Genomic DNA, 448,863 nt, shown 5'->3' with positions numbered 1-448,863 from the left:
GAGAAACCATCTCTCCAAACGTGCCCTCTGCTCTCGCCCAGGGACAGCACTGCAAGGAGAGCTCCCCTCGGGGCACGGACACCGCCTCGCTCCCCCAAATACGCAGCTCCCCTGCCACAGCCCACAGGATGCCAGCTCGCAATCCCCCTGAAACCCGCAGGAGCCGAAGCCAGGTTTAAGGGGGTTTGGCTTGGGTGGGTACCCGCGGCCGGAGCCAGAAGCCCCTGTGCTCCCCGGGCTGCCCTTACACCCATGCGCGGCCCCGCGGGAGAGCGCAGGGGGCTTGAGGCAGAGCGCGGACGGTGAGCCGAGGGGAGAAAAAAAACAAAAAGGAACGGCAAGAGCAATCACACCCACTTTAAAATACACTTGCTTCAATTTTTCAAGTTTTCTGGCAAGCACAACTACCTGAACCGAGAGGAATGGGAACTGAAGGTATATCCTTAAGAAGTTCAACCCGAACACCCAGATTTAACACTAAAGCTGTTTCTGAATCGTTGTACGTATGCCATTAAAACAAAATCAAAACTTTCAGAGTGCAGAGTAGAAAGCATGTTTAAAAGAAAACAAAGATGACAAGAAGCACGAATGAGAGCTTGTCATTTAATTATGTACAAGACTTAATACTTTAATGTGATATTTACACACTCCAGTTTCCTTCCAATTCTGTAACTTAGAAAAACAGGGATGGAAAAGGTCACACTCTCCTAAGCATGCAGCTGCTGCCGTCTAAACTGGCTCTGTAAAGAGGCAAACGTGCTCCTCTATGGACTTACAGATTGCGCTACAATTTGATCAGCTGTTACTCTTTGCAAACTTTGCTTTTTTTTTTTTTTTTTTTTTTATTTCACTGCTTCTCGCTACACCCCACTGTGTTTTCATAAGGAATTTCTCTTTGCCTTGGCAATTCTCCCTCGCAGACTGTGGATAGCTAAGAAGTGCCCTCTTACCCTGTCACCGCACCGGGCTCCTTTGTGTCTCAGACCTCCCTCGGATCCTTCCCGATTCTGCTTTATTAATGACAAAACCAGTAAGAAACACGGGGCAGGCAGGACTCCAGGAAACTGTCCGCACTTTATCATGTCCTCAGACAATGCGTAGAGGCAGGGCTAAACCCGCGCTGCACCAGGACAGTAGCGCCGAGCCCTTCGGCATCCTGCCACCTAGTGGAGCCGCACCCGGGGCGCCAGCCCGCACCCAGCAGCCCGCACCCAGCAGCCCGCACCCGGGGCGCCAGCCCGCACCCAGCAGCCAGCACCGCAGCCGTAGGAAGGACGAGGGACCGGCCTCTCAGGACTTCTGGTGCCGGGCGCCACGCAAGCACCTCCCGCCGCTCCCTGGCGCGGCGGTAACAGCCGGTCACCCTTGCAGCCCCCCTGAGGTCAGGGATGAGGATGTTCAAGTAAGAACTAAGCTCAGGGTTCAGATTGCTCCTCTGCCGGGCTTGGGGCATGGCTTTGATCGCACACGCTCCACCCACCACTGAAGGAAGTCCTCTGGGTAGGCCCTGGCATGCAGATCACTTAAGTCTCCAAAACTCTTTTACTTCATTAGAAAATAGTGAGATACTAATTTAAAGACAGACTGGAAACTGAGTCTTCTGAGCAATATACACCACCCTGCTACAGGTTCTTTCCCTTTCTAGCATGTAGATCTCTGCTGCAGGTGAATGAGGCAGAAACTGAGCACATGATTGGATTAGATTTTTTTTTTTTCAATTTACATTAGAAAGTGAGGTATGTTAGTCATTTAAAACCTCTCATGGATCGGGTCCAAACTGCTTAAAATGTCAATGGCTAATGGAGTATTTTTCATAACAGTTATCTCCCTCTTGCTCCCTCTGAGTATTTGTAGCAAATTTGGGACTAACAAAGGCATCCTATCAATCATTGCTGATTATGTATTTTTTTACATGAAAAATTACACCATCCTGTATTTGTCAAGCTCTCTAGATGCCTAATTCTCTAAACTTGGAATATTTTATCACCTCTCTCCTTAAGTACCAGCTTTGGCTACATTCAGCGCCACCAGAACCCACAAAGTGATTACTTCCCTGCTCTGTGATCCCATAGTTTCGCAAATAACTCAGCTACTTTCACACACACACACCACAGTCACAAAATCTTAATTATTTGCATTTTGCATTTTTAGTACTATTTCTTGATATTTTTCTCTTCAATATTTCCACAAAGTTTCCACTGATATATTTCTTAGCTTTTTTTTTTTTTTTTTCCCCACTGAACACTTTGTAATTTCAAAGCAACTGTTATTCCTAATCTTCTCAGGGATCTTCAACATACTCAGCTGACTTGTCATTAGCATTGCTGTGAGTAGGAATAAACCAAAATATTTATATTCTTTAAAGGACTGAAACACCTCCAATTTTAGTATCATCTATGAATTTCATTTACACGATCTTCTCTTACTTCTTCAGATAAACAACCTGAGATGACAACAGCTGATTTATCCTTAAATCACAGCCACCATCTATCTGACTTTATTCTTTACCTCTGATGAAAACGCAGTGAGGCTGAGTTACAGAGCCAGGCAGCAGGTGAACAGGAGGAGAAGGAAAGCCTGGTCTCCCATGCCATCACTGCACGAACTCTGGCTACTGCACTTGTGCAGTGGTACCTCAACCAGGCGAGAACCCACATGCCAGTGAAGACCAGCTGGTTAGATACTTCCATGTTCACAGCAACTTAAAGTGATTTATACCTTGGGGGCAGTAACCCTGGCCTCTTTCCCACCCTTGGGTACATGTTCCCACCAGACTGTGTGTAAAGCTGTTGAGGCTTCTGGTCTAGCTGAAAACTCCACCAGAGCGGTGCATTTTCAGCAGAATCTGAACTTAGGAGGAAGAAAACGCCATGCTGGTGCCAGTGTTAAGCAACGGTACAAACCCTATGGAAAGGGGCAAGGCAGGAGAAAGGCAGTGCAGGGTGAAGATTGCTTTAGCTGCCACAGAGGCACCAACAGAGTTTTGCATGCCGTTCCTCAGGTACAGCAATCCATTAGAGGTCTAAAGCTTTTTTGTTTTTTATCTAGCTGCTGATTTTCAAGAAGGGGAGAAGAAACTAATTATATTTGAATCTTTGATTAGCTAATGTCAATGGACAAAGGGGTAGAAATTTAGTAGAAAGCATGATCATATTAAATACCACCTCCTCAGAAAACAAAGCTAAGGAGCTGCCAAAAGTAACACTTTAAATCGCTGATATTTTATTGTTGCTAAAAATGAAAGAGTGTTTTGTTCAGTCTCGTCATTCCAGTCTTCAGAAAACTTGATTCTTTAACACAGCCCTGACAAAAATGGTCCTTTGCTGCAGGGAGAGGGAGAGAGAGAGAAAACAGGTATCAAGGTGAAGTTTTTTTTCTTTGTTCAGTGGTTGAAGAAAAAACAAACAAACAAACAAACAAACTCACCCAAAATAAACTCTAACTCTCAAATTTTTCCAAATTGTTTAATTAACTGGAAACTATTTTGGTCACAATGTTTCATTCAACCCAAAAATAGTCTGGTCTGTTCTGCAGATTTTTTTTTTTTTCTTTTTTAAATAAAAGCAGAGAACTTGATCCACAAATGTGACAATGGTCTTTCCCTCAAGTTCCCCTGTGCCCAGCTGGACTCTGGTACACACTTCCTCATTCCAAGTAATTTAAAGAATAGTGGGAGGCCTTGCCTCACATCCTCTTAGATGAATGCCCTTAAGCTATGAGATGGCTTAACTTCATCTATCTTCCAACTGTTCTTGGGAGCAGGGAAAGCAGCCTGGCCACCTTTCCATAGGGTGGGGCTTTACCTTTTTCATTTACCGAAAAAAAATTATTACTGTCTCAGAGCTGCTCACACACCAAGATACAGACAACCTTAAAAAAGGTTTCAAAAGGGTAAAGCAGTAACAATGAAAGAACTTTGTCAAGTAGAATTATATGTATAATTTAATACTGAACAAAAGCATTCTACCTGATGGCTTACAAATATCTGGTTTTAGTTGTTGAAGTCTCCACAGTACTCTCTAGTTGTGGATAAATTAGTAACGTCTTGCTTTTCATATTGCTTGCCAGTTTTGGCTTATACTACAATGAATTCCAAAGAGCTTCTCTGTTCCCAGGAAACATAATGAAAATGGAATAATAACCAAGATAAAAGCTACAGCAGCATTTGTTTTAAAAGGGTAAACTACTCACAAGTATTTACCAGGCAAATACATTTTGAGTTTGCATTTGTAATACTTTTAGAATACAGACAGACAGAATATTTTATTTTTACATGCAGAAGATGCCAGCCTGACAGTTGCTGAATTCATTTACATGAGCAAAAACTGCATCCCCATGTATTGTCTTACTATTGCTAAAATTGCTTCAATCAATGCTTCCAGTATTTGCAGATTAACATTCTTAATCTGTGTGCACCAGATACTTTTGGCAAGTAGTCGTATATGCTTTCTCACACTGCATCATAAGTATCTGACTGTGTCAGTTCAATGCATGGTCTCAATAAATCCTGGAAACAGCTTAATATTCCAAGGAAACTAAGCAGATATTCTACCAGGCCTGTATTTCTGTGATACAAGGTATGGAGCTGGGAAGTAAAGTACTGTGAAAGCACCAGACCCTTCATTCTAGACAGACAAAATGGGCAAAAGACCACATTTTAATAAGCTCTTACATGGAAATCATGAAAGAGAAAACAGTGATGAATATATCACAGGCCTGATGTAAGAACAGAAGAATAGCTGTGTGTTGGCATTTAGTGCAATTCATGCTGAATTTGCAGACACTCCAGATCAACTTCTTCAAAGCACTTCAAATTGCATATAATTTTCAACAAAAACTATCACATCACTCTAGTAGGAACTATCAGACTAAAGTCAGATGTGTGTATGCTGTCATTTGGTCTATGAAATTAATAACTGCAAGGATACCTTTTTAAATTGGAAGGTATTTTTAAGCCTTCTGAAATTGTTCATATACATTAAGGGAATTGAATATGTATTATTTCATTCAGAAGCACAGGATTCTGTAACAACCCCTTCCTATGTGTACTGATAGATGTACCCCCATGCATCAAAAGAAGTAAAACCTTTTAGATCTGATGAAGTGTCATCTTGATCTGCCTTGCTACATGACCTATCAAAGTTCTCACTGAGGTCTTGCTGACTAAGCTTATGTCAAATAAAGTTCTAAAGAAACTGGAATCTGAGAAGTTTAGACTGTGGCCTTGATTATGTGAGAAAGTCATGCTTAAAAATTAGTAGTATGAATTCTAAAAGTTTTGTTAAAATTGTGAAAGTCCTGGTGGTAGTAACACTCAATACCAAGATTTGTGGTGGATTTAATCAGTTTGGACCCAGCTTAATCAGAAATGAGAACTGCCATGGTAGATTGGGCACCAGCATAGGGGCACACTCTTGCACTTTACAGTTGGTAAAACATATTTGGTTCTTTGGAAGCTGCAGCAGAAAATGAGCTGAAGAAGGTTTTCTGAAGACTTCAGGGTTTGTTTGCTTTCAGTCTAGAATAAACGTGAGAGGAGTTAAGAACCTGAGAATCCAAGGCTGACAAGTTTGCAAGGTTTATGTTTCCAAAGATAGCTTTAGCTTCCTCTTCATGCTGTCATGTAATAATCATAGAACAACGATATTATTGAGGTTGAAAGGGCAAAAATCCAAGGCTTATACCTTCTATGACTCAATAAAAGCAGACGCTGGAAACCTTAAACAGTTCAGCAACAAAGATTACTGAACCACCTATAGCATAAGAAAAAGTGTGTAATTATTTACAGCTGTTTAAAAGAGAAAGAGCTTGAGCTCCTGACAGAGCATTGAGACTGGCATCTTTACTGGAATCTCACTGCAAAGATCATGGAGTATAAATTGTGCCATGTAAATCCACGCAGTCTCATGAATCCTTAACCCACTGCTTTTTGAAAGTGTGCTTAGTTTGGTGTATGCTATTCTTGCCTAAAATAATTCCATATGAGTCCAAATATTTTTCTGATCTTAATGGAATAAGTCTAAAGTGAACACCACAGTTACTTAAGTTAAAAAAAACTGTAAGACTTGGGATTTTTTCTAGTCTTGAAACAGCCTAAATCTTCCTCTGCAATCAATTGCCTCTTCAGGAAGGAAGTTGCCTCCATCTTCAGATCTTTTTTTTTTTTTTTTCTTAAAAGAAGGGATAACCACTCCTCCTAAAGATACCCAAAGACTTCAAGCTCACTGTAAGGGTAAATGGGGCAGACAGTGCCCCACATGAAGATAAAGGGCCAGATGGCATACTATCCCCCATTCTACATGCAGTTTTCTCAGCATTTGCAGCCCATGTCCATCCCATTTCCAGAGGACATGCTGAGATTCAGGTTAGTAGGTTAAAGGCATATGTTTCGTCAGGCTTCAGAAAATCTATAATGTTTTCAAGTACGCAAGAAAAAGGATTGGGCTCGCTGACTGACATTTTCACAAAGGATTTTCTCCCAGCCAAAAGGAGAAGTTATGTTTGTTTTTTTGGTTTTGTTTTGTTTTGTTTTTACAATGGCAGCTAACAGCAGAATATTATGAGTTACTGAGTTTAATTAAAAACCTTCCACAGTGGACACAAAGGAAAATTTATATGAGGTGAAAAGTGCTTCTCATCATGGGATCTTGCAGCTACTTGTGCTAAGCCAATCAGCTGCAGCTGTATGTTAAATAGTTAAGACTTTCCAGGACAAAAGCAAGACTTTGCAATTTGTCTAAACTTATGTAAAGCTGTGATTTACATAAGTGACAGTAAAAGAAACCCACCATTACATAGCTATGGAAGATAACTGCCATTTTTTTTTTTTGTTTATAAAATACTTTGTGACTTTTCTGCAAGAAGAAAAGCTTACATTACAGGAAGATAAGAATCATGTTAGACAATCACAGCACAGTGATATCAGTGACAAAGCAGATATTGGCCTTCAGGAAGTTGTCTACAGAACTGGTGGGAAAAAAGCACTCTTCCACTTAAGGAATCCTTGAGATTTAAAAATTCCAGTGACACCTTTTAATAAAAACTGCTATACCACCAGAACATAAAATTTGATCATCAATCCCAGCCTGCCACTGTTGCAAGTAAACCTGCAGAGCAATTCAATACTGCACACCTCCAGATGCTGCAGGCCAAAAAAATATTTCCCAGTGTTCTAGGAAAATTAAGGTTTATTGTAAAATACTGGCTACCACGGCTGACACTGCAAAAATGAGGGAGCAAGGGACATTAGGGCATATAAGGCAACTCAGGCCTCTGACTTTTCACTTAATTATTTACTAAAGAAACAGTCTTGACATACTGAGGATATAATGGCTGATATGTAAAGGAATAAAAAGCTGGTCAACCAAAGATTGGGAGCTTTGCGCAGACTTACAAAACTGGTGATGAAATTCATACTCCACTAAGTTCTGACCATGAACTTGAATCGAGACCTCCCACACTGTAAGAGACCTACCTGGGTGATCATTCTGAGATGAGTCTTCTGAGTTTCCTCTGTTTCACCTGAAGACAGCCGAGCACTCACAGACATGAGCTGCTTAGTGGAACCCAAGTTCCAACTCTTTATTTGAACTCTGTTTTTCAAATGAGGAATGGTGGATTATTTTTTTTTTTCTGAAAGGAAAGGTACTCTGTGATAAAAGTGGAAGGGAAAAACACTTCAAAACCTAAACTTGTCAGGTGTTTCAGTTTCTTCCCACAGTAGGAGAATGGATAATCTCTTCGTTTTCTTTAGTATGAGACTGCAGAGAGCTGGTAACAACGTGTTTTGATAGAAAATTTTTAAAAAGATAAATTTAACAGCATTGAGCATTGAAATGACATATTCAAACAGTTCTAAAGAGTTTATGTGAGAAAGCATTTTCAGACTAGATTCTAGACTCTACAAAGGCTCTTTTAAAAGTTCATTTTTATTTCCTACTCAGGGATTTCTACAATTATCTGGTTGCAATAAGGACTATTACATTGCTTAGCGTCAGACTTAAGTGGACAAATATTACCTAAATATGCTCATAATTGCCTCACAAAACAGCCAATCTTCATGATAATTTTAGAGTTTGAAAAAGCCAGGTATACATGAAAATAATTATAATTCACACATTGGTTTTATTACTTAAGAAATTAAAGGTATTTGTAGATATAACAGTTTTATTTCTAACTGCATTTATTGCAAAAACTAAATATAGGAATTTAATACTGTACCCTTGAATCGACTTCTCCCTTGCTGGCATACAAAAAAACTTAAATTACACTTCTCTGTGCCAGTATGAAAGGAACAATATGACCTATTCATGCATTCTAATGGTTTATAAATTAGTATAACCATTGAGGGAAAGAACCAGCTGTGTGTTTAATTGTAGACAGCACAATGAAACAGGGGTGGACAACACAAGGTGTAACTCTAAGTTATGAGATAGAAACCAATAATAAAAATCTTTAATTATATTATAGAGAAATGTAACAATTTCTCATCAAATACTTCTTTCAGTCTCATTCACCTTTTCTCAGAAACAATGCAATAGAGTAGCATTTAGAGAATAACTTAAAAATTATATATTCAGAATACTATATGGGAAAACCAAAGAATATCAAGCACTTCTCTTTACACTTTTGCATAATATGTATGTAAGAGAAAATGCTTTTGTTATTCAACACATAATTAAGCTTTGAAAGTCAACGGCCCACAGCTTTGTAAAGCTTATGAGGACTCAGGGCACAAACAGATATTTACATAGGAAGGGAAATATTTCATGCATTTACAGTGGCTATTTATCAAAATCTGAAATGGCTTTATCTTAAGATAATCTCTATCCAAATTAATTTAGAAGGCAACATGGTATATGCAGTCTGTCACAAAATATTCTCTTACAGTAGTGTTATTCTTTTCACTAGGGCATCCTGTATGGGATCCTGGCTGGGGCTGGCAATCACATTAGATAGGTTTGTCATATGCATTTGGCTACAGGAAACTGAAGACATATTTAATTACAAAAATTAGGACAATCTTATACTGACAGAAATACAGTACTGCTTTAGACTCTCCTTTTAGAGCTAGAAAATAAGGAACAACTGAGTACTAGAAGAAAGCTAAAGAATAGGAACACTTATGCATCCATTGGCTGCACAATAATTCCATTTTTGAAATCAGAAATAAGAGAGATTTTCAGTTTATTTACTCTATTACCTTGTAAGTTTTTTCCCCTATCATTGTGGTACTATCTATAGTCAGCTAACTCAGGATTCTACTACACACAAACAGAAAATCATATTGTCTTTCCTCAAGCTACTTCCAGTTTGAAGGTAAGATACAACAAATGAATGAGAGAAGCTTTCAGATTGTGAGAAAACCTGTAGGCGAGAAGAGGCAGCAGCATGCATATTGGAGGTCTCTCCTTCAGCTCACCCTTTTCCAAGCTCAGCCAGCTTCCTGCTTCTCTGAGTAAAGCAGATCAAACATGCTTTTGAAGGAGCAGGCCCACGCACTTAGGGCACACCTGGGATGGTAGAAGGATGCCTGGGATGCATAAAAAGACAGAAGTTAGAAAGAGAAGCAGACATTTGTGACTTTTCAAATGTAGTTAAAATGGAGGTGTGGTGTGATTTCTTACATCCTTACGGGATAAGATAATTAAGAACACAGTAAAAAAAAAAAAAAAAAAAAAAAAAAGCTAGAAAAAACAGCTGAAGGTTATGTTCCCTGAATTCCACATAGATGCTGAAGGGAGAGTAGAAACACTGAAGAAAGGGAGTACCAGAAATAATTAATTTTTATTCTTCAAAGATTAAGCCAGGAAAGGAAATGAAAAGATAATTTTTAAATTGATACCATGCTGAAAGATAGAGCTAAAACTCTACTAGTATAGCAAACACACTTCATGTATGTATTGAGGGAAAATAATACTACAAAAAAAAGTAAAAACAGGAACAACCACCAAAAAAAACCCACCACACATAGAAGCCAATACTGAAGCAAATATATCTGTCTCGAGAAATGTCATAGGAATTCTGAATATTGAGCATATGAAGAGGAGGCTTTCCTAAGTCATGGGACACTTCTTTACCATTCAAGCACCTTCTTGTCTAACTACAAATGTCTGCATTCTACTACAAATGCCTAGGAGAAAACTCACTCTCTTGTTAATGCCAGAACAAAAAAAATCATCTAAAAACATGGAAGAAGGAATATTCTCCACATAACAGAGCTCATGAGAAGGCAATGATGAAGCTTTCTCTGTAGGTATGTCAGTTGTAAATGCATAGAGACCAACTGACTCCCACTTACAATATCTCCCAGGAATATATCCATGAGAAATTAAATTAAAACAGGTGTTGATCAGTGCTGCCCCAAGAGATGAGCAACTATTAAGTGAGCTTTCCCTACCTGATCCATGATTTTCAGGCAGTGAGTTTCTATTTAAAAAAAAAAAGAAAATCCTTTTTGTTCTTGTAGGAGATAGACACTTTTTCTGAATCCTTCAGCCTAACTGGAGCCAGTATCCACACCCATTAGAGGCTTGCAAAACCCAGAAGGCTTCAGATATCATTAATCTAAAAAAGGACCATTAGATCCTACTTCCTGCAATCTTATACATATTTTTTAGTACTGAAAGAATGAAGGCATAGAAAGGTAAACAATAGCCTATGTAACCAAATCAAAGGGGATATTTCTTAAGTTTCCACTGCAACTCAGTAACAGATAAAGGACATGATGCAAACCCCATCCTAATAAATAGAAAATATCTTCTTTTTTTTCCCTTTAATAATCTCTGGATCACTTAAATCTATTACTCCCACATACCATGCCTTTGATTAAATTCATTTTCAAACAGCAGTTTCAATGCTGTTAACGGAACACTATGTTAACAAATGGAAAACACTTTCTTTATAGTTAATCCACTGTTCTCATTATACTTTTGTCATTGCTGTTTTGATCGTTAACTGTATCACTAGAAGTGGCTTAATAATTACTCATTGCTTCTAGAAGCCTTAGTATGAAATTTTTCCTTATTTCTCAGGTTTTCTGGAAAAAAAAAGTATTGATATTTTTTATACCATCACCTGTTGAAAACTTTTAACACTATTTCAACAGATAGTTGCAGTTTTAATAGTGTGTCCCAGAAGTATTGCAACAAGTACAGCAGTGAGATTAACAATTCACCAGAGCACTCAGAAGTTTAGGTAGCTTGATCACAGCATGAGAACCCATCTGTAATGAAAAGTAGTCTCTTCCCAGACATCCTCTCCAATTACAGTGCAACAAGACATACACTATTCTTTTGCAGAAAAAAAAACTCTCCAAACCAATATCTGTATTTATCAACTCATGCTCAAGTTTAACATAGTTCCCCACTGCAGCTGCTGGTAATTTATTAGACATGAAATACTTCAGGTGATTAACATTATGCATTCATCTGAAAATATTCATTCTGTCCCTCTATAAAAAGTTTAAAAATGCCAGTCAGACATTTTGAAGCTTTTTATACTTATAGGAAGTCAGGTATTTCAAAGTCTGGTTTAGTGTTGTAGTCAAAACAGGTTTTTTGCATTTCTACAGTTATATTTTGTAAAATAATTGTAATAAATTGAAAAGCTGCATCTTTTATTAAAGAACAAATTAAGGTGTAATTGATGGTTGTGAGCTACATGCTTCCTTCACTTTTACAAAACAATCATCACTGTAGCAAACTTTGAATGTGTAACAGTTACCTATCACTTGAGCAGCCTCTATATTGTGTATATGTGCTGCATGCAGCCACAGGCATCTTGTGGACATAGAACCATAGAACAGTTTGGGTTGGAAGGGACCTTCAAATGTCACCTAGTCCAACTCCCCTGCCATGAGCAGGGACATCATCACCCAGATCTGGTTGCTCAGAGCCTTGTTCAGCCTCCAGGGATGGGGCATCTACCATCTCTCTGGGCAACCTGGGCCAGAGTCTCACCACTGTCAGAGTGGGAAAAAAAAAAAAAAAAGTCTTTCTCATGCCTAGCCTGAGTCTCCCCTCCTTTAGTTTAAAATCAATACCTCTTGTCCTATATACCAGAGTCAGCTGCTTTGTTCAGGTAGACTTGGTTCTACATGGTCATAGTTCAAGAAGTCTCTCTTCATTCCCTGGCCTAGCTTCAGAAGGTAAAAAGAAAAATTGGTAGATGCATAACTACTCATCTCCTCAGAAATTCTTCAGTTTCTCTACGTTCCCAAGTTGTGAACATTTTCCTCAATAGCTCTAAGTTTCAGAGACTTCTAGACAAAAATAATTTGTACAGGAATTTAAACTAGGTGCCTCTGTGTAAAACAAGTCCGCTCACACTTGAGCAAGACAAGGCAGAAGATTCATTATACTTTCCATTGACAGCATTTAAATAAACTAAACTATGTTAGCAAAAACAACAAACAATAAAATTTTCCTTCATACAGCAGGATTGTTTATTGCTTTTTCTCAAATAAAAATTAAGAGCCTGAGAGTAGACAGTATGGTTACTAGAAACAGACACTCCCACTAAAAACCATCCAGGAACAATGATTTCACAGGGATGCTGCCCTTCAAGCACACCTTGCACTCTCAACAGGAAATTCTCTGTTCTTATCCTAACACTGTATTCACTACGCCACCTTTTGTCTCACAGACTTGGAGAACAGTTAGAAGCAAAATGGCTTAGTACCAATTCAGTAAAGATGAAAGTGACCCTAAGAGGTCTAAACAAGCATGCAAAGAGTGGAATTGTAATGGCATATTCTGTATACATATACATACAAAATAACTACTCTCATGCATTATGCTCCCTGTGTTATTTGGTGTTCTGTCATTCTAAAATTGTCAGTTCATAGCCAGGACATGAAATGCCTCTTTGCTATTGACTGTGATACACTCTTTTCCACACAGTTACTTGCAGCTTTGTAACCTCAAAGCTACAACATCAGCAAGTGTTACAAAATATTCAGCAGATGTAAAGGGCAAGTAAAACAAAAATATATTTTGTTAATGCATACAAATAAAAAGGCCTGAATAACAAGGAGATGTTGAACAGAAATTATATTTACATACCAAAATAAGAAACAATGCAAGCAAGAAAAAATATAAATTAATTCTAAATTATTTGAAAGCACAAACATCTTTAACACTGATTCCAGATTTAACAGAGAAATCTAATTTCTTTTTATTATGCTTAAAAGGTCATGTTAATTCCTTAAAAAATTAGTTTATTTCAGCAAACACTGCTGTCTGCTCATTTATTTGTAAATACTCAGGCTATGCTGTTTAGGTAATGTAGATAAGGCTTAGGCAAGGTTTGAATGTCATATTTTTAACTTTTTAGAAAATGTGTTTTTTCCAGCATGTATTCTTGGTATGGGACATCAAACACATACAGAAAAAAACAAACCCTAACTTAAACCGATGAGGATCAAAAAGAATTTGAGTATATTTAGTAGTCCTGAATGGAGTGAGGCTTATAGAAGAATAAAACTTTACTGTATTCGCCACCTAAACCTACACAGCATGTAATTTCAAGAGTCTGTTTTAGCACTAGCCAATTTTCCTACAAAGAAACTACTAGGCTGAAAACATATGAAGTCCAATGATGTATTTTATTTTCTGCTATATCTTCCCCTGTCTCAGAAAAAGTAAAGTGATTGGTTTAGATCATTGTACAAAAGAACACAGGTTTAGGAACACGTAACAGACTACCATCCTCCACTGCTTTTTTTCAAACAAACATCTGGCAGAGCAAACAAAAGCAGCAGAAACTTCATGAGCTGCTCTAGATGAATGAATGTGATATATTATAGTGTCACCTTGTGACTGAAGATGAGAAAATGGCACAATCATATTAGAAGTACAGAAATAAAATTTTGTTATCTCTTGGAATTTGAGTTCTTACTACAACTGTGCCAACTACTGCTGTCTCCATGGCTGACAACCAAATTTCTACTGAATTCAGACAGTGGCATTTTTTGTTCTAGGGGCTAAAGAAATAGTGTATTTCTTTAGACTGTTGTACTACAACACAAAGCTACATCACACAACTTACATGCTTCATGCACCAAGACTAATAATAATGATTTTCCTGCCAGCAGGCCTAGGACCAAATTATCGTATTAAGAAGTAAGCAACAAAATTTCAAATTAGATACCCTTTATCAAAGCTAGTTTGTAAAGCAGTACAGGTGAGTTTTACTATAACAGGAAGGGGTCCAGTATGAACGAGATCCATTAAATATCACTGCATTGGTGAATGTTACAGAAAATAAAAAAAATTACTAAGGGATTTTTAAAAAATGTTACCAGAAGAGAATGTGTCAACATTTCTTAGCCTGGTACGATATGCTTCAGGAGAAATCTATGTGACTTACTAAGAGATTCTTACCTACTACTTGTTAACAAAACTCAGTGCGTTTAATTTAGCATCTCAGAATTATATAATAGTTTTAATTTGAAGATCTCAAGATGTTTCCCAAAAGTTAACAGATGAGGTAAAGTACACACAAGTAGTATGCTGCACATCACTAAAAAAAAAAGTAATCACTTGAACATATAGTATTAAATGCTCTTTCTGATGTGCAAGCATCCACTACTCCTGTGGAAATCAACAGAAACCTAAATATCACCACACTTCAAACTCAAGACTAAATATTTCTAGGTGGGTACAGAAATCCTAATGTAAAAGATCAGTAGCCACTCATCAGTGTTTACATACAGCATAGTAACCACCTTAGGCAGCAATAACTGACACTCAATGTTTTTGAGTCATTCCAGACTAGAATGCTGATGTTTCTGGCATTCAGCACAAACTGGGTAGCCTGCAAGCACTACCGAGGAGGTATAGGCTAGGCCCAAATTTGGTACTTAAAAGGAGCCTATAAGGAAGATGGGGCCAGACCTTTTAGAAGGGTGTGTTATGGTAGGACAAGGGGTAATGGTTTTAAACTAGAAGAGAGGAGATTCAGGTTAGACACGAGGAAAAAACTTTTTACAATGAGGATGGTAAAATACCAGAACAGGTTGCCCAGAGAAGTGGTAGATGCCCCATCCCTGGAGACATTCAAGGCCAGGCTGGATGGGGCTCTGAGCAACCTGATGTAGTTGAAGACATCTCTGCTCATTGCAGGAGGGTTGGACTAAATGACCTTTCAAGGTCCCTTCCAACCCAAACTATTCTGTGATTCTATGAATACCATTCACAAAATTTTGGACAACAGTGGATTACAAGGGTAGAAAAAAGACTACTATAGAGTGCTACTCCAGCTGAGCAGTAGATTGAAAAACTATGACTGTGAAGTTATCACAGTTATCCCACTGACAGGACCAAATGGTACACAGCAACAACATCAGAGAAATAGGTCCCCATCACAGAAAATCACCATACCCCTCTCTCCCACAAGTTATGACACATCACTTGTACACTGGTGATGTATGCCTCCATATTGTAGTCTCACAATCCTCACACTCTTCCCATGACATTAATCAGTACATCTCAATGTCTCTTTTGATATAATGCCAAGTGGTAACCAAAATAAGGCTACTTAACATACACTTTTAAGTAGAGATACTAGCAAATGATGAAACAGCTCAGTGGGGAGACACTGGTCTTGACTACTAGACTATCTACCTGAAAGTGGCTCAACTCACCAAGGGACATATGCCTATTATAAAAACCTGTCTACCTGAAATGACCACTCTGAGCTCACTGCCAAAAGGGACTGTGGAGATTTTGCAGAAAGTGAGCCAAGGGGTTAATCAGAAGTTTGTTATGATTGGCTGATGTGGCCAAGGAAATCTGTGATCACAGATCCTTAATGCAAGCCACATAGCCCTATTATGCCCCCATATACATCTGGATTTCAGATTAATTTGATGATAGTTCAGATGATCTGGTAAAATGAACAAATATTTCAAGGAAGAACACAGGAAAGAACTATACAGCAGATCTGTTTATTTCAGAACCTTACAGTCAGACAATTGGGATTCCATAAGTTTAGTGCAAGATATGTTTCAGAGGAAAGCACTGTGAAAAAGGAATCTAGAGCAAACAGCTCATTTGGAAGTTTATACATCTGCATTAACAGATAAGAAACCATACGTTTGATAACTTGAATAGTTCCAGTATACAGGATAATTAAGATTCAGGGCATTTTTACAGCATCAAAGCAGATAGGAACTGCTGAGGATTTTGCTGTACAAATTAGACAGGAGGTACGGTTTTTAATACACTAGTGCCTGTTCATAATTTTGAGATTCCACACACTGAAACTAATGGGACTAATAAAAGGTTTTTATAACAAGAGAACCATTATATCTATGGCAACAGCAACCTGAATGAAGAATTTGTATCAGTGGTTAGAGACTTGGAGAGAAAAAGAAGCAGATACACATACAGGATCTTATGCAACAATGTGATTCAACATGAGCACATAGAAGGCTGGACTATGGTCATTTAAATATTAGGGACTTACTCGGGAAGGAACCTTCTTCTTCAATCTCAGTAGTCATTGCTTTAGACAGAAAAACAGTCAGGGCAATCCCGGTGCGTAACTGCTCCCACCTGGCCAATAGGAAGCCTCATGGATTCCTGCTATTGGGCCAGCTAGGATGGACTACTCAGAAATGATCATAAAGTCTCTTCCACAAGTAGACACTTCTGGACAAAAGTTTGGAGAGTAGCATAAGAATGAAAGTGTAAGATAGCTGGAAGACAATGCAACATCTTTGGACAGTTTTCCCACAGAGCACATTCTTATGTTCCAAATGCTGGCATTTTGTAATAATTTTAGTTCACACCACTGAGAAAGTGAATTGCACCACAATTACCCTCAAAGAGAAGCACTTAAAGCAGATGTAAAGGAGATGCTGACTTCCATGGCAGAGGTGAATGAGAGAAAAAGAATTGGTAGCGAAGTCCAGTTAGCACATCCTAGAAATTCAGTGAGGGGCTGAGCAGTTTCTCTAAGAAGAGAAGCTGGGAAGTTTTAGGAGCTCTGAATTCATAGTATCACTTTGGAGAGCCAGCATCACAGACTATAATGTAAAACACCATCCTGACTTAATAAACTCAAGAAAAACAAGTCCAAGAAGACAGTGTATGTGTAGGAGCTGTCACAACACCCAGAGAGTACCAATAAGCAGCCCTAGCAGCCACAAGGATAAGATAATGATAATCAGAGATCTAATATGTTGTGGTAAACCTGTGACAGCAAGGTGGTTCAGTATGCAAAAATGAAAAGCAGATTGCACATTTTGCTAACAAGAAAAAAAACCTGGATGAAACATGATAAAACAAAAAGAGTGTTTGATTCAGTCCCTTTTCCAAGAACCCATATTACTTTTGAATTGGTCAGAGCAAAATAAGAATGCGGCAACTAACAAGACTATTATATATGTGAATATACTAAAATATCTGGATAACCAATCTTGATAAAAGTGATAAAGTGATTTATCGGAATAAAAGGTAAACAGGTTAGAAAATTCCTAGCATCACTTAATCATATAAATTCATATAAACAGAGTTTCTAAGAGACGGGTGAGTGAACAGGCTGAAACAGGAAAGTACTCAGCATTCAGCAACATGATAACGAAGTGGGAGTACTGAGAGAGTCAAGATTACTGGGACAAAATAGTGTAGAACCAAGTAGAGATAGTGGAGGAATTTTTAAGAGAGAGGATGCATCTAGTAATAGCAGGAATCATTCTGACATGGACTTGCTACACAGACCAAAGATTCTAGATTATATAGAAAGAAGCTAAAACGTGCTTGACACTAAAAAAAAAAAAGAAATTATCCTTAACATCCTAATTCCTGTTCTAGGCTTCTTATACATTACTATGACAATAAGATATTTTCATGACACTGGCACATAGGAGGTCCTGAAAAGGCTTCAGTTTTACACCACGCCCATGAATTCCCCACTGATTAGTTTATGTGGTCTCATTTTGACAGTGATTTAAGGCTTCTACTAGAAAATGAGTTTTATGACAGGGAAAACAGTTGGTATGCAACTTATATTCAAGCTTTTGGCAGCAGGTTGAAAGTTTTACATCAGGTACTATCCAGAGAGATTTGGCAAAGTGGACAGGATGAACACAGCTGCAAAAATGAATTACAAGAAGCAAAACAGCTGAAATTAAATGCTTTTCATTTATTGTAGAGTCCATTAGAACAATGACTGAAACAACCATGAATAACTCAATTTGCTGTAGTGCAGCAGTTTATAACAAAATTTCAGGATGACAAAACTAAAACTGGTTTAATGCAAAGGGTCATATCACAGACAGGACACAGATCACTTCAGTGCTTTTTATGGAAAAGCAGTTTGTAATATTAGCCCTTCTTTAGACTTGAGATACCTTAAAAATAAGTGATAATACAGGTATATACAAGCCAGCTGAAAATTTATCCAGGACAATCCAAAATGCTATTAAATACTCTGTTTCCCATTTATTTCACAAATGTGACTTGTGAAATTGCAATCACCTGTGTTACTTTATGGAACTTTTTGCAAATTATGCAAATTCCTGCACAGTGCCCTGCCCTTAACCATGGAACTGGCACAGCTGGTATTTCTGCTGAAAATGTACTGGTAATTTGTCAATTCAGAAAACCCAGAGCTACTAAACCTCTCAGGGAATGAGAATCTCTTACAACTACTAAGTCATTTCTTTCTGGAGTGCCTATTGCTTACACAAGGACTTCTTTCCTCCTCTGCATTAATAAATTAGAAGAACATTAAATAAATGGGTTCAAGACCTTTTAACAGTTGTCCCACAGTTCAGTTGTTTTGTCAAAGTAATATCTAGCTAATATTGAGATAAAAAAAAATAATCACTGACTTTATACCCTAAGTAATATTATCACAGATGAAAATTACGTAAGAAAGGGTGTAGACTGTTATTCAGACTAATAGCTGTGATAGAGAACTATGTAGAATTCCACTAAAATGCTAGTGCAGTTAAATTCCTACAGTATTAGCTGCTGTATTGTGGGTAGAATGTCATTGCAATAGTTAAGGTTTTACAGAGTCATTCTCTTTTAACATTTACCAATTCCGATTCTTTTCCCAAGAACCTTACTTTACCACCATCAAAACCCTTAAATAATTTCTGATTCAGTATTTTGGTGTGAAACAGAGAAAACTGAAACAGTTAAAATATTCTGAAATATTCTGGCAACCATGTTTGAATAAAAATTTTTAGCTATACGTACATCCATCGCACACAAGACAAAACATGAGGTTTAGATAAAAACACAGAAGAAATCCAGACAACTAACGAAATCTATTGAATACCAGGAATGAGAGAAGATTAAAAGTCAGCTGAAGAATAAAGCCAGCTGAAGCTTAAATGCAACTATGGCCAGCAAGAAGGGTGGCTGAAGAGAGATGAAGTATATTAAGGAAGCTTTATTATTCAAAGCAAAAATAGGTTCCTACAAGAATATTGTTATTTACTGCATCCAGCAACTGCTATCCTCACTGCACTTTTTAACAGGTATGTTTAGTATAGCCTGACATTCAAGTACATGGAGCTAGGCTACACACAGATAGAGCATTTATTTTAGAGTTCACTTTTAGTGCTTATTCTGATACCCCTTGTGATAAAGGAAATTATTCTGAGATGTTTTCCCAGCTTGAGCCATTCCATAATTGCCTCCTGCATGTAAAATGATTACTGCATAGCAATGAGGAAAAGATGTTGGGAACTGCTCTACCACAGTAAGTAAAAACATACTCATATTTGGCAAATATGGATAACAGACAGGAGTTACCATACTGTCAACTGAAATGAAGAGTCTGCTTAGCTGAAAAATCAAGACAGACTTCAAGGTCACCAAGGAACGGCAACAAGAATACAAAAAATATGTGGGAAAGTCCACATCAACAATAACATCTGACTTACAGTTTCAAGCTAACACACGAGGAGAGATCATCTGCTATCAACTTTTGCATAATTAGCATGTTCACGTTTGAAGCAGCTATCAGGTACAATTACTGCAAGGCTCTTCTGCAGTGTGAGCTTTTGAAAAGGTTTTTTGTAGTATTAGGGAGTATCAGGCCTGCCACTGAAGGTGACGTATGTAAAGAGAGGTGGCCTTTGAGCAAAGCAGCAGCATCCAGGTTGTATTTGAAGTGTCTGTTGTGACATTTTAAATTGTATATGAGATAGTTCAGAAAAAACAAAACAAAATAAAAAACACCACAATTCAAACTTTGAAACCTGAAACACGGCAAATAAATCATAATTGTCAAAAACTAAATAAATTGTAGTGTATTAAAAGTAAGGAATCTATAGATAGTACCATCACTAGTTAGAAACAACTCTCTTGCACTGCATCAGGTCAATTGTAAAAAGTCACACTTAGTTGTCTTTAGAGTTCAGCAGCTGGGCATATAAATTCTACTAGCAAACTCATGTTCTCTAACACAGTTGAGCCAAACCAAAAATATTATGGAAGCTTTGTCCTGGATATGATGCTGAGGTCTGGTAGACTTACATAACTACAAAGAAGCTAGAATGACAATGCCAGAAATTCTGCTTTTGCTCTGCAGGCAGAAAGTGGCACAACAAACCTTCAGGCCAGTGATCAGAAAACTGAAAACTCTGAGAATATAAGTTACAATCTTATACAAACTGACATGGCTACAAAAATATTTAATTACTACATCCAGTAAATGCTATATCTTCATTACCAAAGTAATTCAAACAGACGTTTAGTTTATGTAGGTAAATCCAAAATAATCTCATAAAGATAAGCCTTTATATAGAGGTATGTATTACAGTTTATTCAATTTTAGCATCTTTTGTTCTAAGGAGGCTGTGTGAAAGGTTTTTGCATTGCTATGAAGTTTCCAGAACTGGAAGTTTCTTTCATAGGAGTTCATTTAGCTCTATATGAGACTGCCTCATTGTTAACAACCTGACTTTCATAGTAGTTTTAGGCAAACAGGTTGTCATATTTTACAGACAAGCAACTGAAACCCAGATAAAGCAGCTGTTAAAAATGTCAGGAGTGCACAACTGAAACAAACTTTTTTCTGTTTTAATAAGTGCAATTTTTATAGCACTTAGTATGTTCTAAGCACAGCTCTAGCTAACCTGCAAATTCACAATTTGGTTAAAGTTGCCTCACACATTCAAAAAAAAAAAAGGGGGGGGGGAACTAAAAACAAAAAATAAAAAAGAAATAAATGCTTTACAGTCACCTTTCTGATTGAGCGAAATTCTTGTTAAAATGAACTTCCCAAAAATTACACTTTTAGATTGCCATGGCTGCCAGGACCACACTTATCATTCCGCAGTAGCACCTGCCTCTTTTCCAAGATCAGACTTTCACCCTTCTCTTCTCTTTTGTTCAGTAGAAAATCCAATTCATTTCAGACTGGGACAAGGTCTGTGCTGAGCTCAAAGAGCAGTTTTTTTTCCTGTGGATGAAATACAAGTTGTTCCTCATCTGTTCTTCAAAGAGTTTCATGTGAACCTCCTGACAGATAAGAGGTCATCATCTGTCATTACAAATATAACCACAATTCTGAAATTGGAAGTGATGCCTCATATCCCCAGATGGGAGGGAGCAGGGTGAAAGTTTAGCTCATTATGCATGGCTGCTGTTCAACTTTCCCCACATTAACTGTCACCACCACAGGCTTTGGTTACATAACAGTGCGTGCAAACACACATAAGTAACTGACTGCTCTCAGTTTAGGTGTATTAACGACAACAGAAATTAGAGATAAAACCTTACTTTTTTCCTTGCACTTAAACACATTTCCCAGTCATGGATCTGCAGAGATAACTCCACACATAGCCCGGCTGTGCTACCTAACACCCCTACAAAATAGCTGAGCCACTAATAAGGCACGTTACACTCCCACATACTTCATACCCAAAGCCTCATCTGCTCCTTTTACCTGACACTGTAACATCACCACCAGCGCAGATCCTGCTGCCCCCTTCACAGAATCACAGAATGTAAGGAATTGGAAGGGATCTCGAAAGATCATCTAGTCTAATCCCCCTGCCGGAGCAGGAACACCTAGATGAGGTTACACAGGAACGTGTCCAAGTGGGTTTGAATGTCTCCAGAGAAGCAGATTCCACAACCCCCCTGGGCAGCCTGTTCCAGGGTTCTGTTAACCTCACTGAGAAGTTTCCTCTCATATTTAAGTGGAACCTCCCATGTTCCAGTTTGTATCCATTTCCCCTTGTCCTACCATTGGTTGTCACCGAGAAGAGCCTGGCTCCATCCTCCTGACACTCACCCTTTACATAAACATGAATGAGGTCACCCCTCAGTTCCCTTCAAGCTAAAGAGACCCAGCTCCCTCAGCCTTTCCTCATAAGGGAGATGCTCCACTCCCTTAATCATCCTTGTTGCCCTGTGCTGGACTCTCTCCAGCAGTTCCCTGTCCTCCTTGAACTGAGGGGCCCAGAACTTGACACAATACTCCAGGTGTGGTCTCACCAGAGTAGAGGGGAAGGAGAACCTCTCTTGACCTACTAACCACTCCCCTTCTAATACACTCCCGGATGCCGTTGGCATCACCTCACAAACTGCAGCTGCCTGGCCCGGGAGCGGAGGGACGGACACACCACCCCAACCGCCACCGCCCGCGGAGCCCAACGCACCCGGCGCGCGATCGCCCGTTACAGCCGCGCGCGCAGCACCGCCCCCACCGCCTCGTGCGCGGGAAAGCGGCTCGGGCCACGTGACCGGGAGCGTGGGCGCGGGGCGCCATGGCGGCCGGGACGTGGGCGGGTCGCGTCGTGGCGGGGGGCGACGAGGACGACGACAGCGAGGAGGACGGCTGGGATATCGGCGTCGTGCCGCATGAGCCGCAGGTGGGGCCGTCTCTCGGCGCCCTCGAGCTGGGGCCTGGGAGCGGGCGGTGTCGGAGGTGATGCGGGCCTGAGCCCGCGGTGAGGGGCGCGGGGCTCCCTGGGGCTCAGTGAGAAGCGGCCTCGGGAGGGGCTGCGGCTGACACCTCTCTGACATTATGGCCTAGCAGTGTAATGGTGGTGTGCCCTCAATCCAGATTAAGTAAAGCCTAAGTTTAGGGGGTTGTTTTCTTACATAAAAATTTAATGTTTATTTAAAACACTTATCCTCCTTAGTTACAGACCCTATTCCAATATGAGAAAAAAAATTGAAAGTGACTGGAGGCCTATAAAACTGTTTTATATCTCAAATCTCTGAGGCTGTTTCTAGCTAACATGAAGTTTTAAGTTATTTTATTGTGTCTAATAGGTGTGGGGCATCTGACTGTGGAATAAAGATTCTGCAAGGCTTTTTAGCTATTGTTTTGTCTCATGGCTGGAACTAGAAAATGGAAGTAACTGAATACTTGCAATACTCTTGCTAAAGGTTATAGTCAGATTTTCAGGGACCTCAATCTTTAAATTGAGGTTCCTATACAAAGATATCCATTATTTGGAAATTGTTGGCTGAGTAGAATGAAAATAGGGCTAGAATATTATGTTGGCTGTTTCTCACTTTTGGTTTTCTGGACACTAAGCACTTATTAAAATCTTTATGGAAGTCCTTGGAAAGAGAGGCTACAATGTGCTGGGGAAAATTGTATAATTCTACTTTTTCATGTTATGACTTCAAAACTCATCATGAAATGTGACTTGCCTTTCCATACCCGCTGTCTGTAAGGAAACTAGTGAATAGTCCTCATCAGTGTATGTGTTTTGTGTAATCAGGATAATGCCAGCAGCGATCTTCAGCTGCATCTGCAGCTTTAATAGGGAACAAATCTGTAATGCTTTTGAATCAGGCAACTCAGTCTGATGCATAAACTTTTTTTTGGTCAGGGCATTTTTCAGCCAAATCAAGTATGATGCAGCAGCACAAATACCTCTGCTACCACAGGATTAGGAGGACAGAGGAACAGTTACCCTTTGCAGGAGCAGATTCATAGTTTATTGAACCAGACAGCTAGTCATTAAGCTATGTTGCCCCAAGCTCTGGCTACTGTGTCTGATAGATAATTTTTTTTATTGCTGTACTTTGCAACATGTGAAATGTACAAAAAAAAAGGTACAGAAACATGTTGAAATGTTTTTCCAGAGTCAAAAGATGAAAAAGAATCTTAATTGAAATCAGATGCCATTAAAAAAAAAACTGAAAACAGTGTAGGAGGATTACAGGTCTGTTGAAAAAGAAGATATTTACATTTCAAATAACTGAACCTTTTTGAGAAGATAACTTTGAATCTTATGTTTTACAGTAGACTTTAAGCAGGTGTGTAGGTAGAAGAAGATAAGTCTTACCTTGCCCCTTCTCTTTGCCCTTACAGAGATCATTAGTGCTTTTATACTGAAATCAGGCTGTAGTTTTACCTTGAAACAGTTATTAGGTTTTGACTTAACTTCTCTTTGCTTATATAGCAGTTAGATCAAATGTTGCAGGCAGACAAGAAGGAAGTATTAAAGAAGGCTCTGTTTCGTGGTGATGTGTCATTAATTGAAGAACTCTTAAATTCTGGTGAGTAACTCAGTTATAAAGTTGAATATTTTCAATAGAATTTGGCAAGAATGCTGTAATCTTTGAAGTCTGTCATTTCATAGTAATGTGTCAAGTAGGAATATATAAATGTTTCCAATACAGGATATAAACTTCTATTTTAAAGATGAAATTACTTTTTCAGTGACTCAGCATGCAGTATTGCAACAAAACCCTTCTAATTTATATTGGTTTTGTCAGTCTCAAGAACCCTAAAAATTGAGAAATCTGTAACGTGTCAACTGTGAAATAAGGTGTTTCTTTGTTTTCAAATGCATCTTTAACCTGCAAATATCAGTTACAAACACTGAAGTTGAGGTGGTTTAAATTGAGAATGAGAATTCAGTGGGTGATCTTACTTTGGTGTTGAAGGTTGCTGCAGAGGTCAGGCAGGAGAGGCTGGCAGTTTGGAAATCCCTTTTGGTTTTTTTTTTCCTCCCACTCACAGCACTGTTAAGTTTCTGGTATGTGCCCTGTGTGATACTGCTGTCCTGGCAACATCAGCTGGACAAAGTTTGTGTGATTCTGAAAGGCGTAATAAGGTTTGTATGGCATTTGTCACTAAAAAGTAGTTCGTTTTAACACTAAAAGCCTTTCTTCCTGTTCTCTTACTCAGTATTTGTCTGTAATGCGTTTCTGTTATTCAGTGTTGGGAGGATTGGATCACTTATTGAAGCATCCAGGGCAATCAAGAAACTGCATAGCTGAGTTGACCTGCCTAGTGATAATTGTCAAGAAGTTCTGCTTCAGCAAGCAAGCAGAATATAGTAGTCGAGAGTTTGTTTTCTGAGGAAAATGTCTTATGAGTTTCCTAGTTAGCAATGTGTTTTTCTGGATTTTAAAACAATGACAATATTTACCCCTTTTGAAGGCAACTGTTTCTCACCACGGTGAGTGAATGGTTTGCTTTTTAAATTTAGTAAAAATTATTGCACAGGCTGAAACACAGAAGCGTAATTATGAGTGAAATACATCTGCTGTCTTGCTTTGACAAAATATGTTCTTATAGGCAGTGTTTTTAGTGATGTCTGTGCATCATATTGCTGAATTGTCTTGTTACAGCCATCGATTTTTAATGGCTTGTATTTCAGTCGAACAGCAATAGTTCACTTTTCGTGCTGATGCCTGCTGCATACTGGGCAGTTCTCTGCTGTTGTGAGATGACAATAAGTATCTGTAAGAGAGTAAGGTCAGGCTGAAGATTCCTGCAGTCCACTGTCGTGTCCACTGAGATGCACAAGGCAGTATCACAAGAGGATCTACCATTTCCTGGAAGTATGATTAACAGTATATTTTGACCCCTCTGTTCTGCAGAGCGGTGGAAAACAATGCCTCTCTAACAGGAAGGTGTTTCTGAAGAAAGGTTACATTGTCCTTCAGAGGTTTGGTGCTTAGTCAGATTAAATCTTGGCCTCCAAAGTTGCTTTTAGTATATGTTCAGTAGAGCCTGTAGGAGACTCACTACCAGCATTCTACCAAACTCAGGGTTTGTGTTGGAAGTGGATTTCTTAGCAACAGTTGGTTGGGGCCATTCTTTCAGGCAGAGCAAGAACATATTGTCTTCTGGCTTGCTTAGCCGTTGCTTTAGGAATCTTTGGTGCTGAGGCAGTTTTACAGAGCTCCTTTAGGAGGTGGATGAGAACAATGTCTTCTCGTACCCATCCTATAAAATGGCAGCATACTGAGAACAAGTTTCTGAAGTATGTGTTACAAAAAGTAATGCAAGTACAGGCTGATAAAAGATGTAGCTGCAATCAAATCCTCTTTCCTGTTCTCATTCAGCAGTCTGTTCACTGCTATCTCTTTATGAGTACTGGAGCTCATCTGATCTTTTGTGAGCCACTTCAGGGAATTAAAGCAGTAGTAAACTGGAGGGGAATGTGTGAATAATGTTTTGGCCAGTTTGGGACCTCGAACCCTGAGTCACATGAGAACCTTAGCTGACCCAGCAGTGGTAGACATCAGCAGCTCTGATTTAACTAAGCTTTAAGATATTGTGGAACCACAGGACTAAGTGCTGACAGACTTAAAAGAAATCAATGCTTCTGTTAGAAAGAAATCTTCTAGAATCAAGCATTTTAGAACTTTTTCCTCAGATAAATTCAATCTGAATGTAAATGTATTCTAGTACTAAGCTGTTCTAAAACTAAAGCCTTTTAAGACCTCAGGTATTTTTATGTGTCACAAAAAGGAATTATTTAGCATTAAAAGCTGTATGTAGAAGTTGATCATAGTTCTTCAGGCATTACATTTTTTAATTTGAGGTTATATTTTTTTATTTAAAACCAGCCTTTTTACTGTAGCTGGTAGCCACAGTCAACAAAATACCTGAAAGAGGTACCAGAGAAACTTCAGTAAACCCAAAAAGAACATATTTCTTCTTTTGCTGTTGTTTTGCTTTACCATTATTCACACGCTTCATATAGTTTCTTCTGTAGAGCACATCTGGGGCCAGAATATATTTCTCCCCATTTCTGGTTAACCAGGACCATAGTTGTATGTAACCTGGATTGTAAGAATGTTTTGTGTGTTTTGACTCCTAGACATAATTCATGAGGTTATGTAACTGAAAAGTTTCTCTGCTTATGCCCGTGAAAGAACACAGAGAGGCAATGACAGGTGGGGGAGCCTGTCGTGAAAGCCATCAGCACATCACAGGCCCATTTCTACAAGCTGAGGGGAGCAGAGGGGCCCAAGGCTGAGCAGGAACCCAAATTATGAACTTAGAGGAAGGTACTCCCAGGGCTGTCATAGGGCCCTTGTACCTGGGTAGCAGCAACTGTAGAGGCAGGAGTGAGTGAAAAGATGTGCCAGGCACAGGAGCGGGACCAGAGGGCAGAGACTGATGTGTCCATGATGCCAGCAGCTGGAGGGGATACATCTGTCCCAGAGGGGAGCAGGATGAGACCCTTCATGCTGTCTGTGTTCACATGAGCGCTCCATCTGTGTTGACTGGTGTGGCTGGTGCTATGTGTGTGTGCCTTCTGGGAATACACGCTCAGCATCAATCATCAATGCTGGGTGGACCTGAGAGTGTGGAGCTGCAGCAGCCGTGCCGCTCTCTGGCTGTTGAATCTGGCCTGATTTTTCACTGTGGGGTGTTTATTTTTTTTTTTTTTTCTGGGCTTCACCAGTGCATTCTTAAGGGCCATTTAAAATGCTAGACTAACCTGCTTACTTCAAGAACAGCTCATGTAATGAGAGAGACTGAGTAGTAACCAAAGGGAGACACTTCGAGTTCAGTCAACAACTCCTATAACCATGCAGCCAAGAAGCAGTATTACAGTTTCAATTCTCTTTTCTCTGTCTTCTTCTGAGACTCTAGCTGGTTTGCATTGTGACTTTCACACTGTGTGGTGTTTCAAGGCAGCCACTACAAAGATGGTAAGAGACCGTGCAGGGCAAACAAGCTGTAACACAGCTTTGACATCCCCTTGCCAAAAAGACATTTCTACTTCTAGAACTTAGAAAAAGCACCAGCATGGTGGCACATGCTGTTTGCTATATGTGTAAAGAAAGCAGTGAGGAAAACACCTTCTGAAGAGTTTTAGGAAGTCACAGAATCACAGAATGTTAGGGATTGGAAGGGACCTCGAAAGATCATCTAGTCCAATCCCCCTGCTGGAGCAGGAGCACCTAGATGAGGTTACACAGGAAGGCATCCAGGCAGTTTTTTAATGTCTCCAGAGGAGGAGACTCCACAACCCCCCTGGGCAACCTGTTCCAGTGTTCTTTTACCCTCACTGAGAAGAAGTTCCTTCTCAAATTTAAGTGGAACCTCCTGTGTTCCAGTTTGAACCCATTACCCCTTGTCCTATCATTGGTTGTCACCGAGAAGAGCCTGGCTCCATCCTCATGGCACTCACCCATTATATATTTGTAAACACAAGTGAGGTCACCCCTCAGTCTCCTCTCCTCCAAGCTAAAGAGACCCAGGTCCCTCAGCCTTTCCTCATAAGGGAGATGCTCCACTTCCTTAATCATGTTTGTTGCCCTCAGTCTCTGTATGCCTGCCAAGTAGATCTTTTGTAACTGTTGTTCATATATGTGTTAAAGTAAAAAACTCTAGATGGGAGCTCTGGTTATGTGAACTGCTTTTCTTCTTAAGAGAAAAAGGAACTTCTTAAGGCTGACAGAGTGCCAGCTTTCTGGTATTCCTTTCCTACTCCTGTTACTTCAGTGGGCTGTTGAATATCAGACTTTCTAAATTCTTGAAGTGACTTGTCTACAAGGAAGTTCAGATATGTCTTTGAAGGGACACTTGTGGGCTCACTTTGTAGAACCTGGCCATGGGTTTCAATGAAATCTTTTGTGTACTGCAAGCAGACTGGTGTGCTGTGACATTAAGGACTGAAGATAGTGTGTATGCATCACTAAAAAGATCTGATCACAAATTCTGTGGCTTGCAGGTATTAGAGTACTTCAACACCTGACTTGCATTGAATCTTACTTCTTTACTAATCACTTCTGCAACTCCAGTCATCTTTGCCAGTTGAAGAATCAATCCAAGAGCAGTGAACTGTTACTGCCCCAGCTTTAATAACTTTATGTGGCTACACTGAGCACATCTTTGACAAACTACCAAGGCAGGGAAGATAAATACACATATTTGCATGAAAAGGAATGCATGTAGCTCGACTGTCAAAGATTTCTTAGGACAGTTTTGTCTTTTTTTCAGAGGTGTCTCCTGTAAAGAAGTATTTTTGATTATCTGTAATCACTGTTGGACTAATATGCAGCCAGCTGATGGAAACTTTTATAGAAGAAGTAATATTGAAGGAAGGATGATTCCTCTTGTTGCAAAAACATATAGAGATTTTTATTTGAAAGTTGTTAGATGAGTATCTCAGTCTGATGCTTGGTTCTTGGTGAATTTGGAAGGACTGTCTGGCAAGCTTACTTCTAACCACAAAGGAAGATGTGGCTATTGTAAAGAGTAACAAACAGATCTGGTGATTGTGACTGAATCTTGCGAAGTCTTCCTTCTATTGAGATAATATTTTGTACGGAATGCAAAACTTACAGCTGCTAGTTAATTGCCTTCCAAGATGTAGAATAAAAGGAGCTGTGAAGCAGGAAAACCCTAGTTAATATGATCTAAAAGCCTTGTCAGCAAGTAGCTTCTACAGCAGTCCACTTGACTTGGCAAGTATAAAAATTTTTCATTCTGATTGAGGAAAGGTACTGCACATAAGCGGAGAAAACAGAGATTCTGTGCACTTCTCTGAAATTATTTGTTTTAGCTAAATGTATTACTTTTTTCTAAAATGTAGTCTTTCTGTGGTATTGGATTGAGTACTGAGCTTCTTTAGTGTCCGTTCTAAAAGCTGTTTTCTGGTATTCTAGATAAAGGTGTATTAAAAAAATGAAAATGGTTCAAGAGACTTCTCTCCCTAGGACTAAATGCAAACAGTGTGTAACCTTTGTAAGATAGATATTCAGAATAATGTTTATAAAATGCGTGTTTGTTGTGGTTCAGTTTTATGATTTTAGTATCTTAAATTTTGACAGGTATAAGCATAGAGTCTAGCTTTCAGTTTGGATGGACTCCACTGATGTGTGCTGCCAGTGTGGCTGATTTTGCAGTAGTGCGTCTTCTTCTGGACAGAGGTGCTAATGCATGTTTTGAAATAGGTAAGATGTGAATGAAACATACTGGCTAGTAACACTCAGTACCAGACATTGTCCTATACTTATTCTGTTTTTACGTACATAGGGAAAAAAATCAAAGTTCAAAGTACATCTGGGGCCTATGCTACATTTCACAGTTTTGAAATCAACGTGGTAGCTTTAAAGTAAAAAACGTGTTCTTGGAACTGATCTGCATTCAGTTGATCGGTTTTCTTATGTTTTTTTTCACTCTCACTCCATCTTTCCCAATCCCACATCCCAATCCCCAAGTACTTTTTTAAAAAGGGTGTTTGGAAATACTTGGTCAAGAATTCTGGGATAAAGTTGTAGAGTTAAAACTTACTTTGTTTGATCCTGTTAAAAAGTATTTACATGCAGAAACCAGCTAGAATACCAAACAACAGGAACAGCTTTCCAGTTCATTGAAATTAATGTGGATATCTCTAAAATTATAATTTTTTTTTTAATAAGTGAAAACTGTTCTCTAGTATGTTGGTAGATCACCTTCTGCAAGATTTTAGTGGAGCTTCTAAGTAATGTCAGTTCCTCCATCAATTTTTATGGCTTAATAATAACTTTTTCCCACTTAAGCTGTGGTTATTCTTCTCTTTCATTGTGTTGGAAGATTTATCCAAGTTCAAGAAAACTGATGCAACACACAATACCACTAAATACATGAAAGCATTGATCCTATTTTCCAGTAACTTGCCAATATTTGTAATAGTAGTAGGCTGAAATGCAGGTGGTACAAATCGGGCTCTGGATATTTTCTTGAACTTCTTAGCATCTGATCAGAGTATGAGATTAGAGTTCACTGCCTGCACCAAAAGCAATCATGTTTTCCAATTATTGTCCTTGTAGCCAACTTTAGAGAATTTCCATGTGGCTGCCTACAAGTATGGCTGCATACAGCTCATGCCTTTTCCTTGTTTGTGGCTGTAGAGAGCTATAAATGGGGCGAAAACTGCTATGGGCAGCAGTTTTGGCTGACTGGTTAACCAAACGTGTGGTGTTTTTTCAGTGTGTGACCAGCTGTGCTTGCCTGACTTGTTTCTGTGTTTGTGTGGGAGACAGTAGCCAGGGCATTTGCACAGCAGAGCACTGGCCAGCCAGGAACAGGCTTGCAGGTGATTGATTCAGGTCAGGCCACATGTGCTCAGGAAAGCTATTCCATGCTAAAGTGGTACTAAATGTCAGCAGTCCTGCTGTGTTTTTTACATCAGCAGGCAATCACATAAGTGATCCTATGCTAATTGTCCTCTAATGCTTATAATCCTAACAACAGCTATGCTGTTAATCACCTTTTGTCACGTTTCAGTCATTCTTTTTAAGTAGTTAGTTAATTTCACCCTTTTTGGTAATTGTGAAGAACAAGGAATTAATGTAGCCATTCATTATGGGATGGGATCAGAATGGAGCATCTTTGAGGGGTAAATTCACTGATTCTTCTGGGTTTTTCAGCTAGACCAAAGATAAACTAATTTTCTTTGTGATCTCTAACATTTTTTTCTTGAATTCTAAGGTGTTTCCTCCCCTTCTTTTCTTGCTCACGTGTATGAGCTATAGGTAGACCAACAGAATTTCCCCACTCTTTTATCACTACCTGAAAGACTGAATACAAATACAACCGCAGGTTCCTCCTAAATATTTTTCCCAGCTTAACAGTGCTTATCACTGCCTTTTTTCGAAGTCTTACCATCTTTCTCTTCATGTTGTTATTGATAGCCAGGTTAAACATTTTGACTGACAATCTGTCAGTGCACCAAGTATATTAATGAAGTGTTAATTGCCTATTTTTCAGAAGTTTGAGTGACTCTCTGAAACTAAATTTTTAATTTAACACACTGATTTATGTGCATTAAAACTTCTACATGAGGTGGTTGAAAATTAAAAGAAGGGATATAACAAAAACATTAATTTTAATGCAAAACTAAGATCTTTGGAGTGGTGGGGACAAGAAGTGATGAGAAACAAAGTAAGTAGAACAGATGGGGCTAAAGTGCGTAACAAATTTCTCATGTTTAAATACAGTAAATTCTGACCTCAGTTGAAGAATAAAGGTGTTCATATGTACACAGTCTTAAATTTCTACAAGAAAGTTAGAAAATATTCTGTAACACTTCATGGTATGGACTCAAGTAGGTACGGCTAAAATTATACTTGTTAAAACAAATTGTTAAAGGCATGTTTGAACCTGAGAACAAGTTTGTGCAATAAGCAAAATGGGCAGTTACTCAAATGGCTGTCTTGTAGTTGACTCTAGGGCCAATTAACTCACTGAAGTCCTTGAAGCATGATGCTTCCCACATCTCTGTAGAACTTTGGGGAGGGAGATCTCCCCTGTTCTGTGGGCAAACAGCAGTGGTGTACAATTCTGATTTGTGAGCAAAGGTGGCATGTGACACCCAGCTGGCTTCAGAGCTGGAGCAAATACGCTGGTTCCTCCTGATGAATCTTTATGGACTGTATAGATGTTCTTTAAATCCACATCTGAAAACACTTTTAATCCTCATCCTCTCACTACTGTGCTGTAGTAGTCTAGTTCAGTAACTTCCTTCTCCTTAAGCCCTATAATAGAGCCTTGTTACTTCAACTGTCTGTTGTATGGGCCTCTATTCTCCCTAAAATTGATGTTGCTATGTGTTTGTAATACATTTCATGCATTTTTTTTTTATCCATTGCAGTTAAATTTCTGTAAGCTGTTTCTTCCCTTGACTGTATTTTTGAGAGAGGTGAGGAGGAATGGGGAGTGAATCTACTGATGTGGAGCAAGATTTGAGAAACAAGCATCTATAGTTAAGCTCCTACTGTTTTTTCAGGGTACCTAAAAAGTATCCTGAACTTTGGTAGGAATAGATGCTTCACTGCTGCCATTCACTCTCATGTTTCTGAGTATCTTCTCAGATGCCTTTATCTTACCTGATAATTCTAGTGACTTTCACTGGAAGGAAAACAAGTTTCTTGCCCTTTTCTAAATATCTTAAGAGTATCAAACCCAGTTAATAACTCTAGCAACAGTAAAGGCTTTTAAAGGAACTTCTGGATTAATATGGTATTTACCTTTACATATGTAATTCTCTAACTGTAAGTTTCAAAACAGATAAGTACACTGTGCTGATGGCAGCATGTACTGCGCAAGCTTCAGAGGAGGTCATCTTGAAGACTGTAGAACTACTTCTATCAAGGAATGCTGACCCTAACATTACTTGCAGGTATCAAAAAAAACATATCTGTGAAAACATTGTAAAATTCAATATTAATATACAGAGACATCTTCGTAGACATTGCTGTTGTTGGTTAAGATGACATGTACTTCATTAGCTTTCTGCAACTTCTCTACTGTCTATGTAAGGAAAGATTAGTGTCCATATATTTATTTCTCCTAGTACAGTCATTCATCTGAGTAAATAAAACTATGATCAGTTTTATCAAATTCAAGTATGTTCCTCAGCTGAACAAGATATAAATTTAAGGCAAAAACTAATCTTAATACTTAACTAGACTGCAGTATAAGGACAAGAAATACATCCTCTGCCTTTTGCAGATTGTTTTGTCTCTTCTGTATAAGGATGCAAGTTAAGTCACTTAATTCATTATGTAATTTTGTGTCTTCCTTTTGAACTTTTTGTGGGTATCCAACTATTTTCCTTTCACAGACAGCCTCCTATGGAAAAAGAAAACTCTGTAAAGAAAATACACTTATTCCAGTGCAATCTGGAATAATCTATATTAGAAGGAGATTTAATCTTTCAAGAAGCAAGATGGTACTTGTTTTTAAATTACCACTTTAAATCTCAACAGTCTTCAGCAGTGCATTGTGGGATATCTGATTGCATAGTCTGATGCAATGTTTCATTTTGTATCAAAAAGAAGGAAATTCTGGGCTGGATAAATTGTCCTCCCTCTGCTGGGAAAAAAGGTATTGATTGAGTCATATTGAAACTGCTTGGTTTTCAACTAACTCAAATTCTTTTTTTTTTATGCTGCAACTGTTTCACCACATGACCTGAGATGCATAGCATGGACTGTAGCCCTCTAAAAAGAACAGAATTAGAGGCCTGTTGGTTCACATTGGTAGAATTGAGTTACTCTGGACCCTGAACCTCACTGTGAGCGTAGTACTGATAGACAAGGAGGAAACATAGTTGTGCTGAAGTGCCACTAATGTTTGGTGCCAAATCTGAATGCCATTCATTTATTCTTCTCAGAGAGGCTAAATATTATTCATGAAAGAAGAGAAAGCTACAGATTCTGAAATAATTACATATTGTTACCATCAAGTAGCTGGTTGTTAGGTTAAACATCCTGCTTTTAAAAATGGAGGAAGTCTCTGCATTATTAAACTTTGTCCTGGGTGTTTGAAAATGTAAGTAAGCCAGAGTGCAAAGCTATAGATTTATGTTTAGAAAGGTCTTTGGCTAAATTTTGGGGAGAAAAAATACACACACATATAGTGTCCAGCTGTGGGGTGTTTTTCACTTTTGCAATAGTAATCTTTCTCAAAAGATAAATGAGAATCAGAAATGTCATATTTGTTGCACACAAAAGTAGAAGTTAGATGACAAGGTCTGAATTTTTCAAAAATCTTCATGCTGCCTTTTTTGCTTTCCAGTATTTGACATCACTGCATGCCACTCTATCACTAGAACTGCTCGGGCAGCAGCTGCTACTTCTTGTGGGCTTCTTCCACTGTGTTCTGAAACAGGGCTGAAGCACATCAATCCAGGTTCTGTGGATATAAGGGATCAAAACAGACCCTCTGTGTGGCACAGCAGTCCCACTTCACCAGTTTCATTAGAGCAAGCAGGATGTTTTGTGAGGGGGCATCAGAGCTGTCAGTGAGTTGAGATTATTGTGAGAGTACTTCCTGTGTGTTCAGTTTACCACAGGTGTTAAGAAGTAAGCTTCACATTATTGGGCTGTCTCAACACTTCCCTTTTGTCTGTCAACAATTGGCATGTGTGTGAATGCAAAGTAGAATTCTTAACTTTGATATAAGGTCAAGTTTGGTATTTACCTTTCTCTATTGGGCTGTCAGAACAGCCAGTGGGCTTTTTTATTTCTTGTCATCTGTAGGTGATACACAGAAACTTGCAAATTACTTATTTATTTATTTGTTTTAGTTGAAGTTTTAGTTTATTTATTTAGTATGAAGTGTGCATGGAGCAAGGAAGGACTAAGGAAAAACAAACTGATTTTTGAAATGCAGTCTAAGAAAGAAGATGGGTTTAGGAGTCTGTAGGTTGATTTCTTTGCAATAGGATAGAGTACTGAGGATAGAGTATTCAGTAGAGTAACTTCTGATACTTTTGCTAAAACAAAATTGGGAACTGAATACTGATGGCTGTAAAAACAGTTTTGTTAACGCAAATGTAGTATGTCAAAGCTAACTGAAGAGTTTTGAAAGATGAACAAGAAGTAAGGCAATGGCTGGGTGAAACAAGAAGGCATTTTAAGACCTGCTCTGGATAGTCTTTGTAGAGCTACTATAGCCTGAGTGTTTCATTTAAGTGAATGCTACCTTGAGAAAATTTGTTCTGCTTATCTTGCATCGTTCGCTTCTCTTTTGCTTGAAAATGTACATTACATACTTTATCCTTTTATAAGGCCTGGAAATACTTAAGCAGTCTTTTTTTAAAAACCTCTTTTAACTTGCAGTGCTTTCTTAAAGGTTTTATTAATGTTAAGCTGTGATTTCATTACAGACAGAAAGAAAAGGCATAATGAACTGAAAACTATCACTGCTAGGATTACATGTCTCATAGGTTGTTTAGTAAATATGGATTTTAGTGATGACAACCTGCAAGTTCTTGTTTAGGCAGAGTCAAAGAAATGTAATGGCTTTGCCAGCAAGGAGAATGTATTTAGTTGCTGTTTCATGCCAATATTTGTTAGAAGGTGGTACAGGCAGGTGAATAACTGAAACCTCCTTTATTTTAACATAAGCTCTTTGTCTCTTGTTCTATATAAAATATGTGCAGGTTTGATTTTGTTTCTGTGGCTTTTTTTACCTCTTAAAATTTCTAGCACAATTTAGACCTGGTCAATGACTGAGCCTTCAGTGTTTCTGCTCTAAAATGGTTATGAATATTGTGTATGTTTAAAAAAAAGTCTTTAGAAAGTCTTCAGTATTTTTTTCTTAGGATGAGTATTACAAGAACTAGACCTTTGTCTGTCTTTTGTCATACAGATTAAAAGTTGAGAATGAAGCACACTGTCATCTACATGAATGCAGATGCAAGAAAATAAAATCACTGCTCAGGTCTGGTATTAAGTTGCCTATGTACCTTAACTTAGGATGACATTTGGAGAGTATCAAAATTTTGAAGAGTATCAAAAATGTTTTCAACATGAAAGTTTAGTCTATTTTGCCCTCTTGAGAAGATGATAATGGAGGGGGAAAATTTTATCACAGTATTGCCCAATTCATGAGGTAGCTCTATCTTCAGGTTACGTAGTCAAAATAAATCAATTGTATAATGCGTCAATTTTAGCAAGATATGCATTGCCACTGATAAGACAGTAAGTCAGCATTGCCACATAATAATTTCAAAGACCTTGACATTATCATTGTATGATAGTTAACCATGCCAAATGACAAATAGTACCTATCAGGTAAACAGGTAAAAAGGCAGATAGCCCACAGAAAGTGAATGCATTACAATGCATTTTATGGCTGGGGCAAGAAAATCAATGAATTTAATACTGATTGAGTCAAGATTTTTGATCCACTTCAGAGCAAAAAATACCTAGTGATGTTACGCCATATTAAACTTCAGGCTTTTCAGAGAGATTTTTATTCTAGCACTGTGAACTCAGGACAGAAAGACTTATGTTGAAAAACATCAGGACAGCAGGACTAGGTGTATAAAATCAGATGTGAAATTACATTTACCAAAGTACTGTTTTCATCTGGGATATATCCATATATCTCTTGTCTCCTCTTATCCAAGTTAGGGAGAAGTCAGAAGCATGGTAAATGTGTGAGTTTGGAAGAGTGGCTTTTAAATGTGTTGAGGCTCATTCATTTGATCTTTTGATAGGGGGAAGGAGTTTAGACACTGAAATAGATGATTGTACTTTTTCACAGCTAGTATTGACTGTACAGTGGTACCAACAGGCTTTCAGCTGTTGACCACTGTTTCAAGGCACAAGTAAGAAATACTCACGGGCAGCAGCAACATCAGGTGCTATTTTTAACGCAGGGATTCTGACTATATACAGTAGTGTCTTGGAATGTCACCTGAGCAGCCTTTGTGTAAAACAGAAACAAAACCTGCACTGAAATCCATTAGCATTATATTGGCAACTTTGCATCATATATTAAACTTCCTGTCATTGCCACTAGCTTACTCTGATCATGGGTTATTTGCATAGAATTGGATTGATTTTTTTACATGACAGAGAATTGCTATTTCATTAGAAAGATGGAGTATGTGCTGAATTTCTTGACTGGAGACTTCACCCTCACTTTGAAAGTAAAGTTGAAAAAGGTCTGAGAAGTTTCTGATTCTGTGGATAACTCATTTCTTTTTCTACTTTATGTCAGAGTGTCCATGTCTCCAGCTGAACCAGCTTGCCTGTAAAAATTTGATGGAGTGAGGACGTGGGAAGACAGGGCAGGATAATTGGGAATGTCATAGCATAGAGTGCTGCCATCCCTGTTGGTAATTTTTACGCTAATTCCTTTTATAATCACATCCTTTGCATTTTTCCAGTTGTGTAAAGATAACTTTGTAGCTGTCTACCTTCCCACCTCTGTGTGCTGTAGAACTTACACAGATGCCTTTTTTAATTTTAAAACAAATACATATACAATGAGTGCAGAAGCAGAAAGGTACAAGAACTGGCAATCTAAAATGAAGCTTAAAACTAGGGCACCTGAAACTAAGCAGTCACCTTTTCCAGCCCAGCCTTCTTACTAGAGTTGTATGTTCCATTCTCCTAACATGTTCTGCTTCAGTAATGTAGAGGACTGTACTACCTTGCTCAAGCAGACAATGCCTGGAAAAAGAATCTTGCAGCTCACAGTGCTCTAAAGTATGTTCTTCCAATACTATTTGTTGTATAGGATTTCCCACCTCATAGCTTAAAGCTTCGATAAACCAGAAAACAGGCAAGTAGCTTTCCTTCTGTTGCTGTGGACACACTGTTAACTGTGTCATTTTTCAGTTCCAAGCTTAATATACAGCACTGGTGTGGTGAAACTGGCTCCAAAAGCTTCTGAAGATGCCTCCTGGTTATCTGAAGCTGTGTTCAGTCTGCGGATCGATAGACTAAAATATTAGTGTCTTATAGCATCATTCCCTTTGGGATCTCAATAAGAAAAGATTGTGACTAAACTCATACGGTTAAATTGTTTTCTACCTGCTGTATTTTTTTCTAATGTTAGTGATACACTGGTCTAGTTAATAAACATATATCCAGTTATGAGACTTTACGTACACCTTATACTTCTCCAAATCACCAGCCTGAAATGCTGAATTATATATATATGTATGTATATGTGTGTGTGTATATATATATATATATATGTATATATATATATATAATCTCTCGATGGCAGGAAACCTGTGTTTAGATGGGAGTCATCTTCTCTTCCTCTTCTCCCCTTCTGAAATTTCCCAGGAAGATGAACTTTGTTTTGCTTGAGAGTGTGCTCCCAAACATAAGAACGTGTGTGTGTTAGTTGTGGTGAGTTCTGCACCACAGCCTCAGGTGAGTAGTAACAGACAGTACTCAGGACACTGTTCAGTGAGATAGGCAGCTACCACCACATCACCTGGTTTTGTCACGGCACAGGGTTACCCAGGCTAGGAGGCTCCAAGTGGTAGCTTTTAGGGCTGTTCTGTTCAGCTTGCTCTTGTGATTATGTTTTGCCCCATTTTTTTTGACAGAATGAAGGTGAAGTGAGCCTGTAAGAACCTCTGGTTGTGTCTTTGTGTAGGTGTCTCGAAATTTTGGATGGCCCTGAAAACTGAAAGACCTTTCAGTTTTGTCTTTTTCTCCAACTTTAACATAAAAGCAGAGAGACCTAAAAATAAAAACAAAAAAACCCCTTCCATTTGCATTAAACCAGGGAAGAATTCCTTGCTTTTTATTTAGGTGCTGCATAGCTGGAAGCAAACATAGTTGGAACAGACATCATGCTTAATCAATAAATTGCTTATATGCCTTTTAAGATTTTTGTTTATTTATTATCACTGGAAGTATTGTGTTCATTATAGGCACAGGTCATGTCGCAAGTTGTGCTGTACAAAAGGACTTTGCAGGTGTTTGGACAGGAAGGTCACCTGCAAGCCAGATTGCTGAAGTGCAAATGTCTTCAAAGTTCCTCGATGTCGAAACAATTCTTCAGATCTTTTAGCTGGATGGTTATCGCTGTGCCTTCTATGTACATTTTTAGATCCCAGTGAGATGTACCAATACATTTAATTTCTTTCCAACTTTAGTAAGAAACCGTGGAATTGGCACATTATAGCTTCTTGTTGTATTTATGGGGGTTCTTTGCAGGGTTAGAAAAATCAGATTTGTTTTCCTTAATGCTCTGACCTCCCTCTTGTGGACATACATGTAAATGGACCTTGCATTCTGAGGTGGTGCCTGTGCAGCTTGTGTCCAAGACATTAAACAGTATCTCCTCATATATAGTGGTGCGTAAACACGATTTCAAATTTATGCAGCACTATATATGTTTCTATCCTGAAACAGCTGGTAGCCTTTGAAATTGAACTCGAACATTAAAATTGAATACTTGAAGTACTAATTGCATATTCATGTTAGTGGACCTTCTTAATTTTAATGTCATGTTTATTGGGCTTTACTTAAAAATGGAGAAACTTTTTCAGGGACTTTAATGCCAGTGAGTTATTGCCCCGATTTCATATGCGTTGTCTGCAGTACTGTGCAGCTGCAATAACTACCTGATGTTCTTTACAGACAAGACTGTTCTGTAGCCTCTGGACTTTTGTTCAGTATTTTTCCTTTGAAAAAGGAGAAGATAATTTTGAGTAGCAGTGTGAAAGTTCAAAAACAAACAAAAAAGTTGAGAGCAGAAGAAATTAAAATGAATACAGGCATGAATGGATAGTCAGATGTAAATACTTCAAAGATGATAGCATGGGAAGTCTGTCAAAGGCTGCCTCCTACTGAATAGAAATTAGGGTGGGAGGGAGTGTCTGCATTGGGCAAGCAAGTTTGATTTCTGTTGCTATAAATTATTAGGTTGTAATCAACTTCTGTTCATTCTTTAAAATATAGATCTTTATCTGTATATGTCTAGATATCTGTATTTTGCCATCTCATCATTTGTTAAGTTACAGGGGCAGATTGTAGAGGCTTTTTTCTCTATTTTTATAGTAATCTTCGTAGGATCACAGGGTAATTCAGGTCAGAAGGGACCTCAGGAGGTCTGTAGTCCAACTTCTTTCTTAAAGCCACCTCCACTGACATTGGACCTGATTGCCATCTGGTCTTGAAACCCGCCAAGACTACAAAACTTCTCTGAGCAACCAGTTCCACTGATTGACTGTGTCCCATGGTAAAAATGTCTCCTTATCTTCAGTCAAAACTTCTGCTTTTGCAGTGTTGATGGACTAAATTAAATTATAAACTGATGCAAGTCTTTTCATTTCATTAACAAGTTCCTTTCTCTTATTGACTATGTCTTGAAGGCCTGCTTACTTTTTATTTTGCTTATCTCCAAGTAATTGATTCCCCACCTCCCCCAAGACTCTTTCAAATTTGTAACATGGCTGGATTTTTTTCAGTGCACTTTTATCTGTGTTTGCATAAGACAAAGTATTATCCCTTTGTTAGTGAGCAATAACAAGGAAAGATGAGCAAAGCCCTACTTCTCTGAGTACTCTGGAAAGAAGCAGAAAGTCTTTGTTTTAAGACAACTGCTTTGGTTTCCATATGCTTTTCGAGGTCCCTCTAGTGGCCGGTAGTGAACTTACTAAGAAACACGATAATGCAAAGAGTGATCCTCCCCTCACATCCTGAGGAGATAAAATAATCTTTTGACAGCAGATTTTTGACACAGAGCTGTACGTAAAAAGCAATACATGATAGTTTTTCAGGAAAAAATATTTCATTTTAAGATAGAATAAATTATAATTTAACATCCCTAGTAAAATATTTTAGCTTTAGTCTGATTTCTTCATAGCAATCAGAAACTCCACATCTTTGTCTTCCAGTACTGCATTTTTTTGAATTCTGCAATCTTATTTCACTGAAGAATAAGTGTTGGCATCTGGAAACATACTTTTCTGACAGAAGCTTTTGAGCAGTGTTTTTTTATTCTTTCAAAGCGTTCAGAGCAATTCACAATGGCTTCATCTTATAAGCATCTTAATAGAAGCATAATATCAATAGATTGTTGTCATTGTGGTTTTGGCATATTAAAATAAAGGAAACATAATGGGAAAGGTGGTGTCTGTAAGTGTTTGTTTCTTCAGCAACTGTAAGAAATAGTTATACACAGGAGAGAAAGCATCAACACATACGCTTCTAGGAACAGAAAACAATAATGGGATAAAGAACAAAATATTTTGATATGTATTTAGTTTTAGTATTTTAAAAGTTGAGATTTTAAGTATGGTACTTGTATATAATTCTCTGAAGATTGCTCTCAGGCATACTGGGGGGGAGATTGGATGTTGTAAATCTGTGTGCACCCTGTGCTGTTGCATTGCACCTCTGCATCCAGCAAGGGTTGTGTGACCTGTCATTCTTTTACTTACATTGTTTTTACCAGAGAGGGTTTTGCAAGCATGTACATAGTTGTTGTTCTTAACATTAACCCTCTTAAATACTTGATTGTGATTTACAACTTGCCTGCCAAAAAACTGCATATTTCTTTTCATAACTTGGGATTAAAATTAAACTGCGTATAGAATATGTCACTTAAGCTGTGTCTTTTAAAAATAGTTTTTGAAATAAAAAATGCAAGTCCCTGCCAATTTTTTTTCCTGGGGGGAAAAATGGGTGATATGCTGGTATTCTCTGCTTTTAGTAGGACAGAAGCTACAATCTGCAGTTATGTCTATTCCCTTCTCATTAAGCTGGTCCATGTGCTAAATGAGAGGCTTACTGCTGGGCCTGTAGTAGCAGCAGGAGGGATGGCCTTTAAAAGAAATGGTTTTGTATAGTTCAGAACCAAGACAGAAATGGTTTATTCACCAAGCTACCATGTTTGATAGCTGGGACATGTTAAGGTTATTTTTTTAATGGTCTACTTGAATTTGGAAGTGACAAAGGATTGTGGGCTTATTTGTTTGTTGTTGCTATTGTTTGGGTTTTCTCTGAAGTATTATCAGCCTATATTCTAAAATCCTGGAAGAGACTGTTTTAGTTTCCTCTAAGTTTCTTTCTTGTGAAGGACAGCAATTGACTTCTTGACTTCATTTAAATCAGGGAATGAATGCCAGCTCTTAAAATATTTAAAAATTGCTAACTGGATGTAAATGAGTTGCTGAATCTGTATGTTCTGTTACGTTGACCTTGTGCTGAAGTGTGAATATGGTGTCTTGAGGTTTCATCCTCTGCTTAGTTCTTCTATAGAACAGAGAATCTTTACAGAATTGAGTTGCTCTACTTGATAATGCCATTGGATTTTGATATCTTGAAATATTTTTTTTTCACTCATCCACTTTTCTTTCAGGAAGCAAATGACTCCACTGATGTATGCAGCTAGGAAAGGATACCCTCAGGTCGTTGCACTTCTTGTTGCTCATGGATCACACATAAATGCCCAAGATGAAAATGGGTATTCAGTAAGTTATTTACTTCTGTGTGTTGTAATTAGTGATACAAACTTTCAAAAGCAAGAACGCACAAACTTGTTTTGAAGTAGAGCTTCCTCAGAAACACTCATTGGTATATTCTGCTTTAACACCGCTTTGCGATTATTATGCCTTACATGTCTTTGTCTCCAGATTCTGACATATAAGAACTTGTGAGTATTGCATTATTGATTGAACCTCTGTTCTTTTTTGCTCCATATCTGGACTTGGTAAAATGAAGTTGTTCTTTGCAGGCATTAATATGGGCAGCACAATGTGGACATAAAAGTGTCATTTTTAAATTGCTCGAGCTGGGAGCTGACAAAAATCTGCAGACTAAGGATGAGAAAACAGCAGCAGAGCTAGCAAAAATCAATAAACATTCAGAGGTATTTCTTTTCTCTTTGAAATGTAAATTCTGTGGTTTTTCTCAAAAATCTGTGCACTAATTGTATAACTTTCTGTAGAAATGTTGCTTTAATAACTAAATTATAGCAGCTAGTTGAATACTTGTGCTATTACATCTATATAGACTATTTTCTGTTACATCCCAACTTTCCACAGGGCTCTAAGTACTATAAAGTTTTTGAGAATGTTGATTTTTTTTCTAAAGAATCCTTGAGTTCAGACTTAGAATACAGAACAAGGGATAGTTTATGTTAATAATGTTGATATGAGAAGCAGAAAAATGATGTGTTGGTTTTTACCTGTCTGACAAAGTGTGTGAGAGAATGTGGATATCAAACTAATTTGCAGTGTATAGTTTCTGACTGAATTTGGAAGTGAAAGACTAAAGCTAAAATGAGGGGGAAGTTGGTACCAACCATCTTGAAAATCCATTTGTGGGAGGGAAGAAGGTGTAAAATAATGCGAATTGGACATCAGATCGTTGGAAGAGCAGCCACTAATTATCAATGTAAGGAGAACACTGCTGAAGTCAACATATATACCCCTAAATCTGTTTACCACTGGTTACCACATGATGCATGCTAGATCAGTCAGACCAGATTTCTGTGTATTTTGCTTTCAGTTGCTCCTATCGATGATGTGGCTTTTTGCAGCGGCTCTTCAAAAATGTATGTGAATTGTAGTTCACTTTAGAGCTTCTTTTTCTTTCTGTTTTTTTTTTTTTCCTGCCAGACTCCAGGGCTAGGCAGGAGCAAAAATGATAACTATGCACAAAGCTGTCAGTGTGGGCTGGCAAGATCAGTGTCTGAGGCTCAGTGATCTGTTAGCTCAGGTTACTGAAAGGAGCTACAAATGCTTTTTGCCTTTGATAAATGACTTGTTCAACCATATAATCTTATAACACAACTTTGTCTGACATGGAGGGAATACAGGTTCCCCACACTTGAGAGGGTAGGTCTTGCCTCTTGACCTGTGAAGCGGTAACTTTCATACAGCTATTTCAGAGTCTTGCAGATGATATTGAGATATTTAATGGTCATGAGCTTTCTCCTGCTTGGGGGTCTGCCCTTCAGGCTGTTGACAGTCTTGGGGGTCTGCTCTTCAGTCTGTATGACAGATTGTCATATAGACTACGACTGCAGAAACTGTATCTGGAAAGGGAGATATTTTTCTTACGTGTTGTACTGGGTTTGGCTGGGATGAGGTTATTTTTGTTCCAAACAGCCCTTATGGTGCTGTGTTTCAGATTTGGGACCAAAACAGTGCTGACAACACAGCAGTACTTTAGCTGTTGCTGAGCAGTGCTTGTGCAGTGGCAAGGCCTTCTCTGTTTTCCCACTCTGCCCCTCACCTCTGGCAAGTGGGCTGGGGGTGAGCAAAGGGCTGGGAGGGGGCACAGGCAGGACAGCTGACCCCAGCTGACCCAAGGGATATTCCATACTGTAAAACATCATGCTCAGCAATGAAATCATCGAGGGAGTTTTTCCAAAGTAGCTGTTGCTTAGAGACTGGCTGGGCATTGGTCTGCTGGTGGGAGGCAGTGAGCGATTGCCTTTTTTGCATCACTTAAGGTTTTGGGTTTTTTTTCCCCTTCATTTATTGAACTGTATGTATCTCAGTTCATGATTTTTTAAATTTTTTTATTTTTTCCTCACTTTTACCCTTCTGATTCTCACCCAACTTGCTGGGCTAGAATGAATGAGTAACTCGGTAGGGGCTTATTTGCCAGCCAGGACCAACTCACCACACATACCTGTATGTGTATGTGTATATAAAACCAGCTAGTCACTTCAATTTCAGGCAAGTGGTTTCACCATTCCTTTAGGTTTACTGAGGTTCTACTTGTTTTGCTGGATTTTCTAGTAGCTATCTCAAAACTCAGGGGCAATTCAGTTTCTGGAATCCATCACTGATGCATAGTGATGTCTGGCAGAAAGCTTACTTCTTTAATCAGTTGGAAGAATCCCTGTCTGACTTGATATAGTTAGATTGTCAGTTGTAAATTGCTAAATGTTGGATCCATATATGCAGTGGAAATGGAGATATTAAAATAGTCATACACCCTGTGCTCTTTAGACAACTTACTCCCTTGTGTACGTAGAACTGTTGTCTACAAACCACAAAATTGAGTATGTTGGTGTATTCCTGCCTCTGTAATGACAGATGCTAACTTTTTTAGACTACATGATACGTACTCTTTTGCTCTGCATCAGTTCATTGTTGCGCTGGAATTCAATTAATTCAGAAATACTCGTGATAAACTCTGTGGGCTTAGTCTTAACTCCCCATCACAGTTGCATGCTTTAGAGAAGAAGTGACAGATGTTTCGTGTTCCCTGTAAGTAGTCATTTATGGTAGAACTCTTTGTAGTCTTACTCCTGTGTCTTTCTTTATGCATTTTGATTTTGAACAATAATGAATTCATTTTGGCTCTTCCAGATTTATAGTTTACTCTCTTTGGCTGCAAATCACTTGCAAGGGGGATGCCATGAAACGATTAAGCAAGAGGCTATCTACAAATTTCTGACAGCTGCCTCTGACCACGGAGTTGGGTAAATGCAGTCATACTGTAATTTTAGCTTATAAACATTCCTAAGAGATTGTATTTATTAATATCAATGATTAAGTTGCACTGATAGATATTGTGTATTGTTTGGAGCGCTGCCAAGAGTCCATAGTAAGTGTATTAATGAACTATTAATTTCTCAAGATTTCCAAGTTCCTTTGCATTATAAACAAAGAGCATGCCCTAGATCTTTCCTTCCTATAACTTGGTGTAAAGTATAGTAGAGCCAGCATACAGTGTCAGTTCATTTCAGCTCTGTTAGATTTGTATGCTCCCTTCTTGGATATTCCTTGTTGTGTGGTTGTCTTCATTTGATGTTAAATTTTTTATGTTTTCAGTGAATGCCTGTTTTCAGCTTCACGACACCAAGAAGGGCTATGCAACTTTCTTTTCTTCTGCATATCTGAGAGTCAACATTAAGTATGAACACTAGTTAGGCTGTAGAAGCTTTTGCATAGTGTGCCCCTGACTCTGAATCTTCCAGGTGTCCTATGACTGAAATCAGCCCCTGCTTCAGCAACTTCAAAGATCTCTGATATGGCTTTGTCCCAGAAGGACAAATCTGGGACAAATCCCTCAAGGATTTTTATGTTAACAATAGCTAGTTCTGATGTTCCTTAACTTTGAGCATCTATGGTAATTAGTAGAACCCTTTGTTTCAGGAAACAGTCCCCTGGAGCGTATCAGATGTCTGGCTGTTAAATGCCTGCTCTTGCAAATATGTCTTATCTGTTTCCACATACACACATACCCACCCACCCCCTAGTGAGTTGTGGGTTTTTTTCCAGTTAGTGGTAGTTGAGATGTACAGTGATACCTGTGTTTACTCCATCACAGTTCCTTGAGGTGGATGTCTCCTTCCCACCGTTTGCCTGCACAATTTTCATCACAGGCATTGCCAGTTGTCCTCTCAAGTCTCTGTTCTCTCATTTGCTCCTAATGAATCATCAATTGTGGACATCAGTTGTGCCCCACCATGCAGTGTCCGTCAGTATAACTTGGCATCCTTGCTGTTGTCATCTTTTGTCATCCTTAGGTAGTGGGTGTAGCTTCAGTCCTTCCTGTCTGCCATCCTAATTAGAGAGTTGTCCTGGCTCCAGAGCCCTGGGCTAGAGAAGGAGATGCACACACCTGTCAGGAATTTGCTTTCTTCAGATCCTGGATTAGGTTCTCCTCTGGTTCAGGAGCTTTCAAGTTATTGTCTAGATCAGGGGTGTCAAACTCACTTTCACCAGGGGCCGCATCAGCCTTGCAGTTGCCTTCAAAAGGCCAAACGTAATTTTAAGCCTGTATAAATGTAACTGCTCCTACATTTAGGAGTTTGACATCCCTGGTCTAGATGCCAAATAGCCCTTTCTTTGATCTGGGAAAATAAGTCCTTTCCTTGCACTTCTAGCAGAACCAAGAGTCATGAGTTACCCAAGGGCTCCTAAAACCTTTGCAAACTAGTCAGTTTGAATGCCAGTTGAAGGGCATTGGCTGTACATTCAGAAATGCTGGAATGCAAGATTCTCAGGGTGCAAACTGGAAGTATTTTCTTATGTATTCAGAATAATTCTCAGAGAGTTTTCTTTGGGGTTTTGTTTTGTTTGCGGGAGGGGGGAGTGCTTGCTGCTTTTTCTCCTTTTTTTTTTCCCTCCTCCTTTTTTCCTCCTCCTCCCCCCCCTTTTTTCCTCCTCCTCCCCCCCCTTTTTTCCTCCTCCTCCCCCCCTTTTTTCCTCCTCCTCCCCCCCTTTTTTCCTCCTCCTCCCCCCCTTTTTTCCTCCTCCTCCCCCCCTTTTTTCCTCCTCCTCCCCCCCTTTTTTCCTCCTCCTCCCCCCCTTTTTTCCTCCTCCTCCCCCCCTTTTTTCCTCCTCCTCCCCCCCTTTTTTCCTCCTCCTCCCCCCCTTTTTTCCTCCTCCTCCCCCCCTTTTTTCCTCCTCCTCCCCCCCTTTTTTCCTCCTCCTCCCCCCCTTTTTTCCTCCTCCTCCCCCCCCTTTTTTCCTCCTCCTCCCCCCCCTTTTTTCCTCCTCCTCCCCCCCCTTTTTTCCTCCTCCTCCCCCCCCTTTTTTCCTCCTCCTCCCCCCCCTTTTTTCCTCCTCCTCCCCCCCCTTTTTTCCTCCTCCTCCCCCCCCTTTTTTCCTCCTCCTCCCCCCCCTTTTTTCCTCCTCCTCCCCCCTCCTTTTTTCCTCCTCCTCCCCCCTCCTTTTTTCCTCCTCCTCCCCCCTCCTTTTTTCCTCCTCCTCCCCCCTCCTTTTTTCCTCCTCCTCCCCCCTCCTTTTTTCCTCCTCCTCCCCCCTCCTTTTTTCCTCCTCCTCCCCCCTCCTCTTTTCCTCCTCCTCCCCCCTCCTCTTTTCCTCCTCCTCCCCCCTCCTTTTTTCTCCCCCTTTCCCCCCCCCGCCACCTCTTTTTTTTTTCCCTAGTTTTAATAGGAGCTCTTTAAGTCTTCCATGTGAAAAGGGGGCAAAGCTTCATTTCAGGGCCTAAAATAAGACAGAGCAAACTATCTCAACTCAGGGCTTTGGCAAAGTATTCACTGTAGCAGTTGCAGTAGTCCTTTCTGCATTTCATATGATTTGCTTTTTGGTTTGATTCTGTTAATTGCAGTTGGGTTATACTACTTCTTCAGTCTACCTTCTGAACAGAAGTCTTCTGACAACAAAGTTCTTCCCAGGCTAATTTCCACCATCTTTAATTATAGACATTCCTGTTTTCTTGATAACCTTTTTTGGTTTAAACGGAACTGGAAGATGAACAGTTGTGGGCTGAATGCAGTTTAAATGAATGTTATTTGATAAGAATAAATAGTTGTCTTCCTTAACCCTACTTCCAAATTTTTCAGACTTTTGTGACTCAACTTTAAGGTTCAGTTGGAACATTTTACTACTTACAACAGCATTTATTTATGAAAATAATTCCCTTTAGGCTCAATTCAACTCATTAAACTGAAAAGCCATTTATAAAATTTTGATAGGTTAAATCGTACCCCATGATGCTTGATGCTCATGAGATACTACTGTCATCAGTAGGTGTGTACAACTTTAGGTGGCTCCCCAGTGGTTTATCTGGAGAGCTTTTTCTATAGTATTTTTTTCCTGGATATCTCTTTTAAATTTCCACTGTATTAATCTCAAATCTCATTAATTGTATTTACAGTTCCTATTCAACTTTAGATGACATAGAAGTGTTTTTACATGGTCTTGGCCTAGAACACATAATAGGGTTATTGAAGGTAAGTTTGTGATGTATCTGCTATCTGTAAAGTAATTTATGAAATCAAAATGCACCTACAGCATAATAAAAGTTCTATGTCTATTAGTATTTTAATTCACATAAATGTTTTAAATTAAGTCAAATAAATTTATCAAACAGAAGTTTATATAAAAAGTGTTATGTTAAACTGCAGTGGACTGGATTGGATTACTTAATTTTGATTATGTGCATTAGTTACAACATAGAATGTTTCTAAACTGGAGAAATCTTTCATTGCTTCGATAATGGTGGCATTCAGTGGATTTTGTTTCTGAAAACTGAAGTAAAACATAAGTGAAAAAAAATCAGTGAAAAGTGTCTTCTGGAGTTCTTCTTGATGGCAGAATCCCCTTTGTTTTATACAGGAAAGAGCTATAACCTTAAGACAACTTCTGAACATGCAAAAAGATGAGTTAACAGAGGTCAGTTTACTACTTTACAACTTAATTTAGTTTTCTTGTCTTTCTTAAATGTTTTTAATGTCTTTAAATGCCTAACCTTATAGGAACTTCTTTCTAAGATCTGTTTTCAGAATCTTCTGCAACTTCTTGAACTTTAATGTGAATATAGACAGACCTTTTCTAAAGTACGTAATCCCACAGATCAGCCTTGAATTCTTACATCTTCTCTGCCTAAATCTGACTGTGAAGTGGAAGTCCCCAGTCTTTCTTTGCTGCAATGATGTGGGAGTTGGGGTGATCAGGAAATAGTTCTATTTAAAATTTTAGTTGTTACCATTTTTAGTATTTAAGTATGTTTTTCCTGAAGGAAAATCAGTGCTAGGATTAGCAGTAGATAATCCTAAACAACTACTTTAAATGTGGTCCTCCCTTGTGAGGCTGTAATTTCTGTGGGGAAAAACAAGAACTCTCTTGCATTGTGGAATCTCATATCCCACACAGGTTTGTAGAACCGTACCAAAAAAAAAAAAAAATATATATATATATATTTGGTTTCTTACAGTTTACTGCAGCTGCAAAGGTTGATATTTTGCTGTTATCTAGAACTAAGTGATGCATTATTAAAAGATTTTCATTTCCAGTGAGATAGGGTGGTTGCTTTGTCTTCGCTGGAATAATTCCCGTGGGAAAGGAAAGACTTGCTGTGCTTACAGAAGGGTGTCATAATAAAATCCAGTCATAGGAGTCTCCTTGGAACAAAGTGAGTACTTCAGGCCACAGGATTCTTCCTAGCGCTCTGTACCTGGTCTGGGATACCAAAGATGCCTCATTAAAATAGCTGCTTCAAGGCTGCTCCCTGCTTTTGATGCTGACCATGTCCTCAGTGTCAGCTTTTGTCCTGCTGTTTTGGTACCAAGGAGGCACGTGTTCAACAGCTGGAACTAATGTTTGCATACAGATGTTAATATTCCTTCAGAGTTGTGGTCACCAGGATGTTTCATATGAAGTTTTGTCTTGTAACTGAGTAGACTTTCAGTGTTTGGGCAGAGCTCAGAAGTAATTCTGTATTCTCAGAGGGTGCGTATATAGGGAGTTGCTTTGATGAAGGGATCTTTAAGAGTTCACTCAGACCTAACTATTACAAGGCGTGTCAGCATGTTCTGATGTTACTGCTTTTCTGAAACCCCAGGATCATGCCCATTGGTCAGCATCCCATTGTGGGCTTCATATGAATCCTAAAGCCCCCATTGACAGGAATTTTGCTCTTTAAAGGAGATTTCTGTGGCTTTCTTCTCATAGCTCTGTGAGCTGCTGTCTTGGTTGTGATTGCATTAAACTGCGAATCTGACTGAGTATGTGTTCATACTGATCACCTGGTTTGTTGTAATAGCTATTTGATTTTGTCGTGAGAAGAGGAGAGAATTGTGGACTTTAGAGAATGGCTAAGCCTTACAGTTCCTTCACCAAAGAGACATAACTTCACACAAACTGGAAACTTCTCAGTGTTCTAACATGTTTGAGGCTCCCTGTTACAAAGAAGGCTTCTTTGGACAAGCTGAAATAAATACCTGGATCAGCTGCTCTTGCACAGGAAGATAATATCTATAGGAACAAAGTTGTTTTGCCTCTTGTCTCTGCAACAGCAGGAAACAGTTCCTGGAAAATAAGTTGTGCATGGACATAAATTAATTAGTCTTCAACTGAGAATTTAAAAAATTATATAACACTCCTGGTTTATTTGCATTTCATAAATTATCCCAAATTCTTGATGAAGTCTAGTTTTAGAGCTCTGCTAACAGTTTCTCCCCACACTACTGGTAGAACAAATCTAATCAGTTTTCTAGTAATTCCAGAGTTGAATGTTTTTAGTGTGATGGCAGATCTTCAGCTAACAGCCAGCTATTTTAAAGAGCCTGGATCTTATTACTACGAAGATTAATGATGACCTCTGATGGATGCCTCTGAACCAAGCTGCTTTGTATCCAGAGAACTGGGGAGAAATCCTGTCACTAACATGATACACTTTCTTCCATCAAACAATATCAAAAAGATATTTTCTCTGTAAATATCTTTATCTGTATTCTACAACAGAGCCTAAACAATGACTCTTTCAAGCTGAAATCTCCACATTCCTCAAGCTTATAAACTGTTCCATACTGAGACAAGTCTGTTCAATATACTGGGACAAGTCTATTCAACATTTGGAGGTTTATTTCTGATTCTGTGCTACTTACAACTCTCTAATCTTTTTTATTGGTTTTATTTGAGCATTTGTCTCACAAGTTAGCAACAGAAGTAACTTTACTTCTCAATGCTTTTAGGACTAAGAAGGTTTGTTTCTCACATGGTGATTAGTTTAGAATAAGAGAAAATGGCATTGTGTTCTGGATTTGAAAATGCATAATGAAAATTTGACACATCAAAATTGAAAATGTAACCCAGAAGTTTAACTTCATCATTAGAGAATTATTTGGTCTGTGTTCTTCCATATCACAGTTCCAGGGCTCTCCTTCCTCTGCTCCCCCAGCCCTCAAAAAAAGCATTTAATATTTGGCATAAGATTGTCAGGTTATTAAAAATAGAGGCTACTTGGGCAAGATGGCAAGGATGTAAGAGTTCACGCGTAACTTCACTGGTTTTACCTGAGAATTGTGTCATTTTTTATATGTTGAGGCAGTCTGTTATTTGCCACTTCTTTCATTGCCATTTAAAGGATGACAGAAAAGTTGTGTTGATGCTGGATCATGAGTTTGGGGCATGGATTTTCAGGAGCCTGATGTGGTGGTGCTCATTCAGTGATCCATTTGCAGAAGGATGAAAGTACATTTTATTTATAAGGAAGGGATGTACAACATCTTCCTGGTACACTGATCAGAAAACTGTATTCCGATTTGCTTGTTTCAGGAATGAGAAGGAGTCAAAAGCAAACCAGTTTTCACAATAGTTCTTCCCTTAAGCAAGATAGTTTTAATATTCAATGATAACTGCCATTGTGTCCTTGGAAGAGTTCATTTATTTTGTTAATTATAATTAAATTTGCTGCTCTTATCAGCTTACTTCTGCATCATGAAACAACTGCCTGGCATTCTGATCTGATGTGTGTTGTCAGCTGTTCATTCAAAATTTTTCCTGCAATAATTACAGAAATCTGGGAGACTGCAAACACGAACATCTTACAGAGTTCTGAGGCTGCAGGAGGGAACTTTTGGTCCTCAGAACGTCAGAGCCCCGCATGTTGTAGCTCTGAAGACTGTGGGATCCTTACAGCCTCCAGTTCCAGAGTGGTCCACTCCTGCTGAGTCCAGGTGCTCAGCTGGAGAGTTAGGAACATAGTCAGACTTGGAGCTGGCATTACAAGTTTTTCCCTTTGTGTGGAGAAGCATCCTCTTAGGGCTGCTAACAGCAGAAGTCCAGTGTTGCACCACAACCTGTCAGATGAGCAAGAAAAAGTAGTGAATGTGCCACAGAAGTACTTCCCTTTTAACAAAGTGATTTTTTTTTTCTTCGTTTAAGTGTTCTGCAAGAAAACTCTCAGTCTAAGATTTAAATGCAAGTCACATTTTAATCTGAGATATTTGATGAGTAACACAGCTGACGTTTTCTGTCCCAGGCATCACTTGGAGAATCTCAGTTACATAGTGTTTATCTGCTGAAGAAAATCATGCTTTTCTTCGGCTAAAAATGACAAAAAAGCCTTGAACACCTCAGAACTTTTCTGTTGTTGTTTGCAGCATTAGCCAAGTGTGTAGAAGATGAATGGATCTGAGCTTAGGGACTCTATAAGCTGATGTTAAGTAGTATTTAGGCTTGATCTTAATTTGAGGTGAAAAATCTATTCTAAGTTTGTAAGTATGCTGTCCTTCAGATATATAAAAAGGTTGCTTTTACGGCCTATTTAATGGTAGAAACATCTGGTTGAATGTCCTTTTAACAGATGATATTCTCTCTCTCTACTGGTTTCTGATCATTTGAATTTTTGGAGATAGTGTGAACCAACTAGATTTCTTTGTAGACATAACTTACTTTTTAAATTAGATTCTATTAAAATAAGATTTTAAAAAGAAGTATTGTGTCTTACGAGACCAGTTTCTCTAACTGTAAAAAAAATACACACCCAAAAGCTTGTAAAAGCACTTCTTAAAACCTGACCTCTTTCTGTAAAATTCTCTGTTTGATGCTGATTTGACAGTTTCCGTTCTTTCTGAGTTAATGCTGTGTCACCATCATGATGATTGGTTCTTTTCCAATAAGAGATTACTGAGATGACTCTGAAACAGATGAGGATAACATCCTAACAACGCAGGGGTACTTATAAAAACTGTTGGGTTTTTTTTTAATAAACCTTAAGCAGATTTTCTGAGTATCCTGTGCAATTTCATTTTGGTTCTTCCTCAGCTCTTTTTAATTTTGTTTTGCATTATTGAATAATTTTTGTGGTTTGATTTTTTCCATTTGCAGTTACACAGATTGTAGTTGGTTGCAGTAACTTAAAAGCAACTTACTTTGACTTTTAATAGTTAGAAACTCACACAATAAATGGTACTATACTGTTATATCTAATAAGCATTAAAAGTAAATCAAATTTGGGATAACTCTTTCAATTTAGATCGGCATTACAAATCCTCGAGATCAACAGACACTCCTAGACGCTATTAAAGAACTACAAGTGGAAGAAATAAGAATTGAAGACCTCCCTGAAGTGGTAAAGGTGGAATTGAGGTATTAAGTGTGTATCTAAGGAAATGGTAATGAAATATAGACAATTTATGGTGACTGCGTTGTTTTCTATAGTTCTCTTACACCTTATCCCATGCATAACATTAATGAGAGTACATCAGTTAGTGGATTATGAGGGCTGGTTTAGGTGTGTTTTGTACAAAGGAAGTTGGAAGCATAGATTTCTGTTGTAGGAATCTGTTTATGGGTTATATTGCCATTATATGCCATTGCTTTGGCTGTCTTTTTGAGTGGTGGATTCTTTCTTTGTACCTCAACAGGGTTTCATGACCTTGCTTTGCAGGATTTTTACTATTATACCTTGAGTTCATATCATAAACTCTGAAACTGGCTTCTTGTGCTCCACTATTAACTTGTTCTTTCATTTCTCTGATAGGCTTCAGTGAGCAGATTTTGTTATTTCTCTGTGGTCTTGCCGTTCTTGCTTCTCTGTGCTTCAAGAACGTCATTTACTCTTGCAAACCCCATGTGGTGTGATCTCTGTAATTCTCTGTTTTGTCTGTAGACAAGACAGGCCCTAACAGTCTTGCAATCAAAGTTGTCTGATTGTAAGATGCAATAAAACGTGCGTGGGAGGGAGATGTGTGTTTGACTTAAATCATAAATGTGACTTTTGAATAGGTTCAGGATTTTTTCTCGTTTTTCTCTTCCACTGGAAGCAGTTTTAACTGGCTTCTAAAATACCTCATTTTTTTATATTACAAATTGAGAACTTCATAAGATGTTTTCCTTATCACAGATTATATGCATTGGTAGAAACAGGTTTATAAGGAAACTGGTTTGTAAGAAAGTGTTACTTCTTTCATCTTCCATTCCAACTTGGTATTTTTTCCATTATTGATTCATTCTTATAGCTTTAAGCGTCAATTCTGCAATACCCCTTACACTTGTCGTATAGTCCTGTGCAATTGCATGAAAGCCAGGCTGGAGCTGAGAGGAACATCCCTCAGAAACCTTTTTAAACTTCATTGGTTCCGTAAGCACTGCTAGAGCACTTCCCACAGGTAGCACAAAAAGGAGGAGGAAGGCTGTAGCAAGTGCAAAGGTGTCTAAAGACTTCTTCAACCTCTACCCTCTATTTTGTTGTGTAAATATCACTTTTTCCAGAAGAGGAACCTAGACTTGAGTTTAGATTCTGTATTCATAACTTTCCACTTTTTACTTCCCAGACCTACAGTGGAATTGCTCCTGAAAATGGGATTTGTTTGATATTTTAATTTGCAAAAGTTTTAGAATTGACTCAGGCAGAAAAGTGTGGCTTGCCTTTCAGAGGCTTTAGTAATTTGGACTGCGTTTGTTTAACTTGGAAATGCTTCTCCTTCCTCACTCTGTAGCTGCATCACTAGTAAGTTAGATTCTCTGTGCTTCTTTCTTTCTTCTCAGTCCTACCACCATTTGCATAGCATTGTGTTACCTTACCAGCCTGGCTGGAAAAAACTCCTCTTTGCATCCAGTCTACTTATTAAATAACTTTCTACTGTCTAGAAAAGTAAGAGTTCAGCTCCTCTTTAAAGTGCATGTCTCCTTCTTGAGAGGGAGCTTAGCAGCCTGCTTCAGGTATGTTTTTGCAGCGTGGTGCCGAGTTTGAGCTGTGGGATGTGGAAGAGCTGGGTGATGGTCTTGACTCTTGACTAGTGACCTGACAGCTGTGCTGCTCCTTGGTTAGGTATTTCTTCCCTCTCCAAAAAACTGGGGAGAGCTGTCTGTGTTATTTGGATACTATAAGGCTAGACTCTTTGTTAGTCCTAGTGTTCATTGGACCAAAGAATGTGCTTGGGTTCAAGTTCATTCCATACATGTCAGCATCCTTTGCAGGCAGCTGAATCACACAGACGCTGTGCGTTAGCAGTCATGTCATGATGTGGTCCTGCCAGAGCATTGTCTTTTGTGCCTTGGTTACATGAGTCTGCCCAGCAAGTACTGCACTCCCGTGGAGTCATCCTTATACGTACCGATTGCTCTTGATGCTGGCGTGGTGCCCGTAGCTGTTTCCATTACTGTGTTTACACAAAAGAGGCTTTGCAGCCTGCTTCAGGTGCCTTTTTGCAGCATGGTGCCAAGTTTGAGCCATGGGATGTGGGAGAGCACGCAAGGCACGTGGGAAGCTCTTGAAAGACTGAGGTGGGCTGGGAGAACAGGGTGTTCATGTCCTGATACAGGACCTTGACAGTGCTTCTAGTCTGTGAGAAGATTTCTCCATCAAAACAAGTACCTTTGTACTTCCAGAAGAGAATCCAGGTACAAACTAGTATGCTGAAGAACTGAAGTTTCACCACGCAAGAGGGTACAAACCTGTATGATACGGATACACCATAAATACTCTGACAGCACCTGAGCTTTGCTGAGCTGAGATAGTGGGCCAGCCATAAGGGGGACTGGCTGTCCAAGTTAGGCACCTTTAGAAAAGGATGTCAACTCTTCAGCAAGGGATAATTAGCTGCAGTTTAAGAGGACTTTGCCCAGTTTAAGCTTCATGCATTTTTGTGCTAGAAATATATGGTTTTTTTCAGATTGGTCTTTGGTCGTGTTTAGTGTACACATTCAAGCAGAAAGCTTACAAAGGTGAACAGAGGGAGTAAGTGGAGAAACACAGAAAGTTGACAGTTCACTGCATGTATGGCCAAATACGATAAAAAACCCACATGATGTCCTGTAGAGCCTCACACAGCAGTGACGTATGGAATTCCTAGTGCAGTATGGTTTTATATCATATGTAGTTCTTAAAACCAGAAAATGATTGATTGGTTAAAGATTGAAGTACACAAAATATGACAGCATTTCAGTTTTAGCAAGCACTGCATAGTTTTCTAGAAAATGGCTTGACATGTATTCTTGGAATCTGACCTTGAGACTGAAATCATAGACTATGTTTACATGCTATTATATAAAGATTTTACTTCCCACTTTTTCAAAGTCATCCTGTGAGAAGGAAAATCAGTCATTAAGTCATAGAAAAACTAACATAGTAGAAAATGTTGAACTGATTGATTATAGACTCACAGTGTCTAGCACTGTTTAGCCACTGGTGTTTTGACAGCCATTAATTCTTTTAAAAAGTGATTATTTTTTTGAAAGCACTATTTCAAGTTGCAAATATAAGAACATGTTACTGCAACAGATACAAAATTATAGGAAAATATCTTCAAGAACTATTATTGCTATAATAAAGAAGTATGAGAAGTAGAAATGTTTGGGGTTTTTTCTCCCAATTTCATGCCCATGACATACATTATTTTTGCTGAGAATCCTTTCAGAATTCCTAAAAATAATTTCCTTTGTGACAAAACACAGAAGGTGCCATAACTGACCATAGCCAACTGAAGAGTTATCCTTCTAAGTATAAGGAAATTTTCATGAGCGTGGCTTGACTGTAGTAACATGGGAGAAACTGTCAGCCTATCTCCAGCTGTGATTATTTTGTTTACCATTCCGGTTTTTTTTACCCTAAATATTCAGTTCAGTTATATTGTTCTAAAATAATTCATTATTTTATTAAACAAGCTGATAAGCTTTCTTACTTCCCTGTCTTCATAAAAACCATGAACAGACTTGTTTTTTAACCTCTGGTATCCCTTCTGATGCTTCTGTGTATTTCTGGTGTAAGTGTTTAAGTTGTAACAATTCAGCACAGTTGCAAATCACAGGTGTCCTGAGCAGTGGTGGAAACTTTGCTCCTTAGTGATCTTCTGCCAGAGGTAAAGGAAAGCACTCTATGGGCTAAGTTCAGTCTCTGTTTAGGTATTTGCACCACACTGGCATGTAGCTTAGTTTAGCTGTTTGGCAAATTTCATGTGTACCTTTTTGCCATCAGAAGCAGCAGCCAGGAAGGTGCTGTGAGGATGTTGCATTGAAGTTTAGTAGCAGATTGCCCTTGGAAAAGAGGAGCATTGGGGTCTGAATAAACTTATTTAGATCCTTCTGTAAATATAATGCGAAGTCCTGCGATAGGAACTTAAAATTGTCTCTTGTTTTACCTCTGCTGAGGTAAAACATTCAGTGGAGTGGCTTATAACTAGTGGAAAATTTTCTACTGAAGATACAGGCACTTCTCAGGAGTTTTGGCTTTTGAGAGTTCGTTCTTTAAGAACAAATGGATGATCTTCTTCCTCACCCCCTGCCTTTCCTCTGCCAGGTCAGTGGTGACAACTTTGTAACCAGCACCCGGACTTGTAAATAACACTCTCTGAGGCTTGTAAATTGACTGGGTGTCATGTCGAAGCTCTAGAAAGTTAACGAAGTTGTCTGTTAAATCATTCTATCCTTTTCTCTACTCTTTCGCAATATTGATCAAACTAATTTTCAGAGCTGTCTTCCTGCTTCAATTTGACCACTAAGTATATATTTTCTTCAAAGTAGATAACATTGGGTATTTTAGGCTTTGAGGAATGTACTTCCAAATCCAGGGCTCAAGTCAGTATTATTGGATTCTTCTTTCTCTCACTATGCTGAAGACCAAGTGACTCTAACCTAGTCATTTTAGTTCTAGCTACAAAGTACAAACCAGACTTTTTTTTTTTCCCCCACTTCCTCAGAAATGTAAGCTGCAGGTCAGGAATATTGATATGTCAGCATAAAATTGTCTATAAATTCAGTTTCTCATGTTGCAAGATTGATCTGTACACACATATGCACAGGAAAACAGTGCTGCGGTTATTATGCATTTATAAATGTGGTATAGAATTACTCATGCATCAGGTAATGAAATGTCTTCATTGATACTACAGGATTCACGAGAGTTAGAAACAGAAGTGGAGGTTAATAGAATGTTCCAAAAAGCTTTTGGGTGACACTTCTTCAGCTTTTGGTGTGTCTAACCAGCTGAATGTTCTGGATAACTTAACGATTTGTTGTCCTTCCAAAAGGGCTGGTGGTGCAGAACTTGCTAAGTTGTTAAATGTAGTGTTTAACTACCCTATGTTAAAATAACACTGGATTTTCTTTTTTCTAAGCCAATGAAACTGCATGTCTGATTTGTTCACTAGCCAATGTTGGAAATGCATAGATCGTATTTAGCTTGCAAAAAGTTACGGCCTTTGACAAATAACGGAATATCATTCTATTTTTGTAGTGGAGATGAATTCCTCAAGTTTCTTCAGAAGTTGAATAAAGAGTGTAGTAAGCTGATCATTCCTGTGCAGACTGTGAATAAACATTTGCGTGAAAATTCTCACAAGGTACTCAAGCAAAAAAAGAAATATAGGTTCAGAGTATATTATTCTACTCTAGAATATTGTTCTAACTTGTAAAATGAAAAATACAAATACTCATCGACCATCTTGATTATTGTATAGTTCTAGAGCGCTATGCAATGTTCTTTCTCAAAAGGACACTTTTTTTTTAATAATGTATTGCAAATATGTAGGCCACCCAATTAAAGGAGCAGAGGGATTGGACTAGATGATCTTTCGAGGTCCCTTCCAATCCCTAACATTCTGTGATTCTGTGATAAATATTTTTTCTTCATGTTTCTGCTGATAGGGGAGTTAAGGTGACAAAAGAGTAGTAGAGAGTAGCAGATCTCGTGTGTATATCATACAATGAAAACATGGAATATATGCAGTTATAAACTTTTTCTGACACTCTTTTATGATACATTTAACTAAAATAATATGAAAACACAATGTACAGTAATGCTGGTAAATAACTGTAACTGTTAATAGATAGTGCTGCAGTGGGCACCGACTGAAAATTTTATTGAAGTCTGCGAAGACTTGCTTTGCAGCGTTGAAAAGCTGGGAGAAGAAGTTACCAAACTGAAGGACCTGGTGGAGAAGGTGAGAATATGAGTGAGGCTGTTAAAGACTGTGTACCAGTTTCAAATGTGATATCCATCAATGAAACCTTGGTCTGGCACAGGCTCTTGAGCTGTGGCTTGGACATTGCATTTACCACTCCCCCTTCACCCTTTCCATGGACAGAATGAGCAATAATCTAGAATATTCCACAGCTGCATTAGACAGTCTTTCTACCCCAGGAAAGAATTAAGTGGAATGTATCTCTATGCTTTCAGACAACCACTGTGGCATAAACACCACTCTGAATAGTTACACTCTTACTTCTTAGTTAAGGAATCTTTTGTTTGGAATTATTGCGTCACAAGGAAGATACTAAAGTTTTATGGATTGAATGGGAGGCATCCCAGATAACTCTGGAGAGTGACAAAAGAAGAGGGTGGGAGAGGTCAAGGCTAGATGTTAGCACCACATCAGTCATTCTCAAACCAACACAATGACACCTTCTTGTCAGATGGGGTCATTTTAAGTAATAAGCTAGTAAAAGGAATGGCGCTGGGATAGAGTAAATGGAGCATCAGTGTCAGAAAGGAATCTGTTGCTGAATGAAGCCATGTGGAACTCAGACCTTGAGTATAATGCTACTAATGCGATTTCCTGTAGTTTAAGTAAATTTAATGTAATATAACGGCTTTCTCCAATAAATCACTTGACACCAAATATGTTTAAGAGATAGATGGAGTTTGTGGCAAAGAACTTTTTAGCTACTTATGTTCCTTTATTTGCATATGCAGAAATCAATTGTATGTATATATTTGCCTCCTGGATGTGTAGGTGAGTTACAAGGGCTGGGCAAGATCTGAGTTGGGTGCCACTTGACTTTGCTCTTGTCTGTACTTAAGGTTTTATAGCTGTCAAGATGAAGCACAGTGGCCTTTGTACCCAGAGTTAAACATGAGCCTTCTAATTACTTCAGAAATGTGATTCCTGTTCTGTTAAAATACTGGAATGTTTTATGACTTTCACTGATAAAACTTTTTTGTGCTACTTAACTTATGGTGGAACACTTTTGCATGAATATACCACTGAAATATTTATTATGAAACGTGTCAATTTAAGTGAAACAGTTAAATGTCATAGAGAAGTTTGTATGAATTCCCTTCAGTACTGTTTGTTAAGCTTAGTCACTAAAAGACTTTGCCAGCAGTACATACTATGTCTGTAGCATATAATTTTTGAAAGCACGGTAGATGAGATGGCCTTTCAAGCATTATAAACTAAGGTGGGGAATTGGAACCTAAACCTGTTGCACTTCATGACAAGGCTTCACTCAGCTTCAGCCCGTGTCTAATCTGTTACATATTTAACTGCCTGTTTTAACAAACAGGTTTTTTAGTAATTAAATGGCAAAAGTTCTGGTTAAAATATTGGATGATTGGCATTTAAATGCTTTGTTATTAGATTTTTGTGGCACCTATTAGCAGTGTGGTTTACTCCTGAGGAATTAAGTTTGTAAACAAACTGTTTTTCTAATATATATTACAAAATAATTGAGTATCAGATAAGATAAAGGTTTGCACGCATTTATTTCAATAGAAGTAGAGCAGAGGCAGACAAGGGGAAAAATATAATATCAATCCTAGATGCATGCAGATTCTTAGGACTGGGTACGTCATCACATACTTAAGAAGCTTTCACACTAACTTTTTTTCTTTGCTGCATTTCTTTTGTGAACTTAACATCTGCCTCAGCATGAACAGATGAATGACCCCAGCCGAGTGAAGCTTCCAGAAAAAGCGCCCACCTTGGAAAAAAGATTAGTAAAAATGGGAGCAGTAACGTTGTTTGGATTTGGTTTTTTCTTAGTTATAACTAAGTTAGTGGTAAAGAAAAACCTGACTTTAAGTTTAGTGCTATGAATACTGTTGGAAAACTTAGTCACATTATGCTTCTTCTTAGTATATGCAGTTGAGCTGACCTCATGTGAAAACTTGTGTAGTTTCTCATCATATCTGTATTATTTGCATCCAGTAAGTACTTTAATGTAGAAATAAAGTTATTAAAAATGAAAACTGCTACTGAAATATATCTTAGGGTTTTATTCTCAAAATGATTTTTGGTATAGATTGTAGGTCTAAAGTCTTGTCAAAGCTGCTTCTCTTTTTTTACATGAAGTTGTAATTATTGCTTCATAATTACTTGTTTAATTTTTACTTTTAACTGTTGTTCAGAGGTGAACATAAGCAAATAATTCTGATTATATCACATGTTTGTATTTAAAATTGTGATGCAGGTGTCTTTTGGGGTTGGGAGGGTTTAAAATATTTGAATTATCTCATGCAGTTTTATGTTGATAAGGATCTTTTCTCTTGCAGTTTTTCATATGAATCTATCACGTGAAAAACTTCTCAGTGAAAAGTACTTTTTTTCCTTTGTCACGATCACAAGGCTGTGGAGATCTTGTTATACCTTGCCTGAAAAGCCATTTCTCACTGAGCTGTTATATTCAAATTATGCCTGAAATCTGTTTCCTTTGGGATATTTGCTTCTATTAAGAGTTTCATCACATCTATTAAAAGGGTTGTAGCAGTCCTTTGCTATAAGAATGCAAGCAACTTAGAAGGCGTGTTTTGTCTTGGTCTGGTCTTTCACTGTAACAGCTTCATGCTTAGAGTAATTTTTTCTTAATATTTTCTCCACTTAAAAAGGTGTTTGTAATTCTGCAGTGAAACATTAATATCTGTTTTTCATCTGGTTACCAGAGCAGCGTTGTTGGAAAATGGAGAATTGGTATAAGTTAATTCAAATCAGTTATGTTTTTGCAGACTTCAATAAACATCTGTAAAAATGCTGAATATTTCTGAAGGGACATTCATTTCGAAATAAAGCAGAAGGAGTCTAGAAAAATGAACACACTCAATGGGTGTGTTGTGCTGTAGCTCTCTGTTTCTAGAGATGTTGTCTGGACTCTTCATCTTAGATGTTTCCTCCAGAGACTGGTAACGAGAAGATAAAAACCTGAGTAGTACTCCAGTTGTGGTCACACTTGTTCTCTGCTTTTTGTTTCAGAAAACAAGGTTCGGTGTTAGTCTATTTCCTTGTCACTGCAGTTGTTTTACCTCCTTTCTTCCCGGGTTTCTCCTTCAATGCAAGGAACTTCCTACAGAGTGATGAGGCCAGAGGCAAATACAACCTAAGTTTTTGTTTGTTGTTTTTTTCTTGGTTTCTTGGGGTTTTTTTTCCTATTCTGCACGCAGCTTTGGATCAGAGGGGATAAACTGTGTTCTCCACCACCACCATCTACCCACACACCTGAAGAAAAGCACATGCTATCAGCCTACTGACTTGAACCAGCAAAGTATGTTGAAAAGCTCTCTCTTTCTTGATATTACCTTTTAATGAATCCTGAACTAACGAGACACTTATCACAAAAGGAAGAACCCATGGAAATGGCAAAATCTGTGGAAATACAAAAATCTGTGAAGTGCAGTTTTAATTGCTTGTCATACACATGGAACCTTATATATACAGAGCCCTCCGTCTCTAGTTCAAAATACAATTCAAATGCAGTTGGCCAGTGATGAGATGGCTCACAAGTATTACTAGAACTTTGACATGTAAAATCTTCTGCGTTTTTCTGTTGGGTGAGGCAAGGGGAGATTTCCTTTTTTGTTTTTGTTGGTTGTTTTTTTCTCTTTTTTTTCTTTTTTTTCCTTTTTTTTTGGGAGGGGAGTGGGAAGGTGGGCAGGCATTTTGTTCATACTGTGTTCCCAACAGGTACTTTAAGTGGAATTATTTCAACTATTAGTAAGATTTCTGTGATACTGTCCTGGAGAAGATTCTGATACTTAGCCTCGCTATTCCTTACTTCTCCACTTCTGTGAGAATTTGCATTAAAAAAGCTACTTCAAAGGACACTGAAAGAAGCTTCCATTTCAAGAGATGCATTTTCTGTCACTAGCAGATCTTTTCATTTGGAACGGTAACTAAAAATGTAAGTTATCTTTTTCCACTAATTTGAAGATCCACTTGTCTGGAGGCCTTTTAAGCAAACTTTGGAGGTCTAGCAGTTGAATAGGGTATCTGCTCCAGAAAATACTTTTATCAGTATTTAACTAAATTATAGATATAATGATGAGAATGATGCCATCAGTGTAAAATTACCTATGAGGAAAAAAATAATGCATGATACTTGCTGATAAACATTTTCTAGTTTTGAGAGTTACAATAAAATATTCTTTGTAGACAGGAGTCAAAAATCTGAACACTTGGAGCTGGCCTCCAAAACACATTTGGGAGACGCTGGTCCTGTTAGGTTTATCTTATTTATACACACTACGTTGTGTGAGTAGGATACGTTAAGAGCCAAATAAAGATTATTTTTACCATAAAAAAATACTATTGTTTTCTTCAGATTCCAGACTCTGGCTTAAACGATTAATTTCAAGGTCCTTTATTCACTTCCATGTTGTTCCAGTACCTCTTTCAAATTCTCTGTTTGAGAAGGTATCACAGTATGGTGGTGATAGGGCAAGAGCCAAAGAGATTCCTTCAACATCTGTCCCCTGAGCTACACTGTCAAAGTTCTCACCCCCAGCAGCACCCGGTGAGGGAGCCTTCAGATGATAATGTCCCTGCTGAGAGGCCTCCTTCTGCAAGTCATCAAATTAAAACCATTATCCCCCAACAGTAAAAAGACAATGATTTGCACATCTTTGAGGGGATTGGAGGAGAATGCTGAAGGGCTTTGCATGCATTAAGCAGGTAAAGCGGGGCAGCCCTGTGCGGTATTGTCCTGCTTTCCCAGTAGTGCAAATGGAGATGCTGGAGGATTGAGTGGATTGGACCTGGGGCCACATCCTGCAGATACATAATTGCTTAAAGGTGCAGCGAGGTTCCTACTTGCAATACCATTGCATACCTAACTTCTCTTGATACAGGTGAATATTCATGCAATGGCCTTTTCTGAATCTTTAGACTGTTATGTAAAATTAGGGCCTTGAGTGATCCTGTGGAGATCTGAGAGAACCTGAAGATTTTTCTTTATTTCTAATTTGTCCTGCCCAAGATCAGCTGCAGGTTGTGTGTCTTGTGTCTCTTTCTGTGCTTTGGGATTTGCCTTGCTTTTAAAATTTGGTTTGTGGAGTACCAATTGCAAACAGTAGACAGTAATTTTAGGTACGTGCATTCTTAAACTGGGAAAGAGTTGAGCTTTTTTTATTATGTTCTCCATTGACTTAGAGAAGTTCTGTGTTTGCTTTTTGTTCTTCATCCAACTGCCTTGTTGGGGACAAGACTTAAGCTTGAGCTGTGCAGTTTATTCTTTTTCCTCTTGCCATCTTTTAACCCTTTCAGGTGTTCCCCAAAGCTGTAACTTGCTCGTATGTATAAGCAGGTGTTTGCCTGCATTTGCTTTCTCTGGTACAGCAGTTCTGCAAAAGTTACAGGTCATCTCTCCCAAATAGAGCTTCTGTGTTACTAGTGAAGTACTACAGATGTTGCTTTGGGCCTTGCGTGGTGGAAGATACTGAGTCTTCAGCCTTGCTGAACATGTCTCTTTCAGAATAAATTGAATAAATCCTTCTTACTCTGTGTCATGAAAGGGTGGCTTAAGTGATCCATTGCTTGTTTGTGTTAGCTGTCTGCTTCTTGCAGACTGTTTCAGTATTCATACGGGAAGAAATCTTTCTGCACAGATAAAAAGCCTTGAAGGTCCAGCATGTACCATAACTGCAGGTTTCTGCTTTTAAAGACTTTTACTGTCATTTATTTGTTCTGGAGGCATGGGGGGAAATGTATATTTGGAATTTTTATTTCACTATTCTAGAAACAGGAACTTCCAGGTAAGGGGTCTCTGTATTTTACAGACGAAAAATGATAAGTGGTGAGGTATGAAGTGGGGTATTACTGGCATTAAATGAATAATGTGAGGTGTATCATTAACAGCTTTAATAACTGTTAAGTTACTTTTAGTTTTTATTCTGATTTAAAAGGTGTGGTTTCATGTAATATAGAGCCATAGTCTCTTTAAGCAGGACTTAGAGGGAACCCTCTGGGAAGGATTTTCAGTTCTTTCAAGCTGTGCTGCTGACTGATACATATGGGAAGATGCCTTCTACTTCAGGGTTGGGGGGGTGTCTTACTAATTATTCTTCTCAGGTGAGCCTTCAGTGCCTTCAGCTTTTCTGAAAACAGTCTTTTTTTAATGTAGAAATGCAGGTTTAACTACATTATTTCACTATTGTGTTGAAAAACCTCAGCTCCATATCATAAGGTAGATTACATATTCAAAGAATTGGGTTTACAGTGTTCCTGGCTACTCCGCTGTCATCTCTCTTGCACGTGGCACGAGTTCTTGACTGGATGAGAAACTGTGTGCACAATACTGGTTGAAGGCACATCAGTCTGCTCTGGCAGCATGGGAGACCACCAGCCTTTCAGGGCTGCATTGGGTTGAGGGTGAGATCCTTCCCTCCTCAGTGCTGAGGAGACCACAGCTGGAGTGCCAGGTCTTGTCATGGGCTCCCCAGTATGAGAGGGACATTGACATACTGGAGTGAGTCCAAAGAAGAGCCGTGAAGATGCTGAAGAGCTTGGAGCATGTGAGCTACATGGAAGAGCTGAGAGCTGGGATTGTTCAGCTTGGAGAAGGCTCCAGAGCATCTTCTTCATTTGTATGAATACCTGGGCGGGGAGTTGAAGATGGAGCCAGGCTCTTCTTGGCGGTGCTCAGAGATGGGCCAAGAGGTGATGTGCCCAAACTGAAATGCAGGAAATTCCATTTAAACCTAAGGGGGGGGAAAAAAACCATCCCAGGTCAGACACTGGAGCAGGTTTCCCAGAGAGGCTGTGGTGTCTCTGTCCTTGGAGGTACTCAGATGTGGACACATCTCTGAGCAACCTGCTGGCTGACCCTGCTCTGAGCAGGGTGCTGAACTGGAGGAGGTCCCCCAGGATGCCTTCCAACCTCGTCTGTTCTGTCATTCTGTACAACGAGACGGGTTAATAGAAATAATTTGTCTGAGGTGAATGCATGTGAGGCCAGCACAGAGTGCTCAGAGAAGGAATCTGGACAGCAATAAAACCAGATTGCAGGTGTGGTCAGTGATTCTTCTGGAGAGGAAGGAGACTATGTTCATGAGCTGCTGGTGTGGTTGGCAGAGGTAAAGGAGCTCCTGTTCATCCAGGAGAATATCCCAGAATGACCAAACAGGTCAACTTTTTACTGCAGGCCTGAGGAGGCTGGTAGCGAGGGGGTCTGAGGCCTCTGCTCAGAGTGGTCTAAAAGATTGATGGAATTTGCTGTCCCCTCTGCGGCGTTTTTTTTCCCTCCCTTGTCAGTTGATCCAAGATGTGACTCTTACACTTCAGGAACTGAAGTTGACCACTAGCTGAAAAATGGAGTAAGTTTTTTTTTCACACCTGAATGCTGATCTATTGCTTTTAAGACCTACTGGAGTTAGTAACTGGAACTGCGTGTACTCCAAGCTTCAATAGCCCTTAACCCAAAGCCTCTGCTGCCAAAAGCTTTTCCGATGTGGGGTGGGCTTGTTTTTTGTAGGGGTATTTGGTTTCTTGGATTTTTTTTAAGGTTAAATCAAGAAGTGGATGAGTGTTAGCACCTCAAAAGTTGATAGGACTCTACATTTTTAATTTTGTTTCTGAAATGCTGCGTGCTTACATCTGTTCTATGTCTGTGATCTCAAGAAGTCAGTCTGAGTGACAGCCTGGAAGACTGATGTCTTCTCTGTGTGCAGTCATGGCTGTTATGTGTTGTCTGAAGAACAGATCTGAAGAGTGCTTCCCAGCTTGCTTTTCCGTGATTTTTACCTGGGATTGACAAGTGAAAGCATCTTTTAGGAACAAGAACTGTGCGATCCCTAAGTTACTTGGAAACCTTCAGAGTTTGTAACAGCTGAGGGCTGACTTTGAACTGTGGCTTGTCCATCTTGTTAATGATGGTTCATCATTGAGAATATGTTATCGTGTATTTGCCCTATATAGATGATGCGAAGTAAAAAAGAAGTTGCTAAATTCTTTGTTGTTGAGTTTGTTTATTTGGCGACTGTCAGCCGCGGGGAAGCGAGGTCGGACCACTTCACCTGGAAGCTCTGATTTATGCTCAAGCAGCACAAATGCCTCTGTGCACTCAGTGTGGGGGCTGATGCTGGAACAGTGCTGCTGTGAAAGGACAAGACAACTTTTGGAGTTCAAGGACAGCTGCTCTCTTCTGTGGCACTAGCCTGGCTGATAAAACTGACTGACTGGAGATGTTCTGCTGGTGCGCTCCCGTTGTGCCTTGTGATGGTTAGAGAAGCTGTCATTAGCAGCAGCGGGAAGGGCGAATGGGAATTGAAGAGCGGAAAGGTTCTTTAGTGGGTTCTCAAAGTGGAGACGTTCTCATTGCAGGGAGAGAGGAGACCTGTGCCGGGAAGAGCTGGTTTAACGTAGGGGTGAGATGAGGGGAGCAAGTGCTGCGCAGGTGAAGGAGAAAGAATGGATTAAGAACACGAAAGAAGGAGTGGAGGGGCATGAGGGTCGACGGTGTGAGGCCTGACCCGCTGCTGCCGGATAGGCAGCCCAGAGCTTCACCCGTGCTTCTAGCAGCGAGAGGGCGTGTTTTCCCCACGCGTGGGTACAAGGGCAGGGCATCGGGGCTGGGCGGGGGTCGGGGCCGAGGCTTGGCCCGCAAGCCGCGGGCACGGCAGCTGCCGCGGCTTCTGCCAGTGTCGATCGGGGCGCGCTCGGTCCCGGGAAGAAGCCGCTCCCTCGGGCGGGGGTGGCGGGACGGACGCCACAGCCGCCGTCGGCAGTATCCGCAGCCCCGGAGACATCTCCCTGCTCCCCGGCCCGGCCTGCCGCTCCCGGCCGCCTCCCCCGCTGCCCCGGGCAGGGACCACCGCTCGACACGGGGAGGCGGTGCGGCGGCAGCAGATCCCCCCGCCCCGGGCTTTGAGCTCCGCGATGGGGCGCGTAGCCTGACCCCCGCCCCGGAGCCCGTCGGCCGGGAGTCCTGGCGGTGCCCGCGGGGGCTGGGGGCAGAGCCGACCCGGCGCTGGTGCCCGCGGAGCCGCCGCATGTGTGCGTGTATGTGGTGTCCGGGGGCGCGGGGAGGCGGCCGGGCGGTGTCGCACCCCTGCACCGGGGCTGGTCTCGTTTTCTGCTGCTTCTCTCAGCACGAAGTCGCGGTTTCGTTCTGTGCTGTTTGTGGGTGCGCGTAAGGAGTGATAAAGCGACGTCGTGTCAAACCCTGAGAGGTGCCAAGTGCTGCTGGTCTTTAATAGTCCGGGTGGTCGCGGCTGGAGGCCCCGCAGCAGGTCGTGTAGCATCTGCTGGCGTGTTTGAACTAACTCTCTGCTTGTAGGGTTATTGGAAAGCGACTGGCTCCTCGGGATTCCTTGCCTAATCAGAGGTGTTACCTCCTCCTCTTCCCCCAGTGTCTCTTGACATCATTTCATCCATCAGAGTTTCAGAGGAAAGAAAAAACAACCCAAAGCAGAACCCACCCAGTCTGTGAGCAGCCCACACTAGCCCCTCAGTTTTGCTGTGACTGCAGGGAAGAGCTGGATCAGGGCGAAGATGAAGGATGGGATCGGGGCTGAGCTCCTTGTCCTGAAGGATTTGGTGCGGGGTGAATCGAGAGGAATGCGGAGCGACGCACCGATCGGCATCCCCTGTACCCCGGTAGGGGATCAATAAACCCTGCAGGCGTGCGTGGGGATGCGGGGGCGCTTGACCCACGGAAAAAAGAAACCTCAAGGTGCGTTTGCTCCTGCCGGTCATTTTTATTCCATGGGATTTCTTCTGTCCCCCGCGACTGACCTGATGTGGACCAAAACGTTTCTAACATGAACTTTCTCTCTGGGATCTGGTGGTCTCTTCCCCTGGTCTTGGTTTGGGCGACCCCACCAGTCACCTCCTCATGGTGGTAAGTTGTGCAATTCCAGGAATTTTTATTTGCTCTTGGGGAAGGTGGGGTCGGATTAATTGTAAATTAGGGGGGGAGGAAGCCTCTCCCTAGCAGGCTCGCACAAGCGGAGCTCTCTGCTGCCAGCTGCTCCGGGCCAGAAAGCCCGGCCTTAAAAGCAAGCGGGATTAGACACTCTCGGCACCTCCTTCCACACCCCGTCCCTGCTCCCCGGCCTCCTCCTTCGCACAAGCACAGAGCAGCTGCCAAGGCTGCGCGAGGCTTCCGGCAGGGCCGGGGGCAGCGGGGGGACCCTCTCCAGCCCGGCCCGGGGGGCAGCGGGCACCTCCCGGCCCCGGGGCCCGCGGAGGCAGCGGGAGGAGGGCGGACCCACGGAACACGCCCGGGGTGCGCGGGTGAAGCGTTGGGGCTGGCAGCCAGCCCTCCGCGCCCCGCCGGCTCTGCGAACTGGCTACAACAGGGATTTTTTAATTATTATTCTTTCCCCCCCGCCCCCAGCCCTTCCTCGTCCTCCCTGTCCCCTCCCTCTTTCAAAGTTTCTCCTCGCTGAATTGCGGACTGCAAGTGCAAAGGGTCGAAAGCCCTGGGGGCAGCGCAGTACCCTACTTCGAATGGTGTTTGAGCTCTTTGCGGCACGTCCAAGCGAGCTGCAAAACAAGGGTCCGTGTAACAGGTTAGAATGGAAACAGAAACCTGCCCCTCAAACTCTGGACGCCAACCAAGCCCAGGCTGAACAGTCTTGGCGTAGAAGAGGAGTTAAACCGTTTCCTATAAACCTGGGGAACACATTTAACCTCGACACGGGCTGACGCGGCATCAAAGCCTGATTTATCAGACTGAGCATATTTCAATAAAATTACTATCTGTGTCCATGCCCCTATAAAAGTTATAGAAGTTATTTATTGAAATGGCTTTTTGTCATGGTCTCTTTTAACTGCACCTTTTTTTTTTTTTTTTGGAACTCACGGCTTTAGTGATTTTATGGTCGTATAAAGTAATGAAAATACAAAAAAAGGACATTTTCTTCTGTTTGATCCCCTCAGAAGACACCTATAGTAGTTTGGGTTTTATAAAAGGTACCTTTCGAAACATTTCAGGACTAATAGAGACCATCTGGATACAGATGATGATGTAATTTAATTTTTGTCAAGGTTTTTATTTGTTTTTTTTTTAAGCACGGGGCTGTAATAGTGGGATGTAGGGTTCTCCTAAATGCTTCACGTTATTAAAAAGCAGAGCATCGGCTACTAATTTTAAAAGATGTCCACCAAAGGGCAGAGGCAGCTGCAGCTCTGGATCCGCCAGAGGAAGGTTCCCGCCCGCAGACGAGGGGCCGAGGATCCCCCCCTTCCCCTGGGGCCGGTGCCCGGGGACTTCCGCGGGCCCCCGGCGCTGCGCTGCCCCTTTTCTCCCGCAGGTACATGGGGGCCGTGGGCTCGTCGCGGGTGATGTGCGACAACGTGCCGGGCCTGGTGAGCCGACAGCGGCAGCTGTGCCGCCGGCACCCCGAAGCCATGCTCTCCATCGGCCGCGGCGTGGCCGCCTGGACGGCCGAGTGCCAGCACCAGTTCCGCCGGCACCGCTGGGACTGCAACGCCCTGGAACGCGGGCAGCGCCTGCTCGGCCGCGTCCTGCTGCGCAGTGAGTCCCGCGGGGCGGGGCGGGGCGGGGCGGGGCGGGGCGGGGCGGGGCGGGGCGGGGCGGGGCGGGGCGGGGCGGGGCAGGTGCCTTCCCGCGGGCTCGGGTGGGACACGCAGCTCTGGCTGCTGCGCCGCTTCCCCGGCGCCTCCGAGCTGAAAGTAACGGGGTTTTTAAAGGGTCAGTGTGAGGGTAAAAGGGGATCATCAGCCCTGAGGTGCCGTCGGTAATACCGGGAGAGCAACGGCAAGTGACGGCTCTTCTGTTACCTTTGGTCCTAAGAGCAGTGAAGCTTCCTTTTGCGTTTCAGGAGGAAAGAAAGAGGAAATGCGAAATTATCACTTATCCAGTATAAGTTGGGGAACGACCTATTAGAGAGTAGTGTAGGGGAAAGAGACCTGGAGGTCCTGGTGGACAGCAGGATGACCATGAGCCAGCACTGTGCCCTTGTGGCCAGGAAGGCCAATGGCATCCTGGGGTGTATTAGAAGGGGGGTGGTTAGTAGGTCCAGAGAGGTTCTCCTCCCCCTCTACTGTGAGACCGCACCTGGAATATTGTGTCCAGTTCTGGGCCCCTCAGTTCAAGAAGGACAGAGAACTGCTGGAGAGAGTCCAGCACAGGGCAACAAAGATGATTAAGGGAGTGGAGCATCTCCCTTATGAGGAAAGGCTGAGGGAGCTGGGTCTCTTTAGCTTGGAGGAGACTGAGGGGTGACCTTATTAGTGTTTACATATATGTAAAGGGTGAGTGTCAGGAGGATGGAACCAGGCTCTTCTTGGTGACAACCAATGGTAGGACAAGGGGTAATGAGTTCAAACTGGAATACAAGAGGTTCCACTTAAATTTGAGAAGAAACTTCTCAGTGAGGGTAGCAGAACACTGGAACAGGCTGCCCAGGAGGGTTGTGGAGTCTCCTACTCCGTAGACATTCAAACCCCGCCTGGACACATTCCTGTGTAACCTCATCTAGGTGTTTTTTCTCCGGCAGGGGGATTGGACTAGATGATCTTTTGAGGTCCCTTCCAATCCCTGACATTCTGTGATTCTGTGATCACAGAGTCTCACAGTCGGCAGAACAGCATATACAATAATGAGAACTGTTGCTTTGCTTCAAAACCTGTATCAGAGCAGAAAGACACGGGCAAAGTGCAGAAAGGGGGATTTGGCGTGTTAAGGATTGGCCCTGCAGTTCTCAATTTCTCAATTTTTCATTATGTAATGGAACCCCAAATTAAGGGCTACAAAGAAATTGAGGAGGCAGGATGCAGCAGTTGGGCAGAGGGCTTCCAGCACAGCCCATCCTGCCCAGGGAGACCAGTGCTCTGGGGGTGCTGAAAGGGGCAGCCTGTGACCAAACTGCCCATTGGGATGGCAGATGAGAACCTCTTCCACAGGCCGGTTCCCACTGGGAGTTTTTCCCAGGGGAAGCACAGCAGCAGGGCGCAGTCTCACCAGGGCTGTGCTGCCATGAGGTGTGGGGTGAGATGTGGGCGCTGTGCCCTTCAGGCCCTCAGCCCTCTGCAGGGGTGTGGCAGCTGGTCACTCAGGTCAGGCTCCAGGGGAGACATAAGCGGGAAAACGTCTGATAGTGGTGAACCAGGCTTGTGCAGACCCTGAGAAGCCGAGGACTACAATGTGCTTTTCACCCTGCGTAGAGGATGGTTAGACTGGGTGGTGTTGTCATCTAAACGTTGAGCTAAGGCATCTAATGAGTCTTCACACAGCTTATATGGTCCTTTTGGCTCAAAGAGAGGGCTGAGATCTGCTCATGTGCCAGGATGTCCCTATCCAAGTGATAAATGTGCTGAGGTTCTTCTAAACTGCAGCTCTTTTCACCAAATGCTGCACCTGTGCACATGGCTGGTGGGGCTGGCCCTGCCCTGGCACTTGTGTCCCCGGGATGTCCCCGGCACCGTTCGAGACAGCCTCTCCAGGCTGTGAGCAGCGTGGCACTGCAGGGAGAGGAGGAGGAGGGCAGTACTCTGGGGCCATCATTCCACTGGTGGGGATGGGGAGGAGGATGTGAGATACTGGGCACGCTGACCCGAGCAGTGGGGTTTCATCTGTGGAGCATCATTTGGTGCCAGGCTTCACCACTGCTAAGTGGTTGATTCCCACAACTGGTTTCATGTTGCTTGAGCAATTATTTGTGAGTAATTGGTAACATCACCCACCAGCTGAAGTTTTCAGTGAGGTTTGTCTGACATTCAGGAAAACACATCTGGCAGAACATGGCCTAATTCTGAGGACACTATTTCATAGAAAACTTTTTTTAAAATTGCAGTTGTTCCAAAAGTGAAGTTTTCACTGTTTGCTCATGAGAGAGAATTAAGGCGTCAGTCTTCTGAGCCTGACAGTGATTATGATGGGAAACGTAGCTTGATATTGCTCCACTTTGAAATGAAACATTTTTTATTAATTTAGTAAACTAAAATGAAACATCTCTCTTCCAACAACATCAAGTGTTTCTTTTTGATTTGTTAAATTTAAATAATAAGTTATATGGTGTAATGCTGCCCCTGCAATAAAATCACAGATAACATTCCCTCTTTGGGGTCCTACTTTACTGTGTCAACATTACTTAGGGTTTACAAGCACTCCTAACAGGGGTCTCGCACTGCTAGTGGCCTGAGGTACTGCACAAAATTCTACTTCTCACTCTTTACATGCTAAAAATATTTTAAAACATTAAAATATCCCATTACCGCAAATAGATTGTTCCAACATAAGGTAGCTCTGTGTTGTAAAATACATCTTAAAATAAACTTAAGCAATTATTACATTGAAGTAGGTAGCTGATAGCCTAAGAGTAGGCATAGCCTAGAAATGCAGATAGAATTGCTATAATGAAGTACCTTCATTAAGAGAAGGGAAAAGTGCCTGCACAGCTGGCATATGGAAGTCACAGCTGCCAGGCCAAACCCTGCCTCAAGCATGACACAAACCGTGCCATTGATTTAATGGAACTTGTTTGTGTGAATTACAGTTACCGGGCTTGGTTCTAGGCAGAAAACTGCAATTTAACTTATTTTTCGGAAAATAACACCCAAGATTTCTCCCTCCCGCCTTTAAGCAGGGAAGTTTATTCTCGGTACTGCAGAAGAGGAGAAGCTCATTTCTAGAGCTATTTGCAGTATTTTGCAATGTGCATGTTGTTCCAGTGTCCCTATGTAATAATTTCTTAAACCTGTCTCTGAGATAGCACTTCATATATTTTCCTAAATCGATGAAACACGATAGAAATACCAGCTGTCCTATTTGCGTATCTGTACAAAACAACTGATCCATGAAAGTATATTAATCAATATCAGAAGCACACATTTAATGTTTTCCAACTCTAACACTATATTGATGAGCTTTTACCAGGGAGGGGTCCAAGTTTAAGCCATGACTAATTCTGGCTCCAGGGAATGTGTGATTTCAGCCCAGTTTTATCTTTTGCTCAGCAAAAAAGTCCAGGCTAGATGGCTGGAGTTAGGATAACCACTCAAACTAACTACCCCAATGATTTTTAAAGTGACTTTTTTGTTTGTTTCAGGTAGTCGAGAATCTGCCTTTGTACATGCCATCTCCTCCGCTGGGGTTGTTTTCGCCATCACCAGGGCATGTAGCCAAGGGGAGCTGAAATCCTGCTCCTGTGATCCCAAGAAAAAAGGCTCTGCCAGGGACAGCAAGGGCCACTTCGACTGGGGTGGCTGCAGCGATAACATCGACTACGGCATTAAATTTGCCAGAGCCTTTGTGGATGCCAAAGAACGGAAAGGAAAAGATGCAAGAGCGTTGATGAACCTTCACAACAACAGAGCTGGAAGGAAGGTGGGTGTCCCTCCAACAGCTGCCTGAGTGAGCCCTCCTGGGTCTAGGACAGGGAACCGTCGGCTCTCGCTGGCCCATCTCAGCAGTTAGGAAGAAGCACGGGATGAGCGGGAGCCTGAGATGCTTTTTCTGTCTCCCTTGGAGGTTCAGTGTGGCAGAGATCTCCAAAGAGACCAAGTGCAGCTGCTGAGCAGCGCTCACATCTGAGCCAGTTCTGTCGTTGCTTGTAGGGGAAGTTAAGAACAAGCCCAAGTCATTGCAGGATCAGTTTGAATGGAGATTTTATTTTGAGCCTAATCCTTATATATGGAGGAGTTTTACTTCCAGTTAATAAAGAGTAGAAATTCCTAAGGGAGGCCGAAGACTACACTGAAGAACAGGCTTGACTATTAAAGAGCAACTTCAAAATAGCATTGGAGAAAAAAAGCATATTGTCCATTATTCAAAATGTATTCAAAATTCAGTGCATCCATGACATCTGAAACAATACAGAAAAATATTTTATACTGCTAGACCAAGTGCTTCTAAAATGAACCTTAGAGACTTGTTTCTTGTCTTTGGTTTCCCTTAATATATATTCAGTAGGAAGGAAATTTTTCATGTTCTGATCTTTTTGTGTTAAAAAGTTTCCTTTAGAAATTGTAAAATTGTTCTATATTAACTAGCCTTTATTAGAAGAAAAGATCCAATCGTAATTAATTGTACTGCAAGGAAATTATGTTTTCTGAAAAATATTTCTGCTTCAATGTCTTACCTCCACCTGTTTATTACTAGCCGGTGTAATTAATATGTAATATAGACAGATGAGGCTATGGCTGTATTTATATTACCGACCAAAAGAGACTGCAGCCTACAACATCAGTAAAGACTTCATGGGGGAGAATTAGCTCCATGCTGGGAACTACTTCCTGAAATAGCCGAGTATCTTAGTAGATCTAAATATATATATATATATATATATGCCAAATAATAAAACAGTATTACTAAGCAGGTAGTCTGTTTGTTTGTTTGTTTTTAGAAAAAAGATAAACAGACTTTGATAAATGTATTAGACTAAAAATAATCAACACATTCTCATATGCTTTATGACCTGCAATAGTGTAGGGTTTGTTTTGCAGGGATCCTACAAGCCTGGCATTTGAATCTGGGTAAGACGAGCTGTGCCCTTGGCTTTTTCTCATCCCCAAAAGAGGAGGCCTCTGTTGATAGGTTTCCTTTAAAACTAGACTGTTAAGATTTTACTAATTCATAAGTACATTGAATACATATTTGTAATAATCCCATATGAATCATACAAAATAATATGCTGTGTATCAATATAGGAACATCACTGACCAAAAAAAAGAAAGTCCCACATCCCTGTGTGCTGCTTCTGCTATTCCACACCTCAGTCCAGCAAGTAGTTGAAGTTATTTCTACTCAGATAAGTAAATCTCTTTCTGAGCAGAAATCCCAGTTTTGTGATGGTACCATTGGCAATGAAGTGGGGCTGTGGGAACGTCAGTGACTCCTTGGAGGTAGTCGAATCATTTACAAGCTGGAAAGAAGGAAAACTAGAAGTACTTTGGTTTTATAACACATTCTCACTTTATTACTAAGTGCTTGACTGAGAAATGCCTCCCCACTCTACATCAGTCTCACTCCTAATCACGGAGCTTTCCTCTCTCTGACTTTCCTCCCATGATGCTGTTCCTCTTGTACAAACTCTGAAATGTTCATATTTAATGAACCCTTAAGGCATAATATTTATAGATCAAATATCCATATCTTCAGAATTAGGAATGAATTATTTATTGTACAAGAACCTATCTATTGTTCTCCATCATCATACTGATAACTTAAATGTCTGAGATGAAGCTGAAATGGCTTTAATGTGATCCAGACATTAAATTAATAATGAAGGTGACCTCTCCAGTGGAAGCTAATGAAGGGCTTGTTCTAAAATATTTGTTAAAAGGTTCATGAGCATTTTAAAAATGCCATATTTTAAATTTTGCATAGAGCAGATACCTAGCCCAGGTACGATGCTTTGCACAGTCTCTGCAAAAGCATTTAAATGTGAAATGTCTGTATGTTTCTAGGCAATATTTGAAACACTATGCAGGGCACAGGGCAGCTGATGAAGGTGAACTAGAGGGGGTCAGCATAGCAATGCTCTACCTGGAATGATGGGGAAAGATGGTACCTTCGCCTGCCAAGGGCTGAGTGACCCTGTCCCTTCCCCAGATCGTTTCCTCCTGTCCAGTCTGTGTGCTGGCATTAAGGACCATCTCCATCCTTGGATGACTGGCAGGAGCAGGGGAGGTGAGCCAGCCGAAAGACTGCATATGGGGTTGAGTCAAGCAACCAGACCAGACCAACCACGTAGGGATGACTTGATGCTACCAGCGGGTGTCACTACAGACCGTGATTTGGAGACCCATTGCATGCCTGGCATTGAACGATAAATGGAAAAGGGCTGAGAAGCGCAAATTACAGTTTGTTTTATTTGTGTATATTTTGCTGCATTTCTAAACAGGCCGTGAAGCGGTTTTTGAAACAGGAGTGCAAATGTCATGGTGTGAGTGGATCATGCACTCTAAGGACCTGTTGGCTGGCCATGGCAGACTTTAGGAAAACAGGAGATTATCTGTGGAAGAAATACAATGGAGCGATTCAGGTGGTCATGAATCAAGATGGCACGGGTTTCACTGTGGCTAATAAGAGATTTAAGAAGCCAACTAAGAATGACCTGGTGTACTTTGAAAGCTCTCCAGACTACTGTATCAGGGACAGGGATGTAGGTAAGCCTCTATCATTACATGTGAATGGTTTTATTTCAGACATTTGTACTTTGAAGGTCAAAAATTATCGTTGTGTGTGTGTATCTGTCTATCTATCTATCTATCTATCATCTATTGATCTATCTATCTAAATCCATGCATGCAACCAGCAGGAAACAGGCAGAAAGATGTCTTGGAAAGACAGCTCTGTACAAGAACGTCCCTAGGTGTGTGTCCCTCTTTGATCTCCCTAGGTGTGTGACAGCCAGTTGTTCTAATACAATTCAGCAGTTTCTTCCAGATGATACAGAGTGCTGGATATGCTGCAAGGCAAAAGCTGCCTTTAGGACGAGTTTGAGCTATGCTCTGGAGGCAGGTCCATACCATACACAGCTACATACATGTTTGTGTCACACAGTTCACTCCAGGGCTGCCAGATGTAACTACAGCAGTCCCAAGTCCCATGATGTCCCTAAGACACAACCTCCAGTTGCATTGCTTCTCTTCCATGCTGTTATGCTACTGCTGCAGGCTCCCAAGAGACTGGTGTCTTCCTTTATCCGCATGTTCCCTGCAGCTCACTGTGGACTGTGGACCCCCTAGTTGTAGACACACCTCTCCCTGTCAGCAAGATAGGAGGTATGATAGCTCGGTGCAAAGCACAGTTGCACCAGTCGATGCAGCTGTTGGGAACATGGTGCAAGGCAGCTGGAGAATGTGCAGGTGGATGGAAGAAGATAGGTCAGTGTGGCACAGCACACTGTGTCAAGTGACACTGCTATTTACTCCTCTTTATGAAACAGTGTTGGCTCTGTCTTTGATAACCATGATGTTTTATGAAGAGTTGTGCCAGCGCCAGTGGGAAGAGGTAAAGTTTCAGGGCTGCTATTAACACTGATTTTTTTTCTGCTTTCAGAGATTTCAGTAGAGACACACTTAACCATGTTATAGGATTCAAGGCATTGCCAAGCACCAGGAATTCTGTTAACGGCCCTTGACCTGTGTATAGTATTTCCTGATGTGGCAATTAAAAACTAGCAACTAGAAAACCAGAAATTGGGAAAAGAGAGCCAGACTGAGTAATGTACGAAAGATGTTGTGGAACTAATTAATAGGTTGTATAACATACCAGATCACAGCCGGTATGACATATCTGTGAGTATCTGGATGGAAATGCAGCTCAACTCTTTTTGGCACCACTGCATATTTACAATCCAAGTTTATGTGGAATAAGCATTGCAAAACAACTGTACTTAAATAAGAACAATATGTGAAGTCCTGGTCATGTACTATTGACTTCAGTGAACCCAGAATTTCATCCAGTATGCTTATATTGTGTAGTGTTTCTGGCTAGTTGAGTAGTCATGGTCATTTTATTTATGGCTCTTGCAGGTGATACTTATGACCTGCACAAGCACATGTTGTTCCTTGAATACTGAATGGCCCCGTAAAGTGTAATATTTTAATCCAAGTGAATAAATGGAGGTATTGTGGCATTGTGCAGAGACTGATTTGCAGATTAGGATTTATTCAAAACTTTATTTCTTGAAGTTGCCTCCTTCATTGTAAAACCCGTGATTTCCTTCCCCTCGAAAAGAGGGTCCGTACACTACCCACTTCTGTGTCAGAAAGCCATTTAATAATCTCTTTCTACTAAGCCTAATCTCATCTGTCAGCCTTGTTATCATGGAGGAGGGTGGGCATTTTTCACCAGTGTATTGCGCTCGCTTGTCTGATGCTGTTGAGCCTGCCCAGAGATGACAGAGTCTAACATGCGCTTTGGCTCAGCTCAAGATAAGGCTGCAGATGAGGTGGTGTTTCTTTACTGCCCAGAATTCAGAGAATGTGGCTGTTTGGAAGAGCACATTTTTGGCAAGCTGCAGGAAACCTTTAACGGGATGCAGGATGCCCGGCTGCTCGTGTGGAGCGAAGAAAGAATCAGACGAACAAAAACCGATCTGGCTTTGAGAGTGGTAATTTCAGCAACTGAGCAGCATTTTTTCTCTATTACCTTTGGTTTGCCCTGTTGAGCACTCCAGAGTGTCAGCCCTGTTAAATGACTGGAAATGAAATGAGATTATGGAAGTCTGAGTTTGGAAATAGGTGGGAAGCATCTTGGTGTCAGCTAAACATGATATTAATACCACAGCTCTTTAGTATGTCCTTGAATACAGTTCTGCCTTTCATTCTCAGGGGAATTCAAGCAATTTAGTTCTTCAGGGGGAAAAAAAAAAAAGAAAATGCATATCTGGAGGTTTGTTAGTATTGGAACTGAACAAAGGATTCCCAGGGCAAATCTTATGAAGTGTCATGATTAGACCAGAGACAGTTTCACAAGCTGTAAAATGACCAAGTCAGTGTATTCTGTGGCTTGGGTGTGCTTACACATACGAACGAGTAAAGTAAAGGTGCTCAGGGGCTGCATCAGCAGCCTATCCAAAAACCACATAACTCATCTTCTGCAATCAGAGCGTCTAGCACTGGCTCTTCTCTCTGGTGGTGGGCAGCCACCGCAGGGTGCTGGGGCTGAATACACCCCACTGGGCCTGGTGGTCTGTCTGGGAGAGGCAGCTGGACATCCATGGATCACCCATACAACATTAAAAATGTGGTATCTTCTTTTTTTTTACCTAGAAGGAAAAGATGAGTAATTGCTTTCAGGAGAGATATAAAATGTGGAAACCACTAATAGCAACTCAATAGCAAGAGAATGTAATAACCCAACCACCTCTTGTCTAGCATTAAGATTTCATGACTTTTAGAAAAGGACCAAAAGAAAATTTTTCGGAAGTGTTCAGAATTCACTTAACTCTGTTCACATGGATGCAGAAATAATTTTCACTCACAACTTTGCACTCACAATTTGATAGAAACAGAGGTAGGATCCCAGAGGGCTTTTGAAAATCTTGTCATGAAATTACAAATTTTGCCACCCATCGCAAGGTCTTCCCTTTTATTATTAGAAATTTCCAGTGCCCCAAACCAATACAAGCATATGAAGACTGTACAGGGAGAGACCTGTTAGGAATGAAGTTCTGAAGGGAACTAAAGTGATGGCTATAAAGTGACAGTCCTGCTGTCACTATGATATCTTACCCTGAGCGTGTAACTTCACCTCTGAAATGCTCTAAAAAAACCCTCCTGCTTGTCTGCTTATAAGCTTCTGTTAGAAGCATTATAAGTTTTAGAAGATTGCTGTTTGACCATCCATGCAGGATAGGTTGACTGAAAGCTGCTACATGTTGGGCATGTTTTGAATGTACCAGTGGACAAGCAGTGACTCTTTTAGGAACAAACCCGGGAGCAGCCATAGCGTGGACATCACCAGTCACTGGCCCACCCTTCCTTACAGGCTGTTGTTCATAGAGACTATTAAAGCAGTGAAATGGCTTCCTGGAAAATAAAATGTTTTAGAACAGGTTTATTAAAAAATTAATTTGTACAGAGTAAGCAAAAAACTTAGGCAGTGCTTGAGTGAAGCCTCTTCCTGCAAGGACATACCCACCAAAGCGTGCAGAGCAAGCTGAGCTCAGCTGTGCAAGTTGAGGTTGTGCATATGGAGCAGAGGAGTTATGTCCCCAGGTGTAGACACCAAAATGGAGGTGGTGTATGAGCATCAGGTTGATGTTGGTGAGCACGTGTTGCCTGTTTGCAAGTGTTCTGGTAGCACTGAGGCTTCAGCTGCATGAAGGTGGTGGTGGAGCAAAGGGGCAGGTTGTGCCTATGTGCAGATGGTCTCAGGCTGCTTCAGCAGTCCCTCAGGACCTGCCGCAACCCCCTGGGTCTCGTGCTTCAAGTCATCCATAGGTTTCTTCTGACACTCACATGGTCTTGGTTTGGGTGCTGTCAAAGCCAGCATGCACTGCCTCTGCCTGTGTGTAGGGTGTGGGTTGCACACCTGGATTGCGGTGGCCATCTCCTGTGTCCCCAACAGGCAGACAGGGTGCTGCAGGTGTGTCTGAGGACTCTCCACACCTGGTGTCCTGGTGGAAAGCACTGCAGAAATGCATGTGCTACGGGCAGCCCCATAGAGCTGTGCATTGGGTAACAAACCACATACTCAGGGCAACCTGCTTTGGGTCCTTCAAAGGATTATTTTTGTGTCAATTAATTTCCCTTGCTGCCCCATACAAGCCATTTGTTGCATTTTTGAGATGACTGAGGTCAAGTCCAGAGTGAAAGAAAAATGTGAAACTGACGTATAATCTGCAAAGTGTTGATGTTGGGCAAGATGTGTTAGTGCTTGGGGTAGGTAACCCATGGAGGGAAAGCAATCCTGATCTGTGTCAAAAATTTCTCACTGAGGTTAGCTGCATACAGGCAGTCCCTGTGCAACTTCTTGGCCCGTATTTCCCAATTTACGTGTTGCAGACATGCTGGGTGCAGTTCCAGCCCCGTTCGAGCTGATGGTGGAGCCTGCGGTGACCTCCCTTGGGGCAGCTCTCCTCCGAGCACCAGCTGGCAGGGGAGCAGTGCAATCAACCCCAGGGCCTTGGAGAGCTGGGAGGTTATGACAACTGTCAGTGGGCATGGAAATTAGAGCGAGACACATATTTGCTTCGAATGGAATCTGAATAAGCTGTTTTTATCAGCATGTTGCCATCTCTTCGTTGCTGGCCTGGAGAATCCCAGCCCCTCCAGACCAGGCTGCCCCAGCGTGCACTGCCTGTCCTCTGCAGCCCTGCTGTGCTGATGTGTTGTTTGTAGGTTCCATGTGAATCTTTCTTGATTTAAAAAGTAGCTTCAGATCTACTTTTCTGTGAATATTTCCTCCCTCCACCCCCAACAGCTTGTGTGGAAACTAGTTTCTTGGTTTTCTTGTTGTTAGGGATTTAATGGATTTTTACTTATTTTTTTTTTAAGGTTAAAGTAAAATAATGAAGGTTAAAGTCAAATAGAAGGGGAATTCTCACATTATAAATGAATAAATTCGTTTTAGTGCTTTTGGAATAGGAAAAAATATTTTTCAACTTACCGTATGGTTGCTTAAGAAAACAACCGTGCAAACCAAGAAGAAATAGTTTGATGTACAGGCCATAAAGTTGGCAGTATTAAAAGCTGTGGACGTTTTGACAGGTATGATGTTGTATGTCAGCACAATAATTCTGAAACTTGAAGTGAAAACAAAGAGGTTGCATGAAAACTTTTTACAAGTTACAACATACTCCCTGCCTCTTAAGTGCTGAGGAGGTGCCTTACAGGTAGCAGGCAAAGATCAGAAAACTCTGACCTATTTTGCTTAGTGTCTTCTGCTGTCTTCATTGCCCAGGTTTGTGAGTGCCCCCAAGGAGCGCAGTAACTTGCCTGGCTGCTCTCTGTCACCCATTGCTCATTTTCTTTCTCATGAGAGAAGCCCCAGAGATGCTGAAGATGCTGTTTGAACTTTTCAAAAATGTTGGTTTTGCTCAGAACTAAGCCTTTATATGAACCTGTTTTCTCTTACATCACATTCTGTGAATAATTTATTCTCCTTTCCTAGTGGCACAGTAAATGTTGATGTTGTATTGTGGGCAGTGTCAGGAGACGCTGACTTTTAACTGTCTCTTAGGGGCTGAACTAATTTTGGTTTTAAAGGCAGTGACAAAGCTCCCATTGAAACCACCAGACATACTCCACTCAGGCTTTCCTCCGCTGCTGTGCGGTTTCCCGAAACATCTGGAAGCAAGAGCTTTGGAGTTGGAAACTAATCTGTGCTTCAGCTGAGGGATGTGGTCAGACCTTCCCAGGGCAGCTCCTGCACCTCATCACAGCCTGGTGTGATGCTCCATGCCTGGCTGCACGCAGCGGGGGACGTGGGGTCTTCCTTCCACCCCAGCAGCTGGGCGGCATGGCCCCGCTCTGCTCCAGGTCACAGGTTTGCGAGGTGGAGAGCAGCTTTGCTTTGCCTCAGCTGGACGGGTGACTCCTGGTTGGCCAACATGTGGCGGTGGCACAGCGAAGGCCATTGAGTGTTCAGCTCATTTCACACGAACCACACACAGAGAGCAAAGCACCAAGTGGCTTGAAATCTACCCCAGACCATGGCTGTTAGAGATATTGTCCCAAGTGTGCTGCCTTATGCAGCCCAGGCACTCCAAGACTTCGGGATTGGACCCTATCAGTGGGGTTAAGCCCATAGAGCAAGAGAGGTTGGGGGAGCCCAGGCGGGGAGGTAAGCAGGAGTTCACACCAAATTCTTGATGCAGAGCATTAATCATACAAGTTGCAAGCTTGGCCTTTGTACCTTTTTTTGTTGTCTGAGCAGAGAGATCAGGACAAGTGCCTACAAAAGTAGTTATTCAATTGTATTTTGCACACTCTGGGATGTGATAGATATTGCTGTGGGCTGACACAAGCACCAACACTTAGGTTCAGATGTCCCAGCTGTTTGCACAGTGTAATGGATGCAGGAGAACATGGTGGCCTGGAAGCAGGGTTTGGTTTGTTTTCTGCCACGGGCTTCTTATGGGACCACAGGTGAACCATATATCTCTGCGTTCTGCCTCTTTGGCTCTGCCTAGATCAGGGGCAGCAGGAGCCACTGGAAGTCTCTCTCCCCCACTGCCGGGCGTTTCCTGAAAAAAGGACCTGGGAAAAGCTTTTTCCCATCACTGCTTTGCACATTGTCCAGGGCCTTGCAGGGAGAGCTGCATGGCAGAGGGTTTGCTAGGGGTGGTGTGTGCCTATGGAGGTCATTGCTGGTGCTACCTCTCCTCCTCCTGCCCTTGACCATCTGCTTGGGATTCAAGTGACATCACTGGCTGCGAGTGCAGGAGCCCATCTCTGGCTCCATTCAGTGTGTCTTCTCCTCCTTCTGCCTCTTCCCTCTTGGGTGGCTCATCAGGTCTGTGCTTGGCTGTCATATCAGCACCTTTGTGGCCCAGGATCCCTGAACCACGGCCAGAGAGCAGCTCCCGGGGTGACTGTAGGCACCCCCTGAGCCGGGGAGCAGGTGGCCACACAATGCCCTTCTTCTGCTCTGCCTGCAGCAGACGTGGAGCTGCGATTTGATATTGAAGGAATAGAGTTGTTCATGCTTGGTGTACACCTGTGAATACAGTTTGCAAAAAGTTTCTAGTTATTTTAGTGATGGCAGTCAATATTCCAGGAATCCCATTCTGGACAAGAACAGAAGAATGGAGCTATAATCTCGTTTAGGGAAAATGTCAGAACAATGTTTAATCTCCTGGATATACCTGAAATTGATTTATAATAGCAATACATAAGAAAATAAGTGAAGCAATGAGTATTCATGAAGTTTTTTGGATGGGTAGTAATAATCTGTCAAAAGCTGTGGTATAGGTCCAGATCTGAACCCTAACATAAGTTTGTATTAGGTAAGCAGCAGTTCCTATGTGGTCCGGTAGCTGTTTGGGCTAAGACATGCCTGAAAGAGCCACTTTGTGGCATGAGGAGATGGGCAGAGGTGTTTCAGCCATTCCAGGGAGGCTGTAAAAGCATGAAGAAGTGGGATATGTTCCACTACCCCTGCTTCTGTCCACAGCAGACTGTCATTTAGTTTCTCCTAATCTCTGTCAAGACAGAGAAGAATCCTTGGTGCTTACCCCACAGAGATGAGAGGTGCACCTGAACTGGAGGACACAAAGGCTTTGGTTGGACGCAGCAGTGATGCCAGGTGGCTGGGGAGCTTCTGCAAAGGCTTTAACCACTGGTAGCACAGTTACTCTGCCCATCGTGTCCCTTGCAGCCACCAAAATTAGCAGGCTCCTCTTTCTAGCCCTTCCCTGACCACCCAGAGCAACCTGCAGGCCCATGAGCTCTCGAGCACCAGGATTTGCTCCTCCTGGGTACCTCCTTTCACAGAGTTCTGGGGGCAGGTGGGGCTGCATGGCTGCCTCGGGGAGGGAGTCTGCTTGCTGGAAAGAGATGCTATGGGAAGGTGAAACAAAGCACAATGGTACTAAAAGGATCAGGCAGAGCCTTTTAAGTATTTGGTCCATTTTACTCCTCATCTCCAAAGCTGATTTCCATGATAAATTTGAGAATTTGAGTGCAATTTTACCTTATTATAAGCATTCCTCTGGCTTGATATTGAATCCCAGGTGATATTGAAGAATCTAATCTATTGCAAATGATGTCTCCTGCACCTATTTTCTTGTTCTTTCTGTCCTTAAAATCCACCTCCTGACCTTTGCTGTGTTTCCTTCATAGGGTCCCTCGGGACAGCGGGTCGGGTTTGCAACCAAACCTCCCGCGGCATGGACAGCTGTGAGGTGATGTGCTGCGGGAGAGGCTACGACACCTCCCGTGTCAGCAGAATGACCAAATGCGAGTGCAAATTCCACTGGTGTTGTGCTGTGCGCTGCCAGGACTGCCTGGAAGTGGTAGATATTCACACCTGCAAAGCACCAAAGAGCGCTGGCTGGATCTCCCGGACATGAGGCACCAGGCTACCGATGCTTGAGGACCGCAGCCTTCCCCCTGCCTGGGCCACGCAGGGAATGAGTCCAAGGTCTTCTCTACTTTTACGTCAGTTTTGCCTTTGTCTTTCATGGCACAGAAGCTGCTGAATAATTAATACAAACTCTGAAGCATTTAATTCCCATTTCTGCATGACGGTGTTGCTGCAGTTGTCTGTGCATAAACTGATGCAGTTCTGGAAGGACATACTTCTGCCCGGGCTCTTCCAAACACCCACAGTTCTCCTCCAGACTCCTTGAAGCAAGTCATTCCTGCCACCAAGAACACAGCAAGACACAGAGGTGAGGCATTTCTTACAAGACCACCACCAACTGTATGGGCTGAGCCTACTCAAGCATATTCCAAAGAATCTTGTGCTGGTCACAGTCACGCCCTGGATACTGAAGTGCTCAGGAGTGTGAGCACTGGTTGGTGATTCCTCCATGACAGAACAAATAGGGGCCAGGCTGAGTGGAACTCATTACAGGAAAGGTGTGTGTCCATCCCTGGTGAACCGGAGCTGGCAGTGGGGCAGCCCAGCTGCCATCCTGTGGGTCATTTGGGGCCGTCCCAGCTGCCGTGAGCATCTTGTGGCTTCCCAGAGGGCAGAAATGGGCCCGTGGCAAAAGGCAAAGGAAACTGCAGGAAATATATTCAGCCACAAGTTTTTCGTAAACTATTAAAGAGTTGAAGCAAACGTCTTAGTTTTATATTTGTGAAAACTTGCCTTAAAAGCTTTTGAAAGGTCATTGATACTAACTGCTGACTTTTTTGTGGTCTGAAGGATCGAAGAGAAGGGATTTGTTTCTCAGCCTGGTGAGAGCTGGGTATAGGACACTCGGCTACCTGAGGATAAGGTTTCCTATTTTTCACTTACTGAATAAACAGAAAAATATTTGCAGAAAGCTGATGGAGAAGGAAATTCCTTGTCTCAGTAATTATTTGGTTTCTGAAGAATCTATCAACTTCTGTGTGCTTTTAAATTTAATAAATCTATGAAATGTATTTATAATGATACTTTCTGTTCAGATAGGGACTTCTGAATGAGATTTTTCACTGAATACTTTCTGCAAAAACTTATGCCTGTGATTAAGGGTGCATTGGCCTTTGATGGAGGCAGTTACAGGTTGTGCCAGGTCCATAAGCTGGGTTAGGATCACGAGGCCCAGAAATCGCAGCCTCATGGGAGAAGAGCTGGGTCAGAGAGGGACTGGCCCTCTCTCCTTGGAGCAGACACCACCAAATGAGCCAAGGCGAAGATGGGGCCTGTGTCAATAATTTTAATAAGGCTCTGGAAAAGCACCCATCAAGTGTAGAGATGGGCAAGGTAATGAAAAAATAATGTAGGAAAAGGAGGTTGAACAGGTGATAGAACACATTGTAGATGCAGGTAAAATTTCCATATGAAAATAAAAAAGACTGGAGGAACCTCAGCAGGTACAAACGGTGCATGAAGAAGTACTGTACAAGTAGGATTAATTTTTTTTTGTTGCATTCAATGGTCTTAAGAGAGCAGTAATTTACATCTCAAAGGCTTTGGAAAAAGTTTGCATCGTTAAAATGAGCAAGTCATCTCCAGAAGGCACAGCTGGCATTAAAAGATTAGGAGGATCCAGAAATGTATTTATTTGGACAATAAGATAATGTTTCAGTTACTGTTCATGGCATTAATGTAATGATCATGGCTGTGAGTAAGAATAATCATGCTTCTGGGTATAAACCAACTGCTGGTGGGAATAACCCTGTTAGTGTACAGTGTGTGCTTTACACACACACACACACACACACACACAGTGCCTATATGTGTATATACACTCTGTTCAGTGGTCAGTCTGTTCAGTCGTATTGTTGGCCTCATTACTGCTGGCAATTCTGGCTCTGGGCTGGATAAGGAAAATTTCACACCTAATTGTATTTAAAGGTGAGCACCAAGGAGAATTTTTGTTGTAAAATAATATCTGTATGTAGTCCACAGCCTGAGCACTGGCACTTTTTAAGTCTTAAAGAACTCAAAAGCAGTCTAACCCTTTTTTTTTTTTTAATTTTGCCAGGTGTTTTGAAAGGTTCAGGGACCCTTTGAGTAGTCTACAAATTCACCATGTAATAATGGTAATAATGCAGAAAATATTTCAATGTTCTGGAAAAAAAGGAAGCCTCCTTCTTACAAGGGAACTTGTTCTAGAAAGTTGAATGAAAGGAAATGAAATCAGGTTGCTTCTTAATCCCGTCATTTGGTTAATACACCAGAAAGTAAACTGACCTGAATTCTGCAGTCCCAGGTGAAGTGGTTTGGGGTTATTGTATTAAAGGTGGAACTTTTATTGCCCAACCTGGTCCTCTTCCTCCTTCACTAAGGTTACGTCTTCTTGCTCCAGGCTTTCCCCTGGTCTCATGGGCCTGTGGTTCTTGAAGGCTGGTCTTAACAGCACAATGGTGGCATGGAGGACCTTGGCCTTTCCAGTGTCCTTTGTCACCAGATCCCCTGCCCCATTCAGCCACGGGCCCACCAACTATGCACAGTGGGCTGAACTTTACACTCTGTACAAATGCCATGTTAACAAGCTTGCAATGCAATCCCTGCACCAAACCTGCTTCACCAGAGGAAAAACAGAGGTTTTTGCAACACAACAAACTTGTAACCACTGAGCTGGCCAATTATTTGATTACATATTTTTCTATATTTATGATTTTTTTATTATATTTTTTTAAAGAGCTCAAGGTAGGCTTATTACAGCTGTAAGCATTTCTGCTGCCTCTTCCATGAAGAAAACACTCCCAGGAGCTTTTGCTGTTTCTTAGTGGGAAAAGACATTCAGAGACATAAATATTGCTAGGAAAGACACCTCCTTCAGCTAATCAAATAAAGAAAAAAAGGGAGGGGAAAAAAAAGAAGGAACAGAAATCAGGCAAGGAAAATTAAATAATCCTATACTTTCTTCTGCGGAATAAATTTATGAGTGTATTTAGTCATGAAGAGGAAACAGCTGTCCCTTGGTAGACACTCTAGTGTCAGAACAATGTTAGATGAGGTAAAAGGTTGTAGGAATTTTTTTTAACTATGCAGTCCAATTTTCTTGAGGGAGTTCCCTTTAATTTGCTGCATGAAATCAGAATCTAGCAGCACTCTGAAACGCTGTTAGCCTGCCAAGCTTTCTGGGAAGGCTCCCTCCCCACTACTTTATTTTTTAATGAACTTTACCCTAAAAAGTGTGTTGAGCTGTTTTAGGGGAAGTCTCATGAAAAAAAGTGTACTTTTCTTTTACCAAATGGAAGATGGGGAATGACTTTTAGGAATGATGGCATATGTTAAGGCATTGCAGCTTGAGATATTGTTGTATTGCTTTTTTTTCCCTGCAAAAATACCTAAACCAAATTTGTGCATCTCACCCTCACTTCCCACTCTTGTGTAACCTTCTTCACGGATGTGAATTGGAAATAAAAAGCCTTGTATCTGGTGCTGTGCTGCACACCTGCTGCATGGCATCCAGCCTGGGTGCCCAAATCACACCTGGATGCCCGACTCACACCTGCACTGGGCCAGCAGCTGGCGGTCCCTGCCCACAGGCTTCGTGCCCAGCCTCTCGTGGGACTTGGCATATGGTGGCAAAGGGGAAATTAATGTTTTACTGTGGGTTAGTGAAGATCTGGGACTGCGGAAGGTGCTTTTGATAGGAAAAAATTGCTCTTAATCCGGCGTGGCAGCAATAACCACACCAATGCTTGACTGTCTCCATGGGTTTTGCCCTGCACTTTTAGGAAGGGCTTCAGCCTTCATGTGAATGTGATCATAGATGATTTTGGTTGGAAGAGACCCTCAAGATCATCGAGTCCAAGCATAACCTAACTCCAGCACTAAACCATGTCCCTAAGAACCTCGTCTAAACGCCTTTAAAACTCCTCCAGGGCTGGTGACTCCACCACTTCCCTGCGCAGCCTGTTCCAACACCTGACAACCCTTTCCGTGAAGAATTTTTTCCTAATATCCAATCTAAACCTCCCCTTGCACAACTTGAGGCCATTTCCTCTTTCACTTGCTATCTGGGAGAAGAGATCAACCCTCTCCATGCTACAACCTCCTTTCAGGTAGTTGTAGACAGTGATAAGGTCTCCCCTCAGCCTACATTTCTCCAGGCTAAACAGACCCAGATCCCTCAGCCACTCCTCATCAGACTTGTGCTCCAGACCCCTCATCAGCTTTGTTGCCCTTCTCTGAACTCTCTCCAGCAACTCAGTGTCCTTCTTATCAGTGAGGGGCCGAAAACTGAACACAGGATTCAAGGTGGGGCCTCACCAGTGCTGAGTACAGGGGGACGATCACTGCCCTAGTCCTGCCGGCCACACTATTCCTGACACAAGCCAGCATGCTGTTGGCCTTCTTGGACACCTGGGCACACTGCTGGCTCATGTTCAGCTGGCTGTTGACCAACACCCTCAGGTCCTTTTCCACCAGACAGCTTTCCAGCCACTCTGCCCTGAGCCTGTAGCGCTGCCTGGGGTTGTTGTGACCCAAGTGCAGGACCCAGCACTTGGCCTTGTTGAACCTCATACAATTGGCCTCAGCCCAACGATCCAGTCTGTCGAGATCCCTCTGCACGGCCTTCCTACCCTCCAGCAGATGGCCATCTGTGAGGGCAGAAGTGCTTTTGTGGTCACATATAGGAGCCTGCAGGTTTCTCCTGCCACTTCAAATGATGCAAATGAACTTATTATCTGAAAGCCAGCAGCAGTTCATGGGTTGTAGTTGCAAATATGGTCATTTTTTATTTTGAATAGCAGTTCATTTAGCTGATTAGATGGATGTGACTTCATAAAGTAAGATCTTCTCTTGTGTGAAGGAAGCAAACATATGTGTATCAATACATTGACTGCTCCTCTGCTGTTCCAGGGGTGTCTCTCTCTGCTCCCGCAGTGGTGGGAGCCAGGCAAGAGCCCCACAGGACACTGGGCAGCACAGGGCCAGGGGTCACCTTGCACCCTCTGCCTTACATAGAGCCACTGAGGGTTTCCAGCCTTCCTGCGGTGACAGCCATGGTGGTGACAGCCACCGCAGGCTTGAGGGGCGCCATGTGTGCAAGGGGTGCAGCTGCCTTCGGATGTTTTCCTTCTGCAGGCGTCTGCCACACAGGAAACATCCTGGTACTTTTCCTCCTTTCTACTGGGGTTAGGACTATGCTAGCCCCCTGAAAAATCAACCGCTGTTTATTTGCTGTTCACAGCAAACAATTAACAACCAGAGTCAAGAGCCGCCTGCCCGAGGTGCAGCACTCACCTCTCTGAGCAGGGCCCTCACCTTGGAGTGGCTGCAAATCTGCCCAGAGGGAAGGTCGGGGGTGGCAGCTTGACTGACCTGACACACCTGAGGTCTCTCCTTTTTTGTTCCCAGAGGCTTACAGTGTAAAGAGAGAGCGTGCAGCCAAATTGTACTAAATTGGCTTTAAATTAAAAAAATGGAACTGTGAATATTTCAAGTTTAAAAATGCTCCCATCCATAAATCTGCAAACTGAGGATTTGGATGAGTTATTACCTGAACCAAATTTCCAGAAGGCTCGTCTCCGTGCTAAGCCAGAACCTTTCCATCATAATCAGGGGCTGTGTTCACCCTTTGATCTAAGCCATGCTGAACTTCACAGGAGACACATCAGAGGCAGAAAAGCCGAAGGCAACAAACTCTGCCCAATGAAAAAGAAAATCCTTTTGTCTGACTGGCCTAGTCTCCCAGATACCTAGAATTATAATTAAAGCTAAAGAGATAATTTCTAGATAAAATCCAAGGCTCATTACTGCTTATAAGGGAGATGGATACTAGAAATAGTAGAGAGAGAATTGTATAAAGATATTTTTGAGTTCCTAAAAGTTCTCCGTAGTTCAAGAGAAGGATCTGATTCTTCCAGGAATAAAGCATTCCTTTTTATCAGATTATTACAGGTAACAATTCCCATACAGACCGTAATTCACATTATGTCTTATTCTAATAGAAGATACACAGATACACAAATACATTTACATATTAGGACTGTTAATCACAGCACTTTGCTCTTTTGAGCTGTAGGGTACACATAAGTGAGCTTTGAAAGGTTTTTGAGGTGGCTGGGAGTGACACAAAACCACACAGGACAGCAAGAGCTGACTATGCCTGAGCCTTCTGATTTTCACCAGCCCTAAATAATTCTGGCAGTGCCGTTGTGAGGCAAACAAATATAATTATCCCCAGTTTTACACTTACAGATATACAGGAGCACCTGCTGTAAAGGTATTCTCTGTGGCTGTTCTTGCAATTCAGATAAAAAGCCAAGAACACAAATATTGGCCCATTTCACACTTCCACATGCTATCCACTGGCAATCTGCTACCTCTGATCTCATGCCACTTCCCACATGAAATGTAAGCCATACTAATGTCAACATTACAGTGAATGATTTTGCAGGAATGATGGCCAGAGGTAAAAAACCTGCACGGGAATCCCCAGCAGCAACACCCCTCACCAGTTTTAACATTTGGCCCTGGGACTCTCTGATCTTCTGTGTCCTCCCTCAGGTTTCCTTCTTACAATTGATTTTTCCTGGTGCGGGGCTGCCACTTTTCTCAGAGCTCAGCAGTGTTTGCTTTAAAGCAGCACTGTTGCTTCTTTGACAAAAATCTTTCTTCTAGATAGACCTGCATATCTGTGATCAAGGAGGCAAAAAAGAATGTAATGCACCTCCTGCTAAGAAGTACTCCCTTTTTGTACCAGCTCCAATAATGACAGTTTTGTCTTTGCTCACTCATTTCCTCACTGATAAACAAACTTATCTGCTGCTGCTCATAGTCCCTCAGGATGCTCAGCATTTTTAGAAGAATTGCAAAGTTGAACTGGCAACGTGGCATTTTTGATCTGCTGCATTGGGTTTATGCTTCCTTGTTTGTGAGAGGAGTTAAAAAATTAGCCTTAAGGCGTCTGTAAGGATGCACTTTCAATTCTTGTCAGTCAGAACTATTTGCTTCAACTTTCAGACCAAATTCTTGATCTTAGGGCAGTTTTCGTGCATTAGCAGAGGTGTCTGCAGGAAGTTATAAATGAAAACTTTGCTGAAACCTTTCACGGCCCAAGGATAAGGTTTCCTGAGGTAAGCACTAATGACAAAACACCAACCTTTCTATTAATTGTGCGTGAACTAACACCAATTTTGCTAATGAGCTTCTGGTCTCAAGCAAGGGTTTATAGTGCTGATGTTTAATCTGTGCAGGAGAAAGTTCCTGCTTTTTCATGCCTGAAAAGTACTAGTAATGCAATAAAAGCTCAGCAAGAAATCCATAAGGACATGAATGCAATGATCACTCGGTACAGCTAAATTTGTCTTCAGTTCTCTGCCATGACTTATGTTTTGTTCTGCAGAGAACAAAGCACGGAGCTTTTGGAGGTACTTGAAATAACAGCAGTGTGAAGAAAATCTGTGAAGTACACGGACTTTTTAAAAATTCAAATGAGGATAAAACTCACCTCTGTGCAGGGATGAAAATCAGAAGCCTGATGTGCCATTCAAACTGCCTGGAGAGCCTAAAGCTGCTTTAAGGAAGCGCTTTAACTGCCCAGAAGCCTTGTCTAGGCTGTCTCCAGTGGTAAGAGCTTCCCCCTAATTGAACTCTGTAAGAAACAGCAGCAATACTACTGCTTAATTGTAAAGTGATTAGAGTTTTTTCAATAATTGAATGGAAAGCTAAGCCTTAGCTGTGGTGAAGCAGACACACCACACATGTTTGAGAACACAAAGTTCAATCTGAGCTTTGAAGAAGAAGCCAAAAGACAGCAATGCTGCAATACACAAAAGTTTATTTTTAAGTTTTTCTTTTCTGAAGGCAAAATATAATAGAACCTAACATCAATGTATTTTGTACAACAAAACAGTTTTTATATGAGAACAGACAATCCATGAAGAGTTTTTAAGTCTTAGAACTGCTTCCCTTTTTTATCATGCTTTCTTGTGGTCAACAAAAAGTTGGCACAGAAGATGTCACGGCAGTCAGTCAGCAGGCGTGCTCCCTCAGATCCTCGTCAGCTGGTGCCACAGACTGGAGGGCAGGATACTTTCTACTTTTTCCATCACAAAATTTAAAGGGGCAAAGAGGGTGCTGAGAAACTGCAAAAGAATCAGATAGATACACATTCAGATCAAAATCCAAATCAACACACCTCAGGAGGAAGCTGTCCAATAGGACAAGAAAGTCTTGCTGCACTTCTCCGTAAAATCCTCCAGCGTGATAAAAATTACATAATTCACATATAAAGATTTTCTGCCAAATTCTGAGCTCTGAATATACACAGATTGCTGGACTTTGCAAGCAAGAGCCCCATTTTTATGAAGATCAAAGTGACGAACTAAAAAAGTCTTCACATGTCTCACATCCTTGATTCAGGTTCATACTGAAGCCACTAAAAGCTCACACCAAAACCTACTGAAGGGCAAGAGTTTGTTTCCTAGGGGCAGCATCTGTCCAACCACCTCCCAGAGACAGAAAGCGTGTCTTCAGATTCACGTTTACAATGGTTCTGGGTTAGCTATAGATCTGCTGTACACACTGAGGCATCAATAACTGGAATTTATCTTAACCTCCTCCCTCTATTACAGAACATATTTGGCAATGTTGAAAGAAGTTTCAATATATTAGTGTTAGGACAGGCATATGTGACGAAAATCAAGCAAATAGAGACCATTTTATCACAGGAAAAAAACACTGCCAGCTACACATCTCAGAACTCAGGCACTCAAAGCACTCCCAAAATTTTGGGAAATATATATTATATTAGCTGTGCTTTACATTACTTGCAACGCAACTGCACACATTACATACGGCTATGTTGGGGCCCTATCCGTGTATGAGAGAGTACAGTAATATGCAGAGTCAGCCACCTCAGGACCGTGAACCCTGTGGCTTCTAACCATTTAGGTTGATGTGACTTTGCTAAAAATAAACAGCTCTGGAACCGATCAGCAAAGAGCTGTGAGAGGTTCGTGTTTCAGTTACTGCTCTGCAGTCAGCACAAAACACATAAACTCCACTTACTGCACTGATGTGTATATTAAGTCTGCTTGGTAGGTCAGTATTAAAGCAAATCTAGTGCTGGATGTGTTCTTTTTTTTGGTCCAAAAGACCTTTCTCCTGACAAAAGAGAGCATCAGACTTTATATATAAGCCCACCTACATCCCTTTTCATATTCTGGATTTGTCCCACTTAAAGGATGCAGACATGGGGGTCTGTTCCCCCTGTAGTCACTGGAGAGAACTGGGCACTTCCAGAGAGAAATTCTACCCATCCCAGGACCAGAACTGCTCTTTGGAAACAGCTCTTCTCCCTCTGCCCCCAGCTGCACAGGCAGACGGGTGGTTGGGCTCTGTCTTCTCCCGTAAAGCGCAGTGCAGGGTGCCGACCTAACTTAGCCAAACTCCAGAGCTGCCTGCACAGCTCCTGGCATAGTTCTGGCTGCTTGTCCTCACCAAAGCCCAGGCAGAGTCTGGGGACAGCACAGGGCAGGGGCAGTTCCCAGCAGCCAGCGAGGAACAGGAACATCCCACCTTTGATGGGAGGAGAGGCTGGAGGTACAGATGTGAACTGTGATGTGGCACCCGCCTTTGGAGCCACAGAACAAATTTTACTACTTAATACAGACGTGCCCTTGGTCTCTAACTTGGGCTCTTAAGGACCTTAAAGGACCTAAAGTTAAGTTAAAAAAAAAAATCTTAAAAATTGCCACAGGTCTGTGTGCTGCTGAAATGCAGCTATATGCAGTAAATGTATTTAAAATGCTTCAAAACTTCAATATCCAACAGCCAGAGATTATAACCATTTCATGGTATCAAGCAAGAAAATAGTTTCACTGTTTACCAGAATGGGCTCTGTGAAGAGTTTAACTGTAAAAATGTATGATGTTAGTCATATTTGTGCTTTTTAAAGGCAATTTTAAGAATTCCAATTATTTTCTTCCTCTTGGACATGTTTGCACACAATATAGACACTCCATCACAGACAAGTTGTGCATCATGGGAAAACAAGGTAACATCAGCACTGGTAATGAGATTTTGTCATAAGCACAGGTTGAGGAAAAAAACAGCTTCTAACTGAAGCTGAACCGAATATCTCCGTTCTAGTGCTGAAGGCCAAGCTGCCTAACGTCAATTGCAGCTGAATTCATCCAACACTGACTTACCTAACCTTAGAGTTTGCTATTGCTATTTCAAGCAGCTTAGCCCAAGTGGACACATTCCCTCTGGTTAAGTTGAGAACTATTTAGATAAAAACATCCTTCTAATTTTGCCAAATGCAAAAGGCTCACTAGAGGATATTTGCTGCTCTTTGAGTAGCACTTGATGTATGTGCTAAGCTTGCACCATCACATTTACTTGAATAAAACTCAGCTTTGTAATCAGTGCAAATTACTTGTTAAATTAATGAAACAAGAATAATCTGCCTGACAGTAAGTTTTATTGCAATTCACAGGAATTTCGTTGCTGAAGTAGTTGATTGTATCCTATAACAAACTCAGTGAAGTATCTATAGCTTAAAACAAGTTTTTTAACACCTGGAAAACTAGTTCACTTACAAAATACATTTAAATTCCTGGTTTCACTGAAGTCTAAGCAAAACCTCTGCTGAGATCAAAGGTTCCAGATGCCACCTCCTCTCTTGTACAAGCCCATGCAAACAGCATCTGTGCTGGGGTTCTCTGGCCCTTGGTAAGCTCCTGGTGCTCCTGGCCTCAGACAGCACTGCCAGATGCCTGCCTGGCTTGTTTGCTCCATGGTAGCACCCGGGAGGGCGCAGTTTGCATCACACATTGTGTGTCTGGTTTAGGGTTCTTTTTCAATTTTGCCTTTCCTTTTGACACTGATTGTTTTGTTCCACACAACAGAAAAAACAGCATCAACAGTAGAGTAAAAATTCAGGGTGACAGAACTGGTGGTGGGAGACCTGTAAAAAAATTTGCTATTATTATTTTGTATTTTAAAAGAAAAATTATTTTGTATTTTAAAAGAAAGAATTATTTTGTATCTTACAAGAACCCAGCTATTTCAAAGCTGGCAGAAGCAGCTTTCTAAGAGCACCTTCTGAATAGCACCACTTGTTTGCATGGAGGAACTGACTATTGATTGCTCACTCCCTGTGATCTCATCTACATGTTCCCTACCTCAGCATCCGCAGAGGTCCAAGCAGACTCTGCTTGCTGAACCGAGGTCTCATCCAACATAAGGGAAATACTGAAAGAGACCATGTTAGTGATCTCAGGCAAACACAGAAATCAAATCAGGGAAAAATTAGTCCTTCCGAAGTTTCACTAATTTTAAAAATTTACCTAGGCACTACACACTAAAACACAACTGTAGATTCTAATTATATAGTGACTCCCTTGTTCATACAACTCTCAGTTTTACTTAAGATACATTGATTTTCCAGGTATAGTTATATTTCTGCATGACAATGAAAGAAATTTAATAATACCTACACTGTGTTACAGTATTATCCAAGCCATGCAGTCAGAAATTTATTCTGCTTGTATTCATAACTCAAGTGACCTCCAGAAATCTTGTCAGAGAGCCTAGCAAAAATTAAAACCACAAGCTATGAGCACGTTTGCCCCTAACTGAGTGAAAATGCTAAGATATTCAGCTATTTTAAAGTTACTTATAGTCAGACTGACAAAACAATCCAAGAAGAGCTGGATTCTTCCAGTTTCATTGTGGGAAGAGCCAAGCTTACTTCCAGGTACAACATTACAGAATTGGCTGGATGCAGTTGGGAATATCTAAACTTGCTACTGCCCTAAGGATCTGTCCCAGTGGCACAGGCCACCTTTGGCAGTCTCACACGTGGAAGAGGTTCTCAGCACTCAAGGGCTTTTCCTGCCTTGAAGAACCCAGCGTCTGGGTCAATGGGCTGTGGAAAAGGCGCAAGAAGATGCTACCTGGAGAACAGGTCAAAGCCAGTTCCCAATACCCAGTCATGCCAACCCACTCAGTTTTTTGCAAAATACGGTAAATATCAACTTGCAGTAACAAAAACCTGGGCCATGATGGTGATATTACATCTGTGTGATGCTTCTGAGATTGGCAGGCATAAAAGAGAAGGAATACATTTTGACCTATTAAAATGAAAGCCTATGTTCACAGTTTCACAATGTAATATACCACATCACAATGTGCACCCACCATACAGGAACAGGTAATTCAGGGCACGTAACCACAGCAACAGTCAGCACATTCATCTTTTTAGCTGTTTATGAAATTAGTTTTTTATGAAACCATCTTCCCTCAAACTGAAAGGGAGAAGCCAGGGCTGGCCAACCTCTTCTATTCTGTTCTGATACAGCTACATTTCAAAGAGACATCTGCCATGATTTTCTTCAGTTTCATACACCTGGGCTACTTTTCCCAAAGACAACAAAATGAGGCTTCTGAATCAAAGCCTTTCTACGAGTTACTAAATGAACATCACAGGCTTAAATTCTGCCCTTCCCATGCACAACAAAAACTTAGCTGCTGCATGTGGTGGTTTATGAATATCAGGATAAAGCTAAAAGAAATCACAACACACATTCACTGACATACTAACTGCATCTATACAGGCTCAGAGATCTTGAGTAATCTTCCCAACTTTATGCACGTAATGCAGCCCACATTTCAGTTCTGTTTGTCTGTGCTTATTTTACTAACTTTGGGCTTTACCTGCTCCGATGTGCAGAACTTAATAACCACATAAAGAGCCTTGCGGTGCCTATTCTGTTAACACCAATGGCAGCTGCACTTACACAACAGCAAAATAGATCCCTCTGATCTGATTCTACTCCCCAAATGGCTTTGGAACCCGCAAGCTCCAAACCATGGAGAAACAATTACTAAAACACCACCAGTCTGATATTTCCATTTGATTGCACTCCACAACCAAAGCCAGCTGAGTTAAGCCCACGCAAACATGCTACTACCAATTTTGTCCAATTCCAGCAGCTCACCACCTGTAGCAGGAGCATTAAGTACAACACCCCATCGTGCTGCCAGCTTGAGATACATTATTTGGTCAGGATACAAGGCTGACAAGCAGAGGAACAAGGCTAACAGGGACAGATTCTGGGTCATTAACTGTGAAGGTATCAGAAAACTACGGATTGTATTGAAACAACCCCTGAAGATGGGTTATCCATTTGAATGACTTAAGGAAAAAAACCACAAAAAAGTTTTATAAAGAAGTTTAAGATCATATGCCCAAGTTAAACACTTATTGTCCACCAAATGCCTACATATATGCTTGAGAAACAAGATAATTATATTTCAGGTACATTTTGGCACTTTTTGCTGATAGAAGTGGTATCTTTTTCTACAGCTAATCTTATTTTCTGCCTTCTAGAGCTAATGAAAGAAAATTCTTGATGCAAGAACTGCTGAGGTACCAGACCTCTGTCACTCAAGCCCGTGTGGTAGAAGACCTGGTTCACCTACAAAGGGGGTCTCTCACCATTTGGAAAGGAGTTTGAGAAAGTGCTCACAATCTGGAATCTGCCAAAGCCTTTCAGCTTTGCCTCCTCCACCCCACCCCTATTCCTCCCAGATCAAAAGCACCAAAGACACTAAATACAGGGCCAGGAGGCTGTTTTGGAAACACAAGACCTGAAAGTGATACAAATATATTTGTGAAAATATATTACAACAGAGGATATTCAGTATTTCTTGGAGAAGGAGGCAGTTTGTTGTTTTTTTTTTTTTTACTACCCTAGAACTTTTCTGCAAGTTTATTTTTCATATCCTAGCACACTGAAACAGTGATGCTCCTGGTTTTTAAAAGAAAAAAGTGTGTTTTAGCATCATCCATGGCCTTACCCCCTCATTCTCCAACATTTAGTAATGTTTGGTGGATTAAAAAGCAGAATTAGCAGAGACTTCCCTGGAAATAGTTAAGAAAAGTTATGAGGGAAATGCTGACACTACTTCCTTCAGGGCAGTTTGGGAAAAGCACACAGAAATTTGCCCTGGCTCATCATACACCCATTTCTGCTCATTAGTATGAGCTTCTATTGCACTGGAAAGCATGGCACAGCCATTGTGGCTCTGCACAAAATAAAGGGTTCTGCAAACCAGTATTAGTTTATTTTATTGGATTATATATGAAAACACAGAATACTCTCTTCTCCTTTTTTGGCAAGATCACAAGAGATCTAGGCTTACAAAAGAGTCATATAAACCAGAGAAGACAGAGAGTAGTGTGTTTTACTGATTAGCACCCTCAACAGTTGTTCAAACATCCCCCTGCTCACACATCTCTTGATGTTTTATTTATACTACTGAGTATGCAGATATTTAATACCCAGCAATGTTTAGCTCAGCTCTTCGTGCATCTGTGTCGTTATTTGCCAGAGAGAGCAGCAGCAGAGAATACTCACAGCTTTTGCAAAGACTCCCATGAGCTCTGGGAACTGATGTGTCAGGAGCGCCAGCATGGCTGTGAAAGAACATAGTCCAGCAGTGAAGAGGATAAAGAAGGGAAGCTCTTTCTTGGGGTAAACTGAAACTTCATGAAATGCTGTAGAAAGGAAGACAAGAAGGGGAATGCATTATGCATAAAAACCTAACCCAACAAAACAACCAAAACCATACCAACATTATGTGGTTTAAACACCCAGAGACACCCAAAAATGCTTTTGAAGGAAGAAACACACGGAAGGTCTGAAACATCTAAGGCCAACATTGTAGCTGTTGGTTATCTCACTGCCAAATAATTCTCATCTAAAGGTCACATTTCTAGCTTACTCTGGTCCTATGTACAGGTTACTTTCGCCTTCCTTCTTTCAGCACTAACTATAATGCAGGTGTGTAACAACTAACCCCAGAAAACTAACCTACAAAGAAAACACCAGTTTTTTTTGGACTTCCCACACAGCTGCATGTTTGCTAATGCTGATACACAGAGAGTACAGAAACAAGCACCCAGGAGCAACAGTGAGGCCAGCCCTGCAGAACTGTGGTGCTGGACTGGTCTAAGCAGGCTGTGTAACTACAGCCTTTGTAACAGTAAATTCTGATGGTTTAATCTGCAGAACCAATAAAAGTTATCCTAAAAGTAGGACACATAAACACGTACTTTAAATTCAGATTTGCAGAATTCTGTGAATATCTACCACAATACAAGAACTTTTTAAAGTGTTGAAACCTGAAATTTAAATTAATAGTGGATTTTCAAGGTGTTCTTTAGCATATACTAAAAGGAATACAGAAACTTCCTTGACTCTGCTATGAAAAATCACTCACTGGGCCCTGGGAAAAGCAGCACTGAGAAAGCTAAAAGTGTCAGAGGAGGATAATGAGTGTTTTACAGGAAGAACATATCCCTTAAATTTTGACGGTGGCTCAGATTCAAGGTAAAAATCTGGGTGGGTTGGCAAAAGGTCTGGTGAACTCTCATCTGTCTGCTTCGCTTATTCAGCCCAGTGACAATAAATGCAAACTTCGAAATATTTTTTTCTCATTAAGGACCAACCTCAAGGCTTTCTGCATATTTCAAATCGTATGACTATTTATATACACCACCCACTACTGTTCCATTTTGCCTGCTTTATTTGCTTCAGCGACCAGCTCTCATCTCATCATACTTGCAGACAACATAAGCACAGGGTAATCAAGGAACATGACAGGACAACAACCCTGAATGCATTCATCCAGAGTCGAGTGGTTTCCAAAACCAACAGCAGGAACTAATAAGAGTTTAAATTAAAATATTATAAACTAAAAAGATGTGTGATTTTCAGGTCTGCTAATTCATTCAATTTAAAAAGAAAAACACAGATAATTTGCAACTTCTCTTTGATTTAAATTAAATTTAGAGATTAGGAAATACCAGACCATGGACTTTGTAAGTCTAAGATTTCTTGTGTTCAGTTTTTTGCACTTGCTTTTGACACAGGCTCCAACTTGTTGTTCCAGTCTGTTATCCAGTCATGGCAAAAGTTCTGTGATTGATATTTTTAATTCAGATAGCCTGTCAGATCTTAGTGTTCTGATATAATTCCAGCTGACTCTCCTTTAAAACACACACAATTAAAGGGTGTGGACAGGTATGCAAAACCCCTTTAACCGACCTGTGTCTGTCACGGTATGTTCAACCCTTCCCTACTCAAACCCAAGAGATTTTGCAGTGAAAGGCATTTCCCAGAACTGCCAAAGCAGAACACGACTGTCTGCATATGCTGTTAAAGAGTCCCTGGCTTCTAACATTTTACAAGAATGATTAGTTTTACCTCTAAAAAGAGATCACTGAGCTATTCCGCATGACTGTCATTTCTAAATCTCCTGACGCTACACCCTCCCCAGCTCAGCATCCCTCTGAGTACAGCAAGCAGAGTGCTCTAAGAGGTGTTGTTGTAATTAGGGTGATTATAATGGGGTGGGGAGATATTGTCAGTTGCCAAGGATTTCTGTGGAATATCAGCGAGAATGTATTCTGAAGGAGAGACTCACTAGTGGATTTTTGCTATGTTATTCTCACCTAATGTTTACTCACATAGGCTTATAGAAAGTGGCAATTCATTTTTCAGCCCAAAGCAGAGAGGTTCTGAATGAAAAACTATAAAGAGTGCAAATGCCCTCAAAATCAGCATTCACAGCAGAAGCAGGCTATGTTGTACTTTTTCCAGAACAGAATTCTTGTTATTTCTTCTTCAGGATAGAGAAGGTGAGAGAAGAATCTTCTTCCTTGGATCAGTTTACCTCCTTTGTCCTGACCCTGCAAATCCCTCCATACTTGTGTGTGTTCCACTTGTGCTCAAACAAACTCCCACTGACTTCAGTGGGAAAACACATGGGAATGAAGTGTAACTGTTTGCAATATCAGCTGCTTCGGCTCTTCCTCTGCATTCTTGTGCTTCTCTGCGTGCACCGTAAGTCCCATCAGCTTGGCCTGTACTGCTGCCCAAGGGCCGGATCTGCCTTTATATCTGTATCTTGCAGAGCACCGGGAACACTCTTGGCACTTTACTAGTACACACCATAAACATATATAATAAATGACTGAGGTAATTTCGCATCAATCTCTTCATAACAGCACATGCACCATTACACAAAGAAAACCCTTTCTTGCTATTTAAGAATGCTTTTCAGAAAACGTCAGCATCACCTGTCAGAATAACAGCTGCATTAATGATCCAGATGTCCTCAAACAGGTTTGATCTTGCCTTGGTATTTAAGTAGCTACTGTGTCTACAAAAGATTAACAAGGCTGCACCACTAAGCTTTTGGTTTGATGGGATGTTACCCTAGATGGAAGATCAGACATATTTTCTAGTGACTTGGCAAGAGAGAATAGCAAAATCTAATTGATTTATATTTCTTCAGTAATCTCTCTCCCTGTCCCTACACTGTCAACAACAACAAAGACAGCTAAACATCATGAACTTCGGCCAGGAGCTGCCTTTTAAACCATCAAGGGAGCTTCAGAGACTCACTGTCAACCCAATTATTCTAATCAAGTGTATTCAATTTAAAAGGCACCAGTGGAGATCAGCGCAGCAAGACTCGGGTAAATAGTTCTTTGCTGTCACCATTAAGAAGAGAAAAGTTGAACGTACATGGTAGTAGTTCTCTATCTGCAGTTTCTGTACAAATAGGGTAAGGGTAGAAAAGATGTCCTTTTTCCAGTGGATAAGGGATCATTCTGAAAGCTGAAAAGAAAATGACACCATGTACAAATTACTGTGAATGTGGCAGTCAGTGGACATACTTAACTATCTTTACAATTTTGCAAAACAAACATAGATAAACATAACATTTATATTTGGTTGCAAACAGCATATAAATTGCTTAACGAAATGTCAAAATACAAATCTACACTTAGCTTTTAATCCTGTAAACCTGCATGTTTATTTTTATTCTTGGGAGCTTCATGAGCATCAAGTGAGACCACACTGCAAGTAAACGTTTGTGTGATCAGAGCTCATTTGACTTACAATTCCACAGACAAATGTACACATTTTGTCTTAGGTTTTTAGGCTGCAGAGTTTTAAAATTTCGAGGGAATTAAGTGTATCTAGCTGATATAACAGGCATAGGCTACAAAAATGACCAGAGAAGCTTGTGAATTCAGGTCAATACTTACAATCTCTGTGCATCAAGCATAATGGAAGTTTGTGGGTTTTTTCCCATCACACTCCAGCAAACCAGGTAACACTGATGACTCAAGCCCAGAGAAGCAGTTTTCCAACACAGTCATGTTTTCATTTTATACTTGGCAATGAAAGATTAATACTGAATTATTAAAACCAGGTTCCTCACATGCATTCTTTTTAAATGTAGCAGATCAAGCCGGGTTTCCAATATAAATCTTCAGGTCATGGATTAAGTAATGCTTAATCTTATGCATTTCTCAAATTGAAAATAATAACAGAGAGGGAGGGAAATGGATTACTAAATCTGGATGGTGATGATGTCATAGGCCATCTGAATACGGTTTATGGAAACATCAGAATATTTGACTGAATTATAGCTTTGCAATCAAGGCATCCTTTTCCATTATCCTATATATTATTCTCACAGTTAAAATGTCATCGGCGTGTTATTCTCACTACCCCTATGAACATCAGTCACTGAAGCAATATTTTCCTTAACAGCTGTCCTAGAAGCACTGTATATTTTAGATGTTAGGTACAGCTCACTGCCATACCATAACACTCTACTATCTCATCCTCACAAGGCAACAGAGAAATTGATTTAAAATACACTATACCCAAACATTTTCAGTTGCGCACACTGCATCTGAAATAATGTTAGCTGTATTTTTTGTGTAATCATATGAGTGTTTTTGTTCTTGATTACCATGTTAAAGCCATAGTAAAGAAGGCAGAAATGCTCAAACATTGTAAACCAACCAGGGCTGTGAGGCTCTTCCAAAATTAAACTCCCCCTCTTCATAGCACCCCAAAAAGACAAGTACAAGTACAATAATCCGAGCCTTGTATGATCTTCACATGCAACAAACCTGAGCATCTGTACTGAAATACATGTGGTGGAATGTTCGATGGTCATTACTTCAGAAATACTAACACAAGTATTTCCTTCCAATTTGGCTTAGTGTTTAAACAGATAATCAAGCCTCTTCTCTTTTACTCTAAATCACAGTAGTATTAAGAGTGTAATACAAATAAAAAGGGATGGTGAAGATGTTGCTTTTACAAAGCAAGTGACAAACATCTGAATAGACATCTTTGACATGAGACCAAATATGGAATATTTTCAGCAAACCAGTTTATTCAGCAATGCCATCAGCCATGGAAGAAAGTGCTCTGGTTCGTCTGGATCATTTTATGTTTATGTAGGTACTACTCTGCCTTAACTCTCACAATATTATCTGATCCTGTTTTACACCAAACAATTCAGGTAGCACAGAGGCAGCTCGCCATTCAGCCGTGTGCTCGCTGTAAAAGCTACCATAGCATTTGAGAACCCCTTGGGTTTTCTTCTTCATGTAAACAGGACACAAGTTTTGACAGTGATGAACAAACACTTCAGAGTCTCTTGAAATTTGGTTACACTTGAAACCACAGACCTTCTGTACAGAGCACCTGGACCAAACCCAGAGTGACGTTTCACATGGTGTGACTTGGGCTTTTTAAGTTTTACTATGAATAAAACTGTACTTTGACTGAATGAAGACAGAACAGGAAACAACCAACATTCCAGTTCGATGATGATCTTTATTTTTATAACCTCAGTTTTCTCAGTTGTTGAATACAATTTGGGAAAAACACTTTGTGGGCATTTTGGAGTTTAAAATATCACAAAGATATTTCTGCATAAATTTTGTTAGAGTCTGTCTTAGTTAGGAGTGACCTTATTCTCCTCAGAAGTATTCAAAATGTACCCCCAAATGACTGACTCAATGTACTTAATGCTGCCCAATTTCCACAAGGTCAGAACAGAAGAGTGTATGTATGTGGGCATTAAATTCCTATGTACAAGCTACCAAAGTGAGACTTGTGGTTATTTAAGCACCCTGACAGAATAGTACACTTCAAAGACATGACAAGTACCTAAATATCCATAAAGAAAGTGAGAGCAACTGACCATATACTGCATGGAGACTGTTGGTTAGAACTAGTATTTAATTAAATTTAATTTCTCTGTCACGTTTCCACTGTTTTTAACTTACAATTGCGTAGAGATGCCAAGAAAACCTTTTGCAAGTGAGAGGCATAGGAGTGACACCAAGAGCTCACTACACCTCTAAAGAATATTATGCAGACTAACATATGGACCCAAGTTATGATTATTGGACTAGATACTGGTAGAACCATTAAAACACATGGGAGTCTTTATGTCTGAGCAAAATATGAACAAAATTATTGAGGATTGATGCACTGTTCATCTCTGAAATCATTGCATAGAATGAATTATGGATTTTTATTTAGAGGTTATGAAATAATAATTACGTTTCAGATCTTTACAAGCTACTACAAAAATATTAGCTAATAAAGTACATATTCAGATTGCGGTGGAGGTAATAAGGAAAGCAATCAGTTAATGGAGTTGTGTGGGAAGGCCGTGCGCTGCTTTCAGGCACAGGTGCTCCAATTCCTCCATGGCAGGAGGGCTGCAGGGCATCCAGCCTCCTGTGCCAAGAGCTGCTTCTTGTAAACAGCCCTTCAGGGACTTCCCAGCCTGACAAAGCAAAAAACTATCTATTCAGGATTCCCTGCAAAATACTGCTTCACAATGATGAGGCAACGAGGCCTTGGGCTAAAGGACTTCCTCAAGCAGCTGGAAGAGAAGAAACACTATGTAAAAGCAAACCAGTGAAAAGAAGCCACTGGGAAGGAAGCTATGACAGAGAAAATAACAGACTGGGAGAAATGACAGGAAAAGAGCAAGCAGGTAAGATGGACAACAGTGCAGCAGAGCAAACCCCAGGCAGCAATGGTATGGATTACTGAGCAAGGTGTTCTATACACCTAGAAATAAAGCCATTACTTCCTCAGGGATCCTACATTGCAAATAAAGCAAATTCAGACCATTTAATACAGTGACCGAGACATTAAGTCACTTTTACAGTGGAAGTATTAAGTAAATTTCTGTAGGTATTATCATGCTGACTAGCTGTATCTTTTGAAACAAAACTAAACGAGAACAGAAAATGGAGAAAGGAAAAAAAGAGTTGGTATTTTAACATATGGAGAGGTTAAACAGAACAAAAGAAAGCAGAGCAGAATATGGGAAGCAGGTTACAGAGAGAAAATTATGCATTAAAAAAGCCCAGAGATGCTGGTTCTAAATAGCACTTGCTAGTTTTCTGGAACCTAAAAAGAGCACAACTCAAGGATGGGGTAAGTTAGTTCAGTCAAAAGGTTAGTATGTGACTCCAACCTCCTACTCAAATCAGGATCATTTTCAAAGTTAGGTCTGATTGCTCAGGGCCACGTCCAGTTGCTCTTTGAGTATCTCTGTGGATGGAGATCCCACAGCCTACCAGCAACCTATTCCAATGCATCACCACTCTCATTCTGAAAATGTCTTCCTTCCAAGTAAACTAAATTTCTCTTGCCGCAGCTTGTGTCTATTGCCTCTTGTTTTTCTGCTGCGACCTTCTGAGAAGACTTTGGCTGTCTTCCATATGATCTCTCCATTGGATGGCAGAAGATAGCAACTGGATGCATCCTTCACCTACCAGAGGTTTTTTTCAAGCTGAATAAGACCAGCTGGATCAGTGCCTTTTCCTGCTTCACATGTTCCAGCTCCCTATACATCCACTAGACTCACTCCAGTTTGTCAAATAAATATTAATGAATAATATAAAACAAAACAGTATTTTATGTTGTTGGTGGTGGTGAGCTTTTTTCCGGCTTACAAGGCACTTTCATAATTTCCCAATATCAAAGCATTCAAATAATGACTAACAAATCTCTACAACTCTGGAATGAGGAAGGTAGATTATTATCACCTTATCCATGAGTAAGAAAATATGTCTTACAGAAGACAGGAAAGTTTTTTCAATATTACACAGAGAACACAATCCAAGACTTCAGAATCCTTTTTCTCATTAAATGAAGTTTGTACTTTCAGTTTGAATTTCAAATATTTCAATGCTAGTGAGAATATAACTGACCTCCAAAATTCCCACATACTGTACTTCACAAAAAGCTATTATTTTCTCAAGACATTCAATACAAGTATTTGATTAACTCCTCTGTAAGAAAGAGAATTACTTACTGCCTTCCCATGTACAGTGTAAGAGATTCAATGCCCCCTCTACTCTTTTCCAGTGTTGAAGATGAAAGAAAGCATATGCTATTGCTTCACTGTCCCCTCTCTTCAGAATATGTTCAGGGGGCAGAATTAAGCTTTTCATTTCTAGTAGATACTGCAATAAAAAAGCAGAACACAATTATTGCAGAGGTAACAAAAAAAAGCAAAAAGCTGCCTGCGATTATACACTGCACACTGAAAGCTCTATTTCCCTGAAGTACTTTCCCTCATAAGTATTTCATCAAATGTGCAACATTACCAACTGCACTTGAAGATAATTATTGAATTACTCCCAAAGATTAAGATATGCTGACAGATGTTTAATGTTCTGCTCTTCAGCTGTAGTAAGTGGACTATAAAGAATTTCAAAAGGGGATCTTTCTCTTATCAAAGGGGATGGAAAAAAGGGCTTAAAGTAGAAAAGAGAATATAATTAGAAGAGTGTTTTAATTAAAACTGTTTATAATGAAATGAAGAACACATTAAGCAGTTTGATGCACATACTCTCCCTATAAGGAAACATGCAATACTCCTAGTTGCACACAGGTTGCTTTACCGCATTGCCATCAACTGGTTGTCAGGTCTATGAACATGCAAGACTGGCAGGTAGCTACCAACAAGTTACAAAGTAAAAAAAGTTCCAAAATGTAGCAAATACCTGATTCCGCGGTGTGTGTGAGGAAATATGGGATATTTCAGCTTGCTACTTTAAGTAGTTATTGAAAATGGTATGAAAATGAAAAGCATGACTGACTAAACCCACAAGCAATTCTCCCCATTACTGGATCCCCCATAACAGAGGTGGATAAAACACAGAGAGGATTCACTCCCCAGGTGAAGACAAAGCTCCTGAGCATTATTTAAGCAGGTGATCATTCCTCCTTCCCAGCCCATGAAATAGGTGACTATCAGTTCAGAAGATGTTATCTCATCACTGGTGTTACTACATTCCAGTTAGTGGATGGGAAAGATACAGCAGAGGGGAAAGATACACCCCTTGTTGGCATGCTTTACAGGGAGAGGACAGACAGAAATAACAGGCTGCCAAATTAGCTCCTGTTTGTCAGTTCTCCTCTGAGAAGTATGGCATTCCTCAGCTGGGCACTGACTGCTCTTTGGTAGCTTAAGGAAACTCTTGCTCTCTTCCAGGATGCCCAAGAGCAAATGTTTCACCTCACCAGACTTTTTAAGTTAACAGCAGAGGCAGCAGGTGAGTCAGGCAGCAAGCAGACTGACAGGCCCTAACACAAGGTTTGGGAAAGAAAATTATGGATAATCATTGGCAAAAAAGAGAATGAGTGTGCAGGCCCTCCACTCCTCACTGGTCTCTGCTTTGGTCTGGAAGAAGGAGGCCTGCAGGACCCAGGACTGACAACAACCCAGTGCACATACCCAAGAGAGGGCAATGTGACACCAGAGGTGAAAGAGGCATGGGTGGTGTTAACCCTCCACCACTCCTGCTAAACACTGATTTTGTGAACAGGTGACTGCAGGGCATGCTTGAGCACCTGCCTTGTCAACAAGCTGGTGCAGGAAAGAGGAGAAAAAAGGGCAAAAGAAATAAATGAGAACTGGAAATCAGCCTTGGGGAAAGGAAGAGCAAAGGCCAGAGGGAAATGAGCACCAAGAGCATGATGTCCCAGAGGTATCCCAGAGCTTGCCACCCCTTTGCCTGAAGAGCCTGGAAGGAGACAGCCAACAGGGAATGGATTTGGAGAGACCATGATCAAAGTAGAGAACTGTCAACCCTGGGAAATAGATAAATACTTCAAAGAGGAAAGAGAAATCACGCATTTCTGATGCAGGTATCTGTTAAAGGAGGAGAAACTGAATTAGCTGTGGGAGTAATCACTGTGATACTTGGATTTTCTCTAAAGCCTTTCAGAAAAAAATGAGAGAGCTGCAGAGCAGGTGGATTAATGGAGGAGGCTGCAATTTAGTAGGCAAGACAGCGGATTAGGAGTTATGGAGAGAACAGAATAAAGACCTGACAAGAGGGAGGGAGCTGCCAGGCTTACAGAAATACAGCAAATGTTTTTATTCACTGCTCTAATGAATGTGCCACCCTTTTAAAAACACACATTATACATGTTGACGAGAATGGAACACAGCTGCAAGAGCTGCAGGTTTCTGTTTTACTAATTTATAAGAGAATTCTTATTTCTGCATTTTTTTCAAAAGTCAACAAGAAAGTAAGTTCTCAGTACTTAAATATTTAAATCAAAGAAACACACAAACAAACAAACAACCCCAAGGCCATATCAGTATTTGTAGGAAAAGAAAAACCAGGAAGGAATGTCCTATTTCTAGGAGCACTGAGATGAAGACATTATTTTGATTCTTATGTATCACTTCTTACCAGGGATTAAAAACAAATCAAGAGGAAACACCAGATGGAAGGATATATCTTGACACTTGCAAATAATTCTTAGTCCTCACTCAGTTGTGTTCACTTTTTCAGTCTGCGTTTTTCTCAGTTTCAGAAAGAAAAAAATATTTTTTAAAGTTCCTCAGATCAAAAATGTGAAGCACTCCTCCCTCATTACTCTATCACAGCTACTTTCTCAAACAAAAAGTCCATAATCTGGATTGGCGATATTCAGGAAGACCCACACATAGAGTTGATGGATGTCTCAAGTCTCATTTGGGCCTCATAATACTTTCTGTTTTACGCACAAAGGTCAGCCACACCTTTGGGCATACAAGCTGTCAATGAATTTATTCTGGAGGCATTTCCAGCAAGAATGCTATTTGTACACAGCCCCAGAGAGACCGTGTCTGGAACACTCTGTACGGTTCTCATCAGGCTCTTTCAGAAATGTAAAGATCAAATTCCCCAAGCACACAATAGAGCTAATCAAAGAAATGGCAAGTCTGCTTTGCAAGAGAGCACTTGAAAGCCTCCATCTGTTTAACTTTTCTAAACAGGAATAATGGGTACCAAAAAGGTACCTAGCTGCAGGTAGAGCTTGATTATTATGGAAGGAGAGACACGACTGTTCATGAAAAGAAGGGTGGTCTCGATGATGTCCTAGAATATCATATCCATTCGTGCATTGTTGTATTTTCAAGGAAAGTTCAAGAGCCCAGAGGGCATTCAAGGTTCCTGGAGGTTTGGCCAACAGGGCTCAGGGTCTACTAGGAGATGGCATAGCCCAGGGTGACTGCAGGTTACTGGCACCCAGCGTCCTGGTTTTGTTAAAAACAAGACCAGCTCTCTTTTAGTGATTTTTCCTTCAGCTAAGTTCTTTTAGGTGGCTGTACTTTTCTGAGTTTTTGCCTGCATATTTTTCCTCAGATGCTGTACTCGGTGCTGATAAGAAGACCAACGGAATGCTGAAGAAGCTCATGCTTAGATTTATTACTATGGTAGCCAAGAAAGACTGATAAGTTTTCCTATGTTCCATCGTGAGAGGTGCGTGTTTGAGGAGGGGTGGATGGAACAGGTGACTTAAATTGGCCAATTAAGTATTTCATCCCATAACCGTCATACCCCCTATATAAGAGGGTGATCACGAGGGTCACTCTCTCTTCGATCATGGCCGGCATCTGGAGAGGACCCTGTCTGTCTGCCTGTGATCCACAGGCCTCAGGCCCTGCATCCCTGCAACCAGGTTCCGGTTTGCTGTGAAGTCCCACCCATGACTTCTGGGGGCCTGAGCTGCAGCTGCTGGAGCCGCCAGCTCCGCACACCCAGCTCTGCTGCTGGAGTGACGCCAACTCCACATCCAGAACTCAAGACTAGTTTTGCATATTTTGTGTATATTCTTTCTTTATTAGTAGCATTAGTAACTCTTTAAAACCTTCCAACTTGAAGTCTAAGTCTCTCTTCTTTTCCCCTTATCTTTCTTACCATCTTTCCGATCTAAAGGAAAGGGGGTGGCAGAAAGTGAGGGGGTAACAGAGAGTGTCTGCCATGGTTTATTGCTGCCTTGCCTTAAACCTTGACATCCAGGTACTTGACAGGCAGGACCGAGTCCCAGCAATCTGCTGAGTTTCTAGCAGACTGTCCATGAAATCAGCACAGTCCCCCTGAAACATTTTGGATGGGACAAGCAGACAAATTCCAGTGAAATGAAATTCAGTGAAAAAAATCTTTCTTAAAAAACTATCCAATAAGCTGCAGTCTTCATGCTGCCCATATAATGTGTGAATCACAGTCCTGATGGACTTCTGTGTGCGACAACGACCTCCAGCTCTTGGAAAAAGTCAGGCAAAGATACCTGATTATAGTTTCCAAGGGGCTCCTATTGCACTTAATCAAAGATACTACACTAGACAGGTACAGTCTTCTCTTCAGCCACCAAAGACTTCAGGGTGGGAACCTGACTATTTATATCTCAACATTTCCAAAGGCCTCTGTCCAGAGCACAGCCCTTGTTGCTACAGGACTAACACAGACACAATCCGATCATACCACTAAAATTTGTATCTGTATGAACTCCATCTGGCTTTACTAGAAAACAACCTACACCTCTTGACAGACTCCCTATTAACTGTAATAATTTCAGCCAGAACAACCTAGTCTTAGTCAAGTTATGACTGAATACTAAAGTTGCACAATGGTGTCTGTCATCAACAGATGGTTCAATCAGCCCTTCTCCACTGCACTGTCTGGGCTTGGATTTTTTTGGTTGTCTTTTTTTGGTTTTCTGGTCTCTCTCTTCTCTCACTGCAAACTTTTCCTGTCAAAAACTTATCTTTTAGGAGATACAACAAGGGTAAGAGTATTTTTCATGTGCTTGCACAGAGGGCTTCCGGGCCACTTACACAAAATTGTAATAAATATTGCTTACCTGTAGCTTTTCTGTACGTATATGGGAATATGCCTTTTAATGAGCATTTTGAGGATGACAACGGACCTTGTACAAATGAAGTGCAACATGGTGGAGTTTATATTTCTTTTACGTGAATTGAATGAATATACATTATTTATTTCATAATACTGGCAGCACTCTGGCTACTAATTCTCCTCTGCTGGGAGTGCTTTTAACATTCCACATTAATGAGCTACTTCAGTGCCCTTTTATAAAATAAATCAACCCGTCTCACGCAAGTTTCCTTATTTTCCTCAATTGTGCAATTTGCCTCTGAAATAACAGCTCAGGCTGCAAATAGGCAATAGTCATTCCTGCACCTGTGACAGCATCCCTCCAGGCCAGAATATGAGAATTTGACATTGTTTGAACAGGAACTCTCCTCCTCCCAGTGGGATGAACAGCACAAGCTTAAAATACTTCCCAAATACTGGTTTCTGCATGCCCAGAGAAGCCATTTTTCGGTCACCTTACAAGTTCTCATTGGATTGATGGTAATTAAGAAGTTTGGCCTTTTTGCTGAGATACAAAAACAAATCACTGTCTCAGTGAACAGTTAAAAACCTTCTTAAACACGTCTGGAATAGTTTTTCTGTAATATCATGGGGCGTGCAGAACATATTCATTTCCCATCTGGTACATGAATATGTTTGCATTATTTGTTTCTGTTAGCAACTACAACTTACTAGAAACCACTCAAGCATATAGACACAAAACAAAAACCAAACAAAAAACATAAGAAAGAAATCACAGAATCACAGAATGTTAGGGAGTGGAACTGACCTCAAAAGATCATCCAGTCCAATCCCCCTGCCGAAGCAGGAACACCTAGATGAGGTTACACAGGAATGTGTCCAGGCGGGTTTTGAATGTCTCCAGAGGAGGAGACTCCACAACCACCCTGGGTGGCCTGTTCCAGTGCTCTGTTACCCTCGCTGAGAAGAAGTTTCTTCTCATATTTAAGTGGAACCTCCTGTGTTCCAGTTTGCACCCACTGCCCCTTGTCTTATCAATTGTTGTCACCAAGAAGAGCCTGGCTCCATCCTCGTGACACTCACCCTTTACGTATTCATAAACATGAATGAGGTCATCCCTCAGTCTCCTCCTCTTCAAGCTAAAGAGACCCAGCTCGCTCAGCCTTTCCTCATACGGGAGATGCTCCACTCCCTTAATCATCTTTGTTGCCCTGCGCTGGACTCTCTCCAGTTCCTTCTGGAACTGAGGGGCCCAGAACTGGACACAATACTCCAGGTGTGGTCTCACCAGGGCAGAGTAGAGGGGAAGGAGAACCTCTCTCGACCTACTAACCAACCCCCTTCTAATACACCCCAGGATGCCATTGGCCTTCCTGGCCACAAGGGCACAGTGCTGGCTCATGGTCATCCTGCTGTCCACCAGGACCCCAAGGTCCCTTTCCCATACTCTGCTAACAGGTCATTCCCCAACTTATACTGGAACCTGGGGTTGTTCCTACCCAGATGCAAGACTCCACACTTGCTCCTGTTATATTTAATTAAATTTTTTCCCACCCAACTCTCCAGTCTGTTAAATGGGAAAAGATGAAACAGAGAACAGGTAAACCTTTCCAAGTGTTTAAGTCAATGTTTTGTTACATGCTTTAAGAAATTTTACACACAAAGCTGGCACTTTTTAAAGTAATATCAATAGTTAAGTTGTCTGATTCAAAGGCAGCCAACTTCAGCAGGTACCCTCTTTAAATCAGCTCAGCCCCTGGCTTACATAGCAAACCCCTGCACCTGTGTGCAGAACATACTTTTGAGAATTACATGTTTGGACCATCACCTGTTTTTTCCCCACTTTGACTTTACTGAATTGCTCATGTCTCATAAATGACAGAAAAGGGGGCCGGTGCTTTTCAGGAGGAGTCTGAGTGCAAGGAGGGAGCCTTTCAGATCAGTTCAGAAAGGGTGTTCTACAGTTAAAGAATGTCCCAGAAACAGCTGTGGTACTTTATCAGCATTAGCTTGGGATACTTGCATTACATATAAGTGGGGAAGCTCCAAACACAACATATAAATAATACTGATGAAGCTGTGTGTGTGTGTGTACATATACTTTTTTTCCACACACTCCACAAATTATGTACTCTCCATGACAAAGGATGTACTGCTCTCTTTACCATAAAAAACCCTCTGGAATTATAGTGATAACCCAACTGGTTCAGTGGCAATAAACCCTGTTTTGTTTAACCCTTAAATTTTTGAGGAGCACATTGTCAGACAGTGTTGGCACATTTCCTTGAGACTAAAACTCCATAGTACATGGTATGACACTGAACCAAAAGGATACTAGTCCATAGAATCTCATTTAAGACAGAGATGGTTGAAAAAAAATTTCAGACGAGTCTTCACAAGCAAGTGATACAATTTGTTGTGATTCTTCTCATATTGGAATCCACAGCTCTCTGCTTTGTTCTCTTTCCTGCTGCACTGCTGTCTTCAATATGCCACTGGTTATGTTTTTCTTCTACTAAAGAGAACCCTGAAAACATTCTGCTTGGCAAAGTGTTTTCTTTTTACACAGGCAATCTTTGCCAAAGTATAAAGCTGCTATTTGCTGTAGCTGAGTTGATTCAGTAACATAAACAAGACAAACTGTAGATAGAGGTAATAGGTTTTATCAGTTATTTTTTCAGTACAGTTTAAAAAATTAAGCCACTTTCAAGCACAGAAACCTTTTCACAGGTAAGCTGTCTTCAGAATGAGAAGCCTTGATCAGTTTGACAGTGGCTCCATTTTCACTGCAGTCAAGGAGGAGATGCCAGTTGACGCACCTGAGCTGGCCTTTGCTTGCCCAGCTCAGCTTCCAGACCCAGCACAGCCAGGTCAGCTGCCCAGCTTGCTGGGGAGATCTGGCAGGCTCTGCACTGAGCTCTCTATTGCCTTCGTTCACTTAAACCAAGTTCTGGTAACTCCATGTGTCACATCTTGACTCCAGTGTGTTCCAAAATCAAGGAGAATTTATCACCTGTGGCTGAGACTTAATGAACTGAGCCCTGGGAATTAAATTTTCACTGAAATGTACTCAAAAATGGAAGAAGAGACCTGTGTCAAAAGGAGGCTATTTGCTGGAAGGGTAGCTGCCTGAAGAAAGACTGTCAGCAGTGTTAGATCTCTGTAAAAGTCACTTTTGTGCAGACTGAAAATAAAAACCAAGGTGATGCATAGTCATCTAGAATCAATGAAAGTGGGTGGCAACATCTTCAGGACATCCATACTGAGAAGACTCCCAGAACAATGATACGCACTGGTTTCTATGTGGAAGGTAGCTGGTTTTGAAGGGTTTCTCACCTCTATGTAAAGATGGAAATCTCGGACTTTTAAAGTGCTGCTTCTTATGGGGTTCCTACATTTTTAGATTACATTCAAAAGAAAGCCTAAGAAGCATATCTGGTCTCTGTAGCATCACTACGGAACACTGGACTGCAATCTGGCCATAATCTCCTATGGAAAAAGCAGCAGCAGCCCACGGTTGTTTCACACAAACCTGCAATACGTCACAACGGGAGACTTAGTCTCCCTTTCTTGCTAAATCCAGCTGAGCAGCATCTCTCAACTTGTTCACAGTGTGTTCCTTGCATTCCTTTTGTCTCAGAATCTCCTTAGCAAAAATCTGCTATTTCCAGTTAAATATCTTGAAAATTCATGTCCAGTAATAATTTTTTAATGTAATAATTCTGAATTCTAATGAGTTGCACCAAAAATGGTAAAATTTCCTTTTGAGGCAAACCACAAATATATTGAATCATTTTTTTTCTCTTTAATAGTGCAGTTCCCTGCTTTCAAGGCTTCTGCTGGGAACTTTGCAAATGCTTTAAATAATTTATAACCTTTGTAATTTATTTCTTTCTCACTCTGAACAAGAGACTCATTAGTGTTTAAATCCTAAAGAAGCTTTGAAGACATATTAGTTTTGGGGCACTGCTAGATTTCTTGTGATGTTGCACGCTAAAAATTATCTCCATTTCATTAAGAACAAACTGGATACGACTTCAGTCACAACTGTGTGCAAATTGAGGTGTAATAACCACACTGTGCATAAAATTATAGCCATAAAAAATATTTTTGCCACCTAAATATCCTTTAGCTAATAGCAGAAAGAATGACTATGAAATCAGGAGTGCTGCACATTAATCTGTACTAGGCTACACTGTTTTAATGTTAAAATAAGAACTAAAAAAGCCCTAGAGTCTCCTTCTGTTACTACCTTGTTATCCTGAAAATTTGCATGTTTCATAAAGGTTTTCCATTTCAAAATGACATACTTTGAAAAACTGAGAGAATCAATTAACAATGTGGACTGAAAAGCTCAGGAATTTAAATGAGCAAGAGGACTGGAATTCAGATCAAAAGTATCGAAAATAAAACACAATCTGCATTTCACACATGGGGATACTTGTCAGAAAGGGAATTCAGCCTTGTACTGAACAGCCAACTAAACAGAAGCTGGCTAATGCGAAGGAGGTCACAAACAATGAATGAAAGCACTTATCTACAAGAATATCAGGATCTTGGAGATCTGGAAGTCCAGAGGTTAAGGAGCAAATGCCACAACTTACGGTAAGGTAGATTTTGCAAAGGAAGTCAAACCAAAGAAGAGCAAGCTCTTAAGTATAAACAGAAAAGAAACAATTGAAAAGATAGTAAATGAAGACTTAGCCTCAGTTTCATGGCAGTGCAGAGCATGGAGACAACAGCAGGATGGACATTAGGAAGATGGACAGAAGGGGAAGCCACTGCATCCCATGATCTCTGTCCTTGAACACTGAAGGAAGCGGTCACAGCTATGGCCAGACCACCATAACTGACTTAAAACAAAAAGGTTCCCACTCAGAATCAAGTGATCCAGTGGTAAGAGAAGTAAATGCAATGCCATTCAGGTAAAGAGGAGGGAAACAATGTGTTGCTATGGAATCAGTAGCATGCAAACTGTTAAAAAATATTTTAATGGAAAGAATTACTGAAAGCATGGAGGTGAGTGAGGAAAATGGAACAGGGTCCCAAGGGTTGCTCATGACAGGCTAAACTGCTAGCTTTGCTTGGCAAGATATCTAATTTTGTAGACAGCAAGGACGGAATTCTCTAACCAGGCTTCAGCAAAACAGTAAAACATTCAGAAAGTTTCGTCGAGAACACGACCGGAATACAGAGTTAAACAGACAACTGGGTAGAAGAGAAATATCAATGGTTGTATTCGTGCAAGAACCATTGGGACGGAAGAAAGTAAACAGAGTTCCACAGAAGCCGTCCTGGAACCAAACTTCATTTAACGTTTTCACTTTATAGCTTGGCACAAAAATAGAAGATCAGCTAATAACACAAAAGGACTCATCTCACCTAAATCTTCTTGTCTAAAAATCAGGCTTTTACTGGAAAATAGTTGCTCCTTTCATAGTCAATGCAGAAACAGGTACCTCAGAGGGAAAGTCTGTCTAGAGATGTCTAAGATAGTTCCTTCTTTCCACTGTCTATAGAGGAAGTCTAGATGATTTTATTAAACAAACAGCCTAACTTTCAGATAGCCAAACCATGCTATTTAATGCTTGGCATAACAGATCGAGATCACAGACAAAATATTTAATTTCTGCAGTGCATGGGAATGATCTTTCTGCAATCCAGGTGCACGTATGTGAGAGGGTTTGGTTTTATCTTGACTTGGTCTTCAGCTGTACATCATGAATAGGCTCCCTACATAGACAGACATCAGCCTTCTGATCTCCAGTGGAAGATGCTCACTTTCAAAGAGAAATACTGGTCCAAAGGTTTGGGGGTGAGGTTCAGAGGCAGATCTCCAAGGGTCAAAAAGCATCTGCCTCTAGTTTCCTTTACAATGAACTTATAGACTACAATACTGAGTATCAGGTGATGAAATAATAAAATACATTAGCCTTTAGTAGCCCCTGGGCAAGATTCTTACTGCTGAGATACACATCTAGAGAGAGGATTAGGGAATTAGAACATAAATCCCTTTTCTTGCTTTGTAGTTTTCAGCAATTCTTCATCTCTGAGCTTTGCATTCTCAGAACTTAATGACAGGGTGCTGCATGAAGAATTACTAATGCGACTAATATGAAGTACACCATGAACTCCAAACATAGGCTCCTTTGTATAGCATGCCAGAAACATATTCTTACATGTAATCATCAGAACAAATAAACCATGTTATTTTGAACTAGAAGATGTTTAATGGGTATTTTGTAAATAATAATCTGTCTTTAAGTATGGTTCTGTCTTGCAGCATAGCATTTGGTAGTGTTTACTACCGTGATCCACCATGTAGGTGTTGCTGTCACAGAGGACTCACTTCAGCTAAAATTTCAAGTTGCATGGTCCAGAGTAGAGACACTGAATGTGAAATACCAAACAAAAAAACTGCGCATACTATCAGCTTCTTTCCCTTCCCATTGTTTGCTCCCCTTTCCACTCACTAACCTGACACAGGAATCAGGGGTTATGTCCTCAGCAGTGTTAAAGTTACAACAACACTTTCTCCATACTCACTTTTGGCACATGTGGATTAAATTCTACTGCTCTGTGAATAGCTTCTACTGCATTCATCTCTGCAGTACTCAGCCCTCGCCTTGAGGCAGCCTCTGGAGAAAATCTACAAAAGCAAACAAGCAAACACATTAGGTCAGAAGCGCTGGTAAGAAAAAGCCAGAAAAGCAATCTAGAACATGGGCCCACATAACCAAACTGAGTCAACTTCCTATGCTCTCCAAATTCCCACAGCAAGTGTGTGATCTATTACATCAAGGCCAATGAAAATCCCAGCAGAAGTGGAAAGCATGTTTGCACGTAATCGTGGCAGAAAGTCAGTTCATACAGCCCTTTCTTTGTCACTAATCTAAATTTGCTCTAGGTACCTTGCTAAACGGCATATTCAAGGCTGAAGTTGTAGAAAAAAGAAAAGAAAGAAAAAAAAAAAAAACAATGCCAAATTATTGTTGGAGGGTTTCTATTAAAAACAGGTTTGGGGAGGTTTTAGGGAGGTTCCCAACCCAATGCCCCTGGGTCAGGTTGGGATGGAAGCACGATGCAGCAGCAGTAGCAGGTGGTCTACTGGCCGCAGCACCATTGAGGGTAGCATGCCCAAACTGTGGGCATATCATCTGCCCAGTGAATGAAAAACCAGACCATGCAATCTCTTTCTCACCTCACACCCCACGGCTAACTCCAGAGCTGTACTTGGCAGGCAGACACCACAGGGAAAGCTGTGACAACCTTAGCCCTGCCCTCCCAAGCTGGAGTCGCTGTGTAGGGAGGAAAGATGTTGCAGTAGGTACTGGCGATCTACAGGATAAAAAGAATGAAAGAAAATTACTTAGATCTTGATGTGTACATACACTTTAAAAGCAAAAACTGTCAGGACGTCAAGAAAATGGCTTTCCACTCTACTTGCTTTCCAACTTTAGGGAGGCATTCGACCCTCAGATGCACAAACACAACTCTGCCTGGGATTTGTGTGAAGGCATCTGTGAGCAGAATTGGGATTTTTGGGCTTCATCTCACAAGGAGCTGAGCACCCCTCCAGAGCAGGTCAGTGCTCTCAGGTCCGCAGGCATCAAGTAGATGTGCCCAGCACCTTGGAAGGTTCAGACCCAAGAGAAAATTGTAACAGGAATGAGCAGATATTTGTGTCTCTAAAAATATGAACATCATCTACCTCTCAGAATCCCTGACATAGTAGTGCTAAACCCACCTGCCACTATTTAAGTAGATGAGCAGTCTTCTGAGAGCACATGTAAAATGAGATTGCTACCAGTACATCCACATTTATTTATTACCTTTTTTGTGGTCAGGTTTAAAAACGTTGAAGAGGTTCAGCCACACAACACCTTTTAGTTGCATCTTCATTATACTATCTAGGAGGCCAAAGCTCACCCAGACAGTATACATAAAACCGAAACAAGAATTTAATTTATGCTATTTCTCTTTTCTTCTTCTGTAATATTTGAAGTACAATGTTTGATCACTGCAGATTTTTCTTTATACACAAAGACATTTTATGAATGTATGCAGGACTGAATTCTCCTGCTAACCCAGCAGATTGTTAGGGTGTGGGCTCAGCTAAGAGAAATCTCGAGTTAAATCAGGAATTTTGCTGGACAGTGGTTGTTATGCACTTACTTGTCAGATACAGCTCTGGCTTTGAGCAATGCAGCTGTGTAACATATTGTTGCTGATTTTGGTAAGCTTATATCTGTTGAAAAGAAAGAAAAAAGTAAACATCTGAAAATTTAAAAGTCTGCAGAAGGAAAAGGGTTTGATTGATACTTCAGAATATACATCACATCCACAAAGTTATTAAGTGAATTCAGAATACTTTCTGATCTTGGGACTTATACTCCCATGTCACATGGATTTTTAAATTTCCACCTAATATACAGGCTTTAAAACCCATGTTAATGACTACTGGAATTGCTATTAAAGCAGCAACTTGGTTCATTAGAGAAGTAATTCAAAGAGTGACGTGACAGAGCCATCATGAAGGACTTCATTACTTCATACATAAATGTATAGGTAATCTGGAATACATAAAGTTTGCCACAGTTCACAGAACACTTAAGTAATATCTGAGGGCTATCTTATTCACCCCTCTTGTTCTCACTCAGCAGTAGTTGTCTAATATGAATATGTGGCAGTTATACAAGTTAAGACAGCTACTTATGTAAGAATGGATTTGACTTGCAAGCAAATAACCATTAGATTTACTGCAGTTAAAGATCGACACTAATATAAGGTGTTCTGCCTCTTGAGGAAATCTTGGACCAAAACATTCACCAAACAGTCTTTGGCCATTTTATGCTGTTCCAGAGACACACAGCAGCCATAAACTTGACTTACCCATTAGTTCAACTTAATTTATACCTGTTCTCTACCAGCAGATTGGCATGAAGCATCCAAAAGGTAGAGAGAAATGCTGCTTAACAGACTTTGTCCCCACTGTTACAGAGAAGAATTGACTTCCACACTAGTAGTCTACCCAGCAGACACACATTATGTAGTCACTGAAATATTTCAGTGTTAAAAAGCTAAATACATCAGCTAAATGAATCAAAAAGGTAAAGAAGAAAATGAAAGGGGAAGGGAAATGAAAGGGGAAAGGAAAGGGGAAAGGAAAAGGGAAATGAAAAGGGATAAGGAAAAGGGGAAAGGAAATGAAAGAAGAGAGAGAAGAGAAGAGAAGAGAGAGAAGAGAAGAGAAGAGAAGAGAAGAGAAGAGAAGAGAAGAGAAGAGAAGAGAAGAGAAGAGAAGAGAAGAGAAAGAGAAGAGAAGAGAAGAGAAGAGAAGAGAAGAGAAGAGAAGAGAAGAGAAGAGAAGAGAAGAGAAGAGAAGAGAAGAGAAGAGAAGAGAAGAGAAGAGAAGACGAAAAAAGGAAAGGGAAAGGGAAAGGGAAAGGGAAAGGGAAAGGGAAAGGGAAAGAAAAAGGGAAAGGGAAGGAAAAAGGGAAGGGAAAACGGAAGGGGGAGGGGAAGGGAAGGGAAGGGAAGGGAAGGGAAGGGAAGGGAAGGGAAGGGAAGGGAAGGGAAGGGAAGGGAAGGGAAGGGAAGGGAAGAGAAGAGAAGAGAAGAGAAGAGAAGAGAAGAGAAGAGAAGAGAAGAGAAGAGAAGAGAAGAGAAGAGAAGAGAAGAGAAGAGAAGAGAAGAGAAGGAAAAGAGAAGGAAAAGAGAAGGAAAAGAGAAGGAAAAGAGAAGGAAAAGAGAAGGAAAAGGAAAAGGAAAAGGAAAAGGAAAGGAAAGGAAAGGAAAGGAAAGGAAAGGAAAGGAAAGGAAAGGAAAGGAAAGGAAAGGAAAGAGAAAAGAAAAGAAAAGAAAAGAAAAGAAAAGAAAAGAAAAGAAAAGAAAAGAAAAGAAAAGAAAAGAAAAGAAAAGAAAAGAAAAGAAAAGAAAAGAAAAGAAAAGAAAAGAAAAGAAAAGAGAAAAGAGAAAAGAAAAGAAAAAAGAAAAGAAGAGTCTCCACTAAAGTCTGGATTTTGCAAACTGCCTGCCCACTACTATAAATAAATCCCAATGAAACACTAAGTGACAGGAAGCATTAGGCCTGAAGATAATCTTATAGCTTCCGATATTAAACTGCAAATACACCGTGTAGTAAACACAAGGCACTGAAGTAGGCCCACTGTTAAAGTGAAGAGCAGCTAATCTGACTATCGTTCTAAGAAACTATCTACCCCTCGAGTTTACATTAAAGTCGATTAGAAAGACAAAATTATCATAGAGCTTAGTAATTTTAGGGTTAAGATAAACTTGTGATTTACTGAACCCCAGTGCCTTGCAACACAAGGCTCCAGAAAGCAGTTAAAGAGGTGAAGCAAGTCACAATTCAGCAGTCACCATCCTTCTCTTACTAATAACCAAGCAAACAAGCAGAAAGTTGTTCTGTTACACAGAAAATTTCCAGAATCACTGAGGCACTTTTAAAATGGCACCTGTTAAATCCCCTCTATTGTGATTTTATGAACTTGCACTGCAAGTATGAGATGTAAAGATCTCATTGGAGGCTCCCCTATAATACATTCCAACTATAATTTCACTGGAGTATGTAATAGTAGCGACTAAAGTAATTAAAATCAACAGCATGCAAAGTAGGCTGGGTGACAGATTTGTTAATTACTACACTAATAGAAGCTAGCTACAGACACAGATGCGAGCACATCTTCATTGACAGGAGAAGAAAACATTTGTAAGCATCTTCAATAACCCTGCTTAAACCAGTTTTTCCTTAAGATTAGGAGTTAAAAGTTATTTCCAGTAAACAGAAATTACCTTTTTCAGAACACACTAGTCTCTGTATTTCAGCATGAACCTTATTGATCACATCATAACCACAGTGAAAAGTAGAGGAATGGAAAAAACCCGATCAACGAACCAATCAACAAATAACCCCACAACAAACAAAGAGAATGTTCAGTGGAAGTCGCATGGCCCAAGTTGTGAGGAATATTACAATTCTTGTCTAAGAGATTAAGATGTCGTAGAACTTCAGGTAAGCCTCAGGAACATCACCTGAGTCATTCCTGCAGAAGAAATGGGATTTCTCAAGGAATGTTGTGTTCAAATCTGGTTGCCCGTGGTCAAGAACAACAAAAACAAGCAGAAAGACTGGATTGTTTTTGTAGCAATCCAAAAGAAATAAAGTCTTAGAGAAGATACAGCGGTTCCCTACGCATATTCACAAGGAATGCCAGGAAAGGAGAAGGGCTGCTTAGGTAAAATATAATATTGGCACAAGAACAAACAGTTCAGAATTAAATTTAGGCTGGAGATTAAAAGAAAGTTTCTGAGAAGTGAATTTTGAGGCAGATTTCCAGGTAGAACAGTGGGGCAAACAAAGTAGCTACTGCTAGGATGAAGCATGCTCAGCTCATGGAAGGGGTAATATCATGTAGTGAATGCAACAGTGGGGGACTTGACTCACCCAGGAGGCCTCTTCCGGTACTGTGCTCCTCATGTGAACCAGCACTCATGTGAGGATAATACCTACAGTCCCTTGGCAATGGAAACATGCTAATGTTCATGTTTATGTGCTATGGAGACAGCCCTCAGTAGGCCTATGCCTGCTTCCCTCCAAAAGCGTTTTGCTTTTTCTTTGCGCCATGTTAGACTGTAAGTATTTGGTTCTGCTATACTCCAGTCTGTTCACTAGAATACTTTAAAATCATCATATAGTTTAGGCTTCATTTCCAAAACTGGACCCTCCTATTTTAGAGAAAAGCATTAAACAATTATGTCTGGTTACAACTTGAATTTATCAAGGGAATTAGGTCTAAACTAGCCCTAGGAGATACGTCCTCTGTCAGGAACTGAAGTTTTTCTTAAATGACTGTGTCCAGCTCTGTGAGCCATCTGGCAAAGTATCTTCACATATACGGTTTCCCACCCTCCTGTGACTACTTGTGGAGCTCCCACAATGTGCTGAAAGATGTGACTGCTATTGTGTTGTCAAAACCATCATGACATTTTTGCCTAATAAGACATTTTGCCTAATTTGTCAATCTAAAAAAAGGCTCTCCTTCTTCCTTATTGCTTGTATGATTAAACAGAACACAAAATAGTCTAGATTTAATTTATGAGCATTTTCTTTCAATTAGCCCCAGTCAGGTATGGGGAAGGTTGGGAAACTGAATTCTTACTGGTCATTTGCTTCATAACTGGTTGCTTGTGAGAGTGAACTAATGGAAGGACAGTATGGGTAGAGACTTGCAACCATAATATCACTACTTCCCCGATTCAAGATATCCAGAATATGCCATAGATCATCTAAATAGGACATGAGATCTCTTGTTCTTATAGAATAGGAACTAAACCAAGAAGTTAAGGATCTAGATATGGACTGGTGAAACATCCTCTACCCAAGTCATCAAAAGGACCTAAATGTGAAGAGACAAGAATGTTACAATTGCTTTAGTCATTAATAAATGCAAAATCTAAAGTCACTGATCAGAAATTATTCCCTATTTCTAAACCCAAAATTTACGTTATTCCCAAGTCAACAATACAGATTTCTATTGACATAACTTCAGATAGGTGAACAGTCTCATCATCATTAACAGGACTTAAATATTCGCTGAAATAAGATGTAGATATAGGGCCATAATTTGTACAGTAAGATCCTTCTAGCCAAACTGTTAGTTCTTCTTCATATAGCACTGGAGAGAGACTACATTTAGCTGCTGGAATCATTGACATATTTCCAAATATGTAACTGAAAGCATATCAACAAACTGAAGAAGTTATGCAAAGAGGTAAAACAAAAAATGTTGGCATACAGGACATATATTGTGCTACGGCTTGGGGTGAACCCCAGCTCTGATTTTCTCTCCCTCAGTCTGCCTGTAGACTCCAGTGATTAAACGATAGGCCAACACTTGCCCTGTCAGCACAGAACTCCCTCAGTTCTCCGCGTCTGCAGGCAAGATTGTCAGCTCTTGCACAGGTGGTAGGAAAAATTGATTATGGGAAAGACTGAAAGTGCTCTAGCAAATAAATACGTGCAGGCTGGATCAGTGATGACAGAAGAGAGATGTAGTCATCTATAAAGATGCAAACATTAAGAAAGTAAGCTGATATAAATGCTTAAAAGCAAGGGTAATGGGATGTAATTCAATAAAGGAAGGTATGAAGTAAACATTAGGGGAAGAACACTTTGTCTAAAATATCTAATATCCTGTAGTATTCTCTCCCATGGGAATAGTCATTGCATTTTTCCACAAAATGTGGTGGAAAACATGCTGGTGGGAGAAAAACTCTGAATACACATGATCTAATGCTTACTTTGTGCTTGCGAAATTAAGCAGTTCCCATTCTCTGTACTTCGACGTTCTTCCTCAGTGGCGGGAAACACCCCAACCAAACACAGAGCCACTGTGTATGTTAAAGCCTGGATGTTGGTCCACTGCTAGGATAGGACAAACATTTCAGCACAAACAAAAAGTGTTTATTTTGCCATGACCACAACTAAAACTTAAATTGTTCAGCTATGGAAAGATTTTGAGGGTCACTGCTGGCTGTAAACACTTAATATGCAACTCTTGCTGTGATTAATATCGCAGTGACCAGGCAGATTTCAGTCCCTTTGCTTTGTCCAAGTTCAATCCTAAATGCACATAGAGTAGAAGGAATAATTTCTCCTATAGGAGATTAGAAAGAGCAAGATTGGTATAATTAGTTTAGACTTTTTGTGCTTTTGCACAAGCAGGAGAAACAAGAAACCCCACAGAATCATATGGCAAAAAAAGAGACCAGACACAGAACTGATACACAGACCAAGCTGATTCAATGAGTGATTTTGACATGGAGGAAAGAAACTAGCTCTTAGAAGCAGAAGCTGAAAAAAATGTAATGGGAAAAAACACAAACTAATTATCTTGATACTGCTGTTATACAAACTGGAGGTCTTACCTGATTTGCATCTCTCAGAGAAGGTAGACTAGGCTTTGGTGTGACCTTAACTAAAAGACACTTTCTCTAAAGATCTCTTTTTTAAAGAAATAAACAGATTATAAAATAGTGTGCATGAGGTAATGGTTGCTTCCATACTGCCACTTGCTATCTCTCTAACTCAGAAGAAAACGCCTTCTTGCACTTAGAACATCTAGTCAGTTAGCTCCACTGGTAGAACACCTTCTCAAAAATACCAAAAGTAATCATGGCAAGTACTGAAACTGATGGAGTGGAATTGTGACCACAAATACACAAATATACACAAAAATGCAGAAGACTATCTGAAGACTTCGTGCAATTGATTCATCAGTCTGCAACTCTCCACAAAAGGAACACCTTCAAGTTTAATGCAAGTAGAATTTACCCATTTCATAAGTCTGTAAGGAAAAGAAGAAATTAGACAGAGCAGGGTTGAAGAAAGGAGAGTAGCCCTGAATAGGCTACATTTTAGAGAGTTAACTGCTCTACTTTACCTGTTTGGATTTCACTAAATCAAAAGTATTTCAAGACAAAGAAGACTCTGTTTCTAAAGTGTTTCTTCAAAGGTGTGTATTCTGATTTGACAGCAATTTAAAGTAAGATTCTTTGAAGTAAGCTGTTACCAAATAGAAAAGTGCCATAGCCTAGAGCAGAATGAGACCTTCTGTATTTAAAAAGCCACTTTCTTTCTATGTATCCTTTGATCTAAATGATCTTTGCAAGTGAACCTTGAATTTGGGACTCCTTCTTTGCAAAGGGGTAAGTGAAAGGGGAATCTGTATAAGATATTCCTCCTACAAACCAGAAGGCTTATAGTCTCACTGGAAAACGCTGTCATTTAAAAAAAGGAAAGCAAGGACAGGTTTAGGGAGGAACCACTGCATGACTATGACTAAATACACAGACATCCATTCTTTTTAGATCTGAATTTCAATTGCCAGAAAGGTCAGAGTTTTCACACAGTGCCCAAGTTACCAGATAACAACAATCAAAGCAACTGGCTGCCCAGGGAAGTTAATAAATCATTTGTTCTATGCAGCACTACAAGCACACCTACTCCACTGGAAAACAATCCGTTTAAAAAGCAAGGAAAGAGGAGCAGAGAAACTTTACCTACTATGAATACCAGAAGCTTATTCCATCAAGAACAGCTTTTTTAGCAGCCGTAACTATTTCCGCTGTAAATAACATGGATATGTGTTAAATCAGAGCCAAAAATCCTTTCAGAATTCAGCCATATTTAGGTCATTTGCACTCTATTGACAGGCAGTGAACTCTGAAACCATAACGATGTAGCTCAGCAACAGTGCATGCCTTCCCACTAATGAGGCCCTTTTTCCATGAATAATGAATATGGACATCAGCTCTGTTGCCAGGTACATAATGTAAACACAATTTAACACACGGTTTTTGGTAAAGCAGTGTGTTTGCTTGCAGAGGCTGAGGTTTCGCATAATGTGATCCAACTTTTTAGCCCAGGGTGGGGGCAGGCTGCTCAAGGAAATAATTTGTTCATATGTTATCAAAATACAATAAATCAGGTTTGTCCTCAGTCAAAAAAAGGCAGTGGAGTGGGACCAACAGAAACTGGAGATAGGAAAGCATAAATGAGTTCATTGTTTTATATTCCAATAAATTTTACAACACGTGAAGCTGATGAGTTCTAAAATGAGCTGAGACTCCCTGAGATGGGCCTTCTGAGACTCAGGAACTGTGAGGGTTATACTGGTTAAGCCTGTGTTTGCCAAGTCCTTGTGCATACCTAGTGTATATGCACACCTTTGTTTATATATGGCAAAGTGTGAGTTCAAACTGCATGGGTTCGAAGTTAGAAGAATTTTATTTTGAAAAGCCTCATTTGTTACATTTACAACCTCAGTTCTGACTCTAGGAGATCCTTTTGAGAAAACAAAACACACTTTCAAGTTTTATCAACTTCCACAGCACAAACTGACACCATAACGCTGTTTAAAACTAGGGGTGAGTGCTTCAGTAGGCAAAAGTAGACCTGGCGCGGGAGTTCAGCCTGAGATTTGGTACAGCGTGGCTTAATTCTCTGTTCTGTCACAGTTCTGCTGTCTCCCGGAGCTATTATCTCATAACTACATTAAAGACTAGAAGGTACCATCATCCAGTGGTGTCTGGGACATAAAAATGTGCATTCCTATTTACCTGCTTCTTAATGTGCCAAAATAAAGTCCATGGTGATCTACACCTAAGTTACAAAGATGTTAAAAAAAAAAAGCAGCATATATTCAGTGGAAGCTTCTGCATTTTTTTCAGTTACAACCTCGAAAGATTCTTTGCTTACCAAGAACACACGTCTCAGTACTCCAATAAACTTATGCATCACCCTCTTGCAGCTGTTTCATGTGATGATATGGGGCCAAGTATTGGGGCTGACAGTGAGCCTCTGTTTGTGTGGGCTCTTACTGTTCTACTTTTTGGCATCCAGGCAATGCAGCAGCCAATGTCAAACAAAGACGACACAAAAGCCACAGAGAAAAGGGTAGGTGGAAAAGATGTCTGGTAAGACCGGAGCTGAAAAGTGGGTGAGGTGATATATCACGATCACCATTGCCCTGAAGAGAAAATTGGGATGGGTAGTTCGGAGAGGCAGAAGAATGGAATTGGGAATGAGTGGTAGTGGCTGAACAAGGAGTCTCTGGTATGAACTGGGAGTGACAGCGGAACCTAACCATGCAAAAGAGAAGACAATTCAGTAGACAAATGGGACAGAAGGTCAAGTAAGGACAGGCTGGAAGGAATGCTACGTCCTTCAAAGAACAAAGAGAAAGAGTGGCCCAAGTACTGTGGATACAGGCTCCAGAGCCCATAGTGGTAGCCATTTAAACAGCAGTACTTGTAATGATCTCTATCTACCTTTAAAAAAACTTTCGAAGTTTAAAATCTCCATTCAAAGAACACCAGAAAGGCTGGAAGAGCTAGTAATTAAGAACATTTTAAAGGCTACAAGATAAACCTAGAGAAAGAGTAAAGAAACATCAAAATTAAGGCTACCTGTTTCACTTAATTCAGCTATTTGATTCATGTGTGTTATGATCTCATTTTCAGTTATATGATTACATAACAGTCCTTTCATAAACTCCCCTGCCATACTGCAGTGCACAGAATGAGACTTTTCTGAGGATGAATGCAGACTCTGTAGTACAATAACACGGTAGGAAACTGACCGCTGTAGGATTCCTGATTCACTTGTTGCAGAACTTGGAATATGGACAGTGAGGGAGCCAGGGACTGCAGGAAGAGGATGACAAGTGGCACTGTGCAAGTTGGTGGATGCTGCTCAAGAGAACTGGATTGTATTCCTGTTTCTGTCACAAAGTTTCTACACAATACAAGGAAAACCCATTTAACCTAACATGAATTAAAGTTCAAAGGGCTGGAGCTGAAGTCAGCGGGAGCTGCGATTTGAACATTAGAAGTGATGTAATGCTGCATAAACCAATGCTCACTGAAAAATACTGAAAATTAATGCAAAAAGTTTACCTAGTCTTCTGAAACTTTCCAAGTTTTCCCCATAAGACATGAAGTCTGCTTACTCACTAGGCTGCTGTGAAGTTAAATCAATTAATGTTTGTAAAGCCCTTGTATGTTATTAAGTCAGCATTCATAGAAAAGTCCACAAGGGAACTGATAATCCTTTCTTCAGACAAGGTCTGCACAGCATGCAATAAAAAAGTCTGCAGAACCTAAATGGATGTTCTTTAAACATCAACAGAAAGCAAAGAAAGCACTGAAAAGCTGCTAGTGAGTTCCACTAGCCTGTACAATGAATTAAGCATGGGTTGGCAAAAAAAATGCACAATGTTTAATCTTTTGATTAAGGTCGGTGTAACTGGATCTATGAAACTCATGCCAATCACCTTAATTACAGTATTTCCTAAACTCTAAGAGTTTGTCCTAGACACATTGCTCCTGTGTGTACGAGATACAGAAAATAGAAATATATTCAAACTTACCATCATACTTTGCTAAGACTGCCTGGACATCTGCATAGGCTTGCAGTTCCAACAAAGCCTCTAGCAGGTTTTCATGGATGTTGAACATGCTGAGCAGAGGAAACTCCTTCATCAGCTAAAATCAATAACATACGAAAGGGTTAGATCATTAACACAGAAAAGGTTTTCATGTTCAAAATGCACTGAAATGACCAACACCAAGTGAAAACCCCTCAGTTCTCCTTGTTCTTGGCTCTTTCCCAGAGTTCACTATTATTTCAGAAATTTCTGAGCTCTTAATAGACACTGGGTCAGGTTTCTTGACAAGACATGCTTTGCATAGGATGTAATTAGTCAAATCCAAGAACATAGCTGCCTGAGTACAAAACTCTCCTTCAACTAACAGGCTTCTTCAAAGTGAAGAAGAGTTATCTTATTGTACTGGAAAAGAATAATGAAAAATGCAGCTCCTGTATTTCAGCCGTAAGTAAGTAATCCAGTACCTCTCTGGTATATTAGGGGAAAAATACAGAAAATACATTGAAAAAAATCAGAAAAGATCAAATGAGAGGAGCTTACATATATGCAACTATACTATGAAGTGTGTGATATTAGGATTCGTAATTGTGGAAACTTTAGAACACAACTACAATTGTGGTTAATTAAAAAAAAAAAAAGAAAATGCAGCAACAATGGGAAAGGTAAAGTTTATACAAATCTAACACTATAACTAAAGAATCTATCTTGTATGACAAACTGAATGAAATGTATAGTTAAAATAATCTAGTCGGTGCCGTGCTCCATTCGAAAACAGTAAGCTGGACTTGAAAACTCCGTCACTTAATAAACCCGCCTTTGAAGATACGGAGACCTTGATGAGAACCAGCAAATCTTTTAATCTCACAAACAGGTAACAAACAAAAATAAGAAAGTATTGGAGCAAGAGGTGTGGAGATTCACCAAGAACTTCAGAAAATGAGAAACAGGTAATTCACAAGAGTTTCACCCTGTTAAGGAAGAGACCTTAACGGGTAAACAGAGATGCAAAGTGAGGAGAATCTCTTCCTTGTGTTCATGGTCTGGCATAAGCTGATGTAAGAACTGTTCTGACCTTAAAGGGTAAGCCTGTCTAAATTTGGCTGTCTGGATAGTACTGACTTTGCTGCAGTTTGAGGATTATTAGAATATCAAAGGCGAGGACAGCAGTGTTCTGTTTAACTGATTATATAGATTTCTGGGGAGGATCACGATCACTAAGACGGCAGCTGAAAGAGCTCACTGAATTTTTGATGCTAGTGGCATGGTGATTGCCATAAAGCTCCTAGTTTCAATGGCAGAGGCTGAAGCTGTGAAAAGGAACACAAAACTGCACAGTTTGCAGGCTTTTCTTCTTCGGTTTTCCAAAAAATGGACCATAGGCCTTCCTGCTCACCTAGGTAAGTGGACGGATTTGACAGTAAAATAAAAAGCTGAAGTAATCGTTCAAGAAGAAAAATAACTGCAGGTGGAAACACACATCATTGGATTAATCAGTTAAGGATCCAGCATAGAGCCTACCTAGCTTTATTCTTTTTCTTACTTACTATTGCATTTTTAACAGAGCAAGCTACTATTTGGCAGGAAAAAGCATGACAGAATCTGGCTCTACATAAACAGAGATTTAAAGTTCAGAATGAACATATTGCAAAGAAACCCCTCCAAGGGATTAAGAAAGATTATCCCAGCTCATTGAGAATGAATAATGGCTGGCAGAATAACATTCTCTCCATCAGTGAAGAAAAGGGAAGAGTTGCAGCTAGTTATAGATGTACCATGGTCAGTAAGAGCTCATATTCTGTTTCTCCATTTGTCACTGACATCACTCACTGGTTATTTTTTATTTTAATTAGGTTCTGTCAGAGTGATAAACCCTGCCTAAGACAGCAGCAGAATAAAGGTCACTGTCTGGACTGCCAGGCCTCCAAACTGACAAGTGTTAATTAAGGTTTCATCTGGGAAAGGTCGAATGTTAAGAAGTGCAAGCCTGTTATAATGAACTCAGTTGATATTGTAACTACAAAAATAAAACACCTCTAAGGAGACACTCAGCTACTCAAACATTGAACAAACCACAGCATGTTTGCTATTAAAAAAAGAAAACAAAGAGAGGGCATGAACTGATTTTTCTGTCATCTCAGGATGTAGTTTATACAGTTTTCGCTGCAAATAATTTTCAGGAACAGCAAAAACTCATTTTTTGGAAAATTTTGCAGAAAGTAAAGCCACTTAGATGGAAAACTATTATGACAGGGTAACTTTTAGGCCTCAGAGAGAAAGCAAATACTGGGCAAGAAAAAAATGCCACAAAGGTTGCAACATCGGCCTGCGGAATGGTCAGGGCAGGCCAAATACTGCGTCATGCTGAGGAGCCACGGGAGCAGCGCGTGGGGCCGCTCCCCTCCCTCCCTCCCTGCCGCGCAGATGGAGAGGGAGGTGGCTCACGCTCCCAACAGGGATGTAAAGATGGGCACATTATCCCCAAACACAAGAAGAAAGCACCCTCGAGTTCCCCAGACCCCTACAGCATCAAGTCCTGATCTGGACTCTAAGAGGCGTAGTCTTCCCTACGCACCCACAGATGTATTTTCTGCGAAGTTACAGACTAACTTTTGCCACATTGTTTGTCTTATCAATTTTAATTCTCTGTATGCCTTCACTGTAACCTGACAAATGCTTTCACTTCAGTGACAAGCACTGCACTTAAAGAAAAGACAAAGGTTCTGTTATCATCTTTCTCCACACCTCAAGATCTCAAGGGACAGCCACCAAATTCAGCACTCAATATTTCTCACCAAAGCCATTAGAGCTTTTTACCTAAACACTAGTTAGGACTGAAAGTGTCATTGTAAAATTCCAGTTAGTTGTTGTCTCAGCTGGTGTGAAAGAGCCGTGCTCCACTAAGCCAATCTTATTTTCATACCATATGAAAAAGACACCTCACAGCTATGAATGCATTCCCTCACAATATAAGGGTGTTCAAACAGCTACTGAACATATCATACCAAATCTATGTTCACAAGGATGTTACTTCGAACTTGTATTGGTCAAAATACTTTCCAGTGATGAAATTCAGACCTGAGGCTGGGTTAGCCCATATTCCCTTCTAACTGCTCTGCACATTTAGGAGGAAATAGATAGATGGGCAGAAAGTGAAATTGCTTTTCATTGACAGATTCATTAGGTATACTGCAGATACAGAGAAATGGTAGATAATAATTTTTAATTTTTTAGATAAATAATATTTTGGAAGTATAAGTTTGCTGAAAAATTCTGGAAATAAGTCTGACACAACCGGATATCTTATCACTATTCCTGGGAGGGCCATATTTCCAGACTCACCCCGATTCATATTGCAGGGTGTAGATTCAATGATTTTGTGATGGATATGAAAACGTGACGATCACAAAAAATGGTAAAAGGAAATCCACATCTGATTTGCTGGATGAGGAACAAGTTTTATTTCCCAAAGAACAGTTTAATGAAGATGACTCCCTTCCCTGAGAATATTTCAGTCATCGGCATTTTCTCATTTAGATCTAATTTTTGAAACATTTTCAAGCAATGTAGCTTTAACTGTTGCATCCGTTACTCTCCCTGTGATGATATTACCATCATGTATCAATTAGTAATGATGGATTATTTGTGTAGAAAACAGCTTTAAGCTACAGTTTATGCCTACGACTAGACCATGAGACTCAAGGGAATACAAAGGTGGATAAATGAATGATCTTATATATAACCTGGTGTTGACACATTTATTCTCCATTTGTGTTATGGTTGTATGCATGGTCACGTATTTTATGGGCAGAGCATGCAACCATTCATTGCTACTTTTACTTTCACAACAAACTAAAACATTTTTAGATCAATATATTCAGCTGAATGCATTCATAAATATGAAAACTGTATTCAGCTTAAAATGAAGAAACAGTAACAACAAGCAAATGAGAAATCCAATGCAAACAGTGAAACTGTTACAACCTTAATTCCTAGTTTATCTATTCCCATGGTGGCTATCTGAAATGGTAAAAATCTGTCTCCTAAAAGAGGAATGACTGAGGATGGCACCTTCCAGGTGCAACTCGCCATCACCATTGCAGAATCAAGCACACAGTCTGGATAGCACTGTTATTTTCACAAGCACTTTGCAAAAGCTGTTTACTCACGTATGACTCGCAAAGTGTAAAAACTGTGAACTGAACAAGGTAGAAAAAGCAAAACTCCAAGCCATTTCTGAGTAGAAAAACATAAACTTCCATTTCTGTGGGCTTCATTGTCTACAGTTGAGCTTTCAGATGCCTAAGTTCTGACTGAACCTTGCCCTGGGCTTGAGGCATTTGCAACCCTCTGATGTCTAATGATATACACTAATGCTTAAGTGTTTGTCCTGGCCAGCTCACCTGGCAAGGGCAGAAGGGAAGAAACACTGTCAGCAGACTAAGGCCAGCACACAAAAAGGCTCTGTTAACAATGCCAAATGCTTAAAAATTAGGCTAAATCCTGCTCCTAAAAGTGGAACTCATTCCAGTGCGGTCTCATTGTGAGTGGGATTCATGTGATGTAAATGGACATTCTCATCGCTCTCAAGAGTTGGAAAGCAACCTGGAATACAGTGAACCTACCTGAATTAGTTCTGTTTAATTACAGCAAAAGTAGGATTCTGTCATTTAATGCATTTCTCTAAGTGTTACGTTCCTTTTGGCAAATAATCACTGTTTTGTTTGGAAGCAGCTCTGCAGTTACTTTTTCACAGCTCTGAGAGGACAGAAGCTAAGAAGCCAAATTTGGCAGATCCTGTTCTTTTGAAGCTTGGAAATGATTAGCATTAGGATCCACATACTTTCATCCATATGTGGAATTCAGGGAATTTGACATGACATCTAATGGTCGAACTTCAGAGTGTCAGAAAAGAGACCCAGATCCAGTTTACACTGACTGTGGAATGGCACAGGTATAAAATTTGCTGACATTCCATTTTTAATCTGGTAAATATGAGTTTAGTCCTAGTGCTTCATAATATTCACAGAAAATATGACTTCTCTTCCATGTAGGATTGAGTCAATAAAGTGAAAAATATCTTACTGAATATGCAAGCTCTAAGGAAATATGCTAGAACATGCAGCCTTTATGTTCTCTCTTAATTGAAGGATTAAATCCTTCAGAGTATGACTTAAGTTCTTTGAGGAAAATAATTATGAAAATGCTGTTATTTGTACTGTGTTGTAAAAATGCACGTATTTCAGGAATGAAGAGAATGTGGCACAAAACTAGAAGAGCACAAGTTGTTCCAGATGTATTTCACTACTAAAGAATTATCACATAAAAGTAGTAACAGTGATAAATTATAATATATATATACATCAAAGATTAGTAACTTTATAAAGCATGAAAATAAAGTCATTACTCATAACCCTCTTCAAAAACATTATTTTACTTGCATCATCCCAAAGTACGGATTGCATAAACTTCGTCATGGTTTTACAAGTAGATTTTTAAATGAAATTAAAGTGAGGAAATTATCAATTAGCTCAGAAATTGGCGAGGACATTTCAGAGAGATGAAAGAGCGTGATTAAAGGACAATGCAAAGCCCCTGGACATGGAGTGATGTGTACGGGCAGACAAAAAGGAGTCCAAGTTACCAGGGCTCATACCAAGACTATGTGACTATTTTATCTTAACAGAATCATGGTGCTGGAAGCCCATAAGAGAAACATTATTATTTGGTTTAGGTAGTAGTCACCAAATTTCTAGTTGTTGAGGGTTTTGCACAGGATCACAGCCATGATAAAAGGTGGGGGGTCTGAGTCATGTGCAGGAAAAGGGATAAATCCAATCAGGGGAATCACACGAGCCTCTGCTTTATTTAAGAGCCCATTCAAATGGGGGATGGTCTGACCTGCCCCTCCCACTTACCAATAACATGTGAATCTGTGACAAAACAAACCAGACTTGAATGCACAGACACATGGAAATGTTAACATCAGCATATATCACTTGCTGTTATTGCAGTGCTTGTGTGTCAGAACAAGAATTAACTGAAGACACTGCTCTGTGGTGGAGATCGGCAAAAGTCACCGTTCACAAATGTAGGACTCTTCTAAAATTTATGAGATTACTCTTGGTCTCATTTAACTAAGAAATGCTTTTTCTTCATATTTTAATAAATGGTACTTTAAGTAACTGCTGCAGACGTTAATAAAGCTAGAATTCCACTCAAGGCAGAGCAGCCTGCTTAACCTGACCTGTGTAACACAAGCCAAAGAATCTGACTCGCTCCTTGCCTCGAGCACAGAAATATTTGGGAGAGACAGTAGTTGTCAGTGCAAGTAGCTGCTGTTGTTCAATTACTAAGGATAACATAACACCTTTATTTGCAATTAGTACTCTCTTTGACATGGTTTGATAATTGAAGGTGCAGAACACTGCCCTGTCTAAGTACTTCCATTACCAGAGAGCAAAATCAGCAAGGCATACAAGAATACAGCGTTTAAGAGAATATCGAACAGAAAACCTAATTCAAAGCCCAGCAAAAGAGGTTGCCAAGAAAGTATGTAGATCTGCAGAACTATCACATCAGCAAAAATCACTAATACCGCTGGTCATAAAAAGACAAACCCCCAACCTATCCATATCACTAAAATTGTTTTAGTATGGTTTAGTACCCTTTGGAAGCCTTCGGGTGATGTAACCTCTTAAACCATTTTAAATGCTCAGGGTAGCCTGACTGTTTAAACAACTCATTGTGCAGCCCATTGATAAATGTGCAGAACTCTAACAATACAAGCTGCTTAGGTACTGATCATTCCTCAGTGTCTCCTGTAGCATAAAATATGCATTTAGAGACTGCAGGTGGGCACTGAGAAGAACACATAAACGCATCCAACTGAAATACTGAGAGCTAGGTACATAGAAGTAGACTTCTAGGTCCTTTACTGTGGTAGTAAGAGTAATTTCTCAGCAGTTATGACTGATCCCAGAAATAAAATGTACTTTTCTGACCCTTAAAAAGTGTTTTGGTTTCTATCCTTCTCCAGAGCTAAGGAAAGACCTGGAGAGTCTCTTCTCTCCCTCAGCTTCACTTATTTCTAAACAAACCTGCAAAGCATGGGGCAAGTTGCCGTTCCACTGTGTCTCAGAGACATATACTTGGTTCAGACTACAAAGCAGCCTTCAGGAGGCGCAGGGCCACGGGGTAGGAGATAAAAGCACTCTAGAACGAGTTTCTTTCATCTTCTCTCTGAAAGAAGAAGCAATTAAGGGCTCCTGTTCACTTTGTCCAGTAGCACGCCTTCTGCCTGCCACCCTTAGAATAGAAGCATACAGCAGTTTGTTTGAAAGGGACTTCTACAGGTCATTTAGTCCAACCCCCCTGCAATGAGCAGGGACATCTTCAACTAGATCAGGTTGCTCAGAGCCCCATTCAGCCTGGCCTGGAATGTCTCCAGGGATGGGGCATCTACCACCTCCCTGGGCAACCTGGGCCAGTGTTTCACCACCCTGGACAGGAGACTGAAGAGTTTTACCGTCCTAGACAGGATGCTGTAGATTCCCCACAGTCACCCTTAGGGCCTTTCACCTCTGCACATGCCAAGTTTTCCAACATTATTTAGAACACACTAGTTTAGGTCCTCCTAACATAATCAGCACAACAAATAAAACAACCAGTACTGTAGACTTTCTCCTCAGGGACAGTAAGAGATCTAGTTCCCTCACAGACCATATCATGCTGTGTATAATGGAATAACTCGGCTGACTAGACTGGAATTATTCCAACTATACACTAATCAAAATGAGATCATAAGCTAACTCAATATATACAAACAGTGACAGCTGCTGGTTTCTATAGCAAAATATAGTAAATAATCATCATCAGAAACACAAGCAAAACCAACACCTATGTATGATTCAATTACAAGCTTCCATGAAAATTACATGTTTGCAATTCTCATTAATTCAACTCAGCTAAATGAATGACATCCAAGCAACAAAAAGAGTAACAAAATGGTATCTGAAAATCACAGAAGCAACAGAAATTCCTATATTTTTTTTTAATTTAACCCCCCCTGTTTTTAAGAAGTTTCAAAAATGGTTTAAAAAAATTGTTTTAAATATCTTAAATATAATATCAAAGAATATGATTTCCCTATCAGCAGTGTATATAACCATAAAAAAAAAAAAACTTATTTATGTCACCACCAACTCATTTTCTTTCCATTGAGGTGTTCTAAGCAGGATCTCACTCTTTTCTTACAAAAAATTCAAGTAAAACAATCTAATCCATCAGTAATGTCCTCAAGATGGCCTCATACATGCAATGAATTAAACACTCTCAAATATTTTATTTTTTCAAAGTGGCAAAGACTCACTGCATCCCAATCATATTTCCCAGATGGTGTCATGAACCTCTTAACACCTCATTTCCATCATGTTCCATGTCTTGAGAAATCTGTTTTCAATCTTTCAAACACAAACAGGGCCTCCACCCTCTGTCCCTTGATGCTAGATTCAGCAGTCCCCAGCCAACAAATCCTTCATATTCTTTTTAGGGCAAATAAATTAATCTCCTCCCTCATCAATCATATAGAAACCTTCAATGAGACATTAATGTTCTTCAGACTTCTTCGTAAGTATATTATTTATGTCTTCCATGAAGAAAGGGAGGATATGCATTCATCAGAAATAAGTAGCTTCAAGTCAGTCTAAGCAAAGCATCTGCAAAGTTGACTTGACCCTGCTCTTGGCTCCCAGTGTACTGGAGCTGTGACCTACAGATGCTGCTGCTTTTACATTTCATCTATGGACCAGCTAATTCTTGGCTCTGCTTGCTCACAAGGAAGAGCTCTAGAGGCACCTACATTCAGTTCTGAGGATTTGGCTCAGTTTCTATCTTTACACCTCCTTTGTCTTGCATCCAGTCCTTTCATTTCAGTGTTTTAACATTCCGACTGAGGTGAGTGGTTTCCATCCTTCAAGTGTCTAACAAATGATGACTTTGGGTCTCCCTGTCATCGTTGCTTTGCGAGATTCACATTGTACTTAACTTGAACAACACACAATTTTCTCTCTGGTGACAGAATACACCATTTATTATAGGCAAAACATTCTGGCTCTCACTTTGCATAAGGAATCTAGGGCTAGATGGACCACCCAAGTCCCTGTGCTCTCCAAACACAGTTAACCATACATACTGACATCAGCAGAACGTGGCTTCACAGAGTATCTGTTCCACACAGCCCTATCTACAAATCACAAAACACATTCAGCAGCCCATGGTAAGCTCCAGAAGTTTCCATAATTATGATGTGCGACATTTGAACATGAAATTCAAAATTCTATCTTTCTTGTATACTAATGCCAGAACTTAAAACTTCAATGTTTGTCCCCAAACATGTCAGTATTTGTCCCAGAGTGCCTATGTAACAAAATTCATGAAGAATCAGTGGAGTTGACGAGATTGAAGACAATGTTTTTTAAATCAACATTCTCCCAGCTGACCACAGGATTGCAAAAGTAGGTCCTTCTTCCCCATACCTCTTTCTCTCACTCTTAGCTGTACAACAGCTGAGTTTTTGAAAAGTTCAACACCTCTGTTTGGGAGCCTGGTGTTTCTGGAGAGTGAGAGTTGCACACCTGAAAAACCCCAGTTACAGACAGGAAACAAAAGTTACTCAGCTCTTGCCATCTGGTAGACTATTTAGGACAAAGTCCTGCATTATGACTATGAACTCTGCTCCCTGGTTTCAAAAAGTATTCATGGGTGCCCCAGTTCCAGGAAAAGATGCTGGGTGCTGGATTCCAAACTCACAGACATTCTTGCCCTATTGCCATTGATGCAAGTGCCTAAGCTCCAGAAAAAGAATTTGCCTTTTTACATTAAAATTCCCACTGATTTGCGGCAAGAATTTCTCTTTTCACTAGGCAGGTTTCAGGACCATTCATCTGAGCTGTCTATAGCACACTTTACAGGTGCTTCATGCTGGTCCAGGATTCCATTTTGTGCATTTAAAATTTAGGTCCTTCAGCTTAAATTGCAGAACTCTAAATCTTGCCGGATTCATCTCTACCTCATTTTTGTGGGAGCTGGAAAATGAAGTGTAAGAAAGGAGAACACAGGAAACTGGTACACAGTTTTACCATCAGCTGCACAGAGCTGTAGGGCTACATTCCTCCTGTCATGGACTTGCAAGTTACCTCCTCAGTTACCTCCTTAGAATTGTGTTCTAATCTGCATCCAGGGAATCTCACTTGAAGAAATGGTGGGCATTCGCAGCTATCTCTAAACTTGAGTGTTTTACATACTTGAAACATACACAGTGCCTTATGTGGACACCTGCCCCCCCTGCCATCCCCAAAATAGCTACTGTCTGGTGTTTCAAATGTGTAGCTTTGTCGCTTACTGACTTATGACTACCATTGGTAGTTTTCCTGCCTACAAAACAGGGATACAATCATTCCCCATCTCAGAGGGAAATCAGTCCATTATAGATTAACTACTTGGTTTTGACGGCTCAGTAATAGGTTTTGCATTAATAAATAAATAACACCATCCTCGGGTCTGAATAGCATGACGTAAGCAATGCACAGAGCCAAACTGCAACTTTATAAGGAGGAAACAGAACACTTACAACCTGCTTGTTAAGTTAGCAACATTCATTACATGCTTCAGAAAAAATGCTATGTAATTTCATTATCAAATCATTGCAGACTGCACTCCACTGCACATGTACCAGGATGGGAAATTCAGCCTGTACAGGCAACTGTTCATCTGGTATTTTATGGCTTCATGGTGTTGCTTTCACAGCCTTGTAAATGAACTCTCAACTTAACCTTTACGTACATTACACAAACAAAATGACTATCAGCAATGCTGCATGCAGCAAGAATGGATGCTAACTTGTAAGCAAATGTGCGTCATTTCTGTGCTACTATTATCTAAGTATCACATGCGAAACAAATCCAAACTCACATCTCTCATCATTTTCACTGCTTCCCTGGTCCTTCCCAGCTTTCTTGCACACATTGCCAGCCTCCTCTTAATATAAACTAACACATTGGTGTCCCTTCCTGTATAAGAGGAAAAAGAAACAGCATTAAGATAAAAAAGATAAAACAAAGGTTCATTTAATATTCCAACACAAAAGGAAACATAGTTTTCTTGGATTTTTTTTTAATTGACTATCAATGCTTGCACAATAATTTTAATAAAAGATTACCAAATTCTGATGATATAGATGTGGCACAATATCACTGAAATCAGTAAAACTACTCCTGATATACAGTGGTATAAATACAGACCTACAGATTGGCCTTGCACCTATGAAATACAAGCAGATCTGAAGGTACAGGGAACGCTATAAGGTATAGACCATCACGTAATCAAGTGAGGCAAGGAGAACCCCTATGAAGTCAGCAATGGCGCAAAACTCTGTGGTCACACACACAGCATTATATTATTTACCAATTCACATACACGGTTAAGACAAGAGCATCCATGAAAATGCACATTATATACTGCCTTTTTTGTAAGTTATGATGTACATGCTTGCTAATAGGAGATGTAGCAAAACAAATCCTCATCCTCTAACAGTCTTTTTCCTTAATGATTAGAAGAAAAGAAGTATACCCTGAACTTTCAGTTTACAGAGAGCCTTTGTTTGTTACCCAGTTATCATCTTCGAATTCCTCACACCGTTAATTGCAGATGGCAAGTTAGCATGTTTCAGATATGACAGTCCTAGGTGCTGGAAGATGCCCTAACAGCAAAGATGACAGAAAGTAAACAGCTGTAATAATTACCCTCTTGGAGAATTCTTACTTGTTTGTTTCTCATTCTCTTCCCTATAATTCCAATGCAAACTCTTAATATGCTTTCGGACCAACAGGAAATGAGCAGACAGTTAATCATCTATAAAATTACCATATCATGAAAATATAAGACACCTGCTACAAACTATCATAGTGTATAGTATGCAGTCTGTAAAGATTTTAGTCTGTTCCTAACATTTTCAAGTCTCTCATAACAAGAAAAAGATGTGTACTGAAAACATTCCAGGTACCTACAAACGGTTTTAAAGCTGTGATTACAGTTTTCAGATAGATTATGAGCCAGGTTGAAAGGTGTGACTTTAGACGAAAAAATAAGTAAAGGAGGGGAAGAATTGCTTTGGTTGTATTTTATATTATGTAATTCCTTATCTCTGTATTGATTCCTATATATTTAATAAACAATTTATTAGTTACATCTGTTTCAACATGCTTAGGTAGTCTAAGAGGTATACATTTCAGGTCAAGCTTCTTTTTGGAAGGAATGGTCAAAAGGCATTTCTTACCATGAAATCAAGATAACTTTCCAGGTCAAAATTCTTTGAAGTGACTAATGATTTGGGGTGACTAACATGAGCCACCTTAAAAAGAAGACTGCATTTTCTATAAACTAGTACCTTCTGACAGAGGTTAAGTTGGGTACTCAAAGTAATGATTTACTCTTAAACTTCAGGGTCTAGCATAAAATAATGTACGAAGGAGGTGGAACACATGGATAAACAGAAATATAGAACAATATGCTGCTGTTCAAGAAATCACATAGTGTTTTCACCTGTAAAAGATGAAATGCCCATTTTTTCATCCCGAAGTCAAATTCAAGGACCAGAAATGGAATGACAAACATTTCATAACCACGCAGTAACTGCAACGCATCTGTCCACGGTCCTTCCCCTCTAAAGAGACCTGAACTTTCCACCTCTGTAAACCATGCAGAAGTCCAGCATATAAGCAAGGGAATCCTACTTGAGGCCTCTGTGTCTGAGGCACCATCTGAGGCTGCAACTCCCCTAACTCCTGTGGGTGCACACTGACATTAGCGAGGGGAGGCTGGGTGGTATACTGGACGATCTGCGCCTCCTGAAGCCACAGTCAGAGCTGGCACTCACTTTTCAGCCCCTCCTGCTCTGTGGCAACGCGCTTCATTTTGCAATTCAACTGGTTGCTTCCTCTGCTGTAATACTGAAGGTTCAGGGTGTCAAATCTGATGATGACAGTAGTCATCCAGACACACAGGTTACAAAAATACCATACTTACACTTGCCTGCACAAACTTAACCAGGTTATCTTGGACGTAAGCATCATGACGGGGTTTAATTACTTTTATTGTGTATTTTTCATACAATTGCTTTCATTTTCTGTGCTCGGGATGGAATGAGTGCACACATTAAGGTTTTGCTGACAACTATAAGCCTGCTAGAGCCTGAAAATTGCTTCCAGGGCTTAGCTGCTCCATTTTTTATTTTCTCTAAAAATAAGCAAATCATCCTAAATATAATTTTATAACCAACAAATGCCTGAAATACTACCCTCAAGCTTTATAGAACCTCAGATTTTCAGGTATCGACTTGTGTACACTTTTGAAACCAGAGATCACAGACAATTTCACTACGTACGATTATTATCAGCAATCTTCAAATTATGTGAGATAGCCAGAGGCTGTGCATTTGGGTCCTGAGAAACCCAAAGATGCCCAAAGTATGTTAGTGCTTGTACTTTCATAATTAATTGGTATTATTTTTGCCTGAGGTATCCATCATAGACTAGAAATAACCTAGACTGTTTTTAAAATCCTTCTGTTCGTTTACTGGAAGCGAGCTCTCATGTATTTTCTAAGGTTTAAGGAGCATCTAATAAATACCAGCACAGTAGCTAAACCTGCTTATTTAAAATAATAAAAAAAAAATCTAGACTTTCAATTAGAGCACTGCATTATTCCAGTTGTTATTTTTTATGTTTCTGTGACCTTTCTTGATGTATGCAACTAATTTTTCAAATGTCACACTGGTTAATCGATCTCATTAACTTCTACATAGAACAATGCACATTTTTACCCTCACAACTGATGGAAAAAAGCTGGCAGAGCATCACTTCACTCCTGCTTCCATCATTCTTTACTGCTTTTTCACAACATGAGCCCACGTTTTCAAAATGGCTAAAGGCACTTCAGTTCAACTTCCTAAAACAGTGTTTTCTGACTATCAGATCTCTTTTGGTTCTGCTACCTTTTCTTTTCTGCTAAGTACATGCTACAATATTTTCTGCCATGACACAAAAAAGGTGTATTTGTAATGTGAGCATTACTAGCTCAGCAACAGAATCAAGCAAAAACACTGCAACAGAATAGTCTGGCTCTAGGGTCATATTCTAAATAAATGTTAAACACTGAGTACACGGTTCTGAGAGGAAAACACTAAACCAATTCAAAACAACAAAAAGAAGAACTCTCCAGAACTTATCTCTCTATAAAAATGGCTATTCCCTCCAAAGAAACTTACTGTGCTGGGCTTCATACTGAGCACCATGGTGCTGTAACTGCTGACTACGCCTGTAACAGCCCTCTCCAGCTTTCAGAGCTTGTTTGAACAGCTTCTCTGCTTCTACAATTGTTGTTGCTTCCTCTTCAGCCAAGAGAATATAGGCAGTAGCACACCTGCAAAAATATCAGAGGAAAAACCATGAGAGAGTTGCATGAAATAAAAGCTGTACAAAGACATGCAGACTGGCAAGGATGTTCCAAATACAGAGGCAATGGAGTTTTGTCTGCATAGCTTTCTGATGAACTGTTCTGATGAACAAAAATATTCAGGCAACCAGATCATGACTCTCATTTGTAGGTACTGTATCACTCAGCCAGTCACCTGAGTAAACTTACTGACAACTGCGCCAGAAAGTAAAGCACTGTCTCAACAAGCAGTCCTGGCCTGTCTCACTAAAACTCCTTCTGGAAACCAAGACTGGTTTTACGCACTATTGTTTTAACACAAATGTCTCCATTACTGTGATGGTACGAAATGAACATATAACACTTGTTATATGCAAAGAATAGATTACAAATGTGATTGTAGAGATTAATAACATAACAAACAAACAGGAAAGCAGCTTTAGGAGTACAGAAAAAGGTAAAACACATGGTGAGAGTCACCTCATTCAGCTTTTAGCTGTCTAATTTAGATCTCTTAACTATCTGTGCCATTCCACCTCCATCAAGGAGCATCTTCACAATGCCATTCATTTCACATGTTTAAACATCTGTCCAGGAATAAAGTGAACTGCTGAATGGAGGTGCCTCTCTCATTGCCTACAGAAGGAGCTCAGGCAACTACTTGAAACTTGACGGCCACATTTTTAGCAGCTGAAGTTAGTTGGAATATAGCCTGTTAACTTCTTTCCAATACAAAGCACACTTGATAAGATTGTTCTTTATACAGGAATAGAATGAGGCTGCAGCTGTCTCTAGCTGCATTTCACAAGAGTCATCCACCAGCTGAGGAATGGGTAACAGCAGGCCCAGGTGAAAACAAGATTCTGGGCACTGGTCCTTGCTGTGGGCCATGCAGCTGGAAAGCAGCTTGGCAGAAAAGGACTTGGGGGTCCTGGTGGACATCAAGTTCAACACGAGTCAACAATGTGCCCTTGCAGCAAAGGTGGTGAATGGTATCCTGAGCTGCATTAGGAGTGCTGCCAGCAGGCTGAGAGAGATCAGGCCATAACTGGAGTGCTGTGTCTAGTTCTGGGCTTCCCAGTACAAGAGGGACATGGACATACTGGAGAGAGTCCAATGAAGGGCCACGAAGATGGTTAGGGGACAGGACAATCTCACATATGAGCAAAGGCTGAGAGAGCTAGGAAAGTTCAGGTTTGAGAAGAGAAGGCTCAGGGGGAATCTCATAAATATATGATAATACCTGAAGTGAGGGTGCAAAGAGCATGGAACCAGGCTCTTTTTATTGGTGCCTAGTGACAGAACCAGAGGCAATGGGCACAAGCTAAAACACAGGCAGTTCTGTCTGAACATCAGGGAACAGTCTTTTACTGTGAGAATGACTATGCACTTGCAGAGGTTGTCCATGGAGTTTGTGGAGTCTGCCTCCTTGGTGATATTCGGAAGCCATCTGGACATGGTGTAGGTGACCCTGCGTGAGCAAGGGAGTTGAACCAGGTGACCTCCTGAGGTCCCTGCCAACCTCATCCATTCTGTGATACGTGGGTGGAACAGGACAGGCTTATAGCTCACTTCCGCAAAAGCCTTTATGCTACATGCTCTCTCAGTTAAACTGCTGCCCAGGAACAAAAAATTCTTTTTCTCCTTCTGATGAAACATGTGAAGGACAATCCATAAGGCACCAGTTCATGGAATTCTAGAATTCTCTGACAGCAACTTAAGGGGCAATATTTAGACAGTTTGCCATGCCAGTAAAGCATCACAGCACTGAGTTTATTGTGGGATCTCAAAATACTGCACCTCACCTTGAGAAAATAAATAATGGACTCAAAGGCTGTAAGTCCCAGAAGACTGGAACAAGCTGCCCAGGGAAGTGATGGAGTCACCATCCCTGGAAGTGTTTAAAAGGTGTTCAGATGAGGTTCTTAGGGACATGGTTTAGTGCCAGATTCAGGTTATGGTTGGACTTGATGATCCTGAGGGTCTCTTCCAACTGAAATGATTCTATGATTGTCTTCTCTTACCCTAGGAAATGAGTATTTCAGAAGGTGTTTATGAGTCCCTTCTTTCTCGCCTTTGTTCAGGATGACTGAGAAATCCAGAAGGGAACTCTTCATCCCATAAATGCATATTTCATATGCTCATCAGGAGGGAACTTAATTAACACTTTGCTATGCTGATCCAAAGCCCTCTGACATCAATGGAAAGACTCTCATTGTAATCACTGCCCTAAGGATCTTCTGAGTGGCTAGCACAACATGCAGCTGTGCTTTTTTCCTCTCATTGTAGGCCTTCCTGTGACAGGCCTGTAATCATGGTTAAAAATTACTGTAGCAAACCCCTTGCCTCAAGCTATCATCAAACAGACTTTTAAATGACAGGAAATAAATGTTAATGTTGTTGTCACTCACTCATTCAATTCCAAAGCTTCATGTGCTGCAGAAATTCGGGCTTGAGGGTTTCTCTCTCTCCAGGCTTTTTGCATTACTATTCAATAAACAAAGCAAAACAGGGGCATATCAGTCATTACAGTGCTAACAAGGAGAATCTACTGTATTATAACAGAATTTACTGCTCTCAGCCCAACTCCACTGCATTTCAAAGAGCTCAGTGACCACTCAAAAGAAACACAATCAACATGAGCTTTTGTCCCCAAAACTCACTTTATTCTTTCATTTAATTAAACTTTTTTTCCATGGGAAAATCTGGCTGAGAGATCATGCCATCTGCACTGTCACACACAGAGGTGACAAACAGCTTTTTCCTCTTGGGGAAGTATAATAGATTCCATAGGGCACAAAAGAATACAAGGATAGTTGGGATTCTTATTCTAGTTCTTAGTGTGCTGTTACTTTAGGTGAATGTTAAATGGAAACAACATCCCAGATAATCAGACAACCTCATAATTATCCCACTGAGTTCAGAAAATAGGTTTCATGTTTACCATCTGTCAAAAAAGCAGAGTATGTTCTCCTTTGTAATTAAGCCCTCAGAATGGAGTGCCCAACTGTCAGTATGTCTCCTTTCCTAAGAGACTGTCTATTCAGAAACAAATTCTGACGACAGAAATCATTGTCGTACATTTTTAGCAGAATCAAAGTCTGAACGTGGACTCAACAGTAAAGGTTTAATACAGCTTAAGCTACTTATATCAAATTCTGTTGTACATGTGTTCCCATTTTTTCAAAAAGCTGCTAACTCCATTAGGGAATGAAACACAGGACTCAACTTTTACATAAGATCGCTTTCTTCTGTCAGCGTAGACTAAGTGGAACCTGGATAATGTAAGTCAACATACTACGCTGTAGGTGGAGGCAAATTAATCAACAATACATGTTTAAAGCCACTGCAAGAAACAGGAGAAAAAACCAAGTCTTTACACTTGCAAATGGTACCCTGAATGCCTTCAACAAGAAAGTAGAACAAAACAGTGACACAAATAGTTTGTGCTTATATAGATACTTGTTCAAATCTAGAATACTACAAACCCAACAGTAACAGCTTTCCAGGCATGACTGAACTTTTGCCTTTCCTTATCTGCGCAGGAGAACTGAAGTCTGACTGCATTTTTCTTGCATAAATTTAACACAATCATTAACCTATTAACAGAAACAGTTGTTCACAAGGTCTCTTACTAGCATCTGCAGGTCGTAAATGATCTGTGTCACATGTAAAGAATGTCTGATGGTCCTGTGCTGAAAGATTCATATCGTAGTAAGTCAAAGGTTCTCTCCCTGTTACCCATGTATACCTGCAAAAATACCAACAAAGAGGAATTTTGGTTAATGAAGTCACATTCAGCAAAATTAATCTAGAAAAGCGTCCTAGACATTAGAGATGGGCATAGCCTACCAAGGTCACCCAGTCAATCTCGTAACCAACACACATTGCATTGCACTGTACTGGGATGGAGTGACAGTAGTTGAACCTAAGCTAATGAGGATATTGGGAAGTGCACACTGGAAATCGGTAACACATATTCAAACATTAAGACTACATGAAACCTAGATAAAATTCATCAGGTTGTTTGCTATAAGTGATTTGGAGGGAATTACACTGCACTTAGGTATTCTTTTATAAGATCACAAAAACCTGCAGAAATATCAAGTTCATGAGCACGGTTTTAAATTCCTTTTCATTCAGAAACATATTACAAATGACAGAAAAACCTGGCACGTGTTCACAGCTGGTTTTGTTTTTCCATCTCTGAGTCAGGTTAATGCAAAAGTACAGCTGACGTCCTTAACTCAGTACGATGCCTGAAACCGTATCATAGCACTTACCGATTATATTCAGCTCCTCTGAACAGATTTAATGGATTTCTCCAGACTTTGCATTCTGTCATAAATAGAAACACACAATAATGAATCTCTCCCAAATTACAATGGTACTTGAGGTTTATCAGAAACATCAGTTACCTTCTAAAGACCCTTATCAAATAACTTTCAGTTTTTATAGGTGCAAATGGAAAAAAAAGGTCAAGTGCATAGAGATGCAGGTAACCAGACTGTTCTTCCCTTTTAAAATAATAATTTCATTATAAATTAGTGTCAACAAATGTTATTATTCCAGACTAATAACCACTGACAAAGCTCCAAATGCCAGATGAAAAGCTAATACTGGTTAGTGCCAGGACTCACATTTACCATAATGCAGAATTGAAAAGGGATCACAGTGAGCTATTGCACTGAAAAACAGTAATTAACTCAGTCCCTATGGACTTGCTATTTGTATAGAAAAACTTCCCTGTCCAGTTAATTCTGCAAATCACAGAATTTCAGCTACAGTTGCCAAATTTAATTCCTCCTTAGCTTGTGAAGTAAAAAATCCATGGCAACATGTGCTGATCTTACTTAAGTTATAAGCATCCCAGAGCTGACAAAGGATGTAGAGAAAAGTTCATTGCATTGCAAAGCATTTCACATATTTCTCTTTGGGGAAAAAAAAAAAATCCTGCAAATTATTCCTGAATATTATTCCTGCTACAGGTAGGAATAGATAAGACAATTTGCAACAAAGCAATTTAGAAGAGAATTCAAAAAATCACAAAAATCAATTTCTATTGTTTTTGAAAAGGTGAGGTCTTGATTCTGGCTTTTCTTACTTTAACACCAGATTTATTCTCTTAATTTTAACAAAGACAATTCACTCCAGTGAAGGTAAGACCAGAATCAAACCCGGTATTTACACAAAGACTCACTGAGAGGCAGCACGTCATTCCACCACAGATCTGCTACTGACTGACCCCTCATGTGGTGCTCCGCAAAAACTCAACAGCAGCACTGGCCCCACAGCATTTCACCAGCGGCTTTCCACCACCAGAAGTCAACCAGCACATTTTTCTCTATGAAATTCTGTGACATTGTTTCTTAAGAGATCACAGCAACAGTCTTCTGCTGGGATACTGAATCAGCAGGGTAGCTACCCTACTTTGCACAACATTGGTAAGTATGTGCTTGTTCTCTTTACGCCTGTTCCATCAAAGAAAGAGAAATACAAAGCGACAAGTCAAGCCCTACTCTTTTCTGATGGGCCTAACTCCCACTTCTGAGGCTAAAGTGGCACAAAAAGCATTTTACATAAATTATTTGCAAGAATATAATGACACCTGCAGCTACACAAAAACTAGTCAAATGGCATAGGAGATGGTCCTCAGCTTGGTGCCTCCATCACCTTGCATGTGTGTGAAACTGAGAGATGGGAAGGGGAAGATGTTTGGGAAGACAGCAGTGATTTCACATCTGCATCCTGCAACTAACCACTTCAGCAGACAGATAATATTAGAAAGCTCCACTGGTTTACTCAGCAGAAGTGCTTGATTGACATTCGGCCATTCTGTTGGACAGCCAGAGGGTACGGCTGTCTGACATGCTTCAATCTGACAGTTTTTACACAATATTAAATAAACATCAGCCTTCTCAGTTCCAGAGCTAAAATTCAATGGCTCGGCCTACTCTATTTGCAACCAACAAGATTAGACAACAACTATTTGATCATGGTGACACCACTCTTTTTGCTCATATTATTTATATTTAAGTCGTTATACTTTATCTGAGGTATGCTGTCCTTCAGTGCTGTTGCAGGGAAAGGGAGAACTGTGGAACAAAATGGGGACGTGAAGAAGGGGTTTTATACCACCGCCTGTCCTGGGGGTAGTTTGACATCTGTCTGACAAGTTAAACATGATGCACTCTTTGTTGTTTTTATCGTGGTATCTGCTGATACCGTGGCCTCAGTAAAACACCTATTCTTCTGACCTTTCTGAGGATGAAGATACCTAATGCAATATTCTACCGCAGTCAAACATCTTCATAGGAAAACACAGTGAGCCATGTGAAAAAGTAATTTTCGTATTGTTGGATAGTGAAAAAAAATCCAAGTATTGATGTATGGTAAACTGAAAAGGTTGCCTTTTCTGTTACATACTAATAATATAAAAATGTCCTTATTTTATATAAGCAATTAGGATTTACTGAAGATTAATCTTTTGCCTCCTTGTTCAGTGATCAAGTTTTGAACACTGATATCTTTCTGAAGGCAGGAATAACCGGCTATCCATACAGACACACTAACCAGAAACAGTGACAGTCCCAGCTCATAGACTCGAGTGCCAGTGCACTGAAAGTAAGCATGCTCCTGGACTATTTATTTATATCAGAAAAGTCAAGATGCTTGAGTGAACCTCATTAGTCAAAATACTGTGCCTTCTGCTTTAAAATGGCTGGAGTTATTTCAGAGGTGCTGAAGTGCGACTGAGTGCACTGATGAGTGCACACAGGTGTTTCCAAGCCACCTCATGCTTCCTGCCAGGTCACCCAAATCTAATATCCTGCACCATGCAATGCTGCTATTCACGGATGGGAATGACAACAGCTGAATCTGCTGTGCTATATGGAGGTTTCCCTAAGTAGAAGTACCCAGTAGGCAGCAAGGCGTTTTGAGGCCACCTGTTTTATTTAACTTCTGAGTTCAAAAATAATTTTTGTTTGCTTGTTTTCACAACACTGAAGAATAAAAGTAAAATTTGCCAGGTATGGACATAGGCACCTTAGCTGCTAAGTAATAATATTTTGTCCATAACCAAATCTGGTTTTTTCATTCACTTTTCCTCACTTGTTAATTCTGATATATTTTTAAAGCCTGCAGAGGAAATAAAATTTCATGAAAACATATTTGATTCTAGGGGGCATATCCCTAATGAAAGCTGAATTAATTTCCAAGATTAAGATTATGGCCTGTATGCCAAACCAGGGTTGAAACAGGTAAGATTCATTTTACAGATGAGGAACACAAGCCAAGATGCTCCTGCCCTGGCTTTCTTTAACGGTGAGTATCTTCAACTCAAGTCAGATGCAATAGTATTTCAGCATCTTCACTCATAGGCTAACTCTTCAGTTCATCTGCCCCCAGGTAGCTGAGTCACCCAAGCAGGGAGACAAGTTCCCCTGGTACTCCTCTTCAGCCTGCAAAGATCAGTGCTTGGGGAACTCTTCATTTTAGGCAGGCTGGCCTGTCTCTCAGAGCAACCATTCCCAGGCAAGCAGGTACCTGACTCGAAGTGCCTCAAGAGAATCCCAAAGCCTGTGATGTGAACAAGGCGACCTGCAGGGACAGTCCTGCTACAGCTGAGCTGCCACAAGACTCAAGCTGTCTCCATTCAGAACTGACAGCCTCCCTTCCATCACGTAAGAGCTGATTTCTTCCAGTTTAGCATTGTCTTTTTCACCAGAGCAAGTCAATTGGTATTCATTATATTAATATACAAACACATAACAAAAATTACAACTCATACATTTATATCACTTACATAAGGCTCTCAAAATCATATATTCATCTAGAATAATAACATGCAGTAGAAAAAAAGCCCCAGAGTGTCAAGGTCAACTTCAAAGGCTTGAATGGCTTGGAGTCAGAACCCTTCAGCCTGATTTGCAGTATCTGCTCCTCGCACTGAAACACAGAGGGGCTGTGAATGCCTGGAAGCTCACAAAAATGAGCCTCAAATGCTTGAAGTCAGGCGCCCTAAATTGGAGTCCTTTTAAAAAACCTGTGTTATGACTTGCTCAAAGTCAAAATCAGATGGGTTGCAGAGTCAGGAACTGAACAAACCCTCAAGCTGTTAAAAGCTACTGTGCTTCCACCTACTAGAGTTAAATCCAAACATTGTTTCCATACTACTTACGTTACCTACAAAATAAAGTGATGCAAAAGCAGATGGGTATTCTTAAGACATTTTTCTGATTTTTTTTTTCAATGTTGGTTTATTCCAAAGAATTTAAGTAAAAATATTGCTGTGATATTGGAGAAAAAAGCACAGCCTCTACCCAGCAGCTTCAACCTGCACCCAGTTCCATAGCTCCACCCACATGCAAAGTAGCATTTTCCCCACTAAGTATATGCACATACTTTTAAACTAACAAGGTTTAAAACTTCATTAGCTATATGGTTTTTGTGCCTTCTTAAAGAGTTCTGGAAGATTAGGTCACCAGCCTAGTGGACATATAAAATTATGGTATGGCAATACATAAACTTTTTAGATTGTATGTATGTTGTACGTATGTGTTATAAAAGAGCTCAGAATAAAAACTACAAAGAACATTTTATAGATTATCAAAACAATATATACAGTGTGTGAACAAGCTAAGTGGAAAAGTGCGTACAGTGGACAACCTCCTGCTTTCATTGTATATGCACAACATTCTCTTAATAAAAGTTTAATGAGAAACAGAGCCAGTGGTGGTGCTCTAGATTTAGTCACCCTGGTGGAAACGCTGCCGTGCACAGATGTGCGGTAGCAGGGAGTGGCATCTGGCCAATATATCACCACGTAACGGGCCATTTCCCCCGCGCTGGGCGACCCAGGGCACGGGAACCTCCAGCAGCGATGTTTCAGCGTTACACCGTCACACATGTTCGGGTCCCGCCGGCGGAGGGCCGCGGGCCGCCCCTCACCTGAGACACTTTGGCGGCTGGAGTCCGCGTCCCCGTTGGCGGCGCTGGCGGCGCTGGGCGCGCTGTTGTCCATCCCGCCCAGCAGGGGGCGCAGGTGGCTCACCGAGACCTGCTCGATGAAGGACGTCCCGTACTTGCGGAAGTACCACCACTCGAAGATCTGCAACACACGGGAGAGCGTCAGTGCCGGCCCGGCCCCGCCCCGCCCCGGCAGTTAACGGCTGCCCCGGCTCTTCAGCCCGCTCCTCCGTCCCTCCGCATTGCGCCGCAGCTGCGGGAGGGACGGGACGGGACTCGAACCCATGGACCCGCGCCTCCCTCCCCTCGCACCTGCCAGCGGCTCCCCCGCCCGCCGAGCACCCAGGCCCGCTGACCGCAGCGGCCGCCTCCCGGTGGCGTACCGAGAGTTTAAATTCCACCCAAGTTCGTACCGAATCCGGCAAATTGCTTTAAAAACCTGGTTTACAGGAGGTGAAAAATCTCCAGCTTGTCAGCAAAACCCCCTTTTTTCCTTTTTTTTTTTTTTTTTAAACCCAAAGAACCTTACATCAAAAAATCTGTTTTAAAGACACTTGTAAGGAGCGTTCGTTTAAAGTGACTTTGGCAAACAACAGGAGCCCAGGTCGGTGCTGTGTGGCACAGGCCAGGGGATGCTGCAGTCGGGAGGATCCTCCAGCTGCCTCTGCAGCCCAGGCACCGTGAGGAAAAGCAGGTTTGTTTGCTTTTCCACTAATGCTTCCAAAGGAATTTACTAAGTTTAACTTGAAAAATGTTTAAAATACCAAACAAACTCAATGAAGCTAAATCCCGTTCGTTTTACCATTTTTTTCCTTCCCCTGACTGAACTGTGGTTTTGTTTTGTTTGGCTGACTTGGGCTGATTCCAAATGAATTTTATTTTCGGGCTTTTGGTTCAGCTAGCAAATCAGAAAAAATAGTTATTTAAAGAGCTCTGCGTGGAAAATCATTCCACAGCCTAAACGAAGCCCTTACCATTGAAATTATGTGCATATGTATTTGTGGTGTTTTTACCAAGAAATGGTATTACTGGGGAAAAATACACATATTCCAGGAAACCACATAAACCTGGAAATGCATACTATTTCAGAAAAATAGGGAAAAGGTTTTGACTATAAAAATTGTAAAGGCAAACACACTTAGAATGAGTATGTAAAATGAGTGCATTTTGCAGGTGTACCTGAACCATCACCCAAACATCTATAAACTGAAACAAAGGCAAATCAACAGGATTTTGAAAAATTTGGCAGTACTTTGTAATATTGTTTACATTAGAAAATTGTGAATGAATGATCTTCACCCTTTCTCTGTTACTCAGTGTCTCCACGTTTTATGCCAGTGCTGAAAGCTTTTACAAAATCTCTACCCCCCCCCCCCAAAAAAAAAAAAAGGTTATTTATTAATTCTTACTACCACTAGGCACAATCAGCAGGTTCCAGTGGGCCAGCCAGGAGCCAACCAGCTCTCTTAGGAGTCTGCCTGCTGCAGAGATATTCAGGCTGGGCTCCACACTCTGCCTCTCATAGTGTGTCCCACAGTTTTTTTTTTTTCATTTTTAAGTTCTCTTGAGCTCTTTATATAATTGAACGGACTTCTGACTCCATGGGATTGTCTGTAGACAAGATGTACTTTCTTTTTTGTCCTCCCTTTAAACCATTCCATAAGGGAAAACCAGAAGATAACCCCTCTCGCACAGTAAGAATATGTTCCTTTCCAAAGGACACTCAAATCCATTCTGCACTGGGGCTTCCCCTAAATTCAGCTGTGTTGTTAAAGCATCTGGAGCATCCAGATGGAGGAGGTTGACCCTGGCTGCACTGGGAAGGAGTGGGAATGTAGCTCGTAGCCCCTTGAGACAAGTTCACACAGGAGTACATGGCAGCCCTGGAGATAGCTTGGTCCCCAAAACAATCTAACAGCTCATCTAAGAGACATCAACAAGGAAGAATGGAGCAGTCTGATGAGGAGAAGGCAAAAGGACTGTGTGAACACATAAAGGTCATGGGCACTTGAGAAGATAAAAGATGGCCACAGAGAAACCAGAACATGAACATAAACACACCCAGATCTTTGTGAACTACATCCCAGGCAAGTCACTGAAAACCCACATAGCCTGGATAGTTCCTCCTTGCATAGACTGCACAGTGCATTTGTCACTGTAGTTGTTCCATCGGCACGTGCTTGCAGCAGTGCCCAGGTGGGAATTACAGGAGCCAGAGATGAGGGAAGTATCACTGAACACTCGCTCTGTGCTGATACACTTTCCATGGCATGCACCAAAGCCTCCAAATGTTGGAGATGGTGGACAGGGAGCTGGCACAGTGGAGCCAACCTCGGCTTTAGCTGTTCTCATGCTCTTAGGCACACACCACTTTGTAAAGAGCTTAGAATTTAAATGTTGGGCGGGGAAAAATTTAATGAAATATAACAAGAGCAAGTGCAGAGTGTTGCATCAGGGCAGGAACAACCCCAGGTTCCAGTATAAGTTGGGGAATGACCTATTAGAGAGCAGTGTAGGGGAAAAGGACCTGGGGGTCCTGGTGGACAGCAGGATGACCATGAGCCAGCACTGCACCCTTGTGGCCAGGAAGGCCAATGGCATCCTGGGGTGTATTAGAAGAGGGGTGGTTAGTAGGTCCAGAAGAGGTTCTCCTTCCCCTCTACTCTGCCCTGGTGAGACCACACCTGGAGTATTGTGTCCAGTTCTGGGCCCCTCAGTTCAAGAAGGACACGGAACTGCTGGAGAGAGTCCAGCACAGGGCAACAAAGATGATCAAGGGAGTGGAGAATCTCCCTTATGAGGAAAGGCTGAGGGAGCTGGGTCTATTTAGCTTGGAGAAGAGGAGACTGAGGGGTGACCTCATTTGTGTTTATAAATATGTAAACAGTGAGTGTCATGAGGATGGAGCCAGGCTCTTCTCAGTGACAACAAATGGTAAGACAAGGGGTAATGGGTACAAACTGGAACACAGGAGGTTCCACTTACATATGAGAAGAAACTTCTCGGTGAGGGTAACAGAGCACTGGAACAGGCTGCCCAGGGGGGTTGTGGAGTCTCCTCCTCTGGAGACATTCAAAACCCGCCTGAACACGTTCCTGTGTAACCTCATCTAGGTGTTCCTGCTCCGGCAGGGGGATTGGACTACATGATCTTTTGAGGTCCCTTCCAATCCCTAACATTCTGTGATTCTGTGCTCTAAGAGAGTATCATAACCTAAGCAGGCAGTGTGTGGCTGACAAGGAGAGAATGGCTGTGCCATAAGATACAGTCACAGATCTGCTGTGAGCATCTGTTCCTGTTCTATCTTCGGAAACTTTGAAGCTTGATCAAGGCACAGAAGCCACAGTTCTACCTGTCCAAGGCCTCAGAGGGAGGTGTTGTTAGGAATCACAGATTACAGACTCACGCTGAGACAAGGGACACTCGGTAAGACTATCCCTGTGATGTAAGTCATGGACTGAAGTACAGCTGCCAGACTGGCTGCTCAAAACTCTTGGCAGTTACAGACCATATCTTACAAGCTATGTACTTTCTTTAAAGAAGACACAAAACAGATTTTTCAAAATGTGCTACTAAATTCCTGCTCATTATTTCAGTCATAATCAGCTTTTAGATACAGAGTCAGTAAAACCCAGAGAGGGAGAGTGAGCGGCACAAGAGCATGCTTGAGCCCACTTGACCTGCACAAATGTATACCAGCTGGAAAACTGTCACACTGAATTTCAGTGAAACTGAGGGTGCAAGCAGAAAGAATGGATATATATGTGGTCACTACTACAGTTCAGCAGAGTGACAGGAACTTGCCCCTGTAGACTTACAAATACATTTATTACTTTTTAAAACGGCATTAAAGCTTGTAAATTGTTTAAGGCAGCTTTGAAAAATATTTGCAATAGTGAGTGAATCCAGTGCCAGGAAACATCAGCCAGGTCTCAGTGCATACGGTCTCTTGGAAATTAAAGCCACAAATCATCATCATAATAAGCCTTTGGTTGAAGTGATTTGTTCAGGGTGTATGAGAAGGTAATCTGTAATCTGGTACTGAAGTCAAAACAATAAATGACCTTCACAGAATTTTTGCACCTTTCTCAGATAGCGTCAGCTGTTTTGAAACCTGATTTCTATAAATCAAATTTGATTTCTAACTGTACCAGCCAGTTTGAAAGCAAAGTCAACAAGCTTTTGACAGTTCAGCAGATGACAGATCATCTGGCGGAATAACAGCTGACTGTAAGGATTAATTCCCCATTGAAAGAGATCTGGATCAGGGAGAAAATTAATCCAAAAGATCATTTCTGCACCACTTCTGAAAGAAAAGGCTACTTCATTTCTGTCATATACATACAGTGGGAGGGGAGCTCATCTTCAAAGACCTTGTTCCCTTCACAGCAGTGACAAACTTCTCTGGTTCTTTCTAGTTGGTGCCAGTGCTTTCAAATAGGAACAGGGTCAAACATCTCCAAACCCTCAAGGGATCTTTTAAACCATTATGTTCACAAAGGCCAAGTTAAATCCCTGTTCTGAACATTTTCAGCTTTGCATGTTTAGAAATCCAAATCTGCATTATTTTTTTAAAATCTGGTATGGGTAATGCTTTATGTAAGAATATTTGATTTTGGAAAACCTTTGTTGATGATTTCCAGAAATGCATGGCTATGAAAAGAAAACCTTGTACGTGACAAATATATTTCGGTTAAGTAGGAGCTGGTTAATCACTCATAAGTCTTCTTTTTAATATTTCATTTCAAGCATTTCAGATACTTGGTGTGCATTTTTTTTCCTTTCGCTTCTCTGTGCAGGTACTTCTCTTCCCCTGTGCAACGAAAATATTACAGTCATCCTCTTTCTATCTCTGTGCTCACACGCAGACAATCCCGGATCATTTTATTTCTCTGTGAGGCAACACATCTTTTCTGCATCACTTGAATATCTGATCTTCCTGCCTGGTTTTTCTGAACAGATATTCCATCATGAATGCATCAGTTCACAAGGGATGGTTTTGATGGTAGTTCTCACTGGACCAAGCAGCGATGTCTATCAGCAATTTGAATTACGCTTTCCTGTTTATCATATCTGAGACAGGCATCCTCTCTTACAGTGACCACTCTGTAGTCCTCTCCTAGTGTATGTGTATTGAGTCTTCAAGAGAAGAACTGACAGATTTTGTTTGCCGGCAACTTCCACAGCTCAGAGTTCTCGCTCAGCCTCATAATGAGGCTTCTGGGTCTCAGAGAAGCAAGATTTGGAGTACTCTTCTAACAGGAGGAGTGATAACAACCAGTCTAATGGATTTAAATGAAACTTACTCTCCTGAAGAACAGGGTAACGATAGCAGATCTTGATTCCATGGTTAAGCCCATTTGATAACTAAAATGGGACTGCAGCACAGGTTTGGCTGCCTTGGTTATCCCTGCTGTTTGTTGCTAACACACTGTGCCAACTCGGCCAGGCAATGACTGGACATGTTCTAGGGATATCATAGCCCAGGGGCTCTTTCCAGTAGACAGTATGAAAAAGATCATCCTGCTTTGGGAAGCAAGAGTGTTTATCCATATGCATATAACTATACGATGCCATTTGCTTTCAGACACTGGTCTGTTTTATTTAGCTGTTAGGGGCAGCTGGTGACTCAGACCCTCCCATCCTGCCCAGCTTGGTTCTAAGAAAGAGTGTGCCTTGGACCATGCTCTCAGTGTATCAGTCTTGAAGGCTATGCAGTCCCTGGATTATATACAGCCATTTACCATCCTCTTAGGCTTCGCTCCTGGTTTCAAAATTCCCATTTGTCTTATCTCAAGGAGTCAGCATGAGAAGATAAATGCAGAGCTAGCTAGCAGCTTATTCAATATAAACAGCTATTTACTTTTACTTCATCTATACCTCTGGAGATACAGAAATAGCAAAGAAAATAATATATTGCCTGGATTAAGTATAGTACTTGTCTCAACAGTGGGCAGACCCCAGCTACCTGTGATACCTTTCTCCTGCCTGTGGACTGGGTCATAGCCTGCCTTCCTACAGACCCTTCCTCTCTCATCTGCTCTTTGGCAAGTGTTTCCAGTGTCTTAGGTACTCCCTACACGGATTCTGACCTCCCTGACCTGTCAGCCTCCCCTGAGCAGAGTAGAAACTTTGAACAATCACAATGATGTATTGCTTTGCAACTGCCAAAGATCATCCCTGCACAATTGTCAGACTTCTCTGGGCGCTGTGGGAACACCCAGAACTCAGTCACCCTTCTGCCCCCCCTGCAGCAGACTACACAAAGGTAATAAAACAAGCAGAAGAGGAATTAATATCTACAGAAAATAAGACAGGTCTTTCTGTTATTCAGGTCCTCTCTCAGACTTCCTGTACTAGCATCATTGGCTACAAAAGGCTGGAACTACATATACATATATATATATATATATATATGCACACACACTGTATACATACATATATATATATACATACTACACACATACTCAGGTCATAGCAGACAGCCCAGATGCTCAACACTAGCCAGCGAGTAGACTCAGCACTAATGCTCTATCTCCATAGACTGGCTTTGTAATTCTTATCTCTGAAAGACCTGGTATTTGTTCATTGCAGAAAGTTTCTCATAGTGTAGCAGAAAACCCTTATTATTGTTTCAAATTCTGAAGTAGAATAACGAGGCATTCTTGGTGGAGATTCAAGGCTGGGGTTCACTTCTGCCTGTGCTTTGTTAGAACTAAGACTACATCAGTTTGCAGTGCAAATGCCACCCACATTTGCTAACCAGCTTTCACTCTGGTGATAACTGTATGTTAAATACGTGGCCTTATTTAGAAATATCAGTGGCATTTACATAGTTCCAGTTCACAGCATTTACTGGATGTCAGTTGTGTTTCATGACAGTTTTATTACCCTACCTGCGGTAAACCTTATCCTCTCAGACAGCGAATACAACACAGCTCATTGTATTCTGTGAGACAATACCCTGTTTTTTACTGGATTAAAAGTAACTGTAACCAAGTTTCCAATACAAGACTTCTCATGCAGCTTGGGACTTAATTTGATTCCTATTCTTGATGTCTAAAATAGTGCACAGACGAATTAAATATATGCTAAATTGTTAATTTTAAACTGTGTGCTGTAGTTAAGTAATTATTAAGGAGAATGCCTGAGATAGAAAAGTCTTTTCTGTGCAGTTCTGAGCTATCCAGAAAAGAAAAAATGTCTGAAATCCTTGCTTCATTTAAGTCACATTACCTACAGCAAAGCCAGAATTTTACCTAAAGAATGAAAACAAAGTAAGAAACAAAATAAGATGGGAGAGTAGTGTTTTGCAAAGGAGTCACGTAGTGTGCAAATGCCCACAGCTGAACTCTGCAGAATCGTTTCATGACCCAAACATGAAATGGGAAAAGCATTCACTTTCCAATTTGTTACCGCACTTCTGAAATGATGGAATTTTCCATCATTTCATAACCTGCAGTACTGTGATTCCTCCTTCTGATTACGAATTGCAGCCAACTGATAATGGAAAGAAATCTGCTAGACCATATGGTGGAAAATTCCAAAGAATATTAGTACATCTAGTCTGAAAAATACTCCAGTGATGTAGATTTGACAAGAGAGCATTTATTTTAGAAAAGAGTTTCACTTTATACCATTAGCAGGACTAAGAATCCTTTAGAAGTGAAGATGCTTTATAGTGTGACAGATAAGTGGGTGGTAATGTACGCAATTCAGCACTTTACAGGGCCATTGGTAAACAGCAAGATTATTAACAAATAATTAATCTGAAGCACAACTGGGCTAGTGACTGGCTAGCACTACCTCACTAGATCTTACTCAGCTGTATTTCCTGACACATGGCCTGTTCAACTTGCAGCTTCTTCTTTCCATGACCATGTCTACTGAGTTCCTTTTCCATCATCCCATGTACAGACCACATGTTCCTCTCAGCACAGACACTGGTCCCTACAGTCTGGGGCTCCTAGCTGTTACCCGCCTGCCTTCTGCACAGTTAGGACAGTGCATATGAACAGCAGACAACAACTGATGGCAGTGGTGAAGGTCCACAAAAAAGGCTTTCAATCTTCTTCCAGTCTGTGCATACACTTCCACCACCTCACTGTTTCTTCAACTTGTTCATAACAGACTTGGTCATACAGCATTCAGTGAATTTCTTTGATTAAGGCTCATGCAGTCTAATCTCTTCTTGGAAGGCTTCTATGGGTGCCCTTTTCCCCCTTCTTCATATCACAGTCTTGAATACTCCTTGCTGCTCCCTTCTTGCATTTTCCATCAAAGTGCAGCACTTACAAATTTCTTGCTTACAAGTCTCCTACTGAGCTCATTTCTCAGAAATTGCCTTCATGACCACAGTACAAAATGAACCCACATTTGCAATCCTACTATACACAATTTAGTTATACATAATTTAGCCTTTCTTTCAGGGTTTTGTTCCTGTTTGTATTTCCATAGAGCACAAACTGTCTTTTTTCTTGCAACCTCCTCCCCATCTTCACTCTTCAACAACAAATATGGAATTGTGCCTGTGGAACCCATGTTATTTCTCTCATTCCTTCTCATATTGGTGGTGGGGCCTGGCCCTTTTGAATGTTTCTTCTTTCTGAGTGAGAGTACCAAATCTAACATTTAGTATTTTCCTCCCATGCATTTGAGTGAGTTTTGCTGAACTGAATCCAAGTCTGGCTCCTGTACATACTCTGAAAGATCTGCTGATGTCTCTGCAGCTCTGTCCTGTGCTTTGGGGCTCACTCCATACAGAGATGATGAATACTCTAGGTGCAGACATTAAGTAATCACCTTCTGCTACAAGGAAACCTCACAGCGAGGCGCAGCAGCAGTGCACCTGATGCTTTATACTTGAAATTATCTAAGTGACGAGAGTCTCACAGGCATTCAGGCATCAAGGACGCCATTTCTTTGTCTAGATAAGCTACAGGCAAAGTGGAAGTGACAGATGCAGGTTTCCCACACCTAACTGATACAGTTAACATTCAGATCCTCATTCAGGTTTCTTTGAGGTCAGCAGATCTGAGATGATGTGAATCAACCCCATGCAATGTCTGTCTTTTTCCACTTACCACTATGGTAACTACGCTCCTAAAACTGGTCTCATTGGTTTCCAATTACACACCTAGTTTGGTATGGTGAGGGAGGGTCTGCAGCTTGTATCCAGAAGATTTTAAAAGTCTACAACTTGTTTTTAGACATAGGACCTAAGACTGATTGAATAGACAAGACTAAAAGAAAGACAAGCTTCCCCTGAGCAGGGAAAGTGGAAAGAGAGGTGCTGATCTCTTCTCCCAGGTATTCTGTGGCAGGGTGTGTGAGAATGGCTAAAAGCTGTGCTAGGGGAGGTTTAGAGTGGATGCTAGGAAGCTTTTTTTTAGCAAGAGGATGATCAAACACTGGAACAGGCTTCCTAGGGAGGTGGTCAATGTCCCAAACCTGTCAGTGTTTAAAAGGCGTTTGGATAACGTCCTTAATAACATGCTTTACTTGGTCAGGCAGTTGGACTAAATGATCGCTGTAGGCCCCTTCCAAATGAAATTGTTCTGTTCTGTTCTGTTCTATTCTATTCTATTCTATTCTATTCTATTCTATTCTATTCTATTCTATTCTATTCTATTCTATTCTATTCTATTCATTTGTGTAAGTAGAAAGCCAGCTCTCAGCAGTGAGGAAACAACAGCCCAGTATAAGCATAATACCATAAGTACACCATGCAGATTGTCAGATTTTTTACCTCCATTTTTTTCTATGAAGAGATTGACTAAAATCCAGAGCAAATGCTCTGCTTTGGATTCCTGCACTGTGACAGTACTATGATTCACTCCACTGCATCGATTTGCACAATGAAGGCCTCGGGGATTATATATGGGAGGAGGGGTTTTTAAGTGGTTTAAAAATACTCTTCAGACCTTCCAGTGAATAGGTAGATACGTATAGAGAAAGATTTTTAAAGCGAAGATCTGAAATAATTATCCCTTAGAATCTTGGCACCAGAACTGGGTTCATTGCTAATACTCTGCTTCACTGCTTCTCTAAGTCCTGCCATAACTTTGTAAAAGGACCATGCTAAGCTGAAATAGTTGGTACCTCTCCTCCTCTTCTTTTTACTGGCCTTTTTATTCTCTAGTACTTGTCAATGGAAATAATTAACCTGCAAGCACTTGTTATAAATTACTATAGGGCTGTCAGTGGGGCACATTGTCCTTCCAGACTTTTTTATTCAAAGACACATAGCACTGTTTTGTTCTCACATAAAAAGAAGTACAAATGAAGAAATACAAATTTTACATACTGCAGAAATGTAAGTTTAAGTTAAAAAAAAAAAAAAAAAAAACACAACCAAAAACCAACCAAACACCTATTAATTTGGATGAAGCCTGAAATCCCATTCTGGATAACAAAATCAATTTGTAAAGTGATATTAATATATCTAGTACTTACCAAAATAAGTCCCGAGATTAATGAGGAAGTGCCTGTCAGGGCAACGTAGAACTTGGGGGTTAATGTGTTCAAAAACATACTCACTGAAAAAGAAAAGAGAAAACCATAAGTACAAGCACAGGACATGTTGTCCACATGTGTTCCCTCCTCCTCCCAACCACTTTCCAACTTCAGATAAATTATTACCTTAATTCTGATAAAAAAGGCAGTTTAAAGAACATCCTGTTCCATCTGTCTAACATGTGATAAAGCAGAGCATTAGACTGCCACATGTAGAATTTTGTTTTTACAACCAGAATTTTGTTTTCACAACAGGGTCAATCACAAGGCATTGGAAAACTGTTGCACAAATGTTTGGGTCTCTCCTACTCCAGTCAATGCTCCACTGACACCAAGTTCAGGACTCCCTATGATATATGGAAGACATTTTATTTCTTCCTTTGCTACTCCATTGCAGCTGGAAATTCTAAGGGTTGATTTCAATGTCCTACATTCAACAGTGTCTCAATGTCCTGTATGATCTTGGTGAAACTATCTGAATAAATTTATAAAAGTCTTCTACTTCACATTACCTTGGTTCCTTACAAAGTAGGAGATAATAGCATTTCCCTAACTCTTTTCACTGTGTTAAAGTTGGTGAACCACTGTGACAACAGTGAATAAATGCATAAAACAGATTAGGAAAATATTTAACTGGCTTTCTGGTAATTAGGGGTGAAAATCATGATAGCTGCCCAAATCATCTGGAATCTGGGACAGAAGCAAAAGCCAGACAAGCTGCAAGGAATGGCAATTCCATCTGTACGGGCTTCTGGAAATTCAAAGGGCTTTTCTAGTCAACTCATATTTTGGAAGCTGCTGAGAGGATCACCAGGTAGTCATGCTCAGGTCCCCATAGAAAATCCCTATGCCCCGAAGAGAATAAAATAATCTTTTAATAGGCTTCGGATTACTCTACAGAAGCTACTAGAGAGAAGTGGAGCTCTTCCAGTGAATTCTAGACACTTAGAGAAAACTACATGGACAGTCTAGGGTATCTTCTGTATAAAAATCTACTGGTCTTATCCTTAACCAGTGCCAAAGTATTTCTCATGCATATATCTATTTTTATATACACACATGTATATATTTGTACACATACGTACATCCATGATCGAAGAGGGAAATGAAAAGAATTAGCAGGTACATTTAAAAGGCTCATAGCAGACTACCAGTCATTTAAAAATGCGGCTAAAAGACGTGGATACATAGGTGGGAGGCCCTCAGTTCATTCTGTTCCCTTTCAAATTGACACTTACTGAAATAAAATAAACTGGGACAAAAAAATGAAGAGAAAACAATGACAGCAGGATACAAATCATCAAACATTTGATTAATTTTCGATAACCAGTAAAACAGAAAATGGTTTTCCAGAAATGCATCACTAAGAGAGATTAAAACCCTGTCATTCAGCTGCTTTGTCTGGGTTTTGGCTGCATATTTTCTGTTATTTTTTTCTTGAAAAAGCCATAAAACTGTTAAAAGGGAAGTGTCATTTTCTGCTCCAGTGGAGTGGCATGAAGCATCAAGATGATATAATAAATAACTAGTTTGCTGGTTTTAAATTCCATCATACATTTTCTTTCACAAATGAGTTGAATGTCAGATTCTCAGCTAGCATAAATCAGTATAACATTCCCAATTTTACTGTGTGTAACACAGTAAAGCTGATTTATGCTGGCTCTGGCTCAATAGCTGGGGTTTCCCCATATATTATTTCTTTTTTTCCTGTTCCCATTCTTTTTTTTTTGGTTTGTCGTTTTTTGGTTGGTTGGTTGGGTGTTTGGTGTGGGTTTTGGTGGTTTTTTTGTTTGTTTGTTTTTTTGTTTGTTTGTTTGTTTTGTTTGTTTGTTTGGTTGGTTGGTTTTTTTTGTGGTGTTTTGTGTGTGGGCCTGCAGGGTTTTTTGGATTTTTTTTTTTTTTTAAGAATGTCTAACACCAGCTGACTTTGGAATAGTAGTCCCTGTTTTCTCCAGCCCCAGTACCAGCTAAGAAGGAAGAGGAATGGAGAGACTGAAATAGCTTTGGCTTCTACAAACCACCCATGAGTCCTTTAGAAAAAACATTCCTCATTCTGGAATGCAAACGTAAGCTAGAGACATAATCAGACTGTGTCCCTAGGGAAATTTCAGACTGCCAGTGAAATGACTTCCTCTGCTTCGGTCAGGATACTCCTCAGAGAGAATACGCTATGATGGGATATAGATGTTCACATCCCCTATGGAGCACAGTGCTGCTGCAGTGCCAACAATAACATGAGAAGCCAAGCAGCAGGAGATTTTACAGAGGTGCTTTCTGTTCTGTCCCTCCGGCATCGCTTCACAGTTCATGGAATGCTGGAATTTTTCTATTAAACTGGAAAATTTTCCCACTACTGTGGAGGAAATTTGATTTTCAAAGTTGTGAAGCCACCTAAGGCTTTTGTGTTTTAGAAGATTCCATGTGAGGATATCGACTGAATAAGGATATAGTCTACTTGCTTTAAATACCTGCTGCCTGTTTCACTAAGAAATGCTGCGAAGAGAACAGTTTCTTACGCGGTGATGAGGTACTCGCTTATAGTTACTGACTGCCATCACTATCACTCACTTTGGGAAATGCATCCCCATTTGGAAGAGCCCTCTCAACAAATTAGCTCCACAGAGCTCATCGATGGAGTAGAATGAATGAGGCTCTTAAGAAATGCTGTTAGCTCTTCTCTGTCACCACTCTTTTACAGGCAATGTATACTGATTTACAGACAAACCCTCAGATCTGAGTGGAGATAGGCTTTTATGTATCTGTCATTTTCATCAGTGTTACTGCTTTCTTCTTTGCTTGCATATACAAGGGTGCTCCTTCATGCCCTTTACTATAGGCTGCTACAATTCTTCACTTTTATAGTTCGATCATGGGAACTGGCAAGGTGAACAGGTACAACACTGGATGCCTTTAGACTATATGGGTCAGAATCACAGATAAACTGGAATAGCTCAGTAGATTTGCTACAGCTGTCCTCAACTACCAGAGATGCTTATCTGGACTGTTATCTCCCTAATCCTTTTGCCTTCTTCTTCCCACTCATTAAATATAAGAATCTTCTGTTCCATGATGAAAACTATCAACTTCTGCCAGATATTAACTGCCTTCCCAGTCCCTTTGTCTCCATAAATATTATTAACAAAAGCAAACATTTTCTAATAAGAAACATATCTCTAAAAGCGTAAAATAAGCATTGGGGGATCTGCATTCAGGTTATTTCTATTCTGAAGTCAACTGAGAATTCAGTCATTGTTTCAGTGGAAACTACATCAAGGCCTAGTTCTCATAATATTAACCCCCAAGTAAAAATCAGCCCACTTTGGGGTTATCTGATATGTATTATTATTATCCAGAAAGGAGTATTTATTTACAGTCAGCATTCTGCCACTGGAGAAATCATTGTCATAGCCAATGTCTACATCCTGGAGCGTATGCAGGCTTCCTTCATGGCGTTGCAGTAAACTAGAGCCATTAGATAATGCTAAATGGCCATCTGCCTACATTTGGATGGCAGTATTTTTCTTCTCTGTTTCAATTTGATGAAATAGCAGGATTGAGGAGCAGAGAGATTTCTGAGAAATAAGAGTTGAAGATACCAGCAGAATATGACTGCAGAATATAAGAAGCCAAGTAGAATCACCAGAGAAAGGTGGTATTGTTTGTTCGTTCTTCTGAATTCACAGCGTGCCAGTGTCTGCCTAATTATTTCTGTCCACAAAGGGAAGATGGTTCAGTTTTTCAACATGGACTGTCATCTCTTGTCTATAACTTGGTAAGACACTGAAAGGGCATATAATGAGTATCTAGAGAAATAAACTTGCCTAATCTTCCTACAGTGCCTACTCATTTGAATTACTGTTAAATCCCAATTATTTCCACAGGCTTTTGATGAGAAATTATTTATTTCAGATGTGTTAATAGAGACAATAGAATACAGTACAGCCTGGGTTTTTTTGAAGAAAACCAGCATGACCCATAAATGCTGTCTAAACAAGCCAAGCATGTCTGCTTGTGAGAGGCTCCAGCCTTACAAATACCCACCCTCATCTTTCTTCCCTTCTCTTTATTGCTTTCATTTTAATCATGCTCGAGTCATCCAGAATAAGCTACTATTTATGTCTCCGAAGGTGCCTCCGTTATGTTGGTAAATCATTCCATCCTATTGTATAATATCTCGGGAAGGACTTGTATTTCATTGTTAAGCGTGCAGGCTCACAGAGATGAATTTACATCCAATTCAATCCATGGTAGACAAGCTAAAAAGGCACAGAAGTCATATCTAATATTCCCTGTTGAGGCTGTTCAAAAGATGTGATTGAAATGCTCTTGAAAGCTGATGCCTTTTCATTCCTGCTATGTATGTTATTCACTGCCAATACTTGTGATTCATTCTGAACATGGCAATAAACAAGAGAGGAAAATCCAGATATTTTTCAAGTGACAAAATCCTCAAATCATGTAAAATGTGTCACTCAAGGTGATAAAGCACTATGTTGCTTTAGAGATTTCTCCAAGGCCTAGAGGTATTTAGATTTCAAGCATGTGAGGAACCACAGTAGGATGGAAATACTGGGGTTAAACTGCTCAAAGTATCATTGTGCTGCTATATTAGTTAATTACATTAGAAGATCACTAGGGGAGGGAGCATTGCAAACTACTATTCCCACGTGTCGATCTACTAAAATTACAGCCTCATTACCTAATTCTGAATGTGAGGCTCTGTACCTTGCACAGTAAGGTGCAAATAGCAATATTACATAAATCATATACACAAACAGATTAAGCAAAGGCAGGACTGCATCATTTATGGCACCTCTAAAAGGGAAAATAATTCCCGCAACATAATGCTATCTTAAAATACAGATAAACTTAAATATATGCCAATTACTTAGTATAAATAAAAAGATGCATTACAGACCCAGAATTAAAGATCAGACATAAATAATCCAAATATATTGCAATACACGTGAAGGCATAGTTCTTTTTGTGCCAGTATGTCTATGCTCCTAAGTGAGACCAGGTTTCTGGGTACAGTATTAACTTTTATGAGAATTAATAGCCACAAAACACCGAAAAGCTTATACTCACAGAGCCCTTCTTGTGCATTACTGGTTCTTAAGTCATCATGGCTATAATATCTGTGTCACTAAGAATTTTCACTGCACTTTCTGTCTCCACCCTCCATAATATTTGCTTGGTATGCAGGCCAATGTGAGTTCTTATACCACCAGTGCCAAGAGCCTAAATCCTCAGGCAACAAGCTAAGAAACCTATTGTTGAGGACCTTTGACCCAGCAATTCAGCTTCTTTTCACTGCAACCATCCATTCAAGCTGGTGTTCAAACACAGTACAGAGGATGGAGCAGTGACTGGCTGATTTCACAAGGGCCTCAGCATGGATTAATGCAGCCCCCCTGATTCAAAGCTGCTGTAGCAGTGAAGAACTCTTCTACAAAACTGTCAGTAAAGAGGGCAAAATAAAACTCAATAAACTTCTTTTAAGAAGTGTGTAACATTTCCCTCTCTGAGTACGAAGCGCTGCATACACTTGACTTCAATTGAACTACTTATACATGACCTTTTCAAACCCTCATAACATTCGTTGTAAGAATGTTAACAATACTTTTTTGGGAAACAGGCTGAATTGTACATTATATACTATGATGGCCTCCAGCTCAATATAAATACAAGCCCCATCAGATTTAAAGTCAGCATGGGGTATTGTCTCAGAAAAAACATATTTTTTACCATTTATCAGGTTTTTCCCTGGGAAGCTACCAAGATTTTTTTTCACTACTTGAGATTTCTTGAAGAAATTACCAAAGGAGAAGTAAGCATTCAAAAGTTTAAGAATGCCACAGACTGAGTTTCATTTTTACTTGTTGCAAATGCTATGGAACTTCCTTCTATAAGGCCTTTGTGTAGCTCGGTTTTCAACACTTGAAAAAAATTGTCACCCAGAAGCAAACACGTGGCCATCCCAGGCAGAAACAGCCGGTGTCTCTGTGCCGTGCACAAGGAAATCCAGATGCCCACTCACTTTGTTCAACCACCTACGCTTATCCTAAAGGCATGAGGCTGAATGACAGTCACATTCAGATGTCTGGAGCCTGAGCTAATGGACAGTGAAATTGTCTCTTGTGCTCAGCGAATGCTGGATCAGAGGCCAGGTGACAGAAAATGGTGATGTGCCAAAAGCTACCCGTTATTTCAGATAAACAATGAACTCTGATTAACTACATAGTTGCGCATACAAAATTCTGCCCTTACAGGTATTTCTAATTAGTTAAATAAAACTTTTTGGACTGAAGACCACCACACTTTCCCTTCCATGCTTCCACATCTTAAATTTAGGTTTTCCCTTTCAACAGAATACTTTTACCACAATAAAAAGGGAGAGTGAGTAAGGATGGTCAATTCTGGAGAACCTGGGTATCACAGGAGACGCTTTCAGACACAAAGCACAGCCCAAAGAGAAGAGTGGAAGGCAATAATACAGTAGCAGTTCCAGGTCAAAAACATTCATGTTCATTTACTTATAGGTGAAAAATAAATAATTTTGAAGAGTCACCCAGTGGCCTACTGAGAAAATTATGTCCCGCATAGAAAACTGAATCAAATCTCAGCAAATTCAGTCCATCTTTTCCCAAATAACCCTGCTTGAGGATTGCTAACATATTCAATTTAATAATTCTCCTCAATATTTTAACACATTAAATACCTGAAAATCAAAGTGACACAATTATCAGTGTTGGCCTGCTTTTCAACACCAGGTCTATATTCATGTTACAATGTCCAAAAGTTATGAGATTGGTCAAAATTCTGGTTCAGTCCTAGCAGGAATTAGTCTGTGCTGGTTCTGGAGCTTTTGGGACTTAATATATATATATATATATAAAATTAATATACCATGTCCTTCGGAGTGCATTAACCATTCAGCCTGTTAGAGATCAAGATTGCCCATCCCTACTGACAATAAAATACAGAGAAACATAAATGCTAAGAGACAAGAGCCATCACAGAACTGAGGGCAGAAGGACGCACAGGTGAATCAAGGAAAACCAGATCTGGAAGACAAAAAGCTACTTAGACACTACTGTGACTTGGAGAAGGGAAAAGAAAAAAAAAAAAAACAGAGAGAGAAAAGTATAATACAGAGATGAGTTAAAAGGAAATTTTAAAATGCAATTACAACAAAAAATAACATACATAGAAAGAAGAATATAGACACAGAACAGCAAAAGCAAAAAAAGACACACAAGAAATGGCACACACAACATTAATGTAAATAAAGGCTATTTTTACTTTAGCAATGATGGTTTGCAATTAAGAAGTATCTTTTCACTGGGAGAAATCTGACTGGCGACACTAACAGCTTTGGTCACTTAGGAAAAGATACTGTCAACAAGTTATTCCCTGGTATCAAATACACCCCAAAGACTTGTCTCACAAACTAAGGCACTTACCTAACATAAGATGCTACTAAAGATTCCCATTCCCAACTATATTTTCCCAGAGTGTCCTGCTCAGGTCAGCTGCTACACCTTCCCCCAGTTGGATGTACTGGCAAGGATGCACTATACCCACTCCAAGAGAAACATTCTCTTTTATGAATTTAAATACTAAAACCAACTTAGGATAGCTAGGCTCAAGCACAACATTGTTGCTATTCCATTTGTCTGGGATCATGAACTCCCTACCTTGTGGATTTGGGGAGAATAAAAGTGTGGGGGAAAAATCAAAACCAGCAACTATCATTATGCAAATTTGCTGCCATATAGTTGCCCCTGCCAAGGTATAGAGACATTTGCTCTTGGTTTCACAATGCAGTGGTGACATGAGTTAATTATACAGCTCCTCTTAATTGCAGAACATGCTGCATGAACACCAATATTTGCTAATACATTGGCAGCAAAAACCCTGTTAAAAAAACTGAAGACTAAACAAACAACAACAACAAAACTCCACAGCTTTTCCATTTAAAGAAGAAGAAAACAAGGGAGAAACAATTTCCAACGACCTCACAGCCCTTAGCTGTCATGGACTGAACTGTGCATTTCTTTATGATCATCACAGTGTCTTAATGCTAAAAGCAGAGTCCTGCTATTAGTAATGTACAGGTGGAAGGGAGGAACTGGGCCAAATAAGAATGAGGCACGAAGGACGAGCAATGACGTATTGAGTAGAGACATTAATATTTGGATTTTTACAAATGTCAATGTGTAAAATTGGGTTGTTGCCTGGATCTTAGTCAAATTCTCTTGCAACACTTTCAACTTAAATTCCTCTAAAATCAGGTTGCTTGCAAATTGATTTGAAACACCGTCATTATACATGTTTTTCCTGCAGGTTTTAAAGCTTCAAGAAACCTGTGAGTCCTTGTGCTAATTTTAATTTCAGTGTTGCACTGCATGAGGAAGCACTCTCTCAGATTTGCAATGGGGGATTTCCTTCACTGTGCAATGCTACAAGGTGTCTTTGTAGCCAGAACTAGTCCAGACATTGGAAGAGGCACCTTCACAGTTAACATGTGGCTTCCTTCTCTAATCACATGTACATCAGCATGTGTGCGTATCAGCAATTTCCCCAACACCAAAGCAGGGGAAATCCTGATGTGATGCTACAGTCAAATGAGGCTGCATTCCCTGACGGTCTCTCATGTGACTGCACAGCATCACCATGTATAGACATTGTCTACCTTCTTCTAGATGCATACTTGTAAAAGAAAGCAGGATTATACTGAGCTCTTCAGAGTATAGCTGCTGCACAGTTTATCAGGTAGATGATTTTAAGACCTTTATGTCTTCCATTTAAAGCACACAGTAATTTGGCTCTATTGAACATCAATAGTAAAGTATTTCACTGCAAAAATGTACCTAAGCACTGAAACAAAATGACCTTCTTTTTTCCACTCTCCACATCAAAGTGTTCAAACAAATCCATATTCTAAAATTACTTTTAACATCAACTAACCACTCACGTAACTGAACTGGTACGGCTTTATCCAGTTTGGACAGGCACTGTTTGTGAAGTCAAACCTACCTGTTACCTTAACTGCCATTTATTCTGAGGCATTACACAGATTTATGTGGTTTAGCCTTTCAAAGCTGTATTAGAACAAAAGCCAATTACTGAACCTCATTATCTGCAGTCATTTAAGACAATTAATGGCTTGTGTTCCAAGTGCCAGACCAGCACAGTTCTCTCAATAGAACAGGGTAAGTTTTGTGCTCTTCTTTCATGCAACACTCAGGGAGGTAACAGCTCCATTGAATCTTTTTTTATTTTGGTTCATTAGCTGTCTAAAGAATACTCAAAACTAAAAGTTTGCCACAGTGATTAATTCCAGTGCCAGAGATAACAAAGGCTAATCTACTCTAGAGAGACAAATCATGCAAAGAGTTTTCACCACCACAAAAGTAGTGGTTCCACAAAAGAGAAAATATCCCATTGGTTCCCATTATCCGGGAACCTCTCTCAGAGGAGCTATTCCCATGCCAGGACAAAAAAAGGCACATGGACAAAGCACGCTCGGCTGCCCTGCCCTGTTCTTTTGTGCCTCCTTTTGTGCCAGGCAGGATTTGATATAAGCAATAAATCTACAGATATAAGCGGTGCTACATCTTCCATCCTTCCTCATGTGTGGCATTCATAGGCATACAAAGATGTGAATCAACATCTATTATGCATCCAAAAAATTGTTTCAGCAATGAAAAAAATTAGAAAATACGGCTAAAATGTACATCTTGACTAAAATTTTGACGTTTTCAGATACTTTTTTTTTTAAGTCTGGAGAAATATTTTATTTGAGATACTTCTGTTCTAATCTTGATAGCCTCACTCTGTATCGCACAACTATTTTGAGAGTCTCTAAGGTGCTGATCTCTTCACACACAAAAAAATGCAAGGTGCTTCGTGGAATAGAGGTGACTGGAAAATATTTTCATAATTAGCGCCAGCAACCTCTTGAAAACTCCCTGGAGATCTACAATAGCTAATATCATTATCCTGTCATTGAAAGCTCATCTATCCTTCCTACTTGCAAAATCAATAGGGTGTTGATGCCATTTCTCTCCTACGAGAAATTTCTACCTATGATAAATTTCTGTAAGTGGCAGAGATTTTTTTTTTTCAGTAATTGATGATCTGGGTAATGTGGCACAAAAAGAAGGGAAAAACAAATTTTCCATCGAGTGTGATTCATTATTCTTATGTATCTAATAATTAACTTTCCCCTTCAGTATTCTTAAAACTGAGTGACTCACACAGTAATTGTACCAAATGGAAAAGAAGTTCATCAGAAAACGTACATCTTTGCCTCCATTTTTGGGTATTTCAAAGAAAGCACAGCAGCAGGTTTGACAAGCACTGTATAATTTCCATTGTCTACCAGTCTCTTGGGACACCCAAAACTTATTAAAATGGAAAAGGTTCTGCAGTAACGTCATAGACAGAACTGCAATCTGCAGTCAGCACCTGACTGATGAGGAGACAAACTCTGGGGGAGAATTTTGAATAAGGAAGATTTTCAATAGAGTGAGCTCCAGAGAAAGAATTTCCAACCAAATGCATGGCAAATGGCACAGCGGAGGCTGAGGGAGCACCCCTTTCACACGGCCTTATGGAAGTATAGCATGAAGTTACAGACTTTCAAAACACGACCATTTTGTGGCCAGGGTGGTCCTCCCATCTCTGCAGGCAGGGAGTCTCCCTCCAGTGCCATTTCCTCCAAAGGTCTTGTGTGTCCCCTAGACAAAACTGGACTGTCCACAGTTTTAAAGCTTGTTTTGTTTAATAAGAAGACAAATAAAATGCCACTAACTCTCCTGTTACCATGAACAATAATGATGCTGTTTGATTTAACCTTTGATGAAATCCTGGGTGAAAAGGCAGCACAAGTCACTCACTATTTTTCTTCCTGAGTATTTGATGGTTTTCATTTCAAACATGAGCCATGGCTGACCTGTCTGAAAGCAACTATGAAACAGCATTCTGTCCAATAGTGCCTTCTTTAATTTTCCTTTCTTCTGTTTAAAATTACTGAATCTTTCCAGAGGCAGGTCTCCTCATGAAGGTAGAAGGGAGCACAGAAGAGCTGGGGCAGGCCTTGCAGGCCGAACTGCCTTAGCCCCATGCAGAACGGTTACTCGACCTGCTGCAGCCATCAGGCTGCTCAGAAATATCACAAAAATACACTAACCCCACCACTCTGTGCTACCCACCAGCTGCTGTCAGATCTCTTTTCCTCTAAAGCCAAACTGCATAGAGAGAGAAGTGAAAAATGCAGGATTAAATTAGCCCAATGTGGCATGCCTGATAGACAAGAAGCTTGCAGGAGAAATAACACCAGTGCAGGACTTACTGTTACCTCTGTTGTCACCCCTGTTGTTGACCCAGTCAGATATTGTGTGGGCTACATCTTCAAAATTCAAAGTCTAGGTAAAACATTCAGCTGTATTTGGAACCCCCACATTTAGGTCCATCCTGGACCCTGTGAAAGTAAATGCCTGTCTGGATTCTCTAGGTGGACATCAAGCAGCTGAAGAGTGCACCGCCACATTTTAGTAAATAACTCTAGGGACATATTCTGCATGTGATGACATTAAACTATAGCTGGGTTGCAGATACCATGAAGCAACTTTAAAAAAAAAGAAAAAAAGTCTTTCTCTTTGTGATTAGCAGGCTATGTCTTTGGTTTTGCACTGTTTTTTGTGCACTGGCCTGTGAGAAAGATGCTGAGCTAAAGGGAGGGCATGCTAGAAGCATGGCTGGTTAGCAACACTGCTCTTCCCTTCCACTGCATCATGCACACTGGATCTCTAAACAGACAGGTAATGGTTGAAGATCCTCTTTGCAGGTTCCCCCTTTGACCTGAGCTATGGGAACTCCAAGTTCCTCAAGAATCAGGCCAAGATGCCTCAAATCAAATGTCTGCAAGTAGAAACTGGTTTTGAAAGTCTGGTCAGGCAGGCATTGAGTCACCAAGGTGAGACGAACCCCAGGAGCTCGGCTTTCCATTCTCCACTGGTGGGTAAGACATGAGCACCAAGCAAACCCGGTGACCGTTGCCTGTTCTCATTTCTGAACACAACTGAACGGTACTTCGCCATTGCACTAAGGGACTAGAGAAGGCCTCGCTGCAAAAACAGCCCATCAAAGTGCTGTGGTTTTCCTGCATCTGCTTGTTCCTCTTCTGTTCACATTACTGTATCTAGGACTAGTAACCATGGCTATGCTAATTCTCAGATACTGGTGGTTAATTATGATAACCACTGCACTGGGATTTTTTTCTGCCATCCTTTAAGTTGACCTACTCAGACCACCCTGCAAAAACTGTCTTTTAAGCTAAAACTTTCCATGTTTTCTCTTAATGCAGTTGCAGAAGTTTCTGGACTTTTTGGGGGAGGGGAACATCAGCAGAATGATTCAACAACCAGAGGACCTCACATCCACTCCCAGGTTTCCCTACACATGTGGTTAAGTACTAGCTTCCTCTCTGGCCCTTGAAAAAGAGCAATAGGAAAGTGATCTCCAAGTGTGCAGCACATGGAGATGATTTGCTTCTGAACACATGCATCTCAATGAACAACTGCTTCAGCAGAAAGAAACAGAAGAAAACTTTGAGAATGGCAGAATACCAAAATCAATACAGCCATACATTCAAAGTGCACTCTGGTACAGAAATCTCAAAGAGAGAAAGCAAAATTATTGTGGTTGACTACTTAACTTAAAGTTTTTCAAAATGCCACTTGGCTCAGAAACAGAGAGATTCGGAACCTGCTAAGTGTGTTTAAGTGCTTGGAATTGTGGCATTTAAATGACCAACAAAACCCTTATTGCTCATTATTCAAAGCACGAAATACCACTGAGCGAAGGGGAGCTGACTTTCTGGCTAGAAGTGCCCATTAGAGAGATGCACTTAGGGATATATAATACTGCAGCAACATGGAATTTGCAATACACTTTGGCTTCTGCTCCCAGCTTCACGGCTGGTTTGTCTGCGAGTCTTTCAATGCAGTGTTTTGGGGCCTGGGCTCCCTGCCTGTGGTTTGGGAAGAGACCTAAGTAACATTTTGTGTGCAGGAGCAGCAGAGATCTTTGCACTTATTTATCGCCCCGCTGTTGGTTTCTTCACTTACATGTAGCACTGTCTGAAGACACCAGCAAGCTGAATTGTTCTGGCCTTCTCCAAGGGCTGTTTCTGATACTATCATCCTCCCGACCAAAAAGGCATTACAGAAAATAGCTGATTCTTCCCAAAGAAAGGTATTTCATTCAGTGCTTTCCAGTAGACCTCATCTTGGTCCGGCCTGTACCAGGACAGCACGGTAGCCTAAGCTATGGTGGCCCACGAAGCAGACTTGCCTGCTCACATTACATAAAGGCTTTGTAAGAGGAAGGAGAGCATGAGAAGGTATGTAAGGCTAATTAGAACAAAAAACTAACACAGCTTTGCAGCCTTAAAAACTCCCTACAACAGAAAAAGTGAAGACTACACCTAACCCACTGTGCTGGGCTTGGCTCTCCCTGATTTGACTACCATCTCGCTATTATCTTCGTTACTTTTTAAAAATAATAATAGCTCCCCAAAGGAGGTTCTTCAAAGCTTCAGCAATATTAGCACTACTAAGGAATGGGTCCCTTGAAGAGCTATTTTTCATATTATGCAACTAGTATTTCACATGGTGAAGAGCTGCCACTGAGCAGAAAGGTCCCAAATTCCGAAAATAGTCACAGGATTCAAGGAAAACCATCCGGGCTTGTTAAGGCATTGCTGCCTGAAGGAAACTGCGTGATGCCCGAATACACGCTACAGCTCGCCAGCAGAGCCAAGCCCAGAGCTGATACTGGCAGCAGAAGTCAAAGGCAGGAGATGCCAACAGGTCGGCAAGCTTGAAATGGTATCAAGAGATGTTACCATTCCATAGCCGTATCGAAAAATGTATTTGGCTGACATGCAGTGGGGCAAGATTTATTTATTCTTGCATGAATGCATCAATAAAGGAATCTTGCATTAAGCCTTTCCCAAAAGCATTTGCAATTTTCTCAGTGAAGCATAACACTAAAAAAAATTGAACTGTTTTTCAAAACCCAGATTTTTTTTTCCCCATTAATAAATCCTTTGTCTTGAAGACATTTAATTTTCAGATTAAGTAAATAAATCCAGTCTTCTTTAGCCTGGGAGTTATGAACATGGCCTTGTGGAAAAAATGCACTTCTTGAATTTGAAATGTTATAATAGGTTTTTAGACTTCTCCAAAGTGGTGGTTTCCTTTTGTTGAGGAGTAAAACTCCTGAGGAAACTACTCCAGGTTCGTTGCTCATGAAGTACACTCGTAATTTGGGTGATTAACTAAATGCCACAGACACATTATCTTTTCCCTAAAGCTGCCTTTTTTTTTTCCATGGGATTTTTCCCAAATTAATTTAATATTGTCAGTTTTCCCAAGTTAATTTAATACTGCCAAATAGGTAAATCCTTCAGAGATTAGTTAGTCTCAAACCAGAGCTAGAAACCCGCAAGGCTGATGACTTGTAGTGGTTTTTGCTGCAATTTTAAATATGTTGTTCTTCTTGGTTTTCAAAAACAAGGAAACATTTTTAATCCTATGCTTGATTGCTCCTATGAGGCAAAGCAAAAAAGGAAGGCAAGAGGACATTGTTTAGAAAAACAAAGCTCTTTTTGCCCCATCTGCCAGTCCCACTGCTGTCAATGCTGAGAGAAAATGCCGACTGCATTGATACACGTCAAGAGAACTGAAGTGTCACAAAATGCTGCAGACGTTTTTCCCATATTCAGGTTTTGGGAAATGCAGGCAAATACTGCAGAGGCAGCAATGTCGGATAAGCATCACTGAGGCAAAATTACAATAAACATGTCGCACAGAAATTCAAATGAATAATTAAAGCCCAGGCAGAGTTCCAGCGTGCTGCCTGGGTGTTTGAAAACAGCCCCCAAGGAGTGGTTAAGGAGAGGCCTCTTCACTGAAGTGGCCCAGGACATTCTCAGGGGCTGGAAAGCCTCCCTGACATCCCGAGCCAAGCTTGCAATCAGCTGGGCTGCAAAGGGGAAAAAGAATTGTTATCCTGCAGTTTCACACTTATTTCATATAGAACCAAGCAATTTCTGCCAAATCCTGACCGGTAAGATTGAAAAAGCAGAAAAAAACAAAGCAAAATCAAAATAGAAAATGAAACAAGCCTGGGATTCTTTGTTGACAGGCATTAACAGTGTCATTTTCTTTCAGTGCAGACTGCTGTTTCTTTCTCTGGTTTGCTCTGTGCAGATGGAATTCTTTTCACCACGGTTATACTCCCTTTTTTTTTGAAATGTTTATCACCAGGAGCACTCCACAGAGCTGACAGGGAAAGCACAGAGGCTCTGCTGGCAGATGGGCTCATTAAGATTTTCTGCTCAAGGCCAGCATCAGTGGAAGCCTAAGTGCTCTCCATACACCAGATTAGCTGAGGTGGTCACGTGGCTTTGAAGAGCTGAATTATTTGTGCCTCCATCTCTCCAGGGCAAACCTGCAGTTTCTAAGTTCATTTCCCAAACACACCAGCTTCCAGCTCACATGGCCATTTTTTTACTTTCCTGCTGCAGTAGTTTTTTTAAAGACTCTTCTTGCCTTCATTTCTGTGATGTGCATCCCCTTGCTTGCCTCCACTGCAGCTCCTTCTGCTTTGACTTGTAAATTATTCATTCTGGCTGTCATCTAGCTCAATTTAGTTTCAACTTGTAATGTCATTTGAAAAAAGCAGAGCAGATGTATCCTCCTATCCTATCCCATCTGCATGCACTGGCAATGGCCTCAGAAGGGATAAGGAACCAGAATGCAAAATGTCTGTTTACGCCTTTTCTGTCAGGAATAGATAACACCACCCATTTCTGAAGAATTCAGCAGAATTTGCCATTTCTCCTTATAGAATCTAATTCTATGGTGAACAACAGTGGGCCAACTGCATGATGAATGATGATGGGTAAAACTCTGGTCAAAGTCCCCATTGACACAGAACAACTTATTTTTTTTTCTCAGTAAATAATTTTGCAAAGCTTTCCCTAAAATCAGATTTCTCTGTAGTTCAGCTGAAAAGCCAGGGAAGAAATTCCAAAATAAAGTGATTGATGAACAAACAGATTTGAAGGAGAAGGCACAATGATCAGGAAATATAGCCACTTATTTTGTTTAAAGGAAGAATTAAGAGTTCTCTCGACCTTGAAGGAAAAGAACCCTGTTAAAGAAAAGGAAATTGTGTCACTGCCACGGCTCTATGGCAATAATGAAGTCCGCAATAGATTTCTGTACTGCCTGGTGGGGTGAAGGTACAGGGGCTCGTGGAGACTGCCCGTCCATGAGGATAACCCGAGGAGGTCGCAGCAGCTGCCCCTTTCACTTTGGGGCGGCATTGCCTCTGTATGACCAAACCCTGCTTTGAAAGGGAGCCCCAAGAAGCTGAAATCAGTAACTGAGAAAGGTGCCCAGTGCTGTATGCCAAGCCCAGGCGAGGGACAATGCAGGCTGTCCCCGCACAAAGTCATCTAATGGAAGCGATGTTGCCCAGGTGGCACAGCCAGCAAGAGGAGCAGTGTGGGGGGACCTTCCCTCGTAGCAATGGGCTACGGTGCCATGACCCCCAAGCCCCACAGATGCAGAAATACACATTTACCTTCTGTGTACCTTTGCATGTCTCCACATGCTTTAAAACGCATGTGCCTTATTTTTGCCTACTCTTAGATTTTCCAAATGTGTGTTAAATTCCTACAGGTACTGCCACTTCCTATCCCATCCTGACAGACTCAGCTCCTCCCATGCACTACCAGGGAGCTGGAGAGCCACAGTGCTCCTTCTTCCATAAAAAAGAACTAAGAGGTTAAAACCAACTCAGTGCTAAAGGGCTCAAGATCTAACTCTGCTTCCTTATCATAGGCTTTGCAGTATCTTGCCCCGGGCACAGTGCCGTTCATTGGGGGGGATGCTGGGGACAGAGGTGCTCTGTGCCAGAGCTGCAGGTATCAGCATTCACTGCTCTGAGCAAACACAATGGCACAGCAAGAGTTCATGTCATCAATCACACATACTGCACCTTATGTAACTTCATTTCTGACTCATGATTCAAAGAGTAAAACAGTAGAATTTATTATAATCCACCTTCTGATGTCAGAAAAGAGTACGTGCTAGAATATATATTAGAAAAAGCAAAATTCACTTATTGCATTTTTTTTTCTTCTTCTACCAGCTTTTCTTCCCCCATTTCTCACTTTTATGTGATGCTGAGCCACAGACTCTCTGGGCAGTTTCCCAGCTAACTTATGCTTAAAATGGACTCCAAGGAGTGGATTTCCAGTCGGCAGATTTAGCTTTCCAACTCCAGTGAGCAGCTCAGCAGCTAAGCCTTTGTGCGTAGCACCAAGCATTTACCCATACTATTACTTAAGATGAGGGGTTTCATTAGATTTTGGTTGTTTGATTCAGCTCAAGAACTGCTCCAAAGGTGTTTGCTCCCGTAGTGAAACCTTCAGGACAACTCTGCACCCAGTGCTACGTGCAGGTTACCAGCTGCAGTTGCTCAATGATTTTTAGGCTCATGACCCCGGGCAGCATTTTCCCCCTCTTTTTCTGACCCACAAAAAATGGGATAATTTACTGGCTTGTTTCAAGGTCAAGGTACATTGTTAATCTGAAATAAGTTCTGGACAGGCTTTTTTTTTTTTCTCCCCCAACTAGAAAAAGATTGTGTTTAGAACTCCTGACATTAAATGAAGAAGATAACCTATCTTACTGAGGCTAATTCTTTTCCCAATCTGTTTGTCTGTAACCTCTTCTGGACGAAATTTTCCACCAAGATACTTCCTCTATTTTGGCCTTTCATACAACAATAAATGAAAAAATCCTCTAACAAACTAGACTCCTATTAGACATTTTGACATAGATATTGTTTTTAATTTATAAGTTGCAACATTGTGAAAGCCTGTAACAAATAAGGATAGTAACAATTTTGATTAGGATTTTATAAAATGTTAATAAACATCATCTTTTACACTTGTATCTCTTATCTCAATGCTCAAAGCACCTAGCAAATAGAAATTAAGACTCTTCCTCATCTTGCAAAAGTAAAAAGGGCAAATCCAGGAACAATCTAAACAGATCTCAGTACCTGACTGGACTTAATGACATTTGGTAAAGAATTAGCGATGTGATTGTAATCTCTTCCAAACGGCTTTTTCCAATTAAGTTCAGGTCTCTTACTTTATTTTCCACCATCCTTACATGAGATTACTAATTCTTCCAGACTCCAACCTCATTTCTGTCTTCAGGCCATCACAACATGGAAGATACCAAAACTGGGTGTCCAAAAGAAAGCCTCCACAACTCAAGGAAAAAGGAGCACAAATAAGCGACATGTCTTCTGCTTCAGGAAAGTTTTCATGCCTGGAATCTCATTTTATTTTCCAGCTGTGATAACTCATATGAGGAGATTATGCCTTCTAATAAATTTATTAAGTACTTCACTGTCCTTTCCATCATAGACCTCAAACTGCATTGCTAAAGAGATTGTGCAGCAAATTCACATTTCAAAAGGGGAAACTTAGATACAGAGAAGCACTTGTAAACACTGAGGCAGTGGTTGATCTCAGAAGGGAATCACAAGGGAAATTCATCTACCTACTTTGAAGCCAGAGAAGGTTTTGCTGCTGAAGTTAGCAGGACAAGGATTTCACTCGAGCCATCTGATGCCTTTGCCATTTCCCTGGTAGGATTAACAACTCCATAAAAATCTCATCCAGGTAAAACCAGTTTGCTGATTTTTGTCTCCAGATGGCTGTCATCATTATAGCAGCAAGCTATGCAGGGGGATAATTCAGTGGTTGTGGCTGAGCACACAGTTATTGGGTGACACCTTTTCCTTTGCACATTGGTTATGATTAACAGTCATATACATACAACAGAAGGAAGCATCATCTGGGCCCTATTTCCTGGCAATAACGATCTCAGAGCACCCAGGAAGATAAACCTGATAGTTAAAACCATCTGTTTCTGAGCTGATTTCATTATTTTGTACATCTGCCACATTTATTTCATTTGGTGTTAATACACTCTGTTTCACAAGAATCTTTTACTCATGAAATAGTTGTTAAAGAATAATAATTTGTTTGATTGACTACTGTTCTCTGTACTGCTGCCTTTTCTGGATATCTTTCTTGTTGCAGATACTGGGACTTTTCCAAAGAACCTTACTGAGCTATGAGAGCTCCTTGTTTAAAGAAAGTCTCCTCACGCCACCACAGGAAGACCATTCTTCTGCTCCCTTTTGGGTACCCTTTTTTTCTACACAATTATTATGCAATTTTAATATAGATTTTTACTATACCACTGATGTGTGAATGTAAACGTGTGTATGCCTCAGTGGTGGAAATGACAGAGACAAAATGGGATAGGGGCAAGTTCCTTCTTGGTCTGTTTGGGTGTGTTTTGCGGTTGGTTTGGCTTTTTGTTTACAGCTTTGACGGTCATTTTCACTCTGCCTTCCATTTCCATCATCTACCTCCTTGACATTGTCCAACCTAGTGAGGACAAGGTTCTCTTGATATTGAATGTCTACAGTACTGCTTTAGCGAAAGAAAGGCTGCTCAGCTCCCTGCTTCATATCCTCAGGAGATGAAACCTTCATCCTCTTCAACTCTGACATTTGCTGCTGGCTGAGGATGCCTGGTGAGAAATGGACAGTCATTCGTGTACGTTCTCTGTAACATATTAGGAAAGCACCACATATTGATTACCCTGTTTGTAGGCTAGTGAGAATCTACATGTGATTCACAACAACTAACAAAAAGCTCCCTGCTGTGCTACGTATCCTGAAGCCTCATATCTGGTACTACCTAAAGCCTTGTTGATTCGCTTTCCTCTGAGAGCAATACAGAATATGAAGCAAAAGCTGTGTGTTAAGACTGGTTCAAGCCTTCCCAAATCTGCTGAAAAGGCAGGAATTTCCCCCTTCCCTGGTCCTGTATAGACCTACAGGTCTAAATCCAGCATCCCACAGGGATCTCTCAGGGAGGGCAGTGCAGCCCAGAAGCTTCGCAGCACTGGGATGAAGCTCCCATGGAAATGCCCCTCTTCACCTTAGTTAGAACTAGTCACAAAGAGTCCTTGAGAGACACAGTCTGCTCCAGTTTACAGTCAGGCTTCTAAGATCCCTTAGACATCTTTTACCTGAGCAAAGAAGCTAGGAAAAGCAGTCCTCTGACATGTGATCTTTAATGGGCATGCAGGAGAGAGATGCCTTTATTTATCATACAGAGAGCTTGAGATGTGTTTGTTTATGTATTTAGCAATTGTTTTATGTAGTACAGGCTGGAAAGCAATATATCAAGATGCCTTTGCAAGAAAGCTTAGAAAGACAATCTATTTTATGAGACCTGCAACTGAAGCACTGTAACCACTCCTGTTAGGTTTATCTCCCAGTATTTTCCTCCAATCTCCTTCTTACTGCAAGCCAGAATCTTCCTGTCAATCTCTGCATGGGATGTTAGCACTATAAATAAATTGGAGACATATATTTTACTTCCCCAGACTGCTTTTCAGCTTCAGGACTTAATTTCATGTCTTCTTGCATCTTCCTGGAGAAACAGCTGGGTGACTAGAGCACAAACACTCTCTCACCTTCTTCGGAAGAGACACTTGAGAAATAGAGATGCTTCTCAGGCTCATCAGAGCTTCTGGTTTTAGTAAAGCCTGTTTTCTTTTATGGAAATTTCCTCCTGTTAAGAATGGCCTGGTTTTCCGTGTGTTTTGTAGAGCGGTTCTGAGAAATACAGAGAAGTAATTTGGAGACTTACTTAGCCTTAACTAAACATACTTGAAGGTTATATCTCTTTCAGTTAAAAATAATGGCTCTGTCAGTATACTACTGAGAAGTATATTGATTTTGAGTGAACTACAAGTATGAGCAATAACAGCAGCCAAAAAATATAAAATGTTTGATTAAGACTAAGTATGAGAATTTGAGAGGTCTGATTCTTCACTCAGTGTACTGATACAAGCAGATTTTTTTTTACCCCCCCCCCCCCCGTGGAAGAAACAATAAAATTCAGATTTTTCCAATATTTTCAAATGGTCATTCCATTTATAACTCTGTGGTAATCTGAATTTATACAGATTAGATGAAAACCAACTAGTTAAATAGGCAAATTATCAGCACATGTTGATGATAAAATGTTTCTCAGAAGGACAGTAAGAAGTGAACATAGATCAACATTTTTGAAGATACCTTATAATTTTAGAGCTTTAAATTAAGGCACTTTAAAAAATTTTCTAACGTGATGAACAGAGCACATGTTCAGTAGGATGCTTTGGAAGGTCTTAGATACAGTGCTCAATAAAATGTGATTTAAAAAATATCCCTGAGAGTTGGTTTAGAACAGGGGGTTTTGTTCATGGCAGAACATTTGCTGGTAGAAAAGGAAAAACCAAAAACCAACTATCATCACACAGCCTCTCTAACAACAGCAACTAAATCCATCAATATAAATGTAGCACGGACCTGAACAAACCTGGCAGTGTAGAAGATGGACAGAACATCTAACCCCTGCAGCGAGGTATGTTACAGAGCGCCCTGAAGGACCGCGCGCTGCTGCAGAAACCCCGTGTGGGGCCGCAGGACAATGCCATGCGAAGGTGCTCGTTTTCACCCAAGACAGCTGCAAAACCCTATCAAACAGCTTAACAGCTTAATTACCTGGAGTACAGTGCTGAAGAACAATATTGCTTTGGTATTACTCCACGAGCTCACTTGAAGGTCTCTCCACTGCACAATACAGACATGCCCTTCCCAGAAAAGCTTAGCTCCGTTTACTAAGCAACCAACCCCTTCTGACTCAGTTTGTCCCTCCACTTTTATATTAGATTCCTATCTTCAGCTTTTTTGGAGTTAAATATATTGCTGTATGTTGAATGCTGTAAGCAGCAGCTGAATCTAATGAGGCCTGTATCCAAAATCATTAAAAAACTCAGATAAAATGTCACATCCATATTTATTTGAAATGTTAAAAACTTTCTGTCTGCTCAGGCATAATTAAAATTTATGTTCTGAATATGCTTTTCTCCTCTGGAAAAATAAAGATCTACCATTTTGAAGACATCAAAGCATGTTTGTACAATTGGCATCTGACAGATTGCATTAAAGTCGTGTTTCTTTGAAAAGTGATATCTATAATTTTGTTTAATGTAGGACTCCCTCTATGCATTTTATATACGTAGACAGTGAACATGCCTATATTTAACCTCTTTTCTGACCAGAAATTTGTTTCAGGTATTAAAGAACAATACATTTCAGCAAGTAGAAATTACACTAATTTTGTAATTTTCAAGTATGCAATATATATTATACAATATATGTGTGTGTGTGAATTGTATGGATTTTGTATTAAATAGAGTTAATTACTGTCTAAGTGCTGGTTTCACAGAGATGAATACCTGTTGAGATGCTTTGCTGTTCAGAGTGCCCCTCTCCCCGCGATCTATATCTTCAAGACTTCAGCTTTTTGGCCCAAAGTGCAAGCAGAGCAGCCCGTACCCACACACTGCTGGACCAGAACACCAGCCTATGGATGGCCTGGATTTCTGTGCGTACTCATCAGCAGGCTGAGTGCCAAAGAATGATGAACTGAAGGTTTTTCCCTCTACTACGAGAGACATTCAAGATGTTGCCCCACTCAAATTTCTATGTCTTCCTTACCAAGTGCATTGCAGTCATTAGCTAACCACAGTTCTACTAATTTCCAGATTTGAATGCTCTTTCATTTAGTACTTCCTGCGGTGACTGTAATTACATTTCAGGGCTCATTGGCTGGGAAAGTCAAATGACATGATATGAAAAGAATAAGATCAAAGCAAGTTTTTGACTCTAAATGTCAAATATACAAGAATATACTGTGAATTGGCACCAAATGAGACTGTTGTTCTTTATCCTACAGTTAGTTACATATAGGAATTGTTCTGTTCTATTCCATTCCATTCCATTCCATTCCGTTCCATTCCATTCCTTTTTCTTGTGGCTACTGGTTAAATTATATGCTCTGGTCACTTATTATATTGAACAGTTGGAAAAAGGCCTATCAAGATAAAGTATAGCAGAACCTAAAGTAATTTATACAAACATCAACCCAGATTTTCAAAAGAGCTTTCTTCAAATGGCTCTGAGGCAAACCTTGCACGTTATCTGGAATCTTTTTTTTGTATTTATTAGTATTATTCAGAACTATTGTTAATAGCAATGTATATCAATGACTATTAATAATTACCATTATTATTTTGATCACAGGAAGTGATCACTTGGGATCACCTGGGATCAAAAAGACACTTGCATCTTTCATGGAGTTGTCAAGGTTTTGCATGTAGATGACACTACTTCAATCACAGGATAGCCAAATAAATAAATAATATAATTGAATATAAAAAATACATATTTCTATTTATATGCTATAGAAATAGTCTGATACGGAAACTGACGTTTTTTCCTGACAGTTGCTGGTTGTTTTTCCCCACCGAGGGAGGAGGTAGAGTTATGGCTTAGTCCATACAGGGTTGAGATGGAAGAATTTGTTTTGGATCAGGGGGAGATAAACGATGAAGGAATCTAGAAGTGTCAGTACATTAATTCATGACTTTGAATGCCTACAGGGAAAGCACAGGCAGCTGCTGCGCTCAGTGTCTCCCCTTCTCCCAGTGCTGACTATAATTACAGGCAGCAGCAACAGATGTTGCCAATAAACTTAAAAGGAGAAAGGGAAGTGGTAGGAATAGAAATGCAGTGTCATACAGAAAAAAACAACGGGAGGGACACCTGAAAATGCAGTGACTGTCCCCACAGACGGAGCGTGGCCACAGTGCCCATCTCCCACTGCAGCTGAGCAGGGCTGCAAAGGCTGGAACGGTCCAAAGATCATAGAATATCCCACAAAGCCATAGAAGGAAGGAAACCAGTAGCATTGCTTAATAGTCTGCTTATTTTACAGACAAGTGGATTGCCAAGCAACTCAGCTATAACAAGTCCCATATTTAGGGAAAGAAATGTTTGTCTTCTGTCTGTCCCTGCTAGCAAATGGCAAGTGGAGGGCATTTCTAAGCCAGACAGTTCAAGTACAGCATGTTCCCTGATCCCCGAGACCGTGCTGCTGAGCAGCCGGTGTTAATCACAGCAACAGTTGACACGTGTGCCTTGCCAGAGTCCAAGTTTATCATCATCATCATAATCATCATGACACTTTTACTCTCTACTGCTCAAAACAAAACACCACCACCACCCCCCAAACCAAACCAAACCAAACCAAACCAAACCAAACCAAACCCTGCAGTTACTCAGGAATCTGAGATTCCCATATTACTTAACACAGCCAGATCTCTTTAGGATTTCGTAAACTCCAACCCCTGATGACAAAAAGAGCTTGATATGGTTGTCTAAGTATGTGCATCCAAAGCTGTTTGATATGCGTAGGGTAGCTGATACACTGACACAAGGCACAGATGGAACACTCCCAGGGACCAGCAGCTGGAGGCCAGGTGAAGTGAGTCCTGGTGCATCTGAAATGGCTCTGGATGCCTCTTTTAGGAAACTGAACTCAGCCCCAAACAACCCCTTCGTGTCTTGCATTCTTCAGCTGCATCACCCAATAAAAATGGGTTAGTACTGCTATTAAAAGGCACCTATATAAAAGTACAAACATAGACAGTGTGTACATTTAGGAGCACATCTTAAATCATTCACAAAGACTAAAGGTGTAGTATTCCTTCCGTATATAAGCAGATATTGAAGATTCTCACCCAAAAGAATAATCTTGTAAACACACTGCTCAAGCCTGAAGAAAGACATGGCTAGGGCAAATGACACAAGATGCTAAAGGATAACACTTCGAGACACCATGTAGTCGGGTCCCTACCCCAGAGCATCCTGCTGCTGGAGAAGGACAATGCAGCAACAAAACAAGCTTACAGGTCATGCTACCTAGTCTTTTAGCTCCAGAACAGATTAATATCCACTTTCAATACACTCAATGCTTACCTGTTAATTGAAATACGTATGTATCTTTTGGCTGCCTATACTTCAGACACTTTGACTTGTTAATGCCAGAGACGTAGCCAAGCCCTCTCTGTAGCACACCAAGCTCTCTGAACCTGGTCTGTCTACCACAGACTGAGAAATGGCCTTTTTTAGCTTTACTGAATTAATTCAGTGGACCCTTTTATGCTCAGGCAACCTATTTGGCATGCTGTATGGGCTGTAAAAGAAAGGAAAGCATTGTACTTATTACAGCTGCGGACTGTAAAGACTGTGCTTCCAGGGAGAACCTGAAACACTGACTGTTGGACATGATCATACAGCACATGAAACTGTGGCATGCTCAGTGATTTTCTCCACTGCCATCTTTAGAGTTCTGAAAAATAGGAAGGAAAATCAAGGTAGGTCTTCCAGTAAGTTCCCAACACATATCCTGAAAATACAAGATTTTTCAGAGTAAAGGGAAAATTATCCAGCAGGAAAGTCTCCATGGGGATATACTGGTGATGCTGAATGTGTGAATAGGTCTATGCTCAGAAATCCAAGTTCTGAACAAAAGTGCCTGTGGAGCAGCTGGAAGCTGCAGGAGATCTCATCAATAAGCAGAGACTTTCAGTTATTTTCTGTGAACCATAAGATGCTAGATCTAAAGCAAGCAATGGTTTGAAAGGCATCTTACAGTAGATGCAGCTGAAAGGCGGGGAGGCATCACTAAGGAGGGCATAAATGCATTTGCTGTACTCACTTGTTCATTAGAGAAAGAGAAGGGGAAAAAACATGCAAATTAAATGGAAATGCCTCATTTTCACAGGAGCTGAAAATAACACTACAGCCCATGGGAAGGCACAGCTGGTACCCAGGCTTATTGCTACCATCAAGGGTGAATGGCTGGAAGGATTAGGAGCAAGCCAGACTCAAACAAAACAGCATCAGGCAGTTTCTCCTCTCCCCCGCTCCCACCCTGCCCTGGTTCTGCTCTTTCCTGCTAACTACACCGTTAACTCACATCCCACTATTAATTCAGCTTCAAATGACAGGCTCCACCGATCTGCGTACAAGATTACAGCTTGGGCTCCTGCCCGTTTTGTTACAGCACAGATTGCTTCCTGTATTGAAGAGGGAACCATCTGGGAGGAAGAGCAAATGCTCGGCTACTTAATTGGTGCTTTCAGTAAAACAGGGTACAGTTGGGATTGACAGACCCAGAGGAATCACAAAAGCAGCCACCAGAATGTGACGGAAGGAAAAAGGAGCCTGTCTCCACTCCAAACTCTGAAAAGATTTGGAAGTAAAGTAGGGCTTGTATTAACCCCCACAACCCTGGATCACCTTGGTCACTGCAGCTTTGCCAGCCCAGTCCTGTAGACACTATTTTCCCACCCAAGCAGGAGCAGGGGACTGGCTCCATGGACGTGATAAACTCTTGTTCACACAACAGTCAATGACTATGCGATAACATTTAGTATGGCAAATTATCCACCGTCCACCTTCTCATCTAGATATTGGAGTAAAGGGAGACTCAAGTCTTGCTTTTGATTTCTAAAATGGCCTTGTTGACTAAAATCACTGCAAAAGAATTTCCAGCATTTTACACCATTCCCATTTTACATCTTAAGGATTTCTCTTGATTTCTTCATCTGACTGGCAGCAGGTCTTCTTTAAGAAAGGTGGACACGATTAAGCGTTCCACCATCAAACCTGTTCACATCTGCCTCTCCTACCGCTTATCCCATCTTGCCCACTCTCTTACACATAGATACTCTGAGTATCTATTTGGCATGAGATGTTATCTCTCACACTTTCCAAATTCCCTACAATTTGTGAATATACTGTTCCAGGATCTTCCATGTTGCAGACTTCCTCCTCTCTTCTAGCTAACCACACCTCCTCAATTTTCTTGTTGCTCAAGGATGAAGATGATCTGACCTCCTCCTTCAGATTTTCAACTGTTCTTCAGCTTCTTTCAGTCTCCACAGATCAGCCATGCAGCTCATATTTGATTTTGCAACACCTTGCAACTATATTCTGTGCTCGATTCCCATTTTTTGTCAGAAACTCGAAAGTTTTAAAACCAGCTCAAGTTTAGTATTTAGTTCCAAAAAAGAACATAAACAATAGGATGTTTGGTGTAAAGACTGAAGTTTACACCACCTTGGACAGTGGCTTAAGTGCTGAACTATTACAGACAACACCCTCATAAATTTAGGAAGGCCCTTCTCCCCTCCTGCTCTTGGAATTGTTGATCCTCTGCCATAGACAAGTCTCTAGGGCTTGCCCACAAGCATTTCAGGGAAGCATGGCCATATCTATGGGTTGGCAATTAACACGACCTAGTATCCATTTTCTTGGCATCCTCCTAATATATCATTAGCTTTTGCGGAAACATCACCAAAGGGCCGACCGCACGGCAGCAAGATCAAAGAAAACAAAGTTAGTCATTTGTTATGCTTAGAAACTGCAGTTCATCTTTGGCAGATGTGAACTTCAAACCCTTTATCAAAGGTCATTCACGCTTGTTAAGAAATCTGAGAGCACAGCAAACAAAGTGATATTTCATTTTGAGTTTCTGAAAACTACAGGAAGTGTTCTGAAAGACATTAAAAACAAAAACAATAAACCGTGACGACATTTTCACATGAGTATTAGTTTAAGCTACTTTGATCTGCCTGCACCCACATTTTCATGCAGTATAGTTCACGGACATTCTTATTTCTCCTAAGAAAGTTTATTTCAATTAACTTTAAACCTACACCTTGTTAACTCAATCTAGCCCTAATTGAGGATCTGTGTAGGTTTTTTTGGTGCCATCTTAATTAACCTTGTTAAAAAAAAAAAAAATCACACTTTTATTTAAACCTAAAGACACACACAGACAAACCTTGTAAGAGATCATGTACTATTTCTGAGAATCGTAATCACAGAAAAGACTGATCTCATCAGCCTAAGGCCTTAAGAACCCAGCACAAACGTTTTCAACACTTATTTTGAACAAGCCTCTCATTGTTCAAAAACACCTTGACAGCTGTTCCCAAAGAAAAGGTGACCAGCTGCAAATGGCCAATACTTGACTGCAGTGACTTGTACCATAAGACAACTAGTGTTGTCAGCTTATTTTCAGACATTAGCATCCTGCTGTAGCTTGTGTGAAATCACTTGAACAGAAGCAATTGGATAAAACTTGGGTCCCTGAAGGCTGTGTTTTGTCTTGGGCCCAGGTATAAGGCCCTGGAGAAAGCAACCTGCTCATAGTTAGTCCTCCATTCTTCTGGCAAAGAGTGAACGCAAATGAAGTGTTGGAAAACAAGGTGATTTTTAAAGTTCCAAAATATTTCTTGTCATCAATTATATTATGGTTTAATGTCTCAGATTTCTGTTCACAAGTTCAGTTTGATTAGATTTTATTCTGACTATACCCGCCAATAACTTTTGCTATTATTTGACAGGCCATCCTCATTTTATTCTTCAAAATTATTTACTCAGACCAGTTCTGTGAGTCTGGATGCTAGAAAGCAGAAGCGCAGCCCAACAACTATGATTCAAGTTTACAATCTAATAGTTGTGCATCCTTCCCTTTGAAAAGTATTTCTCAGCTGAACTTCTGAAATAAAACCAAGACTAACAGCCACCCTCTTCTGTCAGTACATCTGCAATGCCTCTGGAGATGAGAGGGTAGTCCGATTTCCAGGTATATGTAAACTTCTGGGCTCCCCACACACAGGAACAACAAGAGTTGCTATCTGCCATGGTACTGGACTTCCTGGAGAGAAGCAGTAAGACCAGAGCTTCACATCAGCAATGATATGGTCTACGGGGAGACAGCTTCAGGCTCTTCCTTTACTAGAAAAAAAAACTGCTTTGACTTTGGTCAACTAGTCTGTTTTACAAGCCTAGTAAAAACAAGGTAGTTACAATTTTAACGCACAACAGCTGTCAAAGTTAAAAAAAAAAGTATATACACACATACTACATCCATAAATAAAAACTGGGAGTATATTTTAACTCCTTCATCCGTAGTTGGATTGTTCAATGACATAAAGACTTCTCTTTCTCCTAGTGTAAACCAAACCAGATTTAGAGTACATACAAATCAGTGAATGAAAGGAGAATAATTGAAAATGCAGACGGCGTGTATTTACTGCCAGACTGCAGGCAGCAGCTGCTGCCCGCAGCGTCTCGCACCACAGTGACAGTGGCTGCACTGACATTCCAGATTAGAGATTCACATGCTTTGTGCCCTCAGGGAAGCCCCTGTGTTTAAGGGGATACTACTAAGGGTGGAAGGCCCAAGCATGAGCCTTTTCTTTTTGTCCTTTTGCATAATTCTGAGTATTCATCTATACTTTATCTCATGGAAGAATTGATTGTCACTATGGACACAGAAACAAGACATAACCCAACTAAATGCCAGGCATATAGTTCACTGAACTCCTGCAGTACAGGGCACTGGTTTTAAATCTATAGCTTCATTCCCCTCTGACATGCAGCCAAGATTTGCAGAGACTCTAAGTCATTAGGACATGCACAATGGCCCACAGCGACCAAGCTCATGTCTGTCTCTGTCCCCTGACCATCGCTGCAGGCCATGATGCACAATGCCCTGAGCTATGCAACCTTCCAGGGTGTAGAGGTGTATCCCAGCATACCGAGAACCCCAGTTGTGAAAGTATTTATACCTATGAAGACAATTCTAGAAAAGGTCCCATGTAAAGGCCTTTGAATGCCTGATCTTTGTGAGACCCCACTCTGCTGTGAAAGACCAGCAGCACTTTATCCTGGGTAGGCAACTTAAGCTCTTGGTCATCATAGCCCTGTGTGTTGGGCCAACACCCAGTAGTCCCATTATAGCATGTGTAAATGATACTAAAGAGGATACACTATGTCTTATTTAATACACTTGAGAAATCCTTCAGCTCAGTGCCATCTTCTGTGCTATCATAACAGTCCAGCTGAAGCCTCAGAAAGACATCACGAGCAGGTCAGCAGTCGTAGAGGAATCTGCTCCCACTTGTCCTGCCAGGGAGCCTCTCTTCTGCCCTGTGACAAAGGACACCATATCTTCCCGTACAACCTCTAGTAGGCTTCTCACACTTGGGTAGTTTTTTTGGAGGAACTTCCACTCGTGAATGCAACGCTTACAGCTCATATCTTGCTGCTTTTTATCTGGCTGCTCTTTTCCACCGTTCAGAGCTTTCCTCCATCTATCTGCACAGGCTGCCTGATTATCAACCTCTTCGTTCTGTACATAATAATAACAGCTTATCTGGAGTTATCACCATGGACCACGCAAGCAGTAGAGGGCACAGAGAATAACCAGGCTGATAGACATTTCTGAGTTACAAGAACACTTCCCCCAGCTTAGTTAACCCTCTAGCAGACCTTTACCTCCACTCACTGCCTATAAAATTTCCAGGGCTTTTTAGTTGGACTGTTTGGGCTCATGGGTGACAAAAGCACAGCACAGGATCTTCACATGCAACTAGACACATTTCTTTATGAGCTAATTTGACCTTTCTGATCTACTGTATTTTCTTTGATCATCTAAATCAAAGCCTAAGAGTATTTTATCAGCAGATGGATGGTTCGAGTGACTGGTTATTACCTCTATGCAAATACAGTGGTACAATTTACAGCCACTATGACAGTCTTGGATGCCTTGCTAGTGCCAGTAATGAAGGCAGCTGACAGGAAAAAAGGTTAGTGGTGCTAAAATTTTCCACATTTAGCTCTTTTCTTGAATGTTAAATATACCTTTTTAGCATCTTTCAGTATTGCTAATTACAATGTTTTTTTAAAATTATTTTTATGTTTCTTTTTTTATATATACTTGTGACCGGAAGTATTTTCCTTGTCAGGTCAGAGTCAGTGTGACTCATGTTAACTATCAGTAAGCCAGTGATTAATGCAGTTCATGTCCACCTTGGGATGCTAACTTCTTACAGCCGATTTTCCTTTTATTGTAGCAGAGATCTTACAAGCGGAGTCAGCTGCCATTTTTTTGAGCTTCATGGAATGTAATATATGCCCTTGCGCTCAGAATTTGCTTTCTAGTGGTGTCCCCATCATATGATGCCTTGCTACTTTTAAAAAAGTCAAGCAAACACATAAAGTGAAAAATACCTGATCTGCTTTTCCTACTCTCATCCAGGAACTTTAAAAATATATACTTAAGTACATTTTCCTTTTGCTGCACTTGCACAGCCACAAGTCATCAATATCAAGACCATATCCTCTTAAAACCCCTTGAATCACCACAAGATAGGTCCTTCTGTACTCAGGTGAGTACAGCAGGAAATCCAAAATCACAACAGCTTTTCAAGAGTCATTCGTTGCAGTAAAATGTAAGTTGGCATTTGCTGGAGTGATGACATATATCAAATCATGTCATCATTGTAGACTGCAAAATCACTTGACTAATGAATGGAACGTTAAACATGAGAGGCCAAGGGAGATGGATCATCTTTCCATTGGCATCTTTAGAACCTACTCGTGGCTTCTTAGGCTACAGACCTGAGCACAAGGCACATTCTTCCAGAGGTCATTCCAACCATTCTTCTTCCCTGTTCAGTCAAACCTTTACAAAAGCCACGTAAGTGCTACAGAAAGGTGGACAGTCCCCACTAGAGCTAAATACTTTCTCTGAAAAGCTCACCAACTTCGTACTGTTTTCACCCTGGGCTCCTGCTTTAGGCAGCAACACTATCTGACATGCTTTGAAGGTCACTTCAACATCCTTCACTGCACTGAACTGAGGAAAGACCTTTGCAGCCATCGGATTTCTCGAAAGAGGTCAAACACATCATCAGACTTTAATTTTGTATCTCTGCCTCGGACTCTCTCAAGAATTTCCTTTCTACTTCCCTTGTTCTGATCAAAACACTTGATATACCTCAAGATATCAGTTCAAAATGAAATCCATAGGGAGCCCTTGGAACTCCTAAAATACTTTTCATCTAATGCTGGGAAGCAATGGCACATCTCTTGGTCTAGGTAGAATATAAGTCCACTTGTATTCCCAGTTTCTGAGCATCTTAAGTTGATCTCTCAGCATAAGCTTCACCTTGATCAAACACAGCAAAGCCAGCCAAATTTCCACTGAGTTACACTAGATTCTGGGTAGCAAGTGTTTTTCTCTCTAGTTTTACAGCTTAATTCCCTGTTATAGAGCCTCAGTGTCCTATCCCTCACAATAGGGGTCACAGCGGCATTTCTCAGATTCTGTAATCTCTCATTATAGATAGTCACCTTCATATGAAAGGGTACCTAAACAGTGATGTTGTATCAGTATTTCTGCCAAACATGGAAGATATCTGTTGATCTTGAAACCTGGAAGACTCTATCTTTCTGAAACCCAAATGCTCTTTTGGTTGCATTTTACAGACCCTTTCCTGGCACATCAGAGATCAAGCAGGGTATTCTAAATAAGACAAAACCAGACTTATTCTGCCAGTAGGCTTTTAGCTGGACATACCCATTAACTACCCGTGAATTACATGAAACTCTGATGCTTCTACTCCAGCTCAAATAATATGACATAGTCCTGTATGTATTGCACTTCCTATCTGGGTCACATGGCCCAAAGGGACTCTAATAACCTTTAACAGTCCTTGGGCTTAAAGATTTATCCCTGTATGTGGGTCTGTAAATTTAACTGCTCAAAGTTGAAGCTGGTTTTGACCTCATGTCATTTTGCAAACAAACAGATGGATCGAGATGGTCTCCATCTCTGGATCTAACTTGGAGGTCAGTCCTGCTTTGAGGAAGGGGCTGGTCCCTTTGACCTAAATTAATCTATGTCTTTTGTCTTAAATCTGAAAGAACTGTTGTCACCTTTAACCAACCACTAATTATAGCTTATGTTTTTAGCTATGGTAGGGACCAAGCAATTTGACAATCTGAAAAAAAAGTTTCCCTATTCACTGCCTGCACCTTGAGATTTCTCCCCTGTTCCATAAACTTGTGTGTGGACACAACTACATCAGCAATTAGCATTGTATTCAGTAACTTTACATCAGATCTTTTCAACGTTTAAACCAATGAGATAGGAAAGGTGATCCAGGGCTGCAGGAGCCAAATCATTTAAGACTGTCAAATGCATGAGTCAAATCTAGCCCGCAAGATGTCTCCCTTCATTTTTTCTTTGTGGAAGAAGAAAGGGCAAGGTGCACTTAAACTTCCCCAACAACTGCCTGCTTTTAAACAGCTCAACACAATGAATTCAATCTGCCATTGGAGCTGTCTGAAAAGGAGGGCTGAAGTTCGAGCCTCTACCACAGTGAGCACACACACATGCAGACACCATCTCAGGCATCTAACCAAGTAATACAGCCAAAGAGTTTACAGAAACTGCAGAATCCTCTCTTATCTTATGTTAGTATTTTTTAAAAAATAACAGCAATAGCACTCAGTAAATCCTCAAAATCTACCATAAAGTAGAAGGTGGTACTGTATTTTCCCTCCAAATATCTTGAAGTTTCGCTGCTCAGTTTGTCAAGTTAATTAGAGCTCCTGCAATCTCAATCCCTTTCACAATCCAGGTTTACACCAATATTTGACACTGTCATAGCCAAGCCTCTCTTTGACCTTGTTCTGCAATTTGTTCAACAATCCTGACTCTATGGGGAACAGCAGGAACCTCAGCAGCCAAATACATTGACTTAAAGTTACAGCTTCTGATATGTTGCCATAACATCTCTTTGATGTATAGTTGCCCGTACAGTTGCATGAGAGACCAGGGTAACATCATTGTGAAATCTGTAACATCATTGTGAAATTGTGGCTGCCGTCCGATTACTTACCATTACTGAGAACTTACTATTATTACTGGGTTTGGCAATTCCGGACGGCAGTGGGCTATTTATGCTCAAGAAAGGAGCATTTTGGTCATCTGCTGGTTCAGTGCAGCCTGCTCTCACACCAAGGATTGCCATTCCACCAGAGTTTCAGTGGCTGTGTCCCACCCTCCCTTGTCCTGCTGTCGTCTAATCACTCCAAGAACCAGCCTGGGGAGCCAAAACGCTCAAAACTGACTACCTGCAGCAGTGGTCCAGTTTTGGCTGGCTTTCCCTCAGGCAGGGATGAGTGCAACAGAAAGGAGGAGGCAGGCACACCGGCACAGGATGGCAGCACCCATGCTGATCGGATCATCCCGCGCCAATGTAGAGCTGCATCCTGGGCATCCCCTTTCAGGTGAAGCACAGCATGAGGACTGCAGCTTTGCTCTAGCACTTGGCCAGCCACTTCATAGAGATTGTCTCTTATAAGGTAGCAGAAAATTCTCTTAATACCTGGTGCTAAGGTGTCTTGTTTCTCCGTTGTTCGCTGCAGCTGTTTTGCAGGGGTTTAACAGCACTACTCTCCTGATGCCATAAAATCAGTTATCTCGGTGAAACCTTTCCCATTTATTGCAGTCTCTCTGGAAAAGGGTTTATGAAAAAAAAATGCCCAGGAAGAAAAGCACTTTCTGAAGAGACAGAGCAGAAGACAGTACAGTGAGTCTGGGACAAGCACAGTAACTTTCCCTGGCTCACTTAAGTGGGCAGGGTTTCCCCGTCTCCACCGCATTCCCCCAGCCTCCCTGCAAAGAACAGCCTTCCAGCGTTAGCCTCGGGACAGAGGAAATCTCCATTTGTCCTTTGGTATTGCATTTCTCCTGCCCTTTGGTCAGCTCTCCTTTGGCCCAGAATTGCCCTGTTTTGCTGAGTGCAGCTGCTGACCTACCAGACATGGACCACCATGAGCATATCCCTGAACAGCCCAGGCTGGAAAAGCACCTCCCAGACAACCTCCCACACAACCCTCACAGTTAAGCCTTGCTACTAGGTTAAAATACCTTGGCATGAACAAACACAGCAGTACTGACAGACTTTGACAGCACGCATCTGGGTCCTTTCAACAGCGTTGGGGCAAGCAGCGTACATGTGTGTGCGTGATTCCCTCCCCGCAGCCTCCTACTGAGTTACTCTGTCCAGGTACCTGAAGCAGACATGGTGCACATTCTCAGATGCATGAAATGGCTCTCTGAGCTCCTCTTTGCTCACTTCACAGGCTCCGAACTGCACTCTGCCCCATTTCTTCTCATCATACAGAGATTCAGTGGAGCCACATCACACTGAACCACCCACAGCATTGCTGAGCCCCACTGACTGTGGCTGCTCTCACACTTCTGTTTAATTTGTGCCTGTTTTTTCTCTCCTTTAGGCCTGCAGCTGCGAGTATTATGAGTCAGACAAGGGAGGTTCACCAGTCATTTTGCCTGGGATTGGGATTATCTCTTCTCCCTGAATTGAGGGTGTCCTCGCGGGGACCGGCTTGTCAGTTTTTCACAGCCCCATGGCTTCCCAGCTTTGGAGCAGGGCTGCAATATCCTTTCACCTTCAAAAAGACTTCATTCTCAACCTGATGCTTTATTAAACCAAGTTTTATTTACCCCCTACAGATAAATCCATCAGGTCAGCTGGAGAGGTGGCACGGAGAGCTGCCTCCCCGTGCATCCAGCCCCCGACACCGCCCCGCGCAGCATGGCTGCAAGTGGAGCAGCACAAAAGCACCGAAGATGAAGGGTCTCCAGCGCATACATTTCCCATGGGGATTATCAAGAGGACATGTGACTGATGGAAAATACTGAGCATGAGCATACGGCAACTACTCTGCCACAGCACAACCCTTCCCACGGATACTCCACAGGATTTTTGCTTTGCGTGCTCTTTCCTCGCATTGCCTGCTGCCTTATCTCCCTTTACAGGCTGCCATTGCCTGCTGTTTGTCTTTCCCTGCATCCAGGAGGCGATAAGCAGATGCCTGTGTTTCTATAATGACCCTCAGACTATCTTTTATTGCCCTTCTGACTGCTGTTAAAAACAAAAAGAAAAAACAGGATTGCTGAATGAGAGTTGCTTTGAAATTTCAAATATTTTGATACTGAATGATGGAATAAAAGATTCTAAACCAGGATTTGCTTCTCAATATTTTTCTTGGTTTTTTTTCATTGGAAAAAAGAGAAATAAAAGTCTAAATACTAAGTGTCAACAGCAGAAGTAAAAAAAGAAATAAAATCTGCTAATCTCATGCTTTTTGGACAGCAGCAGAAATGGCTTCTGTCGTGTTTTCAAGGATGATGCTGAATTTTATTAATTTATTTTAACACTATGCAGGTCTGTCTAGTTGACCCAACGCTGCTCTAGCTGGACAGAAATCCTAAAATTAGTCACACTGTTGTCATTTTGACAGCTTGGGAATATGAAGGCAGGAGGCAAGGGAAGTGATTACCTTTTAATTTAATTGTTTTTGATACAATTTTCTATCTTTGAAAGCAAACCCACCATTCCTTCAGCAGCAGCACGGGCCAGGGTGGTTACACCAGGGCTGCCCTGTGCAAGCAGGTGTGCGGGGGTATCACTCTGGACAGTGGGATGGTCCATCCAACCCAAATAGCAACTCCAGGGTCCCAGGTGGCCCCTTGGGTCCGGGGTCCAGGAGATGGGGTCTGAACAAAGGCGAGACCATTGCGCTGCCTTCGTCTGCCTCAGCTGGGCAGAGCAGACAGGGACCAGCCACAACCTGTGTGTGGATCTATGGCAACTAGCCATGTTGCATTTAACACCTCTTTTAAAGGCAAATAAACCACTAGACCCCTGTTGGAAAAGGGCAGTAGCTGTCACCCTTTTCTAAATTGTGGGAACCATGGAAACAAAAGCAGCCACAGCTGCTGGTGGTACAGCCCAGCGACTTTAGCCAAAAGCCTGATGTCCACAAGCAAGCAGTTTATTATTGCACCTCATTAAACAAGAGAGAACCATGAAAATGTACAAGGCTTAATACTTTTGACTTTCCGAGTATGCAGTACGCACTTTCTGCAAGACGGCAAGTACACAACTAATTTTATCTCAAGCCCGTTAATACGCATTTTGGGGAGACAGACCCCACAGACACACAGGCTGGGGCTTTCAGACCTGGCCAGGGTGTATAAACAGCTGTAGCTACAGCACCCGACACCTCCACTCAGGCTTCACTGCCCCAGACCTGCAAGCATGTTTACAACCATGTGCGAAAAATGGTTCCCCAAACAAAAGAAATCTAAAAGCAAATTTTGTTTTTATGCTGCCTGACCTTGAACAGGCACTGTGGTAGAGGAGGTGGGGAGCTGCCACAGCCTGGCAACAGGACCAATTAACCCTTTAGGGGCACAGAGGCTTGACAGCCAGGACAACGTGATTACGAGCTATCCTACTTTTCACGAAGAGTCAAGCTGCCAAACGGGTCCCAACCTAGCAGCAAGGAGACATTACACCACGCTGCATGTTATAACATTCTAAAGAATATGAAGCACCACTGCTTCTTATTCAAATGAGACAGGTTTCCAATACACAGTATTATTTGTGCATAAAATACAGTGTAAACCAACTGTTTTCTGTTTTTTGGTCATGCGATAATCTCTGGATCGGACTGGTCTCTGTACAGCCACACTGTCACCAGCAACATTATTTATACATAAACCCCCAGCCTTCCTCCGCGGCCAGATTTTCCAGGTAGGTAATTGTTGTTCCCGTTGAAGCAGAACTGGCTCGCTTTCAATGACATGCGTCTGCACTGCTATTATAGAGCAGACCGCCTCAGTTAAGATTTTCCAGCGTAAATATTAGGAAGAAACAAATAAATTATCCTATTATTTTTCATTTTTGCCTCATATTTAGAATTCCGCCTAATTTAATTTCAGATTTTCCAGTTACAGGAGGGATCCCACACAAGCCCCCTTTTTCCCAGACACAAAATTAATACAAATTAGATAGTCTTTTCCTGCCAATTAAAACACTCTCCCCCCAGCTATCAACCATCTAATGCTGCAGCATTCCCAGTCCCCATCTGAGAAGTGCATTCATTAGAGCGTTTGCAACTCCTGATCACTGATAGATGCGATCTTATTAATTAACACATTCAAGTGAAACTGCCTTTTTCCCCCTATCTTTCAATGGCCTGAATTCAGCAATGCTGACAGCCCTACGCTGCCTTGCTGCTGGCACCGAGGATGCACCCACAGTTCGGTGGTAGATTCTTCCCCTCCGGCATCTTTCGTCCCTTCATAAACAGGCGAGGACTGCAGCTTTTAGCAACGACCTACAGCAAAGGGAATGCAAGCACGGTGGGTACCGTGAGGATAAAACAAGCCCTGTTCTCAACAGAAAAAGAGGATGCAAGTGGGATGCATTTACTTACATGAAGATTCAGTGCCAAACATGGCTGGCCCCAGATGCTGCTATTTTAAAAAGGAAAGAAGAAAAAAGAGTGGGAGACAGAGGGAATGGATGAGAGTAGGGATGAGTGCTACACAGCAGGGGTCATGAAGCCAGACAATGCAGTCCAGGCTATCCGAGCTGCCAGATTCTCTCCTCTCCTCTCCCTCCTCTGCTCCACACCGCAGACAGCTTTTCCCTGCAACCGCAGCAAAGGTCCTTCTTCAGGAAGCAAAAAGCCGGAGCTTCTGTTTTAAATCCAAGAGATAAGAGCAGGCCAGCGTCCCTCCCGTGGTACCGGCAGGCAGAAATAGGTAGCGGACACCAGATACTGCAATCCCCAGCCCTGCGCCCCGTCAGACAATAGCAGAGCTTATGCATACACGGGATGACGTCAGGACACTGCAAAGACTGACTGCTGCTAACCCAGAGGCTCGGAGGGGGCTTGCACGGAGCACAGCGATTCAAATGGGAATTCCTTTGTCACAAAAAGCACAAGACAAAGAACCAGACATATATTTGCCTTCATAATGACAAAGCCTCCACCCGGGGCTGTAACGCTAGTAGGAAAATATCTGCCTTGAATTAACACTCCTCAGCTGCACGAGATGCAAAGTGTTTCTGTGCAAAGAGAATATATTTCAGGGACAAATGTCCTAGTAAATGCCACTTACAGCATTTGCAATAAACTATAACTATGAATTTCTATCACTACCTGTCTTCGCTATTTTTCCTTTGAAGAAAAATTAAAATCCTGGACAAATCTACCCTTCAGACCTAATTTTCACGTCAAAGCGCTAGTCAACTGTCTCATTTACTTAAACCTATTGTCAGAATACACAGTGGCAACGCTCTAACCATAAGTCACACATATAAATATAAAGAAAAACCCCAAACCACATTGATCTCAGTGACAAAAAGGCATCCTAGCAACCAAATAAATATTTTTTTTATTTCTTCTTTATTCTTCTAAACCATCTAGATTTAGTGTTTCTCAGCCTCTGAGAGCACATTTTTGAGTGCATTGAGCTTATTTTTTTCTGACACACAGTAATTTAAAAATGTTCAAATGTAGAAACAAAGCCCTAAGCCTGGTTCCTTCTGATCCTCCTGCAGACAAAAGGAATTTGCCTGGCTTGTGCTGGTGAGAGCAGCCAAGCCGTAAGCTGATGGTCAGAAGCTACCAGACACTGGGGGTCATCCATGGGAATGGCTGTCCAGAGGGCGCAAAACCAAAACCATCTTTGATAAGTCTCACTGAACAAGCATATGCCACTCTGAAGATGGCAAAGACTGAAGAGCAATGCTGGTGGATGAGGAGAAGGGAGATAGAGGCAAGCCAATTAAATGAAGCACTAAAGAAAAACAACCACCCCCCATTTCCGAGCTTTTGTGGGTTAACCCTTTCCAAACGCTCCTGCTGCTGTATGCTAAGGGGTCTGTGCTGTTTGCAGAACAGGCAATGCCACTGTGAGCAGCAGGCTGGAAAAACAAATAGCACTGAAGGCTGGCAGGACCTGCCACCAGAGGATCTCAATGTGCTTGAATCCCTAAGGAATCAAGGAGGTGTTGGTTGGGACCACCACTGCCCTAAGAGCAGACTGGAAAGTTGTAGGGGCCAGAGCCACAGCCATCCACTGCCACGCCAACCCCTGTGCTCGTGGGGAGGGGGAATGCAGTCCCAAGCTCATCAGCGTGCGTGCCCACCAACATCCATATGGACCCTCAACAACACTGGCCCACAGGTGCTGTGACGAAAGAGATCAAGAGGCTTTACAAAGTCCAACCTCCTTGTCCTCCCTGTCCTGGTGCAGAGGGTGGGGGGCACTCGCAAAGCACCAAGCTCCTCTCCTGGTAAACTCTGCTGGCACAAAATGCTCTTCAGCTGTTTCCCTGCTTTCCACCCCACACGTCGAACAGCCTCTTTGTGTTCTGTGCACACCATGAGAATACTTAGGACCAGCAGGCTTTGGGGAGCATTTAACTGTATTTCATCTCTGGAAATAAGCCATGGGAGAGGCCGTGCCCTGGGGTGAGACATCTCACAACACATTCTCTAACAGGCAACTTTTATTCTCTCCATTGGCAGGCAGGACACGGGTGCATGGTGACTCGAATCAACCCTTAGGCAATGACTAACCAGATGTCCTCAAGTCTGTACTTAGACATCTGAATTAATGGCCTGGCTGCTCAATTGTAATGAATATTTGCAGTCATGTGTATGGATACTCAGCACCAGGAAGACATGTTCAAATTGGTTTTGACCATAATGCTATAATGACAGTGGCACAAATCCTCTGACAAGGACCATAGTTCTGCTGTTCCCAGAACTGAAGTAGCTATTTTGACGGTTTAGAGCCAGTAACACCTCGTTCAGTCATAATAGTTTGACAAGAAGCTGCAGTGCCGGGAGCAAGGCAAGTGTTCTGGTTTGGCTTTCCAGCGACCGAGGCAAGTTCACAAAGGAAACGTGTCTATTACGTACCAGTAAGTCTCTCAGCATCTTTAAACACAGACCTCTGAAACAAAAACCCCAGTGTTCGTGTGCAATGGCTGAAGAACACATTTTGCTCTGATAAGCAGATCTGAACTTCCCACGGCACTGTTTCCAAGGAAGATGCAAAACCTCAGGGCTTTCCAATGACATCCTTGAAGGTGTCACAGAGCCCAGGCCCTCTGCCAAGTTCTCATTGCACTGACGCACATACGCAGTCAAAAAGCCTAAACAACTCATGCAGTATCTGTGGAAGTATTTCATAATAAACTATTTCATCAGCGTTACACTTGCCAGGTCAATGCTTTTGCCCTGTGGGGAAGGTGACTCTTGACAAGCCACTGAAAGACTCTCTGAAATTCTTTCAAGTCTACCTAAAACACTTTGTAAAATGACTTAGAGAGAGTGTTAAAATCTGTTTCTGATTTACTGCTCTTGTAAGACCATAACCTTTTAGTTAGGGTAGCTGGTTGGCAGAATTAAGGAATTTCAGTTTCTTACCCTGAGTTTTTATGTTGGTTTATTCCGCAAAGAAGGGTCAACAAATTCAATCTCTTCCTATGACAAAGTTTCTCTCTCCTATATGGCGGTGAAGACAATGTAAATTAGTGTACAGAGAACATCAAATGAAATCTCCTGCAAGAGTTAGCATTGCTGTGATTTGCTTACAATGGGCACGAGACATTGTCCAAGCATTAGATTCATTTACAATGTAACTTCCATACATTTCTCCACAAGCCAGAATGAAATACTTAAAGAAGCAAATATATTTGCTATTTAAAGCTATTTGCTATAGAGTCACATTTTTCAGAAAAAGGGATGTGTGTCTAAAGCCTAAAGCATAGGTTTGTGTTTTAATAAAGAAGCTGGATACTGAAATGTTAAATTTTTTATGCTTTTTCTGCTTTTGAGTAATTTCTCTGAAAAAAACAGTGCAAGCAGGATATTGCAAGCGACCAACAGAGGTAGATTTGTCCACGTCCCTTATGCTGATCCACTAAACTAGAAACCTTTATTCTCTCTTGTCACAAGAGAAACATTTCTTTTTGAGCTTAACCTCCTTTTTCACAGGAGAAGTTCTGGGAATGGGAAATGAATCCATCCCATCTGGGAGGTTCTCCTGTCCTACTGCCCTGAGCAGCTCCCCTCAACAGGGGAGGTCTCACCTGTCTCCCCCTGGAGAAGGGGAACAGGTCCCCTCCACAGCAAAAGCAGAAGACAATCTTCATTGTCCTGAAAGATGGGTAAGGATTTTTACTATTAATAAGTTTATTAAACTTACTTTCAAAGTGTCCTGCAGGCACTGAGAGTTTTTCAAAGCACTAAAGATTTTAATACATTTAAGGTGCTACTGGAAATCTCCAAGTGACTGTATAGTTAATCCACACTATTCAGCAACCCCAAAAAGGAATTTAATTTGCCTCTAGAACCGTTAGCTGCATCCTAAAAACCCAGCAAGACCCCTAGTCACCCACACTGTGACAACCTCCAGTTTCTGTAGTTTTTGTCAGCTCTGCCAACAGTTGCCACACCAATCATCAATCGACATGAAACCAATAAAAAGTTAATCTTCTAGGCTCTGGAGAAAAAATGAGCCAAATAGCAGCATATATCACCAAGCTATAGCTCCTTGGCTTTACATTTTCTCTGGCCTTGTTGTGCTCAACTTCACTTTAAGGAATGTTTCTGGTGAACATCAGGGAGAACCTATAGTGATGATACAACTTCAGCTTCTCATCCCAGAGGATCATGTAAATTAAGGTACAAACAAACCGAACGGCTTGTGCTGATGCTACGACACCCAGTTCTGGACACAGAGGTGTGAACTATTACCTACCTGTCGGGTATTTTTCCAAACAGGCCCCCACCTCCCTCACTAAATGATATCGCTGTTTTGGAAACAGCACCTTTGGAGCTGTGGCTGTAGAAAGAGGGAGCGGGCGGCTGGGAGGGAGGGCAGTCGTACAGGGGAAAATACCTCGTAACATCTGAACTGCCTGCAAGCCCTCAGTGTTCTCCTCATAGTCTGCTCTTAGCACTTTTCATTCAAAGTATTCCACCTGCATTCCCTCTTTTCAATTCGCTCATCCCTTACTGCACTGGCACAGAAAGCAAGGAGTCTGCTGGCAGAAAAAGTCAAGGTCTTTGTCCTGTTCGCCATACAAAGAGCATTTTAGATCAGACTGATTTACTGGTTTCAAGAATGTTTTTTCCTTGCATTATTATTTGCTCTTGCCCGGATTTTTCAAATATTTCTGTGTAGTCCATATCGCATTTCTGCAACCCCATTTCACGTAGAATTTCTTTTTCTGCAGCATTTTTAGGCAATTAATCCCTAGAACAATGAAGTTTTTTTGAGTAAATATAGGCACGCACGCATATACACAAATGACAAGAGAGACTGAAGAACAAGTACTTAATTTTGCTACCAAAAATATTTTTATGTCTGTGCAGGTCCTCATCCAAGAGATGAAACTGAAAAGGCAGATTGCTTTTTTAAAAAGAGATACACTGAACCATAACAGCAAATCAGTACATTACTGCAATGTCTTTCAACTTCAGTTTTAACAAAGATATTAGCTTCAGCCCTGCTCTGTAGATGATTACTGCAAACCATTCATGACAGGCAGAGAACGGCAGCTCTGAGGGGATGCTCAGCAATTAGCAGAGGAAATTCTGTGTGTTCTGCCTCTTCCAGACCACCCCTCTGGGACACATCTAATCGACATGAAGCTCCAGCAGCTATGAAATGGTAGATGATTACACACGGAAAGCTGTGTGTAAAGAATATTGCATACAAGAAAGAAAATAAGAAAGGACTAGCCCAGCTTAAGAACTTAATTCTAGGGTAAGGTGGAGATTTTGGATCCCAAGCAGGTGTCTCACTCTTTTCAGAGGGCTGAGTGTTTGCTCCTCAGCAGCCTAATCATCTTGAACAAACCCCAAATCTTTGGTTCGTGTCTTCTGATAGGAACCAGGAACTTCTGCAGGCAACAGAGCCTTGAGATACTAAGCAAAACAGTATCTACTTCTCCTACTGTAGTAGCCTGTAGATTGTACTTAAGTACAGTAGACCGTACTCAAGTACCTGGGGTCTAGTAACAGAAAGCAACAGAATAGTAAAATATTACCATTCTCTAAAACAGATGATACAGAATAAATCTTCCATTTTCAACAACCTTTTCCCTTCTGATACTCAGTGTGAGACTGGAAAATAAGGCAATATTATTTTATAAGTGGCAGAGTAGAGCTCACCTTCTAGATCATAGTGTCAAAAGATTAGGATGATGATTCACTTCTGTTTTTATCTTGGTTTTGGTGGTTTGGTTTTCAGTTTGGTTGGTTTCATTTTAAACATAAAACTGTTTATACACAAATATGTAAGACAGTTACCAATACACTGTGACAAACTACTCACTCTGCGCAAATGACATATCAAATCCAATTTGTGTCATTTTTTCAACAACATCAAGCCCCGGGGCCCAACAGAACGTGTAATGGCTTCATTAAATTCTGAGAGCCCTTCTTGTCCCAAACACATGCAATTGTGGGGTCAGTACTGTATCTGAAAAATGTCCCAGCAGAACACACTACCTTTTGATATGATCCAAGGAGAACTTATAAACAAAGAAAGGAACCAATTGGTACTGAAGTAAATTACATACATTCAAATAATCACCTACTTAAATACATTTTAAAAATAATAAAATATTAGAAGAAGAAAAAAAAAAAAGGTGTGTCTTTTCTGCAGTGAGGGAAATATCTGTTGGGTTTGTTTTTAATCCTAACATCACAGTCATTTCCAAGGATCTATGCCACAGGACTGCACATAAGGTACACACGAAAGCCTCAAATGTTAGAGTGAACAGAGGTGGGTAACAAATTAAAAAACAGATTATAAACAATCATCATTTTTTATGGAACACTGAAAGACCACAGATTAGGATTAAGGCCAACTCATAATAAACTGCATGCAAACTGGCATCAGAGGGAACATGTGTGCCCCAGAAAAAACACAAATATCCAATTTATATGCATAAAAAGTAAGTCAAAGAGATTTTGTCAACATTGCATTACAATCCACATTAATATTGTCTGATCTAATGCCAAAATTTCACGGTTAGGAGTAAGCTTGATTGTTGAGAGGAAGATCAGATTTAAATTACTTCTCAGTCTGAGTAAACACAGCAAGAATATTAAATCTGACATTATAAATAGCAATTATTTCATTGTACATACGGGAAAAACTAAGAACGACTTCCAAGCCTATGAGGGAATACCGACAACACAGTGTGAGAAGGTATCTAAAGAATTTAGCTGTTCACATGAACGTACTCTGTGTCTTTGCTCGCTAACTCTGGAACCCATCACCCATTTCAACCCAACTTAGTGAAGGGATAGAAGAAACAAAGTTATCCCGTGTGCTGTGTGACAGCAAGGAATTAGATGGGGAAGAATATAACTTTGAAGGTCCCTGCTGGACGATCAAGTGCTGTGTAGAGCACACTCCCTACCAGACATAAAGAATCCATAATATAAGTATGGGAAAAAACATCAAGCAAAAGATTTATTTTTATTTTCCTATGTGGACACTCATGTGCATAACAATGGATGAGCTAACATTGCAGCTGTAAATATAATACAGTTGTGGAGTTGGTGGGGAAACCAAGTCCACTGGAAACTGTTTTACTAGTTTCACTGGACAAAACTTCAGTCATTTAAGGATTTGAGTTTTCCCAAGATGCAGCATTTCAGTGATGTCCCAGCTTCTATTTCCATGGGTTCCAACCAGCTTCCATGCAGTGCCAGCCCAGCGGACTAGAGATGTAAAATTTATCCCAGAAAAACAAAACAAAACAAAACATCACAGTAAAAATTAGTAAATGTTTGGATAACTTGATTATCACAACTTTTATTGAGAAAGAAGAGCTTCTAAAAGTCAATAAAACAACCCAAGCCAGAGGCTCTCCTGAACCTGCAGCACGATCGGTTCTGCATTGCTACAGCACAGACGGCCATGAATGGGGCTCATGCTGCAGGCTCCAGGCAGCAAGTCTGGATGCAGCAGTCTCGTCTGCTGAACACTCAACACCAGGAGAGTAAAACCACTTATGGAAATGCAGTGTTCTCCAAATGAATAATTAAAAAAAAAAAAAAAAAAAGGCTCATCTGGATAAGTGACAGCCTGAGGAACAAATGTACAGTGAAGAGGAAGCACCCACCACACCACTTAAGCACTATCTCACTGGCATTTAGGAGAAGTAGGCTCTTAAACTTGACAGACACCTTGGAAATGCTCTCCCACACAAAGCACTAGAGAAAACTTCAGGCATTTAGTCATAGTGATAGAAGGCTTACCTATGCGGTTAGAAGAAAATAACACTGGAAAGGCTGGTGGCATCTGCCGTCCTCACGGCGGACTGAACTGCACCAACATCCTTCTCACCAGGTGTCAGACACAAGGGTAAGTTGCAGAGACTCCCATATCCAAATCCACGTGGGAACAACTTAGGAAGTACAGCAAACCTTTACTAGTAGCTCACAGCACTCATTGGTTCACAGGGGTCCTCTCACAGCAAACCACCATGCTGCCAAAACACAAAGAAGCCTCACTAACTATGGCTTACACCTTCTGCCCGGTCATGGTCGATGTATGAGGACCATGGCAGAACCATGACTCCAGATGGGCATGATAACTTAGTGGCAATTAAATGATCAGGCATTAACACTATTCAAGTTTATCAGAAACTATGATACTAGTTTGGGACCTCAGTCTGAGCAGACCATCCTGCCCAGGGCCAGGGTGCTGCTATCTCCTTTCCTGGTCTCTTCCCTGGAAAGGTGGGTGGTAGTACCCACAGAGCTGCTGTATTCCAGCAGTGTGAGGAGAGGATGGAGACACAGAGGTTGCAGCAGCTCCGAACCTCCATAGCACTCACCTCAGGGAAATGCCAGTGTCCTGGTTTTGTTAAAAACAAGTTTCTCTTTTAGTGAATTTCCCTGTCAGCTAAAGCCTTCATGTTAGCTGCATTTTCCTGAAGAACCCAACACATGTTTTGGTTAAACCTAGCAATGGAATGCAAACTTATTGATAAGCATGGGTGGACATCTCGTGAGAGGGGCAACGAGAAACTGATGACCGAGAAACTGACCAATGGTGTATAACATTCCATTCACGTGAATACTTCATATAAAAGTGGGAGATCATGAGGATCTCGGCCCTTTTTCCCTTTTTTCCCCTTTTCCTTCCCTTCTGCTTATGGCCAACATTAGGAGAGGACCTTGCTGGTCGTCCCTGTGAACTGAGGCCTAGTGAGAGACTGAATCCAGCTCCGGTTGGCTACAGAGTCTAATCCAGGACTTTGGGTGCTGGCTCTGCAGTTGCTGAGACTTACAAGATTGGTTTTGTATATTTTGTGTTATTTTCTCTATTCTTATTAGTAGCATTAGTAAAACATCTTTAACTTTTCCAACTCTCTTCTCTCTGTCCTTCTTTCCCTCCCGATCGCCTGTCCTGAGTTGGAAGGGGGGAGAGGGAGGGGCAAAAGGGGGAAGTGGGGGGGAGAGGAGGTTAACAATACATCTGCCAGGGTTTGATTGTCACCCCGCAATCTTAACCCTCGACAGCCAGTTACCAGGATTACAGAGAGATGACTTTCTGCATATTTTTATTGTTAGTTCAGGAGTCACCAGCCCCAGTAGTGCCTGTATCTCTCTGCTGACTACAGAGAGAGTACATACAGAATCAGGCTTGAGCAGCTCAGATGCAGACATCTACATATGCACAGAAGAAGTGCATCTTGAGTGCCTGGGAGTTTTAGAGGAAGCGTTAGGAAAAGGAGTAGATTATGCTGGGGTCAGTAGGGGAACCCTGCACTCCAGACCTACCTTGAAATGTGACCTTGAGCTGCTGTGGGCAAAGTTTCCCCTGAATAGGTCCTAGGCTTCAGTGTGGTCAAGTCACCTACAAGCAGATGTTCAGCTGAGACACACACCACTTTAGCCCACGCAGCTGCATAAATCTCCATTACACCAGTGACTTAACGGCATCTCAATACCTGAAAGCACTGTGCCACTTCCCTGGCTTTGGTGCCAGATTCAAGGGCTTGTGTCCAGTACTGGGTGGCACACAGAATTCACCAACTCCATCAGCCCAGACAGGAAGGTCATGCTGAGTACAGTGTTTACAGATAGGAAAAGCAGATAAAATCAGCAGGTCTCACTTCTCCAAAGAGCAAATCTCCCCTGACATCAGAGACATTCCTCCTCCTGACAAATTTAAGCACGGAGACGCATTCCTTTCTTCAAGTTGAAGGGTTTTTGGCCCTTTTGACACACCTGATTTGTTTACTTTACACCACCTAATCAGTTGTCAAACCAGAATGAAGAGCTTCAGCTTGTAGTGGAGGAGATGCACAGAGCTCTGCTCAGCCCACAGGGTAAGCAGATCACCTCCAAGCATCCCTCCTTGATGCTTCACAAAACCTTCAGATGCCTACAGCCTCTGATTAGCTGTATTTGTTGTCAGTGTTATTTACCACTTTAGCCTCTGGCCCTGTTTACACTACAGGCAAGTAGTGTTTGACACCACTTAGCCTTCATGGAAGATGGTTTGGTGATTGGCCAAAACACAAGCACAAGGAGAGACTGGCCTCCTGTGTTCAGTTGATTAAGGCTGGCTCTGCACCACTGCGGCCATCCCGCAGCACCCCTGCGGGCACCCCGAAGGCAGAGGCTTGCTGGTCCTTTAAACTTCAGCCAAACAGCATGAGAAATACATCTTGTGAAAACAGTTTCATCTTTTTTCAATTAAAATTCTCAAGAAAATGTATTCTGAAATACATGACACAGACCTCTGTGCCTTTCTTCAGGTCATGCCAAATGTCACTGGAAACAGTGCACTGGGTGGACACTATTCAGTGTGGCACCTTTCCTGACCTCAACCCTCACATCTCTTTATAAACTGGTAAAACCAGACACTCAGGCTACATTACTTGTTGCTAATTGTGTGTTTGACTGAAATTGGTACAACATGTTACACGTAGTGAAAAGCAAAGGGTTAAGTACTTTAATAAGGAAAGGGTATGTGATATCAAATGTCCACCTATGAACATACAGTCTCCCCTGGCATGCAGAGTCAGGTTGCAGGAAAAGCCCCCAGTGGAAAGTCCCACTATGTCTTAATCATATGCTCAATGTGCCGCTTATTACAAATATCCTGCTTGTCTCTCTGCAGAGAGAGTTAAAACTCTTCTGGAACATTGCTTTCATTGTACACAATAATTGCTTCTTACCAGAGCAATTATTATTACAGAATGTATTCCACAAAAAATAGTTTACTCCATTCAACTTCAGCCCTGCATTACAGATGCAAATAAAAGCAACACATACATGAATTTGTATTTCATCAGCAAACTATTAATACACCTTCACCGACTTCCCATTTTCATTTACTAGCTTGAATTAACATCAATTTAAACGCAGTTAGCTAGATAACAGTCTCTTAAAGAGATGCCAATAACTGTCTTTTGCTCTTAAATAACATAAAAGATTTAAAAAAACGCACTTGTTGCAATGTGCCCCGCGTGTCCTTTGATAAGGGTCTGGCACTGACACAGGCAGCAGACAGACACACGCCGCACACTCACTGGAGAAGTCATCAGAGAACTGGAATATTGCTCTGGCCATCGCCACAGTCACAGTCCAGCTCTGCCGCAAGGTGCAGCAGATTGACATGCACAAAGCTACAGAGCCAGATGTCTCCAGGGCAGGAGCCTTCTGAAGGGGTAACTTCCTGGTTAGCAAGTTGCAGTTAAAGCGTTTATTTTCTTTAAAATCTGTCTTCATAATTGCTCTTGTTTACTGTTGTTATTAATATTGCCTATTTAAAACAGAGTGCTTTACTAGTTTATAACAGACAAGGACTACTGTGTCTCCAGCAGTAAACACAAAGCACAACCAGATCAAATAAAAACATACAGTACCAGGTGATGGATAGAGTGGATGGACAGCCCTCTTGCCAAAAAGTCATGACAAAGTGCTAAATCACCCTCAGAGGACGGCTAAAATCCTCATGGGACAGCAGTGGATAGCTGTGCTTCAAGGACCAGGCTCTGCTGAAAAGTCAGAGCTGTCAAAACAGGCTGCAGAGAAGTGACAATCAGGAGAGGAGGTCGAGAGAGGTTCTTCGTCCCCTCTACTTTGCCCTGGTGAGACGGCATCTGGAATATTGTGTCCAGTTCTGGGCCCCTCAGTTCAAGGACAGGGATCTGCTGGAGAGAGTCCAGTGCAGGGCAACGAAGATGATCAAGGGAGTGGAGCATCTCCCTTATGAGAAAAGGCTGAGGGAGCTGGGTCTCTTTAGCTTGGAGAAGAAGAGACTGAGGGGTGACCTCATTAATGTTTATATATATATAAAGGGTGAGTGTCATGAGGATGGAGCCAGGCTCTTCTTGGTGACAACCAATGATAGGACATGGAGCAATGGATACAAACTGGAACACAGGAGGTTCCACTTAGGAGAAGAAACTTCTCAGTGAGGCTAACAGAGCACTGGAACAGGCTGCCCAGGGGGATTGTGGAGTTTCCTTCTCCGGAGACATTCAAAACCCACCTGGGTACATTCCTGTGTAACCTCATCTAGGTGTTCCTGCTCCAGCAGGGGGATTGGACTGGATGATCTTTTGAGGTACCTTCCAATCCCTAACTTTCTGTGATTCTATGAGAGACTGACGTGCAAGCACAAGAGAAGAGGGAATGGCAGGAGATGGGAGAAAGTTTACAAAGTAACACGGCAGGGAGCGTCATCCATCCCTCTCTGTGTGGTCACGGCTGCATGAGCCACATCCTGCAACCGAAAAGACCATCAACAATAAACCTCCTCCAAACAAGCACAGCTGTCAGGGGATTTTCCCACAGTAAGGACGACATTCATCACTCCATGCCAGGAACAATATTGCTTTGTAATGTCCCCAGGATTCCAGCAGATGGAAGAGAAAACATCCAACCTCAGCCATGAGCAAACTCTGAGAAGCAGCTGAAGCAATGAGGAGCAATGCTCTTCTGGCTGCACTACGGTGTGGCAGGTATTTCACGTGTCAACCACATGGCCAAGCACAGTGACATGAACTCAAGTGAAGAACGGAGACCAGATCCTAATTAACCTTAAAAGGCTGACGAACAAGCAACCAAGCTTGACCTGTGGATTCAAGGGAAAACTGAAAAAGGCCAGAAACCTCCCAGCATTAGATAAAAGCAAGTGTCTGAACTTTATGAATGTTGTTGTGGCTTAACCCCAGCTCACAACCAGGACCATGCAGCCGCTTGCTCAGTCCTCTCCCTGCCCCCAGGTGGGAGGGAGGAGACAAATGGAAACGGAAAAAAAACGTCATGGGTTGAGATAAGAACAGTTGAATAGGATGGCAAAGTAGTAGTAGTAATAATAATAATAATTATAGAATATACAAAACAAGTGATCCACAACACAACTGCTCACCTCCCATGGCACTGATAATCCATTAATTCCCGAGCAGCGGTCAACTCCAGTTTATATACTGAGCATGACATCATATGGTAAGGAATACTCCTTTGGCCACTTTGGATGAAGTGTCCTGGCTTTGCTCTATCTGAGCTTCTGCACCTGGCAGAGCATGGGAGGCTGGAAAAGTCCTTGAGTACCCACAACAACTAGTGTATTATCAACATTCTTCTCATGCTAAACCCAAAACACAGCCACTAGAAAATAAAATTAACTCTATCCCAGCCGAAACCAGGGCAGATGTATATGACCAAAGGAAGAGGGGGGTAAAAACAAAAATAAAAGGGAAACAGAAACACCGAAGAACTTGAAGGGCTTTCTCTAACAGAACAATCTCAGAGATCTGTCAGTGAGAAGAGAACATGTTGATGGCCATGGAGACAACACTGCAGGCTTCACTGTTGAAAAAAACCCTAGTTATTTCCAACTATTTTTTCAGGGCTCTTTTCTTAAGTTTCCTTAACGTGCGGCAAAGCTCTCTTAAGAGTCAGACTTTTCTTCTTATCTGTAATGGTCACTGTTATTTTTCTTCCTACATATTTTTCAAGTAGTCTTTCTCGGCATTCATATGGGAACAGCTGCTCTGTTTTTCTTTTAGTCCGGGACCACTCTATGCTTTCTCACAATCCTTACAGCAGGAGAGCTGTAGCCTACACAGAGAGGAAAGCATAAATTACGCTATGACAGGTTTATAAGACTAATTCTAATAAATATCTCTCAGTAGCCTCCTATTCACTGTCTCCCTGGAAGAGCATGGAGAGGTTTTTCTGCTGGCAGTATTTTCAACTGTATCAACATATCTCACGGAAGTGCACAAATTCCAACAACGCTTTGTCATGGAAGCCCAGACCATCTTGCAGGCCAGGAGGAAGGAGGAGAACCTCTCAGAGCCCCCTGGTCAGAGTACTGGCCTGAGGCAGGACATTCCAAACTTGTCCCTATTTGATGAGCAGATGCATTTGGTCTACTTTTTTTCAACTCAGATAACTGTGAGTCAGGATTTAGTGAAAGCTTCTTCCCCCACAAGACCTTGATCTGGCCAATTCAACTGGCTTGGGGCCAGGCAAGGTAGAGATGTAAAGTGGGGTGCCGATGTCCAGAGATGCAGCCATCAACACCCACAGCCCACCCAGCCCAACCCACAGGTGTCTCCTGTTTTCTGGCATAATTTCGTGATGATTTTTTCAGGTGTGCAGGAGTCCAAAACACCACTGAAAACTCACTTCATTGCAGTAGGACCTTTATACCCACCTTAGTTTCATCCTATCTACTGCCACAGGATTTTCATTGAGGAAAAGAAAAACAAACAAACAACAAACAAACACAAAGCCACAAACAAACAACACACAAACACAAAGCCACAAACAAACCCCACAACTATGGCAAGTTAAATGTTCTCAAAATCACTATACCATGTGCTCTGCAAGTGGTAGATCTATTTTTCTGTCATTCAGCCTTTCATGGTTGTTTATTGTCCTGTTCTTATAGTTTAAAAAAAACATTCCATGCCTTACTTACATGTATTTATTTAAATATTGCTTCAGCTGTGTCACTGAAACTCTTAGAAACCCAAGTTTCTTTTTCAAAAGTTAATTAGGAACATTTTTATTCAAGTACCATTTGCTTTCCTAAAAAGACACATCACTTTTGAAAGCAGGATTTAGATGTGGGATGATGTGGAAGAAATTCAGAACAACTTCCTTTTGGAGACATTAGCCAGTCCAGTAGCTCACCTGTACCACTGACGCATACCCACATCATTTGTTATCAAAGTTCTTACCCCTGATATTCAAGTGAATGCTGCACAGGCCAGAGAGGACTGTGTGTTCACACCAGTTTAAATCATACAAACTATGAAGGTCTAAGATTAAAACCAGAGGCTGAAGGATGATGTCTGAAAGCTAGAGGCATTTAGTACTAAAGCATCTTCTGCAACACTTGCAGAAGGGTTTCTTCCTATGTTACACTTAACATGGAACATATGAAATTATGGCTTTCTGCCCTCAGACTAACTCAATTCTCTGTATCACAGCCTCAGTACACAAAATAGCTAAGACTAAAAAGAGCAACATTTTTGAAAAGTTAAAAGAAAAGTAGAATGAACGTGGTGATAGAGTTCTTTTCACCTTAATCTATCGACTCTCCATTTCTAATTATATATAGAGAAAGTTGCACTGACTTTCAGAACTATTGGGCAAATCTTTTAAGATTTTTCCCAATGTAAGATGTGCTGCTGGACTGTTCCTTTGCCTCTCCATGAAATGCCTTTTATGAAACTCCTCTGCACATTTTCTTTTCAGTCCAAGCACAAAGTATCTGACCCCACCTCCCACATTTTGTTGTGAAACTGGAACATACCCAACATTTTTTCCTCAGTAGACAATTTATTTTTAAATCCATGGCTAAGAATGCAGCATAATATATTTTAAAACAAACGTTGTTAGTCATCATTTCCATAATATTTAAACCCATTCACAGGAAACATGATTCAGAACAGCAACAGAATAGAAAACAATGGTTTTCTATTAGGAAGTGTCCACGGTTCTTCATTTCAAATCTCAGAAATAATAAAAACCTGCAGTAATAAAAACTTGTATAAAGACTGACTCTTTGCAATAGCACTAATTGACAGCTGGAGATCCATCTGAAAGGTACAGAGTATTTCAGTGGCACATAGTCAGCTACTGAAACAAAAGTTTAAATTATGTCGTACATGGTAGGAGCATGGCAGACCTTCTAGGTCGTCAAATAAGTAAAGTTTAATATTTAATAGAAGATAATATAAGTCTAAAACTAGATCGCCTTCCTTGAACAAATTCTCATTGATCCCAACTGCCCTGTTCTCCTAAGGAAAGCTTCCTATCACAGACGAGGAGAGAGAACGTCTCCTGTACCATAATTCCTGGTTACTTCTTAAAAGCACGTCATACACGCACAGAAAGTGAGGTTAAAAGTCTGGTACTTCTAACAAATTAGTTAATTCCTCCTTCTTCTTCCCCATAACATTGACAAACAAAGACGTGTTTTGTGCCAATGATCAGGAAGGGTTGATGTCAGGTCTGAACTGTCAGGTTCAAATTTTAAGATTTTTTAAATTAAGCTTTTATAAAAGGTAAGGCCATGGAGCTACCCTCTGAATCTGGGCAGGCAATTTCAGTCACAATCACGAATTATTCCTTGATTCCCTGCTTACTGCATTACAGTTTGCTATAAAAGTGCTTCTGCCATTAACGTAGAAGCAGGTGAATCTCTCCACTGCATTCAGAGATTGAGTAGGTAACAAGATACTGTATTAACTAAATGTATCTTACCGCCTGCAGCTAGGGAAAAAAAAAAAAAAAGGAAATACTACTGCAAATAAATTTCCATAAAATTGCTACATTTCTTCTTTCCTTTAGCTGAATTATTACTTTGGCTTTGCTCACTGTCATTATTTTTTAAGTTTTTTCTACTAAAACAAGTATAAATAGGGTATATGTGAAATAATAGGTTACACTGCTATTTTTCATACAAAATTATTCAAAAACACACCCAACTTGGGTTCAAACCACAAATTTATGATCAAACATGAAAAAGTGCTTTCATTTGCGTTACCATGAACTTTTACCTACAGAAGCCATGAGAAATCAGATATTGACACAACTGTGCGCAGCTCAGAAAAAAACCAAACAGTAACAGGATAACGTCACCCTGGAATTGAATAAATTGTGTAAAAAAAACAGGTGGTAATCAAAACATACAATGGTCTGATCTCTATTAAGTGTTTTCTCTCAACTCCATTAAAAGGTTAAAGACAGCTATAAATATATCCTTTTCTAAAACTGCCTTAATGGAAACAGCACCCGAAAAATCACGGAGCATGTCTGATGTTTGAAAGCTATGGCATTTGCTGCCCTGTGACCACCAGGGTTTGCAAAGTGGAAAAAAGCAAGATTTCTCTTAGAGAATACCCTTCATCCTGACAGAAAACAGTATCCCTGCCTTCGTCTAGACCTTACACATCCACAGACCAGACTCTGTTGGAGTGCCTGCTGTAAGACTCTGAGGAGGAGAGGACATTCATCTCCACGGCCTTGGAGCTCCCAAAGATACCCATTTTCCATGGCAGTATTAATGGCACATTAAATAAGAAAAACAATTGCACCTCCAGTTATTTTAGTAATTAGATTCCTTCAGAAAACCAATTTGTCATCAGTAATCAATAGGTTTTCACCTCATATTCCTGGCAGAGCCCAGTGGGCTCAGACCCAGGGCTCATGGAGCCCCAGGTGTTTAAGGCAGACGTCCCAGAGAAGGGGTATGGATGAGCCACTGCCTTACTTACATGGGACAATCTATCCAAAGAAACTGGCTAAACAAAACAAGGTCACTAGCCATAAATGTCTTACCTTGAAAAACAACATAAATCAAACATACCCTACCAGTTGGACCTTCTCCCATCCCAAAGCTCTGGGTTTACCCAAAATCCCCAAATCCCACAAGTCCTTCTGATTTTTGTCTGTTAAAGGCCTCTATTCCTATGGGATCTCATTTTTTCAAAGGTATTCTCTTTCTGTCTGTGCAATTCACAAAGCAGAAATCCATCTCGGCTCACAAGCATGGTTGGTTTCTGCCTAACTACACTGGGAGACTTTATAAAGTTGAGGCCTTGCTGGCAGAAAACGAGCACCACAGTTGCATGGAAAAGCTGTCGAGTTGAGGCCGTACTTTGCCGCGCCAGAAGAACTCCTCTGGCTCTGACTGCCCATGAAGTATCATATTTGTGCTGAGACAGAAATGCTGTGAACCAGAACACAAGTTGCAACTACCAATGGTTTTCATACACTAGAATGGAATTCATAACTTTATATGGGGATTTTTCACAACACATCTAAAAGCTCCTGAGCTTCTCACTTACTAGTAAATAAAGAAAAAAGTAACAGTGATTCCTTACGTTTCTGTTGCTGGTTAATGCTAAAGATGAAAAACTGTTAACAAACTGACAGCAGAAGGAAGACAAATATCTGGTAAAAATCTGTTAACCTAAAGTAGAGCCCTATTTCAGCACAGAGCCCTGATTTAACACAGTGAAGCAGGATTTTTCAAACACACCTACTGTCCGGAAATTCCTTCCAAGATTATGGGCTCTTCTAAGTCCATAAAAGAAGTAGCAAGCAGTGCATAGAAGGTCTTTAATCTTGGCTTTAGGGAGAATTAGTAATGCTAAAATTAATCAAATGTCTACGTCATACAAATTAAACAGTCAAAACCACAACACACAGTCAGGATCTTGTTATGGGTGAAACATTCCTGTACATGACAATATCAAACTTTTAAAATCTTCAACTACCTGTAATTTCCCAACACTGTGAAACATTTGGGCACCTTGTTCTAAAGATTTTCCAAAAAGGCCAATTTCAGAATCACAGAACCATGGAATGGTTTGGGCTGGAAGGGACCTTTAAACATCATCTACTTCAACCCCTCTGCCATGGGCACAGTCACTTTTCACTACAACAGGTTGCTCAAAACCCTGTCCAAACTGACCTTGAACACTTGCAATGATGGGACATCCACAGCTTCTTGGGCAACCTGTTCCGGAGTCTCACCATGCTCACCATAAAAAATGTCTTCCTTACATCCAATCTAAACCTGCTTTCCTTCAATTTAAAACCACTGCCCCTTGTCATGTCACTCCAGGCTTTGGTAAAATGTTTCTGTTTTTCTTAGAAGTCCCCTTTATATATTGAGAGACCACGATAAGGTCTCCCCACAGGCTTCTCCAGCCTGAACAACCCCAACCCTCTCAGCTTTTCTTCCTAGGAGAGGCGTTCCAGCCCCAGGATGAGAGAACACTAGGGACACCCCAACACACACATTGTGTTTAATGGTCAGACACTGGAAGGAGATTAATTTTCACCTCCCAGGTGTAAGACTCATGGAACGTGCACAGAGAGACAGATGCCACATGGTACACAGAGGAGAGCAAACAGTGAGTCTCCTGAAGGGCACAGATATGGCCCAGAGCATCAAACCACCAGTATTCTCACGTGCAGCTATATTAGTAACTTCATCTGAATGACCTTCCTGCCTGTCGCATGCTATCTATCTCCTCAATTCACAAATCTTGACAAAACTATGTAAAAAGAAGGATGATTTTCAAGCAGTGTAAATTAACTGGACAGCAAATTTAGTCCATAGAAGTAAATGGATCCAGGACAGCTACAGAAGCAGTAAACAGATTTGTTTGTTGTTTTTTTTTTTTTTTTCCTGGCAAGTTCTCCTTTAGCTCAACTAACCACCTTGCTACTACAAACTTTGCAGGTTTTTCCTTGCAATTTGGACAGGGAAGACATTTAATTCCTCAGACTTTGCTTTCAATGACTTTAAATTGGCTTTGCAACAACCCATGCTTATTCTCGAGTGTCTGCCAGCTTGGCCTTACTCTCTTAGTGACAACTACACTGAGATACCCGTTTCATTCACACCAGAGGACATGTAACACCTGCGCACACCCAGCTTTCAGTGCTCCCCAGGTTGTCCCAGAAGGATCAGATGGAAGGGTTTGCCCAAGGCTATGACCACCTACAGAGCTCCAGAGCAACCTCTGAAGCATGACAAACTAAATCTGACAGCATTTTTAGTAAATAATGTTTTCCATTAGCTACAAGAGCTATAAAATTAAAGCTTCTGGTCAGTCAAAGCCCTTCTGTTTCCATTTACGGTTAAGAATGCAAAAACTTGACCGTAATTTCTTTCCCAAACTCTCCTCAGCCTGTTCCAATTTTGAGACAGAACTCAGTCTAGTCAAAAATATTTTTAAACAATGTGGTTTATTTATAATTGGAAAAGTGATCTCAGTAATCATCAAAATTACTAGAAGTTACTAAATTTAAAACACAACGACTGCATTTTCTTCTTTCCTCATACAGAGCAACAGATTGAGCAGAAAATCTGAGCGCTGCTGTACACGGCTCAACAGAATCCCCTCCCTCCCTGCACAGCTGCAGCCAGAGCCAGAAAAACATCATGTTAGGAATGGCAAATAATATTGAATGAATAATCTCTTACATGAATTTTAGTTCACCTGTACTTTATGAGTATTACTACCTTATAAAAAAAAAATTACTGTAGAGGGAGATGTAGCAGTGGAAATAAAAATCGTAAGATTAAAAAAATCTGTATTGTTTAGGTCACATAAGAGTTAAAGGAGAAGGGATACTGTAAATGTATGTAGAATAAAGAAGTACAATTGAAAAAAAGGAGTTGTTCAATAAGGGACAAATTGAGAACTGTACAAGAAAAAAAGCTTTCACTAAACGCATAATTTACTTGCAACAGTCACTACAGAAAGACAATACCGAAATTGAGAACTAGCAAACCTCAAAACTGCTGCTCCAGAAGAGTAGCAAAAAGACTTGGATGTAAAGTTAAATTACAGATGAAGAAGGAGACGCAGATTATGACTGGCACCTGCTCAAGAAGAGTTATTTCACATTATTGACTTCATCTAGTATTACCTATTCTCAGGAAAAAAGATACACCTCCCCCCAAAATAACCAATCTCCAACCTCCCCCAAAACAATACTAGAAATGCCCTCAGTGACTCCACCACAGCGGTTCCAAGGTTCTGCACGGTTTCTGGAGCACAGCCTACTAGCACACACAAAACCCCCATGCTGCTCAAAAATATCAAGAACACATTAAAAGCTCTGCTTCACAGATAACAGGAAACTGATGATTTCCAGACTAACCCGAAGAAGCTTTCAACATACATTATATTAAGTTTAAATAGGAGATTGTCTTTTCTTTCCAAGTTAGCACTGTAATCTGTCACGATAACTCCATCTATGTAATGCTCTGCAAAAGCAGGACCAAGGCTGTGGTCTAACAGGTATTTCTGGCTGCAGGTCAGGTGTTAAGTGATTTGTCCCTGCGAACTGCTGTCATCTCCTGGCCTAACAGGACAGCAGGAAACCCACATGCCAGCCCTGCCCAAGGGATGGAGGTCACAACCAGAACCACACAAAACCACTGTATGGAAAAAGTGTTTGAGCTAACTCAGATCACTTCATGCTGCCACACCTGTCCAGATGTATACCTGGTTTTGCAGCACAAGTCAAGTGAGAAACAGCAATGAGGCATTTCCCACAGGTGGCTTCAAGAGCTTCAGGCTTTCACGCTGAATGAAATCTAACTGTGATTCAGTTGGTTTTTATTCTCTGTACTCCCAGGTCACATCTACACAGCTAGTGATTCATTTGCCTTTGGAGTAAACATGTCAAGATTTTGCCTCCACTAAGATTTTACAGCAGTATGGCAAAACTATATCGCAAGAGGGAGAGAGAAAAATCACTGTTTTGGTAACGAAGATACTGCTTCTCAGTAGTCTCTGGATGCCAACCTCCAGCTTATTAAGCATTGTTTCCTACTCTCCCATACAACACATTGAACTCATATGTCTGATCACTGGAAATGAACTTTCAGGACAATTAAACTCCATGCTTCCTGCCAATTTATTTTCAATCAAAAGACCTTTCCCAGGAAAGCAGACAGCCTAGTTCCAAACATGAGTAGAAGAAATTAAAATATATGCCAGCAAAAATACAATACCTTTTACATTATCTGCAATGGCTCCTTGAGGGTTTCAAAAAGGATGCAAGCATGTAGAGGAAGCTCTATGTTCTCACTCTCCCCAGAGAGCTACATGTTAAAAGCTCTTCACCTAAATTATTTTTTTAAATTGTAAAAAGCAAGTGACACATGAATTTTGAATACTTTCTGTATCATTTTCTGTGCTCCTCCATGTGCCACACAATTTGGGAAGGGGCCGTGCTGACATGGCTGAAGTAAGAGGAAAGTAAATTCAAACAGAAATGGAAGGAGAGTGTGAGAGAAAGTTATCACTCATTTCAGATCTGGAGAGCAAATGAGAACTTGATACTCAAATGATACTGGGTAACACTTGGGAAGTGTATCAATTCATCAGGCATTATTTGGCTTTTCCTTTACATATGAAGAATTGTTTTTCATGCAAAATATGCAGTAAGCCCCACTAATATTTCACATTCATTTACATGTTCTCAACTTCAGATGTTGCACAATGGGACAAATCTAGCTGTTAAAAGTACTTCCATAGGAAGCTATTTAACATGTAAATTTCTTTTAATTCTTCTGACCTTGCCATTGGGTTTTGGCATTAGAAGTGTGATAAGCTGAGAAAGGGCTGAGGGTTTGTTTACCAAGGCACATATTTTGCATAAGTCACTGCCTTTCCAGTTAACATGCGGTGGTAGGTTAACGATGGATGAATACCAGTTGCCCACCCAGCCACTCTCTATCTCCCCTCCTCAGCAGGACAGGGTGGGGAGAAAACAAGATGGAAAAGAACTCATGCGTCAAGATAAACCATGTTTAATAAAGCAAATAAAGCAAAACAAAGATCACATGCAGAAGCAAATTAAATTATTTATTGCTCCAGAAGTCAAACATAATCACAATGATCTTAGCTTTTATTACTGAGCAGACATCATATGGTATGGAATATCCCTTTGGCCAGTTTGGGTCAGCTGTCCTGGCTGTGTCCACTCCCAAGATCTTGCCCACCCCAACCTGTTGGTGAGGGGGCAATGTTGGAGAGACAGCCCTGATGCTGTTGTGGCACTGGTCAGCAGTAGCCAAGACACTGGTGTCTTATTAGCACCTTGCTAGCTACCCACGCGAAGCACAACACCATGAGGGCTGCTACGGGGAACATCAGCTCTGTCTCAGCCAGACTCAATGCACATGCTATTTTACACCATGTTAAATGCAAGAGATGGCAAAGATGAAATATATATTATGTAAAGAGATGCAGGAGACAATGCATTGAAAGAAAACAACACCTACCCCTATGCCCTTGACGCTCAATGTGAGTTGCTGGTAGCCATACAAATTTGTTTTCTTGAATTCTCTCTTTGAAATCTCCATAAATATCTTAGTTAAGCTGCTGCCTTGATAGACACTAATAAATACTTTTGTTCCATTTATGAATATCTGTCATAAAAACACACCACAGTTGCTCTTACTAAAACACTTTACGGACAAAAAATTTTAAGTATTTAAATTGCCTCTACCTAGTATGCCTCATTGTAAGTCTCTTTAGTTGAGATAGTTCTTCACTTAAAACAAGCCACACACACAAATCAATTTAATAACCACAAAACAGGTGGGGACGTAGCATTACAAAACACTGAGACCTGCTCAGCACTGTGCAACCTATTCTAAACCATACTTGCAATGCTATTTGTGATCTTTTATCACTTAGATTTATCTTTGTTCTGTCTGGATAGGTCATATAAAGGTGGGAGCTAGTATTTAATCCATGGCTGTATAAACTAGTCACCTGAGCCCCAGTCTAGTTGAAACTCCCCAAATAAGCTCATGGATAAAATCCCAACGAAGCAGACCTCCAGAGGCCTCTGATGTTGAAGAGTCTGAGCAGCTGCAAACACCTACATACTTGTATTTTTAAATGATGCTATTGTGCATAAACAGAGTATCAATGGCAGTCCAGAGAAAGAACATAAAGCAGCTGGAGAACAAACTGAATTAACAGAACTAGAGCTTGCTTGATTTGATTTATAGAAGAACAATGATCCATAAAATTCTATATAATGCTGTATAATTATTTTAGCAAGGCAGACATAAGCATCAAAAGAAAGCAATGACTTCTTTCCTGACAAATACCTGATAAAAATGCTAAAATGCTAAAAATTAGAAATATACATCTTCTTCTTCTATGAAGATGATACTGAATCAAAAGGGGCATTTTTTAAGACTTGCATCAGTGTCCATAGTTATTGGGCAGAATTAAAAAACGAACCACCACCACCACCACCTTTAATTTGCTTGTACATATACAAAACCAACAACAAAAAATACATCTGCATGTATACACAAATGACCAGACAGATGATACACAAGATCTATCTAATAACAACCGGAGAAGAGATGAACATTCACGAAATTAAGCTGATTTTGATATTCACATAGAATCAGTCAGCCAGAGTCAGGCACACATCAGACTGTGCCTATACTGGGTTCCACAACAAAGCACTCAAGCTGTGGTCCAGGGAGGGGGGCACCTCCTCAACCCCCGCGGGCTGCCACCCAGTGTTTCAGAGTTAACTAGTGTGAGTTTTCCAGTGCCTGAAAAATCACTTTAAGTCTCTAAAAGCACTTTGTGACCTTAACAGTTGAGGCAGTGGGCTGAGCAAAGGCAGGCAGGCCGGCAGCAGCTACCTTCTCAGCACTTCAATGTAAATTGTCCTCACTCTCTTAAAGTCTCTAGAGTGCAGAAGCATTGGCACACAGAGGTAGCACCCATCCTGACTGTTTCAAACTCGCAGTCTAGCTTATTTTGCGGTAATCACTTCAGGAAGACAAATATGAGAAGTCTTAAGTCAACAATCAGCCTTCTAGTCCTGCATTTTCCACTTTTTGTCCTACTCAGGATAGTCTGGCTTTACTGCAATCACTGTTCTTCCTTCGATTTACCACAGCCAGGACCTGGTTCTCATGAATCTCATATTTTGTCTGACCTTGTAAAAGCAATATACAGGACCACTTCACAGGTAGACTTCTGAAGGTCAAAGGTGGGACTTGACTTTGCCTTACCTGAGCTGGAGGATGGCCTTACAACTACACTTCTTACCTATTATGTGCCACTGTTAAACTTAACTCTTCTCTTCCATGGATAATTTGATGCAGTATAATGACATCTAAGGATCCCTGCTTGTGTATGAAGGGGATCCATCACATTCATAACTTTGCTGGATGGGGCTGTGTCTGTGTGTGCATGCATCCACTAATTGAAACTGATGATGACCCTTCATTAGGTGTCTGATACACAAACAGACCTATGTTTTTTTCAGACCATGGTTCCCACAGGCCAGAGCCACCTCTCCTCCTCCCTGAATGTCTCCTGCATCTTTAACAGGATGCCCTCTAGTGCATAAGCTGTACATGGACTTTTCCATTTCTGCCCACATTACTGCAGATCATCAAATGTAAAGTGCGTTTAAGGCAGTGCAGGCAAGGCACGCTGCAGGGCCCAGCTGATGCACTAAGGAAAGGAATAGAAAGGAACTGGTAAACATAAGGGGAAAAAATACCTACAAATCAATAGCGTAGAACAAAAGTCTGTTCTTACTGTTCCCACCCAAATAGCAACCACTAGGAAATGGAGGTGATTCAAAAGCAAGTGCATTGGCTCCTAGTTAGTTTTCTGCATGATAAACATCCACTGAATCGAAAGTACCATTTTATCCCCTTCGTAAGCAAATTTAATGAATGCTTTCTATCAAACTTAAACTACAACATGCCAAATGGTAAAGTTAATCATCTCTGTAAAAAAAAAAAACCTGCAGCTTATTTTGTTCACTATAAATTAAGAACAGAATTAAAACTTCTGATTGTTCCTATCTACTGCCGCACTGTGTTGCAATTCCCTGACCAGAGCAACCCATGTTTCAATAACAATGTTGAGGACCCAAGTCAGCCAACATTCATTTTGCTGAACTACGGCATTCAGAGAAAGCAAACACACCGTAACCAAATTTGTTTGAACTGGCATGTATTTTTGGTTTATTATTATCTTATGGTGTTCTCACATCTCTCATTAATATTAACTTTTATTCCAAACTGACAGTGGAACTTCCTGCAAAAGCAATGGCTACGACGCACAGTACAGAATTACACTAGTGTACTAGTAAAAGGATATTGTGCCATTATAGATGCATATAATATATTGTACCTCAGATATTTAATGATTTTCTTACAGTTAGCAAAGCACTCTCTGTTTTATTACTATGCTTATTATAAGGAGTATAATAATAAGTACATGTTAATAAGTAAACTAATGGCAAGCTAAAGCATCCAGGTGATGAAATAGGATGGGTGCTTCTGTAAACACTGCCCTGCAGATATAATTCCAGTCTGCATGTTTAAAATACACACCCCAAACAAATTAACACTATGAACAGGAACAGAGAAGATACCTTTAATACCAATTTTTTTTTACCTTGAAGACCAAAGACAGATAAAAATCTAACAAGGGAGGTGGAAAGGAAGAGGACATAGCCCACAGTTGAAAGGCAGGCTCAGGCACAGCTGGTGAGGGCAAAGCTATACGGCACAGCTGCTGTGTACAAACAAAAATACATGCAGAGATCTGCAGAGCTCATCCTTCACAAGACGCATCGCTACCTACTCTGGCAATGCAATGAGTTTCAGATCCTTATGCAAGAAGAAGGTTTCTGAAGGGCTAAACCCAAGACTGCCACTGTCACAGCCAGCAATGCCTGTTCTGTGGGGTTCTGAGAGGGGATGTCACCCCCCTCAGACACCACCAGCCACTTCGCACCTAAAACAAAGGCGTTTGTGTGAAAAGGCTTCATAAAATTTCATCCTTGTCCCTTAAATACTTCTCTGTCACATTATATTAGAAAAGGAAAAAAACCCACAAAATTAAACAAGAGAGGGTTTGGTTGGCAGGCCTTTCTTTATTCATTTACTGATTGTTATTTATTTTTGTGCCTGTGTAGAAGGGCCACGTGCATGCGTGTCGGAAAGAGGACGACTGCACTTTACAGAGGGCTGTGTGTGTAAGGGAGCTCAATGGCCAGAGAAGCTGCCTGTGAATTCTCTCTGAGCCCAGTTATTTAGGTTGGTTGTTCATAAGAAGGTCACCAGTGTTCAGCCTGGGCTAAAGCAGCCAACCCCTCTGCAGTTCTAAGGGCCCACTGCAAAGATGCAAAGGGGTCACCACGCGGATGGGCAAATCTGAGATCCCACCACCCTGGGTGATCCCCAGTGCAGCAGCTGCCCTCCCGATGAACCAAGCTGGGTCAGCGTTTACAGCTCCTGAGCCATCCTACAACAACCAACCGGTGACTGAAATCCATTTGCACCAACAAACAAAATGACCCCTAATGGCCCTGCAGTAAAGTGGAGAGTATAGAGGTGTACAAACCCAGGCATTTCTGCCATCCAGTGAGAAGAACTCTGCTGTATCTAGGGAATAACAGATTTGTAATGAATATGTTGTAGGATAAGTATTTCAAGCCTGTATTACTAGTTCAGCTAAAGAAAGCAGCAAATAACACTGACTGGTCCAGCACATCACTGACTCTGCATCCCAACTGACATTTGTGGAGCTGTGTGTTTATAAACCTAGACCCTCAAACACAAAGGGGACAGTGATATATAATTATTCAGAAACCTAAATAAAACTAGTTGTCTATAAGGATGTTGTTCCATAAACAGTCACTGCAAGCTTGAATGTGGCCTGCAGAAAGATTGGGAATTTTAGATCTATATGAGTTTTGGAAGACAGTAGAATAGTATTCGAAGCACCTAAAACTTTCAGCTGAATGATTTACTAATTACTGGGTTTGGTTGATATTGTGTAAAATTTGTCATATTGTCAGAAAGCTTGCAATAACTTGTAAAAGTGAAAATTCATCTTGCAACTTCAAGAACTTCAAAAAATGTGTGGGAAGATAACTGATCAAAACTCTTTAAACATAAAAGCACCTGAGAAACTTCACAGTTTAGCTTTAGACAAGTCGGCTTTTTTTAACACCTAATACTCACTAAAAATCCTTATTTAACGTTGTCCAACTTGCTCTGCTATCAGTTCTCAGTTTCTTGATACCTCTGATGTTTCAAACACAGGAAGGCAGCAAATGTGCAGACTTATTCCAAATTGCTGGGGGCTGTCTGGGAGTCATTCATGCTAAATACCTTCTTCTGCAGGGAACTACTGCCAAAAAACCCTCAGGGAAACATAGTGGTTTAATCACAGTGAGTAGAAGCTTTGCCCACTGCTTCAAGGAGGCCAGAATTGAAACACAGACTTTCTCAAAATCATCATGGAAAGTTAAATTCCATTTCTACTTCACAGACTCCAATCTATCAGCCAAGGCTTTAAAATAAAGCAACATCAGCCCTGTACAAGTAACACCCACAAGATCTGGGACGTTCAAAGATTCCTTTCTGCTTCAGTAAGGACAAAAGGCACAGAAATAAAATCGTATCTGTTGAGCATCAGACTGAGATATACCTGAAGAGCTGTATAAAAACACTATATATATCAAAGTAAACCCAGCAAACTAGTAAGATTACTCCAACAAAATAAATAAGGAGACAGCAAGGTAAGAAATAGGATTCAGTAGTCCCCAAAACAAAGTGGGTACTTACTTCACTTTTGAATAGGAACAAAACTGTTGAATGTGGAGGAAAAAAATAATAAAAGTAAGTGCAAGAAAAGCGATATTGTGACAGGAGAAAAAGAGACATAATTCAAAGAGCTTAACACATTCAAGACATGGCTGAGTGTGAGACGAAGGGAATATATATCAATCATCTTACTGAAAGAAGTGGCATTTGAAAAATGAAGCCCAGCATTAAGACAGTTTTAATAAATTGAAACTCAACACACTATGCCAGAATACCTCATATTTCTATATTTAATATGCAGAGCCAAGCTACTGCAATATTGACAAAGCAGTACGGTATGAAACTTCAGAATTTTAAAGATAATAATAAATTAGGGAACAAAGGTAAATGAAAAATTGGATAAAACACAAAATAAATAAATCATGCCAGACCAGCTAGATGTGTCACCTTATTAAAAATAGCTAGTTTTCAAGCCAAGAAAAATGAGTAGCTCAAAAGTGTCTGGATTTCAGTGAAGTATTTGAGAGTGCCACAGGAAGGCAGTGACAACAGGAGACGTGGGGTGCAGGGAGCAACTGGCAGAGACGGAGAAACCCGCAGCCTCCCTGGGAGTACTGGGCGTGAGGAGACCCCATGGAGCTGTCAGCTGAACCTTACGGAATATCCGCATTACTAAAGCCAGAAGGGTGCAGTAGGCTTGTATGAGCTGCCAGAAAAACTGGATCAAAGTTAATGGTGCAAAGGGCAAGGGACCAGCACGGGTTTCTGCTCGCAGCTGGTCAGCTGGCGTGACAGGTCTGCATCTAGTATATGACCACATACTGCTACAATCCACCAAGGAGATACTGACACAAAAAAAGGTAATTTTAACCATATGATTACACAGCAAAGTGTTCCCAGTGGAAAGTGAGAAAGATTAATTACACTATATAAGGCAGCTAATGAAGCCTTACCTTGGTGTGTGACATATAATGTTGGTTACCCAATTATGAAATGGACGAAAAAATGGAAGAGTAGAGTATTACAAGTATGATCAAGGACACACAGTCATTTTAAGAGACCAAGCTGGGACAGCCTGACTCAACCCCACAATGGGAGGATGAGGAAGAAAAAGCCCATGTAAATGCATTGGGAACCAGCCCTCATGGCAGCGGTACATTTTCTGAAGGTAAAGGAGGGAGCTGCCATGAGGGCAAATGCATGCAAAACATCCATGAATACCAATGGGCTAGAGCAAGACCAGGGTTTTTAACCATCAAAGCTGTCAAGTTTCAGAAATATCTTTCAGTACAGTGGTTTATGGGAAAATAACATAAAGTATAACTGAGGACTGGAGTCAGGGACACAGAGAGCCCTGTCCACCTCTCTAGTCCCACACAGCACAGCTCCTACCTACTCCTCACAGGAGGCCAGGGAGCCAGGCTAGGACACCAAGGGTGAAAATCCTGGCTCCTGTAGAGCCACTGATGAAACAGCCCTGACTGTAACAAGAGGCCAAATCCTCACTCGTCAGGTCTAGGCAAATCCCCCAGTCTAGGCATCTTCAGAAGTCCTGGAGCTAAGAAGAACTCCTCATGTCTTGTGTTCCACCGAAGACTACACACACGGGTTTTGGGGCTGCTAACACAGCTGCGATCAGTGGTTTAGAATCATAGACTCTCGGCAAGGATTTCTGGAGGGAAAATCAAGTTAGGAGTATGTGGGACGATATTTACTGCTAATGAAATTCTCCTGTGCTTGTATTGTTCCTCCTTTGTCCTAACCCAAGTGCTGGGCAGACTGACATAGGGACCAGAAGGCACTTCTACACCATCCAATGCTGCATGGCAAAGGAGTCTACTCCGAGCGGGCAAATAAATCCTTTCTTCACTGAAAGGGTTGTCGGGTTGCCCAGGGAAAGTGGTTGAGTCACCATTGCTGGAGATGCTTGAAACATGTGTAGATGTGGAGTTTAGGGACATGGTTTAAAGGTGGACTTGACAAGTGCTACATTAACATTTGGACTCAATGACCTGAAAGGTTTTTTCCAACCAAAACGATTTGGTGATTCTATGATAAAGTCAAGCTCTGTCATGGAGACACGGCTCCTAAAAGTGGTAGGTCTGGATTAGTGCAGCCCTGCACGAGACCTCCTCAGCTCCTTCTTGCAGCAGGTAGGGCTCAGCAGCACACCTGGAACATCCTGCTGCTGTGCCAAGGTGGTTTCTGCTTGAGAAGCCACTTGAGTCACACTTGAGGACTCTATGCCCCCTTGTCCCCTGTGCAGGGTGCGCCAGGCCAGCTGCACGCCCTCTCTGAACGCAGCCTGTTCTAACCTTCTCCCCCCAAACCAAGGAAATGACTAGTCTGGGACTCTAATCTGAGATTTGTGTAAAACATACCAGCTGGGTATGCTGCTATCAAGTTCACTTCGGAATTAAAAATAGCAAGAGAAATTTCACATGGACGGTTAAGTGCATTAGTAGATCATATAACCTTGCTCCAGACCAAGCCATGCTGTAAACAATTCTGAGGTCTCAGCACAAAACATACAGGCAGTGCCACCAAAACATTTAGTTACATGAAGATCAATGTCTATGCCACTCTCAGGTTACAAGCACATTTTCTTGAGAAATGAATGGTAGCTTTACAAAATAAAATGACAACAATTCTAACATTTCTTGTGCTTTAAATCTGATCTCTGAGTTTCTTGCTGCTGAGCACAAGACCTAACATATCAACCCAACAGGCTTGACATTTAATAAGCCAACTTTATTTCTAGAAAGGGAGCTGGAAATTAAATCTCATGGCTGCACCTGGCACACTGTGCAGAAAAAGGAATCTTAGGATGGCTGCATTTCATTTTTGCCCTATAGTTTTCATCCTTCTAATTGGTATACTTAAGTGCACTTAATCACTTAAGCATTGAATTTACCACAGTGACAGATCTCCAGTTTAGACTCTGCAATAATAAATCTTTGTCTTCTCACAGCAGCTGGTGAGTTTTGATTTGGACTTTAAATTTAGGTCTTTTCCTTGGGCTTAACAGTAACAAATTGTTTGTTCTGCCTGCTGAAAGCATGACATTAACTCTTGTCTTTAAATGCATTATCGTTGCTTAGCTGAGTGTTCTCACTGTTAAAACTGGTCACCCTTCTGCAGTGCCCAACTAAAAAACACACAAAAAAAATCCAATTATCCTGTGCTGGGAGTTTACAAAGCAACTTTCACTCATTAGCATTTACACAGCCTCAGTCATCCACATGACACTTCACAGACACAAGGACGAGCTGGAGTTTATAATACAATCTTTCAGTATATGCCTCCAGCGCCACAAAGAGCTAATTTAGAAACAGTTGGAAGGGGCCTTTAGACACCCTCTTTAAAAGCCAGCAGAGCAGTAGCATCCTGCAAGCACCTCACAGTCTGGACACAGGACTAAGTCAGGTTTCATCTTAAATTCTTCGACAAGTGCCCTGAATACGTTCCTGAAGTAGCTCCAGTAAAAAACATAAACCTTAGATGCGAAACATCAAATCCCATCAAATCCCATGGACAAGACTGCTTGAAGGAAAAGGGGCCCAAGAGAGCTGGATTGCATTCAGAGATTGCTTCTTCCATGCTCAGGATCAGAGCATCCCCACACGTAGGAAGTCGAGGAAGGGAGCCAGAAGGCCTGCGTGGTTGAATAGGGATCTGTTGGGTATGCTCAAGCAGAAGAGGAGAGTTTACAGGTCATGGAAGCAGGGACTGGCCACTTGGGAGGAATATAAGGCTGCTGTTAGAGGATGCAGGAAGGCAGCTAGGGTAGCCAAGGCCTCCTTAGAATTACAGCTGGCGAGAGGGGTCAAGGACAGCAAGAAGAACTTTTTCAAATACATAGCAGATAAAACTAATACCAGAGGCAATGTAGGCCCACTGATGAATGAGGTGGGTGCCCTGGTGGCAGAAGACACAGAGAAGGCAGAATTGCTGAATGCCTTCTTTGTCTCTGTCTACTCCGCTGGAGGCTGTCCTGGGGAACCCTGTACCCCTGAGACCCCGGATGAAGCCAGGTCAATGGAGGAGTTTGCTTTAGTCGATGAGGACTGGGTTAGGGAACAATTAAATAGTCTGGACGTCCATAAATCCATGGGTCCAGATGGGATGCACCCGCGGGTGCTGAGGGAGCTGGCTGAAGTCATTGCTAGACCACTATCCATCATTTTTGCCAAGTCTTGGGAAACGGGAGAGGTGCCCGAGGACTGGAGGAAAGCAAATGTCACTCCAGTCTTTAAAAAGGGCAAGAAGGAGGACCTGGGTAATTATAGACCGGTCAGCCTCACCTCTGTCCCTGGGAAAGTAATGGAACAGCTTATCCTTGGTGCCATCTCAAGGCACATCAGGGATAAGAGGGTCATTAGGGGCAGTCAGCATGGCTTTACCAAGGGTAAGTCATGCTTGACCAACCTCATAGCCTTTTATGAGTATGTAACAAGGTGGATGGATGATGGCAGAGCGGTGGATGTGGTCTACCTTGACTTCAGTAAAGCCTTTGACACAGTCCCTCACAGCATCCTCACAGCTAAGTTGAGGAGGTGTGGTCTAGACAATAGAGTAGTGAGGTGGGTTGCAAACTGGCTTAAAGAGAGAAGCCAGAGAGTGGTGGTCAATGGTGCGGAGTCCAGTTGGAGGCCAGTATCTAGTGGAGTGCCTCAGGGGTCAGTACTGGGGCCAATATTATTCAATATATTCATTAATGATTTAGACGAGGGAATTGAGTGTACCATCAGCAAGTTTGCTGATGACACTAAGCTGGGAGGAGTGGCTGACACGCCAGAAGGCTGTGCTGCCATCCAGCGAGACCTGGACAGGCTGGAGAGTTGGGCGGGGAATAACCTGATGAAATTTAACAAGAGCAAGTGTAGAGTCCTGCATCTGGGCAGGAACAATCCCAAGTTCCAGTATAGGTTGGGGAATGACCTATTAGAGAGCAGTGTAGGGGAAAGGGACCTGGGGGTCCTGGTGGACAGCAGGATGACCATGAGCCAGCACTGTTCCCTTGTGGCCAGGAAGGCCAATGGCATCCTTGGGTTTATTACAAGGGAGGTGGTCAGTAGATCAAGAGAGGTCGTCCTTCCCCTCTACTCCGCCCTGATGAGACCCCATCTGGAATATTGTGTCCAGTTCTGGGCCCCTCAGTTCAAGAAGGACAGGGAACTGCTGGAGAGGGTCCAGCGTAGGGCAACAAAGATGATTAAGGGAGTGGAGCATCTCCCTTATGAAGAAAGGCTGAGGGAGCTGGGGCTCTTTAGTTTGGAGAAGAGGAGACTGAGGGGTGACCTTATTAATGTTTATAAATATATAAAGGGTGAGTGCCATGAGGATGGAGTCAGGCTCTTCTCAGTGGCAAACAATGATAGGACAAGGGGCAATGGGATCAAGCTGGAACACAAGAGGTTCCACTTAAATTTGAGAAAGAAATTCTTCTCAGTGAGGGTAACAGAGCACTGGAACAGGCTACCCAGGGAGGTTGTGGAGTCTCCTTCCCTGGAGACATTCAAAGCCCGCCTGGACACATTCCTGTGCGACCTCACCTAGGCGTTCCTGCTCCAGCAGGGGGATTGGACTAGATGATCTTTTGAGGTCCCTTCCAATCCCAAACATACTGTGATACTGTGATACAAGAGGTAAAACTGCCTTGGGATGGAAGAAATTGGGGGCTCTATCCCCAGTTTTGCTAGAGGCTTCCTGCAGTACCTTGGTAAACCATTTATGTCCTAGTCATTGAAATTTCATGCCCATTAGTTACCTTTGCAGTAAAACCCTGGACCTATAAACAACAATCATACCATTAAAGACTTGCGGGACCAGGGCCTTGTCTCCCTCTGCCTTGCTTCTCCCTGTACAGTTAAACATAACTGTCAGCTGTATTCAACATACCAACAGATGTCAGAGTATGGGCTTATTTTGTTAAGTATAAAATATCTTCTTAAACAGCTAGCCTTGTTATTAAATAGCTGAATCCTGATTTGTGGCTGCTGCACAGAAGACACTATCTTCAGTGCTTTCTCATGATCATGTTCATTTCTGTAGATTTAAGTCCAGGAGAGCTGCTCAATCATCGAATATAAGTCACCACCTGGGTGGTTTTATTTGCTTTAGCACTTGCCAACAAGACAAATAACTCTCCCTTAAGCACAGAGCTTGCCCGCTGACCGCAGTGCACACAGAGAGCCTGGGCTCGGTGTGGACGGGGGTCTGGCACGCTCAGAGACGTTCTGGCACGTCCGGGGACTGTGGGAGCCTCTGTGCTTGCACAAGGTGCCTGCACACCGTTAGCAATCGCTCCCAGCTGGGTGTTGGTTCTTTTTAATCTCAGTGTGATTGTGTTTTTACTAGTCAGCTCTCCCATTTATCACAGGCCCTCAGATTCCACTGCCATTCCCCCTCTATCGAGTCTGGCAATCCTCATTACACGACGGTCTTAATATCCACGACAGCCAAAGCTGCAAAGCCACAGCATCGCTTGCAATGGCAGTCAAGTCCAAACACACACATCTTCAAAAATCTCCTTTAAAAACATACTTTGCATGTGAATTCCTCGGGATCCAGCTTGCAGCCACGTGTTTTGTGCAAGATTTGTCTCCCCTGTATTAAAGGTTACTTTAGTACCTTCCCACTACACAGTTGACCCCAATGCTGCCAAGTGTAACACATGTATTTTAACTTCAAATATTTAGGAAATTCACTATATGTTTGTCAACTAAATGAAAGCTCTCAGTCCTCCTCAGCCACCCTCTAGTTGCTTCTGTAGCTTCTCTGTGATTTGGTAAACAGTTTGAGCTTCCTCACACTAGCAATGTGCTCTCGCTGGACTCTGCCCGGTTCCTCTCGGAGATGCTGCAGTTTTCAGAATCCATTTTAAAACACAGCATACCATTTCCCTAAAAATCCCTGGTTTATGCAACATCATCTTCCTAAATCCTACTAGGTGCTCTCAAGGCAGGCATCACATCCTTCTGTTTTTCATTTAATGTAGAGCTTTGGCACAAAATTATGTATTTCTCTTTTCAGCCCTTTAGGCACTGACAGCACTTCTTGCATCTTTCACAAATGCAGATTTCTGATCTAGATTTTTGCACTTGATTTGTTTACAAAACAACCACACAAAAACTTACCTATTCTAATTTTTTCCTTTAATTTAGAAGCATAGTATTCTTGCAGCTGCTCAGACAATTGGGACCTACGACCTCTGTGGACAATGGGGCCTATGTTCTTTCGGGCTAAATTTATCCAGGCACTCGGTGGATGCTTTGGGAAAATCCCACTACATATATGCAGTTTTAAGAGCACTTCTGAAGATTTTCCTCAGCACATGGAGGACAAGAGACTGCAGTTAGAAGCTGGCAGCACAACTCCGTGGTTGCATATCAGCCAGCGCTACAGTAAGCTCACTCAAGATGTTACCAAATATTATTTTGAAGGCTCTCACACAGTTCCCCTCAAATACTGGCTGCAAGTCTTCTAGAGCTTCAGTAGTATGAAAGTCAATTTCTTGAAGAAGTGTTTTCTGAAATCCTTGCATTTGCTACAAATTTCACTCAGTTTTCTGCATTTGATGCTGACTGAAAAACTAAGCTCATTCAAAAACTCAAACTCATGAAGAAATGCCAACATTCACAGAAAACAAGTATGCTGTATCCATCAGGAATTGATCTATCAAGTTTTCTTAGGGCTTCTCCACCCACAAGAATCCGAAGTTTCACCTATGCAGACTTTTGTCAAAAATAACACACGACTTCCATGCTTGTCATATTCTTTTCCATAAAAATTAAAGGGTGAGTTTCCAAGTGTAACATGCTGAAAATACACGTGCTTAAAATGGTTAAAATGTGTTTTATAATAACCTCTTGAACATTAGCCTACGTCCAGGTAACAACTAATTTTTTGCAAACCCCAAAAAGGCAGATCAAAGAGACCTCTAACATCCAAACCCTGTCTGGAGGCTCAGCAGCCACTACAAATGCTTCACAGTGCTGTAGCCAATACAACTGAAGATGGAGGTTAACAGTAAACAGAACACTGTTTACTTTAATTCCATTAGGACTGCAGAAAAATAAGATCAGCAGGAAGGGACATTCTGAGAAATGCAAAAAAATTAAAAGACAAGTGATTTGGGGTCAATGAGCAAACTATCTATACTTACAAATATGTATATATTACTGATACGGTTCATTCTGTGAAATCCATATGCAGAATTAATGTCAACCTTGCCAGAAGCAGTCATGCAATTTAAATTTTACTTTCAATAGTCTAGTTCATACAGAAAAAAACCCTCAACGCTGCACTTGCAGGGAGTTATGAGTTTCTCCATCTCCTTTTGGTGGCATAGAAATTTTGGTTTGGATTTTCCATGGTCAGACCACCACACTCACTTCTGTAGTTCACACAGCAGATGCTTACAGGGAAACCCATCACAATGATGGCAGATGACTTAAAAAAAGGCCAAGCAACTACCAGCAAGTCCACAAATGCAAAAACAACTCTCCTTTAGCTCTTCTCAAAACAAGGAAGCTGATCACTTGTTTTTAACCCATTTCAAATTCCCTGGCCTTCCTCAGGTTAATGTTTTCCAACCCTCATGATTACCTTCCCAGGCTTAAATTTATGAAGGGAAACAACACCTCCTGACCACGTTGTCAAAATGCTATCACAGCAAACACACCGCGACACACATGATGGAGATCAAGCACACAGCTCAGGCACCGGCAGTCCAGTGTCCACAGCCAACAAAACACCTTCGGCCTTAAGGGTGGTTTATCACTGTAGGCCTGTGCACACGCAGCTCCACACGGCCAAATATCACCAGCAGGAAAAAAGTGACCATTAGTTAAATTTTAATAACAGGCAACTGTTTTCTGCTGCTACTTGAGTTTGAGACCATGGGAATGAAAAGTTACTTATTGTACTGCTGTTGATCAATATATCTGCAAGGTCAGGAAGCCAAGGAAGGGAAGATCAGAAAGACAAGATGAGCTTCATTGACAGCAACCACGACGCTAAGATAGCACAGCGTAAACCTGAGAGCCATGCTCCATCTCTTCACCTCCCTCAGTATTTCTGGTTGTAGCATCACACTCAGCTTTCTTGCATGGTTAAATACCGGATAGTTTTCATAAAATGAGGGTTCAATGAGACAGGAGTGGTCTGAGTGCTTCATTTACCGCAGCCTGTGCAATGAACACATTAGTGAATGCATCTGAGGTGGACAAGATCACCATAGCTTCTGGCTGCCTAAAAGTCTGTTTTGTGTCTTCAGAAGGACTCTTGGATGAAGAGAAAATGCTGTTATCCTAATTTCCCAGGGAACAAAAGAGACAATTTGAACATGTTTGCTCTGTCTTGCCCATGCACGCACAGACCCTGACCGTGAGTCAGTAATCCGGCACTGGCCAGTGCTGCAGGTGCTGTTGCACATCAGCCTCCTTCTCCTCTCCAAATGGCTGGCACCGTGCACAGTGTTTAAAGTGCTGGGCTCTAAGAGAAGCCTATTACATGGTCACAAATCCCACATTAATTAAAACTCTAGGTAATTATTTCAGTAGGAACACCAGAATAATAATTAAAGAATCATAATGAAGAAAAACAAACTTTGTCACAGCCACCAGCTCCTCACCAAGGTGATGTAGTCTTGCTGTATCAGCTGTGGTTCTCTGGGTTCACTGACCTCAGGGCAGGACACAGTCACTCGTTGTCTTTCACACTGCAGGCTTCTAACCCTCTTTTCTCTAGAAGTTCAGCTGGTAAGAGTATGGGGCGATGCTCCAGTGCAGCTGAAGTAGGGTGTCCCACAGACAGCCAATAATACTTGGCAGACACTGACAGAGCTGGATTCAACCCAGACCTCATACCCAGATATTTTTTATCCACGCTTTTAGGAAATCAGGTTTTCTGATTTCTCTACCCTCAGCAACCCAAAGGTTTCCTCGTTTCTGCCTCATCACAAGCCAGTTGCACTTAACACTCTGGTTATTAAATCCTTCTGTTTTGCTTCGAAAGGATAAATACAATAACCAGAAACTGTTTAACTTCTGGGACTTTTTCCTTCTTAGGATATGACTAGAAAGCCAAACTGTTAAGTCAGGAAAAACAAGCAGGGTTTCACGTTTTTAGAAGAGGTGTGTCTTAGTTCAGATTAATGTGGCATTCGGAAATTGTGCAAGTGCCAACCTGGGAGGAAAATACAGCATGTTATATAAAATAATCATGTTTATATTAATTATTTTGGAATAAGATGAAAACATCCGCTTCCTCAGCTACTTATTCTGCATTTACTATTTCAGCCTGGTATATTAAGTCTCCTCTCTTGCTTCCTGGCTAATGGTATGGCACAGTTATAATAGTTCAAACAGTCTTATTCATAAAGGTTTTTATGATTTGATTTGTGCATCAAGTTTCAATAAAATGCAAAAAAACCCATGAAACACCACAAGAAGATTTAACATGAATATTTTAATATGACAGACTAGATTTCCCTTTGATTATATCACAGTAATCTACTCAGCTGAGGATACTGAAATTACGCTACTCCAAACTGCAAGGACTTTCAAGCGTGGAAGCTCAATGAAACATGCAGAATGACTGACCACACCTACCCAATGTGGGGGGCACGCACATGTGTACAACATCAAAAGAAGGGGGGAAAAAAAGGCTGCACATTTCATCTTAATAAAACTTACAGCTAGAAGTGACCATTGGACTATTTGGTAAAACCATCCGTAATTACTCTGACCGCTACTGCTGCACAGCCCACTGCCCAAGTCCTCACTGGAAACTGATTTAAGGCTGCACGAACACTAGCGACTCGGATTTGGCCATCTGATTTGAAGACTTTCAGACATGGGAAACCCACAGGTTCCTTTAGTAGCTAATCCATGGTTCATTAAAAATTAATGTCTGATTATGACTGAATTGAGTTTCCCCTCTGCTTCCATTTATCAATTCTTATTAATCTTTTCATGACTAAAAGGCCACTTATTTCTCCCCCATGACAATACCTCTTCACTTTAATCCAGTCACTTCCCAAGCAAAATCTTTGATGCTTCTCTCCAGCCCTTAAATCATTTTTCCACTACGTTCTCCAGCTTTTGAACTTCATTCTAGAAACATCGACATCAGGCATGGAAAACCAAAATCATACAGCAGCACGAAGTCCCAGTCCCTCTGGTAGCTACTCTCCCGTACGTGCCACACTAGTCGCTCATATCACAGCAGCCCATTGTGGGCTTGGGTTAAGATGTTTGATCTAAACATCTGAAACCTTTCTAAATCACTATTTCATGAGGTGCAAATCATACCTGTGGAACTGCATTTTTCTGACCAGCTATTTAAGTTTGGGTCTGGTGGTACTGACAACCAGTTAGTTTGACCCCAGCTCACCAACAGATCCAGCTTATTCTGTGAAAACGCCCAGTCATTGTTTTTAATCACCTTATTATTTCTTTACGTCATGCAGAAGTTTTAGCAGGAACATTTATACTTCTATTTTCACATCACTGAGGTCCATTTGATCAGTATCACATCTGAGGCCAGTTGCTGTGGTACTTCATGAGCAACGTTAACCCACTGACAGGATCCCATTGTGATCAGTTGGGGAAAAAGAAATCCACAATAAATCAGATAATTTTTAATCCATTCACAAAAACTTTGAAAAACAAGACAAAACAAAAAAGATCAAGCTATTGACAGTGCTGATTTTTTAATAAACCCCACTTAGGAACAGAGGATGCATAACAGCCATATTGTGCCTGTCGTTCTTCCCTGTTAACTCATTTTCATCATGCACTTTGGGACTTACTAGTAATTTCTTTGGGCTTTTTAACGCCCTCAATGCTTTAAAACACACAGGTGTGAGAATCTCTTGGCTTTGCAGATTTCATACTGTCATTTTACTTGCATTTTGGGACACTTCAATGAAAACCAACATGACTCAGCTGAAGGTGGCTGGAGTAACATTTCAATTGAGAAAATGCATCAAGAATTAGTTTGTTCAAACTCAGGAAAAAAATCAGAAGAGTTTGATTAGGTCAAAAATGGATGTCTGTGACTTTGTTCCAAAAGTGAAAATGATCATAAAAATCATCCTGACATTGTTGCTTGACAACCACGGCCTGCAATGTTTACCTGGGACTTACGTTTACATAAATCATTAAGAATCAAGTAAAGAGAATTACATCCTGTTCCAACCAGTGTGCAGCAAAGTCAGAACAAACAGGATAGTTGTTCAAGGACATATTGAAAAATTTTGACCAAATTGTATTTAAAAGCTGGTTTTAATTGTGTTTACCGTCTATGCTTAAAATGAAAATTGCAGTATGCTGAATCTTTTTTTTTTTTTTTAATTATTCCTCGTTGATGCTGGATTTGCCAAAAGCTTATCAAATAAGAACAGGCTGGAAAGACGGGTAAAGAGTGCTCAGATAACATTTGGCTTCCCAGCAAGAGGGATGCCACATGGGTTACATCTCATCTGCCCCCAAAACAAATTGCCTTCTCCAGTGCATGTGTGGGGAGGAAATTAAATTATCACAGTAGATAGGAAGGAAAAATAAGCCATTTCAAGATAAAGACATACCTGCCTTATTCAGGCTGGTTGACACTACATAAGTTAATTTTGATTGAATACAGTAGTGGCCATACTGCCTTTGTGAGTCTTAACAGTCAAAATCCATTGCAACAGTGTTAATCTTCCAGCACACTTGCAGGTATATTATTTATTATCATCCAGAAGAATAAGCTGATATCATTTTTTTACCAGAAACAAAAGTTCTAATCCTGTTAAAACATGCTTAAGTAGAATATAAATGGTACGGGAAAATATGTTAATTCCATTACATATACTACCCAAATCCACACATATTCCCCATAATAACCAGCTCTTTTTTATGCTTCAAAGCAACCAAGAATTTTCCACAAATATAATTTTCCTTTGGAATTTCTCATATGTGCCTGTGCCACCTGTTCCTGAGAAAGCTCCCAGAAAGAATGAACCGCCCCGTAAGTGAAGATGGATTTGTATTTACATATTTACTCAGTCCACATCAAAGATAAGCCTGTTATGGAAACAAATTGAGACCAAGGGACTACGAGATGTAAATTACTTTTGGTTGTTCCTGACTTAGGCTTGTGAATTGAACAGCTGCATTTTTTTTGCTCAAGCCCCTACAACTCCCAGTCTCAAAAGTACAGAATAAGCATGACATTGTGGGGGGGGAAAACACAGTTTCGCTCATCATTTATGCTGCAAAACCATTATAAACAGCTTAAGCCATTACTTGAAAACCAGACATACCTTTTTTTTTTTTTTCCTCAAAGAGCCTGCTAGCCAAAAATCAATATGTTTACTCCTTTAGTAGAAGTCCAGTGTGAAATACAACTCCAGCAAGCTTTATCTAGGGCAAAGCCACAGTTTGCCCTATACCCCTGAAGTCATCTTGACTTCTTTACCTCTACTCAGAGCACAAGGGAGGAGCCAGAGCAGCGCCCCCAGTGCCCCTCACACCCGGGAGCAGCAGGAGGTTGGTGGGCACAAGGACCAAGCAGCATCCCTCCGGTGGCTCACTCGGCAAAGCCAGCAGGCAGAGCCACACCACGGGGAGATGGTCTCTCTGCCCACCACGAAGCACCTTCTGGGTGACGCTGGCATTTCCACAGCCCGTTCCGGCCACAGCACAACTACTTTAAGGCTCTCACCTCCAGAAGGAAACTCAGCTGAGCTCTCCGCGTACCTTCAAGCTTTCCCTCGTCTAACTACACCACGTCAAGACTCAACCACAAGCTAACACTTACTCAACCCAGCCCTGACAAAATCTCACCGGTACCAGCAAGCAACGTGTGCGGAGAAAACGCAAAAGTCCGGGGGACCCCGGGAACCCCCCACCACCCCGGGCAACCCCTAACGGGAGCGTTTCGGGGAAGGGGAGAACCACCGTACTGCCCCGACCCCTCCGGCCCTTAACGGGACGGAACACTCGAGCCCTTCCGTGGGTTTTCTCCCCCGCGGGCAGCCCGACCTCCCCTTCCACCGGGGGTGAAAGGACCGCGGGAATGATCGCACCGTACCTGTGGTTAAATTGTCATTGATCTTCAGGGGCACCCTTAAGATGTAGACCAGGAAGAGCATGATGAAGAACCACAGCGTCCAGAGATAAGTCCAGGACCAGACGATGCAAGATTTCAGCTGTTCCAAAAAGCCCGTCCCAGCTTCAGCCATGTTTTTTGGGGAAAGAAAAAAAATTAAAAAAAAAAAAAAAAGAATCGCCCCAAACGCTGCTCTCTGCTGCCACAACCTCTCAGCGTGTGTTTGTGGGATGATTCACGCCTCCCGAGTCGGCTCCCCCCTCCCGGAGCACCGCCCGCCCGCTAAAATGGACACCCCCGGCCTCCCCCCGCAGCTCCGGCTGGGCGGGTGGGTTTTTAGGCAAAGCCACGTCCCTCCGCAACTCCCTCCCTCCTCCTCCTGCCTTCCAGGGGCGGGGAGGCGAGAGCGGAGCGCGGAAAACTCGTCCCGAGGTCCGCAAGACGGCGGCGCGGGGGACACGGACGCACACGCTGCGGTGCTGCGGTGCTGCGGGCCGGGCCGGGCTGGGCCCCCCCGCCCCGGCGGCTGCATGATGAAACGCGGGGAAACAGCGAAAGGCTGCGGGGAAGCGGGGAATTGAAAGGAAAAGAAGAAGAAAAATTAAAGAAAAACATCGAGGCCGTGCAACTTTTTTCTTTTCTCTTTTTTTTTTTTTTTACCCGCACGTCTTTACTATTTTAAACAAGAATTTCAGGCGGTATTTTCACACTGCAACAGGACTTTAAGCCTAAAGAGGCAGTTTACTTGCCTAAGCGTCTTGCAAGGATAATACAGCATAAAACTACGGTTTTGCTTGTGTGTATTTGTGTGTACACAGCCAGCAGTCCTGAACGGTATAACTCCCCCCCGGCTTGGAAAATACTATGTAGCACAAGAAGTAAGGACGTCTTACTGAGATAGTGTTGGTAACACACAATCGCCAAGTCACAAAATTGTACTTTTCTGACATGTATTTTTCCTCTTCCGTGACTCAATAAGGTATTTAGTCTTGTCAACAGAAGGTGAAAAAAACAGGCCATTAAACAGAACTGATCCCTACTTATATTTTGATGTCACACAGATTACAAACACATGCAGTGTACATTGCGATTTGTTTGGATCTTTCTCACATGTTTCCATAATCAGGATCCAGTAGGATAATACTTTCCAGCATTTTAAGAAACAGGTAGTATTTCTTAAGCAGTACCAAAAGAACAAAAAATCCTGGAGATTTTTTTTCCAACTGGTAGTGACCACTGTGTCCTGGGACTCACCAGTCTGCCAATGAAAAAGTCACCATGGAGAAAAACATAGTAGCTTTTCCAGAAAGTTTACAATATCTAAAGACATTATACCAAAATAAATCTATAGTTATACAATGATACCGTCTCACATAGTATCGAAAGCACCAAGATTCACAAGTTTTTTCTTCCAGAATGTGCTATGGGACTTGAAACTGGATGGAGAAACTTGAAGCTGTGTCCTGTGCAATCTAAGGACCGCAGTCCCTATATTGGAATATCGGTGCAAGAACGACAGAAGTTTTATTCCTGCTAATGTACCACAAAACATCTAAAATTATAATATACAGATGGCCTTTAGCTACAAAAAGGTCATTTATAGTTTAAATACATACCAAAGAAAACCACATTTCAAACATTTTAGCTTCCCCTTCCAGCTACAAACACTGAAGACATAAGTCACATCTGAAAAAATCAACATTATTACGTCTTGCACTTATTTATAAATCAAAATATTAATCTCACATTCTCTATTAGTAAAAAAAAAGGCAATTTTGTCACTTTTATAATTTTTTCTCTACATATTTTAATTTTCAGAATATAATTGCTTATATTATAAAACTGTGATCAATTCATTTCAGGTATGAAAGACAGTGGTGGTTTATGGGGCTTTTTAAAAATGTATTTTTATAAAATCTTTTCATTCTGTTAAGCTGTCATTTATTGAGAGACTGGAGTGAACTGTGTTGATTTTTTCAGCTGTACTTTCTTTATATCCTCTGTATTACTAGAAGATCAAAATGCTGTGAACTGCACCTACTTAAAGCACATTATTAATTTTTTGCCTTTCTTCCTCTAAGCACCACTGTGTCTTCTTCCCTTGGAATCACAGCAGTTATTCATGTTTTGCAGTAATTTGATGCATTTTACAGTGAGCATAAAGTATTTAAAAAACAAGTTGCCAAGGGAGTCCAGCTCTTCAGGCTCCCAGCAGCACATTCCAATGGATTTCTACTTGGTGCTACACACAAAAGGTGATGATGATAATGATGATGATTATGATGATGATGATAATAATAATAATGAAAGAAAAAACACGACAAATTACATTTCTGTTGTCCCCATTAAATACTAAAGCTAACATTAAACACAAGTTAACAGTTCAGGCTCTGTTTAACACAAATTATCTCTCCTTTCAATTCTGTTAGGAAGGAAGGGGTGCCAAGTATTAACACAAAGCCTTAAAACATGCATTTCACAAGTCAAAAAAGCAAACTGTTCAGTAGAGCTACTTGTTTTTATTAAGTTTCATCTGGCTCCAGGCACTCATTTGCTAAATCAAGACATAACAGAGCACAGCTGAAGTGATCATTGGACAAAAATCATTTTGAAAAGAGACTTCTACCTTTCTACTAAGGTTTGAAACTCTGTTCTTGTGCTCATTTAAGTGCTTTCTCACATGACCCCTCAGGTACCCCAGTTCCTACCTCCAAATAATATCTATAAATGTGAATGCTACTAATTTCTTTCCCATAAGCTGAGTTCAGGGTTCCTAGTTTCTCATACGACTGTTGATGACTTTGCTAAATGAAATCAGGAAGTAGAAGTGATGACAGTTACTAAACATGAGGTCTTTTTTCCAGAAGAGAGAAATGGTCTTGAACTTGGGTCCTGGCATGTAAGAAGGAAAAGGTGGGACCACTGTGCAGCAAAAGCTTAGTCTGAAAATTCTGCTTTGGATCGAGATCCAAAGTAATGAGGTTTTTAAAGGGTTTTTTTAAATTATTATACTTATTTATATATTTATAATAAACCTTAAAATATCTTCTGTCTGAACATTTCCAAGATCAATGACTTTGTGTAGGCCCATAATGTACAATCCCCTTGGAGCCCAGGTATAGAATAAGATTGCAGCAGTTTTATTGGCAGCCAAGAGATGAGCAGGCACAATCGTCCAGGTGTTCAGAAAGGGCACAAACAAGACCCACATCAGCTCCAGACATCTGCGAGCACTGGGAAACGTGGTCAGCTTGGTTCAGAGGAGCCAGGCATCCCCCTGGCCTTCAGCTGATGCCTGGTTAGCAACTGAATCCAGCTAAGCAGTGTAATGCCTAACACCTTTTAAACTAGATAAATATTAACCAACAATATGCATACATATGCATGCATATATCTACATGTGTATCAATACACAGATAAATACATATGCATATAGTGCACCTATTAAACTTACCGGATACATATTAAACAATATCAGGGATGAACTGGAGATGGCAGTCTAAACTGAAGTCAGTGATGGTGAGAAACAACGTGCCAATGTGAGTGAAAGCACTGGAGTTCATGGGATGCCATGTGCAGCGCTTTTCAGACATACCCAAGTCTGAATAAAATGGCTTAAACACATACGAAAAATCTGTTTTCAGCTAAAGCACATGGTCCTTAATCACAGTCTGGAGAACTGAAAATATGCCAAGAAAGACTGAAATAAAAAGTCATGCTTAGTTTACAATTTAATCAATTTTTATTGAAACAAAAATATTTCCAAAGTATGCAACTGCAAACTTCTGAACAGTGTGCCCAGGCTGAAGTTTCTGTTCCCCATCTTAAAAGTGAGATGTTACGGTATGACAAGAATATTCTTCTGCTTAAAGGAAGACAGTAATACTTAAGAATATGCCACTATTACTAATGAGGAAAAGTCAAATAAGCATTCACATGCCTCAAGCACCACTTGTCAAAAACCTTAAAAAATATTGTCTTGCTTATTACTTCCAAAGCAGTAGGGAGGTGGGAACATGGGGATGAAGCTCTGCCTGTTTTATCGGTTCAGAAATCAGCAGAGCTGAGTTTGAGGGAGCTGAATCTTCAGATATTTGCTAAAGCACTTTGTTTGTTTGTTTGTTTAATCCAGGGAAAAAATGCCCACTAATCCTTACATATTTTTACAAAGTAGGTGGATGCACGCATTCATTGAGGCATTTTATGAAGATCTTTTATAAAAATCAGGTGGTGGACCAAGACATGTTTGTGTTTGTACAAGATGGTACGTGCTTAGGATTCATAAAGGAATCACATGAGCTGTGAGGTTGGCCCCTGGTCAGAAAGAGCTCTCAGCAAGTCAGAGTCTGGCATCTGCATCCACACACGGTCTGTACGTCACGGGAGGCAAACAAGGCTGTGAGAGAAATGGGGAGACAGAGACAGATGGCAAAAACCCCGGAGGGAACCAGTGCTGGTTTCTCCCTCCCCTGTTCAGGCCAAGGAGAAGGACAAGAGCTCAGCCCCACATCCATGCCTTGGACTGAAGCCAAGCAATAAATCTGCCTTTTTTTTTTTAAAGGAGATGCATTTGTGGTGCAGGAGGTGGAGAAGACACAGATGTTTCTCGCTGTTCAGTATCTTGTCCATTTTTTCTTAAGAAAAAGGGTGTTGAGAGTCATCTTTAATTTGCTGGGCATTGATACTATATTTAGTAAACAAAGCTTTTTAAGAGAGAAAAAGGTCTCAGTTTCTCTCCTCTGAAACCTACAATTTGCGGTGCATAGTTTATTTTTCCCCTATCATTTGTCAACACAGCATCTTTATCAGCTACATATTGGTAGAAACACAGTAATCCACTGGCAATTATATTTAACTTCATCTCCAGAAATTCAGATGGAGGAAATTGAGCAGTCACAGTGCTGAGTCATGTACAGATAATTATTGCTGCTGGAGGCTGGCAGCTATTGTGGAAGAGAACAGCTCTGGCTGGCAGCAGACATGGATGGGGCAAGCAGCATATCCTCTACCATGGAAGCAGGTTGCATCCAAATGGGACACCATTTCCTTATATCACAGCTAGATTTGGCTCAAAATCTTGTTAAACCTTCACAAAATCAAGTACCAAAATATCCTTTTGCCTTGCCTCATGCAATTCTTTCCTCCTTGGCCTGCTCATCTCACCCCTTCAGATCCATCCAGTGCATCACTAGTGAGAAAACCTCTTTCTGCAGAACATGGAGGCCCCATCTTCTTTTCCCCTCCACAGGTGAAGGTCTCCATGAGCTGTTGTCTTTAAATTCAGACAACAGGACAATTATGTGTCTTACATGTTAGGTTCTTCATACCCTGCTTTCTTCCCTCTTTGGTCTGTTTTGCTTGATCTACATTCTTGCTGGTTCACGGCGTTCTCTCTTGTGTACCCAGCAGCTGTTCTTCACATCCAAATTCGTTTCTTATGACATACTTTCATCCAGTCCATCCTGCCTCCTCTTTCAGCAATAATACAATCACTGTCCCAAATTACATTTACCTCACTATATTTAGATTATAATATTGTGGAAAAAGGATAAACATCTTTTGATGATATGTAGTGAGAAAATGTACAAAACAATCTCTGCCTGAACAGAAAGCTTTGTTGATAACCCTGGTGTAGTCTGTTAAGGAGAAAGAGAGTTCTGGAAATGAAAAGACCTGATGGCCATTTCTTGAGTAAAAGCAGCCTGGCTGCAAAAGTGACATTTCAGAGTTAGCCTGGCCTAAGGCTTAAGATAATGCATTCTCCAAATGCTTATGAAGCAGCAGAATGACCTCACAGGCAGTGTTTCTCCCTTCTAAGGAGGCTGGGGAATGCAGCCCTTGCCTATAAACCATTTCTTGTTTGTTTAGCAAGAGCTGACAGAGCCTGCAGCCTGTCTCAGGCCCTGTGTGGGAAGGTGATGGGTACAGGAAAGAGGCAATGTGTGGTTGTCATATACAGGGACAGGAGTTGGACTCGATGATCTTTGTGGGTCCCTTCCAACTCTGGACATTCTATGATTCTATAATACAGGATCCTGGGCATTGCAGAATACTCGTGACATCATACTTTTTGAACTCCAGCCTGACATCAATTTGAAAAAGCAAGTACTTCTGCAAATCTGAGCTTCTCTGGGCTTGCACACCCCAGGGTGAGAAACATGAGCAGACCCATAGCAAAGGAGGATTGTAAAGAGCATTGCATGGAGACAAAATTCTCCTAAATCCCAACAGCGACTGCTTCATGGGGAGCTGGGTGGTGACTCTGCAGCTGTAGGGCGAGCAAAGTGCTGCAGCAGCTGGGAGAACGCACCAAGGTCAGGGTGGCAGGCTCAGCTCTGGCACCGAAATGCTCTGCAATGGCTCTGAAGACACAAATGGAGCCACAGCAGTTCTTACACCAGTGCTTAACACAGATACAGACTGCTGAGAGTATTTCTCAGTATTTGTGGGAAGTCCTTTCTCTTGGACTCGTTCTCCCTGCGAGGTCTCCCACCACAGGTGTGACAGAGGTGACCAGGCCAGCATCAGGGGTGTCTTGTGTGCTGGTGAGAGCGATGCACACAGGTGGTAGTTATCCAAGTGGCTTTCAATTCCTTCCCTTCTTAACATACCCTGCCCTTTCCACACATTGTCCCTTAGAAACAGGACTAGTTTTAATTCCTGCTTCTGCTATTTCGCCATTTTCGGAAAGGAAGAGAAGACTTTCTTCTGCTTCTCCCTTTGCTTTTACTAGAGATATTTGTACATTTTCTTGCCCCCCTCCTCCCAGAAAACCATCTGTCAGGCCTTTTTCATCTCAATATACAGACTGTTCCCAAAGTCCTTAGTTTTTCTATTTCGCACTTTTATCTTCTGTGCAGAGATTTTAAATCCATAGGAACCCCTCTCCTCCAGGCTTTCCCAAGTCTACTCTGGCTAATGGTTGTTAATGATCTATCTTCCCCTCTGCTGCTCCAACAGGAGTTCTTCTGTTCCACCTCAGTTCCAGACAAAAGCCCATCTGATGAATCCCCATCTACATTTGACTCCAGTGTCGGCACACTCCGCTTTCTGTCAGACATAATCTGCGCAGCTAATGAGGCCAGTTTGTCTTCACCCTGCTATCCGAATCAGTTGCTCTGCACAGCAGCAGGGAAGAGGGATGAGCTGAAAACCCTGTTGAGTACATGCAGGGAGTTTCACCCCCACACTGCCGTTCTTTCCCCTCAGCATTTCCTAACCTTGCTGGCAGGCACAAATAGCCACATGGAAGGATTTTTTCCTTACAATTTCATCAGTAGACTACAAGAGGTTCTGAGCAAAGGGTGTAGGAATGGTTGCTGCTCCCATGTTTTCATCTTCTGTGGTGATCTCCACCACCAAAGATGACCACAGAATTGTAGTAAACCCATCATCTGCCATGAAAAACCCACTGTTACTTTGTTGGGAAATTTGATTTTTCCTAGAACAACAATCCTTGATCATGGATTACCAAGACTGCATCTGCTACTGCCCTGTTTCTCAACCTTGTCATCATCTGTGTTTTGACACCAGGCATTGGTTTAACACACTGTGTCAGCAGCTACAATTTGGGTAGCAACTTTACTATGTCTGAAAGGATCTAATCAGGAGGGGGAAGTATCAGGTAGCTGGATTTATTCTTTGGGACATTACGTGCTGGCACTTTCTGTGTTCTTCATTTACATTCAGGTAGAGTAACTCTGGTCACACCAACTTCTGCTAGAACTGCAAGTATACAGCTGAAAGAACTACGGAGAGGTAGACAAGTTCTTAGATGGAAGATGACGGCTCACTAAGTTTAGTAACAAACTGGGACAGGACACCTACTCGTTACTGACTTGAACAGATTCTTGTGCACCCGGAGAATCAGTTACATAGCAACTTCTGTCTTTGCCTTGCAGCAAAGGAACAGGAGCAGCACTTCAATTCTTCATGAGCATATGGCTTTTACTTTCTTAGCAGCATCTCTCAGGTCTAGTTGTCTGCAATTCAGCTGGCTCCTGGCATCTGTGACAGCTAAAGGGCTTTATGTACCCAGTACACGCCTACAGGAACTTTAAATGAGCTCTTGAATGACACAGGCTTTTCTGATACTCTATGAGAAGTTCTGGCTCGGTTAGTGGAGGATACTACCTGTCGCTATCCTTACCCACAGAACTGCTGGGACATGGAAAATGCTTGCGTGGATGTTATACCAGCTATACTAGGGAAAGAGAGGTGAGATGCACTTCAGTGCGTCTGAAAACAGAGCAAGTTATCCTCCTGGACCCCTAGCTTAGGCTGCTTTGTCAACTCTGACTGAGCATTGATGCCTTTTCTTTTCCTCCACATAAAAAAAAGGTAGGAAAAAAATATATTATGTAATGCGTAGCTCTAAAGCAGGCAGCACATTGCAGCTCCTCTGTTTTGACCAATACCAACGCCTACAGGGTACTGCTAAACAAAGTACCTGCCTTTGGCACAAATATCCCAGATACCAAGGCTGCAGTTCATCATCTTGGACAAGTTCACAGCAGCCCGTGACTCTTATTTCCAGGATGCTCTGAGCTCAGAATCCATTTGCTGGCTGGTCCACAGCATTACGATACAGAACTGTCTCATTTTTGTACACTCCTACTGCCTGCTTTGTCAGTAGAGAAGCCTAATATCAGGCACACATACCTAGAAGTAGCTGGTTGTGTTGTTTAGTTTTGGTTTCGTGCTTTTTTTCCCCCCTCCTTAATTTAGCACGGGCTTTAAAATTATAACAGAAGTCTTCTAATTGCTGATGAAGTCAACGCTGGAGAATATGACAGCATTCAGGACCAGATTCTAGCAAAAGCAAATCCAAATACTATGTTAACATCATGAGAGCCTACAATATCATGAGGACTAAAATGAACAATATGCAGAGAAAAACAAGCTTCTCAAAATGAACAGGAAAAAAAAGTAGGATGTAGAGAAGTGACTTAGTGTATTGGATCTCATGTAGAAATTAGAGTTGCTGGATTCCATCTCCAGCCTAAAAGCTACGGAGTCTGGAGATGCTCTTCAAATACATAAACCTGTTGAAATGTGAAAATGTGAACAAGCTGTTCTGTATGCCTGCAGCTAAAAGCAACGAAAATTTAACATCTCCTAATGTCTACCGTGATACTAATACTACCAAAGCCCTACAAGAACTTGGAGAGAAAGGACAATCTTTATCATTATTCAGAGCAGACAAGTCTCTGTTCTGCCACATATGGTTGAGATGCAGCTGATCATGCCACACTGTGGAATGAAAAGATGAGCTTTTGCTTTCCATTCAAGGATTTCAAGATTTCTGACACCACTATTGTTCATTAATCTTCCAGTTGAATATCTGAACTTTGAAGTCTTTAACCACAACTATTTTTTTGTCCAGTCATATTGTCATATTTTTGCTACCTCATGTTCCTATTTTTACAATGAAGTGAAAGACTTGCAAAGTTCACAAATTTTAAAGCATCTGAAAGCTGGCTTAACGCTGCAGCACCATGTAAAAGGAAAGAAGGAAGCAGATTTTTCTTCCTGCTATTTAGTTTAAAACTGCTAATGGCTCTTGAAAACTCAGGTTTCTATTCCATTTGCTTCTGCAGCTAAAAGCAAAGTTGAAAATGTCCTGTGGGGGTTAGGCCAGGCTTTACTGGGCAGCACAACCGCAGCAGCACCTGGGCTGTGCCAGGGGCAAGGCTGGGCTCAGGCACAGCCCGTGTGCCCAGGCAGGTGGCAGCAGAGGCCAGAGCCCACAGGCAGGGGGGACTGGAGGCTTCTGCTTGTGAGTGCTCTACCTGGAAAACTGAAATAGATCAGAGTCTTGTAGCTCTCGTAATCTTACTAACAGATGTTGTAACTGTAGGTACCGCCTTACTTGGGAAAAGGCAGCATGACGGCATCCCAAATCACAGGACTAATATTTGGGCCTCCTGCTGCATGATGGGGCCTTCTGGCATTTTCACCACACAGCAAGAATTTGAACACTTCTTCCTTTGGGCACCTAACTTTTGGTACCCAGCTTCTGCAGCAGATGCCCTGTCTGAGACAACACTCCCCACCATCCTCTGCCCAAGACAGCCAGCACTCTGGGCTGGGAGGCAGCTCAAGCAGGCAGAAAGGAAACATTTTAAATCTACTACAGCCCAAGATAATGAAAGATAAGTATTTTTTTCTGCACTCAAGAGCTTGTGGCTGTGATTTTTTTCAGTTAGGTTCATAAACACTTTATTTGCAAAAAAGGACACAACCTAGCTTTCCTTTGCACACTTATTTGCTCCATGGATATCGAGTCCCCTCTTTACCCCATGGGACCAAAAACTCTCTTCTCCATGCCTCAGGGGAGCAGCAAAGGTTCCAGATGTACCACCAGAGGTGACTTTTGCCTTGGCAGGCTGTTGCACTGTAACTGGCAACCCCTCTGAGCATACCTGTTAAGGAAGGGGATCATGAGCATGTTTTTCCAAACCCCTCCTCACAACACTACTTGTCTTGCATTCATAGCGTTGTGCTAAAGCTGTAGCTCAGCCTGTGTTATCATTCCTAAGTAATTTCTGAAATAATCTTGACAGGTAACTCGAACTTTGAGTTGCACACTGGGAAACTACTTAAAGGAAGTACTCTCAATTCTTTCACTGATGCCTACACAGTAGCTGCACTCAGTATACATTCGATATTGAAAGAGATTAAGCATATTTAAATACAGAACAGAAATGAGTATTTACTACAAGTCCTTATTAGCATGTGGTGGTGTGCTCCCAAACCCACCAATCAGACAGTACTTTAGCAGGCACATTTACAACCCCATAAGCTGGAAGTTGTTTCAGATCTGAAGTTATTTCAAACTACAGCTAGTCAGGCAAAAGTCCCTACATGCTCAAGAAGAAAAAAACCTAACCTATTCCCCTGCGCAACTTTATTGATTTGCAAGGAAAGATGCACAGAGAAGTCTAAATGTGTTTACTGAATATATCCTTTAAGGCAACTACTACTGCTCTTATCCTCTCCTGTGCTGAGCAATACCAGTTACAGGTAACCCAATCACAGCACCAAAGGAAAATATTGCCCACAAAGTATTCACTTTCACAGAAGGAATAAAGTACACATTCACAGTTCTTTTCATTTATCTGTGGAAAAAAAATATTACTTTTTCTTGTTGTTTAAATTTGATGCGAGTTTTCTCATTTCCAGCAAAAGAAACAGTTCAGATGTATTACAGAGTTGACACTAGCACACAAAAATTCACACTTCAAGTTTATGAACAAACTAAGTTTAATCTAAACCTAGTGTACAGTTGCATCAGAGGAAGAACAGTTTCAGTCTTTCCCGTAAACAAATGCAGCAGAAGCTACATCTGTTTCAGCAAGTAATCCAGTATGATAGGAGTGTATCTATAGAATCAAACAGCTGATGTTTGACCTCTACATCTCCAGTACATACAGTCTGTAGGTAGGAAGGCCATGCCCAATCTGATCCCCCAGACATCCTCAACACATGGGTGTTTCAAGCTGCCTGAAGGAAACCGCTGCTACAGACCCAGGTCACCATTAGGAGTTGGCTGGCACCTGGTGCACACCCAGAGCCCAGTCCCCAGAAGAACTGAACTCAGGAGCACAAATCTGCTTTTGTCAGCCAAACTGGCATGTGGCAAGTGAGGATGAGATGCATTTACTCCAAAACTGCACAAAACTGCATCACTGGTGCAGATGCGGCTGGAGTCACCCCCTAAAGAGAGCACATCTAGAAAGATGTTCAGTCTCACACAACACTTTTAACCCTGGGCTGAGTGTCCATTCAGCAGTGAACGATGCTGCAGTGCTCCCAGCGGGACCAGCCAACAGAACTGCTTTCAACGTGTAAAGCATAAGCAGCAGCAGTGATGTAACCAAAATTACAATGATTTTAAAGTTTAATTCTACCTGCAGTATTAAATTAAGACAGACATACAAAAAAGGGACAGCTAAGGAGAATGTGAAAGCAGAGCTGTCACTCCTGTTGCGGATGTTCAGGAAGAACAATCGCTTACTTGCATAAGTTAAAAATTCCTTCATATAAAGGGGCACTAAGCTGCATAAGATGTAATACACTTCATAAACACAATCATTTTACAAGTCCATATTACAACCCATAATGCCTAATACATCAACATTTCACAATACAAAGCTTGTCTTTATATTTAAAAATAGAATATAAACAAATAGTAATTCACATTAAGACAATTGCCACAGCAGAATTTCTCAGAGAAAGTGCTTCACCTACACAAAATACCCTAAAGCCTACCAATCAAGTTCTAAAGTTCTCCAATTTAAAAGGGGTAGAAACAAAAAAGTGCAAGTGACATCCAAAATTCTGAGAGAAATCAAGAACGCAAGGTGTGCCGTGTGCCGCAGCTGAAACTCAGGTCAGCTTCATCTGGGGAGTTGTTACCCCTAAACAGGATACAGCATACCAGTACGAAAAAGTAACAGAATAGCTGATTTACTTATAAATTGCTTTATTGAAGCTATAACTTAATTCGATGTTCAAGGTGTAAAGTTATCCCACAGACTGAAAATTAACACAACAGGAAAAAATAGAAGCAATACAAATCTCCTTATGTTCACCTACTGGTAGAACTGCACCTGTAGGATGCTATTCTTTGAAGATAAGGAATTAAGACTATCACAGGACCGAATAAGCAGAAACACAGTAATAGAGTACTTCACAGTAAAATACCTCTTTATTATGAATATATTTAAAACTAGCTTTTTATTTCAGGTAAGAAAAATAGCATTCTGACTTTTAGCCAGTGCTGATTCCGGTCATACACAATATTCTAAGAGCTAGAAAAGTTATTCGCACTGTTGTTGCCCGTTAACAGTTCTCCTAACTGTCCATTCACTGTCTTTTATTTTTATATTGTTCTTAAATACGTTTAAAGAAATTTTTCAAACAAGGTCTGTATTTAGATCTTAGTTAAGACTGACATGGTCTCAGCATCTGTTATTAGCTCATATCCAGCTACTATATAAGCCTTCTTTTAAAGAACAATGTGGTTCAATAGCTGATCTACAAAGACGATGAAGAGGGAACTCTCCCGGAAGACTGTGGTAGATCAAATCCTACTCTTCTACTGTACAGTTTAGTACTGTAAAGTAGCAGCATTTTAAGAACTTCCGTTAATTCTATACCCCTTTCTAAGAGCACTGAAGCACAGAATGCAGGGGTACTGCTATTACAACTCAACTAGTAAACTGCTTTGTCTGTACATTTTTATACTACGTACAAGCCTAAGCTCTTTCTCTTGCTATGCTGTAACTTAAGAGTTCGAAGTAATTAATTGGATCATGCTGTAAACAAAGATATAAAGCCTTTGTGTTAGCTTTACTGGTTTACTCTTCCATCATGAGCATATTATTAGGTAGTATATTTTAAAACAGGTTTTCATCCGATTAAAAATGACATCAATGCATTTCACAGAAATGTTATACAACATTTGTAATGAAGTTTGTGTTTTCAGATACCTGGTGTCTATTTTCAGTAAAAGATACATCAGACAGGGCAAGTATTCTCCAGACAAATGTGCTATTTTTGGTCTTGTAATTTCTTCCATCCTGTGTAGCCAAAACGAAGCTGAAAGATACCTGTTTTAAGTAGACTTCCATATGTAGCTGTTTCTTAAATGCAGATGGAAACAATGGATGATTATATTATAACAATCTGCAAATATACTGAGAATAGCCAGCAGGCCACCAGTTTGTGGCTGTTTAAAGCAGTATTTTAAAAATATAGAGAAACACCGAAACCAGGCTATATCAGAAAGCAATCTGATACTCAAATAAATAGAAAATTTGCATTTTAATGTCACATTGAATTTTAGTACATTTCAATCCAAGAAAAAAAATAAACTGACAGACATAGTAATGAGTACAGGATTATATATATTACAATATGCCTTGTTATAATACATTTGTAGCTTCATGATAAAAAAACCAAAAAACCTCAAGGGCAAATTGAGTTTGAGCTCATTTAAGTAATTTTCAGGAACAAAGCATTAAATGCATTTCTGAATAAGTACTTTTATTTAATTTCAAAATGTTAAAACAGGGTTAGACCTTGGCCTTTTCTTTTTTAGAAAATTAGTTACCATGGAGCTAGCTAATAATTATTCTTAAAGGTTTAAATGATATAGAAAATGCTTTTCCCAATTTTACACACAATGAAAGGATAGATGATTTCAAAACAGCACCTATGGCTAACTCCATGTTGACCTTGACCTAGAAATGCACACTACTGATCTTCACAAAGAATCCAGCAAATTTTGGAAGTTGTCCATTTCACATGAAAGCAAGAGAAAGGGTTATCATATGCAAAAATATTTTTCAAACTGTTCTTGACGTGTAATTGAAAACTAAAGGCATGGTCTCTTCATTATAAAAAAATAAAGGTACAACAGAAATTCTAAAGGAAGATATTCAGCTATACTGAAATCGCAACCCTCTGAAAAGGAAGAAAAAGGAAAAAAGTCATTTAGCTAAGCTTTGTGCTCTAACCAAACTACTTACAGTGATTTCAATGGCAAAAGCCCATGCTGACTGGGTGATTTGACAGTTCCAAATACTTTTTGTAATAATTTTTATTTGTATACAAGGACACTAAAATGATCCAGTCATGCAACGTTCACTTTAAGCATTCTGCATCTCTTTTCCAATCTTATAGCTAAGGATCTTGTTCCAGTCAATCTTGGTGCGGGTAACTGGCAACTGTCGACGCAAGGCTTTGAAAGTAGTGTCCGACATAGTCTGATAATTCTCACTGATAGCAGTCTGTTAAACAAAGTCATACAAAAGAAACACACATGAAGAACAGAACTAGAATGTCATCCAAGAAGTTCAACGACTGAATAGTCTGTTACCTCTTAAACAGGCTAAATTAAAACATACTAAATTAAAATAATATTTTATGAAAGAAAGCTGATAGATCTTGATTGAAACTACATGAAGAAAATTAGTGAGACAGATGCAATAAATCTGGCTGTAGCCAAGGTGTTTCAGCAAACCACAGCGTGGTTCAGCAGCAGCATGGATAAGATGCTGATCAGAGTTAGCTTATACATCATACATCATTAATTTCAGACACCAAAGTCTTCCACAACATTATATAAACTCAAATATAATGCATATAACATATACATAGTAAATTTTTATTAAAGATAGTTTTTCAAAAAACTGACAGAACACAGTGTCTGAAATTTACCTGAAGTTCAAGACATAAATGAACATGAATCCACTTCTACAGAGGATATCTAAAACAGTTATCCTTTCCTAACTTTAAATGACTAATTGAAATGGATAATGCTTGTAGGCATATTTAGCAAAGCTGTCTAACAGAGTAGCCTCTGAATGGAATCTGTACAAAAAATCCACTTAAGGAATGCGCTAATACTGAAAGAGATCAGAATTGATGATATTTGATCACTAGAGACTTTTCTGCTCTCAAAAAATGACTTGTAATAGAATGTTAAATAGGTGAGTGCAATCACCAGAAGGTAAGGAAAAGAAGGATACAGTTAACAGCAGCACATAATGTATTTACATTTATATGGAAGTGCATTATCTTAATATCACAAGCTCACTAATTATAGAATATTAGCTTTGGTTAAGTATATGGTAATGTTATACATGTAGGATATAGTGCTTGTTTCCAACATACCTGATATTCATTTTCTGCAGCCTCTACAATTTTTACAAATTCCTTCGCTGTCTGGGCTTCATTCTAGGGAAAGAGAATTTGAATTAGGTCTGACTGACAGAGTATTATTCTAAGACCAGTTGGGCTATGTTTTTTCCTATAATTACGGGAGACGTCAGGGAGACTCCATGAGAACACATGACCCTTTAGCAGCTAAACCAAACCTGAACAAAACATTCATTCAAAAGGCATATGACACTTTATTATTATATTAAGATGAAAAACAGTCCAACTGCAACAAGCATAAAGATTATCATGGAGCTCATTAAAATATTCTGATTTAAAACTCTATGGTATGATAAAAATATGTATGGAACAGAACAGCATTTGGAAATATGACAACGCACACACACAAGTCTCTAAAACCACATGGAATACAGATGTTATCAACGGTAAATTTCCAGTACAAATTCAGGAAAACTAAAGAACAGCAGCTAACCGAGAAGCATGCAAAATACAACCAAAAAACCAAAACAAATTTGTTCACCTCTAAACATTCTGAATCTGAAGACTAAGTTGAGCCAAACACTAGACTTTATATCTGATCTTCTAAAAACATCCCCAAATACATCTTGCAAAAATGAAGGTGGAACATACCACAATGCCCAAATTTCATCATGACTGATGAACAGTTTCTTGGCTATGGGCCTCAACCTTAAATATGTAAGTGTATGTTTCAAAAATAAAAAATGACCTGTCAGTCAATCTGGAAACAAGTTAGCTGAAGTGCTTCCAAGAAGTCTCAAGAAGGAAGTGAGGGCCCATGAATTTTGAAACTCCCAACTTGGTGCTGGAGACATTCCTACAGGTGCTTTTGCAGAAGCTGTTGAAAGATAAGAATGTTCTTGCCCCACGTGATCTCTCAGAGACTGGAAGAAAGCTACTGCAGCTTCAACTACAACTGGTCCAAAGTTTCCTTGAAGCTGCAGCAACCAGCTGTGAAAGTGCTCTGGCACACCTCAGAGAGAGAGATGAAGGAAGAGGCAGAGACCAAGTAGAACAAATGAAAAAGTTCTGACTTTTCAGTGAACTGAAGCAATGATTTCAAGGGCTCTGCTAGTGAAAGGAAGAATTCGGAGGTGCAAGGTCTTATTTGTCTCAGAGAGAAATTAGGGATAGGAACGTAACATTCAGCAAAATTATTCATAGCTCTGGCAACAAGAGGACTCTTCAGTCATTAATTTCAGTTATGCTCATGGATGGTATAAAATTATTTCTCTGCCAAACAATGAAGAGGGATCATTGTGGCTCCTACTGTTCCTTCTGCACGAACTAAGAACCTGTACAGCCTCTGCCCTATATGAAGCTCAAAACCAAGGCTAAAAATTGGTAATCAGCAACATACTTGCTTTTTACTAGTAGGAAAGTCATGTAAAAGATGTTTTTCTACTCATTGGTCTTCTGCTGCTTTACCAAATCGCAGAACAGGATTAAGTTTTTTCCCCAATAGAAAGTGAAGCAAAAGCTACTGAAAGGAACATTTCTTCCACATAATCTTCCCTGAAGCAACTCTTAGTTGAGTGAAAGACTGAACAGATCCCTTTGCTTAGGGGGTCAAAAGTAATTTTATATCTACAGCTCCAGAAGCCTTATCAGTTGGCAACACTCCCTCATTCTTTATGGTGCTACTGTAACTCCAAAGCCAACAAGTATCGCTTTATATGAACACACAATGTTCTTTATTGATGAACTGAGCTGCTGGTCATTATCATTAAAATACTTCTATTGTTCATTTTTACAATTTCCCTTTGCCAGTTTAACCATGCTGACTTAAGTTTTATTAAAGAATGCTCCAACAGAACATCTTACTGTTTAGGCAAGAGAAGCATTATTTCAAAAGTAGTAGTTGTTAATGTTTCAACATTACCAACTCTCATATCTGGTACTATTTCCAAACAATTTTTATTACCTCCTCCTCATTACTATAATGATCAATTTGGAAAGAAATAGAAAAAAAAAAATATGCTTTATGTTTAGTGTCTTATGCTTCACAAGCTGAAGCATCTCTGAAAGAGCTTTTTGTAGGGAAAAGCAAGAGACTGACAGCACCAGTTACAGACAGGGAGGAAATGAAGACAGAATTCCCACTACTGCTTCTCAACTGGTAGCAGTTGTTCACTATTTTTAGCATACTGGTCTTCTCCTAGTGAGCAAAGGAGGCAACCTCCCAGAGCTTGTGGGTTATTATGATTCAAACCTCCTTCCTATTCAAAAATTGTATAGGTCGCTCTGCAGACCAAAGTTTAAATACAACAGAAGGGTACAAAGACTGACAGCAATCTAATTAAAGCTTTACATTCAAGGTTAACTTAGCTTATAAATGCCACCTGGAAACACCCATTTTTTTTCTTTAAAATCAGTAACTACATGATAGGTAGAAGTAATACATGTTACATAAAAACCGATACATTAGAACATTAATTCCCATTCAGGCAGAAGAGCAAACTAGCCTCCAAACTTTTGAGGTTTTTTTTAAGTTTGCTTCTCTTTTTAGATTAAAAAGTTACTTCAATATACACACTAAGGTCTTTAAAGTTCACTTACAGACACTGTTAGAGAATCTTGTATGTCTTTATGGCTCACCAGCTGAACATTACCATCTTCATAATAGTGAACCTATAAAAAATTAAACAAAGAATAGCATACTAAATGTTACAGACCAACAACATACAGGAAAATCAAATTACTGTAGTACTTATCATAATAATAAACCTTTATAAATCACAAGAATACACATAAAATGTTACAGAAGAACAAAAAAAATAGAAAATCCAAAACACTGAAGAATTTAAATATTTTTGAGGGGCAATAGTAAAGAGGTTACTCTGGAGACATTTTTGTGTTGATGTGCCTTAAGTGGTATTTCATGCAAAGAAGTTTAGGTTTTGATTGACATCATGAAGATGACAATGACATACTATGTATGTGACCTTACTAGAAACTCTTGAAATGCTGAAGATATAGTTAGAATGAGAATAGTTTTGGCAAGGCTTCACAATACTGGGAGCTTGTCTTTCTGCTTTACCCAAGATGCTTTCTAGGGCAAGTGCAACATTAAGCTTCCCTTCCTCGATCTGCCTAGTTTTGGTATTTCCCGCTATTAGATATAGCTCATAACAAAAGCTGATATTTATCTAGACAAAAGAGCTACTTGGGATAAAGTTTGCCAAGGTGAGATAGCAAAGCAGAATTATAGTTACTCTTAAAATGTTGTATCTATAGAACAGCTTCCTTGATTATTTTTGCAGGAGGAAGAGACCAGTAAAACTCTACCCAAGCCAACCTCAGTAGTTTCAAATTAAGTTGGGAAGGATCTGAAGACATTTACGTCCTAATGCAACTGTTGGAAAACTTAAAAAACAGGAAGCATATATAAACTTACATGTACTCATTCATAATAACTGATACAGAAGAGTTAGGCAGCTCATTGACATTCAAAGAGGTATCTAAAGACCTTTTACAGTTTTGATAAACAGTAAATGTAGCTGATGTTACGATGAATTGAAGCATTTGTGTTTCACCTTATAAGGCAAGACAGCATTTTAATTTGGAGATTAAGGCACAATACTACAATTTTACACACATTATCATCATGAGGTGTGCAAGAGACCCTCAGTTTTATAAGCTGTCTTACTCTGTGACACTTTATTGCTATACCTAAGCAAAGGAATGGTTTCCTATATAAGAAAAACATTATTTCCTATGGTTCAGGTCGATTATTTTGCTTATTGTCAAGTATTCATTTTTCAACAAAAGGTATCATCCTAACTATAAAATAAGCTGCTTTTCAAATCAAACGTTACTGAGTGAAACTTCTGTCAGCCTTTTTCAGTCCAGTTCCCAAAAAACGAGAAGTGCTTACTCTGTGCAAAATTCTGAGCTCTCCCAACAAAACAGCAGAACCCAGAGAAGTATAAATCTCCCCCCTTCTCCATCACAATCCACTGCCCAAACCTCCTGAGCTCTGAAGCCAATGTCAGCACAAACATCTGTTGCACTGAGTCACATTCTTGGCAACCATTCAGGTCTAGAAACTTAACGGGAATGAAGAGTCAAATCTAATTCTGTGATGTGTTATATCTGATACAAAATAGGAGAAGTAACTGTTCTGTACTATACCTCACTGCTGACATCCTTCTAGAATGCTAGGACTGGGTTCAGAAGACTACAAGAAGGATGATGCTTATGAACAGAACCTCTTGGAAAGGTTAACTAAGGAGGGATGAGAGTAACAAATTATCTAAGAGGTAAAATTAGTAACCAGTACCCTTATCAGTTGTCCATGCACAGTTGGAAAATGTCAAACATCACAGACTTAGTTGTAGTAAAAGTCTGCTGTTGCAGTTTCCCCTTTTCATATAATTAAAAGAAAATTAAACAATGGAAGATATTAAAGACAGTTAAGAAACTCCTATATTAGAATTTATTAATAGAATTTTTAAAAAAGGAAGAAATTGTGCAAGTTAACTTAAAAATACTGAAGACACCTGAAGACAGCAGGTGATGCTGGAATTCTCCCCAGCATATTCATAAAAGGTCTTATCAGATATAGGGCAATGGCCATATCACTGTCATAAGGATTCTGCAAATAACACTGAAATTTCAGTAGTCTGAAATTTCACTAATGTTGTAGTGAGTTCATATCGTAGAAAATTAATTTGCTCCTTAAAAAAAAAATTGAAGTACCTATTTTTGGTTTTTTTGGAGGAGGGTAGGGGAAACACTCCCACCTACACTGTTTCAAATCTTTTAGAAATTGTGTACAATTTCTTCAGAGTTCAAAATTCCTTGGTGAAACAAGTAGTTCATATCCAAGCAAAAAAAAAGTAAAACTTTTCATCACTCCCCAAAACAGAATTTAATGTAAATAATCTCTTGATTATTTATGTAAAATAGTAATAAATATAAAATCAGCCAGTGCACAACTTGAGATGCCAATTAAAACCTCACTAAATTCCCTTACAGACTATTTTCTAGGCTATTGGGCTAACCTTTCCCAAAATTAGGTAGACATCTGCCTCCTTGTTCTGGATAATCTGGACAAAAAGTGCATGCTGCAGAGAAAATGCCTGTTTTGCTGCAAGCTAAATTTAAGTGATAGTTTACTTAGATTCTCCCTAACTCTTGAGAAGCTCAGAAGTTATTTAGGGTGCTTGCCACGACCATCTTGATCTGACAACATAACAATGGTTGTCTACATTTTGAGTATCATTTCAGTTGTTATAGAATTTGCCGCAGAATAGGAAATCAGATTCAGGCCCCCTGCTTGGGGAGTGGGATCTAAACACAGCTCCCACATCCTAAAACAACAACCCAAGCCTTAGGCTATGTATGGCTAAAAAACCATTCCATTGCATCTTCCTTCTGAAGTCAATAAGTAGTAAGGAAGTGCAGAACTCATGAGGGCACAAAAAGAGTAGGAAAAGGGAACTTGACTCTATGTCTTGTAAAAAAACAAACAAACAACCAAAACCACCACGATATACTACACCGAAAGCGAGACTGCACTAAGATTCTAGTCCCTGATCCCAGCGTTAATTTAACAAACTCCTGCAAAATATATGTACACATTCCAGGGAATCAGTTCAGGAAGTCAAGTCACCCTGCCTACAATATGACAGTCAGATTTCCTTTGGTCTCCAGATTTCTGCATTCCTGCTTGGACAGTACTTCCTTTCTGAATGCCCTAAACCCAACAGGATGGACAATTCTGAATGAAGTAGACCTGGATTCAAAAGCTAGAGATAGTGGAATAACTGAAACCAAAGGTTCTCATCTGTCTGAACAATAGGGTGGGTAAAATGAAAAAAAACCCTGTTATTATCATTAAAAAAAAAGTTCTACTTCAGAAAGGGTCTACCCTCAGGAAAGGCTTGTGCCACTGCAAATTCAGGAAACCAAACAGGCTGAATATACCTGCACTCTTCTCAATCATTACATTAAACACGTTTCGTGTTTGTAAGGATTAGGTAAACATGCAATTAGGTAGCTAACACTCAACTGAATGGGCATCTCTGCTTTGCTTATTGGGTCCCTAAATTCTCTTACAGTATTTAACACACTGGCTTGAGTCTCCCTTGATGATAACTGGAGACTTTACTGATTAGGACACAGTCTGAGATAAGCATACCTGAATTTTCAAGATGCCAGCCACTTGAGTGGTTGAAGGAGTGATTGTAAACTTCCATTCTGACCTCCAACGGCCATTCCTTGAAAAAAATAAAACAGAAATCAGATGTCACCCCACTAGTTAAGGAAAAAACAAAACATACAACTGATAGTCAAAGGAAAACAGAGAATGAAATATGCTGTGCAACTACACGTGCACAGAATCTTTCCCTGAAGATTCAGCCCTGTAATCAGTCAAGAAGAGAACAGTTTTCCAAAATATTTACCCACAGTTTTGGATGTGGACCAAGGAGATTCATTAGTAAGGACCTTTTAACAACAGGACTTCACTTCTGAAAATACCTAAAGGCTCCAGTGTTCTTTCCCCACTTCATTGTTAATTAGGCATATATAGTCAATATATTGTTTCTGGGTCCTGGATGACTTGCTGGATCAGCTGAAGTCACACTTCAGGCTATGAAAAACTTGAATGGAAGGAACATTAAAGCAGCAAGACTTTCTGCTATGTTGAACCGTAACTAGGCCTTTCAGCTCTTCTAGCATTTCTGTTCCAGGACAATTATTTCCTTCCACAAACTCAATATCCTTGCCAAATTGCTTAAAGGGAGTTTCAAACATCTGGAAAACAGTATGGGGAGATTGCAGTTTCACCTGATTTCTTTCCTGTAGACTAGACATTTTTTATTTAGTTATGAAGTTAGTGGATTAGAAGGTTAGTAAATTAGAGCTATATTAAGAATGCATTGTGTCTGTCTCCTGATTTCTCCTCTGCGCGTCAAGAAAGAAATAAAGTTGATACTATGAGTTCCAATCCTACAAATGCTAGGTGTAGATTCCAGTGCATCCACCAATGGGAAAGACAAAGATTAACAGCTGCTAATGGATCTATATTGACACAACCTAGATGCTAACAACATTAACTCAATTATAACAATATCCAAATTATAGATTACCACTGAAAACTCAGACTAAGGCAACTGAGAAGTTTGTCGGCATCTTTAAGGAAACTGAAAGAGTCAGCCAACTCAGTGACACTAATATTACTGGTAGCCTTAAGGCTGACCCAGTAGTTATACAAAAGCTTATCACAGAATCACAGAATGTTAGGGATTGGAAGGGATAGGTAGCCAGGTATAGGGGATAAATAAATAAATAGGCAGCTTATCGGGGTTCATTTCATCTAAGATCACCTTTATTTACCTCTCCCAATAATCAATGATCCAGGTCCTACATGCAAACTAGGAGGAGCTGTTTCTATTCTGTCAGTCACAAAGGAAGCAACACAAGCAGGGAACAGAGGCACAGGTAATAGTGCAGTGTGATACACTGGGAGAGTCATAAGGAATCTTACAATGATCCCCAAGCTCTGCAAAGGAGATGCAGATGAGCAGTCTGCCATTTTACTTACCACAAAGGAACAGATTTCTACATAGTTTTGGCAGAAAAACTTGGGATGGGTGGAAGGAGAAAATGTTACATGCACGATATGCCTGCACCTCCTTCCCTGAACTAAGGATTATCAGTGTAATGGCACTAGTGCAATTATTCAGTTTGCTGTATTTTACTGAATTTGTATCCATAAAGAAACTTACCAAAAATTTTTTGCTTGGAACTGATGGCTCTCTATGCATGCAATAATGGTCTGCTGTCCGTCAATTGTTTTACCATACACCTTAATTAGAAATGAAAATAATAATTAAAAAAACCCCACAAAACCAAAACAACACACAAAAAAACAGAGTTGAAGTTTCAGTATCTGTCTTGCTTAAACTGCTTAGCACTATCTAGTTCTACTATCGTTACATAAACTGTAAAATTTAATTTCATAACCATTATGGTTCATACATAATATTCAGTACATGAAATATAAAAGTATATATTACAATGTAGAAAAATTTAAGATTAGAAAAATCTGAAGATCAAGCATCTTAACTGAAATTTTATATACGGCAAACTCATTTTTCTGCAACTACATGAATTCTAAGCCTATTGCAGTGACTGCTGTGACAATATTACCATCTGGGTTTCAGATATCAATTATCCTACAACTAAATGATGATTTAAGCCTTTACATATTAGCGAAAAGGTGACTAAAAGGGTGGTTTCAGTCCTCTGTTCTGCTTTATCTCCTAAAATCAAATACTACTACAAACGACCTCAATGAACACACAGTCTGGTTTCCTTTACAGAAGCTGGAACTCATCTGACTGTCTGGGAATCCAATTCAACTTATTAACTTAGCAACCAGATTTTTTGTTTGTTTTTGTTTGGTTACGCTTTTTTGCTAATTATTTTTTCCAATCAGGTTAATACCAAGCACGAGACAGCTATATTAGATCAGTTTGCTGAACTTTAAATAGTTATAAGGCTCCTAACAGCAAACGAGTGTTATTTTGGTCCAGATTCAGAGGTTTTATTCTAAAAAACCATCAGAACCTACTGACTCTGGTGGTAAGAACATAGTACTTTGTATATAGGAGATATGATGGAGAGAAACCAGTTTGTTTTACTGACAGTTTTGTAAATGAATCAAACCAAGACAGACATTTGTATCTTATGATTTTAAGTAACCATTCAGGTAGCCAGGATCAACCTGCAGTACTCTACAGAAGGTCTTAATGCTAAAAGAAACTTAAATAAATGAACTAAGAGTTAAGTCTTCATTATGACCTGCAGTAACCACTCACTAGTAATCCAACAGCTGACATACTAAACTTCTGAAGCTTTCTTCATTTCCCTATATGAACCCTTGACAGGACTAAATTCTTTACAGTTGAAACTGTCCATCTTCCTGGTTTACAATTTTTTTTTAGTGGTACAGTGGTTATCTAACTTAGTACTTACTGTGCAGACACCATTTGGGTAGTGCTCTTTCACGTACGCTTTCATTGCTGTTTCAACTGAATTTCTCCAGGATTCTATGGCATTTTCAACTTCATGTGGCCTAGGATCAGTAGCCTCCTTTCTTAAGTGATCAAATTTAAAAGAAATCTTGTTCTTGGGATCCAAAAATTTCCCATTACCCATATCACCATGTTCTGTTATCAAAACCTGTATTATAAAATCTTAGTTAACAACATTTGCTATTGAATAAAGAGGAAAAAAACCCAACATGTCAAATCTAATTATATCCCACATTTAACTGGAACTTACTCATATCCAAAGAATTGCATTTTAAACAGAAAATGCATATAGAAGAGAGGACAAGGCTAACATGACACACCAACTCAGAAAAAAATCCTGAATCTTACTCTCATACTTATTGTCATACTTCGATGAACAAGGCAATACAGAAATTCACGTCTTCTAGTACTAAAGATGGAGCATTTTGTTTCTACAGCTTCAAATCCAGTCTGACTTAATTCAGGGCAACAACACAGAATGAAATTTCAAGTTCTTTAGATGCCCAAATAACTAACTTTTGGAACTGGTACTACTGGAAGGCCATGATCTCTATACTCTGGCAGGGAAGATACATTTTATTTTCTTGCCAAAATGTTTTCCAATACCAGAACATCGTTAACAGCTTAAGGAATATTGCAAGTAATTTCATTGTATTCATACCTGTTCATCGTAACCGTCAATTTTTACCGGAGTAAACTGGTCCAAGTTGTACTGTGCAAATGCACTGCAAGAGAAAAGAAATGAAACAAAATCACCACTAAAAGCCTGCATTAAGTACAATCTTTTTGCTTAGTAGCTGTAAGATTTAAATAATAGCTAATAATCTGGGCAATGATGCATCAAAAATTATATCAGTGCTTTATTATCTAGCAGGCTCAAATCCTTGGAATCACCTTGTTTAGATTCCAACCACCACTATACAATGATTTAAGTTCAAAAGTAACCTGTTATAAACAATCACATAAGCTTTACAATCACCCATAGAAACTGGAGGAGCAGATAACGTTTAAATTCCACAGGGATCCAACCTACTAAGCCAGACATCTCCATTCTTACAGATGAAACTAATTTTGACATGAAATACAGTAGATGTAATGGTTTGTTATAAAAGTGGGGTCCAAGGAAGCAGTATCTTACAGATGTTCAGTGCCTGTAACATCTACCAAGAAACAGAAAATGAAATCCGAAAAGGTGGAGACTAGTTCCAAAATGCAGGTCACCCACTTCCAACAGTTGCTCTAATCTTTAGGATGCAGTAGAGATCTCTCCTCTGCCAAGGATTTAATCTTGATCAAAGAAGCACATAACACAATACGGTTTTACTTGCCAGGCACACATCTTTTTAAATGAATCACTTTACTGACAGTGAAAGTCTTACTGAAAAACATCTTGCTTTTATGCAACTGAATATGTGGCATCTGGTACTTACTGGGCTGCTCCTTCCCTGAGAAGATTGTCATTATTAAGCAACAATCGAACATCTGAAAGGAAATTTACAACATAAAAGTACCATTAACTCAGAAATGTGTTTCAGTTACAGAACAGATGTCAACAGACTGTACAAAACAAAAAATCCAAACCACCCGATACCTGTATAGATTACTAGGTAGGAAATTTATTGCTTCACATTTCATAACTCTGACTGAACAAAATGAGCAGAGTAGTATGGAAATGGATCCCTTCCAGTACAATCCGGTAAGCAGATAAAAGCCATATTCTACAGCCTGTGTGACAGCTGTAGGAATCTGTTAAACTAGTTTTTAGAGAAGTTCTGAATGAGAACAGCACAGGATTCAAATGAGTTCACTTTTAAGATGCAAAATATCAAATCCATCACCCTATATTGATCGTAGCGGTTACTGTATTTTGACAACATTAATATGGTACGTGCTGTACTAATTTTTTTAAGACTTATCATTTTTGCTCTTGTTCCTTAATGATACTTAGTACTCAGAGCACAATATATCACAATACCATTTCTTCTACCATCATACACAAAACATATGAATACAGAATAAAGTAAATATGCTCCTCAGAATGACTTCGTATTTACTACAGAGTAAATTGTTGTTTATGTTAATAATTGACTCACCAGGCACTATTTTATTAACAATTTAAGGGACTTATCATTAGTCTCACTATAATATTTTACACTCTAAGGATTCCCAAGATATCATGCGAGTGAAAAAACCCACAACAATGGAATATGTTTGAAGTGTTTTTTCTTAAAACAAAACAAACAACAACAAAAACCAAACAACAAAACACCCCAGACAAAAAAAAACAAAACAAAATTAAAAAAACCCCACAAAAGCATAAAAACAAACAACAAAAACCCCACACAAAAACAAAAATCAAAACCACCACAACCCCACAAAGCCCATGCCAAATCAAACAAACAAAATCACAATTTACAGAATTGGGATTTAAAGCTTTCTCTCCCACTTTATAAGATGTCAGCCTGAATTTCATTTGGCACTGGTCACACATTTATGACCAAATGTTTTGTTATGTGTTTTCAAACACGTTATACTCCATTACTGAGCAGGCAGTTGCAACTGTGAACTAACTCAACAATGAAGTTCATAGCAGTACTGCTATAGAAAATTGTATTAACCTTCAGGGAGCTGGGTTAATGAGCTGCTCACATTTCACAAATGCAGTACAAGCTTAGTTTAAATAATAATCAGCTGGTCACAGTTTAACTGAAGAACAATGTACTTATAAAGACATTACATTCTTTAACAAACTTAAGCTCTCTCCACCCTGACACTGACTAAATGTTCAGTATACTAAAACCACGTCTTTATTTAAACAGCACCAAAGTTGGTTGTAAGCTCAGATACAAAATGTAGGTGATATATATGCCCACATAACTTGATGCAAGACAAACACAACAACTTTTAAAGAAATATAACATCTTAGGTAAAGTTCAGGCAACAACAGCTGAGAGAAGCTAACTTCAAGTTTCCTTTCAGCCAACCAATACACTCAGTAAAACAAAGTGTGCCCAGAATTAAGAGTTAAAACATTTGGAGAAGGTTAATATTCTTTTCATAACTGGCATTAAGCAATAGTTCTTTTTATATGCAAGGTTAAGTATTTGTAATGATACTCCTTCTTAAAAAAAGGACCATTTTAACTTCAGTTCATTTAATTTCTGTTAAACTAAAAAAAAAAGGGTACATGTGTCTTCTAAACAAAAACCCTAGCAACTGTTAATTCATAACTGATTAAAAACAGAAAGCGAGCTCATTCTTAAACCACAAAGTGGTACTTTACCCCTTTTGCATTGAAACTCCAAGCTGTCTTGTGACTGCAAAGCTTATTATTCCAAGCTACAAAACCAGCTCTTACAGCAAGTAAGCTGCTAAAATATAAGCTATGTGAAATTCAGGAGAATAATCGACAATATAATGCTGTATATTAATGCCTTAAATGAATGGACAGAGCGAGCAGACAGATACTCACCATTGAACACCTCATTGAATTCCCCAGGAGGAGCATGAATTATGAATTTTGCTGCTATACGCACCTTAAATACAAAAACAATTATGTGGTTGTATATACTTGTATTCATTCCTATTCAAACCAGTGATACATTGTAGAGCTTTAATACTCAGACCTGAAATTGTACAACTCCCACTGCTTCATAGATTGGTTCACCTTATTTAAACTACTGTGTCTTTGTTAAAAATACAGAATATAAAGTTCCACCTCTTCAAAGAGAATCGAGGAGATTATATGGGATGGAAGCAGACAGATAAATTGAGTGATTTCTGTTTTGTATTACTGCCAAAAAGAAAGATTAATATAACAAATAAGACTGATTCACAATCTATTTCAACTTTGAGTCCATGGATGCCTAGGAATCAACACACATTCTAAGAGAACCCAAACTCGTGGTGAAGACACATGCCATCTTCAAAGTTTCTCCTCTAATTTTACCAGACAACCTATGGTTCTAAATTTTGCAAAAGACCCACAGCAAGACTTCAATCAATGGATTATGTAAGCTGAAAAACACTTGCTTAGACACTAAAGCATATAATTTCACCTGCATTTACCTGTAAGGCCTCCTTGTACCACAGTATCAGCAGATAAAGTTTAAAAAACACCCTGAGAACATCCTTAGTGCAAGTCCTTGAGCAATTGCAGTCAGCTCTAACTTCTAGCAGACAAAACACAGCATCAGTCAGTACTACCTCTGAAAGTACATGCCCCTGCCCTGGTCTTCTCCCTCCTCCTGCTTGCCCAAGCACTTGTACAACTGCACAGCGAGCTAAACTAGAAAGGTTATCTATCTTTATTTTTTTCAGACCGGTTCCCTGAACAGGTTTACTGCGCAGGTATAGACATATGTGCTTGCAAAAGGAGCATTAATATGCTTGTTTTCTAATGTGAAACCACCTTAAAACTTTTCAACTATTCCGTAGAATGTCACTCAGCATACTGACATTCGTTATTCTTTCTGCCTTAAATTGTTAGGGGCATCAATTACAAAAATGAATAAATAAATGTTGGCTTCCTAACTTAACCTGACAGAAGTTCCTATCCTCCACACTTCACAGTTATCTAACTTCAGGAGAAGTTGAAAGCTCTTGTGCATTCTTGATAAAATGTTGCTGTTCCAATACAGGACACTACCTGAACCACAGCTCCCATTTTTAACACCTTCAGTTGCATTTCTGTGGAGCAGAGACCTGGCAGATTCAGTGTCTGCACTCTGGCCTTCCTGTTTGAAATGAAGGTGTCTGAGAAGCACATATTCCATTAACAAATGCCTAAAAATAACCAAAGAATGCTTGATGTTTACACATTTTTATATATTTGAAACTACCAAAGAACTGAGCACACTAGAGCTCTTAAACTGAGTTGTAGATAGGTTTTACAGTCAGCGTTCAGGCCCCTGGTGCTTGACAGGGCCCAAGTATCAGAGGGCTGGTCTCCAGCAGAGATGGTTCATGCTCAGAGTGCTCTGTGAGTGCTCAGCTGCCTCCTTAGCAGTGACCAAACCTGACCAGCGCCGGCAGCTTTCTGCTCCAACAGTCAGCACACAGCCACTCTGAGCTGGCTGATGGAAATGGAAAGGCTGACTGTTACCAGCTTTCTAAATGGAATACTACACTTGGGATTGCAGACAGCTTTTATCTGCTGCCTCGAATACCTAAATCAGAACTTTTCTTTACATGGAAACAAAAAAAATGTAAATTTACATTACACTGAGATAAATGCCACAGAATTTACTCTTCTCAAAAAAGACACAGAGAGGCAAGAGCATCTTTTTCTATCGCAGCTTATTAAAGCACCGGTCCAGCTAAGAAGCAAGCATGACTTGGATTGTCTCCTTTGACCCACAGGAACATAAACTCATCTGCATTAGACACATTACCCCAACCACCTACCTGCCCACTTTTCCCAAGTGAGGACATACTCCCTGCCCCTCCTGCTGAAGTTAGGGCACTCTGTACACAGCTCAGTGCTCAACCCAACGAAATCTGAAGGACATGAAATGCAGCTAACCTAATAGTGCAATTAAAGCACTCACAAAGGAGAAGGGCAAGACAGCCTCCAAGGCCCTATTACCAGGACATCAACAGAGTCTGGGATCAGACCAGAATTTAGGTCTCACACTTAAAAGCTTTCAGAGCCTGACTATCAGGCTGACTCCCAGCTCAAAGTTAGACGAAGGGACACTGTTTCTTGGTTCCTCGACTTCAGGCCATGACCAGGACTGCAAACTCCCACCAAGGCCAGGTTAGCTCTAGGCAAACAGAGAAACAAGACTTAGAGACATATGAGTTCTGAAATAAAAGATCCATCAGTTTTGGGCTGAGCAGCAGCTAAGTGAGCAAAACTATGCAAAACTTTGTTGCCCAAACTGTACTCTGAATGACTATGTGCTTTAAACTGGCAATATCTGTAAGACAAGATAACAAGTCTGTACTAAAACTGGAATAATACCTCATTTTCACCTGTTTTGCTAATGTAAAACGGTTGTGGTTTTTTTTCTATCAGCAAGATAGAATGACTTATCAATCACATTAGCTACAGTATGAGTAATACCCATTCAGAAGTATTGAATACTAACAGACCAACCTAAACATTGCTTTTAATGAACTTTTTACTAGCAAATTCAGTTCCTCCATGAGAATTTTTTCACTGCAATAACTCATCATAGATGTCACTTCTTATAGCATAGTTAAACAGAATCATGCAAATTTGCAATGAGCATCTCATCAAGAACTATACAGTATGTTCATGTTTACAGAAGCAAAAAGACTAATGTGTCTCCAGAGCCAATCAGCTAAGACATTCTGCATTTTGCAAACCTACCTTTGTGAGGCCCACTTAAAACTAATCCACTTTTCTTCAGCAGTTAAACCAAATCAATTTATCTGTGGAGATGAGTATCTGAAAAAGTCAGATTTTCCCAACTAAACATAAAAGAAGGCCATAGAAAAGAATTAGATCCAGTAGTCTCACTTAAGAACTGAAAAGTACTTACAGCTTCTCTAGTAACACTGAGTTTTTCCAGAAATAAATACTCTGAGACAGGTTTCTCTGTTTCCCAAAACCACATTGATACTGAGGAAACATGAACACACTTTCATGAGCTTCAATGAGATTAAGATCTCCCCCTTTTGGCAGTAAAAGCTACCGGCTCAGCTACCTCTTGAGTAAGCACAAGTTAAACAAAGGGATAGTCCATACAAAATGTGGTGTTCATGGGCAAATTAAAAAAAAATTACAGTGCACATGTAGCACAAAGAACATTCCCTGTAATACAAAGCAACAGACAAAAGGCTCAACAGCAATATACTCTAGTTGAGATAGGAAGTTATTTTTGCTGAAAACTGTTTAAGAAAACACTTCAGTTAGATGCATTACAGTTGAAACCAATGCTGGTGATTCCATACAGTGAGACTTTAACAAATGGATCAGAACTGATTTGAACAAGTCAAAACACAAACAATATAACATTTTAGAAGTTTAAGTGACAGAATCTTTTTCATTGAAGAGAACTGCACCTTCACACACAGTACAAGAACCTTATACACATATAAGCAACAATAAATTAGGTTACAGCTGAGTATTCCTTCAGAAAACTCAAAAGCCAAGGCAGAAAACACCTGAAGTTTCTACACTTAATACTCTAGTTACTCCCAAAATATCACCTAAAGTTTAAGACAGTGTTTTACTGACGTAGTTTCCAAAATTAGATTTACAGCTGCTGTTTTCAGTTAAATGTCTGCAGAGTGGCTTGCAAGAAACTATCAACTTCAGAGTTCATTAATCCAGAACATCTGATCATCAATGGTTCACAAAAAACAGGTCTTGCAAACAGCTTTTACCACAAGCCTATGTAAGGAATTGCACATGGACTACATTTAATCCTTGAATGGACAAACCCAAGCTAAATATATTTTCATGAAATCATACAGAAGGTTGAGAGGAAATTACAAAAAAAAAAAAAAGACGACTTCTGAAACATTGAGATGGGAAGCATTCCCCACTGCAGGTGTTCTCTTTATCCAATTTTCACATATACACCAGTCACAGCCATCAATTCTCACCTAAACGGAGGTATGAATCAGTAGGTAAGAGCTGGTGAGATTTACTTTCTCAATTAAACTGAAGCCAAATCCTATTCATCACATCAGTTATAAAATTTTGATTTTATAAAGTGTAATATTTCAGTTAAAGTAAAAATTCAGACTGAGAAGCTCAGCAAAAGACAAAAGAACAGGCTTGTGGCATGTGATAAGCATGAATATTGGGTATAATAATGCCTAATTCTTCAATGTGATAGGGATTAAAATAATTAGTCTATCAACAAATGCCTGTGCTCAGTTATTACAGTATTTGCAGTTTTCAGATTACACAAGCACAGAGGTAGCAATGTACAGAATGGTGTCAGTTATGCTACATCTCCCTTGTTTTCATACTTTTGCTTTTCTTTCACAATCTAATTTCTCTCGAGGCATGACACTTATCAGATACATACAGAAATTCTACTTCTCTACGTTTTCCAGACTGAGACATTCTGAAGTTTGTTTTATTTCAAAGAAGTTACACGCAGTGACTTCAGATGCCCTCAAACCACTCTTCCGGTTCCTGGCACATCGGAACTAACTCTGGTTGAAAAGCCCGACCTTGTGCTCTGTGGGTGTCTATATATGGTCCGGAGTGTGTGCACACAGACTGCAGGGGCTCCCGCCACATCACTGTCAGCTCAACTGAGACATGCTCACTAATTAACTAGGGTACATCTAACAATAAAAGAGGCATTAAAATTTCAGTTAGCTTTCCCTTTTTTCTTTTCCTCTTTTTAATTTCACAGAAATACAGTTGTATTTGCCAGGCACCCTGACAGCTCACTCTTGCAATCAACAGCCACACTGTCCACCTGCAGGAAAAACACGCTGGTGAGCAAGATGCTGTGAAACCACATACTCTGCCCTTTCTCCTTCCTATACATCACTTATTTGAAGTTCACCTGCGAACTCCTTGCAGCAGAGAGACCCACCCTTCCTCTACACTCATTAACAGGTTAAAGTTTACTGATCTGGAGCCATAAAAATGAAACAGTGAAGTACATATTAAAAGCTATTTTTAGCTAAAAACTTCATGCAAATTTGGAAGGAGGGTGTAGGGAAGTAACAGAAGACCTCCACAATACATTTCCACTCAAAGACAACTTTGTTGCTGATCACACCAAAAAGCAAAGGTTCCAGCAGTTACTTTAAATGGCTATTATGTTAATAGAAAGAGTTAGAGAAGGAGCAAGGTGTGTTCCTCCTGTAATGTATCAGAAGTGGTTCCAAAGAATGTTTATCAACATGGTGATAGGTGCTTTATATATATGAACATATATACATACAGATATATATATATATATACACTGTATATCATGCATTTATATTCTGGATTCCTGAGAGCATCCTTGCTTCCTCAGAAAACAACATAAATGTCCCACTCACATGAACCTATGTTGGGCAAGAAAAGTAGGTGAGATGTCACATTTGGGAAAAGGGAGCTCTTTGGTTCTGCTCTAGGAACAGTCAAGAGTCCAAAGAGCCCCACTCCTGGTATTATGCCTTCTGCTGCAGTTCTTGCTGCTTCAGGAAACCTTTCTGCTGGCAACTAAGCAAATGGCTTTGTCTTGATCCACTGAACTCTATTTACAGGTAGCTAGAGGGGCTTCCCACCATTAGCCCATAGCTACAGAAATATTAACACAGTTAATAAATTAATAAAGCTGATTCAAACTAGATAAATTTCCAATTCTCTCAAAACCCTGTAACTCATATTCACAATAACATGCAAGTCATTCATGGATCCTGTTTGCACTACCTGGAATGATACCAGACAAAAGAATTGTCTAGTTTTGTTGAGTTTTGAGTTTGAGTGAAGCTCATGTTTTGAGTTCAGCTGAGCTTTTATTTTTCATTACGCAGCTCTACTTTTTAACAAACAACAAAACTGCTCTGATATCTTCTACCAGTCAAAATTCATTTTGCACTGATACCTGTATCAGCACATCAAGGAACACAGTCTAAGATTCAATCAGCCACCTCAGAAATAATCTTCAAGATACAATCCTCGATGATCGATCAGGATTGCAAACATCATAGTTCTGAGTTTACAAACCCTTCAGTGTTTAAAAAAACGTAACTGGCTCCTCCTTTGGACAAGTAGATACTTGGTATCACTGGTTCCAATCGCTCATTAAATTCCCAGGATGTTACCCCAGCAATCTCATCTTTTAAAATAAGGAAGAGCTGGAAATGTTTCATATTTGCTATAATACTAATTCTATGGTGCTGCTGCCACCAAAAGGACTATCTTCCTGTCTTGTCCCAAAATAAGTCCTGTGATCTGTTTTTACAAACTCCTTTGTACCATCAATGTTCATGTATTTCTTTGAGCACTCAGAGAAGCAAATTGATCTAGCTAAAGAACAGCTTTCGAAGGTGGCAAGAACATAGAAACCAATTCACTTATCCAGAGAGTCAAATAATTATGGCTTCTTGCTGATAACAGTTTAGTGAGGTGAATAAGCCTTCAACAGGCCAGTGAGAAAGGGATCACCCCGTGACAGCAGCAAACCATCTCACAGCACCTCAGGAAACCTCACTCATACCCACAGGTATGATTTCAAATATTGAAGAAGCATCCAAAAACATTTGGCACCTCACAGAAACATGGAGCAAAGAGAGCGAGTCTGGTACAAAGGGAATGAATAGAAAGAGTAGCGTTGCAACTGCTTTCCTACCAAGCTCAACTGAAAAATGCACTGCAGTACTAAATTTACTTGTGCTTCTGGGAGAACTGAGGAAGAAAACCCTGCAAAAATGTGGTTCTGTGGCACAGGAAAGGAGGGGCACATTCCATGCCTATGGCTCTGACTGCACAGACATTTCCTTCATAGTAACGCCTGAAGCTGCATTGCGTCTGTATAACATGTGTTTTCCTCAATTATTTTTAAAATACAGGTATTTTAGAGTACGTAATAGTTCCAACACTTAACAGTGGTGCAAAAACTAAATTTTACAGTGTGAGGTATTCTAGCTGCATTCTTTCTACCTGAAGAACTGAGATTAATTTTCACTAAAATAACCATTTTGAAAGGTGCCGACTGTTACACTGCGGCTGAAAGGCCCTACAGTGAATCTAAACATAAAAGTCTCCATCTCAAAATCTTTACACACCACATCATATCAAGAGGAAGGATTAAAAAAACACAAACCAAAACAGGACTTCTGAGACTCATTATATCAGGTACAGATAACAAAGAATATGAAAGCAATGTATATTACTTGGGTAATACACAGGTCTAACTAGAAAAAAAAAAAAAAATCAGAGAAGACAAATCTCCCCCATGTCATTTTGCAGTTGCTTTTATTACCCCTAACTGTATCTAATTGAACACCTTTTTATGTCATACACTTACCATATTTTAATTCAGAAACACATAGAAAGAACTGTACTGGTCTCAAATTAAGGAAACAAGTATGTTTTGTTTGTAAATGTTAAAGGAACAAGATAAACCTGAAACTTCAGCTTCAGCTATTACCAATTACCAAAGCTGTGAACTTGTAATTATAATACAGACAGCAGACCACATTATATTAATTTTTTCCCACATCTGTATTTCTCTGAAAGCCTGTCTTCTCAGTAGCTGCCTGGAAAACCACATACATGCAAAAGTTATTCTAAAATTATCAATGTTCCAAAATTGTCATACAGAACATTCCTCCTGCTGTATCTTTACTGCAAGTTCTTATCTTTAACGTAGTAGTCCTTCTTCCAGGTATGTACATGAAAGCTCATAATATGAGTACCCAGGAGGGAGAAAAAAAAAAAAAAGGTAAAGAACATCTCAGGTTCACAACTCAGACAAAAGTTGCTTTCAGTAACTTTCAAAGGACTTGAAGAACAAAGAGGAGAAAAAGATGACTGGAAGGTGTGTCCAATAAAGTGGCATTAAGTTCCAGTCTCAAGAGACTGTACACTGGGTGCTTTAAAATATCAGTATCTCAAACTGTATCACTCTCAGGGACTTCCTATGTCATTGCAGGGTCAAACCCTACATATGTAATCAACCCAAGAAACAAAGTATTGCTTTGGGAAAAGCATGCTAGGGACTACCACTCCCTTTGCTAAAGAGAAATCTCATGTGGTTTGACAAAGGTCTAATGCAGTTATTGGTCTGATGTAAATTTATGAGTAAATATTATCCATAAAACCTTTAGAAGCTGAGCAATTGCGTACTTTACTTATGGAACAGACAGACAACAGATAACAAGCATAATAAAAAAAAATAAAATCCCAGAATTTCCGTGCAAAAGTCATTCATTGAAAATTGAAAGAGCAGTATAATTTTACATTTATTGAAAAGTAAAACATTACTGTCTGTTTGAAAAGTAAAAGGTATAAGAAATGGCTAAGACTTCACAAAGAAAGAAACTGATAGGATTGTCTCCCACATAAAGAATCAAGATGTCCTGTCAGCCCAACATGTGCTCCTCTCTTGCAGCAACCAGCCCTCTCCTTCTCAGCAGTCTTTACAGAGTGGTAACTACTAGAACCTAAAAAGCACTTAGTTCACATTTGCAAAGCATTCTTCCACCACAAAGCCTGAATTTTTAAAGTGATCCTTCCTACTGCTCCAAGTTCATTATTTATACTCCAAGGACACCAAACTTGGACTCAATAGCAGCAGGGAGAGAAAAGGAACAAGATCAGAGCTTGCTCTACGAAAAATTCCTTTATTAAAAGTCACAGAATAAGATGTCACCTTAACTGTACACCTCCCCAGCCCAATTCCAGTATCTTAAAATTCTCTCTTAAAGTTACCTATTAGGTTGAAAGTTTTAATGCCTTCTGTTAAGAAAGTGAAACATTTTACATTTTCAGAAGTTTCTTTAGTCAAGGATAAAAAAGGTAATTTCCATATGCTGAAAAATCTGCTTTCATTTCTGCATGAGCAGTTCAAATTCCTTTATACTCTGCTTTCAGAAAAATGGAAGGAAATATTACAGTGCTGCCTGAGAAAAATAGTTATTCACTAAATAACATGGCTAAAATCCTTATCCTATTCCCCTTTGGCTGTCAAAACTGCAATGAATCAAAGATGGTATTTCACAGCAGAACTGCAGGTTGATGTCAGTGTTGGTAGGCAATAGAACCTTCCCTGTTATATCACAAATTATTGTCTCCAGTTTCATTACCGGATTTGTCAGCAATTTTTTTCTATTACTCTTCTCTATTTTTAGTTCAATTTGTTTCTCTTATCTACTTAAACTATGAGGTTTCTTGGATAGGAAGCTTCTGCAAGAGTTCTGTGAGCACAGAGGCAACAAGCACGGGGTTTTTGATGGTCCACTCAAATAAACACTCTGTGACATGAGAAAAGTCAAAGTCCACAAAAAAGTATCTAATTTCTTCAAACTGCTAATAACGAAAGAATATACAAACTGCAGTTCTAGAAAGCACTGATCTTGTATTTGGATTAAGAGATTTTATCTGTGTTCATCTTTAAGCTTCACATGATTATTTTCGGCTTGTAAAAAATAGGCAATTTTGCCTAATAACCTTCTACGGAGGTGCACAGTGAAAAGACGAGCAGCACTGGACACACCAATTAAATATTAAGAAAAGTTTTTGTCCATGAGTGTAGGTAAACTTTGCGATATGTCAGAGCCTGTGCACTCTCCATTCTTGGAGATACCAAAACTCAAAGTGCAAGTCCCTAAGAAATCTGATCTCTGCTGGCCTGCTTTGACCAAGCAGCATTCAGGTTACCTCCAGAAGTTTCTTCCAGCCTGTATGACTCTACAAATAAATGAAGTTATTCTTTGCAGTTATACACACAGTATCTGATCATTTTTTCAGACATGTGGAACACCTCCTGCAATTTCACAACCAAGGGATTACAATTTCTGTTGTTCAATCTCAAGGGTACTGATGCATTTTTAAAAAAACTAATTCCTAACTCAAGTCAACGCACTACGATATCTTAGGACGTACATAAAAATCTTAATTTTGAGAGGACTGCTATATTCAGAATTACGTGTCACTCTGAGCAGCACTCCCAGCTTCCTCATTCTTATTAAAGAATTTCCTCAAAATGTTATCAAAGTGTAACCATTGAGTTTAACCCCACCTTTGCAAAAACAATTCCTTCCACACAACTTCTGTTACATTTCACTTGTGGAAAAAAGTGAAATTTCACCCCTTTGATAATGTAGTGAATTAAACAGAAGATACATTTAAACAACAACTGAGTTATTTCAAATTTCATTATTAAAGGTTTTTCAACCTGCCATCAGAACCTGTTACAGCATTTCCATTTCAAATTTAAATATAACAAGAACCAGAGAATTCATAAGATTCTCCTGCTAGACACATTAGCAAAGCTGCACTTTTCAATATAAAACAAAGTGTACACTGATGAACTACAAAGAAATAACATTAAGGACACTTGCAAAACTTTACCTTAAGTTGACCTTACAGATTACAGTGCAATTATACCTACAAAAGGCTATTCACATTCTGCTTCTAATCATCTACAGTCTCCATGTCTCAATCAGAGTACTTCCAAAAGTGAGAATTCAAGATCCTTCCAAAATTAATGATTTAGAGCACATATGCAGCTGTAATACATGTGAAGACTTTTTAAAAAAAGCAATATTCTCCTGTCAAAAAAACCTGCTAACACTTCTGAAGCAGTTTCAGGATAAAGGTTTATGCTTGCATTAAGGAAACACCTGAATCTGAACCTCCCGCATTGGTGGCCTTGTACATGCAGATGAGATCTGTCATCACCTTATTATGTTTTGAAGACAAAGTTACATACACAAAAGAATGTATTTCACTGGCACAGACTTTTCATCTCAGGCACTGAGTAAAGACACAAGTTTTCCTTAAGCAATCTGACAAAACTAAACTGCAGTTTTGTTGGTGTAAGACACACACCTTTATTACTTTGATCTGTAGGTATTGACACCTAACTTAAGTTACAAAGCTACCCAATGCACCTGGCAGCTAAACTGGCTCCTTTTCACAAACAGGAGTACTTCCTCATCAGAAGTTTTGCTCTAATTACAGCAAGCTGACCTCCTGTTAAACCCCACCTTAGTGAACATGCCTTCCTGATCACTGGGAACTGATGAAATATAACCTTACTGAAGGGTGTGGTCCCTTTTTTAAGATCATGTTCAACAATTCCCATATTTATATGCTTGGCATTTTATGGAATGCAAGAGCTAATTTTTGTATTAAAAATTGTGATGTGTTATCCTTCCCTACAAGGAGTCTCCCCTTTCCGACCTAAAGACTTCCTGATTTTCTCAGGTTTTAGCTAGATGACAATAGAGCTATTTAACTCCTGCGCTTGGTAGAGAAGAGATTCCTATTAAAAAAACCCCACACAACAAAATCCACACTAAACATAACCCTGAGTCACCAAAAACGGACTGCAGAACACTAGTTTTATGATTTAAATAGTTTTAGTCTTGTCTGGCATTTGCACTGTTATTTGCTAATGAATATTTACATTAGTAAATGCATCTTTTACAGTAAAATCAGTACCTTCCATTAATCATTGCCTATAATAATCTAGGTAAATTGTAGCTTTTATATACACACTAATATGCTCATTAAAAGCATTTTTATATATGCTTATTAGTTTGACATAACCACAGGTAGGAAAACAATTTGTAGAGAAATTGGAACAAAATAAAATTGAAAAAAAAAAAAAAAAAAAAAGCTTACTAGACTTCAAAAAAAAAAAAAACCTACTGCAAATATGCTGAATAAATAAATAGTTATAGCATTCCAGACTTGTTAAGTGAGGATGCATTTCCCATAGGAAGGGCATAGAAGTGATGACTTCCATTCATTATCTCCCTCAAGAGTTCAGGGCTTCAAGATTTCTATCTCTCACACCTCATTTTTATTTATAGACCAAAACAAGCATAAACTTTTGTTTTTCCACCTAGGACACTGAAATTTTGAAAGCTCTTACGTGAATAAAGCAACTACAAAATACTGTTTCACAAAAGCTGTTTTTATCACTGGAAAAATCCTGGTACTGGATGCTAAAGCCAGTAACTTTCAGTGGCAATGGCCCAACTTCAGATCTTTGGATGTTCACAAATCTCACACATCATATTTACTACAAATAGTTCTCAGATTTTTGTAATAAAGCTTTTTAAAATTTATCCTCACATTTACTATCATGACTTTAAAAGATAAGCAACGCTTCAAAAATCTCATGCTAAAATGTGAATCTAAGGAACAAAATTGGCTTTGAAATCACTCAATCATGCATATTGAAATCATGTTCTTCCTGGCAACTGACTCTTCTCCTTCCTTGGTTTTAGAGCTTCTTTACCTGAACTATAACTCCCTATTTTGCCACTACTCCAATTCATGCCATTTCAGTATTCTCACTTACACTACACACTGCAGGTTTTAATTCTGAATTACACTAGAGCTAAACACAGCCATCTTAAACTGACTACTAGACAGCAACAGGAAGATAGAGCTGCTGCAGATGGAACCACATACTGTCTTTGCAACACTTAGGTCAAAGCAAGACATGAATCAAAGACCCTTCAGAACTTGACTTAGGAATACATCACTTTATCTCACTATTTTAAAGCATCCTTAGGCGTCTGGTACAACCAAATTATTCTGTTCACCCTCTTTCCTCCTCAGCAGTTTTGATTAGTGTTACAGTTATGTCTCTATTGAAATTACCTACAAAACTCTACCACCATCTGTGTCAGCCTTCGATAGTGTCAGTTCTGTATCACAGGAGAAAAGTATATAAAGGAGCAATGTGCTTTATTCCCCATGAAAATGAATGCTTGTCTGTCTGCTTCTACTCCTACATTTGTTTATAGTCCCAACTGGATGAGTGAGGAGGGTGTGCTTTTCAAAATGCTATCCAGCTGATTTTTTTAGCTCAGTAAAACTGAATGTTTGAGATAACATTTTTATGGAGTTTGACAAGTTTTAACTTCAAAAATATTTACAGTTTCTTTCATAACAAGTGTCAATTGAGATACCATGAATTAATTAAAACTGAAGAAATTCAGTCCAGGATCTCCATATGTATTAAGAACTGGGACTTCTAAATTTAATTCCTCATTCGGTATTCATCTAGCAGCTCAGTAGAGGGCAAATCTGTCACACTTAAAATTACATTAACTTAGTCTCTCCCAAAAAATATTTTACTCTAAACTGAGTATTGTCTTCTATTTAATCCATTCAGAGTGCAAAATTACCTAGATTTTAGTTTAATACCATCAGAAAATGATTAAAGTTTTTTAGTAGTACACATTTTTATTGTAAAATGATAGCACTACTTAAATGCATCAAAATTAAAAACTGAAAGCATCACAAGATCTGCATGGATATTTGCCTGCTTTTCCAAGAGTTTGCAGTGTTACCCATCTTTGCTTTATTAGCCAATAAAATATACTGCCAGGCTTGGAAAATATTACTCATATAGGACAATCAATTTTATATGGGACTTAAGGGGACAAAGGAATCAATATAAATGTACAATGGAAGAGTACTGATCCTATTCACTTTTATTAAGGCAGGAAGTCTCTAGAAGGTCTGCATTCATTTGGGCAGAACAGAAAAATTGGACTTAAGGGATATAAGACAGTTCAGAACTTAACTCCACCAGTCACAAAAGCACAGGCAGCACTTTGCATATCATACAGAAGCAAGATAAAAATGCCATTTTACCTTTTGTTATTTGACAGGATGAGAGACAACGGGCACAAAACGAAATGCAGGAGGTGCTGTCTGAGCATAAGGCAACACTTTTTTACTGGGAGGGTGACCCAGTGCTGGCACAGGTTGCCCAGTGAGGTTTTGGAGTCTGTATCCTCAGAGATTTTCAAAAGCCAGTATGGTCCTGAGCAGCCTGCTCTAGATGACCATGCTTGAGCAGCGGGGTTGGACAAAATGGACCTCCGGAGGCGCCTTCCTACCTCAGCCGTTCTGTGATGCCAAGATAACTTGTGGATTAAGTATTTTCAAGCATATCCTCTAGTAATAGCATACTGGATTACAGTGACTTGTATTTAAGGGCCTGAAAAAATAATGGACTATCACATATACTTCCTGATTCCATTACTACTTGTACCAACAGAGAGGCAGTATTTGAATGTAAATTAGGTAGAAGAAGGCACAGTCTTAAAGTCTCTTGGGAAAAAACAGTGAGATCCTAGCACTATGGATCTCATTGTGTATAGCGCATCTGTAGCTCTGAAACATGGTCCTATTAATCTCAAACATGCAGAAAATCTGTCGTATTATAACTAGACATTTTGGACATCCTTCTTGTAACTTCAGATAAGTTTGAAACATCATTTCTTTGATGTCTCCCACATTTCAGTCACCTCACAGCTTCCACAGCCATGAAAACCTACATTTTTCAAGTCGGAAATGAATAATACTGTGCATTACATAAAGACACCAGCAGCATATACACAACCCACCACACCCTGGCTCTGAAACTGGCAGCTGCCATGAGGCTGGATCCAGTGGAGGAAGACACGGAGCACTGATAACTGAGGTATCACAAGACACTCTGTTCCTTGCGAGGTTTTTCGTTAAATATCTGTCTTGAATCTAAGAAGTTTGCAATTGCCATAAAAAGAGATTGCATGTACATCTTGTTAACCCAGACCCTCTGCTCTCTGACCTTACACTTCCCCAATTATCGTCTCCTAACAGGAAGTAGAACAGCTTTCCTCATCCCCCACCCTCCCTCCTCTCCCGTATCCCATCTCGTCCCAAAGCCCGCGGGGGTGACACGGAGGGATGGCCAGGGCAGGGCCGGCACGAAGCCGCTCTTCGGGCGGACGGGGCCGGTGCTCCGGGCAGCCGGCGGGCAGTGGCAAGAGGCCTCAGAAACGGGAAGTGCCGATGGAGGAAGGGGAAGGGAGAGTGCCCCGCGTCTTTTCTTCCTTTCCCCACCGTCCCCTCTCAGCGTTCCCCCGGCGAACAGCGGGAGCGGCCGTGCCCACAGCCTGGGCGGCAGCGAGGAGCCGGCAGAGCAGCCGCGGCCTCCACCGGCCGCCGGGCCCCGCCCCCGCCGGGCCCGCACCGTACAAGGAGCGGCGGGAGATGCGCCGGGGCCGGCGCGGCGGCCGGTCCAGCCCTCCCTCGGCTTCCCCGCCGACCCTCCTCCCGCCCCCTGACTGACAGGCCCGGCCGCAGCGAATCCATAAAAATACAAGCCCTGCGGCAAGAGCCGAGCACGCTCCACAGCCTCTCGGCTCAGAAAGCCGGGATACAACAGGACGGCCGGGCTTGGCGCAGCACCCCACCCACCCCTACCTTCTCCTCGTCGGACAGCTGCTCCTCCAGGTCCGCCATCTTCCCGTCTGGCCCCGGCCACCGCCCCCGTCCCCTCCCTCCCAGGCAGGAAGGGCGGGGCCCCGCTCGCTGCGCTGCTCCCTGGGGGCGGGGCCTGTGCGCATGCGCACGGCGTGGCGGGGTCTTGCGGTGGGGCGGACAGCGGGGCAGGAGGGAAGGGGGGTGGTGGGTTGTCAGTATCCCGAGTTCCCGCGTGTGTCCGTGGCGTGCATGCTGGTCCTTGTCGTGGTGCTTCCTCGGGGAAAGTAAGGGGCCTCAGCTGGTGGCGGGGTGTCGCGATGGACGGAGTAGTGGGGAGCAGGGCCTGCTGTGCCCCTTAGGATGTCTTCGGATTGGACAGCAGGGTTTCTGTCTGCCTTTTATAGAATCAGAGAGTCACAGTTCAGTTTGGAAGAGATCTTCAAATGTCACCTAGTCCAACCCCCTGCAATGAGCACGGACATCTCCAACCATATCAGGTTGCTCAGAGCCCCATCCAGCCTGGCCTTCAGTGTCTCCATGGATGGGGCATCTACCACCTCTCTGGGTAACCTGGTGTTTCACCAAGCCTCGGTGTAAAAAATTTCTTCCTCGTGTCTAGCCTGAACCTCCCCTCCATCAGTCTAAACCCATTGCCTCTTGTCCTATCACAAGAGACCCTGCTAAAATGTCTGTCCCCATCCTTCTCATAGGCTCCTCTTAAGTACTGAAAGGCTGCAATAAAGTCTCCCAAAACCTTGTGTTCTCCGGGCTGAAAAACCCCAACTCTCTCAGCCTGAACTCACAGGAGACATGTTCCATCCCTATGATCACCTTTGTGGCCTCTGGTCTCTCTCCGTCTGGTCCATGTCTTTCTGTACTGAGGGCTCCAGAGCTGGACACAATAACTCCAGGTGGGGTCTCGCCAGAGCAGAGGGGCAGAATCATCTCGCTTGACCTTTTCTTTGAATAGCAAAATGAGTCTTTTAAGTAATCACTGGGAGTTTGTTCAAACAGAACTAAAAATTAGCAAGTTTCGGATATCCCCCTGGCTCATGCCCAGTGTGGATTAGTGGATACAGGTGCTGGGGGTCGGTGGAGCTGAGCACCTGGGGGAGAGTGAGAGCTGGCAGGGTATCTGGAGTGCCCTGCAGTGAGGTGGAAGAGATCTTAGAAAGCTCTGTTTGATGCCAGCAACAGAGACTGAGGAAATGGATTGTATAAAATGATTGGAACCGCAGAAACTGGACAGAGAAGATGAATGTGGTCAACTGGAAGAAGCCTAAAAATAAATGGATTGGAAAACATTTACCACAAGAATAAGAAAATGCGAAGGGTGTCTTCCAGCAGTGTGACATTGCAGGTACACAGAGGGGCATTTGAGATCATGGCTCGCAAGGATTGCCTGGAAGAAGACATAATAGAAGTTTAGTGGAAAACTTTAATAGAGGAAAGAAAACTTTTGTGCAGCTCAAACCATGTGGGTTTGGGGGCAGTGAAATTCTCTATCCTCGTCCAACAGTGACCCAGGGACAGATCCCCAGAGAGTCGTGGGAGAACAGGCCAGTAGTGTTGACTCCTCCTGGGAATGCTTCTTCACTTCCAGCCAGCCATGGTATGGAAGATGGTTCTCATCCTCAGTGACTCCCTTCTAACAAGAATTGTTGAGCTGTTCTTTAAGGGTCAGGTAGACGGTAGGAAGTTTTGTTTTCTTCCAGAAGCAAAGTGAGACTGGGAAAACGGATAAGTGTGAGAAGCTGCTTTGATAATGATCAGTTCTGGCAACAGTGAGACAGTCACAGACTCCATTCTGCAGAAGGTGAAAAACTGCAGAGGCCTACAAAGGAAACCAAGAGAGTCAGATGACTTTTTTGAGAAATTCTTCCTGTTCCTTCATCAAAAGTAGAAAGAATATGGTAAATACTGGTGTTAGCCAAGTAGACTGGGTTTTGTGAAACACTGGGATAAACTCTGAACAAAATTAGGTGTCTGTAGGCTTCAGCTCATTACTGTGGGTGCCAGTTTCCTGGATGATACAAGAACAAAGACAGAAATATCCTCATACCTCATTGTAGAAAAGGATAACCCTGAAACATTATGAAGTAAACACAAGTGGTACATTTTTGTAAGGGCTACATCTTTCAGTTTACTGTGTGTTAATGTTAGGAAACTCAAATACATGAGACAACTTGGAGCTTGAGAAAGATTATATGATTAGTATAACAAAGTTAGCAGGCAGAGTCTTGTATGATGTTGAAATTGATGGTTAGACCTTGTTCTTCAGGATGAAAAAGGTAAAAAGGCTGGTGTATTATGTCAGAGTGGCCATTAGCTGTTTCAAAGACAGAGAAGTTTGAGAAGAGTAAAAACTTAATTATTTATAGATTAAAGTTCTAATTCATTAAATGAAATACATTATTCCATGGACAACCTGATCTTTCTAGACAATATGTTGAACTTACTAATGGTCTGTTCCTAATATGTGGGAAGAATAGAGTTTTTATCGTTAATTCAAACTGAAGGAAGTATGATGGGGGAATTTTATGTCCAGTGATAACTCTTTGGTAACATTTAGGAATACATTTTCCTAATGTCCAGCACAGTGTACTTCACCCCCATTATGATGCACAATAAAAAGCTGATCATTGCCTGGAAAATCACAGGTGTCAGGATACATCTAAGTTGGTCCTGGTTAGTGGCATGAAAGTAGACAGCTTCTAGCCAAAGGACCTTGTTATGCTATAGAGTTCATCCACATCTGCATTTCTTGCATGAGTGTTTGTACATAATGATTAATGCTGTCACATGCAGTATAGCAAAATGTTGCTGATAGCTGTAGATTTTACCTTACCAGGACTGTTGCATGGAAGTGAAAGTGATATTGGACAAGAAATATTTACAGTCAAACAGATACATGGAAATTATAATGGCACCGAAAATCAATGTATGAGCCAAGGGTGAAAATGAAAAAAAAGTCAAAATAATGAATGTACAAGTTGGACAATGTGACTGATTCAGGGAAGTTGAGAGATTTGAAATACCTGTACCCATGGAAGATAATGGACAGTATTTTATTTATGTGAGGAACAAAATAAAGGACAACCAAAGCTAGTGTTTGATAGGCCATTGCTAGATCCAGAGTGGTGCAGTGTGGAGCAGAAAACGTACATCTAAAGAATGTTTGGGTTTGGAACATCTCATATAAGTTATTTGGTCTCAATAATAAAAGGTAATCCTCTGTAGCAGGGGAAAGCATTGTGCAACATTCTGTTTCACGCAACAGGACTTTATAACTTCTACCCAGGAGTCTTAAGAATAACTAGCTGAGGACATCTGGGAAATGTTCCTGTTAATTTTTAACACACCTTGGGATTTGCCAGTTAGGGGATACTGTCAAGGATGTTGCTTTATTTAGTATGTATTAAGAAGGTAGTTCAAAAAGACAGATCTTACCAGATAAACATGAATAGTTTTCTTATAAGTTAATATATCTAGCTGTTGGATGTACCATGTTTACACTAGGTTTTTTTTTTTTTTGTTGAAATTTGCTGAAATTAGCATGATTAAGTGAATGATTCACAGGAGAACTGTGTAGTCATCATAGATACTAATGGGGACCTTCTGTGTAGTACCCTGGCAGGTACTTTACCATGACCTTAGGACTTAATGGGAAATGAATAATCATGCAGAAATAAGTACCATTCTTGCTTTGTGACTCAGTGTTTTGGAGCACTTGTTTGTCTCTTCAGGAAGAATATGGAAATTTCAGAGGGAATTTAAAGGAGGACTGAAAATAATCCTCGAGATGCAGAACAAATTTCAGGATGTGATAATTAAAGATGTCGAGATTAAGAAGTGACTTAGGAAATCTATTCTCAGTGAACTGCAGCAAATAGCAGTGATACCTGGGTTAGTTTAGAATTTATATGCATCTTATCTGAAGTAATCTGTACTTGCTGTTTTAAAAGGAATACAGCCAATTTCCAGCCAGTAAATCTTCTTATGCTATAAAGTTCACCCACATTAGCAATATTTTTCATGTACCAGTGTCTCTGCACATTGATCAAAGGTTAATTTGCACTACAATCACATCCAGAACAGCAAAACATCCTACTGCTAACTAGCTAGCTCATGTCTTAGTATAATAGATGTCTGGTCCCACTACATGAAGCTCACTGGGGGCTACCAGATCTGTCTGATGAGCAGTGTGTGCTTTACTGGTGCAATGAGAGAAAAATGAATTAATTAAAAAAATAAAAGCAGCTCTTGAGTTCTACTTAAGCTAATTGGACAAGATAGAACCACCAATCAAGTACCTTGCTGGTTTGCTGTGCTGCTTCTTTAATTTCTTTCTGTATTGACTTGGTAGGGCCAGACTTCTGGCCCTCAAGTAGCATTGGGAGGAAGGGCACAGCCCATGCAGGGCTGCCAGAATGGCTTGAGAGGGACGTGGTGTCTGTGGAGGCAATGGAACACAGAGGTTAGCACAGCACTCTTCCTCCATCCTTCTACACTGGCCCCAAACACTGACGTAAACAATGCAGAAAAAAAAAGAAAAAATAGATTTTCATTCTTCTTATTCAAGACAGGTGATTGACAGTTGACCTATTGTATCTGTTCAGAGGACAAATTGATGAGAGGTGTATTTGGTGCCTACTTGTTTAATCTGCAGGATGTACTACCCTCTGTTTCCTCAGACAAAGGTGGACACTGGCCAAGCTCTGAGCCCTGCTCCAATGGTGTTCCTGGGGAGAACAGAGAGGTGTGGCAGGCTGTGTCCCTGCTGCCCGCTCCGTTCTGTGGGAAGTGTCTCCCTGCATCCTGGTACCTGTTGATATTAATCCTCACCTTCCTGTGCGTTGGTGGGAGGCGTATGCCAGTTCCTGAGATTCCCAAATACATATCAGATCTCAGGGCCTTGGGAATTGCCTGCCAATTCGTGTCCATGTTTTGGGAAAGCTATTGGTGTCTGCAAACCTCCCGACTGGCTCTTTGTACCTTAAAGAATCTTAACGGTGAAAGCAAAAAGGTTTTTCCTAGAGAAGTTGAACGCTAAATCCTTACAACCATGTTGGAAAGAAAGGTGTGACAGGAAGAAAACTATAGCAAAGTGCAACCTGAGACCGAGCTTCCTTCTCTGATAACACTTCGGATCTTTTAGGTCACAACAGACATTCAAGAGAATGACTGGGTAACCCTTCATCTACTGTGAAGGTCCTATTTAGAGTCATAGGTTGGAAGGGACCTCAGAAGAACATCTGGTCCAACCTTTCTTGGGAAAGGGAGCCTAGATGAGATTATCTAGTGCCTTGTCCAATTGCATCTTGAAACCCTCCAGTGATGGGGACTCCACCATTTCCCTGGGAAGGTTGTTCTGGTGAATGATTGTTCTCACTGTAAAAAACGTCTGTTTCTGTTGATGCCTTAGAGTTGACTGTGCTTTGGTTTCTTTGCTCAGCAAGTTCATAGCCTTCTTGCTTACTGTGATGTTTTTAAGATCATTACAACAGTCTTTATGCTTCACAACCTTAATATTTTTACAAGTTTTATTAGTTTTGCATCATATTCTATGTTTTGGATTGAGACTGTGCATGTCATAATTGCTTAGATGACAAATTCAATATTTAGAGTGAATTTTTTTCTGAACATTTTTAGGAGCTTTAAGCTCTTTTTAGCATCCTCAAGCTCTTTTTAGGATCCTCTTAAGATTGCATTCAGATCTTATCCAGACTTGCTCTATGACTTCCTACTCTGTTTCTATTTTGGGGAGTTTTCTCAGCTTCTTTCTCCACTGCGCCCCCTCCAAAAATAGTCAGCTGTATGTCTTGCCTTATATAACTCAAACTCACAGTTTTGCATTTTCCTTTTTTTTTTTTTTTTACATGTACCTATGTTTGATGAATTAGATACCCGTGTTATTTCTCAGATTTATCTTAAAATGCAGGCCAATAATTTACTTAACTGGTTACAAGATTTTTCCCATAAATTGAGGTGCTTCGAAGCAGATAAACTCATTCAGGAACTAAGAGTGAGATTATTTATTTGCGATACAGAATTTCTATTCAGGCATGGGCACATGCAAAAGTAGGGTGAAAAAGAGCAAGTGTTGAGCATTTTAGAGGAAGGCAATCAAAGGAAGGAAATACACCCAAGTCTTGTTGGCTGCTACTCCTGCTCCAGCAGAAATAAGGAGGTTGCAGGTCTTTGAAGGCAACGGGCAGTAGTGCAGCAGCATCTGCAAATTACTGTGGGCAACAAGATGATAAGGATGAAGTACTGCATAATAAAACATCTACTTTTGGTTCTAATCAGACCCAAACTATCTTTTGGAAGGAGCAATGGTTGTATAATCCAAATTATGTACAGATTACCAGAGATGTCAAAAATTTCATGTTCTACTGATTCTGAAGCCTGTAATCTTCATACGTGGGGTATGTGTCAGTACAGTTCTCCCAACATGTTTAATATCTTTGCTATCTTAGCATGTTAACTATTTAAAAGTCACACCACTGGCTTTTAAAATGTTGTTTCTACCTGCCAATTTCTTTTCTTCACCTGCCCTTGGACTTCCTCAGTGCATTGTTTGATAAAGTCAGACTTGCAAAAGCACTTCATCCAAACCTCTGATGAAAGAATTCTGATTTCCTTCTGAAATGTAAAATGAAGTACTGTGAAGCAAAGATTAGTGACTTCTGATAAAACATCTTTCATTACAGAATATCTTCTCTCAATGCTAATTTATTACATTCTGATGCAACATAATGAACAAGAGCAGAGTAAAAGTGCATTCTGAAAGTATTCTTGAAGTTAGCATTGCACAATGTGTTGCCAGTACTGAGCAATTTTAGGGGGTTAAATTACAGCACTGGAGTTTTCAGGAAAAATAGGACAACTAGAAAAGTTTTCTCCAGCATTGTTTACAGTGGCTGTGGAAAAGTTGCTGACTTAAACATTAGCCTGTGCTACAGCAATAAATATTTTATTAATAAATTATATCATAACCATGTGCTGTGACAGTGCTTTGGAAAGAAGAGTATTAGAATGTCTATTTTACAGCCTGTCTTTCAAAGATAATTAGCTATAGACAGGTATATGTACAGCTAAAGGGTTTCAAAAACATTTGTGAATAGCAAAGGTTTCAAAGAATAATCAGGGACTGGAAAATGCAAGCAATCCAATCTGGTTAGTTTATCGGCAAAAAGCTTAAAGGTTTGTGAGTATTTATCAGAAGATCAGAAAATTGTTGATTGGATGTTTTGATCTAGTAGCCTATTACAAGATTCATGACCAGAAATTAAACCAGGACAAATTCAGGCTACAAATAAAGCTAGATTTTAATTGTCAGAGTAGTTTATTACTGGAACAATTTAACAAAGACAGCACTGGCACTAGTAATTTTAAAGACTGATTGTTTTTCTGGAAGACATATTCTACAGATCAGCAAGGACTTCAGCAGTCTTATGGCCTGTGTTGGAGAGAAGGAGCCTGAAGCAATCTCCTCTGACATAACATGCTGTGATTCTGTGGACAATTTTCCAGGTTTTCCTGTTCAGCAACAGATGGAGAGAAACTCAAGTGAGAATGGAAGTGGCTCCATGGAAGAGCCAAAGAAGAGCGAGTGTAGCTGGAGCACAATGAACTGGATCCAGTGACGAGTGCAGAAGCAGATCTGGCTTTTAAAAGGGAGTGAAGAAAAAGCACCAGGGACATTACTGAGGTTAGAGTGGGTATTAATTAAACAGGGAAGACCAGGGTCAGCTAGAATTTCTGTGGAAAAGTTTAGGAGAGTATTTCAAATGGGATTACTTGGGGAATATTTTTGATAATTTATAAACATTCGAGTCTCATCAGCTGGTGACCCTTGGCTCCCATTACATCAACAGGGAGAAACAAGCACTTCAAGGGTGAGATTCATCTGACCTAGTTGGGATGTCTGTCTTAGGAGAAGATTATTTGCCGTAATGAGGTGGCTGGTTGAGACCCAGCTGTCTAAATATTAGATGCCTGCGTTATAACAGCCAAATCCCCTCTCAGTGTTAGAAGATTAAAGGGTAAGAAGGTGATGGACCAAGGAAGGGGGACAAGGGCTAAGGGAAAAACACAAAGTACAGCTGGAGTTCCAAGGCCAAGAGAAGGGAGAAAGCTCTGCACTTGCTCTGTGTGCCTTGGGGAACCTGTACTCAGGGAGGTAAATCACACACTTGTCCACAAAGGACTTCGTAGCCACAGCGCTGTATTGCTGTACTGCCTCTATTGCAGCTCCTACTTGGACGTCAGGAATGCTGTATCAGCAGTTATTGATAATACAGAGAGAGAGCAGGATTAAGAATAACAGAGGTTAGGATTAGGAAGTGGAGGAGAATCAAAATGTAAGGGTTCTGCACCCCATAATGGCTGAAGAGGGCCTTTAAGGTAAGTATGCCTTATAACAGCTCTGAGACTTCTCCAGCCTGAACCAGTCAAGCTCTTCTCTGGTGTACGACATTTATTTGCCTTTGCACTGTACCAGGATAGGTTGGGAAGAGAAGACGGGGAAAATGTAGCAGTGGTGTTAGGAGAAAGCAAATAGAACTGGGAAAAGGAAAAGAGCTGGAGCACTGCTTTCCCCAGCTATTAACTTGTTACAGGAACAGAGCATTAACTTGCAGGAGCAGAGCAGCTAACTGATTTTTAAAAGCTCCATATGAAAACACAAAAATTCCTTTCCTTCCCTCTCACTGAGCCTGGTTCCTGTTTATATTTTTAGTTATCCCTTTCTGGAAAAGGAAAGTGTAGTCTTCTAGCTGGATTTATTTACTTTCATTTTGAAAGGGACATTGTTTGGCAATTTTATTTTACAATAGGAAATGGCAAATGTGCTGATTTGTTTAATGAAGTTGAGAGTCACTGGAGGAGTCCAAATTCCGTTTTCTTTTGCTCTCTGTAGAACAGAATGTCTTATGAAGATAAAATCTCAATAAACTATACAAGCAGATGGGACTGAAGGGCTGAGAATTTTTGTGCCTGTGCAGAGAAAAATGCCTCAGAAGCAGTGGTACTTCATGCTGCTAAACGGTGATGTGGGTGCTTAATTTTTGATCTTGTGTCATCTACTAGAAGAAATGGGAGGAAGATGGTTTGGCTCCTGAATGGTGCACAAAATTTTTACTTGAGTACGCTTTCTTCTGACCTTGGTAAAAGTCCTGAATGCTAAACAGTTGTGGAAATTAGGACAGTGTCTGAATGTTGATGTGGGAACATAACTTCAGTCATTTACTTTTGAAACAAGTTGCCACGTTGTGTATTGATAAAATCACATTACTCTATTAAAAGAGTTGTTTTTTTTCTTTGCACTGTTTAATGGAAGACTATAGCAGTCATGTAAACCCTGTCCTGCAAAACTCAGTTGTGGCCTTAGAGCTCAAGATCTGAGTCCTTGGCAGACCTGTCAGTTTTTGTCTCTGCACAGGGATGCAGTGAAACCACCTTAGATGTAAAAACAACTGCGGAATTTATCTTACCATTCTCCTTTAGCACAAGTAGTTCTATATATGACTGTAATAGTTGCATTGTTCTCAATTTCCTGGTGCTCTAGGAATTCATAGGTCTCTGGCTACAAGAAAGCCAGGATTTCACTCAGGTGGGTTCTCAGGTTGATGGTGACCATGGACCTTTTCAGATAAGATTAAATGATCGAGAATTGAGGAAGGAGGTTACAGGCAAATGGGCAGTGTGTCTGTCACGGGGAATGCCACATTTTACATGTGTGTACATTATTTCAAGATAGTACTTATCTTGTTTGACTTAAAAAACCCCAATTTTCCTATTCTGGGGCTTCATTTTTACATTAAATTTGGTTATATAATGGCATGGAGGTCTATTGCAAAGAGAAAAATTCATATCAGAAGCATAACAAGCTAAATGCATGAATTTTCTATTGTATTTCATGCTTGTTTTGTACTCCGCCGTGGTCAGCTTCATATTGACACCTCTTTATTCAGTGGTTTACAAGGAAGAAATCCTCCCCTCTTCCCTAAGCATTTTCACTGTTGATTATGGGAATGGGATTTTGATGAGGTTAATAATTCAGTCTGTTCCCGTGAAGTCTGTAAAAAGATTTTTTTGTTGTTTGTTTTTTGTTGTTGTTGCAGTAAATTGGGATGTAAGGATAGTGGGTCAAACTCTGCCTTAACTGGCATGAAAGACAACTGACAGAAGTCTGATGCAAAACCAGAGGAAATACATCCCACCGTAATGGCCCCAAAGAAGTAATCTTTTGGTTAGGAAGGACAACTCAGAACAAAAGTAACACAAAGATTAAGGGTCAGATTATACTGCTTTCATTTCTTCATGTTCAAGAAACACCCAGAGGAGTAAAACATTATGCTTACTCTGAAGAAAAATGCTGCTGTTTTCCTCTTTCTGGCTCTTTAGCAAACACTGTGTGTGAACTAATTGGGAGTGGAAGACATTAAAACCAGAACTGTATTTTGGTGGTAATTAATGACTCACTACAGAATTTCAATATCTAGAGGAACTGTTTTGAATCAAAGAAAATGATTTTGCTTCTGGAAAGGGAGCAAAGTTTTATTGCACATGTACTTTAACCAGTTTTCTAACTTCTGGAGATCTGCATTTGCTATGAATCTGTGCCTAACTCTTGTTGCTGCTGTTGTAATGATATCCCTGACTGATGCGGATCATTAGTCTGATTGAAAGCCTCAGGTACTTTCCAGATGGTGAACTCAGGCTTTTGCAATCTGTGGGAGTAATTTTTGCAATACTATGCTCCACTTCCTTCCTCACCAGAAGATTCTAAACTTACAGTTTTAGTCTCTCATGTTGGATCAGGATACACAGCAAAAAAAGGAGTCTTGTCCCTGTTGTGATGAGTAGGATGAGGTGATGAAGAGGTACAAACGGAAGTGGGGTATCCAGGTATGTAAAGTAACACCATCCGGTGTGATGGAGAGGGTCTGTATTCTCATGATTGTTTTTCAAATTTTTCTGGCCTTCAAGTAAAAAGTCATTTTTAGAGAAAGAGGAAAAGAAGACCAGCAAGGAACCTTCATAGATGCTTCAAGTACAACACAGGAGAAGACAGAGTTTTCTTGAAAATTCAGTGGTGGCAGGATGTGAGAGTTTGATTACTTATGAAAGCCGTAAAAGGAATTATAATAGGTAGGAGGTGGTGAGACACAGGTGGACCACCGTTCTGTGTGCTGCTTGCTGATGTATTGACATAAAAAACTATTTCTAAACCTGCTTGGGCTTATTTGTAGCCCTGCCGTAACTGAGCCCAGCTTGCTCATGTGACCTGTGTCCTCACACAGCGCTGGATGTGGTTATTCGGCTGTTCCCTTGTGTAGAACGTGATGGTTGGACCTGTATGTACTAATTTCTGGTAGTTTTTAGCTCCTCATTGCTACTTGTTTCTGGGTTTGGCCATACGTTCCTTTTAGTCACAATCTTTGCTCTGGGTCACATTATGTTGGTGCTGCAACCATTGCTCCCTGCCTTGTGTGCTGGGACTTGTGTGAGTCAGGGAAGAGAAGACCTAGCAAAGGAGTGGGAAAATGTGAGGGTGGGGAGCAGGGGGAAGCAGATCTCATGTCATTTTTTTTTTTTTCCATACAGCATGTTGCCCTTTGCGGTTTCTGTGCAATACGCCTTGTAATTCTTCATGGGCTGTATTACACGGAATGATTTTTCAAACGGGCTGGTAATAAACCCTCCATCTAGTCACGAAAGTCTGTTCCAGCCCTCTTAACTTGGTAAAGCTGGGTTTTTGTGGTGTGTGTGGTGGAGGAACTGGTGTTGCTGGTGATCAGCCCCGCAGATGGCCACGGGTGGGAGGGGTGATGGGGTGGGCCTAGTCCTGCCCATGGTGCAGGGTGGAGGGGAGCGGATCAGGGAACAGGCCAGGTCTGTGTCAGCCCAAGGGTTTTGTTTTAACATTTATGGGAGTTCCTGTTAGCCAAGCGAAACAAAACGGAAACTGAAACAAATAGTGAAGCTGTTCCTGTGAGCATGGATGGACTAGTTCCTCTGCTGTCAGGGCAGGAGCTGATGAAGAAGACAGAGGAATTTCAGTCTTGACTAAGCTGCAAAATCTGAAGGATATGTGCTTGACTTCTGTGTGTGCTGGGCACATCTCTGCACCCAGTGTCATCTGAGACGTGCCTAACACTATTTTGTATGCATTAAAAATTAGTGATGCCAGGCTATGGGTGCGAAAGACCTTGGTGAAATATGAGTCCTTGGGGTAAAAAGGAATCTGAGGCAATTGGCATCAAGACTGTGATCTTTCTTTTCCCGCTGCAGGGTATACAGCCTTTATCTTAGGCTCCCTTTTGTATTTTAAGACAAGTGCTGACAATGAATGTACATTAATCTACGGTAGAGAACCAAGTATGATACTAGATACAGTGGGAAGACTCTACAAGAGTTTTGGGAAAAGGAATCCAAGTCAGCAGTCAGTGTTCGTGAAAGGGAAAATTTAATAATAGAGGACATTAAAGCAGACAGAGAGAAGGATAAAAATGGGTGGCAACAAAGTGGGGGAGCAATTCTGTGGAATTGTGACTTCTGCAAGGGCTCCTCACGTGGGTTGGACCCTGGCCCTTCTAGGGAAGAAGGTTTAGAAGGAAGCCCTACATGCTTTGCCAGTGACATATGGCGAAAAACGTTAATGACTTACATTTTCCTCATAAAAATGATCGGTATCCATTAGCAAGCGGCATATTTAGTCAATCCTAAACAGATAATACACTATAAAAAGAATCATACCATCCTTTTTTGCTTTCTATTTTTGATCACCGGTGTGTATACATATATATCTAATAAAAACCATAAAAGATAACCAGAGATTCTTATCTAATGTATTTTAGTGCATTTGATAAAGATACCATCTAAAAACAATAAGAGATGTTCTAGTGTAGCTGTTTCGAAACAGAACAGTTTAGAAGACAGAGAATTACTGTCAGTGTCGAACTTTTATTTATTTCAGTCAATTCACAGTTAGTAGTTAAATCTACTCATTAAGTAGATTTATCTTTATTAATTATACAAATGTAAATATAATGTAAGACTTTCTTCTTCTGGAAGTCATGTATCCCTTACGGTAAGACTTGGGGCTTCAGACATATGGAGTGTGACAGCGCTTTATCAGCCCTTTTTCGTTAGCTTTAGGAAATAGCTAAAATAAATGATGTGTTTCTGTGTGGCCCTCTCTGAATGCAGGGCTGCACTAGATGGCACTGTTGGTTTTAGTTTTAGTGCTGTCTCCTATTCTAGGAGCTTGTCTTAATTAGCTTCCTTTTGAAAACAAACATGCCGTTTCAACAGAGGGTCAGTGTACATTGTTCTGGGCTGCTGCTTTTATGTTTATAGTCGTGTAATCAATATGTTGGAAGGGTAATTAATTTTTAACTTCAAGCCAATTGTAGATCAAATGCCAGTAGAGTTACTGGGTGGAGACAGTTTAATTTCTTTTGAAGCAATGATACTGATTAGCTGTAAAGGGTTTGCAGTGAGTTGTTAGAGATCCAGAGGACCTTCTGCTTTGAAATATTGGTGTTAACTTTAAAGTAACATTATTACTGTGATACAGATTAATGAGTTGCCATAATTCTGATAAAGTTCCTCTCATGTACTTGCTATATTTTGTCCTGTCAATTCCTATTTCAAAGCAGCTTTATTTGCTTTGACTATTCTATTCCTATCAAAGGAAAGGTACAAAGTCAACAGTAAATTGATCAAACTCACTTCCTGCTTTTCATCCCTTTTCTCTCATTATCTGTCTTCAGGGACTGTAGAGGGCCCATGGCTAAGGATGAGATGTGACCCTCTGTACAGCAGCAGATGATACTGCAAGAAGGTGAGGGATTCGGAAATCTCTGCAACCCATGTGTGTGGGGCAAACGGGTGTCTGGCCTCCCTCCCCTCGCTCCAGATGTCTTGGGCAGCTCTGTCTGTCTCTCAGGTTCCTTACTTGGGGATACTTGCTAGCTCAATACTTCCAGTGCTTTCAACCCATTCCCTTGATACTTCTTTGTCCTTTGAGCTGACCTTTCTTGTTCATATTTCCATCCCTTCCCTCTCTTTCATCTTCTTTCTTCCCTCTGTTCTTCAACATTCAGACAAATGAGAATCTCAACACTCAGCTCTACATCCCTGTCTTGTGACTTTGACATCTTCCTGCTCCTTTTTTACAATCAATAAATGGGCCATTTTCATGGATAGGCTATTGATCACTTCTCCAGGTGTCTAGATGCTTTCTGATCTAATGTCTGTGCTTTCCATTATGTTAAAATTTCACTAGCAGCTCTGTCTATCCATTCTTGGGCAAGTACCAGAGCCTCTCTGGTGTCCTCATCTTCCTTGATCTCTTGGCTGACTATTGGTACTTTGATCATTTAATTGGGTTTCATGCCAAGTGCAATCATGAGCACTGGTTTAATCTGAAATGGAACTTTTGTTTAGTCTAACACTAAACACAATAAGGTAAATTTTAAAACAAAAAAGATATTTTCCTTTCTCTGAAAAAAGCCAGCCTCTCTTATTTTTGGGCTCAAAGTATTAATTGAATTCAGTCTGGACTGAGCAACAATTTCTGTCCTTTTGAGTCATACTTTTGAATAAATCTTATCAGTTAATGGAACTGTGTTACTGAGCTGTGCTGCAAACATCTCTGATTTCTTCTGGAACTAAGAATAGCCCTCAGTATGGATGGGCACAGCCACCAGCTATTGAGACTTGTCAGATTTTTAACCTTTTCAGGAAGACAAAACATCGTTAGTAGGATAAGGATCAGCAGAGCTTAGGGTCCACACCATTACGTTTTCTGTCAGAAATGAATATTGTGACTAATAAAAGCAAGACTGCAGTTACTGCAGCAGACTGCTCTGTAGACTGTAGTCTACAGTTGTTTGTAGGATATTAGATTAAGATCATGAAATTTATTCTAGTTTGAGACAAACTAGAGATGGATATTTGCTGCGTACAAGAAGATTGAAAACCCAGTTACCATAACCACAAGAACCGAAAAGAAAATCCATGCTGTCTCTCTGTCTGTCTGTTCTGCAGGATGCATTTTTCCAGTGATCTTAGTCAGAGGGCTCCAGAGTAGTACTTTTATCAAAACTGATCGTTTCGGGAGGCGGTGGGGTGGCAGAGTAACATATACCGATGTATTTACAGTAGAGGGAGCTGACGTTCAATGAGTGCATGTGTGAGTTTTGGCTGCCGTGCCAGCCTTTGTGCACTATGAGCCATTACCAGTGAGTGTATAAGCACTGCAGAAGAAATATCATCCTCTCTTACCAGTTTGAGGGGGGTTCCTCTGCATCCCTCGCCCACCTGATGAAGTCTGATGTTTCCATCTTTCCAAATATCGTAACATCCTACTACACCACGCACAGTGTCTCTTTTGTGCTCTTGGGTTTGCTCTGCTCCCTGCATTTGGCCTGGTTTCTGCCTGACCCATCTCATGAATAAATGCTCAAGAAATTCTTCGCTTTATAGCACTTGGCTTAGAAGCACTGCCTGGCTGGATTATTCAAGTTATTAAAATTTAAGTGATCCAAGTTAGTTAAAATAGAGACAAAGTGTGTGTGAAACATCAGAATACATATGCATTCAAAAATATGAAGAATTATCTTTCATTTAAGTGAATTTGATCGAGTAATGTGGGCTAAGGGATTAAAGGATTTGGGTTCCAGGTAACTGAGTCCCTGCTCCCGGCTTTGCTGTAGCTCTTGGAGTGGAAGCTGTCCTCCCAGCGAGGCAGCTGTCCTGCCTGCACGGCTTCAACTAAGGTAATCACAAAAGAATTAGTTAGGGAAGGGACATTGTCCCAGGATAAATGTAGGATATATGCTTAAAAAAAAGACGACTAAGAGAACTACAGACCCATCTAACTTGTACAACCAGAAAGATCCTCAAACAAGTTATTAATTTGCCTTGTTCACACCGAGAGCCATAGTTCTCAGTCTACATCTGTTTGTGAACAGAACCTCTAGGCATGTCATGTACTGTAGTTCCTTGCATTTCCAGACTGCTTGGATTGTATCACTGGTGGCTTTTTTTAGCCATGAGCAACAGAGCTGCTGATGTAATCACTCTGCGAAGTGGGACAGTTTGAGAGTACTGAGTTCATCTTTCACGCTATACTTAAGAAATGTTGGTAGACTGGGAAGAACCTACAAGAAGAAAGGTAAGATGTTTAGAAAATAAAGGATATGAGTAAAAGTTGAAGAAAACTTTATAGCTTAGAAGAGAGACAGTTAAGGTGGGACAGCTTTGGTTAAAAGTTTTCTTTTAATAACATGACAGTCATTTGTTGGCTATGTAGCCAGTGTTGGGACAAAAAAGGGGGGTGGGTGTCATGGTGTGGTGTTTTATTTTTTTAAAGAAAAAGCATTAGACAAAGAATTGCCAAGGCAGTTTAGGTGCATCCACCCTTTCTTAGTGACATGGGATGCACCAAATGATCTCCTGACAATTCTTCCAGCCCTATACTTCTGTGCGAGTGCTTTCAAATTTATTGAAGAAAAGCACTCTTTCCAAACTGGGCAGTACTATTAATTGTACTCCTTCTTACAGTAGTTACAAAGGAAAACTCCAGAATTGGTTCTTTCTACTGATTCTTCAGTCAGCTTTCCTCTTCAGGCCTTGTTGTTAGGTGTTATCATAGCAGGCTGAAATTGTCACTAGCTGTTTAAATAGAGGAGGGTTTGATTAGAAGCATCAAGAAAGGAAACAAGGAGGCTTTTATGATGGTATTTCTAATAGAGAATTCTCCCAGTATTCTCTTCAGTATTTCCTAATCACAAGCAATTTTGGTATTAATTTCCTTAACCAGTCCTCCTCAGAGTGATTGATTTTTGAGCTGTGTGCTGTGGTCCCTGTTACTGGATAATACCTTCATGTTGGACAATGTACTGATGGTATCTCAGCTGATCACAGAGGTAGGATGGATTTGCCTCTCTTTCAACAGCCTTTTATCAGTTTTCCCTTGTCTTGAAGCATAAATTATTGTAGACTGAGGAACATCTTTCATATTCTCTAGTGTAGCTTGGCTCTGTGGGACGATGTATTATATATTCAATCTGTAAAGAAAAGCCACTCTGCAACACGAGCATCTGAAGTTGTGGATACTTTTCACATACAAGAAAAATACAACACTGGCATTGCAAAACATAGATAAGCCAAAGCAGGAGCGCTTCTTGCTCAGATCCCCTATATTTGAGGGGCACAGCTTACCCCTCAGCTGTGCTTTGCCACTAAACTGAAGTTCCCTTGCAGCTCTTCCAGTCTGTCACTTTATGCTTAGATATTTGGAACTTGTGGTACATCTGGGAAGTGAAAAAACACTGGGAAGCATTTCAGATCTTGAGGGAGCTGAATGCTTCAAACAGATGGCTTCCTTCCAGAGAAAGCTCTTCCAGCTTTCAGAAGTGCTCCTCATAAAATTTGACCTAGCTGTTAGGGGTAGTATATAACTAAGTAAGGGAGTAGGGAGCAGTGATATTAAACTTGTAAAAAATAGCATTGGGTCCCTTGAGCAGTAAAATCCTTTGATCTCATTGCAGTCTCTAATTTCCTGATTGTGGCTTCATGTATGAATGATGGACAAAGTTTCTGTATTCTCATTCAAGTGGTAAAGGAAGGGGTTTTTGTGTGTGTTTTCACTGAAATGAGACTTTGGTAATATCTCAATTCAGGTTGAAAATACCAGAGTGTTGCTCGTGTATGTTGTACATTATGAATGAGTCTGGTTTATAATATCTGCTTGGCAGACTAGCGCATAAGTACAGTATGACAAATATGATCTAAACCAAGCATTTCATTAAGGAAGGACATTTGTTACTGGCCATTAAACTTCATGGCCACCAATTTCCCTGCAATGAAGTTACTATTTTAACACTATTCAAGGTTTTATACAGTAAAATATAGAACTACATAAATTTTAATGCAGTGGTGGTAAGTACTAGAGGAACTTTGGAATGGGGTGCATGGGAAAAGTGTTGTGTTGACAATGATTTGTTCAGCACAGAGATAAGGATTTGTTTATATTGGTCATCACCATCCAGACATTTTCTTCCTATTCAGGATTGTTTGCGGAAAATAATACTGTGTACATATTTGCACGCATAACCTCCATAACATGATGCTTTCTGATAGTGTGAAGGTATTAGAGACACGAAGAAAATTAAGTAGTTGGTAAATCAGTTCTGGTGGACAGAAGAGCCCTCAAGTACTGCAGAGAATTCTGTAATTACTGCCAAATAATCCAAAATAATTTTCCCTGGACTCTTCCCCAGCCAACTCAGTTTTGAGAAGAAACAAAACCTATTCAAGATGTTCAGAATGGCCAATAGAAGAGAATTCCGTTCATTTATCCAAATAGGCTGTCAGATCTATTTTGGAGGCATCCACTCTTCTAGATAAATAACATAGACTCAAACATATTTTAAAATAATTTACTTTGTATTTTTGTGATGGTCTTAAGAAAGCCCTGGTGCTATAAATTAATATCAAAATACCTAGAAAATGTATTTTTTTTCATTGTTGCAGATGTACATATATTTTTCTAGGTTATTTTCAAATAAACTTAATATTCACAAAAAGAAGTGGAAGTAGTCCTGGCTTGTATTTACCCATATCTGCCCTGTATTTACCTGCATTTCATACGGCGGCTCACGTTTACATTTGTCAATGAGGTGAGTTTGTTCTCATCATTTCAGTGACAGGATTCAAGGTTCATGGGGACTGGCACGGGCCTGACCAACTTTTGCCCTCGTCCCATCTGATTCAGAGCTGCTGTTCAAAAGTTCTGCCAGTATCTGCAACAGTTGGGTGCTTCAGACGTGTACAGCGGACACAAGCGACACTGGAATGTTTTTACAATTACTGAGTCATTGACCTGAGAGGGAAATCCTTCGAATGCTGTTATGGCTCTTGCGGCCAGGTGACAGGCATCTGACACGGGCATGGCTGCTAGTTTAACAGACAAGCTAATTTTGATCAATACATTTCCAGTAACTGAAAATGAATGGTTATTTACGCAATTACATTTATCTACAAAATGCAAAAGTCACATGGTGAGAGCGTTTTTGACTTGTGAAGATAGTTGTTCTTCCTGGAGCAGTAACCACTCTAAGAGCGAGCTTTTCTTAAGAAAACCATTAGCATACAATTGGAGTTGGATGTGACTCATTTCTTGTGATGTCCCACCTGCTGGCCAGGGTACACGTGCTGTGACACCATTGCATGTGTTTGCCATGAATTCTGCACCACGAGCTCCACAGGCTGCAGCTCCACTGGCTTTATTAAATTGCCTTTATATTTTTCAGAGCTGCACAAAAGATAGAGAATATACCATTGTTGTCTGAGGGCCTTTTTTCCTTCCTAATTAAAGCTCAAACTGTATTTTTAGCGTTCGTGTTCGGCTTTGTTGCACTTGCAAAGCATGCCAGCTGCCCCAGTGAGCTGCAACCTCATGGCAGCTGAGGTGCCCATGTTTGGTCATGCACCCTAAAGTTTTTGGCAATAGCACTTTTCACATCCTAAAGGAGGACATTCAGCTGTCATTTATACCAGAGAGGGGCTAAACGTGCACTTGGTGATTAGAACTCTGGCAAGTGTTAATACATAGAGTTTGTAGAAACACACAGGGCCCCAGAGGCCTGAGCGAGGATCACTTCCCTCTTAAACCACTGTAGGGAACGTGAGAAGACGTTCAGCAGATACTAATGAACCTCCTGGCAGTGCCAGGCTGTGGCAAAGTGCTTACTGCTAAAAGAGAGAAGTGCAAATCACCCTTCTTCGGTGTTCCACCTTGGATTGTGCAAACGAAATCCTATCGAGTCCAACCTACATTTTCTGGCTGTATTCATTGAAATTCCTAAATACAACCATGCTCCTTTGTTGAACTCAGAAGCCTCGTAAAGCTGCAGCCCCGGCAGGTTGTTCTGCTGCCCTGAGGCTTTCTGTGCCAACCCCAGAGCCAGGGAGGAAGGGATGAGCTGACAACAGGGGGAAAAGGAATCTGAAAGTGCCTCTCCTCCTCCCCCTAACCCCAAATAAACTAACGACTGGAAAACTAAAAGCCCAGCGCGCTCTGTGTGACAGAGTGCTGGACGGCACCTGGTTTCTGTTCACTGGGGAGGGTCTCCCCACGCTGACCCGGCTGGGATTTGCTCTCGCTCATTGTCCCCCCAGGCCTGGTGTGTCCTCAGGAGGCAGCCAGCTCTGGAGAGGAAAGCACCGAAGAGAACAGTGACACCCGCCAGGCAAGCAGGGTTCCTTGCGGAAGAGAAACCTCGTCTTTCTGTCCCTCAGCAGGTCATGGAGTGGCCACAAGCGCTCGACCTTCATCAGCAAAAAGAGTCTGTCAGCATCCTCATTGGAAGTGGCTACACCCTGGGCGTTAGCAGGTGGATGGGGATTTCAGAAGGTAAATTCAGGTTTAATGTCAGAGCACACGGTTCCAGTTCCAGGGTGAGCAACTGATGTCTGCACTTGTGTCTGCCGAGTCAGTCAAGCTGCTCTGAATTCTCCCCACTGTCTGTGAGATCACAGTTTCTTGTAACTGTTTTTACTAATCGGTCTGGCAAAACCCTGAGATTTCCTCTGTCTTTCTTCGATGCTCGGAATACTCAGTTCATGACCTATTTGTTAAAAACAATGGAAATTGGAATTTCTCAAGAATAAATGTTTTGTTTAGTGAATAAAAAACCCATTAGGATTTGTATTTCATTTATCTGCTTTGACCTTTTCCTGTGATATAGTGTTATGGCTGAATTCCAGAAATGACATTTCTGAAGGAAGAGTTTCATGTTTAGGTTTAAAATTATTTTGATGCCCTTTTGCAGTTGCTCACCTGTACTGCTTCTGCCCGCCTAACAAAAACTGGGAAGTACCGTTCCTCTTCATTTGTTTGCATAAGGCATTTAGGTCTGTCCTTCATGACTGAATTTAATGCGAGAGACAGAAAATTTGCAGTATGCAAACCCTTAGCAACCCTGTGGTACAGTGTACCATTTTCCTTGTTTTTTTAGAAACCTTTAATATTGTTGGATGTATTGAAAATCTTCGTTAATATAGGCAAATCATTTCAATTGGTTAATAGTCCGCTAAAAATGTTTGTGTGAAATCAACAGGAAAAATTCTGTGGGGTGAGGATATTCCTCCCTATTTTTTTAATCTCTTGGCTGTTGTGCAGGGTATCTATTATGCAATTTTTTGACCATGGGCCACAGCCACTGTTAATATTCATGCGGAGGGAAGGATGCCAGTCTAAGTCAGCTGAAGATCTGCTGCTGTGTGTACCCGGTATAAATAAAGTTACCAGGATGAAAAGCGGAGTATGAGAAGCCTGTGATTCTGTTGACCCTTTCAAAAATGCAATATATAGCATCCCTTAGAAATCATGGGAAGTAATCAGAGGAATGTGTTACAAATCTGGTATTTAAGTTCAGACTGTCATTTGGCTGTGTGTGATGCTGCTTTAGATTGAAGACTCTGGTATTAATAGCTGCCTACAGTAAAACCTTGGAGATTTTTTACTGACTTTTCAGAGAGGTCCTGAAAATGTATTGGAAAAATCAATTACATGTAAATAATTAGAATAAAAAAATGTCTGACCTTTTAGCTGGATTTGGTTTGTGGCATAACAGAAGAATGTTTTCATTCTTACCTGCTGTTTTCAATGACTTTTTTCCCTAAAATACACTCGGAGTTGAAATGGAGCGTATACATTTTCTGCGAAGAAGTAAATGTGTCTGGAGAAAACGTGTTTTGATGTTGGTTTGCTTGATATTTTGAAATTACAAGAGCATATAAATGTTCTTTTTAATCAGCTCAGACTGTGCATTAAAATATTTCTGAGTGAGTTAAGTACAAAATGTCCCCCTAAGGTAAAGCCACTGGAGAAATGAGGTTTTAGTGTTGTCCGGCCTACGAGTGGCACAGCACAGTGCATGTCGGAGTGTTTTGGCGTACCTGCCTAACATACACTTCACAGAAGTGAACCTGTGAATTCAGTGGGAGGCATCTAATGTAAAGGGGGGGAGACGTGTGGGGGAAGAGTGGGCCTGGCTCCTGCTTCCCACAAGAACCAAGACCCCTGGGGACAGCAACGCCTGCTCACTTCAGGTGTCACAGGTACAGAGCACCTCGCAGAGATGAAACCTGATGGATGACCACGAGGGACACGGCTTCAGGTGCTTCAAGTTTCTTGTGGGTCACAACTGATGAGGGAGCTTGGATGGTGAGCACAAGCGCTGACATCCCTGTCGGGCCAAGCAGCAACTTAATGATGCCAAAATTACGAGCTTCAAATATCATCCCCAACACTGAGTGCATGAAGAATTTTAAGGTCTGCATGGGGGCAGCCTGTGGTTAGGGACAAGACTTTCTAACCAAACAGGCTGTGCTATGATTGTTTGTGACACAATACTCTGCACTTTTCTCTGAGGCATCTAGTAATGGGTAGGAGGCTGATGAACTGCACATTTGATTTATTTGGACACTCTCCAGATTTTTATGTTTCTGAGTTGTTTGCTCTCTCTCCAAAGGCTGCTTTTCCTATGTTAGTCAGAAAAAACGTATTGACTTTTATCAGCTTAACAGCCAAATGTTAAGAGTAATTACAGCACTTGGAGTGTAAAGTATTACAATAGTTCATTTTAATATAACATGTTTATTAGGTCATAACAACAACTATAAACATAAGTACCATTCAGCTCTTTTGCAGATATATGAACTTACTAACATCAAATCTTTGTCAGAATCACGTATTCTTACAGGTGTCCCAGACACAACATTAACTTTATTAAGCAAAAGTTCATAAATAGTAAAAACGTCCTCTGTTTCACATTGCAGCGTTCCTCAAGCATGTATTTACAAGTTTTGGAGTATCTTCTCCAAATCTATGTGTTACAAACTTCCTTAGCAGTTTTAACAACCATAGAGATGATTTTTTTTTTGCCTGCAGCAAAGCCTTTTGTCCTTGAGCAATCTACAAGTAGTATTGCTCTCAGCAGACATGAAAGTTTGTTTCTGAAATGAAAGTGGTGATGAAACACAATACAATATTATCTGCTCATAGTTTGCCTACACACTCTGCCCTCATTATAAATCTTTCAGTTATAACGCTGTCTCCCAAGAACAATATGTCTCCCTTCTATCAGTTCTTTATCTGCACCACCTCTCTTTAAGGATCTTAAAATGGTTGGCTTGCAGCAACGGAGATATTATACTTCGGGTGGAGTGTGTTTACAATCAGTTCTTTTCCTTTTTAATATTTACACAGTATTTTTGTAAGGTTGCTACAATTTATGAACCATGTACATTGACATACATTTTCTGAAATGTTCACAGTGCAGTATTTCGTGGTCTAACCAAACTTTGTAAATGTCATTAAAAATAAACCTTTTTTTAATATAAAAATAGAATACTTTGTGTGTTTACACCAACAAACCCAGTTCTATTGTATACTAAACAAGCTATACAGTAGTATGCACAGAATTCCACAGGAAGAGAAATGACATGTGATGCTTGCCCTAAAGCTATAGCACTCTTTTCTAATGAATGAAGTTTTATTTACCATCTCTTTTCAAAATTGTTTTTCTGGTCGTAATTTAGAAACAAAAGTAAGTATCATAATTCACTGGGTTGTGTGATCCACAAAGAGGGTGGGGGGCGGGCTAAAGCTGTTTTCTTCTTTTGATGGGTCTTCTCAGCTCCTCAGGGCTGACAGGAAGGTGGGAAACTTCTTCCTGCCGTGGCAGCGTCTCTGTAGGTCAGGGCTGGCTGCAGCACCTCCGCTCTTTACTCACCTCTGCCGGCAGCTCCACCCCAGGGTAGGTGTCAGAGCTTCAGCTGCTCCCCTGTGACTCACCAGCCAGCAGCTCCACCAGGCTGCCAGCCAGCCTGTCTCCTCTGCCTCCCGAGTCATGCAGCCCACGTTACTACATCCCAGGGATTAGCCTGGCATTTACTGTGGAGGCCTTCAAGTTTTTCTTCTCAGAGAGTGGTTAATTCTTTATTGAAATAAATGGAGACTTTGCATTTTTTTCAGCAAGAGATCTGTCGATACAGGCAGTTACTCAAAGAAGTGGTTGGATGTTGGGATAAAGTTGTCACTAGGAATGCTTTAAGCTAGATCATTTTGCCTTCATTTTATGTACCGTCTGACTACACCAGAGGACTGGCAAGGCTGACATACTTATTTTACTGCACACAGTTTTTTGCTGTTGATTTCTATTAAGACATCGACCATGAGGCTGGCTCTCCTGGCTATGTTCTAAGAAATCTTGTTGATATAGTGCAAAAATCCAAAGTTTGGACTGTGCGGGAGGAAAATACATTTAAAATTCTTGTAATCCTTGTTGTTTGTCTGAGCCTTTTGTGTCAAAACCACTTCTGCTCTGCTCATTATCCTAACGTACATGCAACAGTAACAGTCCTTCCAGCTGTACTGATTGGTATTTAATGTTCTCCTTCATGGCATTAATGATGCATCTTTGTTCTTGGGTCTGAGTACACATTAATGAGAGCTAGTGGGAACTAGCTCTGGGTGGTAGCACACAACGTTTCCATTTGGTAAACTGATGCAGTTCTCCAAATACCTGGAAATGATTGTTATGGTTTCTAGAATCCCATAGCCTTAAACAGTGATATCATGACCTTGTACTAGTGCAACTTGGGCAACAACATAAACATGTGCAACAGTGTTCTCACAAAGACCAGGCAGTAAAAACGAGTGGACAAAATGTTTTGCTTTTTGTTCATACCACTAAGAATGAATTTTCCTCAGTTTCAGGCATACCCGTCATGTGTCAACATCCATGTCTGTGTTGTCTTGTGATGATAAAAGAGAAGGATAGGGAGCAATGCACTTCACGTTGACATAAGTAGCATTGACATGAACGTAGTGTTCCCCAATAAACGTGGAGAAGATTGTTGATATTTTTGAAACAAGTTCAGAAAATGCTGGACGCATCTCAGGTTTTGGATGCCAGCATTTCAGCATGACTTCATACCTGCCATTCAGATAAAAGAAGTATTTAGTTATGAAATCCTGTAAAAAGGAAAAAAAAACCCACAACCCTTTCCCCCCCCAGTTTCACTTACTATAATATCAGGATCAGCAGCATTTGCAAAAGGCTTTGCAAACTATTTACTTACAGTGGGTCAGGGCAGTATTCAGGTTGTAGCAGCCTTCTTCCTTGTAATAAGTAAACAGTTATATCAAAAGAATTTACATCAGGATAAGGTGGTGCCCCTCTTGTCATGAGTTCCCATAACAACACACCAAAGGACCACTAAGAAAACAAAGAAAAAAATAATAAGTGATAGGGTTGGAGAGCTTTACATTCCAGTTTTAGAACGTGGTTTGACAGATTTAAGCATTCAAATGCACGGATTTTTCCCTTGAAAAGTTATTTTACTGCAATCAGCTTTCTTTTAAGTGGGCTAATAAATGCTGTAGGGACTTGAGGAGCCACTTAAATGGGAGCCAGAGAAGCTCAACTAAGTAAATGAAAGAAAATAAAAGCCCATAGGCCTGCTACTTAGCTGGTGTAAATTGACAGACCTCTTTTGAGGTTAATGGAGCTCTGCCAATTTACATGAGCTGATGATCTGACTAACCCTGTGTAAATACATACAGAAGACAATATACGTGGTGAAAATTCTATGCATCACAGGCTAATTTGGATCTGGATTGAAAGGAGACCTACGATACAAAGTTATCCAGCCAAGTAATGACTTAATCTTCAATTTTTTCTTCATAAATGGCCAGGTAATACTTGAGATTGCTGTAGGCAGTCAGTATTTATAAAGCAAATAAAGCATTTTTGAGAACTATTAAATGTTATGAATGTCAAAGTTAACCTGTTTTGTCAAGCTTTCCAGAGCCCCTCCTATAAGAGGGTTCAGCTCCAAATTGGCTTCTTGGAACGTCCTTAGTTTTCCTTGGCATGGGACTGAACTCCTAACACACTCCTGAGCAGTAACAGATAATGAGGTCAACATCTTATTGCTTTGTGATTGGGACAAATACCCTCTTTGGACATAGAAAAAGTCTCTTATTCTTATGTGAACTAAAGTTAGATTAAAATGTAAGGTTTGGGGTTAGTCCATTCATTAAATACTAGAGAGATGCCTCAGGCAGTAAAAGATAAATTAATACGTGATACAAATACGTTTGTACATTACCACATCTGACTTTGTTGTGAACTTCTGAGTTTGTAAACTTTCTAAAGCCATCCATTTTACTGGCAGTTTAGCTCCTGTTTTATTGTGCACACTGTAGTATTCTTTATCATAGACGTCTCTAGCAAGACCAAAATCAGCAACCTTGACAGTGAATTTTTCATCCAACCTAGAGAAATGACAAGAAGTATTATCTGCAACTGATCAGGCGAGATTTACCGTGATGGTGGATTATAATGAGTGACTTGCATTTTTGAGACTGTGACTTTGGAAGGCAGTACTTTATCTTGGATCTGTTAACTAATGTAACAGTGAAACAAAAACTGCAGCAAAGTAAATTTGACACTCATTTAACACAGTGAATGAACTCAGGAAATTACAGATATTGTTTTGATAATATAATTTGAATTACAGTTCTTTTAAAACAATTGCTCTGTGTAAAAAGATACATCCTGGTTGAGTGCTACATCATTTCTTCCACAGCTGTTTCTTGTTCTGTATCCCTAGAAACCTCTCATTTTTATTTCCAAGTCAAGGCATGACTTCTCGTATTCACTCTCAATTTGGATAAGGAAGGACCCATCAGTATCTCAGTGACTGCCCATATATTATAATGTAGTCCTGTAAATAAGGGTGTGTTTGGTGTCTGTACTGGGAAAGAATGATGGTATGAGGGAAGTTCTGCTGGGGTTACAGCTGAGCCATACCGGAAGATCTCCCTGGCTTTGCTTCTCCTAAGCTTGGTGTTTGTCCTGATAACTGGTATCATTGTCAGAAAACAGACAGAGCATGGGTGTTGGTATGCTTATGTCTATCTTTCATTTTATGCGCAGACCTAGCTACAGCAAACACCTGCTTTTGGACTTCTTTACAGAATTACACAATCACAGAATGGATGAAATTGGAAAGGACATCGTTCACCACTACCTCCCTCGCTCGAAGCTGGGTCAGCTACTGCAGGTTGCCCAGGACCATGACCTGCCGGGTTTTGAATATCTCCAAGGATGGAGACTCTACAACATCTCTGGGCAACCTGCGCCAGTGTTCAGTCATGCTTACAGTAAAGTGTTTCTTCTCACGTTTAAATGCAATTTTCTCTATTTCAGTTTGTGCCAACTGCCTCTTGACCTGTCCCTGGGCACCACTAAGAAGAATCTGGCTTCACCTTCTTTACTCCACTCTATCAGGTATTTTTGCACACGGGTAAGATCCCCCTGAGCCTTCTCCAAGTTAAATAATCCCATCTCTCTCAGCCTCTACATGTGGCATTTCCCTGACTTGAATTGATAAGGTTTCTGTCTGGACAACTGTCTGGTCTGCTGAAGTCCCTCTAAATGCCACACAACCATCTGCTGTGTTTACTGATTGAGTAACTAAACCAATACCAATGAAGGGAGAAAGACACAACTTTGATGGGTCAACAGGGGACAGTTTATGCCATAGCAGATGCCTACACCTCTTCCAGGATACTAGAATAGAGTCAAGAGTCCAGGGGAGCTATATTTGCATCCCGGCTTCCTTTCTAATGGACATTGTCAGTGTGGCAGGGGTTGCGCTTCTGAGTGCTGGATTGCACGTGGCCACTGGGGAATGTGGGTCCTCAGCTCTACACCTTCCTCTCACGTGGTGGTGGCTCTTCAGGCTCTGAAGTGCGGAGCCATACATTAATAGAAGTACAAAAGCAGTCATTCAGTTGGCAATGTGAGTCATCCTGATAGCTGTTCCCTCCTAGCCAAAGGAAGAGACAGCAGGCCAGAAGGAATGTCCTGTTGCCACTATTTGGACTTTGATTAGATGAACCAGGACTTCCAGCAACCCAATTCTTTTCTTCTTAGGAAACCTGAAAATCATGTTGCTTGTGGCTTTTTTCCTCCCCTAAAAAACAGCAGCTGCAAGAAAACATTCTTTCTCAAAGGCTGTTCAGCTGCAAAAGTGTGCACCCTTTGAAAAAGAATCAGAAATCTCATGTCACAGGTGAATAAACATTTTGCAGACAGAGTTCCAGGTTATGATGTGCTTAAAAAAAACTCTAATGTTTAATCCTGTACCTCATTAATTCACAACATAATTGATGACTCAGCATAACAGTGTCAGCAACTCCTGTATCAGTTAGTCTTTGTGTAAACTGAAGTGTCTGGCTACCCAGACACTAGCAAGGCTTTTTTCGTATGCCCTGATTTTATAATGTTAATTTGTGTGCGCAATTGAGCCAAAGCAGGCTCATACTCATGTAATGAAAGATTACTGTCAAGAGGTCTCACTGGTGTTTCTTTGTGTTCCTGTTTTTCTCACAAAGTTCTCGTGTTCCGCTCCCTCCTGCTAGGTGTGGCAGCAGAGACGTGCTGCTTCTGAAGAGGTTGGGTGGAAGCACAGCAAGTTGAGACAACAGCAGTTTAACTTCCCTTAGGAGATGCCTTTTAAACTCTCTCACCAATGATTTTGAGAGGCTACACTTTCACCTCAGGTTTTCTTATTTCCCACACTTGAAAAGTTTATGTGTGAGAAGCAAGCCCTTAGCAAGCTGAGTAGCTCATCAGTATGCAAGACAAACATCAGTATAATTATGAAGCAAGGAAAAAACCACCTTATTTTGACTGAAAAAGCAAAATCCTGGAAACTTTATCTCATCTCACTGCCTTACGCAGAAGAGTGTGATAACGTGTCTGGAATTAGATGTCTGTACTTACATACAGTTTCTTGCTGCCAAGTCTCTATGGACAAACTTTTTGCTTGCAAGGTACTTCATCCCTTTTGCAACCTGAAGGCCAAATCCAATTAAATCTTTTACTGTTGGGTTCTGTAAAATACAAACATTTGTTATGAAGCAATGAATGCAGAAGCCCAAGGAGCAGACTTTTTTTTTGCTGTGACTCTCAGTTTTTGACACACCTATTTTGCCACCAGAATGATCAAGACAGGTTGGTGCTTGTAGTAAAACTGGCGTTAAGTTTAGGTCAAGTTCTTATCTCCAGTGAGGAAACACACTTTAAGAAATCAAAGACTCCAGAGAGTGGAGTTTGCAGCATAAGCAGCATGACCAGGGCTGGGAAGTACTATAGAATGCTGAAACCTCAGCATCACAGTTGATACACAAAATCGACATTTGTGAACTTAGAGTAATAACATGTAGCTCCGTAGATGGTGCTAACTATGACCTTGATGCTCATCAGCTGGAAATGACCAAGAAGTGAGACAGTTCTATTTGAGGCAAAATAAGTGCAAGCTATTGTCACTATGCTGTCATCGAAAAGGTAAATGAGACCTTAGCAGTTACCAGAAGAAGGTTTTCCACAGATACTGGTAACTCTTTCTGCTGGTCTACAATGCACGGGTTAGGCCTTACTGAAAATGTTAAATATATAAACAAAAATAACCTGTAATTCTTTCACCCAACAGCATAACTTGTTATGTAATGGTAAGGTCCCACAGATTTTTGTTTTGGTGATACTGCTCACGATCATTTTCCTCTGTGGAACAATTCCTTTAACTGTGGCGTTATTCTATTTATTTCAGTAAGGACCATGGCACTATTCACAGACAAGGTCCCTGGTGCTTGTAGAACCAAACAAGGTCAAAAAGGAAGAGATCTCTACTTCAGAAAGCTTAATGGCACCAACAATTTGTCAAGATGCATTTTGGTTTTAAATTTAACTGGCTATTGTTGATTGTCATACAGGCAGGGGTGAAATCCCACTGGCTCAGAAGTCGCTTCACACTGTCCTAGCACTGTGAAAAGGGTGAAATACAACAGTATAAAGTGGGCTTATGCTACCTGAGGCTAGACCTGTGGTCTCATCCTTGAGAGAAAGCAGTGAGGCACCTTTGAGAAATCTGCAGTCTTTCAATGAAAATAGGGAAAATCTCTGATAAGAAAGTACTCATAGTTTGTATAACAATTGCTGTTTTTCTAAGATAAGAAGAAAAATATGGATGATAATGGGACTGTGTCTCTAGCTGGACATGAAGATCCCTTACCTAGGAGCTGGAAAGCAGATGGTGACGCCTGGCAGAGCTTTGCTGAAGTCAACAAAGGCATGCCAGTTTAAACCAGCAGATGGTTGGGCCCCTTGACTTAGATCTCATAAACACATTTGTTTATAAAGAGGCTTATGGATGGGAAATGAGAAATACTTATTGCTGATAATTTCTGGGAAACATTCTACAGAGGAATTCGAGGGGGAAGGGAAGGAGTGGCAGTGCTGTGGTCGGGCTTGGTGCCAGCCTAGGCAAGTGCTAAAGTTTAAGGTGTAGTAACAGCAGCAAGTTATAGCTGTAACGTAATTATCACAGCTTCTTACCTGTGGTGTTGGAGCAGGGCCTGGCTAGACTCGCATTACTGTTTGGTAGACCTCACTGTGTACTTACATGAGTCTCGTTTCTAATGAAGTTTCGAAGATCTCCGTGTTTCATGTAGGGAAGAACGACTAAGGGGGATCCTTCATTGGGCAAACAGATTCCCAGGAGTGACAGAACATTGGGATGAGTGAAATCTTTCATGATTATTCCTTCTTTCAGAAACTGAGCTACTTCTTCAAGGTCTGTAATCCCTGAGAAATCCAGTAATAAAATGAAATAATTAAAATAAACCCAAACAAACAACAGTTCATTTCTGTACAGCATGTCATTGCACAAAAATGTGATCAGGAGAAGCTACAAATATGATCCCCACATCCCACACCACAGCTAGCTTATGTGCATCAGTTTTCTTACAATGACCAAATATATTTGGTTGGTGATTTTAATCCTGTTTCTCCTTTTCTTATTATGAATTATTTAGAATTGTATAACAACACTTGACTAAAGCCTTTAATAAATTTTATAGTCTCTTCCTGTTTTTTCCAGCAGCTTTGCCTGCTCTTAAGCAATTTAATTTCCAACAACAAATCTTCAGTAGCCAGTAAAATAAAAAATGACACTGTCTTTCCCTCATTTTCCTCTGTCCTTTTCTTTGTAGGGGAAATACATGGGCATTTCGTTTGATGCACAAATATATACCAATGCCTCCTGGTAATCTTAAGTAATTGGAATTGCTCCAGAGATAAATCTGATCCAGCTGCAACTAAGAATCTTTATGTGTGAAAGTGCACTTCACTGTAATTAATTAGTTCACCCTGGTTATCTTCGGAATTATGGTAATGTCTCACTAGTAACTCACTATTCAGTGACTTCACAGCACAATGGATTTTCCTGCCATCATTATCCAGCAACGTCCCATGGTACACACACCCAAAATGTCCTGTGAAAAAGATCAGAAAGATTAGCTTTAATAAGCAAAATTAGCTTTCTGGTATTTTCCGCTGGGAAGCAATTATACTTGGGAAAGTGATCACGCTTCACTTCTGTCCAGTTCCCAACACTTGTAATGTATGCTTCATAACTAACACATAAAACTATAATTACATAAAACCATCATTACACACAACGAAAACTCTATTTGCAGCATAGTTGATATTTCTTGACCTAGATGGAGTGTATAAATAATGACAAGGCTGGCACCACAACTGCTTCATGTTCTTGTAATGACCATGCACACAAAAACCACATCAGCCCATTCCCACCACGCTCTCCTGTTAGATTTGTGACAGAGCAGGGCACTGGAAGGCACAAGAGAGCAGTTGAAAGGAGCTGATGTGACCACTGGATCAGTGGTTCCCAGTGGTCTGTAAGCCCATGCTAAGTGGTCCACTGGACTGTACAGCCTTGATACCTCTTCAGTGTAAAGTCGCATAGGGAGGGTCACTGTGGGCTTATGGTCTTGCAGATCTTGCTCTTCCGTGGCAAATGCTGAGTATGAAAAGTGGTGTGTTGGCCATGAAAGGTTTGGGAGTTGCTCTACCAATCACAGCCTGACCACATCACTAGGGCAGCACTCTGGGGGCTCTGCTATGGCCTAGTTCCTAGTGCAAAATGTCACTACAAGATGATGAGTGAAATTTGCCTTCTTGCTGATGGTCTAAGCAGTGAAATAAACTGCTAGGGACATGGAAATCCTTCCTGATCCTGTGCTTTTCTGTCAAGGAGATGGGGTAATCTGCAGAGTGGGGAAACCTACTATGAGAAGTCAACTTGACCTGTTTGGGACACAGGGAGAACTGGAGCTCCACACACATGCATTAATTATCCAGATCAAATCACGTACATGTAATGGTGGTTTTCCTTCATACATGTAGTATTTACTGGACACTTTAAAAAATATTAATATTTGCAGTTAGAAAGCAAACTAGGTTTTTTGTCAAGCGTAAGTTTTGCAGAGAACAAGACTATCTGATTAATTCTACTAGGTTCCAGTCATAAGCGCTGGTGAGAGCCCAGTTGGCTTTGATTTTAGCTTGGGGTAAAATTAATACGAAGTTTGTTTTATAAAAGCAACTAAAATCCCATCAGACCACAGATTATTTGGAGACTGGGCAGAAATCCTAAAGCTTGGATCGGGTGTGTCTGAAATATATTTGGGTTTGGCCCATTTCTAGTATGGAGAAGAAAATTAAAAAACGTTAATTATATTGGTGTCATTCCTGATATTTTTCAACATTTAAAAAATGGGAAATTACTTGGCCTTTTCTGAAATAAGAAAGAAAAGACAAAGGCCCACCCTTGCTTTGGGGATGATGAAGTGTAATAGATGGAAGGGAAACACACTGACTGCTTGTTTGATTTGTGGCTATTTTCCTGCAGAAGAGGCATTAGAAATATCATTTATAGCCAATTTTTTATCAGCATTCTGATACTCAACAAGAGACCTTTCATGCCTGATCTGCAGAAGTACTGAAAATCCAGTTTCTACTTGGGTACTCACTAGCAGAGAGTTTAACAAATGCCCCTAACAAATACTGGCTTGGGCTATGAAAGAAGGAGGGAACCTGCTTACAGAGATGTAGAGGAAAAGGGGTGATGGGAGAAATTCAGAAAAATAGGAGACTTGCTGTATCAGGGACAAAAATAAGGGGAAGTGAATCAGAAGCTACAAATTAATGCAGCTGGGATGAGACGAATGAGGGGGAACGGAGAGCCTTTGGCAGGAGGAAACAAACAGCGAATTGCTCAGAGCTGGGGAAAACCTGGCAGGGGGAAAGGGGTGTCTGCATTTCACCTGGCCCATGGGGACTTGTACTGAATGCAGGAGTGACTGCAGGAGCTTTCAGTGTCATGTAGCAATCTTGCCAGCTCTCAAGCTCTGAGTTTAAGACTGCTGGTGTCCTCACCTTGGCATTCCCTGCCATTTAGGTGTGTGCCTCAGGCTTGTGCAATATCGCACTGCAGCCTCACTCTTGCTCTGCAGCCTCAAGGTTCGGAAGCTCTGGCTGAACTTTTCTGTAGCCTGGGAAAGGCTGAATGAGGCAATTCATGAGGAACGAGCAAGTCTCTGACTTGAAAGAAGCCCCATTAAATGACAAACATCTTCCTCCCTCTAATGTCTTCTCCAGCTGATCAAATGCTCAATCCTTCATCTGACTTGAAAGGAGAACTCCTTGGTCCCCCTTTGATTAGGTACATGGGGTGCAGGGCTGTAAGAGGTTAAAAGCTTGAAAAACCTCCATGTAGACACTTTATTCAGAATGGTTTATAATGACTGCGTGTGCAAAAAGAACAGCAGTTTGCAAGGTAAGAGTTGTGGTACCCACCTCTCCCTATTACTTCGCTGAAATGCACAATCAGGCTGTCAGCACCAATAACCACATGCTGCACTTCCTTGACCAGGTCAGGGTTTAAGGCACTGATGTCAATGTGGACATTAGTTTGGAGAAGTGGACTGGCTAAATCTGAGTCTCCACTGGACAGAATCGGGGAGAGGTCAGAGTGAGGATACTGGGCAGGTCTGCACGATCCATTCTGCGACATGCTTGGAAACTGATCTGCAAGATGAACACAAACTGTTATAATCCTTTCAGACTTCTCCTTGGAAAATGAATACTTTTATTTCATTGGTAAGCAAGGTTTATCAGTTTGGAAGTGGCTTGGCTTTGCAGAAGTTATAATCACAAAGGAAAAACGAAAATATGCATTGCTAATCTGCCAAACTCCAGGAAAACCATGTCACTAGAAACTTATGCTTGTCTCAGCTGTACTTTTATGCAAGTGAATGGCAAAACTTCAGCTTTTCAGAGGGGATGGAATGAAGCCTTATCGCATCTTGCCAAGTGTAGGTTGTAGTATTTCGAGTCATTGGGAGTAACAAGAGTAAATTGGAAAAATGACAGTGATTTGGGAGGAGGAAGTAGTAAACAATTAAAAATGTGAAACTTTCTATTATTTCTGTGTTCTAATTCGGTAGAGAACTTTACATTTCATGAAGGTTTCCAAACTGCTGGTGACTAGCTATATTTATCCAATGGTAAATATTCAACCAGGGAAATGCCTAGAGGTGATTCATATCCTGTAAGTGCTGAAGATAATACAGTTGGTGCTACTCATGAAAATAACATGAGCCAGCTGATTTAAAATAGCAGAAATTGAAATGTTTCAGTCAAGCAAGGAGTATTTTTGATAAAATTATTTTTTGTCAACAGCATGTTCAGGTATTTCAAATTGCTTTTGTTTAAAATATTTTTCTAGTATTTGGTGTAATAGAATCAAAGAACTAAGTTTAATCTACACAAATTTCAGTCTGGAATGATTCCAGTGGAGTTAACGAGCAGAATTTAGTCCAGGGTCAAAAATTTAAAAATGGAATAAATTTTACAACACAAATTATCAGGTATTTTATCACTAAAAGATGTTGTACAGGCATTTTTTATACATTAATGTATAAAAATTGGTAGATTTTCATATAGCGCTGTTATCACTAGGTGCTGAGGAAAACGCAGTGCTGCTCTATCTATAAGCAAAAATACAAACTCTTACATTTACAGAGCTATGTTTATATCACCAAAGGCAAATATATATTTAATAATCACGGTAAAATACTCTGGCCATGGTTCCAAAATAATTTTTACAGGTGCTACATGTAAACTTGCATGTTTTCTAATGCTTCTGTCCTTTTTAATGGTAATTGAACATTTCTACAGGAACTTCAAATGAACGCATTCCTCCTTTGCTGTGCTCTCTGCTGTGCTTTCCCAGTGCACACTGGCCCCAAGACGACTGCAGATTTACCTTCCACCAAGGACTTTCGCACAGTTTTGCCTCTGGTACCACTTTCTCTTCTAGCCAGTGGGACAGGCTTTCCTTTTCTTTTGGGAATCTTTCAATCAAGAAACTTCCTGTGCGAGCTGGCGGCAGCAATTATAGAATGGTAAAGGAAGCTGGGAATGGGGCTGCCTCTCAAACAGCTCCGCGATTGGGAATTGCAAAGGTGCAATAAAGATTTGGAGTGATTTCTATTGAGTTATATACAGCAGAACCTGAAATAGTACAAGACTGTGTCTATACCCAGAGTAACAAATGCATGTGATATCTCAAATATCATAATACGGTAACTCCTAATAGTTAAAGACTCTAATGGTAATCACAGAACACTGGCTCCACATGTCTTAAAGGATATGTTCAACTTAAAGTGGTATGACAAGTGCAGCTGAGTGCTCTTCTGGAGAATTCTCACTCTAAAATGGTGTTAAAAGGCACAGAAATGTATTCAGCATATTGTTATTCTTCCCTCATACCCACAGCCCTGAAAGTGAGCAGTGTGTTTTCTGAGGCTGGGATCCCAGCATACATGAACCCCCACCTGATCTGTCAGTTCTCACATCCCTTTAGCCTAATTTTTAAAATGAAGATTTCTGCATCTTACAGCATGCCATTTCATAGGAAAAGCATGAACAGACAAAAGAATATCAGTTTACAAAAGTTCTTTTCCCATGTTGGGCTGACAGAACTGCTTTATAATGACCACATGAAGTCACTGAGACATACTACATCTCCAGCCACTTGATGCTATCCTTAAAATCACTTTTTCAGAGTAGATTTGTGCATGAACTGATGAACTCCATGATAACTAAAAATCACGCTATCTGCCAGCTCCTGTGGAGAATACTTACAGGGATTTTTTACTAATGCTATTTAATATATTCTTCCAACCTGAGTAAAATTAAAATTTCTTTGTATATTAATCTTGGGAAGTACCCGAGAAGCTCAGTTCAAATAGCAAACCTGTGACCATATGGAAGTCCTAAACAATGGAAACACAGACAAACCAGATGGAAAAGTGGAATTAAGACATTGATCAAAGTAGCTACAATCTGAAGACATGAAAAGATGTATAAAATGGTATCATCCATACAGACACATAATAGAGGTGTACCTTCTAGAAAAGTTGATCTGTAGTCTACAGATTCACTTGAGACCATTTCTGTTGTTGGACTTACACTCCTTGCGCTCACCAGCCTGTCCAGGTGAGGAGTGTGCACTCTGCCATCATAGCGGACGAGGTCGCTTCCCAGATCTGAAGGAGGAGAAAGAAATATTGGAAAATCCTCATGTATTTCTGTGATTCATTTAGGTATTTATTTAAGATATTCTGCTCTGCTGAGAAGGTCAGGATGTTGCTGAGGCAGCCATGCACAGGACCTGAACTTCAGCTACCTGAACAGCACAAGCTGTGTTAAAGCCCTGCTCTTGGCCACAGTGGAAGATCCAAGATGGCTTCAAAGCCTCTGGGGTCAGCTTCATGATCTGACTGCGATACTGTGTTAGAACAAGACCTGGTTATATACCAGCTTCTCTCCTCCTTCCCCCTTGCGTAGTGCTGTGGTTCTCACTGGAAGAAAACCCAGACATAGGGACCAGAGAGGAGGCACACTCTGACCAAGTTCTTGATTTGGGTGAGCAGGAGACCAGGACAATGCAGCACACTGTCTTGCACAACCTAGGCACAGCCTGGAAGACTACAAAGCAATAGGATGAAGCTGGAGTACTCGTGATTCCATGCACGTCATTTGCACGTCCCCTCTTCCAAGGCTGATTGGGGAAGAGAAGTTACTAAGTTTTCTGAATAGCTCAGAGTTCCTCCAAAATCCTTCTCCTTTCGGCACAGTGTGGCCCTTCACCCAGCTCAGGAAAGAGCCAAGGGCTGAAATGCAAGTAAACACTGGACTTGATTGTGAAACGTCTACTGACAGGTTACAACAGGGCATTGCATGGCAGTTAAGCAAAGCATGAATTGATGTCAGATTGAAAATCTAAGACAAGATAATGGAATTATTTGATGGAATTGACTAAGATGAACCTTTAATTTGTTTCTTCTTCCTTCTCCAGAGGAAAAACACCATAAAGATCAAAATTAAAACTGATGTTGAAACAACTCCAGCAATTAGTCCCGTGAAATTCTGATCTTGCTGGATCAGCACTTTTCCAATAACTGTTGACAAAACTTCTTGCTTCCACTGAAAAAAACCAGAAAAAATAGCGTGATGATTTCAAAAGACAAGAAAGAAGTAGATTATTACATGAAAGTATGAGCTGATATCTCCCATGTGTATTAAATTTTGCTTTTGTGATGCAGGACTGTGATATGACACTGGGAGTGGAGAAATTATTACATTGGTGTATGTGAAAGCAAATCTACTTTTTAATGATTTATTACATGCCTTCAAGAACTCTAATAGTGACACAGCTCTGTATGTGCTGCACCACACACACGGCACGCATTCACACACGCACTCTGGATAACAGGGTCCCACTGCTACCACATGTGAATTCAAAATGCTAAATTCGTACTCTTATTCAAATGGTGCAGGGAAATGTACAGGCCTATGCATATATGGGCTAAGACATATGTTGAAAAAATCCTAGCCCAAATGTCTTTAATATGGGTCCTTCTGGCATAAATGTGGTGTAAGATCAAACGCTCTGCTGACAGCGTGCCTGCATTTTAGTTCCCAAGGTCACGTGAGCCTGTCCCTTGCCAGCTCTGAGCTTGTCGACAGTTTAAAGAAACAAAACAAAAATACAATCCCAAAAATCAACAACCAAACACCGAGCAGCTAACAGGGAAAAACTGTTTCAGGACACACGGCGCTAGCTCAGTCAGTTGGAATGCATTTGGCCATCTTTTCTCTTCCTCCTGTGGAATTCATTCCTCTGGGTACTGTAATGATGGATTTGCCCGTCAAAAGAGCAAATTTTCTTCTTCACTGGGCAGACTGCAATTTCTGAGGCTCGTTGCCAGTAAACAAGCAGAAACCTTATTTAACCCCTTTATGTTGTGTTCTTTTCTACATACGAAATACATGCCATGCATATTTGTTTCTTAGAGGTTAAGGAGCTATCACATAGTAGAACTGACTGAATGTAGTGTCAGTCCCAGTTGCACATGTGAAAATATGAGCAGGTACAAAATGCAGCATATGCACAAGTATTATATGAAACAAAGCATTTACAGGTCTGGGAAACAGATATGTCAAAAGGAGAGCTGCATCTAATTTTATAGTTTGCCTGATACATCCAAGAAATTAAATTTGTACTTTTCAAAGTAATATTAAAATAAAATAATATTTATTGTATTAATAAAGTGAATTCGTTATTACTATTCATTTAGATTCCAGTAGCACATAGGAATACCATTCATGGCCCAGGATCCTATTGAGATGAATGCCATAAAGACATCATAGAAAAAATAGATGGTCCCTCCTCCAAAGAGCTTACATAGACTTTGATCCTAATCACACTTACATGACTGGCAAAGTTTCCGCTGCTTTCAGTGAATCAGAGTCTATGATCATAAAAGTTCATAGCTTAAAGGTAATCCCCTATTTTGTGATCTTCCTTTTTTTATATCAATAAAAACCCCAAAGATACTGAAAGATTTGTGTTTTATTCTATGAATAAATAAGTCAAAACAGTCTACAGTTCAAATTTGCGGTAGCACTCTGAATGACTCTAGTGAGACCACCTTTAGAACAATAATTTTAGAACACAAACATTTGTACTAAGTGTCTGCATCTTACAAAAATAATTGAATTGAAATTATAAAAAGCAGACAAAAAGTTCTTTAAGAAAGGATCTGATCCTCTTGACTGCAGCAGAATTTTTTGCTGAAGGATTTGTGAGCTCCAAAGTAAACCTATTCCAATATAGCCTCCCATTCTTTCCCATATGTTTCCTCTTGTGTTTGGATTAATAACTATAATTTTATTTCTGTGCTTAGTTTAGGTCCTGTTTTGTGTCTAAAACTCCAGAAAGTCTCTGTGCAAACAGGTAAAAGAAACAATGCTGATAATATTTCTTTTAAAATAGTCAATATTATTTAAATTACCCCCAAATGAACAGGGATAGTGATATCTCTATAAACATAGGTTTAGGCTTAAATTTCAAGTTTATAAGTTCAATAGTGATATTGGGAATGATAATGAAAATTGCATTAGTATTTCATGTGTCGTGTAGACGCCTCACCTCTATATTTAGCTCACTGTTGGATTTGAGGAGATCGCTGGGAACCGTACACAGAATTGATTCCGATTGCAGGAGGAGGTTTTCGCAGCTTTTATTTCCAACTTTTAGCACCTCTCCTTTAACGGCTTCTGAATCAATATAATTTCCCTTGGAAAAAAAAATCAATTTCATATTACATAACCATCTCAGAAAAATCCTTTCATTACCTTGGAAAATGTTTTTAATGGAAAAACAAATGTGAAATAGAAGACTAAAGCAAATTTACATTGCCCTGTCAATATGCATGTATCAGGTTTCTTCATGTAAATGGGAGTTTGACATACAGGCCAGGGGGGGATGATAACGTTTATGGATAAAATCTGCTGTCAGCAATACTCATACAGCCATTACAGACTTCTAAAAATGTAAATGTCTGAGAGAAAAAATTCTGTTGGTTCTGTTTAGATTTTTGCATAATATGCACAAGAAAGGAAGCATTATGTGATCATGCTGTTTACACAAAACTAGCATTATATTATCCACAAACTAAAGGCATCTCAAACATTTTGTTTTGCAAGTGGTTATGGTAGCAGGAGTGAAACTTTCAAAAAGAACTGATTAATTATAATCATTAAAATGCACAAATCTGTTAAAAGCACATTCTGTAGGCCAAAGAAGAACAAACCCTGGTAATAAAGATGACAGCATGAAAAGTGCACTCCCTTCTCAGAAAACTCGCTTTCACATCCTAGACTTGGATGAAATATTCCTTCTGATATCATGACAGTAGTGGCCAAAGGCCAAGTTCAGGATCTTTTGTGGTCAGGAGTGCATCAGTATTTCAGCAGCTGCCCTACCCTGTGTGCAGCCCATCTAAAGATGAAAGAACAGGCATATCAAATGGGACTAAAAGGGGAGAAGGGAGGGCGGGGAGTAACACTAATAAAAGTTGTTCATGTGGGCTGGATCTGGGAGTTTCTTATGAGAAGGGAGGTAGGCATCATGGGTGACACTGGTAAGAGAACTCATAGATGGGGAAGAAAACATGAATCACATTCTGAGGGGCAAAAAGTTCTTACTTAGGAATATGTTTTGGGTCTGCTGCAGAATCGGACTGAACCGTGGGAAAATGTTAATAAAAATATAGGAGAGCGAGTTTAACGTCATCTTTTGACTGGCAAAGCCAGACCTCAGGTGAGTGCTTTAAATTCCTGGCCAAAAAAGTACATTTTGCACTCTATCTTCTGTCTGCTTTGAGCCATTCTGTTCAGTTTTAATTAGTACATATTCAATGTTTATTGATTATTAGTGTGGAGGCTTGCTGCAGATGGTGAGCCATTCATGTTCAAATCTTTCCTTTGAATGATGTACCTCAAGAGACTTGAATGTGGGTCTTCAATCTCCAGGATAAATGTTCTGTCCTGGGGAATGTGGGTGAGTGGCCTCACTTTTTCTTCTACACGAAATCTTGCAATTTTTTCTCCACCAAAACTGATACTTACCCAAAGGATAAAAAAAAAATCATACTGACAATTTTTAGGTTCCTAAGCAGAGCAGGTTGACTTGGGAAGAATGAGGAGTGACTGCAGCTGCAGAGCTTCCACCTCACCCTGCTCGGAAATACCAGGGTTTCCATATTGCACTCTCTAGGATCAGACACTGAAAGAAATACTATTTTCTATGTAATGCGGAATAAGACTGAAAATAGAGTGACCTATATATAGACGAGTTCCTTAAGATTCTCTTCTAAAGAATGTGTTGTACTGGCTTAGGAATAAAGTAGGCAATTTAGTAAGTCTTGTCCTACTCTTAGTTTTAGGGCAGATGTGCCAGAGGACAGCCAAGATCTCAGACGTGATGTGTAACATGAAATGACAATTGTGCTACTTGTTTCTCTAGTGGACGATTTATATTTATAAATATGATTTAGTCACATAGTGGCCCACTCTGGAAGCAGGCACAGAGACCCCGTACCGGCTTGGTGCAAGAGCACAACCCCTGACCAGGCCAGGCCTCTGCGCAGACTGAGGTAAGAAGTTGTTTCTTTCCTTATTTGGTGGTTATTTGTTGTTGTTGTTTGTTCTTCCCACAGCTAGGCCACACTGGGCCATCAGCAGGCCACTGTGCAAGTCTGGGTCAGTGGCTCCTGCAGGAGGCAGCAAGCAGACTCTGTCCTCTTGAGCAGACTCAGGTCTTGAGTCATCCCCAAAAGCAAAACACCAGAATTTCTCCTGCCCTGAGATCTTCCTGAGCTGGCAGGAGACAGGAGAACTTCTAAAGTGGCGTCTTCACCTTGTTGAAGGAGGGAAGTGCCTCAAGCCACTCTGCCATGACCCCTCTGACTGGGGCATGATGGGCACTGAGAGACTTCAAAGAGACACATACTTGGCAGAGGAAGACAGTGACGATGTGGGACCTTGAGAGGCTCAGTAGTGTGGAAGACAAAAGGGCTGGGACTGAAGACAAGAAAGGCTGGCACTCATGGCATACAGTTCCCTGTGTTTTAGACAGAAGACTTAATGTTTTCTTATGTGTAACATTTTCTCACAAAAACATCTTATGGTCATCAGGGGAAACCAAATAGAACCCTTCAATTGGTACCCACTGTCATTTGATGAAAGCCAAAGATGTCACACTAGATTAGTTTGATTGAAAAACTTGTGATAAAAGTTCCCTCCGCCCCTCTGAAACTAATTAAGAAGAAGATAAAAGAACTTTGGTTTGGTAGAACAGACTGTTCACTGAAGCAAGCTGCCATTTAATTTCATGCTGAGCTTGCTTAATTACTGCACAAAATATGACCATGAGGCATGTAAACTTGTGTGTGGGTATTTTTGAATGTGGGTACAGAGTGAGGGAAAAGTGTTGCCAACATGACTTGTAATGATCTTTTGGCTCCCGACTATAGTTTCTGAAAGTTGCCTCAGTGTTTTGGTAGAAGCATACCACTATAACTAATTCTATTTAGAGGAAAATGTTAAATTGGTGCTTGTTCATGTTTTGTTCTAGGAGGCCAGCTTTCACTAATGTTATTCTCCAGTTGGTTGCCAGGAAATAATCAGGGCATTAGCCTTAGGTAGACATCTCTGCCTTGGGTGCCATGACTACAGGTGACATCAATGCTACAAAATTGTGACTTTGGTCAGTTGTCAGTGGGACAATCCTCAGCCAGCCTTTCTCTTCTGGATGGCTTCTTCCCAGCAATAAATAGCACCAGGGACTTCTCCTTCAGGGAGACTAAAATGTTCAAGAGTAAAAGAAGACAGTTACAAACCACCTAATCGTTAACCTCATTCCCTGGGAAGATTATGGATCAAGTACTCATGGAAGCTTTTCCAGACAGAGGAAGAACAATAACGCAACTGAAAACAGCCAGCATATGTTCCTAAGGGCGGATTTTGCCTGAGCAGCCTGTTTGCCTTCTATGAAGAGATGACTGGTTCTCTAGATGAAGGGCAAGCACTGGACAATGCTTACCTTGATTTTAGCAAGGTTTGCAACAGAGTTTCTCATAGCATTGAAAACAAATTGGGATGTTATGGACTGGGTGGATGGACCATAAGGTAGGTGAAAAACTGGCTCAAAGGTTAGAAGTCTAACAAGTGGCATTCCTCAATGGCTGATAACTGGGACCAATACTGCTCTAAATATTTATGAATAAACTGGACAAAGAGACAGGATGCACTTTGAGATTACATCAAATTTAGGAAAATAACTGGTACACTGGGGGGCAGGACCACTGCTAAGCGTGACTGTGGCAAGCTGGAGGAGTGGGCCAACATGAACCTCATAAAGTCCTGCACCTGGAGTGGAATAACCCCATGCACCACGACAGGCTAAGGAGAGCAAAGCAGAAAGATACTCTACAGAAAAGGACCTGTGGTCCTTGTCGACAATGAAGAGATATGAGGCAGCAGTGTGCCACTGTAGTGATGAAGGCTCACCACATAGTCTAGCAGCAGCAGAAGCAAAGCCAGTTGATCGAAGGTGATTGTTTTCCTCTGCTCAGGGCTTGTGAGACCACGCCTGAAGAATTGTGTGGAATTTTGATCCCCACAGAATAAAAGAGACACTGACAAACTGGAGGAGGTACAGCAGAGAGACACTGAGCTGGGAAGGGAGCTGAAGCCCAGGATGCACAGTAAAGGGCTAGTGGAACTGTGTTTTTTAAAGCTGTAAAAATCTCAATTCTTGGAGATTTTCAAAACTCACCTAGACAAGGCCATAGCCAACCTGACCTAATTTTTAACATAGGCCTATTTTGAGCAAGGGCATTAGACTATGAAGACCTCCAGAGGTTCCTTACAATGTAAGTTATTCTATGATTCTTCTCAAATTAGTCCTCTTTCCAGTAATTTGATATGCATGACCAGGAAAACACTGAGACATGCAGCAGCTCTATATTCCCAGCTCTCCATTGACCTGCACACCAGAACTCTTTCTAACATTTCTCCATAACTGAACAGGAAAATTGCTCTGCATTGAGGAAGGGGTGATTGTACGGCCACAAGTTCCAAGTAGAAAATTGAAGAAATAAAAATCAGGCTGATTATTCTTTGGAATTTTCACAAAACACTTTGTGGAGACAGAACAATATTAAGAGAGCTGACTGGAACGCAGCATGGCTCACAGAGGCTCTGAGGTAACTCCCTCTGATTTGCTGCAGCTCAGGAGCTGGCCCGCTGGACCATCTTGGAGTGAAAGACCTCAGGGCTTCAAGCTTTCATGGCTGTCAAAGGGGAAAAGAGTTCGGGCTTACAGAGCTATGGAGCAGCTACACAAAGCATTAAGGCTGTTTCTCTTCTGCAAAGCATTTTTTATAGATTATATTCAATATAAATTATAGATATTCTATATAAATCTCATGTGCATAATAATACATTTTCATAAACTTTCATTATAAATTAGAAATACCTGTATTCATGCTATTCCTATTTGATACTCAGAAAAGCACTAGATTTCAGGAAATCAGACTCTTGCAAAATGGATTTAACTTTCTCTGCAGCACTCTAGCAGAGAGCAGCCTGTGCCCGCAAGGACCCCGAATTCCTAAGAGATGTTTCTCAGTGCTGTGTAGGCCATGCTCAGTGCTCTTTGAACAAGCACTCAGCATCAACTTTGCATTTTTCATGGATCCGTAAATATTTAGGCTACAGTGATGACTGATCCTCATGAGTGACTTTGCACACAGGCCAGAGTTTCCCTCAGCTCTAGAGAGCCAAAGCTGCTAGGCCACTTTCTAAAGGTAACTCCGCATCTTTTGTGAGGAAGGACACAGAGCCCTGTGACAATAAGATCTGGGACTTTCGCGCAGACCACACGCTGCAGGTTCTGGGCTGATGGCCATGTTTAATACTGAACTGGCGACACAGCTCGTGACAATCAGAGGCTGACTCAGCATGGTTCTCCCATGTGGATGAGGAAAGCCCCTCTCCCACCCCACCTGATGCCAACAACTGCCCTGCATCTTCTAAGTTGTGACAGCTGGGGGCTTGGATGAATGCAGTACTGAACACACTGCTCTCCATCTCCCTCTGCCTGTGCTTCCTTGGGGTTTCCTTTATTTCATCAAAATGTCTGTTCCACACTGCACTGCTGATGTGCGCTTGCAATAATAGAAATAACAGAATAATAGAAAACAAGTATTTCAACATTTCTTACCTTAATTTCCAGAATGTTTTGGTTGCCTCTTGAGATGAACACCGGCTTTTCAAAATGCTTAAATACAGGATTATTTACATAATCAAAATCAAAGTACAAAGAGCTGACACCATCAAAAATAAAGAACACTTTGGTTACAAAGGGTGGTTGGAGATCGAAGGCTTTCAGTGAAGGTGTTGTACAGCAGATTATCTCTGAGCTGGAGCGGTGGCTACATGCCTGTGGGTAAGAAAGAAAGAGGTAATTGAGTAAGTACGTGCATAGGAAGTCACTGAACATAGAACATAACTGTTCTATAACAATACACATATATTGAAAAAATAAACACCACAGGTCTTGTTCTTCTTTAAGCAAAGCGAAATCCTGATCAGTGCTACACAACGTTTATTTAGAGCTGGGAGAAAACTTTAAAATCTTTATGTCAATGGTGTTTTCACTCTTGTAGAGGAAATGTTCAAGTAAACAAGCTTCCTGGCCTGATTGTTCACAGCACTTTTAAAGTAAATATTTTGCAGATAATTAATGGAAAATGATTTCCAAAGCCAAGGACTATCAGGAGGCTATTCTGATGTACTGAGCTGTACTGGGACACAAAGCAGCCATAATTCAGCTTACCCAGCCTACGTCAGAGTGACTGCCACATGGATTTCTCTTACTTTTTTTGTTACCAAAGCCAAAAGCAAGGGTAAAAAGAAGGTAAAAACGGGGCCAACTAATCTGACTGAAATAATGGAAGACAAAAATAAAGCACAATTTATGTACAGTGTAGCTAAGCCACTATGTTTCCAGAAAGACTACAGATCCTGTGAGAAAGCACTTAAAAGCAAAAACCACCATGGGGTTCTGGGCCATGAAAGCTCAGCAAAGTGTATCTTCTTTCAAAAAAATGTATGTGTAAGGCTCCGGAGATGTGGTATTTGGAGCTTGGGTCTGCTGGTGTCATGCAAGTCCCTCCTAAGAGTGTTGACTGTGGGACACACTTCACACTGTAACTCCTTGGACCAGCAGGGATGAGATGTTTGCCCCTCATTGTTGCACAGGAGACACCTGACAATGCGTGTGAAGCTGCGCTTGCCCTCACTCTGCCGTTGTTCCTCGCGAGGGCCTGATCTAGAGGTGTCTCCTGGGGGAAAGCTGCTGGTGCTCCAGAAGACCTGGCAGGGCTTCCTTTGTACTGCAGGAGTGTGATCCAGTGTGAAATGTCTGCTCAGGGTGCTTCCCTCTAACCCATACCACCTTGGCACAGGACTCGTGGGACAAGAAGACAGACAGAGGTCTGTCCTGTAAGGATCACTGTGTTGCAAGCAAGGACAGCAGGGGTTTGCAGGGTTTGCAAGCAGCCTGATCTGAACTGGAGTTTGGGCAGTTTGCAGGGATAATGGGAATCCTTGCAGATGGGATTCATTCAGCCTTTATCTAGACACCTGCACTGGAGTTAGTCGTCTGAACTGCCCTCAGTCAGCATAGGGAAACAGGTCAACTAGAAGAGGGATTCGTCTGATCTGTTTTAGACAACAGTTTGAATTAGATTAACGGTGCTCTAGAAGGGTCGACTTCTCTCTCTTGACTCTGAAGGTTTCTACATAAGTAATTTGATTAGAATGTGAACAGCACATCCACAGGCACTGACAGGAGGCAGGTGGGTGCCGGGCAGCATCATGCAAACTGCAGAGTGGCTTGTTTGTGATTGTCTTGTGTACTCCCTTCCCTGTGCCTCCCTTTTGCGCTGCCTACCGTGGATATGGTTGAAGGACTTCTGGCACAAACAGAGTTGTTTCAGCCCTGCAGAAGTATTTCTCTTCTGACTATATAAACCTTCTGTAAGTAGTTCCCTGTACGCCATGCCCTGACAGAAGAGATTACACTTTTTTCTTTTTTTTAATATAAATAGAGTGGCTGACATGTGCCCTGGTAAGAGTGGGGCTTAGCTCGTAGTTATCATAAATCTTACATTTGTTCTACAGGAACTTTCCCTGGAAAATCACCAGTGCTGTTGAATACCTTTCCACATCTAGAGAAGGCCAAAAATTATATATTCTTTTGTTTTGTTTTTCAAATTAAATTGGTTCTGATTATAAAATGCTGCCTGAGGAAGTTGTGAAATTAGTTTATGTTTGTCTCTAATATGCTAAATTAATGCAATGTAATTTTGCTCTTTCAAATCAGTGACATAACCTTTCAAGCGACATCAGTTATATACCCACATTAGCTTGAAAAGTGGGATTAAATTAGCTGTCTACAAATCAGCACTTTTTCTTATCACCAGAGCAATTCATGTTTCTGTGCATAATATTGTGAAATCTTGAATGCGAGAAACATGTTCAAGGCTCTGAAACCGAGCACTAGAGTTTTAGAGCTCTACTGCAAGGGTTACATGTCTGTCAGCTGTGAGTTCAGCACTCAGTTAAACAGCTTGGTGAGGGTCTCAGTGATGCACTTGCACCCGTGTAACTAATGGCCCATTTAGATTCTTAGCACAAATTCAGAAATATTTGTGCATCCTCCATGAAAACAAGATAATCTGTGGGACACAAGACAAAGCAGATTTTTGCTCCCTTTTCTTACAGTTTAAGGCTGTTCTTCCTCTTTTGAATATCTTGTTATACACCTTTGACCATATCTCAGGCTTTGTTATATCACATGGACCTAGAAATTCATTTGAATCAGTATGGTAATAATAAGATGAATCATTAGTGTAATGGATGATCAAGCCATACTTTTCCATGATACATGAATATTCGTAAAGATATCTATCATTTTGTGTCGATTCTGAAAAGGGATTACTAAAATATATACAATTATAAAACCAAATATGTTTCAGATAATCATGATATTTATTTGATTAATGTAAATTCATTAGACTTTTTATCTACTGTAGAGTAGTGATGTCCCTTAAATGAATAGCAGTGGTATTCATAACTTTGTTTGTGGCTATCTATTAGAATCAGATACTTTACTTTATCAGGCTGGTCTCTGAAGAGGAAGCTTTCAGAAAATGATAAAAATCTAATAATACACTTTGGAGGGGATGCAATGTGACTGATTGGTAAGGTCAAGAAAAATCTTATTTGCAATGCCCTTATTGGTACATGATTTGACATGACATTTTTACCTTGAAATTGGTTTTAGCAATTGAAGAATATGATGGTTTAGTTTTCAAGAAATATTGGATTGAAGATCTACAAGAAAAAAACCCTAATTCAATCTATTGCCTTCTCAATTAAGATACTGCCTATCACCCAGCACCTTTAACTTTTATTTAATTAGGCTTTAAAGTACATTCACTTTAAAAGCTAAGCCTGCTTTCTTCTTGTGACTATAATCTACATCTGAAGACAATAAGAAGAAAAGATGTAAAAATTATGGAACATTTCACAAGCATAAGTAAATACTATGCCCCAAAGGGAATAATAATCCATTGCACAATGCATATGACTCATGACTTAAAGGTATGTATTCTTGTTTCATTTGTAAAATACGACCCTTGAGGCAATTAATTCAAACCTGACCTACAGCATCTGAACTTCGGTGCCCAATTCAATATTTTTTTGTCTGGTAGAACAACAGAAAAAGTATGAGGGAGGATCTCTGAGCTCCAGAGGTCTCCCAGCAGCTGACCCAGATAAGAGAGGGGCAGCTGGATGTGTATTACAGGATCTGTAGCAGTCAGAAGGAAGAAAAGGGCCAATTTATCCTTTCATAAAAAGTAAACTTTTGGAGTTCCAGTGAGTAATGAAAGATGAATGAGGTTAAAAGCAGACCAGGAGACTCTCCAACCTTCTTTGCCAAAGGATGATTTCTCAATAGAAAGAGATGAGAATTCAGGTCCAACTCGAGGGAAGCCTACTCAGAAGGCTTTTTTGTGTAGGTGAGAAACTGAGCAGTGGCACTCAAGGAGGGTATCTTGAGGATTTTTCAGAGAACTCATTGGCTTTTGCTGCCATTTCAGGTAGTGCAATGCATGGCACTAATGAATCGGTAGCATTTTTATTCCAGTTGTCTTCTTAAATGAAGGCATGGGAGATGATACTTCTAGTCTATCAGATCATTGGACCAGAAGGTAGACTACAACTTCTCCTTCTCCTGTGTCAGTGTCAGTCCTTTGCACAACATGAAACTAAAATACTTGCTGGCCTTGGGATGGTTGATGTACCTGCTAGCACCACATCCCTGGCACCCTGGTGATTTCACAGCATGGGCTTTTCCCTGACACCCCCTGCTGCACTCTTTCCTTTGCAGGAGATGTGCATGAGATGCAGAATCAGCACAGACAGAAAAGCCAGTGGTTCCTCCATGCTTTGCTGGGCTTCTGGGCAGCTTTATGCCACAGAGTCAACACAGATAAAGGATCCAACTCGGTGTCTTCAGATAGGTAGTCAGGAATACCTTCGATAATCACACACTCAACATTCACTGTTTCTAGGCAATTTCTTCTGTCATTAGGTAATAAACCTAAGGTAGACTTTCACAGGTGAATTCTAGGCATTTTGATGAGCATTATGAGTATGGATTTTTCATGCACTTGTAAACATTTAAGGAACTTTATGGTATTTTTAAATTCTCCTGTAATACAGCAGGAAACGGCATCTAGCAGGGAGCAATTAAGAAATGTTGAAGATCATTCAAGAGACTACTTACTGAAGAGAGAATTAAAAGTCTGTGGAAAGAGATGATCTTGCATAGCTACAGGGTCATTTATTGAAGGTGATGCATTAAAAGGTGCTTCTCCGCAGTTTGGCAACGTTGCATATATTGGGGCACTCATGGTTAGAAGAGATTAAACAGAGGGAATATAGATCCAAATTAGTTAATGGTTAGAATAATAGAAATGCTACAGTAAACAATCCCTGAATGACCACTTGTTTACTATTGGGGAATCAATGCAAAGTACAGGCTTTCAAAGAGAAAGTACTGGCCTCAAGTGCTCCAGAAGCAGAAGAATCATTTAGCATGACTTATAGCAGAGGTTAGAAGACACTTATTTTGTAAACAGGCTCCTGATCAAACACTATTCCAAACTGTGCAAAGCTTTTTTACAAGCACAATGCAAAGTGAAAGGAAGGAAAGAGCTGCTTCCCCCCTTGTGCACCTCACACAGGAACTGGACATGTGTGCAGAAGTGAGAGGGTTTGTGTATCCTTATGCATTATTTAGAGCTTTGGGGAATTTATGCAGCACTGCGTAAATCCATATTTTTTTTGTTCCTTGTCAGAACAAATGGTCAAAAGAACTCATGAAATAGAAATTAAAAAGAAACACACTGCAAGTATTGAAACATATGGTTCAACAACTAGAACATTTTTTACATTCATTGAAATATCAAATTCAAAGAAGGCAAAATGTATTATTTTGATAGCGTTAACATAGATTGTAACATAAACACAAGTAGTGTGAACACAGTATTGAATAATTTTAAGGAAATGTAACTAAATATGAAATGAAAGTGATAAAGTTGAAGCAAGGCATTTTTGCATTATACAAGAAAAATGTTCAGAAATACTGAACTTAAAATGTTAGAACTGAAAAGCTCAACTTAAATATTTCTTCTATAGGAGACTGCCATGTTGCTCCCAGAATTTTTCAGTCTTGATGAAACTGCATTTCTTATGGGCACTTGTTCTGGAAAAACTCTTACACCAGTTGTACCGCTCATCTCTTCCACTGGGATGGAAAGAAACAAGCGGAGAAGATCAAATGCCCCAGGGCACATCAGCTGGCTCTGCTCCCTGAGGCTTTGGGATGCAGAGCATCCCCAGCAGCTCCTGCTACGTACAGAAGTGACCCTCCACTCACACTGTGACTCCATCACGGCTCTAGGCCACAATTAATGCCGAGAGAGTGATTTAAGGATCTGGAGACAGAGAGCTGATAGGAGAAGGTGAGACCTCTTTTAAATTGGGCACCATCAGTTTTAGGCAAATGGGAGAGGGTCTGGGAGGTGGCAGAAATAATGAGCAGAGCTCTAGGGAATAAACTTATTGGGAGAATTTGAACCGGTTTGCTTTGTTTTAACTGGAAGAGAGAAAGGCTGAATCATAATGTAGTGCAAATATGTAAAATTAGCAGGAGAGACTGGTAACCTGTTGTTTGTGTCCACTGAGGGTCAAACAAGAAGATAGCTAATTAGCAGCTAGGATTTGGGTTAATTATTAGAAAGAAGTCTTTCCAAACCACTAGGTAAGCAGGTAGAGCAGCTCTCCCCAAAGCTTGTTTAAGCAAGGTTGGGAAATTTCTTTCACAAGAAGCTTTAATAACAGCCTAGACAAACATCCGTCAGGCAGTGGTCTGGCTGCAGGGAAGCGGGCCAGGCCAGGTCTTTGTGGTCCCTCCCAGCTGTACTTTCTTTTGATGCTTTGGGTTGTGTTTCAGTGCTGGCTTTGGTTTTCCCAAGAGCCAAAGTTTCTGAATGCTGACAAAAGAAGTTTCTTGTAGGAGGCTGGTGAGAGAAAACTGAAAAGAAAAAGGTCTTAAATAAGAAGTAAAAAAAAAATGACTCAGCTCTCCTCTCCCAAACTAAGGAGGCAAAAAGATATATAACCTCAGCTATAGGACTCCTAGAGAATTTTGGGTTGTACTGTATTGTTTGCCTGGGTTCAGTCTATTCAGGACCACAACCTGTTTTCTCATTTATAAACGGCACAGCTGGTTGTGCCAGTGCTCTGGATCCCTGCTGGAAATAGCGCCTCATGGTTGTTTATTTTTGCAGTGACTGGATGAAAACTTGTTTTTTTGGCATATCACTCACGCATAAGGCCCAGAATCTCCTGCACAGGACAGGGCAGGCTGCAGCCATAGGCATCCTCTGCCAGCAACTTCCTCTGTTACACAGTGCACTCTTGTTTTGCCACTTATAAATCTTCCTCTTCTCCCTGAGAACTAATATCCTTCCTTGAAAAATAAGCTCAAGGTAAAGACTAATGGCAGAACAAATGGCAAGCAGACGTGGGCTGCCACAACGGCAGAGAAAGCCACTGAGTGCCAGAAGATTTTAATTTCAGTAGAGCAAAATATATTGCTTGGGCAGTGTCAAAGTATAAAACACTCAATTATAATCTGTTTGAGGTTATATTCCACCCTTTCTGCAGGGAGAATGAACTTGTGTACAGCTGCTTTTATACTGGGGCAGCTTCTCAGAGATCAGCAGTGGCAGAGGACAGCTAGGCTCATAGAAAAGGAGGGTCAGACCTGCCTCTTCTTGTGTGTTGGCAAATATCCCACACACTGCAAGGTATGAAAACCAAAAGAATATGGGAGATAATTCTGACTGACTACGTCCATGTCTTTTTTCAAAAGAAGGTTAAAAGGCAGGATGGCAGCAAACCACTCCCCAAGGGAAAGACTGCTCCCCAGTATTTGGGGGAGAGAGTAAACTCTAAAGTCTTCATTGCCTGGAGTTGCCGGTTACTTTTAAACAGTGGATTTAGTTCTTTAAAACTTCAGATCCTTTCAAATCTGTTCAAATTCTGAGGAAGTGCCTAATATTTGACAAGCAAAGTATGCAGAATCAGGGCTTGAAGAAAAACAACATCACGTATTCTCACAGGGAAAGAGAGGAAGCAAGTGAATGATCTTTGCTTCAAAAAGAGACTGCTTGAATCCACACAAAGCAAAATCTACAGAGCTGATTTCAGCAATGATCTTTAATTTGGAAATCTTTTGTACATAGAAATAATCATGCCTACGTTACTGAAAACCTAACAAATTCTGAGTTTGGTTGATTTCACTGAAATGTTTTGCTTTCCAACTCATGGATAAAGTATCTTTTTGATAACACTGAACATTGTGTTTCATCGCAGGGGCACTGATTTTCAGATTAAAATTTGAACTCATTAAATTACAAGCCACGACTACATCCAGCTGAAATTCAGGTCTCAACACTCATAATACTATACAAATTAGGATCATGAAGAATATTATGACCTTGAAGCTATAAAAGACTGTAAATTTGCAGACATACTATTTAAAATACTTTGAGCAAACCTAGGTCTAATACTTAGAATTCAATACAGGAAATAGTGTATGATGATCATTAGAAATAAGCTGAGAATATGAGCAGCAATGTAGCATGTCATAAAGAGTGTAAGTCAATTTAGCTTCAGTTAGGCTAAACAGACGTTACAGGATAAGAAAATGTTGAAGGTGCAAAACGAATGTGTAAGCAAAAGCTTACAGGAAACAGTTCCAGTACAACCAGTCAATCATCTAACCAACTCATATTTGCCCTATAAAAATTAAAGTAGATAACCTGGTCATATCTGAAAACGTTACTTAGATTTAGACACTGTGTATTATCAACTCAGGTAACAAAAGAAGGCTCAGATCCCTGACTGACCCTCTGTTCCTGCACAGGTCCCCAACTGCAAGAGCCCAAACCACTCTTAAGACTTAGTTGCTCAACTTGGATAAATTAGGAGAGATTTACTGCAATAGGTAATTTGGCAATCCGAAATTCTTCAAAATGATACTTACTTTTTATTGTACATATTTACTTTTCCTCCTTCTTTAATGTTTGTTCAATTTTCCTTTTACAGCCACAGTCACCATTTGAATATCTCTCCTACCTATCACAGTAATACTTGAACTTGCCATGTAATCTGACATACCTGTATTGCATTGTTCTGTGTTGAGTCACTGAATTTGCATTTTTAAATCGCAATATAAATATCTTGTTATCAGATACTGTAAAAGCCTTATTTCTTTGGAAGAGGTTCCTTAGACACTGTTATTCTACCAAGAGCGTAATTTCAAATTTGTTGTTGAGTTTTGCTTATGCAGTGGAAACAGTCTGTGCAGAAAACAGCAAAATGTCGGTGGAAGCCCTGAAGTTTCAAGAGAAAAATCAAAGTATTTTGATTGAAAATGCTGTGCCATTAACCACACAAAGATGATGCGATAACAGATTGCCTTCTCCAAGACTGACTCACCACAGAGAAGTTCATTCCCAGTTTAGGTACAGTAATCACCATCTGAGGAAAGCACACTGAGTTCAAGTTAATTCCCTGAGCTGTGATTGTACTTCCACCACTAGGAAAAATTGAAAAAAAAAAAAAAAAATGAGTAGGATAATTATACATCTGCTATGATAATCTTAATTACAAATTATATTTTACAGTAAATGACAACATAAAACCAGAATTATGGATATATGGGGTGAATGCAAATACATAGCTCTGAGCAGTGAGATTATTTTTACGGAAAATATATTTTACACTTGCTATAACAACTCATCAAATACAAGGGAAGAAAATTAATTTTTTAAATTGTGGTATGCCAGGATATAAAACAAATGTGTACATTTTAAAGGAGAGTGTATACTTGTACTTAGCATTCACTAACTTAACATATTGCTTTCAGTGGTGCTGCAAAAGGTGTCTTTTTTACTGCTGACATCTTTTTGGCAAAGGCAGATGGCTTGGATTAGAGCTACTGAGACCATAAATATGTCACTTAAAAACACACACATACTACCATACATATATATTCATAATATTTATGTAGCGCTGGATTTAGACTATTCTAAAATCCATTTGCTCTCCTGAGTGCTGCTGACTTGTCACATTAAATGATTTTCCTCACAAATCAGTGTAATGTCCAGACACAGTACAGGAGACACAGCTGTAGAGCAGGTATCTCAGCAGGACACCACAGGTGTGCTCAGCGGCAGGTAGGAGTTAAATCACCTAAAGAAAAGAGGTGCCCTTCCCCCTTCTCCTTCACCTCTGAAAGGAAATGATCTGCCCTCTGCAACTGCACCATAATAGAAGCAATTGGCATGGCAGATAGAGATAAAAATGCAATTTCTTTTGATAGATTGCTGTACAGTGTAGCCGTTCTTCTTTCATTCATTACTTCCCTTATTTCTATAAGAAACTTTTACTCACCTAAGAAAAGATTTGGCTGGATGAATTTTTAAAACAACGGGGTCTTCTCTGTATGTGAAATGACCGCTTGCATCTCTGATAGCTTCGTCGATTCCCACCCTCACATGGTATTCCTGAGGAATTCGTTGTGCCGGAGTGTAGCACTCCACCGTGCTCCCTGTTACACTGGAAGGACAGAGGCCTTGCTTGTCAGCATTATGAAACATGTACTCGCTTTAAAACAGCATCCTTTAGTGAGCCCCAACCCTAAGGATCCACTTGTAAAAAAATGTCACTGATTCCCCCACTGGATGAATATATTGCAGCAAATAAGCAAGGCATGAGGTAGACAAAGCAAAAGCACTTCTTAGGTTCAAGATTCATCTTAATTTGGTTGATTTGCCCCTTGCCTGATGGAAGGTGTTTCCCCAGTGCTGGCGACAGGCACATCAGCCCCTGCACCCAGCAAAGACAGCTTCCACCCTGGAGAACGACAGCACACTCCAAGTTTAAGGAGAATGACTTGTTCTGCTGTAACCAAGGGATAACATATTTCACTTTCCAACCCACAGGATTTACCCTGTGTTAACCTCATGAAAAGGTGCTGGTGGGGGAGGTACCAGCATGCCAGGGACATCCTGCCCTGGGGGACAGGTGCTGCTGAGTGGCAGCCAAAGGGCAAGAAGAAGGAAGGAGAAGCTGAAAATTCAGGAAGAGTTGGCTGAATTTAGCACAGCGGCATAGTCTCTGGGATATTTGCTTTTCTCTTGCTTTGTCATGCTTGGCCCTGGAAGTCCTCCTCCCACACTGAGCTCAGTGGGTGAGCAGGCAGCAGGGGGGTGAGGGATCCTGAAGCCTGAAGCACACAATCTGTGGCCACAGGGAGCAGGGGACATCAGAGGTAAGGGTGACAACTGACTGGAGGAGCAAATGCAACTTCACCAGCTGGTTTCAGGGATTCTGGCCCAGCTACATCCAGGAGGCCTCCAGGTGAGGCAATTCTCAAAGGATTGGCTCCGAATTAGACAAAAGGGGCATTTGCTGCCATTTCTGAAGCTTTCCAGGAGGGTGGTGTTCACTGTGTGCTGTAGGAGTTGGTGATTCGTTCATACATACCTGGAAGCTTTTTACCATCTTTTAAAGGAAAAAGTAAACCCTTGATCTAGCTGGCCTTGGAACTGGGGAAAGCTGCCAATTTAGGTAGAGAAACACCTGCCCTGAGAAACTGGCCAAGACCTGTGTAGAAGTCTCCAGACAACTTAGCTGGTGAGAAAGAGGGGTGCTGGGGATGCTTACCAAACAAGCCCCAACTACGGTTCAAAACCTAGAGGTCCACCTGACCAAAGCAGATGTCTGCCTCTGAGCTGGCTGTCATTTCATGCCTCTCAGTAAAAATCCAGTTCCAGCCCCCCTGCCATGGGCAGGGATACCTTCCACTAGACCAGGTTGCTCAAAGCTGCATCCAGCCTGGCTTTGAACACTTCCAGGGATGGGACATCCACAACTCTGCGCAACCTGTACCAGTACGTCACCACCCTCATGGTGAAGAATTTCTTCCTCTTATCTAATCTAAACCTACCCTCTTTTGATTTAAAGCCATTACCCCTTGTCCTATCACTATGTGCCCATGCAATTAATCATTCCCAGAAGGATTATATATTTGTCCATTAGTTGACCAGATGAGACGAGGACATCAATAAATGCCACCCTAAACTATTAAGTAGCAACTGAACATAAGTGCTGAAGATCTTGGGAGTGATTAAATACCCTATTTGAATACCTAAAACCCCTTCTTGATTTAGTCACATTTAGCTGATTTGATCAAGAGCATACAATAAATCACTTAGCAGCAAAGAATAAAATTTAACTCTCCTGACTTTGAGTCTGATGTTAACTAGTAGGCTACTGCTTCCTCATGTTCTCTGCAATTGGGACATTTCACCACTACAACTTTCCAGTATCACAAGGAGAGACTCAAAAGTTAGAGGAATTTCTGGACATCCTATATCTGGAACACGGTGGGCCAGATTCTGCCCTTGGCCACAGAGCTGACAACTCTGGAGCCACCCTCTTCTACCTAAAAAACAGGACCAAGCAGGATTTGCACCATGGTAAGGATGGCTACCAAATTGAGAATGCTTGTCTGCCCATGGCAGAGAATCTGTGCATGGTATCTAGCATTTATATTCACCTGGGATTGAAGGCATTTCCACACAGAGCAAGTCAAAGATTCTTAACTGAGCTCCTACTGGAAGCAGTACAGAGCCACAAGAAATTCCAGCTTAATCCTCAAAACGATTTTATATATACCAAGAAGAGTCCCAAACTGATGCTGCCTCTGGTTTGGAGGCTCTTCACTGATAAGTACCTCAGAAATAGCTGCTCCTCTGCATGGAATATGCATTCCCATGCTGGTCAGGTTTCCATCAACCAAACCATCAGGAAATGGTAACCTGCACGCACTGGATGCTTGCTGGGAGCTCTTGCATGAACTTCATAGTGATTAAAGCTATTTGAGATGCGAACAGCTCTTGCTAATACGAGAGGGCTGAGAGTGTGGGAGCTGGTGATGGCAAATGGATAGTTTCTAGTCCATTAGAAGCTGATTTGCTACTTCTCTATGCAACCTCTTAATGAGGCTAATGAAGACATTACAAAATAAGTCTTCTAGGGAACCATAGTCCTTTCTAGGAACCTTCCAGACATCCTAAACTCAGGATGTAATACAGAACTGACGGTTTACTGCAGTATCAATTCTCTGATATGTAACATGAGGAGAGGAGAGCAATGCACATTTGAGGTTTTTTTTTTTTTTTTTTTACTCCAAGACATTTTAATCAAGCCATTTCAATACTTAAGTCATCACTTTTTAGTAAGTTCGTTACCTTTTCAAGGTGCATGGTTTCTCACCAACAAATATCCTTCTGGATTTTCCACTGTTTAAGTATTTTCCAGCTACCGTTAGCAATGTTCCTCCAGATTTGGGGCCATAGGTAGGAGAGATACTTGTTATCATAGGATTCTGAGGGGGGTTAAAAATAAGAACAGTGGGTTGTTAAATTATTTTCAAAATGTTAAGAGGAAGAATCTTAAAACATTCATTAGCATTTCCATGAACAAATAACAAAGCAAACAGGAATACAGAATTGCCATACTGGATTGGACTCATGAGGAGTCTCCTTCCAGTTGATACTGAAGCTAATTTTGACAATGAAGTTTTAATCATAGTGCTTACCACATACGAAAATGTATTGAATAATGTTTTGCCATGTCCAACAGAAACACTACTGGATATATTAAAACTTGGATTTTTTGCAGCAGGGACTGTGCATTCCAGCCTTTGAAAAACAAGGAAAAAGATGGGATTACATTTTTTTTTTCTGGCTTGACTTTTTTGTATTTAAATAGAACCACTTCAAACTCAAATTGTCAATCTACGCGTGTCAGGGACATTTCAGAAATAACAGCTAAAAGAACGGTCATCATCTTCTTTAATACTAAATACAAACACTGTGGTGTCTATACTTGGCCAGAGAAAATAGTTTTAGTATATCAAAAACATTTCAGAAAAAAAGCAGCATGCTAGAGAAAACAAATACCTCCCATTCAATGGCTGAGTTGGTTTTTGGAATTTTCCTTTACTGCCAAAGTTTGGCAGACAACGGGATTAGAAAAAAAATGCATCATATACACAAGTTTTTTGTATAAATTTAAATATTACCAAAAATCAAACTTGAACTTATATGGCAGTATGTTGTAATGTACAACATTACATTTACACAGTTTCATATTTGAGCTCATCTCCTTAAATCATTTTGTTTGCATTAAGACTGTTCGGAATAGCAGTTAGGAGAGTGCTCAGTACTTCTGGAGGGTGATCTTTTTGCTGCTCTGTATTTGAATAGGGAAGCTGTGCCATGATCTGCACATTATTTGGTAGCAGATAGTCATATGCTTTGAACTGAGAAAGGATATTCATTGAAGTTCCTATTTTTTTTGAGATAGCAACCGGAATAACCTCTGTCATAAACTTAAGCCATTATTCCACTCTCTCAAATACTTATTTCTGAGGAGGAGGAGGAGAGGTGCAGCTGAGGGTCACAAGGCTCTGGATGACGAAACGCCTGCATCTTCTCACATTTCTCTCCAGCAGCTTCAGAGATCAGGAAGACGGAGGTGACATAACTGAGCCCAGCAGGATCCTGGCCAAAGGAACCTGCCCTCTTTTCAAACCTTTGAATAGTTTTTGTTCTTGCCAGCTCCCACAGATGTTGAACAGCATTTTGCAGACAAACCAGAAAAAGCTGCTGCAGGAGCTACCAGCATTAACTAGATTTATTTGATCTCCACTTTGAGCACTTTTTTCTTGGGGAGTTTATCAAACCATGGGATTGTTTCCTGTTTGAAATTCCAGAATCGGAGATGACACTTATAGACTGAATGTTCATATTATAAAAAAATCCATACCAGATAAAGAACATCTGTATAAAAAGAAATTAACATTTTAGGTTTCTTACTTGTTTTTGTTGCTGGATTTTGCTTCCAGAGCACAAATTTGCCCTCCAATATGGACTACTGTATTTTTTAATTCAAATCTATTACTTTTGCTGAATCCAAAGTCCCATCCACACAATGTCAGTTTTGTCCCGCCTTCTAAGGGAGCACTGATTGGGAGAATCTGTTAAAAAATATTGTGTTAGTTACTTCAGGTTTTCTTGAATTTCAAACTGAGTTAAAGAATGTGCAAAGAAATAATTTTAGAAAAACATTTCTTCTGGTAGACTATGTCCTACCATTCATCTTAATTGTTCTTCACCTTTCATTTGTCACATTATGAGCTTTCTCTGACAGAAGCAATAAATAACAAAACCTATACTAGAAAGCTTTGAAAGATAGTGTTTAGGGGCGCTGAACAAGCCGTGCATTGTAATAGTCTTTTAAATCCTGCAGTTCTTGTCTTTCACATCTTATTTCTGGCATGTTAAACATACAATGTACTTATTTTGTTAGAAGCTGAATGCCGAACACAAAAGAGCCCCAAAATGACCATTTTTTTGTCAGCTTGATGAAAGTCAGGTTCAGAGTGAAGTGGCTTCAAAGACACCATAATCCGATATCGTGTTGGCTGTGATAAAGTTAACATGACTTCTGCTATTCTTTCCTTAAATCTTTCACATTTGGTCACCTCTAATTCCGAGTTAAAAATAAACTACCCCTCAGAAACACAGAGACAATCTACAAAGGAAATGCTTTTTTTTTCTGTATATTGTAAATTGTCCTGTAAAATATAACAATGGTGGGAAAAATGTAGGAACACTATAGAAGTCTTACAAAACTCAGTAAAAGTAGTCGTTGGTACTGCCACCAAAAAAAAATTAATCAAGAAGACATTGGTTCAGGGTTTATGGGGTCTTTTAACAATACTGCATAATTTTGCAAACATACCAGCACCACTGGACAAACAACAGAGAAGGAAAGACTGAATTTATATTTGCGGTCATAGTGCTTAAATATCTTAGACTTAATGCTTTAGGGATAGTAATTTTGCCCCTAAAAATGCAATACAGCTGTGCCTTTCAAAAGGACCCGACTTCGTTTTCAAGCTGAAAGGAAAGTGTTTGAGTGATACTTGGCTATTATTTCATCTGGAAATCCAGTAAGACAGCACATTTCTTTTCAACTCTCTTGTAGCTGTACTTCAAGACTCTCACAAATGAACTATTGTAGATAGAAAGGCAGCTGAAGAATACTTCAAAGAATTACACCATATATTCTATATGGGGAAATTTACTGCTCCCATTAGAAAACAGACAAAGAGTCTGATCTAAAATGCACTGAAGCCAGGAATCATTCCTGTTTTAATGAGCTTTCAATCAATTCTCAATGAGCAAAGAGGGAACCTGTACAGGAACAGCACTTTTACACACATCCCATAAAAAAGGAGTGATGCTCCTGACATACCACACTGCAGCTAAGAGCATAGAGCAGTGCTGTGCCCCAGGGGGTCTGTGCTATTCCCAAGTTTAACTTTCTCCCCCTTTTTTTTTCTGTTCTTCGAAATCTGGATTGATTTCAGATCCTAGTTTTCCACTCTACTTGATATCTCAGCACACAATCTATTTTTGGAGTAACAAAACCCCAGCAGAAACTGAAATTACTCAGTGAGTGTACAGGATGTCTCGATGTTTTGTACAATAATGCATTGACGTGTGGGGTTTTAAGAGTTTGAAATTAATCCATAAGTTAGCAAAGTCAGGGCGCTAAAATCAGGCTTCACAAACCCATAGAGGAAAAAAAAAAACAAAACAAACAAGGGCACTTAACTGGTTTTGACTGATCTTGTCTGCCAAAAGAGACTTGTGATAGCAGCCCATGTGCCTTAACTGAGGGAGAGTAAAAGTATTTTACTACATTCTGCCAGCATATTTAGGAGGCAAGACCTCTGAGTAGATAGCAAAAAATTAACCAAATCTTAAACTTTTGCATTTAAGTTCTGCAGAAATTCCCCTAGAGTGTTTTTACTCGTCTTTATTTTTGTTCCATTTGTTCTGTATGATGAAACCTCTGCAAGTCAAGTATGGTTTCCCAGACTTGTTCCTGGAGGAGTTGACAGGAATGAAAAGCAAACCTCCTGGACTTTGAACTGAAGTATACGCTGGCATCTTCTGTGTGCCTACATCATACAGGTAGTAACAGGAAGTAAGCAAAACCCAAATCAGTTATAAATGCTATGACATTCAGGATTCAAAAGTTTTCTATAGCCAAGAAACTCCACTGATAACAAGGAGCAATTCTTGCTGTAAGACCTGCCATTCTACTTGTCCCTGCTGCTCTCTGGACTTCAAGTTAAGAAAGAGAAAGTTAACTTTTCATTTTCTTTTTGGAAAAATTTAAAGTATTGTTTTTTCCTTCATTTTTATGCTGACAGCCATTATGCTAGTATCCACTTCCATACTTTATAAATTGTTGGAAGAAGGTATCTATTTATTAAAGTTTCAATGGCCCATTCATTTTAATTAAGAGGCAAGAACATGTATTGGCCACATGTGAAATTTCCAGCAAAACCTCCAATCTAAACAGGCAGCAGAAGGCCTGAGACATCTGAGACAAAAGCCAGCCAAAATGGCTCCCTTTGAAAACAACAACAAACCATGTCAGGTTTTTAACCACAACAAAGAATCAAAAGGGAGACCAATTTATTTCTCCTTTTACACCGTTCACCTTTCAGCCTGACCTGAACTCTGCATGCAGATGCCTGCAATTTGTTCCAGCACCAAGTGATCTCCGAGGAGAGTCCCTTGAGTCCCCAGCTTTCCTCCAGCATGGCTTCTCCAGGCTGATGAAATGCCTGGTTGCTGGCAGAGGTGTATGGCGCAGGGTACGGTGTGAGGTGTGGGTGGGAGCTGGGCTGTGAGGGACGTGTCCCGGTGCCAGCTCCGCTGCCCTGTCTGTGGTAGGGGGTGCCCAGGTAGAGCTCCCTACCACCCACCACTTCAAGGTAATGCGCTTAAAGCGGGGCAGAGAGACAAGGGATGTGTAGGACTCCGCAGGAAAATGCTGGGTTTCTTCTCTGCCATCCCCCCAAGAGGAAAAAAAAAAATATATATATATATATTATATATATATTTTAAATTTTTTCCATTGCACATCACTCTGTGTAATAACCTGGGAAAACTTTGTCGAAGGCTTAGCTAGCTAACATCCATTGGACCAGACCCTGGGAGAAGCTCTGTGTTCCCCTCAGGTTAAAGAGATCGTATGACATATCTCAAGTGATCTGTCCCTCTCAAAGCTGCAAAATATTAAGGGGGGAGGTTTCGGACTGAATTTCAGATACTATGCAAAGCAGGTCATCCTCTGTTTGTTAGGAACAAAACAAGCTTGTTTCTCATATTTTATGCATATGGATTTAAAGACAGATCAGAAGATGATGAATAATCTGTTTTATATTTTTTTCAGTAATAATGTTAAACGTCATGGTCCGGTAGAGCATAAAATCTGTCTTAACAGCTAGCAATCCAAAGGGATTTAAGTACTCAGCTGCATTTTTTTTTCCTTACAAGCCTTCTAGAAGCAACTTCTACCAACATGGGCATGCTGTAATTCGAGATTCACTTTAAGATCCATCACTGCCACAGATCCATATTCATTACAGGGCTAGACTGGACTTGTGCTGAGCAGGCAGGGCTGAGCCATGCGGGAAGGGGAGAACCCAGCCAGCCCCACACCTGCCCCAGCACCCCACATCCCTGGTGTGTTCCCCTGGATGAGTCCTCCCCGTGACTTCACAGGGACCACAGAGGTGGCCTTGGGGACATACCTCTCAGTCTCTGCATGTCTGCCTACATGGACTACAGGTGCTCGGTTCTTAAAACTGCTGAGTGCACACATTCATAATTGAAATTAAAGAGGGCTATACAGGCTCAGCATCTCTGAAAATGAGAAACTAAGCAGTTCGGAGACTTAGAAATCTTTTTGGAGGCATGGCAGTATGCAGCCACCACTGGAAAGTTTCACCAAGAAAAAAAAAACATTAAAGGATGCTACTTGTGTCTGAGCTCTAGGAAACACAAAACAAGCTGTGCAGGGTAGGTGAGTGGCTTGGGCCTGCAGAGGTATATAAAAATGTATCAGGACCAATTCTCAGTGCACCCCTTTGAATTGGTGATTCATAATCTCATAAAAACTAAGGCTAGAAAGGCCTATTTGATCATCGAATACAGCCTTTTTGAAATAAATATGTTCTTGTATAAAGGGAAAGTAAACTACTCACATTCTGCATTAGCCAGTTTTTTACATATCCTTTGTCCAGAGGCAAATGGCAATAGAAGGCAAGGCAAACCCACACACATACCCCTCCATACCATTTCATCCATTTTGGGTTTAATTTCTATAGTGCTTCATTGTTTGTTCATTGACTTGTCTGTGTTAGTCCTATATTACGTATGTGAAAGGCAAATATGGAAAAGAAAAAAAACCCATAAACGTGTCTTTCTAGATCTGTTTCTAGATTCTTAGTAGTTTTGCCTGTCTACTCCTTAAAAAGTTATTGCACATGAAATCATCTGCCCAGTTGAAGTACCTTATTCATTCAAAAACCCCTTTTGTCTCGCTTACTCCCTGAGAGTTTAGCATGTCAAATTTTCATCTCTGTTTATAAGCTGTATGCCCATAAAGGAAAAAGGATTTTTAACTACACGGTGTAGTTTGAATGCACTAACAAAAATACATGGGTATAAGTGCTACCAGAAAGTTTTACGCTTGTCCTTCGCTCAGTTTTCTAGTCTGTTAACTGCCCTACAAACCTCTGCCTTCACAGCAATGTCACACTCCACATGGGATGATTCAGTTACACGTATGGGCGGCCAGTGCGAATCCTGCGTCAACCATAGCTAAATTAAAACAGGAACGTGCCAGTGCAGCTCTTTGCTCGTCCGTGCGGTTTCAGTCTTGCACACCCTTTATGGGCCTGAGCTGGCTGGCAGCAGCCTCCAACTGTCCTTGTCCCCGGGACGCTGCAGCTACAGGTTCGTTCCCCTCGGTGGCAAGCGGACCAGTGGTACAAGGAGCCACGGGGTGTGTGGGGGGTCGCTGGCATTAGGAAAAAGACACCTCCCCCAGGGTGGTGTTTTGTCTGACAGGACTATTGCAGAGCTTAGGTAGGGGAGAGAGGGACTCTTCCCCGCAGGTAAACATCACCCTTTCCTTCATCACTGGAGCCAGCATGGGGACTGATGAGGACTGGTGAGACCACACCTGGAATACTGTGTCCAGTTCTGGGCCCCTCAGTTCAAGAAGGACAGGGATCTGCTGGAGAGAGTCCAGCACAGGGCAACAAAGATGATCAAGGGAGTGGAGCATCTCTCTTATGAGGAAAGGCTGAGTGAGCTGGGTCTCTTTAGCTTGGAGGAGACTGAGGGGTGACCTTATTAATGTTTACAAATATATAAAGGGTGAGTGTCACGAGGATGGAGCCAGGCTCTTCTTGGTGACAACCAATGATAAGACAAGGGGCAATGGGTTCAAACTGGAACACAAAAGGTTCCACGTAAATATAAGAAGAAACTTCTTCTCAGTAAGGGTGACAGAGCACTAGAACAGGCTGCTCAGGGGGGTTGTGGAGTCTCCTTCTCTGGAGACATTCAAAACCTGCCTGGATGCCTTCCTGTGTAACCTCATCTAGGTGTTCCTGCTCCGGCAGGGTGATTGGACTAGATGATCTTTTGGGGTCCCTTCCACTCCCTAACATTCTGTGATTCTGTGATCTCCTCTGTTGTGTCAGGCTGAGGCAGCTGTGGGCGGGAAGTGCTTTCCTGCACTGCCTCCCTTCCAGAGTGATCTGAGGGGAAGGGTGCTCCTTTTTGTGACCGGCCTTGCCCATCAGACTCCTGCCAGGCTGGCTCAGACCCGTGTTGCTTCCCCACCATGAGAGCTGTGCTGAGCTGAGCCTCTCCCCTGGCAAGCCAGCATGATCAGAGAGACCTGTCCACCATGACCACCTCAGCCTGCCGCATTCAGAGTACGTGCATCCAGCCAGGGGCTCCACAGACACAGGGAAGTCGAGGGGAGCGGATACTTCATTTATCATCATTGCATAAAAATATACAGAAAACGTCCGCAGGGTGCAAACTGCATCCTTCCCTCAGAGATAAATGTGAGAAATCCACTGTTTTACCTCGTAGACTTTAGGCAAGCAGGTCTCCTGGGTCCAGGTGCCGCCGGCGCACTGGGCAGCCCTGAGGCACTGCTGGCCGCACCAGCCGCACTGCATGAAGGCAGGAGCCAGCAGGCACTGGCTGCAGGACCTGAAGTGGTGGCAGCCCGGCCCCGTCAGCGGGATCTTCGTTATCTGTTGATGCAAAGACATGGTGCACAGATCCCTTTAATACATGCACTAAGCGGCAAGGAGAGCCTCTATTTATGCAACACGATGCAGTGCTACTCAGATTTCAGATGTGCAAGCCGCAGTTTGACTTCTCTTTAGCTCAGTAATTATAGGATCTTATAAGTAATTTAACTGACATGATTTTAAATTCGCTTGGGAGAAACCCTAAAGGCATCTTAATGTTATATACAGTTACTACCAGCATCTGGTGTTTACAGCGAGGTAGCATTTTTTGCTGATGGAAAAAGAAAACAGCAGCGTGCTCCTCCCAATTCTGCACCAGTTCTTGGAACAAAACAGTGTACCTCAGTATGTCTTAGTTCATACATTTGTAAAAATAGGCATGAGGGCTATTTCAACTTTGGCGAGGCTGCATTAATATCTGACACACTTACAGCACATGACTGCCCATGTACTTGTTTTTTAACACCCATCACCAAAAAACCTAAACTATACCTAAAATATGAATTAAAATGTATAGTATTTAAAATACCAGGATAGTTACGATAATGGTCACTATAAATATATATGGATAATTTTAGTCAAAATATTAAAATTATTATATAATTACGCTACTATATAGGACACGATACTTCTTAACACTTCAGTACCTTCCCTGAACTTATTTGGGACGTTTTCTTGAAGATCACTCGTATAAGTTTCTCATACATTTCCAGAAAATGATTAATAACCATCTTTACTAATGGCTGATGTATTTCTGTAAATTCCTATAGAACTCAAGGGCTAAAATTATTGCTTACGATTATGGTTTAGGATTATCTGTAATATTATCTGCTGATGTTTTAAACCCATTCTACAATGCATATCTGCTTATGACAATATCATATTTATGACAGCTCTTCATCTCTTATTAACCCTTTGTAGACTACATGCTAAAGCAATCTTCAAACCTTACTATGAACACTGACTCCCAATTTTAAACATACCCACGTAACTCTTGCATGCACACCCCTCCTTAAAAAGTCGTAATGTTATGACACAAATGAACAAAAGCCAGGAAACTGTGAGCACCGTTCTTTCCTTGAGCCATTGTGTTTTTTCTTTGCGAGCACTTGAATTAAGGACAGAGTTTCAGCCTTAATATTTGCATTTCCTGGCTTTTGTTGGTTTATATCACAGCTCTTACATCATTTAAACATTTCTCAATATTAGGCTATCATCAGTTTGTTTAGTAGGGGGAAAAAAAATCTTGGAGGAAACTTGCCCCTCCAATGTTCCCAAGGGAATGGCAAGGCTGAGAGGACAGAGAGCATAAAGCAGCAGTATGAATAGTTGCTCTTACTGAAATTTGCAGGTTTAAACAATACACAGAAGGATTAGATTATGAACCACTCACCTTTTCTCCGGTCACTACCAGAGTATACCCATCATCTGCTAATGAATCCTCAACAACAACTTGGGGAGACACGGGGTGGGAGTCTAGCTGAAAGCTGACATGTGGAGCTGTGGGTTCTGAACGGGAAACCACTATCTAAGAAAGAAAGAAATTGGGAAAATCAGCAGGCAGTGTGTGACACAAATGCATGCAGCTCAGTGGTCTCACATTCCTACCACTTCTCTGCTTGCATTAATTACTTTGCATTACATTGCATAATATTTTGCATAATGTTCCATCATGATTTGATTAAAGCACTATAAAATTACTTTATTTAACACAGCAAAATCATGGCTGTTGGAGGATCCTCAAAATACATCGTATTTATTAAAATATGAAGGAGTCATTGCATGTTTTCTAGTTCTTTAATTTCAGGTAAAATATTATTTTCTTTAATTTCAAACATAAAATGATGGGTCATTTACTTAGTCCTTTACATGTAAGAAAGAAGAATTTAATCTTCAATGTTTATTTAAAGTAATCTTAAAACTCCAGGCTTTGAAAAGTCAAAGGTATTTCTATTTTATTTTCACTGCAGTCCTTCAGTCTGAAAAGTAAACTTTACCCTGTGTCAATAGTATCTGGCTTTGATGGCTGTGGTGCCATTAGAGTGCAAAGATACGGCAGGCACAGGTGATGGTATGAGCAGCTCTGCAGAGCTACAGGTACATGGACCTGGCTTCCCAGAACTGGCGAGGTGGCTACCGCTACAGACATGGCTGGGCACCTCGAGGTCTGGCTTCTGCTGGTTTCTGTGGGAGCTAGGTGTCCAGAACAGAGCACTCCAAGCACCTCTTAAATGCCAGGGAGAGCTGGAGGCTTCTCTGGAAGATGTTCCAAAACAGGAGCCTAATTTAGTTGTCCTGAAGCCCCTTTGCAAGACCCCTCTCTCTCCCTCTTGAGTTTAGGAGATCTTAGGGAAATTAGTCACACCGGTATGAAATTCCCCCGCTAGTCATCTCTCTGCATCTTGAGTTACCTAAATACTTCTGAGAATTTGGGCCTATTCCTGCAAACACACGCTTAACTTTACTACTGTAACTTTGTTGACTTTAATGGGATGAGTCATGGCTGTTAAGCACAGGCATAAAGCATCTGCAGATTGGGGTGGATATTTGATACCAACATTTTATAGGCTTGGGCCTGCAATCCAGAAGGATGTGAGCTCCAGTGTGATAGCATCGGGCAACAAAGGCAGAGGATTGTTTACATGAGGGAAGATCACGTTCATGTTTCAAAAGCTGCATCACGTGTAGTTTACTTAAGGAACTTAGATAATCAACATTTGCTGAGGAGTTGAGATTCAATGGGGTTCATTATTTAAAAAGATTGAAGCCATTCGGGAAATAACTTGTATGTCAAATGTTTAATTTTTCACTATAATGAAGCTTTTCTTCTGACTCCGAAGGCAGCATCGGAACAGCTAGGACATTGACTTACACGATTTCACTGGCTTTTTGCACTGCCAAGGCCTGTCAACAAGATGGCTGACTCCAAAACTAGACTTAGAGATGCTGTAATTACAGCTGATGTTTTGTTGTAATTCAAGACTTAAATAAAATATTTGAGCAGTTAATTCATGACAGAAAGTGCTTCACATCCCAGTGATAATCACATTTTGGGGCTACACGAGGCTTTTTTTTTTTCCCTTTAAAATGAAACTGGCTTTATTAAAGACTTTGCTGTGAGTTCGTTTGGGTACAGAAAGTACAGTTTTAGAAATCAATAAGGTCTGATCATTTTTGGTGACACAGAAGTATGGGCTCTGATTCAGTGTACTAGGGCATGAGCTCTGTTTTTATCTTCAGGACAATGAAAAATAGAATGGACTGCAAAGCTGCATGAAAAACCTTGATTAATGTTGGCATTATGGGGAGAGGTAGCACCACAGCTGCAAATACCTTTTTAGTTGATCATTAGCCGTGTCTCATCTCGAATACCCACTGCTATAAAATGCTAAGAATTCTTTTCTATCATTAATCCAGGCTTCCTCTTATTGCCAAGCATTCTTTCTGATTGAGCCACAGCATTAACCCTTTAAACACATCTGTGTTGCAACCCCAGAGCAATACATTAAAATTTGAATCCCACCTCTACAATCTTGGAAAGATTATTTGGTACTTTAAACAGTGATTGACCTTTATTTTACTGTGGCTGATAGTCAAATCAGCTGCTCAGAGCCCAAGCGAATTGACTTTGACCCCATGACATATAGGGAGCTCATATTACACTTCCTAACTCATTTGGGACTATGGAATAAAAGTTTGGAGTTTGCTTGGAACAAACCTACCAGCCTGCAGTGCTGCTGTTACACATACTGGTGTATGTAACTGTATGGTTTTTGCATGCATCAGCCTGGTCCTTGAAATTCTATCTTACCCTTATCCAACATAATCCTGAAGAAAAAGGCAATTTGAAGACAGCTTCTACAAAAGGAAGAAGCAGCTACTTAGGACTCCAGTGTTGTTTTCAGAAACTGCTCATTTTTATTGCTTGAGACTGGGCTGATGTGTGTACAGTGTGGCTTTAATCTACTGTGGACACATCACCATACAGGGGCTACCTCCAGCATGGAAATGGTTTAGTACTACAGAAGGATTTCTCTTTACAAAGACTATGAAGTGCTGATTTATATGTGCTTTGTTTTGTTTTGTTTTGTTTTAAGGTGGTGATGTTGTTTGTTTGTTTGTTTTTTACATTTTAATCATTAATTTAATAATCAAGCATTTCTCCAGAGCATAAGAGAAATGAAACTATATCTATGTGCCTCCACTCAAGCAACTAGGAGAGAGAGAAGGTCTTGTACAGATAAATAATTGACTAAAGGAGCACACACAGACGTTAGCAGTAAATGGTCAGGCCTTGCGATAGTGAGAAGTCATTAGAGGTGTTCTGCAAGGTGTCTGTGCTGGGATCCATACTGTCCAACATACCCACAAATGAGCTGAAAAAGTGGTTGAGCAGTCCAGTGACAAAGTTTCCTGATGATCTGATAGTATTCAAGGTGATAAGGATGAGGATAGATTATGAAGGATGGCAGAAGGACTTTACAAGACAGCATGTCAAGGCAATAAAATGGCAGGTGAAATATAACAAAGAAGATGAATTTAAAGCGGTATATGATAGATAGTTCCATGAAAACATCATGTCACTGCTTGGCGGCAGTCAAGAAACCAATTCCAAAAACTTAGGAATTATTAGAAAAGGATTGGAGACCAAATCAGAAAACATCCTGATGTGACACAAATCCGTGGCTTGCCCAAACCTTGAATTCTCTGTGCAGTTCTGGTTGCCTCATGGCAAAAAGAGTACATTAAAATGGGATAAGGTTCAGAGAATGGTAACAAAGATGATCAAAAGGCTGTAATGAACAATGACTGAGTAGGGTCGGTGTGGAAACTCTGTGAAAAAGGCATACAGAATCATGAGTTGGTAGAGACTACCCATTTAATTCTCTGCTAATAAAAATACTAAACACCGTCAAATGACAAAAGTGAGAGTCAGGTTCAAAGGAAACAAAAGAGTAAGAATTCCTAGCAGTGTGTGATGACTTATGGGACTCCTTGCTGAAGGCTGTGAACACAAGAAGAATACACATCCACAGGGAAACTCCACATGTACATGGAAGAGCTAAACAGACAGAACAAGCTCAGGAAATCCCAAGAATGGAAAATGGTTGGGGGCTTGAAGCAGAAGCTATTACATACGTTGCCTGGGTCCCTGGGCATCCACTTGTCACCAGTGCTGGAGACAGAGCACTGAACTGGATGGACCCTTCGTTTAAACCCATGCGGCTCTTCTGATGTTCTTAAAAATAACCCTTCCGAGAATCACACTCATTATCAGTAACTACAACCCCAGACATCCTTCTCAAAGCAAACACAATATTTATGTCCCTCTGTGTACGAGAAAACCCCAAAAGTATGAGGTCTTTTAGCATAGCTTAAACTACTCTTGTGAAAAATAACAGCTGAGAGTTAAATAATTAATTAATATATTAATTAATATATCCTTTATACTGGAAGTCAGTGATCATTTAGGTCCATGAACATTAAAATAATTAATTTAAATATTGTTTCATTGCCATCAGCTAGTATTAATGTTAAGTAAGAAGACTTGACTCCATGTTCGTTTATGCACAATATGGTAAATTAAGACTGTAATAACTTGACTTGAAAACCAGCATGCAACAGCTTCTTTTAAAAATCATTCTGATGCTCAGTTCTTTTAGTCAGCAGGATTGAATTACAAATGTTACTGTCTGCATGTTGAAATATCTTTTGCAAAAATGAGAGGCCTTCTAAAAGCAATCCCATCTAAGTATCATATTGTTATTTTTTCCCTAGATGTCTGGCAGGTGTAGGCCATTACCCAGCAGAGATAGGCTCAGGGTTAACTTTATTGTGTAACGCCTTAAATGCCCTGGGATATGCAGCATAGCCTTGCAAAGGGCACATATGTAGCTCTCTAAATGCTGTATATCATTCTAATCCATGGAGAGTATAATGGATCTCCTCTGAAGGGTGTAGGCTTTTCTACTCAAACTGAATATTAAAACATGTGTGCTCTCAAAACAGTTATTTGGCACCAGGTGTTAATTTTAATTTTACTATATGGGTTTTCCGTTATGCAATATTTCATATTTTTCTGACAGTATCAAGATATGTTCTTTACCACAGAAAGAACTGCTATTATAAAACTGTTAAAAGTTGAGCTATAGATATGAAAATGTTACTTATCTGGATTTTGCCAGTCTTCTGTTGGTTTGAAAAATGATAAAGTGGGAAAGATTACAACTGTTTGCATTCCTACAAATGCATGTGTGCACAGTTTGCATTCAGCTTTAAATAGGTCAGACTACCAGTACTAAAAAGCCAGGTGAATTGCTGGACCACAGAGGCAAGACACCAGTGGGCACTGAGGACAGCCTTTGGAATGACTCCATAGGCATCCCATCGTTCTTTCCTCCTTCTGGCTCTGTAAGGTTTAAGGTCTCTACACACACATATCTTGACCTCCTTGCACTTGTTTCCACCATCTCTTGCTACTTGCACTGGTGGGTTTTGTCATGATTACATTTGGCTAGTGGGACAGGAACTAGAGCAAAATATGTTTGATCAGTTTGAAGGCAGAAATGGCTTCCAGTATGCTGTGGTATTAACTGGATTTGAATGACCATGCTGAAGGATGCAAACGTCTGTACTCCCTTGCTCTGCATCAGCTCATTTTGCTGACAGGCACCATGGCTTTGAGCCTTGATTCCTGGAGAGGCAAAGCCTTGCCACTTTGCTGTTTGCAAGAGGAGAGCAATGCTGAAGGCTTGGCTCTCTTCTTGCTGAATCCTGGGACACATTTTTCCAAGCCTTGACTGCAGTTACAAATAAAAAGCAGATGTGATTATTTTTGTCTATACTAATTTCTGTAGCATGCGTTATGTTCCCTGGCATGTAATCTATGAAAGCAGCTATAACACATGCTAATTTCTCTCTTTTCAGAGAAATGAGATGTGTGTGCTGAAGTTTGCTGGTGGTGGTTGTGTTTGTTTTTAATCATAACTATTCCAGGAAAATGAGTGTGATGATTAAATGTTCTGTCTACTTAGATGTGAAAGACAACAGGTCTGTGCTTAGCATGCGAAAATTTCCCAGACCATTCATCTGTGTGAGCCTAGTCCCTATTCCTCATCAGACAGAATCAAGGCCACCAAAACAAAACAATAAGGTAGGAGGTTAAGGCAACCCCAAAGGAAGCTCTCCATCATTCAAACCAGAAAGAAATTATGGAAGTCATTGTCACAGTGTACTGTAGAGGACAAAACAACAAATAATTTCAAAAAACAATACGCAAATTGATAGAAAATAAGTCCATCAAGGACTATTAAACACCAGGTTTGGGTGCAATTTCCAGCTCAGAGAATTTCTGGGCTGCTAAGTGCCAGAAGCAAGAGGGTACTGGGCAAAGTATCACTATGTGCTTTCACTTGCCTCATCCCTCTCCCTTATCGATCTTAGACCCTGCCAGAGATAGGAGATTGTGCTCCTCAAACCTTTATTCTGACTCCATACACCCTTTCTGAGCTAAAAATATGGTTAAAAATATTGGGATATGATGCCTCCCTGGAACAATGCTTATTATTATTCCGTATTTTTTTGTGTCTAACAAGTGCAGAGAGACCCTGAGAAGGGTGAGTGGCCTGTTGTGTGATGTGCCCTACTCTGACAAGGCCTGTCTGTGCCATCACACTTTGGTTCTCGTGCCCTAAGCCATTTTCATTCCAGAATCTGTTCAGACATGGCAGTGTGTGACCGTGTTTTGCTAATGCTTGGCTTCCCAGCTGGGGCTGGCTCATGTCCAGCAAGATTGGACAGGGCTGCAGCCAGCATGTGGCACGCTGCATCTCAGGGTGTATGTATACCCTTGGGAAGACCCTTATCTCCAGGAGCAATAAGGATGGGTGTCCTACTGCCTCATGGAGATGAGAGGGTGCATGGGGGAGCTCCTCACCCTGCACACAGCCCAGTGCTGCCCCGCTGTGCACTGACTTCCCCTGGTATGTTCAGAAGGATGAGATGACCCTGCTGCCAGAACTGCATCTAAAGAGAGAGGTTGCCCACAGTGGTTGTAAAACACACAGTGAAACCTTCTCCATCACTCTCTTCCTGAAGAAAGTCACCAAAAGTAGTGCATTTGCTTGCGCTTTACCTCGGTGAGGCCAGCTTCAAGCACAGGGAGCACAAGCATGTGCAACACATACAAGCACAGGCAGTATTCTGCTTTCAAAGATAGCGTCATGCTGAAAACCAGCCTCTGCATGTGTCAAGGGCATCAGTCTCTTGTTCATTGTTAAGGCCAGACCAAATGTGAGCTTTCCAGAATAAATCTTGTAAAACTTTCCCATATCCCACTCTCCCCAGAGCTATCAGAAAGATTTCCCCTTCCTGAAGAACTTTGCTCTTTTCTTCATCACTCAAAAGTCACTCTGAAATAATACCAAGCTCCATGCAAAAAAAAAATTTAAAAAAAATCACCTTGTAACTGAGGAAAACTAGAAGATATTTTCTCTTAACATATCATGTGGCTTTTGTTTGGTTATTTTTGCTTTTCTTTTGACGAACTGTAATTTCCCAAAATACTGCCTGGTAATGAAAGTGTCTTTTCCAGTTGTGAGTTTTATTCTCAGTGTATCTTCTTTGGCTTGAGCAGCATAAGGCTTCTTCACACCAGCTGAAAATGTGATTCCCCAACTACAGCAGTGTGACTGGGTGCTGTTTTCTAATCAAATAACCACTGTGAAATACCTGATTCACTTTGCACCCAACAGCTGTACTTTCAGCCTGTGTTCCCAGTCACACTCTGGAAACAAGCACCATAAGAAAGGCCGAAACAGCTGCAACTTCTCAACAGAAGAGAAAAAAAAAAAAAAGGAGGAAAAAAAAGCTTGTTGTCAGGCTCCAGCTTAGGAAGGAAGTAAAACCATTTTTCTTTTCCGTCTCATGCATGTCAGCTGTCTTAGAAAAATTATTACTGCTCTGTTTTGTAACAGAAACTCCACAATATTTGGTAAAATTCAAACTCCAATCTATTCATGGCCAAATACAGATTTAACATTTCTGATGCAGCCAAAACACGCTCAGTATGTCAATGGGCTGCAATTACTCTCCAGGAGAGCTTTGGAATTCACCTCCTGGCCTCAATTATCTTCCTTAAGAGAACTCATGAATCTTCTGTATTTAGACCATCCAGATCGATTTGATTTTAGTTTTAGATTTTGGCTGCAAACAATAAACATTTAGTGAAGAAGGTTCTGTTTCCTTTCCAGTATTAGTGCTTTCCAGAGCTGTTTAAGTGAATAATTCTGTTTAATCGAACTAAAAGCACAAGCAGAAAACACCAGGTGACTGCTCATTGGCTGTATAAAACATACCTGCTTTTGCATTTTGAATACTACTGGCTCCTCAGAGGACTTTTTTAAAATAAGCAAAATACAGGCTATTTTCTGAGTTGGGTCATTAGCATGGTTTTGATGGCTAATAATAGGCTTCAGTGGAATCACTTGTAAATACAGGAACTATTCACTGTGATACGTGTCTAAATCCATCAAAACTCCAGATTTGGGTCGCCATCATTTACAGAAGGAAAAACTTTTTTCTCAGAAACTACTTGTTAAACCTTTTGTTGACTTTTTCAGCAATGTTGTGCTATAGCTGTGTGACAAAGAGAGAAAAATGAATGGAAATGGAAACAGAGTCAGAGATGAGGCATCCATGGGGAGGCAGAAAGTGATGAACAGAAGGAAGCGCAAAGGGAGATGAAAGACAAGAAGAAAAAAGAAAGAAAAGAATGAGAGTCAAGTGGTTGACTACTGATCAAGTATAACCAAGTATAGTGGGAAAATATGAGAAACATTTGCAGATACATTTCTCTCAGGTTGAGTATTAGCAGCTTGCTGCTGCACCTACTGGCTTCCACAGCATAGGCTTGGAGCTTCAGTGCAATTTAGGTGGCATGATCACTATGTTTCAAACATCTTCTTTACCCCAACAAAGTATTTCACAGCAATTAAAGCCAACCCTAAATTAACACAGCAAAAATGGGAATTAAGTGTCTATTGCTTCCACCAAGCTGTTTCATATTTGAGCACTTCAGGGTGTCAGAGACAGAGGTACTGTACTACTATTTCTTTTACTCTCATGGATGACTGCTAGTGCTGAAATTTTTGTCACAGATCAAATTGTCTAAATATGGTAAGGTTTGGTATTTCAAAGAGGATACAAGATGAACCGGATTCATTGGAAGGGCTGAGCTGATTTTCTAATTTTAGAAGCCTATATATGATTTTTTTTTTCTTTTGCTTTTAAATAATTGGCATGAAAATATCTTTGCAAGATATTAATACATTATAACCAGCTTTGAAACAGGTTCCCTGATAGGTAGAATTTGGCAACTAATTTTCTCTGAAAGCATACCTACCTCTGAAGGGATATGACCAACTCTGAATAGCTGCAACTTACAAGGGGATTGAACAGAAAAATTGAATATTTGGATGTACAAAGAGCTAAAATTATGAGTGTAAATGACTGTGCAAAAGTGAGGTGCATAATAACTGCAAAACTGAGGATTCTTTGCAATATATTCCACTAGATTTGTGAAAGTAACCAAAAGGAACATCATTATATTTCTTTGCTAAAAAAATGTGAGGAAGTGTTTGGAGATATCTTGTTTGATAAATTAAGTCAGTGTTAGATTATTCTGATTTTTTTAACCAATTTTACTTCAGTAATGGTCATTTAATAGCTCAATTTTTAATGATCTCCATCTCATTGCAGTTAATAGCTATATTTCCATAGAAACACTGCAAATCTGCTTTAGTTGGACATTTGCTAATGAACATGTTTGAAAGCACTTCCTAGATAGCTATTAGTAAAAAAAAAAAAAAAAAAAGATTTAATGTAAGTGAACATTAAGTTCTCCAAAAAGCTGTCTCTTCTGTATACTACAGATCTAGTATCCATTTCAAGATCATTTAAAGGCAAAACAAATACTAACCTTTTTATTTGGAAGTAGTGTCATTAAAGCTATTATTGTCCTGCTGGTTACAGCAAACCCTCAAAGAAGGAGCTCCTACTTCTTACAATATGAGCTCAATGCTGACTTCCCCCTGTAGCTCAAGCCAATCTAATTCAATGATGAGAATATTTCTACTAATGGCAATGTGCAGTTTACACAATAGCCTTTCTTTTGATCCATAACTGAACCTGGAATAGGAAATGTATTCTGGAAATATTTTAATTGTTCCTTGAGTTGGGCAAATGTCTGAATGAACTCTGTGGTGCAGGGCTTGAATGAATAATTTAAAGAATGTTACAAATAAAAAAAATGCTGCCTGGCGCTTTGCACCAAACCTCCCTAAAAGCTTTGTGACAGCCCAGAAGAAATGCTGCAAGACAGCAGTTGTTATTAACTGTATTTTGCAGATAAGGAAAAGGCTTCAGAAAGGTTAAACTAATTGTTTATGTTCACGGTGTGAACTAATATCTACATTTAAGAGCGGGGCGTAGGTTGGTCCTGTGCTCAGCGTGTAGCTCTCAGCATTTGCCTTTTCTGCACTGAAGATAAACTGCACCTTCAAGTTACCAAGGTCATCACGGGAAGTTCAGGTAAAACTGGCAGGGTTGTCATTGAACGTTTTGTTAAATTCCTGTCTTTTAGGGGGAAGGAGAAACATGATTTTCTCCAGTTTTTCATCTGTGCTTTGTGGTGAATCACTTTGGCTTCCTTCCCTGTAGCAGCATTACAGATTTTGCACTATGGGGCAGGCTCTGTGTCCAGTGTGTGCAGAAGACAGAAGTGGAGGTATAGGACTCCCTTTGCTCAGGACAGGTGCATGCACTAGTGACAATATGGAACCGTACTTACTGCATGTGGTGAGGACAGAAAATGAGGGGATGGGAGAGAAGAAAGGGAAGGTGTGTTTTTATGAAAAGTCACATGTGCCCAACTATTTTCCAATGGGAGGTTACGATAAACGGGAAAACTGGAAGGGCACAGCAGCTGATGGTCTTCTCATCAGGTTAAAATTAACAATGGTTGGGTGACAACAGTACTAACTTTGGTGACTCTGCAGCCCACAGAGCAAGACAGGCCAAAGACTGCCAGTACTGCAGGAAGCCCACTAGAAGACAAATAATACTGACAGAGTAAAAGGACACAGGTCCTTGGGTGCAAGAGGGATCCAGGGTGAGAGGCACAATCAGGCTGGACTCTGTGGCAGCTGGAGAAGCCAAGCTCTCCAAGGTAGTCAGGGCAAGAAGCCACTGCTTGTAATAAAATGGGTGAATAGAGGGAGCCCTTGGTACTTTGAAAGTATTTTTTCTTCTGATGTTTGATTTTGACTGCCAGGTTTTTAAAAGACTGTTGGCTCTATGGGTTGGATTTATTTCATTAGTCACCTACAAAGAAGTTGTGTAGTACAATCTACCTGTCTAGATTAGTTATGTACTGAGTGGAGGGAGACAGAATCCTCAGGAGGGTGATTTACCACTTATAGGAAACCTGTTTTAGGACAGGAAGAATTGCTGTCCAAAAGAACTCAGAAGGGAATGAGCAAGAGCCTGAAAATCTAAGATGCACTCAGACAAACTTGACAGTAGCTGCAGGAGGAGCTAATCTCAGTTCCACACCTGTGATTCGTAGGCTGTGAGTACATACACCAGCAAGTAATTTGGTGCCAGAGGAGTGGATCAGTATACAGAAATAACTAATGCTGAGGCTCCTGCTTCTACATTATGAGCTATCTTGGCATTTTACATTGAACTAGGTTTGATCTGATCCTCTAAACCAACTGACCATAAGAAGTATATATCTGAAACTGTCTGAAGAATCAGTCACTGTTTGGGACCTTTCTGCCTCAGCTGGGGTTGGAGCATATTTGATATGCACCCAAGACAGAGCTTACAGTTTAGTTTCCTTTGAAAGAAATCTAGTTTTTATGGACCAAGACTGCTCTGTGAACTGAGCCAGCTGGAGTAAGTGGAAATCATGGTAGAATTTGCTCCAAAAAACATTGTTCCAAACCACAAAGCCCATGTAAACACTTAAAATGCTGAATGCTCTATTTGGCACTTTGTTTATATTCCAAAAACTCCATTTTACTCAGCAATTTCAATTTTATAATGCCCTGTTAAACTGGGGTAATATTGCTCCTCCCTTTTCACCATCCTGCTAAACTCCAGTATGTTTTCTTGTTGTGAAGGTGTCGTCGTAATATTTACCTGCATGAAGCGGCCCCCTGAAGTTCCCAGATTAGCAACGGTAAGGTTCCCTTTGGTGAAGACAGATATTGAAGTTAACAGGACACTGTTGAACTGGCCCATGAACAAGTCAACCCTCTGCAAAGGAGTCGTAACTTCTAAGCGATATTCATCGTCTTGTGCTCTGCAGTACGAAGCATTTCTTGAGAAAGCCTGTTTGAAAATGAAGTACAGATGAGTACAGTCTTTACGAGTAGGCATAGATCTTTGTCAGAATGAAGTCATTTAGCACAAATGCATTTGACCAAAAGTATTTTAAAATGTTTCAAACTTAATTGCTTCATCAGTTATGATGTTCTGTGAGGAAGGCAATGACTTCTTAATGTTATGGGACTGTTTCTTTTAACTTTTTTTTTTTTTAAATCCTGTCTGTTGGGAATAAGACATAGGGTCTTTATTTAACCAGATGATACGCGTATAATCACATATATATCAAGGCGTCTTTTCTCTTAGTGACTTCTATAATGCTGCCTCTTCAAGGGTCTCAGCATTCTTTGACTGCAGAGCCTGCCCAAGCAAACACACCTGCTCCTAAAACAGTGATTCCTAGAAAATGATTCTCTAAAAATGTTGCATTTTTTAAACCTTTTTTTTTCACTAAATAATAATTTCCAGTATCCTTCTCCTTCTAATCTCTTTTCACCACCTTTTTCAGTGATAAGACAGAAAAGGGGAGAAAAAGATGGAGAAACAGAAAAGAGAGATAAGCCAGGAAAAATATGTTTCTGATTGTACATTTAAATGAAACCATGGGGAAGCCAGCCTTTTATAATTACTTAGGCTGTTGTATTGATCATCTAAGGCTCATGAACTATTTTGTCCAATCTCTGTGTGTCTTGAGTGTGCTGCATTGGTTGCTGCATTTGCAGGATTTTCTCTTTCAGTCTGGGAATAGAGACTATATGTTTTTAATTTTCATTGGAAAAATTCTTGAACAATACACTTTAAGTTATCTCTCAAGAAGAATATAACCTGCTGTTCTGACAATCCAATAGTAATCTATTAACTGATAATTCCATTACTATTGATACTACATCATCTGTTTTGGTGAGATCATACAGATAATAACAGGCAACCCCTTAAGGATTTCTAGCCAGTTTAAATTTGGAAGTCATCTAGCTTGTTCCCACTGTGATATACTTTATGAATAAACATGTAGGGAGATTATAAAGGATTTTAGGGTGGTTCCCTCTGTTGAAATCAATAGAGAGCTTCATTTTCCTAATTTTTTAATTGACTTTTTTGTTGTTACAAACATGTTTTTTAAAAAGTCTTTTAAAAAGCTTGAATTAATCCTTTTAAAGACAGTCAAGAGTCTTTACACTAAACTGAATAGATCTGGAGCATGCTCTTAAAGAACATGTAGGAGTAAAAATTTCCTACTGGCGTAACTCCAGTGAATTCTGGAAAAAAACAAAACAAAACAAAAACAAGGCATTGAAAATGCTATTAACAAAATGTTCAAGCTAATAGCTCAGTCCTTTACTGCTGAATTGTAATGTTTCTGAACCACGCACAGCAACAGCACTGTCAGGTGAAGTTTTATGTGATCCCGAGATGCTGCAGTCAGAACTGGTATCAGCTTTTCTCCAGGTGCCCTGTCAACTTACTGCTTCATTCAGGTAAAAACCTATGTAAGACCAAACGAGAGCAACTGAAATCTCTGTGCACTGCCTCATGACAGAGAAAGTAGGCTCCTAGATTAGATCTGGTACAGCAGTGACTTAATAGTTTGGTCATCCACACGCTAAAGGGTTTGCTGTCTCAGTTTTGGTATTAACTGTTAATGTATGGTGTGTTTTTGCTCAACAGGAACTGAACTAATATTTTGAACTAGGAATCCTGAATACACTTTAAGTATTTTTTAACCGAGGATTTGACTGGGTTAAATCATCAACAGACAAATTTAGCTTTCTCTTTGTTTTGGTCACCAAACAAGCTAAAAGCTATATTCTTTTGCACTGATGTCCTACCCAGTCTAAAAGTATTTCTGAAACATCTGTGCAAAGATTACTCATACAATGAGTATGAATAGTTCAAGTGCAGAAAGATGTATAGTTTTCATGCTTTTTGAAATAAGGCAGATTTCTGAATTTACCCTCCCCCAGCTTGGGAACTCTGCTCTTTGCTGTAATTCTTTCTTTTTCCGTAAGCAAACAGCTTTGGGGAGAGACATGCTAACTTCAAAAAAGTACTTCCTCCTATGGAGTCATCTCAATACAATTTGAACATCCTGACATGCCTCATGAAACCCTGTTCAAGTTCTTTTTAAGAAGCGAGTAGATTTCGCTGCTTGCCCCGTACACCTTTCTTAGCTTCCCCAAAGTCAGTCCAGCCACAAAGTCAGCTCAGTAATTTTGGGTATCTGCCCAAGAACCTGCAGATTGTTCCACATATGGCTCTCTTACAAAACCTGGTGCTTCATGGATTAACCATAATGTAAGGTTAGCTGTTTAAAAAAGAGAACAGCTTTGATCTTTGAGAAGAAATGCAGAGATTAAAAGGCTACTTAGAAAACTAAAGGAAGATTGATAACATGGAAAATTTTGGTAAAGAAGCTGCTTTAAATTAACTCTTTGAAGCCTGAATCTCTCCCTCCCTCCTTCTCTCTCAGGATACACATAAGTATCCGTTTGGCTGTCAATGTGGAAAAATAACTGATGTCAGATGATGCACTCTGGATATTATGCCAAGTGCCAGTGACAAATCACACAACTATTGAAATGGACGATTAGAGGACGGGAAAGTGCTTGGGCTGAGCTGTATCGCTTCTCTTGCAGGAGGTGCCAATCGTGCCTGTGATTCACAGCGAGGGCTTTGTGAAGCTGGGGTAGGTGTGCCACTGGAATGCAACAAGGTGCGGGCAAGCCCTGCGTTTTGGCCCTCTGCAGAAGGGTTAGAGATAACCAGCGCTATCTTATTTGTTCATAGGCGAAGTTGTAGTGTTACAGAATTTACCCTGGATTCGGTCCACAGAAGATGAATGTGCCAAAAAAGTCTCTTGACATCATTGAGCTGGCTATCGGGAGCCATCGCTGTTTGGCAGTTAACTGATGATTTATACATCATATTCAGTGAACATAAAAATAATATTTCGGACAGAGTTGCAAATTTGCAGCCAAAAGTGCAAAGCAGGGAGGAAATCTTAAAGCCACTAATGAAAATCTGAAAAAAATACCCAGTTCAGTCAGTGTCAGGACTTATCACAGCCTAGTCTCTAGTCTGAATACTAGACTCGGGGAACAAAAAACTCAAAATTTTAACCAAAGACTTTTTGTGGGCTTTTCTGTTGTTTGCAGTGATTGCAATTTGGAGAACCACTTTGCCTGGCTCGTCCTTCTGGAGCTGGCCAAAACCTTAAAAAAAAGTTCTTAGTCAAGTGCAGTGATCAATTAGAAAATGATATTATGTGTAATGTCTTGATATTATGTTTCATGTCTTGAACAAATTAGAAATTAATGACTTAGTCACTGCAGAACATCTCTTACTGTCTTGTGAGCGATTTAGAGGACATTGCTAAAATTAAAATTTAATTTGACCAATTGGAGAAATGGTCTGAATGTAACTAGGTAAAATTTCCTAGTGTCAGTTGTAAAATACTAGTTATGAAGAAGAACTCAAGTGAAAGTAGGAATAAGTAGGAGTCTTATTTCCTCCTGGTTTGTTTACATGACTTTCACCTTACTGGCTGTCAGGAATCAAGCTCCTAAGTATGAACTTTTGCTTTCTGCTATGGATCCTCTTGAGGGAGTCTCCAACATGAGGGAGATGAGGGAGTCTCCCTCAAGAGCAGCAGGCTCCCACAAGTGCCGACAACTTTTCTGCTTTGAGCATTTCTATAGCACAACACAGAGCAGGGGGAAACGAGCTACTGCTAAATGAGCTGGATCCTGATATCTGAAAACAGTAAAAATAATTTTCCAAAGAAACTGCTGTAGACAATGCATAAATAATTCTACACAACAAAACTGATTCCCAAGATGATTAAAACCAGAGAGCGTGTATGAGTTGCTGATCTCTTCTGTTGCGGAGGTCAGTGAATTAAGATGAATAATAAAACTACAGTTTTCAGGAGTGTGTCCTATCGGAACCAGGCACATAATAGTGAAGAATTTACATGCACAGCAGACTCTGAACAGGAAGAGTAACTGTGAGGAACACAGAAGAACCTTATCAGATTTTCCTTTCTAAATTTTCTTCTTTAGTTTTAGCCAATACAGTTTTTTTGTTCTGTAATATATTTGAATTTTCTGGGTAGTTTGCAGTATTTCTCTTCAGGTAAGAAGTGCATTTAATTGTTTCTTCCCTCCATGTGAAATACAACAAGTGGAATTCTGGCCCCAGCAACTTAGCGAAGTCAGGGTGTTGCCTGAAGAGGATGAGTGACTCCATCATCATCATGGTGGAGATCTGTTGGAGGACTGGAGTTAGAACTTGTATTCTCTGTTTCCCAGTCCCATGTAAATAAAAGTGAGGGACTTTATAAATTGGGTCTATCTATCATTGTTATCTTTCAAAGAAATTAGTCCTTAAATTTCATAAATCTCATAAATCTTCCCAGCCATCACACAGTGGTCTTTTTAATGCTGGACTCAGAGATGACTACTTATAGCCCTTTGACAAAATGGAAAGAGGAGAAAAATAACCAGGACAAACTTTCTCAGTTCTGTCACATTTACAGACTCTTCACTTCATGTCACCTTCTGTCGGTTCCCTTGGCAAAGGGACTTTCTCCCGTCTCCTTTCCCATATGATTTCATGCCATAGCTGGTCAGAGTCAATAAAGCATAATGGAGAAGAGGATTGATGTATAAATAGCTTTCTACAATCCTAGCCCAAAAGAATATTTTTTCCTCAGCAATTTCCAGGACAGAAAGATTGTGAAATTGACAAAATTTTACTACTAGCAATCCTAAAAAGTCATAATCACATTTACTGTTCTCACTAGAACAAACTGTCACAGGGTGCCTGAATTCTTTATGGTTATGAGCACATTCAATGATTATACATGGAAAAAATACGAACACATTTATTTTTTGGAAGTAATTGACCACAGAAGAATCTCTTGTGAGCAAATTCCAGCACTGTACAACAGGCAGGAGAGAAGCCAGCCAGAGCTGAGGAACATGAGAAACAGAAATTCTCTGGATGTAGCATGTTGGCTTTTGCCAACGTGATCAACTGCAAGTTCACAGCAAGACTCCTCACCCGCTGGGTCAGCGAAACGGCAGTGTGAGCTCCCAAAATTTGCTGCTGCATTTCCAAGAGAAGTAGTTGTGGGAAATGAAGCAGAGGTGGCCATAGATCAGTATGGTCATAGGTACTGTACCATAGCAGGCCAAATGCACACAAATAGGGTTCCTTGTGGGCACCAAGATTGCATTACATTAATATTCTCCCATTTTACTTCCTTTACCAAATATTATCAATTAAGAGACTGGGTCTTTCATATTGAATTATTGCACACATTCATACTGATAGAGTCAGTATGTCTTCAAAAAAGGTATCCCAAATGGATGAATCAGCTGCAGAGACTACATGGAAGCTAGACTAGAGCAGTCTGTTGGGGATACGCAGCGTGTACCCCACCTTTTGCTCTGACAGCACAGAAAGACCACTAATTTCCATGTGAATGAGGCTGTGATAGGTACTAGGTATGCTGAATTTCTCCTTCTTCTTCAAGCCCTGTTTTGTCGAACAACTAACTTGTTCTTCTCAAGAACCCCATGTTCTTGGAAAGTGAAACAGAAATCACTCAGAAGTCAAATCACAAGAGAAAAGTATTTGAAAACACAATACTCAAAATGCTGTGTGCTTTGTAAAACAGATTTCTGCACACCAGCATCAGAGACCATTACCAAGTACTTCCTGTAATCCTAAAGAAGGGGAAAAAAAACTAACAAATGGAATAGCTCGATTTTGCCAGTGTATGAATATTTACATCCTAAACAATTCCCAAAGAAGCAGATTCACCATGTTTCTGGTTTCTTCTTGACCAGTGAAAGACTCCGCAAGGGTGTAGGTGCTGTGAACTCAGTCCAGCATTCACGGAGAACTGAACATGCCTGGGGCAGGAGACTGGCTTCTCCTGTTCCTAAGAACTTCTGCTGAGGCACTGAAGCTTTACACTAAAAAACGTAAAAAAAGCTTTTTCCTCTTTTTATTTTAAGAATTTCCTTCTTCTTCCTTCTTCCTCTTCCCAATATTCTTCATGGATTTGAAGGCAATTCAAAGACATGTTTTTGCAAAATACAAAAGTATGTTCCCTTTCTGAAAACGAACTTTTCAAATCTCGACTGTGAAGCAGGAGATGTGAAGAAAAAAGCAAGCAACTGGAAACAGTCCTTTCAGATGGAAGCAATCAAGCAATCCTGACTACGCACTGTCCACTACTATGTGTTACTACTGCCTGGAGATGGTCCGAGTTACACAGGAAACCAGCCCTTCAAAACACTACTTGTTGCAAAATCAGGAACAAGTTACTGGGAATTGTTGAAGAACTGATTACCTTCAAGCAACTCTTTCTGCTTCAAGGACTTGATCTAGAGCCCACTGAAGTCCATGGAAAGATTACACAATTTTTTATGAACTCTAGAAAAAGAGAAACGTTTTAAAGAACTCCATGGATGTAAGATTTTGCATAGTGTGATCCCACTATCTCTTAATACTTGTTGCTTTGATTTACTTCACTGCTAAAATAAGAACGAGGAAGGAAGTCACTGCACTGATGCTCCACTTAAGGTAATAGGTAAAAAGACATCCAGGTTAAATGTAATTAGTTAATGCAAATTAAGATGATTACATGTTCTATTGTCAAGATCATTCAAAGACTTATTTGCTTTTGTCATTGAACAGCGCTGAATTAGTTCTCATAATCTGGTTAGTGCATTAGCACTAAGTAAATCCTATTGATTCAGCAGATAAAATGGACCTAAGTAATCTTTGTATTTGGCTGATTTCCCTTATATTAATTTAACATTTAACTCAGTGTACAGATTATCAAAGGAGAGGTGTTGAGTAATTAGACATTTTGAAGAAAAAAATAATGCATTGGATATGTTGTGTTCATAAAAGCAGTTTTGCTGCACATTTGTAGTGTGCATCAGGTGCATTTTTCATATAAGTCCTTATTTACATGGAAGCTGTGATGAAATAGAAAAGTTGTGAATTCCAAGTAGACCAGTTATCGTAAGACGATGCTGAGAGGGGAGACTCTTATTCCAAGATAACATTGCACAACAACCACATGTCTAGCCAGACAGTGGTGCAAGAGATGTGTGGGATAGAAAGGAGTCCAGAAAACAGGAGAAAAATCACACAATTTGCCCTAATTTCCACAGGCTGTGTATAGAAGCAAGGTAACATCTGCCTTAAGAAAATGAAGCTCTTATCACCTCTCACACAGTCATTCCTCCTCTAACATTTCATCGTTTTCAACCCACCCCACAGACAGCGCAAGTTAATATTTCTTTGTGACCTACACTTGCTTTCTGAACCACTTATCCCATAGATCTTCTTCCTTACCATTTTTTATTTTTTTTCCTAATTTACTGTGGGATTTGACTCTGGTTTTTCTTGTATGTTTGGAAATGAGTAATTGCACTCTGATGCAAAAGCTGCGTGAGATCAGAAACCCACATGCAACCTAGAAAGTTTGAGTAACACAACATTCTCCTGGGTAATAATTACCTACTGCTGCTTCAGTGAGCAATAATGACAGCAATATGTGGTCCTGAGTCAGATCAAATAGAGTAAGTAGAGAAACTGCTGAGGTAAGGCTGGTGCTGAATGAGCTGAAAGGCAGATGTCTGCTTTGTCAGGATTTATATGTCTCTTCATCGTTTGGCAGCAGAACCTGAGGAAAATTCATTGCTTACTTAGATGTCTCAAGTACCTACCCAAGCCAGGTGGGATGAATCCAGGACTTAAATCTGCATGCAGGGCACTGCAGATCCAGCTTATCTTTCTCTGGAACACAGAGTTGTTTATAAAGAAATCCAAGCAACTCTTCTAGGAGAGGCTGACACAGTCCCATTGCAGAATAGCCATCAGCAGATGAGACAGGAACTTAATCTAGGGCAAAGGAGCCTTAGAATTTGGTCTGAACCCAGAAAAAAGAGGCTTAGATCTGAATATTACACATCTCTAGTGAGTGTCCCTAATGCTGAATACCCGCTAGTCGGCATTTTAGACATCTCTTGTCGTGGGACTGTAAATTTGCAAAATTACATAGGATAATAAAATTATTCTGTGTCCAGTTCTAGTCTTTAGCATTATTTAAAGGCCTTCTGAAACTCTGAGACATAAAGAACGCATGACCACAGAATCTAGAGATCCATGGTAAAAAAACCAAAACAAACCAAAACCCAAACAGACAGACAAAAAACCAAAAATCTTTCTGCCTGAAATTATTTCTGTGCAATTCGAGACAAAAGCGGTGGAGTCAGTCTTCCACACTAATAACCAATAGGGAACCCTACCTTCAGTGGAAAAATTTGATTTAAAAGTCTGGAAATGGAACATTATTAGTAACTCTGGCTGATAAAGTAGTGCCCTTTGCAGAAAATGGTAGTTTAAAGGATTCCACTTTTTCACAGAGAAATCCAGCTTTCATCAAGAAGATGATAAAACACCAAGAAGCAGCACTCGGAGGCAGACAGAGACAGGCCCCTAGCAGAGCTGTATTTTTTGCAGCGCTCAGGAACTAACATGTCAGCTCCTGGATCCCATAGCTCCTGATGCTCACAAGAGTCTGCAAAGGTATTTACTGCTCAGGACGATGCAATACTTTCCAAAGAAACTCCCCAACCTGCCTTTTTTCTTGCCCTGTCTTTTTCTGGGGAACTCCCTCATGGTGGTGTCCATGTGGCCAGTCACAGGGACAGAACAGCCCTTACCTCGATAGTTACACCTCTGCTGAATCAGGTCCAGCCTGAGATAACCATACCCATACTCACCTACACCTATACTTATACTTATGCTCATACCATATCCCCTACACACTCATACCCACATCCGTACCTGTACCCACACCCAGACCCACACCACCCTCATACGCAGTTTAAATGGAGTTCAGACTCCTTCTGCAATCCCTTAGGCAGTAACTACTACATTTATACGGTCCTAAAATTACCTTCAGCCCTTTGAAGGCAACCGTGAGGCTGATGTGGCCCCGAGTGAAAATGAGTTTGACACCACTGCCTTAGGCCATGCCATTTGCCCCAGTCAGATCTTGCATGGCCTGGTGGGTGGATGGCCATGTAATGAATGGTGGAGTGGAGCTGGGAGGTTAGCACGCCCGGCCTTGCAATGCATCGTACAGGGCACAACGGGGACCCTCTGGGTACCACCTGCTTTCAGCAAACAGGCAGTGAGTGCAGAATAGGAACGTGGATGCAGCCTGTCACCTTCCTACTACGGTTTAAGCCTGTTTTAAAGGGTGTCAGTGCACATGCCCATCACGCAGTCCCTCTCTGTTGATTCTTCTGAGATGTCAGAACCCATAGAGAAGCTCGCAAAAAATCTGTACGGATGGGAGCAGACTTTGTGCCAGGCAGAATGCTGTATGCAATTTGATATAGCATTTCCAGAAGAACAAACTACTGAGCCAATACGATGGATTTCGGTGCCTGACTTTTAGGGAAAATATTCAGGCACATTCTACTTGCAATATAAAAAAAAACATTTCCTCCATGCTGTGAGATTATCTAAACAAGCCACATCAACCCTTCCTAATCAGAGAGATGTGGTGTTATTTTTAAATCTGCCAAAAATTTTTAAGCCAAATGGTGTGGGATACTACAGTTACAGGGTCTCAAAAGAATTATTTGTCTCTGTTTATTTTATTAAATATTCCTAGGCATACCCTTAGGATGACAGATCAATAAGTGCCTTTGCGGTTTCCTGATAGAAGGCAGCAATTATTTTCTTCCATTACAATATAAGCATAACCCAATTTTACTCATCTATCATGTGTGTAATGGTAATAAAGAAGCATCACCATGTGTTTACTTTGCTGTCACTTTATCTTTTGTTTTGGTGATTTTCTGTTTTAATTTCATGTTCTTCCAAATGTTTGTGCCTTTCATTTGACAGGAGTGGTGACCAGTTTGTCTTGCTGTAGGACACTTGTTGGGAACACGGTGGCAAAAGCCTGTCTGTGGTTTCTCTTTTCCTGTAAGGTCAATGGAGTACTTTAGGCTTTCACCTGAACTTACTTGTAGAAGAAACAAAACCACAGGAACTTTAGAGAATTGAATTTGGATTTCATGGTTAGAAGTGCTTTTTCATGGAACTCAAAAGTCAACTTAAACTCAACTCAAAACTCAACTTAAAGTTGGGTGTTACCAAAAGGAGAATTAGGCTCACATTTGTTTAGCATATAATGGATGTAGAAAGGCTAAACAAAGCCCATAGGATCATAACTGAAATGTATACCTGAGATTGTCAAGGCTAAACTCAACCCATCTTCCTCACTTGGAGAATCACATTTAATCCACGGCAGAGGTGCGTACTACTGGACTATGTCTGTAAATGAGGTAAGCAGCATTTGCATCCTCATCTAAGTACTCTGCTTTGAGGAGCAGCACACCAGGGCTGATAGTGACTAACTTTGACCAAACACACTCTGCTAAAAGCCTACATCTAGTTTTCTCTTCATTGTGGGTGAGGAGATTCCTGAACAGTGATTCAAAAGCCTCCACAGCAGCTACCTCTCAGATATCTTTGTTCTGACACAGGCAATAAAATCCCTTTACTATGACTCCAAATATTTCTATTAATTCAAAGCTAGTTCTGTTTCCTCCTTGCTGTCATGGTAGTGACAGCCAGCTCTTCACTGAAGGAAATTATTAGGAAGTGCTAACTGGTCACAGCTCTGCTGAGGTACATGTGATATGAATCAGATGCATCACTGGATTCACTTTTCCTAACCCTGACCTCAGTGAGTCCAGGTGTTGACGTATGTATTTCACTCAAACCTGACTGGAAATGTTTTATTTTAATTTTATAAAGTTTTCCATGAGCACTGGAATGAGTGGAGCATAGTTGTGTCTAGATTTATAACTTGCGGTTGGTTGATTTTGCTACCCAACTAAGTTCTGACAGAGACCTTTCCCATGGGTGAGCAATACCTGCTTGGATCCCTGTGAGTCCTTCCGATGCCTATAAAGGGGCTTTTTACACCTCATTGGTTTCCACAGCCTGAGCTGATCTATCACTGGATTCACACCTGGATTCACATCTTTCAGATTTCTTATTGTTGAAGTTGTCAGGACAACTAACAGAAAGACAAGTATACAACAGCATGACCACATAAGCTTCATTCCTTTAGGAAACTAAGAAATTTTGTCAACAATATCAACATGAGTTTAAGTATTTTATTTTTTTTAATGCTTAAAATCTCAGAAGAACAGGTTGAGGAAATGTTTTGGATATTCTATTCTGGTTTATTTTGGTCTAATTCTACCTTTAGCAGCCTCAGACTAAACAGTCCTGAGGGACAGCCACTTAAAAGATGGACTACCCAAAGTCCAACAAAATTATGTACAACTGTCTTGTGGGACTTTTTTTGATAACATGAAATGGGCTTCATCAATCAGACTCTAACTGTAAATTATCAGATAGCACTCCCTCGCAAACACTGCTAAAGCCCCATTTTTCTTTTTAATGTTGAAGTTAGTGGTATACCATATTCACTGCTCTACTGTTTTCACTGTCCTATGACTTAGTCTCACAGTGGTCAGTGCCTTTCACTTGCATCAGTGGTCTGTGGTTTCATTCTTTCAACATCAAAGAGAAAGATCATCTTGGCTACATTACAAAAAGCAAGTTTTGAATTTTGCCAAGATAAACTGTGACAAACTCTCACAGTTTATAAAAGCTTTCTTTTAAGCTGAAGGTGACTTACGGGAAAAAATGGGTTATGCCCTCATGTACATTTTTATGATATACAAAAAAGGGCCTAAGAAGAGTTGAAGGGTTTGGAATTATTATTATTTTTTTAATTATTATTTTATCTCCAGCAAAATCAAGGAAGACCAGAATTGACATTCCTGACACAAACATAAGCATAAGATATAACAGGTTTCCTCCTTCTGCCTGCTCCTTCCCTTTCTTCACCTTCCAACCTTGCTGGTCTATTTTACACACCTGAGAAAAACAAGTGTATAGAGGATGCGTGGCAAATTCTTGTCAATCTTTTTGGGCAATTAAAACCTGAAAAAAACTCATGGGATGCTCTTCACTGGAGCCTTAATGAGTCCTCTGGCATAAAGCAAAGATAATGGAATGGCGAAGTTTGGCAGTCTTGATATTTCAGTGTTAAGCAAACAATCAGGAAAGAAATTTCTGACTGCCTTTATGCCATTTAAAGTAACCACAAGAAATCACAGAAACATTCTTCCCTTTATCAATTTAATGTAGCAGAAATCGGAGTTTTGATGACATTTCTTGAAAACGGGCAACTATAGTAAACCGTCTGCAGTATAAGACATTCAGTTCTGATATGCAAAGCAGCAGCAGACTCTGGAAAAGCTTTTGAAATGGGAAAGTACTTCCCAGCATGTGAAAAGTGGCAAATTATTCTGTCAATATTTTAATGGTATACTTTGCTATGAAAAGATCACCTTATGAAACAGGTGTATAAGCAAGAACAGAATGAGATAAGTTAAAGGCCACAAGCTTTAAAGACAGTCACTCACAAATAAAATGCCCCAGGAACAAGGAAAAAAGTACTTTCAGAGAAGAATAATGTTCATTGTTAAAAACGAACTGAAAAAAATGAAAAAAAAAAAAGATATTAAGATCTGAAATGAAAAATTAGGACAGCAATAACACAGTGAAGAAAGATAAGAAGTTACTGTGCTGAATGTTTCCTAATTTGCTTTCAGTTCCTGAAAATTACCTTACCCCCCAAAAAAGAGAATAAAATGCTACGTCTGTTGTGGCTGCTGTATCAGCCTGTATCTGTGTTGAACACCTGGAGCCTGTGATAAGTAGTTGTCCCCAAATGCCAGGGTGGTTGTGATGATGCTGAGACTGGGTCCAGCTGCTCTGCTGAGCACATTCCTGCTATTGGGCGGAAGCCGCAGCAGGTCTCTAATGGATGCTTCTCCCAGACCCCCTGTCTCAGCCCTGGCAGTGAAGAGCAGCCCTTTCATGCAAGGCTCAACCAAGGCCTGTGCTACTGCCCCAGAATGATGCCCTGCACTGGGCAGCCATGCTGAGGAGAACTCTGGTGGTATGGGCTGATGAAGGCCTGTGGTTCGCACTCTCACCAGGAGTCATCCCAATAATGGGACATGACAGATCCCATCCAGACCCAAATGCAGCTTGAGCTGTTGCTCCATCCTGACACAGGCCTCGTCCCAGCTCACATGGCTGAGCAGCGCCCCATCAGAGGACCGTGTGCCACCTCTGAGCTCCAGTTCTCTTGTATCTGAGAAAAGTAAGCTCCCCAGACAGAACATTTAAGGCCTTGCTGCATAAGCAGGTATGATTCAAAGCTGTAATGTTTCATGTTTCAAAAAAAACACTAGAAGTACCCCATTCCCAGACGCTGTATTTCCTTTACAAGAACTGACACTGGCACAGACACTGGCCAGAAGGGAAGAAATAACTTCTGTGCTTCTTTGACTCACATATTTCAGATGGCTGGAGAGCATCAACCACCTGAACATACAGTATACAGAGAGGCAACCCTTCCATTTGAAACTACCAGTATACTCAGTCAGATACACTTTTAATAGACACTTCTTTCATTAAGAAAACTGATTTCAGTGGGACCGTTTATGCATTAAGCATGAGTAACTGTATAAAAATCTGGCTCTTCATGGCTTGTTCCAAACCAGCTCTTTCATTTTTTTCTAAAGAGGGCAGTGACTCAGTGTTAACACAGTTTAAAATATGAGTGATATTTTCAGGGACACCTCAGTGCACATGGATATGAATGTTAATGAATACTTTTTTAAGATACTGAAAGAAACAACTGCTTAAATGTTCCATTTATCTGCATCATAGTCTCTCAAGAACACAGAAAAACAATTACTTACACATTTTTGAAAAAGGATTTTTTTCTAGTTCCACTAATACTTCCTTAGCACCAGAAGGACCTCAGTGATTTTAACAGTCAATTTACAGGAACTAATCCTTACAGAGGTGAATCATCAGCAACAGTGAGTAATTTGAAATGATCACGGACTTACATTTTGTAACTGAAACTTAGGGACAGCTACCTGGCAATGCAATAGGCAGAGAGAGAATGAGAGTCCCCAAACGTTAAGAAATTGTCACTTACCCTGTTCAAACAGTATCTGCTCTCTTTCCCATAGAAGTGCTGGAGACATTTCATGTTCTGCTTGTCAACAATCTTGTTGAAGAACTCGTTGATGGTTCGCACGGAGACAGCACAGACAGCAGATCTGTTGGTTGGTTCGGAAGAGTCTGGTTTGCTTTGTGCAAAAACACCATAGAGAATATCATCATTCAACCCAAGGCCCATTTCATGGGCTAGAGCTGCACCTGGCTTGCTTACGTAGGCAGCTTGCAAAATGTTGAACACCTCCTTTCGGATGGACCTCTTCCTCCGCTTTTCAGTAAAAATACACTCAAGAGGCATTTCCATGTAAGAACGCATCTCTGAGTCTAAAGTGCAGAAGCGGACAATTCTGGTGTGAAAAGCCTGAGAATCAAGAGATTCTCTCTGGACAGTCAGAAAATAGACAAAGTGATCATTTTCAAAGGCATGGATATACTTAATAGGATACGAGTCACGGAACTGAGGGAGGATATCTATATAAGACTGATCCGTGAGAAATTCAAAACCATCCTGTGTTTCTTTCAACCTTCTAACTGATATTGAATGCAGCACATGAGGAGGCTGAAACGTAGATGTCACAGTATTTCCAACAAAGAAGTTGACAAACCTGTCCTTTTCAGTCACCAAAACTTTGGTTCCTAAAGTGCTTACAACACAGTCAGGACAATTATCTGCTTCTCCATCCACCCGGGGTGAATACATGCAGTGCACCTCGCTTTCGATGTCAGCAGGGTTGTCAGGGTGAATGATGTGACGGTGGCAGACACCTCCAGACACACTACCACAGCTAATGAGCTGATCATCATAATAAGTTTCTAAGAGCAGTGCCATGTTGACATTATCCTTCCATACGCTGTTAGATAAATTTGCTTTATCTTTGCAGTCTTCGCATGGTGCGCAGTCAGGGTTCTCCAAAATGGGCCCAGTCTTGTACACAGAAATGTTCTGGAGACTTTCATTTAGTACATAAATCTTGTTCACTGCTCCAATATAAACATGATGCTTGTACAAAACTACGTTCTGAATCGGCGTTTCCGCAATGAAGTTAGGAAGATCATATTTTACACTCAAATTAATCTCTGATTTTTTAGCTGCTTCTTTGCATTGTCCATGGCTCCTCTGCAGCAAGGCAAATAGGAATATGATAAAACCAGAAGGATATGCAGTAAAAGGCTTCATTGTCAGAGATTCAATCTGTCAAAATATATTTAAAGGAAAAAGAGGTTATATTTTGTCTACTAAAGCATCAGTTTATCAGTCAACAGAAAAACATTTCTAGGCTGCATGTATTAGCTGAACTATTTCAGTCTAAGAAGCGTCGTAATCTTGCTTAGTGTCGTTAACACTCCTGCGCTAGAAACTGCTATGATTACTGTTCTCTATGGGTACCCATTTCACTGCTTTCAGGACAATTCACAGAAGGATTTTCTTATGATGAATTTTGCAAGAGCCCTCAGTGTGTTGTACAGCAGCAGAAGAGAGACGAATATTTCCACATTGGCATAAAACCAGCTGAATGATACAATTTAGAACAAGATGGTGCACAGGTAGCTGAAAGCAAAGCTGCTCAGGATACTCAGGACACAACTGCACACAAAGCAGTTGTAGCACTTCAGCATGTGGATATAAGATATTTCGCAAGTTCCTCAAGGGGCTGAGGTGGTTCTTAACACAGCTGCTCAAAAATAAGAAATAGAAAAGACAAAAAATAATGTGAATATTTAAGCTGGAAGTGGGCTTCTCTTATCCTGTTGACATTTTTGATTAACCAAGGAGGAGACTTTTCTTCACCAGACCGAAGGAAGAACCACCCCCCTTCTCTCTCTCCAGCTCCCCAAACCACTGTCTTTTATAAGGTCCCAGTTGGGGAAAAAGAACGGGTTTTTTTTCAGCCAGCTCTACTTCTTGGAATAATCATTTTCCCTAGTGTTGACAAGATTTTGTAATGTATTATCAGAATATTTTATGCATCATGTGGTGCTTGGCATGTGCAAGTTTTATTTTAGGCCTTGTACCACAGCAGTAAGTCACTCTGGTGAACCTTTACAAGATACAGGCGTATCACTGTATTGCAAACAAAGGGGTATCAAGTGACCTACAGCCATTAACTGATGAAATCAAACAACCTACCACTTTTCTTTTTTCTTTTCCCCCCTTTTTTTTTTAAACTTCACTTCTCCACACAATTGTTTGATGTGGCTTGAAAAACCCAAGGCAGATGACTAGTGTGATATTTCACCCCCTCAGAAGATCAATTAAATGAACTGTGGTTATGAGCGTTTCGGTGCAGTGTCCACACTCTGCCCTGTCACACCAGACATTTTCTGTTAATGTCATGACACAGTTGTTAAGCCCAATTTAGCTTCTTCATGGAGAAAACACTTATTCATTCTAACAGCAATATGATCGCATTCTTTGGGAAAATACTTATATGTTGGCTATAGTTAAGCAATTGTTGCTAATCAAGAAATGCTTATGACCACTGAAAAGATCTAAAATAGACGATCTTGAAAATTACAAACTAATAATAGGAATCTGTACTTTTTATTTGATTAAGACTTGAAGCAAAACGAAAAGATGACTGTAGAACAGAGCTGTTTCAGCTGTTTATAAACTCAGTGTTTTTACTAGATTGGTTAAAACAATCCATCAATGATTCTCCTGCATTCCTTGTGACATTTTATTTCAGCGTTCACTGAACTCTTTCTGTGGCTTACCTCATTAATTACACAAAATAATAGGTTTTGGAAACAAAGAACTCTTCTTCTTCCCTGCTATCTGATAAGAACCATGATCGAGAGCTGAGGATAAAAATCAGAAACAGAGGCTAATTGCAAGTATTAGCTGGTAAGAACAAGTCACACTTCTGGTATTGAGAAATTAAGATCTTCCTTCAAATCAACAACATGTTCTGATATTAATTAGCGATAAAAGAATCCTGGAAACAAATCTGACATGGATTTAATTTAAAAAGAAAAATAAAAGAAAAAAACAGCAGGGATATTGCTATACTGGAAAATAGCCCCACAGACCAGTACAGTTTTATACTCTTATCGGGCAGGAAACAGTTTTCTCATCCTCTGAAACTTCTTGCTATTACAGAATTCTTCCTGCTCTGTGCTGGGACGAAACCAAGAGCTTTCGAAGTTTGTGTGCAAAACCCAGAAGTCACACCCGATCCAAGCACAACCGTGTCCGCGTCCCTGCCTCGCCGGTGCCAAGCGAAGGTCCCTGCAATGGGAGGAGTGGGAACCTTGTCTGACTGTGCCTCCTTTCAGCCAGCACTTCCACCCAAGAAACTGCTAAAACTGATACATTCCTGCAGATTCCCTTCTGACGAGTCAACATGTCCTGACAAATGCTAGATTAAGCAGAAAATTCCAAAAGTGCTCTATTTCTGACACAACACAGGGGCAGGTACATTGTCTCCTGCAACAGGTTTAAACACACACAACAGGGGTAGCACTGAGCAGAGAGAAAACAATAGGTGGGGCAATAGTCAGATGAGGATGATCAACCACCAACAGAGGAAAAAGATGCAAGGTTACTTGACAGGCACCTACTTTCTTGCAGTATACTCTATGCTATGTTCTTGTTTTAATATATTCCCAGATAGATTTCCCACCCAGTACACCCCTCAGTCTTCAGTTTACATTCCTCCCCATTCTTCCAGTGTCTGAAAAAGAGGTTGCCTAGCTGTTCAACAGTGAATACCACTCTCCACTGCAGGGAGATTGAGAACCATAAATATGGTCTGTCTTATTCTTTCCCTGAAACCTCATCTTGGGATGTGAGGCCAGTATGGCTGGATAGGCTACTCTGCCTATAACCAGTTGTTGAAACGGTGCTGGTTTGAATCTGTGCTCTGGAAACAGAAAGTTCCCCCTCAGACTCCTTTTAAAAATGAGATCCGAAGCAAAGAGCTAAACAGCAAGAGCAAGGGCGCGACTCAGTGTAATGCAAAGGATGCCAGGAACAATAGATACTGTATTTCACCACAACAGGAAGGAACACATGAGCAATAAATGAAAACCAAGTCAGCTTTGCTCTCATATCTGAGCTCCATCATTGTGTCTTCCTTTGTATGCTTTTGAGGTGTTTCAAGCATCCTCTCAGACAGAAATCTGCTGATTCCCACCTATGGGAAGATCAGGCTCTGATTTATGTTCCGATTTATGTTCCCCACAGTGCACGTGCCCAGCACACTGTGCATCTTTCCTCAAGGTGCCTGAAATCAGAAGATACTTGCTCTACTGTGAGACATTTATAGCTTAGGCAGGACACAGGAGTTATGTGAAGAGTACAGCGTGCTACTCCTTTCTTGGAGCATTTGTTTTTTCACAGTCCTCACATCATATGGACTCCCCAGTGAGACTCCCATAAAGTTTGGTACCTCTTTTTATCTGTATTTGAACCAGGGTCTTTTTCTGTTCCTCTGCTGCAGCCTGGAGCACAGGGTTTTTTCTGTAACCTCCAGACCAGGTCATTGCAAACACATTTAACTTGAATACATCCTGAAGAAGCAGGAAAACCTCAGAGAAATAAAAATTCAGTCTCACCTCTTTCTAAGGATCCAACAGTCCCAGTTCTCCTTAGCACATACTCAAATGTAATTTCAGTTGAACTTAAGCACTTGAAGAGTTTTGCTGAATTTGAAACAAAATACTTTGGCTATAAATACACTTTCTGAATACAGGTCAAAGACTAGTTACTGCCTATCAGTTGCAAAAGGAAAACAAGTAATCCCTTTGTTTCTCTGCTTGGTTTGAATGATGGATGCTGTTCATTCGTTTGTGACCTCCCCGTGACTTGTGTGTCAGTGTGTCTTTCATGTGTCTACTGAAGACTTGTAAGCTTTGGCCTGCGATAACTATCAGCAAGCAATAGCTGTGGATGGATTATTTCTTTTGTAAGAGAGATTTTCAAAGCCTGTGTCATGATGTGCTCATTTTTCCATCCCTCAGCAGACACCAGCTTGTATGAGAAAATGGATTTTGGTCAACTGTTGCAAGTGGCTAGTAATGATGTGTCACATGGAGTGTGCCTGGGAACCTCAAGTGCTACGGTGGATGCTTCCCATCAGGCTTGGCCTTGAGTGTTTGTGTACCAGTAACAGCTTCCCAATGGCAATCTTTTTCCTACAAATTTCATTCTCCCTAGTCATGGCCTGGGTGATAATCTGTAAACATTGAACATCATGTCTCTTCTTCACACTGTTTGACACCATTCTGACAAGTCAGGCCTGGCCTTTTTGTGGAATAATGTTCAAGCTGTCATATGCAAGAAAGCCAGAAAACACAGTCATGCTTGTTTTCCTAGCCCTCATTTCAAGAACTCAAGTCCCATTTAACACTGATCACAAAGCACTCCATGGACCTGCACAAGCTAAGACAACACACTGACAGGAAAGCAAGCATTTGTAGCTTGGTTAGTGCATCTCTTCTTTCCTTGCTTTATTACAGAATAGGAAATGACAGGCTCCTGCATATCCCACATACAGCATGCTTGTACAAGAACACATTTAGTCTTCAGATAGGTATTTTCAGGTTGGGTAACAGCAGAGCCACGTTAATTCGTATTTCACAAAGTCTGTGGTCAGGAAATGATAGCCTTTTCCCTCCTTTAAGGAAATATTTGATAGTATGGTTTTATATCTTTTCCTGAGGAATAGTACATCTTGCTACTATGGGCTCTGACAGACTTGTGGTGTCAAATTTATAGAGGATAACCATAGTGATTACTGCTCCTGAGAGTTCAGTTTGCTTTACTATCAAAATCCATGCCAGTTCAGGACTTGATTCCTTGTGGATCAGATGCCCTACCATGGAGACAGGAGCATCATTTAACAGGACAGGGCAACTGAGACGGGAAGATGGTAACAGCTCCATCCATCCAACTTTAATTTCTTGTTGCTAATCTGTCACAGCACTGGCATCAGCTCCAACAGACTAAGCTCTCAGCGGACGTGTCTTCATCAAACTTTTCAATTAAACGATTGCATCCGTAGACAAGATTGGTTATATGTGAAACAGTTATGGAGGTTAACCTATCTTCTATGTCGACCGATTAAAAATGCTCTTAAGTCAGAATTGCTAACCTGAATTAGCTACCTTGAATTAAAATATCAGAGGGAACAAGGAAATTTGAGAAAGTCAGCAACAAACATACAAATGATCCCAAATTTCAAACGGCTGAGTTAAAATCCATATTCCCTTCTCTTTAGCACTATTTTAACTCTGGTTTAGGTTACTTATTCTGACTAGGATGGAAACGTACCTTTCCTGCAGCATGATATGTACGCTAACATGATGCATTTTCCCAGTGTATAGAGTCATAGGACTTAGTAGCGATGATTTATGTCATAAATTCATTCACAACAGAGCTCGGAGATTTCTGTGGTACTGCCAAGAGGTGTGTGTGCATACAGATGGCCAATGGTGATGAACTTGTGGGCAGGGCACAGCCCAGGCAATTGCTGGAGGATCTACCATTACCTAAATCCTTTACGTATTCAGTGCAGTCATCTGTGTCAGAAGAAATTGCTTTCATTAGCATGTTTAACTTATCTGTAAGCCTTTTTTCTTACAATATTCAAATTAAAAAAAAAAGGTAGTAAATTCTCCTTGCATGAAACATACTCTTTAATATACATAGTCCATTACTGGGTCCACTATACCATTGTAATTCACAGCAGCTATCAATAGAAGCATTTCATTGTCTGACATGTTTATTTTTAATAGGCATTAAAACACAAGAACACTAATCTGTCTTTCGCAGTGGAGAAAATGTTATATTCATTTAGCATTTTTTGTAGGTGTCTTGCAATAAAGCGTAGTGTTTTCTTTGAAACTTGCTTCAGATCTTAACATCCTAAAGCCAACTCGCATCTTGCGTCTGCAGCACAACTGGATTTATTTAATCATTTTTTGTTGTGATAGGCTACAATGGCATTACAGGTTCTTTCATAACAAACCACAGCAAACACTCACTGATATATTACAAATGAGTGGAGCAGATAAAGAGCTATATATTGCTCAAAAGACTAATTTAAAAGGTGGTATACCACATTTGTTAGGACTCAGGGAAATTTCTCGTGTGAGGAAGTGGTACTCATTCTAAGGGCTGAGGAATCAATTCCACAAAGAACAGGAACTAGAAAAGAAGTTCAAAATATACAAAGAATAATTGAAAAATGGGGAGGAAATACCCACAATAAGGTAGGTCCTTCGTTGTTTGTTTATGCTTATACTTCCAGATGGACTTGGATCTGTAAATACAGGAGGACAGGTTTCCACATATGGATGCATAATGATGGGAGGATTTAAAAAAAATATATATTGTTTGCCATAGTAGGAAAATAGAAAGTAAACTTTGAACAACACGACACTATTGATCCACTGCATTTACCTGAAACACAAGCCAGCAATTGGGGAGCTTCAGTAAGAATATACCTGTGATTCTATTGTGGCTCTTTACCACTACACTGGCACTAAAATAAACACAGTTTTAGCACAGACTTAAGCTTGGCATCTAAAGCAAATACTTCAGCCTGACAACTGACATGTGAACATCTTAGTCAGTCCAAGTGTTCAGTCCAAGTAGAAAAGGAGCTGTATGTGGGGTTGAATAATGTTATGTTTGTTATTGTATGATGTTATCCTTGTTATTGTATATGTCATGACCAATAAGACAGGTAAGGTTGGTCTTCCATTTCAGGTGAGTGAATATGGAAATATTTGGGTTTCACTCCCACTTTTTCACATGTTTGGCCAAACTAATTAATCTCTTCACCTGCTTTCACTGCATATGCAAACCAAAGACCTTTACTGACTAGTCAGTTGAGATAAATGCAGACATGGGCCCTGGTTCACCAAGGAAGACACACAAGCTCAGGTAAAGATTCACGTCCTTTTTGGTGTGTATAAAAATACCTTACATTAGGAGGAAGCAGTGTTCTTATATTTCTGAGTTGATCCTGTTGATCAACTTTTTGTGTGAGTCTGAGCATTTTGTTGTTGTCTACAGAACGGGGACAGTGTAATTTCCTTGGAAGGTAGTTCCTCCTTTCTTAAAGAGCCAAGTTGTCAAACCTGGCTGGAAGCACAGTTTTAGCTCAATTCTCTTAACTCCTCTCAGCACTTACTTAGATTTTCTACTTTATGCTTTATGGTTTTAACATCTATCTACCTGAACTCTGGTATTGAAATGCAGAGCAGATTTTGGAAGCCTTCCTTGTCTTGTAAAGCTAACAGCCTTCCGTACTGTGATAATTAAAGGAATGGCATGGGTCATAAAATGGAAAAGATTAAAAGGCAGATAGCCGTGAGTAACCAAGACAGCATACAGATTTGATCTAAATGTTCTAACAGCAATTATGAATGATCTTGATGCAGGGCATTTCCTGCAGTTTAATTGTCATCTGGTGCTAATGGTTCTTAGGAGTCCCTGAGACAATAACCCTTCATAGCCAAACATTAATCTCGCTAAGAAAAAAAAAAAAGTTCTGTACATCAGCAGTTAGTGATAATAAAGTACCAAAGGATCCACATGCAAACTAAATTATTCTGTTTCCTTTTGATGTCATAGTAAATATAATAAGCATAATAATAACAGCAACTAAAACTCAACAAGTCCCTGAATTCCTCCAAGGTGTGGTACAAATACCTAGGATACCAAGCAAAAGCAACAGTGCTGGCTCTATTATTTTCTCTGAAAGAACTGGCAGGATGGTGTCAGGCAGCGGCTTTTCTGCTCGGCGGGCACACATAAAGCATGCCACTGGGTGCCATGACTTCACCCTTCTCAGTCAACGTCTATCTGACAGCCACAAGGCAAATTAGCGACAAAAACTAAGGTCAAGGATTTCCAATAGGTTGCTGACATCTTCCTTGATACATAGCTTGTCAAGCTGAGATGTCACGGTCAAACTTCATGCAGGGTCCCAGCAAGATCAGCACATCTGTAAGAGTGAGCTGGGCCTCATTGAGAGAACTTGCTGAAGGGCTGGAATGGGGCTGCTGGGGACTGCCTTATCCAGGGAAAGGAGAAACAAGAGAAAAGCTCTGCTTGTGGACCTGTGTCGGCACTGCACAGACGCCTTTACGTTGCCTCCAAGCCCACTCCTTGCATCTAGCAGCTTTGTGAGGCTGCTGAACCAGCCTGTCCTGGCACAGGCCATTGGACCAATACCGTGATTTGTCCACATGTATTATGTTTAGTGCTGGAAAGTAGACTGCCCATGATCATGTAATGTTGTATCTGAGACAACTAGCCCTGCCAAACAAAAACTGCACCTATGCAAAACTAACTCAGCGGTCTTTGCCCCATGAAAAAATGTGGTGCAGACCCACAGAATGGCTACAGAGAAAACTGTATTGGCTGTGTTTATAAACCACCTAGTGAAAGTAATGAAGTCTATATTTATGTGTTAGCTTAGCAGAACACATCCTTTATCTGGTACCAAAGTTAATAACCTGATGGTCTACTTAGCTTCATAGCAGCTTTTTGATAATCAAACAGGAGCAATGTCAAGGATAGTGCTCATTTCCCATCTGTGTTTGGTTAGGAGGTTATGACCTTTTCTTTTTAATGCTGACCTCGCTTTTGTCACTGCAGGTTTATGTTATTGCAATGCACTTTAACTGATGCCCTACTTTCACTCAGTTTAGAAACTGAGTTAATGATGGCTCATTGGCATGACTGCTGCCTTGCTGTGAACCTGTGATTCATGATCTGCTTCCAAGGACTTTACAGTATTGGTGTTCATAAATCCCGAAATGGCCTGGGACCAGCCTATCTGACATCCCGGCTCTCACCAGAGGCGACAGTGTCACAGCTGCAATCAGTAGAGTGGCTGATCTGGAGCAGCCTCAGCTCCTGTTTTTTGGCACATCTCCCTCAGCGAGGGTCTGTCAGCCACAGCTTTTATTCTAAAATATTGTGCTGACCTTCAGGAGACGCTGAAAGCTCAATAGTTTGAAGAAGGTGTTTAGGGATGGTTGAGTGGTCTGAGTTTTTTCATGCTAACAGGCGTTTTTTGTTTGTCTTTTTCTGAACAGATTGTTCAGCTGTCTCATTTACTTTCTTCCATCCTGTCCCCTCCTCTCATTTTGGGGAGACCTGGGAGGCTTAAATGTGCAGCCACTGCTCTCAAGGGTACTGGTTTATACAGGACATAGTACCAGGTTTTGGACTTTTTCAGACCCCAGAGTGTCTGCTTTGGAAATCTGGAGCCAGATTCAAGGAGTTTGTGAGATAAGCAAAGAGGCTGTTTCCAAACTTCAGAGAGTATTTACCTTTCTCATAGGGGTGACATAAGGATAAATTAGCTCATTCTTACAAAACACCTCCAAAATACAAAGGGCTTAGTGCTGGTGTTTACAACAGGCACAGCACAGCTAAGCTGAGCTGCAGGACAGTGCCTGACATAAAGAGGCTGATTAAAAACTGTGACCTTCATCCCTGCATGAATAGGATGGCCAAAAGTCTAAATAAGGGACTCAGGCTTGGCTCTGCCCCTCTCTGCCACCAGCCCTCCCCTGGGTGCAGGCACCTTCCTGCCCTTTTGCCTTGAGTCATCCAGCATCCTGCTCCAACAGCCATTCCTCGCTCTCTTTCTCTTCTCTGGAAGGTGTGGATGTGAATCCTCCTAAGCAATGTGGTCCTTAGCTCTGGAGCCGAGTGGGCAAGGAGGAAGAGCAGGGATTTATAGAATTACAGGATAGTCTGGGTTGGGAGGGATTTTCAAAGGTCATCCAGTCCAAGCCCGCTGCAATGAGCAGGGACATCTTTGACCAGATCAGGTTGCTGAGAGCCCCATCCAGCCTGGCCTTGAATGTCTCCAGGGATGGGGCATCTACCACCTCTCTGGGCAACCTGTACCAGTGTTTCACCACCCTCGCTGTAAAAGATTTCTTTCCCATGTCTAGCCTGAATCTCCCCTTTTTTAGTTTAAAACCAGTACCCCTTGTCCTATCACAACAGGCCCTGCCTGACACTTAGCGTGGGACTGGAGGCCTCCTGTCAGCATCAGGACCCATCTGCAGTGCCCGGCTCCATCTTGGCTGGGGACTGCACATGAGCTTCGCCAGGAGCTGTAACCCAGCCAGGATCAAGGGCCTGTTACTGCTCCACATGATTTTTTTTCTCCCACAGAGCTGAAGCTCAGGTGAGATCCAGGGAAAAGCACAGGCACCAGTTAATCTAAGCACCTGAGAGCTTTGTGGCCAGCAAGTGTTAGCTTTCTGGATCCCTTTTCTTGGATTTATGCCCTGAACTCACTCTAAACCCCATTTTAGATGCCAAAGTAGCCTCTCTGGATCTTACCCATAAGTTTAAGCTTCGTCTGCTTATCCAAAAGGAAAATAAAATGGCAGTGGTAAAATTGGAAATGTCAGTTAATGTATGTTTTTAATTTAGGACTATATTACAACAATTACTCCTGAGCATGAGGTTTTGTTAAGTAGTTGATACCACTGAATTCAGTACTTCAGGCACTGAAGAAAGGTCACTGTCTTTTAACAAGAACATTTTCTATTACATCCCTGCTCCTACTTAAAATATTCAAATTATATTGTATTGCTTATTAGCACCATGTGTATCATGTCCAGATTAAAAAAAATGGACTGCTCATGTGATTAATGATTGCTCAAGCAATTTGAATTTGAGCAAGATATAGCTGTTGGGGGTGACGATTGGGCAGATCTAAACTCTTAGGAACCTGGACTTTCACATGAAACCCTGGTTTCGGACCTAAGGTTTGCCAGGATAAATTACATTACTGTGCAGCTGCTACCTTTTCCAGGACTTGACTCCACAGTCTTTATGTAAACATTATTCTCATTGATTCCTGTTGAGCTGACTAAGGACTAGAGAACAGGGTGCTTAAAACAGCTGGCAAGGCAGAAGATCTGTTGACATGACAGAATCTCAATATTGCCTCATTTAAAATGAGCAATAGATGATACAGGGCAAATACTGAGATATAGAAGGCATAGCTTAACAGTGATGATAGGTGCAGAAGAGTAAATCTTTAAAAATCTTATATATTGTTAATGAACATAATCACCACTCTTTGAAGAAAGACTGAATTAACTTGCATTGCATTTCCAAGCAACTAGCTAATGGACATGGGCATTATCTTTTCATATGTCTTTGAAATCCCTATAAACCACGCCCAGTCACATATTCAACTGGTGGGCTTTTACCCATATTAATAGCTTGCAAAGGAGGCCTCAGTAAATAGCTCACCTTCAGATTTGTGTTTTCCAGAAAGGAAAGGGGTACTTTCTTATCCTTTAGCCACCTCTTATTGCTCCTTGCTGCTTCCTGAAAAGTTTTCTTCTCTGTGAAAACAATTCTCTGGTTGCTACCTTATTTTTGTGCCCTGGGGGGATTTTGGGTGCTTACTCTCCTCAGATAAGCAGGAAGCCCTCCCACCGCAGTCAGGGAAACTTTGGAAGCTACACAAGTTTATCTGCAGGTTGAGGTTGGCCCAGCTTGTGTTTAGTTTACAAGAGAAGTGTGGTGTTATTTGCATAAAAGGAGTTATTTCAAAGCATGTTAGATGAAAACCTCTCAATTTGAAAACAAACAAAAAAACCAACATGCAGCAATTTTCAGGAAGCAGCAAAGATGTCTCTGAGCTCTCCCCAAGCTGATTTTATCATGGCAGCTTACATCTGAAGAAGAACAAACACATACTTGTTTTTGTAAATGTGTTTTCAGAAGGAAAGAAAACTTCAGCGAACTGGCAAACAGTCCTACTGACTGATAATGACCATGCACGGTGTTGTCCCTTTTTAGCCCTGCATGAAAAACACAGGATTCAGTTCTGCAATTAGAAGGTCATTAATGACTTCTGTGATTTTGTGCACCTGTGCTGACTTTACCTACCTCCTGGCTGGCTCTCCTCTCCCAGCTTCTGTTAGCACACTCTGCCTTTAGACCTAATCCTCTCATGCAGCTTGCCATAGTTAGGAAAATATAGAAAACTGTTTTGGTCATGTTTTTTGAATATAGCTGTGAGAGGGAAGGAATAATCTCCTTCTAATAAATGGACATGCCTTGCAATCCATCTCTTTTGTATACATAAGATCAGGATAATAAGGACAAAAATCCAATGGAATTTGATATAAATAAAAGTAATTTAATTCTACAGGATTTAATGGAAGATAAAATGAAATGGGGTTTTAACATCTTGCATCTCTGAAGCATGAACAGAAATGATATTAAATTTTGTAGGATAGCTAAAAAACTTATAGTAAGGTTCTCACGTTGAGCAGATTCAATGGGATTTTCCCATTGTAGAAATCTGACTGATGAGCCAAGCTGGAGACCTGGCAAGATCTGTCTGGAGAATGTCACAGGAGAGGACATCCTCAGACAAGGAGAACTTTTAATCCTCTGATAAGGCAAAAGGATGCAGCAAAACACTGGATTCTATTCTCTGATGCAGAAGCGCTTAATCACATAGGGAGCTTCACACTGGCTCACTGCTCCACTGGAGTCCCATACCGTTTGCATTCTACCCAGTTTTTAAAGTAGTACTAATATTGCTCTTTTTTTTTTTTTTTTTTAATGCGGCTTTGGGCATTTGCAAGAGTGATACTGGATACTGAGTATTAACAAGAAACATTTTCCCCCAGGAAAAATATTGGCCTCTAATCAAAAGAGCAAAAGCAACTAACCTAAAGAGTTTAAGCAAAGGTTCTGCAAGACAGTAATATATAACATTTAAAATTAGTAACCACTTTCTGGAAGTAGACAGGAAAACTGAATACAAATCCAGTAATTCATTTAACATTTTCAATGACATTAGGAAAGAGGAATTAATCAACTTCTGACAGGAATTCAACTACCAACACCTTTCATTGTCTTCAGTAAAGCTGCCTCTCTCTGCTTTATCCTACTTTCTCAGATCTAACCAATAGAATTTGGTATTTTTGGATGAGAAGATACATGTCATGAAGACACATGAAAAATTATATAATGATATCCATAACAGATAGAAGTATTTATAATAACAGATAACAGGATATACAATTTCTGTTATAGAAATTATAATACAATTTTGGTTGTACGACGACCTTAAACACCGAGAGAAATCCAAGCCTTAGTTACCTCAGCATATATCTGAAGACAGATGAAGCTTGGGAAGTTATTTCAGTTTTACAGAGCAAAGGAAGTTATTTTCTAGCCATGCATTTGGGACAACCCACAGATCTGAGAATTTTCTTAAAGACTGGGGTTACTTGGAAACATGCTACCTTTATCCTCATAGAATCCATGAGGTGCAGGCGCGTGGGGCTCATGAGGGGAGAAGCAAGACGCAAACCCCGGTGTCTTAATAAGTATCTCTAATGGTCCTGAAATTTTGATTTAGTTTGGGTCAACCAATCAAAAAAAAAACATTCTTATTCATGATAAAGCTGAAGACAAAACAATAAAAATCCCACGTATGTCTCTAGGCATTCACATGGCACAACAGAACAGTAGCAAGCTTGAAACCAAGCTAGCTAGAACATTTTTAATGCAAAAAAACCCCAACGAAATGAAAGGTGAGGTTCAGCATCCAGCTCAAACAAACTAAAAAAATAAACAAAGAAACAAAAGAAATAATATCTCCTAAAATAAGGGGAAAATAAATAAGTTTGGAATTCTAACTGCAGCTGGTAATTGTTTTCATCTGTTCGTTAGACATACTCGGATAGGATTTCTGTTTCCACAAAATTTAGACAAAAGTTAATAGTTCCTGCAGGAATTATGAATTTCTACAAATATTAATGAGAAAAATGTAATGTGGAAAAAGATACCTCAATCTTCTATAGAAGGAGAGGAAATCCATTTTGAAAATACTGTGCAAACACACACAAAGGCAGAGCTAAACCCAGTGTCCATGAAGAGTCAACAGCAGAACTCCCAGGGACAACCATGAGGCCATGGTCTTGCTCGTGGTTCCTACCAGGCAAGTAGCACAACCACCAAAGGAAGTATGGAAAACAAGTTTTTTAAGACGCACATATGTTGCAGGTCTGAGCTGATGTGGTGGGCGACGGACTGGCACTCAGCTGAGGGCAGTGTTGTGCCAGATGTGGACAGGGGCAGCAGCTAGCATGGCTGGGACATGGGCATCCAACACTGGGGCCATGTGGCTCTCAGCCCTAACAAATGCTCGGCGTAATCAGTCCATTAGTCCAGGTTACTCCCGTTCCCAGACAGTTGTTTAAAATGAGCATCATTTGAAGCAAACCAGAAACCTTAACACTGTATTTAATAAATAACTATAACTTTACTGCCTCAATTCAGGGTGGTCCAGCCTTGTTATCATTGTAGGCAAAATGCCTGTTTTGAGTCTCCTGACAGCATCTCTCCCCTCTGAAGGGGGTTCAGCTACGGCATGTAGGGTGCAGAGGCAGGCTACAAGGTCACAAATTAGGCACCCCAGACAGCAAGAGGTAGGACGGTCACACGTTCTCTATTTTCTGGTTACCTGCCCATGTCTACACAGCTGAAACCCATCCAGGTACTGCATGCAATCCTCCTGCAGCTGGGCTCCTGCCTGGAGGCCACCCGTTGGGCTAATCTTCACTCTATAAAGAGAATCAGAACAGTTTACAGGACTCTCTTCAGTCACGACCAAAGCTATGACTCTAGCCATTTTAGAAAATAAATTATGCATTTGGCAAATTTCATATCCTTATGCTGAAAGAACATCTGCCTAAAGCCAAAAACTTCCTGTGTGGGAAGTGAACTTACATTGTATAAACTTGTCAATAAAAGTTAATTACTTATTGCCTAAAACTAGCTGTCTTTATAACTGTGCCACCTCAATTAACTGAGTCTGCTTGTAGAAGTATAACTGAGAGGCCCCTATGCTTCATCATCAACTCCAGAGCCATGCTATTTTGAAAATATAAGACCTGTATCCTGTCCAAAAAAACTCTGGAGGTGACTTGCCATGTTGCCATTTTGGATTACAAAAAAACTACTCGGCCAACGCACGGGGAAAAGCTTAATTCCAGCAAACACACACATAAACAGGAAACCTCTCTCCAGTCAGAAGGTATTTTTCCTTCGTACAATGGGGTTCAAAGATGTGTCATCATATAGCTTAAAACAATTGCTAAGGAACCTTACCATTTCCAATAGCTTAGGAATAGAGTCAGCTTCCACAGTCGAAGCCTGTCCAAACTTGCATGGGAAGCACACAAACACTAACAAATACATGCTGGCTTAGGGCAGCACAGAGTTTTTAATCAATAAGCATGTCAAGCTGGGGGACAGGGAGGGGAGGGAATCAATTTTCAGAAGGTAAATGGTAACAACTGTAGATTTAATCAAATTGCAGATGCAATCCCTTACTATTCTCAATATTTTTGAAAGAAAGTAGCTCCATGGCAAAGAATGAATTTCAATAAATGTCACATATTTAGTTATATTGCTGATTTTTTAAATTTATCAAGCTAGGTCACTGATCCTTTGCAGAAATGGTACCCATACATGTCAAAAAGATTCTGATACTGCTTAGTTGGATAAACGTCAAAATGAAAGAGCTATGGTAAAGGAAAGCAACTTACCCAGAAATTGTAATTTCTGTGTGACTACAGGAAAAAAAGATATGCCAATGTGACCCCTCAAAGAGAGGTTAAAGCTGTAAGACACACAACAAAATGGATAGCTATCAAATACCATGGCGATGGCCATGGTGTGAACACTTGAGCAAAATGAAAATCTTCTGAAAGCATTCGGCAATTTTCCTTTTGCATGCACTTGCAACCAAATTTATCATGAATTCAAATGAGATCCCTTTCACTGCCTTCCACACAAAAGGACAATTGCAGGTTCATTTCTTGGGATAAGCAGAAGAGCCTATCATGGAGCTTCAGGATGCACAAAGAAAAAGCTTTAAGTATTTTGAGTTATTAAACTCCTCAGCATTACAGAAACTCTTCTGCTATTGACACCTACTTGAAAAATGAAATGCTCCGAGGCATCTGCTTCCCTGGAGGCTGGTGTGCTGGGGAGAGAGGTGGAAGAAAGAGGTTTCTGGGCATCTACTGCCTACTTGTTTGCACCATGTGCACCCTGTGCCTGGCTTATGCACACCGCCTCTCCTTAAAATATGAGGGTTATAATACCCTTAAAATTTGAGGGTTATAAACCACTCACATTCTTTATCTCCACTTCAGTTTTCCACTCTGATACTTGGAGTACTCAATCACAACTAATTCAAGGAAGGTCCATCTGAGCCAAGGGGACTCAGTCACCATCCAGCCACAACAAGTGACTGAAAAAGATCACAGTGTGACTCAAAAGTCTCAGAACAGATTTTAAAAAAAAAAAAAAAAAAAGAAAAAGGCAATCTACTTGGTAACTGCTTCCTTCAAAGAAGTTATATCCTAGACCAATTCAGTCTGATAACTTTACCTCTATTTTTCTAATGTTTAAAACTGTAAGAAAACAATACTTTATCTTCTTGTACAACATCATAGTTTTCCTGCAGGCAAATAGCTTGGCAATTTGCTAGATTTTTTAATACTAGAGGAAACAAGTTAGCACACATACCATGTGTTTGAATGCCTTTGGAAATTAGATTGAAACACTGATTTGATTTCCTAAAAGGTATCTTAAACAAGGCAAGGTTAGAGATTTGGAGAGTAATGAGAATTTGTGTGACTTCAAACAGCTCTACATAAAACAGACCTGATATTCTGGGGGGAAAAAGGTCACCTAATTATTAGTTTCCTGAAGGCCCTGTCTATACTACATTTCCCCTGGGTACGGAAACTGATTTAAAAATGGCTTCTGCTAACGTGCTCACACCAGTCGCTATGTATGAGATATAGATTCGTTAAAGCCATTGCCAAGAAAAACACGACCTTTTCACAAGGGGGGAACAACAGAAACCTCCCTGGTATGTCCACGCAGGGAGGGACAGGCAAGGTGGTGCCATCCCTGAAGTCCTCCGTGGAGCTGTGGTCCTGCCTCCTCAGTGATGACGTGCTGCTTGGGACCATGCGGCAGCTGCTGTGGCATGACCATGGGTTTAATTACCGGCCACAAACTTTGTGTGGGAGGCAAAAATCACAGGCTGTGGCCGTGGCGGACAAGATGCACAGGATGATGGCTCAGCTGAGGGTAACAGACTAATGAAACATGAAATTGTGCCACTGGCTTGAAGGGCAGCCAGCGAGGCAGCGATGGGGAGGTGGGGGTGGGAAGTCTGGACACAAGGGTTTCACAGGAACCAGCCATCAAGGTGTGGTTGCAATCCAAAAATCTTAGGAAGGTTTGTTTCAAGTATCACACTGCAGACCGCTCCTCCTCTTTTGCATCAAATAGATCCAGAAACTCCGTTCTGGGTTTTGTGTTTCAGTAGTTTCAGGGAAGACCATTCAGCTACTCTGTCGCCTTCTCACTCAAGAAATGATGTTTCTGTAGTGCTGAGAGAGCCCAAGCAGGATTTCTCTTACACTAGATAATCCACAAACACACATAGAGATGCAGAACCTCTCTTTGCTTTCTGCCTGAAGTGAATAAAATCTAGACACGTCACCACCACAAAGCAGTCGTGGTACAAAGCAGATTGTCCAGAGGTCTGGGACTCCTGCTGCTGCAGCTCAGGCTCTCTGGCTACCCTAGAGCAGCATGTTGCCAGCATCAGGTTCCCTTTGCGGCTGTGAAGTCAAGGCTGTCGCTCTTGCACTGCAGCCAGCTGTGCCAGTTACCGTCTGGAGTCCTGCAAGCCAGATTTGGGAGGCAGCAGGCTTTGAATTTCTCCTTTGAGTTGAAAAATACAGAGCAGTCGCTTGCAGATCATAGAAAAATGAGAGTAGGTGGGTTGGCCCCTTCAGTTGCGTTGGACCAGCAGGAGGAGGTTACAGGTCATCAGCTAAGGTACCAGAAAAATATAAATGCAGTAAGATCAGGATGGGAAAGGCAGTCCCGGGAGGACAACATTTTCGGCTCAGTTTTGCATTCATCAGCTGTTCATCGAACCTTTGCTGAGTTTTGGCTTTCTGGCTGGCTTGCCCTGACTCAGTGTGCTCTCATTCATCTACAGGCTGCACTGCCATCTCCCCTGAGCAAACGACACCTCCAAGAACCACTCTCCAGCCAACACATGTGCAATTTAGTTTACCAATAAAGAACTGCTATGCTGGGGTTATCCTTTGGAGAAAATAAATAAATAAAAGAAAAAGCCCTATAAGATAGTAAAGAAAGACAATTCATTCCTTCCCTACCAAAAAGTCAAAGAAGCTGACTCTCTTTTCTGTAGAGAGATGAATGTTTTATAAAATATTCCTTTTTTCAAATGATTCAGTTTATAATAGAAGACAGATAGAAAAAGAATCATACAGTACTGAAGAAGGATTAGAGCACACAAGGAACAAGCGGTACAGTCATTCTCTAACTTAGTTTTCAACATGCAGCTCCTGCCAAAGGCTAGCTTTTTGCTCTCACACTGAATGATCTGTAAACATTTAACCAGCTCTTAGAGAAACACGTGAGACACTTTGTCGTGCCTCATTATGAATCCAAACCTCTCAGATCTCAAAAGAAAAAAAAAAAAATACATCATCCTCTTTTTGCTGGTGGACAATGCAAAAAGCACCTGTAGGATGAAAGCAAATGAACTACCACACATGGCACAGGTTCTTTTAAAAGCATGCACTGCAGCTTCAATAACCTCCTACAGGTTACAAGCACACAGTTTGTTAAACAGCACTGTTACTCGACTATAAATCCCTGTTTTAAGATGTATATGCAAAACTTCCAATTTCTATGGAGTCCACTTAATATTTATAAAGCCGAAGACCAGCTAATGTAATGCTGACAAGAAAATGCTGCTGGAATGCCATTATATGGTGTGAATTATTTACGATTTAAAGCAAATTCTGCTTTTAAAAATGTGGGAAAAAAAACCCCTCCAAACAGCAATCTGAGTGCAAGGAAGCCTGTGAACGCTGTACAACCACAAAGTGCAAATCCCCAACTTGGGGAATGCTCCCGGCTCACCCCCAGTCTTCAGCCTCACGGAAGGCGGCCGGACCGGCCACCACAAACCTGCACCTCGGAGCCACCGTTTCCGAGTTGGAACTTCCCCGTTGCGGCTGCCGACAGACCCTCCGCCTGCAGCCGCTGCTGCCGCCGCACCCCCGGAGCAGGAAGGGGCGGGAGGAGCAGCGCGCTCAGCCGGCGCGGCCACCGCAAGCCGCCTACCGCGGAGCCGCGGCGGAGACCGGCCCGGGGAACCCTGCCCGCGGCAGCGACTTCGCGGTGGTCCGAGCGCGCTGCGGAGCGTGGCCGGGTAGGGGCGGGCCGGTGCCGGCGCCCCGCACCGCGGCTCACCTGCCCCCGCGGTGCCCGCCCGGCGCGGAGGCTGCGAGCCCCGGGGAAGGCAGCAGCGGCCCCGGACGCCGCGCTCCCGCGAAGTTCCCGGGCAGGGCACGGCGCGGCTCAGCGCAGCACCCGGGCCGCTCCCTGTCCTTCCCCCGCTCCTGGCTCATCCCTCTCCCCGCGTTCCCGGCTCACCCCGTCCTCCCCGCGGTTGCCGGTCCTTACCGGAGCGGGTTGCGCGCTGGCACCGCAGCCGGAGGGGAGAGCGCTGCACCTCGGTTGGCTGGCTCTGCGGTCCTCGCCCAGGCACCCGGTACAGCCCGGCCCAGCCCGGGCGGGGCGGGGCGCAGCTCGGCGCACCTCCGAGACCCCGCGCCGCTCTGCCCGCTCCCTGCCGCCCCGTAGCCGCCTCTGCCACCGCGGACTCAGCCTCCCCGGTCCCGCGCTGCCGTCCCTACCTGGGCGGTGGGGGCTGCGCGCCCCAGCGGGCAGGAGCCTCCCGCCCGGCACCTGGGCTGCGGGGCGGCTCTGAGTGCCCTTCCCTCCGGCGCCTCCGCCGCGCTGGTGGCGGCTCCCAGCGGTAAATCAGCCGGTCCCCTCGGCTCCCTCCGCCCCTCCGGCGCGGTCCTGACCTGCCTGTGACTCACCACATCGCAGGAGCCCGGGTGCGCGGCGGGGGGAAGGAAGGAGGGAGCACCTTCTTCCCTCCCTCTCACCCTCCCTCCGTCCCTCCTTCCCCCCCATTCCTCCCGGCCAGGCTCCCCCAGTCCGGGAGCAGGAGAGGTGGCTGTGGCTCCTCAGGCGCGCAAAGCCAGGAGGGGACCCGCCGCGGCCGCCCTTGGTGGCCTTTATCCTGCATCCGGACGTTTTCAGGCCGAGCGGGTACCGGTGGCATGCAGGCACAGCCCCTGCTCTGCTCTCCTAGCCCCTGGGCACCGTCGGGTGTCGACACCTGAGTGATGCTAAAGCCTTAACCTGAGAGGGCAAGGCTTGGGCGTCTCTAGGCTTGTCCCCGTGCCCCACAGCATGTGTGGTGGCAAACAAACTCAGCCCATATTGTCCCTGTCGCAGTGTCAAAGCGCCAGCTGCGCTCTGAACGTCTGTTCACGTGTAATTCAGAGTACAGGACCTCAGTTCATGCAGACCATCAAATAGCTATCTACGCCCATACGTGCTTCCTGCAGGATATAAAATGGCAAGCACTGGGCCATCTCCCTTGCAAGGTTTGCAAGGCAGATGGTATCTTTCAGAGGTGCTGAGAAACTGAGGCACCAAACAGTGCCGCGTACACCTGCATTGCTGCTGAGAGGCTGCAAGTCTCAACACCAGGGCATGCAACAGAGGACCCATCTTTTTTTTTGTGGTAATGAGTTTCAGCAGCTACTGATCTAAACCAGATTTTAAGTGAAAGGCTCCATATTCCAATAGAAGTTGTTGGAGACATCTATATTCTCTTTGCATTCTTCCATTTTTGGCCCCAGCACTGCTCCCCTTAATCATACCATTTAAACCAATGAGTGTTTTGCATGAGTAAAGTACAAGGAACTGTAAGAAGCATTGCCCAGTTTCATGATTAACCATGGGAAAAATGTCAGAGCTTACATCAAAACATTTTGAAAGGAAAATTAAATAAAGTATTGTATGTATTTGGTTAAGGCCTGGGATGTCGCTGTGATGTGTATATAGACAAAGCTGTACATCAGAACAAAATGCTTTTAAATCGCAGTTAACCAGCCTTCCACTAATCTGCATCAGCAGCACTTTCACAATTTGTTTATCTGTCTCCTCTTTTCTACAGGCTTTTTGGCACTAGTGATAAAGATGTCTAACCTAGCTATAAACCAATTCTTCACAAAAACAAATGTGTGATGGAGGCAGTGTGTAATCTTTTATGTGTTTAACTTGTGAAATTCTTACTCTGCAGTATCTTTTACTGACAACAGATAGCAAAAAAGACAGCCTGTTTTAATAAGAAAAGTATATGATGGCTACAGGTGAGGTTATATTATGCCTCCTCATTTCATGTATGTATGTTAGCAACACACTAAAGATTATATCACATGAAAATAAAACAAAACCAGCCCCTTTTCCTGGTTCCTGAAAGATGAGATTGCTAGAAACCAACCAGCAATACAGATGCTCTGACTGATCTGATCTTGTTTGTCTGAAGTCCCTGAAAACCTGCCCATTTACTTCAATGACCCTTACTTCAATTAATACTCAGCAGTAGTTCGAAAAAGAAACAACACACAGTGCCAGCCCCTGAAGGAAAAAGCATGGTTACACTCAGATCGTACCACTCACTAGGCTTCAGATAGTGATCAGTTAACCAGTGTGCATCTGTACAGTTACACCAGACTTGGAAGAATCTTCGTCATTAATTTTGAACATAAGTGATAAAGATTTGAGTCTGATGTTCATCCTCTTAAGGATAGCCCATGTGTTATCTGTTCTTAGTCCGCTCCACAGTTCCCCGTGCACCTGCCTGGGCTGAACAGCCTGGGCTGTTATCAGTGGGACAGCCTGTGCTATTCTAAAGCTAACAAATGGATTGTCACTAACATAAAAAGGAGAAACAGATGTTTCCTTTCCATTTTGACCATGCTGATGACCTGTTATTTTAGGTTAGCTGTACGAGACAACTACATTGCAGTGGGGCTTTGATAATCCTCAGATACTCTCTTCACTTTGCTTGCAATGGGGTGGATACACCATGAACAGCTTCTCAGAGGCCTGGAGCACCTTTAAGGTGCAGGAACTGGTGAAAAAAAAAACAACTATGACCTTCTTATTTATCATCCTGTTTTGTTTTGCTTTTTAACAACTTTTCCTTGCTTCTCTCTCCTGTCCAAAAGGAGCTGGTCTTCTCCACTCTTTTAAGGCATCTGGCATAATTATGACAGTGGGGCACATTTTAGAAAGCTGACAACACTGGAAAAAACAATTCAAAAGTGTCGAGTCTGTCAGGGTGATCTATTCAGCAAGGGAACTGGAACATGCCCGGGAGAGTATTGGCACATGTTTCCCAGCCCTGACGTGTTTCAAGATAGGGAGCTGATGAGCTAACGCTATAACTTGTCTAAAGATACAAACATACAGTTAGAAAAATGAGTTGCAAGGCTGTGTTTAAGTTGAATTTTCAAATGTAAAGATAAGGAATTAAAACACAGGAAAATCTATATTTCTATGCATTGGCAGTAGAATTCCCTCAACACACCAAGAGGCCCAGTTCAGTCCTATGGGTTTGATGGTGCCTTGTGTCACAGTGCTTAAGAAATTATTTATTGTAACTACAGGCAGCAAAATGGAGTCCAAAGACCAGATTCACCTAGGTATCAAATCCTATTTCATTTCAATAAGCAGAAGATATTTAAATATCCCAATGAATGTGGATCTAACCACCTTTTTAAAAAAGCCTGCAGAATCGAAAATGTGTCTGCTATGCATTTCTTCTGTAGAACCACGCTATACTATATGGCATCACAGCTATATGGTGCCATCAGTGGATTTGCTCTTTGTCCTCTGCTGCAGTCATTCACACCTTTGGGAGCAGATATAAAATGCAAATGTCATTGTAAGACTTCAGAGACTTCTGCCTTAGCAGAGCTTACTCATGAGTAAATGATTTCACAAGGAGCAAGGCACTGGAAAGGAATTAATTTAATGCCTAAGAACACGGCAAACAAAGATCTCTAGACTTCAACTTAGAAGTGGTGGGTATCAGGTACCCTCCTGCAGCCTGGACTGACAGTAGCTCAGTCTGAGCCTCCCTAGAGGGTGATATACAAAAAAAGAGCCTTAGATGACTCCACCCAACCCGACTGCCTTACAGACCAGTGATCCAAAGGTAAAATATCAGTGCAACACCCTTCTGGGGTAATGTGTACTTCCTGCGGACCGTGGTTTACTGGAAGGCATCGTGCAGGGGCAGCTCAAGGAAGGGGTTGTGCCTGAGGCACAGTTCCCTGTGACTGTTTTGTCCCTTGAAGTCACTCACGCATAATCCATTTTTCACTTCTGCCTTCCCTGAGGACAAAAAGCACGCAGTGGGCAGGGACAGACGGTGCTGACAGGGGGATTGGGCTCTGGAGAAAGCATGCCTGTGATCATTGTGCTGCCTCTCTGGAAACCAGACTAATATCACAAGTGCTACTTATAATAGATCTGTAGGCTTCAAAGATTTGATCATCACTGCACTTTATGGCTATTTATTAATTACCTATGCATTTATTAACTAAGATTCTGCAAGCTAAATAAATACTTTCTGTCTGTTTGCAAGGGGGGCAACAATGGCACCAGAAGAAGTTTCTGTGGCTGAAGGTTGCCGAAGTCCCTTGCGAAGCCAGAAATAGAAGTCCGCAGCTAGAAATCCTAATCTCGAGCCATTGAGCTACCCTGAGCAGCTCTCCATTTATATCGAAACACAGATCATAGCCGAAGGTGTTTGCACTCATTGCACTGTGGATCACAGGTGATGTATTTTCTCTGTTTATTCACTGAGGAAAGGGAAATAGTTCTTTAACCTGATGGGTTTTTTTCTTCTTATTTGTCTTTCTGGTTGTAAATGATCATCACAACTGAGCAATTCCAAAATCTAAATGGTGTAAGCAACAATTAACTGGATTGGCTGAGGACAGAGGAAAATGTGGATAGGGTTAGTGCATCTGAAGTCTGGATTGCCATGGATTTGTGTCCCTGTTGTGCCAGCCCCAGCCCCTCAGTGACCATGCAGGAAACTGGTGCATGAAGTTCAGGAATCCAGCAAAACTTAATCACTCAAAAGAACAAAGATTTGTTTACAGGGAGATCAGATTTTCAAATCCATCTGCTATGCAGTAACATGAGTGCTAGTGCCTGCAAAAGGACGATGTCAGAGACTGAGGAGTGGGGTGAGCTTGCAGCAGTCGAGATTTACGTTAGTTTAAACTGAGGAGGCACCTCATTCTTCGAAAGCAGCAGGGCAACTGGGAGGTGACGGCGTGCATTGCAATGCAGCTCCCACATTAGCCGTGCCTCCCTTCCTAATGTTGTTGAAATATGTTAAATCCCTGAACGAGTATCTCTGAGTGTACAAAACCAAGAAATAATTTCAAGGGTGGAAGGCTGAATGGTCTTTTTGATTTTATGCTCATGTCTCTGAAATGGATACAAGCACAGTAGCCCTTGATGCATTCACTGAGCTCACACAGCAGAAGCAAAGGCTTTCCAGCACACTCCTCTAGCATCATTGTGAACTGCTTCAAGCAAAGCAGCAAAAAACAACCCCAATATCATATACATGCTACTTTGGCACAGTAGATTTGTTTGTATAACTGGAAATGAACCTGAGGATATTCAAAAGTCAGATATTTACGAAGGGAGGAATTTGCTGTGTATGATATTCACATGTTTACTGGTATTGCACATTCAGCCATCTTAAAATGGTCTGATAAGTATAGCTCTTTCTTGCCATTATTTTTGGTACAATTTAACTACATTTTCCCCCCTTATTTTGTCTGCAAACATATTGCATTTCTCTTGTAGTAAGATCACTATGAATACAATGCTTCCCGTGTTGCAAGGTTATTGTTGGACCAACTGTTAGAAAGTTTCCAGAAGTCTCTTTTCAACCTGGCTCTAGTAACTCAGGCACAACCTTTTCTTTTTTTCCTTCAGTTCATTGGTTATGTTTACAAAGGGCATGGCAGCCAGACCACTGGAAATAGAAAATCTGCCTATGTAAAAGCACAGGGACAAATCCTGCCTCCAGCTATGTGTGCACCTGGTGAGCAGGGAAAGGGTGTGACTGTACTAACACATGTGCGCGCACACATGAACAAACACTGTCCTGATTCAGCCTCCCTTTGGAGGACAGAAGCTTCACTAGGGATAATCAGATGCCTAAAGCACATACCTAAGTCTGGTGATGCCGAGTGCCACTGGCATTTGTAGCTTGGTTTCTGTGGTTGTGCTCATCATCGTAGGTCATGAGGCAGCTCCGCAGGGTGGCATTTGTGCAAATATTACCGCTGGTAAGCTCCTGCAAGTTGAAAGAGAACTGTTACATTCAGATTTTGCCTTTGTCTGAAAGCATCTCAGGATGCTACTGCCTAAGGTAATGCTGCTGTAAATACCATCTCAGAGGGGAACTGAGAGAGATTTGAGAAAAAAAAAAACAACCTTTATTTTCTGCTTACTTCTTGCATTTGTAGCACTTTGTTATCAGGTTAGCTCAAAGGTTTTTCCTCAATATTTCAATAAATGAGAGTAAAGCACTTCAAAACCAGAAATTATCATTGTAAAACTTCCATAAAACACCAGGGAATGTAGGAGAAAATAGATCCTGTATTGACCTATATTTACTTGGCATAACATTGACCAGGCATCACATAGAAAGAAAGAGCAGGTATTACAAAACATGTTTGGTAATGAAATCAGTTGCATACATGTGTTTGCAGACTTTGGAGCCTGCATCTCAGCCTGCTGTAACTACCAAAGTGGAGATCTTTGGCAAAACCTTAGGCTGATGTAGTTTATAGTGAGAATTTGCCTTTGTTTTGGAGAACTGTGCCTAGTTTTCTTCGTAATATTTTCACCAACTCTAGGGGCTTATACACAAAATTATTTTTTTGATTTGGAAAACCTGGTCATCTATTCACATAGGAGTGTATCAGATTTGCCTTCTACGTGGCCATGAAGAACACAGTTCTAAAATATTTTAGAATCTTTTTACTTAATTTTATTAAATATGAGCAATTTCCCAAATGTGGTTTAGAATGTGTTGTGTTTTATGTACAATACCTATTCTGATATATTTTTAAAGATAAAGGAATGTATTCTGTGACCAAGCCAGTTTACTGTAAGTCAGGCCTGGATTTGGTTCATTATTATTAAAGAATCTGCATTTTTAAGTCAACTTTAGAATAACATGTTGATTCTGTAATGATGTAAGTACATGGTATTTGCCAAAAACTGTATCTCAAAAGGCTGGTTTAGGATACAGCCCAACTCATAAGGATCTTGATAGATTATTCCTTTCAATAACTTTCATAATTTAATTAGACACATGTGCTGATTATGCATCTAATGCTATGGAGAATGAGGTAAACATTAAAATCCCATTATTTTAAATTAGGCAGAAGCACACCCATAACATGTAGCCAGGAAATATTTGTGCCCTTAACAATACATCTACACTGATAACAATATGTTGCTCCACAAAAAAAAAGAAAAGAAAAAAAAAGGAAAAAAAGAAAAACAAAGGAGTAAAAATGGGAGTGTCCTTTTACTATTACTAAAATTCTACCATTTGTATTCCTTTGAGAGTGAGTAACCCTGCTGCGTAACATCCAGAGAGAAGGCACGTTTAACATGCCAGCAAGGACTCAGGTGAGTTTAAAGTTTAACTTTGAGTTTGGGAACGATTTCAAATGAAATGAAACAAGTAGTTTCTAGGTAATACTGAGCCAAACTAAAAGTGATTACTTCAGCATTGTAATTTTATGTTTCACTTTCCTCTATCTACTATCTGAGAGTTTTTAACAAAGGCAAAATTCAAAGTTAAAAATGTGGATTTTGTAAGAACACCTTCCTGATTTTGCTCGCTTTCATAGGTTTAGTTTTATCTCTAAGAAAGAACAAAAGCACCCCACCAAGAACTGGGCAGCAGGAAAGAGAGAAACAGTATGGCAAAACGGATCCAGCTCAGGAGATTCAGCTATATAATGAGTACATCAGAAGTGAGGCACTGGAAGGTGATGCTTTTTCTCCAAATTAAATGACAGTACTCACCCTGCCAATCTGCCCAGCTGGCTTGTGGAGGGCCAGAGAAGGCTCAGACATCGTGTGCTGCTCTTAACCCAGCTTGGTGGTACCTCCACATCTCTGCCAGTCCCTCATAGGTATGGTGACTGTGTCTGTCCTCAGTTTGGCAGGGGTGTTTTTAATAGCATGCTCATTATACAGAAATATTTTCATTTGACAGACAATTTAAATGATCCTATAAAAGCTGCAATTACCATCAGGACAAATCCAGCTCTGATTGACTCCCACATCAGCTCCCAAAGTTTGACTTCCAACTCAGATACAAGGAAGATTTCACCCTTTCTTTATTCTTTCTTACACATACTATCCCCCTTATAGTTCTCTCCCATGTTAATGTACTGAAGAACATCTCAAACACCTGCTGTCTTAATCCTCCCTCAAAAACATTGTTGAGAAGTGCTGTTAGCCTCATTTTACTGACAGGGGACTGAGGAACAGAGAAAACCACCGTCTTGTATAAGGTAAGACAGGGAGGAAACCTCTAGAGATGCAGAGGGAGGAAAGTAGGTCTAATATAGAATTATCTTTTTGAGGGTCCAAAAATCCTAACAGAAACATTTTTTGATGCTTAAATAGGTCAGGGACGTAAGCCTAATGTGAAAATCAAATTTAAAAGACAGCTTTGAAATTGGAGCCTTCAGTTATGAAGCTGATTCTGAAAATATTCATTTTGCCAGTATTGTGTTGTGTATCTATACATTAGTAACTTGCTTGTATAGCTGGCTGCTGGTTTGTGAAATCCAGGGACTTTTGTATGCAACCATTTCTTGAGAAACAAGGAAGAAATCAGAGTTATTTGGATCATCTGCCTTGGGCATCCTGGTCACCACATGAAGGAGGTCACCTCAGTCACCTTGGTCAAGTCAGCTTGTGAGGTCAACTGGCCACTTCGAAGCATCCAGGTCACTTCAGCCCATCCTCTGCATCCCCAGAGAAATAAAGGATCAGTTCTGTGAAATTCTCACAAATTACACAGAAAGCAATACAGGAAGATTGGCCATTTGTTGGGGGTTTTTAATTTCCTCTTGATGTGCAAGCCTTGACAGATCTTTTACATCTTAAAGTAGTTTTTAATGCTTTTCTCAGAGCTAAAATGTATTTGGAACATTTTGCTGGTGCATGTTAGTGCCCTTTAATGACAATAATGATGTAATAACTGTTAATGTTATCTTACAAGGCTGCAATGTGTCTCATTGCATACATCCCGTTGGCATTAATCAGGGAAGAGACCTAATCTCAATGCAAACATGTCAGGGGAGTGGCCAGGGTGGAGGTGTGGCTGGAGATGAAAAGGAAAGGCTGCTTCTTTTTAGGAAGGAAAGGAAGGTCTCCAGCCCCTTCACCCTGCTGTGGGGTGACCTCTATGTTAGGGGTGGGTTTGCCCCTGCTCCTGACCTCTCCCCTCACCTGGACAAGACCCAGCTCACTTCACATGCCTTTTGAGGTGCCCAAGCTGGGGATCTTGACAGCGTGGTTTCCTTTTATAGCAAATGGCAACACAAAGAAAAATGTCTGAGAAAGTAATCCAGTGTGTCTAAAATGTGAATAACTTTCTTTTTCTTCATATACTACACACAAGACGCAGGACATTTAATGCTTCTTATCTGGGTCTCGGTTAAGGACCAGCAGTCAGAACCCAGCCTTTCTGCCTGCATTCTGCCAGGGAAGCACCGAGGCAAATGCAAGAGATGGAAGTTTCAAAACCAATTAATTTAGATTAAGTATCAGTGGAAATATTCCATCCAAGTTTTGTTATCTTCGATATTGCTCAAGAGATTTTGAAGCAGGGCATTTTTGGTTTGAGGGAGAAAGCAGACAAAATCCACAGATGAAAACATAGAAAACCAACCCTTATACAGCTCCTACATTTCTCCTAAAATTCTTGTCTCATGGCTGCTGATGTTTTCTCTCATTATGAAAGGTAACATTAGACCTCACTATAGCGTTCTCTCTCTATTTCTTTTTAAGATTAAAGATGCAGAAAAGTATACAGGGTTTATTTCATTAGTTGTGATAGTCAATGGTTTCATTAAAGTTTCATTAAAACATGGCTAATGAGATACATTTGGACTACCGATCTACTTCTACCCCAGTAGTTTTGGAGATAGTTCTTAAATGGTCACCAAGAGATGACAGATGTTGGCTCATGGACCTTCTTTTCCTTCTTTTATTTCTTTCCTAACTCGGTTTAATTCAAGCTGCTGGGGGTGGGACATGTCCACAGAGAAGCTGAAAGGCTGACTTGGACAGAAGGATGAAGTATGTCTTGTTGATGAGACTCATTTTAGATGTCTGAATGTTTCCTGAACTGGCTGACACCTCCATGCAGTGTGGTCTGAGCACCCAGCTCCCATGCAGACACCTGCAAGTAGGCACCTCCAGGCAAGTGCCTTCAACACTGAGCTGAGGTCTAGTCTGGAACAGCAAGAGAGTGGGAACTATGGCCTGAGATGTTATGTGTGGGTGAGATTACCCTGGGAGAGAGACCAGAGAAGGGGAATAAGAGAGAGAGCCATGTGGAGACCTGGACAAGGAAAGAGAAGATCCCACTGAGGAGTGGTGAGAGAAGGAAGAGGTACCATCACAGGTGTGAGTTTTCAAGAAGAGGACTGCGGTTGCCTTGGGGCTTGGCTGGTCATTTTGGAAGGAGTTGACAGATCGAGCTAGCAGACAGTGTGGCTCTTGCTCCAAAAGGCAGTGAGGAAATCCCAGCACCAGTTCTGCTGAGAAAAGCCCCATTTGAGTATTCAAGGCCTTATATACCTGGCAGTTATTGAAGGGCTTGTGAGAATAAGGGAGGAAAACTCATGTTGGATGTGGAAAAGTTTAGAATTGATAGACTGTGTTTAAATAAGATTACATTAATTAATCATCGTCTTGGGAATCTGACAGACCCTGACGGATGTGATCTATCCAATTGCATTAATCTTCTCAATGTGATGGCAACTCTGCGTGGGCCACCCGGCTCCGCCTCGACACAGGGCCAGCAGCCAGGGTGATGGCCACAACCCCAGCCCTGGGGACAGGGCAAAGCAGCCCCCGAGTAACCCCAGAGCGGGTGCAAAGGCAACCACAGCCAGGGAATTCCAATGAAACCACTTGTTAAATTCTGCATGACCTTTTCCTTCATTTGCAATAGGGACGTTGTGTTTCCTGGGTAAGACTAGAATAGGACAAGGGTATCTCTCTCTTTAGATATTCTTAGTAGTTCTGCATTCTTAGCATTTATTAAAAAAAATAATGCAGATATGTTTTCATGAACATGGCGACACATTTTGTATTCCTCTTTCTAAGTAGGAAGCGTTTTATTAAAGAGATCTGATACAAGCTAGCATATGTCTAACATTCAGTATTTTTGCTAATAACAAAGTCAAGGCTTTCTAAATAAATCTGAAATAGGGACAAATTGCCATTAATTTTTCGTTTTACGTTTCTGCTGTAAATGAAAGTAGTTTTTGAGGACTGGCTGATTGCAGAGTGTGATGTTCTGATTTCTCTGCAGGATATGATCATGCCCAAATTCAGCATCCTTCAAAAGCCCAGGCACCCCAGCTTTGAACACCCAGGAACGTGACAGATGCTTTGCAGGAAGCCAGCTCCCATCTTTATACAACCATTTCTGCTTTTCCTTAGGAAAATACTTTTTCATTGTCAGGTTTTGGAGATGAGGGAGATGTTTCAAATACCTCCCCAGATTTTTCAAAACTCAGGTGATGAATATCACGATGACATTAGGATATTTTAGAAGAAAATTAATGCTTCAGGGTGCGGTAGTAGAAAACTATGACACTGCCACCTCGTGGATTCTGAGTTAATATATAGATCATATTTTACCATCATTATTTGCACAGTGGCATAAACGTGCGTCACACTTCATGGCTAAGTAATATCTCATTTCTTACCCACAGAATTTTGAAATATATAATCCATATTTTTGTAAATATTTAAGCTTTTAATGATATAGATGAGCATCTTACTGCGATTTCTGTAAGCAACTATACAAATTCAGTTCCTAACTCTTCCTTTCTGTTTGAAAGTCAGGAGGCATATTCTCATATAAGCTGTGCTTCATAAGCAGTATTTGTCTAAATTTGCCACTTACACAGTTCCTCTACAGCATCCACAAAAGCTAATGTTATATTGAGATGCAGCAATGCTTGCTAATTGTACCTGGGATTAAATTATTCTAAAAATTGTTGAAGGCTACCTAATATAAAGAATAAGAGACTTGCCGATGTGTAATTTTTCATTGTAATACAAACTGAATTTTGTAATTCACCTCTGAGAAAGTCTGGAATATGTGCATCTGAAGAATCCTTTCTCCTCTGGTATTCTGGTATATAAATAATCTGTACAGAGGAAGGTTCGGTTCTGATGGACTAAATGAATCATGAAGAAGGGAAAAAAAACAGTGGAATCTCTTTTTTCCTGAAGGATCTGAACCATTCTTCCAGCACACCATCAGTTACTGCCTAATGAATCATGGCATGAGAAGAAAAAATATCCATATTACGGCAATTTCCATGTTGTCTTTGCTTTTTGAGTTTACCAAGAATGGCACCAGGATGCCCAAATCCCATACATGTGGGAGCAGATGTCTGAAGCAGAGCCTCTTGTAAAGCATTGCTGCAGCTTGATGTGCGGCATGAATCTGTTCTGAGACCAAACTATTGGCAGCTGTAATAAACCAGTGATATCAATATTTGTATCAAGACAGCTCTTCCCTGTAGGGGAATGAAAAATAGCACTTCTGCATATTTAAAAGACAGCTATGAAGACATTTGTGAAAGAAAAGCTGTTGTGCCGTACAAAGACAAAGCAGAAGCTAGGGTCTTGAATCCCTTAAATAAACAATGCCTGAAGACTGCTTTAGTAGAAAAATGGGAAAACAGATCCTATAACTGGCATAAGCTCCATTATGGTTCATATTTAAGGCTAGACAATGATTCATACTGTTTCACTAGACTCAGCATGCTGCAAAAGGCTCTTGAAATAATTAACACTTAGAATTAAACTACTTAGATTTCACATCATCAAACATTTAACTTTCTGTAATTCCCTCTGCAGCTGTGATTTATTTGCATTTACTATTTTCTCTATTTACCACTTCTCAGTTGCTTTTAAAGTTGCTCCTACTTCCTTCTTCTGTAAGTCTGAACACTGGCTTATTGTTTTGGTTTTAGCTCTTGCATCTTACTCATACTCATGCTTTGCCGGCTAGTTAAAAAAAAATGCATTGCATCAAACATGGTTCTCAAATTGCTGAAAGGAGTTTTCTGTTTATTTATTTTAATCATTGCTTTCGCCTTACTTGTTATTCATAAGATGCTTACTCATTACTGCAATTTGATTGTTTAATATTGGCAAGAATATCACTAAATATATTTTTTCCATTTCTCTCACCAAAAAATATTAATTTTCTTTTGGTTAGGTTTAAGAAAGAACACGTGAAGAGGAAGTCTCATTATATCCAAAAGCTTGTATCAAGAAATATAGATCAGAGTCCTCAAAATGACAGAGTCAGTGAATTTGTGGAGACAAAAGGCCTGATAGATAACTTAAGAAGAATAGAACTTTCAATATTAGAAGATTCACTAGCTTTGACAAAATGCTCTTTGAAGGTATGGTTACACTGGGAGACTTCAGAAAACATTTATAGCCATAGCAACAAAGCAGAGGTTCAGGGAGAGACACCGACTATATAAGTATATAAAAATTGTTATATTGGATCAGGACAAAAGTCCCCAAAAAACCATCAAGCTTCTGACAGTCACCTACAGTGCATGTTTGGGGAAGAAGCACAAGAACAAGGAAAACATGCAGGGAGGTTTTCCCCAGTTTTCTTGACCATTTTCCAACACTCCGTGGCTGGAAGACTTTCTGGGCCAGCTGCTGATTCCTCAGGCTTCTGTTTTCTTGCTTTTGATGGACATTTCTTCCATCAATTTTTCCTGTCACATTTTGTACTTGTATATACTTCTGGCCCTCAGTGTTTTCTGTCATTGAGTTCCATCATTTAACAAGAATATGTGTGGAAAAAACCTCCAACACATCCTCCTGTATGTTTTAAACCTGCTGTCTTTCAATTTTATTTGGGTTCTTTACCTGTGTTTTTGGAAATACAGAACATTTTTTTTTCTCTGTCATACTTAAATTTCTTTGTACCTCTTACATTTTCCCCTCATTGCCACTTTTCAAGCTGGCAAATCCTAACAAACTCAGCCTCTTTTTGAACATAACCCTTGTCACTATATCCAAATTTTTTTCTAGTTCCATCATGTTTTAATGTCAGTCCCAGAAGTCCATGAAAACAATTCTTTTCTGAACTAATAAACTTTCCTTAATAGTAATAAAACATTTCAGATTTTGAGAATATACAGATTTATTTTGGAGTATGTTTTCACTCACATTTAGTCTGAGAGTTCATCACCTGGGTCTCAAAAGACAAATTAACGCAAACTGGGTGTGAACTGCACACCCACATGTACACAGTTGTTTCTTCATTGTTTATACAATATATTGCATGTATCTGGCTGTGTAATTCCTAGTCCTTATGCTTTCTCAGTCAATTTGGGGAGAATCTGTTTATCCCTCAAGGGAAATTATGGGAAAGTACTGGCAGGCTATCAGCTTTCGACTGGGTTAGTCAGCATCCTCACTGCAAAATACCAGGTAAGAAAAAAATTGGTCTACTTGTTAGTCTGCAGTGAGATAATTTAATTATTCTCAAGGTACTTCCAAAGGAGAGTAAATTTTTTTGTTTGTGTGTGTAGGTGGACTTAAGGGTTAAAATTTGAATAAGAGCTTTGGTTTATACTGCTGTGTCTTCATAGGCTATTTTGGTGAAGATTTTTACTAACCATTCAAAACCACTGCTATTACTATCCTTCCTGTGCTCTGTATTTGAAATAGTTATAGTGAGAAGATGGCCCACAGCGTGCTTGGATTAAAATCTGGAGTAAAACAAAAGGTGTTGATCAACACATCTGTACAGAGCAAGGGGCTTGGAAGGAACCAGGTGCTTGGATCTGCCTCCTGTTTATACCCACCAGAGCTGTTAAGCTGACATAGACCCCTGGATTTTGTTGATGAGCTGCTTTTCACAGACCTCATCACCTCAGAATTCAAAACGTAAAGCTCAGGCTCCTGTAATTGCTGAAAATGAGATGCACCGCACCTAATTTCAAGAGTGCGAAAGCCTGGTATGTAATGTAAACTAGTCAAATCCTGTCTGTAGTCAATGAAGAGAGATGGATCCATCTGGAGAGCACCAAGCTGCCTACTTTTGACTTCGCTTTAGGCATGCTCTCAGCAGCTCAGACAACAACTGGAGAGCTGCCTTAGAAAGTTAGTGTTGGTGCTGATTCCCATCCTGAGACCCATCATAGACTAATACTCAAATGGAAAACAAACTTACTTGAAAAGGGACAATTCTACAGCACATGAGATACCCAAGGGAAAACCTGAGACATAACCTGGCTGATCCCATGATTCTCCTCAAGAGAGATGGAGTCTGCTCGTAATGCACTCCTCACTCAAAGTGTGAAGTCTAGGAGTGGCAGGATGATCATAAGCCAAAGTCTTAAAAAAAGATCCAACTCAGGAAAATGTAAATTAAAAAGATAGGTTAGCAATGATTCTCAGATAACAGATATCAGACATGGTACATAGCTGTCTGGAAAGTGACGGAACAACTTATCCTTGGTGCCATCTCAAGGCATATCAAGGACAGGAGGGTCATTAGGGGCAGTCAACATGGCTTCACCAAGGGGAAGTCGTGCTTGACCAACCTCATAGCCTTCTATAAGGACATAATGAGGTGGATAGATGATGACAGAGCAGTGGATGTGGTCTATCTTGACTTTAGTAAAGCATTTGACACAGTCTCCCGCAGCATCCTTGCTGCTAAACTGAGGAAGTGTGGTTTGAATGATTGGGTACTGTGAACTGGCTGAAGGAAAGAAGCCAGAGAGTCGTGGTCAGTGGAGCGGAGTCCGGTTGGAGGCCAGTATCTAGTGGAGTGCCCCAGGGGTCAGTACTGGGAACCAGTATTATTCAATATCTTCATCAATGACTTGGATGAGGGAATAGAGTGTACTATCAGCAAGTTTGCTGATGACACCAAGCTGGGAGGAATGGCTGACACGCCAGAAGGCTGTGCTGCCATCCAGTGAGACCTGGACAGACTGGAGAGTTGGGTGGGGAAAAAATTAATGAAATAGAACAAGGGCAAATGTAGAGTCTTGCATCTGGTCAGGAACAACCCCAGTTTCCAGTGTAGGTTGGGGAATGACCTATTAGAGAGCAGCGTAGGAGAAAGGGACCTGGGGGTCCTGGTGGACAGCAGGATGACCATGAGCCAGCACTGTGCCCTTGTGGCCAAGCAGGCCAATGGCATCCTGGGGTATATCAGAAGGGGTGTGGTTACTAGGTCCAGAGAGGTTCTCCTTCCCCTCTACTCTGCCCTGGTGAGACCACACCTGGAGTATTGTGTCCAGTTCTGGGCCCCTCAGTTCCAGAAGGACAGGGAACTGCTGGAGAGAGTCCAGCACAAGGCAACAAAGATGACTAAGGGAGTGGAGCATCTCCCTTATGAGGAAAAGCTGAGGGAGCTTGGTCTCTTTAGTTTGAAGAAGAGGAGACTGAGGGGTGACCTTAGTAATGCTTACAAATATATTAAAGGGTGAGTATCATGAGGATGGAGCCAAGGTCTTCTTGGTGACAACCAAAGGTAGGACAAGGGGTAATTGGGTTCAAATTGGAACACAAGAGGTTCCACTTAAATTTGAGAAGAAACTTCTTCTCAGTGAGGGTGACAGAGCACTGGAACAGGCTGCCCAGGGGCGCTGTGGAGTCTCCTACTCTGGAGACATTCAAAACCCGCCTGAACGCCTTCCTGTGTAACCTCATCTAGGTGTTCCTGCTCCGGCAGGGGGATTGGACTAGATGATATTTTGAGGTCCCTTCCAATCCCTAACATTCTGTGATTCTGTGATTCTGTGTCTTGCGGCTTCAGCTTTCCTTTGGTATTTTTCAGAATCGGTATGTATTTACTTTCTGGCAGCTCTGCAAGTGGATGTGTGGACATCTGCTCTGGGTGGCTGAGTTCAGAGGCAGGATGAAGTGAGGTGCCACTAGCAGCATCCTCAGCAGGCTTGAAGTTTTCATCTTCATCAATTCCCCTGGGGACACACTTTACCTCTCAACAAGCAGGTTTGGTCCAGGGTGCTTGGAGACTGCATGGCTGTGGTGCAAGTCTTCACGATAAATAAAACAGCCTTTGTGGGGCTAATTTCTCCTTAGGGTAGGGGCTGTCTCAAGGCTGACTCCCAGCACTGCAGGTTCCAAACACACTGGTTAATGCAATGCTTCATATCAACTGAAGAAACTAGCATAACGTTTCAGAGAGTGGGAACTTGATATAAAATCTGTTTGGAGCCAGGATGACACCATAAATTCCAGAAAGAACTTTACAGAGCAAAAAATAGAGAAAGAAACTAAGAAAATAAATAAAATACTGTAGGCAAAAGTGAAAGCCCAACCAAACTGCAAGAATATTACGAATCTTACAACTGTAATTAAGTATTTGAAGAGGCACAATATTTTTTATGAAAGCAGTAAGGACTTACAAGATTAGGCAACCATAAAAATAGTTTGTTGCAGACTTTGATAACAAATAAAATTTTTCATGGTCAATAGCTAGGCTTTAAATAGTATTTTTGAGAAATCGGAGAGCTGGAAATAATTTTGGAAGTGCATTAGAGATTTCACAATCTTGCTTCATGGAAGTCAGCAGTATGGTTTTTGTTATACATTGCAATACTTCAGTTTAGAAATGAAGGTTTGGAAATTTGAATAAACAGAGTATTTTTTAAAAGTGAGTTTTGAGGAATGATTCAGTAATTTTTTGTGACTTGCCTATGTAAAAATAACTGTTTTCCGGAGGAAAACATACTGTCTGCCAAGTAAACTTTCCTGATTTCCTAAAAAGAGTACTGTTTTCTGCAAGGATGATGCAAATGTGAGAAGGATGGATACTTTGAGCTTATCACTGCTCATTTTTTTAATTAGCTTAAGTATTAGCTGATTTTTTATTACTTGAAATAAACAAGGAGACTTGACTGTCATCTCGAGTCTAATCTTGCCATTTTGATGTTCTGTTTTAGAAAGAAGTTCCAAGTAATAATTACGCATTTATAACTGACATCTTCCATGATACATTTTAACTTGTGCTCCAGAAAACACAGGAAAACATGTGCAGAATAAAATGATGCAGTATGAGTTGTAACTGGTTTATACAATCAGATGGAACTATCTGCAGGTCTTCTCTTTCAAGACACTTGCATGAAGAGCCACCACTATGCTCACTGCTGAATCTAATCTTTATCACAGGAAAGACATACCATTTTAAAAATAATCTCTTTTTGTAATGAGTTCCTCTGAAATATCACCAAGAGACCTGCACACAGGTATTACATAAAAAGGTTCATAGAGGTTGTTGTAAGACACCGTTTGGGACTAGAGGGATTGTCATCAGCACATTTACATGCCCGTGTCTCTTCATTTGAAATTATCTTTGTGCTTCCTATAAATATATCCAAAATGTATATATTTATACACATTTTTTTTTTTCTGATGAAGGGAATGGTAGTCAGTAAATGGCTGCTTAAGTAATTTAGATTTGTTTGAATGTGAAGACTGGAGAACCTCATGTTATGTAGGTACATAATCTAATCCTACCATTATTATTTATTGACTTTCTGTATAGCTAAAGTTCTGATTACATTTCAGCTCTAAGGATGCAATTAAGCTCATGGATAAGGCTTTGCTACTGGTTACCCCGTCTTGCTTTTCACAAAAGCTCTTTTTACTTTAAAAAATACAGGAGATAAACAAAAACTATTTCAGGCAGTCATAGCATAAGAAATTTAGAGATTTGAGTTATTTATAGTCTTAAAACAGGGAGGGTTTGTTTAAAGTTTTACTCCCTGAAGCAATGTCACTGTAAGTACAAATTTTTCTTTCTTTCTGAAGAACATAATTACATTCTTCCTAACACTGCTGCACCAATGAACTGTGATGCTCTGACAGAGAAACTTTTTCTCAGAGAAAAAGGATGGCTGGTCTGGAACTACTCAAGGAAAATGTGAGAAGGTACAAGGTGTGACAGTGTTCAGGTGGTCTGAACATGTTCACTTGGAACTAGGCTAAGACTCTTGAAATGGTTTCAGGAGACAGCAATTGATGGATGGCCATGCCCAGGACTGAACCTCTGCTTCATGTTTTACACAACACAACTTAATGATCAGTGTTCTCAGCAATAAGGAACTGCCCTTCTTGTAATGAGCTTCATTATGAACTGTAAAATTGCCAGAAGCCTTAAGCATTTTGACCTGTTATAGTCCATGCCTTCTTAGCTCTGTTGTTGTCAGTACTCAGATCAACAGATAAAACTGGCTTGGAAACATCTTTCAGGACTGGAAATACTCACAGTGATTATAGTGGAGATGTATCCTAGGATTATGGCAGCACCAAGACATTCAGAAGTCAAATCTTCTCCTTTCTCAGGATGTTTTTTAAGTTTTATCACATATACAATGAGTCTTAGGAGGACAGCACAGTTTGATTTTGTCTTGTGACAGTAAAAATATGCATTCCTCTGTCATATCCATCTTAACATGATCATCTGTTCTTGTTGGTATAGCTCTGCTTTGGATAATTCTCAAGAGAAAGGGCAAGACAACAACCAATCATATCATCAGAAGGAGATGGATTGCAGATAATCCTTCCGAGATGCTCGGCACAGGAGTAGGCAGAGACCTAGCTGGTACTGTAGGGCCACTATCCAGATTATCCCCTGTAGGGCCACTTTCCAGATTGTCCCATCCGTGGCTGCCAGGCTTCTTGCCTGCCCCTCTGGACTTCTGCAAGGCACCCAAGGCTGAGTTACAAGCCAGACACACTCATTGCTTCCCTGCTTTCTGGGAGTAGGGGATGGAGGGTGCAGATAATGGTGTCATCATACCCTCTCTTCAGAAGAGTTCAGCACCCTGGTTAGGGGTGTTACCACTGGTACATCTCCATGCACAGGGGAGGCAGAAATCAGTTGACTGTCTTTTTTTGAGATGGTTTGGCTTTTCTACTATAACCCCTACCTAAATGCACATGAGTGGCAGTATTTTTTTTTTTTTTTTTTAGGATGTGCATTATATACAAAATGTGTTAGCTTGATTTCAAACAAAAATCAAAAAGTGAACTGTACTGCTATAGATCTCACTATTTATGTGACAAAAACACCCCAAATACATTGAAATGAAATCAAATGGAAGACTGCAGATGTTCAACAGCATGTAGAAAAACTATAGAGTACTTTGAGTTTACATTCTGAAGCTGGGAGTCAGCCTGAAGACGGATAAAACAAGACCATGACATATTCCTGTTGATTCCAGTCAAGGCAATTTCTTCTGCCTTTCCATAGTCTATTTTAAAATGTACCTTTATTTTTTTTCTGTAGCACCAGCTATATTCAAATGTAAATCTATTGACTTTAACAGAATTCTGATATTTATCTCATTTCCTCAGTGTATTTCCCAGTCTTACGCATGACTTTTCTCTCCTGAAAAACAAAGGAGGAAAAACCCACCAAGGTTTACCATGTGCAAACTGAATCTCAGCACCTGCAAATTGTTGAAGGCTGAGGGGCTATTACTGCGTGCTAACCCTATTTCAACACCCTTTCACAAGCCTTTGATGTTAGCTTGTTGTCAGATAGATACCGAGATGGACGGACCTATCTGTCTGACATGGTACAGCCTTTATTGTATTCTTCTGATTGCTACTCTACTGTTAAATTATTTCAATCCTCTCTTAGGGAGACTAATCTAATTAAGCTATTTTTAGAGTTTGAAAATACTAACATGGATAACAAACCCCAGAATAATTAATAATTATGGGGTTTTTCCCTATTAAAAGACCAATGACCAAAATAGAAAACCCCCAATCAAGCTCCCTTCCTCCTTACTCTGCAATGATAAATGGCTAAACACAAGAAAGAGAAATGGCCAGTCTTTTTACATGTGACAAGTGAGTTCCTACTGGATTTATCACAGCAATACTCCTTTGATGAGCTAGAAATCACAGAAGCATCCTAGGGAAGAATTTTTGTTTCTAGAAGGAATGGTTAAGGTCACTGGGAAAACAAAGAAGAAAGCTTGTATTCATGTTGCTGCTACTAGAGCCACAGATTAACATTTGGGGCTTTAATTTGAGCAGTATCAAATACCACAGTGCTTAGAAGCAGAAGTACAAATATTTGCACTTAGAATTAAGGCTTTTATTCTTTTACTAAAGTGTATGCACTTGTACATTTTAAAATATAGAATCGCATGTGAAACAAACCTGTCAGCCTGGGGTGCTAAAAGATAGGAAGGTACCATGTCTGGGGTACTGCTCTATGGGCTGGAAGCCTGGAAACCTTGGCTAAGCTGGGAGCTGGGCTCTGCCTACTCTGAATATTTTATGCATGTGATCAGGTGCATCCTCAGCTGGGAGGAACTGAGAGCACCTTTATTTAGATGACCCAGCAGGCCGGTTGGTAGAGTTGGAAGGTCAGAGGTGGACAGTGCTGGGGGCAACACTGGTGGCACTGGACCATTGACCTGGCTGCACATGGCTTTCTTGCAGCTTTACTTCAGTTGGCAGGAAAGTACCTCTACCATCCCAAATAGGTGCAAAGACTTAATCAGGACATCAATCAGTATACCAGCATCTTCACCACAATGTGGATTCTTTGGGATTAAATTCACTCCTAGTTATCAAGTCAGTTTTCAAAGGATGGCCAAAGACCACAATATTGTGATGCTGGGTATGGAATTACTAGGATTTAAAAGAAAGTTGTGTGCTCCAACAGTTCATTGTTGCCAAAATACAGGTGGTTCTGGTATACTCATCTGCAGAAAGGCAGAACTTTGTGTGTGTGTATCTCTAAGTGTTAAATAGAGGTTCGAAGGACATTAATTTGGGACTTCAGGAGTCAGTTAGGAAACTCAGTCACTGTTCTGAAGATAGTAATTGGAGGCTGAGAACTTTCCCACACAGCAGAAGTCAGATTAAGCACCCATTTCCTTGGAGTGTGTGCACTTCTGTTTCACAAAATGCAAAGCATCCTCACAATTGCATCTATTCAGTTGTGGGCACCAAATGATAAAGAGTAGCTATCTGACAATCTGTTTGGCCTTTAGCTATTTTTTTAAGCCTACAAGGCAAATTTGGCCAGCACACTGGGAGAGCAGCAACACCCAAGTAAACAGCCTGATTCAGAGTTTCTTTCCTGTGGCTAAATGAAATATGCATAGGAGGGACTCAGCAACCCTCAGTTTGGAGAGCACAAGATTCACAAACAGCATCTTACTGCATAAACACACTGTGCTGGTAAGGAAGGCTTTTTTTTTTTTCCCCTTTTTTCATCCAAGACATAATGATCTTTCCCAAAGCACGATGTTTGTTCACCCTTTCTGAGCTGGCAATGCTGGCACTCCCAGTTTCCAAAGCTGTTCCAAGGAATAGCTCTCTCATCATCCTGATGGCTGTGGCCTCTCCCAAACCCCACAGATTATCCAGGGTACACAGCACAACAAGGTCTCCCAGGGAACACAGCACAGCGTCCTGCAAACTGCCCCCTGTCACCAGCAGCCCAGGCTGAGGTTACTTCTGCAGAACAATAGGCTGAGCCATATGTCACTGTCAGCATGGTGACAAATGGTGACCCACTGAGGCTCTGAGACGTATGTAACTTGGCTGGCAATCAGTGGCAAAGGTCACAAGTTGTCGTCTTACATCTTAAAGCTCTATGAGACGGTTTTGTGCCATATTAGTCTCTGTGTATTAAGTTTCAGCCAAGAGGGGGCAGGGGACGAGGAAAGAGATTTTTATCTGGAGTTAGGTGATGTTAAATGTTCTGAATAATTAGATAAGATTGTGTGTGTCAAACTCCGTAAAAAACAGATCATGCTTACCGATAAGGTGTCTCTGATTCCCTCTGCCTTCCTGCCCTCCAGTACATATGTACATGCATGCATGCACACATATGTACTTTTCAAGTAGTTTCAGGGCTCATTAAATAATGTGGACTGATAGCTCTAGAAAACGTCATTCTTTCTCAATGGGGCAATGAATCTATACCCTGCATATTTTTGGAAGTCTCAAAAAGTAGCCAAAGAAGGTGAAAATTCACTTTCCATGGCTGAACCTTTTATTCTCAGCATGGAGCTTTTAAAGACTCACTAAGCACTCACTGCCTGGGTAGTGTCCCAGAGCTTACACCACAATTGCTGCTGCTTCAGGTCAGTTTACTTTGGAAACTCTTATTGAATTTCCAAAGAGGTGTGCAAAGCTTACCAGGAACAGGCATATAAGGATACCCGCAATATAGTCCTGGCCCCATTTGGAAGGAGCCTTGACTAAATCTGGCCTGTGCTGGAAAATCCTGATGCAAGGGATGTCCCTGTGGACTGCAGCTCCTTCCAAGACTGCAGGAGAAGCCAGAAGGAGAACTGACCTTACCTCTTCTGCCCAAAGCCAAGTCTGCCCTCACCCCAGGGCTTAGCTCATCCTAATGGGAAGAAGACATCTGCCTGAGCAACGTGGCATTTTGAACATTTCTTTTATTCACATCCTCTCACTTCCCTGGCTGCTGTCACATCAATATTATTAAACTGGGATCTATGGTAGTTTATCAGGCAGATTGTCTGAAAGCTCTGGGTAGCAAACATACAACAGAGGTAGAAACACCAAGGAAGTCACGAGGAAGGTGAAGAATGTTTTAAAGACAGCACCACCACTCCTGAGGTCTAGCAGCATGGAAGGACCACAGCTTAGTTTGGTTAGTTCCTTACAAGCCCTTCAATTCAGTGTCAATAGAAAGTGTATCTAGGGATGGACTTGCTGCCACTCCTTTCAGACAGATATCTTCTACAGCCAAATAAGTTTGTCCTCTGTACCCGACTCCCTGCAGAGGGAAACATCAGTTCCTATCTGCAGATTGCAGAGGAGCTGTTGTGTGGAGTGATAGCGTGAGCATGCTTCTTCCACCATGTGGGCGATAGGTCCAAGTGGGGAGTCTGGTAAGCCCTTTCCCACAGATGTGTTGACTAATGGCTCCCACATTTCATGGGGTTACAGAGTGTCTTGTGATTTTGCTGCAGTTTACTCCTCACGTATCTATTTGGCAATAGTTTTCCATGGAGAAAGGTGGGATGTGACTTTGGCTCAGCTGTGTGCTGTGGTGGGCTGTGACAGGAGCCCCAGGATGTATGTGAACAAGCACTCCCCATGGTCACCGCTCTGTCATGGCCAATCTGGGGTACCCACAGAGCAGCCTCACTAGAGCTGGTCATGGTACATTATTCCACATTTGTTTGTCCAGTGCAAATACTTCATGAGTACAAATAGATGAATGTTAGGCATGACATTATTCACTCCTTCGAGCTCACACTTGTCTGTGAATCACCAAACTGCTAGATGAAGAGCCATATACGCTGAACAAATCCTGTGCCTGATGGATGTGAAGGGGTATGCCAGGCCCCAGGTGAGGGCAGGACTCTGCAGGGTGCATGGCAAAGGCTGTGAGCCCTCAGTAAACCAAAGCTCACTTGCGGCGCTCATCTGTAAGCAATTCTTGTAAGAGATGCTGAACAGGAATAATGTCAACCCCTGCTCTTTCCTAATGGGAATTTTACACTTTGCATTGATGCATCCTTGAGGAAATAAATACTGTTTGAAAATATACGTACATGATTAGAGCTGCTAGGGGAGCAGAGGGCAGATGCAGAGGCAAGTGTGTGTTTTCCCTTCCCCCAGCCACTGCACAATGAGATGACAGGAATGAACAAAGGCGGTGCTTACAGCTTTACCCAAGGATAGTTTAAAATAAAGAGAAAGATAATACTTTTGAAACCAGGGCCATAATTACTATTTATTTCAACAGCAATTTGCCTTATTATGGTGCACAGCATTTGTTACCTAGGCAACAGGTTTCTGTAGAGGCCTGGCTCAAATTAAAGTAAATCAGGCAAGATCTAAAGTCAATATCAATATTATATTTTAAAACCAAAGGACTAGGGAGTCAGCAATTTCACCTAAGTGTTGTATTTTTTATTGTTATCGTAGGCAGATAGAAGAAGCACAGTTTGCATCCAAGTCATACTTTTCTCCTCTGTACCTGACTGATCTTCTTTGTATACATTTGCAAATAAAGTGAATTTTACAGAGTCCTGCTCTTTCCTGAGGAAATAACAGTGGGAATAGATGAGTGACGTGCCATACCCTGCTGCAGCCATCTGTAGAAGAAGAACGACTGACATGTCTAACTTGCTGTTTTAGTTTCAAGCCCCTGCTCAACCCAGCCTCCATGTTGTTTATGAGGAGGTATGTTCTTTGCTGTGGGCTCAGACAGATACCCTGGGGGAGGAAAGCTTGAGTCTGGTCACCGCCTTGGTACCTGTGCCCTCTTGAGTGACCTGAACAGATGAGCATGGAGGAGGTCACGTTCCCTGGACCAGTCTATTGCCAGAACTTATTCATGGGTTGTCCTATGCCTAAGTGCTTTGACTGAAACTAATAGGCAGGGATGTGTATGTAAAGCATCCATCCATGGATGGAGAGCATGACATGAGGATCGATGTCCTCACGCTTGTCTGCAAGCCTGTTTTAATCTCACAGTGTAAGTAGAGACCAAAACACTAGTTTATGAATTCGTAAAGTGTGTGGTTTGATGTGTTTCTTATCTATCAGCAAATCATTAAATTAAAGGACTGAATGCTTACAAGTGGGATTTAGGGAATAGTGTGCAGATATAATCTCAAATGTAGCTTCTGAGGAAGAGAGGGTTGTATTTTAGAACTTTCTCTTACCTGAAAGAACACTGGAAATGTTAATCAGTGAAGACAGACAATTTTTAGGAAAGGAGTCTGCCTCCAACATATATTTTATAGTCCAAGGCAGAATAAATACAGAAAGATAAACCTAAACACTATGAACTATAGTGATAATAGTGTGATAATCTCTTCAAAAACTCTGCTTAAAAAAATGCAACTCAGCAAACACTAGACAGCTTGGAAATGATAATCCTAACCTTTTTTTCCCTCCACCCTTTCTTATTTTGTTTTTACTTTTTGTTTCTGCAAGTAGAGTTCTCTGTAAAAAAATCTGTCTTTAAAGTTTGAATGGGCCAGAAAATGTAATAGGAAGTTTGCAGTGAATGGCAATGTAGGAAGGCTCAAATATTCCCCTCTTTCAGACAGGTCTGCAACTATAATCCTTTAATGGGGGAAATTCCCTGCAGACTTTTGACCTATTATATAGATTTGACCAGCTATTATAGGCTTTCCTCTTTGGATCGGGCTTCAACTCTTGGCAAGCCACTGTCTTTGTTATCTAACCCTTCCTTAATATACCTCGGTCAGCCTTTCTCCATCCCAGTGCTGCTGAAACATTAGGACTGTTGTAATTAGTGACAGACTCCCTGGCTGCTTCGTGGCCGCCTGTCCATCCTGGTCACCTGTCCTGAGCACCTCCTTGACGAAGGCAGCTCTTGGGTAGGGTGCCAGCCCATGGGGCTGGAGATTGCTCTTGAAACAGTCACCCACTTTGGGCAATGTTCTTCAGGGTTGTGCAGTTTCCTTTTATCCTGCCCCTTGCACAGTCTCTGAGGGTGCTTAAATGTCATTGAGAGAAAAGAAAGGTCCTGACTGTTAGAGCCACTGGGCAGCAAATATTTTGCTGGAAAAACTTCATTAAGATGCTGCAATATGACCCTAAGGTGGTACCCACTTTCTGAGAGCCTTTACAAGTTCATGGCTGCCAATAAATTCCACAGCGGTAAACAACCCTGGCTACTTGATGTTGACGGTACAAGAGCTTTTTAGTAATCTTAAAGTATTTTGACTTGCTGTGCTGCACTCAGTTGGGTTTTCAAATATGCACTTGGGGAAGTTGCTTCAGTTTGTGCTGAAAATGTCAGATGCTTTTCCTGCTAATGTGCATCTTGACTGTTGATTCAGTATCTCAAATAATACCAGCAATCAAATGTAGCAAAGACTGTTCCATCTTAATACAGACAGAAAAAGAGGTACACATGCTGAATCATTTGCTTGTTGGCAAAAGAAAGGAGTTTTACTCAGCTTTGGCAAAAATACGTATCTGTTAGTTAATAAGTTTCCCCTGAATCCTTTCTGATTACCTCCTTCACAGGGTTTTAGGGAGGTGCAGGACTTTGGAGGTAACAGATTTTGGACAAGGTGTTATCACTGGTATCCGTGACTGTTGATGATTAGCAAAGGTCCCTTGGTTCTTTTTTTTTCCGAGAATATCCTGGCCATGCCCCAATTTCATAACATGCAAATTCCTCACTTCAGTTTTAATAAGCTATTGAACTGTGTATGCCACTGGACTGTTGTTTTTGGAGCTGCTCAGAAATTATTTTTCTTAATGAAAATTATGCCTTATGATGAAAAATGAAGCTCGTGTTTTCAGTTGAAAATGGCTTTGTTTTGATACCTCAAGCTTCTCATGGGAGCAGTAGTCTGCATTCTTTATGCTCCAAAGCTTTCAGCTGTTTGAGCTTCTTAAACAAACTGCTCCTCCCTTGACCTGCTGTAGGACTTCCCGGCTGTAGGACTCGTTACATGATACCCAGTCCAGCCAGAAAACTTGGACAGCACAGGAGACTGGAGACAGCTACAGCTTTCATGAACCACCACAGGGACAATCCTGAAATGTTTTGGGTTTTCAAGAAAAAGAAAGAAGATTATTTAGATTTCTGGCACTATGCTTTAGATTTCTGGTAATTTGCTTTTTGAAAAACATGAAATTTTGTCCAGTAAATAGCTGGTTCTCACTAAGAAGTTAATCTAGATGAAAACTTTTCAGGAAACAGTGTGATAAAAATAATTTGCATATCATTTAGTGGTTTTCTTTTTTTAAGTAATAATACTAATTCTGTCAAACAGCTGTTCTGTGCTGCACCAGAGGAAGGTTTATAAGACTTACACTTGGTGAAATTACAAATGGCTGTACTTGATATATACATACACAAAGTACTGAACACAATAGAAACTGGAAAACATTAGCTGACCACCTGCATTTGGGTGATCAAACTCATCTGCCACATAATGAACCTGTAGTATAGGCACTTTACTGCTTGAAAATACTGAGCATTTTACAGTATCCACAACTGTATTCATATAATTTCAGGCTGATTTTCAGGTATCTGGATCAGAAGGTATTGCATGGGAGGTTTTTTTAACTTGCTTGGGTACTATTTTGTTCAGGCTTGGCCTGACTGCCTCTTAAACATCATCTGTTTTCCTGTCTCTGTTTTCATTCTTGCTATATGGTCTTAGATTTTTTATTTAATAGTATATTGTCTTTTTAACTCAGAACTGACATATTGTTTGGACTTCCCTATGGCAGCAGCAGGTCCTGGCCTGGTGTTCTCAAACACCTTCCTGTCCCCATTTCAACCAGCTCTTCAGGTCCCTCACGTTACTGTTTGCACAAGTGGGGCTTTCTCACGCTTTTGTGCACTTTGTCACAGATGTCTGAGTTGCTTGAGTTCATCTCTGAGGATTTTTTGTTTTATTGCAATAGGCTACCTCAGCTAGGTTTTGCAATGCTAAAAAGAACAAGTTGGGAAGAAGTTTCCTTCTCTCCAAAGTGTGGATTTAAAATCCATTGGGTTATGGTATGCTCAGTGCCAACTTTGCTTTCTTTGTGAGGACCAAAGATTTTCCACCTATAATAAAACGATTTGCTGGGCCTTATGGCTTTGTCTAAAATGCTTTATGCATTTATGATCTCTGTTAAACTTGTGTTTTTCCTGTCAACTGAACTGCTTGGCGGAATATTCTCATTTCCTAGCTTCCCTGCATTCATTTCTTTCTACACCTATTCCCATTCCCCTCCTTTTTAACCACAGAGCAGCTAAAAGGCATTCTTTGGTTAGTGGAAGTTGAGCATAAAATTTTCAGATTTTCAGGTCAATTGAGGACTTTTGTACTGCTTTAAAAGTAACAAGCTCCGAGGAACAGCAAATTCACAGAAAGTTGATGTGATTTTGGCATGTTAGTTGATTTTATCCTGAAAACAAACTATTGCGTCTTCCAAGATATCTTATGTCTTTTGTTTCTCACTCCTCCTGATCTGGTGAGAGTGATGGAGCAGGCACAATTCACTGACTGACTCCTTTGATGTCAATGGCATGAAAGCCACAGCCAAATCGGGCTATGGGCTTTCAAGATGACTTGGTGTATCATTTTCTGATTGCCTTAATAAAGCTACTGTAGCAAATCTACAACTGCCAGGATAATTTTAATACAACAATTGTCTTTCTTATTGTGGTATTATGTAATTGTGTTGTGCCCAGGAAAAAAATAATCCTGCCATGCCTTCAGGATATTTCTGGAGGCTGCTCTTCTACAATATTAATTTTGATTGCTAATCTGATAGGTAAACCTGTTATTTTACCTATCACGCAGTCAGTCTGGCTTCCTTTGTTATACATGAGTATATCATGTAAGATCTACCTTTGACTGAAGGAGCTAGAATTAGCTGAGGGGAGATAACCAAACTGGCAGTCCCATTCTGAAATATGAGTATCCAAACTGCAGCATTAGCTCCTGTGTTTGCTGACTCTTTGGAATGTCATCAAATCTCAGACTCAAAGATGAAGTTTTTTTAAAGACTGAAATGTGTTTTGTCTGCATGGACAAGTCAAGTTTGCTGCTCCCTGACTCATGGATTATGTCTGTGTGACCTGTCAGACAATGCTGCAGCTCCTGCATCACTAGCAGCAGTTGCTGTTGGGTGTCCCTGTAGGTGTCTATGATGGTTCTGCAGAACCGTGTGCAGTAAAAAGTAGTAAAGATGTATCGTGATTGATTAGAAAATAAGCAGGTATCCACCTACTAAATGGACCACAACACCTTTTGGATAAAAAGCTTAGTTGCTGTGTAGACATAGTTTAGAGAACAAATGAACCTTTCAGATGGGTTTCATTTATTAGTCTGTTCTGTCCAACATAGATATGAATGTTGATTCTTTCTTCCCAGAGAAGAGGACTGCAGTGATTGCAAACCTCTAGGTATTTTACATATTTATTTCGTCTTTTCCAAACAATTACCTAAAGCTTCTTGAAGATTAAAGTTAATCAATTTATGTTTAGTTGAACTGTGTTTTAAAAATTATGACATGTATCTTTACTCCTAAGGTAGATTTACAAATAACCAGAAGACATGACTACTGAGACTATAACTGAACAGTATTTATCTTTTTAATCACTTGCTGGTTATGTTCTACGCTTAGCATCTATGACTGAATATTCAACAAAATATTGGCAAGATTTTCTTTCTAGACTCTTACTTTAGTGCCTGAAGCATAAATTAATTCTTACTTTCAACTGTTAGCAATCCAGCCAACACTCAGTGCTTAGTATGCTGGATCTGTGATAAAAACACGTCCCTGCAGAGGCAAGTGTCTTTGACTTCAGTACAGTATTAAATAACTAATGTTGTGACAATCTTTCAGAAATGTCATCACTCCTGCATGTCAAAAGGCTCTTCAACACATTTATAAACTGGCCGATAGCAATGTGGCTTGTTAGCTCAGCTTAAATAGTGTCTCCAAAGGTATACCTTCATTTACAGATTGGAAGAGACTTTAAATTTCTGTCAGGGTGGTTTATAAACCATTAAACAAGCTGCCAGGCACATGGATGCTCTCAGAAAAACCAAGAGGACCAGTGGTGTCACTCAGAAGAGGACCCTCTGCAATTCCATGACCACAACCTCTCTGCCTCCCCGCCTTGACTGACAGCGCTCTGATGAGCTGCTCCTCAGGGACGGTTTCTTTAGTTAGATAAATACACAGTCATCCACATTCTCTGCCTCTTCCTATTTATTAAAAAATAATAATCGGAGAGTTTTTCTACCCGTATTGTTGTATAACAGCAAAATGGGATAACTGCCTGTGGCTCTGATTTATAATCAGATTCTAGATTCAATCAACTGGGCAGCAGATTAATCACTAACACCCTCCTACTTAAGCTTGGGTGACAGACTATCCTTTTCCATTAATATGGTGATTTTTTAAAAATACAAACAACAAAAGGAGGAATATGGGATTAAATAAGGAGGTGGTTGTGGAACTGTAGTTTATTTTGTCGCTGGCTAATTCACCTTTCCACTTTAAAACTGATGTCCCACAGCCAGTGGCTCTGAAGATGAACTTCTTACAGAACTGTGACATCTGCCTAGTATTTGTCTGTTTGAATGTATTCATATTTAATCAGGGTATGATTGTGTATTTTTCCAGATAATACCTTGCCTGCAGCTATGGCAGCAGCCTTTTAGAAGAGCCTTTTGAACTGTAATTAAATAAAGTAAATACACACAGAGAGAGCTTGGAAGCTGTTCATTGAGGACAAGAGCATTTGGGATGCAAGAGGTGTTATTTTTCTGTGTTGACCCCTAATAATTTGCGTAAACCACCTGCCTTAGCTTATCCAACTGTTAAATTGTTAGAAGAGCACATTTTTGCCCCCAAGGGTTGTGGACAGAACTCATTAATGTTTCATAAACACTTTCAAAGGCTTTTGTAAGATCATTAGATTCACAGTGGGTCACACTAATAAGATCTAATGATAAAAGGTAAAACCCAAGTATTATTATTATATTATTCACTTTCAAACGCAAATATTTTAACGGATTGTAACAATCATGGCACCTTTACAATAAGAAATTAATAATAATTTTAAATTGAAGCATTATTTCTAATTAAAACAACATTAATTCCACAGCAACAACATTACTTTTTCCATTGACAAGCCAATAAAAATTCTGACATTGGTAGTCAGAGATTTTGTAATTAAATTCTTTATAACACATCCCAGCTCCCACTCTGATTTTTATCCATCTCAGTACACAGTGCTGCCAGCAGCTTTCTACAACAATTTAATGATTTCTGAGACAGCAGTCATTCATTTATAAGCGACCCTCCCCAACCCCCAGGATATAAACTTTTCCTAACAATAAAGCCTGGATTTTCTTCTCTCTTCATCCTCAGTTAAAAAAGTTATTGCCTATTTCCAGTGACTCCTGAAATGGGTCAGATGCATCTGCATGAGCCAGGCGTTGACCAGAAATGTTTAGCATCAGGCCTTATTCTCACCTCCCATGGCATATCTGAGTGGCTCAGGTGGGACCAGGGGACATCAGAGAGCCCTGTGCCTCTAGCAAAGGCGTCAGGAGAGGGTGCAGTGTGGCAGATGTGCTGAGATGCACAATAGCTCCCCCACAGGGCAATGAAAAGACAGTCACAGACACGGGCAGCAGCTGGAGTTTGTCCTCTTCTGGAGATTAAAAAGCTTTGCTACATTACTTAAGTTTTCCAAAGAAACATCTGCATTTTCAAAGGTGAATTTTCTACCAGACAGGTCCTAGTGTTTAGTCCAGGATGCCCACAATTTTTTCCTGCAAAGGATGCCTGAGGATAGTGCTCAGTGCCTCATGGAGGATGCTCAGTTCTCCAAAGCTGGGCATAAGGTACAGGCTGCACACACTCAGATAAAGTTTAAACCTGCTCTAGCCAAAGTCAGTGAAATTATGGCAACCAGGATTTCATAAATACATAAAGCATATTATTATATACCATCTTCTAGGTCTTTTTTTCTCTGTTTTCAGTCCTGGGACTGCCTAGTAGATATTAGCTTTGTTTACAAAAGGTTCCCTAAAGAAGTGCCTTCTGGAGAGACGGATCTGTGCAAAGATTTCTGCTCAAACCTATACATTTTTAGAGCCTGCTCTAAAGCAGGCTGGAAAAGGGATGTCCTGCTCTGCAGGAATTCCTATATTCTAGTTAATTGATCACAGTGTAACATTTGAGGATGCATGTTTTATGAAGCAGAAAAGCTGAAATGATAACAGTGAATTGTTTGAACACTGCAGAAATTAATTTGCAGCTAGCTTTTAAATTTACAATTCCAATGAAATGAAAAAGTTGCTGGTGAATATTTTGATTTATCTGAAACTTTGTTTCCAGGGCAAAAAAAAATACAATAGCAATACTGAATCCTGCTGGTGATTCTTGAGGCTATTTGGCTTTCAATCCCCTTTCTTAAAAATACTTTTTATTTTTTTTTTTTATTATTAGTGGGTGGGGGGTTATTTGACGCAGGTAATACACCCAGCAGTTTGGAAGGAAAGTTCAGCGTTGTGCTCCAGTCTCCAGTCGACCCTTTCTCTCCCTGGCAGGGTGCCTAGGAAGGACAGCCTGCAGACATGGGCACCTAATTTAGGAACTCCAAGGCTCCTGTTTAGATGTAAATCAAACATTTAACTATGGATTTTCCTCAACTCCACATAATCAATATTTGCAGTAGGAAAGAGATGATCAGGAAGGTAGCAGAGGATATTGTGTGGCAGAAAGAACATCTTGACTGCTAAGTGACACTTAATTGCTTGGAAAAAAAATAATCTTGGCTCTTTAAGAAGGCAAGCAGATCCAGATTTACAGGGTTACTATACAGCCACCCTTGAAAGATAAAAAATCAGTTTTAAACATAGGTGTTACATATCCACTGGAAGTGAGCTGATAAAAGGTTACTCTGCCCAGAGTGAAGCAAGGACCACATTTGCCTGGAGTCCGCATGGGGAGCACTGCTGAAAAACTGTGGTTTTTCTAACTGAATGTACAAGTCTGTTACCTGTTCACCTGAAATAGCTTTCTGAAGGTAATAAGTGACATTGATGTTGTTGCTTTATGAAAGGCATTCAGGTCTGAAGAAGACTTCTGTTTTTGCTATTTACCTATTGAATGCTACAAAACGTAAAATTGTAGACCAGAGCTGGCCTAGAAATAGTATTTTTTCTGGAGAGATTGAAGGCTGTGAATCTCTACTACAATGACCAAAAGGAGGTAACTGACCATAAGGGACATCTACAAACTTACAAACTCTGGAGCATTAAAGATCAACAGCCCGCTCCTCTCCAGTCAGCTATGGGGGATACAGCTGGTAAGTACCTCACAGAGTGGTCCTTCTCAAAACTTCGCCTGCTCTTGTTTCTAAAGTAGGTGAGGCTTATCCCAGTTATATGGATGACTTTATGGACCTTTGACATTTAATGAAACACAGAAGCAAAATGTTCCTTTGCAAGCCTTGTGAACACAGAAAAAAATTTTCTCGTAATCTTTCCATTTTGCACAACACTTTGTGAAGGTCTGCCAACTGTGTCAACAGCAAAACAACACTGGGTTGTGTATAACAGAAGTTAAAAATATGATGTACATGTCCCAGAAACTATGATCATGTTGTTGACTCTTATAACACAACCGTGCCACAGTTTTAATGAGATGCACTCCCTTTGGCTCCAGGAAATCTACAGTTCTCACTGACACCTGGAGGTACAAGTACCCTTAGAAGTATGTGAACAGTGATCCAGACACAGCAAAATCTCCACCAGAGAGTAGCTGAACCCTGCTCTACTGAAGAGATGGAATGAGACAGCAAAGAGCCTTGACTTCACCCAGGGCACCCGCAGAGCCTGAGTGCTTCCCTGTGAGCTGGAAGGCGCTGACCTGGCAAAGCACTGTCAACCGAAAGGGATAGCTGCTCCTGTCACCTCCTATCTTCTCTGCAGCTCAAGGACCAAAAGTAAAAACTCGCTGTAGAGAAGGTCCAGGGAGGATGTCTTCGGAGTGCCTCACAGAGCCTGGTATTGTTATTCTCCCTACCTGCCATAGAGGAGACAAGAATTTGGGTCTCACTTCTCAAAAAAATTGTAGCTGCAGTGTGAATGTGTCTGATAGATGCATTCACTGCTGGAAGGTGTTAGATCTTTCTCACTGGTATACGCAAAAAGGGCAGGAAACTTTGATTGTCTCAAACGTGGAAAGCCACCAAGTCATATTACTCCTATTCTAATTGGTTTCCTGTTGGCAATCCGTAAACTCATAGAGGAAGTTTTTCTGACTGGTCTCACCAGAAAGATCAGAACTACCTTGCTGAAGGAGCAGGCCTGTTCCAAATGGTGTTAAAATTGTACAGGCAAGATTTTGTTTTTATTAGACATGTTGTACTCCCCTCATGACCAGAATAGGACTGATGAATTTAAATGCTTGGAGGAACACAGAGCTGCACAGCTTCCAGCATCACCCAGCTGTGTTGTACACTACTAGCTACACTGGTGAGCAGACATCTAAGTTGAAGCCGCCTGGGGTAGAATGCACAGCTGGATGTGTTAGAGAAGGTTTACCACAGGTCCATGCCTGCTCCTTCACTTTTAAACATCAATGTTTTTGTGCTAAGTTCTTCTGTGATGATTATATCTTTGTGATGATTATATCTTTGCAGCACAAGCCTCATTTTTGCTTTGTTGAAAAGAGTCATTACATACTTGATGATTTGGAAGCTCCACTGTAACCTTTCCAAACCTTATGGCTAACAACTAACAAAAGAACAAACCCAGCACATAACTACTTACTGTCACTTTTTGCTGCCAGCGAGAGCAAAATAAATCTCACAGAAGCATACAGGCATAGCTTTGGACTGAAGATTTGCTTTAAAATTAATGTGAAAAATATATAACAAGACTTTAAAACAGATATCTAGCCTCATGTGAGAATACTGATGCTCTGATTCACATACACCTAGAAACATGTGCACTAAGTGTACAGTGTTTGCACCGAACGGGTCTCTGGTTGTATAAATGAATGCAACAATTAGAAGAAAAACTGCTGGATCAGAATCAACATTAGGTCAGGGCTTACCCTCTACGGCACCCATTTTGACAGGTTACCAGGCTCTTAAAGCACCTGCAGAATCTCCACCCATTCTTCAGGGCCCCAGGCTGCTGATGTCCCAAGCAGACCTCTTTCAAACAACACTACTGAAAAGCCTCTAGGCATGAACCCATCCTGGAAACTATGATTTGCATTGAACTGTTTGAAGATATTGCAGAACAGAAGATGAGTACGATATGAGAAAAAGGACTGGTCACAAGCTGCAGATGGCATTGTGAATCAGTGCTGATGACAACTTTTTGTCAAATGTGTTTTCAACTTAACAAGTGACTTCCAAAGCTGTCTGTTGATAGCTCACTGTTCTGAATTTAATTACCCAAACATTTCCTATAATTTCTTTCAGCAGGGGAATCACGGCCTTTAGCACAATTCTTATCAAGAGAATCAAGCTTTTATTTCTTCCCAGTAGACTGGGCTATCTGCTGTGTTAACCAGGAGATCCCTCCATTACATTGTATTAATAGCTCCAAAGTCCAGACAATGAGGTTACCCAAATCCAGCAAATGCATACTAAATGGCAATGTTAACAATTTAACAATCTAGTTACAAGCAGTAGGCTACAAAAAAAAAGTCAAGTTGTCTCTGTCTTTTCTTAGTTTTCCCCTTAATGGTCTCATTAGTTTTTGTAGTTGGTCATAGTGGTTAATGGCCTCAGCAATAAATACAGCAAAGAGAGGTTTTAAATTGTCGAGGTAAATCTGTGCTACTGGTTTGTCTTGTTATTTTCCATGTTGACCTCTGTTACCTTTATTTAGGTCATGCTCCCTTAACTTTAACTGTTTCGGAGTCTAACAGGCGATATCTAACTCTGAAATATTAAATCTTGACCACATACATGCCAGGTCACTGGGTGCTCCAGGCTTCACAAGATGATGTATCAAGGCCTCTAGGATTACAGTAACTTAAAATCAGGAGCATTTGAAAACAGTGACAACAAAACTGTGGTGTCTTTTCATTTGTCTCTTGTAGTCCTGAACTTTATTATTCAGGTTTTGCCAGTAGCCCTATGATGGCCAGAGAGTCCCTTTTAAAAACACCACCACAAACCTACCAGTTTTTATTCAATCATACGAGTCTAGAATCAGGGAGCTTAAGGGAGAATGACAAGGAAAACAAAAGTTGCAATCAAATCTCAAGTCTGGGGATCATGTGCCTGACACGAAGGTCCTTCATCACAATTTCAGGATCTGTGTGCTACGATAATAGTCAGATTAGTGATAAAGATCATTGCATTTTGTGCTTCCTTTCTTTTGACAGATTTCATGTCTGATTCACTGTGGTGTTTATTGAGTCCACGGGTGTTCAGGCAGTGTACAACTGGAGTAAAACACCCATGAATCATGCCCTCGACGTGCTCTTTACTGTAGCCACTAACACTTTATAATGTTGTCTAGAAATCCAAAAGAATGATTTAGTCAAACCATGGCTTCTATTTCATTTGTATTAAACTTGGCTCTCTGCCTAAATTCTTGGCATTTTGAGCAGTCAACTTAAGCTAGAATATATTGCTTTGTCCGTAACATTTGTAACCTTTATTGATCTGCTCAGGTAAAAGCACAGAGCAAAAGGTTTTTATTATTGATGTGGAAAATATTACTTCTCCATTGTTTTTCAGGCCACAAACATCTGTCACTTTTCCTTGATATATTGCCTTAAGTCTTCCTTGTTCTGGTCCTAGAAATCCCATCTACGTTTATTTTATGGGATTCAGGTGTTTTTCCATACAGAATCATGGAATAGTCTGGGTTGGAAGGAATCTTCAAAGGTCATAGAATCCAGCCCCCTGCAATGAGCAGGGTTATCTCCAGCTAGATCAGGTTGCTCAGAGCCCCATCCAGTCTGGCCTGGAATGTCTCCAAGGATGGGGCATCTACCACCTCTCTGGGCAACCTGGGCCGGTGTTGCATCACCCTCCAACAGCTGAATTAACACTGGCTCACAGCACTTTCTTTGCATCTAACTTTTGAATACAATAATTTTGCATGAATACAGCTTACCATGTTCACCCATCTTCTCAGACCAATGTGGTCTTTTCCTGCAGCTTCAGGGATACCCCTCAGGGACTGTGCTACATTCCCTGCAGCAATACTGCCCCAGGGAGAACATCCTTCTGCAGAGCACAGCAGCTCCACCACCTGCTCCTCCTCTTGTGTGCAAAGCCAATCGGCAGCAGAGATTGTTATGCACAACTTCACTTTCTGATTTTCTCACCCTGATTTTATTGCACACACCTCTCCTCTTGCTGGGCTGTGAGAGCCAAGCTTCCCCCAGCAGTGGGGAATGGTGTAGAGGGACACAACACCTCCACCTGGCCCAGAGGTTGTGGGTGTATTATCACAACTAATTATTTGTTTTGTTTTGTTTTGTTTTGTTTTGTTCTGGCTGATACTTGGTGTCTCTACTTTCTGTATCTGGCAGTTCCAGCTATGCAAGTAAAAATTTCCATACCTGTCACAAGCCCTGTGACCCAGCAATCACAGGGAAGCTTGCTTGGTGCCTCCACCCTGCCAGAGCCACCATCTCAGATGCCCTCTTTGCTCTTATGACTTCTGAGGCAGAAGAAGCCTCCCAAGGTTTTCGGTCAGTGCATGGCTGTCATGTCTGATACACATCAGAGTGATACCTTCGACAAGTGCATTTTCTTATGCCATTTGTTGATTTCTCCTTTCTAATTCCACCTGCTGAGACCCAAACTGTTGCCACATCAGTCACCGAGGCAGAGAAAATTTCACTGGCTATTATCTATGTCTGAGGATAGTTTTTTTAGTTAGCAGCATTTGAAACAACTACAGATTGTTACTTTTCTATTTGTGTTCTCTTTGTATGACTATGCATTCGGGCCATTGATTTTAATTGTTCGTTCCTGTCTGGGCTATATGCAAGTTTGTGTATATGTTTGCATATTGAGGGTGATATCATGTATCCTTGTACAATCACGGTTTGTGTGCCTGTGTGCATACAAGTAGGTTAATGTATTAATCTCTTCATACATGTGCAGCATGTTCCTGCCAGTGTTAGATGATGATGAGATAACGTGGTTTGTTCTTCTGCATGCAGTATGCCTCCATCTGCATGTTAATCCTTCTCATCAGACTGTCATTTGAATCATACTTTATGTAAGGAAGGCAGCACTGCTTCCCAGTGGAGAACATTTATTTTAGGTTTTCTTTTTCAGAAATGAATTCAAGATGATATTCCATCATTATGAAAGAAAAAAAGTTTTCCCTGACTGAAGTATTTACTCGTCTTGGAAGCCATGTCATGTGTAGCACTGAAGAACATCTCTAGATCCAGTGGATGGGATCCATTTCATCCGTTATTTGCCATCGTAAAGTCAGGCTGGTCATTGTGACTCTTTCTGTAGTCAGTGAAGAAAATATAGATCTGGAGACTCCCTCTGTAGTCATCCCATCCTACAACGGATGCCTAAACCAGTTGGGAGGACAGCTGTCTAAGGACAGATGTTTGTAGTAGGCCACTGGAGCTTGCTGGTTTTTGCTTTTCTTATGTAGGAGGAGAGATTTACTCACCTCTTTATCTGCTGAAGTGAGTTCTGGGACTCCAGAAAAGCAAAAATAGCTAAACTGAACTAGCAGCCATTCTCTTTATATGTTTAACAACCACAATTATCCTTGCATGCAGTTTTTTCAAGTCTAGGCATGGCCCACATTGGATGGAAGGCATTAAAGGGAGTTGACTAGAATTTGTGAACTGTAAACAGCTCAGGCATTTAATAGCATAGAACCTGGATGGAAGTTTCAACAGAGGAACTGTGGACACAAGACTAACCCCAAAGCCAAAGAAATACAGTCCCCTTGAATTTATGGGCTTGCATGTGATTCTACAGGTGAATTATGATTAACTTGGAAATAATGAAATCATTTCTAGTACAGAGGCAAGGCCAACAGCTCATGTTTGTATCAGCCTGGAACTGCTGAGCAGACAAATGGGACATCAGTGCTACAGCACTGGTAAGCCTGACATGGAATGTAAAGCAGCTAAACCCGAAGGAGTATGAAGATGCTCATTAAAAGTAATAAGAGTCCAGGAAATGAACAATTAATACCCAATTTTTTCATGATTTCCCCAGACTATTTATGAAAGATAGAAATCCCAGGCAAAACCTGATGCCTTTTGTAGCTGTTAAGACATAAAACAGACACAGATTTGGATTAAGCAAAACTACAAGATGTTTATTATCCAGTGGAACTAGAACACCAAAAAGGTCTTGGAGTCTAATAGGATTATTGAATTCAAACAAAAGGAAAAAAGATGAGCTTTTCCTTTTTTGTTTTGATGAGCTTGAGACAATCAGAAACTCAATGGACTGGGGGAAGCACCCTTGTTTATAAAACATAAGATTTTTTTTATGAGCATCAAGTTGCTGATAGACATATAAATTATAGAAGTGAACACTTTTTATGTTTAAAACCTCTCTGTTTAAGTAGGATTTTTTATATATGATCATGTTACAGTTATTTTTATGCAGGGTACCAGAATGGTATAATTTGAGGGAAGTAACTGCCAATACTTATTTTTAAGGGCCGAGATTTTTTTTTCTTTTGGTGAGTATTTCACTGGACTTTGAGTGGAACTGAATCCAGATCCATGTTTTAATAAGAATGTTTTGGATTCGTCTGATTATACTACTCTAAATATGGAAATGCTTCAGATTAATACTTTTGTTTGGTTGGTTTTTTACAGCAGTAATGCCCAATCTGTCTTAGGCATGCCTTATAGCTGTAGCTTTTCCTTGCCATTATACTATCTTTTCCTCTTTTCCTCCATCATCCATGATCCATGACTCCTCCATGTCCCTGCCTTCTGAGATCTATAGCACTATAATCCCTTACTACCAAGCAGCATGTTCTTCTTCTCTGAGATGTGAACCTGGGAGTGAAAAAGAAAATAAAGAAGAAACATAAACTTAACAGTTGTCCCTCTCCTGTTCTTCAGTGTCAGCAGTACCTCTGCTCTCTTTTCTATATCTTATCTTTAATGATGTCATGCCTCACTAAGAAGGCTTGACTCATGGTTGGGAACTACTGCTTTTGGTGATGACTTGTTACTTTTTTTCCTTCTGTTTATCACGTCTGAGCTAACTCAACAGCTTTCAATTGCTGCCAAATTGTCAACACTGGACCCAGACATTCCCTGTGTACAGAACGAATGTGGCCAGAGCTTTCCAAGTGCAGCATCTGAAAGTCCGCTACTCTCTGCTCCTCTCCACACCAAATATGCCTCAGTCCGTTCCTGAAGGGATGGCTTTGGCAGCAAGAGGCAGAAGGATTTGGCTCCTTTGCCCACTTGCCCTTCTGCCTTGCAGTTGAGGTGTCAGCCTGGGAGTCTGCGGTGATGCTGGTGTTGGGATGTGGCTTAGAGCAGAACTGGAATGGCTGTTTCCCATCTGGTTCAGAGCAGCTGTCAGATGGTAACAAATGCCAGTATCCAACAGCAGGAGCCTGTTTTCTTTGTGTGCACGTTTGTGTCGTGTGTGTGTAACTTCTGAATTACCCCTGTGCTGGGAAGCAGCTTTTTTCTTTTTGGTTGTAAAGGTGCATATTACCCTGTGCTGTGGTTTGCAAACCATAGTTTTAATTGTTCTGGCTCACTGACTAAAAGGCCAAGTTAATGCGTATGTGTCAAAGTAATTTAACGAACTATGAACTAGAAATACATTTTATTTATATTTTACAAAGGGATCTGGGAGAGATGCTGGCTTGACATCTTGACTAAGGATCAGAAATGACTGTGATGAGTCCTTCATTTAACATATAATGTGACCTAATACCTGAAATATCATCTATGGTGTTTATATATGGTGTTTACAGAGGAAGCACGCATTGAAGCAGGTTACCTGCAGGGTGGTCTTTATGCAAGGACGCCATATTTTCAGGAGTTTTAAAAGTATCCAAAAGCCTGTAGAAAACCCACAAAATGGAAACAGGTTCAAAATTTCCACAATAGGACAATTTCAAATAAAGAAGAGTATTCCCTGCAGCAGGTCAGTTTGGATTCCTGCCTACAGAAAGGTGAGGACTATTTCAAAACTGAGTGCAGGGAAGCAAGAGAAACTAAACAAAAGGTAGGTTGTGTTATAAAATAGCTCTGCGTGGTTGCGATTCTGGACAAGCCTTTTGTGAAGTATTAGTTACCTCAAGAACTGATTGGGTAGTGGGACCAGCTTTCCAGCGCTTACTCTTGCCCATCTGGCTAAGGAGCTTTGTGCGCTTGGCCAGGACATGACAACTTTCGGGACTTCTGGTGTGTGGCATTTAACTAAGGAGAGCAGCTGTTGCTTTTTGTAGAGCCAAGATCATGCCCAGTCCCCAACTGTGAGCTTGTCATATAACCCAGCCCCATAATGGAGGTAACAACGTTTGCCTTTCTTCAGAAATTACTTTGAGATCTGCCAAAGAAAAGGGCCTATTCAAATGCAAAGCCCGATGCTTTTATTTATTAATAGATATTGTGCCAGAGTCACCAATCTGCTCCTGGTGCCTAGTGCTGCTCTGAAAACAGAGGATCTGCTGCTTGATTTAACCCAGACGGTGAGCTGTGGCCTAGGGCTGCTTTGTGATATTGGAAGAAGCACAAAACAGCCAGATGTTTACCAGCAGCAACTCAAGCTCAGTGTTAACCAGAAAAAACAAGCTCTGCCTGGTACTTCTTCTGAAACTCCAGCAACTGTAGTCCTGCCTAAGTTCACCTGCCAGCAGCACTGCTGCTTCTGACAAAGAGGACAGAGCTTCTCAGGACACTCTTATTCACTTAGAAGATCACTCATTCTTGAAAATAAGAAAAGCAAAGGGAAGGGAAGGGAAGGGAAGGGAAGGGAAGGGAAGGGAAGGGAAGGGAAGGGAAGGGAAGGGAAGGGAAGGGAAGGGAAGGGAAGGGAAGGGAAGGGAAGGGAAGGGAAGGGAAGGGAAGGGAAGGGAAGGGAAGGGAAGGGAGGAAGGGAGGAAGGGAGGGAGGGAGGGAGGAAGGGAGGGAGGAAGGGAGGAAGGGAGGAAGGAAGGAAGGAAGGAAGGAAGGAAGGAAGGAAGGAAGGAAGGAAGGAAGGAAGGAAGAAAGAAAGAAAGAAAGAAAGAAAGAAAGAAAGAAAGAAAGAAAGAAAGAAAGAAGAAGGAAGGAGGGAAGGAGGGAAGGAGGGAAGGAAGGAAGGAAGGAAGGAAAAGAAAGGAAGAAAGGAAGAAAGGAAGAAAGGAAGAGAGAGAGAAAGAGAGAAAGAAAGAGAGAAAGAGAGAAAGAAAGAGAGAAAGAAAGAGAGAAAGGAAGGAAGGAAGGAAGGAAGGAAGGAAGGAAGGAAGGAAGGAAGGAAGGAAGGAAGGAAGAAAGGAAGGAAGAAAGGAAGGAAGGAAGGAAGGAAGGAAGGAAGAAAGAAAGAAAGAAAGAAAGAAAGAAAGAAGAAAGAAAGAAAGAAAGAAAGAAAGAAAGAAAGAAAGAAAGAAAGAAAGAAAGAAAGAAAGAAAGAGAAAGAAAGAAAGGAAGGAAGGAAGGAAGGAAAGAAAAAACTGTTTACAGGTAAAATTATCTTCTCCCTTGAGGAATTATTGTATATGCTCCATAGGACTCACAAGGGTGACTGCTTTGTGCTGTGCTGGTAAGCACAGCACAGGACTAAAGTGGGTTCACCCAGTACATTGCCATTACTGCAGCACTACCTGGTGTTTCTGGAGCCTCTGGCTCAGCTCAGTCCCAGCCAAAATTTCCAGGGAAGACAGGCAGAAAAAAAAAAAATCTCTTTTGAAGATTGCTCTGGCTTGATGGTGGGAGGTCTGCTTGTCTAATTTTGTGCTTTCCCTGTTTTCTTTTTGACTGCACTTTCCTGGTGTGAAAGGCCTGGTACTGATTTCAGTCAAAGCAGAATTTTGCTGCGCCATTTTTGCTGTCCTCAAGGGAGAGTTTTTATTCAGTTGCTCTCCCCGCCACACTTACAGTAACAGATGACTTTTTGAAACACTTCTATTAAAATGAAAGCAGAGGGTACATTTCCACTGATAAAGTGGTCAACAAACAGATGAAATAAAAGCGGAAGTAACTTTGCTAACGTACTTCTACAAATTTGGTTCCTAGGCCAGTGTGTCACAGCCTGCTTATTTTGATTTCTCACGTTTAGAATTGATTTCTCATATCGGAATATTGCCTCTACTGAAGCGTTTTTATCCCAGACATAATGCAAGCTGACACATAATTCCAACTGCATCCTTAACCCTTTCTGTAAGTCAGAGGAAGTATAGTAGAACATTACATGTGGGTGTTTCGATAATCAAATGATGGGCTTCAGCAGGATCAAACTAACTTCCTTTTCAAGCTCCAAACGAGCGTTTTACGGTCGTTTTTCCTGCGAGGGGCGGTGTGTTGAGCCGCGGTTCCGCGGCCGGCGGCAGCGGCCGGGCAGCCGGGAGGTGGCAGCCTCGGCCCGGCGCTCCGGGGCTGCTCTGCCGGCCGCGTCCTTCCAGGCGTTTTCCCAGCGGAAAATCCCCCTCGTTAAGTATAAAAATAAAATGCTGCACATCGTGTGTTGTCATGGATGTAAAGAAAAAGAAAACAAAGGGGTATTTTTAGGGGAAGGTCTTGCCTTGCCTCTGAACCTCCTGCGGCTGCTGCCATGGGCGAAGTGTTGTGCTGTGGAGAGAGGGGAATGACAGCGAAGGGAACAACAGCTTGGTGAGGTGGTTCTGGTTGATGAAGGCCTAATTTTCGCCTGGTTTAATCAGTGTCATTTGTAAGCCTTAAAAGAAGAGGGTCCCCGAAGCAAATCAGGAAAGAGAGGGAAAAAAAAAAAAAGAAAAATCACTAAAATAAGTCCTGTTTGCCTTGCTCTGATTACTAATACCTTTTAATGATGTTCTCCCGCACTATGGGGTGGGATTTTCCTTGGCTTACTTCAGTTTCCATTGAAGTAAGTTGGAAAATTCCAACAGCTTTGGTGGAAACAAACTCCAATAACTGGGGATTCTCAGAAGTGTCCCTCCTTTCCAAGAAGCATCACCCTTTTGCAATTGAGCTTTATCTTTCACAGTTTAATGCTTCTTCACTTTTGATGCTGAAAATGTATTGCATCAGAAATAAAGCCCAGTGCAAATGAGATTATAGACTAAGTTCCCTACTCAATGAGATTAAATTGCACGGCATTTTAAATATCTTGCATTAATATTATTTGATTCTTCATTTCTTTTCTTTGTCTGACATTTGAAATTTATTGAATAGTCTGAGTTACCCTCAGTTTAATTCATTGTCTTCAAGGAGCTGACATATACAGTGTATTTAGCTGTCTGTCTTTAAACAGAGCTTTCTACTTCCTATTAGCAAATTCCTGGAGCTTTAAATGCTTCTTTGGTTTTTATACCTTCACAGCATTGCCATGAATTGACAGAATTACTCAGAAAGCAAAGCTATTTTCAAGTGTGTGCCTGGTCAATAAGGAAAAATGTTCCTCTTGCAAAAGAAAACTGTTTCTCTTCTGCGTGAGTCACGGCTCTGCTTGTATGCACAGAGCAAAAGCCTTCCAGCTTCTCAGGCTCCACTGGCATTCGGGGTAGGATCCAGCCAGCCAAGATTCACATGTGGAAACTAAATATGGTCATAGGGTTACACTCCCATTTTTTGCCCATTACTCAGGCTCCTGCATGGTGTATTTCAGTGCCTACTCCCTTT

At 40.8% G+C, this 448,863-nt stretch overlaps 5 protein-coding genes and 2 long non-coding RNA genes across 19 annotated transcripts; 3 read left to right on the top strand and 4 right to left on the bottom strand.

The window, feature by feature from the left end:
- Positions 1–9,421: 9,421 nt before the first annotated feature.
- On the bottom strand, positions 9,422–22,678 carry LOC136106167 (uncharacterized). The gene is made up of 3 exons (XR_010652101.2): positions 22,634–22,678; positions 21,211–21,429; positions 9,422–9,532 (listed from the first exon to the last, which is right to left on the bottom strand). It is a non-coding gene; the product is annotated as an uncharacterized lncRNA (long non-coding RNA).
- ASZ1 (ankyrin repeat, SAM and basic leucine zipper domain containing 1) lies at positions 22,537–62,858 on the top strand. Of its 4 annotated transcripts, none has more exons than XM_071803336.1 (14): positions 22,537–22,846; positions 24,401–24,494; positions 30,024–30,146; positions 33,244–33,355; positions 36,334–36,405; positions 42,808–42,919; positions 43,183–43,317; positions 45,776–45,888; positions 49,038–49,113; positions 49,499–49,555; positions 54,141–54,253; positions 59,340–59,445; positions 59,932–60,045; positions 61,755–62,858. In XM_071803336.1, exons 1-14 carry the CDS (start codon positions 22,742–22,744, stop codon positions 61,920–61,922), a joined length of 1,500 nt encoding a protein of 499 aa, XP_071659437.1. In that variant the 5' UTR covers positions 22,537–22,741; the 3' UTR covers positions 61,923–62,858. The 4 variants fall into 4 exon arrangements, with proteins under 4 accessions (XP_071659437.1, XP_065702377.1, XP_065702360.2 ...); XM_065846305.2 differs by having other exon boundaries at positions 24,398–24,494; positions 59,936–60,045; positions 61,755–61,892; XM_065846288.2 differs by having other exon boundaries at positions 22,538–22,846; positions 24,398–24,494.
- A 6,307-nt stretch (positions 62,859–69,165) lies between these two features.
- On the top strand, positions 69,166–89,952 carry WNT2 (Wnt family member 2). The gene is made up of 5 exons (XM_065842110.2): positions 69,166–69,931; positions 71,349–71,572; positions 75,108–75,385; positions 77,904–78,168; positions 86,299–89,952. The coding sequence occupies exons 1-5, from the start codon at positions 69,852–69,854 to the stop codon at positions 86,526–86,528; spliced, it is 1,077 nt and encodes a 358-aa protein (XP_065698182.1). The 5' UTR covers positions 69,166–69,851; the 3' UTR covers positions 86,529–89,952.
- Positions 89,953–94,335: 4,383 nt separating this feature from the next.
- ST7 (suppression of tumorigenicity 7) lies at positions 94,336–246,376 on the bottom strand. 5 transcript variants are annotated; one of them, XM_071803332.1, is made up of 16 exons: positions 203,792–204,205; positions 203,614–203,692; positions 165,467–165,549; positions 154,994–155,153; positions 150,325–150,379; positions 149,677–149,792; positions 148,453–148,528; positions 145,875–146,029; positions 142,523–142,620; positions 131,537–131,651; positions 121,758–121,830; positions 120,129–120,231; positions 108,755–108,905; positions 104,125–104,217; positions 100,948–101,087; positions 94,336–94,662 (listed from the first exon to the last, which is right to left on the bottom strand). In XM_071803332.1, the coding sequence occupies exons 2-16, from the start codon at positions 203,657–203,659 to the stop codon at positions 94,567–94,569; spliced, it is 1,560 nt and encodes a 519-aa protein (XP_071659433.1). In that variant the 5' UTR covers positions 203,660–203,692; positions 203,792–204,205; the 3' UTR covers positions 94,336–94,566. The 5 variants fall into 5 exon arrangements, with proteins under 5 accessions (XP_071659433.1, XP_065712071.1, XP_065712079.1 ...); XM_065855999.2 differs by lacking the exons at positions 203,614–203,692; positions 203,792–204,205 and adding an exon at positions 246,123–246,376; XM_065856007.2 differs by lacking the exon at positions 203,614–203,692 and having other exon boundaries at positions 203,792–204,203.
- Positions 246,377–258,610: 12,234 nt separating this feature from the next.
- CAPZA2 (capping actin protein of muscle Z-line subunit alpha 2) lies at positions 258,611–289,880 on the bottom strand. Of its 2 annotated transcripts, XM_065843289.2 has the most exons (10): positions 289,773–289,880; positions 274,368–274,431; positions 272,326–272,377; positions 271,557–271,620; positions 270,837–271,043; positions 269,585–269,664; positions 267,994–268,072; positions 264,408–264,479; positions 261,825–261,887; positions 258,611–260,938 (listed from the first exon to the last, which is right to left on the bottom strand). In XM_065843289.2, the coding sequence occupies exons 1-10, from the start codon at positions 289,809–289,811 to the stop codon at positions 260,798–260,800; spliced, it is 861 nt and encodes a 286-aa protein (XP_065699361.1). In that variant the 5' UTR covers positions 289,812–289,880; the 3' UTR covers positions 258,611–260,797. The 2 variants fall into 2 exon arrangements, with proteins under 2 accessions (XP_065699361.1, XP_065699356.1); XM_065843284.2 differs by lacking the exon at positions 289,773–289,880 and having other exon boundaries at positions 274,368–274,491.
- Positions 289,881–298,092: 8,212 nt separating this feature from the next.
- On the top strand, positions 298,093–306,793 carry LOC139826920 (uncharacterized). Of its 2 annotated transcripts, none has more exons than XR_011737030.1 (4): positions 298,093–298,181; positions 303,557–303,627; positions 305,805–305,964; positions 306,613–306,793. It is a non-coding gene; the product is annotated as an uncharacterized lncRNA (long non-coding RNA). The 2 variants fall into 2 exon arrangements; XR_011737031.1 differs by lacking the exon at positions 298,093–298,181 and adding an exon at positions 300,594–300,686.
- Positions 306,794–312,440: 5,647 nt separating this feature from the next.
- On the bottom strand, positions 312,441–404,169 carry MET (MET proto-oncogene, receptor tyrosine kinase). Of its 4 annotated transcripts, none has more exons than XM_065860134.2 (22): positions 404,007–404,127; positions 398,699–398,798; positions 383,188–384,402; positions 368,853–369,044; positions 357,043–357,177; positions 355,476–355,649; positions 349,318–349,478; positions 348,036–348,138; positions 347,686–347,822; positions 344,822–344,986; positions 343,865–343,964; positions 334,941–335,159; positions 329,301–329,447; positions 327,136–327,292; positions 326,212–326,352; positions 323,597–323,827; positions 321,130–321,210; positions 320,340–320,521; positions 318,662–318,771; positions 315,978–316,143; positions 314,946–315,082; positions 312,441–314,800 (listed from the first exon to the last, which is right to left on the bottom strand). In XM_065860134.2, exons 2-22 carry the CDS (start codon positions 398,738–398,740, stop codon positions 314,590–314,592), a joined length of 4,206 nt encoding a protein of 1,401 aa, XP_065716206.2. In that variant the 5' UTR covers positions 398,741–398,798; positions 404,007–404,127; the 3' UTR covers positions 312,441–314,589. The 4 variants fall into 4 exon arrangements, with proteins under 4 accessions (XP_065716206.2, XP_071659432.1, XP_065716216.2 ...); XM_071803331.1 differs by lacking the exon at positions 404,007–404,127 and adding an exon at positions 403,774–403,905; XM_065860144.2 differs by lacking the exon at positions 398,699–398,798 and having other exon boundaries at positions 404,007–404,169.
- Between the last annotated feature and the right edge of the window lie 44,694 nt (positions 404,170–448,863).

Source organism: Patagioenas fasciata, chromosome 1 (assembly GCF_037038585.1).
Source record: "Patagioenas fasciata isolate bPatFas1 chromosome 1, bPatFas1.hap1, whole genome shotgun sequence".
NCBI classification, from domain to species: domain Eukaryota; kingdom Metazoa; phylum Chordata; class Aves; order Columbiformes; family Columbidae; genus Patagioenas; species Patagioenas fasciata.
The sequence above is the reverse complement of the archived record's forward strand: the minus strand, read 5'-3'. Positions and strand labels throughout refer to the sequence as shown.

Coding starts and splice junctions, on each gene's coding strand:
- ASZ1 (XM_065846288.2), top strand. CDS start 22,742: ATGGCGGCCGGGACGTGGGCGGGTCGCGTCGTGGCGGGGGGCGACGAG. Junction 59,446..59,931: donor TGCGTGAAAATTCTCACAAG/GTACTCAAGCAA, acceptor AACTGTTAATAG/ATAGTGCTGCAGTGGGCACC. Junction 60,046..61,754: donor TGAAGGACCTGGTGGAGAAG/GTGAGAATATGA, acceptor CATCTGCCTCAG/CATGAACAGATGAATGACCC.
- WNT2 (XM_065842110.2), top strand. CDS start 69,852: ATGAACTTTCTCTCTGGGATCTGGTGGTCTCTTCCCCTGGTCTTGGTT. Junction 69,932..71,348: donor CCAGTCACCTCCTCATGGTG/GTAAGTTGTGCA, acceptor TTTCTCCCGCAG/GTACATGGGGGCCGTGGGCT. Junction 75,386..77,903: donor ACAACAGAGCTGGAAGGAAG/GTGGGTGTCCCT, acceptor ATTTCTAAACAG/GCCGTGAAGCGGTTTTTGAA.
- ST7 (XM_065855999.2), bottom strand. CDS start 246,273: ATGGCTGAAGCTGGGACGGGCTTTTTGGAACAGCTGAAATCTTGCATC. Junction 155,154..165,466: donor TAATCTCGGGACTTATTTTG/GTAAGTACTAGA, acceptor CGTGTGTTGCAG/ATCTTCGAGTGGTGGTACTT. Junction 101,088..104,124: donor AGATAGAGAACTACTACCAT/GTACGTTCAACT, acceptor TCCTTTCTACAG/CATTTCATGAAGTTTCAGTT.
- CAPZA2 (XM_065843284.2), bottom strand. CDS start 274,476: ATGAATACAAGTATATACAACCACATAATTGTTTTTGTATTTAAGGTG. Junction 272,378..274,367: donor ATTCAATGAGGTGTTCAATG/GTGAGTATCTGT, acceptor ATTTCCTTTCAG/ATGTTCGATTGTTGCTTAAT. Junction 271,044..271,556: donor TTGACGGTTACGATGAACAG/GTATGAATACAA, acceptor TTTATAATACAG/GTTTTGATAACAGAACATGG.
- MET (XM_065860134.2), bottom strand. CDS start 398,740: ATGCAGTACCTGGATGGGTTTCAGCTGTGTAGACATGGGCAG. Junction 344,987..347,685: donor AAACCATGCACCTTGAAAAG/GTAACGAACTTA, acceptor CTGTCCTTCCAG/TGTAACAGGGAGCACGGTGG. Junction 315,083..315,977: donor TCACAACAAAGTCAGATGTG/GTAATGTACAAA, acceptor TTGTTTTCTTAG/TGGTCCTTTGGTGTGTTGTT.